This window comes from Ptiloglossa arizonensis, chromosome 9 (assembly GCF_051014685.1).
Source record: "Ptiloglossa arizonensis isolate GNS036 chromosome 9, iyPtiAriz1_principal, whole genome shotgun sequence".
Classification (NCBI taxonomy): domain Eukaryota; kingdom Metazoa; phylum Arthropoda; class Insecta; order Hymenoptera; family Colletidae; genus Ptiloglossa; species Ptiloglossa arizonensis.
Window position 1 is genome coordinate 1416412 of NC_135056.1, and position 496333 is coordinate 1912744.

The 496333-nt window shown below is 35.3% G+C and overlaps 20 protein-coding genes, 2 long non-coding RNA genes and 1 pseudogene across 64 annotated transcripts in view; 12 read left to right on the forward strand and 11 right to left on the reverse strand.

Moving 5' to 3' along the window:
* The window catches only part of LOC143151432 (mitochondrial 2-oxoglutarate/malate carrier protein), a 19681-nt gene extending 13575 nt beyond the window's left edge, over nt 1-6106 (forward strand). Inside the window, exon 7 of the mRNA XM_076320534.1 lies at nt 5914-6106. Coding sequence (XP_076176649.1) covers nt 5914-6106 — 193 coding nt within the window. The remainder of the gene's footprint in view (nt 1-5913) is intronic.
* A 26705-nt stretch (nt 6107-32811) lies between these two features.
* On the reverse strand, nt 32812-80140 carry L(3)72ab (U5 small nuclear ribonucleoprotein l(3)72Ab). Of its 3 annotated transcripts, XM_076320970.1 has the most exons (6): nt 79890-80140; nt 79514-79677; nt 77808-78327; nt 77449-77695; nt 38812-39139; nt 32812-38720 (listed from the first exon to the last, which is right to left on the reverse strand). In XM_076320970.1, the coding sequence occupies exons 1-6, from the start codon at nt 79932-79934 to the stop codon at nt 33620-33622; spliced, it is 6405 nt and encodes a 2134-aa protein (XP_076177085.1). In that variant the 5' UTR covers nt 79935-80140; the 3' UTR covers nt 32812-33619. The 3 variants fall into 3 exon arrangements, with proteins under 3 accessions (XP_076177085.1, XP_076177087.1, XP_076177086.1); XM_076320972.1 differs by lacking the exons at nt 77449-77695; nt 77808-78327; nt 79514-79677; nt 79890-80140 and adding an exon at nt 72989-73007; XM_076320971.1 differs by lacking the exons at nt 77449-77695; nt 77808-78327; nt 79514-79677; nt 79890-80140 and adding an exon at nt 52683-52846.
* On the forward strand, nt 63801-67217 carry LOC143151632 (uncharacterized). The gene is made up of 3 exons (XR_012993403.1): nt 63801-64106; nt 64591-65147; nt 65673-67217. It is a non-coding gene; the product is annotated as an uncharacterized LOC143151632 (long non-coding RNA).
* A 5859-nt stretch (nt 80141-85999) lies between the features above and the next one.
* LOC143151298 (uncharacterized) lies at nt 86000-97776 on the forward strand. Of its 10 annotated transcripts, none has more exons than XR_012993281.1 (16): nt 86223-86668; nt 86917-87032; nt 87980-88095; nt 88163-88286; nt 88354-88570; nt 88648-88929; nt 89013-89272; nt 89489-89617; nt 90590-91692; nt 92004-92345; nt 92425-92559; nt 92722-92910; nt 92988-93133; nt 93548-93657; nt 95725-96454; nt 96541-97776. XR_012993281.1 is itself a non-coding variant. In XM_076320308.1 (16 exons), exons 2-16 carry the CDS (start codon nt 86964-86966, stop codon nt 95320-95322), a joined length of 3198 nt encoding a protein of 1065 aa, XP_076176423.1. In that variant the 5' UTR covers nt 86223-86668; nt 86917-86963; the 3' UTR covers nt 95323-95421. The 10 variants fall into 10 exon arrangements, 9 of the variants coding, with proteins under 9 accessions (XP_076176416.1, XP_076176415.1, XP_076176417.1 ...); XM_076320308.1 differs by lacking the exons at nt 95725-96454; nt 96541-97776 and adding an exon at nt 95203-95421 and having other exon boundaries at nt 90590-90914; nt 91059-91692; XM_076320306.1 differs by lacking the exons at nt 95725-96454; nt 96541-97776 and adding an exon at nt 95203-95420 and having other exon boundaries at nt 86224-86668; nt 90590-90692; nt 90777-91692.
* Nucleotides 97777-101607: 3831 nt separating this feature from the next.
* Nucleotides 101608-248070, forward strand: LOC143151317 (uncharacterized). 12 transcript variants are annotated; one of them, XM_076320341.1, is made up of 7 exons: nt 101608-101901; nt 137756-137847; nt 166759-167310; nt 170392-170513; nt 193896-193961; nt 235181-235663; nt 247559-248070. In XM_076320341.1, exons 4-7 carry the CDS (start codon nt 170407-170409, stop codon nt 247854-247856), a joined length of 954 nt encoding a protein of 317 aa, XP_076176456.1. In that variant the 5' UTR covers nt 101608-101901; nt 137756-137847; nt 166759-167310; nt 170392-170406; the 3' UTR covers nt 247857-248070. The 12 variants fall into 12 exon arrangements, with proteins under 12 accessions (XP_076176456.1, XP_076176453.1, XP_076176455.1 ...); XM_076320338.1 differs by lacking the exon at nt 166759-167310; XM_076320340.1 differs by lacking the exon at nt 137756-137847.
* Nucleotides 139639-147976, reverse strand: LOC143150920 (uncharacterized). The gene is made up of 4 exons (XM_076319516.1): nt 147968-147976; nt 147773-147905; nt 144526-144720; nt 139639-139898 (listed from the first exon to the last, which is right to left on the reverse strand). Exons 1-4 carry the CDS (start codon nt 147974-147976, stop codon nt 139822-139824), a joined length of 414 nt encoding a protein of 137 aa, XP_076175631.1. The 3' UTR covers nt 139639-139821.
* A 1156-nt stretch (nt 248071-249226) lies between the features above and the next one.
* LOC143151433 (uncharacterized) lies at nt 249227-250712 on the forward strand (annotated as a pseudogene).
* A 6151-nt stretch (nt 250713-256863) lies between these two features.
* LOC143151405 (SCY1-like protein 2) lies at nt 256864-261667 on the reverse strand. Of its 2 annotated transcripts, XM_076320506.1 has the most exons (4): nt 259521-261667; nt 259047-259428; nt 258496-258948; nt 256864-258397 (listed from the first exon to the last, which is right to left on the reverse strand). In XM_076320506.1, the coding sequence occupies exons 1-3, from the start codon at nt 261208-261210 to the stop codon at nt 258513-258515; spliced, it is 2508 nt and encodes an 835-aa protein (XP_076176621.1). In that variant the 5' UTR covers nt 261211-261667; the 3' UTR covers nt 256864-258397; nt 258496-258512. The 2 variants fall into 2 exon arrangements, with proteins under 2 accessions (XP_076176621.1, XP_076176620.1); XM_076320505.1 differs by having other exon boundaries at nt 256864-258948.
* A 3897-nt stretch (nt 261668-265564) lies between these two features.
* LOC143151566 (exosome complex component MTR3) lies at nt 265565-268897 on the forward strand. Its single transcript, XM_076320861.1, has 4 exons — nt 265565-265851; nt 265956-266209; nt 268338-268484; nt 268552-268897. The coding sequence occupies exons 1-4, from the start codon at nt 265704-265706 to the stop codon at nt 268822-268824; spliced, it is 822 nt and encodes a 273-aa protein (XP_076176976.1). The 5' UTR covers nt 265565-265703; the 3' UTR covers nt 268825-268897.
* Nucleotides 268337-271801, reverse strand: Tbp (TATA binding protein). Of its 2 annotated transcripts, XR_012993374.1 has the most exons (6): nt 270759-271801; nt 270549-270679; nt 270246-270489; nt 269973-270171; nt 269742-269869; nt 268337-268524 (listed from the first exon to the last, which is right to left on the reverse strand). XR_012993374.1 is itself a non-coding variant. In XM_076320859.1 (5 exons), the coding sequence occupies exons 1-5, from the start codon at nt 271032-271034 to the stop codon at nt 269793-269795; spliced, it is 927 nt and encodes a 308-aa protein (XP_076176974.1). In that variant the 5' UTR covers nt 271035-271800; the 3' UTR covers nt 269622-269792. The 2 variants fall into 2 exon arrangements, 1 of the variants encoding a protein (XP_076176974.1); XM_076320859.1 differs by lacking the exon at nt 268337-268524 and having other exon boundaries at nt 269622-269869; nt 270759-271800.
* Nucleotides 271802-275328: 3527 nt separating this feature from the next.
* On the forward strand, nt 275329-277357 carry LOC143151564 (heparin sulfate O-sulfotransferase). 5 transcript variants are annotated; one of them, XM_076320857.1, is made up of 7 exons: nt 275329-275470; nt 276069-276298; nt 276369-276454; nt 276525-276663; nt 276727-276824; nt 276891-277048; nt 277110-277357. In XM_076320857.1, exons 1-7 carry the CDS (start codon nt 275452-275454, stop codon nt 277319-277321), a joined length of 942 nt encoding a protein of 313 aa, XP_076176972.1. In that variant the 5' UTR covers nt 275329-275451; the 3' UTR covers nt 277322-277357. The 5 variants fall into 5 exon arrangements, with proteins under 5 accessions (XP_076176972.1, XP_076176973.1, XP_076176969.1 ...); XM_076320858.1 differs by lacking the exon at nt 275329-275470 and adding an exon at nt 275500-275587; XM_076320854.1 differs by lacking the exon at nt 275329-275470 and adding an exon at nt 275609-275969.
* Nucleotides 277358-277758: 401 nt separating this feature from the next.
* Nucleotides 277759-279648, reverse strand: Ntmt (N-terminal methyltransferase). Of its 6 annotated transcripts, none has more exons than XM_076320866.1 (6): nt 279398-279648; nt 279002-279265; nt 278541-278730; nt 278280-278466; nt 278103-278211; nt 277759-278037 (listed from the first exon to the last, which is right to left on the reverse strand). In XM_076320866.1, exons 3-6 carry the CDS (start codon nt 278703-278705, stop codon nt 277809-277811), a joined length of 690 nt encoding a protein of 229 aa, XP_076176981.1. In that variant the 5' UTR covers nt 278706-278730; nt 279002-279265; nt 279398-279648; the 3' UTR covers nt 277759-277808. The 6 variants fall into 6 exon arrangements, with proteins under 6 accessions (XP_076176981.1, XP_076176982.1, XP_076176979.1 ...); XM_076320867.1 differs by having other exon boundaries at nt 278103-278179; nt 278284-278466; nt 279402-279647; XM_076320864.1 differs by having other exon boundaries at nt 278541-278733; nt 279402-279647.
* LOC143151563 (uncharacterized) lies at nt 279236-387230 on the forward strand. 3 transcript variants are annotated; one of them, XM_076320850.1, is made up of 14 exons: nt 279236-279596; nt 280083-280353; nt 280425-280546; nt 280603-280709; nt 280779-280921; nt 280985-281153; nt 281225-281654; nt 281748-282085; nt 282161-282507; nt 282608-282681; nt 282753-282981; nt 286414-286586; nt 286636-286929; nt 386883-387230. In XM_076320850.1, exons 1-14 carry the CDS (start codon nt 279459-279461, stop codon nt 387066-387068), a joined length of 3021 nt encoding a protein of 1006 aa, XP_076176965.1. In that variant the 5' UTR covers nt 279236-279458; the 3' UTR covers nt 387069-387230. The 3 variants fall into 3 exon arrangements, with proteins under 3 accessions (XP_076176965.1, XP_076176967.1, XP_076176968.1); XM_076320852.1 differs by having other exon boundaries at nt 279238-279596; nt 286657-286929; nt 386883-387227; XM_076320853.1 differs by lacking the exon at nt 279236-279596 and adding an exon at nt 279663-279911 and having other exon boundaries at nt 386883-387229.
* Nucleotides 387231-388345: 1115 nt separating this feature from the next.
* Nucleotides 388346-422760, reverse strand: LOC143151364 (putative ATP-dependent RNA helicase TDRD12). Its single transcript, XM_076320437.1, has 21 exons — nt 422429-422760; nt 419445-420569; nt 401865-402135; nt 401633-401777; nt 401324-401505; nt 400941-401215; nt 400657-400856; nt 400439-400574; nt 398564-398687; nt 398338-398502; nt 390925-391080; nt 390698-390850; nt 390373-390613; nt 390150-390293; nt 389901-390082; nt 389705-389830; nt 389447-389595; nt 389211-389381; nt 388939-389107; nt 388675-388854; nt 388346-388606 (listed from the first exon to the last, which is right to left on the reverse strand). Exons 4-21 carry the CDS (start codon nt 401658-401660, stop codon nt 388424-388426), a joined length of 2964 nt encoding a protein of 987 aa, XP_076176552.1. The 5' UTR covers nt 401661-401777; nt 401865-402135; nt 419445-420569; nt 422429-422760; the 3' UTR covers nt 388346-388423.
* LOC143151404 (uncharacterized) lies at nt 408314-409598 on the reverse strand. Its single transcript, XM_076320504.1, has 2 exons — nt 408967-409598; nt 408314-408854 (listed from the first exon to the last, which is right to left on the reverse strand). The coding sequence occupies exons 1-2, from the start codon at nt 409236-409238 to the stop codon at nt 408707-408709; spliced, it is 420 nt and encodes a 139-aa protein (XP_076176619.1). The 5' UTR covers nt 409239-409598; the 3' UTR covers nt 408314-408706.
* LOC143151436 (uncharacterized) lies at nt 411139-415095 on the reverse strand. Its single transcript, XM_076320535.1, has one exon. The coding sequence runs from the start codon at nt 415093-415095 to the stop codon at nt 411139-411141; it is 3957 nt and encodes a 1318-aa protein (XP_076176650.1).
* A 55-nt stretch (nt 422761-422815) lies between the features above and the next one.
* On the forward strand, nt 422816-429187 carry LOC143151303 (uncharacterized). 6 transcript variants are annotated; one of them, XM_076320324.1, is made up of 9 exons: nt 422848-422916; nt 423490-423578; nt 423758-423919; nt 424031-424260; nt 424327-425467; nt 427293-427397; nt 427901-427938; nt 428007-428081; nt 428418-429187. In XM_076320324.1, the coding sequence occupies exons 2-9, from the start codon at nt 423502-423504 to the stop codon at nt 428837-428839; spliced, it is 2250 nt and encodes a 749-aa protein (XP_076176439.1). In that variant the 5' UTR covers nt 422848-422916; nt 423490-423501; the 3' UTR covers nt 428840-429187. The 6 variants fall into 6 exon arrangements, with proteins under 6 accessions (XP_076176437.1, XP_076176439.1, XP_076176438.1 ...); XM_076320323.1 differs by having other exon boundaries at nt 422849-422916; nt 424327-425253; nt 425350-425467; nt 428007-429187; XM_076320322.1 differs by lacking the exon at nt 422848-422916 and adding an exon at nt 422816-422845 and having other exon boundaries at nt 428007-429187.
* On the reverse strand, nt 428817-430603 carry Mrpl42 (mitochondrial ribosomal protein L42). The gene is made up of 2 exons (XM_076320325.1): nt 430305-430603; nt 428817-429620 (listed from the first exon to the last, which is right to left on the reverse strand). The coding sequence occupies exon 2, from the start codon at nt 429618-429620 to the stop codon at nt 429261-429263; it is 360 nt and encodes a 119-aa protein (XP_076176440.1). The 5' UTR covers nt 430305-430603; the 3' UTR covers nt 428817-429260.
* A 6389-nt stretch (nt 430604-436992) lies between these two features.
* On the forward strand, nt 436993-444564 carry LOC143151144 (uncharacterized). Its single transcript, XM_076319996.1, has 5 exons — nt 436993-437318; nt 437551-437672; nt 437802-437954; nt 438022-438380; nt 438466-444564. The coding sequence occupies exons 2-5, from the start codon at nt 437552-437554 to the stop codon at nt 442006-442008; spliced, it is 4176 nt and encodes a 1391-aa protein (XP_076176111.1). The 5' UTR covers nt 436993-437318; nt 437551; the 3' UTR covers nt 442009-444564.
* On the reverse strand, nt 443650-444676 carry LOC143151145 (COMM domain-containing protein 3). The gene is made up of 3 exons (XM_076319998.1): nt 444290-444676; nt 443940-444211; nt 443650-443867 (listed from the first exon to the last, which is right to left on the reverse strand). Exons 1-3 carry the CDS (start codon nt 444420-444422, stop codon nt 443697-443699), a joined length of 576 nt encoding a protein of 191 aa, XP_076176113.1. The 5' UTR covers nt 444423-444676; the 3' UTR covers nt 443650-443696.
* A 4749-nt stretch (nt 444677-449425) lies between these two features.
* LOC143151323 (uncharacterized) lies at nt 449426-451386 on the forward strand. Its single transcript, XR_012993287.1, has 4 exons — nt 449426-449925; nt 449982-450372; nt 450442-450774; nt 450868-451386. It is a non-coding gene; the product is annotated as an uncharacterized LOC143151323 (long non-coding RNA).
* Nucleotides 451387-452652: 1266 nt separating this feature from the next.
* On the forward strand, nt 452653-453696 carry LOC143151277 (uncharacterized). The gene is made up of 3 exons (XM_076320255.1): nt 452653-452790; nt 453029-453154; nt 453252-453696. The coding sequence occupies exons 1-3, from the start codon at nt 452779-452781 to the stop codon at nt 453432-453434; spliced, it is 321 nt and encodes a 106-aa protein (XP_076176370.1). The 5' UTR covers nt 452653-452778; the 3' UTR covers nt 453435-453696.
* A 5787-nt stretch (nt 453697-459483) lies between these two features.
* On the reverse strand, nt 459484-493894 carry Gogo (thrombospondin-1 like protein golden goal). Of its 3 annotated transcripts, none has more exons than XM_076319926.1 (19): nt 493770-493894; nt 493276-493320; nt 493022-493109; nt 492691-492904; nt 492422-492608; nt 492075-492296; nt 491757-491906; nt 491260-491608; nt 486537-486667; nt 486151-486402; nt 483973-484228; nt 483580-483804; nt 482993-483140; nt 482709-482873; nt 482233-482353; nt 481885-482159; nt 481694-481804; nt 481161-481373; nt 459484-460133 (listed from the first exon to the last, which is right to left on the reverse strand). In XM_076319926.1, the coding sequence occupies exons 3-19, from the start codon at nt 493080-493082 to the stop codon at nt 459653-459655; spliced, it is 3561 nt and encodes a 1186-aa protein (XP_076176041.1). In that variant the 5' UTR covers nt 493083-493109; nt 493276-493320; nt 493770-493894; the 3' UTR covers nt 459484-459652. The 3 variants fall into 3 exon arrangements, 2 of the variants coding, with proteins under 2 accessions (XP_076176041.1, XP_076176040.1); XR_012993238.1 differs by lacking the exon at nt 493770-493894 and adding an exon at nt 479453-479649 and having other exon boundaries at nt 460044-460133; nt 493276-493520; XM_076319925.1 differs by lacking the exon at nt 493770-493894 and having other exon boundaries at nt 493276-493520.
* Nucleotides 493895-496333: the final 2439 nt, after the last annotated feature.

The following is a 496333-nucleotide window of genomic DNA, read 5'->3' on the forward strand; positions in this document are numbered from 1 at the left end:
TTCACGAGCATTTTGTAAAGCTTGGATACGTAAACCATTTTGATGCATGGGTTCCTCACAATTTAATGGAAAAAAATTATGGACCGCATTTTTATTTGCGACTCGCTCTATACACGCAAGGAGGAGAACAATTTTTGAAGCAAGTAATGACGGGAGTTAAAAAATTTATTATTTACAATAATTTTTAGCGGAAAATATTTCGGGGAAAGCGAAATAACTACTTTTAGTGATCATGCTTCGTGACTGATGAGACTGAAAGTGGAAAGAAATCCTATATTATGAGCTTTTACCGAACAATCAGACGATAAATTCGGAAAAGTATTACTTGCAATTAGATGAAATAAAGACAACGATTGAATAAAAATATCTGGAGCTAGCGAATCAAAAGAATGTCGTGTTTCGTTAGGACAATACGCGACCTGATGTGTTACGCGACCTTTAACTACTCGTCAAAAGATATTAGAGCTTATTTAAGACGTTCTACACCATCCACCATATTTATCAGACATTACACTCTTAAATTTTTACTTATTTAGGTCTTTTCAAAATTCTTTTAATGTCGAAACCCTTAACTCTTTGGTCAATATAAAAAATCACATTGAAAAATTTTTCTAGAAGGATGGAATCTTCAAGTTGCGCGAAAGACGGAGAAAGGTTGTGGAACAAAATGTCAACTATATAATTTAATAAGAGTATACCAAAATATAAATGTGTTGCCTTTGAATTTTTCTTAAAAATTGGCACGAACTTTCCTAACAGCCCAATATTTTGGGGATGTATTTAGTAAGAAAGGGTTGGATTGACAATTTGTTTTTTATAAAAGACATTTTAGATATGGTATAGTATTTGGATATTTTAAAACAAAATCTTTAAAAAACTGCAACTCAGCATTACAGTCGTTAGATTGAAATACTATTAAAAATTTATATTACATGAATATAAAAATTCGAACGATACCAATAACATGAAAAGAAGTGCTAAAAGAACGATTATTTAAAGAATGAAAGCGTATTCTGCCTGATTATTTACAATGAATTATTACAAATATGCAATTAACAATGACAGGTAATAAAAAAAAAAGGGAAATAAAAATCATCCAACAAAATATTAATGTGTTAATAATTTAATCGAATATATTTATACCATGATTAGTTATCAATTCAATAAAAAGAAGAAAAAATATATATATATATTTTTTTAAATCATTTTAATTGTTTCTTCATTTTATATATATATATAATGAATGTAAATACGTGTTTTTTACTTTACAGGAACTTCAGATGAGACCTATCCCGTTATATAAAAAAAAATGAAGAAATAATTAAAATGATTTAAAAGTGTTAATACATTGCTTGGTAATAGTATTACATTAATTATTGATTGGTCATGTTACATCGGGTTAATATATTACATTATATTATGTTAATGTGTCGAGCCAATAGTTTTTTACTTTAAATCCATGCTTAGGTTAATGCGTAGTTGTTCATCGCTCGCATCGTTTCATCCTATTTAATTCCGACATATTCCGTTTACTTTTTTCGTCTTCATCATAGATCTGAATTAGTATATGTGACGCATTTGGTTAACAGCGAAATAAATGTGAGCAGACACTATGATTGTGTTCTGGTAAAGTAGACTTATTTTGCTATATCCAACTAGACCTATATTCTATTCAAGTTCCAACTTACGATTAGTGTACAGTACACGTGCATCTATGTAACTTGAGAACTGGCATCGTGTATTTCACTACATGAAATCATGGTAGTATTCACTACAGCAGTTACTTTTTCCCTGGTGGTGCAATCCTACCCACTAAACACTCAAGATGATTTTTGTTTTTACGCGAAGGAAATTTTCCAAAGACTTTTTCGACCCTTTGGGGTGAGATCAAGCATAGTGTGGAATTCTCCGTACTCAGTTAACCTGGAACGCCTTTATCTTGTACTCTTAAGGAGCAGCACCAACCTACTCCTTGAAATACACAACATGTGTGAGGGGTCGTAGGGCGATCGGCTTATTGTCGGCTCAAGGCGATCGACTACGGGGGCCTTTTACAACTCCTAATGGCGAGCTGGCGTCCTCACTTCGTGGCATCCTTCTGCAACATTATACATTCGCAGACCATTAATTTTCTCTTGTCATTGAGCATGGCTCTTACCAGGGCCGACAGTGAGAGCCCCCCCCCCCCCAATACAATTTTACCCCTCCAGCACACAGCTGTCAGCCACTTCAAGCAAAGTACATTTCCAAGTACTGTCCGAAGTAATAATGCTCAGACAGCATCTGCACTGTTCGGTAGATGAGGCATCCACATTCCGCTGGCCAACATTGGGCTGGGACATCCTCTGCTGTCACTGTAGTAGCATGGACTGCCCGGTTTGGCGCCTTAGGGATTCATCTTCGCATTATGCCAAGATCTTCTCCTATTTGCGGGATTCGCAGCCGTTGTTGTAATAATACGCATGTGAACCTGCGAGCAAATCTAACGGGAGAAGTGTTCCTGTCAGGACATGGTCTTATAACCACGAGCGAACCTCAAAGCTTGCTGCCTATGTACCCGACATAGTAGTATCATGCTCGCCAAGAGACGGCTAGATCAGTCGCTCAAACAGGGACAGCATATACTAGTTTGGGATCCCATTTACTATATAGTATAGTACTGTTCAATAAGTTTTATCGAATGACAAAACTTATTAAGCAATCTATTACAGTCACTGAGTGAACAACTATGCCAAACGAATCTGGCCACTGGAAACTCGCTGGGAAGAAATCAACCCAAGTCACCGACTATCTTCTCCAACGGTAACGATACCATCCGGTGCTTCTTTCGCGCCAGCGCCTGTGCATGTTAGAAAAGGGTCGCAGGGCCGCTACGTAAAAATTCCACTTTTTATCGCTCTATATTGAAAGAGGAAAAAGTTACGTATAACCACTCTTGTCTCTTTCCTTCATGGCATTTTTAATACCAAACAACGGACCAAAATCATGTTGCCACGAAATTCACAGACATCCTTTAAAAATATCAACTTTTTCCACAGGCCACCATAGAATGTCTCCTTAAGAACAATTTGTATGAAATTTCAACTTATTTTTTATTAGAAGAATATCATCGAACCTGAGAATAGATAAAAAGAAAGAACACTGCCGTAAGCAGTGTAGCAGATCAGACGTGTTTATTACCGCTCGCAAGTGCCAGTTCAATTACAAAATGACTCTTCTTGTATTGCACGCATAATGATACACCGCGTTATTCTGCCTCGATGACAGTATGGTACATAGCATACGTGACACCGACGAGACTTCCGACCACAAGAATACTAACATGGAAACAAACACCACATCGATTCTAAACCAATCGAAAGTTTCAAACATATAGCCTGCAAAATCCTGTGCGTCAGCTACAATTAATAGTTTATTCAGTGTAAAAACAGATAATTATAATTGAAGCAATAAATTGACAATCGTGGACTATGTACTAGCCACCTCCAGCATATCCAAATATAGAATTAATGAATCGCCAAGCAGGAAACCAAGAAAAAAAACGAAAATTCCAAAACCACTCTCACCGATCTATCTACAATTAATGTCAACACCATATTTAGCAACACGCCACAAGACTCAGAAATCTTTCATCGCCACCTACAAAAGATCGTTATGAACATCAATAGAAGAGCAATCAGGTAATGAACGCAACCCAAAAAGGACGCTAAGTAACAAAGACTCAAGTTTGAATAATAATCCTACAACTACCAATACAAAAACAGAAACTGAAGCGCAGCCAATCGTTAATTAAAATTACAACTAAAATTAAACTAGTTAAATAAACCTTAAAAGACTTTATTAACAAGTTTGTCTCCAACTATACTTAACTCGAAAGTTTTCTGGAGAACACTATTACCAATCATGAAAAGATAGGCTTTCAACACAAATATTGTAATCCATACTCTTAAGTTGGATTCCCCTCATTCCAAGACCAGAGTATAAAAAATCAACTGCAAAAACTGCAAAAAACTAGAAACTTCAACAAATATATAGGTACAATCTATTTTTCTACAGAATTGACACAGACACCATTACTCTTAAGTTATTACCGCATATCCCCTGAGGGGCTGCAACCAGCTGTGCTTGCTGCAGTACGGGTCTTGCGTACCCGAGGTACCTGATGCCAATCATACCGTAAGACTTTTATTGGTCGTCGCAATAAACCATTCGCAACGCCTCTTCTGGCATTGTGAATTGTACGTGATGGCAGGAGGGACGGGGGCTTTGGTTTAACTACCTAGGCTGCGGGAATGGCCACACTGCCCCGTCGCTACATTCGGCAGTGCCCGCAAGAAGCGGCTGAGCTGAACTGCACGGGGACGCAAGGCATCGCCAGGTCGTCTGTGCCGAGTTTATCTTGTGTTTGTTCTCGGGAGTGTCTGTTCCCTAGGCTGACGCCGTTAGGGAGGACCGCGGCCCACAGAATTATGTCGCATCCAAAGTTGCATAGCAGAGGCTCCGGTATGAACCCCTGCGGAACTCCGGAGTACACCTCTCTCCGCTCCATACCGTACCGGCCCGAATATTCGATCCACCTATCGCGGAAGTAGTTTTCGAATATTGCCTTTAGATAGGTGGGGACTCAATATTCTTCGAGCCGCCGTCTGATTGCCCCCTCAGAGTAGGACATTAAAGGCATTGACAATGTCCAACTTCACCGCCAGTGTCATCCCACCCAGGGAGACGGTCGAGGCCGAAAAGGACCGCACACAACGAATGGTGTTGATCGTCGAACGGTGCTCCCGGAACCTAAACTGGCATTCAGCCAGATCGGGCCCAGCCCGAGACAGGTGACCGACGATGCGGGCTGTTAGCATCCTTGCAAACAACTTGCCCGCATCATCGAGGAGACAGATGAGTCGGTACGCGAATGCAGCGTCTTCTGACCAGCCTTCCTTTACGAGGGGGGCCATTCGCGCCACCTTCCAGGTAGCGGTCAAACAGCTGCTGGAGACGATCTCCAAGGACGTCCTGGGTTAAGACACAGAACCGGCCGGACACTCTGTCAGGACCCGGTGCGGTGTTCTTTGCCCCGAGCCTTCGGATGGCCACGGCCAGCTCCTCAATAGTGACCCCCCGGCTCAGTGGACCAGGCGATCGGGTCTGCCGAATGTCGTAGCTCGCCCTCACCCACTATGGGGAATTGCTAGTTAACCACGTCCCGCAGAAGTGTGTGTGTGTGTGTGTGTGTGTGTGTGGAGAGAGGGGGGAGGGGTGAAATCTTCGGTGATGGAGACTCTCTGTGAATGCAATCGTAACAGTGAATCACATCATTTTTGACTACAGAGAGTACATTACAAATCGTCTAGAGTGCAATATAAAACCCGCCCTGAAAAGTAACTTGATAGACAACTACATAACTGAGAACTTATTAGAATATTTAAAAACAGAGAAAATTATACAATAGGCTATAACGTACCTGAATTTCTAATAACCCATAAAGTGGTGTATGTGATACTAAATGAACGATTAAAAAAAAATTAGAAAATTATTATACTTGTTAATAGATGACAGTTCGATTGGGAGACTACAACAATACAATCAGGTCGTCATTCTATTTTACTATGTAGGTCTTGGTATATGATCCGGTGTTGATTTTCATTATCATTCTCTGCCAGTAAGATCGTGTAGAGTGGAGATGTAAACATTTGATAGTTTTCTTCTCGCGGATGAATAATAGTAATAAGGGGACTTTAAGTCCCCTGGTAAATAGAACTTGTATACTTTGTAGAGAAAAATATGTCGACTCAAAATAATACATGTACTAGTATACATAAATACAAAATGTATGAATTTTTATTTTTTTATTGACTATTAATTCAGTAATTTTAATTTCTAAAATGTTAATACATAGTTTTAATTAATTTTCAGAATACAAAACTTGCAAATTTCAACCAAACCACCTGGTATGTTCTCAATGATGTCATCAATAGCGAAAAATGAAAGTATAAAGGCTTTGTGGAAAGGTTTCTGGCCCACTTACTGCAGAGTAGGACCACACACAGTTTTGACGCTTATAATTAATGAACAAATTGCAAATTTGTATAGACGGTATGCAGAATAGTTGAGTATTTAATATTTACATATTTGTGTGTATATATATGATGTATGTAAGAGAATTTGTATACTAGAAACATATTCCTTGCTGTGTTATAAGAGAGTGTGTCTATGCAAAAATTCGGTGAAGTGATAAATTCGAAAAGTACGTGTTAATACCTATCATCAAATATATGTTCAAGGTCTTTCTTGGTAGATTTACTTATGAAATAAAAGCAATTTTTATAAATTTCATTTCTTATTACATTCGTTGAGAGTTGGATGTGGCTTACGCGCTGAGTACTACCTAAGCTGTTTGAATGTATAGTATGTCTGCGTGTAGTTGAGAGACGATGCTTAGGTCCGGTGGAAACTTTGAGACGACTTCGTTGCTCCACTAATAGAGTGGACTAAGTAAGCAGGGTTCTCAAGATGTGACGATTCAATTGAAAAGAGTCGAGAAACTATGAACATTTCTGGAGAAGTGGACGATACGGCTTGGCAGAGAAAGGACAGTCCGTACTTGGCACGCCATGAGAGCAGTCGGCTAAATAAAGCATACACATATTTTTTTAATCGTCAATTTGTGCCTTTTGACTTTTGCAATCGAATCATCCCTTTATAACTAAATGCTCTTCTCACCATTTCAGAGGGACTGAAAGCGGGCGAGGAACGGTACGTAACAAACGAAATTATTGCGACATAAAATCTCGAGACGATATTGAAATTAGCAAATACATTTTCAAGTAAGTACCCATGTCTTGTATGAAGTGTACGTTGGTCGCACTTAGAAATGGATTATTAGGTAAACAAAAGACGGATGAAGACAAAGTATCAATCATGATACTTTGGCGTAACCTGTGGCGCACAGCTACACTGCCCCGCCGCCACTTTCTGTAGGGGGCCGCAGAAAGGGCAGCCGTGAGCCCCAATCACACAACCATCTGCGGCACGAGGCCAACGTGCTTCTGCCCACCACTTTTAGGAAGACTAAAATACGATTCTGTCCAGCCCAGTACCGTCACCAGCACGCGGTCTCCTTCTACGAAATTACGGTTTCGTCTTTGAGATAGCGGTCAATTGTCGCCGATACTGGCCAGTCCGTGCATTTTTTTTTTCTTTGTATTCAAGCTGCAGAGAGGTGTGCATTTTTGGCCTGATTACCGATTTTGATCGATTGCAATTGCTTTTACTTGGAGATTAGAATTATATCTGAGTAGTCCAGATCAAAAAGCTGTAACTGCATATAAGTTGATATTGGATACAATTATTAAACAGCATAATTTATCTTCTTCTGAAGTGTATAATGCCGATGAAATTCATCTTTCATGGCATTGTTTTTCGAATTCGACTTTAACAAGAGGCAAAGAATAATTCGCAAAAGGTTTTAAAATAAATAAAAGACCTAGAACTGTTTTATTTTGTAGAAATGCTTCAGAGGATTATAAATTGAAACCGTTTGTAATTGAAAAATACAAAAAGCTTTTAAGACTACTACAGCTACTAGCACTTTTAAAAATCTCACTCATATACCAGTTGGACTTCCTAAAAATGCAAAGGCCCTTCTACTTTTGGATAATTGCAGAGCTTATTCTTTTAATTTTGAACTAAAGGCAGCCATAATAACATTTCTGCAACGTTCTGCAACGTTTCCGCTAAAGGTCTCACCTTTAATCCAATTTACAGATTAAGGAGTTACCTAAAATTTCAAAATAAAATACCAAAATTCTTTTATGCAAAAATAATTAAACTCTAACTGTAGTGTAAAGAACTTCCAAACTAAATTTAATGTAAAAGATGCAATTTGTTGCTGCTGCCCTTGCTTGGGGAGATGTAACGAGCATGATAATACAGAAAGGTTGGCGAAAATTATAGCTGGCTCGTATGCAAGACAATTTTGTTCAAGGAAGCGAATATGCAGATTAACCTAACAATTCTTTACTGTTAAATACAATTCAAAAGGTTTCTTTCAATAATCTACTAAACGCGCTTTCGAAAGAAGAAATTATTTAATGGATTGAAAGTGATAAAAGTGAACGAATTGTGGAAGAAGTGAGCGATAATGCAATAATCTGGAGTGCAATAAATCTACAGTTAGAAGAAATGGATAGTAACGAAGAAGAAGATATCACAATTAGCATTATTTGGTGAAAAGCTGGCAATGCATTGAACAAATTTATAACATTTGCTATTTTGTACAATACACACTATAATATTACAGAAATAATGAACCTGCATATATTTCGAAATGAACTTTTTAATAAAAGGTAAAAAGTTATGAAGCAAGCTGATATACGGGCATTATTTAAAAAGCTGTGGTATAGTACTCAAACTGCCTCCTGCTCTAGTGCGTTATTATCCATTGTCATTACGGGCATTACCCCGGTCCCGTATGGGCCGACTAATCGGAATTCTACTACATTTCGTTATTATGTGTTTCTGTTATATTCTGTAGCTTAGCATTTTCTTCTTTTTATCATTAATATTCTGCATTTATTGATTTTGAATTCCATATTTGTGTCTCTTGTTAGTTCTTCTACCTATTTTTAAAAGTGATTGCATTTATATTTTGGTTACTGCAAATATTTTTATGTTTACATTGAATAAATGGTTCAATGGATGTCCTGGTATACTTTGGTGTTTGATTTTAAAACGATATTTGACCCTATTGCGTGTGTTTAATACTGAATTGATGCACGTGCAGAATCATAAGCTACTGAGTGAATATTCTTGTAATATTCTCTCTTTAATTTCAATTTCTTTGTTTCGGTATGTATATGGTTTGTTGTTGCGTGTATTTTTATTTTCCAGGTTTTTATGTCTGTGAAGTCATAACAGTTTTGCATATGTTTGTCAATGTTGCATATTTCTATTACTTTGCGTAACTAATTGTGTAGTATGGAATCGAAGTCTTTTTCGAAGTAATTTTTTGTTGTTTTTCGGCTTGTTTCATAAGGATGCTGTCTATGATAAATTGTTCTTTGCTGCCTTAGCTGGTTTTTCTGCATCCTTCTTATTCTTCTATTAATATGCTTTGTTGTTGTTATTATTATTATTCAGTTATATATTTATTAATTTAGGCAACAACTTCTTATAATCCTATTACAAAAACCTGCTTTTTGACGTGCTTGAAAATATTCTTCTAATTTTGACACAGTTCTCTACCCTCATATGTTAACTCTGTTAGTGCGATGAATAGAAGCACACTTGTGCAGTGAACGTAGCTGTACAAACAGTGAACTACATTTGTAGTCGTATTTTTCGGCGAAGGTAACAAGTAAATTGAAGCTAAATGTAAATTAAATTGTCAACCCCTTTTCTCGACATGATATGAAAATCCGTTGAGTGAGAGACTGTACGGTGAAATAAATATTTGCTATCAGCCACTGGGACTAGTTCTGCTTGTAATCGTAGCTCTCCGCATTCACGAAACACCAACTGCAGATTTACAACCTCCGCTTGCAATGATTCCGTTCAAGGCACACCAAAATGCATGCATTCGACAATAGAAACAAGGTCAGAGTTCACTTGATTACCTGTTTTGTCACTGGACAAAACAACTAATAACTTCGTTATTGACATAACAAAGTAGTCCCCCCCCCCTTCCTTGTCGGATAAGCAGAGGACAGACATTGTCAACGAATGCAACCGATTATCGTACTGCATCGGTGTTGTCACCTTGACATTCTTTTGTTACAGAAATCCTAAACCTTAAACTACACGTGTCCACTTGAGGGTAAAATTGTCGTGAGTTGCTCTTAAGAGTTTTTCTTGCCAGTGTGGACTGCATTTGAAAGTGACTGTCCGAGAGCATTGTTCAACTGTCTGAGAGTCAGCGAGTCGCGATTTGTTAGCGAATGGACACAATAATACATTGCTCTTGCACAGTTGCTAACAGAATACGAAACAGTATCGAAATACTGAAAGTACTCTCGTGCAAGTAAAAAAGATGTTGACTGAAAAAGCTTGGAAAGAAAAAAAATTATAAAATTAGTTTTAATTTATGAAAAAATATCCGTATTGCGGAATACGAAGGATACGGTGGAACCAAGTACGATATCCGTGAAAAAATAACCATGACAAATAACCGTGGAAAAAAGAACAAAAATTTTACACGAAATTGTATGGAAGCTCCTCAATAGAGGAAGTTCAACGCAAAATTCATAATTTACAAAATCACAATAAAATTAATAAAATTATAGTAAATAGAAACATTATTTTATTATCTAATTACTAAATCTTGTACTATTATCTTGTATTATTAAATTACGGATATTAGAAAAATTAAAAACAAACATTAGAAAAAAGCAAAAAGCAGAAATAGTACGGATGATGTTATATTATAAATACGTGTAACTGGTCCTATCTTCAAGCTTTGCAATTTTTATTGCCACATATTGCTAACACAATGTTACAATTTGTGGATCCAGGTTTATAGATTTACAAAGAACTTGGAATTTGTTAGTGATTATACCAATAGAATTTTCTACTATCCATCATGTTCTCGATAATCTATATTTAAATATTCGATTCGGTGTCAGTTGGTCGTGGAGTGAATAGTGTTTTAAAATATATCATTTCATTGTAAATGCATCATCAGTGACAAAACAGTAGTGCACAGGTCTATTTCTGCCTGGTAAAGGTTCAGCATTATTGTGCCCTGTTTAAGCCCCTTACTTAGAGAACAGTTTTAAAATATTCTGCCATCGTAAATTCTTCCGTTGCATTCCACATTGACGTAAATAAATTTATAATCTGCATCAACAACAACTAATAACTGTAGTTTCTCTTATAATTATAATAATGACTGCCATTATTTTTCGGAGTTTGTATTACTACATGCTTTCCATCAATGACTCCTAAATAATATAGGAAATTCCATCGGTCATAGAAAGCTTTAGAATATTCTAATCATTCAGGAGACGTTGCTGGAAATTGAAAAACAATATCACAAGCGACTGAAAAAACGAGCAAATAAACTATTTTGTAATTGAATAAATGCCAATTTTCATGTTTGTAGATTCCAGCAGGATTCTTTTCCTAGAGAAACAAATAAATTTGGTTCTTCTTCTAAATAAATCCAATTCTAATTACAATATACGGACATTTTTGTGAATATTTTTTATTAGATTATTATATCGACAACGTAAAGAGTGTAAAAAAGAAGGCTTTGTACACATTCTTGAGGGATGCTCTTATACATCATCCTCCTAGATGTACAAGAGGTAAATTCGATAACTATTAGTCTTTCATGAATTAGAATTTTGATAAACAGCAGAAGAAATTTGGATGGAACAAGAAGTCAAGGATGTAGGCCTGAGACTAATACCATCAGTTTTCTTAAAAAAAAAAATGAAAAAATTGTTGAAGCTTTGAAGGAAATTATGATTTACATACATCAGTCTCAAATATTGAGTAGAATATATAATATATATAGTTTTAATTGATAGATTTTTAATATTTAAAAATACTACGACATCGTGAATTCCCGGAGCTTGACTAGTCAGTCGTAAATAGTCAGTAAAAAGCCACAAACGATTCAGTAGAAAAGGAATCAACAAATCTTGTAATTCACTGTGCGGAACAATCATTAACAAATTAAAACGCGACAAAGCTCGAAGCAGCAGCTAAACGCCCGTTTCGTAATACACATTGCGCTCTTCAACTTAAGCGTTCATTTGAGCCACTACACATTATATTTGTTCCGCATTTGCGTGTCTACGTTTTTTTTTTTTTTTGTATGTTCTGCTGACAAGGGGACCTTCTTGTCACTATTCTTTTTAGTTCAACTTTGAAATACAAAAATATGTTTGATTTATTTTTGTATTTAATGTCAATTCCACATGTCATCAATATAAAGACGAAAAATTTTGAATTTTCAATATAAAAAATAGAAGTAAATACAGTAGTAAAATAGCAGTATATGTCGCATATATTTTTCTGTACTATTCATTCGTATTAGTCATTACCAGATAAATTCTGTATTGGTCATTCATATTGCCACTATCGACTCTAATGGTTTTCGAACATATTCCAAACAATTCATACGTAGCAAGTGCGTCCGTATACCTGCTCGTTGTAGGTAACTGTATTGTATTTTTTATATTGTTCCAATTACTGGACCGTTCAGCTACGTAAGCTTATTGTTAGTGGAAAATAATGAAATATAAAATTAATAATATACAATATTGATTGTTTCTATTAAAAAAACGTCTTTTGTATTAATTTTAATGTCATATAGAATTGACATTAAATATAAAAATAAATTAAATATATTTTTGCTTTTCAAAGTTGTACTAAAAAAAGGAAAAATAGCAATGAGAGGCCGGGCATTCGATCCCATTAGCAACAGCTTCCTAGTCACTCGCTCTATCGACTTACCCAAAACTTGCTCTATTAAAAAGATTCATGTAATTCATTTATTATGTGTGTATCGAACTATAAATGAGAATATCTTGAAAAGGAAGGCCTACTTTGAAGAAACCTATTAGGGTTTTTAGATACTAAATATGTACCACAACTTGTATCTGCTACTGTTTCAAAATCGATTTCCAGCATCGTAAGGTTTCCTTGTAAGCGCGACGTAACTTTCAATAAAGTTTATACAGTCCACTGAAAGTTCGGCAATGAGAAGATCTCATTATCGCGTCATTCAAAGAACCCTCGCCTTAAAAAACCTTAACGATGTTCAAAACACCCCCAGTTCGCCGTCAATGCGAAGGTTATCTTGATTCTGTTCCCGGGGGGAGGGGCCAGTCCTTTCTCTGATAAGGGAAGAGAGTCGGCTTAATGCCGTCATTATCCTGAAGGGAAAGGGGGGGGGGGGGGAGCGAACAATTCATCCCGGCCCACTCGGCAGCAAGAGGTCATCCAACCATCTCCTGATGGCAGCCGCTCTTCCGGTAAAATGGCTGCAGCAGAAAGCCAAGCTGCCCGACTTGGAATAGGAGACAGCTCGGCTCGGGCGCACCGTCGCGGGTGGGAATGACACCTGCACGAGTCGTACTGCACGGATCCCAAGGTTCTGCAGATCGTCATCAAACAGCCAAGGGTCACTGCTGGAAGGAGCTCCTCGAAACTCTCGAGCAAAATCCACGGGAGCGCCCATACAAGGTAATGTTAAACAAATTCCGCCCATGGGAGCCCCTGCTCCCGAGGGACGTGATTAACTCACTCCTCCCCAAGTGGGTGAGGGTGAACCACGTCCCGCACCGGACCCGACCACCTGGTCTGCCGAGCTAGAGGTCACTGTTGACAAACTGGCCGTGGCCATCCGAAGGGTTGGAGTGAAGAACACCGCCCCGGGTCCTGATGATATGCACGACTGGATCTGGGTTTTGACTCAGTGCGTCCTTGGAGATGGCCTCCGGCAGCTGTTTCACCGCTGCCCAGAGACCGGACGATTCCCCTTCAACTGAAAGATGACACGAATGGTCCTATTCCTAAAGCAAGACTGGTCAGCTATCGCTGCATTCGCGTACCGACCCATCTATCTCTTTGACGATGCGGAAAAGTTGTTTGAAAGGGTGCTGACGGCCCGCATCATCGACCACTTATCGCGGGCTAGGCCCGATTTAGCTGAATGCCAGTTTAGGTTTCGGGAGCGCCGTTCGACAATCGGCGCCATTTGTCGTGTGCGGTCCTTTTCGGCTTCGACCGTCTCCCAGGGTGGGATGGCACTGGCGGTGACGTTGAATATTGCCAATGTCTTTAATGTCCTACTCTGAGGGGGCAATCAGACGGCGGCTCGAAGAATATTAAGTTCCCACCTATCTAAAGGCAATGGTCGAGGACTACCTCCGCGATAGGTGGATCGAATATCCGGGCCGGTAAGATATGGAGCGGAGAGAGGTGTACTTTGGGGTTCCACAGGGGTTTATACGGGGGCCTCTGCTATGTAACTTTGGATACGACATAGTTCTGCGGGCCGCGGACTTCGTTGACGGCTCTCAATAAAACCGAGATGCTGGCAATTCATGCACCTTGGGGAAAACCACCTCCTCCTCCCCTGATTCGGGTTGGTGAGGCCGTTGTCGAGGTAATATCCCAGATGAGGTATTTGGAACCTCACTTCAACAACCACTAACGGTTTCTGTACCATTTCCGGTCCCTAGCTCCGCGGTTAGAGGAGGTAGTCGGCCCTCTAGGCTGGCTCCTCCTCAACCTGCGGGGCCCAAGCGACCATGTCCGCCTCTTTTACGCGGGCATGATCCATTCGGTGGCCTTGTATTGGGTCCTCGTATGGGCAGGCGACCTAGTCGCTTCCCGGCTCAGCCAACCCTTGCTGCGCCGTGCCCATAAGCAGCTGGCATTGCGGGTTGCCCGTGGGTATAGGACAATGTCCTACTGGCAGGGATAGCCCTGTTGGACTTGCTAGGGATACCTCTAGCTGGACGTTCCACGGGCGGGGGATGGTCGTAGCAGGACAGGAGATGGAAGCCCTCAGACGCCAGGCGCTGCAGTCTATCCTGCTGCGGTGAAAGTAGTGGCTGGCCAAACCGATCTTCGGACCGAGGGGTGCTTCGGATGATATCTGCGCCGTATAGGCAAGGAGGGTACGGCGCATTGCTGACACTGTCCAGCAGATCAGTGCACATAGCGCAGCACATCCTAGAAGTGTGCCCAGCCTGGACGAGTGAGCGTCGTGTCGTGGTCGGCACGAATGGGATAAATCTCTCGCTGTCAAGAGTGGTAAGAGCCATGCTCGGCAGCGAGGAAAAGTGAAGCCTTCTGGACGTGGCCTCCTTCTGTGAAACGATAATTTTACAGAAGGAGACCGCGGATCGGAGACGAAAGCGGGTTCGTGAGAGTTCGAATAGGTCCCTTTAAGAGCGGTAGGCGGAAACGCATTAGACTGGCGCCTCGAACCTCCGACTGCGTCTCATCTGAGAAGAGGGTGGCTCTTAAATGAGCAAGAGGGTTACACTCTCGGGGGTAAGGGTCAGTGCTCCTGCCAAGAGCGGACACAAGATAAATTCCGCGTCGACAGTCAGGTGACACCTTGCGTTTCCGTGCCGTTGGGCACAGCTACGGGGACCGCGGGCGGTCGTGTAATTGGGGCTCACGGCCCCCCTTTGTTCGACGGGGCAGAGCCACCCTTCCACGAGCGTCCAGGCGCTATGGAAAGTAGAGGGGGTGGTAAAAATAATCCCGGCCCCTCTTCAACGTAAGTGGTGTTTGGCGCAGCAATTATACTGCACGGAAGTGCACCGGAAGCGGTGATGCGATTCGGTTCTCGGTGGACCTCCGATAACGTGCGAGGATGATCACCGTGGTGAGTTTTAGTGGGTAGGTCCCGCATTGGATCGTTCCACTTGCGGCGAAGCCACGGACTTATAGTAGAAGTCCACCAGAACGAGGTGCGAGCCTTAGGTCCTGTACGGTGCGGTAGTGGTTGAGGTTGGAGGAGGAGCCGGGGAACTATTATTTACAGGCATCCCCGCCTCCTTCAGGCGTTCTTCTCGCGCTGTTGACGACAGTGGCGCCACCGTCCACGTCTATGGCTGACGGCGCTGCTACCACCGCCACCAACTTCTCCGCTACGGGCGCTGCACCGCCCGCTGCTGGGGCTGCACTCAACGGGGCCGACCGGGGCCCCTGTGCTCGCTTCTCTTATTCCCGGGAGAAGGGGACACAATTTTTGCCCTCCATTCTCGGTGCGACGGGACTTTCCAAGTCCGCACACAGCGGGCATTTGGGTGCCGCCGCGCACTGGCTCGCGCGGTAACAGTAGCAAACACCACTGCAGTCCGACACGGAGGTGCACCGCTGTCTGACGTGGCTTGTCTCTAGACAGCTGCAGCACTGGAATGGGCATTATGCAAGGATTTCAATCCTCGCCGCCACTCACCCCACCTCCCGGCCTCTGCCACCTTTCGAGCGGTAGAGAGAGGGCACCAGGCCCAAACCGATCCCAGATTGAAGGAAGAAATACGGATTTCTCGGAACTTTATATCCCCTTCCAAAATGTCAAAAATGTTGTTTTTTCTTCTTCCACCCAAATTGTCGGTTTTTTTTAATTAGGGTTGATAGCGATGTCACGATCTTTGCATTATCTTTGATAACTTTTCGGAAGTATCTGCTTAACCCGAGAAAATTTTATAACTGTTTTTTATTTGTAGGTTCAAGATATTTTTGTACTGCTTTAATCTTTGTATTACCTGGGTAATCTTTTCCATTTTCTATTTGGTAGCCTAAGTATTCTATACTAATACGTAAGAGTTGGCATTTATCCCAACTGATTGTTAATCTGTTCGCGGCTGCTACTTTTAATGCTTCTGTTCATTTGTTTAATGCGTCTTCATCGTCTGATCTTGGTATTATTATATCGTCGACATATGTAAAAGCTATCTTTCTTTGAATGGGGTCTCGAAAAACGTTATCTATATATCTTAAAAAGCTAGTGTCACTGATAAATTGTTCAAATAATCACTTTAAAAATTCGTACTGTGCATCAGGTGTAAGAAAATCAGTGTACTTAATGCTTTTTTTTACGATTAGAACGTGTAAATAAATATTTTTTTAAGTCGATCATGAAAAATACACGTGCTTTTCGTAATTCGTCTATTTTTTCTTCAATGAAAGCCATTGGAAAGTGGTCGCGTTTAATTCTTTTGTTTAGTTCTCTATAATCGATGCAAACTATATATATAATATATATATATATATAGTATGATCCATTTTTTTTCGAAACGATGACCATTGTACTCGCGTATTCGCTCGTACTTAGCCAGATCGCCTTTTTCCTTAACATCGAGTTGATTATCTAAAACTATTTTTTCTTTGGACGCTAGCGTTGGGGTCTTCAGTTGATCGAAATATTATCTTTTAATGCTATTGTTGTCTCTTTTTTCGTCGCTGACTTATATTCGTTAATTAACGTTTTAATTCTGTTTTTGTGTTGATGTTTAACATCTAATTCACTTACTTCGACGCATGATTTCTCTTAGTTCTTTAAATGCTGCGTCGATGATATTCGTTGCATTCGCTGCTTCTACTTCCACAGTGCCTTTGCTGTTTCTGGAGGTTATCGTGTGTTCTGTTAACTTATGTTATTTTTATCCAGTTGCATTTCGGGGAAATTTTGTCCAAAAATTACGTTATAAGGAATTTACTGCGATGGGACGATGAACAATTTTATTCCGCTATAAGACATTATCGGCTACATGTACGACGGCATCAAAGGATCCAATGGCCTTCGTTGTTGCATTGTACGGTACCCGTAATGCTCTTCGTTATTGTCATAATGGTGGACAAGCAATTTGTTCGTATTGATTTTTCTTCATTAGCGATGTGTTGGTTCCTAAATCGATCAATACATGGCACTCTGTTATTTATTTTATCATCACCCCTATTAGCTATCTCACGTATTGCGTAAACATATTGTTGATTCGTTTCCTGTGGTAATCTTCTACGCTGAAACAATCGTGAATGAATATCACCGCACTGTTTGTTTTACAAGCAAATTCACTTTTCAATCTTTTTCGCAAATCTTTTCGCGACAGAATGCGACTTTTCGCCAGTATAAATTGTTCTGCCGATCCTTCTAGTATCTATTTTGCGATTACTTTCTAGCGAGTTTTCATTTTTTTTTTTTTTTTGGTTGTGCTCATTGTCTTTGGATTTCTCGGATTCTTCACTTTCACTCTCTTCTTCTTCTACGTTTTCTTCGTCGTTCTCTTCTTTCTGACCCGTGTGCTTTTTTAATATGCCATGTAATATCTCTTTCTTCCCTGTTGAGTACAATCTCGTTTCCTCTAATTTTTTTGCGATGTTGTGGCACTTTCATTTTCGTAGTTTTTTCTATACTCGTCGCAGATTTTTTGTTTCTTTCAACTTTGTCAATCGCTGTATAGTTTTTTCGTCATTGCTGACTTCTTCGGACGTTGCATTACTTAACTCTCCACAAATATGAATATGAAATCAGACAAACGTACTAATCTACGCCTCATCATCGACTGCCCTTTTTCCACGTTTCCTTTGCACGCCTGTCCTCCTCGATCGCTCCTGTTTCTTTCTTTTGGTACGCGCGCGCGCACGCACGCACATATACATATACACGCGTACACACAGTTTGTCACGTGACGCTTTCTCCGTCGCGGTCAAGTATTACTGGCTCTTCGCATTATCATTTCCGTTCTCACATATATCTCATCAATGTTTCGAGGCCCGGTAGTTTGATCGGGACAAATTGCGGGAGCACAAGTTTAGCACAACGAATGGCGGGAGCAGGAAGTTTTAGGTCACACAATGAGATGGGGCAGTTGAAGTTTCTCTGAATTGCCGAGACGTAGTTGGCGAACTGTATTATAATATATTGACTTGAGACGTCGCGTACACTTGATTTGGCGTGACTTATGGTCAGCGTGAGATAGCCACGACGACGACACAAAACCGCGCGGATCTACTCGAACTTACCGAGCGTGAAACAGAAGCGGATGAGAGAGCAAGAGAAGGGTCGTCCGCCGGACGGATCACGAAAACTAAGTTTCAACACAACGAGAAGGCTAATTCGATAGCTCGGATACTCCACGTAGTCTGCATTCTGTGCTCGGGTTTGAAATTGTAGACGCGTCTTTTGTTGCAAATGATTCAAGGAAGATTTCTTGTTATAATATTATACTTTTGTACCAGGAAAATACTTCACTGTCGAATAGAAAACACAGAAGAAACTTGTTTCGACGTACAGAATATATTATGTGCGTTCAAAATATACTTTTAGTAGGATTAATCCAATACAGGTCAATATAATTGCACATTGCACGCCAGTTCAATATTAGCAACTGAAAACTTGAAGGAAACTGGCAGTATCGCGTTTACGCCGGCTACAACCGAAGCTCGTACACAGAGATCATCGTGTGGATGCTTGTACACGAAGGTCATTGAATGGGGGAATAAAGGGTTAAAAACTTTTATTAACTCTAGTCTCTGCCAGTAGACATATAGCCATATCCATTATTGTTCTATTTAACTAATTATTTAGCTACTTCATTTAATTCGTATAGCAGACATGCATTTACCTGAATCCCCTTTCTTCTTATAAATTGATCAATTTTGTGGTTTTAATACTCTGTAACGTCGGAAAGATTACAAATTAAAGTGTTTCACAAAGTTCTGATGATGTACTTTATTTAGACAGAAATACTCGGTCGGTCGTCGGAATGGTGGTTTATAGTAAGTGGATCTCGACAAGAACTAGTGAAACGTTTCCTTTCGAGTTTATTTACATGTATCCCCGGAAAAGAAACGCCTTTTCCGAGGGTTCATAGATGTCCTTCGTTGCCTCCGCTCTCTTTGTTGAGAGGCAAAGATTCCTTTGTTGAGTGGCGTTGTCTTCAGAGGCGCGAGATTCGGGATTTTCCGGGTCCCTGTAGTGATACACGGCTGGCAATGTTTCCTGCTTGAAGTCTGCCGCGCACGTGAAAATCGTAAATGCACAAAATGACACTTTTCTTATTTATTAGGGTCGTTAACCGTGTGCTGCTACAACTCTTTTCCATTATCGCATCTGATTTTCTTAACTTTCTTCCTTGTTTATTTTTCACTTTACTTCATTTATACATACGTATACTTTGAATAATTTGCCATAGTTATCAATAACAAACATGAAATATCTCTCACCTCGACATCTGTGTGAATAATTTCTAAAACTTTCTTCGCTTGAACCCTGCTGTTCTTAAGGGGCACATTGTGTATTTTGTTTTCTATGCAAAGAACAGACTTAGTATGCTAATATTATGGTTTTGCTATTCGACGAAATTTCCATTGCAAGGAGACAATGAAAAAAGTAATATGGAGCACGTTTTTCATTTCGAAAAATTTGTCAGATAAAAATCCTCTTGGCAGGTGGCAAACGCAACGAATGGTTTAAAAAATTATATCCAGAAAAATTCTCTGCCACGAATTGCCCAGGACACGATTCGGCCAATTTATAAGAACTTCAACACCGACGAGCTATTACAAAGGTGTGAAGGTGGTTTTATACAAAATATCAACGAGAGTTTGAACTCAATCATTTAGACAATAGCTCTTAAAACAATGTTTAGTAGAATAAATACAGTTAACATTGCAGTAACACTTTTAATAATGGTTACAACATCCTGTTAATGATACAATTAATGAGTTTAACAGTAGGTTCTATCAGTTATGATTATTGTCAAACAAACGAGCGATGACTAAGTAAAGCTGCAACAGAGATTGAAGGAAATAGCAGAAAGGCTCTACAATTCCTTAGAAAAATCGGAAAAGAGAAAGCCGACAGTTTTTGTAAGGCAGAAGAAACATTATATGGACCTGAAAGAGTTGACTGAAGGTAAAATTTTAAAAATTCTTCTGTATTGGACAAAATAGATATCTTAAAACTTGTTTCACAATTTTCTCAAATCTACAATTTTCAACCTGACCGTCACGAAATCTCCGGAACTACACATCCGATTTACTTCAAGTTTTCTAGAAATATTCTGCCTAGAGTATTCTACAATGTAGAGTACGATTTTTTTAATATGTTAATATTGTTTGCTTTTTTTTCAAGCTTCGACTATTTCTACAATTATTAAACTTTTCAAAGAATCATACGCTACTTTTTGGATGATAGTTTCTAGTTTATGAATCAATAAAAATTTTTTATTTTAGACCTCCCAGTTCTTGCCAACTGTAACTGGCCAACAAACTATGTTCCGCCAGGAAGGGTTCTGAGAATAGCGAATAACTTCGTCATTTTATATGATTTTTATTTTCACAAAATTGTAGAATAAAGCTGAGAGTTATACTTATATTCTAGGAAAAGGACTAAATTTTTCATTTAGTAACTACTTAAAAAGAGAATTCCCAAACTTTATCCATTTTTTGACGTCTCAGAGTGGTGTCCCCCCTTAAGGAAACCATGATTGTTGAACGCCAACTTTACCATTAGTGGTCTGCTGTATTCACTTACACTCTGTCTAATTGTTCCCTCTTTCAACCACTCCTCCACTTGCTTCATTAATATCTTTTTCTCCTTTGGAGCCAACCGCCTTGGTTTGGAATAAACGGGGATATCATTTGTCTCGTTCGTCTATTCTCATTATCCAGCTAACATCTTCAATTTCTTTCATTACGCTTTCATTGCTTGTATCCATTAATGTGCCACCCAGACCTAACCCAGACTTAATGACCGCTGTTGTGGCTCGCTTTTGTTGAATCTTTACACACCGTGTTATTCAATATTTCGTCCGCTCGCCGTATGTCTAACTGTCCTTTGCCTATACGAACGTCTAAATCTTCTAACAACTCTCTTCCTATAAGAACTTCGTCACACATATCCGATCAACTTACCATAAATACGTTCGTTTTATACTTGTTTCTTATATCGATTTTCGTTTCAAATTTTCCGACCGGCTTTGTTATTGCATTACTGAATCCTGTAAATTTTCGAATCGTTTTGTCTAACTTCGGACTTCCTATTCGATTGCAAACTTTTGAGTTTATTACGTTTACTTCGCTACCCGTACCTAACAACGCGTAGGTGGATAAACCGTTAACCTTAAGCGCAATTTTATCGGTAGAATGAATAAGGTTTGCTACCTTCTTATTCGGATGATTCGACTGATTACAATAAGGTGACCAAAACTATTACATCTAAAACATTTTAAATCTTTGTCTTTATCTGGACATATTCGATAGTCGTGTTTGACCAAGCCACATCACTGTAACAATGGTTTCTTTTTACCGCTGCATGCTCAACCGTTCGCGGTGACGTTACCCTTCTTTGTTCATTTCTCCTATAACGCATATTTTGTCCGGTACCTTCTTTTATTTTATGAAATATTTCTACATTATTTTTTAATTCTGAAAACGTTCGTAAATATATATATATATATATATATATATATATATATATATATATGGCCTTATTGTGATTCTTGCCTTGTAGACCGTCCGCGATATGTGTAATGGAGGCAATAAGTGCAAGATCGTCTTTATTGAGGGTTCCGAATAGTGATTTAGATGCTATTTCGATAATGTTTAACAAGCCTCTTTTGTTTCGAATTTGTAGTACTGATTTTAATCCTTTTCTTTGTTTTAACATTCTAAAGATTTCAAGTATAAGAACTTTCACTTCGTATTTGAATTGACAGTCTATATTAGTGCAAAAGTCGGAAAGTATTTGATCGTTTTTCTAGATTTTTAATGCATTCGTCGTGTCTATTTCTCCAAAGTTTGAACAATTCATCTTTACTAAGAGAAGAAGTGGTTGCTAATACAGAAGTTATATTGGCTTTGTGTCCAAAAGTTAATTCAAAAGGCCTATAGCCTGTACCTTTACGGATAGAAGTGTTATATCTATGCAAATAAGATTGAGATTCTCGTCCCAGTCGTTCCCTTTATCAGTTATACAAATTCGTAACAAATTTTTAACTCACTCGTGTGTTCTTTTTAAAGCTCTGTTAATTTGTGGATGAAAACTGCTAGTTTTTTTGCTAGTTTTCAAGGACGAATCCTTGATTCGTTAGGATGTGTTTAGAAGAGAAGAAGGTTTACACATAATGTTGCAGGAGGTTTTCGATTATGAAAGGTGCTTGTTGATTTTTCATGAGAATAAGGATTAAATGTTTTGTTAAAATATCTTGAATTGATAGAATAAACTGATTTCCTCGTTTGGTTTTTGTGAAAAGGCCTATAATATCCATTTATATAATAGCAATTTTATCGTTCGATTCTAAAGGTGCGTCTGCAGTTACGATTTCTTTCCTAGGTTTAATGCGTATTAGTTTTTTCTTCACATGTGTATCAGTATTGAATGAATTCAAAAACGCCTTTTTCTATACCTGGTCAGTAACGGTTATAACAAATTTTTTCAATTGTTTTATTTTCTCCGAAATACTGCGAAACGTCAATATCGTGAGCTTCTCTCAAAATTGTTTCTTTTTCCAGTTGTCTATATTCTCTGAAAGGTTCCTGAGGTACCTGTAACTTTCTGTCTAAGTATCTGTCAATAAAGAATCTAAGCATTAATTGTACATGGACGATTTCTAATTTAAAAATGGTTAAATCATTAATATCAATGTCGAAGGTCTTGGCTTGTAGTTTGTTCAAGTGTTCTTCGTCAAGTAAATCTTTTAGTCTATTGAGCCATAATTTTTCGTCAAATGATCCAAGGATCGCCCGGGTTAGTTGTGTCCAATTAGGATGATTAGGTTTATCGATTATCGGGGAAGAGGAAGGGGTAGTTTTCCAGTTTTCATCGTTTTCAAAGAGCGTATCATTGCTTGTACTTGGATGTGGAATTTTTAGATCTGTAGGAGATGTATTGGTAAAATCCATCAAATCGATTGGGTCGGCAAGGTCTGGGTCTTCGTTTTGGAAATTAATCGTTTCAGTAATCGTTGATCATGTGAAATGTAAACGAGAAAGAGCGTCGATGGCTTTGTTCTCTTTTCTTTTTTTGTACTCTATTTCATAGTCGTACTTCATGAGTCTGGAGGATGGATCTTTTATTATTATGGAGTCATTTCAAAGCTCGATGGTCTGTTTAAGCAATACATTTTTTTCCTAGAAGATACTGCCTAAGTCTTTTGATTGCCCAAACTATTGTCAGAGGTTCTCTCTCGGTGGTAGTATAATTTTCTTCGACGGGATTGAGGGTACGGGAGATGTAACAATAAGGATGATGGTTTTGGGAAAGTACGACACCTATGCCTTGGTTGGATGTGTCGGTTGTAGGATGAATATTTTTTCAAAATTAGGGTATCGTAAGACAGGGAACTCGTATAGTTTTTTTGTCTCTCTATAGTTTGTTTCGATGTGTTGAGTTCGGAGTTTAGATAGAAGGTCGATGATGCGAGAAAGGTTAAATGCAATAGCGAAATCATTTAGGTAAAGGATTCTGTTATTAATTTCATAATTATACTTTTTTAAGAACGGTAAACCAATTATGCTGTCTTCAATTAAATGGAAATCGTCCGAGGCTACCAAGAACTTGTGTGGAATGTTAAACACTTTTAAGGCTGTGAATTTATTAGTGGTATGTAAATCGTATTCCATGAGAAATTGCTGTTTTTGCTCCGAAAGTTCTATATGGGATACCAAACTTTTCTTTATAATGTTGATTCCTGCTGCAATATCCAAGAGTTATCTTCCGTGCCGGGACCTTGAAGTCTGCATCGGATGTGCTGCAACTCGCGTGGTGTGTAATGGATGCGGTTGGTTTTTGGTCCTCCTTCGTCGTTGCTTCGTGTTCTGGTGAAGTTGTTAATACCGGATTGTGGAAGTTCACTCGTAATGGTGGAATTTTTCCGAAATGGCGGTTTGAAAAATTCTGTTGTTGATAACATCTTTCCTAGGTGTGCCCTATTTTTCCACATTTATTGCACTTCGTGATGGAGCGAAGGTTGAGTGGCATGTTATCGAAACTTCTGGGCAGCTGTTATGATGACCTGCTCAGAGTGTTGGTTGGTGTCAACCTTCACATCTTACCTCGTAAATTCTCTCGTTGGACTGCACTTCTTCCTACATCGCGTAGCTACAGTTCCATGTCTAGTGCATGTTTCTTCCATGTTTTCTTATACATTGGTAAGTGTGTTGTGCCTGGATGGGATGACCAATTGTCCTATTTCTTTTCGTAGATACAATGTGAAGATCCCGACTTCTTTTAATGCAATTCGCCTGGCCACAGGAGATTTGTGTTTCGCTTTTATAGCGTAGCGAAGTTCACTAAAAGCTATGCCTAAAGCGGGAGCTGTATGACTAAACACTTTTTGTCATACCTTGTTTCGTATTGTGGAAACGATTTGTGCAGCCGCTTACGGTGACAGATGTCAAGACGCGATTTCTAAGTACCTCGTATAGTTCGTCATAGGTTTCGATAAGAATAAACCGGATACTGCGTTTGGCATTCCGAATGATCTTCTCAGCGAGTATCTTACGCAACAGCAGTTGTGGTTCTCTGCATGATGTTCGTGTATACCGTACAGTTTTTATGAAGTCTTCTATAGTATACCGTTTTCATCTCGTTCTCGCAGGGTCTCGATTATGTGTATGGCGTCGCTGGCATTCGCTGTTGCTTGTTGGCTTGCCTGGATGTCAGATGCAAGTGTTCGTGGTCAGTGCAGCATGGCTCGGTGGTCGAAGTCGTCGTCTATTGGGATCGGCTAAAATGTTCAAAGAGTCCCTTCTGCTTGAGGGAGGCCATCCTCGGTGATGACCCTAGTTCCAGTGATTTGTCTCAGCTGTCTGATTTCCCCAGCTCGTCGTTGATTTTCTTCGGCTAAATTAGCAATTGCTTTTTCCGTGGTTTCCAATTTGTTAGTTTAAATTAGTTTGAATCTATAAAATGTTAAAAAAATTAAAAGAATAAGCATGTTTTAAAAACCGTTATTCATGCGATAACGACACATCTGCTGAAGATTCTGTACAAATTTGAGGTTAATCGGTGAAATATAATTTAAGATATTGTGCACACCAGTTCAAGAAATGAGGTTTTGAGAAAAACTTGTTTAAAGTTTAATCATCGGTAAATATTACGAATTTAAGCAAATTCTATTACAAACATATTTTCGACGACGTATACTTTAAGAGATAACAATATTCTTTTTAAGTTCTAAACAAGAATATCCCCTTAATCTAAATATTGGTATCTCGTTTCTTTGGATGGACTATATGCAATTTATACCAGATTTTCGGGTCTCCGACCTTACTGTACGTCGCTCCAATCCTTGGATGTCTAATTTTTGTGATATTTTACCCAATTCAACTGCATTTTGTGATTTTTTATGAAAGCAATTGTTTCATGATAGCTGTACAGCCATTTAAAGTCCAGTTTTTAGTTGCCTTGTCACCAGAGTCAGGAATACGATGGAAGAAATAGTAGAATATTTCAAAGGAAAAATAAAGTCGAAGCCACTGGAAAATAAAAATGAAGGTAAAACGAGCGATGAAGAGCCTTCAAAATCAAATACATTTACTGCTGTAGGCTTAGCGTAATCTACGGAAAGAAAGCATCTACCAAAATGTTACAACTGCGAAAAAATTGAATACGTGCAAGCTCAATGTCGACAAGAAAATATAAAAAGTAATAAGTATAAAAAAAAATGGCAGTGTTCCCGTGGACAAGGTAAATTTAAACATGTTAGAGGACGTCAATATACAAATAAAACCAACTCTCATCAAGGGTGAACAAATATGACATCAAAGGAGAAATAATGTGGTTATTAAACAGTTATATAACAATATTTACCATATTGTTAATAGTAATAAATTGTTTTATAAGAGTATATCGTTGATAAAACTGGTAAGTATAATGTGGGAGACAGTCGCAAGTTGTTAGCGACTAAAGTTGATGATAGAAGAGTATTATTTTAAGACTACCAAAACGAGACAGAAATGTCACTACGAAATATTTTTGATGTTAAAGATATGAAAGTGAATTTAATTTGTTATATTAAGGTGTCAGATAATCATAAAATTGTATCAGTGGGAAATAGTACGTGAATATATTGTAGTGCGTTGGCCGACGGAAGGTGTTGAATTGGAGCGTCTCGTCATCCGCGCTTCTCGACAGCGTTTTACGGGTGTCGAGATCGTTGGAAATTTAAAGAAATGAGTCTTGTCGATAATGTTTAACAATGGTATATTTATCGTAGTGTTGGCGAAAGTTGGTAAGTTGAATATTTCGTGTAAACTGGCCACGGAATTCTAGCCACCGAATTCTGGTTTGTTGAAATCTGTTTGTCGAACTCTTGTAACTTGTGTTGAGCTCTTGTGTCTTGTGTAACTGTCGAACTTGTGTGTTTTAAACTGTGTTATGTCAAACTGTGTCAAGCTGTTCTGCTTCTGAGTACTGTCCTGTGTCTTCCTCCGCGTGTCAATCCTCCGTTTTATATGTTCGGTTCGAAATGTTATTGGTCGAGGAATCTGGGAGGTGGACAGCTGCGTCGGAGGAAAAGGAAACCTGAAGTGAGATTGTTAGTTAAAAACCGAGGGTGCTTGGAAATCAAAATTGTTAAAAATCGTAAAGATGAGAAAGTTGCCTTAATGGCCTTGCAGCTGTTTAGCAGACCTCCAAGAACCCAGGTTATGGTTGTTGGTTTGAGGTGAATTGCACGCGTGTCGAGCACGTGCTCGGTATCCGTGCTAATCCAGCCATAAACGTAGAAGGTAGTCCTTTCTAGAAGGAGGTCCTGGCTTGGTACGAATTGAAAGTCCTCTAATACCAGACCCGGTGATCCATACTGCTGCAGTGGCAGCAGCTGCTATCCCGACCTACGCAGAGCCGGTGGACCGTCGGTCGAGGCTGTCTGGCCGCTCTTGCTCAAGTGGCTGGGCAGAGGCTTTAAATACGCTCACCTGCCGCACAATGCAGGTGTCTGACCACGGTTAGTTCAGACGATAACTGCACTGTATAGAGAAGGAAGCGTTGCCGTGCTGCTGGTGCTGTACCGCGGACGAGGACATGGCGCAGCACACACTCAAGTCGTTCCCCGTTTGGGCGGATGAGCGTCGTATTCTGCTTGAAATAGTCGAGAGGAACCTCTCGTTGCCGTATGTGATACAGGTCATGCTCGGCATTCAGGCGGTCCCCCTAAACCGTGGTAGACGGGGGCGCGTTTGTCCCGCGCTTCTGTTTCCATCCCCTATAGGAGAACAGAGACGGTCTGCATTAAGCGGATCGTCTCCTCTCAACCGATGACAGAGTTGCTTTCGGGTATAGGGTAGACCACTTTCCTTGAGAGCAGAAACAAGATAATAACCGTGCAAATGGTGGTCGGACGCAACTTATTGACGTCGCAGGTGGCCGTGAGATTCGCGGCTCGCAGCCGCTCTTCGTGCAGCCTTCCGGAAACAGGAGCGTCATAACACTGGTGATGGTGGAACGGGGACATCAAACACAAAACAAATGATACAAATACACGAGCGGGTACAAACTCCGCGCGGAATTGTAAGTGGGGGGGGGGGGGGGGGTCAGGATATCGTTCAATTTTATATTCTCTTGAATTGCCTCAATTGAGTCGGAGTCTCTTTCTATTTGATCGATTCTCGATCGTACTTGATAAACGTCCGAAGTATCGGACGCTTTGCATAACTCAATGAAGTTTGTAAACAAGATCAATTTGGATTTGACAGATCCACGTTTTCGCCAAGTTCGCATTCGACGATTACATGGATCTCAGATGCCATGGTTACGAATAAACGGAAATGATCGAATCAATTCACAAGGAAACGAATTGTAAGGAATAACAACACTTTAACAAATATCACCTACTTACGATTTCTGCGGCTTCACCGGCAATGTAGAGTCCTACGATGAAGTCTAGGGAATGGCTCCTGTAACTGAATCCCCTCTGGATATGACGATGATAATGCTTACAGAATCTGGTTGCAGTGGACCAAAATGATAGGTGCGAACGTTGTATGCAACTTGAGAGATCGATGAGAAATACGTTTACGCTATTGATGAAATGTTACAAAGAAAAGTATCTCATTTCAATTCACTAACACGACAAATTTATTTCGTATGGTAATAACCACAATAACAGCAGAATAATGGAAGAGTTTTACCTAACATGTGAGTAAAATTGAGTAGAATTTTTGGAGAATGAATATAATTGAAAATACAATTGTATTATTTATCACAAATGTTAATGATTTTGAAAGTAACTAGTAACTTAGTAGCACAAATAGCGAATTGAAATAAAATTTTAATAGAAAGAAATTACTTTGTCTTTTTTTATTTAGTCCGTTATTATCCAATATTTATTTTATATTTCTATAAGAAGTGATTGTTCGAAAAAATAGTGTCTTTAATATGTGCGCCGTTGATTATACAAATGATTTATTTCTAAGCCAAATAATTCAAATTACAAAAAAAAAAATAGAAATGAATTTTAGAAAAATGTATTATGTAATCATTGGATCCATATATTGTATAATCGGCTTTGGATATGATCACACACTAATCGTGTGCAGTCATCGAATTCGGTATTTCGTCTCGTTAAACGTCTCGTTCCGCTTTTTTGGTAAATTAATGTATGATCGAATAATACTAATACAAACGAATCATATGAAAGACAAAAGTAATCAAAATTGTTATAATCATATTATATAATAATATTCATAAACGTTTATAATTATAAATATTTATATTATAATTACAAAAGTTTATTACGTTACATTTCATTTGAAGAAGTCAAATACTCGGATAAACTAATTTCTTCAGGAATCTATTATTGTCTGAGATCTTGGATTTTATACGCGTAACACGCATAAAACTTTTGCAAGAAACAATTTGGATTTCTTTAGAAAATATTAATAAACGTAAAACATCTTCATTGGCATTATTACGGGCCGATTTTCATGAAAGTTTATTGCAGAAAAATTTTTAATTTTTATTTCAAACTTCATGTGCCTCCTCGCTTAGTTTACCAATTAGTAGTAATTCATAAACAATAATTTCGGTACTGTGAATTAGCACTTTGCGAATAGTTAGAGATATTGGATACAACGGATACAATGAAACAAGAGCCTTACCATCTGTTAACTGCTCGTGGTAGATCTCCAAGATCTTTCGAGCATTGAATGTGTTTGCACGGTGGTGCCGACTATAAGCTGCTCGAAGGACCACCTTCCCGTTGGAAGGACTAATTTTGGTTGATCGGTGTCCGATGGACTGGACCAATGTAGATTGCTCGATGCCGCCTTCGAGGTCTCCGCCGCTTGCTGCTATCACGTCCAGGAGGGTGTTGAGCGTTGTCCTCACACACGGCGCCTCACTGGATGTACAAGCCGACTGCCGAACTTACTCGAAGGTCCAAGATTACGTTGAAATGCTCGAGAAATTACTGATAATTCCCTCGAGGAGTGCAAGTTCGTGATGAGAACTAACGCAGGAAGCTACACACTTCAATATGTGCGTTCAGGCCAAAACTCTAGCCGTACACTCCATACACTTTACGGGTCAGTGCAAACGTCACTTCGGTTCGCCCTTCTCCCTTAAATTAAGGGTGGGTGGCAACGAATGACTGACCAATTACGGCGGGTCCTAGTCCCGCCGAATCGAAGACATGCCCATCGCTATGGGGCTTAGATGGGGGCGCCGCGACGTGGACAGGGTGTCCAAACCCCTGCAGACCTGGGCTGGAATTTCCCAGCATCTGGAAGTGACGCAACAAGGTCGCGCTAGGGCCTCGCGTACCAGGCCGTGCAGGGGGTCCCTGTCCATCTGTTTGCAGTGTTTTATGACGGGAAATAGCCACTACTTACTCCGTGCTTCGGGTTGAACAACAAAAAATCTGATCCGCGGTGACAGGCCCTTGCCGTAGCCATGCGGATAATTTCTCTAACAAACCCGAAGCACGGACCCGCCATAAAACGCAGCTGCAAGCCTCTACACCATCATTGGTATTACTAGTATTAGATTTGTCAACTATTAACTCTAATTCGATCTTAAATTTTTCTTGTACATATTTCTTGCACTTTAGTTGCTTTTACAATATTTTTCTTATTCACACCTATATTATCCACACTCTTATTCGCCCAACCAGACGAGATACCGTATGCGACAAATGCACGTGATGAGCGCGTAAACAGATTAGGACCGACTTCACAATACTTGAATCCAATGATTACGTAGAACATTTTTTCTAAACGTCATTTTTATTTTTCTTATAATTTAAATTATTTGATTTACAATTAAATTATTTGTATAATTAGGAGCACATGTAATAAAAAAACTATTTTTTCGAACAATTACTTTTTACAAAAATATAAAATAAATATAGGGGGATTAATTACAACAGAATTAATGAAATAAGTTAGAAAAAGTAATTTTTTTTTTATTAAAAGCTTATTCTAAATCGCTCTTTGAACTATTATTTTATACCACCATTATCAACCGAATAATGTTGCGTTCCTGTAAAAAAGATCGAATCGTTCGAATAAATCAAGTAACTTGAGAAAAATTAAACAATTGGAAATGAGTCAAATGGCTCGAAAGAAGACGTGCAATGTAAATTCCGAACGTTTCCTCAAACCGTTCAAAGAGTCCTTTATAACTGAGTAAGAGTCGTTCCCGGAACTAAAAAAAATAGTCTTCGTTAAAGAACTAAATATTTTATTATTATACTTTTCAATAAAAGGTAACAAAAAAGTCCACTATAACTAAATATTAGTTATTAGAAAAAATTCAATACATTAATGCTTTATTTACCGCCAAACGAACAAACGTATTAATTTGGTTTATAAATATTGTACTTAAAAAAATATACTTATTAGAACATTTGTTTTTCACTCTGTAATTGAACCCAATAACGATGACCAACTTTGAATTTAAATGCAACAATATGTAATGCTTCATTTACCGCAAAACGAACAACCATATTAATTTGGTTTATAAATATTACCGTGTGCTTAAAAATAACGATGACCAACTCTGAATTTAATGCTACCGAACACAATTCAGTATGATTCAGAACATGCTTCAGTGTCGTTATTTTTTACTGATTCTATTAGAGCATGTTCTCAACTACATATAATTTACTCACAGATAATTTTGAATGTTTGAATTTCCAAGTTTTAAATATTTGCCATGTTCTGAGTCGTAGTATGCAACGAATTCAAGTTTGAAATATTTGACACGCACCAAAGAAAATTTATCCATTGATATATAGAAAAAAAATGTTAGCAGAATGTATTGTATCCACTGTTAAACATAGTAGAGGTTCATTTATGGTGTAGAGATATTTCTCCACCATTGGAGTAAAACTTAAAAAAAAATAAAAAATACAATGAGAAAGGAAGACTATAAGCAGATACTTGGGCAACATGCCATGCCATTAGATTGTCGTTTAATAAGCAGAAATTTTATTATGCAGCAGGTAACGACCCCAAGCAATCATCTAAATTATGTAAAGGGTTTTCATTACAAAAAGAAACAAAAGGTTCTGAAAAATATGAAATGGCAATCACAGCCACAAGACTTAAACCCAATTAAGCTTTTATGAGAAGAGCTCAATAGGAATATCCGATTGCCTTAATGCTTAATATCAGAAGAACATTTTTGGCAACAATTCAAGCATGGAGAAACATAAAATTAGAAACAATAAAAAAACTTATTGTCAGGATGCTTAAATTGCACCAGATAGTTATTAAAAGCTGTCAAGTATAGAGTTCGAGAGGCTCGTTTGAATGTGTGGGCACATGTATGCGATTGTGTTTTTGGTGAATCCCCCGCATTTGGTCGGCTCACGCTCACGTGTCTTTCTGTTTAGAACTAATTATTAGTTCAAGAAACATAAAGGAAAAGTTAATTGAGCCAGAAGCAGCCTTCGTTCACCCAAGGTGAATCCCAACCTACATTCAACAGAAGCAAAGACAGCTTTTTTTAATGAAAACTCAATTTAAGAAAAATATCTATTTCTTTATAAAAAGTGAAAGATATAAAATGTGTTACATATAAGGTTTTTTGATGAATAAAATTTTCTCAGTTTTGCGAAATACATACCACTATCCGACTAAAAAAAGTAAATACAATTAATATAAAGATACAGAAATCTATTGAGATGTATGAAAACAATTGAAATGCTTTAATAATTATTAAATATGATAATTTCTAAAAAAATTAATATAAATAAAAACTATATAGGGATTGATTTAGTACCGGTTTATACTTAATACTGGTTTTTAATAATAAATACAAAAATAAATAGTTACAGTTGAAGAATCTGAAAAATTAAAGGTGTATTAAACAAGACTTGTTTCTTCGTTTCTCTTCTTTTTATTCATTCCTCTACATATTTAAATACTAATGAAAGGGAGAAAATTGAAATTAAATGTAGAAAATTACATCGAATTAACGCTTGTTTCTTTTCTTTTGACTGTGATTTATTAGAAACAATTATTTGCTTTGAATTTCTGATTGAGTCAAAGATCTTTCCTTATATTCAATATTTGAATATTAGTGTAATCTGTTTTTACTATTTTATTGTCTGCTATCGAATATAATGTTAACGACATTTTGCACAATGAATTTTATTAGGTGTAAGGGAAAGTTCTGTCGTTTTTTTATATCTTCTTCCTGAAAGAAGGTGAAACCGTTAATGCTCTTCAACAAACTGTTGAAGCGTCCATCTTTGACAAACGGAAACGTCATCTTTCATTATAACAACGCTAGACCACATGTGGCAAGAAAGTGCATTTAAAAAGTATCAGAGATTGATTGAGAAATGTTGCCTCGTCCCCTATATTTACCGGATATTGTACCGGTATTGTAAGCTTTGACGGTGTCAAAATGGCAGTGGAAACATTTTTCGCATCAAAAAGCGAGGACTTTTTCTTTAGGAGAATGGATAAGCTACCAAAACAATGGTAAACAGTCATAGCTAACGGGAGAAATTACATTTTAGAATAAATTGTAACAAATAATTAAAAATAATTATTTTTGTTTTCTTTTTAAAAAAAAAAAAAAAAAAAAAAAAACAGAACTTTCTCTTACACCTAATAATACTACAATAAGAATGTGGTTTCAATTAATGAATGTGAATTGTGTAACAGTTTATAAAAATTACTTTCTTTAGTCTGACTCTGATCCTGAACTAGCATCTGACTCGTATTCTCCTACATTTATGCTAAATTTGTATTCTTGATCACATCCCAAGTATGCATCGCTCATAAAATACAAAGTATAAGAATGTTGCCCAGGAGCAGGTGCTACAAAATCAAGTTTGACCTTTGCCTTCTGTTGTAGTGTTAATCTCTTAATAGACAGTAAAGAATTTGTCTTTGGATCACCAATAACAACCCACCAACCTTCTTCGCGTTTCTGTGGGAAGAAGGGTGCTACAACTGGTCCCATAACTTCATCTTCTCTTTCAAGCTGAACAATAACATTGACAGTGCCACCACTACGCAACTTATCTTTATCTTGAACTTCGTAAGACATTTCTATGTTGGGATAACGATTACAGAATTTAGCAACATCCGCCATTTGTGGTTCGGATAATTGTAAAAGACGATTCCTATCATCGTCTTCTAGTTCCATTACATCAAATACGGTTTCTACTCCTTTGTCTGTACAACGTTTAATAGTTTCAGAAGTAAAATGTGGCAATTGTTTTAAATAAGAATCTTTAGACCACATTGCCTGAGTGACCATTTGTGCTAATTCCATAGCAGCAACTGCAGGTGCCAGCCAACCAGATGAACTAAGAACATCAACGCAAGCTTGTATTAATCTTACAGCTTTACTTAATACTAATTCTGTATCTTTTTGAAGTTCTGGACCAAGTTGTATTCTGGATAAATGTGCTTGCAACAAAAGCTGTGCTTTTACATGAGGATCGGCCATTCTTGTAGCTTGTGGAGCATGTGGAAGTCGTGCTGCTAAACTTCTCAATAAATTTTCTTCCCGCTGTCGAACTGGAACAGTTTCATATTCAGCAGCTGCTGAAATAATCTCTAATAAACCTCTGATTTTCGTTTTGTTATTCAAAGAAAGACTAAATAATTCAATCGTTGCATAATTGATATAATAATAAGCGGCAATCATTCCAAGATTTAAAGGTAAAGTGTCCATTTCATCTTCCACAGCAACACATTTTGCTTGTTCTAAATCACTCAAAGTACTTTCAACCAATTCGGATAAATGATCTGATAGATGCCTATGTGTAACACCTTGCAATCCATAATAATTTGGATTTTGTGTGAGACGCCTATACAAGAAAGTCCATGTAAGATAATCGACAGCATCTTGTTTATTCTCTATTGTTTTTGTCACAATCTCGGCATTAAAATGATCGTGCAATCTGTGATCTAAATGACTTTCCACAGGTAAAGGTTCGTTCAAAAATTTCTTAAAAAAGTCTTTTTTCGAGCTCTGACAGAGAAGAATACATTTAGCATCATCATCCTCTAACGGGCGGTTTGCTCGTGCTACCATTTGTAGAACATCCGTAATAGGATAATCCTCATAGGCATGAGTTTTGCCATTGTAACACTGAGTGTCCATAACAACTACAAGGTGGGAACTAATAGATAAATCCCAACAAAGATCTCTTGTAACAACTGCTATCTGAATAGCGCCGCTGTCAAACAGCTGTTCAACGAGGCGCCGATCATCCGCAGATAATCCTTCGTGAAGATAAGCAGCTCCTTGTGAAAGTGTTTCCTTCAAAGTTTTATCAGACATTCTATCAAGAAACGGTTTAATATCAACTTCTTCTGCATGAAAGAATCGGGAAGGTTGTCCCTCGGCTGCGGTGAATGTTAATAAATCGATAGCTGTTAACCTAGCTTGACGACGGGTAGGTACGAAAACAATAACTGGTTTGTGAGAAGCATATCGAAGTATTGCATTGTATACTGGTTTTGCCATAGCAGCCAGTCTAGATGCATTATGAGTAATATTTATTCCTTGTACATGCAGTTCTAGAGGTACAGGTCTAACAGATGGATGAAAGTTAAAAGTTGCAGCGGCAGGTGCACCTAACCATTGAGCTGCATCCTTTGCGTCTGCAAGTGAAGCTGATAATGCTATAATTCTGGTCGGTTTATCTAATTGAGAAGAAATGTAGCGTGCTCTTGAACATGCCACTTCTAATACAGGTCCTTCTTCGCCACCGATTAATTGAAGCTCGTCTACAATAAAAAGTTGAATATTCTGCACATTTTTTCTTTGTTTCCATCTTCGTGATAATACGTCCCACTTATCTGCAGTCGTAATTATAATTTGTCCTTTCGCAAGTAATTTAAGATCCGTTCCTGTTTCACCAGTTAACAGAACCACCTTTCTGCCTAACTGTTGATTAAATTTTGTCGACCAATCAGTGTAAACTAATTCTGCTAAAGCTTCTTTACTGACCATATATACACATCTACCTTCTGAATTCTGACTGAGTAAACGTAATACCGCGAACTCAGCAATAGTAGTTTTCCCCGAACCTGTAGGTGCCCCAACAAAAACGTTGTCATCCGAATTATAAACGGCATTAAACACCTGTGTCTGAATTGGATTAAACTGTGGAAATTTATCCGTATAGATATTTTCAAATTTTGAATTACGTAAAGCGGTAACTGGAAGCGGTTGCAAATCAAGTAGTTCAGTTGGCGGTAAATTCTTTTCTGGTAAAATTAAATGACGAAAGCTAACTGGTAATTGGGTTTCTGCTCCAATCCACCTGTCTGATACAACGCGTAAAAAATATTGTGGCGGTAGGGGTTCAAACACAGGTACGAAAAATTTAATCAAATGTTCATCTGCTGCGTATTTAGCTTTTAATAAGAAATACTCATGATGAAGTATTACTTCGGAATCTACGTCTTCAACTAAAATCCAGAATGCTTCGGAAGCACCGTGTACTTTCTCATCCCATTGAAAGTCAGGTGTAATGGTTAATTCTACTCTTAAAGTAGAACGTGTAATTGGTTGAATATGTGTTGATAATTCCAATTTCGGAAATTGATGTATGTATTTATGAATAGCTTTACCCAGTTTGGGCACTCGAATCAATTCTCCAATTTCATTCGGACCGAGATCGTACAATCTTTCCCATGGGAAATTCTTCTTTTCTATCTTCTTCACAATTTCTTCTGGCATTTTTCTGAATTGTCTAAGAGGTGACATTGATTGCCACATTCTACGATCTATCATTTTACACAAAGACAAACATTTATCAGCTAACTGTGCCCAACCACGGAACAATACAATTTCAAAAATTGCTCTCATCAATCGCGATGCAGATTGAGTAACAAATACCATATCAGACATAAGAGCGAATCCTTCAAGTTTTAATTGCGAAATGTATGCTTGTAAAAGTACATTAACTTTCGCACTTGGTTCTTCGATACTTTCTTTCACTGGAATGGGTACTCTCTCCATTAACTTCTGCAATTCTAATTTCTCTTCCTCTCTAACATTTATATGTTTAAATTCACTAGATAATGAAAATACTCGGAACAATTCGATTTCACTTAGAGTACGTTTTAGTAACTGATTATATATAGCCATCGTGTCATGAGTACAATAATAATGTGATGCTATTCGACCTAATTCAGTAGCTTGAAAATTTCCGGACTTTCGATCATATTTGATCAAACCACTGCGATCTAATCCCACTGCAGCAGAATGAATAAGATCTGCTCTATGTAATTCCAGTAATTGATCATCTTTCAATTTGTCATGATTTATACCATATAAATTGGAACAGCGAAGCATTCTAATGTACAAGTAAGTATATCCTAACCAAGTAACAGCATCTCTAATATTTTGTATAGTGCCCAAAACAATTTCCGCATTTAACATATCTGACATTTTACTAATTAATTGCGATTCAATGGGTAATTGCTGATTTAAAAGAGACAAATAATATTGCAATTCACTATGATTTGTGATAAGAATGCCTTCACCTTTTGTATCATATTGCGGACGACCAGCTCTACCTAACATTTGCAGTACATCTAAAGCACCTAGTTCAATCCATCTACCTTTTTCCGGATTATACACCTGAGTTCCTTTGATAATAACTGTATGTGCAGGTAAGTTAACACCCCAAGCTAAAGTTGCCGTGGACACTAAAACTTGTATGTGTCTATCCGCAAAAAGATCCTCGACCAATGTTCGATCTACTCTTGTCATACCAGCATGGTGAATAGCAAACCCATAAGGTAACAAATCTTTAAGTTCTTGATTTTTAACTTGTTCAGCTTCTGTTCTTAGAACTTCCATGGATGCAGATCCCTCTCTAAGGAATTGTCCTAATGTGTCTTTTTCTAAACACATATCCCTAATAGCACGCGCTGTTTTTCCTGTTTCTTTTCGTGAATGTACAAAAATAAGAACTTGATTTCTACCCGCGTGTTCCATTGTTTTTTCGTAGACAATTTCATTCATCACTTGAAAACGTTTCAATGCTTTTTTCTCTGTGATACCTATATACTGTTGTTCTAAAGCAACAGGCCTGAAACTATTATCAAAGTAAAATAAGCCGGTTTCTGGTTTAATACGTAAAAATGCCGCAACATCTTGATAATTTGGTAACGTTGCCGAAAGACCAATCAACCTCACATCTTCCTGTGTGGTTTCAATATTTCTAATTGTTCTAGCAACCAAAGCTTCTAAAACAGGGCCTCTCTCGTCATGCAGCAAATGAATTTCATCAATAATAATCAATCTAACTAACGAGGTGAAGGTCTTTTCGCCTCCTTTCCGTGTTATAATGTCCCACTTCTCGGGAGTGCATACTATGACTTGTGTTGCAGCTATCTGTTCCCTTGTCAATTGATGATCACCAGTTAATTCCGATACAGTTAAGTTGTACGTAGACAATCTTTTACCGAAATTTCCGACCATTTCTTGCACCAATGAACGCATCGGTGCAACATAAATTATTTTGAACTCATCAGTGTTAATTGTGCCATCAGAATTTATATGTTTCCCAATTTCACGCATCATACATAGAAGTGCAACGTTAGTTTTACCCGCACCAGTTGGTGCACAAAGTAATAAATTTTCATCACTTTCTAAAGCGGTTTGATACAGCCGACTCTGAATACGATTCAGAGTTTTAAAACCTTCAAAAGCTGGTTGCACATATTTTGGTAATTGATCAATGGGGTGAAGTTTCTCATTCTCTGTAAATGGTTTCGGTTTCAACGCAGGAACGTGAACTTCTTCGTAACTAAAAACAATATTTAAAAAATTAAAAAACTAGATTGTCAACATTTTTTTTTACTTATAAATTAAAGAGTTAAAACAGTTTTAATATCTACCCTTTTCGCTGCTTTCTAAAACTTCCATCAGGTAATTGACAACGTTTATTTGCCATAAAGTGACTGCCTTGTGCAAATATAAGGTCTTCTAAATCTATTAAATTCCTTGTACCCTGAACTTGACCACCAGGGCCCCCCGTGTCTTCATTTTCCTCTCTTCTTTTACGTTGCGCTCTTGCTTCCATCGTTTCATCAGTATCATCATCACCTTTACCAGTGTCCAACTGACGCAGAATTTTTGCTAATACAGGATCATCGTTCATCTTACTTCGAATTTTTTGTCGTTCTGATTCAGACTGTGAAGATGCCAACATAGTGCAATAAGCAACTGTAATTAATAAAGATAATTCATTGTATTAAATATTTAATTACTATTAACCCATTAAGGAGGAAAACTCGAATAAAATGTTAAAAGAAAAATTATTTTCAGCAATACTTTTATAATGTAAAACCTTATAAGCTTTATAAGAAAATAAAATATGAATATTGATCAGAAACCACAAATTGGCGTCAAACTTAAGTTTACAAAATTATTGATTTTTCTAAAATGAAGAGTTTAAATCTTCATTTATTTATTTTATCTTAAAACTGCATTTCTCAAATTAACGTACGGCATAATTCGAAAAATAATAAATTAATTGAGTTGATCCAAAGCAAATATATACAGTGAGTCACAAAATTATTTGCTCAGTTAATAATAGGGCAATGGAGGGTTTTTAAAACTTTTCTATTTGAATATACATAATTTACAGTTCAACGTAACAACATTGTAAAAAGAGAACGGTGAAAAGTTTTAATCTATAATTGCTCTTTTGCGTCACAAAATTGCGTAAATTATTCGCTCACACTACGAAGTAAGCAAACCAAAAACGCAATTTATACTACGATGAGCATTTGTTTCTAATTGTAATTGGAACTAGTCAGTATAACGTAGATAAGTATTCAGCGAGCATTAATTTTCCTTTATTGCATAATTTTCATTCTCATATAAACAATTGACTAACATGGATAGAAATAGTAAAGAAACAAGTCCAGAAGTTGGCAAAAATTATTTTTTATTAGAAAAATGGGAAACTTATTAGAGAAATTATAAAAATTGTTTATAGAAATTATTCTACACTCTAAAACGATATGAAGAAGGACGAGTGGAAAATAAAACAGGCTGTGGCAGAAGAATGTTATTAAATATCTTAGAACCGCGTTATGTAAGGGAAGTTAAAGAAGATCTAAATAGTTGATATTCAAAGCATACTAGGGAATAATGGATACCAACAGTCGCGTAGCGTGAAAAAGGCCTTACATAAACAAAATTAACCGAAAAGGAAGAGTAACAAATATATTTCAAAGAGCCTTCTGAATTTTGGCAGCATGTTATATTTTGCGATGAAAGCAAAACTATTTGGAAGCTCTGACGATTATCAAAAAGTTTGGTGAAAACCGAACACAGAGTTGGATTCTAAAAACATTTGTAGTACTATTAATAACACTTTGTGTTATGGTTCGGGGCTGTATTAGTTACCAAGATAAAGCTTCAAATGCCACTATAGCTGCAAAATTATTAAAGGAAGAGACAAATATAGAGATAAGCATATGGGGAGCACGAAGGACCCTTACAGAAGCTGATTTAGATTCGTTAAGAGAAAAAGGAAGCCAAAATTGTCGACGAAAAATAATAAACTTTGTTTCGAATTTGCCAAAAAATATCAAAATTCGATAATTGTTAAATAGGAACGGCTTATTTGATCAGACAAGACAAAATTAACAGAATTTGTTCAGGTGACCTGTCTTGGAGCTGAATTCGTAAAAATATGATCCTTAAAAATCACGGCATGTAAAGCTAACTGTAAAATACGGAGGCGGATTTATAATGTTTTGAGGATGTCTAACAGCATATGGTGTACACTCAGTGCACCGAATTAATGGCATCGTGCACATATACAAGGATATTTATCACGATTATATGATTATAACAATATCTTGCATGCTGTCGAAAATATGCCTTTCAAAGAAGAGAACTAAGCACATTGCTAAAAGTATGAAAAATTTATTCGGTGCTAAAATACTTCGTTTTGGATTAGCCTGCACCATAGATAATTATGGGATTTACTAAAAGAAATTAATGGGGCATTCATATAAATCCCAACCAGCGTAACTAAATTTCATTACTTAAATCGCTGAGTGGGAGGGAGGAATGGAAGAAAATAGTACGGTGGACACTGCCCTCCCCCTTCACGCATCGTAGGTTGAGGCCATCAGAAACGCAAAATTAATAGGAAGTGTGCCAAAACAAATTAATGCAGTTTTGCAAACAAAAGGATTGCGAACGAAATATTAAAAATAAATAAATAAATAAATAAATAAATAACATATTAAATATTACCAAGTATTAAATGTGATACAAAACCGATTCAATATATTTTTTCTTTAATTGTCAAACAAGAAAAGATTAACTACTAAAAACTTTCTTATGTGTTAAAAATAACTATGTTTATTTTTTAATATTCTCTTATTATTTTTAACAATAAATAATGATTTGTACAAAACTTGTAGTTATTGGTTCAGTATATTTAGTTGATCCGTAAATTCGTGCGGTTTTTATTTTATTTCAAATTTATTGCATAACAATCAGCAAAATTCGATCTCCATCTTCAAAAAAAGATATTGTGCATTTGGTAGGATGCGGTAGAACTTACTCACTACGTCCGAATTGGCAACATATCCTGCTACAGCATAACACAAGACTTCGTGCCGCAAATTGAACGAAAACTGTTCTTTAAAACCTTGGACGATAAATTATTTAGCATTCATCTTACTCACTGTATCTGACTTCCACGGACTGTTACCTTTTGCGCACTCGCCAAATTGGTTTAAACGAAGTTTAATGTCACAACGATGTGAAACTGTGAAGATGGTTAGATGATTTGGCTTGCATCAAAACTCGTGAAATTCTTCAAGCGAAAAATGCAGAAGCTACCAAAACGTTGGAGAGACATTGTAAATAATGGTGAAGAATTATATATTATAGTTTAATTCGTAAGGAATATTTAAAAAAAAATACAATCTTTCCATTTCGACAAAACCATTCGAACTTATGAACCAACCTAATATATACGGCAAAAAGGAGAATATTGAAGAACACCGTTAGGAAGTGCAAAAATATGTATGCAATAATGGGAGAAAAATTGAGAAAATTGATGTACGGTTTAGGAGTACATACAGGACAAGAGGGGGAAACAACGGAGAGATACTTCAGGAAAAAATTGATATAAAAGCATATGAATATGCTAGAAAATACCAAAAAGGAATTGCCACGAAAAGAAAGTAAGAAGGGAAATATCGTGCAAAAGATTTAAAATGTCGATTTTTCATACAACCGTCCCGTACGCCGGGTAAAAGTTGTAACGTTACAACTGACCCCGACTGCTAGTGTTACAATCGGCCCCCAACCGCACTTTAGAACTTTAATTAAATATTTTTATCAACAATATGTTTATGAATGCTAAGCGACGATCGGAATTACTTTAAGAAATATCAAATTGTAGTTTTAAAACAAGAAAGAAGAAGATATTTCTTCTTATAATGCAATAAATTTGAAATGAAATAAAAACCGCGCGAATTTATGGATCAATTGAATATACTGAACCAATAACTACAAGTTTTGTACAAATCATTATTTATTGCTAAAAATATAAGAGAATATTAAAAAATAAACATAGTTATTTTTAACGCAAACGCTAAAAGAGCGTTTATGTTACAATTTTAAAATAGCAGGGAAAGTTAACTTTTGGGTACCGCAGAGCTATTTTCTTCATTATACAGATGTCTATTTTGCATTTACATAAATATGATAGATGAGCGTGTTCCAAATGTCATTTTACACTATATATCTGAAAACTTGTATTAATATTTATTACATATTTCGAGATATTTACGGTGTTACTACCGCTCCGGTGTTACAACCGACTTCGCTCTCCTCTACATACATAGTTGTATTATAGTAACGAGTAGATCTTGTTGTTAAAAGTGTCACTCTTGTATTTTTTGGAGAAATAAGAGAGGTACTTCAATTTATTCTGAATACTATGAAACTCGTGAAAAAAAACATTTGCCATAAATCATTCTGGATTCACAGAAAGATAGAAGAAGAATCCATGGAACAAATATATCTTTGAAATCCGAAAAAGAATTGGGAAAAAAATACACCAATTACGTGGGTGATGGTGACCTTAAAAGCTCTATTAAAGTTCTTTTTGATCTGAAATCATATGATAAACAAATAGTATTGAAGAAAAGTAAATGTACGAGACACGTACAGAAGAAGATGACTATACATACGGTTACGGTGTGGAAAAAAAGGTTCTTCTTTCCAAGTTTCTACTTGGAGGAAAAGGGCAATTCACGGATGCACTAATGAAAAAATTAACGACATACTACAGCCTGACTATTATAAGATATTCAGATACGCTACCAGAAGTAAAAGAAGTAGTCTTGGCCACATAATGGGTGAAATAAATAGTTTTGAGCGTTTTTCGTTAGATGGTTTAGTGAGCCATATCTCACGATGTACGAGGGCGATCCGATAAGTACTTAGCCTACAAAAGAAAAACGAAAATTTTGGAAAAGTAGCGATTTATTTCTCTATATAGTCTCCTTTCAGTTCGATACACTTGACCCAGCGATGCTCCAACACCTTCAACCCATCTGAAAAATACGTTTTCTGAAGGTCTGCAAAGTAGGCCTCCGTGGCGGCGATAACCTCCTCATTCGACTCAAATTTCTGCCCGGCGAGTGACTTTTTCAAGTTTGGAAACAAATAGAAGTCGCACGGGGCCAAATCTGGAGAATACGGTGGACAGACAGGGTAGCAGTTCGTAGCCTAATTCGACCAATTTGGCCGTGGCGACGGCGGAGGTGTGAGTCGGTGCGTTGTCATGGTGGAAGAGCACTTTTTTCTTCGCCAAGTGGGGCAGTTTTTTCTGCAATTCGGCGTCGAATCGGCCCAATAAACCGGCATAGTAGAGCCCTGTGACCGTTTTGCCCTTGTCCAGGTAGCCGATGTAGATCACACATTTTGAATCCCAAAAAAACAGTGGCCCTCAGCTTTCCGGCCGATAGGACAGACTTTTCGCCTTCTTCGGGGCACGTTCGCCGGGTGACGTCCACTGTTTCGACTGTTCCTTGGTCTCTGGTGTGTACCAGTGAATCCATATTTCATCGACGGTCACGAAACGACGCAGAAACTCCTTCGGATTGCGCCTAAACAGCATCAAACACTGCTCCGAAGTGGTCTCACGGTTACGCATGGTGTCCGGAGTAAGCAAACGCGGCACTCATCGCGCCGACAGCTTTCTCGTGCCCAATATTTCATGCAGGATATGACCCACGTGGTCTTTTCAGATGCCTACTGTCTCAGCTATCTCGCACACCTTCAATCGGCGGTCTGCCAATACGAGATCGTGAATTTTTTTTACGCTATCCTCCGTGGTAGCCGTTTTCGGGCCACCTGGACGTGGCTCATCAAAAACCGACGTGCGACCACGTTAAAACTCGTTAAACCAATTTTTGACGGTCACCATCGAAGGAGAAGAGTCACCGTAGACAGCATCCAAGCGCTCGTTGATTTCGCTGCGCGATTTCCCTTCCAAAAACAAGAATCGAATCACCGACCGATATTGCTCTTTTCCCATTTTTCTAAAATACGCGGACACGCCCGCTTCCACACGCGGTCAAAACAAAACTACGACTCCGATTCGGCTGGAATTTTGACCGTAGCTGTCTACAAGAATATACTAGAAGTTAGTAAATTTTTCTTGCGATCGCGGTGACCATCGGGTGGTGAAACTAAGTAATTATCGGATCGCCCTCGTATACGTTGCATCTTGTCATTCTATACTGCGACTTAAAGGCGACATAACGCTTTAAAAAAAATTCTGTGACAGTTTTGTGTTTAGTGAATCCAGTCGTGTGTTAGAACGTTCGAAAGTGGAGGTAAAAAAAAGAAAAAATTCGATACATACTTCAGTACCACTACGACCAAAGTAAAAAAGCGGAATAGGCGGCCAAAAAAATTTGTACTCTTTATGGAACCAATACAATATCGAATGCAACAGCAAAGCGATGGTTCCAACGCTTCCGTTCTGGTAATATAGATGTTGAATACGAGACACGCTCTGTTAGGCCAATGGTCGAAAATGTTGATAAAATCATGGAAATCGTCGAGACAGATCGGTATGCGAGCACTTATTCAATTGCCCAGGAACTGAAGATTAACCAGAAAACAATTTGAAGCCATTTGCATAAGGCTAGTCTCAAGAAGAAGGTCGATGTATGAGTGCCACACGAATTGACGCAAAAGAACCTTTTTGGTGCGAATTGATGTCTGCGATTCTTTGCTGAAGCGGATGGTGACTGGGGATGATAAATGGGTCACAAACGATCGCCAAGCTCGGATTAACTACCAAGAAGGTTTTACTGTGTGTTTGGTGGGATTAGAAAGGAATTCCCCACTATACTGTCAACAACTGACCAGATTGAAGCAGGCAATTGACGAGAAGCGTCCAAAATTGACCAATAGGAAGGGTGTAATTTTCCACCGAGACAACGCCAGGTCGCACACATCTTTAACGACGCGCCAGAAGCTCCGAGAACTTGGATGGGAGGTTATATCGCAGCCGCCGCATAGCCCAGACCTAGCACCAACCGATTATCACCTTTCCGAGCACTTGCAAAATTTTCTTAATGATAAAAAACTGGCCTCAAGAGAAGCGTGTGAAAATGAGCTGATCAAGTTTTTTACCAATAGGGACGAGAACTTCTTCAATCGCGAAATTATGAAATTGCCTTCAAAATGGACAGAAGTTATCGAACAAAACGGCGCATATTTAATCTAAATCCGAAAATTCTAACTTTGTTAGTTTCATCGTCAAAGTAAAGAGGGAAACGCTCAGAACTTTTTACTTCGTCTATTATTTCCATGTATGTCCGACCGATGAAGAATCTCAACGTCAGTACTGTTCATCGGCATCTGACAGTTGGTGCAAGTGGCGTGTGGCAGAAGTAACTGAAAAACTAAAAGAATTTAAGTACCAGCTTGGTTTTTCAAAATGAACTGTAACTCGTGTATTACTTATTTATGAAAATTTATATAGAGATGATTTATTTCACAGTTTTCAAATTGGCGTCCAGAGTAACTCAAAAATAAATTGACTTATCGATTTAGGGAAGAGAGAAGGAAGAGCAAACGAACAGAAAGATTCAGTACAAAAATATTTGAATAGTATATAATTTGGTAACCGATTAACGTATAGTTGTTGTATAGCATATAATTGCTGTACAATATATAGTTGTTGCATAGCGTATGTTGCATACAATATAATGTAATATATTATATTGTAAAAAATATGGCTTATAATCTTGTATTATAGTGTATTATCGTTTGTTACAGTTATGCTACATATTACATGCCTAAAAGATATGCATACAAAACGTTTAGCAAATCGTTCGTATTTATAGGCGTTTTCGAACGTTGCAATTCGTATTACAGCGAAGAAAACGTGGCGTACAAAACGCGGGGAAAAAAGCCGTAAAAAGGTCTGTTTAGTTTGAACCTTGTTTACCAAATCTAGCTCCCTCGAATTTCATGATTTTCCCAAAACTAAAAAATATCATAAAAGAACAAATTTTTCGAAACGTTATAGCTATTCAAAAAAAATGTGACACGTGTTTTAATCTTTTGACTTCCTATGGCGCCTATAGACGCTTGATATGTTTTCGGTACATACAGCGCCTAAGGAAGCCCGATATTAAATGCTCTAATATGGACTATGAGTTTGAGCAATTATCTATTTCCGAATATTCAGAAATTATTGTAGAATTTGGATACACAAAAGCATATTTCAAATTGTCAAGAAATTAATCCTTGACAACTACTCTTATTCAGTTATTCTTCTCCGAATGTATAATTAAATATAATGTGGAAAAAATCAATAATTATTACATTTCAAAAGATTAGCCAAATAATAAACGTTTACGCTTGAATGTATGGAGAAATATAACAATCGATGTAACGTATCAATTTCTTCCTATATCAATTGATGTGCAGAGTGAACAAATTATCTCTGGATACAATATTGGTCTACTGAAAGAAGACCAGATAGAAGCAGAAAATTTGAAAAAAATTATGAAAAGCGATTTTCATGGTATTTATTACTCTTAAAAATACTAAATAGCAACAAATTAACACTACCGACAGCTTTCGTAATATTAAGGTATACCTTTTGTGCGCACGCGCGCGCGCACACATATATATAAAAAAATCGATCGACGAGGAAAAAGAAGAATTTATATAATTGATCACATGCGTAGAATAAAAAAATCATAACGTCTTCAGAAAGCATGCCATGGAATTTAAAGTAAATTTTATTATAAAAGCAGTTGAAACCAATCATTTCGATTAGTTGGTAAATCTAGTGTTAATAAAAATTCGTAAAAGTATCAATAAATTACGAGATTCTTTTTTAAAAACATTTCATCTTTTCTGAAATATGCATCGACAAAAGTTGTTACTATTCGAAGAAAAGTGCCTTTTTAAACAATACACTGCTCCAAAAAGAAGCTGATTCAAAATAATCTTTAGTTCTCTGCGATTTTAGAATCGGATATATTCAGAATTTCATCATATATTGTAGAACACAGATGGGCACAAATCGTAACGAAGATTCGATTCTGTGAACAATAAACTAAACAAAGACCAATTAATCCTTAATCCCCAATTAATCCCCGTACCAATCGCGGTACGGGGCAATCTCGACGCAAACGCACTTAAATTTTACTACGAAGAGAACATCATTTTTAATGTGTGATGGCGTAAGGTAAATTATTAAGTCTTTATTCCAACTGTAGCAAACAAAAACATAAATTCAATTACAATGACAATAGAAAATATATTCAACGTAATCAATACATATGCAGTACTGCTCCTAATATACCCAGTTGAGATAATTAAGGGTTCAATACAGACCTTCAAGAACTGGTTTTTAAGATCCCCAATACTTTTCTTTTCCACAATAGAAAAAAATAACGAAATACACATCATTGGCGACCAAAATAAAAATAATATGGAAACAAGAAATAAGAAACAGTGATCATTGTGTTCATAGTTATATCTACAACAGGCATCATGTCAGAGAAATTACTACAGAATTTATCAACAACAGGCTTACGCCCACATATAGACCTAAACATACAAAACGCAACGCTACTAAAAACAACAATATAGTCAGAAAAACTACTCTTGTCGGAGTAAAGGACAAGCATATAACTTGGAAAAAGCATATATTTTTTTAGAACCCACGAAAGTGTGAAAAACAGAAATAATAATAATATACATAAGTTCGAACGATCGTCATGTATTAGTGAAATATCAGTGAGAATCAAAAGTGATTACGGCACATAGTACTGTTAGTTTCAGTATTCGGAAGGTTAAACAAGATTCTTATTATTTGTTGGAAATATTGCTATATTATTATCGACATTAAACTGAATATTTATATATGATCTTTATTGGGTATGATATCAATAAAACCAATAATTTTGTCCCACTAGATCATTAAAGTATTGTATGTATAACGCACATTTAAAATAGTGTTATAAATTGTGACCAATCCATAGATAACACGGTACACAATTTTATATAATGCAGAAAGAATTGTGCATACATTGTATAGTTTACAATGCCACGAAGGAACGCAACCATTGATTTCCAAAAAACGCGCTGCGTGCGTGTGTCGCAACGCCCGACACAGCAATTAAACTAACCGTGCCTGAGGAGGGCGTCATGTTTTACCCCGATGTGATGCTAGTCTTGGCATTGCATTGGTACAAACTAAACAATCGACGACTGAGAGTTCCACCCTCGAAATTCCGGGTCTTCAGAGCGGACCTAAGACAGACTGCCTTGCCCTATCTCGGATCTTCGGCAGTTAGGGTGTTTGAGTCGCTGAACGAATCAGGGGGATTGGACTGGAGATGACGCTTCATAAGACCGAGATGCAGGGTTTCCACGCATTTTTGCGAGAGCTGCCGACTCCTCTGATTCGGGTGGATGTCGACGTAAAATCGTAGATAAAATATTCTTTGTCTAATTTATATACGAAGGAAACAAAACTGTTCTCCTTCTTCCTACGATGCATTTTCAAGCCGACCATTTATCGAAACTCAGAAAAGTGAAATAACCCATTTTTACAATAATAGTAAGGGAGGCGTAGATACTTTAGACCAACGCTGTTATACAAAGAGTTTGTCAAAAAAACAAAAGACAAGCCGATGATCACTAAGAGTACATATTCAGTGGAATGCTCGATATTCACGTCATAATATTATTAGTTATTTATAAATTAAATACAAAATTACCAATAAAATAAGATAATTACTTAAAAAATGTATCGTTCCCTTTGATGAAAAACCATTTAAAACATCGTTTACGTATCACTACAATACCCAGACACATTTGAACGTTGATTACTGGAGCATTGGGTATACAGCTGCTAAAAGGTACAGAAATAAGTACACGAAGGCTAGAAAGATGCAGATTTTGTCCATAGATGAAAGATAGAAAAGGACAAATAATACACATCTTATGTTCAAGGAGTATATGTGCCGAGTACCAGATTTTAAATTACTCATATTGTGTAAAATTAGATTAGGTACTACCACCGATACTAAATATTTCTTCGTATTTACTAAGGTAAGATATAAATTATATTTTCTATTCATACCAGGTACATGTAGTGACTGGGATAGCCACAAAAGTGTTATACAGAAAGCATGTTAATCAAAAATCGTTTCGGCACTCATCAAAATAACTTAAAATTTTTTATTTCTTTTCGCCTTTTTTCTGCTTTAATAGGGATTGCAACATGCAACAGTTTTCTAATGAAAAAAGTTTCTCAAAAATATTCAATAACATTAAAAATAATAAAAGTTCGTTTTAGTTTCGGTAGTAACCACAGCGTGTTATCTACGCTGAAAAATTGTAGAATGTCATTTCAGAATTAAATCACTCAATGGTTTGTGACGTCACCAGGTGCTTGTATAACAGCTTTTATACGTTGACATAGATTTTATTAAATTTTCACATTCTTTTTTATCATATTTCTTCCCACGATAATTTAATCGTACAAATTCGATTTTATTTTATGACATTTTGTATATTAAATTTTTCCGTGTTGCTCATAAATTTGCAATCGGATTTAAATCTAGACTGTCTTCTAGCCATTTTAATTCCACAATACTGTTATTTCGCAAATATTCTTCAACTTTTTTGGAATTCAAAATTTTCGGAATCTTCAAACCAATTTTCCACACTTGAAATCAAAAAATGTTCCAATACATATATGTGGGATTCCCTATCACAAGTCTCCCAACTAATAATACAATATATATCGCTGCGTGGCTGGATGCTAACTGCTCTCGTCCTTCTTCCTTCTTTTTTCTCTAGCTCGAGACGATGCACACATTTGTTTATATATTCAATCGGGCCGCTATCCCGCTTCGTTACACACGTACCTCGCTCTCCAAATATTATACATTCTTAACACGCACGCACTTCACTCATTGCATGTATGCATTTATACTTTGATGAAATATTTCGTCTGTTTTCCGCCAAAGTGCCCCGCTTCATCACTAAAAATGACTTTCTTCCAGACATTCTCAGTTCAATATTAACGTTCTTTACACCACTGTAAATTTTTCGTTCTGTGGTTTTTTTTAAGAAACAGTTTCACTTCAGCTTTATGAAATCAGCAAGCCATTTCATTTAGTTGGTTTCTAACCGTACGATCACACACATTTTTTTTTGCATTTTTATTAATTTGTTTCGATACAAATCGTTTCATTTCTCTCACTATCTTAATTGTCTTCTCTTGCAGATGTTACTCGAGTACGTTTACATTTTTTACGATTTTCTATACTTCCGTCTCCTTAAAAAATTGTATTTACATAACTGACTGAACTTGAAGCACTTTGCAACATTTCTGCCACTTTCCTTTGAAAATATCCTTGTTTTAAGAATTCTATTACCCTAATTTTCAAGACGTCAAAAAAATAATGTAACATGATGCACCGATTTACTCTTCTTATTAGCACGTATAGTTACAATTTTGTTTATATTGCATGGTTCGCTTAAGCCCTAAAAGCCAAATATTAGGTTAGTGAAATCTAATACGTTTTCGATACTTTAGCTGTACGAAATATAACACAAATAGAAACTTTTTTTCTGGTCTTATGTTCATCGAATATTTTTTTCCAAACGACACTTTGTTTCTTTACTTTTTCCTGTTAGATAATAAATAAAGGTTTAAATTATTTTATGCGTATTTACTTCATGTCCAACAAATTCAATATTTTTATACGTTTTATATTTATACCATGGTATTTTATGTGTCAAAAGTTACAATATTTCAAAATAATTTCGTGTTATTGTATTTGCTCGAATACATTTTGCCAAGAGTTATATTAGGCAAACATGACATTGTAGATCCACCTCCATGTCTACCGTCTGGTTTACATACCGCAGTTTAAGAGATTCACCTTTGCAAATCCAACGCACTGAAATGTCATCGAAGCAACTCTTATTCATTTTTGTCTTATTCGACCAAATAACTCGTTCGCGTTGGGTAATTGAATTTCAAACAAATTTAGGATTCTTCTTCGATAACATCGTTTTTTACTCTCAATAATTTTAAAACTAGCTGCATTAAAAATATTTTGAGCTGTCCATCTGCTTATCTGTATAATTGTGTCTTGCTTTAATAATTATGCAGGCATTGGGATGCTCAAGGCTTCACCAGGTGTGATAAAATGTACAATTTTTTGTTCCTCCTGCGGTGATAATATTTTCGTTTTTTTCCTACGCTCAATAATATGTACCTATAATATTTTTGTCTTATTTTTTCGATTATGCATTGCACAGTCACGTCTTTCCGCAATTTTATGTGTTGACTAACCGTCATTTAGAAAAGAAATAAATTGTTTAACACAATTGGCAGAAATTGATTTCATGTCGTTTTTCTCGATTAAATGCGGGGAACTAAATGCCAGAATACAGAATCTTTCTATCTCATTGACACATACACAATTGTTAAATGTAAAATAATGTATAAACATGTTGCCAGAACATGCGATAAATAAAGCAGTGCAACACTGAATCTGCATGTGTGTCTGCATTACATTTGAATAAACAGCACTTTCTGCATTTTTGAAAAAATACCATACATAAGCTGTTTACACGCGCGCGCGCGCGCACACATACACACACCTTTGATATAAATATAGATATGATCTAAACTTATTTTATATTACATATCATTTGCAACTAGTATCTTTTCCTCCTTCTTTTTGGTTTCTTTTTTCATTTTAATGTAACTTTTACCAATGTGAGGTATGTGAGGTTATTCTGGTTAAAATGATACCAAACGCGATAAAACTTATATTTACTTGTTTAATGATAGCTTATAATCCAAATTATATCGTATTTCGTTTCATTTTAATCAGAAAACCCCTTACAAATACAGTGGCAGAAATTTCTTTCAAAAAGAAACAGAAATAAAGAAATTTCATCATTGCATTAATTTATCTCGTCAATATGTTTCTTTCGTCTCAACTCTCGAACTTCTTTCTCTTTCACTTGTTCCTTTCTAGGTTGAGCACAAACAAAGGCGAACTTCGAAAGCCGGATTGAGCCGTATCAGGTTTAAAAATCTACACCTCTGTTGGATAAGTACCTGACTTAAGGCATCATTTTCATGCAATTATCCAATTTTCACTACGAAGGTAAAAGAAATCAGTATCGTAAAACGTTCTCAAATAGTTACCTTATCCAGGAACGTTCCTAACGGTATTGTAGATGTTGCCTCCACACATGAACGGACAAACGCCGCCAACTTCAATAATTTAATACGAGTGGAACTCGAGCGGAGCGTCAAATACCGAATAGTTCAACCTTAGCGACACTTGGGCACCACGATGCACCGGAACTATTTAGTCTACCGTAGATATCCAAGTTTATTATTGCATATTCCACTTTCTACAGACCTCTTCATTTCTTTATTTGTTGTGTTCTGTTTTTTATCTGAAGGAAAAGATGTGGTTGGGTCTTGAAATCGGTATGGCATCGATTTTCAAATCGATCACACGAAAACACTTATTATTACTGTTCACGAGTTCAGTTTCAAGTAGTCAAATATATTATTCTGTTCATATAAAATATTATTTTTAGTATTTAAAATGGTTAGTGAAGAATATATCATGAATAATAATTCTAATAATAACTTAGCAGAAACAAACGAATCGATAATTAACGATATTTGTACAACTTTAACATTTAGTGAAGAACCTGCAATAAATTACGATTTCAATTATGATTTTTCTAGATGTGACATAGACACCGCCGTAATTGGGGACGAGGAACGAATGTTATGTTATTGACTATTCCAGAGGTCCTTCCGAAATAATGTAAACATGGAATTGTGGAGATTTTAGTGAGTAAGTTCCGCAATCGGAATTTCCAAGTACGGGAAATCCCACATTATTCTCGATTCTACCCCAAAAATTTGGGGGAGTCTTTAGAACATTTCCTCTACGTAAAAGGGAAAAAGTTAAAAAACATTTTAAAAAAAGATTAAAAGAGTTGCTACAAAATTTGTTCTGAAGATTTTAACGTTTGAACAAAACCGGTACAGGAAGCAAATTACGCATGAACTTTTCCACAGTCACGGTTGATAAAGCCGTGATAAAATCAATGGGTCCGTTGAGACTAAGCAACAATCAAATCTATGGAGACATCAAGATAATATACAGTCACATACGGCTTTAACAATTATTACTAAGAAATTCGCTACTTGTAGTGCTGTAACCGTCTTTTCTTCTTAAGAGAGAGAGAGAGAGAGAGAGAGAGAGAGAGAGAGAGAGAGAGAGAGAGAGAGAGAGAGAGAGAGAGAGAGAGAGAGTGTGTGTGTGTGTTCAAAGATGGATCCAGTGTGCATATTTTAATCTTACTTCCGACATCTCAGCCTTCTATTGCTGCTCGTGTTTGTATTTATAAATATGTGTAATATAATTATATTTACATCCTATTCAACCTTTAACTGTGTTGTTTATGTTGATGGTCGTGAATGGAAACTATTCTAAGAACTGTTTACGAAATGGAGTTTAATAGTTTAATACTAATTGAAATTAACGATTTAATTATAAAATTAAGAGAAGATGGATTGACAATTAGAAAAATTGCTCAAATAGTAAAAAAATTATATTCTTCTGTCCATATATTCTTAAAAATACATTCTTGAAAAATACAATGAAACTAAATTTATTCAAAATTGGCACAGATGTTACTCGAGATCGACAGATCGACCACAAAAAGTAGACTCGAATTATAAACGTGCAATTTTACATATAATTCGTTGTAATCTATAAACTAGTGCGCTAAAATTGATCAGTACGATAGAAAATAATTAAAATATAAATATAATACCAAGAACAATTCGTAATGTAATAAGAAAAGCTAGATCAATGGTCGGACCAAACCAAGCCAAATTAATAAAAGCAAACATCTTGAATTTGCAAAATACACGTTAACAAGGATCAAAGTTTTTGGAACAATGTTATATTCAACGATGAATGTAAATTTACTACTTTTAATTTGAGTGGAAACACTAAAGTTTAGAGAAAATCAAATAAACAGATGGAGTACAAACATTTGTATCGAACGTTTATTGAAAGTTTAATATCAATTGGTATTATTATGGAACAAAATACTTATCTGAATATTTTGAAAGAGAGGTTGAACGGAAGTGCCAAAAGTTGACGGAAGTTAACTGCAAAGTTGACCTCGACTGATTTCTTCAAGGTCAATTTTTTTTATGATTATGATCGTATTTTACTTATCGCGAAAATAAAATATCCTAAAGGAACCATGTGTCGAAAATAACCCCTTCTCTCAAAAAATGATGTCTAAATTTCCATAATTTTTAAACCAATTTTATTTATATTACTATCATATTTTATAATTAAATATTGCATATTGTATTGAATTTATACTGGAATTTTTACGAACTAGTTTTTTAAGTAAATCATGTTAAATTATACCTCGGGAGAGAATCACTTTTAACGATTAAAATTTTTGTAAGCGTTAAGTTTGTTATATTTATGTTACCTGTAACATTCCCTAATATTTACTTAATTTCTTCATCTATTTCTTCTTCTAACCTATACTATAGCCCCATTCTGCCGGATTCTCTGCAACAAGTGTGCTTGTTGTCCGAGCAAGTCCCGCATCCAATGCTTTCGGGTGTGGAAAATCCTACACTCTCTCCGGTCCTACCCCAAGGAGTTGGGGAGTCTTGAAAATTTCCTCCACGTAAAAAAAAAGAGAGTAGTTTGTAAAAATTCCAAATATGCTGTGACTTGTCAACAGCGAAGGAAAATATATTGTGCCAAAGACATGGTTTCCAATAATCCCTGCCATTACATTAATAGCAAAGCATCCTTGATTTTGCCTTTGAATAATTGTATAAGGATTTCTACGGGCTCTGTGATTTTTGTTGTATGTAGTTGCAAAATGTAAAAACATTACAGAAACTAAGTTTAAAAATGATAGATGTTTCAACATTGTTTTCTGAAAAAAGGGGTCATTTTTAATACATGGTCCCTTTGAAACATTTTATCTTCTCAATGAGTTGAATACGATGCAATCGTAAAAAATTTTGACCTTGAAAAATCCGGTCAAGGTAAATTTTGCACACAGCTTTCTTAATAGATCTTCACCGATCCAAAGGTGTTGAATCAAGCTATGAAGGTCATGACATATCATTTCTTGACACCTTGTACACACACCCCGCAATCTCCTGACTATAACGCAATTGAACATCTCTAGAGTGAAATAAATAAAATGTTGAAGAAATACGTTATTAGGAATAAGGAAGATTAAAAATTTTTAATATTTTGGAGTGAGAGAAATTTAGTCAAGAACAACTCAAAAATAAGTTCAAACAATGCAAAAAAGGATACAAGAAATTATAAAATTAAAAGGAGAGCCGACCAATCATCAGATTCTTTTTTTAATTAGTGATCTTACTGGTCACGATCTTTCGGAAGTTTAGATACCGGGAGACTATCGTAGATGTCACGATGTTTTTCAAAGATGTTGCCCTTTGGACTAATAGCGTGTCATCAAGGACTACACAGAGATGACCACCAGTAAATACATCGAATTCCTGGTGCTCAAGAAAAAGATAGAACGATTCGGGCGGAGCTTTGGAGAGCTCCTTGATGAAATCTTAGTTCCATGAGGGTTTTAGTGGGTAGATTCCGATGGTGTTAGTTGCATCGCTAAAGACGATACAATTGCACTGTACATATACTGTACATAGGAAATTCTAATCGAAATTTAAAAATGGTCATTGTCCGGTTGTGGTAGGAAGTTAGTGTTAACATGGATCAGGTCGGATACCAGTACCAATTTGGAGAGACACCAACAACGATAGGGAAAAATCTGTCCTGGTAAATTTAAAAACCTGGTATTTAAAAAATTACGCATGTAGTGTAAAAGAAAGTAGAAACTTGTAAAAAAAGTTTAGAGATGATTTGGCAAAACAAATGTGATAAGTATGCTAATATATCTGTATGCGTTAGGTAGGATTTCACCAGTTTCACCTACTAAGAGAAAGGACAAAAATATTTGATCCAGATTTATTAAAAGAACTTTTTTTATACAGGATATCTGTGTCGATTAAGTCCATTTTAGTAGCCTCAAAAGCCTCCCTTGAAGAACAAGCCAAACTAGCTGACAACATTTTAGAGACACTAGACACAATGATGTCAGCAGTTACAAAGAATTAAGCAATGCAGATTTAAAAAAAAAAATTGAAAACCTATAGCGTCAAATGAATCAGCTGTTAAAAAGTAGTCGATCTAAAACACTAACAAGAGGTAACATTAAACGTTCTAAATCGGGAACAAAATTTAATCCTAAGGGCCTCTTCTGCTATTACCATTTTAGATTTGTTCAGGAACTAACAAACTGTACACCAATCTGCTCCTTCAATAATCAGAAAAACAAGAAGAATGACTAATAATACCGACGTTTGGTTGCAATCTAGAAAATCATCGCCTATTTATTCGCGGTAGAACTAATCATCTAAAAATTTTAATAGACACTGGGGCATATTGAAATACATTCCTATCAAAATGAAAAACCAAACGATATCAGTTTGTTTTTTGCAAAAAATTCTAACGCTAGACATTGGTTAAGAAAGATGTCTAATAGATTCAGAGACACAATTAAGAACATACACATAAGTCAAGGTTGTCGATGGTAATACAAACATCAATCTTGTGTCTTCAAAACTCTCAATCAAGACCTTTTAAAAAAATTCCAAGAAATAACAAAATTGAGCAATTACCAAACTGATAGCAAGCATAAGGCACAACATCGTATAATTATAATAGGTCCACTGCTACAAGAAAAATTTAGAAGACTGTCTCCAGAGAAACTAGAAATAGCCGAATAAAAATTTCAGCATATACTGAATCTTGTTATTGTCAGACCTAGAACCTCCAACTGGGCTTCAGTGCTCCACATGGTTTCGAAAAGAAATTCATCAGATTGACAATCTGGTGGAGATTATCACAGACTAAACAGTCTTACCAAGCCGGACCGTTACCCGATTCCACATGTGCAAGACTTTACCGTCAGATCAAAGAGAGACACACTACTCTGACAAGTCAAAAAAATCGAATTTTTTTCTTTTTATTTTCCTAAAATTTGAAGTGTGAGAATGTTATGTCGAAAGGATACTTCTAAATTCAAACATTTAGCGAAGTTGCAGCGGTAAATATTTGGATGGTTCGCGTCACACGAAAAACTCTCGTAGCAATTCTTTATTACTCATAGGAAAAGAGTTCTATTGAATGTAATTCAAGTTGCTTATATTGTATTTAGAGTGCAATAAACTGAACGTAGTAGAAAATTGTGGCCGAGTGAATAATCTGCGAATGGGACGGAAATGACAAGCGTTTGAGACCGTCTAAAAGAAATTGGAAACGAGTATTTATGTTAAAGTATCGGTTACGTCTGATGAGTATTTCCAAGAACGCATGTACAGATTTGAATGTTAAGTTTACGTAGCAAGATTGTGTGTATGGTTACGACTTCTTTAAAAGTGCGACATAATTGGGGATCAAGGATTAATCGAGCGATCATCGTTCAGCGAAAAGCATTGTGTAGCAGTTTTTTTAAATTACTTGCATTTTATTAGTTATTCACATTTAATTATATAGCGTTTAACTACCTACAAGTTAAATGATACAAGGGGTAAGGGAAATCGATCGCTCACACCACCCATTCTCCCCACTTTTTAGGTTCTTAGTGAACGGACAGCATAGTAACAGGATTTCCATATATCAGAGGACAATATAAAAATGTAGAAAATACAGAAAATTACAGACATAAGATCTCACTGCATTAATAATATGTAACGATGTTTAGTAAAATTATAAATATCTTTAATACAGAGATTCGAATAAAACGATACCAAACTTTATTTTAATTTCTAACACGGTTATTACACAATATTGAACATTATTAAACAATGAAAACTAATTTTTTTATTTAGAAAATTTCCAATATCTTTACTTGCATTATATCATTACTGAATGCAGAAAGAGAAACTGACATTAAGTACCAATACAGTTCAGAATAGCTCGTAACCCTAGGCTCTTAATTATAGATCTCTCTCGTTAAGACCGTCCATAGTACGAAGCGACATACTAGCGACATAGTATTCTCATAAAGAAATTCAACAAGGAAAGGAGATGCACTTCTCTTTCTGGACTGTTCAAGACCGGATCCTGCCCAGCGGACACGCGGGTCCTGCTTGAGAAGTATATTGTAAAATTGTTAATAACGAGAATATTCTCATATGTCTGCCTAACTTCCAGAACGATCGATTCTGTTCAAGGCTTGTTTCTTGCCGTCTTTGACCAGCAAAAAGACAGTTTTTCTTAACAAAATCACCGCTTTGCCGTGCCTTGACTCTGGAATGCGGTAAAAAAGGAAAATTCATTTGTCATCGAACATTCTGGAAGCCAGGATCTATTTTTAGCCACTTCGGTGCGTGTCGCGCTCCTCTCAGCTATCACACCTTGTGTACCCATTCACCACCACACACAACCTAAAATTGTGTCAGCCCGTGCGACGGTTGGTCCACGCACCCAAGCGATCGCATGATCAATCATCGTCACGTGGCCCAATTGAAGGGCCAAATTTCCCTCTACGAGTGAAAAATCCAGAACCCAGTCTGGCCGTTTTTCGATGCCGATCAGTCGCAAGATCGCCTGCCAGCACGTGTATCCGTCGGGACTGCGAAGAACAAAAAGTTGTGATTTAGTCGCGTATAAATTCCGGGCAATCTCATTATTGTCTCCTATCTACGTTTTGTAAGTCGTTCTGCTTCGGGATTGAATCGTGATTCAATCCACACAAGCAAGTGCAATCCATTTTTAATTTCAATTGCAACACTAAAGTCGAAAGTCATTCTCCTAAGATCTCCTCTTTAATCCACTTGCCGCAGTATGCTGTGGACACGTTCAGTTCTTCGCAGTCCGATTTCGTCAACCATTGTTACCATATGGTACCTGTTATTGCATCGTGCTACAGAATTATAAATTCTCTCTCTCTCTCTCTCTCTCTCTCTCGGCGTGCGTGCGCGCGCGCGTGTGCTGATTCTCTAGTGATTCTAAATTCTATGTAAATAAAGGACATTTATATTAATCCTGACATTATTCTTATTCAACGTTAATATAAGTAATACATAAAACGGCATCACATTGGAAAGGACAAACAATTCACAATGAAGCACGGACAATGGTTACAAAAGTCACAAGAAAATACGATGTGGAAGCATTAGAAAGTGAATTTTTTCATCAACTACACATGCAAAACACCGATACTACAGAATAAATTGGTTCCCACCAAGATAGGGTAATAATTAAAAATATAATAAATGATTTTTATATTACATATATATATACATATATATATATATTCCATACTCAGACAGAATGAAAAAGTATGAGTTAGTACAAATAGTGGCACGTAATAGACCTATTGAAAAAATATATAAAATAGATAGTCATCAAATCCAGTGAACATAATGTTTTAAGATTACCCCTGTGACGGCACTACCCACCAGCAAATTCTCGTACCTACTCCTATCGGTATATATTATATATATGGTCCCTTACCGATCTCCCAATGTTCCGGCGTATAAGGCAGCGCCTGCTAGAATGCCTTATTGATGACTCCACTAGCAGGCCCGGCCGGGATGAAACGCTATCCCTTCCTCTTTCCTCGCTTTCTTTTCTTTTACCTCCATTATATAAATTTAGCGCTCCAAAGCCCCACATATGTACGAGTTAACTCTAAACAGCTTTAGACAATCTTTCGTTGAATATTAAAGGTACAGATTCAACGGAAGAACCAGATGCCAACAATAGTTTATCAGAAAATTTGTGGGGTGAGAAACATGCAAACCTTTTGTGTACTTTTAATAATTGTAAATATGAGAAATTTTGTACTGCTTGTGGATACAAGCTGTGTGTAGTGTGTAGTGAGTTTTGTGCTTTTGTGGGTAGCCTGATCTCACATCGGATGAAATATCCGTGGATGGTCGTAGCTAGGATGATAATATATTCGAAATTTATGTGTACACCAATGTCATTTATTTTCGCTGTATCTCACTCTGTCGTATTTTGTTTCGCACGCGTTCCTTGTTACGCGATGAGCAAATGACGTGTTCCATTTCACCAATAACAAAGGATTTGAAAAGTGGAATCTGTGTCGTTTAGCTTGTAGGTAGTGCCTTACCTCTTCGTTTCCTAATAATTACATACTAGTTACATAGTTACAATAAATAAATTATTACAACTTTTCTTTATTAAATCTTGTCAGTTACTTGTAATCTTAAAATTATGTCTTCTGCTAAAAGTAACACGTATTCTATACTTTAACTTCAATATTATATTTTTCGCATAAGTTTAAGATATTTTTTGAAAATTTATATAGGTTATAATATGTCAACTATCCTACTACAAAATTTTATTTAAAGAAACCCTTTCCTTTGCAGTGAAAAAATTAGAATTTTTTCCGGCTTTGAACCACTATGCGACGTAGGGAGCGTTGCGATTATTGTATCCTATCATTAATAGATCAATTGATCTCGCTAGTGTGACGACTCTCGATATTCAATTTCTACGAATAGCTTAATCACCTCGGACCACCCGAATCGCTGCCAGTGCATCCCGATTTCCAAACTCGAATTCGACGAACGCTCTCCCGATAAGACTTACTCCGAAAACTAGCCATGTGAAACTTTTCAACCCCTACTCCAGATAGCGTCATAGAACATTCCTTAAGATAACAATATGTATATAAACCCACCAAGCTCTCGAATAAAGCAGTCTGCAGTTACAAGTCTACCTGTCACCACGTCAGCTTACACTGTCCGTTTCTCGATTCCGAATAATTTCAAGCAAAAGTTCTTCGTTTGGATTAGGTGATCGTCGCGACTCTCGCCAATCCTTGCTATATTTAATGTCGACGAATCAGGATTCAAGTGTGACTCGAATCCTTCACCAATAAGTGACAGATTGGAGTTTGACCCGTCACACTAGCAACGTTTAGCGTTTATTAAATATTATATTTTATTTTATATCGACTCCAAAATGAGTATAAGAGGATTTATATTATTTTCAATAAATACTAATTAGTTCTTTTTGCTATGAATAATTTTCAAAATATTGATTAGTGATAGCATTTAAACAGGAACGAAATCATTCTCTTTCTTAGTAGTTAACATTTGATTAACCCATTTGCATCATTGCTCTGCTTAAGCTGCCGCGTTCGAACATCAGCAACGTTCAATCGACGACTGACCCATATCACCGCGAGCAGTTGATCGTATGTGCAGTAACGAGCATCAAAATTATTTATGGAGTTTATTAACAATATACTGTTTAAAACGATCGATACACAATGTTGTATAGCAAATATCGCATTTTACGTTTTTTTTTTTTTTATACATAGAATAAATTTATTTAAATTAAAATGAATTAATTTTCGTGGAATTCTTTAAAGTGGTCAATACATAATGCTTTATCACAAACGTGACATTTAAAGACCGTTTCTTTTCGAATTGACTTACTCAAGCATACAACGCATCGTTTCGATGTTCTATTTCCCTTTGCTGGAGTTGCAGGTATCCGTACAGGAAAATGTCTGCCAGTAAATCGCGTAATGGAATTATCGACAGGTGCCTTATTTACATTTATGTTGGCTAAGTATTTATCAACAATTTCTTCGGCTAATAGCTGTTTATACACATGAAACGCTCGATCTTGCTTATGATTTTTAAAGATTACGTAACTGTTCAGCAGCATCATATCAATAAGATAAAAAAATATTTTTTCATAGGCTTTTTCGCACCTTCGCATAGTGTGAAATTTACTTAACATTCGGTTGCCAACACCAATTCCACCCATGTATTGATTGTAATCAATTACTGCGGTTGGTTTTAAACTCTGTTGTCCAGTATATCGGTTTCGTTTTCCTGTTTCAGCAAAATCTAAATCGTGCATAGTAGTTAGTATAACGACATCTTTCTTATCCTTCCACTTTATCGCCGCTATTTCTTCTGTACAAAATATAACGGCTTCTCCCTTTTGTAATTGGTGTGATTTTAATTCCGGAGGCATACCATTTCTATTTATTCTCGTTGTTCCACATGCATTTGTTTTCATATTATATAATTCTCGGTATAATGTTGGTGAACTGTACCAATTATCAATGAATAAGCAATACCCCTTGTGCAATAATTCACTCTCTTTCAACAAATTGATTACAACATTTGTGCTAGCAGTTCCTGAGTCAGTTTTATCTTTTCCTGTATATATATTGAAATTGTGTATGTATCGCGATTGTGAATCACAGAGTTTATAAAACTTGACACCAAATCTCGCACGTTTTGTTCGAATAAATTGTATATCGTGCAAACGACTTCTCCATGACATCGGTGATTCATCAATAGAAATGTTTTTATTTGGGACATACATGCGAATGAAAGTTTTTTTTACTATTTCAGTGACTTCTCGAATTTTTGTCAGTGGATCATTGGGATTATTTGTACTAGAAAAGTGTAAATTTTTGGTGATAAAAATAAATCGGTTACGGCTCATAATATTCTTAAAATACGAAGTTTCTATACTTTTATCGGTAGTCCAATAGCTTTGAATCGTGGGCTTAGAAACTAGACTCATTAAAATATTTAAAGCAATAAATACTTTTAATTCGTCGTCTTCAAGAGGTATAAACTCTGCGTCGCTTGCGCCGTATTTATTTGTTTCCGTAATTATTTTTGTTATTAACTCCTTGTTAAAAAATAATTCAAAGACCTCCCTTCTCGACAAACCTCGTGTATTTACGGTTGCTCCACCTCCACTTAAAAAATCATGTATAATGGGAGTATGATTTTCGGCTTTCCACACGTACTCTTGATTTATAAAACTGATGCACTGTTCATTTTTACTTTCATCGCTTGATGAAATTCTCCAGCAACGTTTTTTAGGACGTTGTGCCTCGATACTTGAATCCGAATCCAGATACTCAAAACTCATTGGGGTAACTAAATTTTAGATTAAATTATAAAATAATATTGTTTTCTAAATTTGGATTTCTTTAATTTAAATATAGATCGACAGCACTTACTCATAGTGGCAGTTTGAAAGATTTTCACAAAAGAGCAAAACTTATTTAGAATACACCGATGTATATCAAACTGATGGAACCAAAAAGTTCTCAGAAGTGGTTAAACGTGGTCTGTCGCGACTGGTAAAATGGGAGTCGTAGGTTCGCGTATTATTCCGCGCTCGGTGATAGACGACAGTCGCGACTCGCATATTATTCCGCGCTCGGTGATAGCTGACCGTCGTAGGCTCGCGGATTATTCCGCGCTCGGTGATAACAGAAAGTCGCGACTCGCGGATTATTCCGCGCTTGGATGCAAATGGGTTAAATGGTGATATAAAGGAGAAGATATATGTGAAACAGTCGCCAGCATACCAAACAAAAGGAAAGGAACATCCCGTATTAAAACTGAATAGAAGTATATAAAGCTTAAAACAAACGGCAAATAATTGGAATAAAATAATTTCAAACGAACCAAAGAGTTTGGGATATGAGCAAGGTAAGAGTGACACATGCTTATATATAAAACAAAAAGGCGTAAGGAAAACGTATAATTTTTGTACGTTGCAATACATCCTAATTGCATCTAAATATACAAACGAAATTAAACGAGTAGAAGATAAATTGTCAATCTCATTTGACGTGTCACAACTCGGAAGTATACAAAAATATTCTGGAATTCAATTAGAGATAAACTGGTAATTTCTTTATATATCAAGAAAAATACATAAACGAAATCTTAAACACGTACGGCTTAACAGAAGCGAAAACATCAAATATAACTTTAGATGTCGGTTATAAAAACGAGTAAGATAGCAAACCATTACTTGATAATAAACTATATAGCAGCTTGATTGGAAATCGAATGTATAGAGCGTTACAATATTGAGTAGAAAATTAAAGGCTTCAACAGATCGTGATTCGATAGAAGCTAAAAGAATAGCACTTTAGTTAACTAATTAAAAAATTTTAATTGAAATTAGGAAGTAACATTGAAGAGGCAGAATTAATAGGTTATTCAGGTGCAAACTGGGCAGAAGAAAGATTTGACCAAAAATCCAACAGCAGATATATATATTTAAATATTTAGGAAGCACTATCAGCTGAGATTGTAGAAAGCAAACATTTGTTTCATTGTCCTCAATCGAAGCAGAATATGTAAGCTTAAGTGAAACCTGTCAAAAATGTTTATGGCTGAAGAAATTATTACACGATTTTGAAGAAGAAATAAAGGAACCAATGAAATTGTTCGAAGACAACCAAGGTTGCATAGAATTAACAAGAAATCAAAAATTTAGTAAACGGACAAAACATATAGACACCAAATACCATTTTATAAGAGACCTCAGGGAACGCAATATTATTGATCTGATTTATTGATGTACTAATAGTATGCTTGAAAATATTATATCAAAACCACTCCATTCAACAAGATTGAAGGAACTGTCAAAAAATTGCAATTTAACGATAACTTTCGATCAACATGAGGATGTTGAGGAGGAGTATTGGAAAAAGGAAGCACCAACGCCATCCTTTATACGTAATTAGTACTCCGTGGCAGCTCATTACACAAATACACACAGTACACGTACACATACGCACACGGTGTCACGCAATGTTTTTGAACAGGAACACAGTGTAACAATCCAACTATTGTACATTAACATCTAAATACAGAGCATTACATTATTATTTCTGCGCTGTCTTTATTAATCTCTTAATAGGGTCAATATTTAATTGTGAATTAATATCTGGAGTTTCATCGACGCAATATATTTGCATAATCTGGTGCTCGAAACAATCAACATTTTCGATCTTATTGCTCGAAACGACATTTTCAATAGCGAATTTACAGCCTACCGACATTTTTATGGTAACAAAACAGTATAAGACATGGTCTGATCTGGAACAGCGAAAAGTGTAATAAACATACCGTTAATCTTTACTTCGCTACTGAAAATACCGTCAATAATGAACGGAAACTCGTTAACACCCGAATCAAGAATGGCCTCATATAAATAATGAAAAGCCTTAACGTGTATATTGATAATACTAAATTCAACAGGTACCACGAATGGATTATCGGGAGAATTGGGCTACAACAGATGAATGGACGACTGTGGTGTCAATAATCGGCAGGATTAAAGGTTACACAGTACGGTTAAACAATTTTTATAATTCTCCAGCTTTAGCTCGCTAGCTGAAACAGTGCAAAACAGATTGTGCAGGTACATTTAAAACAAATAGGAAAGGAATTTCGAAAAAATGCAGGAATGTAAATTGAAGAAAAGTGAAATAATTGACCAGTATGCAGATGCAATTAGAATCATCAAAAGGTGCGATAAAGAACCATTACCATTATATCTACATTTTATAATACAAATTTAAGAATAGAAACAAAAAGAAGTAAGCCAATACAGAAACCAATTTATGTTCTGGATTACAATAAATATATGGGAGGAGTTGATCGCAAAGATCAACTTCTTCAATCATTTTTAGTCGAAAGAAAGAAAATGCTAAAATTGTATTTAAAATTATTTAGAAGATTACTGAATGCTGCAATACTGAACAACTTTATTATTTATTGCTATAACACAGAAAAAGCTATAAGCAAATTGCAATTAGGATTACGCTAATACAAAATATATTTACAAAATTTTCTAAAATAAATATGAATCAAGAATCAACGAAGCATACTTAATTCGAAAAATTACACCGAAGGGGAAAAAATCATATCCACAGAGACGTTGTGTGGTTTGTACAAAAAAAGACTCCAAATACAGTTCTGAAAAGTGTAATATGGGACTGTGTATAAATGACTGCTTTGAAATTTATAACTGATTAAAACAACTGTATGCTCGCACGCATTCATTTCCTTTCATTCTAATCTTTAACCTTTCTCACTCCATGCATCTGGTCAGGTTCATTGAAAATTTCTCGGTCCAGCGCCATCTCAATTGCTCGTCTTTCGCACCTCAGTTTGAACACCCCACCGTTCAGTTCAAACGCTCTTCTTTCACGTCTTGGAAACTCTTCACTCCCTCGTCTATCCCAAACACTTAACATTTTCTCCGGACCACACACCAAACGACTCATTCCCACGCATTACCATATAAACAATCAGAAATACTATATCGCTAGTCACCTGACTAAGGCGATCGCTCCGAAGATCACCTACTGTACTAAATTACCATCAGATGAGGAAAATTCAGGACCACAAAAAATTGTTCGACAATCAGTATCCCAGACGAATAATAGTTGTCACTTTTGGAAAAGAGATTGCTTTGAAGACTCCGAAAGAGCCTGTGTGTACTCTCCTGTGACCTATTTTCGAAAACTATTTGACAGTAAAATTATAAGTGATATAGTTAATTGTACCAATACATATGCACTGCAGTGTGATTCAGCAAAACCACACAGGTGTTTCAGCGAACGAAATTGAACGATTCTTTGGTTGCTGTTTTTTTATGCCCATTTATGGGTTACCAAGATCTGAAATGTATTGGAAATCAGAGATAAGTATCTGCTGTTGCCAATACTATGAGTCGTACGCGATAGAAAGATATAAAATCCAAAATACATTTTAGCAGGAATTTAAAGGCTAACAAACAATTTAAAGGTTATGGATAATTTACAAAAAATAAAACTTATTCTGGATGAATTTAAAAACTTCAATCGCATTCCAATGGCTGAACACCTTTGCGTTGATGAGCAAATAATATCCTTTAAAGGAAGACACAGGCTAAAGCAGTATATGCTTAAAAAACCTAAAAAATGGGCCTACAAAGCTTTTTTATTGTGCTATTTATCTGAACTCATTTACTATCTTGAAATGTACACCGGCATTACCCGATATCGGAGGTAGTGGCAACGTAGTGTTAAGTTTATCAAAAATTATACCGTAATCGATTTCCATTTCGTAATCAACTGTTTCGTAAATTTTTTTGTGTAATAGGTTTTCAAACGTTTCTTTGGTAACTGAATTAGAAAAATTGAAAATTCAGAGTGTTGCAAACAGAGTGCGATCAAACAGACTAAAAAACTGTAAGTTTTTGTCGAATAAAGTAATGGAGATTAAAGGTAAAAAAAAAGTTACGAAACACTATCTACATGTTTCGACAAGGTTACAAAAAAGTTAGTAAACAATATACACAATCGTTTACTTTTGTGACTTTAGCGAAATCTACGTTTGTGAAAAACAATTCATAATTATTATGTATATTTCTCGATTTGTTTGAAACTGTACCTATATGATCTAGATAGTCATATCTACATACAGTGTTTATAATATTTTTATATCATGCTTATTATAATTTGAAAAGTATTTTATGGTAATTGTTTAAATACTTTCGTGAGACACTATAGGTTTCAGAAGGAGCAAGATAAATTCGTGTGTTTACGCAAAAAATAAAGGTAACAACAAAATAGGTATCTTGTTATATATAGACAATACAATAATAGCGTCGACAGATCTTACCGAAATAGTTAAAGTAAAAATGAAACTAAAAGCTAAGTTCAATGTAAATGACCTAGGGCCGATTTATCTAGGTAAGATTTTATTCGTAACGTGTTAGGAATAAATATCAGTAGAAATGGATTAACGGACAGTATTAAATTATCACGGAGGAAATATATCGACAAATTGCTAACTAAATTCAATATGAAGAACGTGAAGTCAGTGACCATTCCGCTACAGTACAACGAGAGGCTGTCCAAGTACTATGAGAGAGTTGACACTTATTTGCTGTAGCATGTTGGCGCGTGTGATAGTGCTGTGTAAAATTTCTATTACAAATCCAATGAGTTTACGTTTCTCGAAATCCAATCCAGTTCGCTGGATCGTCGCCGAGACAAGATGCGACAATAACAACAATAAGAAACATAGACTAAATGAAGTCATAAACTCATCCATAAACATACGATCAACAGGTCCTGTTAACACCATAATTAGATTTATAATACTTGATTCCATCGAAGATTCTATTGATATCCGATAAAAAAAACCGCTTCTCCACCAATATTCATTGACGATATTATTGACATTCAAATAATGACAAACTCCTTGAAGAAACTCATAAACAGAAACGAATATAAGCTAAAAATCAATAACAATCGCATAAAAATTCTTCCGACAAATCCCGATACGTATAGAAAACTAACTAAATACCTAAGAATGCTCAACGCAAATTTCCACACATTCTAATTAAAACGAATGAGTATCTCATATTATTTTTCGTAATATTTACCACTCGGTAAATCAAAATGAACTAAAAACTGAATTTTCGGAACTTGGTCACGAATTAATTAAAATCAATAACATTAGACACAGTATTACAAAAAATCCTCTATCTCTATTTTATATTGATATAAAACAAAAAACTAATAACAAGGAGGTATACAATATAACCAATTTAATAAATTGTATTATCAAAATCAAACCACCTTACAAAAAAGAGATCGTACAGTGCAAATGGTGCCAGATATGGACACATACAAAAGTATTGTAACCGCGTATATTACTGCGTCAAATGCGGTGAACCTCACCCGCTAAGAAAACCATCCCACAAGTTACAGAGAATGTCCAGTCTAGAAGGAACTACATAATAAAAGATTCCCGAAACTTAAAATCATGAACACATTCAACCACCTACGAAATTCTCATGGCTATACCGCTTCATCAACTTCATGCGCCCAGGCGGCCCATAAAAAACTAAACAATAAAATAATACATAATTCTACGTTATAAAATAGCACTCCCTATTCTCAACACACTGGTAACTATTGCAGATTGGAAAAATTAATTGAAAAACATACGGAACAAATCAATAAGGGATCCTTGGACCCCTCTTATATTCAATGTATGCAACCGATTTACCTACTCCATCGGAGGTAATCACTTGAACATTCGCGAATGATACGGCTCTATTATCATCTCATGAAGATCCGCGAATAGCATTTACATCTCTTCAACGACGTCTCGACATCTTGGAAGAATAGCTCCATAAATGGCGATTTCAGTCAAACGAAACTAAATCAACGCATATTACATTGTAGCGAACGTTTGTTGATATTTTCTATTAGTTAAACCTAGGCGTCGAGAGTATAATTTGATGCTAACCAGATGCGCGACAATCGCGCAGGGTTTGGCGTAATGACACAACGGGTGGTCATCCTGTGCATTTTCAGGGAAAGTTTTCCTCTCCTTGGAACGCACGGGAAACACTATGATGACCAAGTGCGACGAGCGCAGTGCCATATACACTCCCAGCAAAATGATAGCACAAGCGCGCTATCTTTAATTTCTCGTGTTAGAATCACAGCGTGATTCACTACACGTTAGAATTCACTAGTGTAAAAACTCTGAGTTATATGCATAACGCACCTTCTACGAATATGTAAACATAACATAGACAGACTTTACGTTGATGAATTTTTTTAATTAGGAGAGAATTTTTATTTGCGCTAAATTTTCCCATTCGGTTGTAATGCAAGTTTTTAATTCATTTATATTTGAAAATTATCGGCCTTCGGTATACACTGCTCGTGAGAGCATTGCCCAGTAATTCTCGATTTAATAATATTATTAAAGTCGGGTGAATATACCGAACATTGAAATATTCTCCTTTAAAAAATATTCTTCAACAATTTTGGCAGTACGTACTGCAGCATTATCTTGTTGAAATATGTGTGGTGTAACAGCAATGCGTTCTATATATGTATAAATTTGTTTTTTTATTATTTGAAGGTAACGGACGCTATTTATTGTACCTTGAACAAACTTAATATCTGTTTTTCTTTTATATCCGACACCAGCCCGGACCATTACTCCACCTCCATGCATTTAGCGTCGGAATTTTTGTTAGTGGTTGTTTACGGATATCGCGATAATAATGTGTACACCCGTCTGGGCCATCAAGGTTAAATCTCTTCTTATCCGTAAAAATTACTCATCTCTAAGTCTTTTTCCAAAGTACATGTTCATTTGCAAATACCAAACGTGCCTTCTTATGTCTTACATATAATGCTGCTTTTCTCATTATTCTACTTCGGTTTATAATGTTGCTAGTCTGAAATACACGATGAACATTCTATATACTTGTTTCCACTCCAGCTTTTTTAGCAATCTCCCTCAGAATAGCACAAGAATTGGAAGCAGCGCGTAGATATTATTGGTCGTGTATCGCGTTCAGATAATACTGCTGGTTTTCCTGTACTTTTCCTCTTTCCGTATGCCTTTGTATCTCTGAGCAAATTATATAACTTTTCTACTGCAACTAACTTCTTTTGCAATTCTTTTGCTATCATTTTGTCTGCGTCGAATTATGTCTTTCTCTCCTAAGAAATTTCATTCAAGTAAGGTCAGTCTATGTTATGTTTACATATTCGTAGAAGGTACGTTATACATATAACTCAGAGTTTCCACACTAGCATAATCCTAACACGAGAAATTAAAGATAGCACGCTTGTGCTATCATTTTGTCTGGGAGTTGGTAAGCCAATCCATTATTGTCAGCGAGGCCATGAACCTGGTCAAGGTAATTGACAACAGTTCGAGATAGAATGATCGCAGGAATCGACCTCGGACACAGTGAAACGGCGTGCGTTTCCCTTATTCTCCTGCCACCACAACACTACACGCGTTTTCTTCGAAGACACCCAAACAATGATTAGCGAAAAGCAGATTTTTTCCGACCGTCAAAGTATTCAATTGACTAAAGCTTGCACCGCGTGATTACGAATCACCCAGACCTAACCCTCGTTTTTATTACTCGATAAGTAGTAGATATAAGTGTTATTGTTTAATAAACTTCTTATTTATGTGGAAACGAAAGTGATGACGGGAAGAACCAGCGACATTTGAGCACGTCGGAGAAGCGGCACGCGATAAAGCGATGTATGCAAATGTGTGTGCGTGTGCGTGTGCGTTTGCATGCGTAGACAAAAGATAGAAACAGAAGCGGGCGAGGAACACGTGGGAAAAGGCATTCTGTAACGAGAAGTTCATGAGTGCGTTTATCCAATTTCATATTCTTATTAACTACCTATCATTAAATCTTGCCTTAAACAATCGAGTGTCATTCTTTCCCGAAACTCTTTGATGAATCCCATTCTACATTCTACAACCCCAAAACATTCATCTTTCTTTTTTCTTGGCGTGGTATCCACAAATTACCCGAAAGATGGGAAAAATGCCTAATTAGCAATGGAGCACACTTTCAATAAAGCTATTTTTATCATTCTTCAGAAAATAACGTGTTATTTTGGAAAAAAAAATCCGCATTCCATACTTGTACACCTAGTAAACAGTTTTAAAAAAATGTCCGAGACTGCAACGCGCACGCACGACGAATATTTTCTAACCAAAACATTTTGTACAATAAACCGTAAAATCTAATAAATTCTTTTTTAAGGAAATTTTTTATATTTATCTAGGGAAGGTTTAGAATATTAGTGAAAAACAGTAAGGATAACGCGTGGTTTTTTGTTAACCTGTGATTTTTGGAAAAGTATTTCTCGCACAGTAACTAACATTTTTTTGTACGAACATCGGTTTAATGGAATCTCTAGTAGACGATAAAATTTATTTCATTAGTACGATGAAAAATTTGCCAAAGTCAATTTCTGAACCTGAAAGTAACTTCAAACCGTACATTATACTAGGTGACTAAAAAGTGACGAAGAGGTTAGAATATTTAATAACTTCTATTTAATTTTTTTCAATACTCTTTACAGAGTTTGTAAAGAAAACATGGGAGATTAATTATAGCAAAGTATACACCAGAATCACGAAAAGAAATGATAAAACTTTATTAGAAAACTCAGGAATCAATCATTCTTACGCAACGAGTGTGTCGGCGCCAGTACAACGTGAAACATGACCCAAGCAAATCAATGATTCAGGGTTCGATTGGCCGTTTCAACGAACAGAGAACAGTAAGCGAGACAAGCAAACAGATCTCGCTCTGCTAAGAACAAAGCCACAGTTAAAGGAATACAGAAGATGCAAGCACATCAATTTCAAGACGATCTAAACTGATTGGAGTTTCCCTAACGTTACTAACATATTTTGAGAACATTGAAACTCTTTCTGTGTAAAATTCAGTTGGTACAACAACTGAAGTCGCCAGATTACGGAAAAGACTGATGAAGGAGTAAGAATCCAAGAGTTAGAAAGAGCGGATTCCAAATTTATTTATAATCCACTGTCAGATAAAGCACATTTTTACTCAAACGGTATCATTAACAAACAAAACTGTAGGTTTTGAGGAAAAGAGAATCTTAGGGCAATTCAACAAAGGAAAATGCATCCCTGTGTGTGTACAGTTTAGTACCGGGTAATATTGGAAGAAGTTATCGGGCCTTACTTTTTTGAAGACTCACTTTTTTCAAAGTTACCAAAAGGTGTAATGAAAAACGTCTTAAAAAGGGCATGCTTCTACGAAGCCAAAAATGGAGGCCATCTAAAAGTCTCAACATTTCACACATAGTATAAATTTATTTCCCAAATATATTGTATATGATGCCGTTGTATTGTAAACTGAAAGTAGAAAATAACGAAATTATTAAACATTTATATGCACACACATCATTACCGTTATTGAATCTACAGGAAGAATGATTCGTCGCCAAAATCAATCACCTTCAACTGTATTTCAAAAACGTGCAAAATATTATATTTGCATGAGAAATGCCAATAAATATAGTTCAAAATGTATAAAATGACTGAGGCATACATATAATCGCATCGGTATTTATTATGTTGACGGCTGCAAATTTCAAAAATGCATTATGCTTTGCTATGTTGACGTTCTTGCATGTCTTAAGAAACTTTTGTTTTCTATTTACACTAACAAGGGGAGCTTACGGTAGTGGAAATCGCTTTTCAAACGGTAGTAAATGCAAATTATAATAGGTGTACAACTTTGCTTCCGCTGTTTTTTTTCCCGAAATTCGAGGCTTTATTGTAAAAAAAACTGGTTATACATTTATAATTCAAAGTATTTTTCGCCCGCGTCGAAAAAAACTGCCCATCTTTTGAGGCAATCCACGAATCCATCCAATTTTTTACCTCGTCATAAGAGTGAAAGTGCTAGTCAACCAGACCGTGTGCCATTGACCGAAACAAATGATAGTCAAAGGGAGCAATGTCGGTAGGTTAGGACTTCCTATTTCAACAATTCCAAGTATGTCTAACGCTTTCGTAACATGTGGTCGAGTATTATCATACTGCAAAATCACTTTATCGTGTCTCTCGTTGTATTGCGGCCGTTTGTCTTTCAATGCTCGGCTCAAACGATACCGATTGCCTGTGAATTTCAGCCGTGAGTTTAACAGCTTATAATACACTACGTTGCGCTGATCTCATCAAATACAGAGCACAACCTCGGAACCTTGAATATTCCGTTTGACCGTCAACGTAGAAGCATGGACCTATTTTTCGTCCCCAGTTACAATGCGATGCAGAAATCCCTTCCGTCTTTACCTTTCAAGCAGCTATGACGACACAAACGCCGGTCAACATCTCTCACTTTCAACTCGTACGACACCCAATTTCCTTGCTTCTGAATTATTCCCATGGCTTTGAGGCGTTTTGAAATGTTGAGTCATTCCTAATGATTGTGACAATTCTTCTTCAGTTTGACACGAGTCTTGATCAAATAATACCTCCAATTCTGCATCTTCAAAAACCTCCTCTTTTCCTCCGCTATACCGGTCCTCAGCGTCAAAACCATTAAAGCGTTGAAACCACCCACGACACGTTCTTTCACTAATAGCGGCTTCACCATAAGTATTTGAGAATAACTTTATGATGCAGATACAAATCGACTAATGTTAATATGGGGTTTTATTAACAGATACCCAAGTTTATTATATGATATCTATGGTCTACTTATTTCGACCACTACTTACCGCTAGAGCCATCCATTGGAAAACGGTGGAAACAAAATTGTATACCTAATAGTACATACCTATTATCAAGAAACCTTAATAGGTTTCTTCGAAAAGGACCTTCGTTTTCGAGATATTTTGACTTAAAGTTTGATACGCACATTGTAAATGAATTATTTAAATTTTCTTAACAGAGCAAATTTTGGGTAAGTGAATAAAACGAGTGACTATGAGAAGATGTTGGTAGTGGGATCAAATCCGACCTCCTCCCGTCACTATTTTTTTTTTAGTACAACTTTGAAATGCAAAAATATATTAGACTTATTTTTGTATTCAATGTCAATGCCATATGGCATCAATATTAAGGCAATAGAATCTTAAATTTTTAATATAAAAAATAGAAGTAAATACAGTAGTAAAATAGCAATATATATTGGATATAATTATTTTTCTGTATTATTCATTCGTATTAGTCATTACCAGGTAAATTATATATTAGTTATCCATATTGCCACTATTGACACTAAATGTTTTCGAACATACCCCAAATAATTATTAGAGTGATGGTAATCACTGTTTACCTAGAAAGGGTGTCCATATACTTTTATATGTTTATAAAAACCTACCAAAAAAAATAAATTTGGGCCAATAGTAAAAAGGCAAATAGATTTTTTGCTTCAGACTTGCACAAACGTAGTTGTCACCTGCAAAATTAAAAAAAAAATTTTATGTTGTTCATTTAAAGAAGGTTTTAAAACCATATATAAAAAATAAAAACTTTCTATTACTTGTAGATTCGTTTTTACATTACAAAGTGACACTATTAAAAAAAAAGTATTAAAGTAGCTGGAATTCAATCCCACTACCAACACCTTCATACTCACTTGCTCTACTGATTTACCCAAAACTTGCTCTATTAAAAATTTAAGTAATTCATTTATTATATGCGTATCAAACTTTAAATCAAAATATCTCAAAAACAAGGGTCCATTTTGAAGAAACATATTAGAGTTTTTTGATACTAAGTATGTACTTGCATCTACTACCGTTTCAAAGATGATTTCCACTACTGTAAGGTCCCCTTGTAATATAAGTAATGAAATAAAAACAAAGTTACTGTACATTTAAAGAATTTTTGTCAAATATTGGCTGGACAGAGATTATGTTGATACAATAAAACTTTTATCTTATGAACAAAATATAAACATTTTTTAATTATTTTTTAATTATATTGGCTGATCAATAATTTGTAGAACATTTTAACACATTTTTTCGCTACATTTGTAGCTTGCTGGAAACTAGAAAGCTACAAGTATTTGGGAGAGTACACATTTACAAAAGAAGTATAGAAGGAAAACGTTTGCAACAAATTGGAAGATATGCCAAAAATTACAAAAAACAGATAAATCTGAAAACTTGGTGAGATCTGGCAGAAAACGGAAAATAAGTACTCACAAAGATCGGATAACCATTAAAGAAGTAAAAAAAATCGATTATTGCACAACAAATCAAAGAAAATCTTTGTCTACTAACATCAATCACGCAATAAATTGATTTCATTTTGAGAATTAATAATTTGGGACAATAAATCAAAATTCAAATTGAATTTAAAAAAAAGGGGAAAAATATGTATGGAGGAAAAAGAAGCGACACTTTCAAACAAACACTAATAGCACCGCACCCATTAACAAACACGATGGTGAGAATATAATAATATGAAGTTGTTTTAATAACATTCAAGTTGGTAATTTAACTATTACTAATGATACTATATTGTTAAATATATTGAATTATTGAATGAAAATTTATTTCAATCAGTTGAAAAATTTGGAACTGACAGGGTTTACGTATTTCAACAAGATAACGACCTGAAGTACACAAGAATAGTTAAAAAATGTTTTAAAGAAAGTGGTATTTCCATAACCTTTTGATCACCCCAAAGCTCGAATTTAAATCCCATAGAATATTTATGGGATGAATTAGATCGACAAATTCAAAACAATCAAAAATTTATAAAATCGAACTTCATTGCAACATTAAAAAGCAAATGGAATGAAATTACAACAGATACTTGGAAAAAATTAATGCATAGTATACCTCATCACTTTTTAGAACCAAGCCTTATTAAAGCCAAGAATTATCAAACCCCTTAATATTTAATTTAGAGTTTATATATTTTTGTTGTATATCATAGAAATGCTATGTTTAAGCACGGTATAACAAGAGTTGTAGCATCAAAATCGACGTACGTCGCAACACACGTTATTTCAACGCTCGTGTGCCCTCAACCTAAAGTAAGCGCCAAGCAAACTGGCCCATCAAGACCATTCCCTCTATTATGAAATCACTTTGAACTTTAATTGTTTTTAGCCGCATGGTAAAACATGTTAAACTTATAGGAACGTAGTACAACTTCTTTCAACTTCTGGCTGTCTATGCCAGTCTAAATCTATTTATCTGTCTCTTTCACGTTTATTTTCAATATACAATATTTAATAGTATAGAAGTAAAAGTATATCTTACATATATACATATAAATGTGTGTACACGCGCATGTGTCCGTCCAACACTCGCCACGCAGCTGAATTTGAGACAAAAAGGACTTATTTATTGGCTTGTGTTTCCAAAACAATCCTATTTGTAAAAGGAGCTCCGCATCAATTGTAAGAGACATGATTTAGAAAGGGACTAATAAAAGAGGGTATTAACCATATTGAATGCGTGTCAGCAATTAACGACTCTATATCAAGGTGGTAGAGATAGAATGCAGATCTGATCTAAAACAAGGAATTGAGCGATTGAAACGCCGAGTGAACGATAAATACGAGCGAAACGTAGAAGCGAAAGAGACAGCGATACAAACAAAGAAGGTTTACTTCTCAACAGCCCAGATAGGCCAGTTCGAATGGCGTTCAATGAAATAAATACATTGTTCCATTAGTAATTCTTACTTGTATGTCTGTACTTCTTGAGCTGTTTGATGAAGTCAAAGCAATCATAACCTAACAAAAGTACCAGTTGATTCTCACAGTCACGATCATCCCCAGCATCTTTCAAAACTGCTAATACTTCTGCAGCTCGTGCCTGTGAAACCATTGCATCATCATAAATCCTGCTTAATCTTCTTTGCAACCAATATGCATCTATATCTAATGGATGCAATGGCTTTTCTTTTTTCATTTCTTCTGCACCACCAAGCTAAAAAAGAATGCAATCATTTGTTAATAATACAAACTATTATTTTTGTACTCTTGTAACATTTACTCTCATAAGTTTCTTTATAAAAATACTACATATTGTATATTCTTACATTTTCAGCATGAATAGCTCTGTCATCGTTAGCTTCTTCACCTTCATCACCTTCATCATCATTTTCCCTTATCTCTCCATAAACATCTTCATCATCTTCTTCACTACTTTCTTCAAATTGTACATTAATTCCATATGTTTCATCAATATTTTCTTCATTTGCAGTATTCTTTTCATCATTTCCAAAGTCTGTTATCTTTTTTCCAAGATTGACCAACAGTGCAAACCTTTCTTCTGCTAATGAACCCAACAATAGTTCTGTTTCCCTTTTCTTCTCTTTTTCTTTAAGTCTGTCATTTTTCAAAACTGCTAATACTTCATCAGCAGCGCCACATAGAATGTCTCTAGGTTGATCTCCTAAAGCCTCTTGGATAAAACTCAATAATACTTCATAAGTCTGTCGTGTTTCTTGCGTTTTAGGACGATAGACAATTCCAACCATTTCATCAACACCTTCAGAAAGTAATGTTGCACCTTTCATTCGTGTAAAGTCATATTGTGCTTCATCTCGCTTTTGACGCCTATTAAACATAAAAACTAATTTTATATATACGGAATGGTAACAAAAATGTGGGATAAATTAAAAACTTATTTTTCCTTTCTCATTCAGAACTTCAATATTGAAATATAAACATGTAAAGTTTTTATATCTCGTAAAGTGTTATTTAATACCGTAAGTGTTAATCTCGTAAAGTGTTATATACTGTATGTATATCATACAGTAAATAAATTAAATACATTTGAATAAATTAATACAAATAATATAATACAGTACACAGATACACATTTCTCATGTGTGAATATATGCATACGCAACACACAATCAACTGAGATATAAATAACACATATCAGAATCATATCAGCAAACTTATAGGTACATCTACTCTTGTGTATTAAATGCATAAAATGAAACATCATATGAACCATTATACCAATTTTCTTATTATACCAATAAGAACAATTTTACAACTTTATTAATTTTACTTTATTAATGAACAAAGATTTAAAGTAGAAAATTATAGGGAACTAAACAACATTGAGAAGAATTATTAAATATGGCTTATAAAATACTGTCTCTAGTAACGATTGTTAATATCTAATTATTTTAACTTGAAAGTCATTGAAAATCTATGTATCATTTGTCATTAATATTTACAGTTTTGATTGAATATAAATTAACACATTTTTGCATATATATAATATGTACCCTATGCCATTAATTATTTCCATTTAGGTGGAAAGTTATCAACCTCTGTACCAAGGCCTATCCTTGAGAAAGTTAGTATAAGTGCTAACAACTTTTTTAAATGAAATGAACTAATATTAGTGCTCATATTAATACAATCTTTTAAATTAAAACATTATGTTATTATTTTATTAGGCTTTCACCAACTTTGAAAAATTAACCTGATAAGTTTCTATTTTGTAATTAGGTATTTAATTTTTCTTCTCAATTTTATTTGCTTCTTGTAATTTTCTACTCTTAATTTTGAATCATTATTTATTTAACTGTGTTAAATATTACATATAGTTATTATTACTGAGAATTTCTGCATACATTTTTTAATTTTTTAAGATATGTATTTCTAAAAAGGATCGCAAACACTTGCAATTAAAGTATCAAATTAATAAATTCACAGAATTATTTTTATTGACTTTTAAATTTATAAATAGATTAAAAAATTGTTAAAAATCATTAATACTTACTTGACTTTTCGTTCTTCTGCTTTTCCTGGTTTGGTACGTTGTGCTCTATCACCCATACGTGTTCCATCAAGTTTTCCAACAAGCGACATAACCTCACCGGTAGCTTCATCTCTACTACGTCTTTCTATTAATCTCACATCAGCTTGTAAAACAAGATTAGAATTCTGAAAATATAAATAAATATGATTGATAAAAACACATAAAAAAATTCTTTGGTTTAGTATTTTGTTTCATAAATATATGTAACAATATCAATATATCATACAGTAAATAAATTAAATGCATTCGAATAAATTAATACAGATAATATAATACAGTACACAATCTATGACATAAATTATAATAATCTTTCATTTTGGTTAATAAATATACTAACGGCTTTATACTCGTATTGCAATTGTCTTGCTGCAGCATCAGCCATGATTATTTTCTGATCCTAAATAACTGGAAAATTTCAAAGCGAACACAAATATTTTCTCATAAACATTGTAGGTTCTCCTTTTTTATATTCACTGAACAGTAACTAAAATATAACTTATTTGTTTTACATTTTTAATTTGATTAGAAAGTATATTTGTTATGTTCTTTATCACAAAACTAGAGAAAAATTGATATATAATTCCTACAGAATATCTGAATATTGATGAATATCCATATATGATACTAGTCACGCAGAGTGAACTGCACAGCGAATCATGGAATTTTCCCCACCATTCTATACTAATGTAACAGTGCGTGTCCATGAGCTCGATACTTCGACAACTTCAGGGAGTCGAAAACGAAGAATGTATGGCTTTCTCTCTTATTTTCGTAAGTGCCATTTACAAGAAGACAAACTGGAAACAGAAGGTTGTTCAGAATTCGCATTACACAGAAAAAGATTGTAATAAAGAAAAATGTCAAAAATGTTTTTAGAGAAAAACATGCTTTAAAACTTGATCACATTTTGATTATTAAAATAGTCTTATAAAAACTTCATATTTGAGTTTTATATTCTCATCTCAAGATCTGATTAGAGAGAATTAAATTTTGTACAAAAGTAGTAAATAAATTTTGTTCCTATTTTATTCTAATAACAAAAAAATTAAATGAAATATTCATTTCAAACGATCAACGGCATAAGTCTTGTCTACCTACCACATTTAATGTAGGTACAATATATATAAAGATGTATGTATATGAAAAAGAAAAAAAAACGCACGTAAAATTTAAACAAAACATATAGAAATTAATTTTTATTAAATCAAAGTAAAGTAACATTCTTTGAAATGCATAATTGTTAAACATAATAAAAAAATAAATAAACTATCATAATGTATCAAAAAATTTGAACGTCAAAGTATTAATCCACAAATGTTTGTTAGATAAAATGCTTAAACACGAACAAAAAATAAAACAAGTGAATGTGATGAGATCAACTGTGTTATTTTTAACTAATAACAGTCTACTTCAGACAGTCAAAATGAAAAATCAAACATTTTTATCCGAACGAAAAGTTATTGTAAAATTACAGAAAAAGATAAATTTGAAATAGGGATGGAATTTCGAGAGTGTAAAAGTGTATGTGTGAAGGAGAGAAAGTGTGTGGGAGTGAGCAAAAGAATGAGTAACTCTACGTTGAGAGTGTGGCTAGATTTCATTCCCTAAATCGCTGACTGAAAAGAATGGAAGAAGGCATACAGTGGGAGCCGTCCCTCTCCTTCACGCATTGTGCGTTGAAGGCATTAATTGTGATGTGATTTCGATCTTCTTTCACTGTAGTGCCTTCAACGCATTAGATCTTCCCAGTCAACGATTTAAGGAATGAAATCTGGCCACATTGATTTTGACCACCAACTGCTTAGGGACATAGTCTATGTTCGGTACAGCACTTAGTCTGCTGAGCTGGAGGTCGCTGCTGAAGAACTGGCCGCGACTGGGACCCTGGGACCCATACCGTGTGCCTAACCAAATCTGGGACTTTCAGTCCGCGGCCTATTTGTCTTTTCGACGTTACGAACAAACTTTTCGAAAAAGTCCTGGCATCCTACATCATCGGGCACCTGTCCGATCTGGCTGAGTATCAGTTTGAATTCTAGAAGGGATCATCAATGCGATTCATTGCTTTCAATCCCTCTCAACCTCAGCTGCTTTCAGGGGTGAAGTGGCATTGGCGATGTTTTTGGTTATTGCTAATGCCTTTAACACCTTACCCTGAGGAGAAATTAGGCGACTCGAAGCAAGGGATATCGCTGATGGGGTGTCTGGTCTAGTCTGGGTCCTGACCCAAGGAGTCCTCAAAGACTATCTCCGGCAACTTTGTAACCGTTATTTGGAGTCTAGACGATTCCCTTTCCAATGGAAGGTAGCTAGGCTCCTATCGTGAGATGGGTCCGATCTAACTGATTGCCAATTCGGGTCCTGGGAGAATCGGTCGATCGTTCACACAATCTGCCACGTCCGGTCCTTTTCGTCCTCGGCCGTCTCTTAGAACAGGATGACAATGGTTGCATCCCTGGGCATCACCAACGCCTTTAACACCCTACTCTGGGAGGCAATTAGGCAAGAACTCGAAAATCATCGGGTTCCCGCCTATTTTCGGGCGGTGGTCGGGGACTACATCTGCGACAGATGAATCGAGTGTCCGAGTCAGTGCGAGATGGTGCAAAAGGAGGTGCATGTTGAGGTTCTGCAGGGGTCCGTACTGGGATCCCTACTTTGAAATCTCGAGTACAACTCTGTTCTGTGCACAGAGGGCGGTGTCAATCTGATGTGTTACATGAACGACACGTTGGAGCTGGGCATTGGGTGTCACTAGAAAAGGTCCATCTAGCGGGCCGATGAAGGAGTCCGGCTCGTTATAGAAAAGATCAGGGAGTTAGGTCTCGAGATGGCGGTCCATGAGACTGAAGATCTGGCGTTTTATGCTCTTTGACAGGCATCGTTACCGCCCTCCCCCCTGATCAGGATAGATAAAACTAATGTCGAAGTGAAGTTACAGATGATGTACTTGGGATTAATTCTCAACAGCCACTGGCATTTCTAGGAGCACTTCGCTTACCTGGTTCCGCAGCTGGAGAGAATCGTCGGCGGACTGGACGGACTCCTTCCCACACACGAATATGATTTGTTAAACAGTCCTTTAGGGGGCCCCTGTGGGAATGGGGAACTTGACCGGAGACGGTCACATGACATGGCAATGTTGCGTCGGGTACATAGACGGTTTGCACTACGGGTCGTTCAGGGATATAAGATTGTGTCCTACACGACGGCGACCGCCTTTACGACACTTCCCCGTTGGATTTGCTTGTAGGCTCTCACGCGGTCGTGTTTGACGACTGCTGCAAGTCTTATAATCGGGGCTCGTTCTGGAGGAAACGGAGTGTGGAACCCTGATGTTGGACTTAGCAGTTCATGTTGCTGCAGTGACCACCGCTGGCCAGCGAACTGTTGAGGTTGTCCGGCCGCTCCTCTTGGAATGGGTCAGCAGAGGCCTTGGTAGTTTCACTTATCGCATAGCTGAGCGTAGTACAAGCTATGATCGGTGGAGAGAGGAAACAGATAGTCATGAGTTCCTTCTGGGAGCAGGTAATGCTGTAGTGCTGTGCTCCTAGACACAAGGGTGTGATACCTCTCGTGTTTCTGGAAGCATCAGAAGCTTCGTTAGCTAGTGGTTCCTGGTATTTCCCCAACAAAGTACGAGGATAGTCGCCGTGAGAGTTTTAATGGGTAGGTTCTACAATCCGAGTTTGGTTGCAGTGAATCCTACACAACCTTGATCCCACCCCAATGGGTCGGAAAGTCTTTTGAAGATTTCTCCCATGAAAAAAAAAGGTCAGTACGGAATGAAGCAGAGAGAGATATATTCTTATATGGACTATGCCAGTGTCTGTACTAGGGTCTCTGCTATTGAACCTTGGGTACAACACCGTTCTGCGAGCCGAAGATTTCCCCGACGATGTTAGCGTAACATAGTTAAGCTAACAACACATTGGTGTTGGCTGTCAAGGATCATGGGGGGGGGGGGGGGAAAGGGCCGAGAACGGTACCCTGGGTCGGTTCTTTCCCAATCTGGAAAGTCGAGTGACCGGGTCCACCACTTCTATATGGGAATGGTCCACTTGGTAGTTCTGTACGAGGCCTCCGTGAAACCAAGCGACCTACCCGCCTGACAGATTTGCTCATAGTTAACCGTGAATTTAGGTCTCACTGTATATCACTATGGAGGTTTTAGTGAGCAGAGAGATGATGAAATAGTAAATTCCCATATTCCCTCCGATCTCACTCCAAGGAGTCAAGAAAGTGTTAGAAAGATTATCTCCTAATATTTAGAATACATATTGTAGGATTTATTTATTAACCTAGTATTTAGAATAATTTTATTTATTAGTTAGTAGTGGTGGTGGTTATAAAATAAGGATGAATAAAGTTCTAGGATATATGTGTATTGAATGAGGTAGTAGTAGGAACAAAACATTAACAAAGTACACAATTAATAACTACGCTGACTACGCTGTTTCTTCTTTACGCGACACGACACCCTTCGACACTTTTACAGCAAGGACTCTCAATGACTCCCAAAGACTGCCCTAAACGCTCTTCTCTCAAACCTTATATCTTCACACGCATTAATTCCCTTTCATTCTAATCCTCAGTCTCTCTCATTTTAGATATCTAGTCACGTTTGCTAATCTCAATCGCTCGTCTTTTTTACACACTCTTCACTTTCTCCAAACTACACACATTTCCTTTCACTCTCATACACTCCCACGCTCGATCGTCTTGCAGGACCCCCTGTGAAGGATTGCTCGTGCCCTTCGGGAGACCTGGCGATAGACCGGCGCCAAAGTGTTTACCGCACTCATTACATTCTTCTAGGTCTGCACTCGAAGCAGGCCCAAGTGGAAACGGAAGATTCCAATACCACGATATTATTTTTCATTTTAACTTAATTTATTCTTAATAGTACATCAAATAAGTTGATAATTCCTTTCCCAGTTTTAAAATAATCTTCTGTCTTTATTACAGAATAGATATAGAAGATTGTCAATTTAAGTTTTTACAAAGAAACATCTCGTAGACAACTAATTAAAAAAAAAAGTTGTAACACGTCTTTTGTGATTTTGAGAATGGATTTAATGGCATTATCTCTTAAAAGTCAACTTTTTTTTTATTATAAACCTATATCTTTTATTTCAAAATTTTATTCAACAAAAAATATATATAACTTTTGTTTGAAACATTTCCTTGTAAAACCTCTATTCTTTAAGATATTTAGAGAAATATCTACAAAATGATTACCTAATAGAATTCGAGGCGTATTAATATTTCTCTTCATCTTATGTTAGTATTTTTAATTTGTTTTGATTTTGCAGAAACCTATTCGCTTGTATCTGAACACAATTACTGACAACTTGTATCTGATTAAAGTTTTATAGATCAAAATAGAAGTAAAATAATTCATATTTATGGTGAATAAAAATAAAATATCGATGGTGTCATTAATTTGTATGATTTATAATTTGCCGGAAGAAGATGTCTATTACGTTATTTATTTTATTTTGTCATTAGACAATTTTTCCAAAATAGAACGAAAAAAGGTGTACGAACACATGCACACTACAAAAACAACTACAGTTCCTGTATTATAAACCATACCAGTAGTGCGGGCAAAATAGAAAGTAACATTGTAAAGATGTTTATAAGGTTGGAGGAACTATACAGTGTCAAATACAGTACTTACACCGAAGATGGAAATAGTAAAACTTACAAAGGTATTTTGGGTATTAATCCACATAATAAAGACTTTATTGTTCAAAAAAAAAGAAAAGTAATACCCTAATACTCGCTGCAGCAAAGAACATATTGATTAATAATCCATTCATAGATGGACAATACATATGTACGAAAGCACATAGTTTTTAAAATGTAATTTATAAGACAAAAGTACTAATATTTATAATTGTAGGATAGTTTTGTAAGTTATATCGTAAAATACAACAATATTTCTTAATATCTACAATTACAATTATGTCTTTTGGAAAATGTTAATTAAATGTTACCCAAGTGAAAATACGCTTTGAGAAATTGTCATAGATCAGTGATACAGTGATGCGCATCTGCTTGCACAGTACGCAGAAATATCATGCAAAGAAGAAAGGGTAACTCAGAACATGGCGATTTTTCCTTCAATTAGCCAATATCTATCTGAGCCGGTGTACGCTAGAGTGTATGATGCACGGAACAGATATAGGCAAAGTTTTTTTTTCGAATAACAGAAGATAGATAAAAACAATGTATAATGATTTATTTGTAACGTTTATTTGATTTAACAGTTTTTCGATTCAACGAAGGATATAAAATTGTTTTATAATTCATTTGTTTTTATACGAGGAATAAATTAAAAGTTCTGTATCTTTCATTCGTTATTCGAAAATTTTATCTAGATAAACATTATGTCTACTGTCCACCGGGATGGTAATTGTGTATAGACGTGTCAATCACGTATGCTTACATGCTTGTATACATTGAATAAGTACTAACATTAAGTTTATATGTAAATACAGAGATTGTTCGTAATACTATTTACAGTGCAGTGTTACATGAAGACACGTTATTCTTCTGTGAAAATTTCAACTTACACATGTAAGTAGTCATTTATGATCGACGGCATGCAGCAAGTGATACATGCTGTTCAATTTGTATACTATTATGTAAAAACATCTTGAAAATAATAATTATATTGATAATAACGATATATAAAGTAACGTAAATATTTATTAATAACTTTTCTACAACAGAACTGTAGATTGGTTTTTAAAATTATATGAAATGAACGGAGGTGTGGCATTTTAAGCGATTATATATGTCGTACGCTTTCTTTTTACACGCGTGGGCACACGTGCACACGGTAGTGGCGATCATTTACACACATATGTGCACGCACGAGCAAGCGTAATCGTCTCAAGGAACGAAGCTCAGACATACATTTAAAATCGAATGATAGTTGCGATTATTAAAGCAGTTTTATAAATTTAATTTTTATCGACACGTTATACTACATTGTATATGTCAAAGTGTGGTTATGTGACAAGATGTTTTAAGTTCTTGTATTCCTATATAAGAATAACGGTATCCCGCATCTGTCGATCTTTAGCGTTTTCACATTTGCTCAGGGTAATGTGTATAAATTTTATATTTTATTTTGAAATATATTTCAATTTAACTATTATACCTACACATGTGTACTCTATTTAAGTGTAAAATAATACTGTAGATTGAGTATGAGTTTTAATATATTTACATATATCGAAGTTCGTGTCATACTATCCTTTTTTCGAACATAACCTTAAATAAACGCATGGCTATTTCATCTCACTTTGTTAAGCTTCTCATTTATTTTTCATTAATACTATAAATTACAGGCTAGTAATACAAGCAATTGTTTCATTCAAGAACTCGAAGTCATATCATGGAAACAGGATTTTTAAATTTTCATGATGAAGAACACTTTTCAGATTTCTCATTATCTTTGGATCAGGTAACGCATTTAATTAATTTTTATTAACAACTAAGCAATTACTTCTCATAATTTTATATATAGGCTCTTGTGCTCTCTGTGTATGTATATGAATATTCATTATACAATTTAATTAAGCTTAAAGATATAGCTAAACAGATGCCTTTTTTCTATAATTTAAATTAATTAAATTTATTATAAAACTACAAGATAACATGCATTATATGTTTTTTGTCAGTTTTTGTAAATAATTTTATAATAGTTACCATTCGTGTATGGTGGATTTTTAAGCATACAATACAATTTAACATTAGTCTTTCAATCATATCTTGTTCCTCATTGATTTTCCTCTGTCAATACATTGAAAAAAATATTTTACATTTGTATTTTTTTTCTATCTATGTTAATTTATTACCTGTGATGTGCCTTTTTATCAGACATGAATGTCTTATTGATTTTCTCTAAATATATAGAAATGTATCAGTTAAGTTGAAGTTATAAAGAGTTTTTAATCTGTTATTTAATTCCTTACAGTTTGATTCAGGAGATTACAAACTCAGCAGCTTATTGTATTTCTACTTATTTGTATGTGTACGATTAAAACAGTTTGATACGTACATTGTACGAATTAAATTGTAAAATAGTTCAACACATATAAATTGTATATATTTTGTTTTATAGTCATAATTTGATGCAGTAAAATATTTTTTTAAATTAATATTTCGTTGTTTGAAATTACTAACAATAAATTTAACCCAAGTTAAATTATGATCCAAGAGTTCTTAAAAATTTTATTTTCCATTTATCAGTGATTATTAGTACTATTATTAAATAAATATTATTTGTATTGTAAGCTACAAAGTTCGATATAATAATTAAATATGGTGATGATACACTTTTTATATATACTATTTTGTATCATTAAGTTATATTAAAATAACTATTGTAAAATATATCATCTTTAACAGAATTTAATGGAAAAACCTCAAGATTTATTAATGCACATGGTTGAAAATGATTTTGATTATATGGAAACACATCTTGATATTGTAAACTCTGATAGCTTATGGAGCAATGAACATGAGTAAGTAATTTATGTTATATTGTATCAAATTTCCAGAACAAAATATGTTAATAGACATGTATTTCAGACCTACTGGCGATATGGATGAAATATCAATTTCAGAAATTCCTACAATTTCCAAAATTGATAATATTAAAGAAGATTTTGCAAAAGTTCTTACAGATTGGCAAGAACATATTGGCTATTTACAGGTGTCCACTAGTATTTTACGTTTATTATTTATTATTTATAGAATGAACTTACACAACCTGTTTTTAGGCCACTGATATGGATGAATACATGGATGTAATAGGATTAAGCATGAATACTACTGATAAAAAAAGCTTTTGTATTTCAGAAAGTGTATTTCATGATGAACAATCAATACAAACATTAAAATCTGATTATTTAAAAACAAATCAAAAGAATTTAGGAAAAAAATCTCTTCAAAGCAGTCAAAATACTGAAGAACCAGAAAGTAGTAGTAAAGACATAGGTTTATTTAATTTAAGTTCATATTGTCATTTAATTAACAATTATTTCTATTGTAATACAAGTTCACATTTTTTATAGAGGGTGCAATAAAACAAAATTCATATGATAAAATATGTGATGAAGACAGTGATAATAAGAAAATAGAAACAGTGTCTAAATCATTACCTAAGGAGTCCAAACATACAAGAAAACAAAATAAAATTAAAAAGGATGTACCTAAGTATGAGAGCATAGGAATTAATATCACTGCAAATGTATTAATGAAGCAAAAGAAGAAGAAAAAAAATTCTATACAACATAATAAAAATATAAAGAATACTAATTATGATAAAAATGAGTCGATTCCAAATTATTTACCAGGTAATACTTTTTATATTTGGAGAAATTTTAAGTAAATAAATTTACAAAAATGTATTGAAGGTGATTAATATTTATTATTATAGCTCTGGAAGCTGGAACCGTTGAAAGTTTATTAGAACAATTTGAAGCTTCTGAAAATACTGTAATATCATCTTATACATCTACCAAAATTAATACAGAATATGAACAAGATTTACACATTAAATCTACTAAAATTCAACAACGCATAAAACAATCTGGGATCACAACTACAAAAACATCATTATCACAAATTTCAAATTTGCATAAGAATATTAGGAATATTAGAGATGCATTACCTGAAAGAGTGATTGAAAAGATAAAGGTAACTATATGAAAAATTAAATATTATAAATCTACGCGATAGTTATTGTGGGTTATAAATAGTTAAAGTAATCTCCTGACAAATAAAAGATCCAAGTTTGAATCTTGGTATACTAATTTAATTGCCCAATTTTTTTCTTCTGCATAAATAAAAATTTTATTAAGAATAAAATTAAATTTATATTGAATACATTATAATATAATTATAATATATTAGACATCTAGAAATAAAAAGCTGATTTCATTAATACCATCAATGCCGAATGCACAAAGTAGTGGCCGCAGTAATGGAACACGCATGCAAGATGCTGCTGCAACACTTTCTCGAAACAAGCTTCTGAAAATAGTTGAGTATAAAATTAATTAGTAACGTGTTTTCTTTTTTACAAGAACTGAAAAAGTAATACTGCCATCTTCATAACTGGAATTTAAATAAGGATATTTTGTTAAATGGAACAGAAAATTTAATCCTTAAAATGAATTATTTTGTTATGTATATACATATGTGTATTAACAAAATTCACCACATACTTCTGCCAACAATGCATAAAGTTTTTAAAACAATCACAAAAGAAATGTACTATTGAAATTTGTTGCAATATAACAATGCTATGGCATAAACCTTACAAATCTACCAAAGAGATAATTATGAAGTTGGATCTCATCATCTTCAACTATACAATTGAAACTTGATTTTATACGATATTCATGTTTTTCCAAAATTGGAAGAAATATTTTTGTGGTTTAAGATGTAGTTTCAAATGAAGGGATGATAAAAACTATAAGGACTTGATCCAGGAAATTTATTTTTGTAATGATTTCATTCAACTTGTTTGCAATTAATAAAACAAACTGGTCAATCATTATATTTGACCAGTAATAATGATTACGTGCGTGATTAAATACAGGTAACAAATAAATTAATTTTAAGGGTTAATTTCATTATGGTGTTTTTATTTAAACTAAAGTTATGGTGGATTTATTAGCTTTTAATTCTAGTATACACAGAGATAAATTTAACATGTTAACTGCCAAGTATGAGTTAATTTATAGTTGTCAACCTGTCGACGGATGCCATCTATAAATAACTAATGACTAACAGGCATATAAAAGAAAAATAAATATGAGTAAGCATTTAAAACTTATATAATTATTTATAAAAAATAAAATAAATAATAAAGTTATTACATAGCTGGTACCTATATGAAAGGTGCACTTTATACAATGGGATTATGGTAGTCAACGTGTTAAAAAGAATTTAATGATATAAATACTATCTTTTTCAGAAGTGTAAATAATAACTATTTCATTGTGTTAGGTGACAAATAATACTAAAAGTAGAGCTATTGACGGTGGACTAGTCCATTTGGATCATGATTATTGTAGTAATAGTAATTCCTCATCTAGTTCAGATAGTAACAGTGAGTATGAAAGACAATTTAGCGACAGTGAAAAAGTAACTTTATTTAAGAATTATGGCTGGCAACCATCTCATTCTCATACAGCATGTGTTAAACAAACATTTTCATCACATTTGGACAAAACTGTGACAAAGAGAAAAGAATATTCAACTGAAGGGACTACAAGAAAAGACGATAGTTTAGAATCAAGCAAAGTAAGTGATAATGAAGAAAAATCAGAAGGTACAGTGTTTAATGGTGTTCAAGTTAATGGATTTATGAAATTAAAAAATGAAATTAAGAATTGTGAGAAAGGAGTACTAACTGAACAAGAAAGTAATCAGAATAATAATATTTTAAGTAACATATCAAATTGTATTAACCAAGTTCACAGTGAATCTTTAAATACTTCAACACAAAAAATGAAAATACGTTCAGCTTTAGCAACAAGTATTTTGCAACTACAACGAGATGTTTTGAGGAAAACAAAAACTGTAAAAACAGGAACTCAAAAAACAAAACAAATGATTTCTGTATTAAAAAAGCCACTTAATATTCAACTACCAATTTTAATGACTACCTCTAATGAAAGTATAATAACTATTTCTAATGCATTAAACGATAAAGTACACAATATTATTGTTCATGATACTGAAAAAACATTTCCAAAAGAAGAGGAAAGCAAACCTCCTCGTAGAAAATTAAATTTGGCCGAATACAGAAGTAGAAGGGAACAAAATCGTAGTGATAATAGTAGAACAAATTCACCAATACAACCTATGACACTGGTATATGTTCATCATGCTTCTACCACAACTGAACCTATCAAAGACGATCCCGGGAATCTCATTTGGTCCGAAAGAGAAATTGTATCAGTTTTAAAACCAAAAATAGACATAGACGAGGAGAAAGTTCGTCCAAAAGCAGTCACCTGTAATGTAGGAATACAAACTTATGAAACTGTGTTTGAGTTTCCTTCAAAATCTTTAATTGATGTTGATGAAAGATATGAGGAACAAAGGTAAAAGTTAAAAAGTACATGTTAGGTATACTTGCCATAAATATAAGACTAGGACTACACGGATGTATTTCGCCCGCCGCGTACGATACGCGAGAAATGGTGTTTTTGTAACGTATCAAAGCGTGTTCCACGTTTGTATAGTCAATTGCATTAATATACATGGTTCCCATTTCAACGAAGAAACTGTGATGTGTAAGCCGCAGCGTAGAAAGCACCCGTGAAGTTCTGTCGTAAGAATAAAAGTGATGTACTTGTATCATATAAATATTATTTTTCTATAATTTGTTTAAAAAATGTTTAATACTTTTCAGAGAAAAGCGTACTCTAAATACAAGCCCACAGTCTTGTAGAAAAAACAGAATTAGTTCTAGTTCAAGTCGGTCTAGATCAAGAAGTAACAGTAAAAGTGGGAGTAGAAGCAGAAGTAGAAGCAGTAATAGTCGAAGCAGATCCCGTAAACAGAGCAATACACGTCATCGAAGAATAAGCCATCGTCGTAGTTCTGTCAGTTCAAGTAGTAGTTGGTCATCTCGTTCACGTTCACGTTCAAATACTAGATCTACTTTCAGTTCAGGATCAAGATACTCACGATCACGTTCTAGATCGTCTAGGTCGAGGTCGAGGTGTTCCTCTCGATATTCTAGTTGTTCAAGGTACTTATTTATAATATATATAAAAGAGAAGATAAACATTATTGTTTGATTAAAAAAGCTACAACAACCATAATTGTAGATCTTCATCTCGTTCAAATTTCGGAAGGAGTAAATGGTCAAATCGGCGGAAAAAAGAAAAACGCTATCGTCGAAGTTACGACAGGCAAAGACGACATTCCTCAGGCAGCTATCGTAGTTATAGAGGTTGGAAAAGGTAAATAGGTTCTATTAATGACATTTTTTAATAGAAGAAAAATTATTTATAATTAAGTAGCTCTAACTACTGGTGATAATATTTAAATATAATTGCTTAGAATATGTTATTTAATTATATTTATTTACATCTTTACAATTTTTATATTCTTAATTGCATTAGATCACCGTCAAAATCTTACCGGAAGTCGTATGAAAACTGGTATGATAGAGAAAAGCAAAGACAAGTAGAAGAACGAAGGGTGATTTATGTCGGTCGTTTAGATGATGGAATTACGAATGCTGATTTGCGCCGAAGATTCGAAATTTTCGGTTCTATAGTAGACATTAGTATACATTTCCGTGAACATGGGTAACTATTTTGATACTGTATAATATTTTCTTATATTATTAAAGATATAAATATCTAAATTTTTCAACATATTTTAGTGATAATTACGGTTTTGTAACATTTGCTTATAAAAATGATGCGTATGAAGCAGTAGAACATGGTAATGACGATCCAACTTTACCTAGATATGATTTATGTTTCGGTGGTCGCCGAGCTTTTTGTAAAGTAAAATATGCTGACCTTGGTAAGAATAAATTATATTTTATACGTTGAGTTGTATGTTCTATTTAATAAGATTTTAGTTTTTTTTTTTAAATCAGAGAAATAGTACATAAAATATTTTTACATATGACTATATTTTGAATATAAAGATGTCATTTTGCTAAAATAATAAATGTTAATCAATTGTAGATAATACTATATTTGAACAAATTTTGTTTAACATTAGCAAATTAAGTATACCAATATTCATTATACTTAAATTATGACTAATTTATTCACTCTGAATATGTTTTTCTATCTTCTTAACTTACTTTTATTTATTATTGTTTCTAATACAATATGCAAGTTTTGATTGCATTATGTATTACAAAATAAAAAAGTTGTATGTGGGAATAATTGAGTCAATATATTAAATGTAATACATTATTTCTGGTAGATGGCATGGCAAGCAACACTTCTAATAGTGCACACATACCACAGGCCAATGAAGATAATACGTTCGATCTCCTACTGAAGGAAGCAAAAGCTAAGTTGCATAAAAGAAAGGTTTGACATAAGTTCTACTTATTAGTTATAAATGTAATTTAAAAACTAGTACAGATATCGTTATCGATAATATTCCAAACAAAAACAAGCGAAATGGTGTACACTGGTATTCTCCACTAGTTAAAATGTAGTAAGAATTACGACGTGATTGTTACAGAGTATACATAACTGTTGCGATAATTTTATGTCACCTGTAAAAAACATGTACGACTTGACAGCTATATATTTCGAAGTAATCCTAAATATCAATATTATTGAAATGTACAGAGTATCCCATTTAAATTTATGATATTTTCAATAATAATGAAAGTATCCAATTTTGTTCAACATGAAAGTCTGGTTAGTTAATGATGTATACTTATAATAGAATTATTTTAGAGTATTATTCTTATTTTTATTAATAATTTATTGAAGTCATTACAATATTAGTTACGAATTCCTTGAAAGATAAACACATAAGTGCGTTAAATAAAACAAACTAATTGTATTTTGAAAATGTTTTAACTTGTAAAGTATGAGTTAACATATTATATATTGCTTTCAACACAACTTTCACGTAGAGAAGTAAATGTATTTTCGTTACCTTTGAAGGTGCTGTGACTTATTACAATGGTATGTAAGTAGCATATATGAAACTTATAAAAGGGGTCACGATTTAAATAAATGAATTTTGTACGAAAGCTAGCTCAAATAATAGGGGTCGATAACTAGTAGAAAACTGAACATAATGTGTATTAGTTGGTCAGCTATTTTTATGAAAAATATTTTTTGATTTAAAAAAGATTGTTATATATCAACAGTTTTGTTAGAAAATTACATTTTTTGTACTGTTTAGTACTGGAAGTAAGATGTTGCATTTTATTCTCAATAATAGAGGTTGGTGTTAAGAATTCAAGGTATAAAGTTTCTGGTTTTGAATCTTGTAGGGATTAGCTTTTGTTTCTTCTAATTTTTATTAAATTCCTTTTTGCATCTCTATATTTCAATATTTTAATATATGTAAATCATGAAACGATACAATACTTTAATTAGCGCCATGTATTTTATTGATTATTTACTAAGACTCCTTATTTGTAATATTAGTTACAAACAGAACGTAAAAATATAAGTAGACAATACATACAAATTTAACAGGTGAATGAATAGTTGTACAAGTATAATATACTACAAATATACATACTCGTATGTTATGATAAACCTTAGGATATAGATGATCAAAATTCTTTTTGTAATTTTTTGGTCTCATTCACCAGAATGATTCCAGTGTGTGTGTGTGTGTGTGTGTGAGCGAGTGAGTGAGTGAGTGAGTGAGTGAGTGAGTGAGGTTTGCGTGTGGGTGGGCGCGCATGCGTGTGGGTGGGCGCGCATGCGTGTGCGTGCGCGTGTGTAATTCCTGTAAAATATGAGCTCGATTGGATAATGGGAAAATGTGCTTTAGGCCTTAAAATTTTACATGTAAAATTATGTTTGCGAATCCGCCGTTGCTCTAACTAACATACTAAAATTGTCCATTTATCTGATTATTACATCCTTTTTTTTATCTAGTGGTATGTAGGCGATCTTTTAATACTCTTTTGGATGGATTCGATTTTAATATTATCTGTGACCGCATTGAGGCCACCTCGCTGGGCGCGGCCGTGCGTACAATCATTGCTTCGGAGTTAATAAAATGAAATCCAATTTAATACACGATTTAAAAATATATATTATTATTTGTAAGAAAAAGTATTAAAGTAGTAGGTACAAAATTTACTCTTATCAAGAATCGATTATTTGTCATCCTGCGTTAATTATAAAGTTATTTTCCTTTTATAATTAGGTAAGCAATGTGGATTTTCTTACGATTTGTAATATATATTGCTCCTGATCTTCACTTTTTTTAATTGCTTTATTAGAATCTTTCATCCGTTTAAGACTCCCCCCCCCCCCCCCCCATGTATCATTAAACACTTTGAGTTTAATGAATTGTTTACAATTCGTAATGCCTTTTTAAAGCTATTGTTTTATCATTAAGTTGACAAGCTTGTGGTTAAAAATACACAGTTTGAATTATATTTATCTGTTTAGGATTTGCCAAAGAGATTTACGTGGATCATTAAGGTTTCATCTAGCAGACAACGGTAATATAACAACAACGACGTGTCATTTTGATGCATTTCGATTGATAAGGAAAGTTATAGAAAGCCTTTACATTTTTCTTCTATTACTTGTACTGATTTTTATCTATTTAACCAAACAAATATATATCGAAATTCAGTTTCTTCAAAGCTTTCGAATCTTATAATTCTCTATGTAGATATGTACGTAGGGGGCATTGTGAGTTGCCCCTATTTCTAGAGGGCACTGTGAGTTGAATATCATGGTAAATTATGCCTAATTTTTATTGGTTACTTGTCTCGATTGCAAGTTCCGCTTGGGGAATTTATTACTCTGAAATTAGTAGAACTGTATACAGGGTGTGGAAGAAATATAACCATGAACAATTTTTTTATAAGCGTGTTGCTAGCAACTAAACTTTGTTGTTGGAACAATTCACGCAAATAAAAGGGAACTACAAAAATTAGCGAAACAGAAAAAGGACAATATGATGACATGTTTCTCAACAAAATTATATTGTTCAAATAATTGTACTTTGACAATTTACAAAGCTAAATCAAATAAAAAAGTACTGATTTTTAGTTCAATATATAACTTTGTAAAAGTTGAAGAAAATGTCCGTATAGCAGAGGAAATTAGATTATATAATAGCACCAAATTCCGTGTAGATATGATCAACTAAATGGCCATAAAATACACGGTGAAATCTATATCTTGAAGATGATCTTTAATGATTTTTTTCATTATCTTAGACTTAACCGGGTTAAATGCTTCGGTTTTATATAGAGAAACCACTGGAGAAGGAATTTCGGGACAAGAAATTTTATTTCGATTGGGAGAGGAATTTACTACCGAATATCAAAAAGAGCAACAGCTAGGCAAAGAAGATCAAGCAACACCAGTCACAAATATAAGTACAGGTTTACGCAAACAGAAAACATCCCAGATAAGATACTGCAAAAACAGTAAGACTAACAAAATCTGTCCAAAATGTAAAAAATAGGTATATGGAAAATCTGCAATCAAGAAGCCTGTTTGTAAAATGATACGGCGCAAACACATAAAATGTACATTATTCACTTCTAAATAATAGAAAATATCTTTTTCACCCAACGAACAGAGCAGGGGAGAAGGTAAGGAATCATGTACAAATCCCCAGAAAAGGCATCACTTCTCCGGGAACACATATAAACAGACTCAAGGTGAAACTTTACCAGTTGTTAGAAGACTCACTGTCCGAAACCGCCGTCGCAACAACCGCGTATCAGTAGTGTCAATAAAGTGGATCTTGAAAATAATCGTGTGACTCTTTACTTTGTAACCTTACCAATGTTACAAGCCAATTATTGGTCAAGGAATTGATTGTATTTATAATTTTGGCTCACCACGTAGCACTTTGTTGTGGAATAGATTCGAATTACTTCTTAGTAATTTTCATTTTGCTAACAACTCCACTATTGCTGAAGGTGATAGTCTTGAAAAAATATATCCACTGTTCAACAAGATGCATAAAAAGTACCAAGAAAAATTCACACTGGAGAAAATATTGTTATATATATATCAAATAAATCCCACAAATACGGTATAAAATTATTTAAGTTGTGTTTCCTTAAAGGATATATATAGTCAATGAAAAGTTATTGTGGAAAATTAGCTAAAACAGTCAGAGGAACAGAATTTGCGCACAGTGTATGTCAGCATCTTGCACATAAGCTTTTGATTAGGATCGAACACTATATATTGACAATTTTTATACCAGCTATGAAGTTGCTGTTTCCTGTCTTAAACAGAAGACTTGCATAGTTGGAACAGTAAGAAACAACAAAATATTTGGACACGTAACATTATGTAGTCTGTTTCTCTATGTACATATATACATGTAGGTATATGTATACGTCGTTTAAAACGATTTTAAATAAGTAATTTTCTGTAATACGTCTCCTCTTCTATTAATCGTAATTGTAATTCCTTTTTGGTCTTATGGAGGTCGTCTAAATATCACATTTCAATATCTTTCATAAATTTTCTATGAAATTTAAATCTGGTGCTTGTGTGAATGCTGAAGTACTTTTGGTCAATTGTACAATAAAAATTCTTGAATCATTCTTGACTTGTACTTGGGTTTATTATTGATAAAATTTAAAACTATCATGTATACTCATACTCTTGGGTACATTTATTAAATTTTGTTTTAATATGTCTAAATATTTAATTTCACAAAAAATTCCATGGATAAAAATTAATGTTTCGCCATTATATTTTATTGTCAGCCTCATATTATTTATTTGTAATTGCTGATTCGATTTATGCCACACTAATTTTCGTCTGATACATTTAGAAATGTGAAATTGACTCTCATTCTCAAAGATCACATGATTGTGCTTTAGAAATAAATTCTCTAGCAAATGTTAAGCGTTTCTTGCGATTGAATTCGTTTATGTACTTTTAGCTTTTCCATGCCTCTATTATTATAACCAGTTTTCTTTTAAAACATTGCAAATTGTATTCATGTGTATTTTCTTTCCAGGTTCTTCAAACATTTCTGCAGTTAAGTTAGGGGCATTTAATCCTGGATTAATTTTTATTTAACTAATAAGTTTTCGCTTATAACGAGTATTAAGAAAATCCGAACGTCCTGTTTGAGGAACAAATTCAAATCGATTTCCATTATTATATCGTTTCGTAATATTGACTACAACAGTACTTTTACTTAAATTTAACAATTTCCCAATTTTCCTATATTATTTTTCTTTATCTCGATTATATACCACAAGTTGTCGAACGTCAAATGAAATATTTTTATATTTGTGACACATTTTCACAAATTTATCTATATAGGAACGATGAAATTTATTGTGTAATTGATTGAAGTTTGTTTACAAACAATCATAACTGACTGATGAAGGAGGTAGCGAAATAGAGGGAGACAATTAGAAACACGCGGGAGGCAGATCTTCATTGGCGTAAATGCAACATATTATTATTATGCAATAGTTAGATCTCATACTGAACAACAATTTTTGCTGTTTTCTTACAATATGCCAGGAAAGTATTGGTTATATAATCACTAGTAGAAGTAAATAAAATTTTTTTCAGGAACAAAAATAATTTAATGAAAATATAATGTAGAAATAAATAAAAATGAATTTTCATTGATTTCAAAAGAAGTTATATACAGTGTGTGACACATAACTGTCGCTACAATTTTTCAGGCACTTTCAATAGTATGATGAAAGAATGTTTCATATAAAAGTTAATCAGTTCGGCCAGTCGCAGTTGTCACCGCATAGAAAGCCGTGTGCGAGCACAAATCTCACGGGGGCAGCCCCGACAAGACGGTCGCCGCCTCATAGAATAATGTCCTATTTTCGCGGGCGGCAGCCGTAGAAGCAGCCCGCTTGTGGACCCGGTGCAACACAGTTTGGTTGCTTCGGAAAGCAGGCAGGTCGCCCGTTCATATGTGGGGGGGGGGGGGGGCATATATAGGGCTACCGAATGAATCATACCTAATTAAAGGCGGCGAACCTGGGAGCAGGGGCCCCGCAAGGTTGGGGAGGAGAGGAGGGGGAGTCGACCTAGAGAGCCGACGATAAATAAAACCTTCAACCAACCGCAGGGCCAGGACCCCTTAAAGCACCAGTGGTGTGGCTGTTGTTGAAGGTCAGCCCCAGGTACTCTATAATATTTGAGACTTCACCTCGACAATGGCTTCATTGTCCTCTCGAACCAGGGGGGGGGGGGGGTTGCAGCACCGCAGATGCCAAGCATCCCCTCCTCTCCCTAACTGACAACGAGGGGAGCACAGGTAACACCCCCCCCCCCCTGGTAGCCGCGTTTTCCGGAGCCGTAAGCTGCTCCTCCTTTCCCCACCTTTTTAAATTTTTACGATAGGAATTATGTATGGAGTGCGGCCGGAACTTAAGTCCACCCGAATAGAGGAGCCAGCCGCCTTATGCGGGTAAGCCTTTAGCGGCCCTAGGGGTCGAAGGTAGGAAAAGGAGAGGGGGCAGAGCGTTTCAATTCCGGGCCTGCTAAGTGGACTCGTCGGTAAGGCATCCTAGCAGGCCTTGCCTCATACGCCGGGACATTGGGAGATCGGTAAGGGATCGTATATATACCGATCGGAGCAAGTACGGGAACTTGCGGGAAACGGTCGGTGGTCAGCTTCCCTCTGGTGGCAAGCGTGGGTAGCGCAGTCACAAGCCTAATACTCTAAGGGGGCTGCAAGTATCTCAGAGTTGACGGCTTGGGACTGCCCCCCCCCCCCCTCCAGCTCATCATCGCGCAGTGTAACTTAGGATTGAAGGTAATTTATAGAGTTGCCATTCTCACAACACGAGCGATTAAGCTCAAACTGTAGCAAGCATAGCAAGCTACAGCCCCTGAGGAGTTCGCAGAGTACCTGCACCGTATAATGGAGGAGGCGGTGATACGCTGCTGGCATTATCCCGGCAACAAGGATACGACGCAATACACTTTGGACATGTGATCCGCTTAGATGAGCGAACATCGTGTCCGTGTGGGTAAAATTGGAGGTACCTCTCGCTATCGGGCATGGTAAGGACCATGCTCGGCGGTGAGAGATAATGGATGATCATGGCCTTCTTGTAACATGTAACGTCGCGGAAGAAGGCTTTGAAATGGTGGCGCTGGCAGGGCTTGTGAATGGTCGGTCAAGCTGATCACCTTGTGCCCTTACCTAAACCCTCTTACACGCTGCGTATCTTGGGGAAAGTCTGGTCCTTTCTCCCAGAAGTACAAGATTCTTCTTGTTCGAAATTTTGTCTTGTCTTGTATCCTTAGGTACCTTGTGCAGGTACACTGCTGAGTGTACATGACAGGTCAGGCGGATAATAAATATTCTTTTTTTCATGACTATATAATTATTTAAAAAGAATATATGTACTATACAATACGACTTGACAAATATCAGCAAATTTTACAATGCAATACAGTTTTACTCAAGGACAAATTTTGTTTTTAAAGTATACATTGCAGTAAAAGTGGTTTATATTATTGAAATGTAGAAAGTTCAAGTTTTAAAATCATTTTCATGTTACCATATTTGGATAAATATTAGACAAATTATGACAATTTAAAAATTAAACGAATATTAAAGTTCAGTGTGCGACATCGAATAGTTACCGTGCTATTGATACCTAAATTCATATAATAGTGATATTGTAAGAATTTGAAGAATGAACAGGTAAATTTGTATATGTATTAGTCAATATTTTGTAAACTGTTGAATTGTTAAGCAAACGGTTGAACCGGGGTCAAATATTTTTTGGGTGCCCAACTACCTATGATGTCTCATTAAAATTGGTATGTAACATGTCATACATTTTTTTTTGTTAGGAGAGAAGGAATTAGTAATCTAATTAGTAGTCTAATAAGCAAAAGATGCCGTTTCAAATCCCGTTTCAGCGATCTGTTTATTTTTTTTTTGCTACAACTAAATGTGTAAATCTTTAAATATAAACACTAGATGATAGTAATGACTAAATTTTTGAGAAAATAAAAATGATTCATTATTACCTTTTTTCATTATATAATAATCGTCAGTTATACGAATACAATTTAGATGTCTATTTATAATAATATTATTAGTCTCATGAGTATTTGTTGCGTATTCCTTTTATTGTAGAATTTAAACAAAATTCACATAATATTAATTTGTAGTTAGAAAATAAGTTGTAAAGTAAGTTTTAAATTTGAAAGTAAATAAAAATCAAATAGAGTATATAAAATTGTGAAAAATTGTTGAGTATTCTTCATATTTGTATAGAATTTATAAGCTGCAACGGTAGCCTTACTTGTTTCTATTGATCGACGCCTGTGCAGTAGCGACATCGTACTGAGCATCAACCATAGCCCAGGGGAAGTAATCATTGGTCGATCTTCTGTCGTTTTGTATCGTTTCGTATAATTCCGAATTTTGATCTTGTCTTCTTCATGTTCATGTGATTTGTAGTGTTTATTTTCGTTTATAAAAGATTGAACAAAAAAGTTAAAACGAACTCCTATTCGTTAAGTGGAAGGGAGAAGAGAAGGAAGAATGACTGTTCAAGCACTTTGGAAGTGAAAACGGCAACACATACAAAGCAGAAATACCTTCGATCAATGTACCAAATCTACTGAACCAAAGTAAGATGCATTTAAACGATGTATATTCTAGGTTAAGAAACATTCTTTGAAACGATTGAAAATGTGGAATAATTTTAAAGTGAAAAGAAAAGTATACATTTAGTTATACAAATTAGTTACGTCAGGAATTTTGTGTTTTAAAATTTTTTTATATGAAATTACCCATTTAATTACAATATTTTTTTCGCTGCACTATCCAGACTAAATACTGCGATGTTAAATTTCATATTATTTGAGAGAAATAGAGATAATATTATTTGTTTATAATCCAATAATAGGGACTTATTACCTGAATTATGTAATTTTCATAAACAAATTGTAGGAATAAAAGCAACGTATAAAAATTATAGAGCATTGCACGAATTACATAAGGGTATACCAATCTATAAACGAAAGATTATAAATATTAATTAATATCGTTGAATCAGTAGGTAATTGTTTAAATGTTTATGTTACAGTAGAAACAACTTCCTCAACAGTTACCTCGTTAAATTTACTCGTGTAGTAGCAGTAACGCATGCACATTTCTCTCTCTCTCTCTCTCTCTCTCTCTCTCTCTCACTCTCACCGGTTTTCTATTGAAGTAGTTATTGAACTGTAATTATACTTGTACAATATGTATATATTGTTGTTACAATAACAATATTGTAGTATTAGCGACAATTTAATGCATATTTTATATATTGATGTTAATAAAATTAAAAATTGAATTCTTTGTTGCTTTTTATCTATTAGAGTAACTTATACGTCAAATTTTCGTACAATCTTAATCAATCAAAAGTACGATCTTATTATTCTAAATAGCGTTGGTGGTTTAAAGGGAAAGTATCCAATGGCTGAATCACTGCGAATTTTTTGAACATAGCACAGTGGATATTTGATCGGAAAAGTCAGATATGACCAGTGTCACAGTTTAATTTTAAAATGGTTAGAACTGTATGGATCGCAGATAATATTTATTATTAAAATATATACACGTGCGAACTTACGGGTATATACACAAGTACTTATATTTTTAATATTTTACACTTGTAACACGTACTTTTATGTGTATTTGTATATATATATATATATATACACAAGTGTACACACACGCACACACGCGCGCGCGCGCGCGCGCGCGCGCACACACACACACACACACACACACACACACACACACACACACACACACACACACACACATTATATAGTAAAATATGATTAATAAAGCGAAATTGTAACACAGAAATTAATAATATACTTAAGAATTATTTTGGAAATAACAACGAACGTGAATGGAAAATATTGTATCTCTCGGCTGTTGTTTATAACTAAATAAGCTATAAAATTTTAATTCAGGCACATTTGGAACTAATTCTTTTTGTACTGTAATCAGTAATTCTAATCGAATATAATCACACTAAAAAAAGTATCGGGATTTACACTGAAGTTTAACTTAAAAATTAATTCAGTAATGAAATCTTAAAGCCGTAAAAAAGATGACTGAATTATTGCTTACTTTTAAATAAAAATAATTTTATAAATATATACGGTAGAAGGATAAAACTTATCCGAAAATATAATATATGCTTTCCTAGAAAGTTTTTATAATGAAAGCTTTTACACAATTTCTTTAAACCAGTTGTAAATCATTGATAAACAAAAATGCTGTTTCAGATCTGATTTGTACAAAATGTTTGAAATTGATTTTTGTCCGGGTTTTTCAAACAAATACTCCACGATGTGTAGATTCGTGTCGTTTTTAAGGTCATTTCATTTTTATATTATATACTTTGTTCAATTTCTAAGTATATGACACTGATCAAAATTTGTTTTAAAACATTTTAAAAATATTTTAACTTGAAACAAACAAAAATAATGGTAATTATTGGGAACAGAGTTCACAGGGTCCATTTCAATAACCTTGAAATTTGTTATTAGTGTCAATGAATACGGACTGCTGTTTCTACAGAGTGTTAATAAAAATGTGGAACCCTTTTGGAGGGTGGATTCTAGAGATAAAAAACCAACGCCAGCCGGAAGTTGTCTTCTGTTTATATAAACATACCACGGCAAATAAATGCAACAAGAACAAAGTCGGCAACGTTGTAAACTAAAGGTTAAAAAAGTATAATAATTACCTACGATAATAATAATAATAACTATACGTTAATTTCTCGTATTTGTATTCTTTTGATTTATATAATAGAAATGTAAGTATTTTGGTGCAATGCTAGCGGCCCAGATCACACGTGATCGATAAATACAAAATATTAACAGTAGAAATAAGGAAATGTCAAATACAAAATTCAATAGAGACATTCAACGACGAAACTTCCTTTAAAAAATACTTCTTTTAAAAAGTATTTCTTCTTTTCTAGGTCTTGACTGATTTCATATATTATCCGATGGACTTGTTCTATTATTAAATGCTACTTACAAAATTCAAACCAATGATTAGGAATAATCTTCAATTCTTCTTTTATGGAATGAAGACGTTTGATAAGTAATTTTTTGAATAGCTTAGAAAAGTTTGTCAATAATACTAGTTGCCTTTCGCGAGTTATGAATAAGGGTGATGAATCGTGGCTTACAAGATCGTGGGTAGTAGCCTAGACGTAGAATTGCACTAAATATCGATGTGAGAAATGCAAATCCTTTTTGGGAGAGCTCCTTGATCGCTTTGTTACTTATTTTGTCCTACCGTGGTGTTTTTTGGCGGTTGAAATGCTGAACCATATTTTCACCTCTGCTGTAAAAGGTACGATAGAACGGGACATCCGGAAAGGAGATTGTAGACAATCAAGAATTTCTGATACCGTGTTTCTGATACTTACCAAAATAATTTTTCGAGAGCTCGGAATGCCACAACTTTTCTTTTCAGATATCTTAACAATAACGGTACACTAAATAATAATATAAAAAGTTTGTTTGCAAATTTCTTACCTTTAATCGTATCCGATGTTAATCATGACCGCTTTTGAGGATTACTGCTATCACTTACAGTGACTCACGAAAGTATTTGGACACATACCACAGAATACATTTATGGATATAACATGTGTGATACATACAAATTTTTAAAACATTATTAGTATCACAAGTAGATGCTATTAGAAAAATTACATAGGTGAAATTTGAAACAAATTCGCATATATGTGTAAGAGTTGTAAAATATTTCTTAGAAACATACACTTCGCCGAGGCCACGAAAGTAGTTGGACAGTTCATTTTTAATATTTTAATAGGTCTCGATATTTAGTGAATTCACCTTTAGCACCAATTAAATTTTCAGGTGATTATTTATACTATTTACTAATTTTTTGGTAAAATATAATGATATTGAATTCTATACTTTTATAGAAAATTTTTTCTTTTGAAGTTGCATTGGATGTAATATCAAACTTTTGTAATTCTTTTTCTATTATTGCTCATAAATGTTTAATTCGGTTGACATCGGGACTTTGTGGTAGTGTTCGCAAAGTGTAAGGATTATTCTATATGTTTTTGCCTCTCGCCGACTTTTGTAATGGTCGGCCGAGACAAAGTGTTGAAGATAAAAAGGTTGTAGTTAAAAAACAATATATCGTCCACTCGGATTCTGGGAAGGCTATCTTCCAAAGGCCTAACCGCCCGATGAGTGATCCTTGCCGCGTCCCGCGTCGGTGGTGATTGTCGCTCGTCCGCTGTCCTTGTTTGTCGAAAGGGAGCCGCAAAATCCCAACAATATAAAATCTATACCTTAAAAATTCTTACTGTGTTTACGATCATTGTCCTGTTAAAAACAAAAATTTTCAGATAATCTTATTTTTTTGGTATTTTCTTCCAAATTTTCTTTTAATATGTACAAATATTTGTATCTGTCCATAATTTTGTTTATAAACGCTAAATTCTTTGTATCACTTTCTGCCATGGATCCCCACACTATAATCGGATTAACTCCATGTTCTCTTGTCGTACGCAAGTTTCTGACTTCGATCTCTATAAAATAGAGCTTTTCTCCAAATAAATTTACATTAATTTGCCTTAAAAACATTATATTTAACTGATCCGAAAATATTAATAAATACAATGTTGCGAATCATTGTATTTATCGTTGAATATTTCGTTAAGTATTTCTGTAGTTCTTGTAATTTTGTAAAGGTACTGAGCATGCGATATGTAATAAATGATGACGGTTATGTATAAAGAGCTACTCACAGTATGGTTACTCTTTGCACATGCACACAATAGCGCTTAATTGAATAGTATTATTGATCTCTATAAGATAACCAAGGTTAATGTTGTCATTAATAATTAGTTTTGCTACATATGATATTAATTAGAATAATTAATAGTAACTAGCAAATAGAATTTTTAGCCTTTCTTTGTCAATTTCGGAAAATTAAGAAGTTTAGAAGCTGATAGTAGTTTAAATAGGATCTTTCACCTATTCCAATGTTGATTTTCAATTCGTAAAGATAATGTTAGTGAATGTTTAGCGCTTTTTTAATGACATTCTTTCTACTATATCGTCACAAAGCTTTACGTCAGAATTTAAACGGTTTCCAAATGTATTATTACGAACGCACATTATTCAATTGATGGTGAACAAATTGGTAATTTTGTCCTGTAAAATTTTCCAATATGGCGCTATCTCAATCGCTCTTCTTTCACACTTCACTCGCTCGTCTATTCCAAACACTTCAGATTCCCTCTGGACTACACGCAATCCCTTTCATTCTCACGCATTACGACACTATTAATGGGTGAAATATTAATCTGTTTTATTTTCTCGATTTTAGGGTAATAAGTTTAGTCGTGTAATGGCCTTCACGTATCGTAAATTATTTGGCAGGTAAACACCTCGCATCCATATATTACTCAAAGAAGTCGTACCGTGGCTAAGTACGAGTAATAAATTTGAGAAACTTTTGCAAATTTAATAGAATGGTTTGAATTACTCATTTTTTTCAGGGTGTAATAAAGAAGCAGTAACAATGAAACACAAGATTTATTTGTAAATGAATTAAACAACTGTTGTTTTTCTCTCTTCAAATCACTTGAGAAGAGATCTTTGAGTGATTGATCCCCGTACGAGCCCCCAAATAATTGTTGTACTCGTGCGTGGTTTATGGATATATATGTATATATATTTAATGTTACAGTGATAATAGTGTTAGACGTAGTGTCGATGGTTAGTTTCGCTTGGTACATCTTTTAATTGTCTCGTCTTATCGTCTTTTCAGTCATACTGTCCGCGACACACTCTTCGGACATACTCTCGTCGTCATACTTTGTCATACTGTGTGTCCCTTAACGTTCTTTTTGCACTCTATATAGTCATGCCCATTCATTCTCTTTCATTCCAATCCTCAGTCTCTCTCACTTCAGACATTCGGTCACGTTTGGCCATTCTAATCGTTCTTTTTTTTCCAAACATACCTCACTTTCTCCGAACCACATGTATTCCCTTTCATCCCCATGCATTCTCACGCTCGGTCTTCGCGCAAGACCCCTTGTAAAGGATACTCGTGCCTTCCAGGAAAGCTAGCGGACCGATCGGCGCCAAATGTTTAGCTTAACTCAAGTCCGACCGCACGCGCTATCTTGTTTAGGCTTGCGCTCGAAGCAGGCCCAAGCGGACGCGGAAAATCCGATACTACACAACTTTGGTTAATGCGACTATCAGTACTTTTTTCGTCGGTTGTTAGAGTAATCAAGTAGTTCTGTAGAAGTTTCTATTTCATATTACAAATGTTTGAATTAAATAAATCTGGGATGAGTAATACAATAATTTGTAGAGAAAAAAAAACTGAAAATCTTATTTGACTTATTTGATAAAAGAAGATTATGTTTTTTACCCCTCCCCCCTCACACACACACATGTATATATATTCTTTAAAGACTGATGCCGTAATCTATCCATAATAGATAAAAGTAAGAGATCTGAAAACCAATTTTAGGTATGTATAATTAAAAAAAAAAAATTGAAAAATAAAGAAACAAAAAGCAGAGAATTAAAGAAATGAAAATATGAAGAAACGAAGAAACAAATAAATATAAAACAAATAATTATTTAATGTAAGAAATGTTAAACGCTACTGTAATAGTTAGGATGCTTGGCAAGAAAAGCGGTGGCACGTATATTTTAGGTTAAAATGAATGTTTTTAAAAAGTTTATTAAACATTTTCAAATAAATAGTTATCACCGTCATATATGTAGATAGAAACTGAGCAAAATATGTAATTAATGGCAAATAAAAATGAGCCTAAAGGCGGTTCAAATATACAAATTCAAAACGTTCGCAGTGATTCAGCGGATCAGATAGTTAATATTGAGTAACCAATACCGTTGAGAATACTATAAATACTTGAAAATATAAGACTGTTGAAGATTAAAAATTGGGAGAATTACTGATAGAGGTTTGTTTGGAGTACTCATAAACTCATCGTTAACATAGACGTCCTTCTCGAGGATTGGAGTGGCAAAGGGAAACCTGTCTTGCAGCTTCAACTCGAGAAGAGTTCGCATCGATGTACTATATTATATTTATATGATGCGCATGCCGTATTGTACTCGGTATTCAATTCGGAAGCAGTACTTGGTTTCAGTTCCATGTCAAAGATGCATTGACAATAACGATCCTCCGGTGCGATGAGAATTTGTCGAAACATTTTCTCGATATTTGCCACCAATACAATTCATACAAACATCATCTCATCAATATCGAGGTAATATCCTTTCGCAATTTTTTACCTATGCGGAAGATGTCGTGCAGTGAACAGTCGCCCACTATTTCACTGGTAGCGTTTCGCAAAACACGACGTGCAATTTTGTCGTGGCAGTTGCTGTGCGCATGATCCCTTGATGCGAAATATTATGTAAAGTCGTGTTTTGCCCATTGACTCGAAACGAGTCGTACTATATGACTCATATTCAGCGAGAAACTCGCAGTATTTACGCACAGGGGTCGGGTTTATGTTCAATTACTTCAACAAGAGTGTAATTCTCTTAGCGTCTAGTCTGCTCTCTGGCTAAAGAGTAATCGAACAATAAACCACCCCATTGCATCTCGTGTGAAGGTGTTAGCGAAGAACTCTGTGTTTTTACTTTAACATTCTTTTTCCGGATATAGTCATGCTGATTTATTCGAGAATTCAATTAATCTATTCGATTAACAAGTTATATGTGTTACTCCAGACATAATTGTTCGATTTCTTGGAACTCCTTTGAACCTTGTAATCAGTTTGAAGGATCATTTTGTTAAAAAGTAGAGATTACAATTTTAGAAAAACCTCTAAAAAATTGTTCTCTAAACGGTGGCCCAGAGAAGGGAGAGGGTTATAAGCAAGAAGTCAATTTTACAATTAATACGCCTTTAACTGTTCTAAAAAAGACAGTTGTTTATTGTTATTTTACCTTTGCAAGAATAATTCCTACAGAAATTTCTGCGAGAATTTCGACCACTAGAGTCTAGGGTTCCTGTAACAATAGAACGTCGGTGTGAAAATACTGATACGGTACGATAATCGTAGGCGTTCTTAAGCAATGTCTGTCCTCTGCTCTTTAAGTGACCCTGCCTCGTTACGTCACACAGATAATCAAATGGATTTTATTGTCAATGTTTCGGAAGTTCCATAGAAACGCCGGACGGCAGACGCGCAGAATCGAATCTAACCTCTATTTGCTAATTCTCCCCTAATTCCCCTTATTCTAACCTCTATTTGCTAATGTACGCTTTCTTCAGTGCTTTGAATCCTTGTAAGCGGAAGTTACAAAGCTTCGCTTAATGTTTCGTAAGCGCGAAAAATTACGGTTACTAGCTACTAGAACAAGTCTCAGTGACTGATAGCGAATACTTATTTCACCGTGCAGTCTCTCACTCGACGAACTTTTTACGTTACATCGAGAAAAGGATTGAAAATCGATCTACCTTTTAGCCGCTATGTTAGTCAAGTAGTTCGACCACAATAGTAATTCGGCGAAAGACTGTGCGTTCGGAAACATGGTTACTCTGTAACTTTGTGTCTACTGTGCAAGTGTGCTTCTATCCGTCACACTGGCAGTGTTAGCGGACAACGTTAGAGAGCTCCGTCGATGTCAGAAGGGTACGATCTACGGACAGAGCACCGCTAACCAGCGATCATCCAGGGAATGGTCTCCTGTAGCTCTTAAATCGAAATAATACACGATCCAGAATGAGGTGGACGCACCGTTCTGGTGAGTGGAAGTCATAATAAATAAAGGCGTATTCCTCGAGCAAGTCGAAAGAACAGTTCACAAGAAACAAAAAGAGATTGAAAGACATTTGATAAAGATTTGATAAAGATTGTACGAATATTTGACCTATACGTTACTTTGTCCTATAAAAAGTGACAAAAAAGTCAGTTTTTAAATTCTTTAATCACAATCCACTAAAGCGAAAAATCTTAAAATTGTAGGATGATTGTAACAACAACATATACTTACTGTAAAAGTATAATCGTAGTTTTGTGATTCCTTCATTGGAGAAACTGTATTTTCAGTATTTTTATTTTCTTTTTGTTGTTTAGAACATCATTTTTCAAGTTAGAAATCTGAAAATGTTTCGTAATGTACGTCGCCATAATTGAAGTATCTTTAATTTTTTGCAAAATATTGAGAAAAGGAAATTTTGGGAGTGGAGGGGAAATTTGATAAAAGATTTTCAATTTTTGAATACTTGAATACTGTCCAGGTTGCAATATGAGTCGAAATTTGGCACAGATAAGTTATAAGTTATTCAATGACTCGTTGCAAGTCAATTTCGGTTTAGGGACACATTTAATATTTTATTCAGCTGAACGAATACTTTTACGACAAATATCATAAAATATCATAATTAAAATGTTGTATTTATTCATACCTTTTACATTACATCTGAAATTGTTTACTTTGCTTTACTTCAATTTTGAAAATTCTCTGGTATTCATTTTATTATTTTTACTTCTACCAATGAATATAAAGATTCGACCATGAAACATAACATTACTACTAACACGGATACAAATAATTAAGTAATTTTTATATATTTAGGAAACAATAGTAAGTATTTTGAACATATTAAAATATGAGAGGGAGATCTCACATTTCCTTATTAAAAATGAAGACGATGATTTCAATACTTTTCAATTGTTTCAATATATGATACAATAGGTGTAATTGCGATACCCATAGTCTAAAATGTTAAGCTGACGACTCTGTCAAATACTTGTATAATATAATACATAATTATGCAAAGCCACACATTTAAAAATACTCTAATGTATGAGTTATTTGACAGTTGGTCCAACACATTGGAAGGGAACGTAGGCGTATGAAAAGTTGATCGGGGTCCTAGAAAACGGTTCAGATGAAAGGAGAATTGTCCACTCGCTTCATTCTACGCGGACACTGTCAGTATTGGCTAATTTGAACAAGTGTAGAAGCCCACCGCTTGACGAGAAACGCAAACGAAACAAAACATACGACAGCGTAAAATGTAATAACGTAAGATAGAAAATGCAAATTCCTGAATGAATTCAAAAACTCTATCGTTTCATCTTACTTTGTCGTATGTTATTTCGTTCGCGTTCCTCATCACGTAGTGGACTTGTACACGTGCCTAATTTAGTTAATAGTGACAATGTATCTGCGTAAGGGCGTAACTGTGTGTGTGTGTGTGTGTGCGCGCGCGTGTGTGTGTACATATATCTCCACACCTTAATTTTGTAGTCAGAAGTCTGCCGTGAAATCGAAGACTAGTGTATGCTTTATAAAATATTATAGTATGTTCATCATGATTGGAGCAAGTAACTTGATACTGAATACCAATCATCGCGGAGCAAGAATCTGTAGTGGGATACTCTAGGAATGAGAGTATATCGCTCCGAGCTCTGTTGCAGTGTGCGATGGATAAAAAACTTGCTCCCGTAACAAAAAGTGTACGCATTTCTGGCTTCGTCAGTGGCCATCTTCGCCTACACATAGGCGATAAAGACGGCCACCTCGACAAGAACCTCCAAAAAACAATAACAGAGTATATTATTAAATCGAAAAGTCTGTACATGCAACTCAAAAGAATAGTACTATTACTTTATAAGACAATTCTTCTCCGGAAACCTAATTCGCATAACTTCGCATGCAATGTCTCAGAGTTTCTGGCGACCGTTAAATACATTATATTTAATAAAACCTTTTCAACTTTATTATTTTTACGAACTTTCCTGCAATATTTTAAGGGATCACTTTTGAATTCCTATAGGAAATATATGTACGTGTATTTATATGTACATATGATTTCATATATCAGCAAGTTTATGATCTCAACAAGACCGCTATTTTCAATTTTATTAGTTTTGTTTCCTTCCCCTCTTCTTAATTACAATGTTAAAGAGATCACGCGAAGAAAACAATATAATAGTTTCACCCGGTCAGGCTAAAGGATTTAATCATATTTGAACTTGCACTTTATCTATAGTATGATTTCAATTATCAAATGTACAAGGATCAGAAACATAATAATTTTTAATCAGCATTCATGTTTCCAAAACATTGCATAATATTCGATTTATTCCACATTTGTAATAAATGTAAAAGATTATTACAAATAATGTTATATTATATATTCCAGGTAATATAAGATCTGTTATTCCGTTTCATACTATTACATATGTTAATGTTTTCGTTTTAAGAGTTAAATATTTCATTTGTTCATCAAATTTATATGTCATTGAACTAAAACTTTTAATCATTTTTAGATACATTGAAATTTAAAAAAAAAAAACACTCTCCAAAACTCCAAAATTCAAAAACTCAGAAAAACTCAAACCCAAGGTTTTTTGTAGATAAAATTAAGTTCATTGAACCTTAAGAACATTTTGAAAAATTTAAGACACAGGGCAGAAACAATTTAAATAATTAACCGATGCTAAAATATTCATTGTGTCTAGGTAAGGTACTAAATTATAACGTATACATGGAATATTTTTTGAGGAAACAAAAGATTCATTTAAAGCGTTGTTTTCATTCATTGAATGAAATGTCGTGATAATTATTTTCATTTAATGAAAAAATGTGAGTAGAACCGATAGTTACGTTTTTTTTGTTGCAATAATTGTAAAAACGATATTAGCTTGTTATAGTTCGTCATTCGTGTTTCGTTATAAGTAGTCTCTCTATTCCTTCCACTGTTTTGTAGCTGTCACGGCGAATGTAACAGACTGCGATTGAGCGAGAAGGCAAATGATCCCACTTCAAAAAAGAAGACAATGTTTTTTCCGACCCCGATGGCTTAATAGAACGGAATTCGTTCTCATTTAATTATCAGACCTACTTTACCTATTTTTGAGAATTTGGAGTATTCTTCCTTACCATCTGTATAACGGCTTGCACCTCATAGATTTATTTAAGTCTTTGTTTTTCTTCTTCTCTACTGTCTCTTCTTCAAGAATACCTGCCTCTTCCCTTTCTTTCGAATCACTTATGTTTTCTTCATCCTCTTCAATATTGTGTTCAAAAGTAGAATCTTCCTCGTTGAATAAATTCTCGAGTCGTTCACATCAAGACATATCACTGTATACTTGTTTGTTCGTACTTTGTATTCTTATATGTACAAAAACTATACTACTAGATAAGCGAGATCCCTACATATTATAATAAACTAGATATTATAATCTGAACTTTACAACACAGTTGTTTGACCAGTAATTGATTCAATAATGTGGCTTATATCGGAATAAATAGATGAATGCAAATTTTCTTCTACTTCCTCCGAATCGTCATCAATGAACATTTTTTTCCATGCATTCCGTATATTGTTTTCCGCCAAGGTTACCCATACTTCATAAGAAATTGTAATGCAACCCTTTGTATTAAATTTTGTATAAAATTTATAGATACCGTCTGCATACTGTAATACTTTCTAGAGCATTTTGTATGTGTATACCTGTTTTATTTTTGCAATTATGTTTCGGTCTATTGGTTGTAAAACAGTCGTGGTATTGGGAATCAAAAAATAAATCTTAATACAGTAAAAATTTCACTGTAACTCCATACATTTTTGCAATTCTCAAATGTTTCAAAGCTCTCCGCCTTTTATATTTGTGAACAAATACTGGTGGTAGTTTATGACTACCTCTTGTGTTGACACATACACCTATTATTACACGCTCTTTTTTCATTTTTGTACCCTTTAAACGTTTTATACTTCCGAATTCCAAAATTTTTGAAGAGATCGCCTTTTACATGAGCCCTGTTTCGTTCATGTAAAAAATATTGTCTCGTTCCATGGACTCTGTTTCTATCATTCTCAAGAAATTTGCTACAAATTCATCTCCAACTTCCACATCAGCACTCGCTTTTTCTTCGCATGCGTAAAGTAATTTTATAACGAGACGTTAATGAGTTTCTTTTCTGGAACTAAAAATAATATCTAAGGATATTTGTATATCCTCTAGTTATTAATAAATAACTAATAATAAATGAATCTTTTAAGTTTTCCTACGTTCACAATTATTCATACATTACATGTATTACTTGTAAGAATGTGAAGAAAAAACTCTAAAAATCACACTGTTCCGTTCGGAGGTTCTGGAGCAACTGCTTCTGGGGTCAAACACAGTCTCTTTACGAGAAAGTCTTATTCACTGGGCAATGAAATTACGAATTTACTTTTTTTGAATGAATATAATAGAGAATTATAATTGTTTAAAAATTTAAACCGTGAATAGGGAAAGGGCTTAAGTCATAAATAAATAGCCAAGCCGCTATTAGGCAGCCAGCCATTGAAACCAGAGATTAAAATGGAGAGAGTAGAAAAATAAGAGAATAGATTTCATAGTATATTGCTGTCAAAAGAAGGCACAAATTGTTTCATTGACGATCCACCCGGAGTCCGTTGCAGCTCCTGCAATCCCAAGCGACAATTGTCATTGGTCGAAGACGGCGATCCCAAGTTCGAGCGAGAACGAATTCGTAACAAAGTGCATCGGTGTAGGCTCCCAATAAAGCGTTAAGTATTCGTAAACAAAATAATTTGGTTGTGGTTTAGGTAATACCGCTGATTTGATACGTTACTTGTAATGAAAAAATGAATACAATTTAATATACGAAATAGTCATTAATTTTGAAAATTATTTATAGCGAAAAGAACTAAGTTGTATTTATTAAAAATAATATAAATCCACTTATATTCATTTTGTAGTCTATATCGAATGAAATAAGATGTTCAATAAACTCTAAACGCTGCTAGTAAGATCAGTTGATCTATTAATGATCTAATACAATAATTGCGACGCTGGACACGTCGTTCTGCCTCTGTTGTTCAATACAAAAAGCCTTTATTCAGGTTGGTGGCATTTCTTGTGTCCTAATTTTCGAGACCTTGACTAATTCCTCGTTGTACGATACGACCCCACATGCAGGGTTGCTTGTATATCCACTCGTTCCTGCGCAAGCACGAACCCTCGCTTGCACTCCACAATTTCTATCAAAGTAAACTCTATGTAATTACAATTGATATAAAAACAAGTCATGTTAGTATTAAAAGAAGTATAACTTTTATGTTTGTTTATATTACAATTTTTCCGAGAAACTGTTATCGTTTGATTCAGCTGATCCATAAGAATCCGGTGCAGCTGACTCTGCAGTTTTGATATCACTTCCTTGATTTGATATGAAATAATCCAATACTTCATCTAAAACTTTTCTGTTTTCTCATTATTTCCTTTCAATAGTCTCCACGTGCATGCAATAACTTTCCCATAAGTGTAATTTCTTCAATAGTTTTTGTTATCAATCTCTGTGGTTCCTCGAAGGTTGTAACTGCTCGTGGTAGATCTCGAGGATCTTTCGAGCATTGAATGTGTTTGCACGATGGGTGCCGACTATAGATTACTCGAAGGACCACCTTCCCGTTGGAAGGACTAACTGTTGTTGATCGTTGTCCAAGGCTGGACCGATGGAGGTTGTAATGCCGCCTTCGAGGTCTCCGCCGCTTGCTGCTCTCACGTCCAGGGGGGTGTTGAGCGTTGTCCTCACACACGGCGCCTCACTGGATGCACAAGCCGGCTGCCGAACTTCCTCGAAGGTCCAAGATTCCGTGGAGGCTCGAGGGATTGCTGGTAATTCCCTCGAGGAGTGCAAGTTCCTTATGGGAACTAACGCAGGAAGCTTCACACGTCAATCCGTGCGTTCAGGCCAAAACTCTAACCGTGATCTCTTAGCTGTACTCTGTACGCTTTGGTTGTAAGCCCTTGGCGATACTCTGTACACTCTAGTCGTAGATCCTTGGCTCTATTGTCTTGGTGGTATTCTGTGCACCTAGTCTAAGATTTCTCGGGTCAGTGCAAACGTCGCCTCGGTTCGCCCTACTCCCTTGAATTAAGGGTGGGTGGCGACGAATGCCTGACCAATTACGACGGGTCCTAGTCCCGCCGAATCTAGGACATGCCCATCGCTATGGGGCTTAGGTGGGGGCGTCGCGACGTAGACAGGGTGTCCAAACCCCTGCAGGCCTGGGCTGGAATTTTCCAGCATCCCGAATGACGCAACAAAGCGGCGCTAGGGCCTCGCGTGCCAGGCGATGCAGAGGGTCCCTGTCCAAGTGCCTGCAGTGTTTTATGACGGGAAATAGCCATCACTTGCTCCGTGCCTCGAGTCGAACAACAAATAAACTGACCCTCGGTGACAGGCCCGTGCCGTAGCCATGTGGACAATTTCTCTAACAAACTCGAAGCACGGTCCCGCCACAAAACGCAGCTGCAAGCCTCTACATACCGCCCACCTTGAACTACTCGAGTTCAACTAAATCAAAGTAACCTAATGCGACTTATGCTATATCGCCTATTGGTTATTGTTGCTAAACGACTAAAATACAGTTTTTAAACACACGCATCTCGATCAATTGACTGCGCATGCTCTTCTTCGCTTGACTGCGACTGAAGTCTCTTCTTCACTTGACTGCGACAGAAGTCTCTTCTTCACTTGACTGCGACAGAAGTCTCTTCTTCACTTGACTGCGACAGAAGTCTCTTCTTCCTGCGCCCTAGGCAGCACGCAAATCCTCGTGAGTGGTCTCGTCAATGTTCCACTGGCCGTCCGAAGAGAGACCACTCGGGTAACGCCATCCTGGCCGGGATGCAGTTCCGAGATGCGCCCCAGGGCCCACTTCATTGGGGGCAGGTTGTCCTCCTTGATCAGGACCATTGTCCCGACCCTCAGGTGGTTGTGTGTTTCAAGCCGCCATTTCTGCCGCTGCTGTAGTCCATTTAAATATTCCTGTTGCCACCGCTTCCAAAAATGGCGGAGCATTTGCTGCAACATCTGAAATCTATTTAACCGATTAAGCCGAACACGCGTCAGATCAACCTCGGCCAACGCCGTCAGTGCCTCTCCACTCAAGAAGTGCCCGGGAGTCAAAGGATGCAAGTCCGACGGCTCGGGTGATAAAGGATGGGGTTAAGACATGCTTCAACCTGCGTGGGAATCGTGTATAATTCCTCGACGGTCAGTCTGTGGTTGCCCAGTCCTTATGCGCGCGAGACGTCAACAATAAACCCAGGTGCGTCACCTTGGCAGCAAATCATATAAATAGGCACAGGTAGGCCTTTCTCGAAGTGCGGAAACGTCCGCGGTCAATGACCAGAAAGGGTCCGGTATCGCCTACACCGCAGGTAGCGAAACACGAACCGGAGTCACCCGTGCGGCAGGCCGAATCCCCATTTGAGACTGTTCGCTGCTGGGATTTGCCCTTGAAGCACGTGACACAATCGCGCAACACCTTTCGAGTTGCGCGTCTAACGGATGTAAGCCAGTGTTTTTCTGTGGGGGACGCGAGGGTCTGTTGCCATCCGGGCAACAGTCGCACAGGCTCGCGTCGAATCAAAAAGCTAATTGTTTTTAGAAGAGTTATCCGCGACCTCGCGCATACCATTCGAGAGGCCCACGTCTTTGTTGCGTTCCCGAATGCGGGCAGATGGCCGCTCCGTATGCCTCTTCCGAAACGTCGGAGGACCCGCGCAACTCGGCGCCCAGGCTGGGAGACGGCACACGCCGCAGGACACGCAGCGCAGAGATTTCCCGTATCTCATCTCGGAAACGGTTCGCCTTTGCAGATTCACAAATCGTCGTTCTGCCTGAGCGCGAGACCCACCGAGTTCCTCGATTCGTTCATTGCGTGGTATCGCGACCACGAACCGGCCATTTCTATTGCGCGTCGCGTTCCCCTTAAAACGTTTCTCGGTGCGACCACTGTCGCTCGCGCGCCCGCCGTTGTCGAACTTCTTTACCTTCCCGGAACGCGAAACCGCTGCCTCTAATTTCGCAGTGGTGCTTGCGTGCAATCCGGAAGCAAGCTTGACTTTACCTTTCGAAACGGGCCACTGTAGGCTCCCACCTAGTACCCACCCGAGTCGTGTCTTTTGCCACAGAAGGTGGCTGGTTCCCACCCTTATCTGGCCGACACACAGGAGCTCCCAGAATAGGCCGGCGCCTATAAGTAGATCTACGTTCCCCGGGACTCCGAACTCTGGGTCAGCGGGCTTTATTCCGTAGGGTGTGGGAATGTTTGCCTTTTCCAACGGCATGTTGGGTAGCCTATCCGTGATTGATTTTATTACTAGGCACTCCAGGTTTGCCTTGAAGTTTCTACTACTGGATTCCATCTTTACCTGGGTAGTAGACCGGACGGTGCCTTTGACGCGCCCCAACGCGCCTACCATATATTCGAATGCCTGACACGGCAGGCCGGCCCGCTCGCAAAATTCCCTACTCACGAAATTTGCTTGCGAACCCGAATCTAACAAAGCGCGACATTTGTACCTGTTCCCTCCTTTCCCTATGACGACGACGACCGCCGTGGAAAGGACGGTGTACTGGGTCCTGGGTTGTGCCGCGCTTGAGCTGTGAAATGACACGGTGGGAGGATCCGATTCTACCTCGCGTTCCTCGGGATCCGACTCCTCCTTATGTAATAAGGTGTGCATGCCGTTCAGAAACGGGCATGGCTTTCCACTTTAAACAATCGTTCAAGAAATGATCACCAGTGCACACTACGCATTTTCTAGCCTTGCTAGCGACGTGCGACACTGGGGAGAACGTTCTATCCACTACTTCACGCGATTTCCTAATTACTGTCTTCGCGCTTGGTAGGGAACTTGGAACGTTGCTCACATCCCTACGAAGAAGGTATTGAGATCGTTGCTCAATGAATCCGACGAACTCGTGAAACGTGGGCAGCGTCTTCGAACCCATGGCTCTCCTCTCCCATTCATCACGGGAATCTACATCTAACCTTTTCGCGAGTGCCGCATTAACAACAGCATCAAGGTGGCCCGCGGGCTCCAACAGTGACCCGAGAGCACGCATGTTGTTAACTGCCCTATCCGCGAACTCACTGAGTGATTTACCATCCTGTCGCCTAGTCGGTTCGATCTCTAGGAGGGACTGAATATGATGGTTCACTAATAGCCTAGGGTCGTCGTATTTTTCCCTAAGCCGCGCCCAAGCTAATTCATAATTGGCTGCTGACACGCTAAATGACTCAATTGCTCATGCCGCAGCACCCGATAACGAAGTCGTCAGGTAGTTGAAACGGTCGATAGCGGACAACTTGTCCGAACTGTGGACTAAGGAGAGAAAGGTGTCCCGAAACCGAATCCATTGCCCACAATCTCCGGTAAAGATTGGCAATTGTACGACAGGTAACTGCGCCGCCGGATGAGGATCGGACGGTACCTGTCTGTCGGAGGTGGCCGACGCCGTGCTAGGCGCCGCTTGACCGCGAACCTCTATTATTCGTTTTTCGGCGGCGACCATAATACTGTAGTATTTCTCCTCAAACTGCTCGCGCTCGTCTACCTGTGCTTCCGCTTGCGGGGTGTCCATTAAGGACGTGTCTATCTGCGATTGTATAGACTCAAATTTCTCGAGAAGGCACTGATTCGACTGAACGCGTTTTTCGAAAACGGCTAAATTTGCGCGAACATCTGCTGACTCGACAAACTTTCCGAAACTGGTCAACCTAGACTTCACATGCCTTCGTTCGAGAACAAGTGATTTTACGGACTCCATCTTTACACGATCAACACACAGATTGAAACAATAAGTGACTCACGGACAAGAGGAGTGGATTGGCGGCTTCAGGCGGCTTCCGTAGATCGTCCTGCAGAATACTCGTTGTTCGTGCTGTCCGGATCCTAGGGCTGATGCCGTCCTGGATGCTGCTCCCTTCGGTTGTCTCCTCGTCGCTGTGGTCCAAGTTTTGGGTGTAGCAACCCTCGATGATGCCCGTCGCTTGCTGCCTTCACGTCCAGGGGGGTGGTGAGCGTTGTCCTCACGCACAGCGCCTTACTGGATGTACAAGCCGACGTGCACGTTGCACGGAGCCCAAAATGCTTTGTGACTGTAGATTCCAGCCGACTGTCCGACTCGTACGGACACAATGGCTGCTTTCTGGCTGGTCCTCTCTGAAGGACCGATGTTGCTGGATGATCCGGCTCAACACCAGAATGTAGCTGGATTATCCAGCTCGTGGGACCATAGGTCGCTGGTTCAGATCCGGCTCGTACGGACCAAAATGTAACTGCTCGTGGTAGATCTCGAGGATCTTTCGAGCATTGAATGTGTTTGCACGATGGGTGCCGACTATAGATTACTCGAAGGACCACCTTCCCGTTGGAAGGACTAACTGTTGTTGATCGTTGTCCAAGGCTGGACCGATGGAGGTTGTAATGCCGCCTTCGAGGTCTCCGCCGCTTGCTGCTCTCACGTCCAGGGGGGTGTTGAGCGTTGTCCTCACACACGGCGCCTCACTGGATGCACAAGCCGGCTGCCGAACTTCCTCGAAGGTCCAAGATTCCGTGGAGGCTCGAGGGATTGCTGGTAATTCCCTCGAGGAGTGCAAGTTCCTTATGGGAACTAACGCAGGAAGCTTCACACGTCAATCCGTGCGTTCAGGCCAAAACTCTAACCGTGATCTCTTAGCTGTACTCTGTACGCTTTGGTTGTAAGCCCTTGGCGATACTCTGTACACTCTAGTCGTAGATCCTTGGCTCTATTGTCTTGGTGGTATTCTGTGCACCTAGTCTAAGATTTCTCGGGTCAGTGCAAACGTCGCCTCGGTTCGCCCTACTCCCTTGAATTAAGGGTGGGTGGCGACGAATGCCTGACCAATTACGACGGGTCCTAGTCCCGCCGAATCTAGGACATGCCCATCGCTATGGGGCTTAGGTGGGGGCGTCGCGACGTAGACAGGGTGTCCAAACCCCTGCAGGCCTGGGCTGGAATTTTCCAGCATCCCGAATGACGCAACAAAGCGGCGCTAGGGCCTCGCGTGCCAGGCGATGCAGAGGGTCCCTGTCCAAGTGCCTGCAGTGTTTTATGACGGGAAATAGCCATCACTTGCTCCGTGCCTCGAGTCGAACAACAAATAAACTGACCCTCGGTGACAGGCCCGTGCCGTAGCCATGTGGACAATTTCTCTAACAAACTCGAAGCACGGTCCCGCCATAAAACGCAGCTGCAAGCCTCTACAAAGGTAAATGAGGATTTATTTCGTTCTCCAATTTTTCTTTCTAACTCAGCCCACGCTAATTCAATCGGATTAAAATGACACATGTATGGTAGTCTTAAGACTTTCGTGCAATTTTATTGTTTCATGTGCTTTGTATAGCGTTTCTTTCGGTTTGTTCTGATTGATTAATTCTATTAACTCAAACTTTTGTATACTTTGTGAACAATCAATTCCTTTATTTAGTAGCCACTCTATCATTCCCTCCTTCGTGGAACGTTTCGATGGTGGCTTATTAATTCTTACTGAGTGGTATTGTGTATTATCCATTATTATAACTGAATTTAGTGGAATGTTGGACAATAATTTTTCTTGGAACCATTTGTCGAAATTTTCGGCATTCATTTGTCCATGGTAATCGCCTGTAGTGCTACGGGATTTAAAAATTAAAACAGCACCTTCCACAAGTTCATTTTTCTTACCAGCGTGGACAATTATTAAACGATGAGAAGAACTGGAACTTTTCAATATATCCACTTTTTCTTTGCTTTGCCAGCACTTTCTTAATGCGAGTGTATTGTCCAACCAGGTTTCATCAATCTATATAATATTTTTTCTTGCTCTCTTATAGCAATTTAAAGCTTTTAAATATATTCCCCTTCAGGTAAAGATATTAGGATTTTCTATTTACATGGTACGGATACTTCTACTTTTCCTCTATTCATAGCCCATGTTTTTTAACACAACAAATTTGATCATTCTTGTTGAATGGCAATGAGCAGTTTCTGAATAGTTGTTATTTATTTTCTTACGATATAAAAATCATGAATTACTGTCGCATAACTTCCTTAGTAGCATGCTTCCTCCAGCACCATACTTCGTGCTTCACTGTAAATTATATTATTTGTATTAAATACAAATCAGTTCTTTTCGCTATGAATAATTTTCAAAATAATTAGCGATTATTACACATATTAAATTATATTAATTTTTTCATTACGAGAAATTTATCAAATCAGTGATATTATTTATAGTAAACAGGAGCGAAATGATTTTGTTTCTTAATAACTAACATTTGATTAGAAAGCTATGCCAATGACGCAGCATTCTCTCACTTGATCTCACTTACAAATTACGATCTTGTCGAATAATTATCGAAAATAAGCGCTATATTTTTTAAACATTTCTAGTTAATAACGTTTCACATAAAAATGAGCGATACTATACTTTCCAACTACCGAACATCGGAAATGCCCCTTAAACTGCCAGTGGTTGTCGAAGATCAGATACTTTATCTGGGACATCATCGCGACAACGGCCTCAGAAGGGGAGAAGGCAAGGATCGTCAGCACCTCGGTTTTATAGAGAGCCACCTTCAAACCTATCCCTCTGATCCGATTAACGACGCGCTGGGTAACACCCTCAGCCCACCGAATGACCCTCCTCCAATTCTTCCCAACGGCCAGCATCAACATGTCGTCCGCGTAGCACGTTAAACTGACGTTGTCGGAGAGGTCCACGACCCGCGGAATTGTGTCGTAAACGAGGTTCCATAACAGGGGCCTCAGTGCGGACCGGAAGCGAAATCCCGGAGTACACCACCTACTTCCGCTCCGTACCGTACCAGCCTGAACCTCGAGAGTCGGTCGAGGCCAAGAGGGACAGGACGCGATGAATGGCGTCGATCGTCGACCGGCCCTTCTGAAATCCGAACTGGCACTCGACCAGATCGGGTCAACACAGTGACAGGTGTCCGATAACGCAGTCCGCTAGCCCCCTTTCAAACAACTTGTTCGAATCATCGAGAAGACAGATGGGCCGGTACGCGGACGGATAGTCCGTGGACCGGCTTTTCTTCCGGAGGAGGACCTTTCGCGTTACATTCCAGGTGGAGGGGAATCGTCCGGCCTCCAGACAACGGTCAAACAGCTGCTGCAACCGGAGGCTGTCACCAAGGTCGCTCTGGGCAAAGATCCAAACCCGGCCGGGCACACCAGGACTCGGTGCGATGTTTTTTACCTCGAATAGCCCTCTCAACCATGACCCTCAGCTCAGCGGACCAGGCGGTCGGATCCGTCGAGAGATATAGCTCGTCCTCACTCATTACGTACGACGCTTGGGGATCCAAATGTCCACTATGGGCTCTCGCAAGTCGCCCAAGATCTTCGATTTGTCCTGGGAGAATTCCGAGCCACGAGCTTGGAGTTGAAGTCCTTCAAGACGAGTACCCGCCGGGGCACGAGTCGCGTAAGGTACGACGCACCACGTTCAGCAGGGAGTACGGAGGGAAACCGTTGCTGCCCTTCCATATAATCGCTACCAAGCCGCGCTGGGCCTCCCCAAGTCCGCACACAGCAGGCACTTAGAGGCCTCCGTGCACTGACTCGTGCGGTGATCCTCCGCAGAGTCCGTAAGACTCCGTAAGAGTTGAGGGCTCGCTTGGCGCTTGAGGGGGCACCTGTGTCAGCTTCGGCGCCAGTGGGGGAAAAGAATGAAACTGCTTCTGTCTCGTCTTTGGCGTCCGCAGCCAATACTGCGGGCATAAAGAGGGGACGCACTTTAGAGAGGCGAAGGGTGGACGCAAATGCGGACGAGGATACGGCCAACGTATCAGCTCGTATTGCCTCGTTCCTGAGGTCGATTGAAAAGGTCCCCTGCAGCATCGTTGATGCAACCACCACGACCGCCGTCACCCTTAAACGGGGTGGCGTGGACAGAAGTGCTTAGCTGAAAGGTTAAACGGACGACTAAGAAGGCGGCCGAGCTACCGCCACTGCCATCCTCGGCAGCGGCCAGGGGAGAGATGACGGTGCTGCTCGAGAAGGAAAAAAAAGGTCAGGACGGGTAAGCCCCTAAGTCCCTGAGGGGGGCGAATTTACTTATGAGGAAGTGATACGGATGGTCAGGTCGAATATTGCCCTGGACCGACATCAAGGCGGTTTGACCGAAGGACGCGGTAACCGGAGCTCTCGTTCTAGAAATCCCCGGGCCTGATAGCGGCGCGAAGGCGGACCGCCTAGCCTGACAGATGAGTGAAGTCCTGACGGGCCAGGGTGTTCGAGTCGCTCAATCACGAAGCATGCGAAATTCCGCGTGAGTGGGTTGGACGACTCGGTCACTCGAGATGTGGTGGGCCTGGCGCCGGCCAGAATAAGGCGCTGCACGGAGGGAACATCAATCAGAGCCGGCTCAAGCGCGGTAGTAGTGGCGGAGTTGATCAGGAAGTGTCCGCGCCGAGGATCGTCTGGATTGGTTCGTAATCGAGGGGGTTGGGATCGGCCCGTGCCAAATCCGCTAAATGCGTCAAGCAGCATGCTTCAACGGTGCGTTTCGGAGTGTATAACGTCAACTTCGATAACACAAGGGCCCTGACTAAACGACGGAAAGGGTGAATCATAGGGCGCTATTGCTAGATTTACAGAGGACATATCCAGCGGGAACGTCTCTCGCTCCTGACACCGCGAAGGGGCAACCGCAGATGGCAAATCTGCAGAATCTAAATGAGATTCTCAGATACAAAAGATAAATCGAACCCTTGATCAAACAGGGTGCGTACGGTCAAGGCCTTATTGCGTGGGGAACAAACGGTGATGCGGGCTGTAGCTAACAACACGGAATATTTCGGTCACGGTCCGATGGAACACGTGACAGTACTGGTTCGAGACAAAATGCAGCAGTATGCGATGTCGCTTAATGCAAAGGCGGCACGATAAAAGGCTCGAATACGAAATAACATTGTGACGAGAACTCAAATAGTTGTGGCAGCGCTGATGTTTTTTAACAGTGTCGTGACGTCGAAACGACACACTAATAATCCGTGCGCCGAATCACATAACGGACAGCCGTTACGGAGGTAAGGATTCGACGTCGCAATGTGTACGCGCGAAACCGTGGAGGATCTTTCGACGCTCAGTTTAGGCGTAGCGGCTATCGTAAAATCCTCAAGAGCGCTGAAGCTCGATATCCGAGGAATGTTTTGAATTCAGCGTAATTGGAAGGATTGTTGCGATCGGAGGACTGAAGGCTCCTTGCCTTACGAGTTGCCGAGTTGACGGAATTAAACGTAATGAGAACGAGAAGATCGTTACAAAGTTCGGTCGAATCCGGACGTAGTTTCTTCACTGTGTCACGAAGGGACTGGAGGTCAGCGGCCGACTCCTGATTGACTTTGGAAGATTCGATAATGTAGAAAAATGCTTCGACAATAATCAGCGTTTGTCGTTGTAACGAACCCTGAGAACGCTCTAGGCTATTGCAAAGTTTTTGGTGCAAGAACGAAATTAAATAATGCATGCAAGCAAAGTCGGAGAAATCGCGATTTTCAGTAATGACAGTGAAAAGTTCGTGAAAAGATTCCCACGCGGTGGGAACACCATCGGATAGTTGCAACTGTTCCGGCGGGAGATGCGACAGCAAACTAACGCGTGGGGACGGTCGTGGATACAACGCATCGACTTAATGGAAAAGGCTCATCGGAAACTCCAATGATTCCAGAATCGCTGATATTGTGTCCACGGTTGCATATACGATAGCTTCTGTCTCGTCAAGGATCGTGTCGGAGTCGTAAAGGAGGTTAGCTTTACTCGTCTCTGGAACGGTCTTCTCGAAGCTAGTGTAGGCATCGTTGAAAAGTTACCAGAGCTCCTTCAAAGTGTGAATGCGGGTCTTCACAGTGAATGGAATGAGATGCTCCTGCCGATCTTGTTGAAATTGTCCACTGACTTGGCGATTTACCGCTACAGTTGCTGTTAGCGTTCCATGATGATCTGATCACCTGGCTGAGGTCAGATTTTCTGGATTACAGACCGATCCTTTCGTTCGACTGCTCGATTGTGCCACTCGCTGACTCGGTTCGAAGGACTAATGTTTCGAATCTCGGTCGTTTGATCGGAACGAATTGCGAGCTTAATTCCGTACCGACTTCGTGTGCGACGAGTGAGGTTTCTCAACTACCGAGACGTAGTGAGTAGATTGTACACTTGGCTTAGCGTGACTTGTAGTCAGCGTGAGATGACCACAACACAGAACCGCGCGAATCACGTCGAACTTAGCGTGAAATAAACGGGTATGAGAAAGCAAGGGGGGGTCGTCCGCCGGACGGATTACGAAAACTAGTTTTCAACGTAACGAGAGGACTGATTCGCTGCTCCGGAAACTCCGCGGGCGACTTCGCGTGGTCGGTGTTCTGTGTGCAGCTTCGCGGTTGTAGACGTACGCTGTAGGTAATTTTTCTTCTGCAATTTTTCTACAATTGTAGAATTCATTCTACGATTGAATTCCGGCTCTTTCTACAGAAGAGGAAAAAATCGATTGTTGATTGAGGCGCGTTTCCAGGAATAAGAAGGGTCTCGGTCACTTGGTCCAATGGCTGTAGGTTCAGGCTAATTGAATATTATAAATGCATGACTGTCGGTACATAGAGTTCTGATTGTGTGTAAGGATCGCGATGCGCTTCAAACAACGGTCGGTACGAATTGGTTGTGTTTATAAGGATTCTAGAATGCTCAGCGACTCGTAAACTGTTTCTTTTAGAAACGACCCTGGCAAGGAGGGTTTTACTATAGTATTATGTGTGATTTTTCGGCTGACTTTATTCTCGAAATTTTGAGAACGGAATATTTCACAAACCGAAACATTCCGGAGACGCTGAGAGCGGGTATGAACCGTTGAACGTTTGAAATTATAGAACGTTTAGGAACTACATCTTAAAGTTAATTTAACCTAGTATGACAATACTTTTACGAACGCGCGCTTTTTACATAAAGAAAAAACTATAGCGGAATCAATGATAAGTCACTTAACAATAGTAGATATATTTATGTAATTATAAATGATTATAGACGATTTACACAAATGTACTTCATGGAGAATAGGAATGAAGTTTTGAAGTGCTTCATTGAGTATGTAAATAGATGTGAAAACATAATAGGAAAAATAGTACAATATATCAGAAGCGATAATGGTACAGAGTTTATAAATAACAAATTTGAACAATTTCTAAAACTAAAGGATCTAGGACATAAGCGATCAATTCCTTATAACTTAGAAAGCTACGGGGTGGCAGGAACATGTAATAGAACGATATTGGACAAGCAGAAAATGATATTAATGAAACGAAACTATCACCTAGGTTTTGAGCAGAGGCAATTGCAATTTTGAACATACTTACAAAACTGCACTTTACTAAAAAGAAATGAAAATAAAACACCAATTGAAAGATAGACGGGTTAAAAACCATTCGTCTCGTACATAAAAAGAGTTGGTTGTTTAGATATTTTTATATACTTGAACCGTTGAGAAAGAAGATTGAACACAGAGCTTGATAAGCCATCTTTGCGGGGCACTTTAAATGTTAGATGATACAGAATATATGGCCCCGACAATAATAAGTTCCACGTAGTCAAAACAACAAAGTTTGATGAAAATCTGTAAAAATAAACTATACATAAATTTTTATCTTTTGTACCAATACCTTTATTTACACTGGTTAAGATTAGGATTTTAAAATGAGTCTAACGCACGGTAGGAATAGTTTAATACGTCAGAGCAGTTTTTGTCCACATTCTGGAATGTTCGACGGCTCATGGCCTGTTTCTTCTGCCAAAAACTCTGCGAAGGAGAGGTTTTTTGCGATCATTTTCTGCTATTTTTGTGCTTTAGAAAATTTTTAGTTTAGTACGTAATTTAGTTTATTACCAGAAAAACTTTGTACGCATTGAACTTTAAGTTATCAATATTATGCTTGCAAATGAATTTATTTATTTATCAAATTTTTTAAGTTTCGTACGTGTCGATACAATAATTTATAATACTAATATTTTTCTAAAACAAAAAGTTAAATAATGTCTCGTACATAATTATAAATTTGTAATGTATTCAATTTTTAAATTATGCAAAATTAAGATTACGTATCTATAGCCTTCCACTGACTTGAAATCTCGCAGGACGGTACAGGGACAAAGAAGTGTCGGACCGCTCAACCTCACCTGAACCGTACGTTCTGAACCTTAGCCATGCCTCTGTCATAGTAGAAGGAACAAATTTTAATTGCATCTCTATCTTAATATTTATGTATATAAATATAAAGCTTGGAGATTATAAACTACTGAGATTTCGTTTATGCTTATATTTAATACATAAAACGTTTGTTTTACCTTACAAGTATTATTTAATATAAAAAAGAATGTTGTGTAACATTAACAGTTTTTCTATAAGTGGAGTAATAAAAATGGTTTTGAAATACAATTAATTTTCCTTAATGGAATCAAATATTTTATATGACACAATCCGACTTAACTCTAGTCATTTTTCACAAAAAAGTATTGAGCCATGTTTCCCCAGAAAAAAATGTTCATTGATCAGAAACTGATTAACTTTTGTCTGAAATATTGTTTCATCAGACTATTAGAAATGCCTAAAAAATCGTGGCAACAGTGACGTGCCACACACTGTATATAGCTTCTTTTGAGATAAATGAACATTTATTTTTATTGATTTCTAAATTATATTTTTATTAAATTATTTTTGTTCCTGAAAGGAAAATTGTTGTCCTGTATTAGATATTACTAATAATAGTAGTACTTATGTTGCATCTACGCCAATGGGACTCTGCCTGCCGCGTGTTTCTCATTACCTCTCTTTATCTCGCTACCTTCTTCGTCAGTCAGTGTTACATGTGTCTGTAACTGCTGCGACGAATAGCGAACTGAAATTAAATGTGTGCGTAAAAATAGGTGTAGGTTTGGGTTAGGTCTCTTCCACTTTTCTCGCATTCCAGCGAGAAACTATACGTATACTCGTGCAAAATGCTTTACATACTTTGTAATAACTTATCACTCTGACAACATTTTTGTCGTAATGCACAACTTGTACTGACACGCCAATAATATAATATATGTATTACTAATAGATACTTATTGCCAGTACAAGCTATAAAGCTATAAAGCTTCTTACAGTTAATACTATCAACACTTTTTCAGAATGTTTCACTACAACTCGATTAAATTGGCAGTACTTCCAACAAGATGGTGTTTCGGCACCGAATTTATTACAAGTATATATGGCAACAAGTAAATACTTCAGTACTCGTTCTTCGACACTGTGATCACCACTCCTGCTCAACTTCACCCCTTTAGATTTTATTGTACGGAGTTACTTAAAAACTAAAATATACTTACATCCTTTGCATTCTGCCAAAGCCATAAAAGACAAGTTAGAAAAAATTGCAAAGGAATAACCGAAGATCAACTTAATTCGCTTATGCAAATAATCAAAAATACTAGAGGGAGATCGTACCGATATAAGGTACTTTTGTAATGCTAGATATAAGCGTGTGAACATTATCGTTACTTACTTTTCTTTTCTTTTTATTTATATTTACTTAAAATGTATTTTATAGAGTAATAAAATATATGTGAATTAATTAAACATCATCCAACTCTAATGCGAAATAAAAACTTCCAGAACAATTTTGACGTAGGAAATAAAAAGCTATCGAATTGTATACAATGTAGTTATTGTTACTGGAAGAAATTTATCGTGAAACGATGATTGCACAAATGTATTAGACAATTTAATAAATATAGTATTATATAATGCTCCATCTTTCTTTTTCATCTAATCTTGTGCAACTTCGAAGGTTATAGTATACCATATGTTCAATGTTTTATAATACGCTATCACATGACATAAACAAATGTGTAGTATTTCATTTAAAAAATAAAGATCACCTTTGTTACTCGAAAAATATTACAACCATAAAAAATTAACATAAGCTATTTATTGACTCTAATGGACAATAAAATTGTTTCCTCTATGATCGGAAATGCTATTATTTTGACAAAAGGTAGTTTAGAAATAATAGAAAAATTGCCATTCCTACAAAATATTTCCAATCATCTATGTTATTTATCCTTTGTTTCTAGATAAAAAATTGGGTTTTTTAACTGCCTTGAATTCGAGATCAGGCACAACTTTGATTTCGAAGCTGGATGAACACAAATGGGTTGTTCGAAAAGGAAAAGCGATGTCTTGGACGTCTGAGCAGTGGGCCTCGATCTCCGGCTGATAAACCGGGGGTCGCGGCTAACGTGCATGAGGTGTGGACGTGGGTCCATTGTGGATTTGGCTTTTGGTTCCTCTGGTATCGCTCATGTGGTGTCCGATTAGCACGTGGTGGTGGGGGTGGAGACGCTATCGAACTACTGATACCGTAATTTCTGCTCCTACTGCCGCTGTGAGCACCCACCGCCTAAATACCATCTCACAGATGGTTGCTTTGGCACTTTAACAAGGACATCTTGATGGTAACTGCGGTCGCCGTAACCTGGCTGCAGGAGGAAGCCGAGTTGCCCTGTTTGGAGGAGGAGGTAGTCCGTATCTAGAGCGTCGTAACACAACCATGACTCGGGCCAGTGAATCTTCTTGCCGTATAGTGTATTGGTGGCCAAGAAAATCATAGAAGTGATGTCCGTGTGTATTAGAGCCTAGCATCGGGTACATTCGTACACGTTGTTGAGTCATTGGCAATAAGAACATGCGTGCTAGAACGGACGTTCTGTATGAGCCCTACCGCGTGGCGCGGAGAGCTTTACGAAAAGAATCAGAAGAACCAAGCCCACGCTTGAAAGGAGCTTCTTCAGACCTTTGAACAGAATCCATGGAAGCGGCCGTATAGGATAATGCTGAACAAGTTTCGTTCATGGGCGCTCTTGATTCTCAACCGTTGAGGAATGTTATCGGGGTAATGAGGGAGAACGATCAGCCCCCCTCCCCACCCCCAGCCGGGCAGAGCCAGCAGATATGAACTATTGCGCTGAGTTGGGGTTTACTGAAGTTAACCGCAGTCATCTGAAGGCGAAGAATACCGCTTCGGGTCAGGACGGTATGCTCGGTTATGTCTGTGTATTGATCCAGGATGTCCTTGCAGCCAATCTACAGTGGCTGTCGAATAGGGTGATTTCCCACTACATGGAAGATGGCCAGGATAATCCTCCTCAAGAAGGAGGATAAGCATGTGGACTCCCTTCATGTACCGGTCTATATGTCTCCTCAATGATGTGGGTAAGATATTCGGAAGGATTATTGGTTGTCTGCATCGTCGAGTATCTAACGCAGAGCGGTCCCGATCTAGTCGCGTGCCAGTTCAAGTTCTAGATAGACCGGTTGTCTCCAAATGTGAGATGTCCCTGGTGATATCTTTGGATATCGCCAATGCCTTCAATTTTTTGTGTTAATGTCTGTTGGGGTCAGTCTCAGATATTTCATTTAGGATTTCATCTCAACACTAGAGTCACCTATCTGAAATCAGTATCTCGGTTTTATGGAGCGTCATCTCCAGATCGTTGATCCAAGCTCATGATCCGTTCGACAACGCGTCGGGCATCGTCCTCGGACATCGTCCTCAAAGAGGTCATCGGCTCGCAGTGCGGTTTCATTCTCGAGATTTCGTAGCAGGGGTTCTAATCCGAACTTTTACCGAAGAGTGCATCTCTCATCGCTTCATTTTGTACCGATCCGGGTACGAATCTACTAAAATTTCCACGGTGATCATAGGCGCACGATTTTTGGAAGATACCAAGAACTGTAAACAGATAATATCCTGTACCCCCCCCCCCCCCCCCCACCTATCTTGTCTATGCGGCACGGAGTCCGCAAGTGCCTTGGTTTTTCATTGCAAGTGGGAGGGTGTTCAGTACTCTACTCCCATACTACTAACCTAAACGACCACTGGGCAGCTGTCCAGCCACTTCAGCTGAAGTTCTCTGCCATTCGGATGCATGTGTGCGAGCGTGTATGCAGATAGGTGGATGTGTGTTTGTGGCTAGGTTGGCTCAAGGGCAGAGGGGAGAGCCGCTCGCTCTTTCGTCCTTTATTCTCCTGGGGTGTAGTTGGGAAGATCATCTCACGCCCATTCATAGTGGAGCCTCCTATGTCGGTGTGGTAGGGTAATTCGTGGGATATTTCATTTTATTCATAATTAAAAATAATCCGAAGTGTCAAGTTTGAACACACCTTCATTAGGAAGGGCTCGCCAATCTATTGATAGTATTGTCATAAATATACAACGAAAAATATAAAAATGTCAAGTATCGCTCGATGCGATTCGCAATCAATCGTTACCACATAAACTATTGAGAAAAATATAGTCTTCGAAATTCATGAAAATGAACTAAAAACTTATAAAACTTAAAAATTTATGCTAATGGTCACTCTTCTTCTACCATTTTATAATCTAAATAACCTAATGAAATTACATTACGATGCAAGTGTGGCCGGTTATATGTCTATCTCTATATAAAAAGAACTCAAATCCTGCTTCAACTGTCTCCCCTCCTTCCGGTGGATTTTATTAAAATTTTATACATTTTTAGACCTATTTATAGTCGTTATTAAGACCCATTGCAAATTTTCTCCTAAGTCTATAAGAGGTTTCTGTATGAAAGTCAAATGAGTTAGACGTGCTTTGTTTATACAGCGACCGAACGTGAGCAGTAGGCTACCAATACGCAAACTAGCAAGCAGTTATTTACCCATACCTTCAAACAGCTTAATGAGTACACTCACATATAGTAGTATACCAAAAAAGATAGCTAATAATGCTTGTGTGTACGTAAACCACATATGCATTAAGTAATTAAATAACGGGGATTAACAATACTGCAATTTACTCGACACAAAACCTTAGCAATAGTTCATAAAAATCAATTTTTGAAAGTTCAAGTCAATTCACTCCAGTGACTACATTTCTTTCAAATAAAATCACAATGAATCTAGCTAATAGTCAAATTAACCACGCTACTTTAAATATCTCATTAGATACTCAAACTAGATCTAACAAGAGAGCTTTTTAAAACAGTTGGAAAGTAATTCAATGTGAAAATAAGGAATTGTTGCGGCACGCAAAGATCCGCGCGGTCCGTACGCGCCCTGGCGTTTATGGCTGGATTAGTGCGGGCAATCCACCAGCAAACTAACAACCCTACCTGGGTTCTTGGAGGTTTGCTAAGCAGCTGCGGGGTTATTAAGGCGACTTTCGCCTCTTTATGGTTTTTATCAATTTTCACTTCCAGGAACCCTCGGTTTGCAACTAACAATTCCACTCCAGGCTTCCCTTTCCTCCGAAACAGTTGTCCACCTCCCAAATTCTTCAGCTAATCGGATTTCAAGCCGAACGCAAAAAACGGAGGGTTGACACGCGGAGAAAACAGTGCAACAGGGCAGGAGTGCAACAGTCAACAGACTGTGTAACACAGTGCAACCAGTAAACATTCAGACACAATTCTGCCAACAAGTCTGACACTGTGCAACCTACAGTTAACACAGTCAAACAACTTCTGCCAAGATACAGTTCACTCAACTAAACAATTTCGCCATCAGTTAAACATTACAAGAAACATACAAGTTCGATAGTTACACAAGACACAAGAGCTCAACACAAGTTACAAGAGTTCGACAAACAAACTTCAACAAACCAGAGTTCGGTGGCTAGAGTTCTGTGGCCAGTTTACACAAAATATACAACCTAACAACTTTTGCCAACTCTACGCTAAATACAACACTGTTAATTACCACAACAAGACTTCGTTCTTTAAATTTCCAACGATCTCGTCACCCCTAAAAAGCTGTCGAGAAGTGCGGACGACGAGACGCTCCAATTCAACACCTCCCGTCTTCCAACGCGCTACAGGAATCAACAACTAATGATAATAGGAATTCAACTACATTAAAAATGGTTTTTCATGAAAACACCACAGCTCCTGCCGAAACTGTATACTCTATCGATGACAATAGATGCAACGATTTCATGCAAAACAAATTCCAAATGCTTCACGATATAGATAACACAGTGAGTATGGAAATCGAATAAAACTAGAGAAAGCCAATAAAAACTCAATCGGTAATAATACCTAATGTAAACACAATACACGAAAAAGTTGTCAGAAATTCTAACGGAACTAGCAATTGCATACACATATAGAATTTCGAGAAAAGACATTTTTAAAATCCAACTAGAGACCATAGATGATTTTGGAAAAATAATAAAAATAACATATTCTAATTAAAAAAAAAAAGAGCTTTTAAAGTTGCAATGAGACATTTATATCTACCTACCAATCCAAAAGCAATTGCAAATGAATTGGAAGGGTTAGGATTCTAAACTTAAAAATTACCATATAATATCAAGCATAGAGCGTTCATGATGTTTTTATCACTTTTCTACGTGGACCAGTAAAGGATATCAATGGTTCACGGGGAAAGGAAAGGAAGGAAAAACAGTAAGGATATCTACTTCGTAGAAAAACTACAATACACAAAACTCTCGGTCGAACCCCCATGTATGAAAAAAAAGTAATCCAATGCGAGAGGTGCCAAAGATACGAATATGTAAAATGCACCAACTACGGTGATAACCATCTAATGAATTATAACTACCGCACAACCTACACCACAGCCTGGCAATAAAAAAAAAAAGTCATATACTCTACATTAATGCCGTGACGAACTCAAATTAACGCAACAAACTATATTTTATGCAGATATCACAAGACAACCTTTATCAGGTTTAGCAAGAACTGCAAACACCTATGAACTAAAACCAAACGAAATATAATTCAAAATGGAAATTATTGGAAATGAGAAACCTCATAATTGAATAATCAGAATAGTTCAACTTATTCTTTACAACTCTTAATCATATCTTATAAACAATATAATATTGAATACATACCAAATAACTCTACGAAATATCAACGGACTCTACCAACATACTTTACAGACGCAACTTACATATAGACTGTAAAACACTAGTCTATAAAGTGTAGTCGACGAATTATCCCAGTGGGAATGCTCTTACAGGTTCTGCTATTATTGTAAAAGATAAAGTTAAACACTACGAATTACGACCATTCAAGAAGGAATTTATAGAAGGCATGGGGATTGTTGTCGAGGATGGTCCATTAACGGTCTCTGCTGTGTACAAATTCCTACGCTATTAAATTATGACAGAAGCTTATAAAACCTTTATCAAGTCATTTAGACCCAGATTCATTGTAGGAGGTAATTACAATACCAAGCATACCTACTGGGAAACAAGGGCAATAAATCTCCAACGCAGCATACCAGATAAATAATCTATGTAGATTTTAAAGTTGTTACGACTGGGGAGCTTACTAACTGACTCATAAAAATTCTTGATCAAATCTACTGAACTTCTTTATGACTCTATGAATGTGTTAAGAGAGAAATGAAGGTAATGAACTACAGAGCCAGAGAATGTTTCTTAATGATTTTTATTAAAAGAGTTATTAACGTTTACAATATACTGAGGGTGTCATGACAATTGAAAGCATAAACAAAAATAATTGTGTCTAAGTATGACAAAGGTTGAACAATAGACTTATGTAGGTTATGTATTCGTGAAGGTTAGCAGCATCCGATGTCTTGCTGTCTGTTCTTTTTCAATTTGTTGTTCAGTCAACAAATGCTAGACGTAGCATCTGGCTATGCAGTAATTACCGGTACCATCTCAAATTCGGGCCTAATTAATAAGGATAAATTTGCACTCCACAATGCTGTTAAAAACTGGAATGAATTAAGAAAAATGATAAAAGATACATTAAATATAAAAGTATTGCTAAAATCAGAACAAAAAATAGACAAATAGCTGCTTGGAAATCTACGCCACTGACACTCAAGTTTAACAACAACAATAAGTTCTATATCAATAGTATAAAAAGAATCTTAAAAGAATGTTAAGGGGTAGTTGGCAAATAACCAAGTATTTTTATGATAAAACAAGACTAAATTAAACTAGCAGAAAATTGAAAGATTACTGGGAAGAATTACGTGGTGTAGAGTATGTACAGATATGTATCACACAATTTTTTATCGCTGTACGAATTTACATTAAGGGGTAGAAATTGATACTCAAATTTTTTTGCGCCATTTTTTATTTCTTTATTTACCTTAGAAACTAAACGAAATAGCAAAAAGTGTTTGGACAAAAGACTTCTTAAAAGTATATCTATTATATGATAAATGATTTTTCAATGTTTTTAAACAATTAAATAAGAAGTATAATAAAAAATCGAGATTTTTACAAATTTTTTTATTTTTCACATAGAATCACCAGTTGAAGTAGTTAAATAATATTTAACTAATATGTATATAAATAATACTTTTTTCAGTACAAATTAAATGTTTGTTGTATTGTTGAACTATATTTGTTTGTAGTAGAACAGCTACGTGAAGCTGCAGAAAATGTAAATAAAAAATTGACGAGCTGTAGTAAGCAGAGAAAGCAGCGACTACAGTCATTGGCTGAAATATATCGTAAAACGCTAGTCATGCAGATGTCGAGTGTCCAAAGCGTGATATTACAACCAGATATTACAACCAGAAATGTACATTTATTTAATTTGCAGTAATTTGGAATTAAGTACAGAATCACTCTTTGAATAAAAGAGTATTAATCATTTAAAACTTGCTTTGTTTGTCCTGTTATTTATATTCATATTTGCAACGAATAATTCTATATTTTAATAGTAAATAGAAATATAACAAAACTTCTGTGACGATTATAACCAATCTGAAAATTCCGCACGGAACATATTACAATGTTTGAAAAATATGGACCTGTTCTGTCAGAACGCTGTACAATGGTCCGAAACGACCATAATCCGGAAAAAATTCGATAACCAATATGGAAGCATTAATTTACATAAAAATTGGTATCCAAATGTTCTCGAGGTCGCTAATTACGAATCTGAGGTAAATATTGCTAAAAACAAAATGGTAGACCCAATTTGTTAAATGTATATTTTAAATAATTGTCATATATAAATAATTGCTAGTATTTAAGAAATGTCGAACTTATTTATTACGAATTAGTAGTAAAAATTCATAAAAATAATAAATATTCAATAAAACCAAAATGCCGAATCCAAAATTAAAGAGTCTTAAGAAGTTTACGATAGATTAAAGAAACATTAAAACTAGTTGTTATTTCCGAGAAAAAAAGTATTCGTTTTTTAGTTAGTTAAATAAATAGTTATATCTAATTAAAATCAATTAAATATTCACTTTTGTTCAATTTGTGTTCTACTGAAAACAATAATAAAATTGCTGATTTAATGTATGTACATATGTATTTAACATATTTCCTTTATATGTATATAATAATTATTATTACAATTTTTCCCTATTACATTTTGTCAGTTACTTTTAATCTTAATACTTATATCTCCTGCTAAAAGTAGCATCTATTTTATACTCCAACTTCAACATTATAATGTATTTTTCGTACAAATTTAAGATATTTTTCGGTTTTGATGCGTCAACCATTCTACTATAAAATTCTATTAAAAAAAACTTTTTTTGCAGAATTTTTTCCGTCTTTGAACTACTGTGCGCCGCGGCTTGCCGCCATATATGTAATACATTTGTTCATGGCAACTCAATTCAACGAACAGACTGTAAGTAGTGTTAATCAGATGCATTTTTATTCATCTGAATTTTCTACGATCGATTTTGTGTGTGAAAAATAGCGATTTAAAAATCCTGCGGGTGTGCAATTATCCACATATTGTTTGAATCCTAAGTGTCATGTAATAACCAGTTTATAAGCACAGCAACTACCAATTCTTATACCATCTCGACATTGATAATAGTCGACATAATGGATTTATCTATACTTTTTTTAATTTCCATTGGAATAAAAAAAAATATAATATACTTTATAAGAACTGTACCTGGATTGCAATTTTACTTTTATTAAAATTGCATGGTGCATACGCAATTTATAATGCGAAAAGTCACGTATATGACCATCTGTACCTTTTTTTTTACGTGGGGGAAATTTTCGAAAGACACCAGCGATCCCTTGGGTAGAGACTGGTGAGAGTGTGGGATTCTCCGTAAGCGGAACGACCGGATGCGGGACCTACTCACTAAAACTCACCACGGTGACGATCCTCGCACATTATCGGAGGGGCCCACCGGAAACCGAATCACATCAATTCTTCCGATGGCTCCCCATGTATCACGATCAGGCGCCCTCTCCTAATTTCGTTAAGGGGGGGGGGGGGGGGGGGGGGAGAGTTGCGCCCCGACACCACATTCCGTATAGGCCGCACGAAGGGCAGCTGTGAGGCCCAAACTTATGACCGCCCGCTGCTCTCAGGGGGATCTATTAGAGCCCATGCGAACTCGCTCTCGCCTGCGTCCCGCGGTCTCCTTCTGCAAAATTACGGTTTCAGAGAAGAAGACCACGCCCTTACACTTGCTCTCGCTGCCGAGCGAGTTGCGTCCACCTTCCGCCTCCAAGCCGTACGTCTCCTGTTTAGGCTCTGGTGGCTCACGACCAGGTCGAGACAGACGCAGTCTCGTTCTCTTTCTCCACAGGCGGTGGGGCGACCACAGGAGCCCCTTCGTTTGCCACACGAGCCCTCACCCCCCCCCCCCTCTTTCTAGTTTTAGAATTGGTTGCATGAACAGTCCCATGAGTAGGTCGGAATATATGTCGATCCGGGCAAAGCCGTCTTATTTGGGCAAGCCTATATACTTTGGAGTGTCAGCACGTAACCCAAAGTTGGACTACTTGGGATTGCCCCTCCCCCTCTCCCCTCCCAACCACGAATCCCATCGCCGCATTCCAAAACTTAGGATCAGGGACAATTTATAGAGTTGCCATTCTCGCAACTCAGACGATTAAGCCAAGGCCTCCGCCCCTCCTGTCATCACGTACGATTCATAAAATCAAAAGAAGAATTGAGAATGGGTCGTTGCGACGATCAGCGATAGTCTCACGGTATGATTGGCATCATGTACCTCGAGTGCTCCAGACCCGTACTCCAGTAAGCACAGCAAAAATTCAGCCCCTGAGGACTGATAATAGTATGGTGAATATAGCTATACTTCATGTAATATTTATTGTAGTGAAAACGTAGTATGATTTGTAAAAATTGTATATAGAATTCATAATGTGAAAAATCAAGGATAAAAACTTTTATCCTACTAGGAAATGTGGATTTTTCTTGAAAAAATGGTTCATTAGACGGCGTAACTGTTACTCCCTCGCTATGAAGGAAACGTTGACTATGTCCCTGAGCAGCTTGAGTTCAAGATCCTCGGCGATCGGGGCGCCTAGGAATGTTATTTATTCAACATCACCTGTTCTGAAGGAGTCCCTTCCAGCTCTAGGAGTTAACTCGTTTAATGACAACCTGCAGAGTCTTGCGCGCCATGCAATAAAATTTTTACACGTTAATCGCTCTAACGCGAGTACATTTGGTCGGGTCTTTAGTCCACAATTTCAACCGAGCACCGTTCCGCAAAGAGACTTAGACCCATCTCGAGGCATCGCCGCGTCACAAATGTTCATGACGGTATTCCTGTGCCGGGCAATTCAGTCTCTAGTTGCAGCCAAGTTATAATGAGAGCAGCTGACATCAAGGTGTCCTTGTCAAAGCTCCAAAGCATCCGTCTACTTGGTAGGAAACCACTGCTTGGGTTGTAGTATCGTGATCTGCAATAATAAATATACCTAATAAAGTAATCACTTTCCTCTCGTAATTTCCATTCTCGCGCTATCGCTCAAAAACAGTCATTATGGCAACCGGCCAGAATTCTAGCCAAATGAAGGCCCAAAGGAAGCAGCGGACTACAATCAAGGCCAAAGTAACGCGGATAAGTTCGTATGTTAATAATATCGCGGACATAAATATTGTGGAACTAAAAGAACGAAAACTTAGACTTGAGGCACTTTACATACGTAAAATGTATGACGAGGTTCAATTAAATATCGAAATCGACGACGAATCTACTTTGAACACAATAACCGTATCACTAAGCGGGCAATATTATCGCAACTGTCATAATTGTTTGATCCACTAGGCTTATTAGGTCCGGTAATCAAAAAGGAAAAAATAATTGTACAGCTGCTATGAAAGGCAAACGTAACATAACGAGACGGTTTCACAACATTTACTTAGCTTGTGGGTAGAATTTAAAAGCGAACTAACATTGTTAAACAACTTTTGCGTTCCGCGTAGAGTAGTACTTGATCAAGCCATACAATTGGAATTGCACGGATTTTGCGATGCAAGTCGAGTCGCTTACGGAGCGTGTATTTACATTAGTACAACCGATAAAAATCAACATCACGAAAGCAGTCTCCTTTCCGCGAAGTCGCGGATGACTCCAGTAAAAACCATTTCGTTACCCCGTTTGGAATTATGTGCAGCGAGACTTTTAATCAGATTATTCAAGGAAGTCACCAACTTATTGACGAACCTTCGGTTCAACTTGGTTAGATTCTGGTTCGATTCCGACTATAGTGTTACATTGGATCAAGAGTCCAGCACACATGCTCAAAACATTCGTCGTAAATTGGGTAAGCGAAATTCAGACAGAATCACAGCCAGAGTATTGGTTTCATGTACTGTTTTTGCCTCGCGCCAACTTTTGTAATGGTCGGTCGAGACAATGAGTTAAAGTTACAAAGTTGTAGTTTAAAATAATATAACATTTATAATTAATACAATAGATACGCATATAAGAAAGGGATGGTTGAATATTTGATGTGATTGTAATCGTAGAGTCGGGAGTTCGCTCGCGTTATGCTTAGTCGACTCGCTCGTCGGCGCCGACGCTAAGACCCTAACGTTATTCGAATCGGGAGTTCGCCCGTGCGTTAATTGTTCGACCTGTTCCTTCTGGTCGATTGTGAAAGACTCGCGAATTCTTCTGGCCGCATCCTGAAGGTAAAGAAGTTGTCCTTCCTCCTCCATGCGTGCTTGGTGTCGTGTGCCTGGTGTCGCGTGCTTGGTGCCGCGTGCAAATCCCATCGGCTAGTCCACGTGAACTGTAGCTGCGTTGCGTCAGCCGTTGTCCACTCGAATTCTGGGAAGGCTATCTCCTTAGTTCTTGACCGTCGTGCCGTATTGTTTAGAGTGTTCTGGAAATCGTTTCCTGTTTGTAACCCATGCCGATTCTCTTGAAACTAGCCGCTCCTCGCGGAGCTATCTTCCAAAGGCCTAGCCGCCCGATGATTGTTCCTTGATGTGTCCCGCGGTGGTCTGATGGCTGCCGATCGTCCGCTGTCCTTGTTCGTACAAAGGGAGCCGCGAAATCCCAACATGTACCGATCACGGATAACTTCACAAACTCTATTTTCAGAGGCCAAACTCCTCAGTATGTAAAGAACGGTATATGGTTGCGGGGCCCATATTGGCTCGAGCAAGAAGTGAATACGTGGCCAGTCACTAATCTGTCTCAGATAGACATACCGGAAAAACGTAACCTTGTATCACTCATTGTAAGGCACAATATTATAGGAATGTATTTAGTGTTGGTGGTCATAAAATAAGGTTGAATAAAGTTCTAGGATATACGTGTATTGAATGAGGTAGTAGTAGGAACAAAACATTAACGAAGCACACAATTAATAACTACGGTAACTACGCTATTCTTATTTTATGCGACACGACACGTTTCGACAATTTTCAAACAACGACTGCTGCCCTAAATACACTTCTCTCGCACCTTATATCCTCACACGCATTCATTCCCTTTTATTTTAATTCCTAATCTCTCTCACTTCATACGTCTGGTCACGTACGCCCAAAATTTCGCCCAGTATAGCGCTACCTCAATCGCTATTCTTTCACATTTCACGTGCTCATCTATTCGAAATACTTCAGATTCTCTCCGGACCACACGCGATCCCTTTCATTCTCACGCATTACCACAATATAAATGAGTTATTAAAACACTCGTCAATTACACGTCTAGACAAAGTTATAACCTACACAAGACAAAATTTATTACTAACATAAGGCAGAAGATTAGAAAGACAGGGGAATTAATAGCTCAGGAAATTAGGAACGCGCGCGTTTACATTATACGATTGCTATAAGCAAAAACATTCTCAACAGATATAAAAAATATCAAACAAGGCAACATACTTAGCAAGGACAGTAAATTGCTCAATTTAAATTCGTTCATTAACAATCATAGAATACTTCGCGTAGGAGGTAGACTCAAGCATGCGCCCATTAGCTATTCAGAAAAACATCCAATTTAATTATACCGTAGTCACACTATTACTGATGCAATCATAAGACAAGAATACATACGGTATAAGGCGTACAGACAACCTTAAGTGCAGTGCGGCACAACTACTGGCCGATAGACGGAAGAAACGCTACCAAAAGAGTAATTCGTAACTGTATACGTTCTTGTAAAACAAATCCCAAGCTACCGAGATATGTAATGGGAAAATTATCCGAAGATCGAATTATCCAATCCCAACCTTCTCAAAATACAGGTACCGATTATTACGGCTCATTCTTCGTTAAGGAAAAGAAGTTTTGCGATACGACGAAACTCAAAGTATATGTAGGGGTATTCGTCTGCTTCTAGACGAAGATCACACATTTTGAATTGAACTCGGATTTAACCTCCGGAACCTGTTTCAGAGCATTGAAAAGATCTTTCTCGAGGAGAGGAAAGGCTCGTCATATATATAGCGATAATGGGACCAATTTTATTGGGGTAAAAAACGGAATAGTGACTATTTAGGCGTTTTTAAATTCAGAAGAATGCAAAACAAAATTACAACAATTTTTCAACAAGGACGTTCTCGTCATTTTGGTGGTCTTTGGGAAGCTGCAGTAAAATGATTTAAAAGACATTTATATAGAACAGTAAGCAATACTTTATTTACATATGAACAATTCAAATAAAAATCCGAAAACTGAATTGCTGTATCAACCCCAATTTTCGAAAAAAAAGAGTTTTTGTAAAAACCTAGAATTTTCGTTAAAAATGAGATATTATATAAAAAGTAAAAACATTAGAAGATTCTAATTGGTCTTGATTAACTGTTTTTGGTTCTAAATAATTATAAATTATTGTCAAAGTTTGTATGCCATAAGTTATTATGGGTTTTATAATACATTTATAAAGTAGAATTTTGTTATTTAAAAAAAACTTTAGATTTATGACTTAACTGCCACAGTATTTCTCGTAACTTTAAATTTAATTGTTGTCACTTTGTTTTTATGTGTTTTGCCATGTTAATTTTTGCTATTTTATTTCAATCTATCCTATTATTTGTGTGTTACAGATTGTGACCTTTGAACAAATGATTTTTCGTTTCGTTGTAAAAGTAACTTACATTGATTTTATTTCATTTATTTTAATTCCCCATTTTTTAAACTATACTAGAAGGAGATCTAACTATTTTGATGTCAATGCTGGATTGTTGTTTGCTGCTATTAGAGTTGTATTGTTTGTGAAAGTTGCAATTGTTGTGGGTAGATTTACTGTGTAGATTAGTTATAATAGGAACATTAACATGTGTCCTTGTAATATACTTACCTGTTCTTTGTAGCAATCTGATTGTGAGTATACGTTGTTGTTTAGTTTGAAAAATCTTTCAGTGATATAAGATTTCAGTAACACGTGATATGGGCTAGGAAATATGTTTTCAATTTTATATAAGTTCATAATATCAGATTTTATCGAACTGTTAGATATGATATTCGAATTAATATCGAGGATAATAGTTAAGACAATCGATTTACTTGTTTCCTGATTCGTTTTAGCAGTAGCCTTTCGAATAGTTTCAACGAAACAGGTAATCAGGCATAATATTCTGAGAATGCTATTATAGATGATAGTCATTAATAATATCATTACTTTCCTCGGAAGTTGGTTAAATATTATAGCCGTAATTAAATACTAGTCGGATTACTTTCTCGTTTTCAAGTTTTTGATTTCCCGTATTATTTCTTTAGGCGAGAAATGTTTTATTGGAAACGATATTTAGAGTGGACTTTCAAAGAATCTTTCAACTTCGTTACCATTAGAGTTCATATTAGGAAATGATGCTAATACATGTTGAAGATATGTTAAAAAATTCAGATGAAACCATTCATCGTAACAATTATCATTAAATTTTGGTTCAAATTTTGGAATAATATTCTCCAATTGATTTTGATGTTTTTCTATTGACAATGTGACAGAAGGCTGTAAAACTTGTCATGTCTTATAAAACGGGTCGTTAAATAAGCCATCTTTGGATTGCATCGTTGAAAACAATTTTATAAAATTTACAGCAGCTTACGTAAAATTCTCGATATCTTTACCTTCAATATTTATTTTTGACATCAATGTATTTATTTCCGCCTTTGCTGCTTTGTAGATGTTTATTTCTTTGAGAGAAAACAAGTTCTCATTAAAAGGATCTACTTCGTGGGTAGAGTGGGTGGGTATCCTCTTTCGTAGGATTACCAATGCCAGGAAATTACAGCCCAAATTTTTCAAGAATGCGACGCAGTTTTCTAAAAAAACAAATTAAAATATCTGAAGTTTGAAACATTAAATTATATTTTGTTATTATTTATAATACATAACTTAAAAATTGCAAATAAAATTTTGTCAAGGAGCAAAAGCCCCAAAATGCTCAGTATTTTTTGAGGAACATCGTTATTTTCATCTTGAAAATATTTTAGAAGCGCATTCCATTATTCTAATACCCTCTTGACGCTATCAATATGTAATAACTAGCTCGTCTTTAAAGGTTTTATTTTTTTATGTTTATACGCTGACATCAACCACTGTAAATTTTCATCATTTTGGAATTTTGAAAACTACTTTTAATACATTTTGCAATTAACTTAATAAAAAATATTTATTTAAACAAAAGACTAACATTATTTTTAAATATTTAGAACCATCTATCATGCCTAAAAGTATGTATGCAATTTCATTATAGCATGTTAAATTTATTGTAAAGCAAAGCAGACTGCTGATAAAATGGAGTTTGTGTTTCTATTCAGTTTTATTAGATATTGCGCGGTTCAGATTGAGTATCACGTTATTTTATAGAATGCAAAGCTGCACAAACGTTATTAACAGTGAGAGCAACGGAAAATTTTTCAATGTTTGAGTTTTAATTTTACGTTTACTTAAATGTTATTTTGTGAAGCTACATTTTAAATATTGCATAACGGTAAATATAACATTTCATTTTGCAATCCTTACTATGCATTTTACAGTTTAATTTGATTTTTAATAATAATGAAATAATGTGGGTATGGACAAGTAACTTTAAGGTGCCACGGCATTATAGAATAAAAACCAACAGGCAGCAATGAACTGAAGATAATTTAGCGAAGGCAATTAAAGAAATATAAGATCAAATAATGTCTCTTAAAAAAGCAAATAAAGTATTTAGTATTCCATCAACAACATTACATAGAAAAATAGAAAAACAGGAGAATGATAATTTAAGCCTGGTACAAGTTGCACATAAAAACCTTGGCAGATATAAAACTTTGTTTAATAATGAACAAGAACAAGAAATAGTAAAACATTAGAAGAGAGAATGTTCACTGACACCATAAATTACATTTACCCAATCTCGCGTTTGAATTGGTTAGAAAAAATAAAATCTCTTATCTTTTCAACACAAAAAATCAAATTGCTGGGAGAGATTGGGTATATGGATTTCTCTAAAGTCGCAAGGAAATTTCGTTAAAACAATCGGAGAGAACATTACTTGCACGGGCAAAAGGTTTTAATGACGTAAAACTATGGGGCAAAAGGTTTGATAACATAAAACTATGTTTTATTAACCATAGGTTTGAACTACAAATTCGCTACCAATAGACATCGCATACACACACTCCCATACCTTGGGAAAAGACCACCATGCGCTTTTCACTCAAACCTTACAAAGGTGCACGCTGGCACCTTGACCACTTCCGAACAATCCCAAACATTTCATTCTGCAGATCATTCACTAACGCTTCTCACATTCACAGATATACTCGCCATCTCACAATCATTTCTTACCTAACGATATCTTCAATATTGATGAAACTGGCATAACGACTGTGTTTTATAAACCATTAAAAGTATTGGTATTTTGAGAAAAGAAGCAAGTTGATCCTGTATAATCAACAGAAAGATTGGCAGCGTAGTCAGCGTAGTCAGCGTAGTCAGCGTAGTCAGCGTAGTCATTAATTATGCGATTTGTTAATGTTTTGTTCCTACTACTACTTCATTTAATACACGTTTATCCTAGAACTTTATTCACCCTTATTTTATAACCACCATTACTAATTAATTAAATAAATTCCTACAATATTTTAATGAAAAACTATTTCAATTATACCTTCTTTAATGCTTTATCAGATGAGATAAATCATATTGGAGAGTAATATTTAAATTACAAATTATAGCGTTTAATTCGAATCGTGTCGCATATTTTTTCAAATTTTTCATATACTGGTCATAAACTTATAAAATTTGTAATATTTTACATATTTATAACTTTTCTATAAATGTATTATAAAGTTATAAAATGTATGAATACCCATATTCTTACAAGACCTCATACGTGTTTAATATATTCCAGAAATGTATGAATTTTCAAAATTTATCAACTTCTTGAAACACTGTTATCAATTTATAAAATCATAGAATTTAAAAATATCCTTCGTTTCTTTATATACTTATTATAAACTTGAACAATTTATGAATCTACAAATATATGAGTATACAACTTACAACACACTTGTTACATACTACAAAATCTATGTATAAACAATCTTTATCAACCATTTCGTATATTTATTATGAACTTAAAGAATGTAGAAACATGCAATTTCTTACAGTTTGTTTTCTTATTTATATATATCGCAAAAATTATAAATTCACAAATCCTTAAAAAGTGTTCATACACTTATCACCTTTTTCTAACTATAGAAAATAGATTTTTTAATTTTAGAATTTCCAAATATTTACAACCTTTCGATTCATTAACCTTAAATTTATACAGTTTATAAATATGAAAATACCTACAACATTCGCATATATGTTATATAGAGTATATGTGTTATTATCTTAATACACATGTGTCCAAATATCAGTAGTTTCAAATTCATAAAATGTTTTGAACTATGAACTTTTAACAGTGTACGAAACTACCGCCTGTCTATTTGCGATAGTCATTATCGAATATGTCATTAGGTCAAACAAAGTAAACAAATTACACATGAATATTATGTGGTTGCACAGATGTCATTTAGCAACAATAACAGTAACTTTAGTATTACAATATCCGTGAACATGTAGAGTTTCAAATTCCTTAGTTTATCTTTACCTTGTGTAATAATGGTTTATTACACAAATTCGAAAATGGCGAACATGCATGTCACATAAGGTACAACCAAAGTTAAGATTATACTTCCGAAAACACCAGTCAATCAGCAATGATACTTTAGGAGAATGATGGAGTGGAGAGAATGATAGGCTCAATATATAGAATTTTAGCTTCAAGTATTTAATAGTTTCCAAAATATGCATAAAAAGTTGTTGAAATCTCACCTGCACAAACGTTTACCTGTACGACTGTTTTCATTGCAGTAATGGACGCTTCCGATTGTCGAATAACTGATGACAGAACATCAATATCAGTCTCAGTAACTATAGGATGTCCCACTTGAAGATATTGATATCGCTTATTTTTAAGTTGTATTACGTTTTAATTTCTGTGACCGAAAAGTGTTATGTTACATATACTATACTCATCATAATTTTGCATCAGATCGTACTATAGTATTTAAAGCAACGCATATAAGGGTGTATAATGAAAGCTTATTAATAGCGGAATCTAACGACGGAATTATAGATAAAATTATCGTATATATTTGTATAAACTACGCATACAATAACCGCGAACACATGAATCAATTATAATCACGCATCCAACATTTACTCGTACATCACGCAATATTAAACACAAATCCAATATTTTAAATAAGCGGACCGATTTTACACGGAACAATCTACATATACTGACAAGGGAACATATCCAAATGATAGACACCAATTTTAATGGAATTTATAAGGTAGAACATTTTCAAAAAAAATATTTGACGCGCGTTTGTTCTTATCGACTATCATCCATACAAAGAGGTATGGATCCTTCAAAGTTGGATGTCATAAATGCGAATAAAAGGGTATAGTACATAGATTTGACCCAAAAACCAACAAAGGAATATTTTTAGGGTACGTATCAAATAGTATATGCAACATATATTTACCAGAAAAATTCTAGGTGCGGAATAAATATGACAAAATTCAATGAAATAATGAATGGAGCACATCCATTGTTGTTTCTTTCTCGCTTCAAATCACTTGAGAAGAGATCTTGAGTGATTGATCCCCGTACGAGTCCCCAAATAACTGTTGTACTCGTGCGTGGTGTATGGATATATATATATATATATATATATATATATATATATATATATATTTATTATAAGTTACAGTGATAATAGTGTTAGACATAGTGTCGGTGGTTAGTTTCGCTTGCTGCGTCTTTTAATTGTCTCGTCTTATTGTCTTTTCAGTCATACTGTCCGCGACACACTCTTCGGACATACTCTCGGCGTCATACTGTGTGTTACTGTTCCTTAACGTTCTTCTCGCATTCTATATAGTCATTCCCATTCATTCTCTTTCATTCCAATCCTCAGTCTTTCTCACTTCAGACATTCGGTCACGTTCGGCCATCCCAATCGTTCGTCTTTTCCAGACACTCTTCACTTTCTCCGAACCACATGTATTCCCTTTCATCCCCATGCATTCTCACGCTCGGTCTTCGCGCAAGACCCCCTGTAAAGGATACTCGTGCCTTCCAGGAAAGCTAGCGGACCGATCGGCGCCCAATGTTTAACTTAACTCAAGTCCGACCGCACGCGCTATCTTTTTAGTCCTGCGCTCGAAACAGGCCCAAGCGGACGCGGAAAATCCGACACTACACTAGTAAAGAGTGTGGAAGAAAAAGGATATAAAAGAAATAATGAATCAGAAATTATTGGATTTGTATATGAATACACAACTGAGGAGGCAAACCATTTCTTTTCTTCTCTCCACCCGTTGGAAAGAAGAAGAAAAAATCGGGATGAAGAAATTGAGAACAGTTACGGTGATTTAGAAGGAGACTTTGGTGAAATTGCTGAACAACATGAGAATGAGGTTGAGAAAAACAATGAAATAATTGACCGAAAGAGACAATACAGCTACTGTCGCATCAGCATGCGACGAAGGAAACATGTCAGATATAAACAAGAATATTAATAAGTAAAACAAGATGAAATATGATCAGACAGAATAAAGAATAAATAATGGGCAATGTTGACAACAATTGGAAAAATTGGAGAAAAGCCATGGAATCCATGGATAAACATGGTATATGGAAAATTATCCTTCGTCCCAAAGATAAAAAGGTAATAGATAGCAAATAGTTTTCAACATGAAGGAGAATCTAAATATAAGAAATAGAAAATTTAAGGCACGTTTAGTCAATATTGTATGTGTACAGAGATCAGGGTTTAAATATTTTGAAACTTTTATTCCAGGAATCAGAACAAACAATGAGGCTCCTGTTCGGTATAAGCGCTGGGAAACAAAAGCGGATGAAAATTTATGACGTAAAAATTGCATTTTTGCATAGAAATCTGAAAGAGGAATTATATGTAGAATTACCAAAGGGTTCTGAGGATAAGAGAGATTACGTGTGTAGACTAAAAGAGAGTGTGCACGGATCGAAACAGTTGGGAAAGCATTGAAACGAATACCTTACCGATGTGTTAATCAAAGAAAAATTGCACCAGTCAGAGGAGGATTTATGTTTTTTTTTTTTTTTTTTTGATGTTGATAGGAGGAGTAAAAAAAAGTTATGCGGGTGAATAGATTGAAACTTGAGATTGGAATGGAAAAGGAAGTGAGGAAGCTTGTGCTGTGTAATAAATTAAATGCGGTGAATGGAGAAAATTACAAAACCAAATCAACGCTATTAAATAGAAAATGTTATTATATGAAAGATGCTGTAAAAACTGAAAAATTGAAAATTTTACATGTAGTGACTGAAGAAATGAATACCGATTATTTGACTAAATCATTCAGTGGTTTGTGTTTATTAAAAAATGTGAAAAACTTAATGAAAGTGTTATGTCAATAAAAACAAGGAGCAAATTGTGTAATAGTTTTTATTGATACGGCAAGTGTGGAAAGAATGAGTTAGCAACAAATGTGTGATTTTTGTGTATCAAGAGTTGACAATATTGTGTGAGCGGGAAAGTGCATTGAGAGTAGTTTTTGAGAGACCGGTGAATGTAAAAGAGTGCGTAACAAGTGAGAGTAGAAAAGAAAAATTTAGTTTAAGTGTAATTTATAAAATCAAATACATAATATTATTAGAACTTTTATTAACATATCGATCAAATCCCTTCTAAAATTGCAAAAATCTGATATCTTTCTGGTAAAATTTGTCCAAACTCTAAATCTGAAAACATCAAGTGGTTGAACCATTGGTATGATATTTTCTGGACTTGTTAATATTCGTAATTGTTTATCTTGTGGCATTGCAGCTTAGATGGTCTCCTCGTTGTAATCACACCATGAATCTAAAAGGAGAATTGAATTTTCTGGAGCATTCGGAAAGTAAATACATGATAGTCACGTCCTAAATAACTCCTTCGTCAGTTTACCCAATTTCGAAGCCTTGATGTGGATATTCGATGCCGTGAATATTCGCTATTGTACACATGGACCTAATTGTCCATTTGCTTCTTTCAAAATGATGAAACGGGGCGAAATCAAGGTTCCATTAGCTGAAACAGTGTGTTGTGCAATATAGCTGTGAGTAATCGTCGACGAGGATTGAAAAATAGCACATGTATCCTTTTCGCCTTTAATTTAATGGTCTTTCTGGAAACTTATGTGTGTTTTTAAATTTCAAAAATCAATTACTAGGTGCTTCGAAATTCCTGTAAATTAATTGACTAATTTTCATACATTGCCCACCATCTGAAATCAATATCATGAACCCGTTGTCTTCTTCACTTAATAAATCTATACTCCGTCCAATTAGACGAGGCAAAAGATACTGTATGTGATCGACGCGAGACTAGACTAGAGCCGGCACAGAATTTTAGGTAACCTTAAATATTTAGAAAGAAGAAACATTACTGTGGGAATATTCGTTGATAATATAAATATATACAAATAATGAAAGAAATAAGAGTTCGAACGCGCGCGCGCACACACACACACAAAAGTATTCAGTTTATTGATTGTACATTTAAAATTACATAAAATTTAACTCGTATCTGAATCTGAAGTATCAAAATTATTTATAATAAATTACATTTATAATTAATGATTCGGAAGTATTTTCGATAGTACCATCTAATTCCCAAAATTTATTTTCCACTTTAGCGATAATATGATTTATATACTTCTTAGGATAACATCAACTGCTACTGTATTTATTGCCTCGTGAAATAAATTTTTTATACGGGCAAATGTGAAATGAATATTTCTTGTTGCTACATAATTTTTGTGTCCATATCAACTTTATCGGTTTCAGCTTGCAGTGATAAAACCGAATTAATAACTTTCGTATAGTTATATTTTTTATTTTTGCAATTTCATCAACTGTATAAACATTATTTACCTTTTGTTATTTACCGATTTGCATCGACCCTATGTTTAGCATGTCTTCTGTATATGTAATATTTCTACCTTATAACCATTGACGACACATTTAAACTCTAAAAAATTCAGACGTACGTTTATTACAAAAATCGCCGTTGGCCAAAGACGGTGACGAAGACCGACGACGGTGATTCTAAGTCCGAGTGAAAACGAATTCGAAGTAGGTGCATCGGAGTAGGCACCCAATAAAGCGTCAATTATTTATAAATAGAATAATTTGCTTACGGTTTAGGTATTAATGGTGATTCGATAAGTTGCTTGTAATTAAAAGTGAATACAATTTAATATGCGTAATAATCATTAATATTTTGAAAATTATTTATAGCGAATTGAACTAATTTGTATTTATTAAAAATAACATAAATCTGCTTATACTTATTTCTATCAAGATAAACTCTATATAATTATAATCTACACAAAAACAAGGCATATTAGTATTAAAACCAGTATAACACTTATGATTTGTAATGTAAGAAAACATCAAAGCTATGCTTGTTTTCATTTTAACATGATTTGTTTTTGTGCAAATTGTAATTATATAGAATTTATCTAGATTCTTATTTTTAATAAATACAAATTAGTTCTTTTCGTTATAAATAATTTTCAAGTATTAATGATTATTATAAATATAAAATTAAACTCACTTTTTCATTACGAGAAACTTATAGAATCAGTGATAGTATTTAAATAGGATCGAAATCATTTTATTTTTTAGTAGCTAACATTTGATTGGAAGGCTACGCCCATGACGCAATATTGTCTGTTACTCGGTCTTGCTACGATCGCAGTTGATTTTCATCGCCATCTTCGGACAATGGTGATTCTTGCTTGCGATTATACGAGCGAAAACGGATTACGGGCGAAGCGAGGATGTAAACACGTTGTGCCTTCTTCTCGTGGACGGATAATACTTCAAGGATTAAAAGTCAACTGTAAGTTACATTCGAGGGTCCTCAGTGAAAACTTACTATAAATTCGTCCCTGATCGGCAGTCATGTGACTGTTGCCACAGCGTCGCACAGTGGTTCGGGATAAAAAATCAGGTGACATTCATCTTCCTAGATGTAGTTTGACATCTTCTGTCAAAAATTCATCTTCCTACTATCGATATCTACCGAACTCTTATTCCCTTCTACATGTCCAGCAACCTCAAAAATGAAAGAATTAATAAAATACTGTACAAATGTTAAATAATATATTCGTTTAAAGCTAGAAATTTTAAAGACAGTATTTTCATGTGTAAAAACTATCTTCCTTCTTTAAATTATTTTTAAGATACTACTTAATATGTGTATCTTGTTTTTTTTTTTTTTTTAACATGAAGAGTAATCTTTTATGATAAGAAATTACATATATCTAATCGAATAATAACACTGTTATCTATTTCTTCAGCGTGCGAGAGCACCAAATACAAAGTACCAATCCCAATTAATACAGCCAGGTAAAAGTATCTAATGCAGGGTACCCATCGTTTACGTATTTCGAAATGTGCTAGTCAGCTTATACTCTCTTCAACTGCATTTACCAATCAAAGTTACCTAAAACATGTACTTTTTCCTCAGAATTGTATAAAACGCCGCCATAAAACTTCAGTGTGGCAGTCGCCACCAGCTTATTTTAGAGCTCTTAAATATTTTGAAACGTGGAAAATTTTAAGTTCAAGGTAAAGGTACCATATAGTTTATAGCGGCCCGTGCAACATACAAAATGTGTTCAGAAAATTACCAGACTGTTTTTTTATATATATCGTTTATTCGAATGTTTAATGTCATTTACAATTTGTTACCTTCAAAATAGGCTCCTGCTACACGAATGCATTTGTCGAATCGTATTTTCCAACTTGTGAAAGCTTCTTCATAAGCTGATTGCGGAATTCTCTTTAGTTCTTCCTGCGATTTTCCAATTATGTCCTGTCAGTTATCAAAACGTCGTCCTTTTAATGCCCGTTTAAAACGAGGGAAAAGAAAAAAGTTTGCTGGAGCAAATCTAGCAAATAAGGTGCCTGTGGAACGGCAGGCATTAAATTTCGTGTCAAAAACTCTTGAGTAACGCTGTATGAGGACGTGTATTGTCATGGTGCAACAGCCACAACCTTTCTTTCTATAAATCTGGTGGTTTTATAAACATTGCGTTCACAGTGGTGCCATGTGAAATATATTCATAGTAAACAATAATTCTGTAGTAAAAAAAAAACCGATAAGCATTTGTATAAGCATAGCTAGATTCATCGTCTCATACGTGCTTTCTTCAGTCTGGGATCCTTTTTTTTACCTACTGGGTTGATTGTAGTTTAGTCTATACATCGTATTCATAAACCCAAGTGTTTCATCTTCCTTGATTATCTTTTTTAAAAACTTTTCAACTGTTCCTGTTCGTTGCAACAATTCCTCGATAATATGTTTTCTGTTTTGCTCTCGCTCGGCCATCAATATTCTCGGTATGAACTTTGAGACCACTTTTCTATCCTAGACTCTCAATAATGATCGTCTCGATAATCTGATACGAAGTCATTGACATCCCTATTTCTTCTGACATCTCTTTAATTGAGATTCGACAGTTTCGTTGGAGAAAGGATTTCATTCTTTTGTTCTTTTTATCGGTAGTAGAGGTTAACAGCCTTTCCACTCTTGGATCATTTTCAACAGAGATTCGACCATTCTTAAAATTCCCATACCATTTATAAATCTGTGAACGGCTCATGCAAGTATCACTGAATGTACTTTGAAGCATTTTTCTTCAGATTAAAACAGAGTATTATACATGTTCTCTGTTCGTGAAAATCACTCATTTCTAAGAATCGCCGAAACGTAAAATCGGAATTTATAGAACTATCACTTACTCCACAACTATGTAACCGATTATTACAAAATTTGACACGCATATAGCTAAACAATGAAAGGTAACATGCTGCGATTTTCATATTTTTACTACGCTACCAACGCACTTTACAATCAAAAGTCCGGAAACTTTTTAAATGCACCACGTATATAGATCCTTAAGTGTCGAAATACAACGAAAATTTACAGCGGACGGGTCGCTCGTCGATATCAATGGCTGTTCTCAGCAAACGAAACATATGAAACTTCATTCTGAGAACAGTCAAACCTTCCAACGAACTCAGCGAGTCGATTGCCGAACGTTGTACGAGTAACATTGATCTGCACTCTGCGATGCCACAAATAGAGAACGTTTTTTAACTTCAACCACAGCGTTAATTATTCCCTGTGTTATCCATAGACTGTTACTTGTATTCCAAATGAAGATTTTTCGATCATGAGATAGTTGAACACAATTTGGGTTGTAATGTCGTAAAATTACCTGAAAGCAATGCTCTGACCGCGTTTCATAAATACCTACTGATATGTATACGGTATATATATATATATATATATATATATATATATATGGTATATAGACACAACAAATTCCAAAAACACGTATTATTTATTTTTGTTCATACTTTACACGTATAAAGTTACAAGAAAATTGGTTAAACAAATTATTCTTTTTACAAATTTATTTGTTAGTTGGCTTTTGCATTTGAAAACAAAATTTTGTTTCAGACATTAGATCCTTCGATATTTCCAAAAATATGTTTTCGACCCCCAACTTTGAGGACTGTTTTCAGACTGTTTCAAATATGTGTCAATATTTTTTTAAAAATTATCTACCCTATAAATCTAATTAAAATTGGCATCTGTCACTTGAATATGTTCCCTTATGAGGCCAATATTCCTATTGCATCGATTACTCGACAGTCGGCGATGACCGCTACAATAATGAAAACAATCATATTATCATCTGTAGAGGGAGATTTCAATGTATAATACCGAAAGTTTTTCACCGATACATCGGAAAATATTAAATAACCGAAGCTAAAATTTTATATTTACGCCTATCCTTTCTCCGCTCCTCACCAGAAAATTGTATGCCAATCGAATAAAGAATCGAATAAAATTATAAAATTACGGTAAATTCATAACTTTATTCGATTCTTTAAATAATCTTTGGCAAACATTATTTAACTTTCCCATTGAATAAGACTCTCAACTGGAAGTACAACTGTAACTTTAATCGACAGCTTCGAATAGCTTTCAAGCGTTAATTAGAGCAATGGTTGAAGCTAGATTTTTCAATTTTTAAGTTAGCGAAAAGCTTCGTCAAATCTAACAATTCACTTTTGATGTGTTGATATTATTATTAATCTACTTTTACGACAAATTAGTTCTCCCTTTAAATTGTTTTTCTATTTAGATTGAATGAAATATGTGCTGTTAAATGTTGCTATAGTGTCGTGTGTGGTGTCGATTAACTGTTGACTATCAATACACTGTTTCTATAAACACTTCGTAGCGATAAACAAACAGTGTACCTATACCTTCATGACGACTGAACTAAAAGATTAAACTTAATCAATTTCAATGGTTAGCCAACATTCACCCACACACCACCTAGTTTTAAGCACGATCAAGTGACCAAATTAAATAACCGTTGTGAAATTCTATATTTTTTGGATATAGAATATCCAAACCATATCAGATGGTTGAGAATAGAAATAACAGCTCGAGCTGAATGGCATCAGAAAGAAAAGTAATAGACACCTAAGAATGTTATAAATTAAGCCCATGCTTTTTTTCAAATTAAACTAACTATAAACTGCTTTTTGTTTTTGCTAAGTCAAAAACAGAGTATTTTGAACAGGGATCAAAAATGTAAATATAAATCTAAAAGTAAAATTTCAAGTACAGGGTCAGATAAAAATAATAATCTTATTGTAATTAAAATTGAAATTAATGACTGTAGACTTTAAAATGGAAAATGCTATTTTACTGATTACAGAGAAGGATTACATATTGTACATTTATATTTTCACTGCCACAAAATACTTTTAAAATTTCGACAGAAATCTGTTTCTTCATTTTTTTTAAATTGTGTCCAAAAGTGTTATTGGTGAATTGGTATGTAGCAATAATTTATTAAAAATATCTTCATTGGTTTTCTTTCTGGAAATCTTTTGCTTATAACTTCTTCGAAATAATTTGCATATTCTATGACACAACTCTAATACCTTGTCTGTAAATCACGCTATAGGTATAATATTATTTTTTGTCATAGTGGGTTTATGAATTAATACTTTATGTACTATGGGTAACATGTAATACCACAGATATAGAGATACATAAAGTTTTGCTGCAATTATGTAGTAATCTTTAGACTTCATAGTTAATATTACTACAGAATTTACAGTTAATAAACTACAGAAAATTATTATTAATATATTGTGGAATGATTCTATGAGCGATTTATCAATTCTTTACAATTTAAATATTAAATCAATAATAATAAAAATTCTACAAAACTAAATATATGAATAGTGAATAAAGTAGAAATCAAATATGCAATGCATACTAGTAACCTGGCTGGATTTAGCATGGTTTTCAAGAAATGTGAAATTCGAACGTTCGAAGCGAAGATCTGATTTATGTTACTCTGAACCTCGCGAAGAGGAAACACAATTATTTCGGACTTTCTTCCAAGTATGGTTACATAGCTTTCCCATCGTTGCCTCAGTAGCTAATTACGAGCGTCATAAACAGAGAATTTCTAGAACGCACCCTATACTATTGGCAAATAAGAAGATGAAGGAAACCTTCCACTTTTCAGATTCTTGGTTACTATTTAGTTAAGTCGATCACGTCTCCTGTTCATCACGTAACAAAGAGAGCAAGCGAAACAAAATGCGATAGAATGAGATACAATAACAGTGAATGACATTGGCGTAGACATAAACTCAGAATATTAAATATTGTTCTGCCCTCGAGCACAACATATTTGGGATGCCTGGTTAATGAATTTGAAAAAGTTTTAAGAACTGGAGCTTACCGGATTTATTTACCGATTTTTTACTGCCTTTTTTATCACATATTTCACCTGTACATTAATTTTTTCTAAAAGTTGTTACTACAATTTTTACTAAAGTATACACTATTAAGTCTTTAAAGAGGAAAATGAGAATAAAACAATTCAATTCGCCCAACAATGTTTCTTTGAGCATTGCAAGCTGCAAGGAATCATTGTTTATTTAACGTCAAGAAACAGAAGTGTACCTGCTACTGCCTTCTTTAAATTTCTTTATGGGCATACACTGTCGCTTCCTACCGTTGATGATCATAATGAGAAAGATCTCTTATCTTTAAGGGTGTAGGGTTCTGTATCGATACCTAAAGTCAGTCACTCTTTCTGCATTTAGAAATGGTATAACACAAGTAAGGATATTGGAAATTTCCTGAATAACAAAAATTAGTTTTCATTGTTTAATAGTGTTTAATACTGTATAATAATCATGTTACAAATTAAAATTAAATTTGATATTTTTCTAGCCGAATCTCTGTATTAAAGATATTTATAAGACAATCCTATGTCTATAATTTTCTGTATTTTTTAAATTTCCAAATATTCTCTGATATCTACTACTATGCAGTCCGATCGCTAAGAATCTAAAAAGTGTCATTTAGCTTGTGGATAGGGCGCACTAAAATTCTTTTCAAAAATAAAAATAATTTAATAAAAATTTAATTTAGAAATAAATAAAAATGAATGTTCATTCATTTTAAAAGAAGTTATATATGTATAATATGAAAAAGTGTTTCAAACAAATGTTAATCAGTTTCTGGTCAGCTACAAATTTAGATATAAACAAATTTTTCTTGATAAATATTATAATAGCTTCCATGTCTTAATGTATAGATAAAATATATATATTGCTTTCTTAAAAAGAAGTATACTTTTCTTTAAGAAAAAACTTAATTTTCTGCCTTTTATTATTCTTTTCGCCCTGTATTTCTTATGTGCGGTAATAGTAATGTTAAATTTTAATACTTTTCGAACATTGTTCTCTTGAGAAACATGGCTTAATACTTTTTCGTAGAAAATGACTACAGTTAAGTCAGATTGTGTCATACAAAATATTTGATTCCATTAAGGAAAATTAATTATTTCAAAACCATCTTTATTACTCCACCTATAGAAAAATTGTTAATATTACATAATATTCTTTTTTATATTAAATAACTCTTGTAAGGTAAAACAGACGTTTTATGCATTAAATATAAGCATAAACGAAACCTCAATAGTTTATAGTCTTCAAGCTTTATATACATATGCATATTGAAATAAGCACGCAATTAAAATCTATTCCTACTACTATGGCAGAGACCGTGGCTTAGGCTCAGAATGTGCAGCTTGGGTGGGGATGGGCGGTCCGATCCCTCTTTGCCTCTGTGCCGTCCCACGAGACTTCAAGTCAACGAAGACGATACATATTTATATAATATTATAGAAACAGTAGGTGGGTGAGAGTAGTAGCAATATTTATTTACAAACGTCTTGAAAATTGAAGTCAACTGCCAATTTTTCTAAAGAAAAAAATTTTTCAAAATATCGCTTTATATAATACATTTCAGAATCATCAAAATCAGTGAAGACACACCTTTTCGGCAAGTTTTCCAAATTTTTGTTTACTAGTTAAAATATGATTAGGAGGTCTTAAAATATGTTTTTCTGTAAAAGGATCAGGCACAAGGCGGATACTTCGAACATTTTCTTTAATTCTTTATATCTCAAAAAGTATGGTACGTAGGACATATGATCATGACGTTTTCTTTACCTATACAGTCTGTAGATTCACCCCCTGAAGGATGGACATGCTATTATGAATTTTTCCCACTTATTCTTGTTATATTATAAAATGATGTTATTATTCAGGAGGATCTAAAAAAGCAAGTTCGAAATATTTAAAATATGAATAAATAACTAAACAATTGAATGTAACAAGCTACATGATTGATTAAATAACTTAAATTTTTCTCAAAATAATACCAATAAGTTCACTTTGAATACAAAGTGCACGCCCAGTTATCGTATTATATTTATCCCATGTATTTTAAAGCGTGTGGTGTAAAAGAAGGAATCAATACATATATTAGTTAATTAATACGTAATCAGTATATACTATGAACGGCACATGTTTTTTTATGTGCATCTCGTTGTATCTATAATAACCAAGAAAATATAAGATTTCCTATGCGCGTCTGACATTGCACTTGAACATACGCATCCAGACGTATTTAAACCGATATAATGTGAAAGTACGTTTCTCTTACTTGAATTACTCTTCTTTTTTCAAAGAGGACAAACATTTAATATTAGAATCCGTTGTGAATTAGTCATCATCAGTTCTACGATTCTAGTAATAATAATTATAAAAATTATGTGGTGAGAAAAAAATATATAGAAAGATGTATCAAAAATATTACAAAGAACCTGTAAGTACTTCTTAATTATATTTCGTTTTTTGATATATGTGCATTATAACTTTCAATGATAAAGATGGTAAGTAATCTTTGAATTCATACTTATAAAAGCTTATGTTGTTACATTTCTTTAGATAGTCTTCTTACTATTGTATTAAATTCGGTGATGTATTAAAATAATGTCAAAATTTATCGCGTATCTCAAAACCCTCTATATTTCCGAAATTTCCTACTCTAACGATAGTTAAAATATTTATAGAAATTCTTGTTTTAAGATTGCACTATTCAGAGATATTATTATTAATATATTCGTCACGCAACATATTAATAATTAAAAATTGCTTTTGTGACATCTTTTGTGACTTTATTTTTTCGTTATGTCTTCTTCACATGATTGATAAGTCTAAATGTTTCGTTATCTACAATTACGCGAGGTACTATTATAATCGATTCTGGAAGTAATTTTTCAATAGGAAAATGGAATTTTCTCGAATGAGTATGATGCCCCATAATTAATTTTTCGAAAATACCAATATCTCCTTTTTCACCATAATAATAAAGTTGTATTTTTCATCAACTAGAACTAACAATACTATAGAGAAATAATTTGTACAATTAAAGTACAATAATCCACTATTTTGTTAACACGCTATGTAGAAATTCCATTTTTTCATCAAGTCGCTTATAATTTTTCAAAACCTAAAACTCTAGGTCGAAATAAAAATATCGGAGCTAATTTGCATAACTCGTGAAGTACGTATCTTTACGATGACACATATATCCATAAGGTATTATAAATGCAAATGATCTAAATGTTTCTCCAGTAGCAAGAAATCTATAAAAAATATATTATCTATTTATTTCAGCTGCTGATTGTAAAAAAGAAATGGTGGGATATCAAAGATTCGTTTATGGAAATAAAGCGTGTTAATAAATGTGGAATAGGATCGGCCACAAACCCCAGATCAAAATGGCTATTATTGGAGCAACTAACTTTTTTAAATAATCTGTTTTTCGAAAGAAGGTAAGTAATTGTTCAGGCAGTAGTTTCAATAAGCAAAAAAATATTTTGAATTAATTTTATAGCACTCGGAGGAATATGAAGTAATTGGGAAATTAGAAGTAACAACGATGTAGGACAACATATCAATAGACACATTATCTATAAACGTATCAACAATAGATACATCATCTACAGAAACACCAACAAACTCCGTTACAGAAATCGACATTTCATCTAACATTTTACCTTCGAATAAAAGAAGATTGTATCCACTAAAGAGTACAATGAATGGAAAGACAAAACTACAATATTGATACAAGTTTTGAAAAACTAGAGAAACGAGCTCTTAAATGAAAGAAAGTAATGGGAAATATTAATAAACCGATAGTAGAAGATTGTGATTCAGTTTTTACTTTTTTTTAGGAGCATGGTCAAAACGGTGAAAACATTTACACCGAATTTAATTGCAGAAGAAAAATATAAAATATTTCATGTAATTACTAAATTAGAAATAAGATTATCACAAAAGAATTCATTTAATTTTATACAATTGTAAGTAAATTATATTATTAAAAAATAAAAACTATTTTTGAAACATTAATTTATCTTCCAGTGAAATCAAATCTTTCATTCTCCTAAACAATATTTTTTTTAAACTGTTACCGATTATGTTTGCAAATGTACTTGTTTTCTATTTAATAGATTAATATTTTGGAATAGTCCTCTCTATCACGATTTTTGTAGATATTCTTCGGTTGTTCTCTCTTTCTTTTTGTTGAAAGTGTTGAAAGAATTTCCTTATTATCTTCTTCTATTAATAATAACGAAAGCATATTTCGGTTCGTGTTAAAAATTGATAGTATTATTTCGTTATAGGTCGACCAGTTGGGGTAACAGACTGCAAGTGAGCGAAATGGCACATGACGACGGTAAAACATAAAGGATCGCTCGAGTTTCAACGACATCAATTTTATAGAAATACAAAAAAAATAAGTATCGTTTCCTTTAAAAGAAAGGTTATTTAAATTTTAAGAAATTATACTATTACAATTATTACTGCAATTGCATGTTTTATTATAGTTAAATATCATTAACGATAGAAAGGAAGATTGAAATTTTCAACAAGTTGAACGCGGTGGGAAAAACTATTCTCAATTTAACAGAGCAGTATTAAATCTGTATAAAAACATTTCGACACATTCAAAATGAGAAAAATAAATTAAGAAGCTATAAAGCTAAAGAAGTCCGCGAATTAAAATTGAAAAAAAGAAGGACATGTAGTTTTGAGGATTTGGAAAACTACCTTCAGACATGGTTTTAAAATAGCGGGTTTATTATTATAGAAGAAAGTATTAAAAGTAGGAAATGAAATTGGAATACCGTCTTAATTTAATGCTAATAGGAGCTGATTAACGAAATTTAAAGATAATCACAATATAAGATTAGTTATTAAAGTAGTTAAAAACTCAAGCGAACTTTATGATTTACCGCCGTTATGTACCCTCTTGGTTAGTCGCAGTCTGTCGCACTCACCTCAGCAACTACAAAAACAGTGGAGGGGATAGGCAGACTATTTACGTACAACGGAACGCGAATGACGACCTATAATGAAATAATACTGTACAATATTGATCGTTGTGCCGTCGTAATTGCTACTGAAGCAGGCAATTGTCAGACAGTTCGAAAAGAACTGTCGCTCTTTTTGTTTAAAAAAAAACACGCTCTTCCAATCTAGTGGTATACAAGTGTCTACCGCTCATAGGAAATTTTTGCGAGTGGACTCTGCGTTTAGTCGAAAGCGTTCAACCGCATACATCCAGCTGTATAGTCCAATGCGTACACAAAATCCCAGTTTAAAACATGATTGTGGGCATCTCGTATCCGTAAATGAAGCCGTATATAGCCCCAATTGTTCACATTGTACATCGATGATCGGGATATTCCTTCTTTTCCGCGAAAGTAATCTTCTAAAGATTCCCCAATCCCTTCAAGTGGGATCGAGGTTAGTGTGAAAGTACCCGTACCAGAATTTCCGAGTATAGAGCCTACCCGGTAAAACCTCCACGGTAACCATACTCGTATAATTTCGGAGAAACTCCTGGAACTGCAAACCATTCCTGTCTTCGTATTACGGTGTCGGGACGCCCCTCTGACTTGTCACAATGCCACCATCACCCCCGATCACAGAATCAGAACGTTCTGCGCCGATGCAGGATTACTCTGCTCCGGTTTCGTTGTTTTAAGGGAGCCACATAATTATCGGTGGTTTCTCCGTTGTGTCCTGGAAAGATAGAGATGGAATGAACGTCAGCGTAGCCACATATACACGCAGCCACTACTGCACCTGCTGGGTCTAGAATTTGAGGGCTTCTATCTCTTATACTATCAGGACTACTCTCTGCTCGCAGAACTTGTAGCACCTATTGTAATATTAAGCTGCGTGCAAGCTCGCGAGCAGATTCAGCGAACGAAGCCCCGGCAGGACGGCCACCGCCTCGTAGTTCACAATCCTGTATTTATGGGCAGACTCGTAACGGTGGTGGTTGAAGTAATCCAACGCAGTAGTGTTATGCTGGATCAGGAGGTGGCTTATAGATTAAAATTATAATGTATAAACGTTGTATCCCCGACTTTACTACATGGTGCGAGGTAATGAAAGACACGTTCTTTTTTTCTTTTCTTAAGTAGGGGAAATCTTCGAAAGACTTCCTCGATCCTTTGGAGTGTTAGTTACTCGGTAACACACTCGTAGGGACGAACAGACAATCCGGTGCCCTCTTTCTCTACGGTGCGGTTTCCGCGTGCGCCTTGTTTGAAACGATGAGAGATCGTTTATCCCGCCTTTTTCTATATTACGGCACGTCGTTAGAGCAAGGTTATGCTGCCCCGCCGTCTTTCTATCCAAGAGGCCGTCTTTATCTTATATTCGTATTTCCCTTCCCCCTTCAAATAAACTGTGTGTGTGAAGGGAGCGCCTAGTTCATTATCGAGCCTACTCGTCCTCCAAGAGGATGAGAGGCGTGAGATAATCGGCCAGAAGGAGCTTTCGCGACCCCTATTAGTAAGCTCGTACTACCACTCCGCAGTTCACTGTAACATTACATGTTCACAGAAAGAGTCCACAACCATCTAGTTTCTCTCCACGGTTTGTTCTGGTTGCCGAGGAAATACCAGCAGACCGTCGTCATTACTTTTCCTGTACCGTGTAGGTAGTGCGTCACTCTGAAAAAAGTGGTCGAACAGCTCCAACACTTCACTGGGTAACAGTGACCACTGCAACAACAGAGACTGCTGAGCTTGGCGCTTGAGGATTTCAACCTTACATCCTGATAGGACCTCACCCTGCTTGTGCAACTTGCAACAGCTATTATAGATAAGCATCATAGAAACTCGCGAGCAGCGGGGGAAGCCCCAAAAGAGTAGTCCTAGAGTCATAGAACAAGATCCTATAACCGCGGGCGATCTTTAGCCAACCGCCTGTGGACCCGGCGTACCAATGTCAGGCTGCACCGGGAAGTGGCTCGGTCGTCCGCTCAAACGCGGGTTTTATATAGGGCTACCAAATGGACCATTCCCGTCTAGAAGCGTTGAACCCGATAATTCGCAGATTGGAGAGAAGCTTGTCCAAAACACCAATTATCCTTTCCATCCGCAGAGTCAAGCAGCCAAAATACCTTCCAAAGCGCCAGTGGCTGTCAAAAATCAGTCCCAGATCCACTTTCCAGATTTCATCTGGGACTTCAACTCGACACTGTCCTCATCCACCCGAATCAGAGAGGTGGCAGCTTCGTCGAGTTGGATGTATTGCCAGCACTTCAGTCTTATGCAGTGCCACCTCCAAACTAATCTTCCCGTCTCCAACCCGGAAACCGGCCCTCCCCCAATGCCCCTCGGCGACTAGCACTAACGTGTCATCAGTGTAATATATTAGCCTAACATCGCAAAATGGTGTCGTAATCGAGATTCCATAACAGGGATCCTAGCATGTTTAAAGACACTGCCAATTCCATGCTACCCTGAAAGACGGCCGAGGCCGAAAAGGATCGAACGCGACAAATTGTGTCAATGGTCGATTGTCTCTTCCGGAACTCGAAGTAGTACTCGGCCAGATCGAACCAATACCACAACAGGTGTTATTTTAAACAATTTGCCCGCATCGTCGAAAAGGCAAATGGGCCCGTACGTAGACAGTACGGTATTCCTTAAATTGTCTTGAACCCAAGTTGCATCCTTTCTCGTAGATCTTGCACATTGTTTACTCGGGTTGTGTATATAATAAATTTCAAATAGTCCTAGAAATAAACATCTAATGGATTCAAAACAAAAAATTTTGATGACCATGCGGTAGGCCCATCTTCCCCTATCAACTGATTTAGAAAGATGTTTAAAAATGTTCTCACTATATGAAGGAAATGACACATCATTCAATAGTTCCTGAAGATCATTCAAGAACATTAGATAAGGACAAGCTGTACTAAGGCATGAAGTAGCTCGTGTTGACGCATAACGTGGACATATTGAACATTGTCTTTAATTTTTCATAATTCGAAAAATAAGGAATATAGAATATAAGATATTCATAAGTGTTTTTTTTACTTATTTTAGTGCGTAAATTAAGCCTCTGAAATATGGACATGCATTTATGAATTACTCTGTATAATCTTCGATCATATAGTGGAACGAGGTAGGCACGGAGTGGGGTACGATCCTTGTGTGTAACGGTTCTCACGATTCTCGTCAAAACTCCGATGTTTTTGAAATAAGATAAGCATAAAGTCCCAATTGGTGCCAATTTTAGAATTTTTATATTACTTTGCTTATCGGGTCAATATCACACAAAGAGTACGTGTATAATAAACAATTTTTGTCTGAATATTTTAATATTTCATTATGAAAAAGGGTAAAATACACACAAAGATAGACATAAGGTTTAAATACGTTGATTTTCAAAAAAGAATATTTAAAATCATAGAATCTTCACAAACATCAATTTCATTTTGGATTATATAGACTCGAGAAGAAGAATCAAATTAAGTAACGATCTAGCAACCGCTTACCTATTGTTTCTATGAAGGAATTGTTGTGAACCACTGATGAGTTTATGGAAACATAGGTAAGTGGCGATCGCTTAACTTTGCTTACTGACTTACACTTTGCCAGGAACGTGCATGTATAGTTACAATTTAACATAGTAGTACCGATAGAATTTTGCAAATAATCCGGAAACTAAGACAGTCCACATATACACACAGAGAAAAAAGTTATTCCAAATCTTGTCCTCTACAACAATATATATAAGTAATCGAAATCTGTGATTTCCGAATATTTACCAAGTTTATTTTTGCACTATTAAATTACTTTTAAACCGTAATAGTAATATACGCGCACGCGCTCGCGCGTGTGTGTGTGCAGATTCAAACATCTCTAAGAGTAGCTCGTCTACAGCGGGAGTCAGGAGTGCAGGATCATGGATTTTGACCATTTTCTTGCAGCAATCAACAACCAGGATACACTACAAAATGATAAAACTGCTGTAGACTCCTAGTACATGGACACAGAATTAGATAGTACTACCACAGAACAGTGAAAAATACCAAAATTAGTAAAAAAATAAAACCTATCAATGAATCTGAATCACCAGAAATGAAAGTCAAATTAGTCAGGACTCAACATAAGACCAAGAGGCTAGACGACATAAAACTGTCAAATAGATTCAAGATACTGCAACATTCAAATTTGAACAAGGAAAAGAAATCACCATTATTCATTAATGCCTCTAATATAGATCCATTAATTGAAATGCTAGAATTAGTAATTGGACCAAAAGAATTCCTATTCAAGCAAGTGAAAGAAAATGAAATTGAAGTACAAGCTTGAAATCTGCAGTTTACCAACTGGTAATTAGGACGCTTAGAGTAAAAAATGCAGATTACTATACTTACTAACCGCAGTTGGTCAGGAAATTTTAAATTTTCATCAAAGGACTACATCCGAAACTAAACATCGATTACATTAAAACCAACTTGTAACAAAAGGGATATACAGTAAGTAGCACCATAAATCTAACGTAAAATAGTACTTCAATATTACTACCCATGTTCTTAATATAATTACAAATTAACAATAATAGAGAAATATATGAAACCACAATTGTTTGTAACACCATAGTCAAAATACAACCTTCAAGAGCAATTAGAAATACTCCTTAATATTAATGACATCAATCACACTCAAATAAGTTCATTTCTATCTGAGAAAATACAATCAATGACAATTAAAATCACGCTAGGTAAACACAACATAAACATCTCGTTAGTATACTGTTCCCAAAATAAGCAATGTCCATTGAAGTACACAGAAACATTTGTAAAATCCCTCACTCTCACTTCAGAGCTATAGGAGACTTCAATGTGAAACATACATTCTGGGGTTTTTGCTCAAACAATCTGAAAGACAACAACCTATATCGTTACATAATAAACAAACGACTAAAGATACATTTATTAGAAAGAACCACCTACTGGCCATCAGATGCAAACAAAATCTTGAACATACTAAACGTGATAACTAACATAATATAATATTAAAGCACTAGAATTAACCGACCTATCCTCAGATGATTACAACTTTTTATGATTGAAAAAGTACCAAAAAGGGAAAAAAGGTGACTTTAACAAATAGTACGATTGATTAAATTATGTATAAAGAATATATAAACAAAAACTTATATTGTAAAATTGTCCTAAACAACACATAGGATATTGAATCAGTATTGGAAACTTTACTAATATACTACAATTGAAAACATCACCTCAATAAAACATAAAATTAAAAAAATTACCAGAACAAAATACCCTTCTCACATCATAGATCTAATTAATAACAGAAAGAAAATAAGAAAATTGTGGCAGAACACAAAATGGCCCCAATACAAAACAAAGTTAACCACACGGACAAATAAAATTATAAATGAGATCCAAAAAACAAGTATACAGATTTTTGATTGTATTTGATTTAAATAACTCAACTTATAGTAATAACAGTTCATCACCAACAAATAACTTAAGAACCGAAAAGGAGGAAATTCTCGCCATCATTAAGGAATTAAAAATAACAAAACACCAGGATATGATTTCATAAAGGTAAAAATACTAAAAGAACTTCCAAGTAAAGTAATTAAGTTCATAACCATCCTGATAAGCCCCATTTTTTGGGTTGGATATTTTGCACAATCTTGGAAATGTGTGGAAATAATATTACTATTAAAACCTTGCAAAACCCCTAATATATTTTCCTACAGGCCAATTGCTTCTTCCAATCATCTACAAATTGATAGAAAAAATAATACATAGAAAATTAATAAAAGCAGTACGTGCCAAATTTCAGATCACCAATTTGAGTTTTTGAAATAAAGCATAACACAGTGGAACAAACTCACAGAGTAGGAGAAAACAGAATCAACTCCATGGAAGAAGGCAAATATTACACTGCCATCTTTATAAATGTTGACAAAGTTTGGCATACAGAATTAATACAAAAATTAAAACCACTCTCATCAAAACGCTTATATCTGGTTATCATGTCATACTTATTATATACAAAAATAAAAAATGCTACTTTTTCCATAAAGAAAATTCACACTGGTATGCCTCAAAGAAGTGTTCTTGATCTTATCCTGTATTTTTTATTCAAGGCTGACATCAACTATAGTCCAAACAGAAATACAATATATATCTTTGCAGATCAGACAGACATAATAAACACCAATAAAATCATAGAAATTGCAACATTAGCTTATAAAATCATTTATGTAAACCAACAAGCTAAACACAAGCCAAGAAAATAAAAATTAATCCAATAAAACGTCTGAGCATATCACATTCATGCTCAACAAAAAGCTAACCCCAAAGGTTAACATTGTAAGCCTAGAAATTCCCCAAATAAACTCTATTAAATACCTCAGACTCTACTTGGATAATAAACTAAACTGAAAAAAAAAACACATACAGGAGAAAATCAAACAAATACAACTTACGAAGAGAATTATGAACTGGCTCATAGCAAAAAACTCTAATCTGAATTTAGGTAGCAAAATACAAATTTGTAAAAGAATCATTAAATCTATTTGAACGTACAGATTCCAAAGCTGAGACATAGCCGCCAAATCTAATATAAATAAAATGGAAAACCTCCAATGTATTACCTTAAAAACAATACTAAAGGCACAGTGGTATCTAAAAAATCATGATTTAAGAAAGAAACTAGAAATTCCAACTATGGAACAAGAAATTATAAAATACTCCAAAGCTCATCATCGTAGTATCAAAAACCACACGAATTAACTTATTGTAAATTGTTATTCCGATTTTCTTACAAGACTCAAAAGAAAATATCCATCAGATTTACTTACACTCACAATCTAACAAAGTATATTCATACACATTAGTTGTAACTAAATTTCACTCCAATGAATATCAGTAAATATATCAAAGTCCACATGTTATTTTAAACTAACACGCTAAGAAAAATGTAAGTAATTGCAATGATACAATTAGGAGCATTTAATGATGGAACAATAAAGAAAAAAAGAAAAAAGATTTAAACTATCTTATAGTAGGTTTAGTATGAACATTTCATGAAAAGAGACAGGCTTCTTCATAAGCCTGTCACTAGAAAGATTAGATTAAGAGTATATGATATAAATATATTATTGTATGTTAAAAGTGTACATCATACTTCAAACGTGTATTTCTGAAAAACGTGTTTTACATTGATATCACAGCTCCTACCAAAATTAAGACAATATTTGCAACAGTTTTTATTTTGTGGTCTTCAAATTGAAAAATGTATGAACATTTCAGTGTTTTCCTTTTTATCTCATTTGTTATAGATTCCTGTTTCCTTTGATTATTCCTGTTTCAGACAAATAAAATGAAAACAATCCATGGTAACCATAAAGATACATATTTTTTATACACTTCAGATAATCACTAGTACCTTTACAAATGCTTGAGATAATAACATCAATATTTTTGTACTTTGTTGAAACACGAATGGATATGGATGAAATTTGTTAAACTCTGGGTCCTATAATTTTTGTATTTTAAATTGTAAATGTCACCCAGGAAAGGACGTTCCAAATGAGTACTCTCTTAAGTGCGGCTGCATCGGATAACACGTTAAGGATTGCAAGACAAGGGTACACTCCACTAAATGAATTACGAATCAAAATCGTGTCACAGCAATGGTGAGTGCAACTGATTTAGATAAAATTCATCACATTCATTCGTGAACTGAATACATCAAATAATTTCAAACCATATATTTAGTTACAATACATAATATGTTATATTGATTTTGAGAGCTCATTTACAGTAACCAATATCATATACCGAAGGAACCTTCGATCATGTTAATTACCATTGCATTTATTGATGTTCAATATCTCCATTGTGTTTATGTCTTTATACCTACATATATTATTCATTTTATTTTTATGGCATTTATTAATATGATATTAATCTTGATCAAAAGTGTTACTGAAAGTATTATAAGTGAAAACACTTTGGCCCTGATGCAAGCAGAGTCGTCTTTAAGCAATTAGAAAAAGAAACAAAAATAACAGTAATGCGTGTATCCGCATTGTACTTTTTATCGTGAATAGCCTAACAGTTTTAAGTAGACTAATGTGACAAAGTGGTCAAAAGTGACTAATTAAATATAGGCTACTAATGCATGAAAGTAAATGAATATGGTTGGTAATTACTGGCCACTATGTATAGCACAGACCAGGCTAGTGTCACAGGGAAATTCTTGTGATTGATAAAATATTAAATGATATTCCACAGAATATCACATATATTTAAAATATCAATAGATTAGGATATTTATTATACGTAGGTTAATATAAAGCAAGAATGTGAGCTTGGATTATCATAACAATTCTATATTCAAAGGGGTACAGACATAATAACGTTCGGTTTGAGTGGTCAAAGAATACTATTTTATTAAGAGAATTCAGGATCTTTATACATGTTCTTAGGTAGAAGTATCTTGGTGGGAAAAATGTAGTCACACGTTTGTGTCACAAACGCTGACTTAGGACATAGTTATCTTGTTTTGCATCTTTTGGATAATGCAGTTAATATCACACTCCGCCTTTTAGATTCGGTTTAGGCCCTAAAAATCATACAGTCTTCCTTCTAGGGATGTTTATTTCTGGTAATAGTGTAGGTGTAAAGATTCAGTTGTATCGTATTCAGTTTACATGTGGCAGATGCTACATGTGCGGGTAGTGGTATAAATAATATTATTTGTGTTGCAGATTGATTCACATTGATTGATTCATTTCACAGTTATAGGTGGATTTACATAATTTTCATTACAACATATTTTTAGCCAAAATGTTTGTTTAATAATCATATCCTATGAAGGGATATAAAGTGATGAGTCCTAAGGATATCCATCCTAAATATGTAAGAATATTATAAGTTATTTCTGTTGCTAAAAGTAATTATTTGCTAGATTTAAGAAACTCTATTCGTGTATTACATATTTAGCAGAGCTTTATAAGAGTTGAAATTTGGAATAACTCTTGGAGCTATTGGTATAAAGTTCTATAATAATTTAGCATCTTCTTTTGTGACGAGTAGATTAGGAGTATAATTAGTAGAATGTAATCAAGACTAATTTCTATTCGTTTCGTGGTTTCTCCAATTTTCATTACATTGTTTGCATATATTAACATACAATCGAAATTAGTAATAAGTTGATAACTAATTGATGATATAGCTGGTTGATCTATAGTTATAATTTTAGTTTTAATGTAAAGTATTTGTATATTGCTTGTATTTATATTGATTTTTTAGATATGACTATGTATTTATGTGAATTTTACATGGGTAATAAAAGTTATTTCTTCTATTCGAAATATTGCTGTGCCACATTATTTAGATGTTTCACATTGTGTGTAAGGTGTGTGATTTATAGATTGTATTTGTTTGTAAATTGATGGTTGTTCAGATATTAATGGTATTACAATTTGATATATTAGTGTGTCTTGATTAATTATTGTGTTAAGTGAACCGATATTTATTGAAAGTTGAAAATTCTCACTTTTAGCATCAATACCAATGTATAAATTTTTAGTAATTAAATCTGAATAAGCTCTTATAAAGTTGCTGATAGGTATTAACATGATGTCTTATTCTTTGTTTTCCCAATATTATCATCATATAAAAATGATTAATTTTAGCAGTGATAACCGTAATGAGTGTGTCTATAAGATTTTCAATTATTTTTTCTCTATTCATTAAATTTTGAATTCGTAAATATTCTTTACCTAATTGTTCTTCTAACAAAATATTCATTTTAAAATACTGATTTTATAATAACGGTTTAATTTTGCACAATATGTGTTAATCGATTTTGTGAATCAAAAAATTTATCAATATTTTGATTAACTAGAGTAAAATTATTTCCATCTAATATTCCAAATAATGTTTTAGAAACTGAGCTTATTAAATTCAATAGACCACTTCTTTGTCATTGTAGGATGATACGTAATTTTTGCAAAGCTTGTTCCATTCTTTGAGTTCTTAATTCCATCATTTTGTAATTAATTCTTTAACAATTCTTTTCAATTTTATACTACTCATGCAAATTTAATGTTAATAAGTATACATGCTTTACTTCTTCTATCATTTCCTTTATCTTAAATACTAAGATTATTTTTTACTTGCTTATAATATAAGTATCCTGTATTGGTTACTTCGGTTATAATTCGTATATTGTTAATCTTGGTTATATTCAAACCATGAGTTCCCATAATTAGTAATGTTATCGCCTGGCAAATTTCTTATTATTTAATCTTATTAACTAATTTGGAATTTTTACTTCTAATATTTCGTATGGTCCTAACCATTTTTATCTAACTTAGGGGTTTTATGATCATTATACAGGAGTATCACATCTCCTTGTTTATAAATTGATTTTAACCTTATTTTTCTATCTTGGTCTCTTTGATATCTTTCCTTATTTATTTGTATAAAAACCTCAGAATTTTCAAGATATTCAGAGTGTCTAAGTTTCCAACGTTTAATTAATTCATTTTGCCTGAGTGAAGACGTTACGGCTATTATAGACAAAATATTAACTTCTTTTCCAAAAGTAAGTTCAAAAGGTATACATATATCCTGTACATACATGAACTGAAATATTATAAGTCATAGATGTATATTTCAACTGTTCATGCCATTCATATTTATTTTCATCAATATTGATTCTTAATAAATCTTTAACAATTTTGTGAGTTTTTTCAAGGGCTTTGTGGATGAAAACTAGTTGTCTTGGTATGATTAATTTTAAAAGCTGTTTCAAATTGTTCAATTAATTTACATACAAAATTCTGATCTTGCTTAGTTAGTATATATTTTGATGATGAAAATATATAAATGTAATGGTTTATTAAAGCATCGATAATTGATTTTGCTTGTTAATTGGCCAGTTGAAATTAAAAGGATACATTTGGTTAGGCAATCTTGTTTCGAGAGTATAAATTGATTCTTTTGTTTTATTTTTATCATACCTTGATCAAAAAGTTCTAGGACTGTCCCCCGTGTGTCGCTGTCAATCACCCGATTGTTTCTTTTTTTTTTTGTTAGGTTACCATATCTGTCATTAACACTTCCTTCCAATTTCAGCATCATAGCTTGATATTTGTAAAAGTTACGTTGTACTGAGCACATCTCCTTTGTTCGTGTCTTCGATTTTGAAAATGGCATCATTTGAGCATCAACGAGTTTGCATTAAATTTTGTGTAAAAAACGGATTTAACGGTCCGCAGACCTTGGATATGTTGGAGAAGTGTTTCGGCAACGATACTCTTTCGAGATCAAATGTTTTTCGATGGCACGAACGCTTCAGAAGTGGTCGTGAGTCGGTCGAGGATGACAAACGCAGTGGCAGGCCGACAACGTCGAAAACCGATGAAAACATCGATAAAATTCAAGAAATGTTGTCCGAAAACCGCAAATTGACCATCAGAGAGCTGGCAGAGGACTTGAACATTGCTTATGGATCCGTTCAAGACGTTTTGGTTAGTGATTTGGGCCTCAGACGTGTCGCTGCAAAACTGGTGCCGAAAGACCTCAATTTCATGCAAAAAAAGGACCGCGTTGAAATCGCGAAAGACATGATTTCCAAGGCCGAATCCGACCTAACATTTATTAAACGTATCATCACTGGAGATGAGACGTGGATTTATGAGTATGACACACAATCCAGACATCAAGCGAGTGAGAGACCGAAAAAACCACGTCGTTTTCAGTCAAGAAAGAAGGCGATGCTCACGGTTTTCATGGATTACAATGGTGTTGTGCATCAAGAATTCTTGCCAGAAAAACAGACAGTCAACAAAGAATATTATTTGGGCGTTTTGAGACGTTTGCGCGAAGCAATTCGTCAAAAAAGGCCAGATTTGTGGGCAAACAACTCGTGGATTTTGCACCACGATAACGCACCGGCGCACAATGCGATCCTTATCCGCGAGTTTTTGACGAAAAACAACACGAACACTATCCAGCAGCCTTCAAATTCACCAGATCTGGCTCCCTGCGACTTTTTTCTGTTCAACCGAATTAAAAAATCGCTTCGCGGAACGCGTTACAGTACCCGAGAGGAGGTCATGACAAAATCGAAGACGGCTCTGATGGACATACCGAAAATTGAGTACCAGCGGTGTTTCGAGGATTGGATCAAGCGCTGGCGCAAGTGCATTGCAGTCAATGGGGACTACTTTGAAGGGGACCATATCGATTTGGACGAATAAATTTGTATTTTTGATTTTATGAATAAAGTCCTAAAACTTTTTGATCAAGGTAGTAGGTCCAATTACATGTATCATTACAATTGTATTTTATCATTAAGTTCCATAAATGTATCAGTAATAATTGTTTCTTCTTTTGATCTGATTTAAGTTAATTTGTTAGTTTCACAGATTTTACAGTTTTTAACATAATTCACTACGTCCGATTCAATGTTTTTTTAATAATACTTGGATTTAATTCTGTCGATAGTTTTATTTTCACCTACATGTTAAGCATTGTTGTGATTTCTTTAAGTATTTGTCGAATTTCTTCTTCATTAAGCATTTGTATAGGACATTGAGCAAAAGTTAATTGTTTTCTTGGATAATCTGTCATTAAAAATCATAGCATTAACTGTATAAATACTATATGAAATGATTGCATTTTATCTTCTATTCCAAAAGCTATTTTATGTTTATACCGTTATAATGCTATTACAGAATGTAATTTATAGAATTATTGCTCTTCCTTGTATTGTCCTAATAGTGAGTAAGTTAATTGTTCCTAATGTAATCTATTTGTTCCTAATTTTAATGGAATTGCGGTAGGAGTTACTTTTCAATCTTTGTATGTATAGTATAGAAGGTTGTTATTATTGTTAGTCTCCATTGATTCAGAAGTAGACTCAATTTCCTTTATGTCAGGTGATTTATTTTTTACTGCCTGTATAATATTTTTATCAATTTTAACAATTTTAAATTTCAAATTAACTGGTTTGTCTTTATGATTTTCAAGAGTTGTAGTCCTGATAAAACGTCAGCTACTGCATTCTCTTTTCCTTTTTTGTATACTATTTCATATTCATATTCTTTTGATCTTAATTTCCAATAGATAAAACGAGGAAGAAGGGTCTTTTACACTGTGTAGCCATTCTAAGATTTGATGATCAGTTTGAATTATAAATTTTCTTCAGAGAAGGTATTGTCACAAGTGCTTGATAACCCAAACTATTGCGAGCAATTCCTTTTCAGTGGTTGTGTAATTTCATTTTGCATTATTTAATATGTTTAGATATATAATAACATGAATGATTATCTTGAGAGAAAACAGTACCTATGCCTTCATTACTTGTGTCACTTGTTAATGTAAATTGTTCTTTAAAGTCAATATAGGGATATCTTAATATAGGGGTTTCACAGAGTTTATTCTTTAAAGTTTCAAAAGCAACTTCATATCTTCTTATCTTTCTGTCCAATGGGATGGTATGTTTTTTCTATTGAGTTCTGTCAAGGGTTTTAAAATTTTTGCAAAGTTTCTAATAAATTTTCTGTAGTAACCTGTCAATCCTAAAAATGATTTTATTTTAGTTACGTTATTAGGTTTTACAAAGTTTTTAATAGCTTCTAATTTTCTGGGGTCTGGTTTAACTCCTTTTGCTGTTACTATGGGACCTATTGTATTCTAATTCTGGTTCAATAAATTTACATTTATCGATTTGTAATTTTAAACCTGTATCTCTACGTCTTTGAAAAATTATTGCTAGATTTCAATTATGTAAATATATGAAACAATATTTTTCTACTAATCCTCAAAGAATGCTATTTATCATTTGTTGAAATGTATCAGGGGCATTTTTAAGTTCAAATAGCATTCTGTTATAGTGAAAATGTCCATTGGGTGTAGAAAAGTCTTTGTATTTCTCATTATCTTGGTTCATAGGTATATTGATAAAAACCGGGTGAAAAATCTAAAATGGAAAAGAATTTTGCATTATTAAGATGTTGTAATATTTCATCAGAATTTGGCAAAGGATATGTGTCCTGGTCTGTTACTTCATTGAGTTTCTTAAAATCTATTATTATTCTCCATTTTTGTTTACTTAATGTATCTACTTGTTTTGGTACTATCCATACTGGTGCATTAAATAGTGAATCTGATTCTTCTATAATTTTCTTTTTTAGCATTTTAGTTACTTGTTTGTGTATTTCTTGTTTGTAGCACTTCGATGTGATATTATTTGTCACTAATTTGATTTGACATTAACAGGTTTCGAGTTTTTAAAATATATGGAGTATTCAGTTAATTTGGTACAAGTTAATGTGAAAATGACATGGTAAGAGTAGATTATTTTTGGAATAGACTCAGAATGAGTTGTTTCTACATGATCAAGTATTAATTTTGTAATTAATTCATGGATTGTAATAGGATCATCTGTTTCTATTTGAAGTAATTTCTTGGTTACCAATGTTGATAAAATAAACTCGAATAACTTCATTATTGATTTTATAATAATAGTTTTAGCAGTCGTTCCCTGGTATTTTTATTTCTGCTAGTGTAGTCTGTAATTTAAGAGTTCTATCATTAATTTTAATAGTATTCTTATTAATTGAGTATGTGTACGTTTTTAGATATGGTAATCCGTCTTTGATCAAAGGAAAGTTGTCTGGCCCGATTAAAACTGACTGATCTTGTTTGTCTACAATGGTATTAAATTATTTTGATAAGAGATAAGAGTTCTAACTGTATGTTTTTTTGTTTGTCTTAATTATTAAAATTATTAAGGTCGAGGTACAAATTTTCCTTTGATGATATTGGCTGCTGTTCCAGTATCAACGAAAAATCTTCCTGGGTTGTTTATTCCTGGGAATTTACATCGCAAGTGTTGAAATTCTCCTGGGTTGTAATGCAGTAGGTATATTCTGTTTTTTCTAAGTAGTTGATTCTGGGTGGTAATTTTCTGAATTGAAAATTCTGCTGATTCTTAAGTCGATAACATCTGGTCTTGCCGTGTCCAATTTTTCCACAATGTTTATATTTTATTGGCACATTCGGTTTTATTGGTATTCCTAAATGTATCAGTCTAAATAGTTGAGATGTATTATATATTATCTTACTGGCGGTTGAGAATATCTTGGAGCTGGTCGCAAAAAGTTTTGAGTTTGTCTAATATTGTTTCTGGATTTTTTATTCCATACTTCAATATTAATGGCTTCTTGTTGCCCTTCAACGAGATTTGTCAATCGTATTGATATGATATAATGGGCATGTTCAATGCAGAGATTATGTACATAGAATCTTACTGCTTCCAACGTTTCTTCTTACAAAGCAATTCCTTTGACTGTTAAATTACAATATTTAGCTTGTTCAATAAGTTTTGTCGTTTGATAAAACTTATTGAACAACCTATTATTGCATATTCGAGTTCACTCATAGCCTGGTAAAATCAAAGTATGATTGAACACTTTCAGTTGTACTCTGTTTTATTGATTGCATTTTGTTTCTGCTTTCACTGACGGTAGATAGTGTTGATAGTTGAGTATATAGGGCCTTATATAGGTTGTCGTAATTACTTATTTGACAAAAGCGAATATTTTGCTTAGCATTTTCAATGATTTTCTTAGTAAGTATCATATGTAATAATGATTCTTTATCATCATTACGTGTTCTCGTAAACTTTATTGACTTGATGAATTTTTCTACTCCAGTATCATTTCTTCCATTGAGAGATTCCATTGTCCTCAATGCTTCGGATGGTATCAACATGTAGTTAGCATGTTCTCCGTAGATGGGTGGGCTGTTACCCATAGTAGGGTAGTTGACGTGGCGATCGTTCTTCTTGCCTTCGACTGGTATAAAATTCCGTGTCCGCGTTACTCTAGTCATCAGTTATTTCGGGTTCAGTGTTTGTGTTTGCAATCGTTCGTGTTTCTAACATGCCTAAAGTTCTTCCTAGTTTTTCTAATTCCTTATTCTGTGATTCTCTATCCTTTTGCATGATTTTGATGACTTCGGGTAATTTTCGTATAGCTTCGTTTTACATTGTTGTCCTTTCAGATAGCTTGGCTATTGTTTTATTTTGACGATTGGTCTGTTCTTGAATTTTTGCTGTTTGTCGTATCAATGTGTTAATATTTCACAATAAACGATTAAGAGTTTCATTTATAGTTAAGAATTGAGCATATTAATTTGTAGTTGCTGGCCATTTTTACATTTATTTAGTAGATTCGATATTTATGTATCCCTAACGGTATGACTCTCGTAGTCCCGAATGGCAGGTATGATGTAGAGGTACTTTAGACTCGTTTTTCTCAAGGTAGCACTCACTGTATCCTGGTAGGATTGCCAAAATGTCACAAGGAAATTCTCGTGACTGATAAAATATTAAATGATACATAGGATATTCTGCAGAATATCACGTACGTTTAAAATATCAATAGATTAGGGTATTTATTATAGGTTAATATAGGTTAATATAAAGCAAGAATGTGAATTTGGATTATCGTGACAATTCTATATTCAAAGAGACATGACACAGATAAAATAACGTTCGGTTTGAGTAGTCAAAGAATACTTTTTTATCAAGAGAATTCAGGATCTTTATACATGTTCTTTAGTAGAAGTATCTTGGAGGAAAGTGTAGTCACGCGAATGTATCACAAATATTGACTTAGGACGTAGTCTTAATATTTGCATCTTTGGATGATGTTTCGCATTTTTTGGATGATGCGGCCGGTATCACACCAGCATATCTCCCAACAAACAATACCTAAGACTGACACAACAATACTACAATATATCACAGACACAACAACAGTTCTTAAACACACCATACTACATTAGTACGCAAACATCTTAATCTCACACAAGTATTTTAATATCCAATAAACAGTATTCGACAGATCACAATACCACTACCACAAATAGATTACTCCAATCTATCAGTGAGCAGAATAGCCAAGAAAATGTATGGAAAATAGTTAAAAATGAAAAGAAAATCATGGAATGATTAGCAAAATATAATTACGTTAAAAAAACAATCAAGGATTAACTGGTTAAACAAACCCACAAATAACAATAAATTTGTCATATATTCTAACAAGAATGTAAGCATGGTAGACAGTATAGATATAGATATCAATGGATATATCAATCAGATATCAGTTTGGAAAAAAGAGAAACTTACTTTTGTATGTATTAGCATAAACAGTTAAAGAATTTTAAGGTAGTAGTCAGAGGACTACACCCATCAACTGAAATAAGTGAAATAAAAGCAGAAATTGAACAATATGGACATGAAGGAACACGCATAAACAACATACATAATAACTAAGAAAACACTCTAACATCTCTATTCTTCGTCGGAATCAAATAGAAAGAAAATAATAAAGAAATTTACAACATCAAACACTTTTTACACACAGTTGTAAATTTTGAACAACCACACAAAAAGAAAGATATTCCAGTGTATGCGATGTCAAATATACGGACTCTTCAGAATCGCACGATAGATTTCAGTTTAATTTAAATAAAAGTGTTTCCCTTTATTCCGTTGTCGAAGCGTCAATAACCGCCATGCTATAAGAAACATAGCTTATCGCTTCTTAAGCATGCAAGAACCCTCCTTCGAAATCGTTCTACTGAAACGAAAATTCCACTGAATTTTCTAGATTTATCTGGTAAATTGTAAACCACTAAATGCTTTTGTCTCCGTCGCGCAATGGACTTCTTATACACCTATGTCGACCCTTTGTATATACTCACATTTGCGTTTGTATTCATACTAGTACAAACCTCTGAACGTTAGGCTTCGTGATGAAAAACTTTGTACCGGCAACCAATCGTATATCGTCATGTTGCTGCTCAAAGCAACGAGTGAACTTGTTGCAGCGGTCAACAGATAGCAGTCTTGCCTTACACAACCTCTAAAAGTCTCAAATTGTCGTCTCTTTGACTCCCAGTCAAAACATGGAGGAGTAGCAAGTAGTCGTTCGCGGTACATCCGAACACTGAACAACCACGGCAACGTGAACACACCAGCTGTGTCACATTTGCATTCACGCGTTTGTTTGTTGTATACCAACAGGCTGTTCTGTGCGCGCAGACTCAGAAACGCGATTTCTCATTTTATTCATAATACATATTTTCATGTTACGTTTAAATTAGTACAATTAAGTCAGTGTGTCGTTTGTCGACTTCGTTAACTGTTTTGAACATTAAATAAATTATTTTGAGTGTCAATCCTTTCCATTAGTCAAGTGAACTATAGAAGTATCTGTCTGAATCTTCATTCAACCTCACTACTCTTCGCGCACTTTTGCGGAACTCAGCGGTCATTCAAGCCATCAAATCGAACACGGACATACTAAAAATTATTACAATTAGTCACCGCGATATGTCATGTACAAGGAAGCACAATGGAGAACTGCATATGGGAAAATATGAACCAAGATGTCAAATGCTGTAATTGTAGAGACAGTCATCCGGTAAATTATAAGAGATGTTTAATTCAATAAACACTCGTAAACAAAATGTTTCCAAAGTTAAGAGAGCAAAGGACATTGCATTCACTACACAACCACGGACCAATAATACCAAAAGCAAACTTTGTTAACCTAGATGCAAACCTATGCAAAAATTGCAAATTGTAGCTGTGGTCAATTCAAAACTAATACCAATGAATTAAATAATGAAAACACTTCTTTAAATAAATTTAAAACATGATAATCCAATTAATGTCGAGTATAAACTCCGTAATCAATCTTTTGAGTACACTACTATCCAAAATGCAATGATGGCACAAAAATCATGGAGAATATATTTGAAATGCAAATGGCCTGGTAGGTGAAAGCCAGGAATTAACAACATTTCGACTGCTTAATGAAATTAATATAATGTTGGTAGCAGAATCTCACTTCACAATAAAAAGTTATTTAAAAATCCCTGATTATGCAATTTATGATAGTAAGAACCCTGATTGTACAGTCCATAGTGAAACAACTCTAATTATTTTAATTTTAATTAAAAAGCACGATTAAATATCACGAAATTCAAAAATTTGATCAACGTCACATACAAGCTACTAGTATAGCGTGAAAAACTAGCATTGAAATCTAACAATCTCCACAGTATACCACCCAGCAAAACATAAAATTACAAAGAACAATATATCGAGTTTTTTGTAACTCTAGAGGCACGAGGTTCATTGCAAGTGAGGACTATAATACCAAGTACCCCTGGTGGGAGTCTCGTTTGCCAAAAAGATGGCCAAGTTTACCTTTGAATGCAACAAAATAATACACATCCACTACCTACAGGAGATCTACCTATCAACCCATAGATCTAAATAAAAACTCTGACCTAATTGATTTTTATATCACTAAAGGAATAGTCAAAGAATACTTGCATGTCAAATCCAGTCTTGACCTTTTCTCTGATCACTCACCGATAATAGTTACAGTAGACTCAAATATAGTAGAGAAACAAAAATATCCTGTGCTATACTCTAGGAAAACTAATTTATTTATATTTAAAAAAAGGCTCGATAAAGCAGCTACATATACTGTATCGCTAAAAACGCCGAAGAAATTAGTATTAGATATATTTTTTACGTGGGGGAAATCTTTAGAAGACTCCCCAAGGGGTCGGGGGAAGTGTGGAATTCTACGCATCCAGAAACAACGGACGTGGGACCTACCCACTAAAACTCACCGCGGTGAACATTCTCGCACGTTATTCAGGGGACCACCGGAAATTGAATCGTATCAAGGTTTCCGGTAATCCCCTGTGCAACGCGATTGCCGCGATCACCCCCATTTTCGTCAAAGGGAGGCAAAAGGGGGCACAACTACACTGCCCCGTCGCCACATTTCGCTCAATATTCCGACCCCAATACGCCGACGCTTTGCTTATATGGCGCAGGTACCGCCTGAAGCACCATACAATAGGTGAGAGAGTCGTAGCCTCTACCCAGCCACTCCAACAGTAGTGGCCGGATAGCCCCGACAGTCTGCTGGCCGAACACCGATTCGACCACTCGCTGCTGCCACCGCAGCAGCATAAACTGCCGGGTCTGGGCGTCTGAAAGCTTCCACCTCCTGTCCCGTCAGGATCCCCCCCCCCCCCCTGCGGGACTCATAGTGGCTTTCGTAGTAATACAGGGCCACCGAATGGACCATGCCCACGTGAAGAAGCGGCGAATCCGGTTGCTCGGGCCCCGCAGGTTGGGGAGGAGGCGACCCAGAGAGCCGACTACCCTCTTCAACCGCGGGGCCAGGGACCAAAAATGTCCCTCAAACCGCCCGTGGCCGTCGAGGTGAGGTTCCATAGTAAGGGACCCAGTTCGGATCCTCGATAGTACGGATATTCAATCCACTTGTCGCGGAGATAGTCCTCGACCACTGCCCTTAGATAGGCGGTGTTCCTCTAGCCCCCGTCTTATTGCCTCCTAAATTAGGGCATTAAAGGCGTTGGCAATGTCCAACAACACCCCCAGTGTCAACTCGGATACTCGGGAACTGACACTCGGCCAGATCGGGTCCAGCCCGCGAAAGGTGCCCGACGATGCGGGCCGCCAGCATCCTTTCAAACAATTTGCCCGCATCGTCGATAAGACAGATGAGCCGGTACGCAGACGGAGTGACCATTCGTGCCACCTTCCAGGTGGAGGGGAATCGCTCAGCCTCCACATTAACGGGTAACGGTCAAATAGTTATGCTGGAGACCATCACCAAGAACGCTCTTGGACCTAACCCAGATCCGAAACTGTATTCTTCGCCCCGAGCCTTCGAATAACCACGGCCAGCTTCTTAACCGGGACCACCAGCGCGGCGGACCAGGTGGTCGAATCCACCGAGGGACGTGGCTCGCCCTCATCTCCTATGGAGAAGAGCGAGTTGACCACGTCCCTCAGGAACCGGTGGTCGAGACCCGTGGTAATCGGGGACGCCCATGGACGAAATTTGTTCAATATCACATTGTATGGGCGCCTCCGTGGATGCTACTCGAAGGTCTCGAGGAGCCTCTTCGAGCAGTGGGTCTTGGCCCATTTGATGCGGTATGCGTTAGAAATCATGCAGGTCTGCCACTCTCGCCCGCGCGCCGTCATCGCCAAGTCGACTGAGACGACGCCACGCGAGGGTGGTATCGTCGTCGGGCTGGACACACGCGGTCCTCGAATCCGCGATTTCGCCCAACCACCAGTACTCAGCTCGACAAGAAGATCCCGGATCAACCCTCAGGTGATATCTCAATATCGCCGCGTCGCAAATGCTTCGATGGTGCGCCCGAACCGAGCCACCTCCTCCTCCAAGTCGGGTAGCCTGGCCTCCTGCTGCGCCCAGGTTATGGCGAGAGCGCCTGCCATCAGGACGTCCTTGTCAAGGCCCCGAAGCGTTTATTTGCGCAGTGTTTGTGGCAGTATCATTCGCGGACAGGGCCACCCGGGTTATACTTTGTGGTACAATAATGTCTCCGCTCCAACCACTTCTCACCCAGACACCATACGTGCGACACTGGGGGATCCAAACGTCAAGTCCACAATCATCTCCGACCCCCGGTTAATAAGGCAGGTACCATTAACCTTTCAGGTTAATTCGGTCAAAGCCTGCCGCCGAGTCGCCCAGAACTCTGCCCCTTTAATTCATCCTGGGGGAACCCCAAGTTACGAATTTGAAATTGAAGTCCCCCCAGGGCGAGCACTAGGCAGAGTACGAGCCGCGCAAGACACGACTCCACTCCGGCCAGATACTGCTCAAAGGCAACGAGGCCACAGTTAGGCGACACGTAGTTCCCACCACGGCGATTCCCCGCCACTCAACAGCGACGAATCCCGTACCGCGCTCCAGTAGAGAACATGGACAGAAACCATCGCCGTCCTTCCATACAATGGCCACCGAGCCGGCTGCGGCCCTCATCTAGTGCAGATGGTCAGAAATGCGGTACGGCTCGGCGGCGACTGCCAGGTCAACCTTTCACTCCACGAGGACTTGGCACATTAAGTCCTGTGCCCCGCGGCAGTGGTTGAAGTTGGCCTGGAGAAGGAACCGGGGAGTCATTATTTACCGGTATCCCCGTCCCCTCCAGACGCTTTCGACAGCGGTATCGTCGCCGTCCACGTTCATGGCTGACGAGGACATCGCCGCCGCCATCGATTTCTCCACTACGGTTGCTGTAGTGCTCACCTCCGGGACTCCACTCACCCGTGCCGGTTGGGGGCCTTTGCTTGCCTTTTCTTCTGCCGGTTGGGGAAGGGGTCACAAATTTTATCCCCTATTCTAGGGGTAACAAATACCACTGCCTGACGTGGCCTGTCTACAGGCAGCGGCAGCACTGGAGTGGGCGCTGCGCGAGGATTTCAATCCACCCCTAACCTCCTGGCCTCTGCCACCTTTCAGGCGACAGAGAAAGGGCACTGGGCCCAAACCGACCCCAGGCTGGAGGAGAATATTAGAATTTCTCCGACCTTTATGCCCCCTCTTTTGGGAAGGACTCCTTTATATTCCCCCGATCTTTGTGCAGGCCGCTATTCTGACCAGCGCTAGGGCGATATACGATCTGGTCTTCTGCATCGCCTCCTCATAAATAGCGTCGCCCTCCTTAGGAAGGTCAGCGTTACCGCTGTCGTCGTTGGGGGGGGGGGGGGGGGGGCAGGCGAAATTTGAGTTTCCTCGTCACGCCCTTTTCTTCTCCAGATGTTCTGCCGATACCCCCCTGCCCCTCGGTCGTTACGAGGAAACCTTGTAGTGACAGCCAGGCCGCCTTCTTCATAATCATTCGTTTGGCCTTTTCGCCAAGCCCTCTGTCCACGCCACCCCGGTTAAGGGTGGCGGCGGCAATAGTGATTGCATCAACAATGCAATAGTTGCAGGTAGCTTCTGCCCTTCTGCACCCGCAGCACTACCTTTGGTACCGCCCTTGACCTTTTGCGAGGCGGCGGTGCACTGGCTTTTTGGTCGCAACATCCCTGCCTCTCCCATGCCAGCACCGGTAGTCGGTATCCGCTTCGAGAGCTCACCACCCACTCGAACAGGCTTCCATCGGTCGATGCCCTCTATATGCCCGCGGCACTGTCCGCGGCATTGTCCGCGGTCGCCAAGGACGAGACAGACGTCTTCCTTCACCAGCGTCGGCGCGGGCACAAGTGCCCCCTCAGTCGTCATACGACCCGTCAACTCTTTCCCTCCATCCATTTTAGTTTTAGAATTGGTACAATTAGAAGTCCTATGAGTAGGTCGTAATATGTGTCAATCGGCTAGAGCCACCTTACCCGGGCAAATCTATATACTTTGGGGGGTCGGCAGGTACCCCCACAGTTGACCGCTTGAGATTAGGGCTCCCGCCCCAACTGCGAATCCCATCGTCGCGCGCCATAACTTACGATTAGAGGTAATTTATGGAGTTACCATTCTCGCAGTCCAGACGGCAAGGCTCGACGACCAGCAGGAGTCTTACGGTATGATTGGTATCAGGTATCTCGGGTGCACTAGACCCGTACTGCAGGAAACCCAGCAAACTTTAGATCCTGAAAGGATATAATAGAACCCTTAAGGAAACTGTTCGAACAGGTCATCAACAACAATTACACCTTATAACAAATACAAAAGGACCAAATAAAAACTCAATTTAATACCACATCTAAAGAAATCTCATCCAAGCTCTAAAGGAAAAAAATGTAGATAATAATCCATACCACAATGCAAAAAAGGTAAAAGTTACAAAATAATACTAAAATATATGTATCCAAAAACAAATCTAGAAGAAATAAAGTACGAATTGAAGTCACAAGCACACAAAATAAAATGAGGCAAAAACAAAAATCTCTAATAAAAAATTGCGTATTAATATTCTAAATGACGACTGCTGCATTTTATTACATCTTAGAAGCGATTCATCTTACAAACATTGACCTTGCAGAACTTAAATATGTCGATACAAAATTATGAATTCGACGAAATTATCGCAAGGTAAATAAACCAGCCATTTGTTATCACACATATGAAATGGTACACAATTACCCTTGGAATAATCATCGCTGTCTTAGTATTATCTATACTTGCAAAATGCTACCAAACTACGGATGTCTTCGCTGGTTACAATACTTACGTTGTTCGACCACGGATCAAAGGTATGGGAATGTCAACCACCCATTAATAAAAAATTTGGTTAATTATCGAATCATCCATTAACCAACGAAGTAATCATCTATCAATCCAAGCGGAATCTACCGATTAACGCCAGGCCTCCCACTGAAATATCAGAATATGAGAAAATTTCTACGATCAGAGTTCTAAACCGACAAACAACACGCAGAAGTACCACTCCTCTCTGAAACAAAAAGAAGGAAGAACACAAATACACATACAAACATTCACTCACCAAATATATATTATTTCCTACATTATATTTATTTTTAATCATTGTGTTTTAAGTCCTTTGTGTGCGTGCGTGCGTGTGTGCGTGTGTGCGCGCGAATAAAAGGGGATACATTAACAACAATCTATTGTAGTAATACGTAAATGTGCACGTATGAAGCGATATTTCTAGTACTAATCATCATATACAATACATAATTATATAATTCTTAAGTATAAAATATTAATGTAATTATTGCACTATGTTGTTAACCTCCCGTTAATAATTTTATGGCGAAAGGTGTTATATACCAACATTTATTTTCGATAACAGTATCTCACCTCAAATTATGTTTCTTAAACAAACGAAAATTCTTTCCCAAATTCATGACCCCACTCTATTATTCATTCGAACTTCGAACTTGTTGTCTATTCTTTGACTAAACCCAAGCCTAAAAATAATCCCTACCTTAGTATTTTCTTATAGTATTGTAGTATCGGATTTTCCGCGTCCGCTTAGGCCTGCTTCGAGCGTAGGCCTAAACAAGATAGCGCGTGCAGTCGAACTTGAGTTAAGCTAAACATTTGGCGCCGATCGGTCCGCTAGCTTTCCTGGAAGGCACGAGTATCCTTTACAGGGGGTCTTGTGCGACGACCGAGCGTGAAAATGCATGGGGATGAAAGGAAATACATGTGGTTCGGAGAAAGTGAAGAGTGTTTGGGAAAGACGAACGATTAGGATGGCCGAACAAGACCGAATGTCTGAAGTGAGAGAGACTGAGGATTGGAATGAAAGAGAATGAATGGGCATGACTATATAGAGCGCGAGAAGAACGTTAAGGGACACAGTATGACAAAGTATGACGCCGGCCGAGAGTATGTCCGAAGAGTGTGTCGCGGACAGTATGACTGAAAAGACGATAAGACCAGACAATTAAAAGACGTACCAAGTGAAACTAACCACCGGCACTACGTCTAACACTATTATCACTGTAACGTATAATATAAATATATATATATCCATAAACCACCCACGAGTACAACAGTTATTTGGGGGCTCGTACGGGGATCAATCACTCAAAGATCTCTTCTCAAGTGATTTGAAGAGAGAAAAACAACAGTATATATATTTTACAAAAATCGCCGCCACGAAGAAATTGATACCAACAGTTTTTACCTACACATTATCAGTCAATGAATATCTATCACCCTCGCAACTTTTTATGTTAAATTGTATTCGGAAGTAAATCGAGTGTTATGGAATATAACAATACGAACAGAATTAATCATTTGTCACAACTGATTCAAGCGGGAAAGAAATATAAAGCGAGCACAATTCCAACGTATAGAAGTTACAGAATTAGAACTTTTACCAAGATACAGTTACAAAGATCTATACTTATACGCATGCCATATATCAAATGGAGCAAGCACCGGGTTATTACGTCGACCATGTAAGTGACAGCGGAGATTTTTAATTCCAAGTTGCAATACCATCACATAATATTAATTTTTAAAAGTATCAAATTGATGGATCCAATTAACGCTATTTTACTGAAAACTAAACTCCATTCACGATATTAAAGCAGTTTAAAATACTTGTATATGTATGAATTAACAAAAGTAAAACCGCATTGAAAGTCATACTTGCACAATCATATGGATACGAAGTTGGAAAACGCGTTGCTAGGTGTTGTTCCCATGTAGCAATGATTATATGATACTTAGATTTTTTCATTTCAAGTTTTAATTCATCTGCCTGCCAAGTTTCTTACTAATTATTTTGGAGACGGTTCGGTATCCGAAGAAGAAGATGACGAAATGCAAAATATATGTATTTACATAAGTTCAATTATCATCATATTCATACTTTGAACGCATTTTTGATAACTTTTCCATCGTTTCTCGGGAAAGTGATAAGGACATTTTTTGTTCTTTGGGAGACAAGATCCTGCATAAATTTTTTGTTTCCAAACGATACCAAAGATAGGCATTTTTTAACATTCTCCTTTCCGTGGATCGGTTGGGGGTTGGACTCTGATGATGAACGTCTTATACATCTGAGTTATTGCAAGCTTTTTTTATGACAGTTCTTTTAACCTTTAGACCGTCGGCATTATGCCGTATGGGGATGCTACTATCATATTGTAATTTGAAAAATAGTTTTCTTTCAGTGATTTAATTTGTGGGAAAAATATTCTCCATATGTAGTTAGATAGTATTTCGTTATAAAATTCGCCGCTAGGCAGTGTCATACTGAATAATTTTCTCACGAGAGAAAATATACAATCATATAAATACTAGGTTGTTAGACAAGTTTGGTCGTTCGATAAAACTTATTGAACAATCTATTATAACTATCTGAACAGGATAAGTCAGTATTCAAATGCTCTGATTATACAACATTGTGTTATATATTGTGGAATATGTATAAGGCTATTGTTACTAAATTTAACACTAATCAAAAACGTTTATCGACAACTACTAACAACGACTCTCGATCAGAGACACACTGCTTCCTTTCAATGACACGCTATACAACAATTTCCCGTTCAACGCTGTAGCTGCTCGTGGTAGATCTCGAGGATCTTTCGAGCATTGAGTGTGTTTGCACGATGGGTGCCGACTATAGATTACTCGAAGGACCACCTTCCCGTTGGAAGGACTAACTGTTGTTGATCGTTGTCCGCTAGGCTGAACCGATGGAGGTTGTAATGCCGCCTTCGAGGTCTCCGCCGCTTGCTGCTCTCACGTCCAGGGGGGTGTTGAGCGTTGTCCTCACACACGGCGCCTCACTGGATGCACAAGCCGGCTGCCGAACTTCCTCGAAGGTCCAAGATTCCGTGGAGACTCGAGGGATTGCTGGTAATTCCCTCGAGGAGTGCAAGTTCTTTATGGGAACTAACGCAGGAAGCTTCACACGTCAATCCGTGCGTTCAGGCCAAAACTCTAACAGTGATCTCTTAGCTGTACTCTGTACGCTCTGGCTGTAAACCCTTGGCTGTACTCTGTACACTCTAGTCGTAGACCCTTGGCTGTATTGTCTTGGTGGTATTCTGTGCACTAGTCTAAGATTTCTCGGGTCAGTGCAAACGTCGCCTCGGTTCGCCCTACTCCCTTAAATTAAGGGTGGGTGGCGACGAATGCCTGACCAATTACGACGGGTCCTAGTCCCGCCGAATCTAAGACATGCCCATCGCTATGGGGCTTAGGTGGGGGCGTCGCGACGTAGACAGGGTGTCCAAACCCCTGCAGGCCTGGGCTGGAATTTTCCAGCATCCCGAATGACGCAACAAGGCCGCGCCAGGGCCTCGCGTGCCAGGCTGTGCAGAGGGTCCCTGTCCAAGTGCCTGCAGTGTTTTATGACGGGAAATAGCCATCACTTGCTCCGTGCCTCGAGTCGAACAACAAATAAACTGACCCACGGTGACAGGCCCTTGCCGTAGCCATGTGGACAATTTCTCTAACAAACTCGAAGCACGGTCCCGCCATAAACCGCAGCTGCAAGCCACTACAAACGCTATGGTTCCTTTATATTCCCGATTCTGGGCCTACGTGACCTACGAAGGTCACGAGGCCATGATCCTCTTAGGGGATGCGAGCGGTGTAGGCTGGATGCACATGTCTTTTAGGACGGTCATTGGGATGATAAACAAACTCTCTCTTTCTTTCTTTCTCTCTCTCACACACACACACACACACACGCGCGCGCACCTCTGCACTCAAGCCGATCATTTGTCCCATAATTTACGACACTATAATATGGTATTACATATTGCTAATTTAGAAGTCTATTTATTTTTTTTTCTTCTACATTTCGTATTTCTTTTTTGAATAAAATGGACAATGATAGAAATAATGCTGTTAACGTGTGTAGTAGCGGAGAGTCCGTGCCAAGTGAGAGAGATTCGGACGATTCTGATGTATATATAATTGGCGAAAGGTTTGAAAAATTAAAATATGTACCGAGATATGAGATATTTTATGATAAAGACTTTTATCCTTCCATAAATAGATTTACCAAAGAATCTGGTATACGAACACATTTCTTCGAATGGTAACAATTCAATTCATTATTTTAAGGTTGTTTTCATTATTTTAAGTTCTAAGTCTTTGTTGGAGATTATTACTGAAGAAACGAACTGTTCTTAATACCATGTCTAGTATCCTGAGCTAAGAAAGAAAATTAAACCATGCTTAAATTTGATAACAAACGATGTTCAAATATTCCTTGGTCTAACAATTTTGATGGATCGCGTTTAAAAAAGTACATTTGATAATTATTGGCGTAATAATCTTCTGCTAGAGAGGCCAATATTTCCACAAGTAATGCCTCGCAATAAATATCTGCATATTTCACGCTACTTAGGTTTTTAAAATACATAATAAGGTTATCAAAAATCATCCGCTGCAAAAAAATCAAACCTGTCATTGATGACCTAACGAAAAATATTCACGTGGGCTCCATTACCGACGCTTCGAAAATTTTGTAGAAGCGTTGGGCAAGTGGAGACGCGCAAAGTTGAATCTAACTTCGTATCGATCGGTTGATACATGTTTTCCCGAGTGTCTCGAAGAAAACCCTTATAAGCGAAGATTGTAAATCTCCGGTCGGTGTTTTGTGAGCGCGGAGAACCACAGCTATTAAACGAACTAATTTCAGTGACTCATGGCAAAAACATCTCGCCGTGCAACTTCTCACTAAACGGACTTTTTACGTCGTGTCGAGAAAAGAGATTGAAAAATCAATTTATATTTTAGCCGCTACTTTCGCTGAGTACTACGAATATAGTGATAGTTTGGCAAAAGACTATATGTTCAAAAACGTAGTTGCTTTGCAACACTCTGTTCATTGCCCAAGTATGCTGCTATTCGTCACACTGACAGCGTTAACAGACAAGTTTAGGGAACAACGTCGATGTCAGAGGGTTTAAAGAAAAGAATTTGAAAGTTGTTGACGTTCAATAACCGCACTGGTAACCCGTGATTGTGCAAGAAATAGTCTCCGGTAGTTCTTAAATTAAATAACACTCGATCCAGAATCAGATAAATCCGCCGTCCTAGAGAACGGAAATCTCAATATTTCAGAAAAGGGCGAGCTGCTTGCGAAGGTCGAGTACGGAAGCCGTGTTTCTCGAGCATGTTAAAAGAATACGTAGCACGAAAAGAAGAAAATAAAAGGCACAGCGATTTCATAGATCGAGAGTGCAATCGAAAACTAAAATGTTTCAGATGTGTCCGTCATGAATAATAGATCACAAACTCGGTATGTAACATATGTAATGTATGTGAAATAGCACTATGCGTAATATCTTACTTCGGAAACTATGATACGAAGGCTACACTGCCGCAAATACAGTATAGAGAAAATATAGTGAAAAAATTAAGTAAAAAAAACATAAAGCATAAATAAACATAGAAAAACACAAAATACACAAAAAGTAAAAGACAAAGGAAAGAAAAAGGCAAAAATAATTTCTATATTCATTTCTTTCATTTAATCAATACTAGGTAACAGCAAACTAGAATTGTTTAAAATTTACAATGTAATCTGAGGCACATAATTTATTTATAGATGATTGATTTAGTAATAATGCAATTCAAGTTCGATAATATAATTAACGTTTCGTTCGCCGATAAGTTTTAATGATGCAAACTACACCGGCTGGATCCGCGTCGACATGGCACGTGGAAGAATGAAAGAAACAGGAGAGGCTTGATTGAAACGCCAGTGAGATTTTCTCATTGCAGAACTCTTGAGTGGATTATATTCGATTTATTGAGAATACGTCGATGATTGGCTCAAACGAACTCTTTGAATTAGTGGGCGCTTTATCGATTACGATAATGGGTGTTTGACCGGTGGCCCGAACATGTCCCGAGTAATTTCGCTTGTTCTTTGTTCCACGTGGCGATTTGAAATGCTTGTTTCTCTTGCTGATTCCTCTGCTGGCTCGTTCGCAACTATTATACTTAATGACTAGTTTTCAACCGGTGACTAGTGGCGCCGCGGCTAGACCGCGCGTCACTGCTGCCAAATTCCGACTCTTCTCGCGGAAAAGAGAATTATCAATTCGCGATTGGACCACGTTTCAGCGATCGCCCTCTCTCATGGCTCAATCGTCGTAGGCGCAAACTATGTTACGGGCTTCTGGAATGTTCGACGGTTCGTGGAACTTCCTCCGATCGAAATGTCTAGAAGTTTGGCGACACAAAGCTATATACGTTGTTACAGAAAAACTATCCTTCGCAGGGTTATTGGAATAAGAAGCAGGGAACGAGCCGTTGAATATTCCAGAGAGTAGCAAAAACTTCTCGAAGGTCGCTGCCTTTGTCTGCTGGAACGCGATAACGAAATTGACGACTTATAACTAAATTAAATTGCGCGTTACATTATTCCGTCTATTTCAATCTTGGACAATTAGCATTATGAAAAACTCCTAGAAATATATTTTTAAAAATTTCAAAATTTTATCAATTTTTACTACCGCTTCCCATCGTCTTGATTCATATCGGAGCCAGGTAAAATGTGGTACATCCCAAACAATGTAATAAATCGAATAAACAAACAAATTTCCCGAAAAAAATATGTTTTTAATGAAAAAGTTCTGGCGACCTAAAAGTTAATAGCTCCCCTGTTAACAGATAGTGGCCTTGTGCTTTTTTATTATTAAACCATTTTATCTCTGTTTCTAGTTCTCTGGGACTAAGAGCTTCTATGGGTAGGAACAGTTGTAGCAGTGGTACAAAAATTTCAGAAAGGTGAGCTGCAACATTTCTGCAATATCCTTGTCTTTTCAATCCCAAGAATTATCTTTTCGTCGAATCGAGAGAATATGGTCACCAAATTTTTGGTGACTTTTCATACGAAGAATTCTCCATGTGATTGTCGTTGTAGTGTTAATTTTTAAATATGGTATTAGATATTTTCATCTTTATGTATGTATAAGAGTACTTTTAGTTCTTTGTATAGTTTTTTAAACTTTCCTTTATCGTCAGGATGCCTAGATAGTTGCCACTTTCTTCCTACAGCTCTTTTCTCAGCAAGTTTTTCTTTTATTTTCTTAGGGTGGTTTTAAATGCTATTGATCGATTAGATTTTGGAAGTGCATTCCCGTGTTGGGTAGTGAAAATTTCGTCTTAGTTTGTTTACAGCTTCTTAGATATCATCTTATGCTTTTAATGAATACATAAAGTAACATGTTATTTATACGTAATCAAAATTTCAAACTAATATCTTCAATGGTTTGTGCGATATTTGTTACATCATCTCGAAAAAACACGGTTTAAGAAAAACGTGTTTAAATTTTCGGTACCTTTGAGTGGAAAATGAATAATTTGTTATACTTACGACCAATCCACTGTATCACAATCATATAATATTCCTTCCGATTCTTCATACAATTCATTTGTTGCCATTTTCTCTAATTTACGTTTCTCATGCTTCTTTCACTGTATTAGCCACGGTGATTCCACTGACCGTAAACGTTTTACGTCACACTGCTCCCTTTCAAAGACACGCTACACAACAACTCTGTTCAGTGTTACGGTCGCCTTTACACCTCACGATTCTAAGGCTACGTGACATACAATCTGTCTAACAAGAGCGTGTACGGCAAAACTTTTTCCTATAAATTGTTAGCTGGGAAATTGTCACTCGGGCAGGTACCCTGACCCTTCCTCTAAGATGCTTTGTACAAAAATACTCAGTTATCGCCTATTCTTGGTCAGAGCATTACATATTTTGAGAGTTACACATTACGAGTGCCGCATACGCACCACGTTACGAAGCAGTGTTTCTGTGTTCGCATCCGAAAGGACCAAAAATGTCATACTCGTCGGTTGCTAAGTACACGAAAAAATCGAAAACATTTGTTAGTAAGTGGGTGAATCGATATTTGGAGGTAAAAAAGGTCGATGAGCTGCCAGATCGTGGCATTACACCAAAGACATCGAAAAAGGAAGACAAACTGATACTACGGACATTCGAGAAAAATCCTGGTCTATCCTTACTTTGGGAGCAACTAATCTTACGTAAAAAAGGTGTGAATATATCATGCGAAACCATAAAAAGACGTTTATTGGCCAATAATGTGAAATTTCGTAGCACGTTAAAAAAAACTGGGCGCTACTGTGCGACAAACGTGTCGAAAAAAGACTCGCTTGAGCCAGAGCAAATTCGGACCGCGATTGGGACAACGTCATTTTTTCCGACAAGGCTTCTTTTTGGGCACGTTCTTCGGTAACTCGTACCTGGTGTACTCCTGAAAACAGACTCATGCAACGGACCGTTAAACACTCGGTAAAGGTGCACGTTTGGGGTTGTTTCTCGAAACAGGGATTCGGGACTTTACACATGTTTACAGACAACCTGAATGCTGCCAAAATGGTTAAAACCTACTAGACAGCTTTATTACCGTCTGCCCAAAGATGGTTTACAAGGAGAAATGAAAATTGGTTGTTACAAGAAGACAACGACCCGAAGCATCGAAGCCGACTGTGCACTGCGTGGAAGGAAGAAAATGGTGTTGATGTGCTTGATTGGCCTTCACGATCGCCAGGTGCAAATCCAATCGAAAATGTTTGGGCTATTATAAAATTCAAGCTTAGGAGAAAGAAAATCTACACAGTTGAGCAGCTGTTCCGACAAATTCGACTGGTGCGGAGATCTTTGTCCCAAAATTATGCAATGAAACTAGTAGAAAGTGTGCCTCGGAGATGTCAATTAATTATTGATAATGAAGGCGATTGGACACCATATTAATAATAAAGCGTCTTGGTCCGTATCAAAAGAATATGTGTATTTTGTTTCAACTCTATATCCCAAATAGTTTTCGAATTTTGCTGTACACGCTCTTGTTAGATAAACTGTAGGTCACTTAAGGGATGCGAGAGGCGTAGACCGGATGCGTTAGTCTTCTATTGTGGTCATTGGGACGATATACATCGTCGCCAAAAAATTCCACTATTTTAGCAGTCAGTCCTCTTTTGTCAGTTACGACTCCCGGCGTAGAGACGCACGTTCCTTCGCTCGCTCCCACATTCTTTTTCTCTCACACACTTGCACCCTCAATACCACAATATTAATAAAAATCCATCATTAAATATACAACTTACTAAACAGCTCGCAATTTCATTTATTTTGGCAAATAAATGCATGAGAATTGGAGCCAACTGAATTATTAAATTCAACCATTCTCTATTATTTTGCGTATTCCCGCCTAAACACCTCTCCAATGAATTATAATTCACTAAATTGGTATATGTTACTTCTTCGTGCACTGTATTCATCCACGTCCATTCCTTCTGAATGAAGTGGGAAGGAAGGCTACCTCCCACCCCTCCCGCTTTTAGCGACATTCTTAGCGCCGGAATACTGCACAGTGTCATTTTCTATTAAAAAACTGGACAAAATTCGTACGATTCCAATGTAAATTAATATTGTCATATTTTTGAAATTGCTGAATAAAAATCTATCGTCAAAATTTCAAAACTTTGAACGGAAGATCCAATCACCGACGAAATAAACATGTTATTTTAAATCAACTATTATAAGAAAATCATATTTTTCCGATTTTTCTTACGATTGATATTTTTACCTAGAATTTGAAAATGAAAATGGTAAATTTAATGCTTCGAAATTTATAAACGACAAGACTTTTTCATCTTTCTGATTCTTATCAAGTGTAACACTTTAACGATTATAAATTCATACATTTCGAATACGTTGCTTTTTAGGATTTTTGTATTAAACCGAATTCGGGTAACAGCGAAAATTTCGAACAGACCGCGTCACGTGTATACGGGTGACGGTTATATTAGTTAACTACGAAAGATTTTAGTAGGTATTTGAAAGGATATTATAATAAAATTAATAAATTATTGTACAAATAATTTTTTACATTTTTTCTTACCTTTGATCGGTCTACATAGAATCTCTTGTTTTTACAATATAATTTACATGCAAGTCTAATACTTACTCCAGAAGAATTTTGTGAAAAATAAGATTGCATTGGATATGCAAACAAATTTAATAATTAAATCTACACTCGATGAAGTTCGGCGTTTGGAACGACAATAACTGTTTCACTATAAAAATAAAAAATAAAACAATCTGGATTTGTTTTTATCTTATCAAGCCAAAAAATAGATTTTTACCTGTAGTTTATATGTTATCACTAGCGCAGCGAGCCGATAATCGTGGCCCAGGTAACTCGATTTATGCGCCGCAGTCAAAGTGTTAAATAATGATTGCAGGTTGTAGACAAAAGTGAAGAAAGAAAACACTATTTCATGATTCAATCTGATCTACTCATTTTATATTTCAAAATCGGATTCTAAATCAGATTGAAATTCAGATTCTGCCGAATGTAGTAGGTTACTCGATAAGTGTTGTCGTTCGATAAGACATGGCGCTATTAGGTTCATCTATTTATTTTTCTAAAGATAGTACTACTGTTTGATGAACATGTCTGAAGTTTCATGTAGATCTGTCGACTCATTCGTATATTTACAATTGTTCAAAGTTGAAATGTCATATTATTTTTTTTACAATGGGAAAAACGACAAAACTTATTAAACAACCTAGTAGAATATTTTCACCTTCGCAGAGTATTTGTACTGCGTCAAAAAGAATTTTTGTCTTAAATTTCTTCGGTTGTATATTAGATAGTAATACAAATGGATTTATATAAAGCAACAATCTTCAAAAATGTCAAGCTCTTGACAAAATCCTACGATTGAATCTATTAAAGTGTTTTGTGCTATCGGAATTTTTCGTTCCCATTTGAGTTTGCTTCGAGTGCAGGCCTAGAATAAGATGCATTGCGCGCGAACAGACCAGCGTTAGGCGCATAAACACTTTGGCGCTGATCTGTTGCCAGATTTTCCAAGGGCACGAGCGACCCTTTACGGACGTTGTGTAAGACGACCAAGCGTGGAAATGCGTGAGAATGAAAAGAAATGTGTGTGGTTCGGAGAAAATGTCGAGTGTTTGGAAAAGACGAGCAATTGAGATGGGTGAACATATCAAATGCTTGGAGCTGAGGATTAGAATGAATAGGAATGGATGCGCGTAAAAATATAGAGTGCAAAAGAAGCGTGTTTGGAGCAGTAGGAGAAGAAAGTTGTAAAGACGCAGTCGACGAAGACGGTAACGTCGCGTGCCGAGGGCACTAACACGATTAGTTTAGTTTTGTAATAATTAATCTACTTTTAGTATATAAAGACAAATCTATTTTAATGTCGTGTCTTAATACAATCAAATACTATCCAACAGTTTTAATTAAGAAATTTTTTTTTCATTATTCTTTTTTCTTTCTTATGAACTTCAGCTGTTTCACGAGTCCGTTACATCTACGAGTCTGCAAAAGGTGATTCTGGCCTGGAATTAGTCCATACAATTTTATTATTTTTACTTTTGAGGGTTTTTTTTTTTATTAAGCTATTGAATCCTTTGCGGAATTATTAGCACTGCCAATATGCAAAATATACCTGCTACATTAATCAGTTGTAAAGTATAAAGAATACGAATATATATGAGATAAGAGCTATTGCTAAGTTTATATCCTTGTATATTATAATAAGTATTTATATTATCGAGAACAAAATATTTTAATATTAGCAACAAAATATGGTAAACTGGTTACCAGTTCAAAGGTCCAAAGAATTTTTTCGTAAGAAATTTATGTATAAACGATAGAGATACAATGTACGGTTTAGTGAAAAAGGCATCTATAGTATATAGAAAATAATAAACAGCCTTAATGCGACCAATTATCATGTAATTTCTGTCAGTTTCATACTTTGGACATTGCCAAACAATATGATTTAGATCCTGTATCGAGTTTCCACATGGATAGTCCAAGTTCGAGGCAAGATTTTTCTTAATAAGTAATGCAGCTAAATGGTAATAGTTAGCTCGCAATCTGTTTGCTCAGCAAATGAATTTTCTAGAAAGTTCTTTATTCGCAAACCATGGCCTTAACTCATCAATGTAGAAATAATTAAAATACTAAGTGCCTTTAAATGTCGCCTTCTTTTGAAGTAGTCTTAAATTTGTCGAAAAAGCCAATTTAAGGAACCAAGACACAGAATGAGATGCTAGATAGTCTTGCACATTTAACAAGGAAATCGATTTTTTCATTTGTCAAAATACCAAATCATAAGCAAAAATCCAATAGAAAAAAAATTCTTATTTTTTCGAATCAACTTATTAATAATTTTTTTAATATCGAGAAGGATTGGTCTTGACATTAACAAATCAATGGGATATGGAGAGTAGAGCACTTAGAGAATCCGCATAAATATAGATGGTTTTTGCAGAAATATTGGAAGCTGATTCGATAGCATTTCTAATTGCAATTCATTCTGTCAAAAAGATAGACATATACTTATGTAAAACCAAAAAGAAGGAAATATTTAATTCTGGAAAAACAAAGACTACTCCAACGTTTTACTCATTCAAAACTACAACTATATCTTTAACCTATATTGTATAAAGTAGGGGTCTGAGAACTTCTCCTTGTGATAGACCTTTAAAAACTTTCCTTTGCAAAGTGTGGAAATTGTTCAGTACAAACGTAATATTTCGTTCGTGAATCAAAATAATATATGTGACATTACCTACGCTATCAATATTACTTAACTTTTTTTATAAGAATATCGATATTAACATTATCAAAAGTTCTCCGAACGTCTAGGGAAGCAAGCAAAAACGTCTTCATTTTTAATAAAAACCTCCTTAATAGTCAAAACCAAAGAGCTCAGGTTATCGGAGTAGACTCTACCAGATTGAAAGCCCGTTTGTGAAGATAGAAACAAGCTCATAAATTCCATCCACCACTGAAGCCGAACCTTTAGCATCTTTTCAAGTATATTGCATAGATGTGAAACATTTTATTTCCTTTGGGTTTAATGTCGAACAATTGCGTGTCAAATTTTACTGTTATATTTTTTGGTACAATTGGGTTTCCCTCGGTTAGTTTAAGGTGTCTATAACATGGACTTCAGAGGTCAAACATATTTTTGGATGGATTTTATATTTTTGTCTCTGTAGGTTAAATCTGTTGCATTCGTACAGTAAATTGGATGTTGTTAATGGTTGCAGAAATTGCAGATCAGTGAGTCAGATTTCTGTAGCAAATATTCGTGCGTGATCTTTGAGTGCCTGTTTCAGAGTCTTGATACAATTATCTTAACTTTTCTAATTAGGTTTCGAATTGGCACTTATTGAAAAAATCTTGTATTATATTATGTACCTTTGTATAGTTGCTTCGGTTCCATATCTCGGTCCATTTCTATTTTTCAATGTTGATTCTCTATGAATTAATTTAATCTCGTAAAGAATTAGGATGTTATATTCGATAAGAGCAGTGATTATTGCATCTTTCGCATTGAAGTTAGCTTTTTCATTTCTGATTATGTCTTGGTGAAAGGGAAGCCAGGTGAGAATTATATGTTTGTTAGAATTAATAAGTTCTGTTAAAGTTTTCTATATTATTTGTCTGATTTTATGTTCCTTTTTTGCCATTGTGTTTTTTATAGCTTTAATCGCAATCATTGAGTCTGTATAGATAACAGAGTGAGAAATTATTTGTTTTTATGAGACGGAGAGCTTCAAGGATCGCGTAGGTTATAGCTGTGAAGATAAAGAGTTGATTTGGCAGGCGATTTTTAATAGTCTCGTTATTTGTGAAAACAGCTATTTCGGTTCTTGGACTGGTTTTGGAGGTATCAGTGTAGATTTTGTGTAGTTTCTATAATTATGGTCTAGATGTTCCTTGACTTCTTATAGCTATTGATGTTACTAGGATGCCATTTGTGATTGGGTTATTAGCTATTTTAATTTAAAACGGGGAAGGTAATTTCGGCTTCCTTCTGTAGATTTGTGTATATCTAGCTGGTATTATTATGTGTATATGGGTTTATCAGGGGTAATTAATATTTTTGTTATATAGTTTATTATATCGGATTTTCCGCGTCCGCTTAGGCCTGCTTCGAGCGTAGGCCTAAACAAGATAGCGCGTGCGGTCGAACTTGAGTTAAGCTAAACATTTGGCGCCGATCGGTCCGCTAGCTTTCCTGGAAGGAACGAGTATCCTTTACAGGGGGACTTGCGCGACGACCGAGCGTGAGAATGCATGGGGATGAAAGGGAATACATGTGGTTCGGAGAAAGTGAAGAGTGTTTGGGAAAGACGAACGATTAGGATGGCCGAACGTGACCGAATGTCTGAAGTGAGAGAGACTGAGGATTGGAATGAAAGAGAATGAATGGGCATGACTATATAGAGCGCGAGAAGAACGTTAAGGGACACAGTATGACAAAGTATGACGCCGGCCGAGAGTATGTCCGAAGAGTGTGTCGCGGACAGTATGACTGAAAAGACGATAAGAGCAGACAATTAAAAGACGTACCAAGCGAAACTAACCACCGACACTACGTCTAACACTATTGTCACTGTAATGTATAATATAAATATATATATATATATATATATATATATATATATATATATATATATATATATATATATATATATATATGTATATCCATAAACCACCCACGAGTACAACAGTTATTTGGGGGCTTGTACGGGGATCAATCACTCAAAGATCTCTTCTCAAGTGATTTGAAGAGAGAAAAACAACAAGTTTATACAGTTATCTTCGTGTGAAGAGAAGGATAGGTTGTTATCAATGTTATTAGGATCTTGAGAGAAGTTGTGGGCAAGTGTGTCAGCTATTGCTTTTGGTTTGATTATGTGATTGTCATCGTGTAAGGTGAGATATTCGATCTCCGTATGGGGTCGTGATCCCCTAATACTTTTTATTTTATTCCATACTTCCTTCACTGGGGTTTTGTTGATTATAGAAGCCGTAAATGTTATCTAAGATTGTTTTTTTATGTTCTTTTATTGTTTCGCATTTTTTTGAAATTGATTAAATTTTCTATGGAAGGATTCTTTTAGCTCTATTGAATATATTTGGTTATAAGTGTCTTACACTTTCTTGAATTGTTTTGGTAATAATTGAGTTAAAGAAGCTGATCGTTTAATCGATATTGTTTGGATCAACTTTTTGGTCTGCTGTGTGTTACATGGTATCAGTGATTACTTCTTTGTATTTGTTCCAATCAATTGTTTTTGAATTCTATTTAGGCAAAAGGGGTACATACATTTGAAGTGTAGAATCTTCAAATGATATATCAATGAGAAAGTGGTCACTATCATGAAGATCATCCAAAGTTGACCACTTCATGTATTAGGCCAAATTACTATTGCAGATTGATAGATCTATCGAGCTAAATGATCCATTGCTTATAGAGAAATGGTTAGGGTTTCAGGTTTGGATGTTCAAATAACTTCTCTAAAATCTTTCCACTAGTGTCTGACTGATAGAGCCCTAAAAGTGATGATGGCTGTTGAAATTTCCTATAAGAGGACAGGTCTGTATTTAATGGATAGGGTCTTCCACTTCTTCTAAGTTTAATGTATAGCTGAGGGGATGTACATGTTGCATATTTATAATTTTTTTGGGAGTGATACACTTATTGCGATTGCTCCCTGTCTTCCTCTTCTATCCATTTGGTATGAAGATCGGTTTTCTTGGTGATACGCAGGATTTTGTTCTTGATTGCACGACTTGATACAGATGAATATATATCTTTTAGCATTTTGATAAGAGCAGGAAAATCATGAATGAAAATATGAGCCATTTCTGCAATGTTATCTTTGTCTTTGGCATCGATTAAAATCTTTTGAAGTTGACCAAACGCAGATTTCATAAATTTGAACGAGAGACCACGATTTCTTCAATGTGTTTATTTGGCAAAGGTATGTCGCTAACTGCTCGTTACTGCCTCACAGATATGGCGGGCGAGTGATACACTGTACGAGGGCGGTCCGATAAGTACTTAGTCTACAAAAGAAAAACGAAAATTTTGGAAAAGTAGCGATTTATTTTTCTGCATAGTCTCCTTTCAGCTCGATACACTTGACCCAGCGATACTCCAACTTTTTTAACCCGTCTGAAAAATACGTTTTCTGGAGGTCTGCAAAGTAGGCCTCCGTGGCGGCGATAACCTCCTTGTTCGATTCAAATTTCTGCCCGGCGAGTGACTTTTTCAAGTTGAGAAACAAAAAGAAGTCACACGGGGCCAAATCTGGAGAATACAGTGGATGGAGCAGCAATTCGTAGCCTGATTCGACCAATTTGGCCATGGCGACGGCGGAGGTGTGAGCCGGTGCCATGTCATGGTGGAAGAGCACTTTTTTCTTCGCCAAGTGGGGCCGTTTTTCCTGCAATTTGGCGTCGAATCGGCCCAATAAACCGGCATAGTAGAGCCCTGTGACCGTTTTGCCCTTGTCCAGGTAGTCGATGTAGATCACACCTTTTGAATCCCAAAAAACGGTGGTCATCACCTTCCCGGCCGATAGGACAGACTTCGCTTTCTTCGGAGCACGTTCGCCGGGTGAAGTCCACTGTTCCGACTATTCCTTGGCTTCTGGTGTGTACCAGTGAATCTATATTTCATCGACGGTCACGAAACGACGCAGAAACTCCTTCGGATTGCACCTAAACAGCATCAAACACTGCTCCGAAGTGGTCTCACGGTTGCGCATGTTGTCCGGAGTAAGCAAACGTGGCACTCATCGCGCCGACAGCTTTCTCGTGCCCAATATTTCATGCAGAATATGACCCACGTCAAAGTTGGAACCTGAGAGGTTAGTAATTTAAGAGACATAGGCTGATTCGAAACAAAACGTAAATAAATCAACTACTAATTGAGCATTTTCATCTTTTCATCATTCAGGAACATATTAACACCTGGTAAACTACATCACATGCATTGAACGTTAACAAAAGTTTAAAGGGGCTTAACGTTATCACTGTCTATGATTAATTTTTCAGTGCTTTGTTCGAAAGAAATGAAGCATTCTTTCGACAATTTTTAAAAAAAAGCGTAGGCTTTGAAAAGTACAAAGTCTTCGTACAAATTCATAATCCTGTTTATGTACAAATAATTGTTCAATGTGAGAACAATTAACACGAATTTGTGATTTTCCCAAGGTACTTTTAACGGTAATTAGTACTCTGCCGGCTTTAGAACTAGTAGGTTCAGACCTATTGTATAGATATACATCGTAGTCAAAAGAGCCAAGCTTTGAATTTACAATGTTATTATTAAGCTATGTTTTAACAAATATAATAATGTATACAGATCTCAGAGCGTAGTTAATAGGCCTTACTCCCTACATTTTGGAAGTACACTAATGGGAGGATCCGATGTATTTGGGATTGTGTGTAATCGTTACAATTTTCGGAATACTTCGAACAAAACGAATTATCTTCGAATTGTTATTCATTTTATATAATTTGGTCTTTAGAGTATTCAAGTGAGCTTGAGTTTTTCAAAATCGTAAATGATATTTTTGTTAAAGAAGAAGAGACATACAAACTTCGGCTTGCTTCCAGCATTATTTCTCCCAATTCTCTTTATGCTAAAGTTAGTGTTAGTGAATTCTAAACATATTATCATGCTTTTAATAATGGACGAGTCTGAGGATATAGTATCTTTAACAAGTTTAAAAATGACGAGATTATAAGATCTTCTATTCTTCATTTTCATTTCTTCGATAATACGATCTTCCAGATTTAAGAAATTTGATTCAAGTTGTCCGATTCTATTATTTACATTGCTTAACGGAGAATTAAAAATCTCGAGGCTTGATTGGAGAACTTTAAGCTCATTTTCTAATTTAAATAATTTAGACTCAAAAATACGTATTGTTGATTTATCTAATATGTCTATGTGGGCAACCGGCGTTGGTGTCATAGAAGAGGCAGTGGATGCTAAATCAAAACAGTCCAATGGCTTTCCAGATCACCAGGGGTATTCTTTCTTTTTTATACGGGGGAAATCTTCGAAAGACCTTTTGAAGAGGGGCTGGGGAGAGTGTTGGATTCTTCACATCTGGAAACGTCGGATGTGGGATTTACCCACTAAAACCCACCACGGTAGCCGTTCTCACACATTCTCGGGGAGACACTGGAAACTAAAAATATGAAAGCTTCCGGTACCATCCTTTCCGTGCAATGCGGTCGTCACGCTCGCTTAAATCCTCTCTGGGAAGGGGGCGACGAGACATACCTCTCACTTTCTTCAGCGCCTGACGCTCGATGGTGGCGCAGGGCCACAAGCGACCAGGTTGTCAACAACCCCCCCCCCCCCATACGGGGGCTCCATATAGAACTACCGAATGGACCATACCCGTGTAGAGAAGTTGAAGAGAAGTTGGCCTAAAGAGCCAACTATCCTCTCCAACCACGGGGCCAGGAACCGAAAATGCCCCTTAAACCATTAATGGCTATCGAGGATCAATCTTAAGTATTATACTTCATCTGGGACCTCACCTCGACAATGGCCACACTCACCCGAACCAGGGAGGGACGGCGATTCTCCCCGAGATGCATGGATCGCCAGCACCTTGGTTTTATGGAGAGCCACCTTCAAACCTATTCTCCTACTCCGATCGATGACGCGTTGAGCTCCGACCTTGGCCCGCTGAATGACTCTCCTACAATGTGTCGTCAGCATAACACGTTAAGCTGACGCGGTCAGGGAGATCTTCAGCTCGCAGAACAGTGTCGTACCCGAGGTTTCATACCAGGGGACCTAATACAGGTCCCTGCAGAACCCCGGAGTATACCTCTCCACTCCATTCCGCAACGGCCCGGATACTCAATCCACGAATATAATAATATTGAGTGACCATCGGTCTATCTAAGGTGGGCAACCAACTAAATATTATCAATGGATTGTCGTGTTTTCTCGACAAGAATGTGTTCAAACATGCTCTTATTCGGACTACTATTAATGGTACGTAATTCTCATCACTTCTGAATTGTAATTCTGTGATTGAAATGATGTATAATTAAAAGTAATCTGGGAAATATTGTATTTAATTCTTTTATAATTACTGAGAAACTTATTTCGATACTTTCCAAATGTTAAGACAGAGGTGATAAAAACAAAAGGCAATGTGAGTGACAGAGGTGCACCGTAACATTTGCTCACGTTATACAGGTATGTTATTCCTTTAATGTGGTACTGAAAATTTGATTGTTTTGTATTTAACCATCTTAAAAACCAGTGTTCCGATTGCGAATCCATTTTTTATGGAAAAAATTAAGAATCACATTTGTACTGTCAGATTTGATGAAAGATATAATAGACCGATTTAGGTTATTTTCTGCTCCCCAGAGCAAACTATCGATATTCTGGAAAGGAAACCTATTCACACTGGACTATTGAATATGGGATTATATGTGAACGGAACATGGACACTTCAACAATTTAAGCTCTGTGTTGAAACGATAATACATTGGCGAGACTAACAAATTAATAGAATATGAGAACGAGATAGTCACCTACGTGACATTTTACTAAATAGACATCTTTTAAAATCAATAGTCGACTTTCTATATATTGTTAAAGTGTTGAAGAATTACAAAGTTACCTACCTTGAAAATTGCTATACTTTCTTCTTTCACTATAGAGTGAAAGAATTTCACATAGGTGAAATCATTATCGTATTGTAATTATGGGTGACTGAAAATATTTGAAATGCAGAAATTGGTGTTTAGGCTTATACGATATATCGTATAAACAAAAGTCCTAGTACGAGCTATTTCTCGCATGAAAGTAAATAACTAATTATTGACGGTTTTAGACCGTTTTATTCACATTAAAGTGAATAGACGAAAATAGTTCAATTTTATGGTTACCAAGAACTAGGAGGCGAAGAAAGTAAATAAAAAAAAAATAAAAATGTAAAATCCAAATTTTTAGAAGTCACGCTAAAAAAAATTTCTTGAACTCTATTAAAATTTAAAGTAATTGTTTTGTTGTTCACAGATGTAGTTCTGTTCACACCCGTAGGTACAACCCGTTCTATCATTTCGGGGTTGCTGAACTTTTGAAGCATTCGCTGAAACTCATGGTCTGGAACTTCATCTAGACACAGTGGTCTTATATGGCCTTTCACTTTATTGAATTCCGATATACTACCTTGATCAAAAAGTTTTAGGACTTTATTCATAAAATCAAAAATACAAATTTATTCGTCCAAATCGATATGGTCCCCTTCAAAGTAGTCCCCATTGACTGCAATGCACTTGCGTCAGCGCTTGATCCAATCCTCGAAACACCGCTGGTACTCAATTTTCGGTATGTCCATCAGAGCCGTCTTCGATTTTGTCATGACCTCCTCTCGGGTACTGTAACGCGTTCCGCGAAGCGGTTTTTTAATTCGGTTGAACAGAAAAAAGTCGCAGGGAGCCAGATCTGGTGAATTTGAAGGCTGCTGGATAGTGTTCGTGTTGTTTTTCGTCAAAAACTCGCGGATAAGGATCGCATTGTGCGCCGGTGCGTTATCGTGGTGCAAAATCCACGAGTTGTTTGCCCACAAATCTGGCCTTTTTTGACGAATTGCTTCGCGCAAACGTCTCAAAACGCCCAAATAATATTCTTTGTTGACTGTCTGTTTTTCTGGCAAGAATTCTTGATGCACAACACCATTGTAATCCATGAAAACCGTGAGCATCGCCTTCTTTCTTGACTGAAAACGACGTGGTTTTTTCGGTCTCGGCTCTTCCGGTGCACGCCATTCACTCGCTTGATGTCTGGATTGTGTGTCATACTCATAAATCCACGTCTCATCTCCAGTGATGATACGTTTAATAAATGTTAGGTCGGATTTGGCCTTGGAAATCATGTCTTTCGCGATTTCAACGCGGTCCTTTTTTTGCATGAAATTGAGGTCTTTCGGCACCAGTTTTGCAGCGACACGTCTGAGGCCCAAATCACTAACCAAAACGTCTTGAACGGATCCATAAGCAATGTTCAAGTCCTCTGCCAGCTCTCTGATGGTCAATTTGCGGTTTTCGGACAACATTTCTTGAATTTTATCGATGTTTTCATCGGTTTTCGACGTTGTCGGCCTGCCACTGCGTTTGTCATCCTCAACCGACTCACGACCACTTCTGAAGCGTTCGTGCCATCGAAAAACATTTGATCTCGAAAGAGTATCGTTGCCGAAACACTTCTCCAACATATCCAAGGTCTGCGGACCGTTAAATCTGTTTTTTACACAAAATTTAATGCAAACTCGTTGATGCTCAAATGATGCCATTTTCAAAATCGAAGACACGAACAAAGGAGATGTGCTCAGTACAACGTAACTTTTACAAATATCAAGCTATGATGCTGAAATTGGAAGGAAGTGTTAATGACAGATATGGTAACCTAACAAAAAAAAAAAGAAACAATCGGGTGATTGACAGCGACACACGGGGGACAGTCCTAGAACTTTTTGATCGAGGTAGTATTTCACGGATTAAGGAATAATTTCTTGTTGGATTGTCAACAGCATGGTTCAAAAGAATGGTTAAACTTCGATACCTAATTCCTTTAACAAAATTGGTTTTTTATACGAGTGGAATACGATACAACGAAAAAATTTTCTATTTTTTGACCTTGGAAAAACCAGTCCAGGTCCAAAGTGTAGAATCGACCGAGCATAGTCGTGATATTTATTTTTTTTACATGCTGTACATTATCTACTTAAAGTGATTTTAAAGTATCATACTTGGTGTCTTTTGGAATCGTCTATTTCTCACACTGGTGAGAATCACACTATACAGTGTTATTAGTTTTATCTTGACCAACTGTATCATGTGTGAAACTTTTTATAATGGAATTATTGTTATATCACTTCAACGAACTTAATAAGTTTCAAAGAAATAGCCTAGTTAATCCATTTCTTTAGCAAAATTTTGGATCTTCTTGTCACTAACGACGATAGCCTTTCTACGTACACCATCCTAAATCTTCTGTAGAAGTCCATCGAATGACGAGGAACGAGAATGAAACAAAACACGACAAAGTGAGATGCAACAATCGTTCGCATTTTTCGTCAACCGGTAGACTTCTACACTTTTACATAAGTAATACGAATGGACGATTCCTTTTCCTCTGTGCCGTTTTAGCTAGTAGGACCCTAGTCAACTTCTCGTGCGGCTAGTGCATTTATCTTTAGAAATGTGACGACTTCTTCTCAATCAATAGTTTTCTATTAAGGAATATGCTTTTAAAACGTCTATTCGTCTTTTAATCTTGTAATGCACGTTCGATCTTATTTTTATACTCTACATTTTCAATTCTTGGTCAGATTCCTCTTTGCCACTCCGCTTGTTCTTCTTCGTGAGTATCATCGTTGTTAACGTTTTCTTCTTCTTTTTATCTCCCTGGTCAAATATTTCTCCTTGCTGATATTGTCTAGAAAATTTGAAAGTTTCAACGAATGGTAGACATTATACTGCTAAAGAACAGAACCTTCATACAGTCCTTCTCGGATCATGAACGAATGTGGATATGTTGACGATCGCGAATGCCTTTCAATAAATATGTAAATAGTGATCAGTGCTCTGTTACATCAAACTATAAGCAAAATTTTAAAGTTACATGTGAGATTACCGTACACGGTAATTTCACCCAAAGGCAACGTGACAGTGAGCTCTGTATACATGAGCTCCGTTCCAAATACCGAAGAAAACATAGGCAATCCAATGATATCTAAATCAACACCATCCTACGCAGCGATTCAAGATCCCGCTTTCGGCCACGTTCTAAGCTTCAGAAGACAGGTCAGAAGTACATGTCAACCCGGAAAATGTCGTCAAAATTGCGGAATCCTTCACAGTCGACCATGACAATACGAATTACCTCCTACCGGGCAAATAATCCAAATCAGTAAAAATGTTTCTGCCCACAGGATAAATGCCCGTGCATCTAAAACCGGATACTGCCAAGTCTAATCGAGTTGTATTAACAAATATTTCACATGAAAGACCCGCAATATTATATAATCAGTTATTCGTATCTCTGCGTTTGAAATGCATTTTTAGTAGTTTTCATGTAAGTTCTATACAGTAGCTGAAGTTTGTGGATAGTGTTTAATGGTAAACTAATTAGGTGGATATTATTATCTCTACAAGAATTTGTAACTGTAACGGCCAACTAAAATGAGAAGGATAGAAGATTGCTTTAATGGATAAGTAAATTGTTTGAAGTATTCTAACCACTGCATAAAGAAGTCGTTTACATCCATTTCTTCGATTGAACCATTCCTACGCTGTCTGTTAAAGTATTTAGCATTAATCTTTCATCCATTCTTTATCTCGGATAAACGAAGAATGGATGTATGAAATGCCGATTAACACTTGTACAAAAGAAATTTGTTATAAATTTGCCTTTTTCAATAAATGTTAGCTATCCGACTTGATGTGACGATTTCACGACCAAAACTTTCAGCTCAGATGCTATTATACGTGAGTTTCAAAAATTCTATTTGCATCAGTGGAAAGCAAGAATTAGTTAAATCCTTTACACGATACAACAGTAGCTCTTCATATACTGGAGAAAATGTTTTAGAAAACTTACCAAGCTTAGGTTTTAATATAATTTCTTCGCCACAATTCAAAACCTTTATTCTGTCAAACAGTGCGCTTCTTGGAATTGCATCCTTGAGACACGCTTCTTTCAGATTCATTTCTCCACCCATAATTTTATTAAGTGCAATTTTCTATTGTCATCAAATAATAAAATATCAATACATATTCTGACACTAAGTTAGAATTTTTAGATCTGATATAGACAAGTGATATCCTATCTCGCGATTATACGTCTATTTTCGTTATTTATTTGAAAAAACAAGAAAAAGCATGCAATTGTATATCGAAAAATCACTTATCTACATTGGTATATACTTTCCAGTTATGGGCGACAGTGTTTTCTCCGAAATCAAGGAACAGCAAGTCTTTGTAAAAAAGACACTTTGCAGAAACCACTTCACCAAATGTAAAAAACAAAATTGCTCTTAAAAAATTATTTACATATAATAAAACAATTCACGTTCTTTTCAGCCATTATAATTTACTAAATACAACGTTTCTCATGTGTAGCAGTACAATGAACTAATTGGGTTTGACTTTTAAAAACGTGATTATTGCATGACGCTCTTATCTCGTTCTTCATTCCACCACCTTTATGTCCTTGGCAATTAATAATCCCATCGGTTGTTTTGTTTCAAAGGTATCGATACAGTCCGTGGCTAGAGGAATTTCACCCACTTTTTTTTATACGAATTTAAATCAGCCCATAGTACAATCATAACAAGCCGGAATATTAATTCAACCTTTGGAAAAGATTCTGTTAGTTAGAAGACCATTCAAGGTTTCAAAAATTTAATTCCGGAAATAAGAGTCTTAAAGATGCTCCTCGAGGAAGACCCAAACTGTTTCGGACAAAGAGCAATTGAAAAGTAACGAATTGAAAAGCGAAGGCTAATCTACAAATGACAACCCGAAATGTTGCCGCGAATTTAGAAATTCTCGCAATGACAATTTCACGACATTTGATTGCAAATAGGTAATGTGAACAAATTAGAGAAATGAATAGCACACGAATTGACAAAGAATAAAGTGTTGAGACGATAGAAACTGTGCTCATCGCTTTGAATCCATAGTAACAGAAACCTGTTTTTAAGAATTATAACTTGTAATAATAAATGGATCCTTTACGATAATCAGAAACGATCCGGACAATGGGTGAATATTAGCGAAGCACCCAAACATATGCCAAAACCATTCTTGCGACTGAAAAAGGTTCTTGTGACAATATGAGGTTTTGTTAAAGGTATAATTCATTATTCGATAACAGTGGCATCATATTGTCAGAAGATTGAAGTTATGCATAAAAAACTAATTCAGAAGTAATCCACTTAAATTAATAGGCACGGAGTTATACTTTCACACGACAATGGTCGACCACACGTATCATGATCCACCAAAACAAATTTAACAGAATTAAAATATAAAATTTTCATCGTACTGAATACAGATTTTCCGCCGTTTAGAGTTGTTAAAGAATAAAACCTTCTATACTCGAGAAGTAGTAATAGTTGCCTTTAAAGAATTTATTCAATTCAAAAATGGATGCTTTTATAAAAATGGAGGAGGGCTCTGTTTTGGTTGGTGACAGTGTGAGTACGTGTGAGAAAAGGTGAAAGAATAGAATTGTGACAGTTAAGGGTTTCTGTACATTTAGTGATTAAAGAAAGCGATCAAAAACTTGAAAGGATTTAATAGTTTATTTAAGAAAATAGTTCATAGAATAGATGATAAATAAGATGAGTTTACATTCGTTGGAGGCAAAGGAGTCACGATAATCAATTATAGCTTTACGAACACGCAGGCATGGAGTAACATCAAAGACTTTGAAATAGGAAATAGAAGAGAATCCAACCGCTTACCATTTATAATAAAACTATGGCACAGAAAGTAGGGAACAAAGAAAAAGAAAAAGGAAAAGAAGAGAAAAATCGCAACGTATAATAGAAAAACAATGGAACAATATAGAAGAAGGATAAAAAAAGTGAAGTTAGAGAGAAATGAAATAAGAGAAATGTGAGTGTGAATAGAGAATACTACATAAAAAGGAAAAAGTGTCTCAGAGAATTATGCAAAAAGAAAAGAGAAGAAGTAGCAGAGAAATTAATGGTAGAATAACTGCAATAAGATCTGTCACAGAAGCATGAAAAAACAATAAATAAGTACAGGAAGAAAACAATAAGGACAAGTAACGGTATATCGATAGAAAAATGGAAAACCTACTTTATGAATCTGCTAAGTGGTAGAGAACTAAGAATGACAGCTTTGAGAAAAAGACACATTAAAAAGGATACAGAACAAGAATTAACTATAGAAGAAATAGTTGAACAAACACGGTACCTAATAACACAAAAAGCCATAGGCAAAAATCAAATCCCAAATGAAATATGGGTTTATAGTACGAGGGTAGTTAGAGAAAGATTGATAGTCGTCTTAACAGACGAAATTAAAAATTAATGAATGCTTCCAAAAATGCAAGCAGGTTTTAGAAAAAATAGGAAAAAGTAGGCAGTATATATAACTGAAATAACATCTGCACAGAAGCATGAAAAAACAATAAATAAGTACAGGAATTATATATATTTCTATATATAATATATATACTGCCAAAAGTTTGGAATCACATACCAATTTCTACCAAAATCGTATGTTCTGATAAATTTCATAATTATCCATTGTTTATATGTCGTATGTTAATAAGGAGAATTGTATTTTTAGGAATTTTAGCATTTGTTTATACCCATAATACTTCAATGTAAGTCGTATATTTAAGTGGAAACAACGCTCCACCTGAACTTTTCGATTGTCTAGACGATATTTCATTTTTGTTTTATATCCGATTCTTTTATTTAACCAATAAGCGTATATTTTTTAGATTTGTTAAATTAAATAAAAAGATCGTTACGGAACGCAAATAAGGGCAAACCATTTATAGTGAGATCCAAAATTTAATTCGAATTGTAATGAGGCGGTGTGATGAGGAAAAGTGTCAAATAATTAAGCTGTCCTCTTGATTAAGCAAACGCCTGTGTTGCCACGTACTGTGGAGTGTCAGTGAAAAGTGTTTTATGGATTCGAAAAAAGGATACATCGTGCAGCAAGGAATAACGTTTATTGTCAACCGGGAAAAACCGTCCAAAAGCAGAGGATAAAAAATGTCACTACTCCACTGAAGATGAAGAAATAACCAGGATCATCATCTCGGAGTTCTACACAGTACAAAAAATTGGGCCAACGAGTAAGAAATTATTAGCGACCATACGAGAAAGGATCTTTTTTCCATGGAAGCTGGACACACTCTATAGGTAATTAAAACACGACCGAGCAATTTTTGCTCACATTCTGAAATGTTCGTCAACTCATGGCCTGTTTCTTGCGAAGGAGAGTTTTTCTGCAATCATACACAAGAATTTGCATCGCTTAGCTTCTAGAAGCTTTGATTGCAGAAAATTCTACGAACCGCCGGACATTCCAGAAACTCGTAATCTGGCTCAATCCGAATTCGACGCGCGCACACTCATAAACACAGATCTACATACACAAATAAACACCACATAAAATTGTTCGAATGTGCGACAGTTGAGCCACGGGCGATCACGGGATCTCGAAAACAGAGCAATCGGTAATCAATTATTCCTTCTTCCGTGGGAAAAGCCACAATCCAGAGCTACGATGCGCTGTCTGACCATTGCGCCGCTCGTCAGTCCTCGCAGAGAGAACGAATCATCGGCAACAATCTGTCACTATTCGCGATTCACATTTAAGTAAAAAGAATACAGTCCACATTCAAGTTTTAGAAGTTGGAAGGAATAACTGCCTATCTAATTCAATAAGATCTCTTGCTCCTACCGCTCGTCCGTGCATCAGGTCGACACGGTTCCGGCACTTCATCGTTCGTTCCGGCTAAACCAGCGGTCGACGAAACACTGGTTACTTATTGAATAAAAGTTGCATTCTTTAAATTAAACCGTAATAGTAACTGATATTTAAATACAAATATGATTTTGGTTATAAGGTATATATAATGGTATAAGTGAAACGAAAGGAATTATTAATAGCCCCCGTTCAGGGCAACGGTCTTTCTTATATTCCCGAGTTTGGGGCCTCGCGACCCGTGTCCCCCACCTTGGGGTAGTCGAGGGCATAGGCCGACCTGACTGGCTCAAGTGGTTGCCAGACAGCAACCAGTCAATGGGACTCTACCACGTCCGCACGTGTCGGTACGACCCCTGACTAGTCTTGACCCCTCGCAGAGAATCGCTCATACCCTCGTTCGACATACTCTCTTTCATACGCACACACGCACATACACACATACGCACGCCTCTCGTCGCCGTTCTACAATATAAAACAGATAAATACATACAAAACTTTCTGTACAGAGTTATGAAAGCATGCAAAGCAAAAATACACAAAAATAAACCATATATACTGAAACAAAAGAAATCAAGATAATAAAGAAGTATATTTCAAGGAGATTCGCTCAACGGTCTATGGTTTTGCTTTTGCATCAACCCTCTATCAAACATATTCTATAGAACCGAACACTGTCTCAAAATCGAACACCAAAGTATAGCACAGTACACACTGAACCACCTACTGTACATGGACAACATACAAATTTTTGCAGCAACTAAAACACAAATGCAATCACTCTTAAAAATAATAGAAGAATTAACGAAAGATATAAATATGGATTTGGAATCGAAAAATGCAAAATATTAACAATAGAAAGACAGAAATGCCAAATACAATAGAGACATTTAACGACGAAATATCACAAAATATGAAACCTGAAGGTATATACGTGTATAAATACCTTGAATACGAACAAAATGCAAGTATAAATCATACACACATCAAAGAGCAACTGAAAAACAAATACAAACAAAGACTCGGACAAATACTCCAGTCGGAGTTAAGCACCAAAAATACATTCAAAGCAATCAATACATACGCAGTATCGATCCTAACACATTCATTTGGAATAATTAATTGGTCCAATACAGACTTAAAAAACTGGACAGATTAAACAAAATATTATACATTCATCGAGAGAACCACAATCAACTAGCAAGAAGGAGGAAGAGATCTCATAGCATACAAAACCTACACAGAAAACAAAACCGTAGAAACTACTTCCATAATAAAACCACGGAGCTTCATAAAGCAGTAACGAAAGCAAACGATACACACCACTCTATTATAACAGGAAAATACACAATAAAACACCATGTATTTGCGGCAGAGGAAAGAAAAGAAAAATGGGCAAGAAATGCTCATGGCAAATGGCTACTACGTGGCAATCACTACAATATCGTGCAAAATCCAAACATGGATAAAGAATTATCGTACAAGTGATTCACAACAGAGCAACTCTCCTCAGAAACGGAAGGATTCGTCACAGCAGTACAGAAAGAAACGCACTAACCATTCTACAAGTACATACAAAAAAATGAAGAATAGAAATTACTCTAGACACAACACTGTACACAGATAAAAGTGTCATTTGTTATATACCAGATTTTACGCTAATTGATAAAAATAACAAGGAAACGTACCTAATAGATGACACGATATCAAACAATACGAACATAACGCAAAAAGAAAAAGAAAAACATCACGAAATACATATCACTAGCAAAGGAAATAGAAACAATATGGAATCAACAAACAATTACAGTAGTACTCATAGTAATAACTACAACACACTTTACATCAACAAAATTCATAAATTTGACAACAGTAGACCTACACCCGTAAATATTATACATGCAAGCATACAAAAGATCACTACTGAAAACAGCAATAATAGTCAGGAAAACACTGTAGCAGTGAAGGAAACGTATATGACATGGAACAAATCCCGTCATATTAAAATCCACAAATGTGGATTTTTGCTTGAAGATTGTACAACATAAGCATTCAAGAGATGATTACGTAGAATTCTTAGAGTAAATTATCATTTTCAATGGCGAAATATTGTCGAAAAAAAATTTGTTTCATATTTCTGTAGCTTGCCATCATGCTAGGTAGATGGCTGGTTATTTATATACTAAGATAAGTTATTTATATACTAAAAATATATTTATTTTGGGTAGAATTTTTAGTAACCATCGAAGAAATTATGGAAATTATAAATTTACTTATATTTATGATCAATTTGGTTACCAAAACATTGTTTAATTCTTCAATTCCTGAAAAACTTCTAATCTACATATGCGATTTTTGCAACAGTTTCGCAAGTAAATAGTAACGAAATTGACAAGAGTGTAGATCAAATGGGCCTACATAAATTTGGTGAACATTTGTGGTATTTGACTCCAGAATATATAACGTTATCTTTGTTTGATGTATTATACATATATCGTTCGATATAAAAAAACGTATGATTATAAATTCACATTACACTCGAATAAAAATTTCAACTAAAGAACTTGTTTTAAAAGAAATAAAAAACTACATTTATATCGCTATAAACAATTTTATTTCTGTTGAAAGTAGCAATTGCTTTACTAGATTTATTGGAGAATGCGACTTATAGGCCCATTGGAAACGGACCCGGTCGATCTCGAAAATGTGTGCAAATAGAAATACTATAGTGTACAATGTAAGTGCAATTTCACTTTGCAAATAGTTAGGGCCAATACAGGCGTGCATATTTTCTATTGCAATTGTAGATCCGTCTTAATTATTTTCAGTTGTTTCCAATTGGAAGAATAAGAAAAATATAAGATAATACGACGAAAAGTCACACGTCTGCATTAGGCCTTACTAGTAATGTTAAAAGGTAGCAACATCTATATGTCCAACATCGTATCTATAGAAAACAATGTAAGTGCTAATGTAAGCGTCACTCGATTATTATTGTATTTTTGACTACTATTTTTGACTATCTAACCATGTAATACAATATATTTTACTAGAAAATAAAAAGGACACACTTTTCACAAATTTTTAAGTTACCTTTTCGCTGAGACGCCTCTTCTATAAATACAAGTTTCAGTACAAATACGTACCGATTTATTTCTTTATTCACTTGCACATGTTTAAACAGGTGTGTGAGAATGCCTAACACTGATAAGTTTCGAAGATTGCGTGTTGTAACATCCTTATTCTTATTCATCGTTGAACCGATGAATCGTTAAACCATCTCACTTTTTCGTTGATAAATAAATACTAAACTCTAGTATCGGTGGATTTCTCTAAATCTAGATCGATTGTTGTTTAATTTTATAGCAATTAGAGACCATTCCTTAAAATATTATTGGTTAGAGATGCAATTATCGTTTGTTGTCGATGTGTAGATAGCTTGTAAAACTTCTTACATGGACACAGCTCTGTAATCTTCTCTACCAGTATGACGAATAGAAGTATACTTGTGCAATGGACGCAAAGTTGTAGTGCAACTATGTTTCCGAACACACAATCTCTTGGCCGATCTGCCAATTTATTGAATTATTTGACGAAAATTGCAGCTAGCAGGTAGATCAGTTTTTCAATCCCTTTTTTCCACGTGATATAAGACATTGATGTTATGAGAGACTGTACGGTAAGATAAGTACAGTTACTGTTGCGAAGTGTGTAAGAGCAGACTGTTCTCAATAGAAGGCATACGATTAATCGATTTTCGCATTATTTCAATACTATCACATCGACATTCTTTTGTTTCAGGAAGATAGATGAGAGAACTAACGCAAATTAATTTATACTTTTTTAATAATAAATGTATATAAACAATATTTATAAACAAATGAGTATTAATTGCTCAATTGATTTCTTTGTATTCAAACGTTTCTCTCTGAGCCACCATTCAGAAACGATTCTTGACGTTTTAAGATCGTTTTGTCTTGAACAATGTTTATTTTTATCTTACCGCATTTCATAGCGTACTGTATTTTACTTCATATTTTATTTCTCGGGTAGATATATTGTTCTTGCTAGAACCTTATGCGGCGCGAGACACAACTCAAGTGTAGAAGAGGGTATTAGATGCAGTTTGCCTGGGTCCCATAATTCTTATCTACAGCGTGAAGTAAACACTTCATGTGTTCCCAGAACGCTCTTCGATGCATAGTCCGATCTCATGTATATTTCTTTGAAGAGAAATTTTTGTACATAAATACATAATTTTGGACGTATTTTATTTTCAACACTGTGTGTGAATTATTATCAAAATCAATGCAAACATTCGTTAATGGATGAATATGAATGGGGAGATTCTCTGACGTAAAATAAAAATATGGAATAATAATTACATTGAAGACTTCATGCGCTTAAGTGATAACTGGCCTTACGAATTTCGTTATAAACAATTACTGAGATTGTTTTTGCATAAGATTAATTGTCATCCACTGTTTGCTATCATTACCTAACTATTAATACGTTCTTAAGATATGCGGAAGACACTATAAACATCTTTAGTCGAATCTATAACGTTCATTATCAGTTAGATATACGCTTACTAGATTGATTTTCAAATGAATTTTTTTCGAAAATGAAGTCTTCGATATAATTATTGTTCCATATTTTTGTCTTATTTTAAACTATAAAATTTTCCCGATCCCAATCGTACTACGACTTTTGACTTACGGCGTATACTTGCCACGTATGGGACCTCAAAGCATATTGTGGGTACCGTGAATTAAAAACGTTCCTTTATTCGCAACGTCCCGTAGTGCAAATACATGCGATCGACTTTCTAATTCGTTAAAAAGTTTGCTTATCCTCAAAACGAATCTTAGTATTTCATTTTCTGAATACATAATTGATACGTCCGCTATCAGTTTTTAGAACGTGTCGACACTCGAAAACCGATACAATGTGATACTGTACATATTGTATGGGCAGCTGCATCGCCTTTCTTGGTAAAATTAAGGGTACGTTCTTACTTAAAATTACACACATATGACAACTTCACGATTAATATTCGAGCCATCGCGGAGGACGAATCACCAAAAGGATAAAAACAATAAAAGCAACGACATCCGAAAATTATATTTTCAGAGATTGACTTATATCTTCAGCTGACAAATTTTCCATCGTGTTGAATCGGGAAATTGCCACCGTACATAAAGAAGATAATAGCCAATGAAGAATTAACAACCCGATCAAAGAAATCCAGCCAGAGTCAACTAGAGAGAAACTATAATACGCCTTCTGCAGACTATCAGGAATGCGTAAACCAAGAACAAGAGTTAATCTGATAAAGGAGAACCTAGTGATTGACGTAAAATTTAAAAAAGAGTAACGCATATTATTACACAACAATGAACACAAGACTAACAAATCCACTACCTTACGATCCTTACACCACGAGCATGAATTCCTAATTGTGCCTAACAATTATCCATTAATTAAAGACGATATTATTGACGTATCGTTTTTTAAAAAAAATATAATTACGAAATCAGCAATAAAACCATGAAATTAAACGATTTTACTATTCAGTTACAGAGCACAACATCAGGAGTACAGGTTCCGTCTATCAGCTACATGACTTGAGTTTGCAAAATCCACGATGAAGTTACCAGGGTTTGTTTCATTAATAACGGTGAGCAAGAAATTTCAACTAATGAACCTACAGAAAAAACGAACAACTTAAACAGAATCCCTGAACTGCTAACAAAATTACGTACCAAACACATAGATCCTGAACACCGCGAACCCATCAAAAAAATTATTAGCTCCTATAACAATATATTCTCCTTAAAAATGGATTTCCTAACTTGCACCCCAGTATCAAAATACTTTATCACACTAAAAATTGACACACCCATCAACAGTAAATCATTCAAATCCCTTAAGTGTCATAAGGAAGAAATTCATAGAAAAATAAATGACATATTAAATAAAGGCATAATAAAATCGTCACATTCTCTTTACAACGCATTCGTATGAGATGTACCTAAAGAGACGAATGCATGTAAAAGGAAATAGAGGATTGTCATATACTTTAAAAAACTTAAAAAAAAAGAATTACTTGCTATATTTTGGGCCATTAAGAAACTCAGACAGTACCTATTAGGAAGAAAATTCATGATCCGAACCGATCATCAAACATTAAAGTGGCTTCATAACGTAAAAGACTTTTCTTCCAGGCTCATACGCTGGAATCTAAGACTCGAAGAATACAATTATGGAATTGAATATCGGAAAGGGAAAGAAAACACAGTTGCCAATGCACTGTCTTGACTAAATCCTGCTAGATAAATACCTAAAATTATCGACGACAAGATCCTTTCTATAGAGGAATCTCTATCTTAGAATTATCGATAGACCGTGACAATACTAATAGTAACCCGGATACTCGATTCTTGACTGTATATTTAGAATGAAAACAGACTCCAAACACTTCTCTGTTTATACAAAAACCAATGGACGCAAGTTGCTAATAATGTGCTAGGAGAATTTAATGAATTTAACTAGCTACGCATATTGAAACACCTATTAGAATTTGAAGTATATTCTAAATGTTTACTTATCGGAATTAATGACACTAAATTTACCAATTTTGAGATAGTTAACATTCAGCTTATGCTTAAATTCTTATCAAAACAATACCCTGTAAAGAAATTACAGATTTCAGCTGATCCACTAAACGAATATACTCCCGAAGGAAAACGAACATACTAGAATGACACAACTCAACCACAATACAATATTTAGGATACAATCGAACAATGGTCCGCAAAAAATAAAATCATCAATGATTTTCTTGAGACAGGGTTTCCTGGACAGGGTTAGACACACCAGTAGAACCACATGACAAAATCGCTTTAGTCATTATCGGATATTACCGGATCCTTTACTAAAACAAAACGGAAATCAATTCATACTCTCGATCCAAGACGTACTAACCAAATATCTAATACTTATCGCCTTAGCAGACCAGCAGGCACCTTCTATTATCAACAAACTCCTCGAACATTACGTCTACATTTGTTTCTTCCCCCAAACATATCCTTACAGACCAAAGAACGAATTTTGTTTGCAAACTCATGGACTCATTTGAGAGAGCTTTCAAAATTAAATATGTTAAAACCACTAGTTTTCATCAATGGGGCTCTTGAAAAAACTCATGGTACAGTCAAAAATTTACTGCGTATCTGCACTCTTGAAAACAATGATTGGAATGAAAATTTGAACTTAATTTGCATGGGATAATACCGCTGTTTATGAAACAACCGTTTCAACCCTTTCGAGCTTACTTTTGGAGCTTACTTAGTGAACATGGCATTCACTATCTCCCTAACTCCTTCATTAAATAAAAACAAGCAGTTTAGGCTATGGCAGGATAGGCATAAGGAATATCTGAAATTAGCTAAGAAGACCACCGAAAGGAATAAGAGAAGATATCAAGAGTTACAAGATAGAGCAATTAGAATAAAATCTCTTCTAAATGTTAAAGGCGAAATACTAATGCATAACGATTACAAAAGTCACAAATTAGATTCTGAGTGGCTTGGACCGGGAAAAATTATCGAAAGCAATTCTGCCAATTACGTTATAAAATTACAGAATAACAAAGTATTTAAAATACACGGTAATAGATTAAAACTGTATCATTCTATTTCAGGTAACATTATGGTAGATAATATTAATTGTTTTAAAAATACAAACGGTTAACGAACCTAATTTAGTTATTAAACTTCTGGGCAAATGTTTCATATACCACCACGAAATTAAAATAGTTATTGCAGTAGACTCATCTTTCAAAGATTCTCCCAATCCATTAGATTGGGTTAGGGGGAAGTATTCCCCGCACTCGGAAACGCTGGATGCAAGACCTACCCACTAAAATCCACCACGGTGGTCATTCTCGCACGTTCTCGAGAGGATAGCAGGAACTAAAAGCATCAAAGCTTCCGGTACTCCCCCCCCCCCCCCCCTACAGTCGCCGTACCCACTCATATTCTCGCTGGAAGAGAACCGACAATACGTTCCCCTCCCACTTTCCTCACCACCAGAAACCTGACGCCTGGTGGCGGTGCAGGGCCACACTGCCCCATCGCCACTTTCCGTAGGGGGGTCGATTACCCTCTCCAACCGCAGAGACAGTGACCAGAAATGTCCTTCAAAACGCTAGTAATTGTTGAGGATCAGTCTTAAATATTTCATCTGGGACTTCAGCTAGACCAAGACTTCGCCCACTCATATCCAGGGGGGGACGCGACTCTCCCCACGGTGCATGGATCGCTAGAATCTTGATTTTATGGAGAACCATCTACAAACCTATCCCTTTGATCCGGTTGACGATGCGCTAGGCACAGTCTCCCGCACGCCGAATAGCTCTCCTCCAGTTCTCCCCGATGGCCAGCAACAACGCATCGTCCGCGTAATACGTTAAGCTGGCGCCTTTGGAGAAGTCTTCGGCCCGCAGAACGGTGTCGTACACGAGGTTCCATAACAGGGGAGCTAGCACAAACTCCTACGGAACCCCGGAGTATACCTCTCTCCGCTCCGTTTCCTACCGGCTCGGATACTCAATCCACCTATCGCGGACGTAGTCCTAGACCACTGCCCTTAGATAGGCGACGACATGATATTCCTCGAGTCCGCGCTTGATTGCTGCCCAGGTAGGGTATTAAAGTCATTGGCGATGTCTAACGACACCGGATGCGACAGGTACTCGACAATACGGGCCGCTGGCACTCTTTCCAACAATTTGCCCGCGTCGTTGAGCAGATAAATGGCCATCGCAATGTCACATACACTCGCGACGATGCGCTCGATCCGATCCATCTGCTCCAAACCGGGCAACCTGGCTTCCTGCGATAGCGCCTGCCCTCAGGACGTCCTTGTGAAGGCGCTGATGCACCCATCTGCGCGTAGAGTGCTAAGTTCACCTGGACGGTGGTGCCGCGGTGTAGCCGCGACCTCCGGAGTGGAAAGAACCATCCGAATACATTGCTGATCCGATAAAGTCTCCGCCCTCACCGGCATTTTCCATCCGAATACTATACCCACGACGCCAGGGGATCGAACTCAAGACCACTATGGACCTTTCTCCGTTTAAGCTCCGACCCCCGGTTAATAAGCCAAAGGTCAAAGTCCACTACCCAGTTGCCCAAGACCTCACATTTTCGACTAATCTCGAGAAACCCCCAAGCCACAGACTTGGAGTTGAAACCTCCCAGGACGAGCACCGATCGAGTCAAAAGCCTCGCAAGGCACGACCCACCAGGTACTGCTCGAAGGCAACGAGGCCACAGTTGGGAGACATGTAGCACTCCACCACGGCGACTCTCCACCCTCCCCACTTAACATCGGCGAATCCCGCACCACGTTCCAGCAGGAAACACGTAGGAGAACCGTCACCGCCTTTTCATACAATGGCTACTAAGCCGCCCATGTCCCCCATCCAATACTAATGGTTAGGGACATGGTACGGTTCAGCAGCGACGCCAGGCCAACCCCCCACTTCGCAAGACCTGACACATTAAATCCTCTGCCGTGCGGCAGTGGTTGAGTTTGGCTTGGAGAAAAAGCCGGAAAGCCATTATTTATCGGCTGATAGCCATCGCTGAAGTGGTATTTAAATCTCGAAGGTAGTTGCCACCTTCTCGATTGACCTCAGAGACGAGGCAATACGAACCAATACAACGGCGGTATCCTCGTCTCTGTGGTCTTCCTCTTCACTTAATCTCGGAAGGGATTACACTCTCTTTACACCCGTCACACTGGCCGCGGATGCCAAGAACGACACAGAGGCAGTTTTATCCTCCTCGTTCACTGACTCCGGGATGGGTAGAGTTGCCCCTTCGGTCACCATATAACAAGCACGAAGCTCTTTCCCCTCTACCCTTTTAAGTTTCAATATTGGTACTATAATCAGTCTCACGAAAAGGTCGGAATGTCAATCGCCCCGGGCAGAGCCGTCTTACCCGGGGAAGTCTAGATACTCTGGGGGATCGGCAGGTACCCCAGAGTTGTTGACAGCTTGGGATTGGAAGTCTCCCCCCTACCCCCTTCAGGATTAGGGGCAATTTGTAGAGTTGCCATTCTCGCAACCCGAACGGTTAAGCCAAGGCCCCGGTTCCTGCTAAAGTTAAATACAACCAAAAAAGTTGATATTTCATATTTGATGTAGTCAAATCTATCCTGATTAAAAATCTTTCTGGGTTTTTGTTTTAGACGAACAAAACGCCTAGAATCTTGGAAACCATGAGAACACTTTTTCTATACACGATTACATACGAGGTTCTATAGTATCACTAATTTTGCAAATCGCTAAGTTGCATGGTTTTTTTATGAAAAAAAAATACAGAAAAACGCGTTTTACAGTAGAAAACCCCTTTAATTCAATATAAACACTTAGACACTTAAACACTTAAACACTGTGGATCAGTGTCAAGTTTTTTTTTAAACAAACGGACGAAATTGTAATGTAATGTTCTTAAAGTGATTGTTTAAACAATGCTGGAGAAGAAAATTACAAGACTTGTGAAAACAATGTACTAGAGTTGCTGAACTTCTTCCCCGCTGGTGCTTCACAATCATACTCCTTTTTACAAGGAGAGGTCCTAAGGAGCTATGCTGAATGTTTTGTCAGTTTTTGCATCGTGATAGATAAAAGAAACTGAAGCTAATTGTATCCGGTTTAGAGAACAGACGGCTTATTGTTTATAAGATATTCAATATTGAAATTATTACCGATGTTTATTTCATGAAGTATAACTACATATAGTAAAAGTGAGAGAAACGTAATTGGTAAAGTTCGCCTGATAATACTGCAACTGTGAGTTCCAATTTAAAAAAAATTTTTTTCAACCATTTTTCTAATTATATGTTTAAATATGATATTTTATTTTTAACTAGCTTTCAAATATATTGTTTTAATCGATGAATTTAATCACTGCTTTAAATATACAAAGTGCCTGGATGGTACTTTTTGTAAAAACACTTGAAATATAAAAATTTTATGGAAACTCTACTTTTACAGACACAAAATTTTCCATTCAACTCCGTCGAGAATGTTGACTGATACCGTATGTATAATAAGAATAAATATTTTAAATTAAATTATGTACTGAATTCAATGATTCATTATATTAAAATTCTCGACCTCAAATTTTGACCTTATTTAAATTTTATGCATTTTAAGAGTCTCTATTACAATGAGATCATTATTGTAAAAGTCTGCACACCTACAGTAATTATTTAACACTATTTAATTCTATCGGTAATTGTGGACCATACATTATATATGTTGTAAAATGGCATTTGTACGTTATGCAAGATGCTTTTTATATTTTATACATTTTAATAAATACAAACACATTTTATTTAAAAGTTAATTAGCATCCTGATGTGTGAATTGTATTATTCAAATTTATCTATATTGAGGAGAAAAAAATTATACAGTTATCAGGAATAGAATTTGAATTTACCGGGTAGGATTCTTACATTATCATCACGCTACAACGCTAATTGATTGATAAAAAATTAAAATTCTATTTTTATGTAATAATGCAAATTTAATCATTAATACCTAACAAATTATTGAATTTCTGCCCTTATAATATTCATAAACCACTCTCCTTGTTAGAATATAATGGTACCCTAGAAAGTATTCTCTTTACTAATGCACATATTTCTAAATTTAGTTTCTTTTTTTGATTCATTTTATTAATATACGGTTTTTTCCTTGCAACTCTACCGTGGAAATGATATCCTCACAAATATCTTTGACAATAGTTCTGAATGAAAAGGCATTTTCGACCATGTTATAAGTTTCAGAAACTATATACGTGGTTTGCATTTATTTCGCGAATGTTTATCTTTTCTTCTTCATGCATCAACTTCCTTGGACAGTCATTACGTGCTTCATTTGCAATATTTTTCACATTTTTAATTTTTTTTTATAATATAGTAGATCGTCGATTGACTTTTACTAAAAATAGTAGCTACTTCTTTGTAAAATTTCCCTTCTTAATGCAGTTTTATTATTAACTGTTATTGTTAATGGTTCCGTTATAGGACCATATTTTTTTCAACAATTTTGACGGATACAATTTACCTTAACTTGCTTAGAAATGTAGCGCATGTTTATTAAAAGATGTCAATTGCACTTTGCAAACACTAATATCAATATAATGATGTTCCACCGCATTATATAATAAATTCGAAAATCAACAATGACCAAATTTTGAGGCATATAACAACTCATTTAGTGCATAGCAAATACGATTTATTAAGATTTTTCTAATCATATTGCTGCCTTTACCGATCAATAATATTTTATGGTAGCTTGATCCCAGTAATAAAAACGAAAGATAATTTTTTGACACGAGGCATTCACCATTGAACTTCGAACAATTTAAATTTTAGTTTTAAATCGCCATCAGTTCATGATGGACTTTGATCACTATTCAGTTACAATGCTCGCAAAAAGATAGTACGCTGAAAACAAACATTGAAATCGAAACTTTTCGTGTTTGACGTGTAATTTCAAACAACGGTATGTAACGTCTTATTTCTATCCATATTCATTAATACGATCTCTTTCATCCAATTAGTCAATTACAAATTAATCACTCACACTTAAAATATAAAAAAGGTAAAACATGTAAAGCTGGTGTGTCAAAAATAAATAAATGTTTTTAATCGTCTTAATAGAAGTAGAAGCAATTTATGATTGCATAATTTACACCACATTAACAACAAATTACACGTATTGCGTGCATGTATGTTTATGCTGACATGCTGACTTGACTTTGTGCAAAATAATTGTACCGTGTGATTACATACAAAACAGGAAATATTAAATTTTATTAAATGACTAGTCGCTTTCAAGGTTCAGTTCAATGTAATTTGCGAATTAAATTATCGATTATTGTTGATTATATTTTTAAGGAAGGGAGTAATACTTGAAGGTAATTGTCGTACCAAGACTTCTGTAGAATATCATCAAACACAAAGGCAACAACATTATTGTTTTCGAGGATGATGTTCTCAATTGGGTTACTTCTCTGTTAAAACGAGCTATATTTCAGCGTACAAAAAGCTCTTATATAGAAGTGCGCATAAATCCTGCTGTTGTATCAATATATTTATCAGCTCATCATTTTTGTCGAACATAGTTCTCGCATACAGATTGTAGATCTCGCGTCAGACCGCCCATCTCTTGAGCCGCACGTTCTGAACCTTAGCCACGCACTCTGTCATAGTTACAGGAATAAATTTCAATTGCATCTCTCTCTCAATATGTACATAAATATAAAGCTTGGAGACGAAAAACTATTGAGGTTTCGCTTATGTTTATATTTAATACATAAATCGTTTATTTTATTTCATAAATTATTTAATATGAAAAACAATATAATTGTAATATTAATAGTTTTTCTACATGTGGACTAATAAAGATGATTTTGAAATATATTTAATTTTCCTGAATAGAATCAAATATTTTGTATGATACAATCCGACTTAACTCTAATCATCCCGAGCAATGGTATTTTCAAAAGGATTAAAATTTAACATTGTTATTACCGCATATAAAAAATACAGGGCGAACAGAATAATAGAAATCAGAAATTAAGTTTTTTCTTAAAGAAAGTGTACATCTTTATCATACATTTTATCTGTACATCAACACATGAAAGCTATTTTAATATTTATCAAGAAAAATTTTTTTATATCTAAATTTATAACTGACCAGAAACTGATTAACTTTTGTGTGAAAAATTGTTTCATTAAACTATTGGAAGTGCCTCAAAAATCGTGGCGACAGTTATGTGCCACACACTGTACATAACTTCTTTTGAAATGAATAGAAATTCATTTTTAATTATTTCTAAATTAAATTTTTATTAAATTATTTTTGTTTCTGAAAGGAATTTTACTTACTTCTACTGGTAATTATATAGCTAATACTTTCCTAGCATATTGTAAAAAACTAGTAACATGAATGCATCTACGCCAATAGAGCTTCGCCCCCCGCGTGCTTCTCGTTATCTCTCTCCATCTCGCTACCTTCTTCATCGGTCAGTGTCACATGTGCCTGTAACTGCCGCGAATAGCGAACTAAAATTGAATGTGTGCGTCAGAATAGGTGTACCTCATCCACTTTTCTCGCATTTCTGTCACAAGACTTCAACTTCGCGGTAAAGAATACTTGTCGATGGGATGCTGGCCGTTCGATTCTTCGAGGATCGTGATTTCCTCGTTTTCTAAATAGAATTTGTTGTTGTTCGAGTCGACGTTACGTATGATATGGAACGTCTCGAACTCAGTAAAGTATTTACTTCGTAGAAACAATGCTATTGTTAAATTTAATTATCCTCCGATCTCCGACCTACGGCCTCTTTTCGCTTGGTTACAATTTCACAGAAGGAGGCCACGGTCTACCACTTTCTTTCGCTGCCGAGCATGGCTCTCACGATGTCTAGAAACGAGAAATCCACCCCAATTATGCCAACCAGGACATGGTATTCATCCGCCTAGGGGAAACACATCTCCAAGGTGTGCTGCACCGTGTCCTGGTTTGCTGGACAGTGCCAGCAGCGCGCCATCGCCTCCCTGCTTATACAGCGCAGATACCGCTAGAAGCAACCATGCTCAGATAGCACCTGCATCATACGGGAAGTGAATGAACCATAACCTCTGCCCAGTCCCGACAGTCTGTTGGCCGAATATCGGTTTGGCCATTCGCTACTGCCTCCGCGAGTGACATAGAAGCTTCATAGAAAGCCACGCGCGAGCTCGCGAGCAAATCCAACGGGGACAGGCCCTGTCGGGCCTTGTCAGACGATCGCCGCCTCATAGAACATGGTTCTATCTGTGGAGATCTGTAGAGCAACATGGTTTGACTGCGCTGGAAAGCGGCCAGGTCGCCTGCCCATGCGAAGACGCGATATAGCGCCACCGAATAACCCATAACCGCATAGAGACAGCGAACCCGCTTGCATAGGTTAGGAAACAACCGACCCAAAGAACCGATTATTCTCTCCAACCGCGGAGCCAGGGTCCAGAAATGCCCCTTATACCGCCAGTGGCTGTAAAAAATCAGCCAGGTACTTCGTTTGAGACCTCACCTCGACAATGGCCTCACCCATCCGGATTAGGGGGAGGGGGGAAGCGACTTTCCCCGAGGTACATGAATCGTTAGCACCTCAGTTTTATGGAGAGCCACCTCCAAACCTATTCCCCTAATCCTATCGACGACACGCCGGGTACCGTCCTCGGTCCGCTAAATGGCCCTCCTTCAGTCCTCCCCGACTCAAACGCTCGGGGCTAACGATCAAAATATCAGTAGCTGTCTAGGATCAGTCTCAGATATCTCATTTGGGACTTCACCTCGACGTTGGAATCACCCACCCAGATCAGAAAGAGTGGTGATTCCCACCAAAATGTGTGGAAATTCAATAACTGGGTCTTTTGAAGCGCCATCTCCAGTCTAATCCCGTTGGTCTGTTCGACAACGCATTGGGCATCCTTCTCGGCCCGTCAGGCAGCACTTCCCCAATGACACCCGACGTCTAGACCAGTGTACTGTTTGCAAAATATACTAGGCAAAACCGTCGGGGAGGCCCTTGTCACGCTGGACGGTATCGTATCCAACGTTCCATAGCAAGGGGCCCAGCATGAATTCTTGTGGAATTCCAAATTCATTCCCCACTCTCCCAGCGTACTCTTCCATACTAGTCTGTGGGGTTCTCTGTCTACCTGCTGTGGAAATAGTCATCGACTATATTTAGTTTATAGCGAACGACGGGACGGCTACACTTAACGTTTGGCCTTATCGGCACTTTTACATTTTGTCGGATGGTCTGACTGTACTTACCAATACCATCACGTGTAAAGTCAACGTATTCAGAATAATTGCGTTAATTTATATATCCTCTCCACATTCGCGGAGGTACCCATTTGTCTCCCCCCATTCTATGCTTTGCAGTTTTCTTAAGCCCCGCACACAGTGGGCACTTTACATCCGATCCATAGATCGGATCGCGGAAGTGCATTGTGAAGATGCACCGCTACTAAACGTGATTTGTCTCCAAGCAGCGGTAGCACCGAAGCTTCCGGTTTCTACCATATTTTGGGCAGCAGAGAGCGGGCACTGGGTCCATATCGTGTCGATTTTGGAAGGGAATTGTCGAATTTCTTCGACTCTCACTTCTCCCTCCGAGTGATCCTCGACCTTGGCTATTATCAGAGCAGTTTCCTCCTTAATCATGGAATCACTCACACGAAGCTCCGTGTGTTTAGTAGGCCGAATGACTAGAACACTATACCCCGTGCGGGACTAGCCCATCAACTGGGCAAGACGATCGACATTAGGCCCGCACACAGGATCGGGAATCTCGAAGATCACCGCTTTGCTCACGACCAGTTTTAAATGGACAAACGCAATGTTGAGCCCGTTCAAGTCGACCTCCGTTTTGATAGCTCTCGTCGTGTCTTCGTATCTCGTAGGCGTTCCCTTCGACACGGACAGCATAACCGCTATCATCCTGGATGGACGCTCTTCTGCTACAAGTGCTCTTCCGGTATACGTTTTAACTACTCCTTCCTGGGCAGCGTACTCTCTGGCTTCTAACAGTGCTGACTTGAACTTTGTAAACCCAACAACAATTAGACGATATTAATCGGCTTTCCATCCTAACCCACACCTAAGCTACGAATAATACGAACATTCCACAAGTAGCACTATCTTATACTGCTGAACTTCCACAATTTATTAAAATACTTCGCGAGACATACCCTTTTATCATCTTTAGATCTGCAATAGAATAAATGTTATACTTCCTCTACTCTCGACATCGACTAAGACATGAAATTTACAACGTTTTCTGAAAACCTTTTCTTTTCAAAGGGTTTCCTTATCTCCTGCATTTCTGGATTAGGGATAAACATACGTGTAAGGCCTTCTCTAATTACAAGCTTACTATCGTTTTTTGTAATTCTAGAGGTCTTGTAGAAACCTTCTTTCACGCTGACAAATAATTTAATCTCCCTGAATTCCAGACCATTAAAATAGATAAATAAGAGAAATAATCGTCCCAGTGGTGGTATTATCTTCTTAAACAGAAAGTGTCTTAAATTTACAGTTCTTTACAATCTTGGAAATATTTCTAATAATCTTAAAATTGGATGTTTTAAAATACTCGATACGTCTCCAAAAATTATTCTAATCGAATGTTATAGGGTTTCCAACTTCAGTGTTACTCACTCAGAACTTTTCACATAGTATGCTCTCTTGGCTCCTGTCTAATTTTTGACACCTAACTCTCACTACACCGCATGGAATTGTTCTAACAACAATCTGATCAATATTCAACTTCTTAATTCTTTACTTGACTTTATCTTATTCCAGTTCATATTGTGGAGATCTTATATTAATCTCATATCCACTATTTATGGCTCTTAGAATTAATCTTAATCTTAAAATAAGGTTTTCGTCCATGACAGTAATTTTTAATGATAGTTTGGGATTTGAAAAAAATTTTCTCGCAGTATTCCCATCGTTTGTTGTTCAGAAGCCAAATTTTGAAAAACCTTTTTAAGTAACACATAATAGAGATCCATTTCTCGACGGAATTTCTCTTGTATCATTTTTTTCCTTTCTTCAAAAATTAATTTCTTTTTTTTTTACTCCTTCCATATAAAAAGCATTCGAAGAAACGAAATAGGAATGAAATACCGATAATTCAAATTTATACATTTTCAAGTGAACAGGCATTCACCACATATATTATATTTAATCGTATTGTATTCGTTTGAGAAATTGTGTGAATTTAATAATGAATAGTGAAGAACGTAATTGTGCTTAAAATTTTAAATCAATTGCGATTATTATAAGTTCACTCGTTCTTTACTCCATATTCCAAACGGCAATCAAAACTCGAATTTCGTAATATTAGAAATTATGAAAATATTTGTGTCTTCTAAGAGCAAAATAATTGTACGATAATATTGTAAAGACCACTTCTTAATATTAACTCTCGTTTTCTTGTAATCAGTGTTCAAAATCAGCAAAAGGATAATTCTTAGAAAGAATGTGTATTTTTCATTCCTTGATTCTGAAAAATTTTACATTTGGATGTACGATTTAAATTATTTAGATAATCATTTACGTATGCATATGTTTTATTAAGTTTACAATCCAGGATAAAATGTTAACAATGTTTGTAACAATAATATTTAAACAAAATAGATACAAGCTTCAACTTTATGTATTATGTTATTTTTGAAATAAACTCTCGTAATTCCAGTATTTCATACTAATATAAATAAGTCGCTTGTATTTCACGCTTCTTAGTTAGACTCTCTATTCATATACTTTCTTTTTCTAAAAGGAACAAAGTATAATCACTGCGAGATTTTGTGCTTTTTACGAATAGTATTCGTTTATGTCCTATGGAGTTTTGATAATTGTAATAAAGTTAATGTCATAGTTGTAGTTAGTGTAATAGTTGGTGTCATGGTAATGTTTAATTGTATAGTCAATATAATGAAATAAATTATTCAATAACCACTAAACGCTTCTATCAACATCAGTTGAATTATTAATAATGCGATATAAAAATAATGACGCTGGCTACGCTGGTTCTGCTCTTGATGCTGATTACCAGAAAACCCCGTGTTCAGCGCGATGATCTTTCTTCTATCCTAAATTTTTGGCCCTACGTGACCTTTAATTCTCGCAGGTAGTCATTAAGACTAGACGATAGGCCTGCGTTATATCACCGTCACCGGAAACTCCACAGTCCCCTCAGCTAGTCCCTCTTTGTACAATACCACCCTCTCCCCCCTGTAGGCAATGCTTGCAACTTCGCTCGCTTCCATGCTACAGTTGTAATAAAATTATTGATATTATGCAGATTTTATATTATGTGTAGGAAATAAAATGGTAATGCGTAAATTTATAATTGTAGTCAAACTTTGAAATGAACGCCGTAGTTAGACGACGAACGACGGATAGTATTCCGATTGTTTATGTAGTGATGCGTAGGAACGTATGATCTTGCGTGTGAATGTTTGGGATATACGAGCAAGTGAAGTGTTTCCGATGCGTAAAAAAAGAATGTTTGAACTGGACGGCGGGGTGTTCCAACTGAGATGTGAAAGACGAGCAATTGAGATGGCGTCAGACTGAATTTTCGGTGAACGTGACCAGATGCATCAAATGAGAAAGGCTAGGAAATAGAATGAAAGAGAATTGATGCGTGTGAGAATATAGGGTGCGAGAGAAGCATAATTGAAATACTTGTTGTCGGAGATTTTTCAAAGTGAGTCGGAGCTGAATAAAGACTTTTTCTAAAGGAAATAACTCACCGTCCTTTAATTACGTACCTTGTGACTTAATATTATACAATTATAATATCCTTAAATTTCTAAAGTTTTATTGAAATAAATCTTCAATAAAACAAAACAAAATTACTCGTTGACATTGGATTTAATACTAATAAAGATCAATAGTTTTATTTAAAATTCAACTATAATAGTTACAAGGTGAGGAATTAAAGGTAGTGGGTTATTTCCTTCGCGAAGGTCTTTATTCGACTGCCAACTTCTTCTACTCAAAAGGGTTCGGTACCTTTCAATCAATCATCTCATGTCCGATACATAAACATCTTATTTCTGAAGCATAACCGTCGGAAATACGGTTCGTTGCCTAACTGTGACGATTGTTCCATATATCACCTATATACGAGGTAACATTTTTCCATATTTTGATGTAGAAAATATATTCCTATTAAAAAAACGAAGTTAACCTTCAAATCTCTAAAACACCTCCAAATATTAAAAAAAAATATATGTAATTCATAATATATCATTTGGCGAACGGGACTCAATCGTCGTGGGTATTGCGTCATCGATATGTATATGTTGGTTATGTATGTACAATAGTGTGATGGAGTATGTGGAGTACGAAATGCACGAATTCTGGTTTTAACCGAATTCTAGAATTTCTAAAACGTTCGACAGCTTAGGGTATGCGGCTGAAGAAATTTCTGGGAAAAATCCATTACAGATCCACGTAAACGTTAAGACAAAAACCCTCCTTGAAGGGATATAAAGAAAACGGTCGTGAGCTGCCAAACGTTCCGGAATATGTACAAAAACCACGGAATGTATTAGTTTTTGTTCACAATAATTCTAAAGGCTACATTTCAATAAAATTACAGATTTTAGCAACGCTTTTAATTATAGTAAAATGACAAAAAATCTTCCACCGAGACTTAAATTCTAATCGTGCAAATGAAGTTACAGTTGTAGCCAGTAGACTTCTGAGTTGTTTAAAAAAAATAGTAAAATCATGTACATTTAATACACTAACAGATTATCTTATATTTTACAAGCAATTTACAACTAACGGTAAAATTTAACTAAAATATTTTTCTCAGTTTTCTGCACATTTTAGTACCGAGAAATCTTTTAATAAAAATAATTGATATTCGTAAATACTCTAAAAAATTACAATGCCTTAAATAATTCTAAATATTTTTGGCTATTTTATAGGCCAGCAGATATACCAGAAATTCTTTGGTTTGAAGAAGAGAATGAGTTGATTCGAAGTTGTGGAGTACTTTCCTCGGCACTCGGTTTACGCAAAAGCTTTAGTACAAGCGATGTATCTCAATTACCAAGTCCAGATGGATTAAATACAACTGGAATGCGATTAGCTGTTTCTGCTTTGACCCTCGATACTGCTCAAAGAAGCACTTTGCTTTTGGAGCATACAAAACTCGATCATGCATCGAGGTCTTGCAGTACATGGGTTGCTGTTGGTGAACCAGTAGCTGTTACATCGCAGCTTCCTAGTCCTCATGGAGAAACTGCACAAGAACAGCACAATCAGCAACTTTTATCAAATGAAACATCTGCCTCTCAATCGGCTCCGCAACCATCATCTACATCGTTACAACCTCCGGTACCTTTTACGGGGGCAGATCTTGTCAGATCCGTAAATAAAAAAGTTCGCCAAAATTATATACGACGCAGGTGAGTTATACATTTATTTAAATAACTTTCATTTTATTGTCACACTGATGAAATATCTTACTAACGTATGCCAAGTTTCAAATATTAAAAGTTGTACATTGAGCAGCATAAAACTTGTCTCGGCATTTGTGTCGGTGTAATGTGTCAACTATTTGTGCAGGTGATCATTCGACATCGATGCACAGTGCAAAACGCGTAAAAGGGATTCGAATCACGACATTACAAAATACTTTCTTAACAACACTTTTTTTTTACACTCATCGTATTACATAGAACTGCCCACCCATCTGTGCCGTTCTTAACTGTAGGGAATTAAATAAAGAACCTTCTACACATACACATAAGAATCATTATTTATTAAATAGCTACTTTAAATGAAACACTCTTATAAACCTCAAACGTGTGCACTCATTCTAGTACACACTTTCCGTCATACAACATACTTCTTCAAGTAAGCCATACGCACAACTTATCATTGTTCAGGTGTCCATCAGATGGCCATTCATACATAGACCACCAAATATATATGTATATATTTCTAATGCGCCTCCTTACATCTGTATATATTTCTCTTTTTAATGTCTATTCTTCAATGCTTGACATATTTCTAAATTTAATAAATTTTAATTTATTGACCTAATAATTATTAATCTAATTTAATTATTAATCTAATGACTTTGTCAGTATATTTGCTATGTGTTCTTCTAAATCTATTTTTATAATATTAATAGTTTTGTTTACGTAATTTTCGTTTATGATATGCTTCGAATTTTTGGAAAAATTATCATTTTTAGCAATTAGTATCGCACTTGAGTTCTCATATATTTTAATTGGCTCCTCTAACTTCATATTGAATGCTTTAATAATTCTCCGTATAGCATTCACTTCTGTTGCAGCCTCAAATAAAGCAATATCTAGTATTGTCTAAGGGTGTGGGATATCCGACATTACGAGCTCGAGAAAGTCTTGAAAAATTTGACAGGACTCGGGCTGGTTCCCGATTTACATAAATCCTCGGGCCACCCGATGGTTTTGGGCTACTCGGCAGTTTCGAGTAGCCCGGTACCTTCGGATAGCTCGATTTGACAGTGAGAGATATAATATTTCTAATAATGAGCGATTCGCAACATGCTTACTATAATATTATGTTACGTTTTCAAAATCGGGTTTTTACCTTTACAATATAAGACAGGCGAAGTACATATTATAAATGTTTCTAAATATATTGGAATAAATTTATTTTAAATTAGTATTTAAGAAACATCATTTTTCTACATATATCGACAGCAATTTTGATCTTGTCTCTGACACTATGTTTTCTGATAAGAAAAGGAGATGCTCATTTGTCACCTGTGTTGCGGGTATTCCAGAAACAATCCGTGCAATACATGATAATATAGGAAATCTTGCACTATTAAATTCCTACCATAGGATTCCTACCATAAATAAATTTTCTGATAAATAAATTTGTATTTCTCGGTTTTTATATACGATAAAATCTGAATTTTTTTTTCTTTTCGTTTGGAATGCCAAGTTCTTTGTTTAAAAAATATATGAATGACGATGTTCCACCTATTAACGAATTTTTTATTAATTATGAATTAGGAAAATTAATTACAGGAAATTATTCATGCATTATGGATTTACCATTTTCACGTGTTATATTTCCAACAATGTTTTTCGTATTTTTTGTAGGTATGTTACAATGTATGGATGAAATTTCTTCATTGAAAATTTCGATATAGTATGTTTTATTTCTATTAGTATAAAATGATTTATATATCTTGGATCTATAATCATAAATTACACACACACACACACATTACCCAGCAATATTTTCACTCAAATTGATTCTTATATTCTGTAGACTATTTAAATGATGCATATGGGATGTAATGTTACCTTGTTTCACTTTTAATTCCTTTAAACAAACTGTGCATTGTGCTGTATCTTTCCTTATTGTGCTGTAATTCCTTTTTTCAAAATATTTCCACACAGAACTTTTCGAGCATCTCTTTTGCACAATATTTTTACTATTATCTGAACTTTCACTGAATACTAAGGTTGATATTGCTCATTGAGAGACAACTACGCACCTTCATCTCGATAGACTAAACCATTTGTAAACAGACCAGAGCACAAAGTATAAATCTTATGTTTCTTGAATACTAATTTAAAATAAATTGATTTCAATATGTTTAGAAAAATTTGTAATTTGTACTTCGCTTGTCTTATATTATATAGATATAATATCGACTTTGAAATCGTAACATAATAGTAAACATGTCGCGAACTGCTCACTATTCATATTTTTTCCGCGCAACCCGAAATTATCGATTAATCTGATAAAATCAAGGTATCCGAAAGTATTCTTTACTGTTGACTTGAAAACCCATGGCAAGAATGCGAGAGAAGTGAAAGGGATATACCTATTCTCACGCACATATTCAATTTTAGTTCGCTATTCGTCACGACAGTTACAGGCACATGTGACACTGACCGATGAAGAAGGTAGCGAGATGTAGAGAGATAACGAGAAGCACGCGGGGGGCGAAGCTCTATTGGGGTAGATGCATTCATATTACTAGTTTTTTACAATATGCTAGGAAAGCATTATCTATATAATTACCAGTAGAAGTAAGTAAAATTCCTTTCAGAAACAAAAATAATTTAATAAAAATTTAATTTAGAAATAATTAAAAATGAATTTCTATTCATTTCAAAAGAAGTTATGTACAGTGTGTGGCACATAACTGTCGCCACGATTTTTGAGGCACTTCCAATAGTTTAATGAAACAATTTTTCACACAAAAGTTAATCAGTTTCTGGTCAGTTATAAATTTAGATATAAAAAAATTTTTCTTGATAAATATTAAAATAGCTTTCATGTGTTGATGTACAGATAAAATGTATGATAAAGATGTACACTTTCTTTAAGAAAAAACTTAATTTCTGATTTCTATTATTCTGTTCGCCCTGTATTTTTTATATGCGGTAATAACAATGTTAAATTTTAATCCTTTTGAAAATACCATTGCTCGGGATGATTAAAGTTAGGTCGGATTGTATCATACAAAATATTTGATTCTATTAAGGAAAATTAAATATATTTCAAAATCATCTTTATTAGTCCACATATAGAAAAACTATTAATATTACAATTATATTGTTTTTTATATTAAATAATTTATGAAATAAAACAGACGATTTATGCATTAAACATAAACATAAGCGAAACCTCAATAGTTTTTCGTCTCCAAGCTTTATATTTATGTACATATTGAGAGAGGGATGCAATTGAAATCTATTCCTGTTACTACTATATGACAGAATGCGTGGCTAAGGTTCAGAACGTGCGGCTCAAAGGATGGGCGGTCTGACGTTTATTTGATCATGTGTCGTCCCTTGAGACTTCAAGACAGCGGATGGCGATACCGGGTTACCCGAAACTGCCGACCAGTCTGAAACTATCGTATAATCCGAGGGTTCTGTGGATCGGGAATCCGCCCGAGTTCGCCCGAGCTTCTACAGTCCGATCCGATTAGTCGGATATCCGCACACCTTTAGTATTGTCTCATTATAGATCGTCATTCGTGTTTCGTTATAAGTAGTTTCTCTACCCCTTCCACTGCTTTTGTAGTTGCCGCGATGAGTACAACAAACTGCGAATAAGCGAGGGTACATGACAATGGCACACCATAAAGTGCGCTCGAGTCTTTGACGGCCTTAATAACTAATCTTATATTGTGACAATCTTTAAATTTCGTTAAGAAGCCCTTACTGATATTGAATGAAGGCAGTATCCCAATTTAATTTCCTATTAAGAATACTTTCCTATTTAATAAATCCGTGAGTGGATTTTTCATTGTCCGCTGTTCTAAAAACCATGTCTGAAGGCGGTTTTCCAAATCTTCAAAACTGCATATCCTTCTTCTTTCAAATTCAATTTGCAGACTCTTTAACTGTATAGCTTCTTGATTTATTTTCCTCACATTGAATATATCGAACTGTTTCGATACAGATTTGATACTGCTCTACTAAATTGGTCATAGTTCCTTTTGCCGCATTCAACTTGTTGAGAATTGCAATCTTTCTTTCTATCATATTAACAATAGTTTAACTATAATAATACACGCAATTGCAATAACAATTGTAATAGTACAATTAATTAAAATTTTTCAAAATTTAAATAACTTTTCCTTTAATAAAAACGATATTTATTTTCCTGTATCTTTATGCAATCTTTATGCTATATAATTTGCTACCGTCACATGCCATCTCATTCACTGGTTGTCAAACTCGCCGTGGCAAAGAACAGAAGAATTGCAAAATAGAGGATTATTTCGTTGTAAGTCTCTATAACGAGATAATACTGTATTCCGCGAAAGTCGATGACTTTGCTACAGAGTTCTGCTTACACGTTCTCCAAAATTCTATATTTCCGTATATTCGTATAATATATCCAGAAATAAATCTTCGGTCTACAGTATCTCCGGCCCAATCGGCGTCAACATAATTTCGGCATTATAATATCTCTTATACACTAATTTTAGATCCCGTACATTATATATGTATTTTAATATCCTCATAGTATATTTAAAATGTTTTATCACAACAATTTTGAAATCCACTTAGATAATTCACACTAAAGAAAATATCTGATCTCGTACCAAAACTTACGTATAAATGAGCTCCTATCAAATTTCGATACTTAATACTTGTATTTAATTCTTCGACTGCCTGTAATTTTAAATTAGTTTCCATGGGCGTATTATACAACTAAGCATTTTTAATTTTGTACTTTCTTTTTTGACTTAATGTCATTACACTATCGTCTAGTTGACTATATTCGATCTCTATACCTATATAATCTCGAACTTTACCTATATCTTTCCTCTTAAATTTATTCGACAACTTAGATTTAATATCGCACATAATTTTCCTATCTTTGGCACAACTCTTTGGTATATAATCAATAATTATATTTATTTTGGAAACCTAGTTTTTTTATATAATTATCGAAGCAATCTACCTCTTAAACCATACAGTGCCTTGTGTAATTTATAAACTCTTTTGTTTTTATCGTGAAAACCCAAAGGCTGTTTAACGCATACTTCGAAACAGCGATAACAGTCTCAATGTTTGCATCTTTGTCACAGGTAAATAGATGTTCTCAATTTCTTCCTCATGTTGGAAACCCTTGACCTCCTAAAATAACCTCCAGTTTTTTTTTTGCACATACCCATTTAACGTCTAAAGCTTTCTTATTTGGTGTCTGAACCAATTCCCAAGTTTTATTTCTATCTAAAGCTATCCATTCCATTCCTTATAACTGTCTTCTACTGCTCTTCACTTCTATCATTTCCTGAAACATGCTTAATATATTTGCAACAGAATAATTTACATGTATGTATGGATTTACATATCTCTCGGACGATTTTCGATTTCTATTTGATTTTTTCCTTGCTGGCTCGTCATTCTTTTGTTTTGCTTCTTTTGCAATTTTCTCTTTGTCTTCTTTTTTTGCTTCTTCTGTCTCACTTCCTAACTCTTCTATATATTCTTCATCCTCTTTTACATCATCTTTGAAGTCTATATACTTTACATTTTCCTCTACTAAGTCTACATGTCTGGCCACACTTATCTTATCATCTATTCAGATTCTAAACCAACGTCTATATATCCTAGTAATACACCTAGCTTGGTATTCTTACTTTTGAAATTCGTACAAATATTTTACTTCCATATAGAAGTAAATTTTTAATAGTTAGTTTTACATTGAAAAATATCTCGTAGGAGGTCTTATTTCTATGTTTGCCAGTGTTCTATTTTTAATATATAAGCAGCTTTCACATATTCAGACCAAAACTTTCTATTGACTTTTGCTTCTCTTGGTAGGCATTTGACCATGTCGATAATCGACCTATTAAATTTCTCTGTTATCCCATTTAATTCATGCACATATGGTGGACAATGCATTTTCAATTTCCCTTTAAATATTCTACGTTTCTATCTTTCTCGGGCAACACATCTATCAGGTCTCCAATATAGCTATAACTTTTGGTAGTGATTTCAACATATAATTAAGTTTTTCTGTTTCACTTACACTCGCACCAGTTATTTTCAATTCATTTACAGTTTTCTCAAATTTATAAAAAAATGATGTTAAACCTTGATGTCTTTTAATTTTATACTTTCTACATTATTCCTGCATACAATCTATAATGCTGTAGATTCTTGTTAATACATTCCGTTAAATTTTGTTATTACATCATATGCTGTCCTAGATTAGTTATATATTTCAATTATTTACTCGTAATAACACTAGATATGTAATTTATTGCTTTTATGTCCAACTCATCCCAAGTATCTTGTGTTTTATTTGATAATTTTGTTTCTTTTTACTACCAAGTTGCACTTATATTTTAAAAATGTCATCGTACGTTTTTTCCAGTTTTTATAATCCGCTTCCATCAAAGACTAGTATTACTCTGTCGTCACATATTATATATGCTATCTTGAATGTTCTCAGTTCTTTACCAATTTTCTCTTTTAAACACTGTTCAATCTCTAATCCAAAAATCAACCTCAGACTCTACTACCATGTAAGAAATTAAATAAGGAACGTTCTACTCATAGACATAGGAATCATTATTTATTTAATATCTACTTTGAATAAAACACTCTTATAAATCTCAAACACATGTAATCATTCTGATACACACTCTTCGGGTCGAGGCGATGAATCACTAGGGAGATGCTAATATTCTAGGAAGGAAATGGCTGCATCGACATCTTAAAGCTTATCAGAGTTTATTATCGGCGGCGGTGGTAGTAAGTTGTGACAAGTCACAGGTGGGATTGATAAATGGGTCGCGTTGATTATTTTAAATCAAACTCCACCGTTAGTAAAGTCAATAATATGATGGAGATGATTGGTCATCTTGTCGTTGGTGAATGTGTACTCGTTCTTGCTTCGAACCAAACTGGTTTCGTCGATGGTTACCAGGCGTTTATCTGTAGATTTCGCCAGCGTAACAACATCTCCGAAGTCTTTTGGCAAGCTATGAATACGATGAAGTTTTTCGTTCTCTAACTAAACGTGTTGGTTTTATTCTCGAGTAGATATAGTCCCCTCCGGTTTTAATGCAAAGTTGGATGCACCTTTGATCAACTGAAATAAACTGAGTTTAATCTGGACGAATAAGCAGGACATTACTGGTTAATGTAAAATAAATAAATATTCCGTGTTACGGCACGGATGATGAATGCATTTTAACGATTGAGAAAAAAGTAGGTGCAAGGAAAAGAACGATTCCAATATAAATTAGGCAAGAATTTTTACTGGTGAGAATTTGGAACATCAGTCCCTTTTTGTACTTCGTAAGCCGTCTAGAAAAAGTTGATGGGCAATTTTATACTAGTCGAAATTTACAGCAGGAACTAGGATCCTGATGTCTTCGCTAAACTCCTCTAGTAAAACGCTGACAGCAGTGATCTGAGTTCCAAGGAAGTGATTCCGTTCATTGTCGTTCGTCTCGTTAAGAAGGAAGATATAATGTTCTTTCGGCTGGCTGTAGCTATCCTCGAGCATGATGTCAGTATGCACGACAACAGACTTAAAAGTCGACTGATTTTTAAGAATGCCAACGATTGTATTCTGTTCAACGAACAACCAACCAAAATTGAGGTAGATTTTCGATAGGTCATCGTCATCAATTATGCCAAACAAAGATTTGGAAATTAATTCAATGACATTGACCCTCGATGGCGTTATACTGAGGTAGAAGTTAGACTAAACAACAGTTTATTGGTCTTAGCTAATCTCCCAAATCGCATAGCAAAGACGTCAAATTTGTGTCTAAATAAAAAATTGTGAAAGAGATATTGCATCGATGGTATCATCTGGGAGAGTAAAAAACGTTATCATTAATTTTTAAGAAATTAATTACAGTTATGATTTTCCAGGTTTCGTGCCACGATCTGGCCCTCCTCTAGGAACTAGTAAGCAAATTATTTGCAACGAATTTTAATTTAGGAGTTTCGTCACGGCATAGAGATCGAATTATTTCAAAGCAGTTTTTGCGTTTCTGAGTGGAATTATTATGAATCGAGTCTTTGTCTCCGATTTTTAGTTCAGGGAGCCTTTTCCTGATCATACCGGACATTAAGTTTCTGTTTGATGCAATCGATGTTTCTGCGAAAAATTGTAAGTTCTTCTTTTCCTTCCTTTTCCATAGTTCAAAGAGCTCGTCGTATTTAAGCGATGGCACGACAAGCTAACGGAAAATTGACCTTTCATCTAACAGGGAGCTCGTACGGACTGAATTTATTGTTTCGTGGACAATAGTACTGTACGCGAATGTGATCATCTCACCACTTGAAGTTGTCATCCTCCATGCTTCCACAAAAAGATTCATTATCGAACACATGGATGTTCTTAAGGAATTCGTTGCTTTGCAAGCAATATGCAGTGATTCCGGTTCGCGAAATCATGAGAATCTCTTCAAATTTCTCTATTGAACAGGTATTTAAGTGATGAAAATACGTAGATATAATACTCCAGTAACTTATCAGCGATATATTAGGCTGATGTAGTTCCGCAGAGAATCAGTAGCAATTATTACTTTGCAAGTTGATCGTATATCGAAGAAACGTGAATGTGACCACGTCTCATTGACTCGAAAGGTCCCACCACATCCACGGCCGCACTCATTTGGAAGTACTTTCGTCTTAATTCAATCTGACTTGTTCTGCTGACAATTGTCATCTTTCTTGATGCAATCGACAACGTCGTTATCAATATTCCTTCGTTAGCTTTTTCTTAGAAACAGTGGAATATTTTATTTTCTCCGAAGTGTTAAATAACGACACGTATTGTGAATTGTATTGTGCGATGCAAGTGATATAATAATGTTGTTCTCTTCCTTCTCGTTGGATCACTGGAGAAGGAATCTTGAAGTTATTAATCCCCGTACGAGCCCCCAAATAACTGTTGTACTCGTGTGGTATATTGAAGTATATTTAAAGATATTATATATTACAGTGATATTAGTATTAAACGTAGTGTTGGTGATTGGTTTCGCTTTCCACTAAGGTGGATCGACCGCGTATTAAACTAAGCTAACCGTCTTTATGTCCTCGGCACGCGTCTTGATCGTCTTTGTTGCTTAAGTCCTATACCGGTCTTTCGTCTTAGTGTGTCTTTTAATCGTCTCGTCTTATTGTCTTCTTACTCATACTGTCCGCGACACACTCTGCGAACATACCCTCGACGTCGTACTCTTACACTCAGGACACACTGTCCTGTCCTAACTTCTGGACACACTGTGTTGTACCGTTTGTGACATACTGTCCTGTCAACCGTCCCTTTCGCACTTTATATGGTCATGCCCATTCATTCTCTTTGATTCTATTCCTCAGTCTCTCTCACTTCAGACACTCGGTCACGTTCAGCCATCCTAATCGTTCGTTTTTCCAAGCATACCTCACTTTCTCCGAGCCACGTGTACTCTCTTTCATACCCATGCATCCTTACACCTGGTCGTCGTGCAGGACCCCCTGTAAAGGGATCCTCGGGCCTATCATAAAAGCACGTGCTGCCTTGTTTAGGCCCGCGGTCGAAGCAGGCCCAAGCAGACTCGGAAAATCCGACAAAACTCCTACAATAATATATTTTAATCGTACGTGTTGCAGTACTGATAAGGACGGTTTAGCCACATGCAACTTGCAGCGACAAATGTCTCTTCTCTTAACGTGATCCCAAAAAGCCTGGTAAACTTTCTTGAACCATTTCTCATTCGATTAATCGTACAAATTTTTTAAAATGAGGATTAGCTATTTCTTATTAGCAGCATTCAATGTATCGGTCATGCAAATGTTTCCAAACCAAAACTCCTCGTCCTTGTTTGATTTGTTAACGTTAGATCAGCCGGTCTGTGGTCGGAAAAATGCGAGAGAGCGTATCAGCTGCCTGATTTGGTGATTATTTATTTTAGAAGCAACACCACCCATTTTCGTAACCGTGAAATATACTATATTTAGGTCAACTTAGCCCAAACAATGGTTTTACTTGTTTTTTAAAGAATGAACACATATTTTTACTTGGATAAAGTACTTATTTCATTTCTTACGAAGTTTATAATAGCTAATTATAATTCGAATAAACACTCGGAGATAGATTAAAACTATACTATTAGCGTTGGTAAATGTCGAACGACAAACATAACAAAAATGTTATGTGCGCTTTATACTTTTAACTATAGTGCACAATAGTAAAAAACTTTCTACAAGGTCGGACTACAAAACTAGAAGTTAATATACATTATAATTCTACTAAAGTTCTACGGTGGATCTTAATTATACTTAGTGAAATTTTGTTTGAGATTTTTTCTGGAATGCCCCTAAACTTGTCTCATTTTTATGTTTTGAACTCCAGATAAAAGGTATTCTTCAAAAAATTCAGAAAAAATTATTTAGAACGTTGATCTTGACAATATAGTAATACCAAAGTATCAAATATGAACATCTCGAGCAAAACAACACTAAATACACTTTTCCTTACCCGCTACATTCTTCAAGTACTACTAATCAAAGTTAGTCAAATTCATGTAAATTCAATATTTTGTCAAAAATTTATTTAATGTCAAAGTTCGATTTCGGATCAAATTGACCTGGACAATGCATAAGGGGTATTTAGCAATTTTCAAAAGTGTTGTAAATTTGAAACTGACCAAAATGAAAGTTATTTAAAAATATCTCAGTCACTTCCGTACAGTACTAAGGACCGAACATATACCTTATATAAAGTATGCACTTGATGCATGGTCTTGCACAAGAATTAACTGTAACCTTTTCTCATAAATATTCATTGTTTACTGAAAACAAGTAAAAGGTGATGAGTCTAATTTAAGAAATAACCGTTTATAATTTTCAACTAGTTCAGAATTTATAAAATTATCGTGTATTAATCGCAAAAATAAACTTTAATCGAAAGATAGGACACTATCTTTCACGTTCAACGAATTGTAATTTTGCAAGGTTGCCCCTATTAATAAGTACGAAGGCAAAGAATAAATTCTTATATCTATTTACAATGTTATAAATAAGATTTACTCTTCAGAGTTACCGTTAATTCTTGTGTAAAATGTTGCAATGAACGTATACCTCCACATAACATGTAAATATAATCGTCTCGTTCTTAGTACTGCACGGAAAGGACCATATTATCTTTGACTAATATTCATTTGATCAATTTTAAGGTAACAGTATTTTGAAAGTTACTAATTAAGAAGATAAATTCTCAATTTTTCAGATTTAAAAATTTTTCCTAATACTTATTTAAAACAATTGTAAACAAAAATTGTAAACCGATTACTTTCGTAAGATTGAACAATTTTTATTTTGTGTTTCAATGCCTTCGATATAAACTGCTGAAAGCTCGTTCTCATCTAATTCCTAGTTTAATAGTTACAATTTTAAAAAGAAAACGTAACACTATTCTTCAAACTGCTGTAAAATCTGTAATTTTCGAAATTTTTAAAAATACTTCGAAATATGTTTAAATACTGCTAAACACTATACAAATATGAGCGAAATCCGAAAGAGTGCTCCATTTTGTGTTCGATTTCGCGTACAATAAATCTGTACAGAAAATAGCATAGACAAAACATTATAATAATCAGGTGAAATTCTTGTTACAAAGCTTGATTTATGTACAACCATATATTCATAAATTTACGAATAATTATAATTTTTATATGCAATACTATCTTCGTAAAATATACTTACAAAGTTATCTTTAAAAAAAATCCTATACAACTGACAATAAAAACAGAAAAACACGAATTTAAGTTTAGAAATTCAAAACTGACTTTAAATCTTTATGATTTACAGATTATTAACAACTTACCGAGCTTTGGAACGACTGTCACAGAGCGAATTCAATTTAGATCAGTTGGAAGCTGCAGCAAGTGCAGCACAAACTACATCTGGAATCACCTTATTAGTTCCTGGAACACCAGGCGTTACTGGATCGTCTCTATTACGGCGAAAGGAACGAAATCATACGTTAACTATTAAAGATGTCGAAAGAGAACGTGGGAACCAATTATCAAAATACGAGAGAAATATGATGATTTTTAATTGGCTATATACTCTTGACAATACTGCTGCTGTTGACAGTGTAGAATAAATTACGTCAAGTAACATTTATGAAAGTTTATAGCTAATCTAATACCTAAAGACCTGGCCATGCTGCTACGCTTAGCATTTAATTAAAATATTATACGTTATACGACGACATTCACATAAACATGTATCGCAGTTGTATGTCATGGCGGCCGAAAAATTAAAAAATTTGTATATTCTGAGCATTATTTCTCATATTAAAGAATTTGAGTTTCAATGTTAAACATGTGTTGTGATTTAGCGATAATTTTAATTTCAATATAATTTAGCATTGCAGATTATATTATTTATTTTATCTAACACTGTTTGTTTGTTCAATTATTAAATCGTATAATTAATTTATAATTATCAATATATATTCAAGGTAAGTTGAAAGTTTTATTGCGAAATTTTCAGGCATAACTCGAATCTAACGAGAAAGATCTAATAAATATTAATAAAGAAAAGCAAAGTTAATAAAGAAAAGAGGAAAATTGACAGAAATGTAAAAGTAATAATTAAATTGTTTACAAGAGATGGTGTAAACCAAACACATCAACGTAACGTAATCACATTTTTACTCCGTAATTATGATTGATATTATACAAATTTTGTTGTATTCAAAGTTTTCTCTACAGAGTGGGACGAAAACGTGCAGAAACTGCAGTAGAAAAAAAAATTCTATTATTTATTTGAAGAATCGGCACAAAAATTTGCTGAAATTTTTGTGGCCAATGAACAGACTATCTACTAATCTATCTACTAATAGGTTGTTCAATAAGTTTTGTCGTTCGGTAAAACTCATTGAGCAACCTAGTACTATACTGTTCAATAAGTTTTGTCGTTCGATAACCTAGTATATATACAAAGTATACATTTGGTATAGTTTAAGAAAAAGGCTAAGAAAATAATTCAAGAAGTGGATGTCTGCAAAGGAAAATTAATCAGTTTCCTAAACGAGATTATTAAAATGATAAAGTAAACTCTAAAAATGAATGCTATCAAAATAGTTGAAAACATTAAAAATAATTTTGATACTGATCTATCTACTACAATTACACGTATTTTTTATGAAATTAAAGATATCAGATATCATGCTTGAGTGACATAAAAAATATTTACGTTTTTTTATAGTTTCTTATAAAAAATATTAAGAAAAGATTGTAGTTCGTAAATAATAATATAGCCACACAAATGAAGCATTAAAATAAAGTAATCATCACAAACGAGAGTGAATTTAATATTTTCTGGTCTAATAGACACTATAGGTACTATTTGAAGATAAAGAATTTAAAACTAAAACCAGAAAACTTACGAATGTTGCTGTTCTTGGCATATTACAATTGATTAATGGAATAATAAACCATCGGAGTAACTACTTTCAGTGTAGAAAAAATGGGCATTAGTAATAATTTCATGTTTATACACGATAATGATCCAAAGTATCTGCTGCATACAATATCAGAATATGGATATTTACTTGGAATCTGTGAAATTACTTGGAACATCGGATCAAAAAACACCGAATTTCCTCTAAAGGAGGTTTAAAAACTGCTCATATGATAGAATAGAATAAGCTCCTGCGCCGTATAAAATTAAATTTAATTAATTTAATAGCAAGAAAAATTGCAACAATAATTAAATAAAAAGGAAATCCTACAAAGTACATATTTATTAACTGCTTGTTTTAATTATTTCTCAAAATACTTTAAATTACAATTTTTAAATGAATTTTATAAATTCAGCATCTATGCGAATACTTATCGTTTCAATATTTCTGTCCACTTTCTGTTTTTCTTTGTTAATTTTTTGTGTACTGTATTTATTCGAGAAACTTTCGAGAATATATACAAGCTCATTCTTTATTAAAAAAATATTCGTATACTGATCAATTATATTTTTGATAAAATTTGTTTGTAACAAACAACAGATTTACGAAGTTATCTTTAAAATTGATTGGTATACAAATGCTTTTTATACTCACTGTATTTATTTTGAAAATATGGCCAGTACACCATGCTTACAACATGAATTATAATGTCACGAGGCTTTAAAATTTGTATAGGAAATGAAAATGAATCTTATAAAATAATTGAAACTTGTCGACAATTTGGGACGTAATATCATATAAGTAGATTAAACCTTCCCCTGTCATAGATTAAACCTTTCCCCGCTGTCTACAATAGTTTTATATCCTTTTTACTGTCAATGATACGTATTTTCCTTTCTCTGTCTACTTAGTATTCTCTCGCTTTATCATTCAAGCTTATACAAATCAATTTGAAATAGTATAACGATCTCAAAGTGGATACTATATTTAGCAACAAACTTGTAACGGATGATTAATATGCAAATAAGAGCATCAACACAAAAAACTAAGGATTTTTTCATACGTTCTATTTACAAGAGTTAAGCTATGCAAAATTATGTTCATTTTATCATCTTTGAACAAATTCTAGGATAATATCGACTGAGCATTTTCGCGAATACTGAATCTAACAGTTAATACGAATAATTATAATTCATTACATGTAGGGTCTCATTTTAAGCTACAGCAAAAAATATAATTAAAGAAATCGACGATTAATATACAATGCGTGTTTCATGTGGACAATGGTCGCTGATGTGTGTCCAGTTGAAAGACACGTAGATCGCAAATCTTCGTATGTAATCGGTGTTAAATCTTCAGAATCTTAAGTTTCCAATGTGTGTATATAAAATATAAAAGTTTTAATGGTTGAAAAATGTATCAGTGAATTTGTACAGAGTGGTCGACATAATTGTTTCAGGCTATAACTTTGTTGTTGGTGCAGTTAGAGAAGACTGCCAGAGAAAGATGAATGATTCAAAGAATACAAAATCCTCTCATCATTCTATGTAAAAAAGTATTTGACTAAAGTAGTAAGAAAATGATTAGTTCACGAGGTATATTTGATAAATACTTTTATCGAACTAGATAAACGCATCTCCATTACGATATTTTTATCGAATATCATCATCATCATCATTGAGAAGTATGGACTAATGATACTTAGTTCAATTGTCCTTGATTAAAGTATGACAACAATTGAAAAGCGTTAAATAAAATGTGTTCAATGTAATGGAGAAGCATTTGAGCATCTTCTTCAATGATTAAAATATCCCGTGAACTAATCAATTTTTTATCCATCTTCTTCTTTTGACATTTTTCTCTAATTGCACTAATAGCGAAGTTATAATCTGAAATATTTCCGTAGATTGCCCTGTATAATTTCTAGAAAAATATGGTGGAAGTAGGAAAACTCATAATCTTTCCGAGAAGTTTTACTGACTGTAAGTGGAACCGATACATCAACTTGCTCTACATACAGGATCTACATGACAGTAAATTGTTTTACATAATTTACATAAATAAAGAACATATTACAAATTTATGAACATGCAATTTAAGTAAAAAGAAGGCAAAAAAATTCATTTAGAATCGGTACATCTTGTCAAAAAAAACTCAAACAAAAAATATATTTGCAAGTGTTTGAACTAATTTTGTTCAAAATTGATCAAATGACTTAAAATTTGGAATGTTTATATCAATTTTCATCAAAATGATTGAACATAAATCACTAATATTCAGCAATTTGTTTATACCAGGTTGTTCAATAAGTTTTGTCATTTTTTCCATTGTAAAAAAATACTATGCACTTCAACTTTGTACAACTGTAAATATACGAACGAGTCGACAGATCTATATGAAACCTATTATACTTCGATCCCTACAATATATGCTTGGTTTCGTCCAAAAAGCGTTCATCTCCATCCTGACATCCTTTTGCCGGACGGTAGAGATAAATGATAAATATCTCTCTTTCGTATCTTCTGAAAATTTATATTCTAATTCTATAAAAAAAACAGAACAATAAATTACAAGTCGCAGATAACAGTCTTTCGAATTTCCTCTCTTTGTCATGTAACGCGAATAACTGATATCAGGAATATACTCGATTCATTTTTTAAGCATTGTAAATACAGTGTTCCCGCCTTAAATGTACGTTCCTCGGGATCGAAGAGTCACATTTATCAAAAGGGAACGATGTCTTTATGTTTTACCGCGTGCTTCTAACGTAGAAAGAGATAATAAGCTAAGAACGAAGAAGGAACGAAAGTCGAGGTAGTAGCAACATCCGTGAGACAATGACGTCAAAATGCGGATGCGTCAAAATATGAACTTAATTTATAGTTATTTATAATTATTCACTATAAAAGAAACGATTTTAAGGGTTTTTTTATAATCGTATGATTTTAATAACCATTTTTATGTCAGTGGTCTAATTCTTTTAAAACTGTTTGTACTAACATGTAGCTCACTATTATCCGTCAAATACTATAATAATGAGTAATAAAAATGCAAAAAGCTTAAATGATATCAAAGTCTGAAAGCAAGAATTCCAGTTATTATGTAACATATCGCTACTTCAGGTTCATAATTTATCAAAGAGACTTGGAAAAGATGAACAATCTGTAAAAATTATCAATCATTTAATTGTTACTAGTATCAGGTTTCTAAATATTTAACTAATGTGCGCTTATCCGATCAAGTGTTTGCGAGGCAGGGTTGGCTGTACGAATTGAATATTTCTTGCAAAAAGGAGAAACTTCTGTCGATATTATATTTAAACTAAATTGTTATTAGAGTGAGACAATGGTAGTTTTCAATTTTGAGGACAATCGAAAATGTTTCCTAACTGTTACTACAATTTAACTGTACCTCCTTCACCATCCCGATCATAAAATAATAAAACGATTTTATTCTTAATATGAAAAAAGAAGGCTCGAAACAACGGCTATTTTATGAAAGTAAAAGTATAAAAGAACCAAGTCATCCTTTTCACTCAATTACTACCTGATGAAATTTGCTTGAATATTAAAGATGTTGTAGAAACTTCTTGAAGTCTATACGATACAACAATGAATATGTTCGGCCCTGAAGTGTAGACTAGTTACATGGTATTCTAACTTATAAATGACCCCACAAACATAAAAATAATTAAACTTTCATTTTTCATTTCAATACTTTCTATTTATAAGTCACGAGTATTATATGTTTAATTTTTCTCAAATATATCTACAATTTTATGTTGTAGACACTATAGACACTTATTTGAGTTCTCAAATAATTACACATTTATTTAATTATAACTCTCAAATTTACAAACATTCAGATTCTCTATTCCACATGGTATATAAGTTTGGATGTATGTGTTTATTTTTATGAGCCTATCTTAAGTTGATTCCGACTAATACCCCCATGCAATAGACCGTATTGATTTTATAAAAAAAATTATCAGAAAGAGATTATTTATAACTTTGCATTTATGTAAATACCTAAGTGAGTCATCGATTTCCAAAGTAACTTTTTTCCAATTGTACAAAAAATAGATGAGAAGGAAGTATGGATTTGTTTCGGAGGCTGTAGCTTTTGACCGAAAGAGGACTTGATTCTTGTGACAACAAATTTTTAAGAAATCAAACTTCCCAATTTCGAAAACAGTTTATTTTCATGGCGAAATCAAGGTCACTTTCGATTTTATAAATAGACACACATATTCCTTTTTGCCATATTGTAGATGTCATCGAAACAAATTCAAAACACACATTTCACGATATGTTTTGCTAATATAATCGACAATTTACAATGTTGGAAACATAAAACATTTAGCTTTTCGTCATATTTCCCTTAGAGACGGTGTAAACATAATTGATCTAAGATTACTGAATGTAAATATAGGACTAGAACAAAAGAAATGCATTTTGCCTTTCACGACACAATATTCTGCTCTTTTGCACAAGTTTGAATGTGTTGCTGTGATTAGACTTTCTGGATTCACAACTCCGCATGCTGAGATAATTCTCTTTTACAATTATTCAATACTATTAATTGCCGATCGATGTATAACGGACTGTAAATACCCCCATAAAAAAAAATTACGTGTGCCAAGCATGGCACCAAGAACGACCAAATAAATATGAAAAGTTGGAACAGAGGAAGCAAGCAAAGTTCTACTAGCTATCTTCTTGCAAATGCAGTACACTACCACTCTGCTGCGAAAAGAAGGCACAAGTTATTTACATCGACGCTTTGCCCATAGCCCGATGACGCTCATACGATCGCAAGCAAAAATCGCCATTGGCGGAAGACGGTAACGAAGATCGACGGTGGTGAAAACCCAAGCCCGAATGAGAACCAATTCGTAGATAAGATGCATCGGTGTAGGCTCCCAATAAAGCATCAAATATTCATAAACAGAATAATTTGCTTACGGTTTATATACTACCGCTGATTCAATAAGTTATTCGTAATGAAAAAATGAATATAATTTAATATGCGTAATAATCATTAATATTTTCAAAATTACTTATAGCGAAAAGAACTTATTTGTATTTATTAAAAAGAATATAAATCCGCTTATACTTATTTCTATCAAGATAAACTTTATATAATTAGTTAAAACAAATATAACTTGTATGATTTGTAATGTAAGAAAATGTAAAGGTTACATTTGTTTTAATTTTAGTATCACTTGTTTTTGTGTAAATTATAATTATATAGAATTTATCTAGATAGCAATAAGTATAAGTGAAGTTATATTATTTTTAACAAATACAAACTCGTTTTTTTCGCTATAAATAATTTTCAAAATATTAATAATTGTTACACATATTAAATTATATTCGTTTTTTCATTACGAGAAACTTGTCGAATCAGTGATAGTATTTAAACAGAAACGAAATCATTTTGTTTCTTAATAGCTAACACTTGATTGGAAGGCTACGCCAATAACGCAGTATTCTTTCTCACTCGGTCTACGGCTACGATCGCCGTCCTCGGCCAATGACGATTCTTACTTGTGATCTTACAAGCAGTAATCGACTACAGGAGGAGCGAAAATGTAAACACGCTGTGCCTTCTTTTCGTGAAAATAAATACGTACACGGAAATACATATACGACTTCCAACTAATTAACCGGGGCTCGAAGCTGAGCGTGCAGCGCGGGAAAAAGTCCACAGTAGTCCTAACTTTTGATTCCCTTAGCGTTCTGCGCATGATATTGGGTCGGTAAGTGGTGATGGGGAGCGGAGATCTTTTCAGATTATCGATACATCCGTATGATGCTCTCCGCCTCTGATGTAATCTTTATTGTTAGTTTATTATTATATAATATATGTTGTTATTTAGATCATGTAAATATTTATCTTAAGTTACTATATATATATATATATATTAAATATAAGTGTATATAAATAAATAAATTAGGAGTATTCATTTTTTTGACTTTTCAATATTGCCGCATTTGTTTGTCTCAATGATAATGATACATTTAAAAAAAATTTACTATTATGCCTAAAGGCAACCTTTGTCGATAAAATTTTACTTAATATATTACAATATTATCAATCTCAACATAATCAATCTCAAAATTCACTATTTTATTAAAAGAATTATTTCTCATGAATCAAAAATTGATTAAAAAATTAATCTGACAAAACAATTTTAATAAGTTTCTAGTGTTTCCAGTGCTTATTGAACTTTTCGGCGTTTCGGCCCACTGTACGGAACCTGAACCTCCTCCGATGGGAAACCATGGACCCACACACACGACCCGTATTCCCTAACCATGTCACCAGGGAGTCAATGATACTATTTCCCGCAAATATTGTCTCATCATCTTTTACTTAACACTCGATAAAATGAGACATACCTACCTTATTCAGTTAAAAAACGCCATAGTGGTGCAATCTCTTAATACTCGGAAATTTGTCACACAAAAACTTCGCTTTAATTTTTATATTTTTCTCTTCTATAAAACTGTAATTATTCTATTTCTGATCATTCTTATGTGACACATTTTAAATTTGCTTATTACATTTTTCTTTCAACATTAAGGATCATGTCCAAAGCAATCACGTCAAATGTAAAAAAATGTCTGCTTTTAAGCAAAGAGAGAAATTAAATTTTTAACTAGTCGAATATCAAAAAATATCTCAGAGTGCAAATTTATAAAAAAATATTAATATTTAATATTTCGTGACATTATTTACTACGGCATGAAAAAAATTGTTGTAAATATTATCTTAATGAAAGACGTTACTCACAGAATATCATAAAAAGGAAGAAAGCCATTGTGGTACTGCTACGACAAGTATTTACACAAACGTGTAATGATAACAATAAGCAAAACATTATCATACCATAAGCAATTAGTTTAGAAATTGGTCGCGCGAAAAAAGTTTTAATAAAAATAAATGTACATCACCGTGGCATATGCTTTTAATATTAAACATTCAGTTAATCAATTTCAAACCGCTCACTGTTCCAACAAATTGTCCCCAAACAGATTATAAACATTTATAAAGTTTTAGTCGATAAATTACGTACTTTAATCCAAAACTAAGTTTACTTTTCACTGTACTTGGATAAAAATATGGATATTACTAATATTAATCAGTTAACAATCGTTACTTGTATAATGCAAAGTATACTATGAATTAAAAGTTATTTGCACTTGCACCATTGCACAGAACCACGACAAGGGTGGACATTTTTACTGTTTTGTACACGACTTTATTATTATATATTTCTTTAATTGTCATTATATATTTATTAAACTATCTATGATTAATATTAAGTCAATTAATAAATGTATATTTATAAAATTTCTCAAAAGTTTACGTTCTAATACAGTAGCCATCAATAAATACGCTTTTTCGAAAAATTAAAAGATCACTTTATAATCGCCTGAAAAATAGCGAACAAAGCTTCCAAATCGTATTAAGCGATTTTTCAGACTATGTTTTTGCAAAAATATTAGAATTTAAACAACTTTTTTCTCAACTGTATGGACGGAAGCATATATTAATCATATGTGTAGTTTTATATATCTACGTTAATTTACTATTAGTTGTTATTATTATAAATTGATTTTATACAGTTATATTCATTCATTACATGAATACAGTAATATTATTATTACTTAATATTATATAAATTTTACTCAAACACTATTGAGTTTTTATGCAAATTCAGTTTTATATAATTTCATGATAAATTTAAGAATGTGTAAGTGTAATCAAAGTATGTACAATGTTTCGATTCCAAGTAAATTTCACGATTTTAGTGCAAATCAGAGATCAGTAAGAACACATGAAGTCCCTACAATTTTTAACGAAAAATTATCAAAATCCAGCAAAAAAATATTCTCTGAATTATACATAATAGTTTATTTGTCGAAACAAAACAAAATTAGAGAATATATAAGCTTTTCGTTACTATTTCGCTTGCATTTAAAGCGAATGCGCTCAAAATATATAATTCCAAGGATGCATTGTGTTATCACTAACGCATTGCTTGGAACTAAAATTATAAGTATTAATCTGAGGATTGGTATTTGCTTTTGGAAGAATTTCATCTACAATACTGTTGTATGCTTCTCAGTTACTATTACAATTTTCAAAACATGATCAATTGCTATACCTTGCCATCGCATTAATTTGACACAAACTGATATTGAGGTCCCAAGATCAATTTAATTCATCAAAACAGATAATAACATACGATTGTCAATGTTTACAAACACTATCAACACAAGTAGAGATAAATGCAAAACAGGCGTGTTTCTAAATTCGTACTTAAGGGCATGTGTATTTGACGAATTTTCAAAATCAATTTTTCGAAAATGAAGCTACGTATAACAAAATTTCATAACGAACTTCTTACTCGTTTTTCACGTATGATCACCTCCTTTTCGGTTGGACCACGTTTGCTGCCCCATCTTATATATAAGTTTTTTTTATATTTATTGCAAAGAAAATCCTATTTAACAGTTAAAAAATTGTGTTCAGAATACTATTTTGTAATACGTTACTTATACTTTTATAATTTTAGACTACTACAATTGTAAATTCATGTTCTGTAACTACCTACTTGGTTTAAAACGATTTACTTTACTGCATATTTGCTGCACAATAAACTTATCTATCTTCTTTATTCAAGTACCTCATAGTTTAAATGTATTTGTCAATTCTCCCAATTAGCTCAAACATACAAGTAAATTACCTTTCTTGAGTTTCCGATACACGCAAATATTATACTAAATTGCAACGACTTTATCTTATTTAAATAGTTTGTAAAGTACATTAGTAAGAATAACATATGTGATCTTAAACTAATTGGCAAATATGTACATACAATCCCTTATAAATGATTGAATTCATTGAATATTATTACCTTACTTCTAAAATCATGTGTTATTTTTTATTTGAACATATTAAATAATATAAAACAAAAATTTACTTGAAATAAAATATTTGTCATATAATGTACAAATTTTCACATGTTTTAACTACCTCATTTTATATATTTACAATATATTTACAAAATTACGTTGAAAATAGTAAACTGACTTCAATATATACCAAGATTAAACAAAAATTTATAAAATTTTCGTTTGCATAATTTTAGAAATAAGATAATGGTACAGGTTAATCCATGGTTACATTTACAATTTCCCAGGATGACTTAGATTTCATTAAACCTGCAACAGAGATGTAATGAGAGAACAGCAAAAAGACAATTTTATTCTACTACAACAAACATTGATTATCAATAAACAATAAAGAATATCAAATGCACCTGTCCTCTTAAAATCATTAACTAAGTAAATCCACTATATCTTGTGGAGGTAAGTTTTCAGCCTTCTGACTTGTATTAGAATTTAAGTTTGTATAAAAGTCCAATTGACTAGTCGCGAAATTTCCTTGATTCATGGGATAATTGATATTATTTTGAGGTACAACATATGTTGGATTCAATGTTGATTGATTAGAAATCCAAGTACTAGTATTTCGAGTTAAATTCATATTCATCCCTTGTGGATTGCAATATTGATGTGGATTTGAATTTGAGGGCATCCGGGAATAATTAGGTTTAGAATTTGACATTGAAAGATTTAATTGATCTAAATTAGATTGCAATAAAGTATCAGTTAAATCTTTTATTGGAGGCTTTATATGTTGTTGAATAGTTGTTGGCATTAACGGTGGTTGAGATTGCAATCTTTGATGCACTTCCTGCTGTTGAATTAATCTGTAAATTGCAAAATTTAAAATTGACAAATTTTAACTTTGACAATTCAAGTTAAAAAACTATATTTAAATTGTATTACAATAATCGTTCTTACTAACCGAAATTTATCTTCCATTGTCAATCCATTTTCAATTTGTACAGGCTTTAAATTTATGTTTGTATTTGGAGTAGGAATTGTGGATATCATACTAACAGTATCAGTAGTTAAATTCATTTTCTTATAAATATTGGAAGTTTGTGAAAGCTCTTGATCAAGCTGTTGAGTCTCACGGCGCATTGCATCTAATTGTTTCAAAGCTTCTTTGTGTTCCGTTGTTACACAATTTATCATTTCAATTACAAGATTTGAAAGAATTTCATATTGTGATAAACTAAAATTCTGTTCAATGCACAATGGCAATAAAAATGGTAAAATCTTTGTTGCTAATATTTCTTTACTTGCTCCTAATTTACTATGACTTAATAATATTCGATAAATACCTAATAGAAAAATAAATATTATTACTCCTGTAAATTCATTATTGTATTTATAATTCTTTATTGTTGTATAAATATTTTACTATAAACTATACCTATAATGGCTATAAGGATCGCAGGTTCACCAGAGTGTGGAATTTCTTGTAGAAACGGTAATACTTGATCAAGAACCAACCATCGATCAAAATTAGGTAACAATCTTGCAAGGCACAATAAACAATTAACTTTAACGCCAAGACTTTTACTACTACTTCCTTTTTCATGTAAACAAATTTTTTTCATTCTGGGCAAAATTGCATGTTTAATCACTGGCCCTTCAATCATTGTTATAATATTAGGTAAAGCTGATAAACACAACTCTTGTAACTGTTCCCATTCAGATTCTAAAGCGTGTAGCAACATTGGAACTATGTCTGTCTTTATTACTTCTGTAGTACATAATTTTAATAATAAATCAACATGTTGCATTAATACGAGACTAATTTGTGGTGGATCATCTAATGTCAAAACAGGTTTAATATTTGGTAAAATGTATTCTTTAAATTCTTCCACAGAACTGGTTTCCATTACATATAATATGCTTGGTAAAATGAAAGGAATCATTGGAGGATTAATTAATTCCTTATATAAAGATGGAAGAACTCTATGTAGTGTAACTCTATGTGGTAGTTGTTTTAAAAGCTGTGGTAGTCCTTTATAAAACTGTGACTTTTGTAAATTATCCCACTGAAAAATCTTGTCCAAATAATTTAAAGTTTTCACTCCTATATCTGTGAAATATTCAATCTTAACAAATTGATGGGCATCTGGTCTTAATTCAGGATTATGATTTAACATCAATTTAACTGTATTTCTAAGGGTCTCTGGAATTGGAAGAAGTTTAGAAACTACAATTGAACCAGTGAAGTTTTCTAAAAAATTTTTGCACTTTAGAAAGTCATTGTTAGACTCAAAAAGAGGTACATTCATTGGAGAATGTAAAATGTATGCCAACATTCCCAAAGAAAAAATGTCACTGGCTGTACTAATACTACTTGCTAGAATGCATTCTGGTGCTTGGTAGTTGAAATTTGGATGTACCACAGACGAAGTTGACATATCATATTCCACATATGACCATAATGGTTGTTTACCTTCCGTACTTTGATTCAAAGCACAGAAGTCAAATCCAAAAATTTTCCATGCTCCATGACTATTAATAACAATGGATTCTGGACATAAGTTTCTATGAATCAACTTAACATCTCCATGTAAAAATGCAAAGCCTTCTCCAAGCTGCAAAAGTCCATACTTAATTTCAACCTCATGTAATTTATATTCTTTTAAAATTACTGGCACTGGTTGTGGTAAATTATCATGGTTTCCTAAAACATTAGCTAGACTTGCTAATACGGGTTCAGTCGCAAATGCTAAACTATCTCTTGATTCTTCTAAAGAATGTTGTACAGTTAAAATTTGTGGGTGACGCAATTTTGTCAGTTGTGCAACACCTCTTTTCAAAGTTTCTAAAATAATTTCTTTATCATTCTTTGAAAACTTGTCAAGGACACGTTTCTCAAATACAAATATTGCTGCTTCTTGTTTTGTAGATTTTTTGTAACCACTATAAATTTTCCAAAGAAATGCTGGTCCTGCACTTGCTATGTGTGCTGTTACTTCAAATTCTCTTGTAACTGGATTGCCTGGTAGGACATTTGATAATTGAGATAAACCATAAGCAGTATTTTGAACAGTGTTAGAAATTGTATTGCTAACAGTATTTCGTAATTTTGTCAGCACATCCATTATGGTTAGTATGTAGTTTATTTTAGCTGTTCATTCAGTTATTGATATTGTCAAAACTGTCAATAAATTTATTTATTATATGGTTTCCTTTAATCTTACATTAAAATATTATATTATATTTTATTAAATTTCGGCACTATGGTGCAATTTAATTCAATAGATTTTTATTGTGGTTAACGATTTTATTGTATTAACTTTCGATTTTTCCTTGATATTTATACATGCTATACATATATTTGTATGTATTGTGTACTATCCGCAAAAAACTATTTTGCGTACATTTAACAATTCCATGTGATAATTCCGCTCTATACTGAATATTTGTCATTAATAGCAATACTTTTAATTAAACCAAATATGAAATCTTTGACACACCATTCAACCACAGACAAGATGTAAGATTTACCAGTGCTTGGCACTTCTATCGAAAAGTTGGAACATTTAGTTTTCGTAGCAGGACACAAGTAGCGCTAATGTCATATTTTTCAAAACCTATGTACAGTGTAATCATAGAATAGCATTTTGCCTTTTTTTCGTATTACGCAAATTGACCAATAGGAGCCTAAAGTGATATTATGTTCTGAAAAGAAAGCTCTAATACGAATGTAGCAATGCCAAAATGGGGTATTCGCACCCAAAAAGCGAAAAAGTCATTTTACAAAAATGTTTTCATAATAAAAAATTTGTTTACCAGTAGTCAATGAAACATATAAATCATAATTTAGCATGATTTTGTTGACTATTTGTTCATTTTACGAATTACGAGCTTCTAAAATAATGAATCTCAAAATTGTTGAAAATTAGAATCATTATTTAATTTTTTATTTTTTTTATATTAAATAATATATAATGGAATTAAATATACCCAATATATACTTAAATTATGCCAAATTATATGTTTACATTTCCGTCTGGACAAAAGCTTCAATGAATTGATGTATTGATGTTTCACTAATACTTATTTTTATCTGAAAAATCTCATTAATATGTTACAAATATTTTTATAAGAATAAAACCAACAATTTTTAAATTTTATTTTGTATTGTCTGTAGTCCTTAAAGGTTTGTCGGCATAAAGTGGTCATAAACTCATATTATATTGTTCACTTTAGTAACTATGTATACTACTAACTAGGCGTGTCCAGAACCACATCATTGTCGAAACACGAGACGATAATATTTTGTTGTTATTTCTAATTATTTCCGCCAGACGACCGCTGAATGACGTCCATTAAAAAATCGTTATTAATGGCTTGGGGCCATTAACAAATACACGGGGCTTGCCCAAATGTCGTTCAGTCCTCACCCAACGTAAATATGCAGTCAGAAATAGTGATAAAGCACTATCGACTAATATTTTCACAAACTCAGCTTGTCGATAGTATAAATGAACTCTTACTTAGAGATTGTAACCATAACCCATATCGATTTCTGTTCTTAATACCCGTACAAAATTTGAACTTCCTATTCATAACGTCTTATTCCCCTATAAAGTGATTTTAAGTGATGTAAAAACATAACTTATTATTTATATGAAATCATTTTTATTTTATGTAATTTATATAAAAATATATATTATTTAAATATAGAAAGTTTAGTTTTTATTTCTCAATAGTAGAGAAATTCTGTTCTTCTACTGACTTAAACCTTCCGTTTAATTCATGTTATCATTTTATAATACAAGATAATCCTATTTCCTCCTGATGAGAGGATCGTGTATTATTTACAGTGCTGGACGAAAGTATTGGCACAGCATCATTGTTCTGATACAAGTGCTTATAACTATGAAACAAATTGATAAAAAGGAGAAATTTTTTAATACATTTATTTATTTATTATTCTAGATTATTATTTAACAGAAACAGTAATATAAATAAAGTGATATGCGAAATAATAACAAAAACATATTTATTGAGCGTTTTAAGCGTGGACAAAAGTATTGGCACATTATACAAAATTTAGTGTAGTTGTATCTCTCGGAAAAAAATCCGATTGTCACTTGATGGTATAGGTAGGGGATTCCCTGATAGTCATTTTTTCTAACAGTCATCCTTAAGTTCAGTCGATTAGCAACATAGGAAATATAACAAGCAACAATGTCAAGAAGAGGGAAAGAAACTACAAGTGAAGAGAGAAAAATAATATTAAATTTGCACAAAATGCGAAAATCTTATAGTGAAATAGCAAAAAGTGTTAATAGAAGTCGATTCACTATTAGAAGTGTCGTAAAACGATTTGAGAATCAATCAGATTTCAAAAGTAGGAATCGAAGTGGACGTCCCTCAAAGTTAACAGTTAGAGAAAAACGGAAAATTGTAAAGGAAGTGAAAATAAATTGTAAATTAAACTCATCGCAACTTAGAGCAAAGTTAAATGAAGAAAATCAAAAAGAAGTAAGTTCGAAAACTATACTGAGAGTGTTAAAAGATGCGGGATATTCTGCGTGTGTCGCAAGAAGGAAACCATACATATCCAAGAAGAATCGGAAGATGAGAAAAGAATTTGCAAAAGAATTTATAAAAAAGGATCCCACATTCTGGAATAACGTATTATTTTCAGATGAAAGTAAATTTAATATATTTAAATCAGATGGCAGAGTATTAGTTTGGAGAAAGCCAAATACGGAAATGGATCCACAACATTTACAAGCCACTGTGAAACATGGAGGAGGTGGAGTCATGGTATGGGGTTCCATTGCAGCGTCTGGGGTTGGCGAATTAGTATTCATAGATGAGATTATGGACAAATATGTATATTTAAATATATTAAAGGAAAACTTATTTAAAAGTGCTAATAAATTAAATCTCCCGCGTGATTTTTATTTTCAACAAGACCATGATCCAAAACATACTGCCTATATTGTACGACAATGGATCGTTTACAATACCGCACACACGTTAAATACCCCACCCCAGAGTCCAGACATGAATCCCATCGAACATGTTTGGAATGAATTAGAAAAAAGAATTAGAAAATATAATATAACAAACAAAAACCAATTAAAAGCTATTATTTTACAAGAATGGAACAATATAGAGCCGGATTTTACAAAAAAATTGGTAACTTCAATGCCAAAACGATTGAAGGAAGTTATCATGAGGAATGGAGGGCCAACCAAATATTAATTTTTAATTTCTAAGTACTTTCAATCATTTGTGCCAATACTTTTGTCCACGCTTAAAACGCTCAATAAATATGTTTTTGTTATTATTTCGCATATCACTTTATTTATATTACTGTTTCTGTTAAATAATAATCTAGAATAATAAATAAATAAATGTATTAAAAAATTTCTCCTTTTTATCAATTTGTTTCATAGTTATAAGCACTTGTATCAGAACAATGATGCTGTGCCAATACTTTTGTCCAGCACTGTATGTATGTATGTCATGGATAAAGGACTCGCAAAATCTTTTCATAAGATATTAATATGCGAGTATAGGACAAAATTAATTTCACCAATTCTGAAAAATAGGAATGCTCAGTCATACTAAGTCTACTGTCTTTCTAATATTGTAATGATGTTTTAGTAATGGCTTATAAGCGGCACACAGCTTACTTTTTAAAATGGAACATATATAAATAAAAGATAAGCTTACTGAAAAAATAATTTAATAGCACAGTTGTCTATTTTATTTTTTAGTCGACAATCTCTGTTGAAGCACAAAATAATTAGAAACTCAGCAATTTTAAAAATCATTTTATTAGTGGCACTGTTATAAACCAATTTTGTTTTATAAACAACTTTTCATCACATTTAGCTCACATATTTATTATAACCAGGGATAATTCTAAAGGATTCTTATATATTCGGTCAAAATCGTTGAAAATCCTTTTCTACATTATTTCTTTTTCATCTTCTCATTTTCAAGATATCAATATTCATAATTCCTAACATGTACGTACTACAAGCTAAAAAAATGAATAATGTGAATCATTGTACACATACGGTGTTGGTAATTTTAATTTTTCAAATGTTTTTTACAATTTTGTGTTAAATAATATTATTGGCATAAAAGTAATAATAATACTTGTAATGTATTGAATTCAACATTAAGCTTTTCAAATTTATCGAAATTCTCAGACTTGCAAAACAGATTCGAAGTAATTTGAATTTATCGCTTGATATACAATACGTATTCAAAGCAATGTGAAGAGTTCCAAATCCTGTCACTATTCGTAGGTCTACGTAACGCTTAGAAACATGAAAAGAAAACTGAAGTGTGATTGTGCTTTTCTCTTATTCAGTTCTACGCTACTCCAATCGTAGCGCTGTATGGGTGTCCCACTAAAATCCGAGGAGATACCTATCTATGATAGATATGCTTGACTATAAGATTGTACATACAACTTAAAATTTTAAAATGAAAATGATTGTTCTTTTCTAATAAAAGTTAGAGCTAATAAGAGTTTTTAATTTTTTTATTATAGTGACAAAACTTTTATTGTGTTTATTTTTTATTTTAGTTAAGCAATAATTATATTTTAGCTAAAATGCCCATTGATCAAAAACGTATTAACGGTCCGGAGGTATCTATTCCTTATCATATTTATTCGAACTCTAACCACAAAAATGTTGACAAAAAATATGATTTCACTGAAAGAAAAGATAAACGCACCAACAGTGAAATAAGAAAAATATGTAAGATTTTATATGACATCAGCTTTCTACATTATTAACAAATGTAATTAAAATTTAATTTAATTTTTATATTAAAAGTAATTCTTTATATCTTGTATTTACAGTTTTAAGAACTGGAGTAGTTAGTCAAGCCAAAGGCTCTGCATATATAGAAATGGGAAATACAAAAGTAGTTTGTTCAGTATTTGATCCTAGAGAAGTACCAAATAAAAATGGTTATTGTATGCAGGGAGAAATTTATTGCGAGTTTAAATTTGCTTCTTTTTCTTGTTTGAAACGAAAAATTCACCAACAAAATGCAGAAGAAAAACAGTACAGTTTGATGTTACAAAGAGCATTAGAACCAGCAGTTTGTTTGGTAAATATATATCTGTTTTGCAATACACACAGTTGTAAGCATATAAATAGGTACAAGTATTTATGAAAATTTAACTGAAATTTTTTTTCTTTCTAAATGTCGAATATGAGTTTGTGCAACATTATATAGCTAAACACTACATACTCTTTCCACACGTACTACATTTTTGCAAATATTTCCTTCTGTAAAGTAATAATATTCATTTAGAAATAAATAATACATATTTGACGCAAGCAAATAAATAGGAACACAACTTAATATTGATGTTTTTTATTTATTTAACAATTGAAGTGCAATTATTATATTTTACAAGTATTAATATAAAATTATGTTAATATTTTGGTACCTTGCTTTTCATTTTAATTACTTCTGCACATCTTCGTGGAATGGACTCTATTAGTCGTGTGCAACTATTAATATCAATTTCGTTCCATGTTTTATGGATGACATCGAATAACTTTAAATTAGATGGCTTTTGAGTTTGAAAACCTTTGCCTTTTCGACATAATTCAAAAGCATTTTAATTGAATTTAAGTCTGGCAATTGAGCCAACCATTTTCATAACATTGACATTGTTTTGCTTTGCGAGAAGTATGTTTCGGATCATTATCCACTTGGAAGATCTAATCTGTGCTTAAATTATTAGTCGCATATGGCAGTAACACATTTTCTAAAATATTTACACGAACAATGCTGTTTAGTGTCATCTTTCCCCAAAAACATAACTGCTCCTCCACCTTCTTTAATCATGGATTTAATGCATTTTGGATCAAATTCTCTCCTATTCGTCGTTGCATATAAGATTTTCCATCTGATTCAGCACAATTAAATTTGAACTCATCAGTAAAAACTACTTTACCCCACTATTCTTGTGTCCACTTTATATGTTCCTTTGCAAATGCCAATCGCTTTTTTTTATTCGTTTTAGAAATAAATGGCTTTTTGCGAGCGATTTGTCCCATTAGCCCAAACTCATTTAGATGACAACGAACTGTATGTACACCAATTTTTAAATCAGACTTTGCCAAAATTTCTGAATGAATGTCTACAGATGTTCTATGACAATCTTTTTCAGATAGGCAATGGATCACACAATCCATTCGAGATACAGTTTTTCGAAGTTTGTTGACATGGATTTTATTTTCAAAACTATCCAACTTTTCTACATGTTTTATAGTTATATCACAAGCATGAACTGATATATCCATAAGCTTAGCTATTTGACATCTTTTTGCTATTCAGCAGTTATATGCACTGCTCTACCCATTCCTATAGTTAACGTGTACAGAGTAAATAATAAAATGGCAAATATTTTATATGTATTTAATGTAAATTTAGTATATTTATTGAAACTTACTTTTAAAATATAAAAAAACTGGTATTCCTATTTAAATGCTCGCACAAAATCAGTTACTTATTAATAATTTAAAATTTTTAAGAAATATTGACCATGACTCTTTCACTCTACCAATGTCAACGCACAACTAACAGATAAACGATTATTGGGGAGAATCATTTGTTCCAATCTTTCTTTTTAACAATACATCATTTGAGTTATGGAGGTAGAATGTTCCTACTTATATGCTCACCATTGTATATACATATATAAGTATAATACTATCAACAAGATGGTTTATTTTGAAATAATAAGTAAAAATATAAAGAATAATTTTTTATGGTTAAGGTGTATTTTGAAAAAAATATTTCTCTTTGCAAATTATTACTATTACTAGTTTACAATAACCAATTTATGATGATATACTACAAATATAAAAACTGTTGAAAATTTTAGTCATACTATTTGAAATAAAATTATGTTCTTCAAATTTAACTATCACTATAATTGGTTACTTGTACATATTTTATGTACCTACTACATACAAATTTAAATTTGATAATCAATGTGACCTAATATATACATAGTTATACATTCACACTACTTTAATTTAAAAATTATGTAATCTGTAAAAAAAATTTATTATATATTTCTTATTGTTAATAAATAAATAATATTTAATTGATTATACTATCCTTTATCAGATATACCTTTCACTCATTTATATGAATGAAAAGTAATTATCATTTAACTAAAACTCACATTTTTTAAATTTCTTTTCTATTCTTTCAGCATGAGTTTCCTAATTTTCAAGTAGATGTGTATGCAACAATCCTAGATAATGCTGGATCTGCATTGGCTGCTGCAATTATGGCTGCTAGTATTGCCTTAGCTAATGCAAGTGTTCCAATGTTTGGTTTAGTCACAGCTTCCACCATTGTAAGTGCATTATACGAAAATAAATTGAAAATATCTTGCTCTAATCATAAATTTATGAAAAATGTAGGGTGTTTATAATAGCCAGTTCTTAGTGGATCCCACGGATATAGAAGAGGCAATATGCAACATACTACCAGAGCAACAAGATGATTTTAATCATGGGATAATTACACTTGCTAGCCTTCCACAACATAATCAAATTTCAGAAGTGTTTCTAATTGGAAGTATTGATACAAACTCTATTGAACATGCAACAGAAATTTTAACAACAGTTAATAAAGACATTTGTCCTGTGCTTCAGCAATGTTTAGTTAAAAGTATTATGAAGCTGCATAATTGAACGACTTAAATAGTAATATTAATGAATAAACAATTTGTTAATGCAATTAAATATATATTTTTACAATAGCAAATTTGTATAATTTTAATATTTATATAATCCTTGTTCTACTTGTAATAACTACTTCATGTACAATGTATCAAAATGCCATTTAAATTTTACAATGTTGAAGAATTTTTAAGGATTTGATTTGAATAGTCATACATACATACATACATACATACATACATTCATACATACATACATACATACATACATACATACATACATGCATACATACATACATACATAAGTACATTATTCTCCCATATCAAAACTAAATTCATTCTATTTCTCTTATTTGCATCGCCTGTTCATTCTCATATACATGCATACATACGTGCGCGCTCGCACGCACACACAGAGAGAGAAATTATTGTCACATATATATATATATATATATATATATGAGAATATTTTTAATTAAATGGAAAGAAAACATAAATTGCATTCGACGCGACAAACAAAATGGAATTCGTTCTCAGCTGATAATACATAAATTATAGAAGTATATAAATTAAAAACAAATTCTAGAACAATGACTACTTCTTGATCAAGGCACTGTATAGTTGAGAAAACATGTTCTTTGAAAATAGTTAAAACAAATTTTTCTCCAGATTACCTCACAAGAAACATGAAGAAATTTTTTAAATTGTGTTTTTGAAATTTCTTTCAATACTCAAATGTATTAAAAAATAATCGTTTGCACGATTATTTTTTAAAAGTAACTCTAATAAGAGCATTTTCATACAATTTATATCCTTTTCGATTATTTTTTCATTGTATATTTTAATTTTTTTTAAGAATTTATTTACTACTTTAGGTGCTGATAATGAAACAACCCATTAGTTTCCGAAACAAAAACCAAGATATCTTACCTAAGTTTTCTGCATGTAAAACATAACGTTGATGTGTGATAAAGAATGAAATCATTGTTTTTTAAAGCTCTTTAAAATTGGATAGATATTATCAAATGCTTCATAAATTTCCTGTCGAACTTTTGCTCCTAATATTAATAATAATCCAAATATTAATAATAATCAATTTATTATGTAAACTAAATATGTAAAAACTGAAATTTATATAAAATATATATCAACAATACTAACCTGTTAATACTACTTTTCCAGAAACAAATATAAGTAAGACAATTCTAGGTTTTACCATTCGATATATTAATCCAGGAAAGAGTTCTGGTTCATATGAGGAGAATTGTCCATGAGTAAGAACTAAACCCTCTAATCTAATTGGAAATTTTACATCACAGCTTCCTACCATGTTTTGTATTTTGAAGTCAAGGAACTTTGCCTTTATCCAAAATAAATTATATTGATAATAAACAATTATAATTAATTGAAGTCAATGACAAAATTTATACCAACAGGAAAACCAAGCTTCTGAATAATTCGAGCGTACTTCCTTGCAGCCAATCGAGAATCCTCTTCACTCTTTGCACCAGTACAAACCATTTTTCCACTACTAAATATTAAAGCAGTAGTTCTTGGTTCCCTTATCCTCATAATTACTGCAGCAAACCGTTTTGGATTGTATTCTGCATTCCTTGCATGAAGAGCTATTTTTTTTAAATCTAATTTGCAGTTTAGATTGACTGTTGAGACAATATTCCTGCAACATTGATGGATACTTGTCTGTCATATTTTATCCTAAATTAATTTTTCACTTACTGAAGTTGTGGCAAAATTCCTGGATCTGCAGAAGCTGGTGTCATAGGTGTCATAGGACCAGGAGTAGATGGTCCTATTGATGATGGTGCTATATGATTATTATTTTGTACTAATGGAGACATCATATTTTGCTATAAACAAAATAATTTATTTAAAGATAACATGAAATATAATTTGAGATATGTTTGGTGATATATTATTTAATCCTACTGGTGTTTGTGGCTGCATGAGGCTTTGAGGAGTCGCAAAAGTGGGTGCTGTTGCATAAGCATGCATAGTCTTTTGTGGCGTTCCAATCATAAGCATTCCACTCTGCATGTTTGGACTCATAGTATGTAATTGTTGTAATTGGTATTGCTGCTGTTGCTGTTGTTGTTGCTGCTGTTGCAATGCATTAGGTAAAATTTGTTGATCCTCTTCTGGTTGATGTAAAGGAGTTCCTATACTGGGTATACTAAACCCAGGGCTCGGTAACATCTGATCCATTTTCTGGCTTTTTTTTAGAGACACTCAATACATACAAATGTCATTAACACAAACAATTTATAATTAAGCAAACAATTATTCTAAAACTGTAGACTTGCAATAAAGTTTTATGATGTTAATAATGCCCATATTTTTTTAAAGAAATTACATCAGTAACATATATAGGTTACGTTTTATAAGAAACAAAACCGCAATTTTTTACTTATACAATTATACTGGAAAATTTTAAAAATGCACTTCGCATGTAAAATCAAATCTAAAAATGTTCAACATATCTTGGTCTGGGCATCTATTCTTTATTTACTATTTTCTATTTGTTTGTTTACAATCTTTACTTTTAAGAGTCTTGCTACTCTTAAATTCACCTGGTAAATTACTCGTTTTGCTTAAGTCATGAGTTATGTGGAATTATAGTCCGTTCAACTCACAGAGAATTTTCTATAAGTAAAATAACGTAACTGCAACAGGGTCGACTAGAGGGCTTTAAGTCATAGGAGTATGAAATATCTATTGGTCTCTAGAATCTATTTGACTCGTTATAAATTCTGTCAAAGAAACGTGGCTGCATTAGGCATTACAGATTCATATTGCTTCTTGTAACTGTGTAGGTATTAAATTGAGAAGTTTTTTGTAAAATTCGATTTAATTTTGTTCCATTCTTTAACTTTTCTTTATTTATTATAATGGGTGAAGTAAAAAGTTTTGAGCGTTTTTCGTTAGATATCTCACGACGAGATATCTAAGAAGGCGACATAATGCTTTCAAAAAAGTTCTCTGACAGTTTTGTAAAAGTTTAGTAAATCCAGTTGTGGGTTAAAGCGATCCAAAATAGAAGTAAAAGTAGAGAAAATTCAATACATTCTTCAGTACCACTATGACCAAGGTGAAAAAGCGGAACAGGCGGTCAAAAATATTTATGCAGTTTATGGACCCAATATAGTATCGAATGCAACAGCAAAGTGGTGGTTCCAACGCTTCCGTTCCGATAATATGGGTGTCAAATATGAGATACCCTCTGGTAGATCAATCGTCGAAAATGTTAATAAAATTAAATATTATATTTTTTAATCTTTTTTTTTAATTCGTTTCAGATATATTCGATAACTTCATGATACTTACCGTCTAGGATCGTATTTTAGAGTATAAACAATATTATAAATAATTTAATGACGTACATGTACGACATACATGTATAATTTATATCGAAATTTTGTTGAAAATAAAGTTTCGCGGAAGATTTAATTTTTCTGCATTTTTTAATCAATTTTGTTTTAATATATTTAAATATGTATATTAGTTCATAATATTATTTATGCAAACTAATTCATCACCTCCAGATATTTTCCTAGAATCCTACATCATGACCCACTACTTCGATGTTTTACAGTCAAGTGTAAATTAAATAAATCTAGTTTTAGTTCCAAAATATAGAATTTTTTGTTATGAATTATTTTTCCGATACATACAGTTTTCTTCTTGAAACACAGACAGAATATTCTGCAGCTTTTGATACTCTTCACATAGTTTTTTAATTTACTTCTTTTTGGCACTCTTCATTTAACATTATTTTGAGTTCTGAAGTTTTCACAATAAAAAAGATATATATGAATATTTGATCATATTATCTTTCGCATTTACATGTAATAAACATCAATTGATTGAAAAAGTTATATTCATATGGCATCATAATCTAGAAATATGAGAAAATTGTTAAAAAAATATCAAAAGTATCTGGCATACATTTTTTTTAAACTTGAATAAAAAATGTTCTCATTGTTATAACAACTCAAAGATTTATTTCATATAATCCATTAATTTTGGACGTAAGATACATCCTAAGTTTATCTGTAGAATAGATTTTACACCATAAAAACATTTTGCATTGATTTGAAAAACAAGGGCACGAAAATTTGAACATTTACACTTAATTTTCTTCTTGTATTTTTCACAGATTAATACATTTATCGATCACAGATTAATAGTGAGAGTACTTATTTAAAAGACACTAGTGAAGTCTATTATGCAATAACCAACTTTTTTATAGATAAGAACATCTTCATTTACAGTATATCGCATTTCTTACTCTTGGGGAGAGAGATCAGCCCTGGTTGGCCAACTTATTGTTGGCTTTCCCCATTTTTCTGGTGCGAAAGCAGGAGTACGAGGCCACTGTCTAGCCCAGATTGAGGATCTTTCGCGACCTCTGCTGGTAAATTCGCACCCCTGCTTCCACATTGATAGGACAGACCAGTGGACTCTTAAGGCTGTCCGGTCACTTCTACCAGAATGGCTAATCAAAGGTTTTGGTAATCTCACCTATTGAACGGTGCAGGTACTGTCTGGGCATAGTTTCTTTGGACCTGCATTATATAGGAAAGGAAACAACGACGTATTGCTGACATTGTTCTGGTAGGTGTAATTGAGGAAGACCTTTGACTGCCAAATGTGGTAAGGGCTATGCTTAATAGTGAGAGAAATTGGATGACTGTGGCCTCTTTGTGCACCTTTGTGAAGATGCAATGTTGCAGAAGAAGGCAGTGAAGCGCACCCTCAGAGCTATCATATCGATGTTCTTTTGTTTCAGATATCTTATATCTTAGACCATAGGCTGGAGCATCGTTCGAACAAACAAAGCTTGATTATTAATTTCTGAAAGAAATTTCTAAATAAAAAGCTGTCCCAAGAACTGTGAAAGGTGTAATAATTATACAAATTGATTTTTAGCATTTCTCCCTCATCTAAGCCACTGTTCTGAAATAATTGTTGGCCTTCTAAGATTGTTCTTTAAATACTCTACTAAAGCCATTGTCTTCAACTATACTTCAGGGCTTTAAAGCTACTAGTCTTTTTTAAATAAGAAAATTTCTCTTTGGTTCTATTATCCTTCCCTTACATTTATACTTTAGCACACTGAATTTTTACTTTTTCTATTTCTTTCTATAACATTGTGTAAACTTGCTTTTGCAACATCAATGATTACACTTTCTCTGTCACTGAACATTTTTTAATTTTCTTTTAAATGTATTAATTTATAATTAAAATCACATACATATTGTGTTACGTTGAGTTGCATGAATACAGAATATAGTGTACACATATGGCAAAAAAAATTTTTTTACTTCTAAGAAGATGTTATAGAAAAACAGAATTTTAAGAAGTTATTGTTGTAAAAAAACAGAAATAACTACTTAGTAATAACAGTTCCAAGAAGCTAATACAGAAACAATGCTGCATATAATTGAGAAAAACATATGATTCACAATAAGACACCTTTAACATTATTACAAAAGGTGGATGCAAGGTAGAATTCCACTTATTTGATGCTGCACAAATTAATTCTCTTACATAGACCATTATGTTTAATATTATGTGAATCATAAATTAAAATAATGGTGAATGGAAATGTGGAAAATGATTGATAAATTTATTGAAGCTCTTCAAAAAAGCAATCCCAATAATATGTGGGTAAAAGTATCGAGTTTTGTCACATCTTTTGATGTCCATTAAATTGATAGATATTTTTTTACTTTATATGATACAAAAGATAAAATGAAACAATTTATTGCTTAAAAAAAAAGTAATAATTCTAAAATATGAGAGAGTACTACAAATCATTATTTAATTTAATTAATAATCTTTAATTAAATTTATTAATTTTAAATTACATTTATAATATCGTTAAAATTTACAGAACTATTAATTAATTATTACTGAAAAAATGAGAGAAATTAGATTTTTCTCATAGAAATTTTAAATAAAATATATCTGTAATTTAGTTCATGCATTATTTTTTATCCATGTTATAAGTAGTTTTATTATTTTACATTGTTACATTTGAAAATTCCTATAAAATTGAAATCAAGATTTGGATTTTTGAAATTTTTGAGAATTTCGAATTTTTCGTAAATCTCAATATTTTCAAGAATCTTAATATTTTCAATTGATAACATACTTTCGAGATCTTGTCTTGATCTTGAAAAAATTCTTGTCTCGTCTCGATTCAACATTTTTGAAATCTCGCATACTTCTAATTACAATGTATTAAAATATTTGCAGAACATACAGCACTCATTAGGATAAATTACAATATAAAGAACATATAGCATACATTTGAAATATGTGAGGCACGTGCATAATTGCATATCATAAATATAAGATGCATACTTTCATTTTATAAAGTTTGTTAATTGAGATGATCTTTGCAGTATTTAGGAACTACCAGAAATAAGAATAAAATGGAATGATGGTAGTGGTTATCTGCACAAATTTACCTACATTGTTAATAAGATATGTTTATTCTTACTTCAATAACGAAATCAATCACTGATTTTCCCGCCAAAGCAGGTACTCGCAGTTGCTATAGATAAAGGTATAGTCACAGATTATACATAATGCTATACGATGGACGTCGAAAAGGATGGTATCAGCGCCAGTTGGTAAGCCATGAAAGCTTAGTATTGCAATTTTTCGGTGGGAGTGCCCAGCCCGTGATTGTTGCGAATTTCGTTGAAGTGTATAATAAATAATGTAGACAGATATGAAATTTCAGTTTTGTATGTAAATATTTGGTAATTTATTTAAAAGTGAAATTAAAATCTTCTATTTCATTGAAACTTAGTAAAAATGAGTGATAATAGGTTCGATAATATAAGTATCACCCACTAAATGCTCAAATTAAGCTGAACGTTTTTATATAATTTATCATTATTTACAATTTTAAAATAGTATGGTGTGTCTCGTAAAAATTGTTGGTGTATATTTCTGATATATGTAACAAGAATAAATTAACGACTTTCAAAAAAATGATACACAGAAGCTTTCTATTACAATGGATTTTGGTGGTGATATTCACAATCACTATCATCTATCTGAAACTGAAAGTAAATTTTCTGGAGGATCACTACAAACTATTGCGTACGCCTTATTATAGAGGATGTAATTTTATTCATTTGTGGCATTAAAAGCATTATCCTTTTAATATTTCATTCTGTTAAAGGTGATGGAATAACATAGGTTATCCTATCGTACTTCCAGACAATGCCATCACACACGAACAGAACAGTGTTCAAACTGGGCTTGAAGCTAGTGAACGATCTTACAGATTGTCAGCTTTTGATGATCTTGTCATAATCTACAACAGGGTACCTAAAACAGCGTCAACCAGCTTTGTAGGTTTAGTCTATGATTTGTGCAAACAGAATAAATATCATGTTTTACATATTAATGTTACCAATAATATGCACACTCTTACGCTTCCAAATCAGGTAATATTATAGTTTTTATAATTCATTTTTTATTAGACATTCCATTTGATTATGTATTTATAAATTACAGATTCAATTTGCAAATAATATAACTGAATGGAATATAAAAAAACCAGCATTTTATCATGGTCATGTTGCATTTTTAAATTTCGAAAAGTGAGTGAATGAAGATATTTATTGTAGAAAATGTATGTCTTATTGTTTTAAGTTAAGTCTATATTTCAAGGTTTGGAATAAGACAAATGCCTTTATACATAAATCTCTTGCGCAAACCTTTAGATAGGTTTGTCTCTTATTACTATTTTTTGAGATACGGAGACAATTTCAGACCATATTTAATAAGAAAAAAACATGGAGACACAAAGGTCAGTATTTGTTACTTAGAACTCATATTTGATATGCAAGTAATTTACTTTTACCATTTCTAGACTTTTGATGAATGTATTGATGCTGGCCAACCAGATTGTGATCCTGATAATATGTGGTTACAAATACCATTCTTATGTGGCCATGATCCCGCATGTTGGTAAGTTTTAATAAAATATAATTATTATAATTTACAACCAGTATTTAAATAAATATTATTTATTAGGGAAATTGGAAATAGTTGGGCACTAGAAGAAGCAAAGAGAAATTTGCAAAACCATTATCTTCTAGTAGGAGTGACAGAGGAATTAACAGAATTTGTAGAAATTTTACAACTTGTACTTCCACGGTTTTTTAAAGGAGCATACAATTCGTTTTTATACAGTAAGATAGAAACAACTTGGATATTTATGTTTTGAAATATTAACAATTATTTACATTTCAGATAATAAATCGCATTTGCGTCAAACTACACAAAAAATTAATCCAAGACCAGAAACTGTAGACAAGATTCAGAAGTCTGTTGTTTGGAAAATGGAAAATGAACTGTATAATTTTGCTTTAACACATTTCCATGCAGTGAAGAAACGTCTTATAAATGCTGCTTCTCAAGATGCAAATCAACGGTTTGTGTATGAAAAAATACGTCCAAAATAAACTTACTTTCTTAAATAAATGAAGTTTTATAAAATACCTATTTTTGTGTTAATTTAAAACAATGGTTAAATTTGTAGTACTACGGTATGGTGTAGTTCAACTCCCAGAATTTGGTATAAACAAAATCACATGACTTTTAGAAAATTTTATTGATTTGTAAATTTCCAGTTAGTAATACATCAAAAGTCTGATGTATAATAAGTTGAAATATAAACTGATTTGATAAATGATTAAAAAAAATCAATGGCAAAACTTTCATTGAAAAATTGCTGAAAATATTAAAACCTTAAAAAAAATCTACTATATGTATAAATAGTAACTTGTATAAATTTGATCATATCTCTATTTGGAGTATACATTTCTGCTGTTTGTGCCCTATTACATTCACATGCTTTTGTTTACACAAAGCCCTGTGAACAGACTATCCCTGAGAAATGTACAAATAATGAAATAATTTATTTCTTAACTTATAATTTTTAAGGTAAACTTAAAGATTATTAACAGATTTTAAAGCAAACATATAAACTGGATATAATTCATGTGGAAATTTATTTTGTTGTTCTTCTTTGATGCAAATTAGATTAGATTCCTGAAATATTCGATAAAATTCAGACAGAGGCCTTGTCACAGAAGAATCCTTTGTATCAACTTCTAAATTTTTAGACCTTGTCACATTCTCCTTAATTATTATTAAACCATGAGGCCTTAAACCTGACCTACAAAAATCTTGTTGATTAGTTTGAATTAGTCAAGATAATCAATTCTATAAAAAAATACTTACAAGCACTTTTTGAGAAATCCTATTAAATGATCTTTTTCTAAATGACCCAAAACCCATTGACACCAAATGACATCATACTTTTTAGTAGTAAAGCAAAAATTTTGGAGTCCTTAAAATGTAACTCGATTATCACAACTAAAAGTTGTTTAAGTAATTAATAGATAAATTAAATATTACCAACGGGATAGTAGTTGTCAATTCTTGAAGAATAGTTTTTCAAACATGTTTTAGCAACTTCTAGAAATTTTGAATTTTGCTCCACTAAATCAACATGTTTAAAATGATTTAATAATAAATTCTTAGTTATTCTTCCTATGCCTGAACCACAATCTAATGCAAAGGTCTTTGATGGAGGATTTTTTAACTGAAATTTACCAAATCATTGTTAATAAAACATTTGAAAATTTATATTTAAATGGCGTATAAATCATCAGACACCTCAAACAGAGCCTTCAAAAACATTGTCGATCCCTTTATATCAGTTTGAGAAATAAATCCAAAACCACCAAGCATTCCATCTACTGTTGGTGGAACATGTTCCCAGTAATTGGCAGCCGCAGTATAAAATTCATTTTGCTCATGTATATTTTCTTTTTCTTCCATTTTATAAGTTGATAAATAATACACTCTACTTAGTGAAGAAATTAATGATTAGAAAATGTAGAAAACAGATGGAAGAGAAGCCAATTGTCTCATTACTTTAATAGCCAGTGAATAAGTTTTGTAAACATTTATTTAAATAATTTTGTACTCAATAAACAATTCACTATAGAGTATAAAATTATATCATCGAATCAAACATTAAAAAGAGACTCTTTATAATTTCATATTCTACCAATTCTATATACAATTTAGATGAGTAACAAAAAATATATTATTATTGATATTTAGCAAATTACCGATCTATCGATTATAGAATATCGATATACTACTGCATGTTTCATGAGTCGAAGTACATACCAATCAGAAAACGATTACGTATGTATATATGTGTAGCCTAGCTTCAAAAAAACTTGTTCATCTATAGAAATACGTTGGCGCGTTACAACTTCTGATTGGTAGAATGTGGTTGGATAGGCAACCTGATTGGCGATGATTCCAGCGCATTTGGAGTAGTGTGTAGTTTTTTGAGGCCAGAACGTATAAGTTCTTTTAAAGAAAATCTATAATGAAAGAATGTTGCACATGGAAAAGCTACAGTTTATTTGTTATTCAAAAATTTTGTATGTAAAATTTTAAAGTAAAGGTTATGTAGTATATAATAAAAATACATAGTATCAAGAAATTGTACGCACTCACTCGTCACTTTGGTTAAGATATCGATGTTAGTCGTTAGTGAACAGTTCCCTTAGAATCATGGCAGAAGTACGGCTTTATGATTCAACGATTTGTAGATTATGTGCAGAAGATAATGGAAATGGAGAATTGCTCTATATGGGAGATAATGATGATCCGGATTTGAGTTCCATGGTCAATCGGTACTTGCCGCTCAAGGTACAAGCCTTCGAAACATCAGACTGCAACTTGACTTCCTGCTTTCTTTATAAATACTACACGAATCAAATGTCCAATGTTTTCTACTAACACTTTTTACATAGTTATTGACTTTGTTATATGAAATCTTGTTATATTAGTAAGATATTTTCTCGTGTTCTTATAAAGAAGCTAGATGTTAATATACTATTATACACAATAATTAGAATTTTAGTCGAATGTGTTTAAGGTGTTATATATTAATTACGATATTTCTATTGACATCTTTGTATTTTTCTACATCAGTTTCTTACCCGAAATAAACTGTGGTCAAAGGTATGCAAAATTTTGGATTTCCACTATTATCTTTTGTTATATAAAAATAGTAAAAAGCAGAAAGTATAGAAATTATTCATTTTCCTCTTTGAGGTTATGGTATTGTGAAAGAATGTTTACTAAACATGTTTAAAAACAAAGTTTTTAATATACTATTTGTTTTAATTTAAGATTCAAGATGATGGTAAACTACCTCGTACTATCTGCCCTGGTTGTAATATTCAACTGGAGGCAACAATCCAATTCTTTGAATTATTGGTGGATGGTCAGAGGAAAATTCGTGAGATGTGGAAACATCAGTTAGAACAAAAGCGTAAAGCTGAACGAGAGCGGCTTCGTGCTGGGAAGGAAAACACAGAAGTAGTAACAGAAATGTCTGAAGTAGATAACATTTCACAGTATAATGAGGAAGATCAATTGGAACAACAAATTATAATAAAAAGTATTGATTCGTAAATAATATTTTAATTAAATAAATATAAAAAGACAATTAATCATTTTATCTTTTGACAGTAATGCCAGATGGTTCTATGTATGCTGCGGAACATGAAATGAGTTTACAAATGGAAGGATTAAATAAACCAAAACGAAAAAGAGGGCGACCACCAAAAACACATATAGAAAACATATCTATGGTTAGTAATCTTGATGTTTTTATTTGATATGTAATATTTTAAATATCATATTTTAGGAATTAGCAAAAGGAGAAGTAATAGAAGGAATAAGCCAAGAAGAAGAAGAAACAGATGACATAGATGGAGACGGTAGACGTCGCAGGAAGCGTAAGGTTCCCAAAAGGTATTTTCTAAGTACAGAAAAACTTGCTATAATTATCATAATTTTATAATAGAGTATGGAATGGCTTAGATACATGGAAGCAGTTCAAGGCAAGGAATTAGAAAGAATATATAAGGAAGAAGGAGTAATTGATGAAGAAGATGACGAGCAACTTGATAATTTTGAAGATTCTGAAGAACAATTGAATATGTCTGTTCCTGATAGTCAAGAAGGTAATAAGCATTAAATCATTGTATTAGGCTTAAAGTATTTATTTAATCATTTATACATTTCAGAAATAATTGGTCACTTGGAATCTGAGGAGGGAAAAGACTTAGGGGAGTTAGTAATAGTAAATCGTGGTAGAGGGCGAGGCCGGCCAAAACTGCGTCGTAGGAGAAATAAATTCACATGTCAATTATGTGGCAGAGGTTTTCTACAGCGTAGTAGATATATTGTACACAAGTAGGTAAACATTTTGATCTTTTACTTTGAATAATTGTAATAAAAATAAGTAAACTATTTGTAATAACCAGGAGTTTCCATAAAGGAATAAAATATGAGTGTTTAGAATGCAAAAAATTATTTACAAGTAAGGAAAATTTGGGAGTACATCAGAAAGCAACTCATCATACTGGAGGTGATATCAATGAGAGTTTTGAACATGATATCCAAAATCCAAGCTCAGAATCAAAACAACCTTTATCTGAAGAGGATCACAATATTGCTGATATTTTGGAACCTTCTTTATCAGAAAGGCGATGTTTAAATAAATTTTCAAACATTTCTGGCAATTCTCAGAAAACTCTTTCGTGCGAACAGTGTGATAAATTATTTAAAACAGAACAAGCTTACAACTTACATCTAAAAATGGTTCACGAACGTGAAAAATTATTTATTTGTACTATTTGCAATAAGAGTTTTTCACAACAAACAGCCTTGAAAACTCATATGCCAATACATGATGTAAGTAACAAAAAATTGTTAAATAAATTAAAAAACGATTAAAACACTCTCTATAGAAAGGACAATAATCTAAATCTTTTTACTACTTTGTAGAGAAGTAAATTAGAAAAAGAATATCCTTGTGATATTTGTGGAAAAGTATTGAATCATCCTAGTTCTGTAGTATATCACAAGGAGGCAGAACATAACGATGGTCGACGATTTGTTTGCAATAAGTGTGGAAAAAGTTTCAAACATAAACAATTGTTGCAACGTCATCAACTTGTACACTCAGATGATCGACCTTATATTTGTAAATCTTGTAATGCCAGTTTCAAAACAAAAGCAAATTTAATTAACCATCAATCTACACATACGGGTGAAAAAAAATATTTTTGTGAAATATGTGGACAACAGTTTGCACACAAAACTAGTCTTACACTACATTACAGGTTATTATAAAAGCATAAAAATTGAATTAAAGAAATTGTATTAGCAAATAAATAAATGACTAATTTTACATTTAGGTGGCACACAGGTCACAAACCATATACATGTGAAGTATGTCATAAAAGTTTTTCACAAAATGGAAATCTGCAAGAGCATATGCGCATACACACAGGTGAAAAACCATACTGTTGTGATTATTGTGGAAGAAAATTTACTACTTCCTCACAATTCAAACTTCACGTTAAACGACATACTGGTGAACGCCCTTGGAAATGTGAATTTTGTGCAAAATGTTTTTTACACAAAGACACTTGGAAATGTCATGTACGCAGACATAAAGGAGAGCGTCCTTTTCAGTGCGCTCATTGTAATCGCGGTTTTACAGAACAATGGGCTTTAAAAAAACATCTTCGACTTCACACTGGTATTTTCATTTTCAATATCTTATCATCTAGTTAAGTTTTCTCAAATATAATCAAATTCCTCAAATGTAATCTTTTTAATTCAATTTTTTTGTCTGCTAGGAGAGAAGCCTTATTCTTGCGATGTTTGTGGAAAAGCATTTGCAGATTGTTCAAATTTAACGAAGCATAAGAAAGTAAGATCTTATAATTTGTTCATATATTATCTTTGTTAAATGATGTGGAATTATTATCGAGTTGTTTTAAGGTACATCGGGAAACAAAAATCTCTGCAATAGGTGAAGTAGAAGGCTCTCCAGTTGGGGAAGTTTGGCAAATTTTACCAAGTTCTCAGGAGTCTGAGGAACATTTGTTGACTGATCAAATGGCTCAAGTTATTACGACAGACGAAACACCTGGAGATGGTATTCAACAAATTATTTATGTTTCTTATCAAGATCCAGATGATCCTAATCAGTCTCGGACTTTACATTTCGGTAAAAATGAATATTTTTTTTATTGTATAGTATATAGTGTAAGAAAAAAAGAATCGTTAGATTGTATTGTTGAATCATTCCTGGGTGATTCCTGTAATCATTGTTATCTAGGTTGCCAGTCTCTACCTATAAGACTGTTGCCTACAATAGTATGCATATTATGAGATTATCTATTATACTATTATACTGTATTATATAGTATATTATGCACTATTCTAGTAATATACTTACAGTCACTATCACTCGTATTCGTACACTATACCGGCGTATAGTATAAATGAAAAAAAAAATAGTATTTCTTATTAATCATTTTTATTTATTTCTATTAAATATTCAATATTATAATACGCTACAGTACCTACGAAACAGTTTCTTTCTTTTTTTATTAAAAATATAGAAAAACGGAAACGATGTAATTACTCACAAAGGTAATTTCTCAGTTGTATTCATATAGTTAATATGTAGAATTGTAGATGGCAGTACATATTCTAAGAATTTTGTTTGCTCTATCAGAATTCCTCGAACACCGTACATAAAACAAAAAACAGTTGATTACTATTCCTTTGTTTGAAAATAGATAGTTTATTACGTTGTTAAGCAAAATGGGCTGGAAAGGAACAGAAGCCTCAGTTGATCTGCGAAAACTAATTACACTACCCAACAAACTGAAACTACTTTTCAATAACCAGTGGGTGATCCTTGTAGAACCATATTCCTTAAACAGGATTTTCGACAAAAATGAGGTATATAAAAAGTAAAAATATTAGAAAGTTTTAATTGAACTTAAAAAAATAAAGGAGAGTTTTTCGAATATAGTGGTACAGTTACTCCTGCTCGTATTCGTACACTGTACGAGCGTCTAGTATAAACAAAAAAAAATCGTATTTTTTATTAGTACTTCTCATTTATTCTTGTCAAACATTCATTATTACATTAGGTTATTTCTATTTGCAAACTAGTTTCATACTTCATTTATTAAAACTACAGAAAACACACAAAAATGTATCTAGTCAGAAAAACTACCTCTCAGTTGTACTCGTATAATTAATATACGGGTCGTAAAATATATTCTAGGAATCTTTTGTGTTATATCGGGAATTCCCTTTACATTTGCAAAGAACAAAAGGCAATCGGTAACTATTCTTTTGTTTAAAAGTAAACAGTTTTTCACATTGTTAAGCAAAATGGACCAAAAAAGAATATAAACTACGGTTGAGCTGCGAAAATTAATTATTAGTCATTATCAAAATGGAAAAAGTTTACAAAAAATTAGTACTATTATTAATAGAAGCCGATTTACAGTTCAGTATAAAATAAAACGGTATAAGATGGAAAATAGAGTAGAAAACGAGGTCTGAAACCTCAACAGAAGGCTGTTAAGTATTCGTGATGAACGAAGAGTTTTAAGAGAAGTAAAAAAAACCACTCAAAATTAGTGCTCCGAAAATTGCATCCAAACTTGAAAATGAAACAGGAAAGAAAGTTGGTAATGAAACAGTTAGACGTGTTATAAGAAGATATGGGTATAATGGAGGAGTAGCTCGCAAGAAACGTTACGTTGAAAAATTGAAAAAGACAATTTTCACAGATGTGAGTAAGTTTAATGTCTTTCAGTTAGGTAGTTGACAAATTGTGTGGCGTAAGCCAAATACAAGGTTTGAAAGTTCAAACCTTCAGTCCACTGTGAAATACGGGGATAGCCACATTAAATATGGGGGAGTTTTTCTGCAGCTGGGATGGGTAATTTTGTGCTTATCGATGGTGTTACGAACACATATAAATATATAAATATAATAAAAGAGAATTTACACGATTCTGCGGATCGTTTGAGTATTCATAACAATTTTAAGTTTTATCAAGATAATGATCCAAAGCACAAGGTATATATTACTCGAGAATGGCTTTTGTATAAATGTCTTAAGGTAATGGATATCTCTATACAGTGCATGGATATAAGACCGATCGAAAATTGATGGGCAGAATTAAAAGCCTGGGTGCAAAAATGTGACATAAGAGATGTAAACCAATTTAAAGAAAAGTTATTAATTGAATGGTATAATATTACTAACGACATAATAGGAAAATTAGTTAAATCAATGCCTAATCAATCAATAGAAGTAGTAAGACATAATGGTCATCAAACAATCTATTAATTCATTGAATTTGTTAATACAAACATACTTAATTTTGCATGTACAAATGTGACTAAGAGACTGACAGATCTTTCTGACTAGTTACATTGTTTCCGTTTTTTTTTTTTTTTTTTAACAGAGGAAGAATAAAACTGTTTCATAGGTAAAGGTAGCGCATAGTACTATTGAATATTTAATAGACATAAGTAAAAATGAGCATTAAGAAATATATTTATCATTTACAGTAGATTCTGGTATAGTGTACGAAAACGAGTGGGAGTGACTGTATATAATTTATTAATCGTTTTTGGTTCTAAATAGTTACAAATTAACATCAAAGTTTAAAAAAGTGCTAATATTTGTAGTTTGCTTGCATCGTTTTTGTATTTTTACAAAAAGTTCTTTATTTAGCAGGAAAGTTTTATCCATGATTGGATACTGTAGACATTTCTGAAGAAGAAACTACTCAGCAGAAGTGTCAGAAGAATTTACATTTTGAGCAGGCAGAGAAAATATTTGTTGACAATGCATGTACAACATTTACAGTAATAATGTTTGACTTTCTTTTTTTAATACTTTAATATTTTGTCTTTTTTTCTCATATATTTCTGTGGATACCAATTGCTAAACTATGATGTACTTCTTAATCAATTTCAATTAACACAATTTTTTTCATTTATTTTTTTTCGTTTCTCTTATTTTTTGCTCATAATATTATTTTTAACTATACAACAATTTGTAATGGAATTTCATTGGTTACGCACAGCTTCGATCCTGCAGAATCGAGATAAGTGAGCAATGGACCACATGGCAGCAAAACGCTGTACATGTGTTGGTGATGTATATTTTCTCAGTCTGCTCGAAATGTGAGTCATTTTGACATGACCGGGCAGTTTCTTCAGAAATGGCTACAGAATCCGATTCTGGGTAGAGCTTTTCTGGTAGATAAAAAATTTTTCGTAAAAATACAAAAATAATGAAGAGAAACTATACATATCGGCACTTTTTGAAACTGACATTAATTTATAACTATTTAGGATCAAAAACGATTAATAAATTATATACCACTATAAAAGAAGAATAAAACTGTTTCGTAGGTAAAAGTAACGTATTTTAATATTGAATATTTAATAGAAATAAATAAAAATGTTTAATAAGAAATACGATTTCTTTTCATTTACGTTATGTGCCGATGTAGTCTACGAATAGAAGTGGGAGCAACTGTATTTAAAATTAAATTTTATATAGCTTACATTGATCACTTTATATGCCTGTATTATTCGTTTCATCTTTAATTTAGTTGATGCTGGAATGATGAGAAAGAAGGAAGAAAAATCGAGCACGAACCAGTCATTATCACAGTTAAATGTTGAAAATGATGGGATACTTTCCAACTCGTCTCATAGTAACGGAAATAATAATTCAAACGAACGAATAAATGTTGAACTTTCAGAGTCCGATCTCCAACTACAGGTAAAGATGAATAAAATATTAAACATTTAAACAAGAATAAAAAGAAAAGAAATCATTTTTATTTTTAAAGATAACAGATGAAGAAGGAAACCCAATTCCCCTTTCAATTCAAGATGCCCGACAACTTTTATCACAGACTCAATTTGTTAATCAACTTAACGATGGTCAAGAAATTAGAGTTCATCCTGGAGTGATTACAGATGAAATTGCAGCACCATTAAGTGTGCATATTAATCATGACTCCAACATGAAAGATGGTGATGTTAGCAATACAGGAGAAAGGAAAGTGAAAAATATTTCAAATGTTCAAACAGATGCAGAAGCAATCGTGAAGGCATTAGAGGTAATCATTTAAAATAAATTTACTTTAATAGCTAATAGTTTTATAATTATATTTATTTTAATAATATATTTTTAATACATAGGATATTAACACCTTACGGGCCGATTCCCACAATAATGCGGGAATTAGCACATACTTGAAGGTTCGGCCCCACAATATTGTAATTTAATCTTTAAGCAACATTGCAATTACAATGTCGTCGTACCAATTTGTATATGGATATATAATGCTGCATTTTATGATATTCTATAAATTAAGAAGGCTTTGGCGACAATTTATTAATGTGCTCGAATTTTTACTAGTGCGGAACAAATTATCCATGTGCTAAATCTCGTGCTATTGCAAAACTGGTTTATAAAGTGTTAAGAGAAATGTAAAAAGTCATGAATATTAATATAAAATAACAAATTAATTTAGCTTTAAAAAAGAATAAAAAGTATCGTTTTGTTTTAATGGCGTAAATAATTTTATCAATTCTGATAAAGATAATAAATTAATTTTACATTGTGGACAATTCTTTGTTTTTGTAGTAGATAAGTTAAACAAAAAGAAATAAGTGATTCTACTGAAACTTACTTTTTTACTCAAAGACCTTGAGCTTCTAATAACTTTTTCCATATATCTACTCAAATGTTTATTCGAAGTTCGAATAACTTCCATGAACACTTTTATTCAAAGGTGCGTTTTTTAGATGCAAATGAAACAGTGGTTACCATCATTTCTCTCTACTTGCACGTTTAAACTCTAGCCTTGGCACGATTAACCATAGATTTTATGGTATTAATTTGCCTGTGCATCAAAGAAAACTTATCATTAGCTTTGCATTAACCAAAACCCATCTTTTTCCTTCGTGCATGGTTATGGTTAGTGCGCAGTCATTGACTTGCTCTTGAAGCAAAGACAAATCAATGTCTATCGGTGTCTAATTTAACAAGGAATTTAAGTCTAATTTAAGTAAGGTGTCACTGATTTGGTCTAAATTTTATACATAGTGAATATAATGAAGAATAACATAGTAAACGCTATTTAATATTTTTCAAGAAAATTATGTTTAAAGTTTTCATATTTTTCGCGTATAGGATATTTTACGTATATACTTTTTATGTATAACAAATACATAAGAAATTAGTACAATGGTAACGTTTTCTGTCGATCCCAAAATCTAACGGTTTTTTTCGAATTTTTTCCTTTCCGTACACACACACGCACACGTACACCGTTAAAAATTGTTTTTATTTGATTACTTAATGAAATGATTTATAATTATATGTGTATTACAAATTAATTTACTATAAATGCTCTTCTTGTTTTTACGACAAGTGTCACTCAGAAAGTTACTCAGCTACTACATCCTAATTCAGAAAAATTTTCAATATATTTTTAGTAAAATTTGATGAATATTACACATAATGTATTGTATATATGTGCCTATTTTCATATAGCATATGAAGTTGATTTATTCAATGTACACGTAATATTTTTACGGCAAATTAATATATTGATACATATACAATTATAAATCATTGATTTCATTGAGAAATCATATAAAAAAAATAATTACGATTTTATATACCCATGTCCTTTAGGTTGATAGTTGGAAACGTTTCCACTGCTGTTTCGTCGATCGGTCGTTTGATCGAGACGAATTTTAAGCCGGTTCTGCACCGACCTGATTCGCGACGAGTGGCGCGAGCAGGAGGTTATAGGTTTTGCAGTGAGATGGGCAGTTGAGGCCTCTCAACTACCGAGACGTTAGTTAGTGAACTGTATTGTACAATAGTTTATTGAATAGACAAATAGCGCATAGTTAACTCGACTGGACTTGAAAGAAACGCAATTTAATCACGCCAACATAGAATCGCGCATAGCGTGTAACAAACGTGCATGAGAATGCGAGAGAGGGCCATTCGTCGGATGGATTACAAAAATTAATTTCTCACCGCAACGAAAAGACTAACTCGGCGCTTTGGTTACTCCGTGGGCGATTTTGCGTGATTGGTGTTCTATGCTCGGGTTCGCAGTGGTTTCTCTATTCAACTCTGTAGCTTCAATTGATTTTCTTCGATTGATTTGGGACGTGAGAATCAGACAGTCTATTGCCAGGATGTATTCTGGCTCTTTCCATGGCAGAGGGACAAATTGATTGGACCACGTTTTCGGGATTACGCGATCTTCCGGTCACGTAGCCCAACTGTCGACGGTTCGGAAGAATCAAATGTGTGGCGTGTGCGACTGTAGATGCATAGAAGTGTGTTGTACGGGGATCGCAATACACTTTGAAACTGGATCGCATTAGATTAGCGATTATCTGAAATATTCCGGCTCGTGGAATGCTACGCTTTCGAAACTTCCGGAACAGAAGAAGCAGAAAAACTATGTATATCGCTACAGAAAAACCCTCTTAGGAAGGGTTGGTCGTAGAAGAAACAGTTCACGAGTCGTCGACACGCGCCCTTTACACGAAAGATAGATTCACTATCGAGTCCTAAATATACCGCTCGTCTTGAAACACTGTTTTAATAGTAATTCATCACTGGGAGAGCGGGGGTTTCGAGCAAATAGAATTTTCTTATTCAATTGCAGGTCCTCGGACTATCTCCGATTGATATAGTAAATACGGTTCTGACTCGATCAACCCATATCTGGGCGACTTAGGTGAATCCTGCTAGGCTTTGTCGATGGGCAGATCGAACTCTTGTATATTGCTCCACTACTGACGAGTTCACGTTGTCTCTCGTTGTCATCGGGGGGAGGGGGCCGAAGAAGACACCTGCTTTGGCGCAAATAACGAAAATGTCGCCGCTTATTCAGAGCTTATTCATCTTAGGTAGCTTTGAAAGGTCGCGCGAGCGCGGATTGACTGGTCATCGGGGCCATCGACCGTCACCTATCACTGACTCGTCACCGCATCTGCTGGGCGGTTACAATTATGCTTGGAAAGCTCCGAGACCACTCGGAGGGGAACACATACGACGCTTAAACGGCTGGATACTTGAAGGTAACTTAGACGAGTCCTAAGAGGTTCAATACCTGAAGATAATCGCGCCACCAAGGCATTGCCTAATAGCGAAATACGCGGAGGCACGTGCAAGTAACACGTTGTTGAACAGTGAAATACTCGAAGGTGACATAACTAAACATTGCCGAACAGCGAAAGGTGCGAAGGCGCCTAGAATTAATACTTTGTCGCATAACCGAATACCCTAAGTTTACTGCGCCAAGGGGAGCAGCGAATATTCGATCGTCGCGACGCGGGTGTGTGTATTCATCGGACCCGGTGCGGTACTGTACGATCCATCTTCCACTTACACGAAAGGAAACGTGCGTTTCGAAAGAGGACAAGTTGGTCGACACTGATCGATGCTTGGAGCGTCCGTCATTTGCTAAATTGTAGGGTGTTGACGTAATCGGAAAATTTCTCGGAGTTCCAAAACCTTTCGGAGATCTGGCGGACAAACTGGTAGTGGGAAAGGTGATTTTCCGTAACATCGATCAGAATCAGCTCAGACACAGTGGTGGGTGATATGGCGGAGCCGAGTAAGAAGTGACCCGGGGTAATCAATTACTAGACGATGTAGTTTTTTACAAACTTCTCTAGCCCTCGTTATTATTGCAGCAATTTTTTCATCTTTTAAAGTATCAGTCGTAGTTAACTGCAGTGTTAGGGTAGCACAACGTATCGATCTAATTTAGTATCTTCCAATAGTTACCAAGTAAATTTGTTTTAGAGATATTTCGTAAGCGACGAGTATATTCTTTAATAGTTCCTTCATACTTATTGTAGTGTGTCGATTAAATATCTCTTTTATTGCTAAAGTATTTAAAATCGCTTTTGTTTCATCTATATATTGAACATTGACTCCCAAAAATAATCGATCCATACAAGTGGGACTGCATCAATTTTTAATGACAATAATTTGCCCCTTAATTTTTTACTCAATTGTTCTCTGAATAATATTGTTTTCATTGAAATAGCACCTTGAACTTCAGATGAAGAAATACTTGAACTACAGATGTTGAAATTAACGGTATCATTTGTATAATATTCTGGAATGCAATGTCATTTATCAAAGTGAAAAAGGCGGCTATGGACAGTAATTAAGTTAACACACTTATCCAATAATTTATCTGTAATATTTCTTTCAACATTGCTAGAGTTTGTGTTGGGAAACGTTGAATAAGAGTATACACGTATTTAATAAATAGTGAATTTAATAATAGTGTATTAAACAGTGAGAAACAATGTATAAAAAACGTTAGAGGATATATAGATGCGTTTCGTGCGATGTCTGCGACAAAACTGAAACAAAGGGATCGCGATTTGATCCGTGGCAGCTTTAAAATGTTTCCTAGGCATCGTGATCGTTCAAGTTCCACACACCGGGTACGCCTTACGACAGAAATGACTATGTACGTACAGTTACACCCACTCGTATTCGTACATTATAACGGCATGTAATATAAATGAAAAAAATCGTATTTCTTATTAATCATTTTTATTTATGTCTATCAAATATTCAATAGTACTATGCGCTACCTTTACCTACGAAATAGTTTTATTCTTCCTTTGTTAAAAAAAAAAAAAAAAAACGGAAACAATGTAACTAGTCATAAAGATCTGTCAGTCTCTCGGTCACATTTGTACATGCAAAATTAAGTATGTTTGTATTAACAAATTCAATGAATTAATAGTTTGTTTGATGACCATTATGTCTTACTACTTCTATCGGTCGATTAGACATGGACTGTTAAGTTAACTAATTATAACATTAGTTATAATGTGGCGGTGCTACCCACGCTTGCCACGCTTGCCACGCTTGCCACGCTTGCCACGCTTGCCACGCTTGCCACGCTTGCCACGCTTGCCACGCTTGCCACGCTTGCCACGCTTGCCACCAGAGGGAAACTGATCACCGATCGTTTCCCGCGAGTTCCCGTACCTGCTCCGATCGGTATATATACGGTTCCTTACCGATCTCTTAATGTCCCGGCATATAAGGCAGGGCCTGCAAGGATGCTTTACCGACGAGCCCACTAGCAGGCCCGGGACAAAACACCTTCCCTTCCTTTTCTTTTGCTTTATCTCCACACATTTAAATTCAAGCGCCCCAAACTAATTTTTCTGTTATGTCGTTAGTAATACTATACCATTCGATTAGTAACTTTTCTTTAAATTGGTTTACGTTTCTTATGTTACATTTTTGCACCCTGGCTTTTAATTCTGCCCATAAATTTTCGATCAGTCTTATATCCAGGCACAGTGTAGGGGTCTCCATTATCTTAACCCCTTGGCCTACACGATATCTGCCAATTGTGCGAGCTATAATAAACAAGAGACATATATATTTTAGTGCAACGAAAGGAGTTGTGAAATAATAAACAATGTTTAGGTTCAAATCGTAATTTTAAGACGCTTAGGGTGCAATCGTAATCATTTGATCAGTTGACAAAAATAATTTATTATTTCAAAGTAGATAATTAATCGATAACAATTTGTAAATAAACACTTAGTTAATTTAATGAAAATTAGTAGTCTTCAACTGTATGGTATCTTTCGAAACAATGAGGTACATGTAACGCAACGCGACAGTTCTTACATTCCCACGTAGCTTCGCACCTTTTCTTATGTTTCGTACATACTTTGCAAACTCTTGTTGAATTTTTTTTCAATGGCGTGGGATCTATATGTTTCGGAAAGTGATTCCAATGTTGCACCTGTAGCCTCATTGGTATATCCCCGTTCGATAATGATTCCTGTCTGTTATAATTTTGTAATGGCACGGTTTGTAATAATGCTTCAGCTATTCGAAGTCTATACTCAGTGTAATTCTGTTTCTTTGCCATACTGTTTTTGTTGTATAGAATATATGAATTGAAAAGTGCCATATCGCACATGTAAAAAAAGATTTTTCGGTATCCCTTCACGAATTTTCTCATAATAGGGAAACTCGATAATACCTGATCCTGGCGATCAATACCAATCATTTCCATATTATAATCTATAATACATTTTGGCTTGAAAATAGGGCTTAGATGACTTTCGTTTTGTGCAATCATTTCTGCACTTTCGTGCTTTGTTGAAAGAATATGGACGTCTCGTTTATACTTCCACTTCAACGCTAGTATGCCATTGCAACTTCTTATTGTACAGTTTCCTTTTTTTAATTTTGCTTTAACAAAATCTCCCGGCATATTTTTTCTATTGCAACGTACTGTCCCAAGAACGTTTGTTCCATTTCTAACCAAAGTTAAAAACAATTTCGGCGAAGAATACCAGTTATCTGTATATAAGGTGTGTCCTTTATCTAGTATCGATTGCAATAACCCCATCACAACAGTTTCAGATGCACTGTAATCAAGATTTGTTTTATCGTTTCCTGAATATATTTTAAAATTATTGCAGTAACCCGATGTTGACTCGCAGACTTTATAAAATTTGATCCCAAACCTCGTCCTTTTTGAAGGATTGAATTGTTTACAGGACATACTCCCTTAAATTTCATCAGTGATTCCATCGATCGCGATATTTTCTTCCATTACATATACGTCTTTAAATTTTTCATTAAAATAGTTTATCACAGGTGTCACTTTACGTAATTTGTCCCTGATGTCAGTCGCATCGTAAAAATCTTCTTAGTGGCATACATTTTCGGAATATGGGTGTTTCTATAATGGCTCTTTTAGACCAGTTCATCTGGATTTTTGGTTTCTTTACTTGAGCCATTATGATGCATAATGCAAAGTATATTTTAATTTCATTGCGGTTTACTGGCATCAAAGTTTCATCAATTATCCTTCTTGTATGTGTATAGCTTTTTATTTTTTCTGCGTACCAATTCGTTTCCTGAACAATATTATCCCAAAACACATTGTCGAATATTATATTAAAAAAGTCTAACTCTTTTTTACTTCCACCTAATTGGTCTTGAAGTGCTGCTCTTATGCCAGGAGTTTGTGTATACTTCCAGATTTTTGGCTTGTTATTTTTTTCTCTAATGTAATAATGAATGTTTGACAAGAATAGATGAGAAGTACTAATAAGAAATACGATTTTTTTTTATTTATACTAAACGCTCGTACAGTGTACGAATACGAGCGAGGGCAATTGTATCGTTGTTTCCAGTATCCTTTCTCAACGATATATATCTTGTTTATTTAATTTTTCTGAAACGAACCACACTTTAACCAAATATTTTAATTTTACTTTTCCAAGGTGTTTAGTTAGCATATCAGCAGGCATTTCTTTTGTAGGACAGTATTGATAATATATTAGGTGGACCGGAAAGTAATGTCGTTTCTGCGCATGTCACTATTTGATTGTCATTTGTCAGCTCATTGTGTACATTAAAGTCGTAGCAAAGACATTCTGAGGTTATAGTGACTTGTTTAGTTGTAAATAATTAAATTTAAAATTTTTCTTTACAATTTTGGGTGAAATGGCCAGCCAAATACCAGAAGAGGTACATATCCGGCATTGCATGCTTTTTGAGTTTCGCAAGGGTAGTAACGCAACAGTTGCTACCAAAAACATTTGCGATGTTTATCCAAATGCATTAGACGTTCGTAAATGCCAAAGGTGGTTTTCCAAGTTCAAATCCGGTAATTTTGATCTTTCCGACTCGTATCGATCAGGAAGACCAACAACGTTAGACAATGACGTGTTAAGTGCGGAAGTGGAAGCAAATCCGTGTCAGACAATCGAGGAATTGTCAAACAGTCTTAACCGACCTTGGTCGACCATCCAAGAACATTTGCAGCAGATTGGGAAAGTAAGCAGAGCAGGTGTTTGGGTCCCGCATAATCTGTCCGAAGAGAACAAGGCTAACCGATCCACCACATGCAACTTATTGCTACAACGGCACAATACAGAAGCGTTTTTTGATCGCTTGATCACCGGAGATGAAAAGTGGGTTCTTTATGATAATCCAAAACGCAAAAGGCAGTGGCTCTCTCCAAATGAATCGCCACAAAGTACTGCTAAGCCAGGTTTACACCCCAAAATGGCCCTTTTGTGTGTTTGGTGGAGTATTCGCGGCGTTGTTCATTTTGAAGTGCTGAAACCTGGACAGACTGTGAATGCAGACCTTTACTGTGAACAATTAGATCGTGTAAATAAATCTTTAATTGAAAAGTGGCCAGCGATTGTCAACAGAAAAGGCGTTATTCTGCAACACGATAATGCAAGACCGCACTGCGCAAGACGAACCTTGGCAAAAATTAATGAATTGGGGTGGGAGGTACTGCCTCACCCACCATACTCGTCCGAATGTTGCACCATCGGATTTCCATTTATTCCGATCGCTTCAACACTTTCTAAGTGGCAAAAGATTTGCAAATTTGGATGATATTCAAAATGCCATCTCTGTATATTTTGCTCAAAAACCAATTGATTTTTATCGATCCGGCATTGAAAATTTGCACACTAGACGGCAAAAGGTTGTTGATAATGAGGGTGATTATATCATTGATTAAAAATAAAAACTCGTTAAAAATTTATGTGTTTGAATTTAATGTAAGGAAACGACATTACTTTCCGGTCCCCCTAATATTTTTCTCTGATCTTTAATGTCCTTGTTTTTACAAATAGTTTTTCGTTCACGTGAACCTGTACTTATATTTGGGACTGATGTTTCATCTTTTTCTAGTTGTTGCTCTTGGTACTCGGTAGCAAGTTCTTCTCCCAACTGAAATAAAACATCTTGCCTTGAAATTTCTTCTCTCGTGGTTTCTTTATATAAAATCCATGCCTTTAACCCGGCTAAATCTAAACTATTGAAAAATACCTGTAAAGGCCATCTCCGCCATTTGGTCGGTCACATCTACGCCGAATTTGATGCTATTATATAGTTTAATGGTCTCGGGTACACGGACATCATTTTCTTCGATTTATACGTGGTTGTGCATCGAATTAAAATCGAATTAAAATTAGTACTTTTTTGCTGGGCTTAGATTTATAAATTGTTCAAGTGCAATTACTTGAACGATATAATTTTTTTGAAAAACGTGTCATATTGTTTACCTGTTTCGCTAATTTTGGTAGCTTCCTTCTATTTGCGTGAATTGTTCCAACAACCATAGTTTTTTTTCCTAATCGTTTCTTTGTTATCGATAGGCTTGTAAAAAAATTGTCTATGTTTACATTTCTTTCATATTATACATACGGTTCTATTAATGTCATAGTGATAAACTTCGCAAATTGAAGTGAAGGTTTTATTCTCTCATTTTTTCTCAAATATGAAAAGCCCTTTATTATGCATTTGCTGTTTGCATTGAACGTTTTTTTGTTTATCAATAATAATATATGGTCCTTGTTTATAATAGTTTTGACTGTTCTCAACAAATTTGCACCGAACTTTAGAAATCAAAGCGAATTTATCGGTTTGTAAGCGTTTCTGTTGTCAAATTGAATAAATCTTATAATTTCCGTAAAGTCATTTCTTCTCATAGTGTTTGCGAAAAATGTCGGTCCCCACTTTTTGTTCCATAGAAGTAATATGTCTATATTTATTACCATATATGCGCCTTGTGCATACAGGGGTGCAATAAATGCATGTAATTTTGCAGCAGATAAATCCCATTTAGATCCTAATACTCGAAATACCTCTGTTTCTATAATATATTATGTCCAATAATAACTTTACCTTTCATAATATTTCGTTTACTATACCCTGTTGAGTCTGATGTTTCTCTAAAAATATTATAAATCGGTGCTCTTCCAGGATTAGACCCTTCTTTTATTTTTTGCTAAACAGTTCCATATATAGCAGTTTCGATTACTTCTTTCTCATTCTCACTTTCGTAACTAACTAAAGATCTACATCTCTTTTGTGTCTCTCTTCGTTCTTATCGATATTCGAGTCTGTGTCAAATAAGTCTAAATTATTTTCCACATTGTCATTTTCAATATCAGAAATCTCCTAATCATCTTCTGAACACTCTTCGTCAATATCATTTATTTCTGCTAATAATGTATCGATATTCTTTGAATGTCTTGACATTTTGGAGATGAATATTGAAAGGATAAAATTACAAGAAAACTAATTATGAATAATATAAAAGGTGAAAAGAGTTTTATGATATACGCATAAAATAAAATAACAACAACGCACAGACAAATTATAATTACACTGTCTACGATGTACTTCATTCGACGTTGGTTGCACAAACTCTCTCTTTATTCGACTCGACTCGCTTCGACTAGTTTCCACCCAATAATGTTTCAGTCGCGCTTCTCTTGCACCCTATATTCTCATACACGTTCATTATTTTTCATTCTAATTCTTAAACTTTCTCACTCTATGCGTCTGGTCATGTTCACCCAAAATTTCTCAGTTTGGCGACATCTCAATTACTCGTCTTTCGCATCTCAGTTTGGACACCCCGTCGTTCAGTTAAAACGCTCTTCTTTCACGTCTCGGAAACACTTCACTCGCTTGTCTATCTGAAATACATTTTCTTAAGACCATACGCGTTTCATCACGTTCCCACGCATTACCACAAAATAAAAGCTAAAATATGAAAATGTAAATTAAAGAGGAAAAAAAATAAATAAATGAACTAACAACAAAGAATTGTTGGTTCTGTTTATTTTTTTGAAAATGACATAACGGTAATACAATATATAAAATAAAAGTAAAATAATAATAGAATAAAAATACAAAATAATAATAGACTGCTAAATATGCTCTTTGTAATTTTCACGTTTCGGTGCTTTCTGTTCCGGTTGCAAGAATTTATTGATATGAATCCGCGAGAAGATATCGAGAGTAGACGTGCGTTCTTAGTTTGGTCGTATGGAGCTCGACACTTAACAATGTTTACGAAACATGATGGTAACGTGGGCAACAGATACGGAAAATTATGAGTGTGAGTAGTAGCCTGCGCAGGCAAATGTTTACGAAAAACTGATAATTCGAGTACCGGATAAGTTGATTCAAACGTTTTTCATATGTAACGACTTTATAGTTTCGAACTTGAGTTTTTGAGAGAATATTATTACAGAAAGATATAAATCGTCTGCTCTCCAAATGATTGGTCGTATTAGGTAAGACGGAGTACAATTTTTTCTCAAAAATCAAATAATAAAAGAAGGAGTAAATATTAAAAAATGTATCGTAAGTATATTTTAGAAACTATTGTGAAGTTTGAAGGCGATGCAATTACGTTGTATAATATATAGAAAATTCTAATCGAAACTTTAAAAGCGGTCGTGGTAGGTTTAGTATTAATATAATGGAATTTTGTGTCGATATGTTTTGTCCTGTTGTTAAACTTTTTATTGGCTGTGAGATTTAAATAGCTCCGATTATCTTCATAGATGATTGTGTCCTGGTTAAAATCTTTCAGTAGATATTGTAACCATATATCTTCTTGAGCGGCTTCGGCAAGAGCCACACATTTTGTTTCCGTAGATAAGAGTGAGATACGTGATTGCTTTTTACAACACCAGGATATCGAAGCTCTGGCAAATTGAAAAATGTATCCACTGTTTGACTTCCTGTCGTTTTTATCTTTAGCCCAATTTGTATTTGTGAAACCAATTAATTTTATACCCTTGCTCCGTTAATCGAGTTTCAATTATCCTGTGTTATCACATCAGGATGGATTATTCTCTTGTGTTCAAGTGCGATCACAGCCTTAAGTGTATCGATGTTTCGTCCAATAGTCGAACTTGTTTCCAGATCATTTAAATTGTCGGCGCTACGATAGTAAATTTTAGTTAATTCGATCTGAAGATTATCCCTCATTAATGCTCTTAGTATTGTTGATTGGTTATGAATTTTGGTGGCTTTAGTGTTCTAATTTGCGAATAATTTATCGTTCATCGTGTTTTGATCGATGAGATCCAGATCGTCCTCATCCAGTGTTCCGAATATGAATTCACCGATGGATTCGATGAAATTGAAGGCTCCTCTTCTTCGGCGGCGTACGGTTATCTTCCAGGTGTATCAACGCGTTTAGTTGTTGTTCATCGCTCGTTCCGCCACATTGTCTGTTGCAAATTTCGTGTTGTCAGCAACGTGTCATTTATTTGTGTCAGTTGTTGTCGTGCGATTCGAGTGTCAATGGAGAACAATAAGATCCAAGTGGAGTGATATAGATAAGTGGGATTTATGAATTCCATGTAAACGTTGCCATTGCCAAGTCTGTGTGTCGTCATGCTTGCCACCGTGGTTAGGTAAAGCATGCTTATACTTCTGTGCATCCTAAAAGTTAATGCAAAAATATTTCTATTACCATGCACTGTAGTTGTTCGATTTGTATCAGGATGTTGGATTAAATAATTTGGTGTGCGAACTTCTAATATCTTTGCTGGTCCTAGCCAATTGGAAACCAATTTATCTGTTTTATGATCGTTTGAAACGAGAACTTTATTATTAACTTTGAATATGCTTTCTGTTCGAATCATACGTTTCTCCTAGGTTCGTTTATTTTTTTTCTTACTCTTGGCGATATTTTCTTGCGTGTTAACTAGGTATATCGCCGTTTATAATGTTCTTTCCACATTTCAATCAGCTTGTTTCAGTTTAAAGGTGATGTTGGTATTGTTAATGGCAGATTTGTTTTATGTCCGAACGTAAGCTCGAATGGGGTGTATTTTCTCGCTTCATGCGCAGAAGTGTTATATCCCATACGTATCAGTTGCAGATTTTCATCCCGTTCATTCTTTCGATCATTTGTACAGGTCTTTATCGTGTCTTTTACGATTGCATGTGCTCCTTCAAAGCTTCCATTAGACCGGGGAAGGCTGTCGCTTTGATGGTATTTGAAGAAAAGATGTACAGTGGCGGACAAAAGAAAGTTTAAATGTTAGGCAGTACGACGAAACATCATAATTTTACAAAAATAAATTGTAACAGCAATCAATTTTTCATAAATATGTACATTATATGAAATAATAAGAACAACAGAATTACGTATAAGAATGAAACAATGTCTTTCGTTTATAACAATGGAACAAGTGAAAAATCGAGGTGAACAAAAGTAAGTTTAATTATATGTTTCTGTCATTATATTTTCTGTATTCACGCGCATACTATTCCTAATATTTTGTATGCCCTCCTTTACTATTTATCACAGCTTGCAACCTCTTTGGTATACTACTGACTAAATTTTCTAACCCATTTACCGCAAGGGAACACCATTTATTTTGTAGAGCTTCCCAAAATGTTTCTTTGTTAGTTTGAGCACTGTAAGAAATATTCTCGTCTAAAATATTTAAAAAATTCTTAATTAGATTGAGATCTGACGATTGGGGTGGCCGTTCGATCTTTTCAATTCTTTTTTCGGCAAAAAATGCGGAAGCAATTTTCGAAGTGTGCTTGGGGGCGTTATCCTATTGGAAAAGAAACTTTCCCAAACACATCATTTCTGTCGATTGTAGTAAATTGTTTTTTAAGATGTTGACATAGTCAACACCAGTTATTCGATCGTTAATTTTAACTAATTTTTCAACACTTTTCATACAAAAATAGTCCAAAGCATTAACAAGTCGCCGCCGTGTTTAACCATTGATTGACCATTTTGTATATTGAGGCGATTTGACAATTTGCATCATACTCTTTTACTTTTCTTTTTGTTCGTTAATTTAAATTTCGACTCGTCAGACCAAATTACACTTTTCCAAAATGATAATGGCTTGTTTACATATTGTCTAGCAAATAGACAGTTACTCCAAGAAATGCTTTTACTTCGGTAAGATTACGTGGGATTTTGAAGTTTCTTACGACGTCAATTTTTGTGAGGTTCGGTTTGATTCCTTCTGCAGTTATCATGTGTCCTAAGTATTCGAGCCCTGGTTTGAGATGTTCACATTTATCCGGCTGTAGTTTAATGAGCATCCTTTTATACATTCGTGTTGGACCTGGGATGGAAAAGATTCGAGGAACCCGTGAAGGTTCACAGCGCTCGTTTTACCGACGTTACATGGGATGCTTATTTTTTTGATTATGTACAGTAATGCCCTTATCAATCGCTGATATTTGTCACTTTCTGGCAGTAGTGGCCCATTATTTGCATTCTTTAGATACTCTTGATCCAATGGTACACTTGATTCTTTTACATCTTGAAAACTAACTTTGTTTAATATTTTCTTGATATACTTCCCTTAGTTTATACAAAAGAAACCTTCTTCATTTCGTGTACCTTCTATTCTTAAATAATGTTTTAATATTCTTAAATCATTTAAGTTGAAATGTTTCTTTAAGAATTCCGCAATTTTATCGATTTTCCTGTCATTATTGACTGCAATTAAAATATCATCTACATAAACGGTAACATAAATCGGTACTTCTTTATCGATTTTTGTATATAGACATAGATCTGTTTGAGTTTGTTTGAAACCATATTTCATTAAAAAATTATTCAATTTATTATTCCAAACTTTTGCAGCCTGTTTTAAGCCATAAATGCCATGTTTGAGTTTACAAATATGATTTTTTTTACCCGGCATTTCATATCTTTCGTTTTTGTCGTTTTTCTCTACTTTGTCGTTTTTTGCAAAAATACAGGTGAATCATACTTCGCCACCAATGTATTCATAGCTTTATTTTGAGTTCGCTATTGAAATAAAATAATAATATAATTATGATTTTAATAGTATTTTAATAATCTTTTGTAGTATGATAAATTTTAGAACAGGGACAAATACACAATCCAACATTGCATTCTTTGCACACATAACATGATTCACGTCTCCTATTGATTTTACTGCAGACAATGCATTTTCGTACTTTATTTTTTCCTTCGGATGTATACGAAGTAGGAAAGTGTCTTTCTACGAGTCCTGTAGGATTATCATCAGTAGAGTTAAAACTTGTATTAAAAGAATGGCGCTGCGTTGATTTTTGATATTTTGCAAGCAATTGCCCAATTAATTTTAAATGAAATTTTGCCATAGATATAGTTACACCGGTCTTCAACTTGTATAAACAATAAGCGTTCCATACACACATATCTATCGTGTACATGAAATATTTTTTGTATCATATTGTACTTTTACACGTTGAAGTAATTGTGCTTAGTACCATGTCGGTATTATCAACTACTCCCATGAAACTATTATAATCATGTATACAAGCTGGTTTTCATACTATTTCCTTTTTTCTAGAACGTTTTGGTACACTTACAAATTCATTTGAGTGCACAGTGGATAATACGAAAAACTCCTTTTTATTCATCCATTTCATCGCCAATAAGTTGCGAGAATAGCGACAACATACCTGTCCTTTTTTAGTTTTTCCATTATTCTTGGCATACCCTTTCTCCTTTTGTTAACAATACCATACGCTTTTGTAGCCTTCATATGCAAAAGTTTAACCCTTAACGTTTCGCGCGTTTCTCGAGTGCTGCCTATCAGCAATTGTAGAGGCTTGCAGCTGCGTTTTATGGCGTGTCCGTGCTTCGGGTTTGTTAGAGAAATTATCTGCATGGTTACGGCAAGGGCCTGTCACCGAAGGTCAAGTTTTTTGTTGTTCAACCCGAAGCACGGAGTAAGCAGTGGCTATTTCCCGTCATAAAACACTGCAAGCAGTTGGACAGGGACCCCCTGCACAGCCTGGTACGCAAGGCCCTAGCGCGGCCTTGTTACGGAACTTCCAGATGCTGAGAAATTCTAGCCTAGGTCGGCAGGGGTTTGGACACCCTGTCCACGTCACGACGCTCCCCACCTAAGCCCCATAGCAATGGGCACGTCTTCGATTCGGCGGGACTAGGACCCGCCGTAATTGGTCAGTCATTCGTTGCCACCCACCCTTTATTTGAGGGAGTAGGGCGAACCGAGGCGACGTTTGCACTGACCCGTAAAGTTTAGTAGCAGTGTACGGCTAGAGTGTTTGGCCTGAACGCACAGATTGAAGTGTATAGCTTCCTGCGTTAGTTCTCATTACGAACTTGCACTCCTCGAGGGAATTATCAGCAATTCCTCGAGCATTTCAACGTAACCTTGGTCCTTCGAGGAAATTCAGCAGCCGGCTTGAACATCCAGTGAGGCGCCGTGTGTGAGGACAACGCTCAACACCTCCCTGGATGTGATAGCAGCAAGCGGCGGAGACCTCGAAGGCTGCATCGAACAATCTATATTGGTCCAGCCCATCGGACAACGATCAACCACAATTAGTCCTTCCAACGGGAAGGTGGTCCTTCGAGAAGCTTATCGAAAGATCTTCGAGATCTACCACGAGCAGTTAACAGCAATTTCGGCACATTTTTGGAGCAAAGCACCTGAGACAAAGGAAGTCTATTTTACGCGGAAAAGATTACACGTCCTTGCGAAAACATTTGATTTTATTTATTTTGAAAATATGCATATTTCAATCGTAAATATAAGATAAATTTTAATTTTTGTAGTTCACCATGATGTGATATCTATGAAAACAATCTCCCGCGTGCATTCTGGGTTTACCTGGGCAAGTGTCGCAATAATCACTTGTTTGACGTCTACCATCCATTTCATTCCTCTTAGAGCACACAACGCAATCCCTCTTTGCAGCTTTCCTCATTACGTGAAATTTTCCATTTCATCTGATTTCAGAAATTAATGTAGAAATCTACTCCTATGAGTTCATCGACTAAAATTTTTCTATACTGTAAATGCTTTCTCATTTTTATTGCGTTGTACGGTTTGATAGAGAATATATGAATTAATTATTGATATCTCCATTACCCAGAAAAACGCCACCACTTAAGTGATTTCCTCAAAAAGCAATAACTGACGGCATAGTGTTCAGCCCGATCAATTCTACCCATCGATTTTGTGTACCCGACAACTACACTTGGCATTTCAATTACTTCGTTTGTACCACCTTGTATAAATCTTCTAGTAGTTATCATTTCAGCATTATGACAGTTGCTTAACAACGATACTATCCTCTTATCCTTCCAAGCTAAGAGCATTGTATTTTCTTGTTTGTATGCAACAGTCCTTTTTTCATATAATTTTGGTTTCTTCAAAGTTGGTGGAATACTTTTTCTGTTTGTTTGTATGGTACCAGTTAAGTGGCACAGCATTTTTCTTAATTCTTCAGCTAAGGATATACTAGTGTAATACCTGTCGGTATGCATGTGATATTCTGTTGCGGTAGGTACTCGATCCAATAATTGTTAGTACAGATGCAGAGTAATTCTGGTGCTGATCAGTAAATCTGGCCTTGGCAGATTTTCGACAGTGATATTTCCATAATATGAAAGAATGCTATACACATATTCTGTTTCTGGAACCAGAATATCTGGTTGAATCTCTTTCTTGTAAATATGTTACTAAAGAAAGGGATCCTACTGTTGTCCTTAACCCTTAGAGTGCTGAATACTCGCGGTCTATGTGGTCCGTACGGATGGCGCGCGGTCAGCATTGACGATCGCTGTGGACGGGATACTTTTTCGCTAGACTGAACTCTGTTGGTAAACTATTCAGAGCGCAAATCGTAATAAGTTGTAGTAATTCTTTCGCACGAGATTAAATGATTCAAGAGCGTTATTTTTTAGTATTAATTCTTTATTATTAACATTGAAATTTAAAATAAACTAAAATTTGTGTAATAAAATAGAAAACAATAAACTAGAAAACTAAATTTAATAAATATAACGGAAGTCAATAATTCAATTGTGTGTGGAAAATTTCAAAACAATTATCAATACATAGTCCGACATTGCATTTTCTACATTCGTAACGCGTGTCGCCGCTTCTTTTATTTTTTACACAAACAACACATTTTCTTCGCAATAGTTACGTTGTGCCGACACGATTAGGACACTTTGACGGAAATACCTATCAATTAACCGAAACGGTAAATCCTCAGATTTTCTCTTTCCTCTTCCTACCATGCTTCTCCGCTGGAAATATTTTCTCAAAATGTCTCTTACCAAAGCTAAATGAAACTCGCTAAATTTTTGTTTGGAAGCAGTCGATTTTTGGTATAAAATATATGTATTATATACAGCTAAATCTAACAAGTGGAAAAATAATTTTTTGTACCACTTTATAGTTTTCCTTAGCGAATTAAGTGTACTCAGAATCATATCAACGCTATCTACAGCACCCATGTTGGAATTATAGTCTGCAATACGTGGTAGTTTCTTCTTATATAATCCTGTACGATAATCTCTCTTCTCAGTTTCAATCAATGCAGCTGCATGTGCGGAAGACAACATCCAAACCTCATTTTTATCATGCCATTTCATTGCCAATAAAATGTCAGTCGATCGGTGGCACCGATCTTCTCTCATCAACTTTTCTTCCATGTGGGGCATTTCTCTTCGATTTTTACGAACGGTTCCAAACGCGTTGGTTTCGTTTTTGTGTAATAATGTATATAAACGTGGACTCGTGTACCAATTATCCGTAATTAGTGTATGGCCCTTTCCAAGATATGGCTGAAGCAGCGTCATCGCAACATCTCCAGAGATTCCAATGGCTGTGTTACTTCTACTAATGTCTGTTTTTTGCCCAGTATAAATTATGAAGTCGAACACATAATTAGTTTTACATTCACCAAGGAGAAATAGTTTAATTCCGAACCTACTTCTCTTGGATGGTATATACTGTTTAAAATATAATAACATCTGCCCTTGTACAGCATAAGACTTTCGTCGATGCATAGATTTTTGTAAGGTGCAAATGACTGCGAAAAGAAAACCTTTAATTTATCTATTACTGGCCGTATTTTTGCTAAAGGATCGTCACTTGCTGTATTATTATCGTTGAAGTTTGTTATAATACCATGTATCGATCTCGAGCTATTATTTTCCGGAAAATATTACTTTTCGACACTTCGTCCGTAGACCAATATTCCTTAAAAGACAGTTTCTTCGAACGTGGCATTAGCATTGAAATGCACAAAAATACGTACATTTCAGGGACTGAAGCATCCTTCCAATTCGTCAAACGGGAATTCTTTTTATATGCTGTACACTGTTGTACGCATTTGAAATAATTGTTTGTCTGCTCGGTAATTTGAGCGACTAATTCTTCCGAAAATATCATTTGAAAGGCGTCTTAAGGTATTGATACTGGATTCAGATTTATTTTTACTCCTGCATTTTGTTCGTCAAAGATACGTAGTTTAGGCCCTAAATTCGTTTTTGACCGCAATAATATTCCCGTTTGGTGAGAGGTCTCGATATTTGCAGGTACTTCTGAAGTTTCCTCTTCTGAAGATGTACTCAATGTTCTGGGCCGTTTCCTATTTATTCTTCTTTGATCGATCAATTCTTCACTGTCCGATGATGGTGGATCGAACTGGTACACATCATTCGTCAAATCGTCTGAATCGTAATCTTCTATTTCGTTATCGACTCTTGTAAAATATTCTTCAATATTACTTGCCATTTTTAAGGGTGTCACGAGTAAAAGATAATCAAATGGATTATATAGGGCACTATCGTAATATATTGTACTGCTACTACGATCACAACTCTTACAAGTAACAAGATTTGCCTCGGTTCGCGAAACAGATGCGACTGTCTGCAAGTGCATTTATATTTATCTCACACACGCATAATGGTATTACTTCTGCGTAGGTGCTCGACAAAATTGACCAACGCATATATCCGTCCTTAGTCCATGCCGGACACTTACAGAAAACGCATATATGTGTCCTCAGTACACACCGATAGCTTTCGCCAGACGCATATATGCATCCATAGCACTCTAAGGGTTAACCGATCAATATTCTTGCATATTTGCCAAAGGTATCATACCCATATTGACAATAACTCCAATCAAAGCCCAAAATTCATCCTCTTTAACATCACGCTACGTTTCCCAAATAGAGTTACTGTATATTTCTTTCAAGTTTAGAACATTTTCTGCATAATTTATTGTTTTTCTTTATAATTTCATTTACCAATTCGTCCGTGAAAAATAATTTGAAATATTGTATAGGCTGCGCAATATTCGTGGGAACTTGTGGCCCAATGACCTGTGCTAGTACAATAAAAGGTATTCTATTTGGAGTACTTAATTCTTCCGTAACATTACGCCATTCATTCAAGTCTTGAAACGGATCTTCGCTTTCACTTTCAATAATTCTCATTCTTCGTCTCTTTGGAAGAAAAATTTCGCTACCGCTACTTGAAATCTCAGAATCATTACCATACGTCTTCCACAATATTTTTTAACACTTCAAAATCAAATACATCATTAGTATCACTCAGCTCTAAATTCTCATCATAATATTTTTTATTCTCCATGTTGCTAAGTATAGAAATGGGCAAAAATGTTTTAATCGTAATGCTACACACGCTAAGCATGTTTTCACTACAAATAACAATTGACAATGCCAACAAAAACGTAATGTCTTCAGCGTATTCAGGCCGAAAACATTAGACTCCGCAGCGGAACATTTGAATTTATGGAACAAATGACTAAGGATTAAATAACGTAAGACTCGTGTACGAATTATCCACAAATAATGTGTGTCCTTTGTTCAAACAGGGTTTTAAAAGTGTCATTATAATATTTCCAGATTTTCCAATGTTTGCATATTGCGAGTGTATAGCATTAGATCCGTCGTAGACAATAAAATCTTGTATGTATCTCGTTTTACAATCGCAAAGGACAAAAGATTTTATTCCGACTCTACTCTTCTTTGCAGGAATAAATTGCTCAAAAGATAGCCTGTCGTTATATAAAAGAACTTTCATCTATACACAAATTTTGATAAGGGTAGAACGCATTTGCAAATGATTTTTGCAATTTATTGATTATTTCACGTATTTTCCATAAACGATTGGAATTACATTTATGATCATCAACAAAATGTTCTTAGTAACACTTTGTAGCGATCTTTACTCATTATTTTGCAAAAAATGTCGCTTCGCAATAATTCATCAATTGATAATTTCGAGTAATTCGAAAAATTGCAAAATTTTCGAAGAATCGGACACGTCTGTTTGAATTCCCCATTGTTGTCTTGTAAAATCATGAATGGTGAGCCCACAATTTTGAGAGGTCTATCTGATATATTCCGGATTGATGCTTTATAAATTAACATTTTCAGTTTCATCAGATTTCGACGTACTAAGCAAATTTAATCGCCTTTTTTTACAAAGTGATGCATTTATGTAAGATTCGTTTCATCATAGCTATTCGAATCAGACTCGCTCACCTGTTTCCGTTGTTTCCTACTGTTATATTTCATTTTAAAAAGAGTAAAACCTAAAATATTTATTAACGTTAAAAACAAAAAAGTGAAATTTGAGGTTTTACCGATGTAATTAGTGATTCGACTCACTCTATTTCTTTGAGCTTATTATAAGTTATTTGAATCTGATATACTATAAACTTACAGAAAATAAATCCACTTTTTTGATTTCGTATCAAGAAATTTTTAGCAAAACAATTTTGTGTTGCCTTTATTTGCATAGAACAATCTTACTGAGAAAAATTCTTTATTTCTCTTAGAATAAACGGTTAATTAACACGTTCCGTGTCACGTGTATCAGCGGTGGTATATTCAGATATATTTATTTAATGCGCTGAAAACATATGTTTACGACAAATTTAATTGTGTAAAATATATTTCTACTAAAAAATTGAGGCATTATACAGAATAAAGTATAGAACAAAGCACATAAGCTTGTTTAATTGTTATATATGCAATAATTAATAATTACATGTAATGGTTGATTTTGTTAAAACAACGGATGCATAAAAACGGCTTTTTTGAGCAATTGCTACAAAACGTCATTACTCTTATACTTTTTTGTCTTGCTACTTCAGTACCAAAATTTTTACATTTTGTTTATAGCAAAAAATGCAACGTTGTCTGGCTGTCCTCGCTTTGCCCTCTTGCTTTTTAATTTCACATCGTTTTCTAGAGTTTGTCGCAATTTCAGAAGACGAGTTGATGTTACAGCCTCAGTAACATTAATAATTAGCTAATCGTTTTCTAAATTCTACTATCGATATAGGTATCTGTTGCTGAGTATTATATAATATCCAAGCATTTAGAACCGATGTGTTTAAGAGAAGCTCAAATGCTACTTTTTTATACCATTTGAGAGTTTTGCGTAATGGATTAATGTATGCTGTCATTTGGTTAGAAACGTCAACGGAACTCTTGGCTTTATTATAATCAATCACAAGTTTCGGTTTTACGATATTTTTTTTCTAACAATAGCCGTCTTTACAGAATGTTTGGTAGACAATAGTAGAACATCCTGTTTATCCTTTCATTTTATCAATGTTATTCCATTTTCATTTTCTTTTGCAAATATTTCTCTTTGTAATTTTTTTTACATCACTTCTTTCGAAATTCTACGACAATTTCAACGAATCGTTCCTATTACATTAATGTTCCTCGCAATAAATTCTTCAGCTAAATCTATGCTAGCATACAAGTTATCAATACAAAGAGTATGTCCCTTATAAAAAATACTTTGACAAAGTGACATAGGCGTCACTAAAGTGACACTTTAGGCGTAGTTTTCTCGTTGTCATATTCTTGACCGCAGTAAATTTCATAATTGTGCATATATCCTGGTTTAAGGCATGATTTGAACAACAGAAACAAATGAAAAACAAAAAATGTTATCTTTGTATATTCATCTACTCCCTTTTTGGAAAATATTTTATTTCCCTCGTTTTTTATTTAACAAATTCGAATACAGCAGGTTTTATACTAGTCGAACTGACTAACTTTTACAATTGAGCTGATCGCAGCGCCAGGTGTACCACAAGTGGCATATGATGTGATAACTACTCTAAACAAGATAACTAACTGCTTATGGATTGATGATGTAATGAAATATTGTGTGATAATATATCACACAGTAACTAAATGCAATAAATTTAAGAATTATTAATAGTTCGTTTGTGTATGATAAATTTCGAAACAATCGTCAATACATAAACCGATATCGCATTTTCGGCATTGATATCGCGTGTCTTGTCTTATTTTATGTTTTGCACAAACAACGCATTTTCTTCTTGCCGGTTGTACTTTACCCGCTTCATTCGGACATTTTGACAAAAAATGCTTCCCGGTTAACCGAAACGGTGAATCTTCGAATTTCCTTTTTCTTTCTCCTGCTGGACTTCTATCTTGTGGATACTTTCATAAAATGTTCTTTACGAGAGCTAAATGAAATTCGTGAAACTTAGGTTTTGATGTAGTAGAATTTTTATACAGAATATGCGCATTGTAAATCGCTAAATCTAACAAATAGAAGAAAAACTTTTTATATCATTTTAACGTTTTTCTTACGGAATTAAGAGTGCTTAAAATCATGCCCACTCGGTCAATAGCACCCATGTTAGAATTATAATCCTGAACACAGGATGGTTTCTGCTTGAATAATCTTGCACGGTAGTCTTTCTTCTCTGTTTACGTCAACACAGCTGAGTGTACAGAAGACAGCATCCAAACGTCCTTCTTGTCACGCCATTTCATTGCCAGTAAATTGCTTGTTGAGCGGTAGCAAATTTCTCCTTGCTTGAGGTTTTCTTCCATACGGGGCATTTGAACCCTGTTTTTGTGAACTGTCCCAAACGCATTGGTTTTGTGCTGGCGCAGTAAAGTATAGAAACGTGGGCTCGTGTACCAATTGTCACTAATTAATATATGGCCCTTTCCTAGATGTGGTTGCAGAAGCGTCGCTACAACATTTTCAGAAATCCCGAGAGCTGCGTTATTTTTATTAATATCCGTTCTTTTTCCCAGATAAATTATGAAATCCGATATGTAATTAGTTTTACAATCACACGAAAGAAATGTTTTGGTACCAAATCTACTCTTCTTCGAAGGTATAAACTGTTTGAAATACCATCTATCTTTGCACAGTAGAAGACTTTCGACAACGCACAGATTTTCATATGGAGAAAATTTTTGTGAAAACGATATCTATCCTCAGTTTATTTACAATCGATTATATTTTTATCAATGGATCGTCGTTTGCTATATTATTGTCACTGAAGTGCAACATTCGTAATGATAGCATGTACCAATCTCGTGCCATTATTTTGCGGAAAATATTGGTTTTCAACATTTCATTCGTAGTCCAGTATTCCCTCTAAGAGAGTTTCTTCATCCGAGACATCAACATTGTAATGCATACAAATTTGTACATTTTACACATCGATGTCAAATCCTCTTTTTACCATAATAATCCTCCAGTATGATTACCATTCTACATATTTTCAACAATATTTGAACTTTCCTCTTCTGAACGGTACTTAACTAGCTACTGTTTAGCGCATACTACGCACCTCTGTTGTGGATTTTTTTTTGGTGTTTGTAGACGGTATATTTCTTGGGAAATGTCCCCATTGCTTCGCTTGTAAGCGATCCGGAGCGTTTTCAGCAGATATCCTTCCACGTCTTTGGTAATCAGGAAGACATACTGTTTCTAAAATTTGTTCGGGTACATCGATTCGAAACTTCGACAAAGAATACTTTTTACATTTTGGTATTTCCATTTCTTTGCAATATAAAATATATGAATTGAACAGTGCCATATCTGCTATGTAAAAAAATATCTTTTTATAACTTTTAACATATTTTCTCATTAATTTAAAAAACGATAAATAACTGTCTTGCAGATCCACTCCACCCATACCCTCATTGTATTCGAAAACGATGTTGGGCATTGTTATAGGGCTATTATTATTTTTCCACCTCTTTCTTTCCACTTCGACCATCTCAATTTTTGTATGTTTCGTGGACATTACATATATGTCTTTCTTGTCTTTCCATTTTTCAACCAAAATTTCATTACAGGTGCGCGATATCACGTCAGATCGTTTCAGTTTTGCAGCTCACTGTTCCTATGGCGTCCATTTTTATAGACTGTAGCTTTTGAAATAGACTTGGCGAAGAATACCAATTGTCCAAAAATAGAGTATGCCCGTAACCAGCTAGTACTGTGGACATAAACATTGTAACATTTTCAGAGGCAGTTACATTCGCATTTCTGTCTAAATCTTAACCGAAATGTATTCCGCGGGAGTGTAAATATTTTGAAATTTCTCATTAAAATGATCGATTACACTTCGCACTTTACATAAACGATCGTCATTATCTTTTGTAACTTCGTTATCAGTAAAGTGCAAAAAGCATGAAATTTGTGAGAATCTTCAATAGGGCATTGTTTTTGGAAATATTGGTGTCTTGATTATACTTCTTTTTGACCAATATGACTGCACAGCCGGTTTTTTGACTTGGGACATCAAAATGCACAAAGCAAAATAGGCATGTACTTCATCTATATTGGTGTCCCACCAAATGTCTTCGAACTTTCGTAATTTGCGGTTTTCATTTTGGTGTGTTTGATTGGCGTAACGATTGGTTTCTGTCACAATAATTTTCCAAAAGCTTTCCGCTAATACTACACTTGTCATTTGCAAAGCTGTGACATTTTGCCCGACTAGAATATTTATTCTAGATATTCTCAAATATCCCCATACTTGAGTTAAATTTTCCACGTATTTCTATATCCATTCCTGGGATGAAACATTCCTTTCCCTATTCTCATTCTGAACTTCTTCCTCGTCGTCAGATATAATTCTACGCCGGTTCCGAAGTGGAAAAACAATTTCTTCTAAATCGTTGTCAGATTCTACATTGTCACGGTCTTTTCCTTGTATTTATAGAAATAATATCACTGGCTTCACTATCACTTTCCATTTTACAGTTTGGGATCAATATCGATAACTTTACACGATGAAGTGCAAGCAGAAGAATGCAAGTGCAGCAAGAATTTCATTAACAGTGGACGTGCCACGCACGTCATATTTCTTTGTGCAACAATCGCCTAACAACGTGTGTAACACGTCTTTCCAACGCAAGTGCTTAATATTCTCGGTCATCTTCTATTTATATTTTTTCATCAGTATTACGCAACATTTTTAGGGTATCACAAATAAATGGTAATAAAATTGTATACTGTACACCATAATTGTATACTAACCAAAATAATATTGTCACTACTCGGTATCGTGTGTGGTTCACGTAACGTGGTCTGCTCGTTTGTTAATGTGTTACTAATGATACTCAGAACAGATATATTAGGTCATCTCGTAAGTAATATGGGTTTTTTGACGGTGACTTTCGGTGAAAAAAATTAATACTTAAATTTATTTTCAATCATCGATATACTCACCATCAGTTTCAATGACCTTCCCCCATCTATCGATCAACTTTTTTATTCCATTTTCGAAAAACTTCTGGGATTTTGAATTAAAATACTCATTTAGTGCTGATTTTACATCCTCGCTATTGTTTAAATTTTTTCCACTTAAAAAATGTTGCATCGACCGGAATAGATGGTAATCGCTTGGGGCAAGATCCGGAGAGTATGGTGGGTGTGACAGAAGTTTCCAATTGAAATTTTTTATTTTTTCTACTGTTATCCTTGCTGTGTGTGGCCTAGCATTATCGTGGTGGAATAGAACACCTTTGCGATTCACTAACGATGGTCGTTTTTCCACTAACGCTGCTCGAAGACGTTCAAGTTGTTGGCTGTAAATCTCAGCTGTTACGGTCTGATTTTGCTTTAAAAGCTCAAAATGAATAATTCTTCTAATATCCCACCACACGCGCAACAAAACTTTCCGGGGACGAAGCCCTGGTTTTGGGCACTGTAAAGATGATCGACCAGATGATAGCCATTGACGTTTTCGTTTGGGATCGCAGTATAAGACCCACTTTTCGTCACCAGTAATAATCTGATCGAGAAATAAACGATTATTTTGTCGATCTCGTAGGGAAGCACAAATGTTCATGCGCTGGATACGGTTAGAAACCGTCAGTTCATGCGGTACCCATTTTCCCAGTTTCGATACTTTTTTCAATTGTATTAAATGTCTATGAACAGTACTGCTGCTACTGCTGCTAATCTCTCAGCAATTTCATCGGTGGTTAATTGTGGTTCTAACTCGATTAAAGCTTTCAATGCCTCAGGATTGAACGTTGCTGGTCGACCGGATCTCGGTTCGTCGGAAAGGTCAAAATCACCTTTTCGAATTTTGGAAAACCATCTTTGACACTTTTTGAAGTTCAAAGCGCGTTCACCATACACTTCACAAATGTTTTTAACCGTATTCGTAGTTGTACTACCTTTTTTAAATTTATATAGCATACAATGCCGCAAATAAAGTTCGCACACGCTCATTTTAAAATTTTTTTTTTAAGACAAGGTTTTATTGTATTTTCAGACAATCCTAATAGTTTTGCAGCTAATAGTTCTCGAAATCTTCTAATATTTACAGTCTTCCCTATTGCAATTTTGTAAACCGTCAACACGTTTACAACTGAAATTCCCAGAAGTAGTTGAATGCCATGTTTTCGGTACCATTTGATTCCTTTTCTAATTGTGGTGATATAAGAAACCATTTGATCGGAATAATCTATACCACACTTTTCTTCATTGCACTCAAAAACAACTAGTAGTTCCAATGTTGCAGAGGTCTGTTGGCTTGGAGAAACAGCACGAATGCTATGATTTTTGTTTGTACTTGGTACCATGATAGGAGCATGTTTTGTCGATAAAATTCTCACGTCCCCGCGTATCTCTCCATTTGAGTACGACAATCCCATCATCATCTTTTTTGGATACCATCTCTCCTTTTTTTAGTTTGCAATAAAGGATATCTTTTGGGAGGAAGTTTTTCTTATTTCCAAGTGTTCCAACTACACGGGTTTTGTGGTTTGAGCATGATATCGCTGATTCATAATAACTCGTGTAAAAATTATCAATATAGAATGTTCGTCCTTGGTAGAAATGTTTCTCGGCAAGCTGTAGACATACATTGTGTGCTAATCCTGTTTCTCTAATACCATCAGCTGATCTATCGGAATAAATTTTCATTGCCCATGTATATCCCTCGCTCGAGTGTAATTTGAATAATTTGATCCCATATTTGTGTGCTTTATTTGATATATATTGTTTGAAGATGAGTCTTCCGCGCAATGGAATCAACGATTCATCGATAAGAATGTGTCCTCCAGGCGTGAATATTTTTTGATAGTTCCTTTTCAGTTTGTCGAAAAGTGAAAGTATTTTTCCAAGTCGATCATTACAGGCAATATACACATGCCGGCAAAATGAAAGTTACTCAGTAGTAACTCGAATCTGTTTCGTGACAAAATAATATGCGGTAATTGAAAATTATATAATGGGCTTTTCGACCAATAATTAACCATGGGTTTTACTTTTACGAGTCCTATATATAAAATCAACCCCAAGAATTTTTGTACTTCTTCGGGATTAGGTGGTGCCCACTTATGCATCCATGAACACGATGTCAACTCAGATTTATCTAACTTTTGTTGCACATACCTATTTGTTTCTGATACAAGCATGCCTATCATTTCGTCATCAACGAACAGTTCAAGCACATCATATGGATCGATACCGCCAGGTAATTGTCTAATGAGGCCGTCTGTCTCGGGAAAAGAAAATGACTTTTGCCAATCACTAAATTCACTCCAATCACCAAATTCAATTGTAGTTTCCTCGGTATCGTCAGCTCTTCTTTCTTCCTCGATGATCAATTCTTGTAAAATTTTGTCAATGGCATCTTCACGACACTCAATATCACTACGACTGCACTTATCAATATCCGAATCAGAATCAGACGATTGAATTATATTTCCATTTCTATTTTTAGGAAATCTGATTTCTTCCTCATCGCTACTCTCCCAATTTGTGTAAACCTTGTAACAGCTTTCTTCTTCGCTGCTATTTGTCTCATTAAGAAATAAATTTTCTATTTTTCTTTTCGACATTGGAACGAACCAGGGCAGAGATTTTAAGTTATACCGTTCGTTACTTGGCAAAGATTCAAACTGATCAGGTAGAGTGGCGAGGTAATAAGTGAGAACTTTAGGAATTTAATAATGGAAACAAATGACCAAATATGAATCCATGGAAACAAACAAAACGGTAAATTATTCTTGCAAATATGCTGGGTGCAGCGGTATTCGTGGCTCGAAGTAAATTTCATTGGAAACACACGCAGCAGACAACGTGTTAAGGGTTAATAATAGTACCTTATTCGTCAGTGTGACCTTTTAATGGTAACTCTTTAAAGATTTCTACACTTCATGAGCTGTCTTGGCATTTCTGATGTGCTGTAATTGATTGTCCTCCATTAATTGTCCAATTATAGCTCGAGTTTCATTGTCGTTTTGCACTCAAGCAGCATCTTCGAAGACTGGTTTTTCATTAGTTACCACTTCCTATAATATTTTTTTTATTCAAGGAAGTTTTAATTTTTAGCTCTGCACCGAGAAATTTTTATCATTCAGTTTTTAGTGGAAAACTGTGTGTTCCCACTATTTGTCATGTTTATTTATTGCACTTTTTTATACTACTGTTCCTTTTGCATTATACAGTCATTCATATACTTTTTAGTCCTTCAAATAACACTATTTGCTAACTCTGGACCTATAACCTGTTGGGGAACGTTGAATAAGAGTATATACATATTAAATATAGACGGGCGCATCAATATTTATCTTGACATGTAGGATTCTATTGTAAATTATCAAAAATAAAGTTAATGACATAAGTATAAGAACTTATTTATTGTGTAGATGTGTTTATCGAAATTTAACAAAAAGAAAATACACCAAATACAAACTAATTTTTATACAGATACAAAATAATGTAAGAAAGCCAAATGTTTAGTATAACTGAAAACGGAAAGTATGTTGACATTGTAATTTAATGCATTAATGTAATTTTTTAGTACGAAGTTTGATATCCTTTAGCTCTTATTACTTCTAAAAGGCGACTTGGTATACTTCTAATTAATTTTTTCTGCGTAGTGATTCTTAATTAATTCCATATTTTCTTTAATGCTTCTATAAATTTTGATTTTGTATACCTTTTAATTTCAGTCATTTGATGATCTAATTCTTCCAATAAGTGCTTGATCGGATTAAAATCGGGACTTTGAGGTGGTCATGGAAGCAAATTTATATTGTTAGTTAAGAAAAAATTCTTTTGCAACCCTTGAGGTGTATTTTGGATCGTTGTCTTGCTGAAAGACAAACGAACTATTTCTTTCAAATTTTTGCATTGAAGAAAACAAATTCTCCTGTAATAATTCAACATACTTGGAGCAGGTCAGTTTCCTTTTAATTATTGCTAAATTTCCAATTTGATCGTCGTTAAAACAGCCCCATATCATAATGGAGCAACCTCTATGTTTCACAGTTGAACTCACAAGAGATGGTTTAAACGTATTTCCTACTTTCCTCCATACATATTGTCTTCTTTTACTTGACTTCATTTCAAAATTCGATTTATCACTCCAAATAACTCTTTCTCAAAATGAAAGTGGCTTTTTATAATATTTCTGAGCAAATTTTAAACGCTTTGTAGCATTCACTTTCGATAAATATAGCTTTTTTCGTGATATACGGTTATGCAAGTTGCCTTCTTTTATACGAGATTTTATTTGCGTAATTCTAATGGGCAAACGTACATTTTCTTCCAGTTCTAATTAAATTTTTTGATCTTCGAATAATATTTATTTTTTGAAATATCTTACAACTTCTCTTGAAATGCTGAAGTTCATAGCAATTTTTTTCAAAGATTCGCCATTTGCTCGACGATTATAAATTTGGACCTATTCTGGTGCACACAATTCTCTAACTTTTGGCATTTTGTGAGAAATTGCCTATTATAATGTAAAATATATAATCTTTAGGTATATATTTAGATATAAAAATTCTTTTGATATAAAAACATACAAATAACTAAACATACAACAAACTTAATATTCTAATCAAAAAATAAAATTGAATACATGTTAACTTACTCTCCAACGGCAGAACAATTCAAGAATTCCACTTTTAATTGAAAAGTCTGAAGTAATATTAACAGTTCTGCATCTTCTTCGATACTGATGCATTGTCGATGTGTGTGTGTGTATCTTTAAATGCATCTAAGGATAAATATAATGTAGCTAATATATTCGATAAGTACGTGTTTATATGGGAATGTATGTGTTCTTCCCTCTGTTTGCTTCAGAAGGGAGTGGTACTTCTGCATGTTTTTTATCGGTTTAGGACTTCGATCGTAGGAATTTTCTCATGTTCTGATATTTCAGTAGGAGGCCTATGTTAATCGGTAGATTCCACCTGGATTGATAGGTGATTACTTCGTTGGTTAATGGATGGTTCGACAATTAACTAAATTTTTTATTAATTGGGGGGTTGACATTTCCATGCATCGGATACGTGGTCGAAGAACATAAGTGTCGTAACCAGTGAAGACATCCGTAGCTCTGGCAGCATTTTCCAACTACAGATAATACTAAGACTGTAATGATTATATCAAGGGCGATTGTGTACCATTTCGTATACGTGATAATAAATGGCTGTTTTATTTGCTATATGATAATTTCGTCGAATTCATAATTTCTTGTCGGCATATATAAGTTCTGTGAGGTCAATATTTATAAGATAAATCGGTTTTAAGGTAACTGATTCGATTGTTTCTAAGTGATGTGATAAACTGCAGTAGTCATCATTTAGAATATTAATATGTTGCATTTTTACTGATTTCGTATACGGCTTCAATTATAAATAGGTCGGTATATCCTTTACAGCCTTGTCTGTCATGGCAGCCGTCTACCACGTAATTTTGGCCTTCTTCACATATGATGGTTAACCCTTAGAGTGCTGAATACTCGCGGTCTATGTGGTTTCTTCTTATATAATCCTGTACGATAATCCCTCTTCTCAGTTTCAATCAATGCAGCTGCATGTGCGGAAGACAACTTCCAAACCTCATTTTCATCATGCCATTTCATTGCCAATAAAATGTCAGTCGATCGGTAGCACCGATCTTCTCTCTTCAACTTTTCTTCCATGTGGGGCATTTCTCTTCGATTTTTACGAACGGTTCCAAACGCGTTGGTTTCATTTTCGTGTAATAATGTATATAAACGTGGACTCGTGTACCAATTATCCGTAATTAGTGTATGGCCCTTTCCAAGATATGGCTGAAGCAGCGTCATCGCAACATCTCCAGAGATTCCAATGGCTGTGTTACTTCTACTAATGTCTGTTTTTTGCCCAGTATAAATTATGAAGTCGAACACATAATTAGTTTTACATTCACCAAGGAGAAATAGTTTAATTCCGAACCTACTTCTCTTGGATGGTATATACTGTTTAAAATAACATCTGCCCTTGTACAGCAAAAGACTTTCGTCGATGCATAGATTTTTGTGAGCTGCAAATGACTGCGAAAAGGAAACCTTTAATTTATCTATTACTGGCCGTATTTTTGCTAAAGGATCGTCACTTGCTGTATTATTATCGTTGAAGTGCAACGTTTGTAATAATACCATGTATCGATCTCGAGCCATTACTTTCCGGAAAATATTACTTTTCGACGGTTCGTCCGTAGACCAATATTCCTTAAAAGACAGTTTCTTCGAACGTGGCATTAGCATTAAAATGCATAAAAATACGTACATTTCAGGGACTGAAGCATCCTTCCAATTCGTCAAACGGGAATTCTTTTTATATGCTGTACACTGTTGTACGCATTTGAAATAATTGTTTGTCTGCTCGGTAATTTGAGCGACTAATTCTTCCGAAAATATCATCTGAAGGCGTCTAAAGGTGTTGATACTGGATTCAGATTTCCTTTTACTCCTGCATTTTGTTCGTCAAAGATACGTAGTTTAGGCCCTAAATTCGTTTTTGACCGTAATAATATTCCCGTTTGGTGAGAGGTCTCGATATTTGCAGGTACTTCTGAAGTTTCTTCTTCTGAAGATGTACTCAATGTTCTGGGCCGTTTCCTATTTATTCTTCTTTGATCGATCAATTCTTCACTGTCCGATGATGGTGGATCGAACTGGTACACATCATTCGTCAAATCGTCTGAATCGTAATCTTCTATTTCGTTATCGACTCTTGTAAAATATTCTTCAATATTACTTGCCATTTTTAAGGGTGTTACGAGTAAAAGATAATCAAATAGATTATATAGGGCACTATCGTAATATATTGTACTGCTACTACGATCACAACTCTTACAAGTAACAAAATTTGCCTCGGTTCGCGAAACAGATGCGACTGTCTGCAAATGCATTTATATTTATCTCACACACGCATAATGGTATTACTTCTGCGTAGGTGCTCGACAAAATTGACCAACGCATATATCCGTCCTTAGTCCATGCCGGGCACTTACAGAAAACGCATATATGTGTCCTCAGTCCACACCGATAGCTTTCGCCAGACGCATATATGCGTCCATAGCACTTTAAGGGTTAATATAGTTGGTTCATGGAGAACATAGATCCATTGATTTTTTGCAATATGGTTTCTATTGTTGCTTTAATAGTTTTCGTTGTGCAGCTAGAAAGTATTTTGTTGATATGAGAAGACACCAGGTCAATTTTGCAAATCGGTTGGCTCGTTAAAGCTACCGCATGTAGGTGGTAGCAGATGTACTCTTCATCTCGATATTCGTTGCAGTCAGACAAGTTATTATGGAAGGTAAATTGAGACTTCGGAATAAGAGAAGGTATCGATTGTGAGAAATAATATAAGAGAACAATTTGGAATTGTTATGCTGAATTAGAAGAGGCATCATTTCAAAGGAATCAAATTTCGTTCGTAATATCAATGGAATTTACAGTGTAAATATTATGTTATCATTTATGGATATTACGTGAAGTTTGATAAATTTATAAAATGATGTATATTTTCTAAATTTGATTTCAGAACTAGTTCATATTCATTTTTATAGTTCTTTAATTTTTCGTACGGAATTTTGGAGCGATGAGTGGTGAGACAATATTACGTTACGCTAGCTTCTATGTACTTTGAGAATTCGCGATTTATTTGGCTTTCCATTACACTTACAATAGTAACCTGTTGATTTACTACAGATTCCATTTCAAATCGTGAAATGTATGAATTATAGTTTGCATAATGAAAGAGTTAATGTTTCCTATATTTACATTCATTGTTCTCTTTTGATCTTGGAGGGAGTGTAGCGAGCTATCAAAGTTTCTAATGGTGTTGTTAATTACTTGAACTTGTGATTTAAGCAAGCTTTTCGTTTATCATTACTTATTAATGTTTTGATGCTATCTTCGTAGAATTGAGCATCATTAGCGTCTGGAATACCGAAAACCTATTTTATTAAATACAACATATCATTTAAAAGACCACATTTTTTCCTAATAATTAATTTCTCGGTCAATTGTTAAAGAATTAAGTTTGGTGTTGATTTTTAATCATTCCACTTCGATTAATTGAATAATGCGTTCACAATAGAAACTAGTATGATCTTTCCGATTTTTATCTTCCGAAATTACAGATGCCTTTTGTTTTAATGAGATGGGTTGTTTAGAAAGTCATTTCGTTTTTTTTGGTGAAAATGAAACACGATTTTTTTAAATGTATAAACATTTTATTAAATTATATATTCTCCATTTTGAAAAACGAAATGACTTTCCGGACAACCTAATAGCTAAGGATTGCAAAAGTGGTATAGATATTCCAATCTGTTTGCCCTTTATTTACGTGGTGTTTAAGGTAATCCTTTAATGTGAGATGCGAGCTTTCGAGGGCTTCGTTTGTTTGGAGATGATAAGATGTTGAGATGTGTTAAATTTTGAAAAGGTTATTCGTTTCTTTAAAAATATTCTACATAAATACTAGACATTATTCAGCCCGAAATGTCTGAGAAATACCGAAATAAACGAATACAAAAAGTAATTTTTCAACGTTCGTCTGTGCTTCATGATCTGGAATTGCAAATGCGAATGAGTATATTGTTAAATCGTCTTGCGTTGTGATGATAAATCGATTGCCTTGTTCAGTTACAGGTAAGGATCCTACGGCATCAATAGCTAATCTCTGAAACGGTTTTTCCGCTGTAGTCGTAATCTCATCGGTTGCTTAGTAGGTATAACATTAGTTTTATTTATTTGATACGAGTGTTACGTTTTAATATAATCTGTAATGTCACTTTTCGTCGTTGACCAATAATATCCTTGTTTGACTTCAGAATAGGTACGAGTAAGCCTTTAGTTACGGCGGGCCTCGTCGCGGAGTCCCTCGTGTAGAATGGAGCGCCATGCCGAAAGTGGAAACATTAAACGCGAGGAATGTCTTCAGCATTCGGGGACAAGACTTTTGTCTCAAAAACAACGTTGTGGCACTACTTTTAGAAACAAAATGATTTGTGTTGGTTAAAAAGAACAGCACACGTCTTGCACAATTAGGTTTAATATTGAAATACACGACGGATACTTTTAGTGATATACACGCACACACACAGAGAGAGAGAGAGAGAGAGAGAGAGAGAGAGAGAGAGAGAGAGAGAGAGAGAGAGAGAGAGAGAGAGAGAGAGAGAGAGAGAGAGAGAGAGAGAGAGAGAGAGAGAGAGAGAGAGTGAATCGGAGCGGTATGTAAATATATAAGGACGACAGAGTGACGTCATGTCGTCGAAGTAATTAGTTATAACGCAAAAATGATGGCGTATCATGTATCGTAAAGCACGGTACTAATGTGCTTTAACTTTACAATACATGATTCGATTACTTCGCGAACAAAATAGTGTTTAATATCTATATGTTTAGCTTGATTATATGAAATTTGTCAGTTCGCCCAAGCGATCGCCGATTGATTGTCGTTATGTAAGTATACGCAGGAATACTTGTTAATTTGCATAAAAGATTCTTCAGAAATTTGGCCTCTTTGTAGGCTTCTAATGAGGCCACATAATCAGCCTTGCGAGTAGGTAAAGGCTACTGTCGGCTGTTTTGAACTCTGCTAACTTATCACTCCTTCTCCCATTAGGAAAGCGTAGCCAGTAAAGGAGCGGCGATCTAAGTCGTCTGTTCCCAAATCCGAATCGACATGGCCTACAATGTTCAAGTTCGTTGTTTTGTACCGTAATTTATAATCTATAGTCCCCGTTAAGTATCTCAGCACGCGTTTCGTAACAGTCCAGTAGTCCTGCTCGTGACAATTGTTGAATCTACTCAGGTAATATAGTGCGTGAACAATATCCGGTTAGTGCACAGTGCGAGATAGTTGAGAAAGCCTACAAGTTCTCTGTATGGATGGTCGTCGCACTCAATTCCTCTACCAAGCTTGCTTCCAGTTGCGAGAGGGGTGCTTGCTGGCGAACAACCATCCATACTGTACTTTTGACACAATTTTCCAATATAATCTCTTTGATCCAAACTAATTCCATCCTTCAATTTATTTATTCTCATATCTAAAATATTTTTAACCGGTCAGAAATTTCTTAAATCAAATTCTGAATTCGATTGATTTTTTAGAGAATCTTTATAACAATAAAGTATCGTCTACGTTTAAATCGAGAATTAGTTTGGAACTACCGGATCCTTTAAAATAAACACATGGTATACAATCGCTACGTTTGAATCTAAAATTGATCAATGTTTTTTTTTTTTTCTCTTCCAAGAGTCTTCACAATTTGTCCAGCAAGGACATTCGATAAATTGAAATCGGGTTTGGTTAATTAACGCGTAGAAGTTATCCCTATGGATAACATCTATTGAAGCTTGATGCCATTAAGATAGAAGATTCTTTGAGTGTTTCCTATGCACTTCGCAAGGCAGAGTAGTTTTGTATAGTTTTTATGCTAGGTCATTGGGATGACTGTCTATTCTTTTTTTATAGCTGCCGCAACGACTAGTGATTTTGTCAGAAACTGTTCTAACTTTTAGGTCCTTCCGAATATCGTCGTTTCGAACATATCATGGAACATTGGTTACTGTTTTAAGAATTATAGATTGTAATGACTCAATTTTAGCAATGTGGCTTTTGGCTGCCATGGCTCCACATCTCGATGCTGTAGGTCCAGATAGGCTTTATAATTGTTTTGTAGATTAAAAGTTTATTGTCAAGACTTAATTTGGATCTTTTGCATGTAAACCAGTACACGTTTCACCTCTTGATACGGATTTGCTCACTTTTAGAACGTATGTGTTGTTTCCATGTTAATTTTGAGTCCAAATGATGTCCCAGGTATTTAACTGATTTGGTTTGTGGTACAGCAGTATTGTTAAGTTTTAGATCCGGAATGGTACCTTTCTTTAACCACTTGCGTTGGAAAGACGTGCTACGCACGTCGTAGTGCGTTTGTCACAGAATCGCCAACGACGTGGTATGTACGTCGTCATGCAATTGTTACAGAAACAAAAACGACGTTCGTGGGACGTCAGGTGGGATTGTTGCCAGAGCACCGATCATCATTGCACTACATAGTGTACAGTTATCAATATTTAACCCATATTCTAAAATGGAAAGCAAAAGTGAAGTTAACGATATTATTTCGACAAATAGAAAAAGAAAACATGATGGTAGTGATAGTGATAGTGATAGTGACTTCGATGAAATAGTTTTTCCACTTCGAAACCGGCGAATAATTTTATCCGATGACGAGGAAGAATACATAAATGAAGATTGTGAAATTAATGTTGTACCTAATGAATGGGTATGGAAAGATACCGAAAATATAACTAAAATCTGGAAATATTCACGAATTTCAAAAATAAATATACCTTTTGGGCAAAGTGTCACAGTTTTACAAACGATAGAGGAAATATTAACGGAAGACTTTTGGCAACTTATTGTAACTGAAACGAATCGTTACGCGAGCCATATACTCCGAAATGAAACTCACAAATTAATAAAATATGAAGATAATTGGAGAGATACGAATGTTGATGAGATAAAAGCATATTTTGCTTTATGCATTTTGATGTCGCAAGTGAAGAAAAACAGTCCTCAATCTTATTGGTTAAAAAGAAAGATAATCGAAACTCCAATATTTCGAAAAATGATGCCATTTTGGAGATTTTTCCCAATTATCGCGCTTTTTACACTTTAGTAACAACGATGTTGGAGATAATAATAATGATCGTTTATGGAAATTGAGAAGTATAATTGATTATTTCAATGAAAAATTTAAGAGTATTTACACTCCCGAGGAATATCTATCATTAGATGAATCACTAATGAAATATACAGGTCGTATGGCATATAAACAGTATAACCCATCGAAAAGAGCCCGCTTTGGAGTAAAATTTTATAAACTGTGCGAATCAAAGTCGCGATACTGCATTCAATTTAAGATTTACACAGGTCAAGATGTAAATAAAAATGCCGACACAAGTGCATCAGAAAGTGTTACGATGTTTATGTGCACGACAATATTTGGTTACGGACACACTCTGTTTCTCGACAGTTGGTATTCATCACCAAGTCTATTTGCAAAGTTACAATCTATAAAAACTAATGCCATAGGAACAGTGAGGTGCAATAGAAAGAATATGCCCAAAGAAGTAGCAGCGCAAAAACTAAAACGGTCTGATGTGATTTCAAGGTCGTCTAATGGTATCTTAGTTGCCAAATGAAAAGACAAAAAAGATATATACGTAATGTCCATAAAGCATTCGAAAGTAGAGATGAAAGAAGTAGAAAAAAAGAGGTGGAAAAATAACAACAACGACCCTGTGACAAAACCTAATATCGTTTTCAAGTACAATGATGGCATGGATGGGGTGGATTTACAAGATAGTTACTTATCTTCTTTTTTTCTAATGAGAAAATATGTAAAAAGTTATAAAAAAATATTTTTTTACTTAGTGGATGTTGCGCTTTGAATTCTTTTGCTTTAAATGGATATATCAAAAAGCAAGAAATTTTCCTTCCCGAAGTTTCGTTTAGATGTGGCAGAGCAACTATTACAAGCTGTGTGTATTCCCGATTATAAAAACCGTGGAACGATCTCGGTTGGAAGCACAAATGCCAAAAAGAATCCACAGCAAAGGTGTAGAGTGTGTACCAAACACAAAAAACGAAGTGAAACTGTATGGGAATGTAAGAAATGCCTTGTACCATTACATGTTCCAGACTATTTCCAGATATACCACACGTTGCATGATTATTAATAAATAAATTTAATATTTATATTTGTATAATTTTATAATCAATCGATGCTCTGTATTCCCTTCAAAAAACTATAAAAAGTCCAAGGTCGACAATAAATTAGTTTAGAAAATATAAATCTTTTTCCGATTTCTCTGAGGCATCAAACACTGTGTGACGCCTCTCAGCGAATTACACTGGACCGTTTTGGTTCATGCGTCGGTGAATTTTTTGCCAGTGCAAGTGGTTAAGGTAAAAGTAATGTGCTTTAACACTTGTCCGTGTTTACTTTTATTTTCCATCAGTGGAACGATTCTTCTAATTTTGTGGTATGTTGTAAATTATCATACGCTGCCGCTGGGTCACTGTGGGCGGATAATATAGCTGTGTCGTCTACGAATGTAAATGTATCGGTTTTAGTCGTGGTTGGAATACATATTCCACGATGTATATAATGTGTACAAGAAGGGGCCCAAAATACTACCCTGTGGGAAGTCGGCTTCTATGTCGTAAATGTCGGAACACTCGTCTAGATATTTGACGAAAAAGGTTCTTTCCTTTAAGTAGGATTTGATGAGTAGGCCTTGAGAAATTTTTCACCAATTTTTTGTAGTAGACCTTCGTGCTAGACTTTGTCAAATGTCTTTTCTATGTCTAGAAAAAGTACCGTGCAGTGTTGCTCGCGTTTGAGAGCATGTGTAATCTTATTTGTAAGCCTGTGTATCTGTTCTATTGTTGCATGTTTGTTTCTGAATCCAAATCGATGCGACGGTATTAGGTTTTGTTCTGTACTTATCTTTTTCATTCTTGTTAGTATTATTCTTTTCCAGTATTTTCGATAGTGTTGACAGCAGAGAAACAGATCTATAGGATGATGGCAGCTGTAGATTTTTATCGGGTTTATGTAGCATGATAATTTGTGCTATGTTCCAATTAATGGGAAAGTATTGGATTCTTGGTATAGCATTAAATATTATGGTTAACATTCTGACAGCTTTAGGTGGAAGTTCTTTGATGATTTTTCCATTAATTAGGTCGAATTCGGGAGTTTATTTAATTGAGATGTCACCGATAAGATTTTTAACTTCCTTGACGGTTGTTTTTGGAATTTCTTGATTGTGATCAGTATTTCTCAGAACTGTAAAATTTGTGCTGACGTGATTGTCATTAGGTTGGAAGGTATTGTATAAGTGTTCAGCGAAACTTGATGGTGTGAGGGCCATCAAGCACTCCGATAAAACAGACCCAAAACCCAAACACCAGGGTCATCGATTACCAAAACTATGTATATAAACCACCGTCCGCTGAATAAAGATCATTCGTTGTGCCAGCCTACATGAGTCTACATTGCTGTCTGTCACCTGCCGCGTACTCTTAAAGATAATCACGTCGATATACTTTTCACGGAAACGTTCGATAGACGGTAACCTTTGCTAATTACCTCATATTTCTACGGAGTAAGGAATAAGTTAAGCTATTATCATTATCAATAGTTCTCTACGCGAAGTCGTAAGTTAAAGTGCGCGAGTGGAAAGGACCTTAAACTATGTTTAAGATACCGCGATCCGATACGGTCCCGTGACAATGGCATGGGACAGTGTGATAGGTATTTTAAACCGTTTGGTGGCTTTCTATAACGAAGAGTTCGTATCTTTGTTGGAAGAGAGGGTATGGATGTATGAGTAAAATTCATCATTGCAATGCTGCAATATTAGCTGTTTTATTTCTTCGGTGATTGCGTTTAGTCTTTTTTTCGTTGAAGGAAGTTTTTTGCTTTTGCGCTTTTGTATATTTTACGTTTGAACTTAATTTTTTGAATAATGTGTTCTGGATATGTATTAAATTGTCGTTTACATTTTGCTGGTTTGGTAGACATCCATCCTGCCTCTTGAATAAGATTAGTATAGTTAATCGCAGTTGATTCTATTTGTTCAGAGGTTTTTAACGGTATCTTGTATTTAATATTGTCTTCCAAGTAGTTTTTAAAGTGCGCCCAGTTTGTGGTATCGTTGCATAATGTTGTCATAGCTTGAGTGAATACGGGTTGATGAAGTCTAGCAGAATCAGCGAATGATCTGAACTGAGATCGAAGCAGGAGTGTACTTGAAAGTGAATTTTATTTAACCCTTTGATTACGCCAAAGTCTAGTAAGTCTGGTGATTTATCCTATGCAACGGGTCAATAGGTTGATTCATTGGTTGTTAGAGTATCCAGGGATAGTATTCGTATAGTTTGTTCTAGCGTTTTTCCTCTGGGCGAGTTTGTTTTAGAATCCCGTAAAGCATGCTTGACGTTATAATCACCACTAAGAATGAATGTGTTTCCCAGACTTTCAAAGAAGTTTGTGAATTGGTGTAAAGAGATTTTCTGTTTTTTTTTTGGGGGGGGGGGGGGCAGTAAATGTGTAAATTTGTAGTGTATTGTGTTGCTTGTTACTGAGGTAACTTGTATGTTCATGTGCGCTATTGTATTTTGGAAGAAATATTTGATGTCATTTTTTATGATTACTGCTGTTCCACGAGCCTTACCAGTTGGATGATTAGTGGTATATATATATTGTAGAGTGGTATTTTCATATAGTTTTTATCTGTTAGATGGGTTTCTGATACTTGGAAAGGTTTTTAATTCTGGTAATCTTTGATGTAGCCCGTTCGCGTTCCAAATAGCAATTTTTAACTTATAGTCCATTGTTATTTTGATTTGTTAGTAAGCACATTCGTAAGTAGTTGATTTCCTATCAATAAGTTGATTTGTTTTGATTCTTCTTTTGACAGTTGTGATTTTTCGAGTATCATGGTAGAGATGGATTCAGTGTTTCTTGCAGTTTGTAACAATAGATTTTTAATTTCAGATGTTTCTGATATCAATTCGTCATGTATTGTAAGAGATGGCGTTCTGTTCCGTGTTATGTTAGCGTAGGATATTGTTCGTGGAGTAGGGTGACTATGGGTATTGTTAGTGATACTATTCCGAATGTTAGTCTGAGCTGGTGAAGAGTGTAGGGTATAATTTTTGTTGTAATTGTTTTCTTATTATACAATCTTTGTAATTGTATAATTGTATAATATGTCTTTTCTATGTCTAGAAAAAGTACCGTGCAGTGTTGCTCGTGTTCGAGAGCATGTGTAATCTTATTTGTAAGCCTGTGTATCTGTTCTATTGTTGCATGTTTGTTTCTGAATCCAAACTGATGCGACGATATTAGGTTTTGTTCTGTACTTATCTTTTTCATTCTTGTTAGTATTATTTTTTTCCAGTATTTTTGATAGTGTGGACAGCAGAGAGATAGATCTATAGAGATATATCACGGTTATATATATATATATATATATATATATATATATATATATATATATATGAATATAATTTTTGTTGTAATTGTTTTCTTATTATACAATCTTTGTAACTGGCGGGATGATTTTGGCAGGTTATATATATATATATATATATATATATATATATATATATATATATATATATATATTATTACAATACGTATAAAATACACACGCGCGCGCGCGCGCGCACACACACACACACACACATGTGTGTATTTTATACGTATTGTAATAATATTTGAATCTCACTCATTGCACGTGGCCACACTCACACTCGCTATATTATAATCTTCTTTTGTTTTTTCCCCATTTTTTCCTGTGCATGCAGATGTCATCATCAATAGAATGCAGAGGTATTCTCTTAACACCTCCTCATACAGCTGTATTCATATACACACCTTTGCTTATAATGTTTAACATATCTCTGAACTTTACAAATCTAGTCTTATCTAATGCTTTAGTTAACATATCATAATTATAGAAATAATATATCAGCAATGTTATTTACAGTTTATTATGTCAATGTTATTTACGTCTTTATTATGTCAATGATTTTGTTCATGAAATGTTCATTAATCAAGTGATCGTGTACCTTGGTATGTTTTGAGTTCTTTGTGTAGTTTACATTATTTGCAATTAGTACCGCACCTAAATTGTTCTCGTAAATCTTTACGGGACTTGTTAAATGTATATCAAACGTTTTTATTATTCCACGAATCGCAATTACTTCTGTCACAACTTCTGACAGGGCTACATACTCCGCAAATGTTGATGACTTTGTAACGCTACTTTGTTTCTTCGTCTTCCAAACTATAATGTATCCAAATAATCGTATTATACAACCTGTTGTGGACTTCCTGTTTACCACGTCTCCGGCCCAATTAGCGTCTACATAACAATCTAATATTTTTCCAATATTTTTATTATTGTATACCAATTTCAAATCCTTCGTTAAATAGAGATATTTTAAAATTCTGATAGCGCACTTATAGTGGCTGTCACTGTAACAGTTTTGAAATCTGCTTAAGTAATTCACACAGAAAGAAATATCTGGCCTTGTTCCCGAGCTAATATGCAATAGTGCACCTAAGAAATTTCTATATTTTACATTTTCATTTTCTCGTCCTGCTAGTTGTAATTTTAATTTAATCCATTGGAGTTTTGTAAAGTTTTGACCGTTTTATATCATACTTTTCAGCCAAATTTTCTATATAATTCTCTTGACTTAAAGTGATTGTATTTATATTTGAGTAATCGTACTTAATCTCTATCCCTATGTAGTTACTAATTTTTTTCACATCTCGCATTTTAAATCTTATAGCTAGTTTAGTCTTAATATTTATAATTTTTTCTTATCTTTACAACATACGATAAGGTCATCGAGAAAGAGCCAAATGAAAATTAAATCATCATCGTCTACTTTCGAATATAAACAATAATCAATTTCATTTCGATTAAATCCCAATTCATTCATATATTTATCAAAGCATTCGTACCAAGTACGAGGGATTTCTTTAAGACCGTACAAAGATTTATATAATCTATATACCTTATCGTTATTCTTGTCGAATCCTTCTGGCTGTTTTACATGTATTTCCGACGTTAATGTTTCATTTAGGAAAGCCGTTTCTACATCCATCTGCTCTATCTCGGTTCCCCTCTTACAGCAATGTGATAATAATAATTTTAACGTTTGCGTTGTAACGTTGGTAAGGTTACAACGTCAAGAGTCCGATTATTTTCAAGATGCACTTTATTCACACTACTGATTCGCGGTAGTCGCGACGGCGGTTTCGGACATTGAGTCTTCTAACAACTGGTGAAGTTTCACCTTGAGTCTGTTTATATGTGTCCCCGGAGAAGTGATGTACATGGTTCATTTCCTTCTCTCAGCGCTCTATTCATTGGATGGCTAAGGCTTCCTTGTCGCTGTCTTTGGGGTGCAAGATTCGGGATTTCTCTTGCTGCGAAGTCTGCCGCGCACGTGAAAATCGTAAATGCGTAAATTCGTTTTCGGGACTTGCAGATTTTTCTGTTATTTATTACGATTGCCAACCGTGTGCCGCTACAGCGTCTTAAAAACTGGTGAATATGTGTGCTGAATCTCTTCTTTTTTCTGGTACCCTTTTACCACTAGTCTAGCCTTGTGCGATCCATCAGATTTTATCGTATATATCCATTTTACATCTAATACTCTTTTATCTGGTTCATTGACAAGCTTCCAAGTTTTATTTTCCTCTAGGCTGTTTAGTTCCCTTTTTATTGCTCGTTTCCATAGATCAGCACGTTCACTTGTTATTGCTTCTTTATAAGACCTTGGCAATTAACACCGCAATAGTTTGCATAAATATACCCTCCGTGGTACCTGGTAGGTGATTTTGTTTATTTCTTGATTCCCCTCGGTTGTAATTCTTCCCCGATGATTCCTTCTCTGTCCCTTCCTTCTTTTTCCTCCTCTTCGTTCTCGGTCTTACCACTTTCTATGATTATTTCATCTATATCATTTTCTCCTTTATCTTCACTGAAACCGATACATTTTATATCGTCTTCGATAATATCAATATGCCTCGCAACAATCACTCGGTTATTTATTAGTGTCCTATAATCAACTTCAGCATAGCCAACCAGAATTCTCAATTCTGCTTTTTTATCCCATTTTGAGTGGCGCCTCTCGTCCGGCATCCGTATAAACACTCGGCTTCCATATATTTGTAAATGATTCGTCTTTCGATTTGTCTTTCTTCAAAGAATATTTCATATGGTGTTCGCGCGGCCTTAATATTGGCCAATGTCCTATTTGTTAGATAAGCTGCTGCCATAATACACTCCGGCCAAAAAGTCTATTTATCCCAGTTTCTGCTAGTAGGCATCTCGCCATGTCCATTATCGATTGATTAAATCTTTCCGTCGTTTTGTTTAATTGGTGTACATAAGAAAGGCATGTATTAATTTAGAACCTCTTCATTCTTACTGGACCATATATTCCTGAGTTTAAATATTTTCTTCCATTATCACATCTGATTTTCTTTATTTTCTTCCCGATTAAGTTCTTCACTGTGTTTATACACTTAGTAAAACAATCGTACACCTCATTCGTTGATTTTATACAATATACTTTAGATGGTCTACTATAGTCATCAATAAACGTAATAAAATATCTCTCTCCCTTGTAGCCACCAGTTAAATGGGGACCATTTATATCCGTATGGACTATTTCTAGAATGTCTTTTGCCTTTGTTCTATTGTTCTTAAATGGTAGGTTGTGCATCTTATTTTCTACAAATATTTTGCAGTTTACCACTTCAGTCTGTAACTCCTTTGATATACCCTTCAGGAGTTTATTTTTGCATAATGTGTTCAAGTAATTGATATTTATATGGCCTAATATTCGATGCCACCTATCTACTTTGTTTAGTTTTCTTTCAATTCTTCTCGATAGGTTAGCGTGTACATCTCCAAATGTTCTTATAATGTGGCTCTTCATCTGCAATAAGTTTCCTTCTTTAAACGTTACAGTTATAATTTCATTATATTCATTATATATTTTTGTACCATTATTTATTGACACAATTTGGTTATTATTCAATAAGCTATCTTAGTATAGCTTATTAGATTTGCATTCATACTTTGTACATAGAATACATTTAATAATGTTGTTATGGATTCCCTACTATAAACTTTAAATATTGCTCTTATATTTCTTATTTTTATTTCTCCGAGTACACGTTCATCGCCCACCTTTACATTTACAGGTTGCTTTAATGTGTCGCTCTTATAAAAATATTCATCATTATTTGTAATATGGTTTGCGCAGTCACTATCAAGCAACCATATAACATTGTCTTTAAGTGAAACGTTTTTATTACCTGGACTCTCATTTTCCTCTTCCATATTAAAACAATTGCTCTCTTGGGTCTCACTTCCTTGCTTGTCATTTACCTGTTTCGTGTTTCCTGGTAGTTTGATCCATAACATTGTTGATGTCCACGCTTGTTGTACCCTCTGCTTCTCTCTCGGGGCACTTGTCCTCTTCTTTGGAAACCCCTGTTTCCACTTGATTGCCCTTGATAACATTCACTGCGAAAGTGTCCTGTCTTTCCACGCACGATTAAAGCAGGTTATACTTTATTTTTTGTGTATGTTATCTTCTTTGTCACAAATGCATTTTACTTGATTTGTGTTTCTTCAAGTTTTTCAGTTTTTGTTTTATCTTCCATTGCTTTTAACTTAATTTTACTTTTTAAGTATTCAACTGCCATCTCTCGTTCCGGGAGCACATCTATTACATCCCCAATGTGACTGTAAGATTTTGGTAAGGCCTTTAACGTATAGTTAAGTTTTTCGTTTTAAGTCACCCTTGCACCTGCTCCTTTCAAATCATTTATAGCTTATACAGCTTTTTCAAATTCGTCAAAGAAAATAATAACATCTTCATAATTTTTCAACTTCATCGTTTGAAGATTATTTCGACAAACTATCTAGAGAGTTGTCAATTGTTTCAAATTTTTGTACGATCTCAAATGCTGATTTCATATCACCCACGTATTTCAATTTTTTATTAGGTATAGCACTGTATATGTAATTTAATGTCTTTATATTCATCTCCTCCCTATCTCAACTTTCGAGATTTTTGTACAACGTAATTTTCAGAAACTTCGAATTCCACTGTATTGTTTCAACCACTATTTTATCTCTCGGACCACGCTTTTCTACCATAAAAGAAAATATGCATAATAGTTATATATAAAAGTTATCAGGAAAATAACGGTGTGAATAATAACATTGAATGTTGTTTCTTTGTTATTATAGAAACAATTCAACCCATTTTCCACCAAGAACCTGCAGACGAAATAAGACAGCATATATATATATATATATATATTATCCCAAAGTTATCCCATGCTGATAACTTTTCTCACATGTCTCTATGCTTTACACTTTATCTTATCTTCTCTCACTCCCGCCACATGTCTACTCATTCACTTGTCTTCCTACCAATCGAGATCTCACTTATCGACGCTAACTTCACTATAACTGAGGGTGCTTTCCTTACATATATACATATGTAGAGTAAAATATATGTATAGGAAAATATGCCTATTCCTCTATTATAATAATATATTCGCTGTGGATTACAGATGGAAATATAGGGTCTGCGCAAGCTCATGAGGCGTACAAAAGGAAAAGACAAACCCGCTCGCACCGCGGAACACACGCACGTTTTCTCGAAAACTCTTTTTAAATTTTTTCTCGATACCGATCGACTCACGTCCGTCTCGGTCGCTGGTTACATTACAACTCATCTTTTGTCTTTCGCACAGGGTTTCAATGAGCTATCGATTTACCGAAACAGTCGCTCACTCGATCGAAACTTCACGCGATTCGCTCGCGCAAAACTCGTCCCTACATTCGGCCATCCTGCGTTGACCTTCGCCCTCGAATGCCGCCGACATCGTCGTCTTCGTCCTCGTCCGAAAATTCGTCACCTCCGCTGTCAGTCCACGACTTCATATATTCAACCGCGGTTGAAGCCTCTTGGGACCCCTCTCCGGCGCCAACTTTGCGCACCTGGTATCGCTGGTTACGCAGAATACGAATGACCTCGTATGGCCCAAAATACTTGTGCGATACTTTAAGACCAAGTCCTCTCTGGGTTCGCTTAATAGATTGCGTACGGCGCTCTGCGCGCTCAAAACCCGCACATTTTCAAACGCTGTAGAAGCATGCTTTGCGAGCAATAGAAAGCGGATACGTACAATTCTAATTTGTATTTGGTATTATATTCACATATATTATTCTTAAATATTACTATATATATAGTTTACACACCTATTTATTTTATCAGATTTTTTACATTTTAACCATTATTTATTTCACAAATTTGGATAATTCTTTAGAGTATGATATTTGGTAAAGCATACTCCTTTGTGCAATGCTTTTCGACATAATTTGCAACAATATCTTGTTTCGCTCCTTTTTTTATTGGACGAACAAACTTTATATTGTTCGGTTAGGAACTTCTTCTTGCCTGTACTCGTTATTGGTTCCAGTATATGCTCTTTCATATTACCAGAGAGTCTACACGGTGGATCAATGTGTAGATAATTGGTTGTATTTGAAACACTTTGTTCTATGTCCATTAATGTATCCGTTGATTTTTTTCCCGACGTCCATAATTTCATCACAGCGAGTAGAAAATCTTTATATTTCATTTTTCCATTATTACAGGAATTATAGATCTTGAATGCATTGAACAGTCCGCAGTTGACGAGATATAATACTACCTTTTTGACCATTTAATTGTTTTTCGCAATATCGAGTAGTATGATAGATATTGATCAGCAAGATCGACACCGTTCATGTTTAAATTATAATCTACAATGCATTTCGGTTTCTGCATGGTTTTATATTTTCCCGTATATTCAACCGTATCAAATTTATGAATTGTCGAAATCATTCGAACCTCTCTCTTATCTTTCCAAATTTGCAGCAAAATATCACCTTCTCGTTTGAAAATACTCTCCCTTTTTTTTAAATTTAACGATTTTGTTTTTAAACACCTCGGCAATCTATTGGCACGTATTGTGCCACATATTCGCATTTTATTTTGTAATAAAACTTCAGCAATGTTCAAAGTATTATAATAATTGTCCATATAAAGATGTTTTCCTTTCGTATTTGTCCCATCAAAATAAATATTCCGAACAAATTTTTCATTTTGGAACTTGAGACATTTCTCCATTTTCCTTGCTTAGGAGAAGCCTTATATTTATGTACATTTTGAAAGTGATAGCGATTTGTTGCTTCAGAAATAATTTGGAAAAATTCATTGCCAAATATACAATCAACAGCTTCCTTCACGCTGCAATTGTTTCGTAATGATATTGACGTACCACATATTCGTTCAAAAGGTTCCAGATTTGTAAAAGTATCCTCATTCGTCCATTCTTCGATTATAGGCTCATCAGCCTCCATCTTCGAATCTTCACTTTCGCTTGAAACATTATATTTTTTACGCAAACTTGTTCTACGTCTAATCACATCACTCAATCGAAAAATGTTGCTGTTATCACTGAATTCATTTTCGTCGCATGTGTCGTTTCGTCCATCCGATAAATCGTCATACATCAATTCACTTTCAGTTTCGTTTTTATTACATATATCTGTCACTTTGCTGCGTTTACAGACTTATTAGGACCTGTTTCGTAAAATTAATTTTTGTTATAATCTATCAGTAACAGATTGAAAATATAGACGATTCTTTAAAAACGGTTGCCTTACCAAATTTAAACGTAAAGTTTGAAATTCCACGACGTACAATAAAAGAACACTTTATAAGATACGGCACGTACGACGATGGTACAGATCTACTGATGTACTGGCTATAATGACCATTTCTACATGCTCTGAATGTCAACATTCCATTATTTCCCTCATCATTTGTCTTAAGAATGGGAGAGGCTTTGTTATCCTGGTAACGTAACAAAAATATTTGCCGTTGCTTGTTTACGTTGCCGATTGAATCGAAATAAAACACGACAACGAGATATCTCGTGATCCGTACGCAATATGTTAATAGCGACCAGTTCGCCCTCGCAATAAGCTCTACCCGCTCGTCGATTTTTGTCGAATGTCCGTTTGTTTTCTTGTTGAATATTTTCAATGTCTTCACTCGCTCGAGCTCGCAGTTCGCATCGATCATCCTGGAACGTCATCACCCATTCCTTCTCAAGTAAGTCCTTTACATCCGGATATTCTTTTAGTCTTGGGTGTATCCCGAATAACAGATTGAAAGGAGAGGTACCAATGCTTCTATGCGTCGTCGTGCTGAGGCACTGTTGAGCGGTCTCTAGGTGTCGATACCATTTAGAAGGTTTCGGTGCACTTAGCTTCGTTAGTAGCGAGATTAACGTTCGATTGAGTCGTTCGACTTGCCCGTTACCCCTTGGAACGCCCGTTGTCGTCAAACAATGTTGGATACCCACGTTTTGGCAGTATTGTGCATATTCACTCGATGTGAATGCTGTTCCTCCGTCAGACACAATCCGTCGTGGGTTGCAGAAAACGATCGCCTGTTTCCGCAGCCTTGTTAGAACGTCCGCTGTACTCGTTGATTTGGTGGTATACAGCCACGTAAACTTCGAGAAAGCATCAACCACCGCTACGATATGATCATATGATTTCTTTGTCGAGGGTAGTGGTCCCAGGCAGTCGACATGTAGTGTATCGAGAGGAATGCTTCCTTTCTCGATCGGATTCAGCAAACCTTCCTGCTTTCCCTGTTTCCGCTCAGCAAGGATACACGTCGCACAGTTTCGAATTACTTTTCTCACCCGCTCCCGAAGATTCGGGATCCAAAAATCTCTACGCACCAGAGTTTCAGTTTTGCCAACAGAGAAATGTCCTCGCTCGTGCGCTTGCCGAATAATTTGAGTGTACATTCTTCGTGACACAATCAGCTGAATGTCACCGTCGGACTCTTTGCAGAGAAGGTCTCCCCTCGTCACGTAGTCTTGAGTTTTGTCCTGTTGTATCAGATGTCGTAGTTTCTTAATACTGTCGTTTTCTTCTTGCGCTTTTCGTAGACGATATGTTAAGCCCGCATCGCATTCGTCAATTGCGAAACATACGGGGAGTGGGTTTCGACTTAATGCGTCGACGTGAGTCATATTCTTTCCGGGCCGGTGTTCGATACGATAGTCGAACTCTTCCAACAACAACGCCCATCGCGCAACACGCACACACAGATCTTTTTTGCTCATTGTAAGTGTAAACGCGCGACAATCGGTAACTATCGTGAACCTAGTGCCTAAGAGTTACGCACGGAATCTCTTTAACGCCTTTACTATTGCAAGGACTTCGAGTTCGTAGCTGCTGTAGTTCGCTTCACACGAAGTCGTTTTCCCACTGGAATAGTACACTGGGTGAAAACGTTGATCTCCAGAATTTTTCTGTAGCAGAATCGCACCGTATCCCATCGCAGATGCATCCGTATGGTGCTCTGTTTCCGCACCGACTAGATATAAATTAAGAACAGGTTTTTCGCATAGCGCACGCTTGAGGCGTTCAAACGCCTCTTTTTCAGCTGTGTCAAATCGGTATTTAACATTCGTTCGCAGCAGATTCGTCAGTGGGCGCGCTAACAATGAATATCCAGATACAAATTTCCGGATGTATTCCGTAAGACCAAGAAAGCTTTGAATTTCTTTAACATTTTTCGGTTCAGGAAACGCTCGCAGTGCGTTGGTTTTACGCTCCGAGGGACGCACGCGACCGTCACAAATGATACGACCGAGAAATTCAACGCTTGTCTGGAGTAGGTAGCATTTTCCCCAATTAATTATTAAGCCTGCCTCACTCGCCGTCTCCAAAACCCTTTTCAAAATTGCAATTCCGCTTTCGATGTTATCGGATAGGATAATTAAGTCGTCCATATAGGCCAACACAACGCGCTCTCGGATCAAGTCTCGGAACACAACGTTCACGAAACGCTGAAAAACAGCCGGGGAATTGAAAAGTCAAAAAGGAACACGCAAAAATTCGTAGTGGCCGTTTGGAACGATAAAGGCCGTGTATTTTCGACTCGCCTGGTCCATTCTCACGTGGAAGAAACCGTTCTTTAAATCCAGCGTGCTGAAAACGCGCGCGCCTTGCAGCAGGTCAAGTTGGTACTTGATCAAAGGTAGCGGATATCTATCCTTTATGATCTTTTTGTTTAACCGTCGATAATCTACGCATAGTCTATATGAATTGTCGCGTTTTCGTACAAGTACTATCGGACTAGCGTTGTCGGATGTAGACGGCTGAACGATCCCGTCGCTGATCCATTCGTCAATCTGCGCATCGACTATGTCTTTCTCATGAGCCGATAGACGTCTTGCAGATTGATACACAGGCTCATCGTCCGACAGTACTAATTTCATCGTCGTGTCTAGTTTAGACGTCTTCTTCGGTTTGTGGTCATTCGCGAGTTCATTCACTACCGCGCGTTGCTTTGGATTGGTAATATATGAAACGTCTACTACGCTTGTCGTGTTACACGATACGTCGATTTGAAAAACTTCCGACGCGGTCGCATTATCGCTGCCTTTGCACATCGCGGTTGTCGTCGACAATGGTCGAATTGTAACATCTTTGCCTCGCAGGTTTACTTCGGTTTTCTTTAAGAAGTTCGCCCCAATGAGGAGCTTGTGCCGCATCGTAACGTCAGGGACAACACGAACACGGATTCGATAGGAATGTCCGTCTATCGCGATCGCGGTCTCAAATTCTCCCAACGTCGCATTATTTTCCGAACCAATACTGTTGTTTTCTTCTACTTCGGATCCCTAGACAAGTGATCTGAGTTACTGATCCCCGTACGAGCCCTCAAATAACTGTTGTACTCGTGCGGTGTATTGATGTATATTTAAGAATATTATAAGTTACAGTATTATTAGTATTAGACGTGGGGTTGGTGATTAGTTTCGCTTTTCACTAAAGGTAGATCGACCGCGTATATGACTAAGCTTATCGTCTTGTTGCCCTCGGCACGCGTCTTTATCGTCTTTATCGCTTATGTCTTTTACTGGTCTTTCGTCTTGGTGCGTCTTTCTAACTGTATCGTCTTATTACGTCTTTTTACTCATACCATCCGCGACATACTCTCCGTGTCATACTACGTCATACCGTCTTATACTGTCTGTGACATACTGTCGACGTCCTGTGGACGTACTGTACTGTGTCAAACGTTCCTCTCGCACTCTATATAGCCACGCCCATTCATTCTCTTTCATTTCAATCCTCAGCCTCACTCACTTCAGACATTCGGTCACGTTCGGCCATTTTAATCGTTCGTCTCTTCCAAATACTCTTCACTTTCTCCGAACCACAAGTATTCCCTTTCATCCTCATGCATTCTCACGCTCGGTCGTCTCGCAAGATCCCCTGTAAAGGGGGTTTATCCTAACCCAGATCTGTCCGCACACGCTATCTCGTTTAGGCCTGCGCTCGAAACAGGCCCAAGCGGACACGGAAAATCCGATACCACAATACCGTTAAAAGATAGTTCGCCGAATAAGAACGGTGGACATCCGAGTTTGATATATTCGCTCGCGCTTATTAGACTAATGTTGCTGGCTGAATCGATCACCGCTTCTATTTCACGACCGCTTGGCCCGATTTTTTTTATGTATTTCTTACTCGCGAATTCCGTAATAGAACAACTTGGCTTGCTCACTTCCGCTTTTTTCGGACACTTCGATGCAACATGTCCGCGTTGTTGGCAGTCAAAACATTTCACGCCGCGTTCTTTCGTCGGACAATTCGCATCGATGTGGTAACGTTCACCGCAATTATACCGCGCATCCGGGTGCGGCTCCCTGTTGTAGGTGCTGGCCCGCCCCTCCCGTCTCGTTGTCGCTGGTATGTTAGTTCTTTGGTCGCGAAAGGTCACCTCCTCGAAGGCTTCTAACAGCTCCTCCATCGATGATAGGCGTTGGTTGCGCGCCTGATTGCGCAACGTCTCGTCAGGTATCCCGTCGATTAGATATTCGAGTACCTCGTCATAGTGGATTGGTATTGCATTAGCCAAAATTATTTTTTCACGATAGTATTCATGGAACGTCTCACCTCGTTTCCATATGCGCTGTTCGAACTTCCTCCTCGATGCTAACTGGCTCTGTCGACGATGGAAGGTCGCTCGCAATTCGCCAAGAAGTTCGTCAAACGCTGTCGTGATGTACTCCGGTTTAGAATGCAACCACTCGAACGCCTTGCCCTTTGGCCGCATTCCCATAAGTACGCGTGCGATATCGTCATTGAGTTGGTACGTGGTTTTAAGCAATCTAATCTGCCTTTCCCACGTCTCAAAGCCGCCTGATTTTCCATCAAACTCGCCGAGTAAATCAGCAATCGTCGTTACGTTGACTTTCGGCGGTCGTCGCTGCATCGAATGGTTGTCATCGTCGTTGTTCGCTGCGGTAGTTTGCACGCCGTCACGGACATCAGTTCTTCGATGGTACGCACTGCCGCGTGTCGCCCGCCATTGTGGATTACTTCTCGTTGTAGCCTCAAGATCAAGCATCCTTCGCGCGGTGTCGATCTCGAGACGCGCTACTGCTAACTCCTGCTCGGCTAACTGCTTCTCCCTTCTACACAGTTCGATTTCACGTTGTTGTTGATTCGTTGCCGATAATGTACACGCTGCACCACCCGCATACGAAGCTCCAACGTCATCCCCCGCATCACTACACTCGTTTATCAGCCACGTTCCCTCTGGATCGGCTTCTTGCACTCGCGTCATAAGTTCGGCTTTCGTGTCCATTGTCAATAGACCGTGTGCCGCTAAGAGTTCTTTTAACGACGCGACCGTATATTTATTTAAATCTTTCATCGCTTTATTTCTTTTACGACATGCACACTACTTTTTTTTTTGTTTTCTCCCGGCCGCCCCTGACCGACTCGCAAACGTCCGCTGAATGTTCTCGAAACACACAAAAACCGCTTTTATAGTCTCTTTTTACCCTTTTTCGTCGCAAAATCTCTTGGTGCCTCGCGCAATCCCGGACGAGCCCCCAAAATTTGTAGAGGAATATATATGTAGAGGATATATATTATATATATGTAGAGAAAAATATGCCTATTCCTCTGATGTAATAATATATTCCCTCTGGATTACCGATGGAAATATAGGGTCTGCGTAAGCTCACGACGCGTACAAAGGGGAAAGTTTTCTCAAAAACTCTTTCTAACTTTTCCCGATACCGGTCGACTCACGTCCGTATCAGTCGCTGGTTACATTAAAACTCATCTTTTGTTTTCCGTAGCTGGGCTTCGATGGGCTATCGATTTACCGAAACAGTTGCTCACTCAATTGAAACTTCACGCGATTCGCTCGCGCAAAACTCATCCCTACATATATATATATATATATGTAGTATATATATATATATATATATATATATATATATATATATATATATATATATATATATACTACATATATATATATATGGCCACATTCATACTCGCCATATTACAGTCTAGATTTTCTTTTGTTTCTTTTTTCATTCTTTCCTGTGCATGTAGATGTCACCATCAATAGAATACAGAGGTATTCTTTTAACAGAAACATTTTACTTCGTCTATTTTACCGGATGTTGGGCAGTTTGAGGTGAGGTGCATGCCAGCACATTTTACACATGCAGGATTTTTAAAGCAGTAATTCTTTATGAAACTTTGATCGTATGGCCGTCATTCAACCTTAATTCTGTATGACTGTAGGGTTGACAATGTATGCATTGCGGTATATTTATTTTGGTTTTCGGTGATTTGAATGTAATGATGGTATTAAGGAGTTTGTTAATCTTGTATATATCCTTATTGTTCTCATTAGGTTCAAATTCAACAAAAAAAAAAAAGCGATAACGATTGTTTGATATCGTGTTTGACTGTATTGTTAATCTGTCTTACCTGGTGTCCGATGTCTTTCAGTTCGCTGATAATGTCATTAGTATTTGTTTTGGGATATATACCTCGCAAAACCGCCTTATATCTTCTGTCTTTCTTCAGTTGGTATGTATAGAAGTTTGCGTTCTCCTCTTTCAGGGTTAGCATAATCCTACTACGTATTTCCGTTGTATTTGTTTGGACTTTGACACGATTATCTTTTAATTGTTTTAATATACAGTTATTATCTACTGTTTTTTTTTTTAAAGTTCGCTTAGGGGTTCAATAATTTCAGCTTCGATATGAATGGGAGGAGGTCTAGATGTAACTGCTTTTGGTACAGTAATATCCATTGGTTCTGTCATTTCATCGGTATCCTGCGTTAGTATACTAAATACATTGGAAAGGGGTATATCGGTTAACCATTTGTTCCACCGCATATCCAAGCTGTCCCCAGGTGTATTATATGGTATTATTTTACGTTTCTTGTTAGTGTTATTTTCCCGCTCGTCACTCGATTGATCGGTAACACCCCTTTTATCGTTGTATTTATCATTATTGCATACGATAAATTTACTATTGTCTTTAACAATTTTAAATTGGATTTTGTTTGTTTCTGCCATTTCTCTTGTTGATCTAGCCAGCAGGCAAGTTTAGCAAATTACACGCACTTACTGGCACACCTGATGAGGCACAATGAACACACACAATCACACTTAGAAATCGCTTGCCGTAAACACGTTCGATTAGATCAGCTGTTTAAGCGAGACTGACGTCACATCGAATTTAGCAATCTGGTGTCCTCTGGATACTGCCAAAACTATCACCATCTTAAGTGAACTGCCATTAACCACCGGGCTATATAGTTTCCCATAATCAAAGCTATTCTCACGTTGCTCACACCCTCTTATAACAAACCGTGCTTTGTATCGTCCATCTTCCTTGACAGAACAAACCCACTTATTAATTAGAATTCTCTTACCTTTTACTTTCGCTCTGTCGATTATTTCCCATGTTCGATTCTCTTCAAGTGATTCCTTTTCCTTTATCGCTTTCAGCCATTCAAGCTTATTCTTTCCCTTTGTGACTTCCTTATAGGTTAAAGCAGCATATGCACTATATCTTTCAGGAGATACTTTTACTTCATTTTTCTCACTCTCCGTTTCCGTTTCCTTCGTATCTGTGATTTCCCTTCCTTTTTATTCCATTTCTACTTCCACATTCACATTCTGCTTTTCAAGCATACCTGTAGTTTCTTCTTTTTCCCTCTTTTCATTTCTAAAATTCTAGTTTTCAAAAATTGCATCCTTCGACATTATTATCTTTCTCTTACTCTCATTCTAAAACCGATAAACATTCAGTCCATAAGCAACCAACCTATATACATCATATTTTCTTTTCCAATTCCCTTTGTTGTCCCATTTTCTTAACAAATGCTTTAGCTCCAAATATTTGTAGATGTTTTAATTGAGGTCTTCTACCATTTCGCATCTCATAAGCTGTTTTTTCCACTGTTTTAGTAGAACAAGTTCTACTCTGTTTTACTTATTTTATTAATAATGCTTATGATCTAGTTATTAAAATAAAAGAAAAATAAAACCGAAAACTTCTATATTGCACACGAAAGTTTTCCCACTCATTCTCCATGCGTTCGTCCGTCGTTCGTTTGCCCATTTCCCCCACTCTCTCTCTCATTAACGCCTATAATTCTTTTCTTAAACTATTCTTTAGCCCTATCGATATATCAGAGCACAATTATACCACCAACACTTCGTTCGCGAAAATCACTCATTTCTAAGAATCGCCAAAACTTAAAATCGGAATTTATAAAACTATTAATTACTCCACAACTATGTGACCGATTGTTACAAAATTTGGCACGCATATAGCTAAATAATGCTGTGATTTTCATGCCTTTACTACTCAACCAACGCACTCTACAATCAAAGTCTGGAAGCTTTTTAAACGTACCCTGTATTTTGCGAATATCTTGGAAACTAAGACAAATCATATATATGCAAAAGTACATCTACATGTAATCAAAATCGGTGAGTAGCCCAAACTTCTAAATAATCAACAATCATTTTACTGTGAATACTAGCCTTCTATATATGTTTAAACATTTTCTATAAGATCAGCGTAAGGTAGTCGAGATGGCCACTGCAATTGATTGATGTCAAATTTACTTTTCCACTTACATGAAACACGTTTAATTAATGCCAAAAATGCTATTGAGATCTACTTTATTCGTGAGAAACAAATAAAGAGCAAAAACAGGCCTGTTTAGCGATGGCGTAGCATACCGCAGAACGAGTTTAAGGATAAACGTATCGCTAAAAGAGACTATACTATTTTTGAGACTCCAGCATTTTTTCGTTTTAAGACATTGCCACGTAACGAGTGTTTAACGTCTCGCTGGACAGAATGCGAAAGAAATAGCTTTTTCACACGTTCCCGCTACTGCGAAAATTATTTTTGCTTTAATTACGTTTTCATCATCTCCGATCGACCATATTATTGTTGAGTTTTATGTATAGTAAACTGGAAGTCCGATAGTTGATTTTGTTCAATTGATCTGTTTGTATTTCTGATTCGCACGAAGTACACAGTATAAGAGAGCTCTCTAGCTCGCACACGACCCACACGCAATACGCCGTAGACAAAAGTATACATAGAATGAAAGATGTCGCGATTATTCATATTAGTAAGTAGTATACCTACGTTCCGACAATTATCATAAGTGTAATGCATAATTATTCATTACCTATGTGAGATTGTTACGAGTCCTAATATTTTTTCTCTATCAGTTTTATTTTATTTTTTTCTCTCCTTGCTGGCAATGATGTACATTTATTGGAATTTTCTACTTAATTCTAGTGATGACTTTGTAATTAATCGCTTGTTGTTCTTTTACTACGGGGTAATCAATTGTTTATTTTTATAATATATTACACGGACTCGAGAAATAAGGTCCACCGCAAACGTGCCACTTTTACCGTACAATCGTGTGGTTTTCTTTATTTTTCGAATTGAAAACAACGAAGACACATATGTCGTGACGTGTGATATATGCTGTGGCGTACTACACTTCTATGTCACTGTTCAAAAAGCCTTTTCTCGCTCATTGTTTGCTTTTTACGGACAAACCAAATCTCATTTTAATTTATTATTGCGTAATTTTTGTTATCTATGCCTTCTTCGACTTCGATAAAAAAAAGTCGTGCAATTTTGGCATCAATTGAATATTCTTGACAGTACAGAGTAGTATGGTACTTATTTTTCACTTTTCGATATTTTTTTTGTCGCACCCTCGTAAATTATGACTCTTGGCGAGAAAATGATCTGTGCCAAATTTCAGCGTGATTGGACAGTAGGAATCTGTGCCGTAATTTAAGTTAAAATTTTAACGATTTTGCGATAACTTTGGCTATACTTGTATCTCTTTATTCTAAAGTTAGTAATCAATATTTTTTAATAAAAGTATAATTTCTTACATGTGTAATGATAGTATAACAAGTATGCCCGCGATACACAACTTCATAAATTGTTGAATTTTATCATTAAATTTTTTATATAACGCAGCGACTAAATTAAAAATTCTATTCTGACTTTGCCAGAAGTACAGAAAGTAACAACGATATGGACCAATGCAAACGGGGCTATTCTTTACTGTACAATAGTACGTATGTCTTTGTTATTTTCAACTGAAAAACAATGAAGTCCGCAATCGTGTGTCACAATATTGCTCGTCTTGATCAAGTCTAAAGCTAAACCGTTGAAATAAGGTTCGTAGGTGGTAGGGAAATTTTGTATCTAACGTACGATATGAGCCAAGTTGTATCTTTTCTTTCTTTCGCAAATGAGAAATGAAAAAGGACACTTAATCGTTACTTAGGCTAGTAAAGAGGATAAATTTAAAACCTTCTTTTAACGTCCCAGTGACAGATTAGAACTCACAAGTCGTATTTATGGGGTCATCAATTTTTTTAAAACTTTTTCTGGTGATTCTGGAGGAAAAATAAGTATACACATATCCGAGCTTTTTTGCCATTGTTTATTATTTATAAATATATTTCACATTTAATTTCAACTAAATTTCACTTTAGAGTAGACACCTAGCTGCTGTAGCGTGCTGACGTGTGTTATTGTGCTCTTCAAACTTTCTGTTACAAACCTGAGTTTACATTTGTCAAAATCCAATATAATGTAACATAAATAAATCTGGTAAAAAATTGCGTTTCTGACCCAATTTCAATATAGTGCCCTTTCACTAGATTTTTCGAACTCGGAAATGTAGATCGATAATGATTTAACAAAGATCTCCATTTACTAGCGGTTCAAATCTAAATCGCCACAGTTTCCCTTCACCGTGGTAGTTCGCTGAATCGTCGCCGAAGACAAGATGTGACAATAACAACAATAAGAAATGTAGTCTAGAAGGAGATCGAGTCATAAACCCAGCGATAAACATATCGTCGACAAGCTTTGTTACTACTGATGTTATTGAAGCGACAACAAATCGGAATCCGACCAAAGAACCGATTCCTCCACTAATATTCTTCGACGATATTATTAACATTTAAATAATGACAAACTTGGAGAAAATCCTAAACAGGAATGAATATAAGTTAAAAATCAATAACAATCACATCAAAATTCTTCCGACAAATCCTGATGCATATAAAAAAGTAACTAAGTATTTAAGAATGCTGAACGTAAACGTCCACACATTCCAATTAAAATAAGAGAGAGAATTCTGTATTGTTCTTCGCAACATTAATCACTCGGTAAACTAAGACAAACTAAAAACTAAATTTTCGAACTTGGTTACGAAGTAATTAATGTCAGTAACATTAGACACAGCATTACAAAAAATCTTCTATTTCTATTTTATATTAATTTAAAATAGAAAGTTAATAACAAGGAAGTTTACAATATAATCAACTTAATGAATTCTATTGTCAAAAGAGAACTGTAATCGTGTATATTATTCTGTTAAATACTCTAAGCCTCGCTCAACAGCACAGTGCAATAAATCAACTAAAACTCCTGTGAAATATGTAACTTGCAAGGAATTATATAATAAAAGATTCCCCAAACTTAAAATTGTGGATGCAACCAACCACCCACGGTCCGTAAAAACCAAAACAATGAAGCGATACATGATTCTACGGTACAAAATAGTACTCCCTGTTCTAAAAACACTGATAACTATTACAGACTGGAAAAACTAATTAAAAAACGAAGCAAATGGATAACCTACTGTCATTACTAACAGTTGTCATAAATAAATTAATATCTAATATATCAAAATATTGCATATATCTCTCTAGAACGCCAATGGTCTAGTCCAGCATAAAAATGAACTAAAATTCTCTTTAAATAACTAATATATACAAGTAGTATTTATTTCTGAAACGCATTTCACTAATAAAAATTTTCTAAAAATACATGAATATAAAGTTTAGTGCACACAACATTGTAGTGGAAGAGTCCATAGAAACTCTGCAATCATCATCAAATCCATTGTGAAACACTATGAACTCTCATCGTTTGAAGTGGAATACCTCCAAGCAAGGAATGTGGCGATAGAAGATTGGCAGAATCCATTCACACCGTCTGTTGTATATTATCATCTTAAACAAAACTTCTCCAAAGACAATTTTGACGACTTATTTGAAAGCTTGGGAGGAAGATTCATTGTAGACAGCGACTTTAATGCCAAATATCCACAAAGGAAGAGGAGAATCACCACTACAAAAGGTAGAAGTCTTTTCAAGAGCATGAACTCTGATAAACTCAATTACCTAAGTTCAAACGCACCCATTTACTGGTCAACCAACCCAAATGAACTTCCCATTCCGCTGAACTTATTTATAATCAAAAATATCTTTCCGAGTTACACAAAAATCAGTTTTTCTCCCAAATTTTCCTCAGATCATACACCAGTCATTACGGCCATTAATTAGTCGATGATCGAAAACCGGCCAAACGCCGGTCGCCAAGTCGCCGTTAAGAACAGAGATTGACATTGATGCAGTAGTGGATTGTTTCAGCAGTAACATAATAAATGGGATCCATTCCTCTTCACCCAATCAGGATCTGGGAAAAATCCCAGAAAAACGAAAACTAAGAAGAATATGACACTTTAGTAAACTACTCGAACACAAGCGTAGGTTCGATAAAGCTATGGCAAAACTGACGAAAGTCCTCCAAAACTTCAAAAAGTAGTCAGTTGAATGTCTCGTCCACCCCAAACAATTCTTGCTATTCGCTCTACACATGGAGATGTGCACAAAGTCCTACAGACAAGGCAAGTGTGTTTGCTTTCCACCTAACTGAAGTATTTAAACCACATTCTTCATCGTCCAACTTAGAAGAAGCAGAAATCCTAGATTACCTACAATCTCTTTTCCAGATGTCCCGTCCTATCGTACCTTTTACAGCCGCAGAGATGAAAGATACGATTCAGCATTTCAATCCCAAAAAAGCACCAGGGTACGACGAAATAATTAACAAAGGGATAAAAGAGCTCCCCCGAAAGGAATTTTCATTTCTCACATCGATATTTCATGCAATTCTACGTTTAGGGTACTACCCAAAATCTTGGAAGCGATCACTCAACACTCTTAGCTATAAGCTAGGAAAACCGATCCACAAGGCAAACTCGTATCGTCCAATCATTTTACTGTCAAACTTTTCCAAGCAATTAGAAAAAATTACTTATCAAACGCCTCCATTCCATACTAGAATAATTGAAGATTATTCGAAACCACCAGTTTGGTTTTTATAAGCGGAATTCAACAATAGAACAAGTCCATCGAACAATACTCGTATATGAAATCAGTCAAGACCTAGAAAAGTATAAATACTGTTTCGCAGTGTTTCTAGATATCTAACAGGCATTTGCCAAGGTATGGCACGCTGATATAATGTATAAACTTAAAAACATCCTATCCCATTCTTACCACTCCATACTTCAATTATACCTAACTAACAGAATCTTTAGAATGAGATACCTAGACGCCTACTACTCAACCTTTCCTATTAACTCCGGGGTTCCGCAAGGCAGTGTCCTTGGATCATCCTTATATTAAAGTGATTATTACGTTATAATCACTGTAACGTTCGCGGATGATGTAGTTCTATTATCATCTCATGAAGATCCACTAGTAGCATTTACATGCCTTCAACGAAGTCTCGATGTTTTGGAAGAAGTTAGAAATTACGATATAAGGCAAACGAAAATAAACCAATGCAGATTACATTTACTTTACGAAGACAAAATTATCCGCGAATAATGTATAACAACTCAATAATTCCGGCCAAAGATACAGTTAAATTTCTGGGATTGCATCGCAACAGAAGATTAACGTAGAAACAACATATCAAAACTAAATGTAATTAATTGAAGTTAACAGTTAAACAGTATTACTGGCGTTTGGGTAGACGATCAAATCTAAGCCTAGAAAATAAACTACTACTCTGCAAAGTTATCTTGAAACTCTTCCGATCAAAAACGAGCATAATCACAAATGCACATTGATATGTAACAAACGAAACAATCCATCGTGACGTCAAGATCCCCACAGTCAAAGAGGAAATGTCAAAATACAGCAACAGATACAACTCACGCGTGAATAACCATCCAAATCCTGTGGTCATTCAACTGTTGGATACTATAGTACACGCACGAAGACTAAATAGATTCACTACCCGCTGGACTTTCAATATAGATTTATGTAATAATCAGAACTCATGCAGCTCACATATCAACACTAGTAATAGTAACTACTCTGCATGCCACTGATTCACATCAGCCTATTTACTTATATTTCTCAAAGAGGATTGTTCTTAACGAAAAAAAATATCGTCTTATATGTAGTTTTAGAGATTCCAACTCCAAAACCTTGGGTAAGAATCTATGTACTATTTACCCTTGTTGTTGTATCTATAACAATGCTTTTAAAAAATTACATATAAGACGAAATTTAAAAAATTAAATGTTATATTAGGTGGACCGGAAAGTAATGTCGTTTCTGCGCATGTCACTATTTGATTGTCATTTGTCAGCTCATTGTGTACATTAAAGTCGTAGCAAAGACATTCTGAGGTTATAGTGACTTGTTTAGTTGTAAATAATTAAATTTAAAATTTTTCTTTACAATTTTGGGTGAAATGGCCAGCCAAATACCAGAAGAGGTACATATCCGGCATTGCATGCTTTTTGAGTTTCGCAAGGGTAGTAACGCAACAGTTGCTACCAAAAACATTTGCGATGTTTATCCAAATGCATTAGACGTTCGTAAATGCCAAAAGTGGTTTTCCAAGTTCAAATCCGGTAATTTTGATCTTTCCGACTCGTATCGATCAGGAAGACCAACAACGTTAGACAATGACGTGTTAAGTGCGGAAGTGGAAGCAAATCCGTGTCAGACAATCGAGGAATTGTCAAACAGTCTTAACCAACCTTGGTCGACCATCCAAGAACATTTGCAGCAGATTGGGAAAGTAAGCAGAGCAGGTGTTTGGGTCCCGCATAATCTGTCCGAAGAGAACAAGGCTAACCGATCCACCACATGCAACTTATTGCTTCAACGGCACAATACAGAAGCGTTTTTTGATCGCTTGATCACCGGAGATGAAAAGTGGGTTCTTTATGATAATCCAAAACGCAAAAGGCAGTGGCTCTCTCCAAATGAATCGCCACAAAGTACTGCTAAGCCAGGTTTACACCCCAAAAAGGCCCTTTTGTGTGTTTGGTGGAGTATTCGCGGCGTTGTTCATTTTGAAGTGCTGAAACCTGGACAGACTGTGAATGCAGACCTTTACTGTGAACAATTAGATCGTGTAAATAAATCTTTAATTGAAAAGTGGCCAGCGATTGTCAAGAGAAAAGGCGTTATTCTGCAACACGATAATGCAAGACCGCACTGCGCAAGACGAACCTTGGCAAAAATTAATGAATTGGGGTGGGAGGTACTGCCTCACCCACCATACTCGCCCGATGTTGCACCATCGGATTTCCATTTATTCCGATCGCTTCAACACTTTCTAAGTGGCAAAAGATTTGCAAATTTGGATGATATTCAAAATGCCATCTCTGTATATTTTGCTCAAAAACCAATTGATTTTTATCGATCCGGCATTGAAAATTTGCACACTAGATGGCAAAAGGTTGTTGATAATGAGGGTGATTATATCATTGATTAAAAATAAAAACTCGTTAAAAATTTATGTTTGAATTTAATGTAAGGAAACGACATTACTTTCCGGTCCCCCTAATATATCTTTATAAATAATGAGCAATGGCAAGAAAGTTCAGATATGTATCTACTTACTTTTGCTCTACGAGTATGAGAAAATGTTTGAAAAAAATAGACGATCCCATGGGTGCGATCTCTCCTTGTTGATCTTTCAGCAAGTTTTTCCAGTTGAAGGTTATTATGTTCACGAAAAGTTTCAGAGCGCATAATTAATACTTGACCTTTTTTATATAAAATGAAATAAAAATATCCGAAATATAATTACAAAGAATTATAGAAATTGGTAATAATTTTTCTTGACGGTATTTATCCTGAAGGAAACCTTTTTTTGTATACCTGCAGCTTTTCACTAAACTAGATGATTAAAGACATTTATGTATTAAAAATAAATTTATTATATTTTGTGGACAATATTTTTTAAATACTGCACAAATATTGGGGATTAAGGACTAATTTATATATTAATTTATGTGTTTATGTATGGTATAATGCTCCGATTTGTAAAATGACATAACGTTAAGATTTAAAATGAAAATGAAAAAAAAAAAACTTAATACATTTATAAATATTGACGAAAATATAATTTTTGTAGAACTCGAGAAATTTAGCGGGCACTTATGATACTTGTCAAAAAATGCAGCACTTTCCTTTCTTGTAATAAAAAAATGATCATCACAAAAATTAATGATACGAATATAGAAATAGAAAATTTAATTGCAGCAGATAGTAAAGTACTATTTAATAGATTTAGTACGTGTATGACATTTTTAGGCAAAGATCTGTAATTTTTGGAAAATGAATCGTTATGCATAGCAGGAATAGAAATTATAATAAATTTGAAAATAGTAAATGATACTATCGAGAGACCTGTGGCGGAAAACTGGTAGTCGAATACAACTTATTATGTAAGATAAAGCAAATAATCAATATATTTGTCAGATGTTAGAAGAATACCAGCACCGTTATCAAACTGCAAACAAATCTAGTTTAACAAAACAATACGTATTATATATTTGATTTATATTTTACCTTTTACTATATTTTATTTATATTTTATATTGTATATATAATTGTATTCTTTGCTGAAAAAACAATCGGTAATAAAGAACTTGTTTCTTCAACTAAAATGTACCATAGTTCTTGACTTCTTTAATTACAGTAACGTGGAGTACTGAATGTGTATAGTGAATAGTGAACTGTTGATCTTTATCAATTTACCTTACTTATACGAAAAAAGGAAACTATTCATTTTCACAGGACTTCGTTGCGTGTAACTCCGTGTAACACCTGTAACTACGTCCGCAGAATCGTTTATAAAGTTTCCATTTTCGAATTTATGAGGAGCTTAATACTGAGGTAGAAGTGGGGTCCTTAGTACCCATCCCTCGCAGTAGCGAACATACAGTAGCGGTCATCGCATACTTCACTGCCGGCGCCGCTGATGCGCAGCACACCGAGAGCTTTCGTCCCAGTTCCTCAACTGCGACAGTTCCTCGCGTATGTCTGTGAACTGAGTCTGCACTTGTGTTACAGTCTGTCATTCTATATAAATCAAGTAGCTTGTTTATATAACTTTCCAAATGCACTTTAATTCTTCCCTCATATTACACAATATAAATAATTGTAACCCTCCCTTTTTAAGAGTAGATATGGATCTTCCTTATATCGAATTAATTCATTCTTCAATAGCACTTGTGTCAAGTACTCATTCCAATAGCGTCCCGCTTGCTTCAACCCGTAAATGCATTTCTTTAACTTATACACAGTAGAAATAGGTGGCTGGAATATATTCCTTCGAACGGAATACTGTTTACGCAGGACTTTACGCTTTTTTTCCTTCCGAAAGCAACTCGGCTTGATCGGTCTCACCTTTTTTGGAGACTTCGATATAACATATCCGTGCTCTTGACAGTCAAAACATTTCGTGCTGCGTTCTTTCGTCGGACAATTCGCACCGATGTGGTAATGTTCACCACAATTAAAGCAATGCGTTACGCTTTTCACGGTACTCTTGACGTCGTTGCCTGCATCTGTGCACGGCTTCCTATTCTATAGTAGGTACTGGCCCGCTCATCCCACTGTCACTGTTGGCGGTATGTTGTGGGTTCTTCGGTCGCGAAGGGTCATCTCGAAAGCTCCTGTTGCTTTTTCTCTTTGGATCACTGGACGAGTGGTCTTAGTAATTGATCCTCGTACGAGCCCCCAAATAACTGTTGTACTCGTGCGGTGTATTGATATATATGTTGTTTTTCTCTCTTCGAATCACTTGAGAAGAGATCTTTGAGTGATTGATCCCCGTACGAGCCCCCAAATAACTGTTGTACTCGAGCGTGGTTTATGGATATATGTATATTTATTATAAATTACAGTGATAATAGTGTTAGATGTAGTGTCGGTGGTTAGTTTCGCTTGGTACGTCTTTCAATTGTCTCGTCTTATCGTCTTTTCAGTCATACTGTCCGCGACACACTCTTCGGACAGTACTTTGTCATACTGTCTCATACCGTGTGATACTCTGTCATACTGTCTCATACCGTGTGATACTCTGTCATACTATGTCCCTTAACGTTCTTCTCGCGCTCTATATAGTCATTCCCATTCATTCTCTTTCATTCCAATCCTCAGTCTCTCTCACTTCAGACATTCGGTCCCGTTCGGCCATCCTAATCGTTCGTCTTTCCCAAACACTCTTCACTTTCTTCGAACCACATGTATTTCCTTTCATCCCCATGCATTCTTACGTTCGGTCGTCGCACAAGACCCCCTGTAAAGGATACTCGTACCTTCCAGGAAAGCTAGTGGACCGATCGGCGCCAAATGTTTAGTTTAACTCAAGTCCGACCGCGAGCGTTATCTTGTTTAGGCCTACGCTTGAAACAGGCCTAAGCGAATGCGGAAAATCCGATACTACACTCGGCCATCCTGCTTGGACATCTGCCCTCAGATGTCTTACGCTTTCGCAGTCACTCACACTTGAGTCACTATTACTAAGGTCATTGATCCCTGGTTCGAACTGTGTCCTGCGGATAGCTACGAGGTCGTCTTCCTCGTAACGTTTCGCCCTCTTCGTCTTTGCGTCGTAATTCCGTCTGGACGTCTGCTGCACCTTCTGCATGTTTTCTTTTGCCCGTCGTCTGAATTTGTCTCGATCTTTATTAACCACGGCTATCCATTCGTTCTTAATTGTTTCCCTGGTCGTCGAGTCGCTCTTGAACTTCACGTGCGTTCCGAGCAGCAATTGAATCGGCAGCCTACCTGAGTTCCTACACGGCGTAGCGTTAAAACATGTATGCTCACTGGTCACTTCAAACAACAAACCATTCTTCACACAACAATCATTCGTTTTGCCTTGGCACACCAATTCGGCAATGTTCTTTAGTCCAACGTCTTTTTGCTGCACTGCGCGCAGTCGTGCGGTCACACTCTGCTCACCCTCGGCGTATACATTACAAATCTCCGGCACAGGCCCTTTCGACAATATCATTCTCGAATGCATAAGCTCTTGTTCCTCTTTAAAACTAAATTCTAATTTAACATTCGTCTTTAATAAATTCGTTAACGGTCTTGGAATAATCGCGTACTGGTTTACAAACTTTCTAAAACAACTAATCGAACCCAGAATATTTTGAGCTTCGGAAAACTTAGCAAATGTGACAAGGTGCGTAGATACTAGCCGTTGTAACGACCCTGAAGGCTGTTCCAGGTAATCGTGAAATTGGCGGTAACGATAAGGTCAGCGACGCATTCGAGCACTCACCCGTGCAAAAACAAAATTAAATAGTGCACGTGGGGAAAGTCTTAGAGCTCCCGATTGTCGATTATTAGTGTAGTGAAACGATCGAGGACCGGCTACCTGCCACGGTTCTTTCAGCGTGTTGATCCGGTGCAATATGGTGGTCGGAGTGAGGTTGCCCTTTTCCAGCTTTTCGATGTTGTCCAGGGATCGGACAATTTGCCGCTGTAGCTGCTGCTGGCGTCCCATTTTGACCCGATTGCTGGGCTTGGGTTAGGGTCTAGTCACTGGATCTCGTCGATCCTTGAACTCGACTGTTCGGATTGTCCATTTGCCGATCCGGCTCGAAGGATCAATTTGTTTTGTACGCCGCTAATTTAGCCGAGACAAACTATGCCGGCTGGATCCGCATTGACTTGATATGCGGTCAAACGGAAGGAACAGGAAGTCGACTTGAATAAATGGGCAGTGAAACCTTCTCAATGCCAAAATCGTAAGTGGACTGTATTCCATTTCATTGTAATTGGTTATGTTACGCATAGAAGAGGAACGTTCGTATTGTTACGCAGGAGGGAAGGGTTGAAGGAACACTCGTGTAGAATTCAACGATCCCTTGGCACTTTACTGAGGTTTTATTGAAATAGACCAACTGACAAGAATTTCACGGACGTACTTAACACTTAGAAATGACTTAGAGAAGTGACTCTCGGGGTCTTCGACGGGTCTTTATATAGTTCGGTGACAAAGAAGAGTTCGATCGCAGCATGAGGTTCACACGGGGAGTCACGTAGGCTGTTCCAAGGAGTGTTTTGGCTGCCTTACGTTATCTGTCTTCTATGAATCGACTCGCATGGGGACAATGATTAATCTTAAGAACGCAATGAGGTAGGTATCGTAACATGATTACGGTATGGTATAACAGTACAAATGTGATTTCGTAGGCAGGCAAACGAAACAATTGAATTTGTGAGCGTAATAACTACCTAGATCGTTCAGGTGAAAATGTTTTTTTATCAGAAAAACGGCCACTTCCTCGATTTTATCCAACTTCCTTGAACTAACCAGAATATCGTCTACATAGACGGTGAGATAAGTTGCCTCTTCGTTATCCGTCTTTACATATAAACACGGATCTACTTTGCTCTGTTTGAAACTGTAGCTCTTTAATATGTTGTTCAACAGGTGGTTCCAAACCTTTGTCGCTTGTTTCAATCCGTAAATTCCCTTTCTCAGTTTGCATACGTAATCTTCTTTACCAGGTACGATGTACTCTTCAGGCTGCTACATATAAATGGTCTCGGATAGCTTTCCGTTTAAAAATGCTGTTTTTGCTTCGAAGTGTTTTACGACCATATTCTTTTGACCCGCTAAGGTATAAGAAAGTCCGAAAATTTGTTTGTCGCATCACAGGTGCAAATACCTCGTCGTAATCCGTACCGTACTTTTGGGAAAAACCGCGGACGACAAGTCTAGCCTTGTGCCTGTTTATTTTACCGTCAGCGTTCCGTTTCAGCTTGAAAACCCATTTGCAGCTAACGACATCCCGGTCCTTTGGTTTAGGTATAATACAATTTCCCACGTGCCGTTTTTCATTTAGAAAGCGATTTCCTCGTCCATGGCTTCCTTTCACTTGTCTTTGTTAGGGCCGGATAATGCTTCATTTACGACTCGTGGTTCATTTTCTTCGTCTGTGACCATACGCAAAGACGATTCATACCTGTCCTGTGGCACACCTCTATTAGATCTTTCGGAACGTCTACATGATTTAGGCTTTGTTTCATCGGTTGTTTCATGGAAAGAAAGGTCCTCATCTAGGCTGAATTCTTATCCCGATGATACTTCCTGCGAGTCTTCTATGATGTCCTGATTGTCTTCTTGGATATTTATATTTGGGGGCACGACCTCGTTGTATTCCATATGGGTTAACTCGACCTCGTTTCCTTTATCGAGAAAAACTACGTCGCGGCTAATTTTGATTCCATTCGTTTTAATATCCAGTAATCGAAATGCTTTAGATTCTTCGGAATAGCCAACGAATGTGAGTTTGTCAGCCTTATCGTCTAATTGCGCCTTTGTTCCTTTAGAATATGTACGTACGTACGACAACCGAAAGTATGCAGGTTTCCGACATCCGGCCAATTCGTATGGCGTTTTGTCAGTAGCTCTCGTCGATAATCTGTTTTGCAAGAAATTAGCCGTATTTACCGTCTCACCCCAGTATCCCTTTTTCATATTTGCATCTAGCAGCATGCACCGTGCCATATCGAGAAGCGATCTATTCTTGCGTTCTGCGACGCCATTTTGCTGCGAGGAATAGGGGCTGTACACTGAATTTGTATCCCCTCCGTTTTTAAATAACTCCGCAAGCTATCATTTACGTATTCCCGACCGTGATCCGATCTTAGTACTTTCGGTCGTTTTTGATATCGCGTTTTCATCATTTCCACGAATTGTTGAATGCATCCTGTCGTCTCATTCTTGTAACCCATGAGATAGATTATAGTATACCGCGAAAAATCGTCGATAATTGTTAAAATATATCTCTTTTTACCCGGTGTTGGGGTCTGCATGGGCCCGAAAACATCCGTACGAACGAGATCTAAGGTCGATTTACTTTTCATATCAGCCTCTTTTGGAAACGGTATACGTGTCATCTTACCTTTGATGCAGCACTCGCGTGTAACCCACTGTCCGCAATCCTTGATTCTAATGCCGGTCGCCAATCCCTTTTTAGCCAAGTCCTTTATTGCCTTCGGATCACGATGCCCAAAGCGTCGATGCCACGCATGCTGGCAAATTTCCGTGTGACACGAATTTCCGGCACTATTCGCCGCACAAGCCCTTTCAGCTGTCTTTAGTTTGAACAAATCCCGAGATAACCTTACAGTTGCTTGTAGATTTTTGTTCTTCATTATCGTACACTCGTCACCTTCGAAAGTTAATTTATAGCCTTCTTTCACCAGCTTTTTCACCGATAGCAGGTGGGAGACCAAGGGTCGGGGCGTACAGCACGTTGTCTATTCTCATTTTAACAATACTTGAGCCTGTTGCACACTTTATGACCCCTGATCCGGTCCCTTGTATCTCGGCTATTTTCTTTTCGTCTGCCAAGCGCACATGGCCCTTCCTTTCCGAATTGAAACATTCGAAAAAGTCTCTTGACGTAACCATGTGGCTTGTCGCACCCGAGTCGACGATTCACGAATTCCTTTCCTCTCTATTCTTCGCTCCGCAGCATGTTTCTTCAGCTTTCGAAGAGATGGCATCAAAACAATAGTCATTCGAAGAAACATCCCCTGTAGCTTTATTGGAGTTTTCTCTTTTACTCTTCCATGACTTGTATTTTATGCATTCACTCCTGAAGTGTCCCGATTTCTTGCAAAAGTAACAAGTCTTCTTAGTTTGGGGACGTGGGTACGTAGGTAATAAATAATTCACGCAATGCGAGTCAGAGTCGAGTGGATAGTTCAACGGATGGAAAAGATCTGGCTTCGCTGTTTATTTCACGGGCAACCTCCCAGTGTGGGCATTCGATCGCCGCTCTGCTATCTTCGAAGCCGATTCTCGCGATCGTCTTCTTTCGGACAGCGATGACTCATCTTAGTCAGGTGCAGGCCCCCGCCGGCAACGACAGGCTAGCTCGCTTGTTTATATTATACAGTGCCGTGTCCTCCGCGCGATTGTCGCGCGTCAAATTACATTTTCGACGCATAGATATACTTCGCCGAAACTATCCGGAGAGGTCCACTGCATTAGCATGTGCAGTTCCTTTATTCTTGAATTCCGTTTTCATTGCCGCCTCAGTTTCTTGAATATCCTCTCTTGTAGCTTAACCCCTTTGCGTCTTTTAGACTCGTCCATAAGTTTCCCTTTGACGAAGCTCAATGTGATTTCGTTTTCGGGTCTACTTTCTAACGCCGTTACAAGAGTCTCGTACTGTTATGCAGGAGGGAAGGGTTGAAGGAACACTCGTGTAGAATTCAACGATCCCTTGGCACTTTACTGAGGTTTTATTGAAATAGACCGACTGACAAGAATTTCACGGACGTACTTAGCACTTAGACATGACTTAGAGAAGAGTGACCCTCGGGGTCTTCAACGGGTCTTTATATCGTTCGATGACAAAGAAAGAGTTCGATCCCAGCATGAGGTTCCCACGGGGAGTCACGTAGGCTGGTCCAAGAAGTGTTTTGGCTGACTTACGTTATCTGACTTCTATGAATTGGCTCGCATGGGAACAGAGATTAATCCTAAGAATGCAATGCGGTAGGTATCGTAGCATGATTACGGTTTGGTATAACAGTACGATTCCGAAAGACTTCCAAGTAACATCGCTGCCATGAGATTATTCGGTAATTCCTGTTCAAGGGCCGCCAACTTTTCGAAGTAATTCGACATCGTGGTGATGTGCTCTTCCATATCGCCATTGTCTTTTAGGACTGTTCGACGCAAACGTTTTAACAAAAATATCTTAGTTGTTAAAGTTACCTTGTGGTGATAGCCCTTTAATGATTCCCATGCATCCGTGCGAAATTGCGAAATGTGCACTTCCACTGTTTGCCATTTCGTTTCACTGTTTTTATTACTTTGCACCAAATACACACTGGATAGTATATTAACTTTAGTCACAGTTTACTAAGTCTGGGCCCATAACCTGTGGGATAATTGAATTGTTGAGCACAAGAGAAAAAGTAAATAGGACGTTTATTTTAAAGATAATTATAATACAGTTATGCAGCGATGCATAGTTATGAACAATTGACGAGAGCGTAACGATTACGTTGGCACACCAACCGAAAAAAATAAGAAGGTTGGTATCGACTTCCTCCCCTATGCCTTGACTTCTCAAATGCTACATGGGTCCATGTCGTTGTATTCCAACAGATAAAGTAGTTTGCACTTGGCATTAACATTAGAACTACATACAATTGAACGAATCTACTTCTACCGTAACTAGTCAAAATGACTGGTACTTAGAAATTACGTAATGTTTCAATAATTTTACATTTCTTGTTTTATTACTATTTTATCAACTACATGTATAAATGATAACTATAATAAATACAATAACTGCTCTAATGCAGCACCCATAGCTGTGATAGATGAGTCTGTTGTGTCACTGGTGCTGACGAGGATATATGTATGTATATGTGGTGAGAGCTGTATCTGCTATTTTATTTTTGCATTCTAAGAATGCTTGCGTTGTTTCTTCCGTCCAAACCATTTCAGTTTTGTCATTTTTTATTGATTTTTTAAGATATTAGTTTAATGGAATTTGTATTTCAGTAAGGCGTAGAATGCAATGTCTATAATAATTCACCATTCTCAAAAAATGTCTACGTTGCCATTCCAAAAGAAACTAATGTGTTTTTGTCGGTTTTTGATAAAAATCTGAAAATTTATAAAAATTATAAAATGAATAACTTTTATCTGAATAATAATTGCCGCTTGGCCTTAATATTCGAAATAGCTGTACAAATTTTTTGAGTTAAAAGGAGACAGTTTGTGATGGATTCCAAGCAGGAATTAAATCATTACAATCATAAAATTAAATACCACTTGAACCCTTGTTAAAATACACATTAGATTAACTTTAAATTGTAAATAAAATACGAATAATTTATGATAGATGTATTTTTCATATTCCAACAAAATTCATATAGCTTCTTTAAATATTTTAAGTAAAAGTTTTAATATTGTATCATGTTATAGGTAATTACAGTTTTAATTTGTTCTATTATATGATATTATTTACATATTTATTTATTCATTCATTCATTCATTCATTCATTTATTTTGTAAAATATTTTATATATTTATATGAGATTCCTTATCATAAGTCTTCCAACTAATAATACAATGTATCTCGTATATGGCTGCAAGGCTGGACACTGACTGCCTTCGTCGTTCTTCCTTTTTTTTTCTCTAACTCGAAACGATACATGTGTTTATATTCAATCACTACATTTATATTCTATTATTGTTTTTAAACTTAAAATGTTAATTCAAAATAATTTGTTCCCCGTTAAAAGAATTCTATAAAATTAATAAGTACTTGTTTGATTTTCTATTATTGTATATGTAATAAAAAGTAAAGAAATTTTATAATGCGTTTGTAATAGTATTCTACCTAAATCCGAATCTGTGCCAATGTTTTAAGATCCACCACTCGTTCTGCTCTGTCTCACTTGCCTCGACACATCTCATTTCTTTTCTTTGTCAGCACTGTTATTATAATAGTATGCGTGAATGCTATCGTCAATTGTAATGCTGCAATTAAAAGTGCCTGTGAGACGAAGTGTACACTTTCCACTCTGCCCGAATTCCTTCCATATATCATCTAGTCTGTCACACACGATACTACCTCCCAAGCTCTCCGCTCGGTAAGACAAAGTGACGGTGTCGCCACACTAGTAATAGTGCATTATGATGGGGGTTTTGACTGGACCACAGAACCGTACAATCCTGGAACGAGTCAGAATGTTGTTATATAGCAATGGTTTACCAACCCATTTTTGGGCGGAAGCTGCTGTATATGGAAGCCTCATCTACAATGTAATACCGCGAAAGAACAAAGTTAAAACTTCGTATGAGTTATTCTTCGGTCACGAGTCCAACGTTAGCTGTCTACGTATGTATTATATAATAATTCGGATGCATTGCCTGTTACCCTATTTCGAAAGAAAAACAGAATACATTAGAATTATCAGGAAAAATAGGAATTGTAGTAGATTATTCTTAAGAAAGTTGTGGATATTGGATTTTTGATCCTGAAAAAAGGATAATATTAGAAGAAAGATCAATTAAATTCAAAAAATTAGAGTTAGGTGGCAAATTTATTAAAACAAATGAATATGAAGAAAATTATAATTATCATTACAATAGTCTAATACTGAATAGCAAAGAAAACCAATGCAAATAATGAGTATATAGTCGATGAAAGTCGGAAATACTGCATCCGCGAGGTAGACCACGAGTGTACGTAGGTTAAATAGACTTAGAGATATGGATATAGTTAGTTTAGTAGAAAATTATGAAATTTCAAGTACTTACTTAGAGGCAAAACAAATCAGAGATTAACTTAATTGGTAGAAATCAATGGAAAATGAATTAATTTTTTTCAAAAAATGTTCGGTGTGAGAACTAGTTAACAAACCGAAAAATATAAATATGAAATTTAGGGTTATGGGTGTAATTAAATGAAAGTTCATTATTTCGTTGCTATTAATAAATCAAACTTTATTCAATTCCGGAAGGTATGTCTTTTGTGTTTCGTTCTATACGGAATCTGCCCTCGACTATAACTGCGTGACGATTCAACTGTTGAAGAGGACAAATGTGAATCGCAATTCACTATTGTAATATACTATTATTTTTGTTTAATAAACACTACGTGTTCGTAGAATCGATGATCTAGAAGAATCGAGAAAGAATACACACACGCGCGCGCGCTCACACACAGACACAGAGTTATCGGAGATAATGTTTGTTATATCATCTTTAGACGGTATAGAAATTCAACACTAAAAATAGTCAACCGCAAATGGGTTCTTACAATAAAGAATGATAAAGAAATGGACGGTATTAAGTATAAGGCAAGACTCGTTGCAGCAGAGTATGACCAGATCAAACACAAAGATTACGAGGAATCATCTACTCCCGTGGTAGCTGTGGAAGCATCGTGATTATTAATGGCCTTAACTATAAAAATGAATTAGGAATTTCGATTTTTTGATATCAAAACAGTCTATAGTTATATATATGGCGATATTAAGAAAGCAGTGTATATGGCACTGCTACCAAGATTTGAAAAAATATATGGAGAGGGAAACGTTGAAGTTAAAGAAGAGCAAATATGACCTTCCTCGATCAGGTCCTAACTGGTACGTCAAATTCAAAAACACGCTGATTGAAATTGAATACAAGTGTTAGGGATCGTTAAGACGTTTATTGTACAGTATAGTACTGGCTTGCTCAATAAGTTTCGTCGTTCGATAAAATTATTTCGACCTATTATTTGGTGACTTCAACAGCCTTATCACGTTGTGGAGCAACAAAACGGATACTGGATGAGAAATTGTCGAATTTCTGATAAATAACCACAACCTGATACTTTTTTTTTTTTTTTTTTTTTTTTATATTTACGCTATGAACCCAGTACAGGGTTATTAGCAGCATGCACATTGATGTGCATACTAACAGTACAAAGCAAGAAATGGAATACATAAGTTAAGATTACCCGAAGATACATCGTTATGTATCGTTATACATAAATAAATGCTTATTACTAGTGATTGTACATAGTGCTTATAATTACATACTTATAACTATTGGCAATATATAATACTTATTACTAGATGCTTATAACTTGTAGCGGTTTATAAATATGGTATACTTTATATAAATAAATTCATAATTTTTTGGATCAGTATCAAACAGACAGACAGACCTCACTGGCAGTCAGAAATTTACGCCATGGTCTTTCAGAAATTTGTGGATGCACAGTAAAGGAGCAATGTGCAGTTTACTTATGAAGAACTCGATTGAGTAGGGCGGGTGGTAGCCCATGTTACGTAGTCGATTTAATAGAATATACCTGTTACTGTTAAGGATGGGGCATTACCATATCACATGGTTGGGATCCTGGACACAACAACCTGATACTGCTACACGACGGCAGACCCATGCATTTCTCGGCAGTCAACGACACCTTCACTACAATTGATCTCTCATTCTGTTCCGTTAATGTACTTCACATAACTGAATGGATAGCTGACAATCTAGCAACCACTTGTATCAGTCTGCATTAGTATTGTATTCACCCTATTTGTATTACATACAATATCAACAATTACAAGCGTACGTTAATCAAAAGCCCCAGATGGATAATAGAAAAAGTAAACTGGGATAATTATCGTGTTAAACTCAACAGTCTAATATCCATGTTCGAAAAACCATCCACCCTCACCGCTAACGAAATTAACCACTTGAGGTGGAAAGACGTGCTACGCACATCGAGATGCTTTTGTTAGGAACGCCAGCGACGTCTTCCACACGTTGACGGGTGATTATCGCAGAAAGAAAAATGACGTGCGTGGCACGTTCACTATTAATGAGATTCTTTACCGAGGCACAGTTTCTGTTTGCATTCCATCGTCTAAAGTTATCAGTATTGAACCCAGACTATAAAATGGAAAGTGATCAAACAGTACCTAAAATGAAACCCCATACATAACCCCATCGTTCACCAGTTCCATGATGGAACGAAAATTGCTAAAGAACAATTAAAGAAACCAAAAAGGCATTTAATAAGTACAAAAAACATCGTATAAAATGAATTCTAGAACACTGCAACACAATCACACCCGCACAGAATGGTTGTAGAAAATTTCATTTCACCTCCGAACAACTTCTCAATCTTGAAACAACCATTATCAATGTGTCCAACAATAATCGATACACTACAACAATCTATTTGAACATAGAAAAAGCGTATGACATGGTATGAAATCCACGTATTATTTCCATCCTAAATGATCTTTGTATCACAGGCAACACAATCACGTTCGTCCGCAACTGTTATAAAACCAGGAACAGTAAAATCAAGGCTAATTATGTCATATATAAAATTTACATAATTTAAAATGGTGTATCGCAGGGCTTTGTTTTAAGCGTCATTCTTTTTCTTCTTGCCATAAAAGGTGTAACGAAATTGTGGGATGATGGTTATGGTAGGACGTGATATCAGAATGAATTTTTTTTTATGTACTAAAAGTAGAACTTATTTATCAAGAAATTAATTATACAGACTAAGAATTCCCATACACAACTAAACTAATCTTCTCAGTGCCTTCGACAGGCGTTGTTACCGTCTTCTTTTCACGCGTTTTTACGACTAACTCTTATCTGCCTGCACTCTCTGGATAAAAGACAGATGATCTCTTCGTCCTCGGAATCCCGGCGAAGCCCGACGCCAAAATGTCTAATTAACGCCGGTCTAATCGCACGTAGGACAAAAAGTACCTTATTCTATTCCTGCTTTTGAAACAGACTCGGGTAGAAACGGAAAATTCCGACACCATAAAATTAATACTTACACCCGCTAAAGCTTTCCTTTACGTCGACGATCTAAAAATAGTTTACAACGGGAAATGTTTAGATACTCAGGTTCGTACTTAGGTACGAACTTACGAATATTACAAAGAATATTTAACAAACTACAAAGATGGGCTAACACTACTGAATTTAACTTTTCCTCCTCCAAAAGAGGAAATTTGAGTAAACTACATTCATACGCATCCGCTCATCTCTATCTAAACGACAAACCAATAAAAGTAACCAAAAGAAGTGAAATCCATAAAACGGCTTGGTCTACACTTCGACAAAAAACTTATCTTGAAAATGCACATCTCATACCTAAGCAAAGAATGCAACAACAAATTAAATGTCCTCAAAACAATACCTGCAAACAACTGGGAAGCAGATTGGAGAACTCCTACCCATTACTTATCAAGCCATAATACAAACAAAACTGGACTGTGGCTACACCATTTATTCCTCGGCAAAAAGCTCATTATAGAAACTTTCAAATACTATTCAGGATACCGCGCTTAGAATAGCGACAGGTGCCTTAGAACTAGCCCCATTCTGAACACATTACGTGAGACACACTAACCTCCTCTCCAATACAGGAAGAAGTTGTTTAGCATACTCTAAGTCGTCAAAGTAGCAGCCTGTAATAAAAAACCAGTATTGAAAGCCACATTTCGTAATCAAAGAACTCCTCACCAAATACCAGAGAAATATAAACATTTCACGTCAGGGCCAACGACCCCTTGGAAAAGGACCGGGGAAAGTGTGGGATTCCCCGCACCCGGAAACGAGACGCCGACTTACCACTAAAATCCACCACGGTAGTCGTTCTCGCAAGTTCTTGGAGGGACACCTGGAACTACAAACATCGAAGTTTCCAATGCCCCACCCCTTGGTGCAGTGCGGCCACCGCGCCTGCTGATATTCTTGCTGGAAAGGAGGGGGGGAGACAAGAAGACGCCCCCGTACATTTTTCAGCGCCTGACGCCCAGCGGCGAGGCAGGCCCACACGGCCCCGTCACCACTTTTCGTAGGAGAGCTCCAATCTCACGACCGCCCACGACCCTCACAGCCACGCCCAACGACACGGACACCCAAAACGCCCCCGTACCGCGACATTCTTCTTATGTCCACTCTCGGGGAGAGTGCTGCCCTCTCCCCCCGATAATATTAGGGGGACCGGAAAGTAATGTCGTTTCCTTACATTAAATTCAAACACATAAATTTTTAACGAGTTTTTATTTTTAATCAATGATATAATCACCCTCATTATCAACAACCTTTTGCCATCTAGTGTGCAAATTTTCAATGCCGGATCGATAAAAATCAATTGGTTTTTGAGCAAAATATACAGAGATGGCATTTTGAATATCATCCAAATTTGCAAATCTTTTGCCACTTAGAAAGTGTTGAAGCGATCGGAATAAATGGAAATCCGATGGTGCAACATCGGGCGAGTATGGTGGGTGAGGCAGTACCTCTCACCCCAATTCATTAATTTTTGCCAAGGTTCGTCTTGCGCAGTGCGGTCTTGCATTATCGTGTTGCAGAATAACGCCTTTTCTGTTGACAATCGCTGGCCACTTTTCAATTAAAGATTTATTTACACGATCTAATTGTTCACAGTAAAGGTCTGCATTCACAGTCTGTCCAGGTTTCAGCACTTCAAAATGAACAACGCCGCGAATACTCCACCAAACACACAAAAGGGCCTTTTTGGGGTGTAAACCTGGCTTAGCAGTACTTTGTGGCGATTCATTTGGAGAGAGCCACTGCCTTTTGCGTTTTGGATTATCATAAAGAACCCACTTTTCATCTCCGGTGATCAAGCGATCAAAAAACGCTTCTGTATTGTGCCGTTGAAGCAATAAGTTGCATGTGGTGGATCGGTTAGCCTTGTTCTCTTCGGACAGATTATGCGGGACCCAAACACCTGCTCTGCTTACTTTCCCAATCTGCTGCAAATGTTCTTGGATGGTCGACCAAGGTTGGTTAAGACTGTTTGACAATTCCTCGATTGTCTGACACGGATTTGCTTCCACTTCCGCACTTAACACGTCATTGTCTAACGTTGTTGGTCTTCCTGATCGATACGAGTCGGAAAGATCAAAATTACCGGATTTGAACTTGGAAAACCACCTTTGGCATTTACGAACGTCTAATGCATTTGGATAAACATCGCAAATGTTTTTGGTAGCAACTGTTGCGTTACTACCCTTGCGAAACTCAAAAAGCATGCAATGCCGGATATGTATCGCATGTATGCCGTATTTGGCTGGCCATTTCACCCAAAATTGTAAAGAAAAATTTTAAATTTAATTATTTACAACTAAACAAGTCACTATAACCTCAGAATGTCTTTGCTACGACTTTAATGTACACAATGAGCTGACAAATGACAATCAAATAGTGACATGCGCAGAAACGACATTACTTTCCGGTCCACCTAATACCTCCTTCTCATGATGGGTTCCCCCACCTCTTGAGTGAGACAAGGGCGGAGACACGGGGTGTAAGGCCAACGTACATTCCGGGCATGCTCTCGCCTCGCTCTCGCAAAATTACGATTTTGCAGAAGGAGGCCACGGCCCTCTACTTTTTCTCCCTGTCGAGCATGGCTCTCATCACGGCCGGCAGCGAGTGATCCTCTCCAATTACGCCGAACAGGACACGGTGCTCACCTGCCCAAGCAGGGCACACCTCCAGGGTGTGCTGCCCAGTGTCCTGATTTGTTAGACAGTAACAGCAACGCCCTGTCGCCTTTTTGCCTAAACGGCGCAGGTACCTCCCGCAGCAATCTTGTCCGAACAGCACCTACACCATACGGATGGTAAGTGAGTTTCTGGCCAGCCACTCAAGCAGGATAGCTCCGACAGTCTGCTGGCCAAACATTGGCTCAACTAGCCATTGCTACCACCGCATTGCAACCTTTATAAAAAGCCACGTACTAACCCGCGAGCAAATCCAAAGATGACGCCTCATAGGACATGGTCCTATACTCGCGGGCAACCCTTAGAGACAGCCGCGTGTGGACTCAGCGCAGCACGGTCTGGCTATAGTGCAAAGTAGCCATGTTGTCCGCCTACCCGGGGGCTCCATATAGGATCATCGAATGGACCATACCTACGTACAGGCAGCAAACCCGAGCCTAGAGAGCCGTCTATCCTCTTCAACTGCGGGACCAGGGACTGGAAATATCTCTCAAACCGCCAGTAGCTGTCGAGGATCAGCCCCAGGTACCAGAGTCTCTACCCATCCGATCTGAGTTCAACTTGAAGACAGATGAATAACTTTTTTCCCCAATGGCGTCATCCTAACGTGTTATGCAGATGACACGTTAGTGCTGACCATTGGGGAGGATTGGAGGAGGGCCATTTGGCGGACCGAGGACAGTGCCGCCCCGCACGTCGTTGACCAGATCAGGGGGATAGGTTTCGAAATGGCTCTCCATAAAACCAAGGATAGTGTTGGCGATTCATGTACCTCGGAGAAAGTCGCCTCCCTCTCTGGTCCAGGTAGGTGAGGTCTCAGATGAATGGGACTCGGTCCGCTGAATGGCCCGCCTCCAATCCTCACCAAAGGCCAGCGCTAACGTGTCATCCGCATAACACGTTAAGCTGGCGCCATCGGGGAAAATAATTATTCATCCTTCAAGTTGAACCCAGATCTGATGGATAGAAACTCTGATTTATTTTCGCGAAACTAATCCATTACATAGGACCAACACTATAGAAACTGAACGGAATCTGAATATACAATTAAATGAAATTGCCCGGAAAAGACTGCCTAAATTTTCTTCATGGACAATGTATCCCATTGTAGTTAACATCGACCTTGAAATTCATAACAAAAATAACATAATTCCACAACGTTTTTAACAGTTAACCTTGGAACTAAATAAATTTCCCAATTTCACCCAAATTTTTACTGACGGATATAACGTATATAAGTATATAAAAACAAACTATCCTACGGTACTGGAATCACAAGTGCCGAGATAATCGCAATACAAGCTGTTAAAATCGCGTCCAGTGGCACAAATAAGAATTACATAATTCTCTTTGACTACAAAAACACCATCTTATCGATCAACGTTTGATTGGAAACAACAAATAGTCATGAATAGACTTAGAATAGGTCACCTAAAACTCACGCACTATAACCATATCTCCAAAGTCGAACCACCGAATTGTACTATTTGCAACTCCGCAATCACAGTGAAACATGTCCTAAAAAAATGTTACATTCCTCAGTGTCACATACCATCAATAACAGCGAAACATGCGTATTACCAGTATACTTTGCTAATATTTTCGTCAATTGTAGAATACAAGTATAAATTTTTTAAGAACTTCAGATCTTGTAATAATGCTTTCACAGAAAAAGGTGCAGTAATCCACGCTTGGATGTATAAATTTGTTCAAAAGTTACATATATCATTAATTCCTATTACATAATTCGCTATTATCCATAAAAATTATTAGCGAAGTAAGTACATTTTAAACACGTAAATTATCTTGTTGAATATGGAAAGTGTTTCATCATTACATAGTATGCCATTATTACATCTGCCCATAATTGAACACTACTTCTTGAACCAGGTTTAAAGTTAGAAATAAATCTTTTAAGTAAACCTCGTAGGTGTTCTAGGAGATTCAAATTCGGCGATTGTAAAGGCCAATTAAGAACACGAAACCCCTGATACATTAACAATTGTTTTGTGTACTTTGCTATGTGTTTGGAGCCATTATCGTGCATGAAAGTCACGTCTAATACAATTTTACTTCATTTTTCTAAGTTTCTTAATAAATAATTTTCTAAGAATCTTGCATATGACTTAACAGACATTGTCCATTCAATTTTTTCTATACAACCAATACATTTATTAGTTATACAACCCCAAATTATAATGTGGCTATCTCCGAATTTTACAGCAACTGTATTTGTTAACCAAGATTTCTTCGTATCCATTCCTGGCCATCTGATTTGAAATAATCAATTTTAGTGTCATCAGATCAAATTATTTTATTTCAATGAGCCTCTGTAAAATTTTTATACTTTCTGACAAATTTGAATCTGAGTTTTCTATGACGTTTAATGAGCAAAATTTTTTTATTTTCATATGATCCCACGTCTCAGAATTAACATTAATATTGCAGTATATATGGAAATGCTGTTTCACTTTTATGGCAATATCGACATTACCGTTGTATAGTATATTGATTGAATTATTAATCACTTCGTAATTAAAGACAATTTCTTTTTAGGTCCACATTGGTGCAATCTATAATAAGCTCATTCACATTGTGATGTAAAGCCCCAGCAATAGCAGTTACAATGCAAACTGTATCACAATCGTTTATTATACACTTATCTAGAGCTGCAACAAGCTTTACAGTAATAATTTATTTCTTTCCTCTTTGTTTGGGGGCTTGAGCTAGATTCATTAAAAGATGCAAGCAGATATAAAATATCCCTATAATTGCCTACAATATTTTCTGTTTTACTACTCGATGAGGACTGAAATTCCACATCTTTTGTAATGTAAATGGAAAAAAAAAACAATACAAAATAATACATTATGATCTACAGATCGACAACAAATTTCTTAAAAATATAATATACTTTCATTTCCAATCATTTGTCTCGACCATCCTGTTTTCTCTGTTCGAATAAAAAAAGTTTATCTTCTTCAATTTTAATATTTATTGGATTTTTTCAACCAATTTTCATATAGTGCTAATAACTTGGCGATATTATAATGCGTATCTCTTGTAGGTACAGATGCTTTATTTGGAAAGAAACTTTCACTTCCTTTATTGTGACAACAGCAATTAAACAAAGTTCTAATTTTACTTTATGTATATTATAGAACACCTAAAACTTGTTCATTATTTGGTAATTTGGATCCAACGATTTGACTTTCATAATGCCCTAGTAAAAATATTCTGTCAACACTTCTGGTTTCCATTTTTGTAAGTTTGCTATATTTTTAAACTAAAATCCACGATTAAACATTTTAAACACAAAACAAATTGAAGGAGAATTACTGTGATTAAAGCTAGATACTTTTGGTCAGTAGGGACTTCACCAGGTAATGTCATAAAACGCTATCCTTAAACGTTATAATGCTATTGATGTCATTTTTTCTATGGTATAAAAAGGTTTTTTCTTTCATTAGAAAGACTTTCAAAGGTGAAAACCTGGAATATTCACGTACTTACACAAAACAACTAAATTGCAGCATTACATGGTAATTTAAAATAAGTTTTTGAGTAAATTATTGAAATTTGTTTATAAATATATATTATTACTATGCAAGTATTAATTAATCTTTAATAATAGAATAGGTTAAATTCGCTAGAAAAAATCGCTAAAATTTGGAAACTTCAACTTTAATGCGGTATGGGTTGCCGACGTCCAATCATTTTGAAATTTGTTGGGACGGCAGGAACAAACGGTAAATATTCGTAAAACTGCGTTTTAATGGATGTAAAAGTATTGCTACACTGAGTGTTTCCACGTGCCAGGCAAGACAGATGAGAGAGTGGCAGTCCCAAATGGCCACTGAAAACCTGACGCGTGTACAATGCATCACCTTTTCGCGGAGATTGACCAGGTCCGTTTACAAAGGGCCAGAGAATCATACCTATAAGCCGTATAGAGGGTGCAACCAAAAAACATTTAAATATATGATAGGATCAAGGTCATTTCCTTAGGGCACGCCTGCGTGAATTTTTTTTAAAGTAGTAGCGTTTTTTTTTTTTTTTTTTTCTATAGAAATATTTGTTCGTTAAACAAAATGCGATAATCAGATGTAAACGTTTTGATAAGAGTGGTTTAATATTTGCATTCTTCTATGAAGCTGATTATTTATGTTGTTCACTGTTCCGTGGATTTGTCCTACTATCTTACGGTTTTTCCGAATCCCGAATTGGTGGTCTGGAATTACGTATTTGGCATACACTTCTTTCATTAGTTCACTACGTATTGATTTTTCTATTATTTTACAGATGATTGGAAAAAGGGGGATTAGTCTATAAGAAAATGTCCAATTAGGGTTCTTGACAGATTTTAACAGTAGTATTATATTTCTGGACATTTCCAAGCTTGTGGGAAATACCTAATCCTAGAAATGGTATTTGTCAGGGTAATTATGAATCTAATTCTTTTACTTGGGAATTCTGTTAGCATTTTTACCGTATTGAGTAACGACGTTTTGCTGCTCTTTTAGTTTTTATATTATTATTTATTGGTGGTGGACTATTGTTGTTACAAGGTAAAAAGGAACGTAGCTTGTTAATAAATATCTTCCACAGATACTCTACCATAGTTGCCGTTTATTTTTCCAATGTTGATTCGTTTATTACTTTTTCATAGCAAGTAGTTTGTCCTTTTGGTGTAGTCAAGGTTCCTCGTATAGTTTATGAAGTTATTGTTATTTGTTTTTTTGTTTTCGCATCATATTTTATTTGTTAGCAATTCAATTCTGTTATGTACTAAGGTATTTTATGTTCTGCTACAATTTTCTTCCTTTCTTTCTGTTATTAATTAGATCTATGATGCGAGAAATGTATTTTCTTCTGGTCATTTCCTTGGCTTTATATTTTCTCGAAATATACTCCACTAATTGTAGTATTAGGTGGACCGGAAAGTAATGTCGTTTCTGCGCATGTCACTATTTGATTGTCATTTGTCAGCTCATTGTGTACATTAAAGTCGTAGCAAAGACATTCTGAGGTTATAGTGACTTGTTTAGTTGTAAATAATTAAATTTAAAATTTTTCTTTACAATTTTGGGTGAAATGGCCAGCCAAATACCAGAAGAGGTACATATCCGGCATTGCATGCTTTTTGAGTTTCGCAAGGGTAGTAACGCAACAGTTGCTACCAAAAACATTTGCGATGTTTATCCAAATGCATTAGACGTTCGTAAATGCCAAAGGTGGTTTTCCAAGTTCAAATCCGGTAATTTTGATCTTTCCGACTCGTATCGATCAGGAAGACCAACAACGTTAGACAATGACGTGTTAAGTGCGGAAGTGGAAGCAAATCCGTGTCAGACAATCGAGGAATTGTCAAACAGTCTTAACCAACCTTGGTCGACCATCCAAGAACATTTGCAGCAGATTGGGAAAGTAAGCAGAGCAGGTGTTTGGGTCCCGCATAATCTGTCCGAAGAGAACAAGGCTAACCGATCCACCACATGCAACTTATTGCTTCAACGGCACAATACAGAAGCGTTTTTTGATCGCTTGATCACCGGAGATGAAAAGTGGGTTCTTTATGATAATCCAAAACGCAAAAGGCAGTGGCTCTCTCCAAATGAATCGCCACAAAGTACTGCTAAGCCAGGTTTACACCCCAAAAAGGCCCTTTTGTGTGTTTGGTGGAATATTCGCGGCGTTGTTCATTTTGAAGTGCTGAAACCTGGACAGACTGTGAATGCAGACCTTTACTGTGAACAATTAGATCGTGTAAATAAATCTTTAATTGAAAAGTGGCCAGCGATTGTCAACAGAAAAGGCGTTATTCTGCAACACAATAATGCAAGACCGCACTGCGCAAGACGAACCTTGGCAAAAATTAATGAATTGGGGTGAGAGGTACTGCCTCACCCACCATACTCGCCCGATGTTGCACCATCGGATTTCCATTTATTGCGATCGCTTCAACACTTTCTAAGTGGCAAAAGATTTGCAAATTTGGATGATATTCAAAATGCCATCTCTGTATATTTTGCTCAAAAACCAATTGATTTTTATCGATCCGGCATTGAAAATTTGCACACTAGATGGCAAAAGGTTGTTGATAATGAGGGTGATTATATCATTGATTAAAAATAAAAACTCGTTAAAAATTTATGTGTTTGAATTTAATGTAAGGAAACGACATTACTTTCCGGTCCCCCTAATATTTAACTCCCCACTGGCACTGTAGTGTAATATTAAATCTTGAGCCCCGGTTAGGGGTTCGTAAAAATTCAATTTCGCCATTACACTTTCTGCAAATAACTTTAGATGTTATTGCTGAAAAAACAGCAGTAAAATTTAAAATATAATAGCCAAAATCTCGTAAGAGATTTACACTATCCTTCGTATTCTCTAACTTTTTAGCCTGTGTGCTTGCAAAACTTAGTTTCGTCGCAAAGGTATAATGATCGCCCCTGAATTTTCTTCTCTTCTGTCGTCCTGGATGGATGACGGTGTTCTTTGTTCTTGTTTTGTTCGTTTCTGTATTTAAGTTTACTTAACTTTCATTTTCAAATATACACACTTTAAACTTAACATAGTTTCTATCTGTTCAACATGATAGCCGAAGCAACACTGAATCATTACAAACCTATTGCCCATTATGTCAATAGAACAAATAGCTTTTTCTAAAATACTCCTACGAGTTGAGTGTAAACTTTCGGAAAGGGAGAGTCGTACGAAGCGGTAGAGAAATTTATCTGCGATAACAATACAGCTAAGGGTTGAACCGTTCAAACAGCACAGCTCGACCATGCAATACGTATAACTTCGTTAATTTTAAGTTTCACGATATGCTTTAGTATATATATTTCTAAGACTATATCCTTTAAGAAAATTTAAAACAAAGGTCGAATTTTTGAACTGTTTATAGTAGAAGACTCCCTTAAGCAAACTGAAATACATAAAAACTATTGAGGATGACCGTAACAGTGTTATATACTTCCTGTAAAAGTATAATCGTTGTTTCGCGACTGATTCAAGACAATACAAACATTGTTCAGCTTTGGATATCTTTTATTTTGTACAACTCGTATTTTCAATTTATAAAATCTGAGAGTTCTCTAATATGTAATTTCATGTAATAAAAACCTCGTTTAATACAAAATTGGATACTATGTAGTAGATAGTTTCAACTTTTATTCAAAATTAAATATGTATTAGAGTCTTTAGCGAAAAATATATGTCATAGGACTTTTCCAAATTTTAAACATTGTAGATTTTAGAGCTGTTTAAAAAAGAGTGTTATACTGATTTAAAAGATTATAGTTGTTGGTCGAACTGGCAATCGGATGAGAATATACATTTAAGAGAGTATACCGAAGACATTGGAATATTAAATAAATTTGTTACTCAAAACAATGATTATTACATTTTTTCATAATTCTTTCTAATAACTCATGTTTTTATAGCAGAATCAAATTAAAACATCTAAACAATATTGAAAATATAGTCCAATTTGGATAATTAGTATTATCGAAATCTATGTTTGGAGCTTGAATTCCGTTGTTAAAAATGAATGTTGATGTTTTTAAATTACTACGAATCATAGACCATATTTATTACAAAAATACATATGTGTGTGCGTACGCGTACGTGCGTGTGTGTATATTAATATGTAATGTATAATATGTATTATGAATACATGTGCGAATACTTTTGTATATATATAAATGCACTTAGAGATATGAAACTTTAAAAAATGGAGATACTTTTATATATATATATGTAGGGACGAGTTTTGCGCGAGCGAATCGCGTGAAGTTTCGATCGAGTGAGCGACTGTTTCGGTAAATCGATAGCTCATTGAAACCCTGTACGAAAGACAAAAGATGAGTTGTAATGTAACCAGAGACCGATACGGACGTGAGTCGACCGGTATCGAGAAAAAGTTTAAAAAGAGTTTTCGAGAAAACGTGTGTGTGTTCCGCGGGGCGAGCGGGTTTGACTTTTCTTTTTGTACGCGTCGTGACCTTGCGCAGACCCTATATTTCCATCTGTAATCCACAGGGATTATATTATTATAATAGAGGAGTAGGCATATTTTCCTATACGTATATTTTCCTCTACAAATTTTGGGGGCTCATCCGGGATTGCGCGAGGCACCACGAGATTTCGCGAGGAAAAAAGGAAAAAAAAAGACAATAAAAGTGGTTTTTGTGTGTTTCGAGAACATTCAGCGGACGTTTGCGAGTGTGTCAGGGGCGGCCGGGAGAAAACAAAAAAAAAAAAAGTAGTGTGCATGTCGTAAAAGAAATAAAGCAATGAAAGATTTAAATAAATATACGGTCGCGTCGTTAAAAGAACTCTTAGCGGCACACGGTCTATTGACAATGGACACGAAAGCCGAACTTATGACGCGAGTGCAAGAAGCCGATCCAGAGGGAACGTGGCTGATAGATGAGTGTACCGATGCAGGGGGTGACGTTGGAGTCTCGTATGCGGGTGGTGCAGCGTGTACATTATCGGCAACGGATCAACAACAACGTGAAATCGAACTGTGTAGAAGGGAGAAGCAGTTAGCCGAGCAGGAGTTAGCAGTAGAGCGTCTCGAGATCGACACCGTGCGAAGGGTGCTTGATCTTGAGGCTACAGCGAGAAGTAATTCGCAATGGCGGGCAACGCGCGGCAGTGCGTACTATCGAAGAACTGATGTCCGTGACAGCGTGCAAACTATCCCAGCGAACAACGACGATAACAACCATTCGATGCAGCGACGACCGCTGAAAGTCAACGTGACGACGATTGCTGATTTACTCGGCGAGTTTGATGGAAAATCAGGCAGCTTTGAGACGTGGGAAAGGCAAATTAGATTGCATAAAACCACGTACCAACTCGATGACGATTTCGCACGCGTACTTATGGGAATGCGGCCAAAGGGCAAGGCGTTCGAGTGGTTGCATTCTAAACCGGAGTACATCACGACGGCGTTTAACGAACTTCTTGGCGAATTGCGAGCGACCTTCCATCGTCGACAGAGCCGGTTAGCATCGAGGAGGAAGTTCGAACAGCGCATATGGAAACGAGATGAGATGTTCCATGAATACTATCGTGAAAAAATAATTTTGGCTAATGGAATACCAATCCACCATGACGAGGTACTCGAATATCTAATCGACGGGATACCTGACGAGACGTTGCGCAATCAGGCGCGCATCCAGCGCCTATTATCGACGGAGGAGCTGTTAGAAGCCTTCGAAGAGGTGACTCTTCGCGATCAAAGAACTAACATACCAGCTACAGCGAGACGCGAGGGGCAGGCCAGCGTCTACAACAGGGAACCGCACCCGGATGCAGAAAACAACGTCGAGGGTACCACGAAAAGCGTAACGCGTTGCTATAATTGCGGTGAACGTTACCACTTAAGTGCGAATTGTCCGACGAAAGAACACGGCGTGAAATGTTTTGACTGCCAACAACGCGGACATGTTACATCAAAGTGTCCGAAAAAAGCGGAAATGAACAAGCCAAGTTGTTCTATTACGGAAGTCGCGAGCGAAAAATACATAAAAGAAATCGGACTAAACGGTCGTGAAATAGAAGCGGTGATCGATTCAGCTAGCGACATTAGTCTAATAAGCGCGAGCGAATACATCAAACTCGGTTGTTCACCGTTCTTATTCGGCGAACTATCTTTTAACGGTATTGGTTCGGAAAATAATGCGACGTTGGGAGAATTCGAGACCGCGATCGCGATAGACGGACATTCCTATCGAATCCGTGTTCGTGTTGTTCCTGACGTTACGATGCGGCACAAGCTCCTCATTGGGGTGAACTTCTTAAAGAAAGCCGAAGTAAACCTGCGAGGCAAAGATGTTACAATTCGACCATTGTCGACGACAACCGCGATGTACAAAGACAGCGATGATGCGACCGCGCCGGAAGTTTTTCAAATCGATGTATCGTGTAACACGACAAGCGAAGTAGACGTTTCATATATTACCAATCCAGAGCAACGCGCGGTAGTGAATGAACTCGCGAATGACCACAAACCGAAGAAGACGTCCAAACTAGACACGACGATGAAACTAGTACTGTCGGACGATGAGCCCGTGTATCAATCTGCAAGACGTCTATCGGCTCATGAGAAAGACATAGTCGATGCGCAGATTGACGAATGGATCAGCGACGGGATCGTTCAACTGTCTACATCCGACTACGCTAGTCCGATAGTACTTGTACGAAAAGCGCAAGAAGAAGACGACAGCATTAAGAAATTACGACATCCGATACACCCAAGACTAAAAGAATATCCGGATGTAAAGGACCTACTTGAGAAGGAGTGGATGATGACGTTCCAGGATGACCGATGCGAACTGCGAGCTCGAGCGAGTGAAAACATTGCTAAGATTCAAAAAGAAAACAAACGGACATTTGACAAAAATCGACGAGCGGGAAGAGCTTACTGCGAGGGCGAACTGGTCGCTATTAAGCAAACCCAGAGAGGACCTGCTCTTAAAGTATCGCATAAATATTTTGGACCATACGAGGTCATTCGTACTCTGCGTAACCAGCGATACCAGGTGCGCAAAGTTGGCGCCGGAGGGGGACCCCAAGAGACTTCAACCGCGGTTGAATATATGAAGTTGTGGACTGACAGCGGAGGTGACGAATTTTCGGACGAGGACGAAGACAACGAGGACCATGACGAAGACGACGATGTCGGCGACATTCGAGGGCGAATGTCAACGCAGGATGGCCGAATGTAGGGACGAGTTTTGCGCGAGCGAATCGCGTGAAGTTTCGATCGAGTGAGCGACTGTTTCGGTAAATCGATAGCTCATTAAAACCCTGTGCGAAAGACAAAAGATGAGTTGTAATGTAACCAGCGACCGATACGGACGTGAGTCGACCGGTATCGAGGAAAAGTTTAAAAAGAGTTTTCGAGAAAACGTGCGTGTGTTCCGCGGTGCGAGCGGGTTTGACTTTTCTTTTTGTACGCGTCGTGACCTTGCGCAGACCCTATATTTCCATCTGTAATCCACAGGGAATATATTATTATTTGATTTAACTTTTATGATTTGTAATATAAAAAAATATAAATGTTATGCTTGTTTTAATTTTAGTATGACTTGTTTTTGTGTAAATTATAATTATATAGAATTTATCTAGAAAGAAATGAATTTAAGTAGATTTATATTAAATTGTATTCATTTTTTCATTACGAGAAGTCGAACCAGTGATAGTATTTAAGCAAGAACGAAATCATTCTGTTTCTTAATAGTTAACATTTGATTAGAAGGCTACGCCACTGACGCAGTATTTCTCACTCGGTCTCGCTACAGTCGCTGTTCGTCGCCGTCTTCGACCGGTGGCGATTCTTGCTTGCGATCGTACAAACGACAACGGACTACGGCCGGAGCAAAGATGTAAACACGCTATGCCTTCTTCTCGTGGACGGATAATACTGTTTAGCAGCAACATCCAGAAATTCCTACGTCGAGAGCCGGAGTTTCAATCCCCCGTCCGTAATTAATAATTTTGTTTTCAATCTATTTTTTATTTTCTATTAATTTTCGCCCATTAAGACATATAATTTTAAATAAATTATAAATAACGTTTCTTAATAAAAAAACTTTATTTTCTACGCTTTCTCATACTAGTATATGCTAGGTTGTTCAATAAGTTTTGTCATTTCTTCCATTGTAAAAAATACTATGACACTTCAATTTTGAACAACTGTAAATATACAAATAAGTCGACAGATCTACATGAAACTTCACACATACTCGTAAAACAGTAGTACCACTACTGTTCACTGCTAAAACGGCTTGTGAACATCATGACACAGACTGAATTAGATTTTTACAACAGAAAATGGAATACTATTCCACTCTTCTTTCAACTTAATCTTAAAATCTCCTAAACTTTGAAAATTATAATTAATAATTCTAGATTTTATTTCTCCCTAGACATTCTCAATTTTAATAATTTGGAAAGTTATAAAGCAACCATTATTGCACTAAATATGATTGGTACTTATACTGGTATTATATCGATATTTGTCAGTTATCTCTTTATAACGATTATACAAACCGAAGTACAAAAATATCGGTATGATGTCATACTATGACATATCAATATATTTACTTGAATTTACCGGTAATCTTTTTATTTTATTCCAATTTTCAAAACATATGAAGTCAAAAATTTTAAACTACAGCCGAACCTTGATAATTGAAACTTTAATAATTTAAAAATCTCTATAAGACAACAATTTTGATCATTCTCGTTCACTCAACTGCACAAACTTCTATAAGTCAAAACAAAACTTACATTGACTAATTATCTGCCACATACGTACATGCATTTTTCTTTTATTTTAATTATTTAATACGCAGGGTTATTAGCAGCGTTTGTTCAATAATTCCTTGTTATATTTATTAATTAGTTTTACTTCTTTGATAAATCTCAATAGGTTATGTATGTTGTTAGTAGTGAGATTTTATTTAGATTGGGGTTCCAGTTTGTACTTGTGGCGTTGAATATTAATATCTTGGGCACTCTAAGATTAGGTGATCCATTGTGATTGGTATGTTGTAGTTTTCATATACCAGGGCGGATTCTCCTAATAACAGGTGAACGTGGAAGATTTTTGAATATCCGATTCTTATGTGGGTTATGGCCACTTGCCTTTTTCTTTTTAGAGAGATTGCTTTATTTTCGTTAAAGAAAGAATCTTTTAAATTTTGTAAATGTGGAGGAGGGAGGAGGAGGCTTTATTCTTCTATTCTATTTCCCACTAGTACTTTAAATTTGTTTTAATTTCATTTGCTAAATTGGCTTTGGTGACAACATTGAGATGGACAGTTAGTGAGTTTACAGCTTCTTTTGCTAAATGGTCGACCTTTTCGTTTTCAGGGATGTATTTTTTTTTTCTTTTACGTGAGAAAAATCTTCGGAATACTCACCGAAGCCCTTGGGGAGGGGCTGGCGGAAGTGTGGGATTCCCTGTAAGCGAAACGACCGCACGCAGAACTTACCCACTAAAACCCACCACGGTGACCATCCTCACACGTTATCCGAGGCGCCATTGGAAACCGAATCGCATCAACGCTTCCGGTGACCTCCCGTGCAGCGCGATCGCCGCGCCCACTCCCATTTTTCGTTGAAGGAGGGGGGCGGGCGAAAAGTTGGCCACTCCTACTTTCCTCAGCGCCTCAGGTGCTTTCCTCAGACGCTCGGTGACAGGGCAGGGCCACACTACCACCATCAAGGTCTACACCGACGGTGGCTTCAGGCAGGCTTACGCTTAGACTCTCCTTCGCACACCTCCGCGATCCTCCTACTCGTCAGAACTTTATGAAGGACGATCATCCGGGAGTGACACGTCCCTCCCCACTTGCCGTTGACGACGGAGTATAAGCATGATGCTTCAGGGGCATTTATTTTCAGGGCTAATTGCTTCGGCAGGTGAGTTGTTGCACACTCCTTAGCGGATTCTGACTTCCATGGCCACCGTTTTGCTCTCTTAAGCAACCAATGAATTTTATGGTATCCCATAAGCGTCGACTTAGGCGCCTAAATTCTGCGTTTGGTTCATCCGACAGCGCTAGTTCTGCTTACCAAAATGGGCCCACTTAGCACTCTGATTCAAAATATCTCATAGCTTCATGATCCAAGCAAGCCAAAGATCTCACCCATTTAAAGTTTAAGAATAGGTTGAGGTCGTTTCGGCCCCTAAGTTTCTAATCATTCGCTTTACCAGATTAAACTCGCATGCGTTTACGAAGGAACGACGTTTACGAAAGAACGAACGCTAATATGTCCCGGAATCCATACGAATATTATTTTTTTTTTTTCAATGGTTTCATGATACATTTCCTGAGTTGAGAGGAGTATATCATTGAATGATGGGATGTTTGATAAAGCTAATAAAGTACTCATAGAATCTGTGAGGATAATGTCATGAGTATAGGAGTTTTTGACGCGTGGTTTATAGCAATTACTTCAGCTGTAAAAATTGTAGTATTTAGGACTAATTTAATTGAAAATAGGCATTCAGGGTGATCACTGGATATCCTGTACGTAAATCTAAACATCATCTGATGCATCTTATTTGTAATTTTTCTAAATTTTCCCACTCCTTTCAAACAGCTCCGCCCCACACATCAGTCCACTTATTACCAGGAGATTGAACATGAACAATCTTACTGAATTCATTTTTCGTAATCTTTTTCTCTATCCCCCACACCTCCTTCATTATTACCACTGCCCTTTTTACTCGTTTCCTTACACGTGTCATCCAATCTCTATTCCTTTACAATTTTATTTCTAGGTATGTAAATTCTTGTACTATTTCTACTGTTTTTCCTTTCCACCTCACTACCATTCTCTTTTCTTTACCTTTTCCTTTCCCAATAATCATCAACTTAGACTTAGCCACATTCAAATATAGTGCTTTCTCCTCTAGATATGCCTCCAGTTTTTCCTTACCTTCTGCTTTTTCATTCTCTCACTCTGCTTCCTCTCCTCTTCCATTCCCTAGGCCTTATCGAAAATTTGTATTCTCCTTATTCCTATCCAAATCCTGCTACCTTATCCATTCACCTTCATTGCATATCTTTTGGTATCCCAGCTTAGCTACGGCCATTGCTTCTTTCTGTCCTCATCACTTCCACTAACTCTAGATAATGGTCTGTATAGATCCTTTTTCCTGTTAACCTTCTTTTTTTTATCATTATTTCTTCCTTCTTTTCCTCTACCTTTATATATGTCAATATTACTTATTTTGATTAAGGCTGGTACGTTTTGTGTGTAGTCTAATACTATATTGTAAGGATTTTCAACGCCAAGTGTATTTTCCATGAAGCTGGTTAGTTGTTCGTAGTAGGGGATCGTTTGATTGTGTATCGTTTATTTTAATTTTAACTGATTCGAATCACCATCGACATTGAAGAAAATTATCCGTTAGGATGGGGTAATTAAAGGTTTCACGTTCATAGTATTGTTATTTATTGTCCTATGTTTGTGGTTATTTACTATGTTGACAACGATGTCTTTTGAATCAGGGTAGACGCAGACTCTATTATTTGAAATTCTTGAAATAAAACGAATAGAAGTGAGGCTGATGATTTTTCCGAGCGCAATTGCATAATCTTTGATCGTGGTTCCCTGTATTGAATCTATTGTTATTGTTTAGTCCTTTTTCGGGACGTTTCCGTTGGCACACACCATTAAGGTGTATGATTTTCGATTTGGTACAATTGGAGCGGTTTGACTTTCTGTTTCAGTGGTCCCTTGAGGTTCTTCTATGATGAGGTAGTCCCTGTACTTAGAAACCATTATGGGTTATTTTTTGGTTGCTCGTGCATCTTGTGTGCATATGTTCACACATATTTACAGATATTTGTACAGTTCTAATTGACTAGTTTATTTATCGCTCACTTTTACTCTGGCACTCGCGATGTCTCATGAATACGTTTTATCCCTGTGACGGTTGGCACGGAACTAGTTATATGCATTATTTTACCTCTATAATTCGAATTTAGAATCGCCAAACCTTTATAAGTCAAAATTTACCTCTGTAAATCAAACTTATACAGACGGAATGGCAAACGTATGGCATGTAAGAACCAAAAATGTTACACAGGCAAACATAGTGAAGTAAACGTAACAATTTTATTAGCGACTAATATGTCAGGAACCGAAAAATTCAAACCGTTATACAACATTAATTATTGGAAAATCAAAAAAACCACAATATTTTTCAGGCTGTAATTTATAATCTCTAGATATATCACAAATAAAAAAGCATGAACGACCGTCGAATTGTTGAAAAACTATTTTATTCGCACATAATTGTACAACTTTCAGCAATATTCCGTCGTTTGAATTAATTAAAGTACAGTTCTTACCACTGAGCATTACATCGAAATTACAATTTTTGGACCAAAGAATCGTATAAGATTTCAAAATTTTATATAGAAGAGAAGTCGTTGAAAACATTATATCAGATACAAAAAAAGTGAAAGGTATATTGTACATCCATTATAATGTTGAAAACTAGCAGACTAGCAGACAAATTGTGACGAAATGTATCTCGGCAAACAATAATGTTTTAAAATTTGTGAGTTTTTTATGCGAGAAGAAAATTTTGAAGAATAAATTGGGCCTGTTGTAAATCACAACGTGGAAACTAAATAAAGCCAAGTTTCATCATATTCAAGACAAAACTCAAAGAAGATTTCGTCAAATATAATGATACTGTTCTCGTTACGGGATTATTAACGGACCACCCAAATACTACATGAAAACATACTTGAAGATGTAGTCAATGAATAGCCTTTCATTAATGTAACCATCAGTATCAGCTAATGAGGCCAGAAAAGCAGACACATTCTACGATGTTTTATAGAAACATGTGACGACATTGAAGATAATATATTTTCTGCCTTAATTACCGTTGAAAATGCCATTGATCAACAATCTAACAAATCATTAACACAAAATAAAATTACAAATTTTTTTAATAATAATCAGTAATAGCTCTTTTGTTTGCAATGAAATTTACTTATGATTATATTTTTTATATATAAAATACATAATTTACCTTTAAAAATTAAAGTTTTCTTCCTTTGAGTCACTACGATCGGAAAGTTATTAAATATTATATAAAATCTCTGTAAGTCAAATTTTGGTATATTGAACCTCTCTTACCAGGAAAGGAGCCAAGGCCTTGTTTTTTGTGGGGGAAATCTTCGAAATACTCGCCCGACACCTTGGGGAGGAATGGGAGGGGGTGGGGATGTCCCACACCTGGAAACGCCAGATACGGAACCTACCTACTAAAACCCACCACGGTGGCCGTCCTCACGTGCACTCCTCCCCGGAGGGCACCGGGAACTAAAAGCATCAAAGCTTTCGGTGCCCCCCCCCCCCTGCCTCTGTAGCGCGGTCGCCCCGCCCACTCGCGTTCTCACTAGAAGAGGGGCGACGATTGGGGCCGTGAGTCCCAATCTCACGACTGCCGGTGGGGATTCAAAGCGCCTCCGTGCCGTCAGCACGGCGTTCAACTTATGTTCGCTCTCGGGAGACAACCTGACCCCTCCCACCCGAGAGCGTCTCCTCATGGCGAGTTCACCCACCTCCTCGGTGAGGCAGGGGCGGAGGCACAGGGCTGAAAACCAAAGTGCCCCGCCCAATACTGTTAGGGAGGCCTAACGTTCCCCACCCGGGCACGCTCCCGCTCCCGTCTCCAACCCACGCACCTCCACTTTCTCTCGCTGCCGAACATGGCTTTCACCACGCCCAGCAGCGAAAGATCCGCCCCAATTACGTCGACCAGGACACGGTGCTCATCCGCCCGGATAGCACCCGCATCATATGGTAGGTGAATAAGCCATAATCTCTGCCCAGCGACTCCAACAGAAGTGGCTAGGGGTTGAGACCTGACGCTAACTTTCCGATCGAGTTTCGCTCAAGGATAGGGCTTGAAAAACTGAAACTAATGATACTCGATTTCGAGAGCAGACGGCTTATAGTTTTTGAGATATTTGACTTTAAAATTATTATCGACATTTATTAAATAAAATATAATCGCATTTATCAAAACTGAACGTAGCAAAGTTGATCCAATAATTGACTAATACATACGGTAGTTCATGGGTTCTCAAATCCTGCTGAAAGAATTTTTTTTTATACAAATTGTTTTTTAATTTTCCAATCTTGTTTTAGTTGTACGCTACAATATGATATTCTATTTTTAACTCACCTTAAAATATATTTCTTTAAACAATGAATTTAATTTACACTTTGAATATATTATACGAAGTGCACTATCCTGGATGGTACCTTTCGTAAAAGTAGTTGGAGTTGAATTTAAAATCTTGTATAAATAGAGAGAAACCATTAATTTTATTTAAAAGTTTTTTGTATTATCAGTTAATATATGTAAATAAAATACATATTGTGGTTCTACCTTTATGTATGGTGGTATATGTAGTTACACATTCGCTTTGTCTCGACGCGTCCTGTTTCCCCTCTTTATCAGGTGACGTGATTGGTAGTAGTTAAAAAAACAGCCAATAATACACTACGAGTAAGACGATGTGTTCATACAAATGTGAGTAATTCACTGCGACCAATTATACCCGCATTCCTTTCAATTATCAATTTCCCAGCAACGCATGGTAAGTGTGCACTCAATTTTATGAGTAACTTATGTTTCTAGAAAAAAGGCAAACTGCTTTGCCGCCAGTAGTGCAAACGCGGTAATAAAATTAAATTTACTGTATTTCACGTATCCTTATAATCGAGTGGGTGTATGTTCTTCTGCGTGTTTATTTCTCAAAATGTAAGCTTCAGATTGTAAAATGGTACAAGACATTTCAATTTCTCTTAACATGAGAAATATGAATGTTTTGCTTGCTCCATTGTATAGTAACATGTTAAGATTATGTTGTTTATTTTATTAAAATGTCATAATAAAATCATCTATAATTAAATGCATGTAATAGGATGAAAATACGGACGCAAACGCAGTTGCAACGATCAATGAACCGGACGAATCGGAGCAACAAGGAATAACCGAAAATGAACAAGCAATTGAATTTACAACACAGGATGGCCAAAAAGTTCGTTTAATTACCTCTTATCATGTTGATCCAATACAACTTGCTTCCGAGTACCTGACTATTGTATAAACTTTAAAAATTGCACACTCCAATATTGTATATTGGTTATTTTAAATGTTATTCTTTGTATTACATTAAGTTCCTTTGTACTTGGTAAATCTTGTTTTCAACTGATAGATTAATTGTAAAGAAAACCACTTCGATTTTAAAATATGAATAGCAATTAATTTATTAATTAAATCCCTTAAAATTACTCTATGTAAGATTATAACAATAATAAATATTTAAAACTGCTTTTATTGTTTCTAAATTTTGTTCTTTAATATGTGGCGGCACTACCCACGCTTGCCACCAGAGGGAAACTCACCACCAACCGTTTCCCGCAAGTTCCCGTACCTGCTCCGATCGCTATATATACGACCTCTTACCGATCTTCCAATGTCCCGGCGTATAAGGCAGGGCCTGCTAGGATGCCTTACTGACGAGTCCACTAGCAGGCCCGGGATGAAACGCTTATCCCCACTTCCTTTTCCTATTTCCGTTCACTCCTTTCTAACATACTTTAAAATAGCGCCGCCAAAGTGGTGACCCCGTCTAAGAACCAACGCAACCTTCTGGACAGCAGCACAGCAGCAGTACAGGTGCAGCACAAGACGATGGAAGGAACGCAACGTAAAGGCCGATTTTTCGTAAATCCCCCTCTCCGAGGGTTGACTCCTCGACCTGCCAGCGACGACACGAACGCTATACTCCCGGCTAACCATCAGGATCAACCCCAGGAGGACAGCAGGCAGCTTGTCGACATTATTCACCGACCACACCGATGCGTTTCATAAATACTGGTACGCGCACGCATCAACGTCGGACAACAAGCGAAAACGCGGCTTGAGCAAACGATGCTCGCCACGCGTATTCCGCAATCGACAGCAGCTGGGCCTTACTACGAAAAAGAAGCATTCTTCTCTTCCACCGCTCTGGACAACCTCCTCCTGTGCCTGTTGTGACAAACCGAACTACGGAACAAATACCTACGCCACTGGGACATCAGGACGGAACTTCAAAGTATCGTTTACCACTGGCAAGGGGGTTATGTGGCGGCACTACCCACGCTTGCCACCAGAGGGAAACTCACCACCAACCGTTTCCCGCAAGTTCCCGTACCTGCTCCGATCGCTATATATACGACCTCTTACCGATCTTCCAATGTCCCGGCGTATAAGGCAGGGCCTGCTAGGATGCCTTACTGACGAGTCCACTAGCAGGCCCGGGATGAAACGCTTATCCCCACTTCCTTTTCCTATTTCCGTTCACTCCTTTCTAACATACTTTAAAATAGCGCCGCCAAAAATATATTTGAAACATACAAAATTCATACTTTATGAAATTTTATTTACCAACATATTTAAATTACAACCATTAATTTCCTAAATATCAGCTTCTTTACAAAGTTGATACAATCGACTTAAATGTTCATCATTTTCAATAGCATGATCCTTTTTCAACAATTCTGCTTTCAGGGAAGAACCAATGAAATCTTTGTACCCTATTAATTTTGTTCCGACTTCCAATGTATTCACCCACACTGTGTTTTTCAGATGTAGATTTACCTATAAAGTTAATCTTGTATTATGTTCTGTATATGAGACATAGAAAATGTACAAAACGAATAATTTACCGTTCCAATCACATAAGATCTTTCATCTACATTTTCTCTAAACCACTGACACACAGTGTCAAATACAAAATAATTCCAAGTATATTCATCATCGTGCGGAACTATACCAACTAGAAATACTTCCATTACTCGTGTTGGATACTTTACAAATTCTTCTGGCATGTGTAATAATCTATATGTCTAGAATAAAAAAAATTACATTAAAAACATGTTGTACCATATTTCTTTAAGTTATTTTTCTAATTATTATATTTGATTACGAACATTCACGTTTTTAAAAATGACTCCATTGTCAATGCATCTTACATCTACAAATTTTGGAATATTTGTATTTGTTTCTTTCTTAATATACAGAATTTGTACTCTTTTAAAACTATCTATTGGTTCTTCTAAACCAAGTATAGATCCTACATTTATTACCTCACATATCCTCCTATGTACAGAAATAAAAGCAAAAAATATATAATATAATTTTTTTAATATTTTCATTATATTTTAAGTTAATTAATGAAAAACAGATATAGTAATATATTAACCTGTTCCCAAAACATGAATAAAACTCTTGAATTTTCGTAGTAATTTCTAAGTATTCTATATTAGAGAATTCTACTTCTTCCAATGTATCAAATTTAATATAAGACACAATCCTAGCAGAAATGTGTGTAACATCATGTATATTAAGTACTCGAAGTTTCACCTTGTCATTTCTAGAACAGAAAAAAGTTATTATTAAAACTTTCTGCTGAATTTGAAAATCAAAGTTTCTATTTACATTCGAATATTCATAATTGGTGCATCAACTTTTGGAATTATCCTATGTCGAAATGTACAAGAATGGCTAGTGTGACATAATCCCCACAACTTCATATTGATACAAAATGGCTGATTCTCTTTCTTTATTTCTAAACTGGTTTTTATGTGCTAAAAATGTAAAAATTTTACAATAAATTAACTATTTTTAATATTATTTACATTCAAGTAAGTAACAAATGTACATGTAAATTAATTCCTCTATCATTTTTATAAATACCTCAATGTTTTTTAACATATTTTGAGAGATTGTAACATTCATGCGTTGCATTATTTTTATTATACTTAAAAATTGTATATCACTGTTTTCATCAACCATAATAGTTACTTCACAATTAGAGTTTTCCTTAAAGAATTTAAGCAAATGATTATTTTGTATTGAATTATTTAAAATGTATAATAATGTAGCAGTATACCATTTGTAAATTTTCTAAAAGTGTTGAAAACCGAAAATTGAATTGAGTCTTGAAGGGCAGAGAGACTGAATAGTGTATTAACCAAATTGCAGTTGTTATATGTAAATCCGACAAAACTTCATCTGTGCATATTAATACTGGATAGAAGCCACTTACACAAGCATCCCAACACTGTTTGATACCTACGTTAAAGAAACAATTTTGAAATACAATTTCAAAATAATATATTGAAAATTGATATCTTTATACCTTGTAAATGAATAATGTTCATATCTTCATGAGCTATAAGGGTATCTTTATATTGTCTTAAAAATTTATGCAATTCTTTAGCCTCATCACTATCCATACAAACAATTACAGTTCTTGATTTAGAATATTTGTCGCCTAATAAATCTGTAATAAAATCATTTTTTCTTTATTGCTATAAGAACACAATTATCTAATTTAAATTTTTCAAATAATTAAGTTTTACCTAAAATCTTTTTATCTTTACTCTTTGAATTCATTATGTACATCTTTGGAAGTACGGATTTAAAAATAGCAGCTTCTATAAAAGATGCTACACATATAAATGGATTGTCCATTAAAATACAAGCAATTCTTTTTAAGCGTTGCGTCCAATGCTTAGCAGTTACTACAATTTGTAATGAAGTACTCTTATTTTTCAATTCTCTGTTATAAATGATTTGATGTTTTTTAAATAACTTAGTTATCTAGAAAAAATCATTTTTATACTTTCAAAGCAAGAACTATATTTTTGTAAAAAGAGATAAATGAAAAAAATTATGAAAATTTACAGAATCATAGTACTTATCCAAAATTATGTCACCGTCATCCAAAATTAAATATTGAAGATTTTCAAAATTCAATAATTTTTTGTTTTGATCCATAAAACGTGACAAAAATCTTGGTGTAGATACTAAAATCTGACATCCATTTAACATTTCAGCCTGAAAATTCATCACTTAAATGCATTTTTTTTTGCTAAGTTATGCTAGAAATATTACTTGGAAAGTTTACTTACCACTAATGACCTTTCTGATTTATCATTAATTGCAGCAACACATTTTATGTTTTTATAGCTTTGTAAAATTGTTGTACACAAAGCATGAACTCCTAATACTTCAGAAGAGGAAGAACATAATATTACTGCAGTTGGATTTTTCATTCCTTGAGGAACCTGTTTCAAATTATGGAACTCATAAAAGTAAAAAGATTTATTCAAAAACGATGAAATACCTCCCTTCTTCAAATGGGTTTATTTCAAATTCTACATATTTATAAATGTATATGATTGACATCAATGTTCATTATGAAATTTTTCCTAATTGTCTATAAGAGGCATAATACAAGAGTGAGTGGAAATGTCGCTGGACGATAATCAAAATAAATGAATATTTCTATATTTTAAGTAATTAATAAATTCATACGTGTGAAAAATTAAAAATATTTTAATAAAACTTTAACTAAAAAAAATTGCAAGGTTTTAGTTTTTATAGGTGACCATTATTTTACACAAATTACAAGTCATCCCATAGATAATGTCATTATTTGACAATGATTTTCAATGAAAGAAGTTAATACTTATGTTTGTTTTCAATCATTAATGTATTAACCATCATTTTGTATGACTTTTTCCCATCTATCAATCAACTTTTTGATTCCACCTTCGAAAAATTTCTGGGATTATGAATTAAAAATTCATTTAATGCTGATTAAAATGTAAACATACTCACTATTATTGAAATTTTTGCCAATTAAAAAATGTTACAGTGAACAAAATAGATGATAATATCTTGTTGCTAGGTCTGGAGAATATAGTGGATATGGCCCAAGGTCCCAATTGAAATTTTTAATTTTGTCCACTTTTATCTTTGCTGTGTGTGACCTAGCATTATCATGATGGAATAAAAATTCACTAATGACAGTTTCCACTAAAACTGCTTATAAATGATTAAGTTGTCTACAAAATCTCTGCTGTTACAGTCTGATTTTAATTTAAAAGTTCAAAGTGAATGATTTTTCTAACATCCCATCACACTCACAATAAAACCTTTTCAGAATAAAGCCCTGGTTTGGAGCTTGACCACGTGATAACCATTGTCGTTTGCATTTAAGATTGCTGTATGAAATCTACTTTTTATTACTAATAATAATTGGATTGAGAAATGGACAATTACTTTGCCGATCTTGCAATGAAGCATAAACGTTCATATGCTGGATATAGTTAGAAATTCATGCAGTACCATAAAGTACCCATTTTCCAAGTTTCGATATTTTTCCCTGTCGTTCCAAATGTCAATAAACTGTACTACTACTACTACCTAATGTTTCAGTTATTTCTTCAGTAGTTAGATGAGATTCTAACTCGATTAAAGTCTTTAATACCTTAGCATCGAATGTTGTTGATCAACCAGACCTTGGTTTATCAGAAAGATCAAAATTACCAGTTTAGAATTTGGAAAATCACCTTTGGCACTTTTTCAAATTTCTTTTTGAATAAAAAATATCGATCTAACTGCTTTGAACGCAAGGTGTAAACTGTCAAAAGTGCACTCTTTAAAAGGCATAAAAAGAAGTGTCTATAATCATATTGTCAGGATGCAATTCAAGTGTTTATTTAAATTAAGATAATAGACGACGTTACCTATGGGATGACCTAATATATACAATTTTTCAGTTTATATATTAGGTCAATTTATCTTGTTTTCACTAAGAAAAAAGCATATTAACCATTATAGAAAAATATGCACTTTCCAAATTTTAACGAAATCAATTTTACTTATAAGTAGATATACCTTACTTAATGCTCTTTCAGAGGACATCAGTTGAATTGTACAAAAATATTTGGATTACAAATTAGAGCATTTAATTCGAACCGTTTTTCATGTTTGCCATAATGAAGTTGAAGTGTCCAAAATATTTATACAAAACTTGCGAGGTTTGTTAACAGATGATTCCTCTGTTATACCTTCAAATAATTGAATTTTTTTTTTTCATTTTTCAAAAGTGTATATATTTAAGAATGCGCTGTTAAATTTTGAAAGGGAAATTTCAAATATTGTAAATTATGGATTGAAATTTCAAACATTTTGTACACCCTTTCCAATACATGCTTCGAATCCCTGACCATACAAGGACCACAAGGACGAGTACAATGCAAATCACAAAGGTAGTGCTGACAAGATAAATTTTTTTTTTTTTAAGTTTTGAATATTTAAAAGGTTTGTAAAAAAATATAATATAAAATATACCTATTATATCGGAGGTGGTGATACAAAACTGTTTAAAATGTTACTTGATAAAAAAAACTATACGGTAATGATTGGGTAGTAAGAGAAAGTAGTATGTTTTACACGTTAAAAAAATACATTGTAAAGGACTAAGAAAGCAAAAAAACACGACAAAAAGCCAACTGTCCGTCCAGATTAAACTCATGATGCAAATGTAAGAAGAATGAGGCTGCAGGATCAATGATCGCGTATCTGCACCCAGTCCCTCCAGACAATGAATTAAAGGATATTTTAAAACTAATATATGAAGACCTTTCATTAAATAACCTATTGAAAAAATATCTTGATTCAAACACCTAGAACAATAACAAAAGTTTCAATGCTTGTATTTGTTATATGTACATTTTGTACATATGTAAAAAAGACTTGGAAATTACTATCAACTCTGTAACTTGTACTTTTAACGAAAGTTTCCATATATTGTTGAAAATAATGAACAATGTGGATGTAAAAATTGATCCAGGCACCGATTGCCTTACTGAGGTACAAGACAAGGCGTGGATGTTCACCGCCAAGAGCTATAGTTCTAATACCTTAAAGGAGACTAGAACAACTCGTGGAAACGATATTTTTTGAAACTTAATACATAATTTTATTACAAAACGTTAAACGTGTTTTTCTCGAAACGTAATTTTTCTACCTGATGCAGATAAAATATAAAAATCTACATAATCGATTGCTCTGAAATTTGTACAGATTATTCCACGTACTTCTAGCTCTCGTCGATACCAGAATTATATTCTTATGTTGAATTTTTCATATTTTTTTTTTTAAAAGTTGCCAAAAAAAATACGAAATTTTAGAATTTGTACTTTCATTATTCACCACCTTACCAATTTTCAAGAAAAATGGTTTTAGTACAAATATAACAACAAATGTATTAATTAAGAATTTTTCTAATTTTTTGATTGTAGGACATACTACAACAAGACATGATTTTTAAATGTGATTATTGCAGATGAGATAAAACTAAAAAAATTATTTAAAACTGTATAAAAAATTGAAATATGTGATTAAAAAATAGTCAAATAAACTATGAAAAAAATCACAATGTCAGACTTAGCATTTGTTTTAAAAAATTAACATAAATCATGCATTGGAAATGTCTGACAAGAAGAGTGCAAGGTCTTCAAGTCACTGATTTAATTCAAATATTGCAAAATTTGACATCCCTGTTGGTGGAGATATGATTATGTGGATCACTACTCAATAATTTTTTTGATATTTGTAACTGAAGATCTATCATTTCCTAAATATTTTCTTCCTTTTTTCCAAAGTGGTTCTAAACCTGACAAGGGATACAAATGTACCAGACTTATTTTACTATCTAAGGGAATAAATAACTGACGTTTTTTCTCTTTCGATTTGTACCATTCATTGTCCACAGAATTCACGTGTGTTATTTCTATGAAGAATGGTGTTATGTATGTGAATACATTCTCATGAATTGATTCATTATTATAAATTAAACACTCCTATGTTACCACTTTGTATTCATTTAGCATGTCTATGATGGTTTTGGTAATTTTTGTGCTTATTGTCACTGCCACATCAGAAATTACAATAGATGCTTCATCAGCAATTAAATTTTTACTATGAAGGTACTATTCAGAATAAACTAAAACATTTTTTAATAATTGCTTTTCGTTTAATCTGTTGTTAAACTCACAGTCACTTGTATCGAAAATATTAATTAATTGTGAAGTTAAAGGTTGTGAATACATTCTAACTACACTATAGTTCATTGTGAATTACAGTGAAGCTGATGAGTGACCAACAGAATTATGCACCAAAAAAAAACCAATTTATAATAAATACTTATAAATATTAATCTATTACATGGTAATCACTCCGAATAGAAGTCCCTTTAGGGAATGATAAATCTTCAATTGCAAATGTCTAAAAAATTATTGAGTAGTGGCCCACATAATCATATATTTTCACCAACAGAAATGCCAAATTTACCATTCTGCATTATTTGAACTAAATCAGTGACCCGAAGATCTTGCACTCTTCTTGTGAGACATATTCTTTATTTGAATCTTTTGAGTCTATAATTTTAAAACAATTATATGTTTTCTACATATTATACATAAAATAATTAAAGAACATAAATTAATCAGAAAAATAAAAGTATTTGAAATTATGAATAGAAAAAAATGTTGCCAACTAACGTTAAGAAAATCATACATTACCGACTATTTTTTCTAAGACAAATTTGAATTTTCTATTAATACCGGTTACATACCTAATTTTCTGCATTATATTTTTTATTACAATTGATATTGCTTAAATTTTTTTTTTCATGCAGCGACACTTTCAGCATTTCCCCTTTATCCTACTCCCTGTAAACTTACAGACAAATTTAAAACAGGTTTAATAATGAACACATACATCTATAAATGTGAAAATTTGAAGTAAATATTGGGGGGGGGGGGGGGATTTCGTCGTTTTTAAATGAACCTCTACATAACATTATTAGTTATATAATATATAACAATAGTATTATTGCCATAATTTTAGATTATTAGATTTATGATTAATAACCAAAATAATATTTTTGGATTCATAAGACAGCAAACAAAATTCAACATTCGATCTCCACACTATCATTAATCCTTTTGACTCTATGTCCCAATGATTGTTTCTGACTGCCTGTAGAACAATATATGTGTCGTAGATGCATTATTTTGCACTATTTCAGTCTGTTTGCCTACTGCTATTTTTGATTGATAATCATGATAATAAGTAACGTAGCATAATCCCAAGTAGTTTTTATTAAAATAGTTTATGTGATTGCAGAGTAACAGAGACGGAAACCTCGTTTTTTACATACGTAATTTTACGATTATCGCAATTTTTTATTGTAGTAATACTGTCAGTGCTATAAAAAGGAGACAGAAAACAGATAAAAGGTTGAATATTAGTTACCCAGAAAAAATATTTTATAGTAAATATGTATGGGAGGTGTTGATCTGTCTAATGAAATAATCACTCTGCACGATTTTGAAAGAAAATCTTACAAATGGTGGAAATACTTTTTTTCATGTGTACTCCTTATGAGTCTATTCAGACATATAGATAATGCACATGGAAGTAAACAATATAAGTACCCAGCTTCTTAACTTTATGAAAACCTACAAAAATTTCAAAATATATATTCAGTGAATGGAACATTTCATATACCTTTCTGAAGAAGAAAAAAATATGAAGGACATGCCAAAAGTTCTCTCAAAATAAAAAAAAAATAAGAACAAAAACAATTTATGTAAGTTGTAAAATTCCTCTTTGCAGGAGGTACTTTACCAAACACCATAAGTATTTTTAATAATTTTGACTGAATAACTCGTTTGTTTTTGAAGATGCAAAAAAATGCACCAGATTAAACTTATTTGAAATTGAGAGGCTCATAATCTAATGTTACTAATTTTTTTATGGGTAGAAGTGTTAAGGAAATATGAAGGTCAACTCTAGTTTTTTAAATGAAGCGATATGGTTGTTTTACTTACATTCTGATAGAGTTCCAAGATAAATATAATGACCTATTATGAAGATCATTCAAGGTTACTCAAGGTCAACTGCAAGAGAAGACAGATTATTTCAAAGCACACTAATGACTAGAGTACAATTTTCAACAATGCGTTACATAGTAGCAGAGAAAGTGGAACTTCCCCATCGTAATAGATCTTCACTTTCTGACTTTGCAAACATTATAAAAAAATTTTAAGAAACCAGAAATGTAGATAATAAAACACGCAATCAAACCAAAAGTGCAACCGATGATGAAAATACAATAAACATTTTAGCAGCTATGACATGAGATCCATATGTTAGTACGAGGCAACTTGAACGCGAGAATGGCATCGAATGACGAAGCACTTTGTGAATACTTCACGTTAACCAATTTCACCTGTTCCATATTTCTCTTCATCAACAATTAATTGAAAATGATTTTCATAAACATTTACAGTTTTACAAATGAGACCTACCAAAACTGTAAGACGATGAAATGTTCTTAAATAAAATTTTGTTTACTGATGAAACTACATTCACAAACTACAAAAAAGTTAACTGTCACAACTTGCACTATTGATCAGTGCAGATTAGTAGATCATCCACGATGGCTGAGAGAAATAGACAAACGGAAACCATGGTCTGTAAACGTCTGGTGTGAACTTCTTCATAATAACTAAATAGTCGTAAATATGAGAGAATCATAAAAACGTTTTGCCAGAATTGTTAGAGAACATTTGACTGGAATTCATTAGAACATTCAGCACGAAATGTTACAGAATTTCTGAATAAATAACTTGGAGATTGTTGGATTGTTCAATCAGAAAGAAATAAATGGCTAGCATATTCCTTAGACCTGATATCTTTAGATTTTTATTTGTGGGGAAAATTAAAGGGACAAGTGTACCATTAAAAAGCAATAATCAAAGTTGACCTGTAAAAACGTATAAAAAGAACTTGCTCTGTAATAGATATAAATGAAATATGTCAGGCAGTATCATCAGTATTGCAATTTTTTAAACTATATATCCATGTTCAAGGTTGAGATTTTAAACACTTGCACTAGCAGTGAGTATGTAAATGACATGTTCGAAAAGTGCTTTGAGATAATTTGTCTTTTCTTGAGTGACCTTGAATAATCTTCATAATAGGTCATTGCATTTGTCTTGGAACTCTCTATGAGAATGTAAATAAAATAACCATATCATTCCACTTAAAAAAACATATTTGACCTTCATATCTCTTTGACAACTCCACCTATAAAAAAATTAATAACATCAAATTATGAGCCATCGATATGAAATAAGTTCTACCTCCAAACACAGGCGAATTATTCAGGTGACTTGTTTTAAATACTCCACCCTGTATATCATGTATTGTATTAAGCGGATAGATACTACTTAAATTTGAAAGTTCTATGTCAATTTTAAAAATTAGGACACATCTCTCAATCAGTGATTTATATATATAATGTAATAATGTACCTATTCACCACTTAATACAATTGATTTCTAGAAGAAGATATATTAAAATTTAAAGAGAAAAATATAGAGTCGAAAGGGTTGAGGACAGGTATAAATGTAACTATTAATATTAAAGCGAAATTATTATTTTATATGTAGTATTGTTACGTTTAAATTGGTAGCTAGGAGTCCACAAATAGCAAATCCACATCCATAAGTTTTACCAGACTTTTCTGTTCCAATTGCTATTACATCGAAACCTATTTTTATAGCAGGCCAAATATATGATTGAATTCGTTTTGGTGTAGATGAATGTATTAATGAATCCCAAGCCTTAAAAATATATGTATATTAGTTTCTCAAAAATTAATAACAGTATCATAATCAGTTGTACCTTATGTATTGTAGCAGGGAATCTTAGATCTGAAATTGTATTCAAGCATTCATACTTAGTTTGTCCATAAATTAATACTTTTTCCATCTCTTTTCCTTTTTTATACATCTTTTTTAGATTCCTACTTCAAATTAAGATTTATAAATGAATTAAAAAACTAAAAATGGTTACATATTTTTTTGAAAGAAGAATAAAGATTGGTATGAAAAATATAAAAGCACACAAAAAGACTAAAGAAAAATAAATATAATAAAAAACAAACTAGAAAATTAAATACTTATGAATAAATTGCAAGAAATAATCAACCAAGTAGGAACAGAAAACAAACAACTAAATAAATCACAGAAAATAATATCACTGATATTCTAGAAAGGTACAAGGAAGAAAGTCATAAATTATAGATGGTTGATATAGCTAAATGTAACATAAAATTTATGTGATGATTTTGTTAAAAAGATTAAATAAAAAGATGAAAAGAATAAAAATAATACTGAAAATACACAGGTTTCAAAAACAAAAAAGCACAATAAACATTTTCATTCTAAACAAAATTAAAAATAGAGACTTGCAAAAAAGAGGTGGGAAAGTTTTCTCACTTGGTTTCAAAACTTGAAAGCAATTTAGGGCAAGTAGGTAAAAAAAAATTAAAAAATATAACGGAAAAAAAAAATAAGTCAACAGCAGTCAATTACTAGGAAATAAGCAATACAATTAAATTTAACAGGAAAACAAAATTATGCACATCAAAAAGCCTAAAACAAAAATGCCAATTGAGCCTGTTTATATTGTATGTGGAGATCAAGCAGGTAGAGTTATAATCGAAAGAAAAAAATACTGCAAAAAATCATTTTGAAAATTTAAATGATATGTTGAAGAGAATAAAAAGATTTTTAGGGAAGACACAATCAACATTAAATGCTGAGAAACTAGAGAAGAAGTCTCTAGATGGAAGATATAAAAAAACTCAATATCTAGGATTCCATTTCTAAACGAATGGTGACATGAAATTTGAAAAGAACTATGAAAGAAGAATGATAATGTTTTGATGTTTGGTAGAAAAAATATTGTCATACACAGTAGAAATATAGAGATGGGAAGAAGAGAAGAAAATAGAAAAAATACATAACAAATTCATCAAATCAAGACTAAGAGAATATTTCGAAGTAATTATTTAAAAGTTTAGTCTACTCACCAATTTCGATTACTTGTAGATATGTTGTAGAGAACAAGACTTGTAATAATTTTTTCCTCTGTATGTATATGTAATCTGCTTAGTTTCCAAGATATTTGTAAAATTCTGTTAATACCATTAGGTTAAATTGTGACTATATGTGGTGAAGTATGAGTCAGTATGCAAAGTCAAGTGATTACTACTTACCTACTGTTTCCAAGCGAAGCAAATGCATCTCCACACATCCAACATCACGTTTTTATTTGGAGCATCTGTTCGTGTATCTATGCAGAGGATAAAGTTATTCCAAATTTTGTTCTTTATAATATACCCACAAGTAATTGAAATCAGTAAGTAGACCAAACTTCTAAATAATTGCTGTTACTTTTTACTACAAATCATAGAAAAATAAGTTAGATTGAGAAGCCTAATTATTTAAAAATTATTTTAAATTCTAAGAAGATCTAATTTTAATAGTGAGATTCAGATACTACAATGAAAAGGTATGGATGAAAATATGGATGAAACAAGAAAAGAATAGATGCAAAATCTATAAAGAGACAAAGACATTGAAATATCAATTAAAAAAATAGGTTAAATAATATCAAACAAAAAAATTACAATGTGATAAAATGTAAACCTTCTTTCAAAGGTCAAAAAGCAAATGAAATAAGTATTGTAATTACTTATACTTTTTAACAAACCTTTTTTGTTGTTTGCAAGATTCATTATTAATTTTATAATTATTTGAAATATTCACATAGAATATAGTTTCACCATTAATTATTTCTTTACATGACTTTTCACAGCTTTTGTGGTTTTCTATAAATGTCAGCAATTCTATGGATATATCAAATATTATATATTACAAAAACAAAGTAATAATATAATTAAACAAAACGTGGGAGAAAAAAAAGTTTACCTCCTTGTAAATAAATTGCATAATTATTGAGAACTAGTGTTTTGCTTAAACTTATTATAGTATCCTCAATATTGAGGTAAAATTCACCATAATGTTTACCATATTCATCAGATGCTACATGATCAAAATAAATTGCACTAGATGCAGTCACTAATTCTTTTGTATAATGAATTGCTGCTGTACTCCATTCCTCTAAAACTCTTTAGATGCATACAAAATTAACACAACTTACTTATAGTATATAAATAATTTAATATTAATTAATAAAGTTAAATCAACCATACAGAACTGAAGTTTTGTCGTGTATTGATGAATTACAATTTATAGCAGTAGGTAAAACATTATATAAACCAACTGTAAAACTTAAATATTCTTCTGAAATTAAATCAGGTCTACATATGACAAAATTCTCTCTTTGTAACTCAACAGAAGTACCATAATCTGCTAATAAAATATTATATGTATCTTTCACACCATTCATAATATTAGAAATATTTCCTCTACATAACCGGGCAGGAAAATTAACATCTTTATATAAATTGTCCTTTGCTATAATTGTCTAAAAACAAAAAAAGAAGTTTCTATTCAGTCTTTAAATCTATAATCATCATAAATTATTTTATAATAATTCTTTACTTGGTCTTTTAGTGTAATAATTTTGTCTTACATCTCCTATTTTTGGTTCTATATCCTTTGTATTTATATTAAACATTTCTCTTTCTGCTAACAGTAATTTTGTATTAATAAAGTTTAATTTCTTTTCATAATCTTCAATTTTACAAATTCTTATAATATATGGTGTTAGAATATTTGTTATTCTAATTGCTACTGCTGTGAGAGGTAAAATATCTGTAAATAATAAAACACTATGGAATTGGATAAAAACGAACAGTCGTAAAATAAGTAAATTTATCGTATAATTTATAAATGAAACTAGAACTATAAGTTTATAATAAGAATTTTAAAAAAATTTAACCTTCACAATTGAAATTTTCATTCTTCATTCTTGTTTAATCAATCGTACTGTTTCGGAAAAAAATAAGATATCCAATTTCTTTTCAGACGGTTTTAAATTCTAACTTCTTATAATTTCCCACTTTTGTCATTTCATATAAAAGAAACTACATCGATTAAAAAGAACACATCGTTAATATTTATATATTTTCATATTACAATAATTTTGATTAGATATATCTTTTACTGCATACTTTTTATAATTCAACCGACGTAAAAGTTTGCCCATCTAATTTATAACTACTATTATCTGTTCACGAAAAAAGTGAAAAGAATATACACAAGAAATGATTATGTGCAATTTCATTAGTCAAATCAGAGATTTCAAAGATATCGTATATCAGTCTTTCAAGGGAAAATCACCAAGTCCCGAGTTATTCTTTCTTTTACACCCAGCTCTTGTATCCGTTGTGCAAGATGTGCGGCATTATATTGCTGATTTCGTCACGGAGGGACTTTAATTTTCTGAAATATTTAACCTATAAGTAATGTGTTATTTTAATCACTCTAAAATAACAATACTTTGATAGTAGTTTGTGATAGGTAGAATATAAAATACATAATTAATTTAAGGATTCAATTATTATAAATATATTTTATTACATTTTTAGAATTTCGATACATGCCATTAGGAGTCATTCTATTGGACCATATTAAAGTAAAAATAATTATTCTATTATGAAAAATCGAATAAATGCGTTAAAACGGTTACAAGTAATTTTGTACAAAAAATTTACTACTATCATTCCATCTCATTAACACTTTAGACAGACATTCTATAATATTTAAAATATGTAATTTATATTTATAATATGCAGTTTTGCATATACCTCGGGTATTCCAATGTATACATTTATTCTTATATTTTTACTATAATATAATATATGCTATATGTTATATATATTTTAAAGATACTTCTTTATATAGGGTGTTTTCTATGTAAGGGCACTATTTTTTTATGTCAGCAGTTTTCATTATAACTGCTGTCATTGAGTTGATGAAAATTCTGGAACTTTATTTATTTTTTGGAAAGGATGATGATAAAAATATCACTCTTGATATTGAATATTATATGACAATTGAAAATTTCTTTATGTCTGAAATTCATTGACAATACGCAACATATATGGTTTCAACAGGACAATGTAATGTGCCATTCAGATTGCGTAAGCATATGAATTCTACAGCATATTTTTCCAAATTGTATGAATGTCAAAATCTGACAAGATTGACTATTTCAAACATCTTATTTGACCATATGAGCCTTTTTTCTTCAAGACTACTTGTAAGAAAGGGTCTACATTAATAAGCCAACAACTTAATAGCTTAAGCAAAATATTTGCTATAACAATTGAACAAATTATTTTTGGAATGTAATCAAATGTGATCATAAGAGTCTATATTTGCAATTAGAGATGGTCTTATAGTTGATGTATGTTCCATAAATAATGTTATTAATTGAATAAATTATAAATTTCAAAAGTTTTTAAAAGTCATTACAAAATGAAGTGGTACCTTTGCATAATAAACAGTTTATACTTTGTACTGTAAAGTTCTCAATTACCTACCCTCTCTCTGATTTCAATGATTTTCAAATAAGTTATAAAGGGTGAAATTTTAAACAACTTTTTCCTCTGGCAAAATTTCTAGTTGACTTTAGTTTCCAAGATATTAAGAACATTCTTGTCACAATAATACATTAAATTCTGTCTATACATATGTACATGTCCATGGCAGCATATCTGTCATCAGACACTATCGCTTGCTTGCTGTTTCAGGTACAGTTACTGACAAAATTATTTATACATCGTAATCTGTTCAGTTTAAATAATAATAACTTTAATTATAGAAGGCTAATTGTCTATGAAAGGCACACAAGCAGTCAGGAAATTAACTTAGCTTTTAGAAAGTATGAATTTTATTATGATAATTGAAAATACAATAGACAAATCTCTAACGCCAAAGAAAGTAAAGAATTTGATGAGAAGAAAGTATTTATATAGAATGTTTTTTTTTTGTAAATCAATGATAATATTTATAGTAATTATTATAATATTTACATTATTTATAGTGATTAATATTTTGTAAGATATCCATTATTATCAATAATGGCTTGTCAATTTACATTTCCTTCTATTTTTTGCTACTCTTCTTGAAAAATGTTTTTTAAATCATTTTTATTTGGAATTTTATATCTTTGTAAATAATGTTTCAATTCATCCCATATATGTGCGATTGAATTATGTCCAGTGATTGCAGAGAAGTTTCCAAAATGTGAGATGTATTGTATAAAAGCTATTTTCTAATTAATTGTGACATGGATTTGTTTCTTCACTACTCTTACAAAATACCCTGAATCTTTAAGTATATTTGATATTGTTTTTGGACAAATTTTGTTGCTAGTCCTTGCGTTTAATTCTGCTGCAATTTTAGGTGCATTTTCAAATGGACTGTCTTTCTTTAATGTTTTTTGTAATAAATCTTTCATACCTTTCAGTTAATTTACTCAGTCTTTCGATTCAATGCATATTTACAATTACACAATAACATGATTCTTTACCATGTCACCAATTTTGCAAAGTGATTTCTCACTTTTCCATAAGTCAATTATGTTTCCTCTACTGTAATTTCTTTATTTTTAATTCTTTTATTGGCATATTTCCTCAATAGATGTCACTGTATAAATAATTTTTTCTCTCAGATTTTCTTACTTTATTCGGCATTTGAGATTTGTCTGTTGTATTTTTATTTAAGTCATAATAAAATTCATACTATCTAAAAGCTGAGTTAATTTCTTAACTGCTTATATACTTTTCATAACTAATTAGCCTTCTATAAATAAAATTATTATTGTTTAAACTGAATGTATTGCCTTGTATAGATACTTTTTTTGGTAACTGTTAAGGCTCGTGGTCAGATCTCACATAGATCTGTCGAGCATTGGGTGTTTGCACGAATGATGTGCCGTCTAATACCCTTCTCGAAGGACCACCTTCCCCAATGGAAGAACACAATACACAAATGGAGTTGACAGTAAAGATGTAACTCGAAGGACCACTGTCCGATTCGAGGAGTTCTCAATGTTAGTGAAGAACTACGAAACCTTTGATGATTTGTAGATGTAACGATTGAAGAAACTAACTCAAGGAATGTCACTCAGCGGAGACGTTACCTCGGTACACCCTACTACTCCCGAGTCAAGGGTGAGAGGCAACGCGCCACTGACCAATCGCGACGGGCCCAAGGCCTCATAGTGGCTGATGACGCCCGCTACAAGGGTTCGAAGGTGGGAGGCGTCGCGACGCCGAACAGGGTGTCCAAATCACACAGACCTGGACTGGAATTTCCCAACACGTGGAGACCCCACCGCGAGGCCAGGAGTACCCGTGTCCCTCGCGGAGCAGCGTTTATGACGGGCAATTGCCAACATCTGTCCAGTGCCTCGGGCTGCACGTCGACAATTTCTATTATTGCCAACAGGCCCGGTTCGTAGACATTTCTACGATTTGCTAAAGAAACCCGAAGCACATGGGCCCGCCATAAATCGCATCTGTAAGCCTCTACAGTAACTGTACATTATTGTTACTTTGTGATGGTCGGCATTTTTTTGTTCGCACAACCGGTGAATCTAATGATGAAATTTACTTTATTTTTACGTGTTATTCGAGCTGGCAATAGTGATAACGAAGATGCCGGTCCAAGCACATTTTCAAAATAACATATTCTATTTCTATGTTATAAAGGAATGTTAGATAATGTTTTACAATGACAATGATCCGAAACATTCATTAAGGACGGCTGTTGTACAATTGCCCCAAAGTTATTCACATATCAGCTCTATCGTCTGATTTGAATCTAATAGGTTGTTCAATAAGTTTTATTGTTCTACATTGAACAGTACTGTTTTATCGAACGACAAAACTTATTGAACAACCTAATAATCGAGAAAATATTTGACGTGAATTGAAATTACAAATGAATAAGCGTGAAATATCAGGCAAAGCAACAATACGGACAGTATAAGAAAATATTAATTTAAGTTTATCAGAAAAGTTATTTTGATCTATTCTATGCCGATTACGAGTAGTTATACATAATAATAGTTACCTTACTAAACATTAAACTAGTTTATACAATTTTTTTTTTAAATTAAATTTTTTTTCTACTATGCAAATATATTTTATACTTTTATGTACGATTTTGAATGCAAGGACGATTTAGCGTTGCTCGACTTGGAGAAGATGGCTCAGCTCGGGCGCACCGTCGCAAATATTTGCGATGCGGCGATGCTTGAGGTCACTGTTGAGGAGCTTGTTACGCTCATCCAAAGGCTCGCGGCGAAGAACACCGCCTCGGGGCCTAATGGTGTGCTTGGCTGGGTCTGGGTCTTGGTACAGGACGTTCTTGGAGATGGTCTCCGGCAGCTATTTGACCGCTGCCTGGAGACCGGGCGATTCCCCTCCACCTAGAAGGTGGCGCGAATGGTCCTCCTCCGGAAGGAAGGCCGGCCAGTGGACTCTCTGTCCGTGTACTGATCCATCTGTCTTCTTAATGATGCGGGCAAGTTGTTTGAAAGGGTGCTGGCGGCTTGTATCGCCGTGTCTGGCCCCTCTCGGCCTCGACCGTTTCTCAGGGTGGGGTTGTACTGGCAGTGTCGTTGGACATTGCCAATGCCTTTAATGCCCTACCCTGGGAGGCAATCAGACAGGGGCTCATGGAACATCAAGTCCCCGCCTATCTAAGGGCAGTGATCAAGGACTACCTCCACGATAGGTGGATCGAGTGTCTGGGCTGGTACGCTATGAAGCGTAGAGAGATGTACTCCAGCGTTCCGCAGAAGTCCGTACTGGGGCCTCTGCTATAGAACTTTGGGTACGACATGGTTCTGCGGGCCGTGGACCTCCCCGATGGCGTCAGCCTAACGTGTTACGCGGATGACACGTTGGTGCTCTGGCCGTCGGAGAGGACTGGAGGAGAGCCATTCAGCGGGCCGAGGATGGTGCCCGGCGCGTTGTCGACCGGATCAGAAAAATAGGTCTGGAGATGGTTCTCCATAAAATCTAGGTGCGATCCATGCACCTCGGGGACAGCCACTCCCCCCCCCCCCCCCCCCCTGATCCGGATAGGAGAGGCCGTTGTCGAAGTGACATCCCAGATGAGGTACCTGGGGCTGATTCTCAACAGCCACTAGCAGGTTGAGTGCCATTTCCGATCCCTAATCACGCGGTTGAAGAGAATAGTCGGCTATCTGGGCCGGCTCCTCTCCAACCTGCGGGGCCCGAATGACTGGGTACACCGCTTCTATGCGGGCATGGTCCATTCAGTAGCCTTGTATAGGGTCCCCGTATGGGCGGGCGACCTAACTGCTTCCCGGCGTAGTCAGACCCCTTTCTACGAAAATCACTGCGAGTCCCGTGACTGGGGGATGGTTCTGGCGGGACAGAAGGTGGACGCCCTCAGACGCCAGGCCCGGCAATCTATGCTGCTGCGATAGCAGCAGCGGCTGGCCAAACTGGTGTTCGGTCAGCAAACTGTCGGGGCTATCTGATCACTCCCGTTGGAGTGGCTGTGTAGAGGCTACACCTGGGCGGGTAATCGTCGTGTCCTGGTCGACATGATTGGGGCGCGTCTCTCGCTACCGAGTTTGGCTCTTACCACGCAGCGAGAGAAAGTGGAAGGCCGTCGCCTCCTTCTGCGAAACCGTACTTTTAGAGAAAGAGGTCGCGAAACGGAGGCGAGAGCGGCTCGTGTGGGCTCTAATAGGTCCCCTAAGCGTGGCAGGTGGAGGCTCACCTGGGGAGAGGGTACCTCTTACATCCCCGAGAGCGGACACAAGATAAACGCCGCGCCGATGGCTCGGTACCGCCTTGCGTCTCCATGCCGTTGGACGCGGCTACGGAAGTCGCAAGCGGTCATGAGATTGCGGTTCACGGCGTCCAGGCACTGAGAAAAATTGGGGTGGCCAACTTTTCGCCCCCCCCCCCCCCCCCCTAACGGAAATTGGAGTGGACGCGGCGATCGTGTTGCACGCGGAGCCACCGGAAGACTTCATGCGATTCGATTCCCAGTGGCCTCCCGATAACGTGCGAGGATAGTCACCGTGGTAGGGTTTAGTGGATAAGTCCCGCATGCGGGGAATTCCACATTTCCCCCGGCCCCTCGACAAGGGATCGAGGGAGTCTTCCAAAGATTTCCCAACAAAAAAAAAGAGGATTTAACGTATGATGTAGTCATCATCTTTTTTCTCAATAAAGATTAATGTTTAATATTTTACTTTTTGTGTGAATAATTTCTAGTGAGTAAATATTAGTCTATAGAATAATAAGTGTTTTTCAATCAAATTCCTTATCCTGTTATTGTACCACTTCTTACGATGCGACTTGTACGATTATTCTTATGAATGACTGTACATTCTACAGGTGCAACAATCAACTGTCATTCTCTGTATTAATATAGTCGTTAACTGTTAGGCAACCGCCTACGGCCTACAGAAACGAGGTAGGCTTCCATATCTATAGGGTGCTTACGTAATTTTGTATTACGTGTTAAGGAGGCCACATACATGTAAATGGATAAAAAAAATCGATTTTCAAAACTGTTTTTTTTTTTTATTGTATGATATTTTAACTTTGGGGCGCTTAAATTGAAGAGTGTGGAGGTAAAGGAAAGGAAAGCGAGGGAAAAGGAAGGGAAGGCGTTTCATCCCGGGCCTGCTAGTGGACTCGTCAGTAAGGCATCCTAGCAGACCCTGCCTTATACGCCGGTACATTGGGAGATCGGTAAGGGACATTGATTGTCTAGCAGCTTCCCGGGCGCCAAGTGCGCAAGCTGTGTCGTACCAAGGCTTTCGCCTAAACCGAACGGTGTTGGAGCTAGCTTGCAACCGCTGCCAACGGTTACGCACGTAGGTGTTTTGTGCGGCGAGCATGGAAAAACCCTCCTTCACCGCTCAAGGATCATAAGGAGAGTAGATTGTCCCGTTGGGGAGGTGATCCACTTCGCCGTTTGGCAATTAATTACTGTGCAAGCACAGCAATCAACGGCGAAACGTTACCAGCGGGAGCCCCGAGGAGGCGAGATCACTAGCTCGAAGCTCAGTCTCGTACGGGCTCGCGGATCTCTCAGTGAGTGTTTGACGTCGGGTGCCGTAGCATCCGGTGTTTCCCGTCATGGCACACTTCTTCCTGATGGAAGCAGTGCCCGTGATATCATGTACGGGTGCTGTTCTGTGTTGTAAGAAGGCTGATTTTATGGTCTTATTTCTATTTTTCTTTTGGTTTCAGTCGTTGTACTTACCTTGTCTCTCGAGATCTCATTGCCATGGCTGCGAAAGTGTGCAATAGGGGATATGTGTTCTTACGTGTCAGTTCCGGTAGTGTGCAGGGCCATTGGATGTTGGCTCGTGTGACTTTTTCTCTGAGTGCTTTTCGTTCTTCGTCGTGGTTGGGGCAGTGGAAAATGATGTGTTTTATGGTGTCTCCTTGGCCACAGCTGCATATGTCGTTGTCGGAGATGCCAAGTTTATGTAGTTTTTCCTTTATCTTACCGTGTCCTGTCAGGAGTTGCATGGTATAAAAGTTTGGGTTGATCCATGTTGCCTTTATTCTTTGCTCTACATTGTCGAAGAACTCGAATATATTTCTTCCTTTAGTTGTGTGTGTCCAGTTCGTCTGCCATGTATCAATGGTTTGCGTTTTTATTTGTACTTTTATCTGCTTGATTCTTATTTCATCCGGTTCGCCTTCCAATGGTGTGAAGTGGAGTTGTCCTATTTTGAATTCTTCGTTGTTTCTGAGGTGATAGAATGCTTTCCTTTCAGTGAGGAGTAGTTCTATTGGGGTGACTCCTGCGAGCAGGGTAAGGGTATCCGTTGATACGGTTTTCTTCTGGTGGCAAGCGTGGGTAGCGCCGCCACAAAACTATATACAGTTCAAATTTTATTGAATAATTCGTAAAATAGACGAAGTTATAGCCTATCTCATCGGACGCTCATCTTCACACTCCAATCGAATTCTCTGCGTCGTATAATTAAGGCATTCAAATAAACGAAAAAGACTCATATTCAAAAACGTGTGGTTATAAGACTTTGACCATGTGTTAAAAAAAAAAAATGGTCTCGATGGTCACAATAAATTAACTGGGAAAACAATAGCTAAATTATGTATTCTGATTTGGCTATAGGAAGAAATTGTGACTCTGTTGAAAAAATAAAAAACACAATTTGGGCCACATTTTATCACCGCAGTTCAACGGATGGAAATCCTTAACACACATTCTGTCCTGAAGGCGTTGACTCGTGGTGCACTTGACAGAAAGGTAAAGCAGTGGAGGCTATAAGTACCCATAAGCATGATACAAAAAAGACACTTCCTTCCGAGGTTCTAGCGGTAAGAAAACCTATATATGAAGATCTGTGTAGCTGCTCGTGGTAGATCTCGAGGATCTTTCGAGCATTGAATGTGTTTGCACGATGGGTGCCGACTATAGATGACTCGAAGGACCACCTTCCCGTTGGAAGGACTAACTGTTGTTGATCGTTGTCCACTAGGCTGGACCGATGGAGGTTGTAATGCCGCCTTCGAGGTCTCCGCCGCTTGCTGCTCTCACGTCCAGGGGGGTGTTGAGCGTTGTCCTCACACACGGCGCCTCACTGGATGCACAAGTCGGCTGCCGAACTTCCTCGAAGGTCCAAGATTCCGTGGAGGCTCGAGGGATTGCTGGTAATTCCCTCGAGGAGTGCAAGTTCTTTGTGGGAACTAACGCCGGAAGCTTCACACGTCAATCCGTGCGTTCAGGCCAAAACTCTAACCGTGATCTCTTAGCTGTACTCTGTACGCCTTGGTTGTAAGCCCTTGGCGATACTCTGTACACTCTAGTCGTCGACCCTTGGTTCTATTGTCTTGGTGGTATTCTGTGCAACTAATCTAAGATTTCTTGGGTCAGTGCAAACGTCGCCTCGGTTCGCCCTACTCCCTTGAATTAAGGGTGGGTGGCGACGAATGCCTGACCAATTACGACGGGTCCTAGTCCCGCCGAATCTAGGACATGCCCATCGCTATGGGGCTTAGGTGGGGGCGTCGCGACGTAGACAGGGTGTCCAAACCCCCGCAGGCCTGGGCTAAATTTTCCAGCATCTTGAATGATGCAACAAACGGCGCTAGGGCCTCGCGTGCCAGGCGATGCGGAGGGTCCCTGTCTAAGTGCCTGCAGTGGTTTATGACGGGAAATAGCTATCACTGGCTCCGTGCCTCGAGTCGAACAACAAATAAACGGACCCTCGGTGACAGGCCCGTGCCGTAGCCATGTGGACAATTTCTCTAACAAACTCGAAGCACGGTCCCGCCATAAAACGCAGCTGCAATCCTCTACATACCGCCCACCTTGAACTACTCGAGTTCAACTAAATCAAAATAACCTTATGCTATATCGCCTATTAATTAACGTTGCTAAACGACTAAAATACAGTTTTTAAACACACGCATCGCGATCAATTGACTGCGCATGCTCCTTTTCACTTGACTGCGACTGAAGTCTCTTCTTCCTGCACGTTAGTTCCGTGCCGAAATATCGCTCCTGCGTGGCGAGGATAATTCGGCGCTCAGCCGCTACAAGTTCGTCCACGGCAAGCGGGCACGGAAGACTTCCCGGTTTTCCGGTGTCGCGTTGACGTCGCGCACCCTTACAAAATCTAAAGACATATGCTAGGACCCGACAGAGCTTGTCGAGGCACGAGTAGCGCGTAGCTAGCCCCAGCACCACGGATTCGCAACCGACCGTCGTCGCTAATTGCAAGATTTGCGGTGCCCTTGCCTCCGGAACCTCTATCACGGGTGGATCACAATGTGGCCATTTTTCGCTGTCCAACGATAGCCATGTTGGGCCGTGCCACCACAGTCGGTCGCTCTTGAGAGCGGCCGAGTCGGCACCGCGTGATAAGATGTCTGCCGGGTTGTCGCCGGATGCGACATGTGACCATACTTCTGGTCCGGTTAACTCCTGTATTTCTGATACACGATTGGCTACAAATGTCTTCCATCGCCTTGATCTCTCACGAATCCATGCCAAAACGATCTGGCTGTCGGTCCAACAATAGTCGCGACACGATTTGAGGCGTAGGGCCTCCCTAACCTTTTCTAATAGCCGCGCTAGCAGTACGGCACCGCACAATTCAAGCCTCGGCAGGCTTATTGCCTTTAAGGGAGCTACCCGTGATTTCGCGCACACCAAACGAGAGACCCACCGTCCCTGTTGCGTTCGCGAACGCAGGTAGATGGCCGCGCCGTATGCCCGTTCCGACGCGTCGGAGAACCCGTGCAACTCGACGCCCAGGCTGGAGGACGGCACGCGCCGCGGGACACGCAACGTGGAGATTTCCCGTATCTCTTCTCGGAACCGGCCCCATTGGGATTGAAGCTCTTGTGGGAGGCTTTCGTCCCATCCTACCTTGGCCGCCCAGAGTCCCTGCATGAATATTTTTGCCCTAACTATCAAGGGTCCGACGAGTCCCAACGGGTCAAAAATCTGGGCAAGTTCCGCGAGGACGTGGCGTTTTGTAATTCGAGGGAATATTTGATAATTGCTGCTATATCCTAGCTCGTCGGTGGCTATGGACCATAGCAAACCCAAGGTCTTCGGTTCCATATCAACCGACCTAAATTCCAGCTGATCTGTTCCACCACCGTGGTGGCTTATTGCTCTGGGGTCGTTGCTTGCCCATTTCCGTAACGGGAAACCGGCACTAGCCAAGACCCTTGTCAGGGATTCGCGTAGCTCCGCGACCTGCTGCACCGTCTCGCACCCGGTCAGCAGGTCATCAACATAAAAATCATGCAGGATCGCCTTGCTGGCTGAGGGGAATGACCGCGCGCACTCCCGGCCTACCTGCTGTAGGACACGGGTTGCTAAGTACGAAGCGGAGGCGGTACCATACGTCACCGTATTTAACGCGTACGCGCCGATGCCCTCGTCCTCGCTGAACCGCCAGAGGATTCTTTGGTAACGTCGGTCCTCTTCCCGAATCGCGACCTGCCGGTACATCTTGGCAATGTCTGCCGAGAGGACGATTGGGTGCTTGCGGAACCGAACCAAAATTCCAAACAGGTCGTCCTGCACCTGCGGCCCCACAAATTGAGCGTCGTTGAGTGATACGCCGGTGGTGGTCCTTGCGGACCCATCGAATACGACGCGGAGTTTTGTACTCGAGCTGGTGCCCTTCAGTACCGCGTGGTGGGGCAAGTAGAAACTTGCTTCGCGTTCGTTCGCGGATTTCGCGTCCAGCTTCGACATGTGCCCTAACTCTACGTACTCCCGCATGAAATCCTTGTATTCTCTTCCTAACTCGGGATTTTTCTTGAATCGCCTTTCCAGATTCAGAAATCGTCGTTCTGCCTGAGCGCGAGACCCACCGAGCTCCCCGACTCGCTCATTAAACGGTATCGCGACCACGAACCGGCCATTTTCATCGCGCGTCGCGTTCTCCCGAAAATGCTTCTCGCACGGATCTCTGCCGTTCGCGCGCCCGACGTTGCCGACCTCCTCCACCTCCCAGAAACGCGAGACCGCTGCTTCTAAGCTTGCATTCGTACTCGCGTGGAATCCGGACGCAAACCTGACCTTGCCCTTCAGAGCGGGCCACTGTAGGCTCCCACCTAACACCCACCCGAGTCGTGTCTTTTGCCACAGAAGGTGGCTGGTTCCCACCCTTACCTGGCCGACACACAGGAGCTCCCAGAATAGGCCGGCGCCTATAAGTAGATCTACGTTCCCCGGGACTCCGAACTCTGGGTCAGCGGGCGTTATTCCGGAAGGTGTAGGAATGTTGGCCCTTTCCAACGGCATGTTGGGAAGCCTCTCGGTGATTGCTTCCATTACCAGGCACCCCAAGTTCGCCTTGAAGTTTCCGTTGCTGGATTCCAACCGCACCTGGGTGGTTGCGCGGATGGTGCTTTTGACGCGCCCCAGAGCACCCACCGTGTATTCGAACGCCCGACACGGCAGGCCGGCCCGCTTGCAAAACCCCTTGCTCACGAAATTCGCTTGCGAACCTGAATCTAACAAAGCGCGACATTTGTACCTGTTCCCTCCCTTCCCTATGACGACGACGACCGCCGTGGAAAGGACGGTGTAACGGGTACAGGGTTGTGCCGCGCTTAAATTATGGAACGCCACGGTGGGGGGTTCCGATTTCACCTCACGTTCCTCGAGATCTGATTCCTCCCTATGTAACAAGGTGTGGTGCTTGCCATTGCACCTTGAGCACGTTCTTCGTGTGCACGCTTTGACTCCATGACCGGGAGCCAAACAGTTGTAACACACCCGTGCCTGTTTTACTACTGCATGTCGTTCAGAAACGGACATGGCTTTCCACTTTGAGCAATTATTCAAGAAGTGATCACCAGTGCACACTACGCATTTTCTGGCCTTGCCAGCGACGTGCGACACTGGGGAGAACGTTCTACCCACTGCTTCACGAGATTTTCTAATTACTGTCTTCGCGCTTGGTAGGGAACTTGGAACGTTGCTCGCATCCCTACGAAGAAGGTATTGAGATCGTTGCTCCATGAATCCGACGAACTCGTGAAACGTGGGCAGCGTCTTCGAACCCATGGCTCGCCTCTCCCATTCATCACGGGAATCTACATCTAACCTTTTCGCGAGTGCCGCATTAACAACAGCATCAAGGTGGCCCGCGGGCTCCAACAGTGACCCGAGAGCACGCATGTTGTTAACTGCCCTATCCGCGAACTCACTGAGTGATTTACCATCCTGTCGCCTAGTCGGTTCGATCTCTAGGAGGGACTGAATATGATGGTTCACTAATAGCCTAGGGTCGTCGTATTTTTCCCTAAGCCGCGCCCAAGCTAATTCATAATTGGCTGCTGACACGCTAAATGATTCAATTGTTCGTGCCGCAGCACCCGATAACGAAGTCGTCAGGTAGTTGAAACGGTCAATAGCAGACAACTTGTCCGAACTGTGGACTAAGGAGAGAAAGGTGTCCCGAAACCGAATCCATTGCCCACAATCTCCGGTAAAGATTGGCAATTGTACGACAGGTAACTGCGCCGCCGGATGAGGATCGGACGGTACCTGTCTGTCGGAGGTGGCCGACGCCGTGCTAGGCGCCGCTTGACCGCGAACCTCTATTATTCGTTTTTCGGCGACGGCCATAATATTGAAGTATTTCTCCTCAAACTGCTCGCGCTCGTCTACCTGTGCTTCCGCTTGCGGGGTGTCCATTAAGGACGTGTCTATCTGCGATTGTATAGATTCAAATTTCTCGAGAAGGCACTGATTCGACTGAACGCGTTTTTCGAAAGCGGTTAAATTTTCGCGAACGTCTGCTGACTCGACAAACCTTCCGAAACTGGTCAACCTAGACTTCACATGCCTTCGTTCGAGAACAAGTGATTTTACGGACTCCATCTTTACACGATCAACACACAGATTGAAACAATAAATGACTCACGGACAAGAGGAGTGGATTGGCGGCTTCAGGCGGCTTCCGTAGACCGTCCTGCAGAATACTCGTTGTTCGTGCTGTCCGGATCCTAGGGCTGGTGCCGTCCTGGATGCTGCCCCCTTCGGTTGTCTCCTCGTCGCTGTGGTCCAAGTTTTGGGTGTAGCAACCCTCGATGATGCCCGTCGCTTGCTGCCTTCACGTCCAGGGGGGTGGTGAGCGTTGTCCTCACGCACAGCGCCTTACTGGATGTACAAGCCGACGTGCACGTTGCACGGAGCCCAAAATGCTTCGTGACTGTAGATTCCAGCCGACTGTCCGACTCGTACGAACACAGTGGCTGCTTTCTGGCTGGTCCTCTCTGAAGGACCGATGTTGCTGGATGATCCGGCTCGACACCAGAATGTAGCTGGATTATCCAGCTCGTGGGACCATAGGTCGCTGGTTCAGATCCGGCTCGTACGGACCAAAATGTAGCTGCTCGTGGTAGATCTCGAGGATCTTTCGAGCATTGAATGTGTTTGCACGATGGGTGCCGACTATAGATGACTCGAAGGACCACCTTCCCGTTGGAAGGACTAACTGTTGTTGATCGTTGTCCACTAGGCTGGACCGATGGAGGTTGTAATGCCGCCTTCGAGGTCTCCGCCGCTTGCTGCTCTCACGTCCAGGGGGGTGTTGAGCGTTGTCCTCACACACGGCGCCTCACTGGATGCACAAGTCGGCTGCCGAACTTCCTCGAAGGTCCAAGATTCCGTGGAGGCTCGAGGGATTGCTGGTAATTCCCTCGAGGAGTGCAAGTTCTTTGTGGGAACTAACGCCGGAAGCTTCACACGTCAATCCGTGCGTTCAGGCCAAAACTCTAACCGTGATCTCTTAGCTGTACTCTGTACGCCTTGGTTGTAAGCCCTTGGCGATACTCTGTACACTCTAGTCGTCGACCCTTGGTTCTATTGTCTTGGTGGTATTCTGTGCAACTAATCTAAGATTTCTTGGGTCAGTGCAAACGTCGCCTCGGTTCGCCCTACTCCCTTGAATTAAGGGTGGGTGGCGACGAATGCCTGACCAATTACGACGGGTCCTAGTCCCGCCGAATCTAGGACATGCCCATCGCTATGGGGCTTAGGTGGGGGCGTCGCGACGTAGACAGGGTGTCCAAACCCCCGCAGGCCTGGGCTAAATTTTCCAGCATCTTGAATGATGCAACAAACGGCGCTAGGGCCTCGCGTGCCAGGCGATGCGGAGGGTCCCTGTCTAAGTGCCTGCAGTGGTTTATGACGGGAAATAGCTATCACTGGCTCCGTGCCTCGAGTCGAACAACAAATAAACGGACCCTCGGTGACAGGCCCGTGCCGTAGCCATGTGGACAATTTCTCTAACAAACTCGAAGCACGGTCCCGCCATAAAACGCAGCTGCAATCCTCTACAATCTGAGTCACAACAAATTGTTAAAACGTTGGGGCGAATACACGCAAAATAACAATGAAAGTTTAAATAATTTGATCTGGAAAATAACACCGAAAGAAGTTTACAGTGGCTCAACTATAGTTGAAATTCTTTCAAATATTGCTGCAAACGTATCTAATGATGGTGCCAGATCATTATTGAAAATAATGCAGGTAATGGGTAATGAGTACATCAGTAGTGTAGAAATTTTATTTAAGTGAGTAGCGGTGATTATAGAATAAGGGTGAATAAAGTTCTAAGATATGTGTGTATTGAATGATGTAATAGTAGGAACAAAATATTAACGAAACATACAATTAATAACTACGCTCACTATGCTGACTACGCTGACTACGCTGTTCCTTCGCGACACGACGCGTTTCGATGATTTTCTAACGACTGCTGTTGATTGCCAATAACTGCCAATGACCGCTAAAGACTGCCCAAACGCTCTTCTTTCGCACCTTATATCCTCACACACATTCATTCCCTTTCATTCTAATTCTCAATCTCTCTCACTTAATGCGTCTGGTCACGTACACCGAAAATTTCCTAGTACGGCGCTATCTCAATCGTTCTTCTTTCACTCTTCGCTCGCTCGTCTATTTCCAAACACTTCGGATTCTCTCTGGCCAACACTCTCGCATTACCACAGTAGGCTTCATCAGAAGTTGATTGACGGTTGAGCTTGGTAGAGCGCGCTAGAAAGAGTTCTACCAAAGAGACCAGAATGATGTCAATAGAATTAAAATTGAAGCTTTAACATCCACAGAAGAAGAGTTATATGAGCCCGGAATCGATGATTCAATTTAAGTGTAAAAACCAAAGAAATTCTTGTGTTAGATCCATGATCAAAATATTGGCACATTTTCCTCAGAATCGTGTTTTCCAAAACGGTGCCCAAAATATTTTGAGAACTAATGAACCAATCTTGTTGAAATTTTGCACAGAGTTTTTTTATACAATTATTTAATAGTTGTCGTAGGATTTTTGTATTTTAAATTATAGTTTTTTTTGTGTTATAAATAAAAAAGGCACGTTTTTTCAGTAGAAAATCGTACGTCCATATTGGAACAATCGCCATTTCATGAAAAATCAATATTTAAAAATTAAACTATGACAAAAACTTCCTTTTCTTATGCACTTAACAAAAATTTGTTTATTTCTTGCTTCAGATAAAAATTCCAGGAGATATCATGGGCACCGTAGAAGTCTCTACCATAAAACAGCCTTTACAAGACAACTTCAACAAGACGATTATTTAAGATTTTTAAATGAAATTTTAAGGAAATATACGTTAAACTATATACTATAAGACCTAGTTGAAGCTTTTTCAAGAAAATAATGTTTTCATAAAAAAGGAGTAGTGAAAATGTATCCAACTTTTTCTGTATGTAGTCGCTTAACCAAGTTGGCGTGATGCCACACTCGCTCTGAACTGCAAACGGGCGGAACCACTTGGCGACGAGAGAAAATATAGTTTAACTCTAACATATCTTATAAAAACTGATACTAATTACAAGATGTTTCGGTAACTGAAAAATTACAATGACGTAATGCGAGGATTTTAAATAGGTTACCTTATAGGAATTAAGGTTTAATATCGCTCGGCGTCATTGGCTATTCGATGCTCGACAAAAACAACGATGATGGCTTCCACCCAGCAGTCGCATTGATAATATCTGTATAGATAGAAGTTTATGTATTGTGTGGAAAGTTTTTTATTATTATCTCGCAACTATTAAATATTTGAAGCTAAAATTTTATATTTAGGATCTATCTTCCTCCTTCCCAAAATTTGACGTCGGTCAAACCTTGGGCAGAGAGCATTAAAAATCCGAATTTTTCCACTTGAAACCTAAACACTTGCTACTATTTTTTAGAATTTACTTTTCTGTTTTGTAAGTTTTTTATGGTAATGTTGAGTATTTTTGTTGTTATAATAATAGAGTCCTTGTGTTCTTCCAATTTTTCTATTTTTGAATGTAAAATATTCATAATGGAATGGACGAGAAACATGTGTTTCTTTCACATTTTACATGTATTCACATTTACCTTTCTTGAAGCATAGAAATCTTTTTTGTAAGTCACCGTTAAACGTACATTTACGTTTTGATATACTGAAATCTTGTAAGAATTTGTTTCATTAACCATTAACTGGGAAGACATTGCTTACGATATAAGAGAACGTGTGACGCGTGACAAGTGACGAGTAATGATTGCCGATCGCGTAACTATCGATGAACAAACAAAATATCGGTAATATTAAAAATCCGAATCACTATGAAAAATCCCCTCAGACGTCCTCGAACACTCAAAAAATTAAGACGAATCCGAAGAAACCCGGACAATTGACAGCTTTAGCTGAACCTAACGATCAAGTTTAATCACTCCGAGCCCTCCGCTCGATAACGAGAAAAAAACTAGTCCTAACCGAAACCTAAACTTTCATAAAAACTATAATACTAATACAGTTTATGTTAAGGAGAAACATTTGGTTAATTTTTCTTTTATTAACACTATGGCAGTTTGAATAACCCGTGAAGAAAAAATTAAATTCGATCATTAGATTTATCCATTATACAAACACAAAAGATCTGAAATAGCAGGTAAGCGACAATATCCTGTTGATACATACGCTGTCACAAACGCGTACGTATAAGCTGAATTCAATGTAATAGTGCGAAAGGAATGTTGCTAATATCTCAAACATTAGTGCTAAATGGAAATTCTGCCAGTGGAAAAAGTTGTTAAAAATTTCACCTTTAATAATATATTTGAAAATCATGGAACTCGGAGAAAAGGCAGGTAATCGACAGCCCTTTGTGTTTATTATGATATTAAATATACAGAGTAAATATTCTCTCACCAGTCAATTTCAAAGGAGTGCCGTCATCTTATTCTATTTCTCTCTTACAGATATAGCTGTTTCCACTGCAGTACAGTTAAAGGTCTAACGGAGGTGTTAATTTTTTTTAGACCTGATACGATTTGTTTGGGCGATCTAGGCTGGTCCATAAGCGGCTGGTGTTGAGGGTCGCCAGCAAGTATAGGACTGTGTCTTATAAGGCGTGTTTTGGTTGAGAGAGGGGCATTTACTACTCCCTCTTCATATGACGGTGTCGGGACTCCCAGCGGCAGAATCGAGCCATGCTGCCCCGCCTTTCCTTCTGTGGGTTGTACGAAGAGCAATCGTGAGGCCCAATTTCACGGCCCCTAGCCGCGCTTGACGACATGAAGAAAGAGAGATGGCGCATCCCCCGTTTGCTACCGGCGCAGCATTTATCTTGTATGCAGTAACCTTGTTTTGGAGAACAGGGGAGGAAGAGAGCGAGGCGATCAAATAAGGTATTTACGCCACTGAGCATGGCCCTCACTCGCTCAGGCGGATCATGGTCGCAGGGACAATGCCAGCAGCGCGTCGTTTCAATAAATGAGGCTACCAAAACCTCTGCTCAGCGACTCCGACAGGAGTGGTCTGGCAGCTCCAACAGTCCGTTGTTTAGCGGTGGGCCAATCGCTGCTGCCACTGCAGTAGCATGGACTGTCGTGTCTGCCGCTTGAGAATAATCAGCCGCATGCAAGTCCACGAACAAATCTAGTGGGACAAATCCCGATAGAACAGCTGCTGTCTCGTAGGATATCGTCCTGTATGCCCGGGCGACTCGCAATACTAGCCGCCTATGAATCCGGCGCAGTATGACACTATTGCAAAAGTTGATTTCCTACCCACATTGAGGCCCCGTACAAGGCCACTGAGGGGACTAGTTTTGTGTAGAGGCCACGGACCGGATCACTTGGCCTTTGTTCAAATTATGAAAGAACCGGCCTAATGCGTCGTCTACCCTTTCCAATAGCAGATCCAGGCGACTGAAGTACTCCCCAAAATGCCAGTGGTTGTCGAGATCGAATCAGTCTGAGATATTTCATCTGGGTACTACGATGGTCTTTTTCATCAGTCGACTCAGATGTAATGGGGTCATTTTCCCTTCATCTACGATTTAAGAAATAGATTCGATAGATAGAACAAAATGGAACCACCCACCGGATAACCAACCTCCATAATACCACTGAAACCAATGAGTAAAATTTCTTCTTTTCTCAAATGAATTAAAAATTTCAAAAATGTTTAAATGCGCCTAAGTATTTTTTACAAATTCTACTTGTTTTTTCTTCTTCTCAAAAACTCATGGTTTTCTTCTGGTAATACAAAAATGGTAACCAGCTTTTCTAAGTGTTTGCCTTATGGTTTCTATATTTATTGTTTTTCTAGCAATGCTTATAACTTCCTTGCAAATATCTGATGCACTAATTTGCATGTTTCTTTTTTAACATTTTTAATGATTTTCCATTCTTCTCTGTGACTTAAAATTTTTGGGCAGCTATTACAAAGATTATTAATCACATTAATAGTGCATTGTTTTTTCTTATTATATCTTTCACTGTACTATGTGGTATTTTAACAATATTTGATATATTATGTTGAAATTTTCCATTTTTAAATAATAATTATATTATCTTTTTTTCTGATATGATAGATTCTCTAGTTTTCACCATTTTTCTTATAAAACATGTGTAGTAATAAACAAATTTCAAATACGTTATATAAAACAAGGAGCATCAGAAAAACAAAACTATGCAAAAACATAAACGATCTTTTCTTCACCTTCTCTGGTGGATGGATACTTTTGTGCATACATTTTTATCACATACACAACTAGCAATATTTTATTTATGTACTATACATAATGTTTCAGTTCAGTGAAATATTATATAAAATATATAACATTAATCAAATAAGCAAAATATGTTGCACTTCTAAAGTGAGTGGATATTTTTGTAACTAATTAAGATTTTTTATTGACTTTCTTTTTGATGTTATTTATAAATAAAATAAATATTTAACACTTAACAGTGGTCATAGCCATGCAGTAATTTATCCCTCTAAATTCTCCTATAAAACTATTGCAATTAATTATTTTTCTATAATAAATTTATTGCTTTACTTACATTCTCTAATGTCCATAAAAAAATTGCTATATTGTACTGTATTCGTTTTCAAATGAAAAAGAAAAATTAAATATGTTCAACAAGGTTTAACTAAAATGTGTTTAATGACATTAAAGTGTAATTTGATAAAATTCAAATATGTAGATATTTGATTTAACTCTATCGTCTATCACTTAATTTTAAAAAACGCAAAACTATAAATGATGATTTAATTTTTACCGATTTGGAAGTTAAGGCTAGCTCAAACATAGCCCCCTTATTAATTACCAAATCTTGAAAAAACTAATCCTAATTTGTAATGTTTAATTAATTATCAGTATAAAATTTTGTAATATTGGAGATACTTGTTTAAAATGACTTTTTTCTGTTTTTGATACATGAATCCGCCAATCTGCATAGCCACATATAAATATATAAAATGCCGAACATAACTATTTGCCTATGCACATTAGATAATAAAAGTGCAATACAAAAGTTGCAAGGATTAGTCGTTTTAAGAAGTTATACACTGTTTTTAAAAACATAGTTTCAAGAAAAATACATTTCCAGTATCCAAATGTAATTCTTCAAGTTTTCTTTATATTCTCTCCTGCTTCATACATATGGCCTTCTATTTCAATTTCAACTTCTTGTAAGGTCTATTAAAAGAATCTACAAGCAATTCAACCTTTTTTAAAATGTTAGTTTATTAGCTATTTATGTGCTCCTTTTATCAAGCATATTACATATTGCAGCAGTTGTTGACCCTACTGTTATGTTTATATTACTCATAATTAATAATATACTAGAAAAACCTGTCTTGAATATATTAGTAGTAATATAAACAACAATGTTTATATTTACAATGCTGCCCAATTTTGGGTGAATAAGTGACTACTCCTCAGTTCCAGATAAATAGGGATAGTTGTTTTTAGCACATCACTTTATGGATTTTTCCATCACATCACCGCTTAGTTTTTTTAGCAGGCACACTAATAGAAGAGTCATAACGGCATTTCCAAAAATAATTTATTTTAAAAACTGAAATCTTCTGTTCTTCAATTTTAAGACTTTAAACTAGTATTTAAAACAAGAAAATTCGACTTTTAGTTTAATTTTTTAAATTTAAATTTATAAAACGGCAAACACCTTAAATTGCATCCGCATTTTTCCTGATTCATCTTTTTCAAAGCAGTAGTGCGCTACACACTCATATTAGTACCTAGGGCGTTAGTAGAGAGCGCTACAAATTTGGCTTCGATTTATAGTATACAAGATTAGGTCTCCTGGTTTATTTATATTTTGTCTTTGAGTTAAACGCACAATAAGTACAATTTGATAATAAACCAGGTGTAAGAAACCTAAAGTATTTATTTTCATAATTTTATCAAGATAGAATGTGTTTTTAATGAAATATTTAATTGTATTTTTCGTATTTTATTTTTATAATATGTTTTCATAAATTTAACACAATTAACATATTACAATAATCACAGTTACTAAGTTATTATTTTATTGTACCTTCCTAAAGGTTTTGCTCAGATTTTCAAAATATTTTCTCGAAAACTAAAAATTGTTTTATTTTATATTCTGGATGTATCAATCACTTATTAAAAACTTATAAAATATTTATTGAAAATGGATTTTGCAATATTCTTATAATGAAATGTTTCTTTTAATTACTCGTTAAATACACAGTATGACACTTTGTTACTTCTATCATTTTTAGATTTGTAAATATTAAAAAAATATTTGAGATAACTTTCAAAATGTTTTATTACATTATTCTTTATTTTTTAAAGGTTCATACTAAATTATATAATTAATTAAATTTATACTTTCATCATAGTTACAAGAAGTATAAGAATATGGTAATTTCCTAAATAATCAGGTTATGTTAATAAAAGAAATAAATTTTGTTTAAGATGTTATAAAGTATGTCAACTTTAAAAGCAAAAGGATGTCTTTTTTTGGCTTCTTCTCTTTGTGATGGCTTAGAGGATAATGATATAAAGTAAGAAATTTGAGATTATAGTTTTTAATTTGAATTTTACCTTTTAATTATTTATATTATAAAACTTTACAAATAACAACATTGTAATAACAATATAGAGAAATTATTCCCAAATTACTACTTTATTATACATATTTTACTCATTAATTTCCTATTTTAAATAACTTGTTCTATAATAGGCAAGTAACAACTTTACTTTTAAATAAAGAAGCCAATCCTAATACATTAATTCCTTCCTATGGAGTGGCTCCATTTCACTTAGTAATAGGTAATGATTCTGAGGCTTTTGCAGAGGAAGTAACTAAATTATTTTTACGTCATGGAGGAAATCCAAATATTAGGTAAATAATAAAAATTAAAATTAATTTATCAACAAGGAATACAGAAATGCTGAACTTGTACATTTTTATATTATATGCAAAAACTAAATATTTTAGCATTTAATTTTGTAGATCAGTAGATGGATTAACTCCAGTTCATGTGGCAGCAGCATGGGGCAGGGTTACAGTATTAGAATTGCTTCTAGCAAATGGTGGAGATCCTCATTGCTTGGATGATGAAGGACGTAGTCCATTTCATTATGCATTTGATGGGAAGTATTACAAAGCAATTGTGGTATTGGGAAAATATTGTGAAAATATTATAAGCGAAGATAAAACTACTCAGTATAAAATGACCTTTGGTAAGTTAATATGAGTGTATATATATATATAATTACATTTAAATTTTTGTGTATATTGTTTTGTAGATAAACTTGTGATTAACAGTGGAGACATGCTAGCAGAATATGTTATACAAGAAACTTCTGATACAACTAATGAAAATACATTAAATGAAAAGAAACATAAGAAAAATGAAGAAGATAGATTATCTGATATTAGAAGCAAATACTCCTTTAATATCAGTGTTAATAGTTTACATGCTAATGATCAATCTGATACAAATACAGCAGAACTTCGAGTTTGTGAAGAAGTAAATCAAGAAAAATGCCTACTTAATAAAATTATTAATCAACTTTCTATTTCTTTAAAATCCAACTCTAAAGATCAAAAAATTATTAATGAACATATACAATATGAAGAAAAACAATGCGATAGAAGTCCATTGTCTATATTAAATACAGATAATAATATAACTCATGATGTGAAGGATAAATTTTCATTAAAAACTAGAGCGAAAAAACGATCTGTTACACCTAGATATAGACGCAAGATTTTTGAACAAAATACTAAAATTCCATTAATACCTGTATATGATCCAAATGATTCTATTGTAAGTAAATCACCAAATTTTTTAATAGACAAATCAACAGAAAAAGAATGGAGATATTTATCTCCAAAAATAAACAAAGAATCAAAGTTTAAAGCTTTCACACCTTGCATGATAAGAAATGAATCATTTCGTTCAGAAGAATTTGATTTAGGAAAAGAAGTAGCAAGATCTACCCCGAGAAGAAGGAAACAATTTTACAGGAAATATTCCTCACTCAGAAAACTTAGAAAAAATGTCGCTCTTACATCGTCAGAAAACACAAGCCCTGAATCAACAAATTCCTTATCACCAGATCAGAGTTGTTTAAAAAAATTGGATTATAAATTTAATAAATATCTAGCAGTAAAATTGCACGAGAATAAGTATGACGACGATTTACCAATAAATCCAAATTTTAATGAAAGTAAGAATTGCATTGAATACCATAAAATAACAGAAAATTTATTAAAAACATATAATAATGATTTGGAAAACCTAAAAATAAAAACAAATTGTATAGAAAAAAATAAGAATGATCTGAAAAAAGATGACGTTTTGCAAGAAAAACTTATGGAAGAATTAAAAACTGATAGTACCTTAAATACTTTTGAAGGAAATTTCAATACACTTCTTTCAAGGTAATTTAATTATACTTATTAAATAGGAATAAAATATAATAAAATTTTCTTCATAATTTGTCATATAGTGATATGAAATCTGGTAGCATAAGAAAACAAATTTTCTGTTTTATTTTTTAAAGTACTGCATTTTTTTTCATAAGAGAATAATATAGTTTCGTTTTATTATCATAAAAAATCAGAAAATTATAAATTTAACGCACTACTTCAAAGTAATCTTGAAGTAATCGAAAGTTATCCATAAAAAAAAATTAGTTAAATACGAAACTTTCACTTCCAGCTCTTAAACACTATTGTAGTCTATTATTATTATTATCTAACATGATGGCGTTCCATTAAATTACCTCATTGTAAATTAATAGTAAGTAGTACATTCTCAGTTTGGATGTTGTAGACCATTTAACTTGGCCAGCAAATCCACTGAACATATTACCATTAAACTATTCTTTTCTAGCTTATAAGAAAAGAAAGTATTGTAATCAAGGAAAATGTAGAAAAAATTTTTTTACACAAAAACATGTTTTGAAAACCTTCTAAGTATAATAAAAAAAAAATTCTGAAATGTGCATACATATGGGAAAAATTGTTACAAAAGCTACCAAATCAAAGTGTCCTTTATTCGAATTTTAAAAGCGTCTCTATACTAGTAGATACAAAACAAAAATTAATGTTAAGTAGATGGACAAATTTGATACACAATTAGGAGTAGTGGATTTGCACTTATATAGTTTTGTATATTAAACTTCAAGACTCTCATGGTCAACTAATCTTTTTGAAGTAGACTATAACAATGTTTCAGAGCTGACAATGAACAATTTGAGCATACTTTAAAAATAAAGTAAGGGTTATTCCATGTTCAATTGATTACTTTACAAAGACAAGAATTTTAATGTAATTTAAACGTGTTATTATACAAATAACATTAGGTTGGGGATCAGTTATTTTGTTTGTTTTGAATTTGTTTAAAAAATGCAGCTGAATCTTTGATTTTTGCCTATTTTATAAATGAATATTTATTTCTAAGAATACTAACTGGATTTAAAATCTCTGAATTAAATTCTTAAAAAAAAAAATTTTCTGATTTTTGAAACTTCTTAATGTGCCCCATTTCAGGCCACTGATGTATGTGGCCTACTACATATATACTAAGGTCAGTTGATTATATCACTGTCATAATGGTTTCAATAATACTACTTGTAACTCTAGAACAATTTTACACACATACATATGCACGTGCAAAAAGGAAACATTTTTTTTGTTAGTAGTCAAAACGTAATTCACCTTCTCTTTAGTTAAAAAAACAAAAAGTAGAATTTTATAGTTGTATAAGAAATAAAAATTCTTTTGTGTTTTCAAAAATTAAAAACTTTGATATCCTAGATTTTTTAAACAAATTGAAAATAAACAAAAAGATAGCTTAAAGCAGCTCCTAATTTTATATCGCCTACAATATACTTCAATTTCATAAAAACCATTGCCCAGAGTACAGAAAGTGATTAATTTGGCATAGATTGATCTGCAAGTTAAATAGTGCAGAATTTAATTTTTATTTCAACAAACTCCTTTTCTATAATTTTTTATTTCTTCAAGAGCATTTCAAAATAACACATTGAATATTCCGAAAATCAGTTTAAGTAATCAAGTCAGGCTTGGTTACTTTTTATTTCATCAATTGTGATATTATACACATTTAGGTCTTACTTTTTCAAGCTCCTTCAACATGTATTTCTTTTTAATATTAAAATACAGTCTTTTTTAAAATCTAAAAAGAAGTACATTTAAGGCAAAGTCACAAGCTGCAGAATTACCGAAATTATTTCTACAGTGTCAAATCACAATCATTTATTAAAATCGAAGAAGAATATAAATATGAAGATCCAGAGGATGGTACAGCCTTCCTAGAACGTAGAATTTATGCAATGCCACATTGGTAAGATATTGAAAATTGTTGTACGATTTTATTACAATACAGTAAGACGCCCGTATCCGCGGTTGACCGAAGTTTGAACAAATTATACAAAATATATCCATCAGACTATGTTTTATTATTTGTTTACTACCTGAAGCAAACATTTAGGTAGCACGATGCATTTTATCTCGTCTCATAATATTCACATTTTTCCTTATTATTGTATTTCTATTATTTTGTTACATCATAAACGGTGCTTTGTTATTAGTTACCAGTAATAATAGTTATTATCTATTACTACCAATAATAGTTGTTATTAGTTACCACTAATAATAGGTATTATTAGTTATTCTTAATAATAAATAATGAATCTAATGCTAAAACATATATGTACAGTGTATAGATATATATAGTGTTCACTACTATCCACAGTTTTAACTATCTGCAGAGAACTCTAAAATTTATTCCCCACAGATATAAGGGATCTTTCAGTAATAAGTATTATTGTTTTCATTTATTTGCAGTAAATTTGCAGAAGATTCTACTTCAGCTGACAAATTGTGTAAGATTTATCAAAACTATTTATTCCTAATATATACATTCTGAAATTACATTTTAGTAATTTTTCAGGGCCACAATCGTTAAGTGTATCCACGGATGTATCTATTACAAATGAAGTACTACGAAAAAAATTAATTAATCTAGGTGACCATCCAGGACCAATAACCAGCACAACAAAGCAAATATATTTAAAGCGACTTATAAATTTAGAAAACAAAACATGTAATCCATTATCATTTGAAACTAATCATTCTAGAACTTTTTCTGAAATGGATTACTGTAAATTTGAATTGAAACCTTTTTTAAAGTATGGAGACTGGGTAAATTATTTGGGAAGATACAAAATTATTGAAAAGAACATTTTTGAAGAATTTTCTTTGGTGGATCCTTCTAGAAAATGGAGAGAAGGGATTAATAAAACTAGTTTTAATTATCTACTCTTAGATTCGCGTATAACTAAAGATTTACCCTCTTCTACAGAAAATCTGACGAAGTCCACAATCTGGTCTATATTTCTTTCTGGCATATTTTATGTGGGTAAAGGTACACGTAACAGACCATATATTCACCTTAAAGATGCTTTTGATGCATGGGTTTCAAACCAGAGCTCTGAAAGTACAAAAATCCAACATATTTTAAGCATTTGGAATGCAGGATGTGGAGTAGTTTGCCTCCATATTTACCAAAATAGTATTCCAGTAGAAGCTTATACACGCGAAGCTGCTATGATTGATGCTTTGGGAACAAAAAAATTGAGTAATTGCAAAAGTGGAGACTATTATGGAATAGCAGCGACATGGAGCATAAAAGAAAAATGTAACTTTGGGAGATACTTACTATATCAAGCAATGCACATTTATTTACATGAAGGAGAGAGACAAATATTTCCCCAAAATTTATAAAATGTAAACTTAACTTGCCAGAACTTATTGTATATAATATGTTCACTGTCTACGCATCTAAGCATAAATACCATTTGGACATACAGAGAGATAATGAGCTCTTTACATTCATTTCACAGTAATAGATACTATACCTACTTTTCTAAATATTATATATCACTACTTGTGTGATGTTTAGCAACCCCCTAGAGAAAAAAAATTGTGATTCACAGGTGTGCTAGTGGACAGTGAATGTATTAATAAGTGGCTAATATATGTGTGTATATTAATTTTTAGCAGTGCTAATAATCTTTCAATAAGTGCAATATTATGAAAATAAATAAATAAATAAAAGACTTTGGTAATTTAACATAATTCATTTAATGTTTTTAATCTGAAAATTAGTTTATTATACTACATTATTTAGATGTACAAATTACATTTACAAATAAGGTCTATCTGGTTCTATTCGTCTAATTTTTCTTTCTGAGTTGTTAGGATACCACCTATGTTTTGTGGTATATGTTATTTTTGCGAGGTCTTGAACCATCTCTTCTCTTCTCTTGGATTTATAAGTTTCTGCAATTTCTTTCTCACCAATACATAAAATAGAAGTTGATTCAATTTGTTTTTCTTCTGGCAATGGTAATGAATATTCATAAGGAAATTCTTGTTTTGGATGCCAACAGATAATCATTTCATTATTTATTGATGTAACAATTTGCATAGGCAGTTTATTGGAACTTAAATATCGTTTGCAAGATATGTTCAAAATGCGTGCAGTATACAATGCAATATTCATCTGTTCGTAAATTAAAAAAAAAAGATCAATAGTTTTTTATTACATGTCAATTACAAGTAAAAATCGATTTAAAACAGACATATCAAATACTTATTTCTTTTTGTATCTTTTTCTTATTCGAAAATTTATTACATATTATTTATATTTGGCATTACATATTTATATAAACAGCTTTTTTCCAATAATACAGAATAAAACGTTTGAAATATCAATTATTAATTGATTAATTCCTTTCTTTACTTTTAAAAGTAACACTGATTCAAGTTTTATACCAAATTTTGGTATTTGGTATCTGCAAAACAATACTATATTCAAAAAAAATTAAATAATGTTATTTAAGGAAAAATCGTATGTACCTAAACCTTTTTTATAAATATTTGTGTACTTTTATTCAGTACAGTGCAAATTATTGTTTTTTTCTAAATCTTACACGTTTGCTTGTGATTTGACAGCACGATAATTAATGTTTGTATGATTGAAATATAATCTTTAAAATGTTTTTGATTATTATAAACTAATTGTATAATTTGCGATCATCTGCACATTAGTAAAAGATATATTGATTTTCGAGATAAAATAAGTTTGATATGCCTATTTTGGAATATTAAATCATTTATAAAACATAACCTTAAAATCTCATAAATTACTATATTTATTAAAAATTATAATATTCATACTTTATACCTTACTGATTACTGCAAATATTGTTTAATAAGAGTATAAAAAAGTAAATACTATAAATTGTAAACAACGCAGGATCAAAACACTACCACCGAAAAATTAAGACTAATCGAGAAAGATGGCCAATGCGTGATTTTCTTTTGGAACATCTGAAATCCTTGTAAGATTACAATGATACATTATGTTCCCTGTTGATACATCGATGTTTTACCATTAATACTACAGATGTAGTAAATGTATCGATGTCATCAATGTTTTTTGACGAATTTGAAATCCAGAATATTTTACTAATTATTTTTTAAAAAATTAAAAGACCTTTAATATTATTAGGATGTATTATATGTATGTAGATATTATAGGAAGTTGATAAGTCGGCGAGTCTCTGATTGGTTACAATAAAACATTCCCATCATTATACATATTTTCGGTATTGGTTGAATTTGTCACCACTATAAATAGGATTAGATAACTAAGAAAGAATCTATTCCACCTATTGAACCTATTCTACATCTTATTATTGAATAGCAAATCAACAGGGAACATATATAAATGTATCATTGTAATCTCTAGTTAAGCTGTTTACCAGGATTTCAGATGTTTCAAAAGCGAGAAAACCACGCATTGCCCATCTTTCTCGATTAGTCAATTCTTCGGTGGGAGTGTTTTGATCTTGCGTCGTTTAAATTTATAGTATTTACTTTCTTTATATTATTGTTAAAAAATATTTGCAGCAATCAATAAAACATTTAAAGTATGAATATATTAATTTTTAATAAATATAGTAATTTTATGAAATTTTAAGGTTATGTTTTATAAATGATTTTATCTTTTAAAATAAGCGTAGAAGCTTGCAGCTTAGGGTCTATAAGGAGACCCGAACATTTAGGATGGCTATGGACGGTCCTGTCGCCGATAATTAAAATTGCAATTTATTTAGCCTAAAGCACAGAGTAGGTATCGTCTTCTGGTAACTCGAAATCTCGCGGGACGGCACAGGGGCAAAGAAGGGGCGAAACGCCAATTTCCACCTGAGCCGCAGGTTCCGAAACCTTAGCCACGCATTCTACCATAGTAGAAGGAATAGATTTTAATTGTGTCTGTATCTCAATATATATATATATGTAAATATAAAACTTGGAGACTATAAACTACTGAGGTTTCGTTTATGCTTATATTTAATGCATAAAACATATGTTTTATCTCATAAGAGTTATTCAATATAAAAAGGAATATTATGTGAATTAACAGTTTTTCTATAAGTGGAGTAATAAAGATGATTTCGAAATATAATTAATTGTTCTTAATGGACTCAGGTATTTTATACGATACAATCCGACTTAACTCTAATAATTTTCCACCAAAAAGTATTAAGTCATGTTTTCCAAGAGAACAATGTTCCAAAGGTATTAAAATTTGACATTGTTATTATCGCATATAAGAAATGAAAGTACATCTTTTTAAGAAAACAATGGATACATTTTGTCCGTACATCAACACACGAAAGCTATCATAATATTTACTAAGGAAAGTTTTTTTATATCTAAATTTGTAGTTGACCAGGAACTGATTAACTTTTGTCTGAAACATTTTTTCATTAAATTATTGGAAGTGCTTGAAAAATCGTGGCGACAGTTATGGGCCACACGCAGGATTTCTTTTGAAATGAATGCAAATTCATTTTTATTTATTTCTAAATTGAATTTGTATTAAATTACTCTTGTTCCCCAAAAGAATATTACTTATTTCTACTAGTAATTATATAACCAATGTTTTCCTAGCATATTGTATAAAACTAGCAACAATTGCTGTTCTCTACTAGATATAACTATTGTATAATAGTAATATGTTGCATCCTATCTACGACAATGGGACTCCGCCTGTTGTGTTTTTCATTATCTCTTTCTATCTTGCTACCTTCTTCGTCAGTCAGCTCACATGTGTCAGCATGACTTTCAGTTTTTTTATTTCCTCGGTTAAAATTAGCGAGTAAACAAAGACAGTCGTTGCCTGCGGTTCAAAACAAATACTTGAATTTGCGTAACGATGTCGGAGCAGTGAGACAGGGAGAATAATAAAAGGAACGGAAATGAAAATAAGACGATAAACAACGCCGCGTAACGACTAATTAATTATTCTTGCATACGCACAGTCAAAATCCATAAAGCATAGTCAGTTAATAATCGTACGGAGTACTTCGATTACTGATTTCTGAACCCTTTTAATCTGAACTCTATGTTTTTAACCCTTTACCAATCACGCAATTTTGATGAAATCAACATCGGTTTCGCCAGCTGCTGCTGCCACCGCAGCACCATAGACTGCCGAACCTAGTGTCTGAAGGCTTCTACCTCCATTTCGCTAGAACCACGCCACGCCCGCAGGACTCGCAGCGTGTACGAGCCCGCTAGTAAGTTCAATGGGGGTATTTCGGACAGTACGGTTGCTGCCTTGTAGGACATGGTCCTATCTCCAATACCTGCTATGCTAGCCGCTTATGGACCCGTCCATGCGTGGGCTCCGTACAGGGCCATTAAATGACCATGTCCGCGTCGAAGCGGCGTACACGGTCGCTCGGGTACCGCAGTTTGGAGAGAATCCGGCCCAGATAGCCGACTATTCTCTCCAACCGCGGGGCTAGAGACCGGAAATGACACTCAAACCGCTAGTGGCTGTCGAGAATCAGCCCCAGATACCTCATCTGGAACCTCACCTCGACAACGGTCTCGCTCATCCGGATGGGGGGGGGGGGGGGGCAGCGGCTTTCCCCGAGGTGCATGGATCGCCAGCACCTCGGTTTTATAGAGAGCCACCTTTAAACCTATTCCCCTGATCCGGTCGACGACGCACCGGGTACCGTCTACAGCCCGCTGAATGGTCCCCCTCCAATTCTCCCCAACGGCCAGAGCACCAACGTGTCATCCGCGTAGCACGTTAGGCTGACGCCGACGGGGAGGTCCACTACCAGCAGAATGGTGACACACTCGAGGTACCATAGCAAAAGTCCCAGTACGAACCTCTGCGGAACCCCGAAGTACACCTCCCTCTACTCCATACCGTACCAAGCCGCATACTCGATCGACCTTTCGCGAAGGTAGTCCTCGATCACTGCCCTTACATACTCGAGGAACATGGAATCCCTGTCTGATTGCCGCCCAGGGTAGAGCATTAAAAGCGACACTTCGGCGCCTTGACAAGAACGTCCTAATGGCAGCTGCTCTTTCAGTAACCCGGCCGCAGCAGAAAGCCAAGCTGCCCGACCTGGAGGAGGAGGTAGCTCGGCTCGGGCGTACCGTCGTGGAAATTTGCGATGTCCCGGGTCGGTCCGGGATCTCCTCACCAGACTGTGTACTGGTGGTCGGTCGAAATCGGGGATTTGACAATCACGTGTGAAAGAAGTTCTTCGAGGCGATCCATGAGAGCGCCTATACAAGGTAGTGTTGAACAAATTCCGCCCATGGGCGCCTCTGATCACCGAGGGTCTCGACTCTCAGCTCCTGAGGGACGTGGTTAACTCACTCTTCCCCATAGTGGGTGAGGACGAGCCACGTCTCTTAGCGGACCCAACCACCTGGTCCGCCGAGCTGAAAGTTGTTGAAGAGCTGACCATCTGATGACTCCGCGGTCATCCGAAGGCTCGGGGTGAAGAAGACTGTCCGGGTTCCGACAGTGTGCCTAGCTGGGTCTGGATCTTAGCCTAGGGCGTCCTTGATGATGGCCTCCGGCAACTGTACGAACGCTGCCTGGAGGCCGGGCGATTCCCCTTTACCTGGAGGGTGATGCGAATGGGCCTCCTTCGGAAGGAAGAACGGCCAGCGGACTCTCCGTCTGCGTACCGGCCCAATTGTCTCTTCGAAGATGCGAGAAAGTTGTTTTGAAGGATGCTGGCGGTTCCATCGTTAAGTACCTGTCGCGGCTTGGGTCCGATCTGGTCAAGTGCTAGTTCGAGTTTCGGGGGGACAGTCGACGATCGACGTAATTCATCGCGTTTTGTCCCTCTCGGCTCTTAGCGCCCCATTGTCGTAGATGGGATGCAACATATTACTATTATACAATAGTTATATCTAATAGAGAACAACAATTGTTGCTAGTTTCATACAATATGCTAGGAAAACATTGGTTATATAATTACTAATAGAAATAAGTAATATGTTTTTGGAGAACAAGAGTAATTTAATACAAATTCAATTTAGAAATAAATAAAAATGAATTTGCATTCATTTCAAAAGAAATCCTGCGTGTGGCCCATAACTGTCGCCACGATTTTTCAAGCACTTCCAACAATTTAATGAAAAAATGTTTCAGGCAAAAGTTAATCAGTTCCTGGTCAACTACAAATTTAGATATAAAAAAACTTTCCTTACTAAATATTATGATAGCTTTCGTGTGTTGATGTACGGACAAAATGTATCCATTGTTTTCTTAAAAAGATGTACTTTCATTTCTTATATGCGATAATAACAATGTCAAATTTTAATACCATTGGTTTTAATACCTTTTTGGTGGAAAATTATTAGAGTTAAGTCGGATTGTATCGTATAAAATACTTGAGTCCATTAAGAACAATTAATTATATTTCAAAATCATCTTTATTACTCCACTTATAGAAAAACTGTTAATTCACATAATATTCCTTTTTATATTGAATAACTCTTTTGAGATAAAACATATGTTTTATGCATTAAATATAAGCATAAACGAAACCTCAGTAGTTTATAGTCTCCAAGCTTTATATTTATATATATATTGAGATACGGACACAATTAAAATCTATTCCTTCTACTGTGGTAGAATGCGTGGCTAAGGTTTTGGAACGTGCGGCTTAGGTGGGGATTGGCTGTTCGCCCCCTCTTTGCCCCTGTACCGTCTCGCGAGACTTCGAATCAGCGGAAGGCGATACCTTAAACCTTCTTAGCATTTTAAAATTTTCGTTCACGCGATATGTTAAGACGTGGTGGCTTGTTCTGAAAAACCTTCAAACTTGTATCATCTTACGTCCCACGAAAACTTGACACTTTGAAAATTGACGCGGAGTACCGAAAAAGTTAAAGAAATGATCAAAAACAGGGGTGATCGAGGATCAGTGATCGTCTTAAAATTGAAGAATCTAGAAGAAATTGACAAGTCGTTTCAACATTGCAACGATAAGAATTAAAAAGTTTCAAACATTACAAATGATAAGAATGAAGAAAGTTTCAATTCAAAATGGATAAAAAAAATAGTTCAAATTTAAAGACTTTATAGAGAGATGTGAAAAGAAAAAAAATGCCTTCTACAAATATTATATGCGTACCAGAAAACGAAGAAATGAGTATTTTAGCGAAAAAATTAAAATTATTCATGAAGAAAATAACAGTGAATACTGCATTTTAAATTTTATTAGACTGTTTTTCGTAACATAGAGTTCCATGAAGTGTAGAGAATATACATTTGCTGTAAAGTTCAAAATAGAGTGCATTCAAGACTTGGTTTTAAAATTGTGATTTTATGCTCTGCAATCCAGTTTCTATTTTCTCATGTCTGCTTATTAGAAGAGCATATGAAATTAATAGGAGATTCATATTTGCTATGTGTGCATAAACATGTGTGTAATAAACATTCTAGAAAATGTAGAATCTACAGAAGACTTGCTTTATGATTCCGAAATACATGTGGCGCATGACTGACAATAATAAATTGACATTAATCCTTCCCTTGTTTCAACAGTAAAATGATCACAAAAATACTCAAATAATTTGCTTTTGTAAAATTTCGCTTTCAAAAAAATGTATGACTGTTCTCGCAAGAAAAGGGTGACAATTTGTTTATTGATCACGAGTGGACGTAAAATCGTGAAAATTAATATACAAGTGTTTTATGTAACTTAAAATTTATTTATTTATTTCATTTAGATTTAACATAGAAATCTGTCTAGATATACATGTTTATATATATTGGTTTTTTACTGAAGAAGGAACAAACAAAAGATCGATACAATCCTATATTTTTTATCTGTCCATTAATACATTCTTTTAGAAGTATGTTTGTAATACTTCAAATATTAAAAAGGTAAAAAAAAAAAACAATTTTTGTAATTCTCCAAGTAAAGATACTCTTTTCAAAAATGTTGTAAATTTGAAATACCGGTCACTAGTCACTCCTACAGCATGCAATTCATTAAAATTTGAAATTACATTCACAAGAATTCTTATCAGCTTAAAGAAATAAATTAATGAATAATTTTATATTTATATTTAATTGAGTAATTTTTGATTCATAATGTATATTGGTTATAGAATGGCGACTAAACAATAATATTTATAAAACTAAGTGGAAAACATGCAAAGATATTTATAAACAGAGAAATAAGAAAATTAGAGAGTATAAACAACAGTTTCTAAATTGATTCCTTTAGCGCTATAATTTGAATTGCATGAATCATAGGTGACGTCATGCGCAAATTAAATGCGCCGCATCGTCGAAGTATACAAAATTTACAATAATAGTGCCATCTCTGAATTTAACGAAGTAATTAAATATTGATATCGATAAATGATATCGCTAATCTGTCGGAACTAATAGTTTTTAATAATTATATCTTTCGAAATATTTTCTCTACGAATAAAATTTATCTTTACTTCCTATATTTTAAAAATTTACCTTATTTTGCAGTATATTTTCGTAAGATATAGTTAAAGAAAGAATTTCAAATGAAACCCATGTTTTTGGAAACGTCATTGAGATGATTGTTTATCCACCATTTTGTTTTGCTGTCGTCCTCACAGTTTTTCCTGGCACCGTGGCCTATTTTACAATGAACTAAATTGACTCAAATTTAGAAAAACCGTCAAATCCGACATTACTCTGTGCCTCGAGAAGAAATTATTTGCGACGGATTTGAGTCAGTTACACTTTTTTAATAAATGTTCCCATTATGAGGATTCGTGAAATCTCGTCTAGAGTTGCGACCCAACTTTCCTGACTTTTTTAATTAAATGGCGATTACTAGATAAAACGAACAGTTTTCGCGTCATCCGCCACGTAAGTTTACCATTTTAGCTATGGTCATGGTATTGAACTTATTTTAGACTAATATTTTTAACATAAAAATTATTAGAAACTATTCGAAGGTTTTGTTTTACATTACTCACGATGGTCTTTCAAACGTGCAATATTATTAACCTTCCGTGTTGTCGTAATTCATATTAATAACTATTACAATTACACTCTGAGTTTATTAAAGATGTGTATACAATTTATTTTCTTTTTATAGAATGTCGGGTCAGAGTGGAGGGCATCGCCTCAGGTTGTCCAAACTCAACGACCAGCTGACATGTAAATTATGCGATGGATATTTTATTGATGCCACTACCATTATAGAGTGCTTACATTCGTGTATGTGTATTCTTTCGTCACTTTTTTAATCCTTTTGTTTGTGGTGAATAATTCAATTTCATCATTACAAAAGGGTTGAGTGACGATTCAAGCATTTTGATGTAAGCGGCGATTAACGTCGCACTACAGTTTGCAGGAGCTGTATCGTCAAGTATCTGGAGAACAATAAGTATTGTCCGATATGTGAGGTACAAGTGCATAAAAGTAAGCCATTACTCAACATTCGTCCGGACCACACTTTGCAGGACATTGTGTATAAGCTGGTACCTGGATGTTACCAAAGTAAGTCCTGTAATCAACTAGAGAAACATGTAATGTATATAATTAATTTATCTATTTTATACTTCAGATGAAATGCGTTGTCGGAGAGAATTTTACTCCAAACATCCTGAAGCATGCACTCAAACAACATCTCCAGAAGCAAGAGGAGAACCAATTGAATCACATATATATTCACCAGATGAATCTCTGAGTTTATCATTGGAATATTTTAGACCATCCAGGGATGTTAAGGAAATTCCTGGAAAACCTTTTTTAAAGCGGTATCTACGTTGCCCTGCTGCAGTGACAATTTTTCACCTACAAAAGCTTATACGAGCTAAGTATGGACTAACTGATGCACACAGGGTAGATGTAATGTATAAGGAGGAACCACTGTGCAGTAATTATACATTGATGGATGTAATGTACATTTACCATTGGAGGCGGGTAAATATTAAAAATTCATATGAATGAATTGATTAAAAAATTAAAAAATTTTAATATTATAAGCATTTTGCCCTATTTGTTTCAGAAAGTGCCATTGCATTTAAGTTACAGGATATTTGAATCTTCTCCTAAACGAATCAAGCTTTCAGAAGACAATGTCAATTATAAAACATCACTATTTTATGCTGGAATCAACCCTATTGAATTAAAAGAAGAAGAACCAATAAAAAGGGAATGGAAAGAGGTTCAACTGAAAATTTCTGAAACTGGTATAATGAGTATTACAGATATATCAGATCAAGAATTTAAGAAAAATACAAAAGTTGAGGAACCTGTTACGAGTATTGAAACAATAAATACATCAATAATTCAGGAAAGTGCTAACGATAATAATACACCTGAGATTACTAAAAAGAATGAGCATCCTTCAAATAAACAAATTGATGATTGTAATGTTTCTGCTAAATTAAATGAATTTGATGGCAAAAAAATTTCTAATGAAACAGAAGTTAAAAAAATGTTGACAAAGGAGACAGAAAATATGATGTCTAAAAGCGAGGAAGAAGCAAAAGATCAATTAGATAATAATAATATTACTGACAAATTAGCTTTACATACTAACGTGCAATTTCGAGAAACAACACATAGTGTACTAGAGGATGAACGTAAAGTTAACGTCGTTGATGATAAAGATAAAAAAGACTCATCAAAAAATAATAATAGTATTATTATTGCAGAAAAGAATGGAGAAACTCTTAAACGGTATCCAAAAAACGAAGTTAAACTTTTAAATATGGGATCAAAGATCAATGCTTTAAGCGTGAAGTTACAATTTCAACCAAAAATTGGACAACTCAATAGTAGTAATACTTCATCAAAAAAAACTATAAAAGATAAAAAGATTATGCCACAATTGTCTAAAAAAGTAGACACCAAAACAATTCATACTTTACAACCTATAGACTCAAAAAACTCTTTTGATACTTCGAAAACACAGTCAAATAATTGTGAAATGATAGGAAGTAAAGCATTAGTTCCTTGTTCTACTAGAATGATGTCACAAAAACCAATGTCTGAAACAGAGGAAATTGCAGAGTCTGATGTCTCAATGCATATAACCACCACTATTAATTGTAAGTCGGGAGAAACAAAATTCAGTGTGAAAAATGTACAATTAATTGATCAGCATCGGTCTACACTCCAAGAACAAAATACATCAGAGAAAGAAACATATTCATCGGATCAAACATATGTGGAATCAACTCACGACACAGGTGAGCAAACAAATACAATTCTTCAAAAATCACCGTACACGCAAATTGAGTCGCTAACAAATAAAAATCTTGCATCTCTTGATTTTACTACACCTGTTGGTAATGGAATTAACTGTACTTCCACATCAGCAATAAATCAGTCTACACCTACCTTTCCATATATGGTTCAGGATTTGGTAAATAGTACAATGTTAAAGAATTCTCTCAAAAACCTGGCGACATCAACAGCCCAGAAGTTATCTACCACAACAGTTCCAGAAAATACAGTAACCATATCCACAGTATCAGAAAATCCTACAACACTTATTATGCCTCCTATAAGCATCTCTTCTTCTTTGAAAAACAGTTATTTAAATTCAGGAATAAATGTTTCAAGAGAGTCGACGTTAAAAACAAACTTGGAAGTAACTACTACATATTCTGTGCCCCCTTGCCCAGATGCTATTCCAATATCTTTAATGAAGCCGACGATTCGCAAGAATGAATTAATCACAAAAGGTTCAAATTTAAATGAAATTTGTGCTAAAATCGGAGCTTCTGGTTCGAAAATAAATGACATTTGTGCTAAAATTGGAGAAAATTCCAAAGAAAAAAATAAAACAGAAACCAGAAACAAATGCGACATTCCAGATTTATTGAAAATTGGGAGAAAATGTAACTCATCATCAATTGTAATCGATTCTACTAATAAACAACAGCAGCATACAAATATGTCAAATGTACCCATTTATGCTCCTAGTAGCAATGTAATTACAACAGAAAGTAAACATGTTTATTCGAATGTGAAGGATAGTCTTAGAGCCACTTCACTGATATCTACTTCTCCAACAGCAATATCACATTCAATACAGAAAGGTCCTTCTGTTTCTAAGAAACAGAGTCAAGCTGTAGGTTACAAGACTCTTCGTGATCCTCCAAGATGCTGGAATCCTACACTTTCTAAGAACAATTATGTAGCAGTTAAGAATCAAAGCAAAGAAACACAAAGTCAATTACATCAAACTGCGTTATCTGAGAGAAGATCGATTCAGTCTAAACCTGCTAAGATATTTAAGATGAGAAATATGCCAAGATATTTAGGCAATCCAGCATCAGGAGTAAAACCACTGTATGGAATTGGTAATGAGAGTAAAGAAAAAGAACAATCAACAATGACACCAACAACGACTACGAACACTTCTACTAATTCGAAAAACGGGAATTTAAGCATGATGAAGATAGATCCTAACACTCTATCTCCAACTGTTTCTACAATTAATTCATCTATTGTTTCACCTCCTCCATATTCTCCCAGTGCAAGAAACTATTCAAATCCCTCATTCTCAAGAGATATTTGCAGAAGTACTGGTTCACCAATATCTCCTAAAAATTCTCCAGTAAATATGCTTTCAACAAGTCCTTTTATACCTTCACCAACACCTAACATGAATCCCAGATTAATTTATCCTCATTTTCCATCTCCATTTTCAGATGCTCCTCCATTTCCAAATCCTTTGATTCGTTCTCCAATAGGAATTCCATCTCCCAGTGCCTTTCACAGTAGTTTGCCGCCTTCAATCAATAAATTATACCAGCGATCCAGTTATATTCCACAGACTACTGGTTTTAATCCAGTTTCTCAACCCCCAACAGTTCAAAGAATACCACCAAGCACTTACTCTACGCCTAAGTCACCTAAAACTACCTCCTTAACAGCAATCTCGTCTGCATCTTATGGTTTAACCAAATCTGAAACACAAATAGTTGGAACAACATCTCTTGAAACTAGTAACTTGCTTCTTTTAGAGAATGCTCCACAAGAAGATCTCAATGTATTCAATTTGTCTAAGACTGGAAATTTTGGCAGTGGGGAAAATGTTAAAACACCAACAGAATTAACTCGAAATTCTAAATCGACTGTATTTCCTTCTATATCGAATGTTGGACAGGGTAAGAACACAATAATGACTACTTCAAAAACTAAATCAGAAACTTCTCAACTGGGAACTGGATATGATCAAAGCAAGGAACAATTAGAAAAAGAATCTACAAGATGTGAAGAAGTAAATTCTTATAATTCTAAGGGGCAGAATTTAGAAAGGAACCAATGTGATGAAAGCTGTGACAGTGTAAATAAAAGAAAAGAGAAATCAGTTTTTCAGACAAATGGAGGTCTTATCAATGAAAATAAGGAAGAAACGTCAATAGAAAAATTCACTGAACAACAAAAGAAGGAACCGAATGAGATGAAAATGGTACAACAAATACCAGAAAAAGTTGAAAAACAGAAAGAAGAATCCAATTATAAAGAGTGTGGAAAAATTGATGATCACGGGAAAAGATCCGAAGCTCAAATTAGCAAAACAGAGGCGTAATTTCAGTGTTCAAAATTCATTTAACACGTACATTTTTGTAAAATTTAAAAGCTTTTGTTATTACATTCTATCATAGACAATATTTTACTAAGCCTCACTTTATATTTCACATTTTTCACAAAGTTTTATATAATTTTTTCGGTAAAAGACGAGTATATTGTTATTTTAATTGTTACGATTTTTGAATCCTAAAACATTAAACATATTTCAAATGATATTGTGATTAGAAGTCGTAGTGATTAAAAATACAATACATACCTGGTCTAAATGTAAAAGAGGAAAAAAACGAGTAAAAGCACTCAAAGTCATTTGTGACATAAGAACTGTATACAAATTATCTATAAAAAAGAACAATTATTCTGAATTCGTATAGAGAATCAATGTAACATTATTTATATGAAGTCATTTTGTAATAATAATTTCGCGAAGTCTCTTAGTTTGCAGTATTTATAATGAATAATTTTTAACAAATTTTATTGTCCATTCGTTGATACATCTTAGTTAACCAGATATCAAACCAAAGCCTCGAGAATTAAATAATCATATCTTCCAAGTAGATTTAGTTACAAGGTTTTGTCTTTGCTTATTGTCAATTGTCTTTATTTTTATGGTCTCTTTTTACAAAGAAAGCAATTATAGTCCAGCAGTAAAATGTCCGAGGCCTTATCACAATAATCTTATATATGAAATAACGTTAAAAGAATCGATCAAAACAGATCGTTGTTAAAAAATTTACAAAAAGAAAAAAAGTATTACAGTGATTTCTCTCTTTCCAGCTTAATTAGTTAACATCATTGATGTATTATATCGCACTGAATTATTCAAACAGCACGCATGAATAAGAATTGCAACATTGATTTTGCAAAGTGCCGGAAAGAAAGAAATAGTTAATGTATAGAGAAGTTTTAATATTCAACGATCTTTTTTTTTAGATACATTTACTTGTAAATAATGTATAATGATTCAAAGAAATCTATATCATGTAGTAGGTATAAAAATAATGATTGATTATTAATATAATTTAACATGCATATTTTTAGGAACTAAGGACGTAATGATAGTATTTTTTTGTCTAATACGAGAAAGCAATTTTTAGAGAGGTCTGATTGTAGAGCAAAAAACAATGTATTTTTAATAAGTTATTAGTTGTGCGCGCGCGAGGCTCTTTTGTATACAAGGTGTACCTGAGTGAGTGAGTGAGTCAGTGAGTGACGAATGAAAAATGTGCACCTATAATTTCTGTGTGAAGAAAATTTCAATATTATTTTAACTGAAACAGTTTGAATGAAATTTTCGAGATTTGTTTTATTTATCAAAATGTTGATCGTCGTTTGTTTTCGAATTTATGCAAGTGTTGTGCGTATGCTTGTGTGCGCGTTATCAATACAGTAATAATACTACGTGAAGTAGGGAATGTTTTAATTATGAAAATATAGTTGATTATACTTTACACAGTCTGTTATTTGTATAAGATTTTACCATTACACTTATATGCAAAATTGAATTTATTACTAAATGATTACCATAATTTTTCTGTAAAGTTAGCATATATGTATAAAGTCATATGTTGTTGACATTAATTTTCTTAGACTACATACAATACTTCTATAAAAATACTTGCAATGAAATATTAAAACATCATTCATGTGTAGTACTATATTAAATACACCAATAACTTAAAGATATAGCTAAACATTAGTTATTTTCTCTGAGTATCTGATGGCATCTTTAAGCTTAAATATTAATTCTTGCAGCTGCTGTATTGTACATGAGAATGTTACATGATTTATTGTTTCATGTTTTTTAGTAATAAGTCGCACATGATAAAGAGGAACACCCAGTACATTGCATGTGTCCAACTAAAAATCATTTTCATATAAATAAAGCATCAGTGGATAAAACATTTGGTGTTCTATTCACTGATCAATTACCTTGACACAATAATCTAGATGCCAATCTACATCAATGATATGTGGTGGGTTATTGCCTGTTAATTCCAAGCGAGACTGTATTGTTATTTTGTTATTAATGTATGCTTCGCATAGTTTCTTTCTTCTCTGTTCATTGACACATGTTCGATATAAAAAATTTTCTAAACTTTCCTCATTGAAGTCGTGCCGGGCTGCTTCTATTAACAAGCATAGCATGCCAGCAAAACTCTTCTTTGAAAACCTTGAGTTTGAATTTGCTGCTTTCATAATGCCTGTAATTTTATTGGTATAAATAATTTTGTAACATTTAAAATTATTTCAAACAAATATGCTCAAAAAAGTATACTTACATTTTATTTCTATAGGATTTTCACATATATGAGAAATAGCTGCGTCTAAGGTTTGTTGAAAATTATCTTCAGCAATATGGCTTGAGTTTAGAATATTGGTGAGACCTTCAATAATATCCTTTGACAACTCCATTATTATATTTTACTACACGTAAGTTTATTGAATAAAACACTAAAACTCAACTAAAAAGAAATTAGTTTTACACAATGCAACTTTTGAACGATCGTTGCTTTTGTAATATGTATATAACAAAGCTTTTTTATCACTTTAAAAGTAATATTCAAATACTATATACAATTCTATATAAGAGCATGAAAATTGTACAAGTTTTGTAAAACTGAACACAAGAAAATATAGGTTATCTTTGGAAATTGACGAATTGAGAATTTCTTAAACTTTTATCATAATTCTTGAAAAGTCGTGTAATTCGATGATACATTTAATACTTAATGAATTCTAATAACACCTGTAATTGAATTTTTATCACATTTAACAATTCACAGTCTAGTTAGGACATAATACAAATTTTACAATGTTACGAATTTAAATATTTACAATTATATTCTTTCTACAATTTACAGTTTTATTGAAAACTTATTGCACAATAGAAATTTAAAATTAATCAATATTTATTTAAAAGAAAATAAATAAATAGTATTTCTAATAAAAGTGATGGGTCCAATTTGACCATGCAAATAGGAATCAAACTATGTATGTGAGAACGTATAATAAAATAGGATAAACGATAATATATGTACATACATATGTAGTGCACATATAGTCAGTCATCAATATTTTTTATGTTTGTTTTAAATAACTTTATACATTATTCATATCTTTCTTTTATGTTTGATTCGATTTTTCTTATTTTTCTGTTTTCTTGATTGTATCGAAAAATTCATCTCCTATAATAATTCAAATCAAACCTGTTATATAACGTACAAACATATTAACCATTTTATTCTTAGGGTTTAATTAATTATACGCAAAGTATAATTTCACAAAAGTAATGATTAAGAATGTACAAATATATTTTGTTTTAGAAATTACAGTAATGTCTGAATAAGTGGCAGTACTTCCGAACTGCTTAACGTTAGTTACAGAAAAATATGCGATTCTCAATTTGTGGGCGTAACTACGTTTCTCAAGTTCGCTTGACTTCCATGATCGAATGTTCGCTTTCATGTTTTTCGAACATCGCCCGTTATTCCCACTCTCTTTGTTGAGTAGGGATAGACGTCTGTCCTTATGGAAACATCACTGTGTATATATATATATATATCAATCAATGTATAAAAGAAATAATTTATCTAGCAGTATAAAGTAACTTTTAATTCTGACTGTATATTAACGTCTAAATATAAGCATTTATTTCAGTTATAAATTACTAATTTATAAAAATTTCGAATATGAGTTTGTCTGTAATATAAACTATTTTTTGTTGTCGATAATTATTTGTTTCGAGTTTTCTAAGTAAAAAAGATAGTTCAACTTTTGTGTAAATCTTTTCTTAATATCTTTTACCGTTCTAAAGATATAATATGTCATAAAAAAGAACTTCATCCTCTCAAACTATAATTCCGCATCTACGAAAAATGTTCCTTTTTCTTCTTTTTTACGTGGGAGAAATTTAAAACAATATCTTTTCACCTCTTAGAGTGGAGTCGAGGGTAGTATTTGAAATTCTACTAGCTGTGGCAAGTCGTGTCATTTAAGTGTCTATCTATATGATTTACAATTGTCTTATATAATTATTTTAGTGCTGTTGCAGTACTTTATTCTAACTATACATTTGTACGTGCATACAATGGATTAAATAAATTGTATTGCGCGCCCATCTTTTCGCGCCGGTGCGTAGACGGCCGATCTCCATTCCCACGTTCCGTCAGTGCTGAATGGACTAAGAGGCTCAGTCCTACTGTGGTTCTGGTAGGGATCTGTTCATTCGAGCGCCACATGCTCGGCAGAGTGCGTTAAAAACTAGAGAGCAATCGACATTGAGCAAAATTTTCTCACAGTGCGAGACCCAAGTTTGCATTTCAAAACAGTTGCCCTCTGGACTTGAGAGCTGCGCGCCTGCGTGTATTGGCGCGTACAACCGTTGGTCATTTGGCCAGCAAACCGATGTAGCGTGATAGCGAGTGTTTGTGAGTCGCTTTCCATCGACTGTTTACTCTCTCGGTTGCACATTCCTTTGTCTCAAATCGTTCCATCAGACTTTTAGATATGCCGAAAAAAATCGGTACCTCGAATTTCGCTCCTCGCGTTATAATTACAGATTTCGAGCTGTTAGCACACAATATAACGACGGACGACGTATTGACTTTTCAGGAATGTCGCGAAGCTCGGAAAGGACAAGATCATCATTACGGCGCACAATGGTTTGAAACTGCTATAATCCAGAAAAATAGGAAAACATCAATATGGAAGCATTAATTTCGATAAAATTAGTATCCAAATGTTTTCGGGGTTGCTGATTACGAATTTGGGGTAAAAATTACTGAAAACAAAATGGTAAATCCAATTTGTTGAACGTATATTTTAAATAATTGTCATATTTACATATTTTATTATCATATTTACATTAGTATTCGAGAGCTGTCGAATTTATCTGTTACAAATCAGTATTCAAAATTCATGAAAATAATAAATATTCAATAAAGACAAAATGGCGGATTCAAAATTAAATTATAGTTTGGATTAATCAATTAAAAGTTTTAAGAGGTTTACGGTAGATTAAGGAAACACTAAAACTAGTTGTTAACTCCGAGAAAAGAAGGATTCGTTATTTTAAACATTTGACGCTGAAGAATTTCGGAACTCTTTGTTCCGCGCGGCTTCTACTTTTACACATGGTTTTCTTTCGGACTTGCAAAATTGCGTCTAGTGTCGGTAGCAAATAACACTGCGGTCCACCGCGGAGATGCACCGCTGCCTGACGTGTCATGTCTCCAGGCAATGGTAACATTGGAGTTTATTATCCTCGTCAGCATCGACTCCACCACGAGTCTCCCGGCTTCTGTTACCTTACGGACGGCAGAAAGAGGGCACTGGACTCAAACCGACCCCAAGCCGAAAGGGGTCTGCGGTCGTGAGATTGGGGCTCACGGCCGTCCTTTGTACGGTTATTGCAGAATATGGTGACGGGGCAGTGTGGCCCTGCCCCGTCGTCGAGCGTCCAGGCGCTGTGGAAAGTAGGGAGGTAGCAACCTATCACCTCCCTTTAACGAAAATGGAGTAAGGCGCGGCGATCGCGCTGTACGGAGGTTTACCGGAAGTGTTGATGCGATTCGATTACCGATGCTCCCCCCCCCCCAACCCTCCCCCCGATAATGTGCAAGAATGGTCACTGTGATGGGTTTTAGTGGGTAGGTCCCGTATTCGATCGTTCCGCTTGCGGGGAATTCCACACTTCTCCCAGCTCCTCCCCAAGGGGTCGAGGGGGTCTTTCGAAGATTTTTCCTACGTAAAAAAAAACCGACAAGGTTTTATGAGAAGGCGGGAATGTGAGTGGGGAATGTTGGGTCCCCCTAACAGTGCTGGGCGAGGATATATTCGCCTTAAGACCTCCGCCCCTGCTTCGCCTGGAAAGTGGGTGAACCCGCCATGAGAGGGAGATGCTCTCGGGTGTGAGTTTGAAGCTCACGGCTGCAATTCGTGTGGCCCCTGGGGAAAATGGCGGTGCGGGAGTGTGTCCCTGATCTAACCCAGATCCAATCACCTGGTCCGCCGAGCTAGGAGTCACTGTTGCGGAGCTAGTCGCGGCCATCTGAAGACTCGAAGCGAAGAACAGCACCCCGGGTCTTGACTTGAACACTACCCCGGCCTATCTGCCTCCTCGACGATACAGCCAAGTTGTTTGAAAGGGTGCTGGAGGTCCGTATCATCGGGTATTTGTCTTGAGGTGCGCCCGATCTGGCCGAGTGCTAGTTCGCGTTTGCCGCCTCTACACGGACTGCAGTGTCTAGCTGCGCCGGGTGCATTGCGGGTCGCCCGTGGTCATAGTACCATGTCCTATGAGGCGGCGACCGTCCTGTCGGAGATACTCCCGCTGGACTTGCTAGCGGGCGGGGGTTGGTCCTGGCGGAATCGAGGTGGAAGCCTTCAGACGCCAGGCCCGGTAGTTTGTGCTACTACGTTGGTAGTAACAGGCCCAGACTGTCGGGGCTATCCGACCACTCCTGTTGGAGTGGCTGGGTAGAGGCTACGGTTCCCTCACCTACCGTATGGTGCACATGGATGTTTTGGGCGATACCTGCACCGTATAGACAAGGAGACGACGACGCGTTGTCGGCATTCTCCAGTGAACAAGAACGCAGCGCAGCACACTCTGGAAGTGCGTCCAGAGGCGGTTGAGTGGCATGTCCTAATCGTCACGATTGGGACGGATCTGTCACTGCCGGTCGTGATAAGAGCCATGCTCGGGAACGAGAGAAAGTGGAAGGCCATCTTCTGCGAAACTGTAATTTTGTAGGAGGTCGTAAAACCGAGGTGAGAGTAGGCTCGCATGAGCTCGAATAGATCTCCCTAAGAGCGGCGGGCAAAGGCGAGTTGGCCTGGCGTCTCAAGCTTCTGGCCATGCCTCACTCGGGAAGGGGGCAGCTCTTAAATGAGCGAGAGGGAGAGGCTCCTGGGAGGAGGGGCTAGTGTTTCCCCTGAGAGCAGACCCAAGATAAACTTCGCGCCGTCGGCCCGGTGGCGCCTTGCGTCTCTGTGCCGTTGGAAGTGGCTACGGGAGGCGCAGACTGTCATGAGATTGGGGCTCACGGCCGCCCTTCGTGCGGTTACTGTGGAATATGACAACGGAGCAGTGCGGCACTGCCCGGGGACCACCGGAAGACTTGATGCGATTCGATTCCCGGTGGCTCCCCCGATAATATGCGAGGATGGTCCACGTGGTGGGTGTTAGTTGGTAGGTCCCGTATCCGATTGTTCCGCTTGCGGGGAATCTCACACTTCCCCTGGCTCCTTCCCAAAGCGTCAGGGGAGTTTTATAAAGATTTCTCCCCACGTAAAAAAAAAAAATAAGGTTTAACACTACTCTTGTCTCTTTCACTGCAGACCATTTATATGTGGATTGTTCACGCCGTCCGCGTACTGATTGCTGCGGAAAGACACAAAAGTCAGCACCTGTATCAATTAAAAATTGTGTTTTCGAATTACTGCCTGTTAGAAAAAGACGGTGTAATATTGGGTGGCGGTCGCTTGTCACCATTAGCGACTGCCCTGGATGTTTTCTGCACCAGTCAACGCATACGGTTGAATGCACTTATCCTGGCACTGGAACCGAATTTCCAATGATAACAAAACATCCAATTTTTATTCCAGCGGCGTCAAGATCGCGATTGCGCCCTATAGGATTCTGCCGTATTGGTGAAATCTCCTAGCGCAATGACACCGTCAATCGTGTACCACCTTCAGATTTAAAAGGGCCTCTAAATGGTGTTCAGCTAAAGGTGTCATTGCAGCGAATTGCGAATGAGGGTTTGACGATTCGACCACTGCGTCTGCCAATTCCACAACCTTTTCTAATTCGACGGCCTTTGCCATAGCAAAAATTACCTGCATATTCGTAGGCAATCATCTAATCCATAGAGTGCACAATAAACCATCAGACACCGTTGTACCTGCTAAGGTACGTAGGTGTAAAAATCGGGAGGGCTTTCAATCCCTCATTTCTTTCGATTTCAGGAGGCGTCGAGTCTTTTGTTTCTGCGATTAATTTAATCATCGGATGAGTTCAGTTTTTTACTTCTATTATGGACCTGAAACTGACGGGTGCATTACTATGTCTCGCACTTCCGCGGCTAACATGGGGTTCAATACACCAAGTATAACCAAACTTGATGTCTTCGGTAGATATACTCAAAGCATCAAAATTGCGTAAAACTCTGATATTCTAACAGCGACACGATCCACCGACGGTGCATATCTACCCGCTTCTCTTGTTGTTCTAGTATTGCTGATGTCACTTATGTGTGCCATCATAAAGAACGAAGCACAAATGAACAATGCATATTAAAATGTTTTTATAAAATCACAACACTGTGTTTAAAGTAAGGTCACCAATGAAGTGTGGAAGGTGAGAATGCAAAAGAAACCAAACCTTCTCTTCTTAAAAGTATTCCAATTTTATTAATAACACACCTAGTTTGTTTTAATTCTGTACGCGTGACGATGGCACTAATAAACTGGACTGAAACTCAAACTGGATTGAACATTGCTGAACTTCCGTCTTCTCGCGGTGGCAAACAACGCGTCCTTAAAACTAATGGGGAAAGAAGAAGACCGATGTAGGATAGAAAATGATAGAGAACAGAAACGGAAAGAAAGTGGAGAAAATCGCAGGAAAACAGAAAAAGCGCTAGAAAACAGGGTAGAAAAGTTTGGAAAATGCTACTCGTTCGCTTTCCCGCAAGTCTGGTCGCTATATTTGCTTCCAAAACCGCTCAAGAGCGAGATGAGGAATTACCAAAACTGGAAAGTAAAAAGCAAGAAATATAAAATACCAGAATGACGGAAAAGTGAAAGTAAAGAAGAAGGCAAAAAAACTAAGACCTACTTTGACATATTTCAGATATTTGCAACAACTTTGGAAACGACGAAACCTACCAAGAAGGTCATGCTGATAACGTCAAGATGCCACAAGTTTTTCAACTTTCACTTGCAAGGGTTTCGTTCAAGGCACTCAAAAAAGCGTGCATTCTTCAATAGAAACGAGATTAAATTTCACTCTGCGCGCTTGCTGTCCAACGCTTCTACGGAATTTTTGAAGCGTCGGCAATCCAGTCCTCTTGTTTACCTGTATTACATAACAAGACAGTGTCTTCTTTTCGTCCCATATAACGATTGCCATCGCTTGATAAGTAGAGGATAGGCATTGTCCAAAAACGCATATGATTATCGTACTGAATTGGTATTGTCACATCAACGTTGTTTTATTATAGGAACTCTAGACCGTAGAGGCACGGTTTCCGGCAGAAATTATCCTGCAGGAATTATTCTTGTTAAATAAAATAAAATGACAACAAACGACTGTCTTTTTCAGGACGGTCAAAGGCGTAATAATTGTAAAATTTATTTCTTGGGTATAACGCTTTCCCTCACACGAACCTTCGTTTCGAGAATGATTCTTGATTTCAGAGATTGTAACCAATCTTTACTTTTTAACAGTGCTAAGTTTCTAATAAGAGATCTTTTCAAAAATAGGATGATTAATTATAAAATGGTTACTTTATGATAAATATTAAATTAAATAAATATTAAGTTTATATTAGTTTATAACAAAAAAATGTATTAAGTTTCTCTTAGTTAATGATGAAAATGACAATTCCTTTTAACATATTGTTATTTAAAAAAAAAACATACGTTCCAAACTCTGTATATTTATATTTCTTTTTGCGATAAAAATTTTGCTGTAATGAATATATGTTTGAAAAAATAATCGGTTTTTTTATTTTTTCAATCCCCAAGTTTGGACTACAATTTCCGGTTAGCAATTCATGACACTCTGGGTTTATATTATGATAAGGTGGCAACCCTGACTATAATACGTAGTAGTACCATATTATTTTCTTACTGGCGTTTAAAAGAACGTCCTTCAACATGAATACAAAGATTTTCTCGATCCCTAAATAATGTGTTTACTCTTTGAAGTATATCATTGATTTTTATATCTTTTACAATATTATCGTACTCTTTCTTTGTATTTTTCATTCCCCTCTTCCAACATTAAAGTCATATTAATTTTGTTTGTAGTGTAATTAGTTATTTTTAATAATTATAAAAATGAATTCCAAAACTGCTGAAAGAGTTTTACATAATATTATTTATTCACGAACATCCATGAGAACGTAGATATTAGAGGTGACGTATAAATTTATTGAAAGCAACGAATACTACTTTACGACATTAAAATTAAAATATCTTCGAATCTAATGACTTTGTAGTATAAACATTGAAGACCTAACTCTGTTTACCCACAATTAATTTATGTAAACATATATTCATTTATTTCTATTACTCGATTTATTTTATACGTATCGAAAGATATAGATTTAAATTAATATTCTACAAAAATAAAAGCAAATTATGATACAAAAATTTAAATGAAATGGTATATAGCAATCTCTCTACCACATAGTGCACAATATTTACAAGGTCAAGGATTACATTAAATTTTTAATTGTTTTATGATAGAAACTATTCAAACTATCGATGTAAATTATAATATTATATATTTTTTATTGCACAAAAGTTAAAATTTTACCAAGAATCGATTCATAAAGCCAGGAGAGAAAGAACGAGCATACGCCTGCGCCATGTTCTGTACATATGTATATACATAATGTTTCATTTCAAGTATTCATACGAAGCGTACAGTAACGGAAACGAAGTATGTAGCTGGTTCTGTGACATTTCATTGATGTGATATTTTGAGGTGACTACAATAAGACACCTTGCGCAAAGAAAAAAAAAATTGATAAAGATGCGCGACAATGTAAGTTTTTGATGAACAATGGAGTGCTTAAGAGGAAACAGTTACCAGTTTACTGTTGCATTACAGCCATCGATCTATTGCACCTTTTGTTCATTTCAATATTTTACATCCTTTTCTTCTATATATTTCATTTACTTCCCTATCTTTCTTTTGATTTCTTGAAACGTACAATAACGTAACTGCGATATGAAATAAGAAGAAAATAAAATTTATTTCGAATTAATTGTTTGTTTCATAGGAAGGATTGGCATTACATCTGTTATTGGTGCTAGTTGTATGTGCAGAAGTACATACGACGAGTACAAGGCACCTTATTAAGAAAAGAAATTATAGCGATCAAAGTGTGAGAGGTTATTTAGCGGAGGTAAGTAAAAAGTAAACAAACGTGGTTTTATTCTCGATAGAAGGTTTGACAAACTACCCGCAAAATAGTGAATTAAAAGAAATATTTCGTTTTATAGCGCACTTGTTGGTGGAATGAAGTCTGCAAGGAAGAATTTCACAGTAAATTTCGATGTCGTTGTCCGAGATGGTCCTATTGTCGTGCTCCTGGTAGATATTACGATGCACATTGCAGCATGACACGTACCGGTTATATTTGGACTCAACCAGAGACTTCGTTAACACTCGAAGTTAATAAATAATTCATCTTATACAAATTTTTTTATTAGCTATTCCTTTCTCAAAAAAAAATTTAAGTCATCATATTTATGTTCAACGAATAGTTGCATTGGATAGCAATTACTGATGTTGAGAATCGTTTATAATTTAATTTTAAATACTCTGTTTTCTAGAAGAAATTAACGATTTAATTTCATCGGATCTTTACATATTTTAACAAATTCGTTTCAAAAAACAAAAATTTAACATCCACGAATTCTTATTTACTTCTTATTTTGTTTTAATTTCCTTTTTCCTCTATTGTATATCTTTTTCAATTAATAAGTTATAAAAAACAGAACATTAAAAATTATATTCTGTATTATTAACGAAGGTATAATATGAACGAGATTATTTCAAGAAATATGTTTGAATATTATAATTATATCGATTTTGTAATTGATTATATTAATTATATATGACCTTTTATTATGTGCTGTATAATAGATATCCAATTTTTTTAAGCTTTCACTTAAACACAAATATATTTCATATTATAGTAACAATATGAAACAAAATAACACAAATAGTATAATTATAATTCAAAAAAGTTCTTCATAGTGAAACAATTAAAGTATAAATGTATATTTATAAGACAAAATTGCGTACATAAAATATAAATCGATCATATAAGAAGAAAAACATGTTTTACGTTTATTTAATTTTAAGAATATCTATGTGTCAGAATAATGACTTTTATATTCAGAGTGAATGATTTACCTCTCGCATCCGTACTGAAAGAGGATAATTTTAATTATATATACAATTTCTATTATGGGCCTGCATATATGTATTAAAAGTAATAGCAGTAATTTCAGGAATGATCGGATCTATAAATTCGAAAAACAAAAATTCAACCGATCGAACATTCAAATATATCGATATGTCGACAAATTGACATTTATTTCTTTCAATAATAAAATTTTATTCAATTATAAAAGTGGGTTCGAGCTAAACGCGTCATTTGATAACTGTCAAAATGACGTCATGTGCTACGAATACATCACGTTTAATCATAGATTTATATTAACAAGTTCGCACGTGATGCAATTTCTAGCGGTAATTTGCATCTTAAGTTTACATCTAAAGAAAGTCTTGAGTTCTTTTATTATGAACTTAATGATGCAATTATAATTAAAAGTATAATCATTTCGTGATTAATAATTAATAAGTTAATTATATTTGATGATTGTATTTACTTTTATTATTTGGATTACTCATTAATCATGGTTAGTAATTAATAAGTAATTATAATAATTAATTATTAGCACAATTATAGAATAATCGCAATCGTTAGTCATTAATAAAATTATATTGATAAACTACAAAGAAACTTGGACACATAGGACGCAGCTATAAAGTGACGTATATTGTTCGTACGTACTAAACCCTGTACAAACATGTAAGTAAGTTGTACATACTATATAATGTTGGGAACTATAGAAATAAGTTTCTAGAGGTCCCATGAAGTAAAAAGAACGCTTCTCGACTCTGCCTATGCACTGCGATTTCTTATGGTTACCTTAGTAGTTGCGTGTCAGGAAGGTGTTAGGAAAATGTATAAGTAACAATCCTATCTTAAAAGTATATGAAATTACTTATAAGTAATTATGTTTTTGAATGTTTTATATTTCATGGTAAATGTAAATATTTTATTACATTTCGTAAAAAGTAGAAGAATAGTAACAAGAGTAAAAATTAACAAACTATGAATACGGAATTATACAAAATTATTAAAAAATGTACTTGTACGTAACGTTATTACTAAAAAAGTCTGAATTACTTTTAACAATGTGAAGAAATGTCTGAGTAAGAAATTATTTAATTTAACGAGTCAAATATTATTATTTGTAGACATTTTATTATGATCATAGTTCTCGAGAGGTACGGTGTTGTTCCTGAATTCTACAATCTACAGTTTGTTAATAAGAAAATGAAGGATATTTTTTCAGTTTCAGATACTTGTGCCAATGTAAATCAAAAAGTCTCTTTCCATTTTGCAATCCTAGGTCTTGTTACCGAGATATAAGTTGTTAATTTATCTACAATTGATAAGTTAAGATTTTACAGATAATAGGTTGTTCAATGAGTTTTGTCATTCGATAAAACTTATCGAACAGTATAATACTAGGTTGCTCAATAAGTTTTATAAACGACAAAACTTATTGAACAACCTAGTATGAACATCGTGGACACGTATTTCTCGTATATGTATACGTACACGTAGCCGCACTAGCAGCTAATTAAAATGTAAATAGCGTGCATCCATTAATTTTAACTACGTATATCTTGGTATCAAAATTTCAATTTACAAAATGGTAAAAGACTTTCTGATTTGTCTTGCATGTGAAATTGATTCCAAACACGTTTTACATTTTCATTAATATCTTCTATATCGTCATACAACGTTCATTAACATAAAGTTCTGAAGGGATGATAATACAATATTTCTTCGTTGAGAGTTAAATTCGGCCTCCATGCTGAGTACTGGATGCTTAAATAAGAACGAGTTACAATAAGAACTAGTTAGAGGAACTAAAAGCGAGCCAAGAACGGTACAAGACAGAAGAGAAGGACTGAGGGCAAGCGTTTCTTCCTCTTCCAGAAATGACACAGTCACACACATGACTCACCCATTCATGTACATCATACACACCGGGGTAGAGGGAACAGCTCTCCCCACCGGGTTCTAAGACTGACATGGACGGAGTCTAACCATTTTAGTCTCTCCGTTGTTTCGAAGAGAACGTGAGGCGGGTAACTAGGAGTGGCCTCCTGCCACGGCACCTACCTACCATCGCGCTCACGTTTTTTTCTTGAGTTTTCTACTGGCAACATAACTTGTTCACAGAAGAAATACAGCCTTCCACTTTCTGTCGCTGAGGCTGGGAACTTATAACGGCTCGCCCGTGCGAGATTGTTATAAGTCTTCACTGGTTCAGGTGCAACAATTATAAATTGTTAACTCACTTTTTTTATTTTCATGGAGAGAATTTTGCTAAGACTACTCCGAACTCTTGAGGCGAGGGCGGAGATCAAGTGGGATTCTCTGCCCCGGCACTCCGAATGCGGAGTCTACCCACTAAAACCCCCACGGTGACTGTTCTCAATTTTAGGAGGACACGTGGAACTGCATAGAGTATAACTTACAATGCCCCCCCCCCCCCCTTCATACGGCACGAAGTCTGTGTTCTGTGCGTCTTCGTTGGAAAGAAGGCGTTTGTCGCCCCCTCTCTTTATTATCGGCGTACACATCTTGTACAGATTTTAAAACGAGTTTGCACAAAATTTGTGCTTCCTCATTGTCAAATAAAATTGGAATGTAATTTTTAATTCGTATAAATAAATATAGTACAAAGTTTAAAGTTAAAACATCAAAAAGTGTTTATTTGATACAGATTTTAATTTGTTCAGCTGTTTTATGATAATCTTGTGAATATTTTAATATTTTCTTTTTAAAAAAAATGTTTGTTTTGTTTGCACGCATTAACCTATAATAAAAACTATGATAAAGTACAAGAAAGTATAATCCAAAGTTTATATAAAATACAAGCTCAAATAAATTTAGTAGTAGTTCTGAATTATAATATTGGTTATGTACATCTTTTAATACACTACATAATATTTTTTGTAGTGCCTGCGTTATATTATACCGCATAACAGTTAAGTTAACAAAAATTGTAAAAAAACGAATGTAAAAAACTAAAGACAAAATAATAATACAATTAAAAGAAATTTAATAAAAAGTATATAGCTACTTTAATTAAGAAAATAGTGTACAGGGTCTCCTGTGATATGTAGGATCTACTTTTGAGATGGATTTAGTACTTAAATATATTGTTATACATATTGATGATATGTCACGGTCTACTAATATTCCACTGAGTAAATTAATAAGTGGAGATAGGCACTCATAACTTTTCCACTAATTCATATATTCGATAATGTAGCACTGTAGCCAAAGTAAAATACGTCATTCGGCTACAATATATGCAATATGTATGTTTATATTATTGTTTTGTCGTCTTTAATTATTAAATGTTTTTAAAAAATAGATTCCACTTATTATAAGATACGCTGTACACAAAAACATTAAAATTGTTGTTACAAAGTTACTTCATAAAAAATAAATTTTAATATTAAAACGAAAATAATAATTATAGAAAAATTAAACTTATAAAAAATATGTGTACACAATACATTTCTAAATCTATATTATCACCTAACATATATATATCTTTATTACATTTTGAAAGTAATGTATTTTTATATAACATGAGATCATAATATTTTTATATTATACAAGGCCAATTTAAAATCTCTGTAATAAATTTAACTTTTTCCTTGTTTATTATGTTAGATACTTTTTTATATTATGTTATCTGATTTTATTTTTTGTTTTATAAACTTTATTTCTCTTTTCATATGTAGATTAATAAAAATATAATGTAAAATTCTTTATTAAGAATATTAAAAATTTATAAATTCATATTTACCACCAGAGTAATACAATAGATTTACTGAACAAATTGTAGGGTTAAAATTAATAAGACAGATAATAGATTTTAAATTCATGCTCTATACACAGCAAGCAGACAGTTTTCTTTTATCAGCATTAAATACAAACTATATTATTAGTTAAAGTTAAACATGTACATACAAAAATTTTAGGGTATGTACCTGTTAATAAAAATCATGCAATTTGATAAATTAATTCTGATAATGAAAACTTAAAATTATCTGAATCGCTCGTGTAAAGACGTGAATCTAACATTTCGAACGACGGATGCAACCTCAATTTAGACTGTTATACATTCTTTTAAATTTCTTAGATTGTACAAATATACATACATTAGGTGCACAAATTAATTCTCAGCCTTTTTAAAATTTTTTAGATTGTACAAATGTACATATATTAGGTGTGCAAATTAATTTTCGTTGTTTATAAAATAAATTTAATATTTATTTATAAATAATTCAATTATATTTCAATCTTCGAAATAATCTCCGTCAGCATCTATACATTTCTGTCATTTCTCAATATGTAGCTGATTAATTTTCTCTTGAAAAAAATATGGCAGTTTCGAGTCAATGGAACTGGCAATGCTTTTATTAATTTCTTTTAGCGTTTTAAAGTATGTACATATCCGTCAAATAAGGTTGAAGTGATCGAAACAAATGTCTAAGTCTAAAGAGGCTAGGTCTGATAAATAAGTCGAACGAGAAAGAACTTTTTATCCTAACGAATCTTACAATTAGCTATAATAGCATTTTTTTTCAGTGCTTGATGTGCTGTTCATCGGAGACTATTGTGTTTATCACTGTTTTTCAAGGTTATGTCGGTTATAGAATCGATTTTAAAATTAGTCTTATATGCCTACTTTAATATTCTAACGTGACAGGAAAATTAGTTTAGTTTAAATAAGTATTACAGTTAAATTAATTTGAGGGTCGATAATTAATTTGTACACCTAATAAATAAATTACTATTTTTTATGATAATTACACTGTGCCATATAATTTGTACTATTTCAATAATTATAATTACTTATTAAAAACTACATATAATTGCACTGTAATCGCAATAAAAATATTAGCGATTTTAAAACTATTTAAGGTATAACTATAAATATCTAAAACTAGTTCTTTTATTGCAATCAATTCCTTGCTTAATTGAAAATATTTTTATTTCTAAGATATAAATTATTAGACCTTATTCTCTCTTCCCTCTATCTTATACTTTTATGTTTTGATTGAAAATAGATTTGATATTTTAACTTATTCAGACGCATACTTTTTAAATATCAATATTTGAAAATTAAAACAATAATTCAAATTTCAACAATTTAAAAAAAAAATTTTAAACAATGGAAGCTCACATAAATAATAGTTATTAAATATTTTGATGTGCTTATTGATATCTGTTTTTGTAAATATATGTATTTTTATGTTGTATTGTTTAAAAAGAATTAATATTTGCTACATCCAAAGAGTTTTACCTTTTTGCTTGTAATATTATGACATTATTTACAATGGAAGAAATAAGTACATATTAAAAATAATTTCAAAGTATATAAAATACTTTTAAATAATACAATTTAATTTTTGGTAGCATCAAAGTAAAGTAAATTTAAGGTAACACAATTTGAGCTATGCTTAAAATGTAATAAAATTTAAAAGAATAATCTAATTAATATAATTTCTAATCAACATATTCATCATCGTCGTCATCAACAAATTTAATGTTCGAATCGTAAAAAGACTCTTGCTTTATGCAAACCGTTTCTATGCCATAATCTGGGCTCTGAATATTCAAAGAAGCATCAATGTCTTTGTTATTTAGTTTTTTAACATGAGCAAAATTTTTTAAAGGGCTCCCTGAGAATTCTGTCATGGGAATGTTCACTATATCCTTTTTGTTTACAACTGGCTGGGTATAATCCATTAATTCTTTACATTTGCATTGTATGTGTGCTACATTTTCATCTTGATCTTTGAAAGTTTTGTTCTGATTTGAACTGTGATATACTTTCGAAAAATCTTTCTGTAAAACTTTCTTAGACGTAGAATTTAACTTCTTTTTATTATTCTCATCATTATGAAGTACATTGATAGGGCTTCCAAGAAAACATGTAGAAGAATTAGATTCCTCATTTGGTTCTTCATCTTTACCAATACGAACTCTGTAAAAGAAAAAAAGGTGAGTAAGCATTAATACGAAAATTATAATGTTGAAAATAATTTAGGAAAAATTAAATTTTCATTTATAGAATATTGAGAAACATTATCTGTCTTCATACACAGTGCGATTCATAAATTTAGGTCAATATTTTATGGGTGAAATTAAATAGAAAATAAATAAGTATTATATATATGATTTTAAATCATATGTATCATAGTTTTTAAGTTATAAAAGAATAAAGGAAATACTCGATATGCTTGGTGCTTATACACACAGTATAGCATGTCTTAACTTTGAATCATGTAATAGTTGAGAAATATATTTTATATCTTATCTTACAAATGGTAAATGTTTATACCATGCATACAAAATTCAAGTGATTTAAATTATAACCAAAGTAGTCATTGTTTCGTTCGCTGATAAATTTTATAATGGTCCTTGGATTTAGGAGTGTGCAGCTACCTGACATCAAATCGGACTTTAGAAGTTCGAGTGAACTCGGGCGTGTTTCCGATCCACATGTATCGAATCCTCGGGCTACTCTATAGTTTCAGGCTACTTGATAGTTTTGGATAGCTCAATTTTATTAGACTGCCCGATAATTTCGGGTTGTATGAAAAAAATATGATTAGTGAGCGATTTGCGACACGCTTACTATTATATTACGATTTCAAAGTCGATATTATACCCATATAATATAAGACAAGCAAGATACAAATTACAAATGTTTCTAAACATATTGAAATAAATTTATTTTAAATTAGTATTCACGAAGCATAATATTTTAAGTTAAAACTAAATCTTGTAGAAGAACTTTGGGTTCTGGTCTGTTTACAAATGTATTAGTTTATCGAGACGAAGGTATAAACATTGGACGTTGTGTAGTTGCCTCTCAATGAGCAATATCAAGCTTAGTATTCATTTGGCCGTTACTAGTAAATACAGCATAACGTCTTCTTATTTTACAAAGAGTCTTTAAAATTGTAATTATAATGTATGACAAAAATAATGTTGATAATTTTGTAACTGTGTCCAGTGAAAGTTCGGATAATAGTGGAAATATTGTGCGAAGATGTCCGAAGAAATTTGCATTGGTAGAAATCTAACAGTGCAAGATTTCCTATATTATGATGTGTCGCACGGAATATTTTGGGAATACCCGCAACACAGGTGACAAGTGAGTATCTTTTTTCCTTATCAGGAAACATAGTGACAGCGAGAAAATCAAAATTATTGCCGACACATGTAGAAGAATTATGTTCCTTAAATATTAATTTAAAATAAATTGATTTGAATATATTTAGAAACGTTTAATAAAATGAACATGTAATGAAAAAATTAATACAGTTTAATGTGCGCAATAATCACTAATATTTTGAAAATTATTTATAGCGAGAAAAACTAATTTGTATTTATTAAAAATAATATAAATCTGCTTATACTCATTTCTATTTAGATAAATTCCATATAATTACAATTTACACAAAAACAAGTTATACTAAAATTAAAAAAAGGATAACCTTTACATTTTCTTACATTACAAAACAATAATAAAATTGTTGATTTAACATATATATGTGTGCGCGCGCCTGTGTATGTATGTATGTGTAACGTATGTTACATATTTCCTTTATATGTATATAAATAAATTATTACAACTTTTCTTTATTAAATTTTGTCAGCTACTTGTAATCTTAATATTAGGTCTTCTGCTAAAAGTAGCATTTATTCTAAACAACTTCATTATATTTTTCGCATAAGTTTAAGATACTTTTCGAAAATTTGTATAGGTTTTAATACAACTATCCTATCCGGAAATTTTTTAAAAAAGAACTCCTTCCTTTGCAGTGAAAAAATTAAAATTTCTTCCGCCTTTGAACCACTATGTGACTGATCTTGCTAACAACGTTTAGCGTTTATTAAATATCTTATTTAATTTTATATCGACTACAAAATAAGTATAAACGGATTTATATTATTTTTAATAAATACAATTTAGTTTTTTTCGCTATAAATAATTATCAAAATATTAACAATTATTACGCATATTAAATTGTACTTATTTTTCCACTACGAGCAATGTATCATATCAGCGGTAATACTTAAACCGCAAGCAAATTATTCTATTTATTAATGCTTGACGCTTTATTGGGAGCCTACACCGATGCACCTTGCTACGAATTCGTTCGAATTTAACAATTTAATCTAACGATAGGATTGATGTTCATTTCTTCAATATACGAGAGTAGTACACAAGTACTAGTTGCAATTAACGTAGTCAAATGAAAGTGTACAATGCAAGATACATATCTTTTATGTATTTCCAAATGTGTTAGTAAGTTTATACTCTCTTCAACTGCATACTAATCAGAGTTACCTAAAGTATATACTTTTTGCTTAGGATTATATACTATAACGCCGCTGTAAAATTTCGATGTGGTTAGACGGCACCAGTTCTTTTTAGGGCTTCCATATATTATATTTTACAACGTGGAAAATTAAGTTCAAGGTAAAAACACCATAGGGCTGTTACTTATGTTCCAATTGAAAGTCCTTCGACTGCGAGTCGGTTGAACGCAACTTGGATCGTAAACGTCCCGAAGAAATTTTAATGTTTTTAATATTGTCAAAGTTTGAAATAATTTCGACAGTGCACGTTCGAATATTCTTTTCTGCGCGGATCGGAAAACAATTTCCGTTTAAAAATTTACGTTATATGATAAGAAACAAAGAATACTTATCACCTATTTTTATTCATATTTTACACGTATAAAGTTACAGGAAATTTTATTGATTAAATTTTAACAAGAAAAGTGGCCAAAACAAATACTTTTTTAAACAAATTATTTTTTTATCAATTTATTTGTCGGTCAACGCACGTACTTGAAAACACTAAATTTGAAAACAAGAATGTTGTTGTATCAGGCCCAGTTAATCCTGAGATTTTTCCAAAAAAATATGTTTTCGACACCAACTCTGAGACCTGATTTCATCTCTTTACCATGGATGATAGCCGATAAAAAGAAAAATACGCTACAAAAATTTTTTTGAAAACTATCTACACTATAAATCTAATTAAAATTAGCGTCTGTCACTTGAGTAGATTCCTTTGCTCGTGCTGAGAAAAAAATTTGTTTAAATGTGGCGTTAAATTGAGAATAATTTAAGTTAGCTATTGTCACACGTAACCTGTCACAGGTGTGACTTTCATTGAAATTCCGTTGTTCGAACAATAGCCTCGGCACTATTTTCAGTTTTTCTAGTTTCTCGGTGAGAATTAGCGAGTAAACAACAACGGTCGTTGCTCGCCGTGGATTGCAAGGAGCATACAGTCACAGTCTCTTGCAGAACTAGCATTGCAGTCCAATTGCCCGGCGATAGTAGCGACTAAAAGGTAAATTGATTTTTCAACTCTTATTTCGACGTGATATAAAAAGTCCGTTGACTGAGAGACTACACGGTGAAAGATTCGCTACCAGCCACTGGTACTAGTTTTGTTAGTAACTGTGATTCTTTACGCTCATGAAACTGTGAGAGCAGCTTTGCAACCTTCACTGGCAAGGGTTTTGTTCAAGGTATATAAGAAAGCGTGTATTCTTTAATACAAACGAGGTTAAATTTGATTTTACGCGCCCGTTGCCCGATATTTCTATGGAATTTCTGAAGCATCGATAATAGAGTCCATTTGATTACCTGTGTTACGTAACGAGGCAATGCCCTCTCCTCGTGCCATCACATGATGACAAAGGACAGACATTGTCCAAGAAAGCGAATGATTATCGTACTGTATAGAAGTTGTTACATCGACGTTCTTTGTTACAGGAACATTAGCTGAAGGAATCGAGTCCCGCAGGAATTATTCTGATGAATAACGAATATATAGTAAATAACGAACAACAGTAAACGGCTCTCCTTTTAAGAACATCAAAGGTGTATTTCTTGCGTATAACCACTGCTTAGAGAACGATACTTGCTCTTCTTCAAGATCGAAACCAATCATTAATTTTAAACAAAATCTTACAATTAATAATAGTTTATTTTAAATTCTCTACGAATAGAAGACTACTCAAACGATTAATTACGTCAAAGCGACCCATGTACGATAGAGATTTGATGAAAGTTTATTCTCTTTGAACGATTGTCTGACACGGAAAAGCCATAGGTAATCATCAATACAGTATTTTTTGATAAATGTAAAAACCTTGGGACCAGAATTCACATTTATAAAGGACCATTAATGAAAGTCTACATCCTCTCTCAACATTTCATCGGTAGCGACGTCATAGAAAAAAACAAAAAGTGAAAGTGAAAGTGAAAGAGAGACTGAGAGTTGAGGCAGTTGCCAAAGTTTAAAGAGATGTTTACAACAGTAAATACAATCACATTTAAATAGGTTTTTTTTTCATGAAACCTTTATCGACATATTTATAAAGTCTTCCTGACTTAAAATAAGACCAAAAATTATATAATTTCGATAATATTTATTCATTTAACAAGTGATATTAACTTAACATTTTTCCCTTATTAAGAAAAATGTCTCTCTTCTATTTATACTTATCGGAGCCATTCAACGCGATCGAACGTGGCTCAAAATTGATAAAACCTGATTTTTTTTCCATTTATTGTTTAATAAATAAATAAATATAATATAAATTACATCGTGTTTGGTCGCATTTTAATCAGAAAGATCTGAAAAATATAACACATATAACATTTTTCTTAACAAGCAACTAATAATAAAAAAAAGTTCATTTTTGCATTTTTATATTTTCTTAAGTGTTATTTTTTGGTACAGTGTTTGACAGAAGCTCTTCAAACAAATAGAATATCTTTCGATCTATCTGATATAATTGTTTTTCAAGATTTTTCGTTTGTCGAAAATTCGTTTGCGTACTGTAAATATTATTTGTAGAGAGAACGACGAGATATATCGTAATAGTACAAATGAATGTAATTTTTCTATGACATTGTACTGTGACAAACTACTGCATTAAATGCAGTTTAGTGATAAAAAGGTATAACTCGTTACATTCACTTCAAAAGTACCAATTATCTCAAAATATTCTTTCACGTGTAATGTAATTAGTTTACTTTTATGCATTTTATTTTTTAGAAGTGTACGCAATTATATCACTATTTTTATAGCTCGTCAATATATCAGTCGAAATTAATACCAATATATAGGGGCTCTTGATCCTTTATCATATGATTAGAATGCTTCATCACATATAATTTAAACATTTCAACAAACGCTGCATAATCTCCTGATGTAAGGAATCACCACTAGCAAACCGTAGAGAGCACGTTATTCCATTTTAAGAATCAGTTTTAAATATCTTGTTGTGTTAAAGTCAAGTCAAACATAAGTACAAACAGAATATGATTGTTTGTTATAAATTAATACGGCTATAAAAAATCTATCGAAAAATATTATTATTCATCTATTTTTACGATAATTTCTTTTATTTAAATCGAATATTAACAAATAATTTGCTATTGAAAGCCATTACAGTGTGTGCAGTACTGGTCTCATTTCAAGAAAATGTATAGATTTTCAATTTCAAAACATTTATTTTTAAATTAACCTTTTATAAATGGATTCGTTTAGCACAATATTATTTGAAAATATTTTTTGCATTTGTGATTTTGCTGTTTTTTTAATGAAAAAGAAAACAAAAATTACAAAATTACAAAATGCGTGGACCGATCCCGATGATTTTTGAGTATGTTATAAAGTACGAGATTCTGAACAACTTTTATATGAACAATAATTGCCCCTCGGCCTTTGTTTTGGACATATTTGCATAAAACGAGCGCTACAACTATTATATATCGAAATTTGCCTATTCGTGTTTCAAAACTGTTCCTAACTCAAATCTAACTACATCATTGAGTTTTAATTAATAGGTTTGAGTTAGGGCTAATTTTTTAATTCGTCTACACACTATACATATTTAGTTTTGTATATGGTTGAAATTAGTTAAATTTAATCATTTTTTCTATCCGTCATATGTATATCCATGCTCGTCTGGCGGCTCTCATGATATGTTCATAGAAACGCTAGACGAGCGGCAATCACTCGCAGACTCAACGCGTCTGTGGTACACGTATTACAAGCGAAGTCACTGTGGTAATATCAAATATTTCTGCAAATATTTCGAAAACTAAGACCGAACGGCAATTATTAATGAAATGAAAGTTGTTCAAAATCTCGTTCTCCATAACATACACAAAAATCATCGGAATCGATAGACACATTCTGTAGTTCTTATCATTTTTGTTTTTTGTTAAAAAATAGTAAAAACACATTACTTTATCAAACTCCCCCTACCTATATTTTTTTTTTGTGTTAAAATATAGCCTTTCTGAAAAACTGGAAAAATATAAGCCCATTTAGAATAAAGTCACTTAACTACAAAATTATCATAATTTTAAAATTCTTTACGAATGACGCTCATATCTACATCAGAATATCCATAGAACTATTATTCGTCCATGAGAAGAAGGCACAGCGTATTTACATCTCCGCTTCTGTCATAGTCCATCGCCTCTCCTACGATCGCAGTCAAGAATCGATGTAGGCCAAAAACGGCGACAAAGATCAACAGCGACCCGTAGCGAGACCGAGTGAGGAAGAATACTAATGGCATTGGCGTAATCTTCTAATCAAAATGTTAGCTATTAAGAAACAGAATGATATCGTTCCTGTTTCGATACTATCACTGATTCGATAAGTTTCTCGTAATGAAAAAATGAGTTTAATTTTATATTTGTAATAATCATTAATATTTTGAAAATTATTTATAGCAAAAAGAATTATTATAATTTGTATTTATTAATAATAATATAAATCTGCTTATACTCATTTCTATCTAGATAAATTCTATGTAATTACAATTTACACAAAAACAAGTCATACTAAAATTAAAACAAGCACAACCTTTACATTTTCTTACATTCATTTGTTTTAATACTAACACGACTTGTGTTTGTGTAAATTGTAATTATATAGTTTATTTTAATAGAAATGAATGTAAGCGGATTTATATTATTTTTAATAAATACAAATTAGTTCTTCTTGCTATAAATAATTTTCAAAATATTAATGATTATTACACATTTTAAATTATACTCATTTTTTTATTACGAGCAACTTATCGAATCAGCTGTAGTATCTAAACCGTAAACAAATTGTTCTGTTCATAAATACTTGACGCTTTATTGGGAGCCTACGCACATGCACCTTACCTACGAATTCGTTTTCATTCGGACTTGGGATCACCAACGTCGGTCTCTGTAATTGTCTTCGACCAATAGCGATTCTTGCTTGCGATCGTAGGAGGGGCAATGGACTACGGGAGAAGCGAGAATCTAACAACGCTGTGCCTTCTTTTCGTGAATGGATAATACTTTTGTAAAGGACAATTTCTTATGCGTGGCACTATTTGTAACCATTATTTAAAAATTCCCCTACACATTTCTACACATTTATCTTGCTTTACAGGTTTCAATACTTTCGTTAGGATATTTACCGGATTTTCGTCCAATCAGATATATTGCAATTTTATTAATCCGTCATCAGTTTTTTTTCGTACAATGTGGTAATATGGATCAATACGTTTGGTCCTCGTCTTATCTACCTTGCTTTTCGAAAAATCTATTCCAGCTTTATTATCAAAATAAAACTCAAAACTTGAAAAATATTGCATTAAATCCAACTCTTTAAATAACATTTCGAGCCACATATTTTCTTCAACTCCAAGTGACATCGCAATATATTCAGCTTCCATAGTCGAAGTGAATATGCTTCTCTGTTTAGTCGATTTTCAATTGTCTATGTTGCTTACTATTTTAACAACGAAACCTGTGAATGAATGCCTATCATCTACGTCACTTGCCCAATCGGCATCGCAATAAGTTTCTATACTTATTTTCTTACTACACTTATACTCTATCCTATAGTTTCGAGTTTTGCTTAAATACCTAAATATATGTTTAATTGAATTCCAATGTTCTCTACCTGTATTTACATTAAATTGAGAAAGTTTCGTTATCGCAAATAATATATCTGGTCTCGTGGATAGTCCTAAGTAAATGATCTTTATGGAATGAAAGCAAATGTTGACATAAGTGGATACGCTGTATCAGAATCACATGCGGTAGAAATAAATGCGAAAATGGATGAAACCATCCAATTCCTGCTTGAGACCATAAATTGGTCGCATTAACTTTGCAACTTGTTCATTCTTTTGTTCATAATGGAGGTAATTTCGTGTATCATATATTGACCCATAAAGGAATACATTCTTGACATCTATATGTCTTGTTTTCAGCTTGAATGTTGTAGTTAATGCTAAAAACAATTTTATTATTGAAAATTTTGCAACGGATGAGTATGTTTTCTCATAGTCTATTCTCTTTTTTTAACCAAATCCTTGTGCGACTAGCCGTGCTTTATATTTTATCGAGTTTCCATTTGAGTCTTTCTTAAGTTTAAAAGCTTATATATACCTGTCCTTGGGTATCTCCGTAACAAACTAGATTTTTCTCTTCTGTAAACTTTCAAATTTGTCTGCAACAGCCTGTTTCCAGACGGTGACTGAGGCGACGATAATGCTTCTTCTATATTCTTTGGCTCAGTTATTTCCAATAAATTTGCTTCCACCTCAGTGGAATCCTCGTTTGAACTTTCATTCTTTTCTATTTTATCCTTTATCTGATTCTTTATTATAGTTTTGTGTCTTCCTCTGCGTGGTGTATCTTTGCTTTCATCAGCCTCTTCCTGCTTTCTGAATGATTCCGACTCATCATCTTGCTTATTTGTCTCAACAGTTCTAAAATTGTTTTCCTCATCTCGCCAACTAACGTGCTTACACACTCAGCACTTTGATTGACCCATTCATATCCAATCTTCGTTTCGCAGAATTTAACATGTTTAGACGTCATTCTTTTCCGGAGACCATAAGCTATGCCTTTAGATGTTTTACGTTGAGTATTCAATCTGTCGAATCCCATAAGCTGCTGTATTAATTGCTTCTGTCCAGAATTTTGGTGATAATTTAACGAAATATAGCATAGATCTTGCGAAGTTCAATAGTGTTTTATTTTCACATTCGGTTACACCATTCATTTGAAGTGTCTTTACATTGCTCCTCTAATGTTTTATCCCAAGTTTGTTGAAGTATTCTGTAATTTTTTTATTATAAAATTTAAGGTCATTATCGTTTCTAAATCTTTTTACTTTTTCACATGACTGTCGCTCAATCCTGGTTATACATTCTTGAATGCATTGTTTAACTTGATCTTTCGACCTTACATTTTATATCTAATCTGCGTGAAAAATCATCAGTAAAAGTAATAAAGTACTTTTTCCACCAATTGAAGTCGTCGGCATTGGCCCACATAAATCTGAATGTATCAGTTCGCATACATTTTTGACTGTAAACTTTTTATTAGTTTGCATACCATTTTTGTAGGTTTGCCTTTGCATCATGCATCGCATACACTACCTTTACATCAGTATTTTCGTATCCAGTCACCCTCTTTAGCTGAAATGTCTTTCTTGTTGTATCATTATTAACATGACAAAATCTTTGATGCCATAACATTTTCGCATTTATTTCTACCGCATGTGATTTTGGTACAGCGTATCCACTTATGTCAACATTTGCTTTCATTCCATAAAGATCATTACTTATATGGACTATGCATACTACTCTTTTTGTGCTTATATTTCTTATTTTTATTGTGCCATCTTTGATTGTCAATTCGTATCTTTTCTTTTTTATCTGTGCAATCGACATGAGATTCTTCCCAATATCAGGCACATTGTACACATTATCCAACCTTACTCGTTTTATACATTTCTCAACATGCATATCCAATATTATAGTACCTATCCCTTTGGGTTGCCGCATGAAACCCTTACGTTTCTATGGATCAGCTGTGATACTGACCATCTTTGCATTTAACTGATTGAACGTTTCGTTAATAAACCAGTCTTTTCTATTATTCACATGGTATGTGCAACCACTGTTAAAAATCCTCCTATTATCCAGATCTACGTTCTTCATAGATAGTAGGAATGCATTGTCTATTTTCGATTTTGATTTGTTTATATTATATGTCCTTTGACTAACATCTCCTTTATTGGTCTTTAAATTATGCATAGAGTTGCATACAGAAGCAAAGTGACCAACTTTGTTCCACTTATAGCACATAATTTGCTTTAGTTTATCTCCGCCCAATTCTTTATTTAGGTGTCACTTGTCTGATCTTTTAGTAGCGTGCAATGCCTCTTTATGTGGATTAGTATCTTCCTCTTGTCTGGAACGTCTACAATCATATTCTGCTAGCAATACTCGTATTATTTTTGAATTAAACTTATCATCAGGTAGATTTGCTAAAATCATATTTAAACTTTCATAGCTATCAGGTAGTTCAGCCAATAGAGCATATTGTGGAGGAATGTTAAGCATTCGGGCAGATTAAAGACAATACACCGCTTTTATGATAATAATACTGTAAAATATATTTAAACATGAAACTCCCACTCTACAATCCACGCGTCTCGACTTTCTGAACCGATATCTTACTGTAAACTATAAACATCTGCTCCATGCTGTTCGCTCTGACCCAAACACTTTTCATATTTATCTAATACCTACAATATGCAAGATTTTCATCTTTGGTTTCGGCACCAGCTTCTCTTAAATTATTCACTGCAATCTTACTCCTTAACATATGTAGTATATTTTTATCATCTTTCATTTTGAAATATTAAAATTCCTTTTTAAAGTGCATGATATGTACCTGAGCTCTTGATTTCTGTACTAATTCTAACTTTACCCAAACTTTATGTGCACTTTCATAGTCCTCAATATGTACTTGTTAATCAGTATCAATGTGGAGTTCAATAATAGCCAGAGTTCTATTATTATTTATCATGTAACTCGCCTTTTGCTCTTCGAGTTTCGTTTACGGATTGAACAATCTTGCCTAGAGCAAAATTGTTTATAGAGCTAGTAATCCGTTAATAGAGCAAAATGCTAATAATCCTTTACCTTTCAACAACCATTTTATCTCAATTTTTCACGACTGATAATTATTTTTGGATAAAAGTTACATGAAAATCTTTTTTGGCCTGTACTCCGTACATTATGTATATACTTCGTACTCACCATGTGATCGACTTTCTGCTTTTTCTTAAGTTATATTCTTTCACTAGGCGTTTCTGATCCCATAACCATTGATAAAAACAAAATGTTTATTTAATAATGATTTACAGAACAAAATAAAAGGGTTTATTGCACTCTGGCACATTACAATACAAAAGTAAAGGTAGATCACAGACAATTGTGTACATCACGCGAGTCTTCGTACATGTTAACAAAAAACATTCTATACGCTGATCTGTAGATGTTGTGAAAATCCATCATAAATAATGTTTTCTTATACACCTTTATAAGGGACAATTTCTTATGAATGGCACAATTTGTATTCATTATTTATAAATAATAGGATTTCTTATATACTTGTGTAAGTAACCATTATTATTACATATCATTTATAAAAAGTGAAATAAAATACTAAAATAACGTGAGTTAAAAATGGAATTAATCTTTCATTGTGTTTTTTATGCATTTAGTGATTAGCTGTACAACAAATATTGAACTTCGATTGATTTAACGCAACGGGATGGTCCCCACCATGCGTCTCCCTACCTTCTCCAACTCCTCCCAAACAAAGAAGTGAAATCTGACTTGCATGGTCATAACCGGCGTGACCAGATTGTATTCTTTAAATCGTGTGACTGTAGGAGTGGAAGAAGGTAGCACAGTGAAGACCGTCCCCCTCCTTTACGCATCATGCGTTGAAGACATTGGAGTGGGAGAAGATCGCAAATCTCATCGCGAATCGAATATATCCAATGCACGTTGCGTAAAGGAGGGAAACGGGCCGCACTGTACTATCTTCTCCCACACTTCCTAGTCAGCGATTTAGGGAATAAAATCTGATCGCACTGGTTATGATTCTCACTATACTCATGAACGCTAAATTTTCCTTTTGAAGACATTATATAAGGTTTTCTTTCTAATATTTTTAAGAAAATATATTTCAATGTACGAATGTGGACAAGACACCCATGGATCTTATATTTGCACTGATTTCTTTAACACGAGTTTTGCACGATATTGTACGCGAAGGGGTTGTTTTCTCTTAGAACCCGTCTTATTCAACGTAAACGTGAAAGTTACAGGCATGAAACTAACGTGAAACAATTAACTTTCATAGATGTACAAATAGTTGAAGAGTGAAAGTAGTCATTTTATATTTTCTATCTTCAGTTATCTGAGACAAGATTGCAATGACGGAAGAGCACGAATACAATTGTAATTTTATAGAGATTTTCGAATTATCGAGTTTTGACTGTAATATGATTTTTAAATGCAATAACTTTAAGATTCAAGCAATAGATTCATAGAAAACAGCTGTTAAAAGAATCTAAGGTGTTTTTATTGCGAAAGAGATAACCGTTTAACAGAATCAACTTGATAAAGAATAAAAAGAAAGAACAACCGAAAGAATATGAATTACGGTTTTGATTTACAGAGTATTAATTATAATTTTATTGTATAAAATTAGTGTTTTCCAATGTCTACACCCATTTTTACACGGTTTAGTTTATTTCGCGAGCATGAAAATAAAGTTTTCAAAGGTTTCTTTCTTTTTGTATTGTTTTAGAGATTATCGAGCTCGAAAATTGGTGCATTAACATAATTGCTATTAAGAACAAAACAGTAAGATGGTAGAAATGTATACATTCGATAGAAACGTGGAAAATTCCCAAGAATAATGTAACCTCTACATCACCTTAATCCCTTGTATAATTAATTGATTGAAATACGAATATTCCACGCAAATGTTCCTAAAAAATAACGAATCCAAATGTCTTATATACCCACATCTAAAGTTGGTTTATAAATAAAGAAGTTTGCGGCTGCTTTGCCTATGACTTTGAAATCAGAAATTACTCGACTTTACCCACGAGTGCCTTATAGGAGTATCTAATGTTAATAAAAGTATCAATCGTAGCAGTGGTGATGTCATTATTACCAATATATATATTAGCCTTCATCAAGTTGTGTATAAATATACTATACACGCAACATGTCATCACCGAGGAACCAACATAAGGACGACATTCTTGAATCGAGGAAAATATCTATCAACATTCGCGAAACGTAAATCGGTTAATATAATAATAAAACGGGTATCGGCTGTATCGCTTTCAGTTTTCGAAAAACACAAGATTTTGTTAAAATTTAAGATTTTTTACAAAACGAGGCATGAAAAGTAAAAAAAACGTTAGAAAATTCTAATTGGTCTTAAAAGATAAAGAATAGTTTTCCAAATATAGTGTTATACAATTTATTAATCGCTTTTGATTCATAATACTTATGAATTAATGTCATAATTTTAAAACGTGCTAATATGCGTAGTTTCTCCATATTATTTTTAAACTTTTACGAAAAGCTCTTTTTCTAACACAAAACTTTACTTAGTGCCGGATTCTGTATACTTATATTTTTAAAGAAGAAACCATCCGACAGAAGTGTCGAAACGATTTACAATTTGGGCCGAAACAATGCGTAACCAAACCGATAGAAGCGTTGGAGTATCTATTTGTGTGAATAATGTGTAATTTTTATTTTAACACTTCAATGTTATTTTTTTTCCATATATTTCTGTAGATACCAATCACCATACTATGGAGTAAAAGTAAGAAAAAGAAGAAAAATAAAAAAAAGTTTGTATAAAATTTAAGGTTACCTGTAGCATGCTCAACGCAAGAATTGTCAAAAATGCTTTTATTTAATACTCGCCTTGCATTCTTAACGGTAATCATAAAAGATCAACAATAATCGGCAAGCACTGTGGTAATCTTCTTACCATGATATCGCTTCCCCATCGAAGGTATAGCTTGATAAAATCGTTTACCACGCGCATCAATCACATCACTGAGATTTGATAGAAATAAGTCCAAATGTGAGCGTAAAAAATGCATTTTTACAGATACATTGCACTCAAGCTTTCTACAGTTTTCTAATAGTTCATTGACAGTATTGAAGCAGCATAATTTTTTATTTTTATTTCTCAAGAAAACATTCTATTGTTTTCTTAAAAGAATTCCGCACTGCTTTTCTACATTTCTCAATTTCTCTGTAAAATCATTATTTTTCATTAAATTTCTTATTTGAGGTCCCGCAAACACGTCTCCTTTTATTTTTGCATCGGATAAATAAGAAAATTTTACTTTCTAATAAGCAAAACTTCCAGACTTTAACAAAGTTCTTCATAATTCCTAACTTTCTGTGCAACGGTGGTAAATTTGTTAGGCTCAATTAAATTGAGGTACTGGACGTTTTTTGACCTAGAATCAATTGTTGTTTTGGCTTCCAATCTTTTTTAACATAGCAATCTTTTCTTGCTCTACTGTCCCACTCGCAAAGGAAACAAAGTATATTGTGTGCTCAATTTGTAGGCCAAGTAACATTTCAATCACTTTTAAATTTCCCTAGACATTCCAATTATATTGTGGTACTTTATTTGGTGTAAAATTAGTTTAAGAGAATTAATAGGTTGTTCGATAAGTTTTGTCGTTCAATAAAACTTATTGAGCAACCTAATACTATACTGTTTAATAAGTTTTATCGGACGACAAAATTTATTGAACAACCTAATAACTATTTTTTCGATACATCAATAAACAATCCCCATTCTTATGGTGAATTCTTCTTTAGAATCAACATTCTAAAGAATTGTTCCTGTGCTTGATGTCCCTGTGAAAACACGTAACAGAATAAATATGTGTATAAATATTTAAAAATTGTCTTCGAATTTTACTTTGAAAACCCTATGAACTTATGTTCCAACCCAATACATTGTAAATTAAAAATATAATTCACAGTATACGATTTTTTTCTTCGCAAAGGAACAGTTAGAATTACTTCACAGGTCTGCTTTCCACGATTTGCAAGGCAAAGCAGAGTCCTAGGCGATAATAACACCGATAACGAAATCAGGATCACTTAAAGATTTTTTAGTGTCAAATATATTACAAAGTTTTCTCTAAGACGGTTCTGGAATCGTCTCCAACGCCTTCAACACGTTACTCTGAGAAGCAATTAGGCGGGGACTCAAACAACACCAAATCCTTACCTATACACGGGATGTGGTTGAGGATTATCTCCACAGCAGTATCTCAGTAGGAGTCCGCATTGAACCTCCTTGCTATAGAATATCGAATACGACATTATCTTGTGTAACGAGCGCCTCCCCAACGGCGTCAATCTAAAGTGTTACGATAGACGATACGCTGGTAGTGGCCTTTGGGAGCCATTGAGAAAATGCGAACGGATTAGTGCTAAACAGAAGTGCTGGATTCCATGCATTTTGCTAGTAGCAGTCACGCCCTGTGATTCAGGTGAGTGACGCCACCTTCGAAGTGAAGTTCCAGATAAAATATTTGGGACTGATTCTCGATAGCCACTGGCGTTTTGAGGGACACTTCGGTTGTCTGGCTCCGCGATTGGATGGGGTTAGTTAACGCACTAGACCAGCTTCTTTCCAATTGGGGGGGGGGGGGGGGGGCGAACAATCGGATCCGCCGGGTCTATATGCGAATACTCCACTCGGTGGCAGTGTATGAGGTCCCGTGTAGGTAAGTACCTTAGCTGCCTCCTAACGTGATATGGGCTTCTGCTAAATCTGCTCGCGGGATTGCACGCGGTTTATTATAATACCCGCTACAAGACACGCAAACGGAGGAAAATCCTGGCAAGACGAGAGGTAGAAGCTCTCAAGCGCCAACTTTAACAGTCCATGCTATTGCAGTGGTAGCAACGAATGGCTCACCCGACCGTTAAGCAGCGCACTGTCGCCGTTGTCCAATCACTTCTGATAGAGTGTGGAAGTGTGCCCCATCTGGGCAGGTGAACGCCGTGTCCTGGTGGGAGAAATTGTGAGGCGATGCTCGTCCTGGGGGACTTCAACTCAAAGTCCGTTGCTTGGGATTCCCCCAGAACGAATCGAAAGAACGGGGTCCTGAACGAATGAACAGCGAGCTTCGACCTCCGCTTTATTAACCGGGATTCGGAGATGACGTGCGTGCGACACGGGGGAGGATTTGACGTTTGGATATGGTGGAGGCAACAGAGACATTATCGGACTACCGGTACATCCGGATGGTCCTATGTGCCCCCAATATCGCCTCAACCACACCACGGCACCACCACAGCACCATGAGAGCGCCTATACAAGGTGGTGTACAAATTCCACCCACGGGTGCCTCCGATCACCGAGGGTCTCGACTCTCAGCTCCTAAGGGACGTGGTTAACTCACTCTTCCCTATAGTGAGGGAGGGCGAGCCACGTCCATCGGCGGACCCAACCACCTGATCCACCGAGCTGAGGGTCACGGTCGAGAAGCTGGTCATGGCCATCCGAAGGCTTGGGGCGAAAAACACGGCCTCTGGTATCGACGGTGTACTCGGCTGGATCTGGATCTTAGCCCAGAGCGTTCCTGGTAACGACCTCCAGCAGTTGTTTGATCGCTGCCTGGAGGCCGGGCGATTCCCCTCCACTTGGAAGATGACGCGAATGGTCCTCCTCCGGAAGGAAGACCGGCCTGCGAACTCTCCTTTCGCGTACCAGCTCATTTGTCTCCTCGACGATGTGGACAAGTTGTTTGAAAGAGTGTTGGCGGCCCGCATCGTCGGGTACCTGTCGCGGGCTGAGCCTGTACTAACCGAATGCCAGTTCGGGTTCTGGGAGGACCGATCGACGATCGACGCCATTCGTCGCTCTCGGTCGACGTCAGGTCACTCTCGGTCTCGACCGTCTCCCATAGTGGGGTGGCATTGGCGGTGTAGTTGAACATCGGCAATTTCTTTAATGCCCTACCTTGGGGAGCAATCAGACGGGACTCGAGGAACGTCAAATAGTCCTGGCGGGACGGAAGGTGGAAGACCTCAGACGCCAGGCCCGGCAGTCTATGCTGCTGCGGTGGCAGCAACGGCTGAACGAACCGATGTTCGGTCAGCAGATCGTCGAGGCTATCTGCGTACTCCTATTGGAGTGACTGGGTAGAGACTACGGCTCGCTCACCTACCGTATGGTGTAGATGCTGTACGGGCATGGATGCTTCGGGCAGTACCTGCGTCGTATGTACAAGGTTGCGACAGCGCACTGCTGGGACTGTCCAACAGACCAGGACACGGGGCAGTACACCCTGAAAGTGTGCCCAGACTGGGCGTGTAAATGGCGTGTCCTGGTCGATACGATTAGGGCGGATAGGCAAGGCCTTCCACTTTCTTTCGCTGCCGGACGTGGTAAGAGCCATGCTCACTTTCGCGAGGATTACGCTCTCACGCCCCCACTAGTGAAAACGCTGATAGGATGCGGACATCGCGCTGAAAGGAGGGAGGGAATTGGATGTCGTGTTGTTTGTGACTCCCAGTTTTCCCCCGTAGTTGTACAAGGATCATCACCATGGGGATTTTAGTGGGTAGACTTTGCATCCGGCATTACCGAATGCGAAGAATTTCACATTACTCTCGACCCCACCCCAAGGGGTGGAAGATGTCTTTCGAAGATTTTTCCACAGAAAAAAAAGGCCTTACAGACACCCATAGTGCGGTCACCTAGACGAGTGGAAGCGTGACAGCGTGATCCTGCTCAGCGCTGAACGTTTCCACGTTTCCTCTGATCGTACGAGGCTGATCCATGAGAGGCTTAGTGGATAGGCTTCGCACATGGGTTACCGGAGCAGGTCATTACACATACCTTGTAACCTCGTTTTAAGAGGTCAAGGAAGTCTTAAGAAGATTCCTTCCATGAAAAAAAAGTCTCCGTGCGTACGGGTGATTATCAAACGGGTCAAATTCAAGTCCTGAAAGAAGCTTTAATCCTCAAATGAAGTCCGTGGGAGCGCCCATACAGGATGGTGTTGAATAAATTCTAACTTTGGGAGCCCCCGATAGTGATCGATAAGGTCTTGATCTCTTTTTTTAACGGGGGAAGTTTTAAGAATATTTTCTCCATGAAAACAGACGATTCTGAGATAAGTATCGTGATGATGTCTTCTTATTAAAAGACGACATCGTTTTTCCCATTACGTGGCTAAATTCTGCAAGGACTAGTCACTTATAAACTTTCCCATGTGTTCTTCCAAACAATTCATCATTTAACGCCTGATAACTATGGGACTTCAAGATAGCCATTAACAATTATCACAGGTTTCATTCACACAAACATCCTTTTTAAACACGCAGGCTAGTATCCTACTATAAATTCATCAAAGATTAAGCAATTGTTCGATTATCTTCTTCCAAACTTTTTTCAAAATATGTTTACTATATAGAAGCATCTTTACTAAATTTAAAAAAACGAAATTTTGCTATTCTTACACTTTAGAAATATTAAAAAAGAAAAGAAATTTAAAGGAAGCTTAACTAACTTAAAATTTTTAAACACTAGATATAGCTGTATAAAGTTTTGCAACATTCTTTAGTAATATTACCATCTATAGAAAAGTATTCCAAATTTTGAAAAATTACGGGAATTGAATCTATCCCTGTTTTATACAACAATAGTAGAATGTAAAAGAAAGGAATTATAAATAATTTTGTAAAAGTGATAAACATATCAATCTAAATTTATTTATTCAAAAATTAAATTTCTTGTCATATCTAATAATAGAATAAAAGAGAACATATTTCGTCATAGAGATTTTTCACAACATGATAAATAAATAATGTTTGAAAGTTGTGGAGATAATAGAGATACCTATATAAACCTCCAGTAAAACAAACATAATTTTATTGTTTCTTTTGGATTTAAACTTTAACAATAACTTCTTAGTTATTATCTACTACACTAAGTTACGCAATTTTAAATAGTAGCTTGGTTGCTTTTATAAACTTGATGAGATTTTTTATTTTTTCTTGATGAAAACTGTTTTTCAATACCAGTTCAATTTTGAAGAGGTTTCAGTGAATCGTGTACTTCGAGCAGTGTAGAAGAAAGTGATCAATTGTTATTATCATTTTAATTGCGGATGTTATAAGTAATAATATATTTTAAATACCTTCTTTTTTTTACTTTCATCTGTTTAAAAAATTTATAAACAACAATTTTCAGTGGAATATTTGTTAATCGAAATTGTTAAAAAACAGTTTGGTGATTGGTATCCAGAGAAATATATGAAAAAAAAGACAGAACACTGAGGTGTTACAAAAAAAATGAAACATCACTTACATAAAGTGGGTGCATCATTGAACGCCTCCATCCGTATTGGTTACGCATAGTTTCGGCTGTGCCATATGAGCAAACAGTGGACAACATGCTGACGAATATTTTCTCGGCCTGCTCAAAATGTAAATCATTCCAATACTGCTGGGCAATTTCTTCCTCAGAAATATATACAGAATTCGATTCTGGATAGAATGTTCGTGCTAGATAAAAGTTTTCATAAAAATACAAAAATAATGTGGAGAAACTGTGCACATTGGCAGTATTCTTAAACTTTTACACTAATTCATAATTATTTAGAATCAAAAACAATTAATAAATTGTATATCACTCTATTTGGAAAACTCTCCTTTGTCTTTTAAGACTATTAGAAGTTTCTAACGTTTTATTTTTTATGTAGTACCGCATTTTTGTCGAGAAATTTTTTTTACAAAACTTTGTATTTTTCAAAAACTTGGGGTACTATAGCAATTCGGCTTCCGGATTCTTGTTTTGGGAGCAATCCTCTACAAGAATACATCTAATCACCCAAGGGTTATTGAAAGCAAAATTTGTGTCGGGCAGTGTAATAGGGTCCAAATTTGTTAAATACATATCCTGGGTTTCAAATGGGAAGGTTTATCTTGATAATAAAGATACAGTTACGAAAGTGATTGTATCCAAATACAATCAATAATATAAGCATAGAAATCAAACCAATGGTAGTACCGGCTCAAAGAATCATTGTACCCAACATATATCTAATAATTTCAAAGTTTATAATCAAAATAAATTCAAAAACACAACATTAAACTTTGTTCCAGAATTACACAATTAAAAGCAAGAATCTTAAATCCAAAATATGCACTTGTCCTTGCCTTCAAACAATAAATATTTATAAACCCAAACAATATTAAAACAATTTCAAATTCACTAAGAATTATAATAGATGTACAATATACAAAATTTTTACTACAACAGATAAACTTGATTACTTTATATGAAAACAGAAGGGATATATAGCCGAAGAATGCCCGCTCAGTAATAATAAAACTGATAATAATTCATACATGTGTCACGCATTATCAATCAATCTTCAAACAAAGATGAATGGAATTAGGAGAAAACTCACAGATTAACACAAATTTAAAGCTTCTCCCTGCTTCTTATACTGTCAACGAATGGTTAGTAAAAAAAAAAAAATACTATGATCATACATTTTGTAGATTTACAAATGACTAACAGAAACCAAAAGATCACTATCTGAGTCATTAAAAGAACAACATATTGAATCAGTGAAATTAAGTAATATGTTCTTCAAAACATTGACTTTTAATAAAAAATCAAAATGACCTGTTTCCTTTTCATCCATACTAGAGAAAATTAATGAATTGTTGGAACCAGTCAGAAGTAACAGAAGATACAAACAATAATTATATACATATAGATATATTAAGTTCTGGTAAAAAATATATTTTATATTGTTTGGAGAATTTATTTCTGCACCTTTAAATCAAACTTTGACAGAAAATAGTTGGAATGTGCATACTAATACCGGACATAATGAAGATGATCAAGTTATGTGGTTCATTTTGCATAACAAAAATTACCTTTGTTTATTGTACGTTTAATCATTTTTATCCATTTTTGTAAGATGAGATACTTTTATATGACTGTTATGAATTATTGACTTTAGTAGAATTTAGTTTCACAGAAATAAATATTAACAACTTACCTTCTGTTGGGAATAACACAATATTGTTTCTGCTCAAGGCCCCCGGATACAGACTCCATGCTTACTTTAATACTAGATTCTGTCAGAAGTTTCCGTACAGGAAGTAATTTCTCGTATGTCCTTATTTTGGAATTTGCAGAAGCTTCATCATGAATTAGATTTTCATAATCAAAACTTTGGCAGTGTTTTTCTTCCGCTTTAAAGTATTTTTCACTGTCAACATAAAATAATTAATTTTATTGAGAGTGTGAACTATTTTATTTCTAAAAAAATTTAAACAAACAAATTTTGTTAAAGATTGTATGCATAAAAATCATTCATACAATCATTGTACTAGCAAATTTTATTTTATATATAAATTACATAATGAGGTGAACTATATTGACTAAATTAATTTTTTCAACAATTACTATATTTATCACTTACTCTAACTTCTTTATGTGAATTTAAAAATACTATTGTATAATATTAGTGATATACATTTGTGAATAGCACTAGGGAAAAATTATAATTAACATATTTTTTTTACTTACCCTTGCTCAAATTCGAATTTAAAATCTTGAAAGCTAGATAGTTTCATTCTTTTATATTCAGAAGGTGTTAATGCAGCACCTTCATGAGTCAAAATAGAATTTCTTTTACTTCTGTAAATAAATAAAATTTTATTTTATGAATAATAGAAATATTACTAATAAATTACTAAATAATAAGAATTATAAATTACCCTAAACAAAGATCCTCTGTGTCGAGTTTAAATTCCTCAATTGGTGGAATCCATACTAAGAAAGCAGGGTCCATTCCTAAATAAGATCCAGGAACAGCACTAGCATTTGCTACATTATAATCATAGTAATCTAATTCCAATTCTGAATCAGGATTTGCTAAACTAAATTCTGATCCTGGTCCTTGCAAAAGTTTTTCACGATTTCTTCTTTCTTTTGTTTCTTTTCCACTTCCCAAAGTTGGTGTACTTGAAAGAATACTTTCAGAAATAGATTCCTATACATTTAAGAAATATATAAAATAATTATGTTCTCTTATACTTAATAATTTATTTGATAGATCAGTATACCTTTTCTTCGGAACAATTAATTTCATTACTCTGATGTATGTTTGAAGTATTATTACTTCTACTATCTTCTAATTTTTCATTTTCTGCTGCTTCTGGACTATCAGAATCTATTGTCTGTAATCTGCACAATAAATATATTGTAACTAGATTACAGTTTGCATGTCCTTTATGAGTTTATTAGGTAATTTATAAATTACAGAAAATTGTAAGTTTTGTACATTTAAGTATTAAATATGAAATAATAATTCTAATATTAATGATCAATGAAACAGATTTTTAATTCGTTATCAAAAAATAGGTTATTGATTATTGCAAATAATTTTAACTCGATAAAAGATAGATGTGTACATAAAAAAACTAATAATATTACTCTCTCTTTAATAATAATAACTTTCATAAATTTCTTTATAAATAAGGAAACAACAGATATCTTCATAAATTAAAGAATTGTTGTTCTAAATATAAATTAAACTTACTTTACAGGATAGGCATATTTTACTTCTGGTTTATTGTAAACAAGGATACTGGAAGCTAATAATAATTTATCATAGTTTGATTTTGTTGATGTTTCATCAGAAAAAGTTTCCAGAGTATTGTTCAATTTTAATGTACTAGAACTCAGTGTAGAGCCATCATTGTATCTGAAGTTTAAAAGTAATAATTGCTCTTTAAAACGTATAATTAATTTTCTTTTTATTATTGTAGGATTTCAAAGTTTATTACTATCCTTTAAAATTAGTAATTTCATTACCATTCTTACCCAGTTAATGTGTCAGTGCTATTATATTGTTCTTCTGTATTGCACAAAGTTTCTTTTGCAGAATCTTTTACAGTTGCTTCTATCATTGATATCACATCAGAAATAATTGTACTTGTAGACAAGAATTTCAATCTTCCAGGCATTAATTCTAATTATGATACAGATTTTTGAACAATCGTTAATTTATAGTAAATTTAAAAGTGTAATATTATTTAATAACATTTTTTAATTGAGGATAGTCTTAAAATACAAAGTTTATGTTATTCATACGATAATCAGATATTTATAACTGTCTTTAAATGCATAATATAGTAATCTTCAGTTTCAAGGCAGAATTTTGTCCTCAAATTCAAGAACAAGTCATTCTTACTATTCTTTATGTCTCTCCAGCGCGAAGACATCACGTCAACCGTTGTCTCGAACAATTGATAAATATAAAGCCAGCTAAATAACTGAGATGACCCTAAAATTCAAGGTAGTTGCTGGACTTGATTCATTGTCTTAAAACTGAAGATTACTGTACTCGAAAGTAGTTTGATCCTTATAAATATGATTAAACAATAAAGGATACAATTACTTATTTTTACCAGAAACATCGTTGAAAGTGTCCAGATCCTCAGCAATACGATACTTTCTATATTTTATAATAAACTGCATGGTTAAAAAGATAGAAATGATAAACATAAGGATTAAAAGCAAAGCAGTTACTAAATGCGCTGGTTTCCAAAAAATCCATTCTTTTTCGATGTTCGTTGAATTTATTTCAGAAGGCACAACAGTTATACTTCCATTTCTTTTTAAATATTTTTTATCTGTAATGGAATCAGAACAAATTTCTTAAACTTTCAAAAGGATTGTAACCATTTAGTTTCTGTGAAATTAAATTTAAACAAATATTTTTACATTATTTCTTTTACAAGTTATGCAATCCTTTCGATTATTTTTAAATGGAACAAATCTGAAGTAGATTGAATTTTTACCTAGTACAGCTGCATGAGCAAGAAAACCACCAGTGCAAATATCTTCAGATGCTGTGAGTTCGTCGCTAAAAAATTCCAATAGTAAATTTTCTCCAGAGCTAATTAGTGTCTTTGTAATAAACTGCATTTTATCCGAAGAAACATCAGATAAGAGATCAGCATTTAAAGAATTACCATCTCGGACACGAAAATACTGTCCCGGGCAAGGAAATTGTAACTGATCTAAATGTAATCCAATTACGAAATTCGTTTGTGCCTAAATAAACCAAATTAAATATACATAATTAATGAGTAGACTCCTATTAATATGGACATCATTTTAGACACTATTGTATTGTTTGATTAATCTTATAGAGGAAAAGAAACAAGTTAACGATTATTTTTTTCTTATCTTAAAGACTATTTTACAAAATAGATAAATGTATTGAAATTATTGTAAAAAAAGGATATTATACGAAAATCATTTTTTAACGTATTTAAAAAGACCGAAAATTCCTTCCCATTTTTGGAATCATTATTTAATAAGAGTAACAAAATTTTATTCTGCGACTATTTAGTCGTTAAAATATTTAATTAATTCATAATCCATTGTTAAATATAGTGTTTTGCATTAATATTCGGGCACTGTGCTACTCGAGAAATTATTACACTTTTTAATTATTTATAATAATATTACTGAATTTATTGTTTTATAATATAATAAAGTATTTATTATAGTTAGTGAAAAAGTAAATTATGCCGCTAGTACATATTGTTTGTAAATGTTGCGTCGCAAATATTGAGAAATAAATTACCATTGTTCATCATAAAGGAAAAACCTTCTTTGATAAAAAGAACTGGCGAACAGCTGCCTGCCGATCGAGGAAAAGGAAAAATCATACCGAAAAGTAATCAAATTATTAAATATAAGCAAGAGTACTGTTGCAGACATTGTATATCGATATATTTGTGAGGATTGAATCGATTCAATCCTTCAACAGGGTCGTTAAAAATTACTATATTCTCGCGATCAACATAAGATAATAAGGAAAATAAGGGAAGATCCCGGACAAAGTACTTCAAAATTAATAAGAGAATTATTTGAAGAATCTGGGAAAAAAGTGCATCCGGACACAGTGTGACGGGTATTGAAAAGCTATGGTTACAACAGCAGGATTCCTTGTAGAAAGCCATATATAATCGAGGCTAATCGGAAAAAAAGTCTGAATTTTACTAAAGAATCTGTTTATGAAGATCAGTCGTGATGGAACAATGTAATATTTGCAGACGATAGCAAATTTAATCTTCATGGATCCGATAAACGTAAAATGGTATGGCATACAGTAAATGAAGAATTAAAAATTAAAATTTTAGAGCCGATAATGAAACTTGGAGATGGAAATGTAATTGTACGGGCTTGTCGACTATCGGTGTATTTCGATTGCAGATGTAGGTGAACTAGTTTTTATTGACGGTATTATGGACAAAAATACTTTTAAATTTTATCAGGACAATGATCCTAAACGCAAATGAAGAATTGTACAGGAATATTTATTATACAAGTGTTCCAAAAAATTGAATATTTACTATACAAATGTTGCACCCTGCACCTCAATCGCCAAATTTAAATTTAATTGAAAATTTATAGGATCAATTGGATCGTAACATTCGTACAACATCTATAAAAACAATAATGGAATTGAAGGAACGTTTGTCAGAAGAATGGAAACGTATTCCACAGGAATATTAAAAAGAAATTATATGAAATATGCCTAAGCGATTATATGAAATAATAATACAGAAAGATCAATCGACGAAATATTAATATTATGACAATATGGTTAAAAAATATACATATTTTATATAAAATTAATATTACTTGTTCGAAATTAATGCAATATTGTCCGAATATTTTTGCGACGTCAAATTTTGACACAATTTAGTGTTATGTGTTCTTTGTTATGCAAAAAACTATATGGCATAAATAATTAAAATTTATGTTTCCACTAACTATAATAAGTACTTCATTATATTGGATAACAATCAATTCAATAATACTATTATAAACAATCAACGAGTGTAATCATTTCTCGATCAGCATGGTGTCCAAATATTAATGCGAATCATTGTATTAATTTACTGTTTTCTTAGTAGACATCGATTATTACTTTTCTGAGTTTAGTAATTTCAACATATTACCTGTAAGAGCCAGAAAGATCGCCCAGGGCATGCTTGAGTATTGGCTCCTAGAATTTTTCTAGACAGTTGTCCTTGTAATTTAATGCGACATCCGCATCGACATTGTGATCCAATTTCAGCTACGATTTCTGGTTTTGTTGCAACTGAAATTGCACCATGACATTCAGAACTTTCGATTCGATTATGCACTTCATTTTTTTTTGAATCTTCTGAAAATATTTTGCCACAGAATTCAGTTTCTACTGCCTTTCCCTATAATTTAATAATAACTCTGAAATTTAGTCGTTCCGTAGTTGTTATTCAAAACGAAAGTTTTTTTTTCTAAAATCTACGCAAAGAATTTTAATTTAGATTATTTAATAAAATAATTAAAGAAAATAATGTACCTGACAAAATTTTGCTCCATATTTTGGAGGAGGGGCATCGCAAAAACGATAGCGATTTCGAATTCCTCCAAAACATGAACTGCTACAAGGAGTCCAAGAACTCCAAGGCCCCCAACCAGCGGTATCGCCTTCTGTGTAAATCAAAATAAATTTAATAAAACACGTTGTAAATATTATTACAACTTCAAACATAAAGCAAGTATTGTAACAAATATTTTAAGGACTTCAAAACTTTACAAAGATTAAAAAGTGTCATGAAATTTCTTTTAAATTTTTAATTATTCTCTCTGTAACGCTTTTTTTACTTTTATCATTTTCTTTCTCTTAGAAGTAAACTTAATAAGACTAGTGATGGAATTTGTCGGCTTGAATGAGTGTACGTTTTAAGCACGAAGATTATACATATGTATTATAACTTACAATTGAAACATTTTTAGACTTGTGTTCGTACAATTCTTGGAACTTTGACTATCAACTCCAAAAATACTTTGCATATTTTTATTAGCTAGACTATGCAAATTCCAAGTGTTTGTTAATGACGAATTTATTCAAATTTGCGTATAATACAAAATGTAACGTAAGGTAAGTCATGCAATTTCAATGTGGTTAAGTCTCATTTACGATTGACAGTAGAAAGAAGTGACAGATGAAAAAGTTTAACGGTTTAATATTGCCTAAAATTTCCTTCAACACTTTCGTTTTCACAAGTGTACTTATGCACCTGCATCTGAGAGCTACAATTACACTTTCCTAAAAAATAAAATTGTATACGGTAGCGAGAAACGTTCCAAATAAATGTTATTTCTTTTTACATAAGCTATCCAGAAATTCAGAAATGTATGTGCCATTCCATTAAAAAAAATAAAAAGTTGTACCCCCTCCCCCTTTCACCGTGATGTCCAATTGCAATACCTCGTATTTTGTTATTATCCTTAGTAGTTTCTGACAAAACAGCTTATAATATTTTATATGAAACACTGTGCATGTACAGGGTGCTTCAGGGTGATCAACCTAAATATTTGCCTTATTTATTCTTAAATTATTATAAAATTTTTCTCAATGTTATCCTTTTTTGGTTACTCCACATTTCCTCGTCATCTGATTCAACGGCTTTTACATTTTCTATCCAATATTATATTTATACATCTATCTTTGACACTTCGAGTAGAACTGAAAAAAGATCGGAAACAGCTAATATTTACGTTTGAAAACGAATCTGTGAATCTTATCCTATATGTCACGTAAATGTTTAAGGAATTTTAATTATCTTCGGGCATAAATATCTCGAGATTGAATGATCGGAACGATATGGCTATTAAAGTTGTTGAATTTGTTTTATTTTTTTATGCTTTATACAGATATCGATAGAAAAATATAGAATTTCATTCTACCTTTACATGTGCTCTTAAAATTGTGTAACTTTGTTCCGAGAGGTTGTTTCGTACAATAAGATAAGTATTTCGGATAATCCCATCTAGCTGAAGCACCCTGTATATACATGTATAAACCAATTTTTTGTATTGTTCTATATGTAAAAATATCAAAGAGCGGATAAAGTAATGTTTCGTTAATTGCCATGGTTTCTACTTCATTAGTGGTCGCATCATTATTTTTTCCACTTAGCCGTATCAATTTGTTTTCATTCTTCCTTATTCTTTAACTGTATCTAATTTTTTATTCTTCCTCAGTCTTGGGTACGACGTATTGTATTTACGAGAGGGCAAGTATAAAAAACTTGTTCGGCTGTTTTATAACAAATATAAAACATGTTCGGCTGTTTGTATTAACATTCAATAGTTCATAAAATTCATATTTTAGTTTCAGTTTCAGTCTCACCGCGACAAACTGTTTTTCTTACACTCTAAATTACAATTGAATTTATACAGAAAGTAAGATTTCATAATGGTCTTTTTTCGCACTAATTATTTTGTATTGAAATTTTCTTTCGAAGGAAAAAAAAACTTAAATTATTTCCTATACGATTCTTTATTATACATGTACATCTCATTTTAGTGAATGACATTTGTCACACGAACTTTTAAAACAGAAATTTTATACGCTATGAACATCCAATAAATGTCACAGCTTAATGTCAATATTTTTTATGAACATCATTAAGAAACATTATAATAATTGACTCTCATTTCATATAAAGAATCTATAATAAAAAAAAATATTAATCATGTATTTTATGCAATATACTTTATGTTTAGCATTTTTTATATTTATATGTATTTGGCAATAAAGAATAGTAAAAGATATAGTCGAATATTTTCAATTATAATTCATCATACAATTTTTATTATTTATTAAATTATTGTGTGTTAACACAAGTAGCCATGTAAGTTATATATTTTGCGGATCTCACTCTATCTAGAAAGTTCTCATTGTCAGTAACTATAATATACGAGGTATATACATATGTATATGAAAATAAAAAATAATTAAAGTTCAACAATTTTTTTGTATTATAAAATCGAACACTTGCGATTTGCGCTGTCTTTCTCTTTTTCCCTTTTTAATGCAACTTTAGACACTCAAGTGTACCGTAAATTATTCATTTCTCGATATCTGCATCTTACTATTTTTACGTATAAAATAATAAGTAGAATTGAATTATGTACAAAAACATAGAATTTATTTAAAAAAATATTTTTCCATTTTTAGATACTATTGAACTTTCCAACTTTTTCTACTATCAATAGTAAAGGAGATATGTCTGAATCAAATTGCATAGCTCGCGCTTGTATGTGTGTATGTATCTATCTAGTATGATTCTTATAAACTGATCGACCAATATAATTATCTTTAACATTTCAGAATAATATTGAAGAGACATTCGTACGGGAAAATTTTGATTCAAAGCGGCGCGTTATATAACAAAAACGATTTTGTTTTTGGTTTTTAACTTTAAGAAAATAAAATACTATTTATATTATGAGGTGATAATTATTGTTAAAATAAGTTCAGCAACTCTAATAATTTATTACAGAGTTCTATTAAAGATCAAAAATATAATACGAAGTAGTATCAAAAATATAAAACTTACATCCCAAATTGTAAGTTTTCACGTTAAATATTCTCTGAATATCGAATTTCGATCTGTCACCTATCAACGAGATGTAATTTAAAAATTACATTCTCATGTTTGTGGCCTTAAATAATATTGTTTCATATGTCACTAAATTTATCTTAAAAGTGGCCGTTACTTCGTAGAGTAAAAATTATGACAGAACATTTGAAGAAAACGAAATTGATGGTTGAGATCACCTTAAATCAGTATTTTCCAAACTGGGGAGCATTTTGCAATCTAAAGAGAGCACGAAAGAAAATTTTTAACCTGCTACGATATGGATAACTTAAACATTTTTCTATTAACATATTGATAGGAGTATACTTTTCTTGTCTATAGACCAGCACTATTAAGTGCAGGGATCCTCCACGCGCCTACCTCCCCTCCCAACTGTTCCTTTTCCACACTGCATAGATACACCATTTAGAACTGAAAAGAAGACAAGACTAAGGAATGCGGATACGATTGGTCCCAATAGTTTTAGTTCCACGTCTACTAACACATAATTTCAACTGTAGTGTATTAATAACCAAAGCAGTTACGTCTATTAACACTAATTATTATTTGTTGTGCGATGGGGACAGGCGGAGCAATCGAGAGACCTCTTTCGCCCCTGTGTCACCGGGCTTATCTTTTTTCCAGCTCTAAATAGTAAAGTTTACCTAGACTGTACAAGAAACCACTTGGCGCTAACAGATAACTAAATCAAGCTAGCGTCTCCATCATAAGGAACTTTACAAATGCTGCACACGCACTCTGAACAATGCTATTCTTACACCTTGTATATGTTTCTGCCACGCAACTATTTCCTCCAAAATTAATATTTTTCATATGAACTGTATCACTAATACATAATGCTATGCTATGGAGAAATAGTAACGTCTTACTTTTAGATCAAGTCTGTATTAGTCTGCATCAGACTTAAGTTTTACTAAGTTTCTTCAGTTTAAATAACGTCGAGTCGAACGGTCGGCAGTTGTAGATTTAAAAATCGGCCGATCGAACTTCAAAATGGTGCCGTACACGTATGGATATGATAACACTAATGCAAACTAAACACTTTTCTAGTTCTCATTGTGTCTTCGTGAAAGTATTATCAATAGATTAGTGAGATTTCCCCGGGGAAAATAAGTCCGAACCGAATCTTATTTGGACTATTTTTAATTATACGTGGTTGAAAGTTTTTCAGATATGTTTCAAATACATTGTAATTAACAATAGTTTGAACAAAGCCCTGTTTAAACTCATTTTCATCGGGAGGAACTCACGAATCGCTTTTGGCATCGTTTTGAGATTTTAGTTTCGGGAGATCTAATTTCGTTACGCTATATCTCGCCCATTATCGGTTTTGTATACTATTCACTATCCTCTTCGAGTGATCCGTTTGGGTTGGATCAATTCCAAAAACAAATTCTCGACCGATCTCCCGTTCATGATAACTGATGGTCCTGAGTTTTTATTATAAAGAGAGCAATCACAATACTGTAATCGTATCGATTATTTTATAAGAATCACCCTGCATGTTGAAATTTCTTATTTGATATGTTGGTCAAATCAACGTATGATTACGAAATTATTTGAAATAAAATGGACGTAATGGTTTCCAAGTAATGAATATTACTATTAATTTTATAAAATATTGTCGTCTACCTTGAAAAGGAAATGTTGGTATACAAGATATTGTAACATCCATCATGGCACCCGTGATGGCCTGACTCACATAGACAAAACAATATTCGACAAATTTCTCCGTAAAAAGATCACAATCGAAAGTTAAAGAGTGTTTGCCAGGAATCGATCTAGATTCTGTAATGTAATGAAGACTGGAAGGTGAAGCAACCGAAGTAACGTCAGCTTTCAAACGGCCGTAAACACGAACACGATCACCTTCTAATCGACAGGAAGGATACTCAAAAAGAACCGCTATACCTCCCAGTCCTTCACAAGGGTATATCGACCTTGCATGGACCGTTAGTTTGAATTCTTCTGACCAATTGACCTAAAATTTGAAAATAAAATAATTAAAAATTCAAAAATTAATTTCCTTACTCAAGTTTTAATATTTCTTTAATTGAAATAACTTCTCGTATTATTCGAAAGTATTCATTTTAGTATGAAACCGATTGATTTATTTTCATACTATTTACCTTGAAATATACACTGGTATTTGGTGCTGTTGGATTTGCATTTGACGCTTTCAACCTAACTGCATAATTTCCAGGCAATCCGAAGAATTCACACCGAAAAGGAATAGTTTTCGGGGGTACGAAACCTCTTACTTCTTCGTAATATAGAATCTAAAATAGCGGAATAAAATTTGTAAATGATAACAATTATTGCTATAAATTAATGTAATATTTATAAACTGCATATGTAATAAAAAAAAAGAAGAAAAAATTAGGCAAAATATAACCAAGCAATGGAAATGAATATTAATAAAAACTGTAAAAAATATTTTTATTTACTTGAATGTGAGTGTTATTCTGTAAATAACAAGCAGTCACGCTGGACCCGCAGTATATTAATTGTATAATATAGATAGCTACAGGAACATTTTCCATTGGATTACAACTCGTTCCATCAAATTCTATAGTGGCTGTAACACGTTTATTTGGATATGTAACAATTTCCTGAGATTTCAAAAAAATTTTTGGCGTTGGCCACTTGACGTCCAATGTTTGACTTGTCTGTGAATAAAATTGTGTACATTTATCATATTAAAATTTTGATATAAAAACAAACGTGCTTATAATTATCAGAGAGTGTGGACATCCATGCGGCAAATAAGAAACGGTAATAATAATTTTACAACCTGATAGAGAGAGGTAATAGGTACTGTCGAATTTTTGTTTTTGTATACTACTCGCAGAGCATAAATACCGCCACGAGTGAAATATCCGCAAGGAATGTTAATTGAAATGTTTTCATTTTTTGATGGTAGCTTCTTTAATTCAATTTCACCAATTAATTCCGATATGTTATCAAGAAGGTACAATATTCTAAGAATAATAGAAATAATCGAAAATTAACAAATAATACGATATATTTTATTTCTACAATCAAATATGATAATTGTCTTACCGTAATAAAGGTAATTCGTTAGAAAAATTTTCTAAATGCTCAACGTTTGCACTGTTCTCCTTTAACTCGTTTGTATGTTTTACGCCTTTTAATATTGGATCTGATTTTACAATAATCACCGTAAGATCTCCCGAAAGAGCGACATGAGAAGAGGGTGAATCAATGTTCAACGTACCAAATTCTTCTCCCTCTTCCATAATTGATCTAGTAAAAACTAAATTTCTCATTTTATTAATTATTAATTAGGTAATCGGCGTTGCTAGTTTATCTCTTTGTACAGAGTTAAGATTTTTAAACTAAGAATAAGGTAAATAATTCGAAAAAGTATTACCATACTCAAGGAGGATAGTAATTAGTATTCCAAGGAAGAGCCATTTAGATTTCAAATTCATATCCAGCTTGTCATCCGTATTTCATCCCTGAACGGTCATGTAAATAATAAGTGGAATATTTGAATAAATGCAGACAAGTCTCTATGTCATATTATTACCTACACTTTGTTTTTGAACAAGCCGATACATGACATTCGATATCGATATTCAAACTTTGAAATCTGATTTTAGCAGCATAAATTTATAAACTTACGAGTTTTTTATTTATTTCGACGCAAGCATTCTCCTTGAGAAGAATCTGGTTTGGTTTACAAAAGAAGCAAGCATAAATGTTCTGTTCGCGAGTGTGCCACAGAAATTTACAGAAATCGATATTAAAGAATGTATAATACACGTAAACTTTCACTCCCTATTTCTCCAATATTTTTTCATTTTCACAATTTAAAAATGTTTTATATTGTGTGATACGATTGAATTTCACGACTCATAAAATGGACACTGTAGCTGTGTAATTTGCTTTTAATTAAATTTCCGAGCTAAAAGTTAACCGATAAAACGTGGAAAATTGCATTTACACGAATAAATGAAAATAGAATATTCACAAAGAAGTTTGAATGAATAACGTAAAGTCCATAATAATTTTAACTAAATTTACACGAAAAATTTATGTGTTTTCGGTTGAAAATTGATGCAAAAATACTATTGTATAAAGTATTGTTAAAAAACTAATTATAATTGTAAACGTACATTTATTTATAAACAAACATTTCGTATGTTTTTATTTAAATACATACACTTAAACCACAAATTGAAAACGAAAAGTTGATATCTCAGATATATTGCATTTTATAAAATGCAAAACTGCACGATACGAAATGGCAAACATTGTAATTTACGTGAAAAATTTGAGAGCGCAATAATCGATTGAAGACTATCAAACGTATTCAAGAGCAGTATGTCTACCGAAACTTCTATATTTAGTGATAAATTTACACTGTTTTTCTAAAAAATCACACGATAGAATATATTTAACATTAAAATGGACTGTTGAACGACACATTTAATGGCAGAATATGCACTGCAAAAAATTTTAGTTGAGATATAAGGATAAAACACGAACGACTCATACGCGATTCATAAGGCAACTAAACCGGGGTCGACGGCCAGTATTCTCTCCCCTATTCGTCAGCTAACCCCACTACGGTGGTCATTCTTTGGGGTGGAGAATTCTGACAAAACATCGACTTCAATCAATGGAGGGATTATATCGACCTGTATTTTCCTTCTCCACAGGAATACCACTTTCCCCTCTCTTTTTTATTTTGAAGTAAAGGGTCATTATCGTTCACGTTAAGAGATCAATCTCGATAGCAGTGGAATGTCTAAAGAATATTAGTTAAATCTTTTCCGTCGCACTTTGTAACTTTACATATTCTTACCTTATATACCTTTATTACTGTATAAATGTAAAAATTAAATATCTAGAAAAAAGTTTCTAAACTAACGAAAGTCATAACAATCTCTTTATAAATATCGTAAATATATCTCTAAATAAGATCATTGTAAATCGAATGTAGTTAATTTATTTAAATTCTAACGCAATAAGAACCGAAGCATATTTTTATCATCCTTATTTCATTATTATTTTACTATTAAAACAATAAATTATATGATAAATATAAGTAGATGAACAAACAGCTAAATAATAAATATTATTATATTAATTATTTATTTTAATTATATAATGAATTTAAATGTTTTATAAATGAAGGATACCTCAAGATATTATTGATAAACGTTTTCAGAGATAAACATACGTTTTATTGAAATATTACTCATTTAACAAATTGTACAAAATTATTTCTGTTTTATAATAGATGCATAATCATTTTTGTTTCGATAAAATATTAGTATTTTAATTAAAATATTTCTGTAAATAATTCAAATTAACAAGAGATTGATATTTAAAAAATTATCGTTTTTAATTAAATTACATATTAATTTTCTTTCTATTTTGTGTTCATGGATAGTCATACTCTAGATTAAATATCATAAATATTATTACAATTAAAATTCTCATTTAAGTTAAAGTTCTTTTTATCTATCATCTCCTTTACAGCATGTAATGTAACTATTGGGTTGTTTAAAAAGTTCATAGCATTTTTCACAGGTGACATTAAAACAACTTGTGGTGATTTTCATTTGCAGATAATCGATTTATTTGCGACATAATCTGAACAGTCGTTTAAAGCATCGTTTAAAAAGACGCCAGCAAAATTCATTAACATTTTATGCGTGTAAAAATAAGACGAAGATAAAGAACAAAAAAGTGCATTTTCGATGTTTAATGTTTTATGATTATAATAAAGATGAAAATGCAATTGAAACGGAACAACAGATATAGTGGATCAAAAAAGTATTCGTACACTATATTATAAGGAAATTCACCTAACCTACATGTCTCATTTTAATGACAGTTTATGTGCGTGTAAAACATACTGTGTCGTATATAACAATTTTTTTATCAACAAAAAATGTTCTCGAGAGGACGAAATCAAAACTCGAAAATTCAACATTTCTTCATTTTTTTAATATAATTTTTTTTAGGGATTTTTTTCACAATTGAAAGATAGAGTACTAAAAACTGAATATTTTTTATAAAAAAACTTTTGTTGTATTTGAAATTATAAAGAAAACGAAAGTCGTTGCAAGCTCTGCAATTGTATGAAATCAGCTGAAATATGTCTTTACAGCACCACTTTCTTTTCAATTTTCCAAATAAAACTTCGTAATAGTGTGAAATAAAGCAAAACTTTATATATAAAAAATGTTCAGCTCTTAGTGCTCTATTATTGTGTTACAAAAAAGTCCTAAGAAAAGTTGCATTAAAAAAATAGAAAAAAACATTAAAACTTTCAAGACTTGATCTTATTTTCTTAAAGAAATTTCCTGTGAACAAAAAAATTGCTCTATATATGTACTATCATGCGCACAAACTTCCATTAAAATAAATCTTATAGGTAAAAAGAATTTCTTTATATTATAGTGCATGAACACTTTTTAGAATTAATGTACGTGCAGTTTATAAAAATGACGCTGCTGGTAACATTACTATGTGAAATGACTTTTACATTTTAAAAGGGATAATTTTTGTTTATAATGTATAAAATGCTCTGGTAAACCATCTGCTATTAATGAAGACCTAATAAAGTTGTTAATACAGAATAACCTGTGATACAGTACCATTGAAACATTGCTGAAATACTAAAAACATCAAATAATACAATCCATGATCATTTAAAACAACTGGG

Coding starts and splice junctions, on each gene's coding strand:
- LOC143151298 (XM_076320301.1), top strand. CDS start 86,964: ATGGAAACAGGATTTTTAAATTTTCATGATGAAGAACACTTTTCAGAT. Junction 88,571..88,647: donor AAGTAGTAGTAAAGACATAG/GTTTATTTAATT, acceptor CATTTTTTATAG/AGGGTGCAATAAAACAAAAT. Junction 92,560..92,721: donor AGTTATAGAGGTTGGAAAAG/GTAAATAGGTTC, acceptor TAATTGCATTAG/ATCACCGTCAAAATCTTACC.
- LOC143151317 (XM_076320338.1), top strand. CDS start 137,821: ATGGCAACTCAATTCAACGAACAGACT. Junction 137,848..170,391: donor CTCAATTCAACGAACAGACT/GTAAGTAGTGTT, acceptor AATGTCACCCAG/GAAAGGACGTTCCAAATGAG. Junction 235,664..247,558: donor CAAAATTATATACGACGCAG/GTGAGTTATACA, acceptor TATGATTTACAG/ATTATTAACAACTTACCGAG.
- LOC143150920 (XM_076319516.1), bottom strand. Junction 144,721..147,772: donor ACAGGTAAACGTTTGTGCAG/GTGAGATTTCAA, acceptor TTGTTTTTTTAG/AAAACTGCGTCGCATTCTTG. Junction 139,899..144,525: donor GTCAAAAATAAATATTGAAG/GTAAAGATATCG, acceptor TTATTATTGCAG/ATCACGATACTACAACCCAA.
- LOC143151405 (XM_076320506.1), bottom strand. CDS start 261,210: ATGGATGTGCTGACAAAATTACGAAATACTGTTAGCAATACAATTTCT. Junction 259,429..259,520: donor GATCCTTATAGCCATTATAG/GTATAGTTTATA, acceptor TTTTTCTATTAG/GTATTTATCGAATATTATTA. Junction 258,949..259,046: donor ACAATGGAAGATAAATTTCG/GTTAGTAAGAAC, acceptor TGCAATTTACAG/ATTAATTCAACAGCAGGAAG.
- LOC143151566 (XM_076320861.1), top strand. CDS start 265,704: ATGCCCATTGATCAAAAACGTATTAACGGTCCGGAGGTATCTATTCCT. Junction 266,210..268,337: donor TAGAACCAGCAGTTTGTTTG/GTAAATATATAT, acceptor CTATTCTTTCAG/CATGAGTTTCCTAATTTTCA. Junction 268,485..268,551: donor TAGTCACAGCTTCCACCATT/GTAAGTGCATTA, acceptor TGAAAAATGTAG/GGTGTTTATAATAGCCAGTT.
- Tbp (XM_076320859.1), bottom strand. CDS start 271,034: ATGGATCAGATGTTACCGAGCCCTGGGTTTAGTATACCCAGTATAGGA. Junction 270,680..270,758: donor TCATGCAGCCACAAACACCA/GTAGGATTAAAT, acceptor TTTTGTTTATAG/CAAAATATGATGTCTCCATT. Junction 270,172..270,245: donor TTCAGAAGCTTGGTTTTCCT/GTTGGTATAAAT, acceptor TTTTGGATAAAG/GCAAAGTTCCTTGACTTCAA.
- LOC143151564 (XM_076320854.1), top strand. CDS start 275,837: ATGATACACAGAAGCTTTCTATTACAATGGATTTTGGTGGTGATATTC. Junction 276,299..276,368: donor CTCTTACGCTTCCAAATCAG/GTAATATTATAG, acceptor TATAAATTACAG/ATTCAATTTGCAAATAATAT. Junction 276,455..276,524: donor GCATTTTTAAATTTCGAAAA/GTGAGTGAATGA, acceptor CTATATTTCAAG/GTTTGGAATAAGACAAATGC.
- Ntmt (XM_076320866.1), bottom strand. CDS start 278,705: ATGGAAGAAAAAGAAAATATACATGAGCAAAATGAATTTTATACTGCG. Junction 278,212..278,279: donor TGACAACTACTATCCCGTTG/GTAATATTTAAT, acceptor TTACATTTTAAG/GACTCCAAAATTTTTGCTTT. Junction 278,038..278,102: donor GGATTTCTCAAAAAGTGCTT/GTAAGTATTTTT, acceptor AGATTTTTGTAG/GTCAGGTTTAAGGCCTCATG.
- LOC143151563 (XM_076320850.1), top strand. CDS start 279,459: ATGGCAGAAGTACGGCTTTATGATTCAACGATTTGTAGATTATGTGCA. Junction 280,354..280,424: donor ACAACAAATTATAATAAAAA/GTATTGATTCGT, acceptor ATCTTTTGACAG/TAATGCCAGATGGTTCTATG. Junction 280,710..280,778: donor AAGCGTAAGGTTCCCAAAAG/GTATTTTCTAAG, acceptor GGAATGGCTTAG/ATACATGGAAGCAGTTCAAG.
- LOC143151364 (XM_076320437.1), bottom strand. CDS start 401,660: ATGAAGAATGAAAATTTCAATTGTGAAG. Junction 398,688..400,438: donor TCTTGCAAACAACAAAAAAG/GTTTGTTAAAAA, acceptor CTTAATTTGAAG/TAGGAATCTAAAAAAGATGT. Junction 388,607..388,674: donor GATCTTATGTGATTGGAACG/GTAAATTATTCG, acceptor TTAACTTTATAG/GTAAATCTACATCTGAAAAA.
- LOC143151404 (XM_076320504.1), bottom strand. CDS start 409,238: ATGCAACTCCTGACAGGACACGGTAAGATAAAGGAAAAACTACATAAA. Junction 408,855..408,966: donor ATGAGATCTCGAGAGACAAG/GTAAGTACAACG, acceptor TGCTTCCATCAG/GAAGAAGTGTGCCATGACGG.
- LOC143151436 (XM_076320535.1), bottom strand. CDS start 415,095: ATGGAGTCCGTAAAATCACTTGTTCTCGAACGAAGGCATGTGAAGTCT.
- LOC143151303 (XM_076320322.1), top strand. CDS start 423,502: ATGTCAACTTTAAAAGCAAAAGGATGTCTTTTTTTGGCTTCTTCTCTT. Junction 425,468..427,292: donor TTCAATACACTTCTTTCAAG/GTAATTTAATTA, acceptor TTATTTCTACAG/TGTCAAATCACAATCATTTA. Junction 427,398..427,900: donor ATTTATGCAATGCCACATTG/GTAAGATATTGA, acceptor ATTTATTTGCAG/TAAATTTGCAGAAGATTCTA.
- Mrpl42 (XM_076320325.1), bottom strand. CDS start 429,620: ATGAATATTGCATTGTATACTGCACGCATTTTGAACATATCTTGCAAA.
- LOC143151144 (XM_076319996.1), top strand. CDS start 437,552: ATGTCGGGTCAGAGTGGAGGGCATCGCCTCAGGTTGTCCAAACTCAAC. Junction 437,673..437,801: donor TATAGAGTGCTTACATTCGT/GTATGTGTATTC, acceptor GTCGCACTACAG/TTTGCAGGAGCTGTATCGTC. Junction 437,955..438,021: donor GGTACCTGGATGTTACCAAA/GTAAGTCCTGTA, acceptor TTTATACTTCAG/ATGAAATGCGTTGTCGGAGA.
- LOC143151145 (XM_076319998.1), bottom strand. CDS start 444,422: ATGGAGTTGTCAAAGGATATTATTGAAGGTCTCACCAATATTCTAAAC. Junction 444,212..444,289: donor AAATCCTATAGAAATAAAAT/GTAAGTATACTT, acceptor ATAAAATTACAG/GCATTATGAAAGCAGCAAAT. Junction 443,868..443,939: donor ATCTAGATTATTGTGTCAAG/GTAATTGATCAG, acceptor AATGATTTTTAG/TTGGACACATGCAATGTACT.
- LOC143151277 (XM_076320255.1), top strand. Junction 453,155..453,251: donor TGAGAGGTTATTTAGCGGAG/GTAAGTAAAAAG, acceptor TTCGTTTTATAG/CGCACTTGTTGGTGGAATGA.
- Gogo (XM_076319926.1), bottom strand. CDS start 493,082: ATGAATTTGAAATCTAAATGGCTCTTCCTTGGAATACTAATTACTATC. Junction 491,609..491,756: donor ATACCAGTGTATATTTCAAG/GTAAATAGTATG, acceptor TTCAAATTTTAG/GTCAATTGGTCAGAAGAATT. Junction 486,668..491,259: donor ACCAACATTTCCTTTTCAAG/GTAGACGACAAT, acceptor TGATTTACACAG/AAGGCGATACCGCTGGTTGG.